We start from the raw sequence: 529,515 nt of genomic DNA, 5'->3' as shown, positions 1-529,515 counted from the left end.
CCATCAGCTAAATGCAGTGAGCACAGCAGAGAGCAGAAAGCCAGCTGCCACCAGTAAACAAGACAAGCACTAAATCAAACAAGAAGCCCACCCCAATTTACAAAGGTCAGAGCACTGCCATTCCCAGAAATAAAACTCGAAAGTCCTGGAATTAGCAAAGGTTTCTCCCCACAGTTGCATGCACGTGATGCCATTGGATGCCCAACCCAAAAGCCATACAGCAGGCATCTTGGACTCCCACTTGCCTCTACTTTGAGTAGGTCCAACCAAGCTAGAAAAGACTGATAAGGCACTGGTTAGTAAGTTGGGTTATTTCAAACAACTGTGTTATTTCCTCTTTCCAACCCTCATCCATTTCAGCACAGATGTACCCAGCAGGCCTGTACCTCCTGTAGCACCTCTAAACTGTCCCTGAGCGTTAAGGATGCAGATTTTTCCCAAGCTGACCATCATCCCCAAACACCCTGTTGTGCAGCTCAATATTAGCAGATGGATTATCTTAATCTGTATTTGGAGTGTGGCACTGGGCTTCAGTCTTAATTTTACATGGAATCCAAGCCAATTGCTTTAAAATGCAGTGTCAAAACTACTGGTGGACCAGAAAAAGAGGCTAACTACTGGCTTATTAATAACTCTCTCAGCATCCCTTTATTTCAAGCAGCTGACTTGAAATGCTCTATATCCCACCTGATGGCTAAGATTCAGGTTGTTCTCTTCGTCCGCATTATCAGCACATCTCATCCTACTGCAAATAGAAGTCCCTGCTGTGTTGGGCACAGCTGAATTCCTCCAGGAGGATACCACATATTGACACAGGCAGCAAGCACCAGTGAGCCCCCTCACCTGTGGACCACATTGGCAAAAATCACCGTTGGTAATGGCAATTTCTCAAACTAATAGGGCTGGGAAAATGCTGGATCAGAAAGCATAGAATTGCCCTGCATTGTACCACCTCCAAAGAAACCCATCCCGTGTCCCAACAAGACTGGAAAAGTGTGCCAGAGCCCTGACTAGCTACACTGAGTCCTCACTTCTGAAGGCTTTTGCAAGCACAGGATCTCCCAGACATCTTCACAGACAAATACCTGAGCAAACATGTGGCCAAGAATAATAGTCCAACAAATTATTATTGTCTCCAAATAAAAGATGAGGAGGCTGCAGTCTAAGAGCTTTTCTATTTCTTTCCCTAAACTTCATTGAGGACACTGAAACTAATGAAAATATGTGATTAAATTTGAAAACTATGGCTGAAGAAAACAAAATTCAAACACTTTTGTCAATACCTTAGTCACGAAGAGCAGAGAGCAACATTTTAGCACTCATTTGCATTAGAATAGACAAATATTTGCCTCTTGCTACAGCTTTATATCTTAGACACACAAGCCTATGGTTTGTCTAAGTACATTCCTTATTCATCCTGGACGTCAATGCATCCTTTAAGTCCGCCATGAAGCACAGGTCTAGAAACAGAGCCAGGAATCCTGAGCGAAATTCCCACCCTGCCATGGCAATGAGCCTTTTCCCACCCTCCACTCTGGGTTGAAGCCTGCAAGGGGAGCTCAGGGACAAGCCACAGCCAAAGAGTAGATGTAGCACAGCTCAAGCTAAATAATACAAGCAAAGCCTTAAGATAAACATATGAAGTGGCCTCATGCTGATGAATCAGGGTCTGTTTTCCAAACCAAGTGTTTTCTCACCCTTTTTTCTTTCTGCTCTTGTCTCTGAACAGCATTTCCAGCTGCGTGTCCTCCCACCATTGAATTCACCAGCCTCTGAAATCGCTGGTGTGCTCCCAGCATTCCCCAAAGCCACAACCTGGTGCTCATACTGCAGACAAAAGCTTATTCAGCAGATATATCAAAACAACCCCACGAGACCTGCTGGCGAAGCCTCAGGAACCTCCATAGGTGGCCTTGGGGTGTTTTTTTCCTTTCCCCTTGTAGAAGAGCCTCTACATAGATGGTGAATTCACACGCTGCTGTTAGGGGTGCACTGTCCCCTCTGTACACAGCTACAGCAGGTCAACAGCACATCCCTACCTTTTAAGACTCCCTAAAAGTCAAGTTCATTCATCTCAAAGCAAACTAATAATATTTTCCAGCACTGAACACATACACTGGAAAATGTGCAGTGGGAAAATCAAAATCAGCTCTACCTGGAAAAGCCTCCTCCTGGAATGCTTGTACATGCGAATTTCACCCCTTATTTATAAAATATATCAAAGTATTTTTAATACATCAACTTCAGCAGAGATTTGTACTAATGCAACATCAGTGTACCACATGTGAAATAGATTTGTACTTACTTCCATGTGTTATGTAGTACCACTTGCAAAGTATATTTGCAGTAACCTGGTATAGAAGAGGAGGGACAAAAAAGAATTATGCGAAGTGCTCTCTATAGATACGGAAAATACTTTTTTTTCTCTTTGATTTTCACAATAAAATGTGACAACAGCTGATGTTGCCAGCATCTGGTTTACCCTTGGGTGTTTGGGACTATTGATGACAAGATGCTACCTTCCTTTTGCACTGAATATAGGTCTGCAGTCGAAGGCTTTTTAAACTGTGGGTGCAGTCATTCAAATGAATTACAGCTGAAGAGATGGGCAGGGCCCCTCTCCACCCTAAACAAGCAGCTGAAGGTAATTTATATATATATATACACACATGTGTGGGTTTACATGCACCAGTTTATATTGGTGTATTTAGAACTAGATGGTCTTTAAGGTCCCTTCCAACCCATACCATTCCGTGATTCTATGATTTGCAGCTGGGAATTTGCAGGTCCAAACTGGGCACAGTGTATTACAGCTCTATGGTGTTAGATTTAAGATTAGCCTGCTATGGCTGTGTATTTAATTTATCATTTTGATTTTGGCCTGGGCAAAACTAATCTGTCTTCGCATGGAGCTATTGTAACACTGAGACACAGATGGCTAATCATCAGAATGTCTAATAGCAGCTTTGTAATAGTCCTAAGGCAAAAAAAAACACCCCACTTTTGACAAACATTATTTGCTGAAACAAATTCCATTTAATTAAGACATGAAGTCTGGACTGAAAGACATCCTGGCTTGTCAACAGTATTAACTGCAGCATATACTGCTAGAGGTTATGCTTTGCATAAGGCTAAATAGTAAAGGACAGGAGGGTTTGAAGAGTTTCTTAGGTTTCTCTCTGCAGCAAGGCTAATCTGGTCATTTTTCTTGACCCGGTTTTACTTTAGAAGCTCAAATCAATGCTAATGAAAACACCCAACTTGACAGCTTTGGAGGCTAAAATCCTTTCTATACCCTAATAACTCAATTCACCAGCATGGGCTGCTCTGCATGCCCTGCCCCAAGGTCTGCAGAGCCCTGACAATCCCTGGTGTGCTACAGCCAGTGGCTGTGTCAGCAGGACCATCACCACTCACGAAAGCTTCTCACAACAGGATGAGCAAATATTGCACCAGAGACTCAGCGGAAACATGGGCTTAGTCCCAGGGATGCAGAGGTTGCTGTGCACCGCTCATCGAGCAAGACTCCATAAGGGGTAGACACAGAGCCAGCAGCTCAAGGTCTACAGTATCCCATATGGCAGTAAAATTATTCAAGGAGAAATTGTGCAGATAGTCAATGTATTAAAGCTGCAATGAATTATGCTGAAAACATCAGCACAAGTAGCAGTCGACTTGTGTTACGGTCAACAAATTCAGATTCACTTGTTTTAAACGCCCGGAGAGCATGGGTGCCTGAGATACTTGGGGATGCTCTAATAAACACCCTAAAGCTGCTGCTCTTGCATTGGTATGTGACAACACTTGGACGTTTTAGCAGGGAAAAACAGGAGTAAAAGCCATAGTGCAAGTGGCACAACACTTCATCCCCTAGCAGTTCATCTGCTAGTTCTCCAGCCACACTAGAGTGCATTTTGATTGAGGCAGGATGGCTTTGGCAAGCATGGAAGGAACAATGGCAGCAGAGAAAGTGCTCTTTTTAATTAGTGCATTTCAACTACAGGCTGAGTCCCAACTCTTGCTGCTCACTCACAGATTCCTTGGATGCAGCGGGAGCTGCTTTGCAGAACCTGTCTCTCCCAGGCAAGACCAGGGAAATGCTCTGGTCCATGTTATTACAGGGGGTTGAAAAGGACAATTAGCAGATGCACTTACCTGGCATTACATCTAAAGTAAGAGTACAGCACTTTTCAAAGAACAACTGGCCACAGTCTCTCCAATAAGCCAAGAGTCTGCTGACTGCTGCAAGCTGGGCTTTTATAACCAGACTTCTAATGATGCCTTACAAGTGAGACCACCAGGAAAAGATCTCCTGGCACAGAGTCCAATGGCCATAGTATCACATAAAATGAACTCTGGGCAAGGCACAGGTTTTGGGAGCTCTAATCAGGTGTGTGTCAATCATCCCTTCAAAATATCACCAAAACAGGGTGGAGGCCGATACAGTCTTCACAAAGGATACATAACATACAGGATATGTTAAATTTGTGTTTATTTAAATCCTTCCAGCAATAAAATCAAGCCCCCTGACAAGTTGTTTCAAAGCGTTTCAAGTCAGCCAAACAAATCCCTGAATTATCATCTGCAGCAAACGAAATGCAGACATGCTATTAAGCCAGGCTGTAAATATCATTGAAAAGCACATCCTGACCAATAAATTAGGGGCTGTGGTGTTAATGCAAGCCTGGAAGGAGATGCTCACTAGGGGCAAATAATGTATTTGTGGTGTTGCAGGAGAAAGGCAACTAATGGATGCTGGCTGTGTAGCACATACTGTTCAGGAACCATTCAGCTGCCAAAAGCCTCACGATTGATGAGCGAGTGATAGCTGGGAAGATTTATAGTCACTATCACACCTCCTTGGGAAGGCTGGGATGGTCTGGAGCATGCTGTGAGATTGCTGGAAACTCAGTGCCAAAAAAAGCCCCAGGTCACCCAGCCCCGGGTATGGATTGCCTGTTGCCAGACTTTCAATAAAGTGAATGTGGCATCCTCAAGGATTTGCTGTCCTTCCCCCTCGGAGGGAAAACTGTTAAATGAACTTTATAAATGGCTGTATCAAGCTGTCTGCTGAGGCTGGAGCTGAGAGCTAAAGGAGCACGGGAGCCTCAACTGCTGGGATTTTGGAGGCAGCTGAAGTTCCACCAGCCTGGGACAGCTCGTGCTTTGTGTCTGCTGCAAAATCACAGCCCATCACCTTCCACCCGCTGTTTACCAGCATCGTTTGTGGAGTCACTTTGGTGGGGTAGAATGAGGAAGAAGGACATGCCCCTGCTACGAAACATGCATGGGAGCTGCCTGTGGGATGTTAATCCCTGCTACAAGCACATGAAAAAGTGAAGCAGGAAAGATGCAGCAGTAATGGAGCTCATTGCAGGATTGGCATCTGCCCCTCCGCCTGCTCTGTGCACAAAACACAGATGACCTTCCAACTTCTGCCTCCCTGTGCAGTATTTCATGGCAGCGAACTGCTTCCTCTTCTCTGTGCAGTGCCCAGAACAAAAAAGGTCAGAGCCCTGACAGGCTACTGGCATGAAAAATAATCAGAAGGAGCCATGGTCTTCTGACTGCGGAGCGATCAATAGGAATTCTGGATTTGCCAATATTCCAGGTGTTGGTGAAGACCTGCCGGGGAAAAAAAGAAAGAAGAAAAGCAACATTTCTACCTGCAACCCTGGAGGTGGCTGTTAGCAGTATTAGTAGTCCGATCACTGATGGCTTCAATCCAGCATGTGGGGATTTATGCCCTTTGATGCTGCAGCATCAGTTTGTAATTAACTGCAAAAGCAGAAGTTTAAATCAACATGCTTTTTTGCTTCTTTTCAGGTGGTTTCTGGTCACTACATGGGGCATTGCAATTTCATCTTCCTGCAGTAACAGCTACTTTAGCTAAGTAGCATCACTTCAGTGAGGATGATGTTTAAATCTTCATTAAACTTCTCATCCCCATAATAAATATTCACAAATTAATAATATTTTTAATGTCTTAGTGGGTGAATTTTAAGTCATATTATTATTTTTCCCACTTTTTTTACTGTATTTCGGTTGTGCCATCACATGATTTAATTACTTAATGAAAAGGCAGCCTCTACCATAAGTTAGTAGCTCACAGAATTCATACATGTCACAGGCATTAATTGTTCCTATTAGGACTGTGTGAACAACATCTCGTGATGACAAAAACACCAAGAAATGATTCTTCTTGTACCTTTTCTCCAAAGACTGGACTGTGGTTGTACGGCACAGCTTGCGGTTACATGCAGTCATAACCTTTGAAGGACAGTCCAGGATCACTAGTTAAAAATAGTTCTGTATAAATATACATAAATCCATCAAATGCTGTGGCAACTGGAGTTCTGCAGTTTGGTCTGCACAATCCCAGTATGGACCAGTCAGACGTTACCCAAAGACAGCCTCAGGGGGTACCCCAGGACTGGAAACCTTGGCTTCTGGTTCCACTTTAATAGAGCAAGTCTCACGACATTGACTTGATGTATGAGTGCAGGAGGAAGGAGTGGGAAAAAAAGAAGGAATTCTAGTAGAAACAAATAGGATTTACAATGCTGTCATCGCGAGCAACTTTGGCATTTCAATTCATTAAAAGTCATCCAGACAAATTAGATGTTTGTATTCATTTAAAATCATTTCTCCTCTTTGACCTAGCTTAATTTATCATTTTATGTCTTTCTGCAGTGCTTAGGAGAGCTGCTGTTTAAACGAACCCAAAGGAATATACGAGTAAAATATTAAGTAGTTATCATTAACACCACGCTACATTAAAACCCAGCACTGTATAGCTTCCCTACGGCTCTTTTTGCCAAGCAAACACAGAGTATTCTCCTACAGATGTAGAATTTGTATTTCTTGCAGTATTGAAGCTGAGACAACTTGTGACACTGTTGTCACAACTAACACAAGTATCTCAGGAGTCGAATTGTAGTGACTGCAGAGAAAAGGAAAGAGCAAAGGGGAAATCCTGCACCTCAACATAAACTAATCCTTATTCAAATAGTTGGGGTTTTTTCACTTAATAAAACCTCCCATGATTAACCTCTGCCATTTTATATAAGTTTGGGAATTTTATGTGCTTTTATGAGTAGCTGCATTTTGGTGATGAAAAGTGCTGTTTACAATCCTGCACATTCAAACACTTTCAGAAAGAAGAGGCCAGATAACCAACAAGCATCTACCCAAACATCAGTATCTTCCAGTTCAGAAATACATTCTTGTTTGCATCAGCCCTGGGCCTACTCTGACAAACCCAACACACAGTAACATTTATGCACCTATTCAGAGTTACAGGTAACTCAAGAGTAAGCTTCTCTCATAACTGCATTATTCATTTCTCCACCATCAGAAATAGATAGTGTCAGTGGAGGCTACATATATTTATCCAGCAGGCTTAACAAGGACATAAGGAACCCTGCAAAGGGTTTGGTATCTTATAGGACTTTCCCAATACCTTGAGCAAATCAGGGACAGAATGGAATAAACTAGAGAAGACAATACAAATATTAACTATGTGAAGGTGATGTTACCGCTTTATTACAGTGCTTCCTGCATAACACAAATACATAATAAACTCTAAGCTGCAGCAAAACCTAACACTATCACCAAGCAATTTCTTCCATAAATAGCTAACGTGGGCTGCATTAACATCATCTTAAAAGATCCTTGCCAGGATGGTCCTTGATTAGAGGCCAGCAAAAGCCATTATTGTGGTCTAATAATAGCAGAGCACACATACATACACATGTACACTGCACTGGAAAACAATTGTCCAAAACACAAAGAATAAGTGCAAGAAGAAAAATGTCTGTATATATGTGTGCATTTATATATATATAGCCAAGTAGCTCTCTGATGACGATGTGGATTTTTATTACCTTTATCAATCAGGACATGGTATGCAGCAAAGGATGTTCCTCCTCCTAGTTCTCCTACAGCACCCAAGTCTATGGCGTGGCATTAGTGCTGTTTCAGCCTTTCCTCATTAAAAGCTTTTTATAGAAGACTTAATTTAAATGTACATTTTTGCTGCTCATGGCCACGAGTTTCCCAGGTGAGAAGGTTGACTCTTCACGTCATGGCTACCATCTGTTGGCTGTCTGAGATGTGCAGGAGGATCTTTCCGTGCGGTCTGATTTGATTTCTGCCTGAAATCCGTGTTCCTTTCTTTGGATGGCATCCAGAAAACACCTGTGATTTTTCATTTTGAAATACCATTTGCAGCTTGCTACATGCTGACTTGGGAGTTAAGAGATCTGTGGGGATACAAGTGACATCAGCATGAGCCATTTGTCATAATAACTGTGAAAATTACAGGAGAAAATGTACATATCAGCATTACAATAAAAGGAGGGCTCACTTGTTCTCTCCTTCAAGTGCATGAGACTTTCTGCTCCTAACCAGGACCCCTCTCATCTTGTACTGAAACAGAAGGCAATGGGCTATGCCATGCTTTACAGAGCAATCCTGATGATGGACCTGGCCTCTAATCCCAACTCAAGAGCCTGTGAGATGGAGGTCAAAGATGTTAGATGTTTCAGGAGCTGAGAGAACAGGAGGGAGGTGGCACTTCATTAGGTTTAGAAGCAGAATTGGAGAGGAGAATAACTAACAATTAGTAAATAAACACACTTGAGGCCATCAACTAAGTGTACAAACCACTGTGGTCTGCTTGGAGCGTTCCTGTCTGCTCTGTGTCGCCGTGTCTCTGCAGGTACCTGGCAGAATATGAACCTTGTGAGAAGGGACACGTCAGAGACGTGGCAGCAGAGCTGGGCTCTTGGCTGCAGAGCAAGCTGCCAAGAGCAGCAGGACTCTGCTCCATGACAGGTGAACAGGCAGCGGGACAGGTCTGCACAGCAAAATATCTATAAATAAGTGTCATAGTCCAGTGAGCTGTCCCTGGTAAGGCCATTGCAGCTGATCTCTAGTCATGTCTGCATGGGAGCACAAGTTTATTTTCATATTCAGTAGCTGTTCAGATCTCACAGAATCATGGCATCATTTAGGTCGTGAAAGACTTTTAAGATCATTGAGTCCAACTGTTGTCCCAGCACTGCCAAGTCTGCCACTAAACCGTGTTCCTAAGCACCACATCTATGCGTCTTTTAAATACCCCCAAGGACGGTGACTCCACCACTGCCCTGGGCAGCCCCTTCAATGCTTGACAACCTGTTTAGTGAAGAAATTTTTCCTAATATCCAATCTAAACCTCCCCTGCCACAAACTGAGGCCATTTCTTCTTGTCCCATTGCTTGTTACCTGGGAGAAGAGACTGACCTCCACCTTGCTCCATCCACCTCTCAGGTAGTTGTAGAGAGTGAGAAGATCCCCTCCGAGCCTCATTTTCTCCAGGCTAAACACCTCCAGTTCCACGAGCAGCCAGTTTCTCTAGGAGAATGCTGTGGGAAATGGTATCAAAGGCTTTACTAAAGACTAAACACTCAGAAAGGGACCTCTGCCATACTGGCTTGTAATATAATAATAGATGTGTAATATCTGAAGATCAAGACCATCTCTCTATTAAATTAGACAACAAATAATTAGATAATTTTAATTTACTCTATGAATCTTCTAGAGAGTAAACTGCTTACAGGCAGTTAATGCAATAAACTTACTTTATAAGCAGAGAGCAACATCTGTTACAATGAAGAGTCTGCAGCATGCATTAGGATTCTGTGCACGCCCAGCCGTAGTTAGAGTAAATGTATCATTAAGTTGGTATCTTTTCCCATTCAGAGCACACTTCTCAAGATTTATGTACTGCAGACAATAAGATAGCAGGAGAATCAACTTGTGCTCGACTCTTCTTGCATTCACCCCCTGTCCCGTGGCAAGATAATGTTAATACAAAGGGTACCATGGAAGTCAGGTCATTAGTAAGCATGGCAAAGGAAATGCAGTTTCAGCCACACACACATCCAAAGGCAGGAGCTGTGTTAGAAGAATATCGTTAAGGTCACAATATCAAGCCTTAAAAAAATCAAGCAGCTCCATCACAGCCTTCCTTGCATACACATTGCTGTCACAGACGTAATTGGAAGGAGTGTCCCAGGCCACAGCCTGCCCAGTGTGGCAAAAACCTGGATTAATATGACTGCTAAAAGATCTTAAACATCTTTGCTGAGTATGTGCAAACTGCCATTTTTCCAAGGGTTTGTAAACTCCACAAACTAGGCAAATAGAAGTGACAGAAAGGGCCATTCTGTATCAAGAAATCTACTCTTGCCATGGATGTGACGTGCCTATTCCAGACCCGAAAAGTGCTATAAAATATCAACAACTACATTTTCACTTGGGCAAACAATGTATTTAAGGGAACATGTCAATCCCAACACCTACCTCTTTCAAAGTTACGACACCACGTTTTCAGAAGCGAGAAGTGATTTCTTAGTGCCCTCACTGTTTCAATGGTACCTGGTTTTTGGAGGATGGATGCTTTATTGCCATTGTTGCCGCTTGTCTGTATTTGTAATTGAACTGGCAGCACAATAAAAAACAAAACCAAATCAGCCAAGCAACGCTATTGTGCATCTTAGCAGTAATAGAAAACCGCATTGTCCCTTCAGGCAGATGAGCAGAGCACTAAAGATATGTCCTGATGTCATTTATGTGAAAGTTGCATCTTTATTGTAAATTAATCTACTGTGTCAGTCATGCACACAAACCCTGTCAATGGTTATCACACACTACAAGAAAATGAGCCTTGCTTGCTGTTGGATTTTGCAGTTGCTGGCTTCCTCTGTTTAAGGAGAAGTCAACAAGGTAGTATTAATGGGCAGGAGTTTGGTAATAAGAACAGTTTGGCTGTCTTGATGGGAAAGAGAGCCAGCTCTAGGCACAAGCACGGGGCTGCATCATCCATGTGCTTGCTGTGGGTGAAACTGCTGGGGGAGCCACGGCAGGTTAGTTGGGAAGGAAGGCTGTTGTATCTGTGCTTTCACAGCAATCATGGGCTCTTATAATTTTCCCCTTTCTTCTTTTTAGAGTCTGGGGCAAGTCCCAGTGAGGGTCACTGGGTGTATGGATGGTTTGTGTCAATGCTTTCATCTTCATGTCAATGTCTTCCCTCCAAGAAGATTAAAGGCTTTGGGAAAAATAAACTCGAACAGCATGAAATAAAGCAAAATAAATCAACACAGGAGCCACAGCACAGTGACCTACACAACAAAGTCCCCTCCTGAGGTATTGTATGTGGTGGAAAAAGCCAGCCAAGACCGCTGTTTTACCCTTCCAGACAGAGCTACTGGAGAACCACCCCCTGTGTTGAGCTCTAGATAAGATGCAATCCAAGTTCTTTGCCTGCTGAAAGGTGTCACTTAGTCTGCATAAGGACACAGAGATACTGGCATGATGGATGGCTGAGAAATTATCATGACAATGCTAGTACAAGGTTACTGTACAAATTGCTATACACCAACACTGGAGGCAACTGCATCTGAAACATGGAGCACAAGGCCCTGAGATGTCCAAGAGAGCAGGAAATGAAGCACTGAAACCTTAGAAGTTGTAGCTCAAATGTACCAGAAATAACTATGAGGGAACATATTGAAGAGCACGCAAGTCTTACCAGGAGAGTGTGACGGAGATGTATGTCCACAGCCCTGAATACAGGCACATCTGTATGATGTATGATCTGTATCAGACCTTGAACTTGTTCAGCTTTAGATGCTCTCATATTAACCTATGGACCCTGTGATCACAGTGCTCTGATTGTGAAAATTGGGTTGAATATGGGGCTTCATGCTCCAGGTCTGGACCCATTGTCTGTGGATGGGTCAACTGGTGTGGAAACACATGTAAAAGAGCTGCCTCAAAATAGCTTTCAGCCTCATGGGCCATTCAGAAAACTGCATACCATGCCTGTATGTGCAGAACATCCTGTACAAGCTGTGACATGAGCTGCTCTCTTGGGGCGAGGAGGTATCAGCTTAAGATGCACTGAAAATTTGATAAGCAGATTAGGCACAAGAAAGAACTTCCTCAGGGGGGAAAAAATCCATGTCTTCTCTACTGAGAAAGATTTCTAGACCCATCTCATTTATCGTGCATTCATTTGTTAAGTAAATATTCATAATATATAAATGCTAGTGTCACTTTAATATTCTGATTAGCATGGTACATCTTTTCCTCTGTCTAGATAATGGTGAAAGTCATACTAATTGAAGTAATGTTGTGTGTCAAATGATATAGAGCTGATTTACGTAAGAGTTGAGTGTCTGCTCCAATTAACTTCCAAAGTAAATTGCACTGAAGTTCCTTTTTCTGTCTTTCATGAAATAGAATACATAAAAAGTAGGAGTTGCAAAGCAAATCTGCCAAAGTCCTCTTATATTACCTCTCTGCATACTCACTGTCCTTTTGCCAGTCACTCCCAGAGCAGACAGAAGCCTGCAAAATTTCAGTTATCCCCTGCTCCTGCAGTAAATTCATATCTATTTATGAATATCAGTGCTCTGTCTATTTCAGATTCGGGACTTTTCTGTAAACTGCACAGCTGTTACATCAAGCATCCATTCAAGAGAGAAAAAAAATGTACATGGAATAAAGGATGTGAGAGATATCGAGTCCATATGGTTGAGTGAAAGAAGACCATTGTGTCTAAATTGCTTTTTTAACTGTTGCTGGATTTGTTTATAATCCACCTTTACAAGTCAGACAAAAAAACATTACAGAAAGACAACAAAAAAAAGAGCCATTGAAAGCCTGACCTGATTAACATCCATTGTATCTTGTCATTTGGACTGACATAACTGGAATATGTTGTACCGATCCCTCCTATACTTTTACAGTTCATTTGAAAAGTAGTTTACATGACAATCAATCATCAATTTCAACCCAAGTGAATGGAATGAATAATGAAATAACAGGAAACATTAGCTGGGCACCAACAGTAAAAACAGAATTATTTTGGCTGCAGCATTTTCTAATGAAATTGAATTAAGTATTCAATGGTTGCACATATGTTACTTAGGAATAAGGGGGGAAAGCGTGAAAGACCAGAATCCTAGTTCATCTGATTTTTAAATAGCAAAATTACTAGTTCGGCTGCTAGCACACTACCTCAAGTCTATAAAAATGAACTGTAAGAGACCTTATTCAGGCTGTGATTCAAAGCACTTCAGCCCAATATAACTCCACTCTCAAACCTAAACCCACCCATACTCAACACCAAAGAATATCCTAAACTCTAAGTGCTTGTTTACATTGCAGCAATTTTTAAGTAGAAATTAGATTCAGCTTTTAGTGGATCTTCTGGACTTCCACAGCCCATAGTATCAAATCCCAGGAAAGGGTTTATGCCATATCCACAGTATCTAAGCGCAAAGAGCACATGAGGGGATGCCCCAGCGGCTGTGTGGCCGTGGGTGCCTGGATCCCTTAAGGCTTAGCTGAGGACCACCATGCCCACAGCCCAGCCCTGGGCGCTCTCCTGCTGCCACCCAGCTGCTCCTCAGCGTTTAGTAGCACTTTAAATTCTCCTGGTGAACCAGAAGTACCTGAGAAGGAACAAGTAAATATTTAATCTACTGTCTAGTTTTAACAGGTAGTTCTGGGGAGAGCTATTGAATTTTTATCTGGAGAGATGTTTTGTGTGCTCAGAATATCAGAATCTGATGCTCACACAGGAATGCTCAGAACAGCGAACTCTCCCCAGAAATACTTGAATTGCTAACGTTTCAGCTGGTCTTTTAATGGCTCTTGCCTAAGCTGGGGTACTTTATCAGTATTCATACAGTGGACCAGTCGGGGAAGCTGCAACCACACCATTAACTTTTCAAAGCCAGGAATGAAGTTGATTGATTGACACTAATCAGCCACCAATAGCAATATCAGATACAGGTCAATCAATAGCAGCTGACAGTACTGAAACAGCTTTGGAGATGAAGACGTGCACCCAAACACATGCTCTATTGGAGTGGTGGGTGTCAGCATGGTCACACAGGGGACCACACTCCCACCAGCTCAGCTCCAGCAGCATAACCTTCACAAGGACAGAAGAGACTCAAGCCTGAACTTTCCTATTTTTAATTAGGTTCATTTCTCAGGTTACTTTAATTTAGTAATTTGTATTTAATTTCCTGTTCAAGGAGGGAAAAGGAGAAGCAGATGTTGCCCCCTGTGGTCTGTGGAACAAAAAGAGCCAAGAAAACTCATCCGTCCATCTGATTGCTTTTTTATTAAGTAACGCAGATGCTGGGAAGGTGGTGAGAACTGAGGTATGTCAAAACATGAGCTTCTGTTTGAAGTGGGTTTTTCACTCTGTTTTGAATTACCCAGTAAAAAATACGATGGAAAATAAGGTAGTAAACCTGCTTTCTCTTCCAGCCATCAAATACACAGCCAACATCTGCTTTTGCCTTTTTTCTAATGTATGAGAGACGGCTGTGATTAGGGATTTTTTGCAATAAAGCACTGGTTTTTCTAAAGAATGTTTAAGCAGAGGTTTAAGTGCTTCAATTGTAACGGGTTGGTGTTCGTCTTTCAAGTCCAAAGTCTAATTTATCGATCACTGTCATCAAGTTTGGTAGAGCCCTCAAGATCTCTTGGCTGGACCATTTATACTAAGAAATAGTTTGACTGTTTTCTGCTGCACTTTTCCAGCTGGAGGACGGCATCTTGTCTATGTAAAAATCTTTTTATCTACCTGGGTTTAACCTGTCAGAGAGCAGTGTGAGCTCTGCTTTCCCCCAGCTCCAGGAGATCAGGGATGCTCAGACCAAGAGGTTTGCAGAAGATTTGTTTCTGGTGGAGTGTACATATGGAAGAGGGCGCCTGCAGGCATTAACTGGAAGGAGAAGTCACTACTTTGCCCTGGGAACGGAAAGCGTGCAAGAATCACATTCTTAGGGAAGAGATCATTCTGCTGGAAGAAAATTACGCTGTTTTCTTCAATAAAAGAAAAGTAGTTCAAATCACTGAAATATGTGAACCATTCTCTTCTATTCCACTAGCTTCAAACTGTAAAAATTTACAGCTGAAGCCAGCTCTGTGGCAGGTGGAGATCTAGACCATGACTTGTTATGTAAATAAGCCCATAAAGTCTTGAGATCTTACATGAAAATCAGCTCTGCAGCAAGCATTCTGCCTTAGCTTTGTGGCTTGTTTAATTTGTATGTACATGATTATGCAGTGTTATTAGACAGAGAAGGCATTTTATAAACCTTTAAATGATCAATCAGTTAAATAAATAAAGTATCTCTGGTGATGCCATAGTAACTTTTTAGGAAGCTCCTTATCCTTCTGTCATTAACATAATAAGCTTGAATAATGTTTTCACAGCAATTACCACCAGTGGGTCAATGTCTGCTATTTGCAACCTTTTCTCCATGGATCACGAACATAATAAGGCACAACAGCCTCAGAAGACAATGTGTATCAGAAGACTTCATCCAGGATCGGTGCCAGGCTGCTTTAATGTGGCACATACAGCGACAATAGATTGTCAAGGATCATTCAATGCAACAACTTACTGTCTCAGTGGGAGTATTCTCATTTTAAGAGGTTCAGCAAGTGTTGTAAGTCTGTAAATTGTATCATGAGAGGAAAGTATACATATACACCAGAGTGTTTTGTAACCAATAAAAGTTGTACCTGCTCCAAAACTGCCTTTTTTACCTGCATTTCCATTCCCTACATTACCTTTTGGCATTAGTTCACATGGGGTCAAGCTGGCACAGCATTCAGGCTTTAAAGCATTCTGTTGCAGAAGAAATGCCAGAAAAATGTTTTAGAACAAGCAGTGCTTGGCCACTAAACTTAATTAAAAGCAATGTGATTTAAATCCAACACCCAAGGGTTACCTGGGGGTTATGGAGGTTAATTGCAATTGTTACTGCATTACCTTCCAAACTCTAATTTTCATTCCTTATATGCAGTAAATCCTGTGAAGTCAGGGTACAAAAAAAAACTGTACATAGAAGACATGGATCTTCCCTAACTCCAGTATAGGAAAGTGTTCTGCAGACACTCAAACTGGAGCTGGAAAACAACGCACTTTTTATAGAATCCTAAGATAGTTTGGGTTAGAAAGGACCTTAAAGATCATCCAGATCCAACCCCCAGTTCTGCCAGTAGAGAAGTAGGTTGGTGGAACTGATAATGCAGACTTCAGGCCAGACCTCCCGTGGCTTCAGGGCAAGGATGGAAACAGAATGCATATCTTACTCCCAAGGAGCATTCCAAAGATGCCACCTGCCCAGCAGAGAGGTTCCAAAGCAATAGGGCCACTAGAAAACACTGACGAATTCTTCCCTTACGATTAAACCAGATATTTTTACATTACGGATAAAATTAATATATTGATGGATTTTCTATTTTCTTATTAAAGATACATGCACAGACAAATTTGTCCACAGAAGTCATTCCCTATTTTAGAAGTGGTCGGTTGCCCTTAACTCCAGCCTGGGAGGAGGATCCTTTGCTCTGAGCTTTGGAATAGTTTCCTCACTTCTTTTTACCACCAGCCCTTGCAGAGTGAGAGCATCACCTTCTCCATTTGGGAAAGTGAACTGGGACTGCCTGCAGGCACAGGGCGTGCAAGAGATCAGCTCAGCCTGCACAATCGGCAGTAATCCCTTGGTAAGAAATAGTGCCAGATTTCATGGAAAATGTAATTATATTGATTAAACAAAGGAAAAAACATCTGAAGTATTGCATTGGAAATGGATTTTACCTTATTTTTTAAATGCTTTTCTCCTGTCATTTTGAAGTAACAGCCATACAAGTCTCACATTTGGGATTCTAACATACAGTAAATCACTGTATTTAGTCTGCAGAATTTAACATGATTTATGCAATCAGGAATTTGAGAAACAAACCCCACCTCTGTCTTCTCTTTTTGCAAACGTTTCATTTATTCCCAGTTTCAATTATTTTCAATCCCCCCAGTGTGATCAGAGTATTTAAAATTCAATCAACCTTCTCATATAAAACATTTCATGTGTGTGTCACACCAACAATCAACAAGAGCCCTGAATTTAACATCTGTTCCTAATAGTAAATGGTTTTAATTTGAGAATTGAAGAAGTATATAAAGTAATTACTAGGCATTCAATCACAATGAATAATGTGTTTGCTACCAGCACTTCTGTCTCGTCAGCAAAAACTCTGGAGAAGCAGGGTGGCAGAAAAATGAAATTGCTAGAAATGGGGAAAAAAATCAAGATTCCATAACTGGAAGGAGGATGTTATTGTGTCTTTCCTCTCGATAGAGCTGGGTAGCAACAGGGGTCATTGTAAGGGGGATGCGCACTGGCCGGCTTGTGGGTACTGGTGATGTGGTGTTTTGCATCACATCACACCATCCCTCTGCCCTTATTCTTGCTTGTCATCTGAAAACAAGGTTTGATTTTGCTGCCACATAAGGCAGCATGCCCAGGCATCCCCACAAGCAGCCCATTCCTACTCAGAATTTATCCAACACAGAACCTTGCCATCACACTCTCAGCAAATATTACTCACTTAGCTAGATGCTGCCCCCGTGGCAGGGGGATTGGAACTGGATGAGCTTTAAGGACCCTTCCAACCCAAACCAGTCTGGGATTCTATTTTGCAAGCTAACCCAATATTTTTTCTGCAGGCAGTAGGTCTGGTTCACTGAAGAATAGAGGAAAATCTGAAATAAAACAGCAGTAACAAAATCTGTGTGTTAAGAGCAAGTTCTGCCCAGAGCTTTGCATACAAACAGGCCTGGTGCCCTGAAGGAGAGATGTGCCTTTGTGGAAACACATTCAGTGTTAAATCTCTGTGTGCACCAAAGGAAGAAGCCACAATGTGCACTGGAGCACAACTGATGATACTTGTGTCAACACACTCATGTTACAAGTGGTAGTTTTAATAATTTTTGATCCTTAGAGAAATAACCAAATTCTGCACAAAATTATCAGTTTTTAAGAAACCCTTTTCCTCTCAACATTCCTTTTATTCCAGAAGTAATATTTTTACTTGCAAATCCCTAATTCTTCCACTGAAATTATTTTAACCATCACCGAACAGCAATTACAAACTGAAACATCCTAAGCCTTACATGTGCTTTCTGCTGCAAACATTGCCGATACCAATTCCACTGAAGGCAATGCAGAAAAATATTCACTGCTTCCAGTTCACTGGATTTATCCCAGAAGACAAAAAACAAAACCATGTTTTATAGAAACATCTTCTGATGATTCACTGTATATTGAGGAGAAAGGCGAAATTACAGAGGAAAATATGGGACATGGTCCAAATTGTTGCCATTAGACTGATGTCAGGTTACAGCAGTGAGCCAACAGATCGGTTTGGAGTGTCTAGAAATAACTTCTTTTTTTTGCCAGAATGTCGTTTTGTCGAGTTTAACACAGGCATCCCTTGGAAATACAGAAATCAGATCACATAGCACTTTATTCCCAAAAATTAGTGCTCGTGGAGGTGACATGAGTGACTGGATGCTCTGGGATGCAACATGTTACCTATATGAGACTGAAAACACATTTGGAAGTTCCCACTCAATAGGTATCCAGCCTTGCTTTGATATTAATATCGAATTATATGTATTGATATTAAGAAACTAAACCTCATGCACTGCTGAAGTCAGTCAAGTCAGTACCTGGTTCAGTTATTGCCTCTGAGCATACGTGGAGGTGCAGCTAGGCAACACCACAGGGATACCAAAATGTTCCCAGTATGGTTCGGACCTATAGTTTAGCTTTTTTATGTATATTCTTAGCACATTTTCAGACACAGGAAAACAAATGGAAACAAACCAGTAATTATTTTGAAATATGGGGATGTAGAAAATACAAATTCCCTCCTTTTTGCCTCAGAAATGAGAAAACTATTTAACTTCTCATATTTGCTGGCACGGCTCCATTCGTTTCATAATTTAGATGTATGATTTTGTTCTTGGGATCTGCTCAGTCAGATGCACAACACAATTCTTAATTATTTCAAAATTATTTAAATGGAATAATAAATCTAGCGTTTGATGTAACATGGCTGCCTGACCCAAGGAAATACGTGGGCAATTATCATGCTTCCCAAGTGGAGTTCTTTTCTCTCCCCAAATCAGTCACTAATTATTGGCTACACTGGCATCAAAATTGGAGTAATTGTGATGTTTCGCCACATTGTTTCAGACAAGAACAATATCATCCTCTTAATGAAAATAAATGTATAGATTTTATTCCTACACCAAAATGCAAATGCGGTTGGTCTGATGGTTATGAACATAATAAACAGAAGTGACTTAAAAACCTCCAAGGTTAGGAACTTGCAGTACTAATTTTCTAAACAAGAGAACTCAGGATCAACCCTGGGCAGAGGCATCTTTTGCAGACTCTGGAGAGAACACTGCAGTGTCTGCCTGATGAAAAACCAAAGCCACCCAGCCAGGACTGGGCTGTTTGTTTGGTTTTAAGTGAGCAGGGAATTAATGCTATCTCTAAAAACATCTACAAACCCATTATCATTGCAGAACCCTTAACAAGATCATGGCAAGTGGAGGTAAAGGTAGAGCAGTCTCATAATGAAGGGGCCTAGCCACATATGTAGATTTGAAGTTTCAGTGTACCTTAGATAAGTTTTTAAAACATTTCTGTATAATAACTCATGCGTGATAAAACATCATTCAAAATCACACCTTGTCAGTCAAGCACAACTTTCTAACTTCCAACTTCAGGTAGCCAAGTCCTCTTTAAAGGCCAACAACCTAAATTAGAAATAACCAGCAGTAACAACATCGATTTATCATCTCTAGAGGTGTATTTTTCACAAGTGTCTACTTAAACTTCAAGTAATCTCTCCAATTAAGACACTTCTACTCAGTGCAGTTATCTAAGCGCGGGTTTCAGCTGCATTTAAAGTTGCTCTCAGGGCTCTAATCCGTGTTCTGTCTTTGATTGCTCTGGGAACACTAAATAAAAAAATAGGTTGCTGAAGCATGAACAAGGCTAAAGAGAGCCAAGAAGAAGACATGAAACAAAAGCTCTGTCCCCAGTCCTGCTTCAATTCATAAATCCTCGATTAAATGTGGAGAGGGTGACATAACCTCAAAAACATCTCCTCAGACTTCTACAGTGTTTGAGATGAAAAGAAATGTTCCTTCCCACTTTCCTTTTAGTATGAATAGAGCTTTTCTCTTACTGTATGTGCTTTAAACTAAAATACATCTTTGCCTACATGCTATGGTATTTTCATCCTTTGATTGTATTTTATAAACATGTATGTATAAAGAAAAGGGAAATACTGGGGTTCCTGCATGTTTAACTTGAAAATGTTCTCATAGCCTCTGCCTTTGAAAGCACAATACCTGATTTAGTAAAGTATGGAGTAACACACAGTGTGAACCAGAGTGTAGAATGAAGTCCTTTAATGCAAGGAGTTGTGCTGTTAAAAAATGCATAATGGAAAAAAATATGGACTATGTACTACCTTCAAAATAACTGCCATGTATGTGTATGCACACACATTTATGTATACATGCCTATCTATAAAGAATAGTGTATCCTAACTATGACCTCTTTAGTGGAAAACTTTCCAAAACATAATAAGCAAATCAGTTAATAAAACCTAGAAATAGTAAGTTCTGTGATAGCACAGAGCTGTTTGTTTGTAATGGCACGTGGTCATTTCCTCTGGCAAACTGCACTACCAACACCAGCCCAAAAGCTGCCAGCCAGGTCATTTAACCCAGGGAAGAACTAAGGGACCTGCAGAAAACACATTAGGCTACACAAAAATGCAAAGACCGACTTTGTTTTTCTGGCATTTCATGGGAAATCCATGATTGTAAGTGCCTGCCAAAAATTCTCTTAGATTTACTGTTTGCTTTCAGAAGCATCGAGAGCGAACTAATCACAGCAGCAATTATAAGCCTTTTTAAAGATGGAAATCACTTGGTGGGTGTAAATAACAAAGGTTGGATTTGTCACTATTGGCCAGAAGTTGGTTTTGTGAAGATTTTGCTAGTGAATCTCTTCCCCTGGCTGCCAGTGTGAAGGCTGTGCATTCCCCCCACACCCCATCTCTGCTCAGCCTGGATCACAGTATAAAACCAAAGCGCTGACCCCCGGCACCGCATTGCTGAGAACGACAGTGGCACCAGCCAGTGTCCTACATCTGTCTGCTATTCCTCATCTCTTTTGAACCCATTCACATAGGAGCCAGTCGTGCTAATCTTACTCTTATCAGCAGTTGCCAGGGCTCGAGACGGTAACTGAATAGCATGAAGTGAGTAATTCCCCGAGTCTTTTGGAAGAGCTTTAAGCAATAGCTGGTGTAAGGAAATTATTCATTTCCCATTGCTGTCAGCAGTTCTTTTATTTACCATGATTTTTCTATCCTTTATCCTCAGCCCTAATTTTGACCTTTAACTCATCAGCAACATTTTATGCTTTCCAGAGCCATCATAAATTTCTGTTACTCCAAGAGGCTGCAGTGGAAGATGCTGTGTGGCAGCAAGTACCGCTTCTCTTGCTCCACGGCTTTATGTCAAGTCAGGTCTTTGCATGTCTGCATCCATCAGAAGTGCTGATATGTGGGAGCAACTGATCACCCCGGCAGGACAGCAGGGAAAAGCCCCAGAGAGGGACTGGAAACATGGGCATGCACAAAACTTTGCAGCTTGTCTCATAAACATGCGCATCACACAGACAACATTAAAGTATTTACAATGACAAAGACAAGGCAAAGAGCTCAGCAGCTTGGTCCAGCCCTGTCTCTCAGGACATCCTCTCTGTAAGGAGCTCCTGGTCAAACAGTCACATCTAACATCAGCGTTTGCTGCAAGCAACCCACATCTACATGGCTATTTTGATGAGTTTATCAAACACTCAGATTCAGTTCCCGTCCTGCTTGCACTGTGAAGGTGTCAGTGCCCTGTGGTTATGTGATGTCACACTGTTAGCCCAAGTGAACCTAGCTTTAGGGACCAGAAGCACCAGCACTCACCCCTTCCTGCACTCACTCACCCAGGAGATGGAAATTGAGGGCAGAGACCACGACAGCTTTGGCTCCTCTTTCACAGTGACAGATTTCAATCAGAATGGCTACTACTGTAATTATTTCCTCATTAAAAATGATACAGCACCACTTGTGTGCGAGCTGTTTTAGGTAACGGGATTCTGCTGTGGAGAATGTCAGAGAAAGCACTTTGTTAATTGGCTTGGCTGCAAACAGCAATCAACGTGACTAACCGACCCCACACAACCAGGAAAATACAACTTGAATCATTCCCACAGCTTTCATTTATGCACTTTCCATCCAGGTGCACGGAAAAACACACTTCATATTAAACCCAAAGCGCAGAGTGGACATAAATTTATACAAAAGTATTAAATTGTTTCTATTCAGAAAATAATTCTGGATGAAATTATAGATTCCTGGCTTGCATTGACTGCATATTCTCCATCCTGTGACTTGATTAAAATGCATTATGGAAGAAAGATGGCAGGAAGGCAGCCTGCGTTTTCAAGACAGGAATAAAGCACCCAGCTTGCCCTACTGAATGTCCTTTTGAGCAGTAGGAACTGCTTTAGCAGACTGCTGCATCTTTCCTGCACACTCAGATAAGCCCAGCTCCAGAATGCCACATTTTCCATTCCACATTTCCATTTAAAATTCCTGTTTCATATGCTATTCTGAAGCCAGTTACTTGCAATCTGGATCTTAATGGAAATATTTAAAGCTTAAGATAGAAACAGGAATAGCTAGCTCGAGAAACTGATAAAACCTTTTATCTTTCTAAGTTACCATTTCACATCTGATTCAGCACAGTCAGTAACTGTGCATGGGTCTGCACATGGATTCTCATTAATGAAAATAAGGACAATAGAAACAAACAACTGAAATAAATGTCACATGAAAATGCAATTTCCAGCAAATGAGACCATTTCCCATTGTGAGGAAGGTGAGCAGCAAGAAGGGTTGTGCTGAATATGAGGGCTGCAGTAACCCCCAAGCTTGGTTGTGGGACCTCAAGGTGTGGGACTGGCCAGAGAACCACAGCAGTAACACCACCACCAAACCTTATATGCATGTATTTGTGTGTGTATGTATGTACTTTACAGAGATACCTAGATATACTTTCAGTATATGAAGTTTATATCTATGTAACTAAATATACATATACATATAGATTGTAACAAATTATGAAGTCAACAACTTTGTTTTCATTCTGATTTGACAACCCTTTATTTTCTTCTCTGGCATGAAACTATCCTTGAAATAGCTGATGCCGTCAACTTTGCTTCTGGAAGGCAAAGAGCCAGTTTCAAGCCCTTACACTGTCTGATTTGGGCAAGGTCTGATCCTGCATCTCCTGCTCACCCCAAAGGCTCCTTCCCTTTAGAGGGATGCAGAGGGACCTGCCTGCTGGAGATCTTCAGTAAAGAGGACACCAGCTTACAGTGGTAGGAGGGAGGGAGCGCTCTTAAGACGCTTTTCTCGGATACAAGAGCTGCCAGAGTCAGAAAAGATGCTGAGAAACTGAGGTTTCACCCAGCCCAGGTGACGGGAACCCTGCTCCTCACCTGCTCCAGCCACACCACTTTTACAGCCCCATTACCAACAGATGCATATTACCAGGAACACTTTAGCAGCAGACTCTCAATGCTCCTGGATTTGTCCTCCTCTTCAGCCTCTTCTTTTTTCTCCCTTCCCATAGGTCTTCCTCAGTTTGTAGCTGCTGTGTTTAGTCTTTCTCACACAATATCCCACTTCAAGGAATAAGTGATCTTCATTCATGTATTGGCAGCAGATACAGACATGATAAGAAATTCAATTAAGCTGGCAGGCCAGGTGAGCAGAGTTGACACGGACCTGCTCAGGCCAAAACAATAACCCGAAGGTAATGCTGCCAGAGAGGTGAGTGCTGTAGCACACTGCTAGCTGCAATTGCTGAAACAGAAACATGTTTGAGGAGATTAAGATATTGTTATTGGGAAGCGAAAAAATACCCCAAACCTGTAGGAAACTATAAGGCTCAGCATCATCCTTTGCCATTGGTCCTGCAGCACCTTTTCCTCTCTGGATGTGGTTCTGCCTCTGCAGAAATAAGCCAGAACTGACACCTACTGCAGGTAAAAGAACTGACCTCTTTCCCTTTTCTATTTGCTTTGCACAACGCCTCCAGTTGAACCATGACCAGGAACTGCAGCATCTACCAGCAAATAACCCAAAGCCCAGACCCTGCCTGAGACCCAGCAATGCGTCACAGCAGACCAGTTTGCTTGTCCTGGGTGTGGGCAACCTGTGTCAAGACCAGGGATCATGGAAAACAGGATTTTTCATCCTTTCCTAGGTTTTTTTCTATCCTGTGAATCACTTTCAACATCTATATCACTGCTGCTTCCAGCAGGACTTGCACACCCACTACCACCAGCCACAGCACCATGAGATGTTCAGATCAGGACAGAATACAGATTTCTTTATAGAGTACCAGAGGGTGTCTGGACCTACATGTCTCACAGGAGGACACACAGACCTACATATTGCTCTGTATTCTCCCCACTTGATCTCCTGGTACTTGACTTAAAATCAAAGCACATGGCTTGAAACCTTTCCCACGTGTTTGCCTCCATCAGTTGCAATTGTGGGCATTCCTTGTCACTATATGAATAGCTCATCTTCCTGGAATCTGTAAATCTAACGTTTCAGATTTATAAGAAAATTCCAAGAGGGTATTCCTTTCTTTTTTTCATTTCATCCTCCCTTACAGAGTTAACAGCAAAATGTCCCTAATGTCGCTTTTATAGGGATAATCGAAGATATGTACCATAGCAAATATACCTCTAATAAAATGAAATGTCTGAATTGAATTAAATGAGATTCTGTTGATATCTTTTGCTGAAAAATCAACCTGTTTCTTCTTAAATTAACCTGGTCTTCAGTCTCTTAACACCTAATTGTTTCTTCCTTAGTATCCGCTAATGGGTTTGAAATCAAAGGAACGTCAATGGTAATTGGAGCTGTTTAAATTCCTTCTCATTGATTTGGTTCAGCAGTTTACAGCTTCTTGACTAGCTCTGCTGATGCACTCTGGGTGTGAGAGTGCATGCATGTGCACATGTGTGCCAGTGCATGTGTGTTCCTGCATGTGTGTGTGCTCTGAAGATACACACATGTATGCTGCTGGTTTTGTACTTTATGCAATACATGGAACCCAGATTTGAAATGGTAAAACCACAATAACGTGCATTCATCCAGTGCTAAATTGTATTCACAGCCTGGTTGGGGTTGGAAGGGACCTTAAAGCTCATCCAGTTCCAACCCCCCGCCACAGGCAAACTCCCACTAGACCAGGTTGCTCCAAGCCCCATCCAGGTCCGTTAAAATGACATCTAAATACATCACTTTCTTGGGATTCAATACTTAGGCGATTATCCGATTCTCATCTAATTTTCATAGGCATGATCATCAGCATGGGGTAGGGATGTGCTAGAGGGGACTGGGAAGCCGTGTGCTTATCCTTCTTCTGAGGGTATGATTTGGGGTCTGTAGCAGCTATAACAAGTACCCGAAGCTGTACTTTATCTGTTCATATTTTAACCCCTAGTCCCAGAGGGTCTCGTGCTTCCAAGCTGTCACTAGCTCCAACAAGGAATGACTTCTTTGACAGCATCAATCCCCCTCCCCTTTGGCCCATTCAGAACTTGCTAAATAAATCATCAAAAAATGGCTTTAACATTCCAGTCATACCCGTCTCCTCATCTGGTTTCAGCAATGCCGGCGAGGGGGAATTTATGCTCAGTATAATCAATCCAGATAGTTTCCTTCCTTGATTAATTTTCTGGCTGATGTTTTGATCTGGTGTTAATTCTGCTCCCTTCTTTAATCCTGCCATTTCGTCACGGGGGAAGTGGGGGAGTAGGTGACGTCTGGTCCAGCTTGTAGCCAAGCTTGTGCACTGGTGGCAATGGCTCACTCTTGTCCACTATTGTCAGCCCCAGTATCAATCCCTTTCCCCAAACCACACCGGGTCGGGATCCCACTGGTACATGTGTAATTTTTCCTCCCTTCCCAAAATTTCAAGCACTGCCTCCAAACGGGAGCTTCCAGTGTCTTCTCTCATCTGTTCATTGTCTGCAGAGCTTATGTTAATTCAGGTTTTAGAATATGCACCTCTTCAGAGAAAAATAGAGATGGCATATTACAAGGGAAGACTCTCAGCAACACCAGCACCTCCAAGACCCACACACACCTGAGAAACAGAGGTTTATCTCTGCGTGACCGTGTATTGGAACTATTTCTCTGCTCAAAGAGATACAGCTGAAAGCCAAAAGATAGAAAAGGGGTAGTGCTTTAAAACCCAGCAAGATAAAGGCAGTGTCACTCACGAATATATTTGAAGGATTTGGGAAAATCCTGCAATTTGTCTCTTCTGACAAACAGAGGATGCTTGTGACCTGTTGCAGCTTGGGCAGTGCTGTGGCTGTAACAGCACAGACCCAGACCTCAGCAGTGTGCTCAGAGGGCAGGTTTCCCTTGATGGGGTATTGTACCTTCTGAGTGAAAACACCTTCTCTCCACCCCTTGCTATAGAGCACAATCAGGTGCAAAAACCTCAATTGCTTCCAGTTGGGCTTCTTGGTCCTGATTTGCAGAATGCCTGAAAAAACAGCAGTTAAAGAGAAAAAAGAAAAGCATCCCTGTTCTTTCTGAGCATTATTCTTTACAAACATAAAAATACATGATAGATATTTTCAGGCATGGCTCCAGCCCATGTCTCCAGTATTGGCTTCATGTTCTGATGCCTGAAATAAGGATGATACCCATCATATGTTTTCATTGCAGAAGATAATACAGGTATTACATGGTGCAGCACACTTTGAAGTACAGTGTCTTGATCACACTTTGAAAATATAGGTCCTCTGAAGTGTCTTGCATTAGTCCTTGGAGGTCTCCTGTCAAAGCCTTTCTGTAATCGCAAGGTACAAAGCAAGTTTAAAGTTACCAAATTGGTGTCTCCATCATTTGCAGTGTTTGCTGAAAATAGGAACATTTTCATGCACTCACTGTTTTCTCACTCAAGGCAAGCTGGATGTTTTCTATCAGATTATCAGCAGGTGGTAATATTTTGATGCTCTAATGCTACTGAAATAAAGACATCACAAAAAGCACACTCTGCAGTTTTTATCTAGAGGAAATCTAATGCAATGTGCCACTTCAAACTCTAGTTATATGTCCTTATACCATGAAGAACAGTCAGTATTTTGGCTGCATAGCAGAACCAATCTTCCAGGTACAGCCTTTCCCAGCTGACATTTCACACGTACCTTTTCTAATACAGTGTTATAACACAAATATTATTAGTGCAAAGAGATTTAAAATGACACTACTTGAAAGTTTAGACTCTCGAGGAATACAGCAGTCCCTAAAGACACCAGGTACTACCAGGATGAAAAGCAGAATAGACCTTACCTGTCTTGTCAATGAGTATTTTAAATCCTCACTATAAAAGCTCCACATTTACATTATGAGGGAAAATATCGGAGCAAGTAAATACTCCCTGATTTCCCTGGGTACAAGGGTGTCACTGAGACATTTCAAGATCACTTTGCAGTTCAGGCTGATGGACAGCTCAGGTAACAAGGAGAAAGAGTCTTCAATTAGAGAGCTGGGAAACCTTCTGGCAGTTTTCCTGTTTCTCTTACAAATGATCCCTTCCAGTGAGAGGGTTAAGGGAGATGCTCGACACACACGTGCAGCCCATAGCAGTGCCCTCCTGTTGCTGACACATGATCTATATAAAGTGCCAAACCTTAAAGTAACTATTCCCTCGCCTCTAGAGGGGGAGTTTTCGTCTCAGTTTGCTTGGAAAGAGGAATCTTCCCTTATTTCGTAGCTCAGTCATAGAGAGTGGTCGGAGACACACGGGTGAGAAAAAGGTGGGCAGGTCTGCTGAGGAATGGGAGATCTGCACAGATGAGGAGTGGAGAAGAGAGAGAATCACAGTGTCCATGGGTTGAATCAATGTTTCAGTAACAAAGAGCCGGATATCACAGACCTTCCTGCCTACTCAGAAAGCGAGATAATAGTCAGTGATCACCAGTTAACACTTCTGGGGCAGTGGGATAATTACAGGAATAAAATCTGGCCCATCAAAAGAACTGATGGCTGACAATAACCTAATACCTACTAGTATTGCTGACAAAAAAACCCCTATGAGAGGTAATAAGAGATGGAGATTTATGTTGGTGATGTCTTTGTTAACTGCCCTTCCCTCCTCTGCAGTGGTGCAGTAATACTCCCCCTTGCAAAAGTCGCAACAAAGCAGCAAATATCACCTGAACCATCCTTTTCTGTAAGTGTTTTAGCTGCCTGTAATGTAAGAAAATCAAATTAAACACAAATAAATCCAAACCACTAACACAGCAGGACAAGGACCAATTCTGCTTTAAAATGATGACTAAAAGTGGTGACAAGCTTATATAAGCAAAACCACTACCAAGTTTTGCACTTCTTCTCCGCAGCTCTCATTCCCTGAGGGGTCTCATGGCTCCTTGCAGAAACTCCCTCCCCGAGGCCATGGGGTGCCCGGGGTGCCAGGCTCTGCCATAGACCTGCCCAAGAAACTCAGGAACATTCTTGCAAAGAAGTTTCTGAAGCGAAATGTATGCAGCAGAAGTTTGTTTCCAAAGATTATGGTTAATCAAGGAACAGGGGGTCTACAAGGAGCCCAGCATGTCCCTTCTGCACCCAAAGAAGTATCTTGTAATGAAACACCCATGAGGAAGTCTGTGCAGGTCTGCACAACCTTTCCCACCAGTGGAGAGGAATTCTTTAAAACTAACTAATGCTTCAAACCAGCAACTTTTTAGTGGATAATTCACACACAATAAAGAAGATGGGGCTTGTCAAACAAATTGTGCATTCATCAGAAGCTGCTAAAACGCTTCCATAGGTTATGAAGCCGTTTTAATGTTCAGGACTCCTTATGAATATTTCACTAAGCTACCTGCTTTCTGACCAGCCGCACTAGCACTTCATCCCACTAGATGTGAGTTGAATTTACACAGCGTGTTTAGATAATCAGAGTTGTGATCATGTACATGAAACAAACAAGACAGACATTTAAACAAATGAACAGGGTATGGTTTTATGAAAACATAGTAACTGCAGAATTCATTCTTCCCAGGCACTGACAGGTCCTGCATGGTTTGAACCAATGTTTTCAGAGTGTGACACTTGGAAAAGAGGAGAAAAAGCACTGAGGCAAGGCTGAGATTGCCTTTCCTGGTGCTGGGGCCTTGGCATAGCCCGGAAGTCTTGGTGGACAGTTGGGTGGGTTCCTAGCCCATTCCTTGGCATTGCCCAGACATCCACAGCCCACATTGCCCACCAGGCAGGAAAGGCTTCCCACATAGAATAGAATCATTGAATAGTTAGGGTTGGAAAGGACCTGAAGATCATCTAGTTCCAACCCCCCGCCATGGGCAGGGGTACCTCACACTAAACCATGTCACTCAAGACTCCATCCAACCTGGCTTTAAATACTGCCAGGGATGGAGCATTTATCACTTCTTTGGGCAACCTGTTCCAGCGCCTTACCACCCTCACAGTAAAGAACTTCTTCCTTATATCCAACCTGAACTTCCCTTGTTTAAGTTTGAATCTGTTATCCCTTGTCCTATCACTACAGTCCCTAATGAAGACTCCTTCTCCAGCATCCTTATAGGCTCCCTTCAGATACTGGAAGGCTTCTCTGATGTCTCCACGCAGCATCTTGAAGACCTCAGAGACCAGATGCTGAAGCATACCCCAGGGGTGCCCAGCACCACAGCTGGAAAATCCCCTCTGCTATCTTTCCTTTTCTCATCCTCCTGCAATGCTAAGATTAATGACTTTGCAAAGTCTGCCCAACCACTCTCCTCTGGATGTTCCACTTGAAGAGTCCCCGTTTCCTCAGCCACTTCCACATGACCCAGTCGCTGGGACAGTAAGTCCTGTTTTAGTCTGAAATTCTTCATATTAATAATGTCATACATTACATTTGACAGCCTCTAACTGATTCTCTGACTTTTATATAGCAAAAACTTCTGGCAGTGTTATTGGCTTTCCCTTTTTTATTAACTGCTCTGACTGGCAGTGAAATCCCCAGCAGAAATGGATGCTCCCAGGGGATTTTTGCAAAGGTTAGATCCTCTCCTGCTGATGCAACGTTTTTGTCATTATTCAAGAAGACAGATTAATCACTTAAGCCTATATCCTAATCACAGGAGGGAAAAAAAAAGTCAGTCAGGTGCTTAAAAAAGGTTTAAGCATTTAAATATACTTCACAAATTTAGTCCCTGGTAATCAAGCACTGGAACAGGGAGAGCAGCAAAGGGGGAGAATGAGACAAAGGAATGGAAGTTCATTACAAGCCTGAGGAGAAGGAAGCAATACAGCATCAGGAATGGAAAACATAGCTGGTTAGATGTAGGAAACTGGTTTTTTTCTTAACAAGAAGGTAGAGATCAGCACAAAGAGTATCAACTCTGCAAGCACAGTAAAAACTGTAACACTTCACAACTTCTGAGGACACTGAACTACAAGCCAAAGTCCCTCACAGATGGATTCCATAGGTTATGCTGCAAAATAGCTCCCTAATTTCTCCAAAAAACAAAATGCTACAATGCATTCCTACAGTGCAAACACCCAAGTGAAAGCAGATGGGCCATGAAAAAACAACTTACAAACTGGCCATGAAAATTCATCATTTATTATAATTCTATGTTCAGTCCATCACTCCACTTTGCCCTTCTACATCCACAATGTAAAAGTAGAATAACAGTTACTGTTTGGAGACACTCATTATAGAGAATCCAAGTAACTTTTTAAAAGGACTCGAGGTTAACAGTCTGAATTAAGACATGTAACTACCTTGATCACAGAGACTCTTGTGATGGGTGAGATATTATCGATAAAAGTCTAATAAAATTAGTTATGTTGAATATGTTTATGGTTAATGGAAGAGTAGAGCAAAAGCCTTTTAGCCATCTAATGTGTGAACATGAGCAATTCTCTCCTAGAATGACAACAGACCACGGAAGAAACCTTTTAAGTATGTACTAAATCCACTACCAGCTCCCATTCGAACCTCTTGTTTTGGATACATCAATGGCTGTCGACAATCTATGTTCCAGAACTTGCACACTAAAATGCCTTGTCTTCTGTTTTCTTGTTGTGCACTGGGGAAGCAGATAGTCAGACTTCTTCCCTAGGAGGCAAGTCTTCACTAGCAATTCAAAAATGTGCTTTAAACATCAGTTCCTCCTCAGATGCACGTTTAGTATGGCAAGACACCCGTAAAAGAAGGAACCTTTTCTCTGATTTTCCTTCCTCAAGAATTCCTACTCTGCTTCTGCTCCAAAAATTCTGCCTTTAAAGGGATATCTGCTGTCTCAACAAACAAGTGCTGCAACACATTGTTTACATTCCCGTGGCAGAGTCCTGTTCATCACAAAGTCAATATGAGGCCAAATTATTATGGCCAAATAACTCTCAACTCTTCAGGCAAGCCAGCCATTGATCTCTGAAAAACCCTGACGCTACTTGACTTCAGGCCTCCATGTGAACTCTAGATGAATGAACACAGCCTCTTCCACAGGGCTTGCAGGCTTGAAGGCCACGTACAATCCCTTAAATACCACTGCCTTTCCCATCCCTGTTCTGGGCCTTGTTTTTCTTAGTTTGAATGAAGTTTGGCTGAAAAAACGCATTCCAGCTCATGCACAAAAACGCTCAAGACAGCATCCTGCAATAATGTAAATAAATTAATTCTCTTCAATGAGCTGGCTCAGAGAGGCAGAGCTGAGAAAGGAAAGCTTTTGCACTGTTTCCACCTACATGTGCAGACAGATAATAGGGTGGCTTTCTTTGTAAACTATAGAAGAATCACAACAAAAGTGTTGGGATTTCACTTAAATTCCAGACAAAGCTGACATGGTTTGTCTTTCTTCCAGACATTATAGCAGCAGCCAGCAATTTAAACCAGATCAGTCAGTACTTGTCAGCTTCGTACAAATCCCTTCCTAACATGCAGGACAGAACAAGCTTAAAATTAATAAAAAGAAATGGGAGATTGCCCAAAGTTATATAGATTTTATTTAGTGTTTAAAGGCCTGATAGAGACTCTATTGAAATGTTCCTATTAACTTCATTAGATGCTGAATCATACTCTCAGACCACTGCAAGGATATGTGTCCCAAAATGAACAAAAGGGTAGCTCACCTTCTATCTCTGAGTGCTCCTCAGAACAGAGCCTGGCATATTATGGCCAAGTCTGCATTTTAGAGGACTTTATAAATCTTTAAAATTTATAGATTATTTCTTAAAAAGAGGGATTTATCACATTCAATTGAAAATGAAAATCTTCGTACCTTTTCATCTGAAATAATGAGGAAAAGCATTTATTCCTTACTCTGAAAATGTCCTTATGTCAGTAGGCAGCACTTTTTAAATGCTGCTGTACATTTGCCATGGTGAAGACATTTCTTTTTTAGATTCCCAAGTATATGCTCTTCTGGAAAAAAGGTTCTCCTATTGTCATAGGGATATTTTGTACAAGGTGCAGACAAGGGAAAATGCATTTTCACTGTTACCTGAAGAACTGAAGACATTCTGCTTCAGCAGTTAATTCTTTCTCTTCCTGAAGCACACTTTGTGCCTGTACAGACTTTGACTCAAATACGTGGTACATTACAACAGTATTTAGAGGCAGGATCTGCCCATCACTGTGGTGATAACATTTCATGTGCACAACCATACTTAAAGGTCTAATTGTAAAACTCAGCCAAGTGTTCAGGCTAACCAACAATTTACTTGTTGTTCCATTTATTTGTCTGTAAAATGTTTGAGAGAAGATGTTGAATTTATGCTTGACATTTCCCCCCTGTAGATAATAGCTTGCATAAACACGGCATGAATATTCAGTGTTCAAGCCTTAAAATTTGGACTGTCATTTCGTTACATAAATCATGTAGCATTATGACTTTCCCTTCCTGACATATGTAACTAAGCAACAAATCATGAATTTAAATATTAGATTTACGACATTCTGCCCTTTTCACAGTGATAAAGTGATACAGACATCTCGGCTCAGCAGGAGGTGGGTCATGCTGTCTTAAAGGTGGAGAATCAGACACATGCCAACTCAAAATCCAAATGATGCTGTCTAGTCTGGATTAGAATTTACATAATGAGCATTACTGTCCTGGCAAGGCCCAATTTCCCAGTTATTCCCCAAAATTAACTTGAAATAGCAAGAAAGGGGTCAAGCCTAGACTTGTTCTTGAATTCAGATGATGATGCCATGGACCTACACGTCCATGGCCACCATTTCATTGCTGGTTATAAGTTATCGGAGCACCCAAAGAACTCCTAAGAACTGCTGCAGGTAGTTGCAATCAAAAATGGGATGTGCTAAGACAAAGAGCTGGAAAAGCAGTGCAAAAGGAAGAGCTCTCTTCAAAAGGATTGGGAGAGACATTTGTCATTTAAAACGAAAATTAAAGACTTCTAAGGGAAAAATTGGCAGAATAACCTTCGAGTAAGAGGTATTAAGGTACTAAAGGGAGTAACCTTTAAAGCCTGCCTACAAAAGGGATCCCTGAAGTCCTGAATCATAATAGCAGAGGGGAGGAAAAGAGCCTTGAAATAAATGAACATTAGTCTAGAAATCTCCCAGAGACGAAGGAGAGTGCAGAAGTTTCATGCTGAACTATTTATTTCTGAACTCCTAAGTAGTGTGGAGTGCAAGAGGAAAGGAGAAAGGAAGGATAATAGGAGGGGAAATAAATCTCTTCTTTTAAATGCATTTAGTGGCGTAGAGATAGGGGTAGGGATTACACTCAATTCAATCTGAATGGATAACACAGTCCAGGATATTATCTGTGGTTTTCTTAAAATCTCCTCTGAATCATGGCTTTAGCATTTCTTTCTGCAACAGTGGCTTTGCTTCCTGGCTGTGCCGCTTCCCACAGCATTCCACTGTTGGATTTAGCCCTCTGCAAAATGGGGCTTGTGACACAGCACAGCAAAAAAGAGTTTCACCCAAGGGAGAAATTGAACCAGCGAACAGGGTGGCAGGAAGCCTGAGCTGGTTAATTGGGGGAAAATTATATGAATCACTTGTGTAAAACAGCATGGGATCTACCAGTAACAAACTTAAGGTGCTGCTGTTGTTAACCAGACAAGAAGAGAGAGAAGGCATTGCAGGAAGACCTATCTAAAAAGTCAGCTATTTGTGTTCACCTACTTTGTTCAATCTTTGTGAAGCTGAGAACCCATTCACTGTTTTGCAATAGCAGGTTGCATTTGTAATCTTGCAAGTTAGCATACCTTGACTTGTGCAGTCCAGGTTGCCATCCTGGTCAAAGATGTGCAGTACCCACCATCACAGGGATGCAGGAATAGGTGACCCCAATGAAATTCAGGAGTTGTTTGACCTGAATTCACTTCACTCATTCACTCCAGTGAATACCCTGCAGCAGGATTACACCTCCTGAATCTCTCACCTTGCTTGGTGCTCACATCTTCTTAAGTTGCTATCCAGATAGTGGATTCAGATTATTTTCTGTGATCTAATAACACAGTGCCAAACATGGGGTAGAAAAAAGAGAGGAAGATTAGTTCTATTTTTATGGCAAACTTCCTACCAGTGCTTAATTAACAAAATTATAACAACTAATCACTTGGTGGCTCCTACCTCCACTCATTTTCTCTGTGACACAAGGGCACGCAGCAGGGGTGAGCGGCTGTACCACGTCTGCTTGCAATAATCTGTCACTTCACAAAGGGCTGTGATGCCATTAACTGGGTTAATTGGGTTCATAATTGTTGCCAATCCAGACATCTGTGCTCAGCTGCTGCCACTTCAGATGAAAAAAGCAGCTCAGCACAAGTTCCTTGCAACACTGCTGCTGAGAAGTTTGCCCTCAGAGAGCTCTTACATCCCAAAGGGGTCCTGGGGGGAAAGGGGGTGCACTGGGAGAACCCTCTTGCCTGGTGAGATGTTCCTAGTTTCAAAAGTTATCTCCAGAACATAATTTCCAGAATATAAACCCCTGATTTCCTAGGTTAAAAAAATGTTATTTCCCTCTTTCCAACTGAGGTGGGCATAGGATGAGGAAGATTTAGTTACTATGGGTAACAGAAGAATTACAGGTAAATGGTAGTTCAATTTAGTGACTGTATTAAATTAAACAGCATTTGGTGAAAACTCACAACTAAAGAGATTTTTATGAACAAAATTGAGACGTTTTGGCTTTTTCTTTCCCTGTAGCTAACAGTTGATATATAGCTGTTCTCTGTGATTGACATTACATGTTAGACAAGAGTTTTGGTTTGGGTTTTTAACTGCTCTAGCGAGTGACACTAAGTTATTTCATGGGATTAGTGATTTAAGTAATGTGAGTAGGTTGGTTGTCATGATTAGCAGAAGCTAAAGCAGAGCAGCATTTGCTGACTGCAGAGAATTGAGATGATGTGGCTGGCCTCAGAGGCTTATTCAATGTATAATGAGCTCAGGCAACTTATAAAAGGAATCAAAGTTCCTGAGTAGCAGCATATTCCTGTAAGACTCTGAGGTGACATGAGATTATTAAGAAGTATTTAGTGAACAGACATTTAATTGAACACACGAGCATAGGAAAAAGAATCTGGGACAGTGAATTTTTCTGAGAGGAATTCTGAAGATGGCTTAACCAAGCCAATCATTGCTGCACTGCAATGCTGCTGAGGTGGGAATCTGCCTATCTTCTTTCATTGCAGGCCTTTATTCCGGCCACTAAAGTATCATCATTTGAATCTGTATATTGCTACTGGAGAACTTTTTTGGCTTTCTGTTATCTACTATACTTTAATTCCCCCGGCATCATAATATTCCCTTTTTAATCAGACCCTGCTTTGATTTCAGACACTATCCTCTTGACTTTGCCTTGCAGACCTTTCTTTGAGAATAGCTGCTGTTTCTCCAAGAGCTCTCAGCACGCCTGCCTCCAGCCATCCCCTTTCATTTGATGCAGTTGCTACCTGTCAGCAAAGTAAAATAATCATGTTTTCAGCAGTTCTTAAGCTGTTGATTTCTACAAAACACATGGAGCAGTTTACCTGCATCATCTCCCTACAAATGCCCCACTTCCAGTGAAGTTAGACTGTTTGTACTGTGTTCACATGGCATGTCCTTCAAGAGATACAAATCTTGATCCCCAGGAATGATGTTTCCAGTGTTCAAACGGGGATATGTGGGCAGGGGATAGAAATCTCATCGGACAGTGTAAGAAACTGGCAACAGCTTTAGGCAAGTGAGAGCACTGCCAAGAGCAGCTCTATCAAGGTTTTTGATTTGGGGCTTTTCTTTTAGTCAGGCAAGAGACTCCCCATTTCCATCAGGTTACAACAGCCCCTCACTTCTCAAACCCAACAGTATTTCTGGTATCAAGTCCAGCCTAGAAACATCCCTGAAGTTTTCTGACTGTGAGTTACAATTATAAGATGTATGTAACAGAACTCCCCATGGCTATTTGAGAGCACAGGGTGAGACTCTACAGAGGATGGCAGCAACGTTTATGCCATATTCTGGGTAGGTGAAGAAGCAAAAGATACTGTAAATGGTGGTGCAAACTGAGGGTTCCAAGAGCCCTGCTCCTTTTTTAGCAGTTAAATCACACAGCATTGTCCCAAGACATTTGGATCCTATTTGCAAGTTCTATCGTTACCAGCACTCTCCAAACCACCATGCTGAGAGTCATCTCTAGTGTAGGAGACAGACAACACACGATGAATGCAACGTATGACCAAAGGGGTTGGAGCAAGGCTTACATGCCTACAGCACAACACCATCAGAGAAGAATATTAAGCACGAATCTTGCACTAAGTCTTAACAAAATTTGGGGATCTGCCTCCTCAAATACCTTTAAAAATCCCATCTCTAATGAAATTCAGGCGCTGGAATTGAGGAGGGTCTGCAAGTGAAAGGGAAATATTAATTTAGCCCAGACTCCACAGCATGGTGCTTATTAGGCAGTTGTCTGAGTTGGGGCTGTATGTGTTACCTCAGGGGATTTTTTAATCATTTTTCTCAAATAGCAAGGAACACTTTTTTTCCGTTTCCTTTTGTGGAGAACTATGTACAAGCAAGGCAAGGGGAAGGCCTCAGTTCACGTAAAATGTAGGAAGATAAAATGGAGTTTCACAATAGCCTTTCAAAGTACCTTAATCCACATTAGGCAGACTACTTCAGCGGCAGAATTCATTCTACATTTCACTACTTTCTGTTTGAAACTTGTGAAATACAGTGTTTTGATGATTAGGGCACTGTCATTTATAGGTTTGACTTTGGTCATTCGTTTAGGGAAAAAAACCTTTGTCCACCCAAAGAGAATAATTTCATCTCAGTCCAGTTGGGGAATACCCAATGGTATTGGGTATTGGTGTGTGACCATAGCTGAAACTCAGGGCAGGAAGTGCCACCTATCTTCTAGTTTCATCTGAGTCCTCCCAACTCCGAAAGTTAAACAAATTATTTTAACCAGCCTCAAGAGCTTATTCACTGGCAGCAGCTGGAAGAACATTTCCTGCTTGCACAGAAGATATTATTCCAGAAGTGGCAAAAGAGACATTTACTATTCAATTACAGACCCACTCACATGCCAGCAAAGGTACTGCAAAATGCAGTCTTGGAATCCTGTGTAAAAGGGGAGTATGAGTGCTTCAGAGTACTGCAAATATAATATATGCTGCCTTGTCAGGGGCTTGAATTCAAGCCAGATCAGATCTCACTGCGATGAAATAGCAGAGATTTTGTGATAAAACACACATCACACCCTCTTGCCTTTCAAATGCCATTTCAAATACGGCATTAGAAAGAAATCTTACACATGCTGTTTTGTAGCAATGATAAACTTTCATTATCTCGCTTTAAATACACAGGTCAGCTGGCAAGACCATCAGAGGGAACAAGAAGCAGGCATCGGCTTGCATTGCCAGAGGGTTCGTCTTTCCTGCACGCATCAGCTGAATACGCACATGATTTTAAAAGAAATCCTTTGGTTTAAGCTGAAAAGGGTGTGGGGGGGGGGGGGAATATTTGGGTTAATAATTTTGGGCTCCTTCTCACAGCAAACTCCATGCTCAAAAGGAAAGAAGTACAAAAGGTAGCGAATTAGCTGTAAAGGGCAGATTCTGACCTGATAAAATTGGTGTGGCTATTTAGGGAGCAAGATTTCATTAGAGTTGCTATAGCAATTGGAACAGTTTGACAAAACCTAATGAAGGATTATGACAGAAATAGAAAAGGCCATAAGCCATCAAAAGCTACAGGAACAGAAGCTTCATAGGTTTCTGAGCAAAATCCCTCTGGAAGTACACTGATCTCCCTGGAAGATATCACACTCATTTCAAACATTTCCCTGGGGTATTCACTGAGCAATGATTGCAATACAAAACCAAGTGCCCTCTCCACTGCTAGGAGTTATTCACAGGTTTTCCTCTCTGAGAAGCACACTTTATTATAAAGTGCTTTATAATAACAATACTTGGCACTTGCATGGCACCTTTCATCACAGAGTGGTGCGGAAGTTACTCCTGATGCTGCATGTTAACCTCCTCAAAGTAGTATTAGATACGTCCTGTGGCTGAGTAAACTGAGCCTGAGACATTAAAGGACTTTACTCCAGCCTTTCCAGGGATGAAGCAAGAAAGTGCTTCATGGTGGAGGATCCCAGAAGCCCAGATAAACCTCACAGCACACTAGCGGGGGGTACCTGCAGAGCTGTCCCCACATGAGGTGCCCCATTGTGGGCAGATGCTCTGAAAGGTCTGGGTCCAGCTGCGTTGCAGTGCCTCTCCAAGGTGTAAAATCAAAGCTACTGTCTGCAGGGGATGTTCTCAACTCAAAACTCTCTGTGGTGCTCAGGAGCCGCATAACAATATGTATATTTATTCCTTTATATAATGCCCAGCACAACCTTTCACACTAGGGGAGAGGCTTTTCTCTCAGATCTGAGATTGAGAAAAAGATTGCCTTCAGGTCAGCATAGCACACTTAGAACAATTCCCAGCACTGAGCTGGTCCAGCCTGCAGCTGCTCATCCATTGTAAGAGCAAGAAGGAAGGAGGCTTCTTGCTTTGCCTTCTGCTCTCAGCCCATCCAAGTTCCTCTTGCTTTTTCTCAGCCCTTATGGTCAGGGCCCTGATTTCCAAAGACACACAGACCTATGGCCAGCTCTCAGGAAGGTGAACAGCATGGATTTTAGGTGTCCAGCAGTGACTCTTGGGTTCAGCAAGTGGGACCTGCTCTACCACTGGACAGACCTTTAGCACTGTACACATCTTCAAATGACAGGCATTCACCTGTAGCAGGGGCTGAAGCAATTTGTTCTTTGCTAGAGACTTCTGAATGGTGCCATTATAGCATAAAAACCTAAACCGACAATAAAACCTGTCCTTCACCTGGTTTGCCTGGTGTTAACAGAGTTAATGGAAGATAATTTGATTCTGGGCTTTTTGAAGCCTCCAGAACAGCCCCCACAGCCTCCGAGCACTGCCGAAGGGTATTAGAAATAATGATTTGATTTAGAAGTAGATTTCTTCTCAATTTTGCCAAAATTGGGCAGTCAGGAGCTGGGCCAGCCAGCCCTGGGGGGGTGGCCAGGACTGAGCAGTGCCTTGGAGAGCGTGGAGAGCTACTTTCTGCTATAGGAAACAGCAGATAAAACATGTTTCCCAAACATTTCTGCTCACAGCTCTATAAATGAATTTCTTGTGTTTGTTCAGATGTTTCAGTCAGCTGCTGGTGCATGTTCGGAACGTGCCTAAGCATCAAAAGATGTATTTTGACATTAACTTTGTTTCTGGCAGACAAAAACACAAAACATTTAACACATGGGGGGCCTAGATGTGTCAAGCCTGTATGGTACTGTGAATCAATGCTGAAAAATTACCTTCAGCCTGCCTTTGTCAGACAGACACAAAAACAAACAGAGTTTGCTCAGCAGGGTCAGAGCAGAGGGCACAGGGAGCACAGAACACTCAGCTACTTACTGCTCGCTGTATTAAACACAGGTGATGTCCCACTTAAACCAAAGCCATTAGCTGGGTATTATGTCTTTAACTATGTTCCAGAAATAAAGATCTTGTAATGTGATTTGGAATATGCCTAATGCAGAAGCCCTATCTTATTTTTATCCTGCTTTAAATACTTTAGAGCTAGATAAGATAATGACATTTTAATTTTTAAATGAAGGAGCTTTATCTCTATTCATGACCCATTACACTCGTCGGCTATGAACCTCTGGAACCTACCTGCAGATCCTACCTTGCATCTGTGTGCAAGTATGGATGGAAACACATCTGGAATTCACACTGAGCATCAAGCAGTCCCTCCTTTTCCACCTGGGAAAGCTGCCTGAGCTGACCCACGGCCATGCAACATCTCACCCCAGGCTCAGTGTTTCAGGTAGCCAGTGAAGAGCAGGGTCCACCCGCGGTGGCAGCGGTGGCCCTGCAGGGACACACATTTGCTTGCCCTGTACCTGGGGAAATGCTGGTTTAAATGAAGAAGCAGGAGCTTTTTATCTCCTTCCAGAAATTTCTTGTGACTGTTAACTCTACTAACACTGGTTATTTCTCTTTGCCGTATCAGATGGCTAATCCCCCTATCAGGTTCAAATCATCCATCTAAATGCTACACCACGGCATTCCCATTTAGCATTTAGACTAAGGACTCAGTGCTGATAAAGGGATTAGATGTTTTATATCACCACGTTCCATATTCTAATGTATTTGAGGTCAGAAAACGATTTCCTTTGTACAGTTCTGGATTGCTGCCTTTCAGTTTCAGTGAAAGTTACTCGGTACTTGCACAAAGAGATCAGGAAAATGGCATTTCCTAGCTGATGTGAGCATATAATGTACAGAAAATGGAGAAGAAAGCCACATGCTTTCCATTTTATGTTATTCATGCAGCTTTAGCTATTCCTCTTGATACCCACCGTGAACACATGCAGGTGTGGGAGGTCCTACTGCCTATTTATCCAGCTGTCTTACAGTTGGTCCAGCACAGCTCATCAGTGGAAGCCACTTTGGAAGCCACCATTGATCATTCAGCAGCTTCACAGCTAGTCTCCCTTGTTCAAAAGGAAGGTGATAACCCTAAAAGAGGTCCATAATCTAATTATTTCTACAGAAAAAGACCAAATACATGCAAGGGTGTGAACAGGCACTAAGGATATGAAACCATAGTGGTGTGCATATGAAGAGGGTTGTATGCTGATGATCCGCAACATTTTGTACAGAGATTGCAGTTTGGTTATCAATTATAATATACTTCTGCTAGGATATTTCTTTTCTGAATGAAAATTCTTGCACAATTATTACCAATAAAAGAGAAAGGAAGCTCTTTGGTTGGATGGGCTGCAGTCCTGCATTTCCATTTTCACTTTCGAAATGATTTTATTTGTGGTAAAAAGCCTTTTCAGGACATTTGCAGAGTCTAATATCCAACACAGAACACAGTTATCCTGATAGCACAAGTGTGTGGAAAAGAACACCCACCTTTCTGTTTTTTGAGTTGAGAGCAAATATGCATGAGGATTTGTTAAAAGTCATTACAAAAAAAAAAAAAAGAATAAAGCAAATTAACCTGAATCCATACAGATGGCACAGTTCTGCTATGGCTATGGGAACACTTTCTCTATTCCACTAACCCAGACACCAAGGGGAAGTCAAAAGGCTTCCGCTCCACTCTGATGCTGAGCAGTGATTGATGATGAGAAGGTAGCTGCCTGCAGAAATAGCAATGCATCTCTGCACTGATAAACTGCGCTGCAGATGAGCCAACATCTAAACAGGAAGACCTTGAGGTGACAAGAGCTTTGGGCATGACAGGGGCTGCCCAAGCAACTATTTTAAAATACTGAGTATTTCCCATTGCCGGGAGCTGATGGTGCTGGGAGTTGGAGCTACACTGCATCAGCTTCTTTATCAACTACATAAGGCTTTTGTACATAGTCATGGCTTGATATGGAGCTGTTATCATAAATGGACCAAAACCCCCTTTCATGGGCTCCCTGTATCATACCAAATTGCACTAAGGAAAAGAAGCAGGAAGCCTTGATTTGCTTAAAAGATCACAGCATCTTTTAAGTCACAGCATCTCCCAAATACTTGCCTTCATTTTCCTCCTTGCAGCAACTTGCCAAGCTTCTCTTTGCTAGTAACGTTCACTCCTACACTTTCCATGTGTCACCCCGGAGTAACTGGCTACAATATGCTTAGCACAGTCTGGAGGAGCTGGGGTCACACCATTAGACTATCATTTTCTTAGAATTTCAAAACAGCCTTAAAATAAGAAAAAGGAGCATTTGGGGAAGTTTTCGACATATGGCTACATGAGCAAATTTTAAGCATATGGGCTATGAAATGCATTCAAGATGTGTTAAAGCCCATTCAGTGATCCCCAGTCAGTTATTACGTGAGATTTCATATGAGAAGGAGCGAGGTGCCCTTTCCAGTCTTACAACTAGTCCAGAGGCACTTAATCCACTGAAGATTAGAATTCACCTCGATTAAAGGGTATTCGTTAATTTATTGTCTGAGAATTTGAACAGTAAGTAACTCACCTTTGGGATTTCTCATATTCGGTTCTAGTACTAAACAATATCAATTTGCTACTGAAGAAAAAAAGAACCATCAAAATATGTATTTAATTTAACTTCATACAGGAGAGTTAGTTCATCCAGCCTTGCTTAAAATGAAAGCAATAGCAGGTATTGTTGATTATATTATCCCACTGGGAGACAGAAATAAACCTGAATGCGGGAACTTAAATCACGACTTGCAATTCACTAAAACAAAACAAAAATGGAAAGAAATGTCATATCTTCTCTCTTTATAGCAATATCCAATGTAAAAATGACAGCAATGGCAATTCATAACTATGAATAAGTAACCAATGATAGTAGATCTTTTGTGATGCCAAAAAATGGTTACATAAAGCTCTAACTTTTTTTTCCTCTGAGATCTAAAGTGCTTCATATTGTCTTAAGTATTACACTGAATCACGAAAGTTATTTGTTTGAACGGTGAAACTAATGGGTGGCTTGTAAGAGCATAACCCTACCTCTTTCCCATAGCACAACCCCAAATAAAGATGTCCATCTTAACTTTAGCAGCAGATACTCACTAAGACAGCTGCTAACAGTCATGCTAGCAATGTGACTTTTAATGTCATTTGCAGGTATTTATAACTAACTCAGAGAAGCTGCTCAGCCTTAGCATCTCAGTGATTGACTTCAAAAAAGAGAGCTTTTCCCTTTTAGTTTCACCTCATTCCTCTACCTTTGGTCTTGCCTTTGTCCTAGGATGTGCCATCTGTACTTGGCAGCAGGTGAATGCATCTTCTGCTGCAACAGATATTATCCTTGCCCTTCAGCTCAGCCCCAAGTGCTCTCTGTGATCGCTTCAAAAATGCCAGCCTTGGTGTTTATGTCAGTACTAGTAAATCAAGGCAGAGAAATATCCTCAGAGTTCCTCCAGAAACACACCTGAGATTCTCTACTGGAAAGCCCAGGAAAGACTCACAAACTGATTCACAATTCTGACTACGGTGAGTACACTTCTGCAGTGGGTATTCTCTATAAAACTGTGTTCTCCTTCTGAAAAACAAGAAGAATTCTAGAGGCGGATGAGGGGCAGTGACTAGGTTGGTGGTTTGAAAGAAAATAAGAAGAAAATAATTTTAAAACCAAACAGTTTTTAAAAGGAAGCACCACCACGTTGGAAGGAGCCGAGTTCTCCAGGGGTAGCAATCCCTTTGCAAGCCTCTCCCTTTGCAACCATCTCCTGTATATGTGCATCAGCACCAGAAATGAAAGAATCTTTCAGCAAAGAGTGTGCAGTTTCTGCCTGGTTCTCTTCTCTGGGGGAAACAGCTGGGGCTTGATATACTTGGGTGAGCATTTGCTTTACAAGGTTCATTAACACTTACAGAGAGTGCATAAAAGTTTGGGTTTCACCTCTGACAACCTGTTCACAGGCATTGCTGGTCCCCGCTGGGCTGGGAGAAGAACTTGTGGTGGTGAGTCCAGCTGAAGGCTCTGCAGCACTCCTGGGAAAGGTGTTGAGCAGCACAGGCAGAGCAGGACGAAAGTGCGCTTGCGAAAGACAAAGAAAACTCAGAGGCTGTAGTAAGAGGAGTAGTAATAGTGAAAAGCCAGCAGGACAGTAAGGTCAACATCAAGCAACATTAATCAACATTAAGCATAAATAAAGGAGAAAACATGGGAAGCAGCAGCATAGTAAACAGTTGCTGCGGCAGACAAAATCTGTTGGGAGAAAGTGCAAGGAAGCATCGGTCAGAGCTCCATGGCTGTTCCCTTTGGCAGTAATATTATTCAGCCTATTCCCAAGGTCCATAACCTTTGAATTCTCTTTGATTTTAAGCCACGTCTTGGGAATGGCGCTGTCTGGGCACCCCCACTCAGTCCCTGTCTGTGGGCATGGCTGGAGCTCCTTGTTTTAACATGAGCAACTTACCATCAGCAGCATCCCCAGGGCGCAGCTGGCACAGAGCATCTCTCATGAGTGCTGGGAGCTGCTCCCTATAGCCACAGTCCATCAAAGATGTCTTGCTTTGTTCTGCCAAAGGCAGCAGCTCTGCCTGCCCAGCCCTGCTCCCATGCTCAGAGGGGCTGCTGACTAATTTCCACATTCAGTATGCTACGCTTGCGAAAAGAAGAGAGACCTATTCTTTACCTTGCCCTTTATTCAATGCAATGCATTGTGCTCTCAGATTGAAACCTGAGCCCTGGCTGCATTTAAACTTGTTATTTGTCTGCTTATTTAGTCTGTCGTTTTCTTATCCTTTTACCATCTCTTTTTCCTACCCGGCTGTGTGCAGGAGAGGGAGGTTTGCATGAAGGGCATTTGCACAGGAGCTGTTGAGCTCAGCCAAATCCAGGCCTGTGGCATGTACCCCACCAGCAGCTTTCGGGAGACCCTGCAATGTACCCATCACAGCACTGCACAAAACGGGGCACCAGGTACTCCCCCTCCATCCCAGCAGTCAATCACCAGTTTATATCAGTGTACAACAGGAAGATTAATATATGGAGGAGGGATTTTTAAGGTAAAACAAGAACTATATCACAATCAGCATTGCAGTTCCTCTCCAGCAGTTCCTCCTCCAGCAAAACTCTCCACCGGTGAAGGCTGAGGAAGCAAAGTGTCAGACGTGACCCTTAGCAGAGGAGACTCTTTAAAAAGTCAAGATTTAATTGAAACCCTTGGAAGCCCTTCAATTTTGAGAAGTGGGCCACATTTTCCTAACACTGAAAACAAGAGCTACGTAGTGGAAGCAGGAAATTTAACACTCAAAAGAAGGACTGTAATACACAGTAATTGCAAACAGCAATTGAATTCCTTGGAAAGCAGAACCAGAAGGATGGTTTCCTCTGGAAGCACCTCCTCCAGACCACCCAATTGATCAAGTACTTATGATTTAAACTGCAGCAGTTTCTGGCCATTGCTACGACTCACACTAAGTGATTCAAACATCTTTATGGCAGGACAAACCATGTCCCATATTCTTTGAATGTGCTTCATATTATAAATCACCCATTAAGGTGATAAATGTGTGCACTTCAAACAAAATACATGCTCTGCTCCATGGGGTTATTCAGCATAACAAAGCTGCCTCAGTGCAGCTAAGCTAAAAGAAGTGTATTGCCCTTATTGGCTTTTCTTGTGGTCCAGATGAGTGCAACAGCAGCAGTTTCCCAACCCACTGCCCAGTTTCTGCTTCTCCCTGCAACATCTTCCCACCACATTGACCTGAATAGATGCAGAGAGCAAATGGCCAGGCAGGTGCTCCACACAGAGTGATGGGTGGTGGGATGGGGCTGTTGCACTTGGCATGCAAGTCTCGCCACCGAAGCAGACTTATTCCAGGCTGTTAGCGACACTTGTCCTTCTGTCACACTGACTCCCTTCCTAACACCTTCATCTCATAACCTGGAAGGTTATGTTTTACAGGAAAGATAATTATCTATGTGGTTCTGTCAGCTGCTGTTTGATTTCTGGATTTCATTCCAGCAAGATTTTTTCTTCATTCTTATAACAATGACTTTGCTAATGGACAGTCCTCTGTGCTGCCCATTTATAACACCTTTCCTATTATACTTGCTAGACGAAGTCTGACACCGCACAACAAACATTACTGAATTAAACCTTAGCTGTAAAGTAAGCAAGCCTTATTATACCCAATTTTACAGTTGGGTGAATGTACATACTGGAGACATTTAAATGACTTTCCACAGCATTACAGAGTGAGTTGGTGAAGGCAGAAAGCCTGGAAAAGTCCAGCTCTCAGTCACTCGCACCAAGTCCCACTTCAAGAAAACAAATTTATTAAGCATGTGGTTAATGTTAAGCTTATGAGCAAGGGGGCATTAAGCCATTACAAAGCTTGCTTCCTTCAACATGCCAAAAACCTGCTGCAGCCAGCAACAATGGGATATTAATTGTGCCTTCCACCATCCCCATGGTCAGTAGGCTGTGGTGATTTATTGCTTTGCAACAAAAGGATGTGACATTCACGGCTTCTGACACAGAAGTGGAGGAATGTGTGCTGGGTTGGGGGACATTTGGGGCCTGTTTGACCCCAAAACTTAAAGGAAACCCATCCTAAAGTAAGCAAAGGGATAAAAAGTGATACGGTTGTCAGAATCGGGACAGAGTGTTTTGCGAAATTCAGATGTCCCTTACAGGGATGCCAGCCCTCCCATGATTTGCTTTCCTCTAAAAGGCATCAGTCTCCAAAGCTTATCCAACTAATCTGGTGCAGGCACCAATGGAATCAACTGCTCGGAGGTGACAGCCATGTACCTTGGTGACCAGGGACCAGCTCAGCAGCAAAGTCACCCAGAGAAGCTGTGGCTGCCCCATCCCTGGCAGTGTTCAAGGCCAGGTTGGACACAGGGGCTTGGAGCAACCTGCTCTAGTGGAAGGTGTCCCTGCCCGTGGCAGGGGGTTGGAGCTGGATGAGCTTTAAGGTCCTTCCAACACAAACCAGTTTGGGATTCTATGAATCAAGCCTGAACCTGCAGCACAGCCCAGGAGCAGAGCAGAGAGACTTTATTTTCCATATTCCCCGCCTCTGCAAGACTATTCAAATCCCAGCTTTTTCATTAACATCCTTTCTGATTACCTGGCTGTCCGTAAACAGACACATTTTCCTTCCGAAGTGCCCAGTTCATCCTCTTAGCTTCATTCAATCGTGCTGCCATCTCGCCTTCCTCTCATCACAGGTCATGGAAGTTGCAATTACTTTACAAATGCTGGGTTGCCATTATTGGCAGAACAAAGCAGAAGGAGATGGTGGTGAAGAAAAGAGGGGTTTATGCAGTAACAACCAAGGCAAAGTAGTAACTCCAGAGAGAATGGCACTAAATGCATGTGCTGCAATGGAGGGACTCGGGGGTGTAATTGGGGATTTTCAGTGTTTGGGGGGCAGAGCTTCAGGCTGGTTTGAAAATCAGCTGAGGAAAATAGTCTGCAGTGTGAAACTTCAAACTGAAATTATTCCAAATGCAAGAAACTGAGTCACTGCTGTATTTGGAAACTCCCTGATATGGGAAATGGCTCTTCACTTAACCTGGAATTTGCCATCAGACAACACACGTGGAGCTGTGCTCTCACACCTCATTTTAGCAAGAATTAATAACTTGAAAACTTGGGAAAACAAGAACTAATTAAATACTAAAAGAAGGGAGGCCACTGTACAATGGGAGTAGGAATATCAGGCCACACTAGAAAGGAGTTGGGACTTGGTGACAGATTCATCCTTCAAGACATCCCCCTTACAACAGACTATAAGCCAAACCTCTTGCCTGCAAAGCACTCAGAAAGAGATCATGGCCCAGGAGCAGCATTCCTCCCCCCTGGTTCTAGCTCACTTTTGCTGTCCTAATTGAGCTTTTGTGCTGAAAATAGATTTCTTCCAGAGGAACAGGGAAAAGGCAGGACAAATCCTGGCTGCCTTCCAGGAAGCTCTAGTCATTTCAATATCATCCTAAGATTTAGACCCTAAAATGAATTATAAATGGACCAATTTTACACTGCTTAATGGAGGCTTGTACAAGGCAGAGCGGGGATTCCAGGTTTGCTGCCAGATGGGACAAAAGCCTTGAAGGTACCAGGCATTTCATAAGTTGGGAAAAACTCATTTGGGATTTCTTATCAGCAAATTCAAGGTGCCCACAAGCCAGATAGTCCTCTCACACTGGTATAAACCTGAAATACATTTACTAACCTGAGGAAAAGAACTGAGGAGAAACCAGGTCACAGTGAGAACTCTGGGGGTCTGCAGAGAGGGGCTGTGGTGAACCCCATTTCATTTTTTAACCAAATCCAAAGGTAGATGGGCAAAGGATGCTCATGCAAACACTAACGTGGAGCTTGAGCTCTCCCTCCTCTTTCCATGACACTTACAGAACACAGTTTAACTAACATCCACAGAACTTTGTCACCCAACAGGACCATTTCAGACGGGTGAGGGCACTGACAATATGTTAAACAGGGATAAACCTTTTGTCTGAACCAACCATCACTCACCATTCCCACAAACTTCTGCCAGATCTGTGAGACCAGCACTTCAGAAATAATCATGCACAAGTTATTCAGCCAAGGACAGCTGCCCATCATATGGGACTGGCTCCTTTCCACCCCATTTCAGCAGCTGCTAAGGAAGGACAGGCACTAACATGCTCTTTGCTCACCAAAACGCCCCAGGGAAAACTCTCCTTGCCGAGTCCAGATGACATTGCACCCCATGTAGGAGCTGTGACATTAAAACTTTCTCAATGCATATTACATAGAGACAAAGGAATGAGCTGAATTTCATCATGTGAACTTTACAAGCAGAAAAATCAAACACGTGTCAGTACTGCTGCAATTTCATCCGCTCTCTGGTCTCCACAGCATATGGTCTGATGGTGCTATTCTATTTGCAGTCCCTGGGAGAGCAGTTTGAAACGGAGAGAAATAGCATGGTACATTTGAGTTTATGGGGTATTAAAAGGGCTACAGTGAATGGTAGCCAAGGCACCGAAGTGAATTATTTATAGTGCAATTGCACTTTCTTCTAGACTACCCTTCAGACAGGTCAGGCCTCGGACATTCACATTAAGGTCTTGTTAAATCCAAAGAAGCCAAGGCTGTATCCAACAATGCAGATTCACATTAAATTGTGTTCAAGTAAAATTCCTTCAAAGTAGCACTCAGAGAATGACATTACTCAGTTCTCAGGTTAAGGGCAGACACAGATTTTACATAAACCTCCCCTCATCTAATTTTTTCCCCTTTTTTGGGTGGCACCTACTGTACCATGATCTCTATATATTCAAAATGTTAGATCAAAACCAGACTCCCTTTCTTTCCATGGCAATGCTGAAGATAAGAGTCTGCCAAGGGATCTCTTTGAGCTCAGGTATCAGTTAGGTCCATGCAAATCTAATTTGCAAAGAAAAATGGCACCAGTTCTGCACTGCAGAGTGCTGCAGTGATTTGCTGCATCACTTTTCTGCTGTTGAGGGAGACCTTGTGGTCTGCAGGAAAAGGTATTACCCAGCTGGCAATGGAGTTTTTTGGCTAGAGGAGGTCTTCCTGAATCAGTGCAGAGCACACACACTGCTCAGCACCCTGCAGAGCCCCCTTTTTTGGGGGGGTAGAGTTTGCTTTAGCCAGGCTGGACGTAAAACCAAGACCTAACAGCCTAGCAAATTAGGCAGGGCTCTTTAAGACAAAGGTACTACAGAAAAGAGATCAGAACAAACCGTTAAGCATTGTCAGGCTGCATTTCTGCAGGAAACATGAATATTAAAGACTTACTTAGATTGCATGGTTGGATCAGAGGCTGATCCAACCATGAGCAGGGCTGAAAATCACTGCTGCCCTCCTGTCCTTGGACTCCCAAGCATCCTGCACAAATCCCCCCTCAAGCTGATCAGTTCCCAGCGCAAAGGGTGTGAGAAGGATGCTGACCTCCTAAGATCCTGCACTGTGGAAGGCTGGTACCCCCTATTTGTGGTTCTGAGTAGCTGCTGTGCTCCTCCTCTGCCTCAGCCATAAGCAAGCAGAGCAGAAACACTGTCTCAGCAGCAACCTAATGGGTACATATTTTTATGAGACTTGATAGCACTTTAATTGATTTTATTGCAATTTATGGCATTTGCATAATGATGTGAGTCAATATGAAGATAGTGAAGCAGGAGGTTATAAAAAGCATTTCAGAGTCTCTTTTTCAGGGAGCTGAGTCCAATCCTAGTATTTTAACTTTTTAGTTTTCTTTCTCTTGGCAATGTGGTTGTTTTACATAACTTTCTTAAGCAAGTAGCAGCGTTCTGGCAATATGCTGAGTAGAAACAGCATCACAAATCTAATCTACATTGTTAAATCCCTCTATCAAGGACTTTTTCAATCACACCACAATCTTACTTAGCCAATAGTCACAGAAGAGGTACCTCTTATTTAGGCCAACTTGTGTCATTGCTCCTTTTTTGTTTGCTGTGGCAGCCAGCAGCAGCAGTGCCAGACCGTTCTGCTCTAGCCAAGTGTGTGCTTCCACCAGCTCTGCCCTGCAGCTTAAGCTGTGCTCTTGCTCCAGGGACACAGACAACTTCACCATGCAAAGCACAAGACACACAGATGATTAATGGGACAGTGTTATGACTTAAATGCAACTAAAGAAGGTGGTGTTATCTATGAGCAATTCTGTAGATTAGACTATATGGAAGAGCTTATATTTCGAGTCAATGCAATGGGATCCATTTGAATGGAAGACTTGTAGGTATATAAATATAAGATTATCATGGTTATTAGAGTTTTTTCTTCCAGCACTGATGGCATAGCAGTTGTGATATATAACTGCATTAAAAGCAGTGCTCAGCAAACAAAGCTTGGCCAGCATCATGCCAAATGACTGCTGCAAATGGGAGTGCTGCCCACAGACACCTCATCTGACAGGACTTTCTACCTTGGCAAAAATCAAACAGCCCCCTGAAGGATCAGTTTCCATTGCACATTACAATCCACTGCTTTCATCCCATTCACTATCAGCAGGACTAAACCAGGAGATTTTTCTTGTTCTCTTAACAAATGAACTCCAACAAATGTGAATTGTTGGTAGGAGATTCTAATTATAACAAAAAGAGCTATAATTAATGCTTGTTAACAAACTTATGGGAGCAATTAGACTATCTTTCAGCAGAAAACATCACATCAGCACCATAAATATTGTTACTGTTATGAAATATTATCCTTCCTAGATCCTCCTGTTTCTCTATGAAGTAAACTCACACAGTACTTCCAAAGCCACATTACAGCCCAGGGATTAGGGTTTTAATCCCAGCAACTAAAGAAATTGAAGTAACAAAACATGAAGAAGACACAGGAATTAATCAAGTCTCAAATGCATAAATACAGGTTTGGTGCTAAAAGCAAACTGATATCAGCTAGAATATGGCATTCTTTGAAAGCAAAAGAAGCAAAAATCAATCCTTTTACAGTAGAGTCCATTTTAGTTCCTCTGTAGCTGGAATGACACCCAGGAAAACAATGCATGTGATCAGTAACCCATGGTTTGCTCTAATGGCAAAAGATCATGTTATCACTTTGTCTGGTGCTGCAATGGCATTGGCTGAATGGCAAAAAGCTGCCAGGAAGCACAAAGCAGGTCTCATGATACCCAGGGGGGAGAGGCAGGGGGCAATGGGAGAATATCCCCCTGTTCTGGGAGCAGGATAGGGACCAGCAGCACAGCAGTGACCTAGGGCTCCGGCTATTCCCCGAGAGCCCCATCTGAAGCCGAAGCTGGGGCTTGATGGGGGTGGCTATCAGGGGGACCCCACCATGCAGCCGCTCGTGTGAGGCTCTCGGGGGACAGGGCAGGGCCACACAGGATGCAACACGTGTGTTCCAGCCAGATCACCCGTCTCTGTTCTTGCCTCTATGTATGATCAAGCATAGACCTAAATGAAGTTGCCATCATAATTAATTATAGAAATTGAGTAAAGCCCAGAACTAATACTGGTCAATACTTGGACATTCTTTCAACTGACAGTCCAAAACCACTTTTAACCTCATAATCCTCACAGCAGCTGTGTGATCTAAATGCATTTCATTACACTCCTTTTACAGATGAAAAGTGGAGGGACAATAAAATAAAGCCACAATCCCACATATTCCTGACTTCAGGTTAGCAGGAAGGTAACTGGGATAGAAAGCACAAACCCTGACCAAGAGGGAGAGAAAATTCAATCCACAGCTCTGAGATGGGAGCATTTCTCCTTCCTGCCCCCTCAGAGGGGCTCAAACCATTACATGCTATGATTGGGTGTACATGTGGTCTGCAAGATAAAATTACATCTACAGATGGTCTAGACAAAAAAACACAGCTAATTTTAGCTTAGACAGAACCTCGTGTATGTATCCAGGGGAATAAAATTAGGTGCACTTTATGTTCTTTCCAAATTATCAAGAAGAGCTTACTCCATAAAAAAGTATCAGCCAAAACCTGACGTTATGCTTTATAAGTTGAGTGTTTAGGTTTTTTCCATCACAAGTAGCAAAAAAAGCATATTTCTTTTTGTACATCTACACAGACACGTTAAGAGCTGGGCATTTTTTCCTCTCTCTTGTAAAATCCCATTATCCCACAGTAATGTGTCCCTAGTACCCTTTATAGATTATTTTTCCGCTTTTCCAATTCTGTTAAATAATTAGTGGTAATTGCCCTAAGCAAATGGTTACCAAGCAATCCAATACTGTCAGCAAGCCATTGTGCTTTTGAGATGCCCTTGTCTTCCCATGTCTTCCATTAGTGGAGCCCAGAAGAGGACAGCCAACATGAACATCTATCTGTTCTTGAGATTCAAGGAGGCAACTGGCAGGAGGATTAGCATCAAACCTACAGGTTTTGGCATTGGTACTACTGAAGAAAATGAGGTCAGGAGGGTTGGGGTGAAGGATGGGGCTGCCCAGCTCTGCCATGCTCTGTGCTGGGGCCAGGGAAGAGGCAGAGGCACCACTGTGCTGTGCTGCCTGTCAGGAGGTGCTTGGATGTCCCCCATCCCCACATCACTCCTGATGAGGTTGGACAAGCAAAGAAGTACATGACAAGAGCTAACAGGTTGGTAGGTAAGAGGATAGGAAAGACCATACTCTTGGGAAGCAAGTTTAAAACGGACATCTGCAAGAGAGCATCTCCAGAGGGACAAAGAGGAGGAGAGTGGGAAGAGGCTGTATTTGCAGAGAGATGCTTCGCATCCTCAGCATGAGCAACAGCTGAATTTTCCAAAACAACCAGAAAATCTTCCAGCCTACATACCTGCCTCTCAAAATATCAGATTCCCTGTTAACAACTGAACAAGCAGTGCTGTGGTTCTCCACGGCATACCCATCTCTTGTTAGTCTGAAATTCATTTGGTTTAACATTTTGTAGTGCTTGCTTTCTTGTTGTGAGAGTCCAAGTGTGCTGTGCTTACCCCGAACACACTGAACCACCAAAACACAGTGCATGAGAGGAAGAACAGAGGTTTCTCACGAGCGTGGCATTGTCCATCTGCATGTAGTGCATTGGGTCCCAATCGCAGCCCAGGACCAACTGCTTTAAGGAGCCAGAACATCCAGTGCCAAACATGTCAGCTTTTCAAGCCTGCTCCTTGGAGTAACAAAAGAAAAATACCATTAAAGGCTGTCAAATCTTTATGCCATTGCATATAATGCAAGAAATTCAGGTTAACATGGAATAACTCTTCTCTGGGATTAATTATGTTTATTATGGCCAGTGATCTTCAGGTTCAGTCTCAGCAGTCAGCAAGTGTGAATGGTAGGTACAGCCCATTACACTCCAGACAAAAGGCAATTTGCAGCTTTTACACAGTGGTATGCAGGATAATGATACTGTTTACACTATTCAGTAACTTTCATATGAAGAATTTGAAGTTCTTTGCAAATATAGTAACTCTTAGAAGTCCTTGTGTGGGACATTTTACCTTCCTTTTACGGATAAATTAGGCAAAAGCTGTGTTTGCCTTTGGACAAGGCTGCAAAAAATGATGATGTCTCTCTTGTGATGCCGAATTGCGGCTCAGGCTCCCAGAATGACATTTAAAATGATATTTACCCTTCATTTATCACTATCATTCTATTACTTAGTTCCTCCATACTATCACTTCTTTCCTGATCACTTTTTTTCCAGGTGTACAAATTCTCCATTCCATACTACAGCTTTTAAGTTTCCTAAACCATATTAGCACTATTAGTACTTCCATAGCCTGGATTTTCAGCACTGCCTTGTGCTCCTCTAATTTATCTTTTGACCCTTCAGCTCTTCAGAGATTAAAATCAAACCCTTCTGAATCTACGGAATAAATTACCATCTCTATAATAAAGATATGACTAATATAATTCGAGTCAATTCAGAATATTCTGAAGTATTGCTCATGGCACCGCTGCTGGATAAAAATAAATGTTCAGACAATTTCATACTTCAGCACAGTGATATCTCTGTGATGCATCATCCTGGATCCACATAATTATGAAGTAAAACTAAAGTGTATTTTAAAAGACCTTCTCATTTCTCATATATGTAAAAGTCTCATCACTCACGCATGCACGAGCTCTGTAATTGCAGAAGCAGCATTGTAGCTTTGCTGTTTTGACAGCATATTTCAAGCAATTCTTCATTCTCTGGGAGATTATTTTTTTCTTTTTCTCTCTTCTTTATGTCTTTTTTTAAGTAAGACAAACCCAATAACCCATTTTGCATCTCTTCAAGCAACATCCCAACCACTCAGTAACAATTAAAGGGAAGAGCTCCCCTAGCATCGCTGTGGCAGTCACCAAAGTGGAGGTATCGAGATGGGAACAACCCAGAGTAAGGACAACCAGTCCTGCAGCTCAGAGACTGCGCCGAGCTCAGATCCCACCTTAAGGGCAAAGCAACTGCAGCACTGACCAAGACAAGAAATAAAGACAGAAATAAGGAGGCAGCCAGGCCCCTGCACCCCAACGCCAGGGCTGCCACCACGGCTCTCCCACTGCAGCCTTCCTACCCGGCACTTTGTCTTCCCTCCGCATGCAGGCATGCTCATCCATCACATCTGTGCAAACCTTCTCTTGCTGAAGGGTGTCTGACACACACCCGCCTGCTCTGCTTTTGCTAACTGCCTGCCTCATTGTACAGAGCCCCCAAAACAGAGGTGTGGAGCAGAAGTTGCCCCCTCCCCAGTGCTGCTGAAAATCAAGGCACAAATCACTGTTCCTAATGAGGGTGCTGAGGCGTGGCACAGGGTGCCCAGAGAAGCTGTGGCTGCCCCATCCCTGGCAGTGTTCAAGGCCAGGTTGCACACAGGGGCTTGGAGCAACCTGCTCTAGTGGAAGGTGTCCCTGCCCGTGGCAGGGGTTGGAACTGGATGAGCTTTAAGGTCCCTTCCAACCCAAACCATTCTAGGATTCGATGCCGGGCCAAGGCTCTGGCACCCAAGAGCCCACCTCCCCTCGAGCATCCTCCTTACCCAGAACTGAGGGGTAGTAGGATTTGACCTGATCAAAGCCACTCTGATATAGGTTATCTTTCTGCCCAAGCCACCCGTCTAGATATGCGTTACCAACGATGCAGCACATAAGGCACGGAAAGTGGGCAGGCAATATTTCATGATGATAAGTATTTTACGGCTATATGTCCAATCTCTCTTCTGGATTTCAGTGAAATCTTATCAAAATAAATAAGTCATTTATATGCAGGATCGTGGAAACACTCTCCACTCTGTCTTCCTGAGAAACTGGCAGACTCCAATTGCCTCTGTTACCTGGCTAAACAGATTGCTAATATAACCAAGGTATGTGATAATACTCCTAAAGCATCGTTTTACAAAAGGGCAGAATTATTTGACCCAAACAATTCCCAATATGCTTAATGCGTTACTGTTGATAGAAATCTCTCCTGCCTCTCACTTCAGCATAAATGAAAAAACAACTACAACAAAAGCCCTTCAAAATAAGTTAAGAAATATATATCTGCAAATCTCCAGAAATTACTTTCTCCCTGACATGAGCAATTTTGACCTCATCATAGGTCTGAGAAATTCTGGTTCTCATTTTAGAAACTGCTCAGATCTAGAAACTTCTGTTTTATCTGAAGTTTAATGTGCCAGATCAGCCCGCAGCTCACACAGCACTAAAAGGGAGATTTGCAGAAGTATTTAGGTGCCTAAAAATGAAGACGGGCACCTCGTGGGATTTGAAATAGATGGATGAGAATGAAGCTTATTTTGTCAGCTTCTGAAGAATTCATTCGGGCTTTGTAGCAGCCCGGAGCACAACCGACATCTCCATCACATTCCAGCACAGATAGTCCAAACCCACTCAGGGATGCACTCCTGCAGGTTCGGCATGGTCCATACATCCATGCATTGGAGCTGGTCCTTCAGCTACATGGCTTGGGGACAAAATGGGAAAACATGAGTACGGCAAATAGCCAGCAGAGTCCTTGAGCTTCAGCATCTCTATAGGAGGTGCCCTTAGAGGCTGCTACCATTGCAAAATGGAAACCCTTAAAGATGTGTGCTGCATACATGGGTCATCAGCTGCAGCGGATACTTCTTTAGTGGATTCTGTGGGCTGAGAGCATGTTAATCTGTTGACCAAAAACTGGGACACATTTCACTTCATCTACAGACATGCAGATGGCTTTTAACAAGTCAAAGATGGCCTTTAAGGTCCCTTCCAACCCAAATCAGTCTGTGATTCTATGAACTCTGAGAAAAGGCTGTCCGGATCTTTGGCAGGGATTATGTACTTGTGTGGTAACCATAACAATACTCACCGACTCATGGTCCTGTTGTTGGCTTGGGCTGGAGCCTGTGCTGCAATAAACCTTAAGCCCTCACCAGCCTTTCTACTCCAGCACATGGCAGGGGGACTGGCAATCAAAATCAGCTGAAAATAATGAAATACCTCATGGAATATAAATGCAGTTTAGGAGGAGATGAGGCTGTGCAACAAAACCAGGGGTCAGGGGTAGCACACAAGTACAGGTCAGTCTGTGCTACCCTAGCCAGGGGGCCATGTTCCCCATTACCTCGGGGCACCCACTTTGCACTTCAGGCTGCAGGGCAGACTTGTCCTAAGAAAAGTGGCCTTTCCCCCCCTTAATCTAATTTAGATTTCACAGTTGAGGAGCCAGTTCTCAGCCCAGACACTGAGAACAGACTAAGCAGCATCTCATCTATTTCTCACCAGGCTTGTTCCCTGCTCTTCATGCCCACAAACAGCCTTGTGATCTCTGATTTGCTCTTTGGAAACCTCCACATCCACAACCCCAACCCTGTCTCCCCTTTCTAACTGCTGAAAACCAGTCTGTGCCGAAGTCCAGGGCTTGTGCCAAATGGCTCCAAGTTTGCATTACATTCAGCTGGCCGAGTGATCTTTATTTCTGTTTTATCTCCCTCACAATGTGCGCCACAGTCTATAGACAGCAGGAGCCCTGCATCCCAATCAGGGGTCTGGCACTCCACAGTTATGTGCGGGGAATCCTGAGCATGGAAGCTATAGAAATGCAAAGTGTGATTAACCTTCCCCTTCCCTGCCCAGCAGCCTCCACGGAGGCAAATTTGTACATGCTTAATTTTCATTAAAAAACTCAATATGTATGCACTTGCACATGCACCACTGCAAATCGGCTTTCAAAACAACCAAGAAAAAGTCTGTATGTGAGTCTCTTCCCCACAAATAGAGTCTTGGAAAACATTTTCACTGGCTGTGTTTGCCTGAAGTTATTAAACTACCCAAGGTCTTTGGCTTGTGTGTTCAAACTTGGGTGCTAAACACAGATAGTTCAATTCCAGATTTATGTTTAAATAAATAGCTTCAGTTTTAAAAAGCTAAAATCAAGACATCTCAGGGGACATTGAAGGGCACCATTTAAGTGAGAAAACAGTTTCTCTTTGCTTTTATGTTTTGTCATCATTGTAAGCATTCTGCAGGAAGGGTTTTTGTCCTTGGCATAATGATATTTAATAAACCATAATGGCACTCATTTGCTGAGTTCCAAACGACACTGGTCTGAAAAACTCCATTCCTCTATTCGTGCATGTTCTTAATGAAATAAACTTTGTTCTCATCCTGTCGTCTACGCTGGGGTCTTTCACCAGCAATTCTTGAGCTTTTCAACCCATTTCATAAGCTGCAATATGGAAGTTGCTAGATCGAAAAAATGCTGCTTTATCACCTCCAGTTAAGCAATGGGCCTAAGTGAGCTCACGGGGGATGAGGAGTGTCTTTAGGTCCCTCAACCTGGTGTCTCTGCTCCCTTTGGCTTGAAATTTTCATTTCTTGGGTTGCCACAGGCAGTTATAGAGACTTTACACTAGACAGAAATATTGCTGTTGGTTACCCCAGGCAGCCGCTGGGGCAGGGGGGATGTCACAGCCCTGCAAGGCCAGAACAGCCTGGTTGAAGGAAATCCACAGTGTGCCACAGCTTCTCCAAACCCCCTCCACAACCAGAGCATCCCAGTCCTCTGCCAATGCATAAATAACTAAAGCTGCAGAGGTCTGCATGAGCAGCACTGAGCTTGGTCTGAAATAGACACACAGGAGCAGAATGATGGGATGAACAGCGATGGGGAACTGGGAAGCCTTTAGAAATCCATTACTGGTCTCCAAAGGTCTCCAGCCATTGGACAGGGCAACTCTTCGGCAGCAGGAGAAGGCTTCTGAGCAGGGCCAGATCTGGCAATGAGCAGCCATAAAATGCAATATTCCAGTTAATGACAGTCCGGGGGATAGAATAAGTAAATAAATATATGTAAAACCCACCGTATGTCTCATTTTTAAAATGACCTTCAAGAGGAAGCTCATTTCTGGGGATTGACCACACACAGACACTCCAGAGGGGCCCTGCTCCTGACAGACACTGCACCTTGACTGTTTCCATGGGAAGGAAAAGGGCAGCCAAAGTGTAGCATCAAAGGCAACAAGAAGACGCTGTGATCGAGTGTTTAAATCATATTCTGACCCTAAATAATTCATCAGGCTCAAAGATGCACAAGCAGACATGAGGTGCCATGGGACCGATGTCCAGCTCCGGATAAGACACTTGCCCTTTGCAGAGAGGAGGAAACCTTTTACAGCAACAAGAGGATCAGGAGCCTTCTCCCGGCAGCAAGCCCTGAGGTCTGTCTTAGCTAATATCTGAATTTCTCTGTGTTAAAGGCTCACAGGGCTACACGGGGGTGCTCCCACCAGGGAGCACCCTAAATGCACCCTGCTGTTTGCTCTCCTCTCCCCAGGGATGGCAGCACCCATGTCTGATCCCACCTTCATGGCATGCAGCTTCCCTTCTTTAGTATTAGCAGGGGGGTTAAACATTCCAGGGCTTTTCTTCGTAAAATATATAAAAGCCAGCTGAAGTGCCATTCATGTTGAGAAGCTGCCTCTCTCCATCGAAGCTTCTTGGACTAAACACAACAATATAACAAACATTGGCCATTAATAATTGAGAAAAACTCCTTCCCTGCATGCTCTTTTTCATCAGAATGATGTGTTATTAGTTTTTAGATATATATTTTTTAGCTGAAGGCTTTTTTGGCAGCAATTTGGCCTTCACAGTAATGGACTTTACTGTACGTAAAGCCTTGGGAAAATTATGTTTTTGAGAGAGAGGCTCAATAGTGAATGAATCTGGTTAGGAAAGGGAATTTGCTTTACAGTGAAATAGAATAATAGTGCCATCTTTTGGGCTAGCTGGCTCTGCCAACATCCTGGCTGAGTGTTGAGATGTCCAAAACCCACTTGCCACCTCAGCAGCTGGATTTGGGTCTGGCTGTTGCTATCTCAGAATCTTATTTTTTCCTAAAGCCACAATAATTCCTGGATTCAGTACATATGCAAAGGAAAGAACATTTATCCTTGAAGTCAGGACTCTGCTTTTCATTCTTGCTGCCATGCCCAGCTGCATCCATACTTATACCTTATATATAAACTTGTTTGTGTGCCTGAAAAGCACTGCAGTGACGGGATATCCAACTTCTTCCCTGGAATCTCACTTAACTGAGATTCCAGCTGTAAAGCAAAAGGGCAAATACCATCAGCACCTGAGCAGCCTGGAAAGACTAACAGCTGTTTTACAAGTGTTTTCAGCAAACCTCACTTACATTAAATGCATTTTTTCCTCTCCCTCTATATAAATATCATAAATACCTCCATTAATCCACCTAAGTGCTCTGTAAGCTTTTGATGCTAGAAGCAACTGAATATTCAGCCAGCACAAGGGCATTTAGCCATTCATCCCTGAGTCAGTCCCAGCAGAGCTGCTCCTCCATTGCTCCCTCCACACCAAGAAACTGGCTTTGGGGGACGTAAACCTGCTGATTTTCGGGCAAATTGCCAGGAAGAAAATCAGGGGAGAGAATTTGAGCCTCAGCTTTACCTTCAGTTTCTGACTGATTAAGGGTAGTAGTAGCTCAATAATAACTACATAAAAAGGTTACATTGCTAAAGTGCAACACACGGTATTGAGATACTCTCCATTCATCTCCTAAGGAGTGTGCCTTTTAATCAATATTTTTGTCTATACTCACCTTTTCCTTTTTAGTCTCACAAACGAGACTCTCCAAACACTTTCCCTTTTATTCCACAAACCTGACTTATTGGAACAATTTGGTAAATGTTTATTGCACTGAGAAAAGGACACAGTTTGGAGCTCTTTCTCTGCACCAGTGAACATTACTCTACAGCACTGCATTTCACAGTGTTATTTCTGTTTCCTAGGGTCATAGTGAAAACCAAAGATCAGGAGTGATTTGACACAGAAAAGAATCATAGGTGAGCCAGCATCCAGACATGGCCTGCGATTAAGATCCTGAGTTATTGACTTTACATCGTCAGGAAGTCTATTAAATGCTGCTGTGGGCAATATGTATTTGACATTGTACAGGTGCACAACACACTGGCAAAGCACCCAAATGAATGACAAAACCCTACAGAGCTACAGAAATATCCTCCAGCTACAAGAATGGGACACAGCTACATCCTGATTAGTCAGCAAAGGCTGCTAAGGGCGGTGATGGAGAAGCATCACCAAAGAAAATCTCTGTTTGAAGGCAGATGACATCTATTGAAAAGCCCCAAGAACTTAAACAGATAAATATGTATTGAATTATATAGATATACATATAGATATAGCTTAAAGACAAAGGAATTGAAGGACAAAAGTCAACATGCATTTAATAGAGGCATTTCAACTGCTGAGCTCGTAGAAATATGCATCTCCCATGGGGAAAAAAGACACTTTCCTTCACAATTTAGCTATGCAAACCTCCCCTCTTTATGCAGGCTTTTGTTGTGTTGTTTCTTTAGGCATCAGAGTTAGTTTGTCTTTTTGGTGGGGTGTTTTCTTTTTCCTTTTACTCATCGCAGGAGTCTCCTCTGACCTTGGAGACATTATCACTAGCTTAGCAATCATCCCCGATTTCATTCAAGCTTTAAAAGTGAGCAGGAGTGTTTGCACAGACATCACAGGGATATAGAGCCAGCTTCGGAAATGTTTTCCCTGTAAAGACTCTAATGACATTGTGCTGGGTTTACTACTGCTACAACACTAAACCCTATCACAACTGACACCAGACTTCTCCATCTGTAATGACTGTCATCTGCCAACTCTACCCAATGTCTGATTTTCTTGCTTCCCAGCAATTAGAAAAGGCAATATTAAAATCCCTCCCCAGGCATTTGCTTCCGAAAGGCAAAAATTTGAAACTCCAAACCCACCCATAGCTTTTCAAAGAACAGAAATCAGAAAGACTAAAAAGCAAAAGGGAAGAGAAGAAACCCAACTGCACTTCAGGTATTGCACTGTTTGATTTTTGGCTAGAACACGCCTGAGGTTTGTGGTTTTTAAATATCTTTTAGAAGAGAGCAGCTACATTGGATTAAATGCATGATTTGGAATCAAATCATAAACTCCCCTGTAAGTTCTATGCAAACTTTGTGCCACAGCATCTTTTTGCTCTACTCACCAGGCATTTGAATTTCATGAACGTGGATGTAAGAGGTGGGTCTTCTGGGGATGAAAAAACCACAGATAGACATCAAATATTGTTCTGATGCATGGCAAATATCATCAGCCCAAACGGAAAAGGAGCTTACTGCAGATCCTCTCCATAAGGCAAGCAAATTCCCTGCAGCTCACAGAAGATATTGCAATGTAAAAGGATTGCCTTCTCTATCCAGGGCTTATTTCTCTAGGAACAGAAAAGAAACTCTTAATAGCTACTGAGGTCCTCCCCATTTTCAAATCTCACATTTACAGCTCTCATCCATATGACCACTGACAACCAGCAGCAGGGAATGAACAGTAATGTCAGTTTAGCCCAGCACCAGTTCACTGCAGGTCTCTGCCCCTTCAGTCCAGGGAGCCTCTTCACAGGCAGTAGCTGATGCTGCCCGCAATGCTCATTGCAGCACTCAGGCTCTTGTGCTGTGCTCTGGTTGTCTTTTAAGAAATTCCTGCTTACAAATAGTATTTTGAGAACAGGGTAACACATGTAAGTGGCTTTAGGAACCTCAATTTCCATCTTCAGATGTGACTTAGATTTCAGGAGGGTGGTTTCCGCATCCCTATCGCTGTTTATCTGCATCCTAAGGCACTTCAGCACTTCTGGTCTGAAAGACTAACACAGGCAGAAACCAAGACCAAGCATGTTTTGGAAATCCACTGCATGTCCCAAAAGGCTGGACCGACATTTACCTCAGGATCCTACATTGACTCCACAGAGAGACTCAAGTGTTGCCCTGGGAAATTCCTCTGGCATCAGAGTCTTAATCATCAGCCTCATGCCTCCCAGGAGACTGGCCAGTTCTGACACCAAAGGCATGTCAGTTTAGTATTATTGCTCCCAATTCCAAAATCCCCATCAAGCCGTAGCACAGCACAAGCCATGGGAAAGGCTTTCTCCCTTTGCTGTGCTGTTTATTGTCTTATCATCCTCCCCGGCTAATGTCTGAAATTGAGACAACAAAATCCAACATCTTGGCATACCTGCACCTTACTCGCTGCTGCTTAACCTGAAATGCATCTGGAGCAAAGCTACCCACAGAGCATCCAGGACAGGCCGCTTTTCTTCAAGAAGAGGCAAATTGATGCCCAAAAAAAGGAAAAACAAGGTAAAGATTAGAATCCTTCTAATTTGTTAGAACTGGCTTTGCATCTTTTTTCCTGCAGTTTGGACTATGGATGGGCATGGTGACCAGGTATGGCACTGCAGGTCACGTCAGTCTATTCCCCAGCAGCTGGCAATTCCAAGAGTTTGGCATTTCCTCTTCACTTCTCAAAGAGGCCACATCCACCTATGGCCTTGTTCTCCCACAGCACTTAATATTCACACATACAGCATGGACATGGTGATGGAGCTCAGCAATTGAGCCTCCGGTGTTTATTCGATCTCTTGCAATAAGCAGAAGAACTATGTTGACCTTGATGCTATTTCCAGCTGCCCGTCACTGAATTATTGATTTGAAGAATTCAAGCTGGCCACACATCATTTGCCCATTGAAAAATTCCAGCACGCTATTGATGCTCCCTGCATGGAATCCCACTGCCAGAGGCACTGGTGGGGAGGGAGCCACCTACCCAGTGCCTAGCTCCCTTACAACGCAGAGCCAACCCCAAACCAAGGCAGCACCACAAGCAGACCTGGCTTAACATGCACCACTGGTCTTTCCCCTGTAGTCACTTATCTTGTTTGACAAGACTATACGAAACATTTAATGATGCCTGCAGGTCACTCATGTTTGCATTACCTGTCCACACACACCTGGTATCAAACACCGGCATGCAGACCTCGGTGCTGAGCTTCTTGAGCTGCAGGTTACCCATCTGTGGAATAACAATTCAGATTAAAACAATTAAACCAGAGCATCTCTCAGTCCTCTGCAGCCTTTGCTGCAGCTGGTTAACAGAGGACTTCCTGCAGCAGCACTGCTTCCATCACGGACCTGCATGGTGCCGGACCGCAGGTCGGCTCCGTTATTCACATGCAATACTAAATAGTGCAAATAAAACACGCCCCGCAGCTCCCAGTGTTGAAGGCCAGGGCTGTGCTGTGTGTTTAATTCCCTGTCAGGGCCCGGCTCACACCTTCAGGGTGACATTCATGAGTTCAAACCACCAAGGATTCTGGACAGCAAGAGCCAGCGCCACTGTCCCTGTCCCCGCTGCCGGGGCTCCTGCTGGCACAGGTCGAATCCTTCAGGCCACAGGTGGCATTTCCACATGGCAGGAAAGGGCATGGGCAATGGGACAGCTCTTACTGCAATTTTTGGTGGAAATTCCCTAGGCTTTGGGAGATCGAATGCCTCATTTAGTCTTTTTAACTGGTTAATTTCCAATTGACCAGGCTCCACACCATCACCAAAAGCCAGATTTTTAGTTTTAAACTAAGTGGCTGACAACTATGTTAATTTTAATGTGTGCTTCAGCCATTAAGGGCTTCTCAGCATATCAAAGGTTTTACATTAAAGCCAGACAATGAAGCACCTTCCTCCCCATCCTTCTGCAGGGAGCGCTGAGCTGGAACTGCCTCCTCTGGAGAAAGGAAGGGCAGCAGAAATCCAAGAACTTCCTTATCTTCTGCTGCTGCTAGGAGTTCTAAAGCATTGCTTTGCTGATGGTACAAACCAGAGGAGTCCTCCCACCCCTTACTGCCTGGCAGCATCGTTCAATTAAGCTGGGGCAGAGGTCCAGTTCCCACTGATGGAGACAGGGGTGAGGTAAGAGCTTCGCCCCTTCTGCATGTCCTTGGTTATTTGTTTGTTCTTCCCGATGTCAAACCTATGGCTGGAAAAACCACACAGCCGTGCTTGGAAATCACATCTCCGATTGCATTTAATTACTGCTGCTGTAAAATCGAGGGTGACTCCTAGTAGATTTAATTACATCCCTCTGCAGATGTCAAAGGCAAGTGGCCAAGGTGGCACCGCGGCTACTTGGTGACAGACGAGGCACCGGCGCGATGCCTCCCTCTAAGCCAAGCTCAGAAGCAGGGTGCAACGCCACAGCCCCATGGGGAGAGGGAAAAGGACAACAATCCAGGAGAAAAGCCCTTGCAGAGGGCACAGAAGCCTGCCCGGCACAATGCTGAAACAGCAACAGGAGTTCTCAGCATCCCACCATGTGATGGCTGGGGAATAGCACAGACAAAACAAGCTGTACAGCACCCACAGTGCCACGGGCATCTGATCATGGGGTGCTGCTGCTCCCCAAAACCTCCATCACTTGCAGGAGCAGCCCAGAGAGCCAGCACCGGAGCCCAGCATGAGACCTTCTAAGGAGCATAGAATCCCAGCCTATGGGTTGAAGGGGCCCTAAAGCTCATCCAGTTCCAGCCCCCTGCCACGGGCATGAGTTTTGCCTTGTGGCAGCATCCTGCTGGGCAGTGAGGTGGACTTCTGCTGCTCCAGACACACTTAACATGCCCAGGACTGTGGCACTGTGCTGCTGTTCAACACAAATCGTGTTTACTAATAAGTGAGTTTGAACTTATTGTAAACTTGATGGTGCCTAACCAAGAGGCCTAAAAAAAAAAGCCAATTATCTCACACTCTCAGCTATGATTCTAAACCAGATGTTTGACTATATAAAATTATGTTGCAAGGTTTGGAATTGCAGATACAATTACAACCTTCATCGTTATTGCTGCTCGTAAGCGTTAAAACGCAACTACATCTACATTGGAAATGCAGTGATTACCATTTTCCTTCATGTCTCCCTAGCCAGGATTGACTTGCAGCACTGTCACACTGGTAATTACTCTGCTCGTCTGATAACAACAGGAGAATGAATAGAAATGTTTGTGGAGCCCATTTAATACTCATCTTGTACAAAGAAATTGGTTCTTCCTGTGTTTCCGGGAGTGTTGGCTCAGCCAGAAATAAAAGGCAATACCTTAAGGAAGGACATGATGCTTCTAGGTTGATGGGACTGTGGGAGGCCAGCATCAGGATCCAGCAGCCCAGCAAAACCAAGAGCCAGGGAAAGGTTAAATGAAGATGGATCTTCATTTCCTTCCCATCTTTTTGTTAAGAATACTTTTTATAGTTGGCATTTTCATGGTTTTCTTCACAGCAATGAGAGCTGCTGACATATCCCCCTACGAATGTCATCAGTTCATGTCATCACGTGTCTCCAGGACCTGGAGCTTTAGGAAAGCTGAAAATGCTGCAAATTCTGGGACAAACCACACGAGCTGATGCCACAGCCTCAAAGCACACAGTGAAAACATCCCGGGCTCCAAGTGCTCCTCCTGAATTGAGCTTGGACACAGAGAGAGGTGCAGGGACAGGTCTCAGCACTCCTGGTGCTCAAACATGGTCCCTTCAGCACATTTTACCCTCTTAATAAAGGTTTCTGCCACACAGACCTGCAGGAAGAAAAGCTTTACAACCTCACACGAGGGCCTGGAGATGGATGGGGATGAGCGCAGAGAAGAGCACGGCTCCTACTGGGTAGGATAAATATTACGGAGGAAATCTGGAACATGCACTGGGCAGGCTTGGAATTCCCTAACTGCAAAGGGACCCACAAAGACCCAGCGTCCTCCTGCACCTCGTGGGTTCAGGAGCCGCGTTGTCCCCACAGCCACTGCCAAAGGTCCCGGGAGAGCGATGGGCAAACCCGAGATGTCCCCACTGTCACCCGCAGGGTGCTGGGTGCCGGCTGAGCATCGCAGGGGCCAACCTGCTCCAGCCGCTGCACAGGCGGTGTGCAGGGGCGCTGGTAAAACGCGGGCAATGCTGCCCTCTTGTGGCAGCTCCTTTTAATTCTCCTTTTTGAAGGAGAATGGTCATTTTCAGTTTAAATGTTTAAAAAACATAACCCAGAAACTGCCTGAAATAAAAGATTCCTGAGAACAAAACCGGGGGAAATCAGACAGTGAAAGAGATGAAGATCAATTCTCACCTCACTTGGCAGCACATCCAGCGGTATCCTCATATACAAGGCAGGGAAAGGGGCTGAACAGGGAGAGGAGAAAATGCCACTTGCACTGGGGAAGCAAAGAACAAGCAGCTGCAGGTTTTGCTCACCTGCTATAGGGCTGTGCTGCCCTATAAGGTTCCCGTGTAGCTGACCTTTGGGTGATCAATCAGTATATAAACAGAGGGAAAATGATCACCCAGTTAAAGCCATTCCCTTTGTCCTGTCCCTACAGGCCCTTGTCCAAAGCCCCTCTCCAGGTTTCCTGGAGCCCCTTTAGGCACTGGAGCTGCTCTAAAGTCTCCCCTTCAGGAGCCTTCTCTTCTCCAGGCTGCCCCAGCCCAGCTCTCTCAGCCTGGCTCCAGAGCAGAGCTGCTCCAGCCCTTGCAGCAGCTCCGGGGCCTCCTCTGGACTCACTCCAACAGCTCCATGTCCCTCTGGTGTTGGGGGCCCCAAAGATGTGAGTCCCCATCCCTGTGAGCAGAGCCACCCAGCAGGTCCTCATGGGCTGTGGTGTCCCTCAGGGAACTGGGTATGTGTCACCCCAGCACCGTGCTGGGAGTGATAGAGCTGCAGAAAACCAGGAGGGGATACAATAGCCAGGAATGGGGGACTGGAGAGGAAGGAAGGAAGGGAGGTAAGTGGCTGCCCACAGAGCACCTACATAGGCTGTAGGAGGAAGATGGACAAGCTGCTCTGAGGGTGTGTGAAAGGCGGGAAGGAATGTGAGGGACCACAGAGGAAGGGTACGAAGAACCAAAGAACACTGCCTGTGAGAGCAGCGGGACACAGGCTCCGAAGGCCGCAGCGGTGGCTCCTTCCTCGCTCCCCTTCTGGTGCTGAGACTGTTTCTCTGACCTAGAGAGAACGCTGCCCCAGCTCCCTGCTGCCTTCCCCATGTCCCCAGCATCCTAGCAAAGGGAATGGTTTTGAAGCCCAGACAGCCACTGCTGTAGCTGCGGACACCACCTCTTCGCTGCACAGTGGCAGCTCGGACACCATCAGGGATGCACCACCCATGGGTGTGCATGAGACGCTCTCCCAGCTGCTCCTCCCATGGTGCACGCTGAGATGGGGGAGACACAGCCAAAACCTGAGGGGCCATCACTCACTGTGGGGACAAACAGAATCATAGAATCAACTGGGTTGGAAAAGACCTTTAAGATCCCGATAGGGTCCCCCTGAGCCTTCTCTTCTCCAGACTAAACCCTCCCAGGTCCCTCAGCCGTTCCTCAACACACTCGTGCTCCAGGCCCTGCACCAGCTCCATTGCCCTTCTCTGGACCCACTCCAGCACCTCACCCAGCAACATCACTCAGCGGCTGCTCCACACCAAGCCTGGGATGAGCAACATTCCCACCAGGCTCTGCCCAGCTCCCGTTCTCCACTGCCTGCCAGAAAAGATCTGCTGAAAACAATTACTATATGTAGATTGTTTATTGATTCCAACATATTAATAGATTGGATAATAAACAGTACTTTTAAACATTCTCTTAACCAAAAATATAACAAATATTTACAATCACTCAGTAAAAATACAAAAAGCATACAGAGGCACTGTCTTTCTAAAAGACATAAGTGTAAGAGGTATCAAAAAATAGGAGACAAACATTGCTTGTTACAGAATACTTTACAATCACTGACTTGTGCAGTACAATTGCTATTGGAATATCATTACATCTGTGCAGTTTTGCCAATATGCTCACATATTTAGAATTTAATTAATACCAAGCTAAACTGCATTCCAGGTATATCAAAAATAAAGAGAAAACAATAAAAAGCACAACAGAAGCAAAAGCTGGGTGGGGAATTCAAGGTAGATTACCCTCTATACAAGCGTCCTAAAATATAATGTGTAAAGCTTTTCTAAAGAGAGAGTATCCCTTTTTCCTTGTTTTTTTTCGCAAAGGCAGTGGTAGGTTTATCCTTAAAAATCAAAATGAATTCTGATGTTTGATAAAAACTTAAAAGACAGGTTCCTATTCTCACTGTTGCCTGCATGAAATGACGTGGGAGACGATGAAAGAGGTTTTGCACCCAAGCGGCATCACGGACAGATCCAGCTCGTGGGGAACCGGAATGTCCTGTGCCTCTGGTGGGCACAGGCAGCCCTCAGTGCACCGTGTGACCCATCCCAAGCAATGGGCTCTGACCATCTCCCAGCAAAGCTCCACTCACCTGTGGAACTCCTTATGGGAGTCAAGGCAAAACAAAAGAGCCAGGAAAGCAACACGCTGCCCATCATCAGCCAGCATCCACCCGCTCCTGCACGTCCACACTGCAACAGTGTGTGCTGCACCACCTGCAGGCATCACCTTTCCAGTACCTGGTATATTTGGAGATGAAACCAGCACACAGAAGCTCCATCATCTCATTTCCCCCTTTCTGCAACTGGAGAGGCCAATGAGATTTTACACAAGCGCACTGATTTTTCAGGGATTACTTGGAAGTTTCAGATTTAGAAAGCATAATGAAATACTGTATGGTTAAATCACAAATACCTGAAACATCTCTTTCACCTGAAGGTCGAGCAAACAAACAGCAGAACGTGAGCAAGCTGAGGGCAGTGGAAGAACATGACACGGGGCATTTTAACTGTTCATCCAAATGAGAGCCCGAGTTAGAGGAACCCGGCCAGAGGTACCAAGTCTGGGATCTGGGATCCAGAAGACATCAATAAAGCAGTGTACAACAGGTACTAACCTCCATCCCACATCCATCTGAACGACTGAAAAAAGGGATAACATCTCTTCAAATCCATACCAGACACACTACATTTGGCTACCGGCCCCGATCAATGTGATCGGTTTAGTTAAGAACAAACAAACAAAAGCTCCCAGCACGGACCAGCGGAGGCAAACCACACGGTGCGGGGAGGGGAAGCAGGAGAAGCTCGTCTGTCCATGGGTTAGGCATGATTTATTTACACCAGCTGTATTGGATAGTAGAAAATATGATTAACAAGACTTTCACCCACTTGAAACACTCGCCAGTGTCCTGACGAGCCCCGCAGAGCAGACGGACGCTGCTGATGTGCAAACACCACGTGTTGGTGGGCATTTATTCAATGGCTCTTTCTGGAGAGCCCAGGCCTGCTCCTAGAGGAGCCTGACCGTATCCTCAGGGACAGCACTATGGGCTTGGAGGGAAGGAGGAAGTCACTTCGGTAGCAACCCCTCATCCCTTCTATTTTTGTTCAACAGGCTGAAATAAACTACAGCTCAACACCCGAGGGCACGGGAACTGTGTGATTGAATTTACCTGGCACAACACAGACCATTTTCTGACAAAAGACTGTTGTGCACTCCACGTAGAAGTTAACAAGAAACTAGAGCTGACAGTGGGATTGCTCAGACTTGGGTTTATATCCCAGGAAAAGATCGATTTAACAGTTATATTACCAACGTTACATGTGCTGAAAATAATCGCTGTGCCCTGCAATGCTTTCACACCGACATGAATCTTAATTCATTAAGGCCTGTGCAGGTTCGTTGTGTTCATTAAGGCCTCGAAAAAGCAAAATGTGTTTATTGTTATACCTCAACTGGGGTTTAATATATTTGCTCCTCAGTTACTTGTGCCAACCAATTAGCCAGGAACAAGGCATCCCTTCCTCAGCATCACTGTTGAGTTACATCTTCCAAACTCCAATCAATGTGGGTAAGCTCCAGCCACATGGTAACACTGAACCTGGCATCACTATGAACATGGACACAGGCCGGGTCATACCCATTCCCCCGGTCCCATCAGTCCCAGGCTGCGATGGGGAAAGCACATCGAAGGCTTTGGGTTGTTTTTGGTACTTGTGTCATTCTCAGAGAACACTGCATTCCCCCGCACCCCCTGCACACATACAGGAAAAGAAAAAACAAACCTTAAAGCTCTTCACAACTATGGATATAGAAATAATTTTTGAGGCACTGTAAAAATGACAAACATCATCTTCCTAGCTTAGGCTGTAAACATCACAACAAAGATTTACAATTAAATGTTTAAATACATATTCACACATTCATGTCCAATTTTAACACTAGAATGGGGCATCGTGTGCTAGAAGGAAGAAAGAAAGAGAGAAAGAAAACTGCAGGTATTTCCAGTTTTACCCCTCTGGGCTCTGGCTGGCTAAGCAAAATCAAACAAGCAATTTAGTTGACCGTGGTTAAACACCAGGATCACGTTTGAATACTGGCTGGCTGGAAGTCAAAAGCTGTCATTGACATCAACAGCACCAGGATTTTAATCTAGGATTTAAAACAGCATATTTTGCGACCATCTGTATTTCCCAGATGAACACAACAGAGGTTTTTAACCCATCATAAAACACATTATACCCTTATATAAGCATTATGTCACTGAATATCCAGTTTCACTAATTTTACTGTGAAATGAGGGCGATTTAGAATGTCTTTTAAAGATAACCTTTGCACCTAAATCCTGCGCAGCTCTGGTAGAAGGCCAGGACGTGTGGGACGATCTTAAAACCCACAACACACAGTTCAAGTTTTGGTTTCTAGCAACAGGCTTTGCATGTGGAACTCTGCAGGGCAGAACCTGGTGAAGCGTCAAACTCCCCTGCCAGCCACAGCCTCCACATTTCAAACTGTTACTTAACAGGGGAGGAGAGCAACTCTTGCCTTAGTTGGCTGGCAGCTAAAATACTTCCAAATATACTTTCAAGGAGGAGGGTTTTCGCTGTGTCCGGGTAGGAGGGAGCAGCAGACTGTGCTGCTCTGCAGGGCTTTGTGCTCCATCTAGACTGAATCTAAAACCACTCTAAAATCCACCTATTTCTGCACCTGGTAACGTTCTGTTCCCAGTTTCCTGTGTTTAGTTTGAGAGCCCAACAGTTTGTGTAGCTACTTCACTATCACTTTGACTAAACATTTACATTAGCCAACCAGAGCACTCCCAACACGAATAAAGGAAATTCCCATCAAAAAAGATTTTAAATTAATAAATTATTTTCAGATACTTCAGCAATGTCCTTCGCTTTTGCTGACATTTTGATATATTCTTTCTTTTAAAGTTCATAAAATAACACTCTTAGACTTATAACGGTCATGTAGAAAATTAACGACGATGGAAAACTACCCAAGGATTATATGGTATCATACAGAAGAATGCTTCCAAGTGTCAAGTGGTGGTGACAACTGGTCCTCCCAAATGCATGAAGCCTGGTCCATCTCTGGATACCAACGTCAGTATCCAGGCAGTCAGAACACTCCTTGAAAATGGTTTGCTATTTCACAGGCAGAAATAGCTTTCTTAGGCGGTGGTGGACTGAAGTAAGGTAGAGATGTGATCCAACCCGTTCCATCTTGTCCATGACAGAGGCAAACTCAACGTCTGAGGTTAGTAGCAGCAAGTTGTTAGCGTTGGCTAACAGAATCATGTGGTCCTTCTCCCCACATCCCTTGTGTTATGGTTTACAGAAATAGCCCGATGGTTACACTGCTGATACTTGTTCATCTTCTGCAAAACAAGAGGAAGAGTCTATTAGTCCATCAGTCCTTTGCCTCAGACACCGAGGGTACAGACCAACACCCCATTATTTGATTACAGTGATTCTGTGAAGACTTCACTACTTCATCATGATGTTTTCACTGTCTTAATCATTGACCACTACATATTCAGTATTGCCATTAACACCCCAGATTACTTTAGGATTTGATAACAGTCATACAATAAAGACATATTGCAAAACAGAAAATCTCAGATCCTCTGAAAAATTATTAGCATGCAGCTCCCAAGATGACGAAAGCTACAGATTTCGGAGAAAAGCCAGTAAATTTACTTCCCATCATGCAGTGGGCATTGGATCCCAAATAAAATTAACCAAGCACTTTAAAAGTAGGTGTATCTAAAAGTGTATGGTTAAATTTAGTTTAGAAAATTTGCAATTCAGATGTTTGAAGCAATTATGTCCTTATTTTTATACCAAAACCATCGAACACCACAACTGACTTAATGTTGGACAACTTCATGTTTTACCATAAGTTTGAACTGAAGTACTAAGATATATGTTAAATACTGTTTACATATTTTGAAGGGCCAAGATAGGATCATTTTGCATCAGAAATTGCTTTAATCTAAATCCAGGCTCATCTGAAACCCGACTGAAATGGATGGAAACCACAACATTTTAATAAAAAATGAGTTCAGTAGCAACGGGTACAGAGAGATCACATCAGTGCACAGGGATTAAAAGCAAATCAGCAGATAAAACAATTAAGTAGAAATTCCCCTGACTTGATGTTCTGACACAATATAAGAGCAGTCTTTTGCAGAAGAATCACTTGCATTTTGGTCACCCCATACGTGCTGTGCTCACAGCGTTGGCTGTTGCTTCAAACAAGATCATGACAAATGTGACTGGAAGAGACACTGTCAGGCCACGCTGTGCTGAGAAGTCAGGTTTTATCAAACCTGCTTTTCAGAAGAACAGAAATTCGCTGTTATTTTGCTCAATATTTTTCAACTCAACCTTCAGAAATCTCTGTTGAGGAATAAACAGTTTAACATGAGCACATGGGAATACAAAAGGGAAACTAGAGTCATACAACGCTCCACCAAATCCAAAAATACTCATTTTTGGTCATCATTCTGATACCATTTTAAGACAGGGAGACACCAGTTAATCAACCCAGAGAGGCTGGAGCTTTTCCATGTGTAATTTATAGCCTGACAGTGTCCCTTTAGAGTGAGCATCACCACTGAGAGGGGACAGATCTTAAAGAAAACAAAATAGTATCTACATGCTCTTAAGTGTCTCAGTTGTGCTTTGGGAGAGCTCATACGTGTATTTATATATATATATATTTATAGATAATTTAGAGTGTTTGGTGTCAACATGCTTTTCCTAAAGAGAAGGCATTCTTTTTCTTTTCCAGACGTGTATATACATGCAGATATATATGCATGTGCATACAGCCATACAAACGTATTTGTATAGGTAGAGATTAACCAAGTCTTAATCTCCAAGAATGACCAAGAGAAAGCCCAGACCATTGTTGCACAGACCAGATTCCCACAGCAGTTTAGTTAACATCTACCGAGCCAAGTGTTGCACATACCATCCTCTTCACTATCTGCGTCAGTCATATCTGCTAGTTTGGGGTTGGACGGCTGCCGACTATGCCACTGAGGCATCTTCGATGCAATACAGGCCACCGGTTCACTACCGAGAGGAGCTGATGAAAGTCTAGAGAGGTCACTGTGCAGCATCTTTGACCTCTGCACTGCCACACTATAGTCTGGAGGTTTTAGGTGTGGGTGATGGGGCGATCCTTCCTTTATGTCCGCTAAAGATATCCCCATATATCCCGGAGGGGTGGGCGGTGGCTCCCTATACCTATCGTCCTTCTTAGGTGAGGTGACACAGTACACTGGCACAAGAAATAAGCAATGGAAATGTTAAAGAAGAAAACAAAGGAAACAAAACGTTAAAAAATCATGAAATGTTACAATGGCAAAACAGAAACTGATAACAAAATGCAAATGCAGAAACACTGGTTATAACGACAGCAGATATTTATGCTTTCATTTATGTTTTCTATTTATTTTAAGAAGCCAGAGTGGCAAGAGAACCCATGAACTCATTAGTCATGATGCCAATTGAGTGGAAACGGCACTGTAACCTCTACATTCAGCTTGCAATTACAGTGCTCATTATAGCCCCTACTCCTGTGCACTGTTTCCCGGTGGGATGCTATGAGCTCCCAGTATGGATGGAGAGCTAGCACAGCGATGCTGCCGGCCGAGCCTGCAGCCAGTCTGCGACAGGCCAGGAAACTAAAGAAATTCAGGCCACCAGCCCAAAGTTACTTTGCACAGCATGTGAGCATCTGACAGCAAGAACTGCTGGTTGACTTCCAACAATATCTCCTGCATCACCCGAAAGGATGACGAAGAGAAATTCATTATAATAAAGTATCATTGTACCAACTACTGTGTAATAAGACATTAAACCAAGCAATCAGCAATGCTACAGGAGGAAAAAAATAGTATAATCATAGAATGGTTTGGGTTGGAAGGGACCTTCAAAGGTCATCTAGTCCAACCCCCTGCAATGAGCAGGGACACCTTCAACTAGATGAGGTTGCTCAGAACCACATCCAGCCTGGCCTTATCACATAGGACTGCACCCATGAGGCAAACTGTCTATTCGTTATTTCATTATGAGAAATAACGGATTATCATGTCCACACGTTATTTATTTTTCTTGGGTTTTTTGTTTTGTTCTCTTTTAAACCTGTATCTTAACCTGTGTTCTCTGTCTATAAGTGAGAAATAACCAGGAATAGCCATGGAAACAAAAGCCTTTGGAAAGGCTGCATTCCACCTTTTGCAGCCATAAAAATCCTACACAGTAATATTTATGTGCAATGTCCACGCCACATAATTCATCTTTTACCTTCCTGCCCTGTGCATCAGCAGTTCAGGTCACACAGGCCCCCAACCCAAAACTTAGCTTTTTGAAGTTCCCTTCCCTCCCGCCTGCCCCCAGGTCTGGGGCTCTTGTGCATGTTAAATTGGGCTTTTCCATGTACATGTTTCAACAGGAGAGTTTCAAAGCATTGATAATGTTAAATATCCACTAGTTGGGTGAATTTGCATTCTTCTGGTGGATACGTTTTAAACAGTGCATGTTGATGACAGCTGAATTGTTTCAGCAACTTTAGTATTTTCTTATCTTAAAGAATGTGAAAGGATGAAAATAAAGGAATATTTCTTATTGTATTGTGGACTTGGGAGATTCTGGGTGTTAGTATCATGAACAAGAGCTAGTTCATATCTGATGGCCTTGGTTCATGTTTGAGCTTATAGTAAAATAGTATATGAATTCACACAGTTTGGTTTTTAGTGGATACACGTGGGTACAGGCAGAGATTTATACTGCTGATTTACAGGAATCATTTTCATTCAACTAGAGTTTAACTGGGCCCCTATGAGAAAGCAGGGGAAGCGAAGGACGCTTTCCTCTCCCCAAAGGGCTGGGTCCTCTGAGCAAAGCACCTTCTGTCTTCATCGGTTTTGCAGGAGGGCTGACCAGGGCTGGTATATTGCCCTCTAAAGGGGAAAGCTTCAGGCTTCCCAGAGCCAACATCTAGCCTACTGTAAGAATGAAAATAGGAATAATGTGCCCTTTTGTAAAGTTCCGATTCATAATATTCTACAAACTCAATCAAAACAAAACATTCTAAAAGCATTTAATGCCCACAGCATTAAGAATCCTTAATTTGTCACCCATCCAGAGCCTCAGGAGGTCACAAAACCCTTTCACAAGGAATCATCCCTTCCCAAGCAACTGATTACTCAAATACTCACTTTGTAAAGAAACTAAGGTGAAATTACACACAGTGGTTAAGGGAAATGTAACTAAAAGGCAGTGATATAAATTTTGATGCCTGCTATAGGTAAAAGAAATGGAAAAGCTTTTCCCTTTGGATGCAGAGCAATGGCACATCACCACATCACCACTCTACACCTCCTCTGCTGGTAAAGCAAAGGTTGCTGCAAGACACGTTCAATGTTGCAGAGGGTGGAGATGTGTGTGAAGTTACAAAGCCATTGCATTCACTTACTCTGCCAAGCCCACATTCTGCCACTGGTATGTGGCCAGCTGCCTTTCCAGCTCTGTTTTCAAGGTTTCAGGCAAGAAAGCATGTGCCAGCTCTTTTGGGGGACTATTCAACACCAGCACTCATTAAGCAGATGAGCTGAAGATTCTTGTTTTGTTTATTCTGAACTCGTGCAGTCATTACAGACTGGCAACAAGCTGTTTGTAGAGAGTAAGCAAATAACGTGAAAATACCTTTGGCACATTGTATGGTGCTAACAGATTTGCATGTGCAAACCAGAGATCATATCCACCTATATTAGATCTTTGCTTAAGCAGACATATGCACACTCTAGCAAAGCATGGTGCTGAGTGTTTCTTACCAACGTGCTGGACTGCACAAAGGTGGCAAGCTGCATGGTACAGTATCTAAACAGCTAACACCATCTCCTGAAACAGCTCAGAGGCTCCTAAAAGCCTGCAAAGGCAGGGCACATGCACCGGAGTGAGCTGTGAGCAAGGTAAGGCTCCACCATGCTCATAGAATGGTTAGGGTTGGAATTCTAAGGTTGCTGCCTTTCTTCTCCAAAGCCAAAGAGGAGGAATGCAATCCAAAACCTCCGCCCTACGTGCAATGCTTATTCAGGCAATTACCTTTGATAACATAAACCCCTCTAGCAATCTAGTCAGTAATTAAATTGCATTTCAGCTGCACCTTTGACTTACAGTTTAGAAAGCTTTGCACTCCACGTTTTATCTTCTTCCTAAGCCAGTTCCTTTAGTTTTGGCTGCTAAACTCAATAGGACAGGGAAAGACATCTCGGTAGAACTATGCATCTTTGAAAAGACATTTTATGTTTTTTTCCTTTCATATGTAGCCAAATTGCAGCTGCATAACCAAATAAATGGCAGTTTAACATAGCAAAGATAGGCATGGAGTCTGCTTTGCACTTAAGCTTCCAGAAACAGAAGCCCTATGGATGAAAGGTGCTCCAGCTCCGAAGAGGTGGGAGAGCTCCACACCCCTCAGCAGTCATGCTCTTCCCTCTTGGGTTCATGGAAAGCCTGTATTACATGGTCTTCAAGAGGCCATGCTTGTTGCTCCTTGTCAGAGGAACACCTGCAGTGATGAGTGTTTCCAAGATCACCTAAAAACCAAAAAGGCCATACTACAGAGAGGAACTGCCTGACATTTTCACGCAGATACTTCTGCGGACCCATAAAGTGACTGGGAAGTGGGCTGGTTTATTATTTCAATTTTCCTAATGCAAAAGAAGGTGGCTTGAAAGCACACTGTCTGCGTAGTGTTCTCATTAAAACCAGATGTAAAGCTGAATTTAACATGCCATCGAGCCCCCAGACCTGCTGATGTCATTTCTTAACAACTTCATATCAAAATGAAAAACAGATGTAGAAGCTTCCATAAGCTGTTGGCTCACTTACCTATCAGGCCTTTCTCTGTACTCGAAGTAACTGTTTTGTAAGTTGTATCAGCGCCTGGTTTAGAGTCCAAAACCTCTGTCTGCTCAGCTGTTGAGTTCTCCAGACCCCTCCGCTTAATTGTCCCATAGTTTGTTTCATAGGTGTCTGAGAGGGAGCTGGAGGAGGCCCAGCTCTGCCGAGACTGATCCAGCTCCACACTGGCTTTTGACTGCCTGTTGGTTTTGGAAAAGGCTTCCGAATACAAGTAAGTCTCCTCGGAGTAACAGTTTGTGGGATCGACTTCAGCTATGGGTCCATCCAGCTGCGTGTGACGGTAAGAATTGAGGAGATCCCAGCTCTTCTGGTTCGGGATATTCTGGAAGTTGTCATGAGAACTACTTGAGCATGAAGTCCAGCTTCCCCGGCCGCTATCTGCTGCCTCTACCGTGATGTGCTCGTGGGAGATCTCCTCGTTGCTCATGGAGGATGTGAAAGCCATTCCTCTGATGAGAGCAGGCCTAGTGATGGACCAGCTACAATTGAACAACAGGAAAAACACTCATAAGCTTTTAAAATAAAACTGATATACTCAGGGACAATTATCTGGTTTCAAAGCCAACTCTGGTTTTAGAACAGGTAAGTAGCAAGGTCAAGGCACACAGGAGCACTGACAAGAGACACAGTTATTCCCGACTCATTACTGCACACAGCAGCAGGGAAGTTATTCCCATGGGAATAACAAGTTTGCAACAGGCATTTACAGGCATGATCCCAGATCCATAAAAATCTGGTCCACAGCAGCTTTCCTTTATCAACTACAGCAAGACAGTGCCTGATGGAAAGCAGAGGAGTAATTACCTCTCAGTTTCAGGCTCCCACCACCTTTTTCTTTGCATTTATAAACTAAATCCAAAATAAACACTTAGCATAAAACCCAACGCCTTCGCTGGCAGCACCGTGACGTTGTTTGGACAGAGTGGAACTATTTGTATTTCAAGGACATTTGGAAATATTGGGCATAAATAACATTTGTGGGAACAATCTGGAGCGACAGATTCTGAAAACCAAAGGACAAAACTTCGTGTTTAACCAAATGGCTGCTGAAAGCTCTAATCACTGTCAGTGCATAATTAAGGGGGATAAAATAAAGCCAGGTTTGCATGAATTTAGAAGACATGAAGTTACAATGGCTAGACATTATTCAAGTCTCTTAACTATTCCTGGTTACGTTAACAAATGCATGGGCAGTCCAACATTAAAATTCAACACTACCCCTCAGCAGTTTACTGACACATTGTGAAATCAAGGATTATTATTCTTAGATATGTGCAAACAACTTCTTTTCCCCACTTGCTTTTCTAAGTTCCAGCCTAAAACCTGCTTTCTTCTTTTCCCAGCCAGTTCAAAGGGGCATTTCCCCAGTGCACTGTTCCTGCTCTGACTCAACTCTCAGCACGTGTTAGGCCTTTTAGAAAGAAGAATTATTTTCTTTTATGAAGCACATCTTTAAATTCCCATTTTACCCCAGTGAAATAAACCAAATCATGAATTTCTTAAGAGGTGCAGCACTTTAGAAAACATACACTAATAAGCTTTTTTACAAGCAAGAGATCACAGAATACTGGTATATTCTGATCAGTTACATAGCTTTATAGAGTTCAATCATAAAAATCTTACATAGCTTTAGAGATGAGCTGTAAAAACTACAAATGGAAGGAGCATCTCTCATTTACTTGAATCCACATCTGAGGGCAGAAGACACTATCTCAAGAAGATTTCCAAATATTAGATCTTATGGATCAAGGTTTAACATCTAATAATACAAAACCAAAACCTTCCAGTTCAGAGTGTCATCTCAGGACAATGTCCCATTGCACTAAAGTAACAAGACATTTTGTGTGGAAACTCTGAGGAAGACAGTGGCAGAACGCTGCCAGTCTGCTAACCAACAAATGACAATAAGAAAAATCCTTAAAAATTACATTAAGTATGTTAAGTGACTGGCACTGCTGTCTCAGAAAGCACTGATAATATCCTGTTCTGCTGTCTCTCACTACTGCACTCATTTGTTAAGTATCATCCTAGCTTTAAACACATTTGCAGTCTACTGCATGAGATGTCCATCTGACCCCGCTAACAGGAACAAGCTGTTGTCTACCTGAGTAATACCATCATTTCTAAGGAAAACAGGCTCTTCCCATACAGAGCAGTCATTAAAGAGCTCAATAACCACAGTAGAGTGCACGACTGTGTCCTGACACCAACGCTTTATTACCCCCTTTTGACACCAGAGGACACCAACCCCAACCATAACCAGTTGCATCTTACCCTGGGCATGGCTGGCTGTAATCAGCCAGGGGCTGAGGATGCTCTTTCCTCTCTGGCCCTCCTGAATCCACCACAATGAGAGACTGGGACAAACTCCTCTCATCTTGTAGCGCTGCTGACATGGAGTCCACTGAGCAGTTGCTCACGATGCTGGACCGGGATGAAATCTCACTGTGGCTGGAGTCTGAGAAGTTATCGGATTTAGTGGAAGGTATGAGGGCATAGCCTGGAGAAGAGGAGAACGTCTTGGTTAAAGAGCAATTCAAGTTTACTAGGTATGACAATGAAACACTGACACACACACTGCAGCAAGGATATTTAGAAGAAAAACCAATGAAACCCTGTTTGCATACTGTCAGCCCACTGAAGTTTTTGGGGTACTAAACCTTTTAGCATCTATCAGCATCTACCACTGATTTAACAATGCAAGTCCAGTGACTCCAATAACCTACCTGCAACTCCACTACTCTCCAGAGCAGCAGGTTAAACCTACATAACCATGACTGACAATTGCAGCATGAATAGTGAGTGGATACATCAGGTCTTGCTCATCCTTCCCTGTAGTCTTCTAGTACAAATGCAGTATATTTCCCACTATCTCTCTGCTCTACTATTGTATGACACTCAAAAAAGATTTTGGCAGTGGATGAGGAGATGCTGACTAAGGTAAAAGGCAGCTATTAGCACTCAGGGGTTAGCCATATGGTCCATTTTGGGTTTATTACCTCTTCCAAAATTAACAGAGAAGGAAGCAAAAGCAGGAAACACGGCTTTGGCAGGAGCTGGATCAGACGCCAGCACTGCTCCTGCAGAGGGGAAACAGCTGGAGACCTCACCAGATTGAGAGCAAAATATATAATGCATTTTGTCTGTTTGGCTTAGCCTTACTCTCAAATCACTTCTTTCAAACACAAACCATGTTATAGCCCTATATATCAAACAGCTCCTCTTCCTAGTACTTGGAGTGAACGTAAGAGACTACTACAATGGGGACTTCCATGGGCTCTGGCTACAGACACCCTGTAGACACTTCTGCTGGTATAACTAAAGGAATTCCAGATGGGACATCTGTCTCCAGACTGCTTCAGAAGCAGCCCTTAGTATGGAAAACTTGCCTGAATAATTCTTTTTATGACCTTAGAGAATCAGAGGAAGAACTGAAATGAACATAACTCAGCAAAGGCAACAAGTTATGGTTTGTTCCCTTTCTTCTAAGGGCAAAAAGTCTTGGGTTAATGAAATTCTCAGTGGATTTCTCTATGGCAAATCCACTGCAGGTGAGGAAATACATCCCTGCCTTCACTAGGAGCAAACAGTCTATGATTTGCCTTACATTATGTGCATAAAATTACAAAATTGGAACCTTGATTTGAAAATACTGGATCATAACTGCTTCATGTGTAGGTACATGAGCATCTGCTAATTAATCTCTACGGACACCACACTGATACACTGTTGACACAGCCCTCAGATAAGCACTTTTTCCCAAATTCCGTCTCATTTCTCACTTCCTTTCTACCTCCCTGAGCTGGACTGCCATATATTTACATCAATCAGGTGAAAATGTGAAATGACCAGGCAGTGTAAAAGCCACGCCAGTGATACACACAACTGAATACAGAAGATTAATGTCATTCAGTCCATGAAAAATACAGAGATCTCATAATATGGCATCTGGAGCCACTGGTATACATGCCACTGAGCATACAGCTCATCATTTGAGAGATTCCACAGTTTAAGCTTGACTATTGCTGTAAGATTTTAAGAGCAAATATGAGCATTTAATATCAGTATTATCTTAATTTTAAGATACTCTTCATCAAGAACATACAAAAGGGCTCTTCATGAAAGAGATTAACACTATGTGAAAGCTGAGCCATTAGAGAACAACACACGTATATAAAGAGACTAATGCAGTCTTTGCTGGGCTGAAAAGGTCAGCAGAAGATGTGTCCAATGCAAATACACACCAACACTGGAAGTGAGCATTTGGTTTACATCAGATGAAGGACTATCTAGAGTCTAATTAAGAGAATGATGCAGAACTTACTGTTTCATTGGCATTTGCAAACACTAAGTAACAGAACTGTCACTGTACCTGTTCCTTGATTTTCTAAACTTCACATTACTGTCTTCACTGCACTGTAAGGGTGATTAGCTATAAATAACTGACACAAATATCTGAAAGGGAAGCACATTGAACAGCTTAAACATGTAAATGAATAACTTTGAAATAACTGGGATAGAATCAGTATATTTGACACAACATGGACATCACAGTCTTCCTTCTAGAAATACATCATATAGTCTTCCTTCTCCTTCTAGGCTTCACGCATAGGCAGTAAGATGTCCACAGACTGCTGTTGCTATAGATACTTGCTATGCTCAGAGTATCACTGTCTTTGTCCTTTTGGTTTTCACTCGTTTCTGAGGCTCCGGTGTGCTCTGCTTCCTTTTTTGCAGTAAAAGCTGTTCTTTCCCTGGAGAAGATTCTTTCCCTAAGTCTTCTAAACTGGGGTCCCTCCGTTTTCCTGTGCTCGCGCTCAGCTTCTGCCTTTTCATGCTCAGCTTCTCTTTCTCCCTTTTCACTCATGTCTGAACTGTCTCTTGCTTTCACAATCATCCAAATTCTCTTTTGTAAATAAGCCCCACCTATTCCGTAGCTGCGTTGTCCACTGTTCTTGTTGCTGGCTTCACTGGCGAGTGATGAGGAAGAGCCAGAGAGGTTCATCTGACTGCAGTTATCCGACCTTTGGATGTTACCAACTACAATAAAGTACACACAGGCACATCTTGATAAGTGAGAAGTACCAGCAGAAATAATGTCCTGATTTAAATCTTTTTTTCTTCAATTCTATTTGCATATCACTTGGGTACAGATCAAAAGAAAATGAAATATAAGATTAAGTGGAACGTGTTTGTGCCTAAATCATGTCTTTCAGCTGTCTGTGAAGCACCTAATTTTAGTTCAATGAGCTGTTAGCACTACACATACAACAGGGTATGGATCACCTCAAATTACATCAATGCTAAAAATATACTGAAAGCAAGCTGAATTAATGAAATAATCCCAAAGAAACAAAACATTATTTTCAAAGACCCAGATGAAAGTTAACAAAAATAACATGTCCATAAGCAATGCTCAAAAATCTCAGTGGAGCTACATTTGGCAGCCCAAGTAATTAAACTTCTTATACATATGCTGTGCTTAAGTAAAATAAGTGGCATTCTCCTAAAGGAAACAGGATCTTGTGAAGGCAGAAGTGGACGGAGCAGCATGATCTCCCACTGAAAAGGGTGAGAAGGTGCAGTAAGCCACCATGCCGTGCCATGCCAATCCTGTGGCTTTGGGCTGTCAGTGAGGCATAAGCAGCACAGAAGAGAGGGAGAAATGCCTTACACCGTTCAGCACTGACCACACTGGCTGACTACAAAGTGGTGTTAACAGATTTCAACTGAATTCCCATCCAAGGTTGACTAATGATGAAGTGATGCAGGTCTTTTAAGACGAAGACATCAAAAATAAAGGGGTTCTGAGGGCGTCATGATAAACAGGGATGTATACAAAGCCCTGTGCACAAGAACAAGAAGTATGAATAACAACTTGAGGATTAGATGGATGCACTACTTTTGCAGAAAACCATCTCTTCTGGAGAACTACGAAACCATTTTCTCTCCAGTTCCATCTACTCATCTGATATTCCAGGTACCTTCAGCAAAACCGTAGGGTGTCTTAGTAGCCTCTTGTCTTCAAGACAAGCAACACTTGTTTTCAAGAAATCCCCAAGTCTGTGAATCCCATTCATGTAATTGGCCACCTAAATGTGAGCTGATAGGCTGGCACTTAAGATCTACTGGGAATTCTGTCACAAGCACTTAAGCAATTTTTAAGAAAACACTCTTTTTAAACAGTAGTTAAATTTTTAAGGTCAAAACATACAAACACACTGAAAACCTATTTCTATTCATAGAAAGGCAGATTCTAATCTTGACATGAATATTCTAAACTACTATTTCTCTAACATATTATTAGCAATACATACTCCTGCCACTGCCCACCCTGGTTTTAGTGCAACACAAGCAAGGGCTCCTGAGACTGATGCTGACACACACACAATGAACGTTCATCCAGCACACGTACCTTTGCGTGGAGAGCCCTGAGGAGAAGCAGGAGGGCTGGAGTGCAAAGAAGATGCCATGGACATTGTGTCATCTGTTTGTTTCTTACTACTTACTTCCTCAGACAAGCTTAATGACTTCTGTGGGGAACCTGTGCCTACGAAAACAACAGAATCATTTGGCGCATACTATTCTTCTGTATGCTGCAACAGACTGTTTCCTGAAGCTGTTTTAACAGATACTGATGCTCAATGTATCATAGAATCATTTCATATCATTTACTGACTGCAAGTAACTGATTGGATAACCCACAATTGTAGCTTTCAAATGATACAAGTTACGCAAACAGGTCAAAAGCATTTTAATACATAATACTGCTTTGCAACTAGCAAATTCAGAGACAGAAAAAAACTGATGCTCACTAGGAGCAAGTAGTAATACATGTTGCTCCACTGGACAATAAAAGTTGTTACAATGGTGTTCCAGAGGTTAAAACATTAAATCTCTGCAATTTGTTTCAATAATTTCACCTAAATAAATTACACTTCATTTTGTCATGAGAGCAAACAAGCAATGTTGTTCTACTCTGGTTGTGCAAGATCCCTTCAGAATGCAGAAATACACAGTTAATACTTAACAAGGTACATCTGACCTATTCAGGAGAGATATGTTAAGATAGCTCCTCCCTCTTTATTTACTGAGCCTATCAAACTCTCCAGACAGGTGAACTGAAGATACTCACTGAATGTGACGTGATCCTTTGTCAGTCCCTTTTTCCTACTGGGGTATAAATTCACAGTTGGAACCTGAAGAACTTGACTCATCCTGTTCTGTTGATGCTGATGGGCTTTAGTGGTTTGGCCAATTGACCTCATGGGTACTGGAGACATTTCTGAGGATTTTGCTCCTCTTCTCTCACTTAAATTCTTTGTCACTGTTATGGAAAAATTGCATATAAGTATCTTGCACTTTGAATTGCAGATTATTACAGCGAGTACAACCATGCAGACCAGCAACCACAGTATGAAGCAGATAAAACGTAGTTGAAAACATTTCTATTCCAAACACACCTATCTCACCATTTTAATCATTCTGTGATCTCAATCATTCTGTGATTCTATGATCTTGTTACACTTAAGAGGCTGTTGCATGAAATGGCATCAAAAAACCTAAACTCTTTGAAGTGTCATAGAGACACTTTATCAAAAGCCAAGAAATATGATTTATTTCTACCATAGGTCCATATTTTAGATGTTTGTACATAAGATGCAAAAGCCTCACAGCGTCTCCTTCAAACTTACGTCATGCCACTGAAGGGAGAAGGAATAGCTGTTTTGCAACTGGCATCAAAGCTTTCACTAGGTGGCACAATTGATTTACAACACAGCGCTGCTGCAGTTTCTACTTTAATCACACAGTAATTAACAAACTCTGAAGTTAAGGTCATCTGAATTCTCCGTAAATTCCTTTGGAAAAGTCTGGATTGCAGCATTACTGCTGCTCACTCCTTCTGCAAGCAAGGCCAGGAGAATCTTACTGCTGAGATAAGAGACTGGGGAGCTTTGTTTTGTTTTTCCTAGGTTTTAAAGATAGGCACTTTAATAACATACCTCTCTACTACGTATTTATATGTGTATTTATTTAACCTTCATTTTCCTTTTTTGAAGTTTAAGAAAAAAGGGCTTGATTTGCTTAACTACATGGAGTAGAACGCTCAGTATTTATTCCCTGTTTTTACTTCCAAATACCCATGGCTACCACTGTGCAAACAAGATTTTCAATGATTTATTTAGAACAATTGGAAAACAACCTCGTAACATTTATGTTTGTCTCCAGGGCATAGTATGGCCACTGTTATGTTTGCACATAGACCATCTACCAAGAGTTCATCCTGACATACTTTTATTTATTGCTTCAGTGGGGGTGTAAAGCATAAAACCCACAGTGGTGTTACCTCTGAGTAGAAACATTCTGTGCTGCAACATATCTGGCTGAACACAGCACAAGCACCTCCACTGCCAAGGGATGATGCTGTGCACCTTCCAGTTCAGAGGGAACCTGTGATTTCTGGTGACCTCAGGCACAGGGCCAGTGGGACTACACAGAATTTAACAGTTTTAAAAAGGGAGTCAAATATGGCCATCTCCACCATTCCTGCATCAGTGCTATTTAAAAGGAAATGGTAAAAACCAATTGCATAGGAAGGCACCTGAGGGAATAATAAGGATTTGCATTCTTAATAGTGAATAATGGAAAGGACTTACAATTTTATCTTCAAGATGCCATCTCCTAGTCATGCTTTTAACTTACCATGTCAGAGACAAAACAGTGTTGGAGGGCAAAAAAAGCTGTAAAATGCTACGTTTGGACAGCAGACAAGCATGAAACATTATTCTGATCAGCAAGGTTTCTACTCTTCTATTCTGAAACAAACTGACCTTTCAAGCAAGTGAAAATTTCTATGGATCAAAATAAAATGCAATTACCATTTCTCATTTTTAAATGTGAATGTACTGAACTGTGTAAGAGAACAGGTCAGTAACAGTTTCTTTACTTAGGCAGTTGCACAGAAGTTCAAATTATGGAAACTCCTGCTGTAGCCCTCAGTTTTTGACTGTCAAGTCATGTTAATCCCATCAGTCAATACTGACCCAACTTCTCCTTCTCAACAATCTTCATTTATTCTAAGCCGTAATCCATTCCAGTTTCTATATTGATTTTGTCTCTTTTCATTTTCTTGCTGTTCATACGGTAAACGTTACTTTTATCCTTCCTAATTCTCTACAAGGACAACAGGGCAAGAATAGAGCTAATGTACTATTGAATTTCCTTCCAGCCTGATGAGAAGACACACAGTTTAAGAAGTAAAGGTCAAAATACAAAACATCACTGAAGTTTTCTGAGTTCAACCAAGATCTGAAGACAAATGCTGGCTTGTTGAAACTGGTAGCACATGAATTGACAAACAAGCACTTACTAGAGGGCTTTTTCTTGGAAGGGAGAAGAGAAAGTTCTTAAATGAGTATTTCTAGGGGAGGAACAAGTATTTTTTTATATATCTCATAGATCGCAGACTCACAGACTAATCTGGGTTGGAAGAGACCTTAAAGCTCAACCTGTTCCAACCCCCTGCCACGGGCAGGGACACCTTCCACTAGAGCAGGTTGCTCCAAGCCCCTGTGTCCAACCTGGCCTTGAACACTGCCAGGGATGGGGCAGCCACAGCTTCTCATGCCACTGTTCCAGACTGCGGTACTCACATGTGCTATACGCAGGCTCGCACTGAAGTGACAAGATCTGAATCTTTTCCTCGTCTGTCTCCACGTTCAGGTTGGACAGGTACTGCTTCACCTTCCTGGCCATCTGGGCATCCTCGTACAGCTTCTTGGCATTCAGGAGTGAGCTGCGCCGGGCACGTTTTTTGTGAGCACCTCCCTGTACATCCAACATGTTCGAGTTTGTGCTGCCCTGGCTCAGAGACCTACAAAAGACAGGAGCAAAGCAGTCAACTTTCAGTTCTCAACAGCAACGAGGAGCTACAGTAGCACACGCCAAAGCAGATTAATGCCAATAATCTTCAGTTAGGGCTAGTGCATGCTGATGCAAATGAGTTAAAGAGATGAACAGCATTAAAACAACACTTGTCTTAAAATACTCTAGTAAATTGAGAGCAGCAATTTGAGTCTAGAAAGAGACTGCATATGAAAGTGTGGGACTAGGAAGAACGAGGCGCAATGTTCCTCGTTCACAGCACCCATGTACCTCTTGCTGGGCAAGACCCACCTATGTCAACTGCAGATGGTAAGAGTAGACAAACCTGATAACCGTATTGGTTTAAGGAATTTGGTACCCACTGTATGCATCAGCTTACAACAGAAACCTCTGGCAATTAGCTGAGTGCAAGAGCGACTACTGTAATCCTCTTAGGAAACTGAGCTTCTGACAGTGTTTAAATAAGGGGGAAAATCTGTTAATTGTGCCAAGTACATTTTATTAAACACTTAACTTCTTTCTCCAGCTCAGTAAGAACATTCACAGAAGAGCAGCTCATTAATAAAATGTATCCTAACAAAGGTTGGGAAGACAGTGATAATACAGATGTGTTCCGACTTGCACCTATTGAAAGATGATGCTCCCAATATTCCTACTTGTGAGCTGCCAATTCTGTCAGCAACTGCAGCAAAAAGAAATAATCCCCAAATTGTCAATGTCCATCACTCTCCCTGACAGTCACTCCTATTCACACCAAAGCAGTGACCAAACAACTGATCTTAGTATACTTCAAACATACACATCACCTCCATTTCAACTGTCAAAGTCCTATGGCCACACCAGTCCAATGAATTTTTTAGTAACTGGCGATCACAGCATGTGTTACATGTAAATTCTAATGGAAAGGCTCAAAGTTGTTCAAAGTTGTTTGTTTGTGGGGCTTTTTTAAACATTTGGAGGAATAACTTTATTTTAAAAGGGTAAATTATCTGTTTATCAAGTTCCTGGTGCATTCACAGAATCATGAGTGGCAGAATAAACCATCTCCAGCACAATGGTCAAAAGAGTCAGAATGAAACATGTTGTTAGAGGAAGTCTATGGAATCGAGCACGGCGAGCTTAAAAATAAGAGATGGTGGAAACCAGGTGACTGCAGTATTTCCACGCATGAGAAATAAATCAATCCTGTAATATTTTCAAAGATGTTATATCAATTCAAGAGAAAATACAAGCTTAAAACTGGCAGAAATTTATAGCTTAATTAAAGGAAAAAATAATGCTATTGTAGCAAAAGGCATGATGGACTGTTCACACCTATTCAAACCAAGGGGCACTCCTACTTCCTCTGGGTAAGAACAGAACTAATATCTATTATATGATAAACCAGGATACTACATTATGTTTAAACAGGATACTACACTATGTTTATGTTTATTGCTATAAATATTTTATTGCTTACATATACACTGCTTTTCTTTTAAGTCTGGACTTGACTTTTTAAGGCAATTTAATTCAATTTCCTTTAAAAATTATTTTTTCCTTATTCCCTTGTGTTCCCAGTAATCCCAAGGGCTAGAAACGACTCCAGTTGGGTCTAAGGCATTCCTCCCAGGAGCTGTGCTATGAGTGGGTGATTACTGATCACCCAACTGATTTCACACCAGAGACCTGTACCCTGGTTCCTCTAGCACAAGTTCTGGCACTGCCCCCATCACTGCTGGAGGGCTGAATCTGTTTCTCTGCACACAAGTGCCTGGATACCCTTGGATAACAAACTGAATTGCTGCACTGGGCTTCCCTGTGAGTGGCAAAGTGATGGCAGAGAGGGCAAATCACCAGAAGCATCCCTGCCTCCATCCTCCATGCACTATGTCAACATACTAAAACATAGCGGGCTTTAAAACAGATGCCCCAGTACAAAAAGAACTAGAGTTTCAAAGTGCAAAGGCACATAGGCTCGGGTACACAAGGCAGCAGTTTAATGAGCAAAAAGACACACAAGAACACATAAAACGTGGCTACACGTCGTCCTACAAGCACTGCCGTGGGTCTGTCAGGAATTTCGTATCTCAGTATCCTCATTTGTAGTCCTTTCATTATTCAATCCTTGCACAATCAAGACTCCCAGGGAAGTCAATGAAGGTTTTGGTGTATGAAATGTGAGATACAGTTTAAATATACACTAAAAATAAATGCTTCGAAGCTTGAACTCAAACTTCAGGGGGGAAATCACCGTATCATTACCACAATTCATAATGTCCTCATAGTTTAAAATCCAGAATGGCTTAAACTGTTCTGTTACATGTTAAAAAGCAAGTTATTTATTTCCCAAAATAGACTGCCTGCCAATGTAACTGCACAGCAGGGTTTTTTTATATGCATAAAGCCAAAACTCAAATAACTCATCCAATACATAAAAGCAACTCAGAATTCTTATAGCTGCAGTATAACGTTGACTGTAACCTCTTATTCCTGTTTTCCAAAACACATGTATTGCAGGGTTAATAAAATGCATGCTGTATTTCAGATGCATGCACTAAGGAGGAGGATGCAGTATGTTAAGAGTTGCATAATCTTTATTTATCTTAGTTGCATTCATCTCTACACTTACCCCAAACTTCTCCACCTCTTCTTCCTGTAAGCAAGAGCCATATACATTGAAGCATGTATTTGAACAGAAAAGCACAGGAAAAAAATAAAACAGTTGAGAGTCAGGAAGAAAGATGTAGACAGGAAAGAACAGAAAAGAAGAAGTTTCTATATGGCAAAATTCTTCTCAAACAAGAACACAGTGTTGTAATGGAATGCAAGGGCAGGACTTGCACAAACACTTCAACATGGAAGAACATCTATCAGTTTTCTGTTTAAGTTTAACCTATGAATTTAAAAACCAAGCTCCCATTAAGTTAAGTATTTCCCCTAAGTCAAATTCAGTTTGGAGGGAGCGAGCCAAAACGGTTCAACTTCTTCATATTGCAGAAAGTGTGCTTCAATTAACTTATTCTTTGCATTAGGTCTGCAGTAAGCGAATGAGAAATCATCATCAGTATTCAAGTTTATGATGTTGTTTTCCCTTGACTGCTTGCTGGAAAACAAGCTAGTCACCAAATACACGCTGAAAAAGTAGATGCTCTATATTAATCGGTAATGAACTCGCCAGCAAGTCTCATGCTGCCACTAACAAACATCTTTTCTTGTTAATTTTTAATCTTCAAAAGCATTTATTGGTGCTGCGGAACACAAACTGATAGATCAAACACCAGAGGCAATGAAAATGAATATAAATGATGTGAAAATATGGATTTATTTTCTTTTAATCTTTGGCACTATCCCTAATATTAGATGCCTGAGCATTTTATGTCAGTGTGCATCATTTAAATGATGGTCATTAAAATGTGTTGAGTAATTGTGAAAAACACACTAAAGGTTAACTATTTACTATTAAATTCATTTAATGATTAGACTTCATTAGGTCTTAGAAAGCATATGGGGCATCAGGGAAATTTATTTGTAGACTGAGTTTATCTCTGAATGGCAAAGTTTCTGAAAAGCAATTCTAACTGATCAGTAAGTAGCTCTCTAACTATGTTAAAGAAGAAATTTGCTAATTCAAATCCAATGCTATGAAGGTGAGTCTCCACAGTGAAACAGCCCCATCTTTAAATAACATCTTTAAACAAGGGATCTGTTATTTTTGTCTCAAACCTCAACTGGCCCTATTTTAAACAAAACACTTTTATTTCCTGACAGTCAGCCTTGCAAACATGATTCACCATCACCTGTGAATCCTGACCTCTGGAAGCCCACAGGGAGCACGATCTCAGTGCTCTCATATATGCCACGTACCCTTGCGTATGATATTTTCTTCCGCTGCACTGATGTAACTGACTTCAGAAATCCAAGAGGATTACAACTCGGAGATGACCTATCGACTGGAATTTAGTTAGGGCTTGTACGAAGCTCATTTTTTGATATGTCATTTTTTGAGGCCATCTAGTGATTCAGCACAGGACATCACCTTGTCACCAACTCTCCTCCTCAACTGCATCCTGAAGGATTTTTGTCTGGTGCCTCTTGCACCATTAGTGCAAGAGGCAAACTAACAGTGCAAGGAATACTACTACCCTCCTTGGCAGGGATCTGAAGGCGTCAGGACTTGCACGGACACAAGAGAGTCCCCGATGCTTATAAAGAGATGCAGGACATTATTTAGCTCCACTGAATATAATCTGGATCTTATCAGCACCAGATTAGAAATTGTGGTGCTTTTATGCCCCAGTTTGCCAACACAGAGCCTGATGATATTATGCATCAGGAGAAAAAACAAATGAAGCAAAACCCCTTTCACTGCTTATAGCCTGAACATATCAAACATTATGTAGGTGGAGCAAGCTGTGCTTAGAACAAACAGAAATATTTTGTTTGGGTTTAATATGTTATCAGTGGGGTTTTGAAGCAGTTTCAGATTTATACATGGGTGATTTAGGTGCTTTTTGTATCTATCATATACAGATGTTACACCCCCCTAATATTATACCTCTCTCAAAACTCTACCTACACTAACATTTTATTTAGCAAAAATATGAATCATTAAACTTAGAACCTATTCTTCTTTCCTTTTTAAAGACAACAAATTGGTTTAGCGGTTATTAAAAGCAGGTCTTGGAAGCATCAATTGTATTGCCATAATTTGATCAAGATTGTAGTAGTGATGTAAATGTCAATGGGAAGTTACACCATGAAACACGAAGGCACTGATGCACACACAGCCCCAGGTCCCCACCCAGCCCAGACATCTTCAATCCTACTGTAAAGTGCGCACCTTTGTCTGAACATTACAGCCGGATCCATGTTTGCCGAGGTCATTCGGACAACTTGGCGAATTTCCTTGGCAATCATTCTGAGCTTCTCAAAATTCACTAGGCCATCCACTTTGGAATCATTTCCTGCATAATGGAAACACACACATAAGGAAAGAAAAAAGGGAAAAAATGAATCAGAAATACTTTCTAACAGGCAATGTGTTTCTAGTCGCTCAGAGTATCCGCTCCCTGTCCCTCCATCATCAAAACTGCCCTAATGGCAAAACACCATCAGGCCCACTCCGACCACCTAATATCGCTCTTGTTAATCTATTTCTAAAGTAACAAGTATTAGTAAGAGGAAAAAGGAGTGAATTATGTCCAAATTCACTGGCATAGATGATAAAATAATATAAATAAGAATCCCGGACTGGTTTGGGTTGGAAGGGACCTTAAAGCTCATCCAGTTCCAACCCCCTGCCACGGGCAGGGACACCTTCCACTAGAGCAGGTTGCTCCAAGCCCCTGTGTCCAACCTGGCCTTGAACACTGCCAGGGATGGGGCAGCCACAGCTTCTCTGGGCACCCTGTGCCAGCGCCTCAGCACCCTCACAGGGAAGAACTTCTTCCTAACAGAACTGACATCAACAGTATTCACATTCTGAAGTTAGTCCAAACAGCTCTGAAACACCACAACCAAGAATTGGGCGTATTTGGAAATGCTTAAACTTAACCCAATTGTGAACAGGACTTTGTGTAAAAGGAACAAAATGGAAATGTTTAAACAAAACCCCTTGAAAATGCTGAAAGCAGGAGTAGGAGGTGTTAGATCATTGTAGCTGCCTGAAAGCCACAACATGGAACAAAATCCTAGAAACACCGCAGCACCAAGTTTTTGTAAGAGGAGTATACTTAAAGTAGCATAACTACCAGTTAGCACTCACCTACTGTTCCACCCTAAACCTTCGGACACCCGATGAAGATTAAGCATTGCTTTTAAAATATTAAAAATATGCTTTTAATTTTTAATTTCTGTCTAGGAACAGCCTCTTCCATTATGCATGCGGAGTTCTATTTTATTTTACCCCTACAAAGGACGCATCAAAAGCATCCTACTGGTGGCAGCTTCTTTTAAGCATCTGTTGAATTAGGGCTAAAGCATATTCAATGCTCAGTTTGTTATTTCTCTTGTGTCTGACATTACCTTCATGCAGAAAGGTGATATCCTTCTTGACAACAGGAAAAAGTGGAATAATTGGAGGCTGCATGCTTTGGCTGCTGAGGATGTTGCGGTATTTTGCCATGTTTCGAGATGGATCAAAAAGATCTTGAAGGTCTCGGAGGTGCTTTTCATACTTGCTTGGTAACTTCTCCCAAGTGCCTCTGAGACGTGCTACTGGTGCTAGATTTAACCCGCTGGAAGGCAGATTTGTTTCATTATTAGCTGTTAGTGGAATCATTACCTTTCATAAGGAAATAAAGGGTTGGGGGTTTGTTTTAAGGATTAAAAATAGCTTTTCACAAGGCTAACTGTAAGGCTGGGTGAAAGCCAGGCTGCAAGTTGATGACAATAAACCTCTGCTGTTCACGCTTGTGAGCAAGCGAAAGAGAACTGTAAAAACCATGACTGCTTCCTATTCAGAAGGTACCAATTTTGAGTTAGCCTGCCAAAACAATCCCTCTGTAACACAGGACTGGTGCCCGTTTAACTTAAGCACCACTTCTCTCCTGTAAAAATGTGTACCGCAATAAGGACAAAAGGGTGGAGAATTAATGAGGTGAATACACAGCTACAGTGGCAAGTGAGAACAGTGCACGGCTTACCCCAGGCAAAAGTGGCAGGTCTGCAGAGGACCACATTTGGACCATTTGTAAATGAGCACCAACAGTCTGAGAATTAGAAGCAGCAGCAATGCTAAAACTTGTCACTGTGCTCTCATTGTCATTAAGTAAAAATATATGCAGAATTAGTTGGATGCAATACAACAAATTAAAATAAAGGAAATAGATCCATCCTCCCTATTAGAATTTGTCACCAAGTTTGCTCAAGAAATTCTGCAATGATCACAAAGCCCCCGTAGCTGAATTGGAAAGTGCTATTTTCTGGCATTCACCAGTAAATCCAGATTCACACAATTAACAAATCTGCTATTCTAAGAAGACTTTTTTTCTCATTTTGAAAGCTTCAGAATCTTATTTGGTATTTGCTTTATTCTTTCAGAGAGATTTTTCTCCATGTTATTGTCAAGTCACAAACAAAGCCTTCTCTCACGTGAAAAATCAAGCATATGCCACCACACAGTCCCTCTTTTACATGCTACATTAGGATGGTTATCTTCCTATTTCATGAAACATATGGCACCATATTGATATGCAAGGCAAGGCAAGAAAGAGAACCCCCGTGGCATATGCTAACAAAAACATATTCCTCTGGAAATCAGGGTAAGACAAAACCTAATTTATTGACTTTTTCTTTCGACCAAAGACCACTTCAGTCACGGCCTGATTAGAGTTAACTGGGAAGCAGGAAGAGTCACTTCTCCACCCACAATAAATGATGAGGAATTAGGGAGTAGAATATAGAAATTAGATTCAGTATCCACATGTGTATTCACCATGTAATGAGCAGCCCCAGCCCCAATGGCTGCCCAGTGCCCTTTAAGAAAATTCATTCATTATTTAATGTATGCCTAAACAGAAGCCAACAGCATTCAAGAAACTGGCTAGACATGGAAGAAAACATTTTAAAATGGTATTTTCAAAGATGCTGGGATACAGCAGGAATCCAGATCTTTGTCTGATGAATCACAGCACCTTTCTTTTTCTTTCTTCAAGTAAACCCTGGGTATAAGATAATTGCAAATAAAGGAAATGCTGAACTCATGCTGTTAAAGTAGCAGCATCTAGTATAAAATAGAAGAGAAAGTCTAAGTGTGCAAATGAAGAGAGGAAAAAAATAAAGAAGGGAGCAGATGACAGGAAAGAATGGAAAGGAAAATATAACTAAAACCAGAGTGATTTGAGGAAGTCCTTACAATGAAAGGAAGAAATAAAGTAATCTCATAATCGCAGATACAACTCAGTGCACACTGACACAGTAACAACGACTGAGAAAAGAAAGGAAATTGGGTGCCAGAATGGAAATGACAGCAATGCTCAGGTAGGTTTCTGAAGTTATCAATCAAATATTGCTTTTGTCCAACTCTTCTCTTTCCCTGCTAGGTAATGGTTAAAATAGAGACAGTCACATCAAGTTCCATGATACACTAAACTTCTGAGGAGGAGGAAGGAAAAGACAGCAGCAACAATACACCTCTTTGTACAGTCTGGCTTCTGAAAAGCTTGGCAATTCCCTTCCAACTAGCCCGCACCATCAGTGATCTCTTCAGGATAAACCTATTTCTTTTCTTTCCATTCAGATTACCAGAATTGCCTTTGACAGCACAAATCAGATCTGACAAATGGAAGCATTTTACCTTATAACCGCGAACATGGAATTGAAGTTCTTGCATTCTCGGCAATGGAGGGCAATTTTAATGAAATGCTTAATAATCTTCATCCTCTTGAGTTGGTTGGGCTCTGCTAGAATTTCCATGGCAACCCAGAAGGTCTCCTGGTTGATGACATCCTCAAACTGTTTCAGGTGAGCATTTCCTGTCTTGGAGTCCAGCTTATAAAGGTCATCGATGTATTCTGTAGGCTCAATATTGCGGAAGAGTTCGAAGTCTCTCATGGAGAGCTGAGTGGCGACCTCAATGGTGCTCAGCTGCAGAAGGGAAATCTGGCTTTCTCTTAGCAGCTCTTGAGCATCCTCATCTGAGCATAAGGTCTCTGTTTCCATATTGTTTTTAAGATAATACCTAGAGAATAGTTAAGTTATAATAAAACGTTAAGAGATGTGCTTCAGAGGGCTTGTGAACACAAAGACATTGAACTACACCACTCAAGGTGGACATCACTGACACCACAGGGGTGTCTACGTGAGGGTATTTGTGCGTTACTATTGACAACAGTGTAAAAGGGAAAGACAGAGACAAGAAGGGACAGCACAACCTTGTACTTTAGTATAAGGTATCATCATTACTGAAGTAAAAAACCATTTCAAAAGCTGGTTTTATCTGCCTCTTTGCTAGCATTTTCTATACCATTCTTCATAATACACTGTAGCTTTCACCCTCAGAAAAAGGTCAGTTACTTTGCCATTTGTAAATTCACCAGTGAAATAACATTTTAAATACACATCAGTCCTGAGAAATCTCTTGTTAATGTATTTCTCTATTTCTCACACAAATTTAGTGTGATTTCTTACATAAATAGTGTGGCATATTACTATTTACATGAAGCACATAGTATTCAGGAAATGAAAATGTATCTGGAAAATTCATTTCCATGGTCCCAAGCAGATCTCTTTCAGATATATAAGAGTTTATTCCTCATAAATTCCCTCTGTTGCCTAGCAAAGACAACTAAAGAATTTTTTACTTAATAAAAATTTCCTTCTGGTATGGACCAGGTCATCAGATAAAACTGAAGCACTTAACATTTAAGAAACATTCATAAAAGTTTACATAAAAATGGAAGAATTTATCTCAGGTTAGTATCAGTTCATTGCAACATGACATCACTGAGAAAGAGAGTAATTGTATGTTTTAATCCTGAAGTACATGTGGAAAGTGTCAGAACAAATGTAAGATTCTTTTTTTTCCAGTGTAAGCCGCTATATACCTTACCTTATCCTGAACTGCTAAATTTAGTTGTCATAGAGCAGCTGCTGCAGATTTGGGGAGGGGGTTTTGGGTTTACCAATGTCGGACACTGTTAAGATTCAATTGGACAGGGTGCTGGGACATCTAGTCTGGGTCATGCTTTGCCTACAAAGGTTGGACCAGATGATCCCCGAGGTCCCTTCTAATCTGGTGTTCTATGATCCCTCCCTGAATGGGATGGGATCTTATGGATGTTTCAATCCTAAAAAGCAAATGAATCCAAACTGAAATTAAAACAAGGTGCATTTACCGTCCATTGAGCTGAATCCTGTCGGCCAACTTGGAGAACTGATCTGGGAGCCTCCGCTGTTTGATGACTCCCTCCGGGCTGACTGACACTTCGCAGAGGGAGTAGGTCTCAGAGGCGCCTGTCAAGTTGAATTCGTGGACGGCGTGACTCACCACCTCTTTTGCTGTAGTGTCTTTGCTGATGATAATGTAACAACTCTGCTGATCTGCTTTGAAAACTCTGATTACCTGATCCGGAATATCTGAAATAACAGAGTAACACCTTTAATGTTTGAAGTTACTTTTCCCTTGAAACGAAACGAGGTCATTTACTGTCTCTTTTGATAGCCAGCAAACAAAAAAACAGCTAGCAGGGAAAAAAAAGACATGCTGGCCTTGATAAATATTCATTAAAATATTCAGTCATTCCCTTCAGCTTTGAGAGGCAAAAAAGAGGACTCTTCTCCTCCCTGCATTTCCACAACTCAATTACTTTATCATCCCACAACCACAATAGAAGTACAAGACTCCTAGATACACTGCTAAGCTGCACACCGTCCTTCTCAGCATGTCTCAAAATGTTTGGCAGCATCATTTATTCCTTCTTTGGCTCTTCTGTCTTTGTGAGGCACGTGCCAGGGCATTCTTCCCAGGGATGGGAAGCCACGGAGCATGCATGGATGGGCTGTGGGCAGGAGGATGGGAAGAGCAAAGGAGATTTGGTTGTTCCCATAACTAGCTGCAAACTTTTACACTCACTATCTCACCCTGAAGGAACTAAGCTGCTGCCAGCAGTTAATTCTTTGGCTAGTGTACTTATTTATAGCACATTTCATGTATTATAAATGCATTAGAGAGCAGCTTTCTCAGAGGCAGCCTACAGCAGGAAATAAATATCTGAAGAAACACACGTTTCATCTACAGCTTGATGACTAGAAATAATTCGCTCCATTACAGAAGATTTGATTTTCATAATAAAACTGATGGGGAAATCAAGTCAAGAAGCAGAGTGCACACTGATTTACAACTCAGAGCAGCAGTTTCCCACCCTCCCTAAACTCTGAAGACTAAAACCTCCCCAGTTTTCTGCAGACCTGAGAAGGTGGGAGGCTCTGGCTGAGCCCTGAGTCACTTCTCCAGAGCCTGACACTATTCAAAAACCAGGTTGGATGTACCATTAACTCCTGGATCAGTGATTCCCACTGGCAGAAGTGAGACGCTGTTATTACAGCAACAGCCTTCAAAACAGCCCTTCACTTCTCTCCCTGTTATTTGACCATACTTTTAATATCCTCAGCAATAAGTACCAAATCTTGGATTGAGGTATGCAACCTGCCATCTAAGGGAGGTTACCCCATTGCCTGTACATTCATTTTCCCTGTCAAATTCCACTGCTTAAGGAAGAAATTAAGATCTCTTTCAATGGGGCAGTGACCTTGGAGTTGCTTTTTCTTGCATCATGACTTAATGCTGTTATGTTGGCAAGTAGCAGGATTTTCAGGACAAAAAGTAAGCAAGTAATTTATGATCCAAGATCAACAGTTTCTGCCCACTGGAAAAAAGAAAACCTCAACATCACCTGTAACTAAACTGGAAGATGGGACAAAACAGAGTGCTTTAAAAAACCACAATCTGATTGAAAACTAATTCTACTGACAATTTCATTCTTATCACATTACCAGAACAGTCTCATTAATAGCTGGGGGCTAACTGAAACTGAAGAGCTCCGTGCATACATGAACGGGGGCAATAAAAGAGAAAAAAAGTATTATGTACTTATTTGAGAGTGAAAAGTGGTAAAAATGACACACTGAACTCTGGAAATGCTGCATGCATAAAAATCATAATAAATCAACAGAAGGGGCCAACATCTGTACATCGGTATCAACATACCTGAAAAATCAGAACACACTCAAGGCAGAAAACCAAAAACTGAAGTGTAATTTGGGGGGGAAAAGGGAAAAAACACAAAACCCAACCAAAACTGAGTGTAACTTATGACAGCTGAGGGAAATTTCTATTACAAGCATATGCCTGCCTGCATGATCTTTGCTTTTAAGCAGGTGAACATTCATAAAAATTATTTTCTTCTGCATCATTCAGCTTGCATTGACAATACAAAACACGTTTCAAGTTTGCATGCACATGGTTTTAGTTACAGAGTCCAACACAAGAAGAAACTAGATTCAAACTACAGTATCATCTAAAACCTCAGTTTCTGTAAAAGGGACATAAGCAACTTCATTCCTTAAAGCAAGGTCACAGAGAAGCAAAGGAAACTGCCAAAGGTCATCAGTGTGCTGGTGGCAGAAATGGGAATAAAATGCAGGTCTCAGCCTCAGCACAGCACCATGCCTGGAAAGAAAACCTATAGATTTGTTTTATTTAAGGGAAGATTATTGGGCAAAGGACTATCTAATGCCCTAACAGTAATAACAATGTCAATGCAACATACGAAAGTGTTAAGTTTAACAGGCAAGCCATGCGGTATTAAGGCCTACAGGATGCTGTACATCAGGATACTTACAGTAAAACCCAACAGCTGCGGGCAGGAAAAAAAGAAAAACACCATGTCAGCACCAAATCAAGATCTGGATGTTTACAGAACTGATCAAGTGTATGTAGTACACTGTCAGAAGTACTTTGGTTTGCTCTTACATTCAAAAATGACAGCATATTTGTTATAGTAAATGTAAAGATAAGGACTAGCTATCAACATTTGATATTATGCAGTAACTTGTACAGTATTAAATGAAGATTCTTAGAGAACATGTGTGGCTCTCATGCAGACAGCAAGAACCTGGATTTGCAGCACAAAAGGGAACCAACCTCCTACAGAGATTTATGCACTTGATAGGATGTATCTGCACACATCCCTTTTAAAGGGGAAACCTGCAAATTCACATAAACCTAAGCAACATGGCACTTTACAGAACACGTATTTACACACAGAATTTACACTTGAAATAGGGAAACGAGATTCTGACTTGACGTGTTTACAGGCATGTAACAAATGCCTCATACAGCCACCACATAAACTCTGTTCCTACATGAAAGCCCGGACCTCACATACCCAAATGTTTTGCAGTTTTTCAGACATACAGTACGTAATGCTTTTAAGACATTAAACATTAACATCACTGTTGGTACCATGGCAGTCCTATTCCATCCACAATACTGCTTGAAATACATATTTGAAGATGACGGATGGACAAATCAAATCATCAGGAGTATTGGTATTTGGAACAGATGACAAAAGAGAAAGGTGCACACAAGGACACTCTGCTTCTACTGGAGCTCTGGTAAACTCCAACAAATCAAAGACTCTCAGAGGTGGAAAAACACATTTCTTTGTGAAAACAAGCTAAGTGTCACATTACAAAAAAGCTCCAGTCTGGACATGTTAGAGCCACAAGATAAAGAGGTAAGTAACTGCACTCAGTGTGTTTGATGCTAAAAGATGTAAAACATGTAATTTTCCTCCTGAAACAGTTGCCTTGTAATCGTCCTGTAAATCAAGCTAGTGCTCCTAGTTTACCTGAAGGATTAGAGAAATCCAGGATGCTAGTTGTAGGCTGCAAAAGGTCAGGGCTGCTGGATGAGAGGGTTCCTGGAATGGGCATGATGGCCAGGCTGTGCCTGCACTGCCGCGTCCCAACAATGCTGTCGTCCTGAGACTGGCTCACGCTCCCGTCGCTGCAAAACAGGTTGGGTTCAATTATGTGCATTAAGCTCCTAAGATTCATCTTGGGGTGAACGAAACTAAGAAAAATAATGGCACTCAGATGTGTTAATTACACGTTGTAGACAGGCTTTCAAAACAAGGACAGAGAAAAAGCATATCTGAAAGTGTTCAAATGCTCACTGGTCTTGTTCTGCATTTATGGGTCAGATTTGCAATTTAAAAATCAGATTTAAAAAACCCAACATAAGCAACATGAAGCTTATGACTGCAGATACTCAGCAACTGAAATATCACAACTTAATACGGAACAATTGCTTTTGGACCAGAAGAATCTGACAAACCTGAACAGTTTTGGAGGCAAGATGCTGAATCGGGTCTTGTCTAAAATTTTCCTGATTCTGTTTCTCCCACCAGATACAGTGTTTGCTTTCATTTTCTTGTTTCCTTTTTCACGGGGAAACATCTGTTCCACATCTCCAGGCATATCTGGGATGGAGTAACGGTTGTTTTTCTTTTCTGCGATTTTGGGAATATGTGGAATTCCGTTCTTCTCTTGTCCTATCCTGCAGAGCAACTCCTTAAACACTGTAAGAGAAGATACAACCATTGTGATTGCCTTTTGCACGCTTAAAACTTCACAGTGAATTCTTCTTTCCCCTCAAATTTTTTGCTTCCCCCATCCCTGCAGTAAAAGCGAGCTCGAAAGTTACAAACCAGGCAATACATTGCATTTTAACTTTGATTCTAAGGGTGTGCGTCTTTTCCCATTTAAGTTTTGCTTTTGATTACCTTGGCAGAAAGAGCAACCTCCTCAATGTTCAATAAAACAATCAAACATTCTGCACAGCACAGTTCTGCTAACTACTTTTGAAATTAGCACATACCACAGCAAATTTAATAGACCTGGTCTGTTGTTTCCAGGTAGATAATACGGAAACATCATGTTCATGGCAATCAGCTCTATGTATTTATTGACTGTGTTGTGTGCATCTTTTACATGATGGAGTGCAGATGCTTCCTCAAGGATAACTACAAGACAGACTGATACTCTACAAAACTGCCTTTGTTTGCTTTTAGTAATGCTACTGAACAGAAGCTGCATCAAATTTCCTATCGCATTTATCAAAGTAAGCCAGTCTATTACCAACACTGACATCCCAAAGATAAAAGTCCATGGAAAAGACAGTGGTCATGTTCTTTGTGTTTCTTCCCACAAATAAAAGGTAAAACTTAATTGATCAAATTGGATTATCAATTCAAATTATTTCTTTACAGATCTTTTCAAAATCTTTTTCAATCACTTCAGTCAGAAATCCAGTATTTTCTCTTGAAAATGTGGTGATACTGGGAGAATGCAGAACCCTACAGAGGAAATTACTCAGACTATCCCTATGAGCAAAGCAACCAGGACTTTCCATATTGAAAATCCCAGTCAAATTCCATAATTTCTACTATGTAATAAAATTTCAGGCTTTCAACCTTCACAGTATAGATTCAAATGTAAGAAGAGCAAACTGCTCCTTGTCAGCACGAGGCGCTTAGCACTCAATTAAAAAGACAGGATAATAAGTATCACTGTTGACAAAAGCTTCAAGACATGAATTCATTAAAATTTATCAGAGAAATCACCTTGAAATTGTAGCAGCTTGCACAAAGATATTAGAATCCACTTGTCAGTGTATGTTGCGTACATTTATAATACAAACCAACCATCTATCCCCATCTCAGTTACAGTTCTGATTTATTTTATGTCATTTCACATGAGCCTGGACCACCAGTTACTGTGGGGTTTTATGCTTTTCCGGAATTAATAAGCGACTGCTCAGACCGTGAAACTTTTTACCTGCACTGTGATAAACAGAAAGTAATAACTGAAAAGAAAATCAATAGTGACCAAGGGAAGGTAACTGAGGGAAGAAAGTAAGAGGAGGAAACCATCAGGAAGCCTCAGATACGACTACAGACAAAGGAGCTATCTTGGGCACAGCCTTGTTCTTTCTGTAGCTATGGTTATTCTGTTGCCTGAAGGGGATTATAGAAAAAGAACAGATGATTTGACTAAGATTTTGAAGAGATATTTATGTGTTTATATTCACACTGATAATTAAGAGCCAACATTTTGATGTCATACCACTTTTTATATCCTCTTCTCAATTTAACCTATCATTCTTACAGCCATTATAAAAAGTTTTACAAAGCCCAGTTTGACATTTTTTGCTGGGTTTTGGCAAAAAATATTTTGGTCTGGATCCCTTGGCTCTCTTTCAGCCATATCCATGAAGGGACATTAAAGCTGCTTAAACAGTCATTTTGGATGTCTCAGGGAGTAGAGAGCTGCCCACGGCTGGCTTTGTGCCACTCAATGTGCAGCCCTTGGCACACAAGAACTTCTTGAAGAAATGGAGGCACAACGAGGGGACTTCTGCGTAACTTCTCACTCCTGGAGTGAGGCTGGAATCTTAATGCACTTCTAAGAGCCAGAAAGACTGGAGTTTCCTTCACATACACAAAAATACATCATATATAAAGTCTACTCACCAAAAATGTTTGTTTTTACAGTGATGGAGAGGTGAGTGTTGTTCCTTAAGATTTCCAGAGCTTTTACAAAGGTAATGTTCTCAAAATTCTGTCCATTTACTTCCATTATCTTTAAGAAGAAATAAAAATAGGGACTATTAGAACAACTATTCGACAGACTTATAAATACAAAGGTGGTAATACAGGCACAGTGAGAACTTTCTAGAAGTTACCACAGCATCTTTACAGCAGTTGTAGAATGAAAACATTACTGCTTTGATTATGTCAGTGAAGTCATACCCTGTGACCAAGCCAGGACCTCCATTTCTACCTGTAAACACTTTAAACACATTTATTTTCTGTGATCACCTGGCAATTGGGAGTTGCACCTGAATCAAAAGTGGTGGATCATGGACCATGGAGCTGATATTACATCAAAGGCCGGACCTTGTTGTGGATGTTGTGGCTGCCCCATCCCTGGCAGTGTTCAAGGCCAGGTTGGACACAGGGGCTTGGAGCAACCTGCTCTACTGGAAGGTGTCCCTGCCTGTGGCAGGGGGTTGGAATTGGAGGAGCTTTAAGGTCCCTTCCAACCCAAACCATTTCATGATTCTGTGATCTTCGCCTAGAGCGAACTGCCATTGCTCCACCAGCCTCAGTGAGCAGGGATGATCCACACAGGAATCGATCCAACAAAACAATCTGATGGCTTCAAATTAACTATATCTCTGATCAGAAAGTTCCCTAAATTAACTACAATTGGGTTTCTTTTCCCGTTCTGTGTTGAAATACTTTAAATATTTAGAAAACTATTTAACAGAAACCCATTTAACACGTGCAAACTGGAGCTGAACTGTGGCATTCACAACAGAACATTAGCCAGTTGTTTGCTTTCAGTAAACAGCATCATCTTCTGCTGAGAACACTACTGTTGGTTGAACCAGAGTATTTTAAATGAACTTCATTCTTTTTACCTGGTCTCCACGTTTAAGTCCAGCTTCTGCCGCTTTACTGCCCATTTCTACAGTCTCTACAAAAATACCAAACCCCTTGTCGCTTCCTCCGAGTAGGCTGAAGAACAGTGGTGAGTCTCTAGAAGGTTTCTGCAGGGTAATTTGTCTCCATTTTGCTTTGGCAGCACAGGCAATATTCAGCAATCTGAGATGGCCTTTCATTTTCTGTAACACAGAAGTCGACAACACAAAATGGAAAAAACACAGTTGTGAAAAACACCCCAAGTGCCACAAAAAGGAGTTTTGATGCCATGGATCCAAATCTTACTAAATAAACCTTGTCCTCTTTTGCAGTAATGCAAAAACACATAAATGAGCGCCCTGTGTACTATTTTATATGGCTTTTATATCTAAATACGTCTTTAAGAACAACTCTGTCCATGTTAAAAGCATCTATTAACTGTTAGACTTATAGACTCCAATGTGTTAGTCACTGGAAACATGCTGGCAAATGAAGAAGTATAACATTAGGAAGTATGACCCCCTTCTATTTTGCTCCTACCGTATCTTCTAAATTCTTTTCAAACTCTTCCAGGAATCGAGTCATAGCAGGATCTCCTTCAAAGTCATTAAAATGATTGTTCACCCACAGCAAGACCACTCTGGTAACCTAGAAAAAGAAAATACCAAATAATGTATACATAAAGGCACCCATGATTCTTCTCCTATAAACTTTAATCTTATAGATTAACATAGAACAATATATGACAGAGTACTGCATCTGTTCACAAACAGAAGCGGAGAACATTTACACTTGAAATCATCTTCTCTCTTCCTTTAATTGTAGAAACAAATTTGTGCTTAATTGTCTACACCACCCAGTACTTAATGGTGCACAATTCCACCTTCTAAGTTAACTCCTCCTTATGCTGTTTATAAAACTTACCTTTTTAAAGCATCCTAATGATCTCCTTAAAGAAAGTTCTAGGAAGTATGTTGTGATAATAACATACTTTCAGTTAAATCTTCAGGTTGCTTTTATATGTGCAACAGAGTTACTACCATTCATTAGAAATATTTTATCCACTCGAATTATACAAAGGTTGGTCTATAGCAGTTTCTCTTCTAAAAATAAACAATTTCCTCTTTTATTTGCTGAGACAGTTTTCTTTTTACTTTCCTTTGCTTAATAGACAGTAGCAGCCAAGATGAACAGCATGGAAGAAGGTAAGAAGAGAAGCAGTAACCACAGCAAAAGACCCCTGACAATTTCCTACTCAAAAAAAGACAGCATTTTGGTAGTGTGTTGGGTTTTCTTCAGCTCTAAGCTAGAACACATAAAACCGCTGGCAAGGAATTTTACTGCCATCATTTTCAACAAATTGGACAGGGATACAAGTTCCAAACTATGAACAGTAGTTTTCACGTGTATGTGCATGGATATATAAGAGTAGAACCTGGTTCTATTTATGGAACCATTTTTATCAACTGCACCTGTCTTGAGCAGAGTTTATTTTAACCGCAGAGTTTGCAAAAAGCTGCTCAAATAAAATGTGCTCAATACACTGAAAAGCTTTAAAGTAGAACATTATGGAAGACAAGCACAGTGCGATAGGACAAGGGGGAATGGGTTTAAACCTAAACAGGGGAAGTTCAGGTTAGATATAAGGGAGAAGCTCTTTACTGTGAGGGTGGTGAGGCGCTGGAACAGGTTGCCCAGAGAAGTGGTAAATGCTCCATCCCTGGCAGTGTTCAAGGCCAGTTTGGACAGAGCCTTGGGTGACATGGTCTAGTGATCTAGATTATCTCAAGGTCCTTTCCAACCCAAACCATTCTATGATTGTATCGTATGTCCAAGAGATCATGAACAGTTCCCCTGCAGTTCTGGTGAAAAATGATTTCAGAGACTGGCATTTACATCTTTAACTTAAATAGAAATCAGTATTTATCACTCTGCAAAAGAGAGGCAGTGTCAGACCTAATTCAGGATATTAACACTATACGCATACAACACACTGGAGAATCCTGTCTTGATACTAGTGACAAACACTTCGCTTTAAAATAGTTCACATAAAATAGCTGGAGCATAATCCTAGTTTATCATCAATACAAAAGAGAATCAATTTGGAGACATTTTGACCTGAAATACTAATCTCTCAGACTCAAACTGACCTTATCCCTGAGGCTGTCCACTGTGAACCACTCCAGGAGTTTATTTCCAACTTCCAGGGGGCTGGTTAGAAACGTTCTGTACGTCAGAAGGAAATCTTCGATGTAGGTTGGATCCACAATCGAATGTTCTTCTATTAAGTGCATGATGAGTCGCTCGGGTGTTGCCTTAAAAAATTAAATGCAAAACATAACTGGTATCTCTCATCACAATCTCTCCCTAGAGAGTATATGAATGTAAAATCATATGAATATTACACTCCCTTTTGACATTTCAGTTATGGCAAAGTCAGGAGAAAACACACTAAAGTGTTTAAATCAGATCTTTATGCTGCTCTCAGCCCAAATGTTTTGCATAGGTAATACCTGAGATGAACAAAACTGAGTATGTGTTCTAGAGTCAAACCAGAATTGTATTAATTTACTAACAAATAAGGGTTAAACAGATTAATGGAAAGCACAGAAAGAAATTCACCTTGATAACTATGTGTCCTTTTCTGGTTCCACTGCGATCCAGCTCCCTGTGCTCCTTTACCATCACAATTTCTCCTTCTTCCTCCACTTTGTGAGTGTTTTTTTCCACGTGGTTCAGGATCCTCCAGTAGTCTTGCTGGGCTATACATACAAACTGCCCCCAAACAACACAGTTGTTAATAAATACCCAAACCATGAATATATCCCCATCTCTGGGCAGCTTCAACACATTCACAACAGCACAGCATTTGATACCAACCCTGCTCTGTTCTGCCCAACTACACCAGAAAGTTAGAATAGGAGACAAATAGAACTGGTCACCTTCTTACAACTCCAAAAGGTGGCTCAAGTGGGCTAAACATATAAAGGACAAAGCCTCTAAGAAGTGAAAATGGATATTTTCTATTTATCTGTTCTTACTGCATGTCAATCCCATGCGCAGCATGACCGCAGTAGACTAAGCTTATATTCCAGCACAAAGCACAAGTTCCTGTTTCTCACATAACAGCAGCATGCAATAAGTCTCAGCTACTGCAGAGTGTACAACTAACACAACATCAGCCAAGCCCCTGACCCATAACATACCAACCTCCTTTTTAATGCTCCTGGAATGAAGATCATGCGTCAAGATGAAAGTAGTCTGTTTTCTTTTATTACATACTTAAGAATAAGAGGTAGTTGTACAGAACTGTAATCTTACCTGACAATCATCTACTTTGGTTCTGACCACTCCATTCATGTACTGTTTGTCCAGAGAGGGAGTAATCCCAAAACTATTTCCCATACAGAGACTCTCACTCTTCCCATCAGGATAGCTGATTTCCACTGTGCCATTTAAAATAACATACCAAGAATCGAGCTGGAGGAAGTAAAAAGAAAGATTTAAAAAGTGAAGCTAATTCAACAACTTTTATAAGCTGTTCCAGTGCTCTTATCTCAGAAAGGCTTATTCTTGTTGTCAGCTGAGTTTTGCAACATGTCATTCACTAAAAGGGTGCACTGTACGGCAAGCAATGAAGATGACTGAAACAAGAATGCTTTTCAGCGTTCTTCATTCATTTCACAACTAATTCAGCAGGGAGGAATGCTGATGAATAGATTGCTTTTTTAATCAGTGGGCTAATTGCTACAATACATTTATACCATTTGGGGAGAATGAACGCTCTTCCCCTGGGTACCCATTTGGTCACTACCAGAGATGAGAGCCATCCTACTTCTCTTGGAGGGGTGACCTGCTGTGGCCATTCCAGACACCTTAATCCAAGGACAGACAGTGATTCAGAGCGCCTATGCTGGGAGCCTGACCACTAACTAATTTGGGCATCAGTCTCCTCCCACTGACTATGTACGGAAACTGATCCTAATTTAGTCATTTACATTATACCACCTATGTTGCTGGGCAAGGATACCTCTCCATGTTAGTACTTAATAAAAATACATTATAAAAAAGTTATTTTACCAATGGAAATGATGCATTATTTTACGCTACAAATACTCTTGGAAATAAACTTCTTGAGATGTTAGCACTTACCTGATAACATCCTAAATGCTGGTTTATGTCTATACTTGGCCAAGTTGAAGTCTTGAACAAGGTAGTAACACACAGGCAGAATCTCCCAAAGGGATGGGCTAAGGCTTAGGGATTTTGGATATGGTGAGGGAAGAATTCTCTAGCTTACAAGTGTGGAAGAGGTGCAACAGATTTCCCAGCCCTTCACCCTTACATGCCCTTGCTAACCCACTGCCTACAAGCACCCAAATTGCGCTGGAAGCAGTAACTTACTTCTTGGCCGTCTTCAAGTATGATGGCTCCTGCTTGCTCTACTACTTCAAATATCATCACTGAGCAAAGTTCTCTCCTCACAGACATGGTCATGTTTGCAAAGGCAGGGAGTTGATGCATAAATTCCAGTAATTGCTCTGTTAGACAAAGGAAACATTGGTATGAAGACTGCAAGGCACAGGGGTTCCTTAGACACCCTATCCTCCACAGGTGGATTAAACCTCGTTAAACTTATGTTAAAATTGCTCAGTGGTGCCAACAGCTCCCATTAGCGCTGCTGGCTAAATGAGCCCAGTATGCATTTTGTCATCAAAGACCAGAACTTGACTCTACAGTCCCCTGATTGACTTTCACGGCAGCAATCTAGCTAGAGTGTAAAAAGCACTTCAGTTTCAAACATTAACAAAAATTGAAAACACCCTTATGGTACAGTAGTTATAAGCTTGATAGGAGCTTGAAAAGATTTTCCAGTGTTTAGAGAAGTAATCTGAAGTACAGCATAACACAAATTTTACTACTAAAACTAATGCCAATTTCTAGTTAAACACTGCAGTAAATCATTTTAATCTCAAATGGTTTGCAGTTTACAATTAAGTATATCTGTAGTGCGATACTAGTATGTTCACTCTGCCATTTAATAACTAATTCAAACACTTCAGGCAGTCAAAACTATCTTGCTACCTATTCCTCCCTTATAGCAACCCATACAATGACTGTAATATTTCACATCTTAAGCATCTCAAAGATTGTTCTTTAAAATACTTAAGTTTCTCAGAACAAATACTCTTTCAGATAGGAAGAGAAGAAATCATTCAATTAAGTGTATCACTAGAGCAAAGTGACTTCTGGAAGACATCACTTTATTTTGAGGACATACATTTAATGTTAACTCACTCAACAGTTTTCAGATACGCTTCTTACAGATGTTATATGATACAGTTTTACACAAAGATCTTTTTTTCTCCTCACCAATATCATCATCAGTTTTATCTGCAGGCTCTTTCTCAAGGCACTCTCGTACAACATCTCGCCCTAGAAGCGGATCAGAAGTTCTGTCAATGTCTTCGTCCTCCTCTTCTTCTTCATCTTCAGAGTCTACAGGTGCTTCTGGAAGACCTGTTAAATCAACGTCTCCCATCTCACTCTCCGTAGCCTACAAAGCAAACATCCATCAGACAAAGAGTTCAGTGTCTTCAGTTTAGTGATTTATGGTTTTAGGTAGTTAATACAACAAAAGAAATTCTGTGACCAAAAATCCAAAGCAGAAATTGTAACAGCTCCCTCTGTGAACACCACGAAAAACACGTTGTTACACTGAAATCTACAGTCACTGGATGGTACAAATACCACTGGCATAAAGCAACACCATGCTATAGGCATCACGATCACAAGTTCTGGAACAAAATTAACATGGGACATTTGTCCTCTGACTTTACGTATATGCCACCCCAACTCCAATGAACTATAGGCAATATGAGCTCACCAGTATTAACTGCATGACAGTGCAAAAAGTGAAGCAAATTAAGTGACTAAAATGAAAGGGATGTGATCTCATTTTGGTATTATAACATGGATTTTAATCCTGGCATAGAGCAAGTATGGCAGGAGGAGTATATAAAGGGAGGAAGGGGAGAGATAAGGATGACTTTTCTTTCCTCTGTTGACTGATTCTCATTTGATAGCATTTAATTTGCTTGCAAATTCACATAAACAAGATGTTTTTTCACAATTTGAGACCCTGTATTACTAATGAAATAACACAGTGATTCAGTACTACCATTGGTTACCCAATGGTGTAGACACATCTCTACTGTCGTCAATAGATGGCAACAGAGACATCACACTGAGCAGACACACGACGCACTGGTGGAAGAGAATGCAATACTGGCAACAAAAAGCAGAATCACACAAGACTCACTTGCAATAATTCCTTATGTAAAGTTTAAATGATGTAATTGCATGAAAATAACTTTGCAAACAGATGGGAGGCAAGGGGGAAAAAAAAGTAGTTTCAAATTTTCAGTTTCCACCGAGGAGTTTCTCCATCACTTTTTTTTTTAGTTGAAGCCAGCATGCAAATCCTTTCTGTTTAAATTCAAAAAGTTGAACAACAAGATGTGTCACTGAGAAGTATAAAGCAATTACTTAGAGACTGGCAGAAAATGGAGTTTAGCTTTTTAAATGAACACATTGACAATATTCCCTTTCACTTTAAAATAAATCCTGGAGATTTTACAAGAACACTGAACAAACCAACACAGCAAATACTCTGCATGTTCGCAAAACCTCCAAACTAAAGGATGGGGTGCTGTCCAACCTGACTTTGAATACTTCAGTGATGGGGCAGCCACAGATTCTCTGCGCTAACCTGTTCCAGTGACTCAGCATCTCCTCTTTTCCAGTTTAAAACTGTTGCCCCTTGTCCTGCCCACAACAGGTCCTGGTAAAAAGTCTTTCTTATAAGCCCTTTTAAGTACGGAAAGGCTGCAATAAGGTCTCCTTGGAGTCTTGTTCCCTTTTCTCCAGGCACTAAGGACTTCCTCTTACTGCCATGATTTTTCAAGTAAGATGGAGAGCGCCTACAGCAGCTACAGCATCCAACTCTGGACCCGGGATGCATCTTGTTGGGTCCCATGGACTTGTGTATGTTCAGGTTCCTCAGGTGGTCTCAAACCTGACCTTCTGTTACCATGGGAAGGACTTCATTCCCCCAGTCCCCACCTTGAGGTCAGGAACTTGAGAGATGTGGGAAGAGTGACCACTGAGGCGAAAAATTCACTGCTGAGTGCCTCATCCTCCTCCACGTCACTGGTTCTCCTGCCTTGTTTATGGACGGAAGGGAGTGCATTTTCTCTAATCTTCTTTTTCTGACTAATACACCCTTCTTGTCCTTCACATCCCTTGCCAAACCCAGCTCCAACCATGCCTTGCCTTCCCTGATCCCAACCCCACACCTGCGGGCAGTGTCCCCGTCTTCCTCCCAGGATAATGTCCCTGGTCCAACTGTGTGCATTTCCTCCTTGTGCTTCAGTTTTCAGATGAGGTCTTGATCCAGCCATGCTGGTCTCCTGCCTTCCCTGCCTCATATAAAATAACACTCATTTTAAGTGATTCAATCACAGCAGACTGTGCTGCCTCCATCTTCCCACACGCTCCATGTTGATCAGCTAATGCCAGCCCCAGCACTTTGACAGATGAGCAGCATTTCCTTCTCTTGACTAGACAGAAAAATACTGGGGTTTAGATATCACCTTGGACCTTTTGAGCTTGCCCTCATTTTAATCATTAGCCAGCAAACCTAAGAAATAAGGCTTAAATGACTTAACATCAATATTTCTTTCAGAGGAGGGTAACGGGATATATAGGGTTAAATCTGTTTTACATTACATCACTTTACTGGCTTATGTAGCTCACATTAACAGCTCTGGAATTAAGCCCAAGCGCAAATTGTGCTTGGAGAGTCTCAGCAGCACGTGATCCACACAGCATTTTATGCAAGGACTTTTCTAGCATTTCTCCAGCTAAATAGCCACAATTTATATCAACTTCTCCAGGCAGAGTAAGACAGACTACAGAACTAATTCCCACTTTGATAAACTCAAGCTAAGCTAACCAAACAGGCCACAGGGTCTACAGAGAAGTGATTCTTTCCCATTTTCATTGCATATTCTATACAGGAAAATAAACCAATCTTTTCTTGATAAATATTATCATTTGATCAAGCTATGAAATAAGAGATGATCCTCAAACTGTGTTTCAAAGATTACATGCAGATGGTTGACAAAACGTTGGCAGGTCAGGCAGTGCTGGAAGGGACAGGAAGGGTTTTGTTCCTAAAGCCATCTGCAGAAGTGGCTGTTCTTTCCAAGCACGATGCCCCAGCTGTTTCCATTATCAAATATCAAAATCATCCTTAACAGAAACATTTATGAATCACTGATGTACAGACTGGAAGCAGAAGCTGCAATCTCCAAATCTTACACAAACACGGATTTTCAGGATTGGGTCTATAGGGCAATAAGCATCTACCGAGAAGACTGCAGGAACAGCCTCAAAAAGCGCATGTCAGGGGGAATCACCTGGGAAGTTAACACCAGATCGTGGCCAAAACATGTATCTGCTATCTTAAAATACATTATTACTCTATGTAACACTGCAAATGTGCCAGTCAACATATTTCAGCTCTGTCTGCCCAACATCCATTATGGCAATGTCCCATCCACTGGCCTACGCTTTGGAAGCCAAAGACTTAAGAATAAGCCCTTGCAACGTTGTAGTGACAATGATACGTATTGCACTATAATGTGTGTCAGAAACATACACTGACACCACTTAAAAGATTTCCTGTAATAACTCCATATGATAACGTATTTAATGCTTGTGACTCCTGATGCAACCTGCTATTAAGAACAAGGGTTTTTTTCCCCTTCCCTCATGTCAATTCTGTCAGGAGAAAAATGTCCAAGCCTTTTTTCAGAATTGACAGAAAAACCCTCAAGTAAAGCCCACTCCCTAATGCATATTTTATAGATAATCCATTTTAATATCCAAACCTTAACCACAATTGGAATTACTGCTGGGCAATAATGTTGCTGCCCACAAATAGCATATACTGCCAAAGTGATAAATGAGAGATTGAAAAAAAAAGAGAAAGAGAGAAGCTTTAAGTACATCACTGACAGAACTAACCAGATAAGAAACAATTGGCTGGTCATTAAGAGAACAGCACTGCAAGCTGTCGATGCAGGGAACTAATTCATTCTAGTAGAGTGAGGCTCTACCCACCCACATGTGGAGAGAGGATCTGGATTACCTGCTTCCCTGGCGTGTCCCAGGAAAAGGGCAAAGAAAGATGCTTTCACTCTGCAATACCTGTTGAGTTATTTTTCCCTGAGGATACCAACTACAGGTCAAAGCAGCTGAGAGATAAAATCCCTCACTTCAGCGTCTGTATGCATAACCACACAGCTTCTACTACTTCTGTGGTTCTGAAACTAAGCATACTGTCAGAAATGGGTTGAATGAAAAAATAATAGTAATAAAAACCCACCTGAAGCAAATTAAAGTTGTTTGAATAACTTACTTTATTCTATTAAACTAAAAACCCCTACAGTCTGACAGAGAAACAACTGCTCTGCAGTATCCCAGGGAAGTTGGACTTTGCAACAGACACATTTGGGCATTTTACCACAAAGACACTGAAAGCTCCAACAGGGAGCAGTAACAGTAAAGGAGAAAGGAGAAAAATATCTTTATAAATATATGTTCCTGTGTTTCTGCAGCTAACTGAGGGTTTCACACAACGTGCTCACAGGCAGGACTCCTTTCTGCTGATCTCACCTCAAGCTTTATGTTCATCGCTTCCTGTTTAACATCCTGGACTGAGAGGCAGCTGGAACAAGTGAAACTTCATTTCAACACTGTCAATGAATACCGTGTACACAGAGGAACGGAAACCCCTTCCAAATGCTAAAAAAAAATTGCTTTGCTCTTTGCTTCTACCACTCTAATTGTGTTTTCCTATTCTGGAATTACGTTTGCACTGCTTACTGTAAAAATTAATGTTAAGATACCATTAATTCAAAAGGTCATTTCAAGGCTACATTAATCACAATTACTCAAAGATGCTTTTCTCTCTGCTGACATTAACGATACTCCTAGAGAGTTTGGCATGTTACAGATATGAAGCTGACTATGAAAGCAAACGCAAACCATCATTTTCCAAATACTTCTATGAAAAGCTCTATTTTAACGCACCAAAAACGCTTTCAGCTACTGAGCCAATACATTTAATCAAAATGTAGGTTTATTGCGTATCAAAGAGACTCTCTGCTTTCATAATATCATGATGAATATTGGGGAAAACACTTCTCTTTCTGATTTCCAAATCTGTCTATATTGATGTGTCACTGCAATATAATGCTGTGTTAAATACTGTGCCATGACTTTATTGCACAGTATCTACCCATGAACGTATAACTGTGTCACAAACAGTAAGAGACTTCTCCAAAACTGTTATAGCTACTGCAGTAAAGTCCATAAAATACCTTTTAACAGGTCACAATTTGCACATTCTGCATGCAAGAACAAGATAGGAAAAATTCACTAAAAAAATAAAAAGGGATTAAAAACCAACAGAAGGTTGGTTTATTAATAGAAAATCTGCCGTCGTTTTCACATTATTAATCATTCCTTAGGGCACAAAAATACATTTCACCACTGTTTATTTGCTACAGGGCATATAATGCTACTCCATTATTTCTTTTATTTATATAAATCTCATTTGTTTGGCAGTTATGTTCTTTTGGCATTTTCTGAAGAGTAGCCATAAAGCATTTCAAATGCAATGAACAAGACATGACAGAGTATTCACTCATTCCTAGAATGATAGTTTTGTTATCAATAATATATTTTAAGTGCTTTTCACTTAGAGCAACCTCTCCAAACTCCTCAGGTAGACAGGCAGGCAGACAATGGCCAGGAAGACTGTCCATCAGCATCCTGATATATGAGATGTTAAGGTACAATACACAGACTAGTTCTGGTGATTCCAGTTAATTAAATCAATTCTGTCAACTCAGAAAGCTAATAAATAAATAAATCAAGAGACAGAACAACATCTTCCAGCACCAGCACAGAATTCACAGAGCATTTGGAAAACTCTTTCAGGGATTCCAGCTACTCCTGACCTAGCTGGCAGCAAGGAAATCTAAAGAAGTTGTAAAGTAATAGATTAAATAGGACAAAAATGCATAGACACACTTAGTGTTCTAAAAGGATTTTGGCTTTTAATGCCTTAGTTTTAAAGTTACCTAGTAATACTTTGTTGTACATCACTAATCCATTTCATGTGTATCAATAGTACCTGGATAGCATCAAGGAAAGGCAACGGGGGTCTAAAGTTAATTTACATCCACATCATGCTCAACAGTTGCTTGAGCATCATGTGGAGTACTCTCTTGCAAGAGTAGCAACACTAGAATTTCCACAGTCAATCAGGGCAGAGTGTGTTTATTACCACACTTCTGCTTGCAGAACAGAACATCTGTTATTAACAATAATACGAATCATCAAGGAAGGTATCTGAAACACAAGAATGCATTAATGAAATTTGTTCCGTTTCAGAAAGAAGGAAAATGATCCCGTTGATCATGAAATGGGACTTTTAAAAGCCACAGCACGCTTGGGTACACGAAGATGTAAAAAGCAGTAACAGCAGCTTCACAAGGAGTTTAGTTCACTTTTGTGGGGCTGTGGAGGTTGCAAGTCACGCAAGCAACGCAGGGACATGCAGAAGCATCAAGAGGTCAAACCTTGGAGGAAGGGCCACTGGTTTTGTTTATGGAATGTTTAACATCAATGGAGGAAAAATAAGAAACATGCAGTTTTACCTGATAAATATCAGATAGGCTGCTGCTCCCAGAATCACTGGCAATGCTACATCCCGACTGGCTTGAAGGGACATGCGTCACCTGAGGATGAGGATTGTCGGTAAGATGCATCTTGGTAAGATCAGCTGGAAGCTGTAAATAACATGGATTTGGGGAAAGAAAGGAAAACAAGATGTGTAAGTTTGATTTGAAAACAACATTATTCATAAATCTTTTGTTACACACTTGAATATCCATCTATAACTTGTCATACCTTTTGAGAAAAAGATAATTTAGACAAAGCTTGCCTAATCATAGAGTGGTTTGTGTTGGAAGGGACCTTAAAGCTCATCCAGCTCCAACCCCCTGCCACGGGCAGGGACACCTTCCACTAGAGCAGGTTGCTCCAAGCCTCTGTGTCCAACCTGGCCTTGAACACTGCCAGGGATGGGGCAGCCACAGCTTCTCTGGGCACCCTGTGCCAGCGCCTCAGCACCCTCACAGGGAAGAACTTCTGCCTAAGAGCTCATCTCAATCTCCCCTCTGGCAGGTTAAAGCCACCCCCCTTGTCCTAAACGAAAGACACAGAATGTTTTCACTATCCTAATATTTACTTTATTCTAGTTTTGTGTATATTTTACTTACAAAAAGATATCCACCCTGTAAATTACCATCTAAGGTCTCATGTAGTTGGAAAAAGAAAGTCTGAAAAGCAAGAGATTGCGAAACTCTCACGAACTCCCATTAAAAATGACACATCCAAGCAGCAGGTATGGAATAGTGAACTTGATCCAAGCACAAAGGAAATGCAGCACTTTGAAACCTATGTTTAGCCACCCAAAAAAAAAAAAGTTTTATAGACTGAAAAATCTATTTTCGGGATTTGAGAACAGCAGAAAGGTCAAAACACTCAGCTGACAAAATTCAATCCAGTGGCCAAAAAATACATTCACTATCTGTCAGCACATGAAGTACAAGGTGACGTACACCAAGAGGTGACGTAAACCAAGAGGTGACCTCTCCAACAGATCTGTAAAAGTGAAGAAGGAAAGCTGGGATTTAATTCTGCTCTGAAGCACAAGCTGGCTACTTTTATATCCATCTGGATATGTCCATGCATATTTGTGCCACGTATGGAAAAGCACCACCTGTATTTAATGGTCACGAGGCAGCAAGTGTTATATTATCTCCCTTAAAGCCTGCAGAGATTTAGATTTACTTAAGGCACTGGTATTTTGCTGGTGACGCCTCTGTGCTGATGGAGGTGGTTCCTCCAGCTCATCCCTGTTGCGGTGTCTGGTGGCCCCGTGCCGCAGGGTGACACTGCTCCTCTGCTCCCAGGGGTTCACACGTCAGCCAGCTCCTCTGCAAACACACTGCAACGCTATCGGCCACGTGGCAGGATAGCGGCATGTACGAGCAAGGTCAGTGCGTCATTTGCCAAGAGGATGACATCCAGCACAGCCCAGTAGCTGCTAGCAAGTTGCTAGGCAGGGCTGCTGGCAGCCCCTGATACAATGGAGGTCACTGCAACTGAAAAATCCCAGAGCTTTAGTAAATTACGGAACAAATCAACTCATGCGGATTCATCACCCCCGGCTTAACAACAGCACGGATTTGCTGCAATCTCCCCAGCCTGTCCCGATCTTCACCATCTCCTTACTCCGACAACCGGCTCCAAGTTCAGCTTCAATCAGATTTCTTTCCATCCCTGAGCCAGTCCCATGCTGACTGTGATAACGCAGACACAAGGAAATTAAATTTAGGCTCCCCGCTATCCAGATCCTCAAACCTTCAGAACAGCTCCAAGAAAAGAATGAGCAGGACCAAGAGCAGAACCAATCCTGCGGGATTTCCCAGGAGAATAAGGGCAGGTGCCTCTCTCTACCAAAAATCGGCACTACCAAAGCCTGTTCTGGCTCAAAGATTCTTCTGTTCTGAAAGAAGTATTTCTAATCAACTCATTAATCACTTATAATTGATCTTCATTCTCCCTGCCAGCACTCCCCTTCATTTCTGTCACCTATACAGCACACGGGCATGTACAATGCTCCCGCTAGAGTCTGCAATATATTCTTGTAAAAGACATTTAACGCAGGTTAGATGCAAGGAAACACCACAATCTCTCTTGAAATTTGAGAGAGAGATAAGGTTTATTTGAGACAAGTGACCTTTAAAGTGCTGCTTGCCACTCTACTCCATCTCCCAAAATAAATCACAGCTTCTGTCTTTTGTATGTCGTTTTTATTACCTAAACTGATTGTTCTTTCTTTCAGAGCTCACTAAGCAGCAATACATGGGTAGGGTGTTTCTGTAACATGACAGTGGATGCAAGAAGGATGTGTCGAATGTGGTAGTGAAGTTGCTGAAAGTGGCCGAAAATTGGCTTAATACTGGTGAATAATATTCACTTACTATTCAACTATGATTTCGTTTGTGGGAGAAACTTAGAACCTGGTGTTACAATTGCATCCACATCTTGAAAAATTACATGGTGAGAAACAAGTTCAAAATCACAATGTTCACCTGTGTCCACCTTAGAGGCTTTCAGACACTGACTTATGTACCCACCTTATCTTCTAGTTAGTTGTGTGCCCCAGCAGCCACAGATAGGGAAACCCCAAACAGCCACGAAATTCTGATAAACACTTGACACAGAAATAGACTATTTATTTGCCACTTTAAACCGTAACTTCTACACATCATTTCTGAACTGCATCTCACTTGATCTCACCTGAAACTATTCAATTTTCAAGCCACCCCACTTGAGATGTCTGATAACCAAAGATGCAGGCAGGACAACAAGAATTGCCATGCTACTGGGATGCAAGTGTGAACAGAGATTTCCCAGCTAACCCTGATTTTCTAAATGAATACTTAATTTAGCCTCGCAGTAGTATTTCTATCTATACCTATGGCAACACATGCTGTACAAGAAGTGATTTGCCAACTTCCTCCAAGTCTTATTCTGTAATTTTGAAATTAATTGGAGTATAAATTCCAATACATGGTGTATTTCACAGACTAACAGACCATTTCTACAGGCTCAAGTAGAGTGCGTCTGCAGTGATATTTACTTCCTACGTAAACCCCATTTACTCTCAGCAGTGAAGTCACACAGAGTACTTGGGAATTCAATTAAAAGCTAATTTTGGCATAACAGATTTTTAAGATTGTAATGCCCTGTACAACAGAGCAAATTATGTGATCTTTGATGAGATGACCAACTCTTGAATCAACTCTTTTTTGAGAAGCACACTAAAAGTGATTGTTAGCTTGAGGACAACTTCCCTTTATGTGCTCCCCAGGAAGGTTTTGCTACAAATTAAGGCTATAGAAAAATCACTGTAGAGTTTACATAGAAATGCAACCACAGAAGTCATAAGTGAATTAATGCCATGGAGGGTGAGTCCTGAGAGCTTTGTCTTTCTATTCCCCATTCCTTCCAGGCAAAGGAATGAGAAGAACCTCCTTCAGCACAAGGAACATGCTCTTCATGCTTTACTTCCTACATGACTTACTTTTGGATTTACCAGTATCCGTCCCCTATGGAAAAGCCACATATGTGCCTTTTTGCCACAAGTTCTGAAAATAAGTATCAGTGTTTCCTGGTACAGTTTGGATAAATGAAAACCACATGCTGAAAAGGCACAGAAACATGAATCTGCAAAATAATCTTGACAGATGGACACAAGACCTATGAATTATCTTTTTCCACATGTAAAAGAAGCTTCACCATTGTGATTTAAGCTGCAGTAAATGGCATGTTTAATACACATATTCAGAAACATCCTAAAATGAGGGCAGCAGCCAAAGGACTCATCATCTGAAACCAAATTACTACAGGAAGCACAGTCCACATAGTTCTCCTGGTGCACAGTGTCCATTACAAATCCAAATTAATGGAAGGAAAATAGGCAATAAGGAAGCAAAAGTTTCACCTCATTCTTTATTTGATACTCCTTGACAGCAAAGTTTTCCATCAGTTTTCCCAGGCTCCTGTATGGATGTTCACAACCGATCGATCTAGTCTGGACACAGTAAAAGCATCAGCCTCCGAGGGAACAGTCTGTCCTTTTATAGGCCGTGTAAGCAAATTTTCTGTCCTTGGTTTTACAGATTGTCAGTAACCTTATACCTTAGTTGCTTTTCTGAAGCTCCCTGAAATGTTGCCAGTGAGAGCAATATTCAGAAACACCACTGGGTTTCTTTCCATGAAGCGCAGTGTCGCTGCACTCATGTCTGCTGCGTCACCATAAAACCCACCACGCACAGCTACACCAACCAACCTTCTCACCCCTAAAGCCAGCTCTCAGCTCCAAGCCCAACTATTCCACTTTTAAAGCACATGTATTTATTATTTTGTTTATTGCTTGAGGTTTTCCATTAAGAGGTTTTCACTGTTTTAAGCTGGAACCCATTAACGCACCCTTGGGGCGTGAACTGTGATGACCCTTGGGAACCTCTGAGCTTTAGGAAATGCTCCCGGCTCAGTCGTCCTTGCACCCAAGTGGTTTAAGGGCAGCAATTTTCCTCTCTCAGACAATACAGAAAGTCTAGACTGTTACAAAGAGCCAATTAAAAAAAAAACGGCCTTCAGTTTTAAACTCACTTAAATTATATTGCCCAACTAAAAAGACCGCTTATCAAAGAGCTGAAAGGGACCACAGTCCACTGAACCCTCCACCAGCTCCCACCTCTCCTTGTCAGTGACTACATCCTTCCAATCCCTTGACATTCACGTGTCATTTTCTCTTTGATGCCCTTGAATCCATGATCCCTCACCCAGACATAGGAAGCTGAATTATACCGAGGGTTCAGAGATGATGAGCGTTTTTCTGCTTAAGTCCAAGGCTCCTAACCCCTACCACAGCAGAGGAAGCTTTGTCTGAGGAGCTGGAGGGTGGGATGGGTTTCCTACATGGCTCTTTCATGGACACCTTACCTCAAGACATCAGCAAGCACCCAAATGCATCGCACCATAGCGGTCCTGGCCTTTTGGAGCCCATCCCAGGCAGCACATCCAACCTGGACAGGACACTGCTGGCTCTGCTTCCACGCACTTTTCCTTCCACTGGCATTACAGCATCCAGCTGTTTGGATGGTCTCACTATGTGCTTGAGTCTCCATCATCAGCTTGTGCATTTTCATGAGATAACTAATTACTTTAACTAGTTCTTTCTTTCCTCAACCCACTGGAACCAGAGCAGTGATGCCCGCTCCCCCTGACACAGTCAGTCTCTCACCAAGCAAACCTTTCTGCATCCCACTTTTTGCTCTCATCCATCCCATTCATTCCATCTAAGAAAAAAAGATGAAAAGAAAAACCCCACCTCTCAGATGTTTTTCTTGGCATCAGTAAGGGAATTGTTTTAATCATCTCTCATACCCTGCTAGCAAAATAATGAGAAAGCACCAAAACCAACTGGAGTTCTCTGAAGTTATTTTGCTGAATTTTCACTAGCCTTTTTTCCCAAGGATTTATATAAATTCACTCTGGTTTACGTTCCCCTTTTACATTCTGCTCCAGTTTAAAATACACTTAGAGCTGTGTTAATGGGAGAGGAGAAAGTTGCTCCTCTGAGATACAGAAAGAGGCCACTTTGGTATCCACTGAGAGGGTAAGACGAGCCCAGCTGAATTAGCGATGCTGACATCAGTCCTCAGCTAACTTAATGCAAACAAACCCATTTCCTCCTTCAAGACCACAGATGTTCCACCAGTGGCACAAAAGATTTCTTCAGATTTTTAAAGAGCGGCAAAGATGTCTTTTTGTTTTTAAAGCCAACTGATGGATCAGCTGTTTTCCCAACAGGATCAGATAAAATCCTGTAGCCTTCAACAACATAATGCAAACAAAACTGGTGCCTCTCCAATTATACCAACTTCAGATCATTTTCCTTTCTAAAACATACAAAAGATGGGCTTGCTGACAATATTTATGTCAAAACTTGTTTCGATTCATTAGCTACAGCACATACTTACTCCAGTTATCAGTACTACAGACGTGAAGCTCAAAGAAATAATGACCAAGCTGATACCACTCACAACAGCCTCATAGTGCCCTGAAAATCCTTGGAGCCTTCTTAAAATAACCTCAGGCTTACAAAAAAGCCCAAAACCAACCAACCAAAACTGAACAAAAAAAACCATCTGAAAGAATTAAAACCCCCCAGAGGCTTTTCTATGCCTCTGGCAGCCAAGAGCTTCTTGGTCTTCACGGCTCCTACAGCGCGGAGAAAATAAAATCCTCTCAAGTATTACGTTTCCTTAGTTACAATAAGGTGACATGAGGACAAAATTTCCAACTAAATTCTGGTGTTGCCTTAAACCACGCCTGCAATGCAATTTTAATTTGGTTTTCATGTGCCTAAATTATAGATTACTGCTATGCCTTAACTCATGATAATGCTAAGAGTCTGACAGGGAAGTGTCTCAGCTCTGGAGAAGTAGGGACTTCAGCTGTGAAAATTCACCTGTAAGAAGAAACCCCAGTTTTGATGGGAGCTTGTAATACTGGGAATATCCAACATGGAAACCTCAGTTGCCTCTTTTTTTGTTTACAACCATCAACTAATAAAGATCAACAGTGGAAGGTGTCCCTGCCCATGGTGGAGCGTTGGAACTGGATGAACTTTAAGGTCTCTTCCAACCCAAACCAGTCCGGAATTCTATGACCTCAGGTCCATTCTTAGCATAACACTTTTAAAGTGTCAAGAATTGTGCTCTGTTATTATGAAAATGTAACAAGAATGTTCAAATAGGCTTATCTTCAGTGGCAGAGTTCAGATTTTACTGAAAACTAATACAGTGCAAGACTAGAAAGAGCCTTGTCTAAATAACTGCAGTAGAAAACAAACTGTGGCAGCAGCAAGCGCTGCTGTGACTTGTGAAACTCCAGCTCCTTACAGAAGCTGTTACAACTCCAGCACCACGCAGGCAGCAGCAGTGTGAGATGTGGGGAGCGCTCTCTCATCCTGAGACAGTTCTGCAGGGCACAGATATTCCAAACCTGCATCGTGTTTCATCTCAGCTGAATAATTTATAAACCCTTATATACACTGATTGGTAAAATGCAGCGGTGATGACGGTTCCTCTTCACACATCCTCAGGCTGCTACAACCTCACTTCACTGGAATGACACACAAGTGGCAATCATCGGCTCTGGGATACAGCTCACAGGGCTGCGAGGATGCATGGACACAAAGGCTGAGAGCAACATGTTCCCTCGCAGCTCCGAGCTGCGTAACGGGGCCCTCAGATCCCGTCCATGCAAAAAAGCCAAAGGAACACCAATCTTCCATCTGCGTTTTCTTTCTGTGTTCATAAAGAAATGCATTCGTGGAAGTGAGAGGAGCAAAACAGGGTGGTTCTGAACTGGGCTGTAGCTGTGAGCAGAAGTGTAACAAAGCACGTTTAAAACAAACAAAGTCTAGGAGGAACTCAAGGAACTCAAGATAGGTGTTTATTTGCATATCAAGAGCCAATTTCTGATAAAAACAATACCTCAGGAAAAGGCTTTTTCTGTTGAAAACTAGTATGACGTGTACTTGCATCTGACTTAACATATTATATACTGGAGTACAAGGAAATCCAACTTTTCCAGAGTAAATGGCCACGCAGCTCATATTAAGCCATTTTTATCTTAAACTATCAAGCAAAAAGTGCATTTAAAAAGTTTTATGGAAGTTGGTTTAGGAAAGAGTTTAACTTTTAACTAAGTGTAAGGAAAAATCATCATTCATCAGTCTAAGCACTCACTCTCCAGATGCTCAGGGACCAGGGCACCGAGTAACAAGAGGCTGTGCTCCTAAAAACCAGTATAATGGAGAAACAATGCAATCCTGTGCAGGGCACGGAGGGGGAAAGATCAGAAAATATGGAATAGGAGAGATCACAAATACTCTTGAGGAGTTGGCTGAAACTCCAAAAACTCTGTAGAGGGTTAAACCACGCAACTGAAGTCCATAGGTGGGAAGAGAACCACCAGGAACCACAAGAAAAGAGCTCACGGGGTAATCGCCCACTGCCCATGCCTGCACATGGACTTGCACACTTGGGCGAGGAGACCCCGCAGGTCCTGCTCTGGGTGACGATGAGGTGGTGGGCTGGAAGCCACAGGTATGGACAGAGAAAGATGGGAGAGGCAAGGCCAAGAGGAAGACAAAGACGCCGTCAAAACTGACTGAGAAAAGAAAGCGAAGGATCAGTTAATTCTATTTGTACTGAAAACATTTAAAATTCATCCTACCAGGGCTACTTGCCACGTAAGTGCATTAGCAAAGACAAGGATGACACAGAATCAAATCAAGGACACGCTATCCAAGCTCTGTTTTATTTCTGAGGAGCTGAAAATAATCTTTAACTGCATGAAGGTTTCAACTCAAGATCTTGGAGATCAAATCGATGCCCTCTGGAATCAGATGATGTTACACTGATTTTACTTACGGATAACTAAAACCTGCATCACAGGCCTCTTAGAGGGCAGCAGGAATAGGAATGGGACTGAAAAATGACTCCAAGTCTTCTGCTCTAACCCAAACAAACTTTCACAGAGCAAATGCATCTTGTTATTATGCTTCACATTATTAGATTTTCTCTAAAGAACAGAAAGAGAAGAACGCCACCAAAGCCTAGAGGAAATAAATTACTGTCTACTGTCATAAGACAAGTTTAACATGCACCTGGGATCTTGAATGAAACTGTTTTCCTTCAGGAAAAAAACATTTTAGAAGCTTAGATGTTAATTCAAAAACCCTTATTTTCTATAAAAAGCACATTATCTCAAAAAGCATCCCTTTTTAAATATTCTCTGTAGATCCATTATCCAATCACTCCCTATTTTCCCCATCAGGCCCTCTTGCTACACAAACAGGGTAGCTGTGCATGCAGTCTAGGCTTGGAAAATTGTTAGGCTATGCATAATATTTCTATTACAGAAGAACCATATACATCTGAATCGTTAAGTTTAAAGCTCTCTTTCCAATGACTTCATAACGCATCTACAGTTAAGAATCTAATACCACAAAGTGCATTACAGACAATTTAACAGACACTGAGAAAGTTATGATCAGAATTCCAAAGATGATCAGCATGTTGCTGAGATACATTTGAATTATTTACATTTTCTGCTTTAAAATACTGCACTGGTATCAGAAGAATTTAGTTTAATGTAAACTGAATGCCTCTTGTCCTCGTCAATACAACCAGTCTGTGGAAGCAGACCTCCACCAGACCGATGCAAAGCCTTCATGTTACTCCAGAGTCACAGTGGTTTGACAGCTGAGACTGCTTTGATTGCTGTTTGCCACACTCCTTGCTACTTCTCATACTCATCATGTTTGCTTAAGGCTGCCTACATCTATTCATCTCATCTTCCATAGTCAAACATTCCAGAAGGCATACAGTCTCTGGGGCAGAGACCATTATGATGTGCCATTCTGCCCCTGTACTGGTACCTCCAGACAAAACTGAGAGAGGAACAACCATCCTTTTCCTGCAAAGGAGATGGTGTGACCTCTCCTGGACACGTTTCCAAGTATCAGCATAGTTTTGAGCAACACTGTTGACCTCTACAAGAACTTGTCTGGACGGGCTGAAAGGCTCATACACAACGCTCACAGCCCTCTCAGCTTATCCTCCTTTTAGTAGCTCTTTAGGCAGGAAAATAGATTGCACTGATTACAGCAATCTACTCTGTCCCTTTTGCTTTTGGAAGCCAAAAGCAACAGAGTCTCTGGGAGATGAGGGGTGTGTGCAATGCAAACCAGTGCAGACACCCCTTCTACTCAGGGAGCATCTTCCGGGGCAGCGACAGAGCTCCTAAAGCTGCTTCTCCTGCATGTCATTCCACAGCCACGAAAATCAGCCTCCTCAGGTCAAGGTTAACCTTCAGCAGTACTCTCCCTTTGGATACCTTGACCAAAGCTTACCTGTCTGATCAGTCATATGAGACATGACTTCATTTTGCTCTGATTGAATCGATGTATCATTACACCGTCATGCTCAGAACAGCTCTAATTACAACTGAGTCAAGAGCCCATTTTCAGACCATTGTCCCATACCAGTTTAAAGGCAACTAATTAAAAAAGTTCTGGGACAGGTATCTACAGAAATGTAAGAAATTGTTAATTTAAGCGCTGAGAAAGCAAATGAAAAAGCAGATGTTCACTGCTCTGTGGCAAGAAATGGTTCTAGCTTCAAAACAGTACCATAAATACTTGACATTTTCAAGTTAGAAGTTATGAAGTTGCACATGTAAAAATCTGACATCAGTTACTTTGCTATGATATGTATTATAAAACACCCGTCAGAAATGGATCTGTGGTACAAAGCTCAGATACAACCAAAATGGAACAAACTCAGGCATAATTCAGCTCATCAATGTGTTTAATCCTTTGCATAATTCTCTTCAGAGTTGCAGAACACAATGAAAAGATCAGTTTAAGAGTTTGTGGGGGTTTGCAGGAGCTTTGGGGGCTTTGTGCAAAAGGGTACAGGTGCTTTTTCTTTAGGGGTTTTAAAGATAATGAACTTTTTAGCTGTGGATTAGAATGGAAACCCAGTTACATCAGTTTTCATCAGCCATTAAAAAAAGGAAAGAAAAAGCAAATCTCCCTGTCCCCAATATTTTATACCATTTCATCTATGAATAGTATATGAGTGAATAAATGGCTTGACTGGCATGGCAGCAATCCAGTGGGTACCATCCCCAGAGCTGACAAAGGGGGGCAAAAAGCTTTACCATTTTTTTACATTCTTACTTTACTAAACCCCCATTTGAGCGCAGGGTTTCTGTTTTGTGATTTCTCACTTGGGCCCAAACTCTATGGAAGGAGCAAGCTCAGCTGAAGCACCAACGTGACTAAGCATTCCCATTTTTTAAGCACTATGACACCTTCAGACCTCCTTAATAAGGGTGGTACGGTTAAGCCGAGCTTAAGTAAACTCATCCTTTCATATGTAATGTCTACAGAGCAGGAAGGGAAGACAGCGGAAGAGTCTATGTGCATACTTGAGACATGATGACGATACAAACAGGCCAACCTCTGCCATGGAACTCCAAGGCGAGGAGTTGCAATTACCCGATGAGCAGACAGATCCCATCTACCCCTGAAGGCAGTTGAGTACCAGCAGCTCCTTTAGCAGATGATGGGGTGGACTCAGCACACATGAAACAGCCAAAATTCACCAACACGTAAGACCGCATATTCACAGTTGACTTTGGAAACTGCACATGGAAACCCTGAAGCCCAGCACTTTAACCCTCACACACTGTGAGCTTCCCCTTACATCTGATCAGACATAAAAACCAAAGAGGGAGAACCATCCTGCACAGGGACTCTGCAAACCCAGCTCCGTCCCTCCCTTGTGCCTCTCCACACCATGTCACTCAGACTCTAAACTTTTTGGGACCGAAGTCAAGAGCAAATTTCTTGCTTCAAAGTCAATGCCGCATCTCATGATGTCAAGAGCACGGGGATTTTGCCCACTGCCTTCAGACCCTGCTGGCTTCACATGCAAGAAAGTTGCACAATCTGTATGCTTGCCTTTATAAGCTGCAATATAAATACAAAATAGTAATAAATAATAAAGAACACACGCCTGGTCTCCAGTTTGAAAGGCAATTCTCATGTCTAAGGTGACTGCTTCTTAGCAGTAGCATTAATAAAATACTAGCAAACTCAGCTGATTTACTGACTGAGCATACCAAATAGTGAGAGTCTAACAAACAGTATATTTTCTAATTTCTTTAAAGGCTTTTATCTGAATAGGTGACTTTACCCGAATGTTCTAGATTTCATTACCTCCTTTAAGAGGAACACCCTTCCCTCCCCAGTCTCACAAAAATACTGCATCTTCAGACACACACAATTATTTGTGTCCTTTAAAGCTAATTGCAATTACATAGTTCAGCTAAATAATTAACCAATTCCACAATGCTGCACAAAGGGAACAAGCAGGACAGCTTCACACAGCTTGGGAATTAGAACATCAGTGGGTTTGCATACCAATATTTTCAAGTTAGCAAAAATCAAGCAGTCATAAAAATGCCACACTTCAATAACACTTGCTTCATATTTCTAGGCTAAAAAGCAAGCTTTACACGTTTCATAAGGAAACAGCATTTTTTCTTCATGGTTCCTGTTCATTTGTAAGCTATTGGTATATAAAACAAATCCCAAGATTTCAAGGTCCCCCCTTCATGTTTGGAAAGGATTCCACAAGAAGAGCCCATGCAGAGTCCGGCATCTCAAACCCCCGCGTGCCGCTCAGAGGAGAAGGGAACATTCAAACAGCACCACGGTTGTCAATACACGGCAGAGAAATGCAGCACAGACAAAATCTTACTTACTTTGGAGGCCCACGGTTGCAGGCAGTTGGCATAACATCGAACGAGAAAAGCCATTGCTTAGGCTGGGGGGGGAAAAGTTTCCTTTCTCAAATAAAAGCCGCGGAAGAAAAATATTGAGCAAAATCCCTTGTGGATTCTCTGTAAAAATCATAAACCAAAGCAGCAAACATGCATGTATGCAACTTCTCAGGCTTGAATTTCACACTGAATTCGATTACAGCTTCCACTATAGCTGAGGAGTTTTCAGTATTGCAGTGAGTTAGCAGCAGCAGCAATCCCTATAAAAATGTTCCAGTTATAACAAGCACATAAATTCAAATCAAAATGTTTCCTGGCTTTTCAAATACAAATATCCATACGTTCCCCCAGGCAAGAGGCATGCACCCAGAAAGTGCTGCTAAAATTGAATTAATGCTGAAATGGATTAGAACTGCAGGTTAAAGCAATAATGCATTAAAAGGCGAGATATGAATTCTTCAAATTCCTTTTTTCTCTTCACTCAAATGCATTGACAAGTGGCTTATCTTCGGGTCCACTTTTCGGAAACTTCACATTCATATTGTAGATGAAATTCTGCACGGGTTCTTCAGCATCTCAGGCGATCCAGGAATCTCACACCCTGGATATTAAAGTTTCTTCTTTATACTCTTGTCCATCATAAGTGCAAAAATTGAATTAGTGTCCAGATTGTAGCTCCAAAATTTATGCTCTAACAGGTTTGCACTGTGGAATGTATTAAAGCCTCTGCAATACAAACCCTTTTCTCTTTTGCCCCCCCCCCTTCCTCCTCTTTTTTTAATGCAGTTTACAACTCTGCAGTGTTGCTCAGTATTCTAATGCATCAGTCGGACCCCACGGTTAATCCACGCCTAGCTTTTCCAATTAAAACATCTCTCTAACGCACAACAAAACAGTACATCCATGGCTACAGCAAGCCTGACTGCTGGAGTCCTAATTCCTACTATCTTTGCTTGCTTCTCAGCAGCTCCCTCAGGAGAAGCTCCCATCGATTGGATGCTCCGCAGCAAGATGAAATATCTAATAAGAAGGAAAGAGAGTGGGAGGGGAACGGAGCTAAAAGGATGACATCACCTGTATAGAAAGCCTTTAGAAACTGCATTAGATCAATTGGCTACTGAAGCTGCAGATGCAGCCAACAGAGCATCTTTATTGACCTGATATAAACACACAGATCGGTACAGCAACTGCTCAGCAAACCCCCCTGCATCGCATTTTATATCCTTTTATGATCTATTCATGCATACGTTGGAACTCTCAATACGTTTCTTTCTCCAAATCATTTTTTAAATGAACCACATGCATCTATTAACACTTTCCACAGTATTTATAGGGATTATTCCTCATCTTTGCCCCCAGATTTAGAAATAAGTACAATAAATACCTGCAGCCGTTCGCATGCATGCACATACAGATACACCCATCATCAGCTCACAACAAAACAATTCCTGCTTTCATGTATGTATGTCACACCACAGGCTCAACGTTTTTATCTCATCCTATACACTCATGAGGAGATTTCTGTCTAGAATGAGAAGTAAATTTCTTACTGAAAGGTGATGTTTATAATTCTCATCATTTTAAGGGTTTTGAAGCCAAGTTAAAAGTTTTGGTGGGTGGGTTGGGGCTTTTTTCCCCCCCTATCAAAAACAATTCTGCTTCTAACCAAAACTGCCTTAATTCTGCTGTAGTCAGTTTAGTTTTATTATTCCTCTTTGCTGCTAAAAGCTGCAATATTTGCAAGCAGCTCCGTGTCTTGGAAGGCAGCCCAGCCTGCTGGAGAGCTGCTCCGAGGAAGCACCTACAAGATCCCACACCTTTGAGCTGGGACTGCCGCTGTGCTTTCAATTCCTAGAAGGCAAATGACTTCTGCTACCGTGCAAGGAGGGAGGAAAGCATAGAAGAGGGAGGGGACAGGGGGTGCTGGCTCTGTGAAAGCCATTATTTAGGACTCTGGATCATTTATACTTCATCTACAAGAAGGGGCACTCACTGCTTCTCTTTTCCTCTCTTTGGAAAGAATGTTCATTGCCATGTATCTCATTATTCCCAGTTTGCATCAGACTCGAGGGTGATTCTCCAAAACAAAACTATGACCTGATGGCCATAACCTCCTGTACAGAAGAGGAGCTTCCAAGAGTGACCTGGGGGCAGTGGGAGCTAAAAATCCCCTTTTCTTTTCCCAATTATTGTGCCAAGGGGCACGTGGATGAAGATTCTCACATTTTGGAAGCCAAGTTATATCAAGAGGACCCCCCCACCCCATCTCAAACCAACAGCTCCTTTCAGCAGTCAACCAGAAGTTGAATTCTTCCCAGCAGATAACCCAAGTGATGCTGGGAGTTGCACCTTAACTAAGAAAACAGCCTTCCCCTTGCACCTCCTAAAACTGTCTTAAAGGAAACAAATAATTGGTATTAATGTCTGAATTTACTTAACCTCTATCAGACAATGAAAACAATAATAGATGCAACTGGGCTAGTAAATATTACTGGGTTTATTTTGCATTTAAACATAAAGGAACATCTGAACTTCATTCCTGCACTTGCAAAATGTACAAACACAAAGTCTACTTGGTTTTTAAAAGCCAGAAGAATTTTAGTAATTACTTCATATTTCCAAAATGCACAACAGCAGCTATACAAATAGCTGTTTCTTCTCCTGTTCCTCCAATACTGAACAATAGGCTAGACACGTCAGCTTCACCTTGCAGTGACTGTACTGCATCTCTTCTCATAATTCACAAAACTGCATTCAGAAGCATCTTAAACATCAAACTGATCAACCTTCAGCAGCAATGAACATTCAAGTACTTTCAGGCAGTGTTACCTGTGTTACAGTCATCACAATTGACAGCAACGAGAAAAGAAATCCCACCCAGCTAAAGGAAACCTCTCCCTGCCTGCCTGCTCGCCGATAGCACACGAACTCCATCCCTGGCTAACCGGGCAGACATCCATCTCCCACCCGCGATGTAAACCCGCCGCAGCGGGCACGGGCTCCATCCCACTGGGGATCCTGGCAGGGACGCCGGGATTTCACAGCTACGGTAAACACGGGCTCAATAATGGGAACAAAATTCCATTTCCTTCCAGTTTTGCCTTTAAGTGGAGATGACATCATCGCTCCGGCCGTCCCGCCAATGAGCGGCAACGGCAGCACCGCGGGTCCCGGGGGGCTGCGGCCGCCTCTGCCCCAGCCCCGAGCACAGGGAAAACCTGACCCGGCTTCTGGGGCATCCCCCCCACTCATTCCCATTCCCTTTAGGGTTTGGGTTTTTAACACACGCGTGTCTGCAGCCCAGGCTCCCTGCAGCACACGCTGTAAGTTGTTATAGATCAGCTGGTTTTATAAATCTCAAAACTGGAGTGACTCGGAGATGGAAAGAGAAAATAATCCAATACAAAGGCTGCTCCATAGCAATCAAAATACTTGGGAAGATCTGCAGCATCGGGCAGAATCACAGACAGTAAATCACCAGTCTTGCTTTAAGCCACATTCTGAGTTTTCAGAGCATCTTAAGGAAAAAACCCTTCAGTCTACGATCTTGAATTAAAGGTGGTCTTTGTTTCTTCACACTGATTTCTTTCCGTGCTTGAAATATCATTCCATACATTTCTACACATCATTCCCTTTATCCTCCCCTAACGCTATGTGAATCCTGCCGACTGTTGAATAAATCTGCATGTTCTAATTGCCTAACAAGAGTAAGTCACTGAAAAATGGGATGTTTTTAAAAGGGTAGAAAGGCCTTTCATAATTTAAACGCACGTTCAGCAGGATCAGAGTCTCATTTAAGGACACCACAAAGTGAACTTCTGCAAAAGCAGAGCCCTCGCAGCTGACAGCGAAGGACCTGTCAAGCAGCACGACTTCTCCTAATCCATCAGGGAAAGAAAAGCCAATTGTGCCGCGCCGGCGGGAGGACAGCGCCGAGCTCAAAGCCATCGCGGCTGAAAAGACAGAAGCCACCGGCGAGCCAAGGGGCCTGGGTTAGGGATGTCTGTCCTCCTGTCCCCAGTGACCGCTGGCACGCTCCCCTGCTGCTGCTGCAGCACCAAGCTATGAGCAGGTACCTTCGTTTCTTCATACCCCCCATTTAGAGCGCAGCAGCTAAGGTAGCATCCTGCCTCCGAGCCCACAATGGGGGCTGGGGAAGGAGCCCAGCTGCTTGGAAAGCAATCTGTCACTGCACGCACGCGGTCAAAGATGTTCCAGGCTAAAATAATTCAACCTAATACAGTTTTGCGAGTGGGAACTGCCAGCGTAATGCAGAAATATTTCAGCATTAAGGGCACCTGCATCGAGAGGTTATTTCAATGTATGGGAGTGCTTTAAGTGTTTTGGGAAAGGCGGGTGGATGCAGGCAGAGCCAGCTGCAGCGTGAGCTGGATGCAGCCCCGGCTATGCTGGCACAGCTCATTCCGTGTCACTGGCACGCTCCTCTGGCTGCTCCCCGCCATTTGACTTCAGCACCATAATGAATCACTGTTCTTTTGCTGCGGGGTTTGCCCCTCGTTAAGGCTTCTCAGGAATCCCTGTTTAAAGGGAAAAAGAAAAACAAAAGGAAAGAATTCCAACTCTCCACCCTGTTCCTGACCCTTTTGGGAAGCGGAGGCAGGGAAAGTGGTGCCTGTTCCCCTTCAGGGTGACATTTCATGGTGTGACCGCATCCTCACAAACATCGCTTTCCATGGTAGCACTTACTAACAGGCTGGAGAAAAATCCTACCCAAAGATCTGTAGGACTCACAAGTAGTAGGAAAACATGCTACATCCTAAGGGAGGGAGCGAGGGAGAGCGGGAGGGAGCGGGAGAGGGAGGGCAGAGACTGTCATCATCCCCGAAGTGATGTAAGCTTCTAAATATAGCACCAGCAATACAGAAGGAACAATAAAAAAGGCACCATGGATTCAATTTCTCCACCGCTTTCGCACTACCCCAGCCCTCTTTTCTCAGCCGCTGTGTTAAGCAGGGAAAGGTCACCTCCTATTTGCAGCGCTCCAGATTTATGTGGTTTATAATACTTCTTTAAATATGTTTATAAATTGCAGCTCTCTCCTGCAGATCTCCGGCTGCTGGTGCACACACGCTCTGCAGAGCCGGGCAGCAGCATGATCAGCATGGCAAACAGGGACCACGCCAGCATGGGGGGGAAGGGGGAAGCCCTCTCTGCCATGGACTCAAACAAGAAGTTCATTTCTATGGTTTAAAGCAAGATGAATCATATCACGCTCCTCCCTTCCTTCCTGACATCTCGTTTTGGCGAGGGGTGGGGATGTTTAGAAAGGTACACAACCCGAAATCCTTGGTGATGCACAGGAGGGGATACCAAACCCAGAAGGATCGGTTTGCGGCACAGGACCCACCCAGAGATACTGAAAGGATGAAATCTCTAATATCCCACAGCACAATCTCCCAAACACACTCAGAATTCTGCTCACTAAATGTTACCTCAATCTAGCCTCAAAAACTGAAGTCCCAACCCAAACCCAATGCAGATATGGCCTTAATTTCATCAGCCGTCACCTACCTGGGAAGCCAGTTGGAGTTTCTCATCGGGAAATTGCAAAGCCCACCAACGTACCTGTTCATTTGCCCCAAAATTCAATATGAAAGCCAAAACAAAATACCATTTCTTCCCTCATGTACAAAACCTGCATCTTGAGTTAGAATGAGCAGATTAAGACTATTTAATGTGGCAGACTATTAAAGTACAAGGTGTTCCACCCCATGGCAGCAGGGTTGGAACTAGATGAGCTTTAAGGTCCCTCCCAACACAAACCATTCTGTGATTCTATTTAGAACATAAGGTACCAGCACACCTCTCAAGAAAAAGGCCTCTAATTAAATGGCCTTGAGAATAACATTAACTCCACAGATGAGGTTAAAAATCATTCAAATGCCACCTCCAATATTCCTTCTGTCATTTTCCTCAAGGACTAACACCAAACTGGAAGCCTGAAAGCAGGAAGGGGAGAGGGATCTGACTCCTACCAAATTTCTCTCTAAGCAAGGGTGGTTTTGACCAGTGAACTCTCGTTTATCAGTGGTCAGGGCATGCAGCTTAAAGAGCCTATGTGACATGAGCATCATCTCAGGCATGACATCTCATGAACGTTTTTCTTCAGGAACAAAGGCATGCCTGAAGGGACCACTCTGCTTTTCTACGTGTGGAGTCTACATCAACAGACTTGCCTGGGCTCAGGCATAACTCCATGCACCAGCATCTCAGCTATGCCTGGACCCAGGCAGGGACCAGCCAGGCATGGGATAGCCTGAGCTTGGTAACAGCATGGACAGGGAAGCAAGCGGTGGGTAAGGCACTGGCAGAAGTGCTCCCGAGGGGTTTACCAGCAGGATGACCACAACACAACACAGAGATCCCCACATCTGCCGTGCTGGGGAAGCACCTAGAGCAGCTCCACATCGGATGAGGCACCACAGTGTAGTGATTCCCAAACTTCCTCATCTTCCGGAATGATCCAGCCCTTATCACCTTTAGATATCCCCAGCATCACTTGGGGTCCCTTCCACTGAGGGCAAAACAGCAGCACAAGCCCTGTTATTCTCACCCAACCTAAGAAACTGATCTTACCAGATGAAGCAATGGGCAGGCAGACGCCGTAGCTACACTCCAAGCTGACAAACAAGTGCTAACCAAACTCTAAAGGATACAAAATCATCAAGACAATACCAGCATTGTGGCTACATTACCTCAAACTAAAAGCTTAATCATATAAGAACAAAAAAACTTTAATACTCAGTGACAGAAAGCAACTCCGACTTGCAAGAGCAAAGTAAGTAGCAACAAGGAATTGAGCCTTAATCATGGTCCCATTTAGCCAGAGACTTCATTTAATCAACTATTTCAAGTATTTCATCTGTCAAATATATCCCCATTAAGAAAGTCTCTACATATCAAATGTAAAATTACAAATGCTGTTAAATGTCATTAGATAGCAATCGGTTCTATGCCAAAACCAGAGATATTCTTCTAGCTATTCTCTTGCACAGATAGTGGTTTTGATGCCAAGTTTTTCAAGGAAAACAGGGCATCCAAATGCTTGCTTTATGCACTGACATTTTCTGATGGTGACTTTAACCAAAAATTGCTCAGGATATTCTCAGTGCCTAACTTGGCCCAGAAGGCTTCCCAAGAACAGGAGTCGAAGTGGATGTCCATATTCTAAATTAGAAAACCACTAAGTCAAACACGAAGTTGAACACATCATCACCACAGTGCTTTAAAGAAGCCCTTCAGTGTTAGGAGACATTCAAGCTGACAACTCAGACTCCCAACTCTTCAGGATAAAATACAAAATGACCTTTCCACTTCTCTCTAAGGCATGATGAGCCCGAACCTAAGTGAAAGGTTGAGCTGGCTACAAATAAGAATACACCCAGGCTGCTACATTTCAGTACAGCATATTGAACAGAAACAGCCCAGATGGAAGACAGGAAAGAAAGAACAGATCCACACGTGCCACCACCTCCTTGCATGCAGGAACCAGCTCGCTGGCTGTTTTCTACAAGAAGCCACTCAGTTTGTCATTTCAAAAGCCTGAAATAATCATTTAAAAAGAAGGATCTGACAAAGAACTGCAACTCGGACACAAAAGGTTTTCGTATCCCCAAAAAGACTGATGTGCCTTTCCCAGGTGCAGAGCACTGCTCTTCATTACCAACCACCCAGGCGACGTGAGCCAGTCATGAGCAGTGGGCACAACCCTCACTCATCATTCTCAATCTAGTTTGCATAAAAGGCTGCTTATAAAGAATTAATGACTTTGGAACTGCCACCCAACCCCTCAGGCTCCATCAAAACACAGACTAACTCTGAACATGCCACATAAAATATTTTCTCAGGCCTTTTCCAAGGAACTGAGTTCATTTCTACCACACTACGCAGTGAAAGGAGGAAGAACCACCAGATAACTCATTGTGTGGAGAGCACATTATTAAAGCCTTTTTACATCTTATGCATGGTAATTTGCAGAATATCTAGATTTTTTTTTTTACAGGTTCTTCTGTCACAAGCTGCCATGGAGCAACGAAAGGCACAACAGCACATCCCTCCTGCAGCACTGCCAGTATCAGCTTAGGTCAAGGTCTCAGCAGCTCTCTGGTTTGATCCCAGTTAACAGAGCACAGAACATTCCCTGCAAAGGACAGACCGTGCTTAGGATCAGTTTCTAAGCAGTTCCAGGCTTCCTGGTGAAACTGCTCAGTTCATGATGTGTTTGGGCTGCAAGTAGGGAGTAAGTGTAAAAATATCTACACGTTTTTCTGGAATAATCACACAGACACGTGCCTGCAGAGTAGCGGAGGGTAACACAGATCTGCTGCAGGGAGGACACTGAGGTCATGGAGCTGATCACCACCCCAGCTTTCACCTGCACCTGGGGATGGAGCAGCTCTACAATTGAGTGCTCGAGACAGAGAAAGGCTTAAAAAAGGTCTTTGAAGCAAAAGAACAGAAGAGCAGAAAATGATGATGTAAGCACTGGTAGGAAGAAAAAAAAGAGAGAGAAAATTCCGGCAAAGCCACTGGCGAAACACGTATGAGCCCATGTGGCAAAAATGAGCTGCTGCTTCAGCTGTATGAAAGGTGAAAGATGAGTAAGTCAGCCCTGTGAGCAACCCCACAGTGTAGCTCTTAACAGCAACTCAGCACCTTGTCCCCGGACCTAAGCTGGCAGTCTGGCAGAGCAAGAACACGTCTGTCCATCCATCCATCCATCCATCCTGCAGGAGAACGATGCTGCATCCCAAGACAGTGCCCTTATCCGCAGGCAGGGAGAAGAGCTCTACAGTACTGCCAGCAGCCAGACTTGAATAAATACAGGTGCTCACTTAAAATAAACCCTCCCTGGTTTCAGTTTGATGTAGTTTCACTTGTGCATCACTCTTAAATGCTGTTAAACAGCTGCACATGTCACCTCCGAATTGAGGTGATTCCTGTAATTCACAGTTTATATATAATCTGCCTGTAGAGTCCCTAAAATCTTCAGGGAAACTCCTGAATGTAAGTTTTGAATGACTACAACCACTCTCATTATGGATAAATTGGGGTTTACAGGTTACATATGTTATGTCTAATAAATAATTTTATCTGAAAACCACAGATTTTAACCAAAGGGCAGCATTTTCAGCAAGTATTTTCACAATCTGTGCGCAGCCTGTCCAAGCCATCACTCTTGGCAGACACTCATTAATTGATTTAGGGAAGCACCAGTGGTCTATGGAAATTCCTGGGAAGGCTTTTAATGCCCAGCACACTTTGAGGATTGGGGTTTTGTTAAGGACCATCATAACCAGTGCCAGACTTTCAAGGAGTCCTTGACAGTCACACTGCTGACAAAATGAGCAGACAAAATCAATACATAAAGTATGAGTGAACCTGCATTTGGCAGTTCCCCCCTTGCTTCCAAGAACCAAGGGAAGCGCACGAGGGCACTGTCTGGGAAGATGCTAAGCATGGGTTCCCAAGCTGGACACCAGCAGCACCCTGCTGGAGGTTGTCCCCAGTTTCACTGGTGAAGCAGCGTTCAGCCAGGGAAGCAGACACCTCTGACATCATTTGTTAAGAGCTGCTCAACTGCTCCATCAGCCACAGACTCTTCTCCAACCCCAAAGCCCAGCCCGGCAGAAAGCCAGGGGCTCCAGACATGCACATTCATAGAATCCCAGACTGGTTTGTGTTGGAAGGGACCTTAAGGCTCATCCAGTTCCAGCCCCCTGCCACGGGCAGGGACACCTTCCACTAGAGCAGGTTGCTCCAAGCCCCTGGGTCCAACCTGGCCTTGAACACTGCCAGGGATGGGGCAGCCACAGACCTTAAGTTGTTTGCTCAGGAAGTGAACGTGCTGCAGACGCAGCTTCTTTTTGATCGCAGAAACAAGAAAAACACTTAAAATGGCAGGAGTTCAGTAAAGCTGCAACAAGAAACAGCACACATGGGCTTTTGCAGAGGTCCTGTCCTGTGAAGGAACTCTGCTCACACTGCTGCTCTCGAGCACATTAACCTGTGTGTGGGGACCCAACCTAGGCCATCCAAAATTTAAGATGGAGATTAAAACGAAGAAAATCCTCACGTTGTCAAAACAGCACCAGGAAGAAGGAACTTCCATTATCTCTCTGCATCGCACGACACCACCAGAAAGCTACAAGTGACATTGATTTCTGTACCCACAAGTACACAGCAGGACTCGTGGATTTCAGCAACACCCAAAGTTTCTTCTGATGCGTTAGTTAATAAAGCTATGATTCTCTCAAGCATTTTTTGAAAGTGTCAGAAAGAGGAAGCATGGACATAAACACATTGAAAAGCAACGAGCTGTGAAGAGCATCATCCTCCAGCTCAAGAACAACTGATTTTGGCCACAGCCTTGTGAAAATTAATCCCAATAAAGAGATGCCAGCGATGCTGCATCCTAGTTCAGCAAGAGGCAGCTGGAGGCATCCTGTAAGTTGGTCTTTGTTGGTTTAGATCAATAAAAGGTAACATTTCAGCGAATCTACCTGGTAGTTAAAAATAGATTATAAAGACACATAGTGTTTTATAGCATTTAAAAGGGAACGGATTAGTGATGATAAAGCACCTAATGGGTTTGATCCAGGGCACTGAAATGTGACTTAACTTCCTACAATTGTGAGCTACCCTACGCTAACTCCAGCCTCTGACAGGATTACATTAAGTAATGATCAAAGAACAAGAAACTTGCCACTCAAGCAGTCCTCAGTGACAGCCTTCTCTGAAGATAAATGCTGCTACAAGGCTCCAGGAAAATTTTGACATGATGTGAGCATTAAGATAGTGTCCGTAAAACATAATATTATAATAAATCTTTTAAACCTCATCATCCTCCTCTGAGGGTTTAAAAAGTAAATTTGCATCTCTGAGACAGGGGATTACTATAACAGTTTGGTACCAATTTCTTTATTCTGTTCTACAATGAGCTAACGATGGGAAAAATTCAAAATCTGTCACAACTCCGTAGAAATACACATTGCATCATACATGGTTTTTAGAAATACAACTATTCTTCATTTAAAAAATACCACAGAGAGAATTGTCCAAAATACAGGTAGGTAATAAATTAGAAATATCTTATTCAGAAAGATTTGAGTAGAAATTCATATCAAACTATTAAACCCCATTTGGTTTCAATCGCTGCAAGAAACCTAAGTGCAAAACTGCGTGTCTCAGGGTTTCTTTTTCAATTGTGAAGATAAATACTTGAACCATTCACTTCCCCATTACTTGATCCAAGATCAAAGCAGCAGTTTAACTGTTATAAAGTACCAGAACTACCATTAAAGATTGTTGTTAGTCTGGCTGTCTGTGTGTAAGCACCTCCTGTATGGTCACAAACATTTGGGACAGTTGAGCAAATATAATCACACCTTTACCTTGGGGATCTCACTGGCTGTAGAAGGGAAAACCCCAGCACCAGCAGAACCTCAACACAGCTACTGCCCACCCCTGCGGATTGAAGCCAGAGCTCAGTCCATTCACCTTCCTAACAGGAGCGAGTCTAACATACTTCCTTGCATAGCTATTGCAAGAACAGATTCACGTCACTATGTGCTTTGAAGATATAAACAGAAATATAAACCTGTTCAATCTGAGGAAGAAAGAACACCATCAGCATATGTTCACTGTACTTCACTGGGAAAAATAACTTTAAATACTTATTCTGCAGGAGAACAGTGCTCTTGTGAAACAACACTGCTCTACAAACCACAAAAGCCTAGTAAAGGAGTCTGAATGGTAACTCCTTCACCAAAGAAACCAACTAGATGATCCATTTTTAACATTATTCAGGGGGAAATAAAAAGAAGAAAATAAAGGAAGATACCCACAACAATAAGAAAGTCTGCTATCCTGAAGATACGCAGTTTAAGTATGTACTAGGGCTCTTAAGAAAGAGACAGAAGTGAAATGAAGAGTTTCAAAGATGGTAACAATCATTTAAAGTATTACTTAAAGTACCTGCACACAAATCTTTGCTCCATGGCCGAACACCAGGATGAGTTCTAGCAGTAACTAGCAGGGAGCTCCCTGTGAGAAGCAGCAGCATTATAGCAGAGAGGAAATCTGCTGGCGAGTTTGTAAACAGTTTTCCCCACTCTGGCAGGAACATTATTGCAAGTTCCTACCAAACGAAAGTTTCATTCAAAAACCCTCCTCCTCATCCTGCCCATTCCCACATGGGCCAACACGAAGGGTTGCACTACAAAGCCTGTTTTTCAAGATCATTGGGATCCAATGGCTACATACAAGCAGGCTGATACAAGTAAGAGTTAAACTAAGGCACAGAACAAACCATATGTCAGGAAAATTCATTATTTTACCAAATTATAATGGAATATGGGAAAAATAGAGGCACCCAATTTTTATTTACTTGTCAAAGAGGCAGCTGGTTATCGTGTTCTGATTTCTTAGTCATCTGTTGAGTTACAAATTACTTTTTGCTCCACCAAGTACTGTGAGTATGACACTTTCCAATTAGAAGCTTACAATCTACACAGCAAGGGTTGGGATTTCAATTCAGACTGCTGAAAACCCAACAGCTTGCTGATTTTCCATCAGAGAAGAGGTTGTTTACTCCTTGCCACTTAGCACTCACTCATCCAGGAAAACACCTAGCAGTGTTAACAGGCCTCTTTTTAGATATTCCTAATTAACTGACAGAAAAGCAGATATAGGAATGTGCTGTTGATTTATGATGTTTATGCCATTTGCCATCAAATGCTGATATCAAAAAATATATATGTTTATGAATCTGAGGAAGCCACTAGATTTGCAACAAGAAACTATATGTGCAGAGACACGTGTGCGCTCCGTGTTGTTGATAACAAAGGAATAGATCAAGATAAAGAAAAATCCTAATGAGGACATCATTTGTTGACTGATCACAACCCTGTGAGGGTACCACACTGATTCCTTGCATCAATAACTGACAACCTCTAAAATCATTCAAGAAGTCATGCAACTTGGTCTTTATTAGACCAGAAGATGCTGAGTCCCTTCTCACGCGCCGCTCCAGGCAAGTTGCACGGGTACCATCAGCATCGCTGCTTCTGGGATTCTCCTCCTCTTAGCACTGAAATCTGAGAATTATTTTCTGTGTGCTTTTTCATTGTCACAAACACCAAAGAGACAGATTTTGTCATACCCAGACTGGAATTTAATTCCTAATAAAGCTTCATGCACGACTGCCCCGAGTATGAGGATCCAACATCTCATTTCAGCAATAACTAATTCAACGCCTTACTAACGATAAAATCCAACCTATGTGACAGTTCTTGAATTTAGGTGGCAGAGGAGGTTAGACTTCGAGCAGCATATTGTCTTCCTGTCGCAGCAACAAGTGTTCCTCTGTGAGTAGAGGCTGCTTTGTGTTGTAACCAGACATGCTAATACTGGGGAGAATCTAGTCTAAAATCACCACCTGCGGTCCAACAGCTACCAACATGCAGTAAAACAGCAGTTTGTCCTGAAGCAGAGGAAATCTTTTAAGTTTATATCTATTCCATCAGGTATTTTGAAGTGTATCGACTAAGAGGCTTTGTACCTTTCAGGGAGATGAAAAGGAAGATGGGAAAAAAAGCAGAGAAATTGAATTTGTTTCTTTTCTATGCATGAAGACTGCTCAGGGTTTGTGTACTTCCAACATGAGGGCTGGGGTTTAAACTTTGGTTTTCAAAGCAAATCACAGTATCCAGAACAACTATTTTCAGTGAAATAATTTGTCAAGATCACATGTATGTCCTGCTACCAAGCAGGAAGTTTGTATGTGAAAAATAATGGTAAAGAGCAATCTTCATAAAAGCCTTGTAGCCCTGAAACCACAGCTGTACGTGCCTTCACACAGCGCTGATTGTAGTCTGTGATGTTGAAGACTAGCAAGTGAGTTGCCGTTACTCTTTTTGATGCATGAATTACCACTGTACTATTTTTAAGCAAGCAAACATGAGAAAATAGGACAGTGTTAATACCAAATTGAACTGCATTTGTGATTGATTCAATTCCAAATCACAGTTCAAATTTATTAAGGACAAAAAAGAAAACCAATTCTTACATCTTACCAAAAGAACTCCAGGTAAAATGAACAAAAAACTAACACAACCCAAAAATGACCATTTCTCTGCCCAGCCAACACATTAAGGTTTATTTATAGTGCTCAACTGAAAACTCCAAAACCAAAAAACCTCTTTTCTAACTACTGGCTGAATCTTCACTTCCACCTTTGGTGTTTGAATCCAGAGCACCCTCCAGCTCCCCAACAAGAGAAAACTGTTCCCAAAACCACCAAACGCAGACTATTTCATCTCACCAGCTTTTCCCAGTAGAACAAGCTGCTAGCCACGCAGGCACACGATGCCAAGGAGGCTGGCCAAGGGAGAGCAGACTCACCGACTGGTAACTGCTGGAGTCCACGTTGTCAGTGATGGTCTGACGCTCGCCCCTCTGGTTGATCTTCCTAAACCTCCGGCGGGACTGCCTGAGCGGGACTTCTCTTTGCAAGATGTTCTCCTCATTGTCTTTGGAGTTCTCCACCTGAAAGACATGTTCAGGCTCCTGGTTAAACATCCAGTTCTTCCATATCACCGAGAGCCGATGGAGCCGTAGGAAGCTCATGGGGAAGGAACAAACATAAGTTCAGGGCAGTTAAAGTGTTCTCGAGCGAACGGCTCGGGACGTTTCGGAGAACCACTGCTGTGTGTCTCAGAACTACGTTATTACAATGAGCCGGAGGCCACAGTTTCCTTCCAGGAAACAGGCCTTTTTTTTTTTTTTTCTTTTTTTCTTTTTTTTTAAGTAAAAAAGCCCCACGTATCCTCTAAACAATGTCACTCACCAGCAAAAACCCTCCTGCACCCACACATATCATGCAACACACCTTCAACGCTGCTCATTTCAAGCATATCTTCAACATAGAAGTTACCATTTCCTTGAGTATTTACAGTCTAGTAAAGGCACTGAATCATATCCTATTTTTATTGGTGTAACTTTTAAAAGTGTAACTTATTGCCCGTACCAGGCACAGCTCAACAACTTTAAATATTCCAGCTTGTTATAAATAGCTCCTTCACCTATGGCATACTGACTTGTAATCGCTTCCAGCAGATTGTAATAAATAACGGGGACTTGATTCATATCTTGATGTTAAATATTAGTTGTGACTAAACATCAAGAATTAGGTAAATTTATCTTGTCGGTAAAAGCCAACATAAAACCATTTTATCTCACTGGTTACAATCCCTTTTTTTTTTTTCCTATAAAAAGTAGTCTCATCCTTTCCCATTTCCTTCTGATGTTTTGGAAAAATATCTCTTAGCAGGAAGCAGCACAGACATACAAATAGGCTGCAGCCACGGAAGGAGCTCTCTACGATGCATTTACTGTAAAGGAGTTTCTAATGTGCTCAATGATTTATGGTTTTTAATTCCACACACGTACAAATTTCACTTGAAATCCTAAAGATAAGACTTTAGTGCTGGAACAGGAGAAGCAGCTCTATGTAGTCTTATGCAGCCCTCACTTCACATACTTGGGTAAATTATCTCAAATTCAAAATGCAAAAGGTGTAAAAGAATGAAAAATAGACAGGAACGAGAAAGTAACCAAAACATCTAAACCACCACAAAAGCAAGATCACATCTACTTTCCACAGCACTTGTTCCAAACAGCTAAGTCTGCCTGAGGTCAGAGGAAGGTGTGAGCAGCTGGGCTTGCCTGATGGGTTATTTTTAATTCCTTAGAGGAAAATATACATTTTCAACATAGGTTAAAGCTACAATAGCTAAAAAGGAAGAGTGAATCTCACACCACAGTGTAGTCAAAAAAGAAAGCAGAAAAACAAAGTTCCCCTAGCAAGGGACAACCACACTTTTCCCTAGAGTTTTACTACCTGTTTGCAAAGGCACGGGACAATGAGCAGACATCTAGTAGCAGAGTTGCTGTAAGTACAGGATGTAAAAAAACACCAGGCATGCAGGCAGACACAAAAAATAAAACAAAACAATCCTTTTAAACAGACCATTTAGTATCATCGAAAAAGTAGTAAGACACTGGATATAGAAGCCCTTCATAATATCATATCCCGTGGGTATAAAATACAGATTTTAGTTAGCAATGATGTTGCTCTCAAACTATACAGAATCACAGACGCATTTGTGTTGGAAGGGACCTTAAGGCTCATCCAGCTCCAACCCCCTGCCACAGGCAGGGACACCTTCCACTAGAGCAGGTTGCTCCAAGCCCCTGTGTCCAACCTGGCCTTGAACACTGCCAGGGATGGGGCAGCCACAGCTTCTCTGGGCACCCTGTGCCAGCGCCTCACCACCCTCACAGGGAAGAGCTTCTGCCTCAGAGCTCATCTCAATCTCCCCTCTACATGTAATAAAAAAATCGAGATTAGGGTCGTAATTGTTTCGTTTCTAATCAAGAGTGTTGTTTTGTTAACACTGGCAGCAGCAGAATGCTTCCTTACAGCCAACTTCACCCACAGCACTCGCTGCCAGGTAAAAATCCCAGAGGATCCCAGGCCTGCCCTCAATTTCACTCTGCAGCCCCTGCCAGCAATGGAATATTTTCCACCTCCAAATATCTTGCTGCTCTTCTGAAATCTTACTTTTAGATCTGAAGAAGAAAATGGAAGCACCAAGGAACAACGGAGAGGACACTTCAGTACACCAAGATACGCTGCAATTCTGGGCCATCTTCTTAAGTGATAAATGGACCTATTATTAATTCAATAGATTGCTCAGCCTCCAAAAATATGAGCTACAATGCCCATTCACACACTATCTGTTATCCTCATTAACTTAAGTTGACCACATTTTATGGCCTTTAAAATGGGTCAGTTCCCAGAGGATTCCTACTACAAAACTGATTTACATTCGAAAACGAAAGGAGGGGAGGGAAAAGCAGCAGAGAACTGTGGTTCTTTAACTACATTAAAGTAGCTAATTCTTTTGCTTGAAGATAAATATTCATTATGAAGTAACCTCATTAGTATGTTGCAAATTAAAAAGAGAAAATAAAAGGATTAAGATCAATTAGTAAGAATTACTCAGGGAAATGAAACTCAGGTACACCTTGTGTCGGTGCAGATCATTTGCAAGGTGCCTGCCATCACACTGATGCTTTTTTCTCACTCTATTTGAAGTCCTACCTAGAAAACTGACAATTAATAGTATCTTCAGCTACAATTACCTGTAAAGCATTAACATCAAAATAATGAAGAAAAATCTTTCACTTTCAATTTCCTGATTTTCCTACAGAAAATATAAGTTCCACAAAAGGATTTAAGATACCTTTAAGTGTCTACACCCTCACTGGCATTTCACTGCAGTTACAGAAAATTCCATGTTTAAAACAGAGAGGACAGTCGTGCAGGCTGTGAGTTTGTGTCCAGGAACATCCAGCAGTGTTTCACACCACTGCCATGGCCATCGTTGGCTTCTCCAGAGACCGTGCGTTCCTCTGAAAACACTCCTCAGTTTCTTAACAAAATATCTTCATAAGGCAGTTTCTCTCTGGCACAAACACGGCACAGAAGCTGCTCTTTTATTTGCACCTTCCCATATGATGACAGTGGTGATAAGGCCAAAGGAGGATGTAGGTATTTCCCAAGAATTCTGTATTATCACGTACTTGCCCATTCAATATAGTTCACGTAAACTTTCAAACACACTCACAAGTGAGTCGCCAGCCAGTGCTGTGGGGAAAGCCACAGGCTTCCCATGCGCGCTTCCGACCGTGGCCACCACGTACAGCAGGAGCACCACCGTCTGCTTGGTTTTTGGAGGAATCACAGACTGGTTTGGGTTGGAAGGGAGACCTTAATGATCATCTAGTTCCAACCCCATGCCATGGGTGGGCAAAAATGTGAGGCAGCAGTGGCAAACCAGAGTCCCCAGGGCATTCAGTGACACGGCTGCACACATCATTCACAAGCTGTCCTGTGGCATCCCTCAAGGCATAAATCTCTCCCCTAAAACTCCAGCTTTGAGAAGAGACTGGATAATTGGGAATACACAAATGAACTATTTCATTCCAGAGGACTGAGGCAGGCTTCTTGCACCCTTACCTGTGCTTAATTCATGACCTGGCAGAGCTTAAAGCATCTGCTGCAGCAAAGAGCACGTTACTGATGCCATCAAAGCCACGAGCAGAATCAGGCTGATGCTGCATAGTGAGAACACCACGAAGGATAGCAACATACCCAGCTATTCCCTGCCATCCACAGCTGTTAGTGTCCTGTCAGGAAGAAAGTTCTCGTAGAAGCTAAATATTCACCTACTCAATGCGCAAGAAACATCACCAACTATTAGTTTTAGCGTTACTGTACCTAGATATAAGGGAGCTGACTCAACATCAGTTTGGAGATCTAAGCCCGCTCAACAGACACGTGGCTTCTCACAACTACAGTTTTAGTTCCAGCTTCGTTAGCAACATCTCATAAGATGAAGGTTGAAGGAGACCTTCCTGTGTTGCGCAGCACACAGTCCAAGGTCAGTCTGCACTATGGAACAGCAATCCTACTATTCCAGCTGCTGACAGCACATGTACCTCAACCTGGGAAGGGCTGAGTTACAAGCTGTAAGCACATATGAACTTGGCAGTATTAGGAAGCATTGTGAAGAAGCAGAAGGAAACCTGGACATGGAAAAAATCAGTGACAACTACGCTGAAAACCTTATCCTTCAAGCTTGGCTAAGCACTCTTCTGTTCCCTCTCCTCTTACCTAAAAGCCTTCACGCTCTGTGGAACTACAAGGGCTAGGAGTAAGAGGGTCTTTCCGTCCCTACTAGACCCAGCACAGCCAGTAAAAAGCAATGAAATAGGGGCTGTGGATACAAATAAAATATTCCAGATATAAGTCTATCGTCGCCTGACTCCGGAATGCTCAATTCAGCCATAACTGATAGGCTTTTGAAACTCAAGTAAGCATAATTTCAGAAAGAATGACCTAATCATCATCATCATTTACCCATCTAGATTAAATTTACATAGCTATTGCTGTTACGATAGCAGCCATAGGTATAATTGAAATCAAGGCAATTCTGCTGCAATTTTATAGAATACTTTACAATAAGCTTTCTGCTATAACCCAGAAAGAATTTGCTGAATCCAGCAATAGATTTAAATACATTTGAAAAAAACATATCTGTCTTACCACAATCATTTCTGAAGGCTCCAATATGATACATTCGCATCCTCGCTTTCCTCCAGACTGCTTGCCAAAACTAGAGTGGGGTGGAAAAAAAGCAAACGAAAAAGAATGAGATCAACAGCCTATTTTACCTTTTCAGTAATAAAAATAATTGGCACTGATGCATGTTGCAATATCCCTAAAAACAAAGGACAAACTGATGAAAAACTATTGTGTGAAATATTGTGACCAGACAGTACCATTATCATATTCTTTTTCATTTACTCAGCACCTCTCAGCTTGCCTGCTATGTAAAGCCTGAATAGAAAGAATATTCTTTTGTAAAATCATTATTACTTGCAGATACTCAAAACCACTCACAATGCATTCCAGTGTTGACAAGAAAACATTAGTAAATTTTAATTAAGCATTACACAGGCTTGGTAAAAACAAATATACATAAATTCTGAGAACTCTGAAGTACTTCTTTGCACGCAGCATTGTTAACGGGCACTCCCTCAACTCTCCATCCTTCCATTCAGGAGGACAGAGAACCTCTTCCCTAAAACCAAGCACTAACTTGTGACCTCTGCCTTTATGTTGCTGCTTGTGCCATCACAAGGAGCCTATCACTGTGATGGTTCTGTTTAAGAAACATGAAAAAACCACAAATGCAACAAAATGTGACAGGCAGCATTAATACAGTGACTAAGGAAAGAGGCTAAAAGCAATGTGATGTGCTTCAGCTGATCAACTATAAGGATCAACCTTCAAGACATCCAAGATCAGAGGTGACTTTAGAGGAATTCCCTCTGGACATAGTATTATTGAAGTAAATCTGATGGTGCTGAAACCACCAGTACAAAAGACTGCTGCTGGGAGGGGGTGTTAGAGCCCAATAATCTCTTAAAGCACCTAATTTGTGACTGCAGCAGCACCTGGAATGGAAAATACCTGGCTTATCATAGGAAGTAAGTTTGTCTTCACTCCAGAGCTGTTAGCTGGAGTTAGGTGTGCTCGACCCACCCCACTCAGTGAGCAATAGGGATCCCATACGGATGTCAGAGAAAGAAAATCTCCTTGATTAACAGCATCATGGCTGGATTAGCAGTTCAGTAGTTGTAGCTGCTGTGTTACAAATTCAGACTGTCAACAGCAATCATGTTTTAACACATATTAGCAGGTGAAGTAACTGTATAATCAGTTAACTCAAAGCAGAGATTAATGTGTGAATTAGAAGGAGGCTGAGACAAGTGCGGAGCCAAATCCTCAAAAAGTGGGTCAGCTCCATCTGTTTTCACTAAGGTTATGTTTGGAAAGTACATCTGAAACTTCAGCCACACAAAACGTTTGAATTACACACACGGTCCTCTCGACAGCAAATATCCACTGAAACACAACCACTTTGTAGGAAACATTGAGAAGACTCACAATTTAAAAACTACATGATAGAGGGAGCATAAAACAGCTTCTGTAGGATACATGCATTTTCAGGAAAGGAACTTAAGCAACTGAACTGTGAAGTTGTGCAAGTGAAGAAGGCTCTGGGGAGACCTTAGAGCAGCTCCAGTGCCTAAAGGGGCTACAAGAAACCGGGAGAAGGGCTTTGGACAAGGGCCTGTAGGGACAGGCCAAGGGGAATGGCTTTAACCTGCCAGAGGGGAGATTGAGATGAGCTCTGAGGCAGAAGCTCTTCCCTGTGAGGGTGCTGAGGCGCTGGCACAGGGTGCCCAGAGAAGCTGTGGCTGCCCCATCCCTGGCAGTGTTCAAGGTCAGGATGTCCTTTTCAGAGTGCTCTTCTTTAGTTTAGGTTTGGGTGTATGCTAGAGAAAAATATGCAATATGTCATGAAGAAATTAAAACCCATGTTTCTAAAAGACATTGGGAATGTTAATGAAGAAGACTGTTAAAAATTGGTGTTTTTAAAGAATGGTGGTGGTTATGGCTGAGGAAAACCCACATGACGCCGCCTCTTTTGAGGGAGGCTCTGTTGTGGTAGAATCGATAAAACAACCCATGATGCGCACCAGGAAATAATTAAACTTGACCTATTGACTTGTAAATATGAGTAGTTTATTCCTTAGAAGGGTGGGTTTTGTCCTTGGAACCTAATCGTTTTCTGGCGTTTGGTTGTTGCAAAGTGCTTGATGGACCAGAAATGATAGTGCCAAGAGCTTGACCTTTGCTATAAGCGGTCGGTGTGCTTTTCCTGGCATTCCTGTTTACTGACATTACTTCATTAGCAAATGTTGCAACATAAGCAGGGGGGAGCTTGACAGTAGCTGAATTCCAGGGATGTGTTTATGTAAAACAAAGCAAAAAGAAAGCAGCCCTCCCTCAACCTCCAGTAGTTTGATAAATTGTTGTTATTCGAGAAAAATACTGTGCTTGAATGACCTTCAGCAGGAAATTGTAGCTTTTTCCTAACTACTGGGGATATAGCAATCAGTCTACTGATTGCTATCAGTATTATCTACTTTGTGATAAAACAATAATGATTATTTCTGTTATGAAAAGCTGCAAAACCTGAAACTTCCAGTTTTACATAATTCCTTTAGAATTTTGTTTTGGGGGAAAAAAAAAAAAATCTACTGTCTTCAATTTTCTATTGTATGGAAGAGAATTAGAACAGTTTAACTTGGGTTTTTTTTGCCGTTCTGGGGTTTTTTTGGGGGGGGGGGGTTTGCCATCTTTTTGCCGTTGCAAGTGATACGTTAGCAAAGTTATCTTCACTTTGGTTTTGGTGGAGAAATCATAAGGTGGAATTTCATGTCACCTCAAAGTTAGAGCTTAAATGAAAAGTGACATTGCTGAACTAAATTAACTCTGTTGTACTAGTGGGAGTAGTTTGGCCATTCTTTCTGGTGTATTGCAGATACAGAAGACTCTCATGCCTGCATCACATGCTGTGTGGAAAAAACATGAAGGAAGGCATGAAAATGTTAGCTCGGAGTTGCTCACTGTAGATGTGTGAAAATGCCGGTTTCTGCGTGAAACTTGTGCTGCTCTGGCCTGCTGTAGCATGGGGTGAGAAAATTTCAGTTGTTGTTTGTGACTCCATGGCAATCATGTAACTTACAGATTTTCCACTAGACTATTAGCACAATCAAAACTTGAGAGTTTAAACTGCCGTGCTCCTGTTAATTGTAGTACTTTATCCTAACTGGATTACACCAGTAACTGCATTGTTGGAATAATCTGCAGCTTCATAGAACCACAGAATGGTCTGAGGTGGAAAGGACCTTAAAGCTCATCCAGTTCCAACCCCCTGCCACGGGCAGGGACACCTTCCACTAGAGCAGGTTGCTCCAAGCCCCTGTGTCCAACCTGGCCCTGAACACTGCCAGGGATGGCCTGTGCCATATCCTTTGCTGTAGTGCCATGAACACGTGGTGCTGCCTGCAGGAGCTGTCATTCCTCAGTCTTACCGATGACCCAACCCAGCACTTCAGCAGGCCACCACACTCCCATAAGACCATGACCATGGAAGTCACTTCGTGGTGCCAGGTTTGCTTCCTGGACAGGTCCAACCCAACAAGCCCATTTCAGCTGGCCATCAGCACCTCTGCTTACACATCGTCACAGCAGCTTCTCCAACCATAAATACATCCCTAAACACCAAGTCCTCTTGATGTCATATGTGGAGAGATTCAAAAGAAAACATCCTTGCACTTTGGTGCTTTCAAGCAGAGAATAGGAAAAATAATCACATTAAGAATTTAAACTAATACAAATAGTGAAAGCATGAGGAAACATGAAACTTACATAAATTAAGCTCTATTTACAATACAGTAAAAACAATGACAAAGGACATACTACCAAAGGTACAACCATTAAGATTTTAAACAACCCAACAATTAAGGTTTTGCTCAGTCTGTATATTTAATCACATATTTTAATAAGGCCTTAAATTTAACATCATTATTCTATAGCTTCCCACTGTTGGAAGCCCAGAGAAGTCAGTACTATGAACAACGTGACACTTTTCTTATTTATAATTTTACTGTAAGCTCCTGTCACTTAATATTCATCTATTACATCTGCATCATTAATTTTCAGACACTCACTCCCTGGCTTACAACACTGTCATAGGAAAAAAATGTCCTCCACATACCAAAGGCAGCTTTGTTTATCCTTGATTTATGGATGCCTCATTTGCAAGAAACCTTGTTTTCCTCCTGATTCACTGCTATTCCTAATTAAAAATGCTTAAGCAATTGCATCATGTGAGACAGGAATGTAAGTCAAACTGGCATGGCACCACGTACCAACCACTAATGGGTGTTCAGGCCACAGGAGCAGATGAGAGCTGCTGAAATGTCAAAGCCCAGAACTGCAAATAACACTGTTCGCAGCACCAGACATTTCACCCACTTCATCTGTCCCTTTTCCACTGCATCATTTGCTAATATAGGGAAAAAAAATCCTGTGACTGCAGACCCCAGCTCCAAAATCTTCATATTTTGAAGATATACGCATATAAACACCTGAGTACACCCTTGATTTTACTGACATGGGGATGGATCAAAATTGATTAAAACTAAGCAAGCTACTTAGAAAAACCTCCACCATAACGCATCTTGAACACAATAACGTAGTTCTTTAAATAGCATGTACACAAACACAGCTTTCTAAAGAGAAACGTTTAGAATTGCTTCATCTCCAGCTGTTAAGAAACCCGAGTATCTGGTGCTAAAATACATCTGGAATTTCAAGACTGACAAATGGAAGGAACAGCACTCAAATTTAACTCCAGAATTTCTCGATTATCAATATGTGAAGTTATTTCTGATGATGGTTTCTCATTCTGCAATACTGAAAATACAGTACATGCTTTCAAGGTAAACACACAGCCTGTCCTGAAGAGCTTTCAGCCTACAAACAGATGGAGACTGAGACAGAAAGCCTTATTATTTGTTTGAACACTAATTAGCAGACATCTTCAAATCTACAATATTCTACCACATCCTGAAATAGTATTTTCAGACATTTCACGCATCAAAGCCTTCGATGACGAGATGTCAGGCACTTGAAGAGCTGTTCTGTGTTTTCCAGGAGCTACAGAATCACAAAGTTGGTATCAATGACACACACAGTTATCTGTGAGGGTGATAAAATGTCGATAGAGCTATCCGCAGTGATACTCGGTCCTGTATTACATCTGGGATCGGGCTGGGACACTGATACACCAGTTTATCAGTGTAACAACCAAATGGGTTGCAATTTGTTGCAGATACTTTGTTCTTATGAATATACTTGTCTCTCAACCTGCCTGTCAGGCTGCTTTTAGGAGCATGAAGACAAACTGTACTCTTAGCCTCTGCAAAGAACACCCCAGTGACCCTGTGCATCCCGCAGCCTGGCTGGATTTCTCCAATGCACAAAGCATCTTCCATGCAAGCGCACAGCTTGGCCTGAAGAGACAAGCTGCGTAAGAAATGGACATGTTGTTTGTTGGGTATTTGCCACAAGTCAGGGCTTACCCTTCATTTGAAAAGCATTTTGTTTTTCCTCTCCTCAAAATTACCTCTTGAACAAACAGTTGCTCCAGCAAACACCCCGGATATCTACTGCAGCGTAGCTGCTGTTCAGATCCAAGACAAAATCCAGTTACCGATGAATGTACTACACAGGTATATTATGGATAGCTTGGAGCGGCCATTAGTATTATTAAACCACAATTTAAATACTCTAAAAATGTAATTTTACACTTAAATTCCTTGTCATTGGCTGGGAAGTAACAAAGAGGGGAAACCTATATAGCCATATAACCAGCAGAGACACGGCCGCATGCACTGCGGATGGAGAGGGCAGAATCTGCCCATCTCGCATTGCAGTCGTGGTCTGTGAGTGTAATTGACACCAAAATCCCCATGGGAATAACTTGGGTTTCTGTGCATCTGCATGGAGGTCTTAATTTCTCAGATCGAGCATCATCTGACACACTGGGCTGGGGAGAAACCTCATGGGTCCCTCACTGGGGATGCAGTGACACAGCACGGAACCATCGGGAGCCCTTGGAGCAGCATCTCCCCCTGCACTGCAAACCCCTGAGCAGCCCCACAGGCACCTCGATGTGCAAAACAAAGTAAGGAGATGGGGAAAAAAAGGTTACATGAGCACAGAGCAAAAGCTTCAGCAAGTGCAGGCAGCAGGTCTTACACAATACTACAGGCTGTGCAAGGCCTGAGCATTTCAGAGTAACTTAAATGTAAAAAATACTAGAATACTTAACTCCATCGTCAGAATATGCTTTAAAGGAAACCTGAAACCACAAGATCATAGACTCACGGAAGGGTTTGGGTTGGAAGAGACCTTAAAGATCATCCAGTTCCACCCCCCCAGCTGAATGCAAAATACCAATTTCAATTAATGCTCAGTCATCAAGCCCATTTTCACATTAGCTCTCTGGAACAACATTTAGCAGGTTTATCTCTTAAGCTTGCTGAAAGTTTTAATTGGGAATGATTTTGGAGGCTGCATGACATGCTACTCGGTTTATGGGCTGCACGCACAACATGTCTATACTAATTACTTTATACTCTGAACACGATGATGCTTTGAGGAAGCCTGTATCTTACCTACCACCTTCTGTGAAGCTTTGCAGCTATTCCAGGCCATGGTATTAGATAGTCCCAGTAAAACTGTATTTTAGATAGATACAAACTGCACATTACCCTTTGCCTCCAAATTCACATTTCTTGGACTTTTTTAGTTTAACCAATAAAAAAAACCCTACTTCTGTGGTGCAATCAGCATCCTTTGCAGTCTGTAAAACCTCTGTAGGGCAGTTGTAAGAATAAAAGGAAAAAGGGGGAGTAGGACGATGGACAAGACTATTTGGTTATGTAGTTGTGACAGGTCTCAGTAAAGTCTTTCTTCATTCTTTTGGCTTTCTTAGAAGATTGTTCCATGTCAAAAAAGATGCACCAGGTTGTTCTTAGTCTGCAACACTTTCTCAGGCCTTACTCGATGGCTGCACCTCCAGTACAAGCAGCTGCACTTGGAGAGACCAGGACACAAAGCCCCTCACCAGTGTGTTGGCTCTTCTCATCCACGCTCCCTTTTCCTCAGGGTATTTTCATCACAGCACTAGCACTGCCAGAAGAATTTCAATACCAACAGCCCTATCTGAATTAATTAGCTTTACAAAATACATTTATTGGGAGCATTCCCAAGCTGTTCGTTTACTTCCTGGCTGTCAGGCACCGCTACAAGTTACAGTCACCACTTACAGAAATACCCAGGGAAAACAGCACCTCCTCGAGAGCCACAAATGCACTGAGCAACCACAGCTTCTGATCCAGAGTGTAAAGATCTATCCAGCCTTGATAAGCACAGGGATGGAAACCTCGAGTTGTCTTTTGAAAGCAGAAGAGTTATCTACAGTGTTAGTTGCAAGAGCTTTCAAGAGTGAAGCAAGCACAGAGTGTTATCCTAAGAGCTCTGCCATTTTACAGTCACACAAACAGCAAGAAAGGAAAGTCATGATTGTTTCAATAGGTATCACAATTCAGAACCTTAGTGGCAGCTGCAAATTGGCCAAAAATGGTGTTTACTGTATGCCAGCAGTGGAGTGGCACACGTATGTATTTAGACCTCTGCAGCTTATGGAAGAAAAGCAATATTCCACACCACAGCCACTGGGACTCACACCAGGATGGAGGTGAGAATGAAGAGGAAGAGCTAAAGAAGAACTGAGACACAGCTTGGATACAGCAGGTACGGTCTAAAAAGAAAGCACTATATAAGAAAGTTGAATCTGGAAAGGAAGGATTCGTGAGAGAAAAAAGCCAATACACCTCTTACTGGCAGGAGCTGGGAATGCAGGAGCTCCGCGCTGCTTGTCTGCTTTGTCAGTGAACGGCACAAACTCACAGGAGTTTGCAGAAAAGAGCACCACAGGTTTTAGAAGTAAAACTGATCTGGCTTTAGCTGATGTATTTGAGGTATGAATATATTTGAAAATGAAGTTACATACATCAAAATTTCAAGATTTCTAAAATACAAGAAACTCAAGTTGTGCAAATTTCAAGTCTTTATCACCTGCACTCTTATTATACTGCCAGTCCTGTAAAAGCACAGGATCTTCTGGTACTTGGCACAGAATAGACTGAAACACTATTAACAGCCACAGAAAGTTTCAAAATACATCCAAATATTGTTATTCATAAATATTAATACAACCCAAGCTAAAATCATTTTGACCCGAGCTGCTCTTTGAAACACAGAGCTGGGGTTCCTCTTTCATTATGACAATTTTCTTGATCCCAGCATTTGTGCCTTCTCCTTTTACCCAAGAAGGGAAAGAGAAATGAGTTATTGAGCCACTGAAGCATCTACAACTCTTGTGAAAAGATACCACAATACAACCACGAGTCCGTTTTGACTAAAGTCACTGTTTTTAGCCAAGAAATGCACTACCTGAATAGGACAATGACTCCAATTTTCCTCACTTCTGAGATTCTGGAAGGGCTCAGAGAAGTGTTTGTTTTTACTATGACTACATCTTGAATGTTTCAAGACTTTGTATTTTTCCCTTCAAGGTTCAATTCTCACGGCTGTAGGAGGCTGTCATCCACATAATTGGCTTCAGAACTTCCTCCAGGCCCTTGCTATATCTCCTATGGCTAATCTCGCTGCGAGTAATCTCCTTCAAATATCCTGTTCACATGAATTAACTTGATTAACAAGCAAGGTTAACACAAAAACTCTTTAACTTGCTGACACGATTCTCCTTCCACAAAATCTGTCAATCCTGTTGTTTTGTTCCAGCCACTGCTTTCATGTTAAGAAGCAAACTCTTTTCCCACTATGCCACATCCATTGACAAATCCATTCTCCGGGCAGTAACCGGTAATCAAGGTTATGCCATCTCTGTACGTGATATTACTGACTGATCTGCTTCTTGCCTTAAAAATCTTATACGGCTTTTCTCATCATGATCGTCGGTGTCAGGATATTGAATAGATTTATTGTACCTGGCTGCAAGCTTTACTCCTCCAATTTTTAAGCCAATTTCTGAGTTATGGCTTGCATACAAATCCATGCGAGTTGAACAGAAAGCCCTTCTCAAGCACAGGGAGACACAGCTTACACCCTTACTCACTCAAACACGTACAGAAAGTTAACAAGGCAGTGCCTGCCCACCTCCTTCTGCTTCCATGGGGCTATGCCTCTTTCAGGCTTGAATCTACAAACTATTTTATTTCCAAAAGATCTGTAGAAGAAGATAGTTTCCCTGAAGCTCTGTTGACTCTGAAACTATCAACTGGTAGACAGTAGATGCAAAGGTAGGTGAGCTTAAGCTACATCTTAACCCTACTAAGTTTGCAGTTGTCTACTTACAGTCTCCTCCTATCTGTCAAGGTAATCATGGAGCAGGTGACAGGACAAGAATTGTGAGAAGGTACCAGGAAAGAATCAGTAAAGCATCACTACCTTCCAGTCTTATTTATGGAGATGGAACGTATCTCACCAACAATCCATTGTAACAGCAGTTTCTCATATAATTATTAAACAAAAGTTGCCAGGCAGGTAGTTTATAATGCAATCCTGTACTTTGAAGAATGATTACAAAATAAAACAGATTAAAACCAACAAGCAAAGGAACCCTGAAACGTACTGAAGTTCTTTAAATACAAACTGTCTGTCAAATGCTCCAGAGGACAAACATAAAATTGGAATTACATTTTAATGTCACCATTAAAAAGCCATAACTGGGGAGTGGGGGTGTTACAAAGCATAGACAAGGACCAAGTTTCAAACTAGAACCCGTTTGCTAACTGTTACCTGTTTTATACAACTCCTCTGTCTGCCCAGTTCTTCCAGACTGACAATTATTCAAACCTGGCTTTGACCTTTTTGTGTATTTAAACCTCCTTTCAGACTGACTCACAATCAGGAACTTGGCTGGGGACAAGGCATAATGCATAACACTAAGTATTACTTGAATGTAATTAAAAATGTGCTAATTACAATTATCCAAGGCACTGATGCATATGAAAAGAGCCTCTAAGTGACTGGTCACTGTGCAGTTCCCTCCACTAAAGATGTATCATATGAGCTATTCAGACCAGGGAAAGTAACTTTAGTTTATCCCATTGTACTTAAAAAAAGGCAAAAAAGCATTGTATTTTAAATTCTACACTGAGGTTGGACAATGCAGGGATGTAACTGGAACAAAATGCAAAGTGAGCTGTGCTCCTCCTTCTCCTGTTCTCATGCCCAAGCAGCACAGCTCCTTCCCCACCCATGTGCATGGCCCCAGGGATGAAGCAAAGCGGAGAACGACTTTACAGGTGGCCCAGAATCAAAGGCATTGGGGGAAACAAAAAGGTTCAAAGATTTCAGCTTCCTGTTGCGCTCCTTAGCTCCCAATTAACAGCAATTCTAGTTTCTCTAATTGTGCACGTCTGCGTTTCTCCTTCAGCTCCTCTGACATTGGAGAGGTCTTGCCTTAACTTAAGTAATAACAACAACTTTACATACCTGCAAGGTGGTAAAAACATGGAATCCTTCATGAGCACAGATCCAGAAAGCAGTATATACCAGCATCTTGCAATGGTTTCTGAGCTGTAAGAGAAAGAAATCATTGTCATCTACTTTCTTCTTACAGCAACTCTGAAATATGTATTATCCAAAATGTTACTGATGTAAACTAACTATCTGCCGCTCTATCAATTTGATATGAGGACTGGAAACTCAAGAACTTTCATTGAATGCTACCAAGTTTTAAAAGGTCTACAACCAACATGTTCCTTCTAGCTTACAACTTGACGTTTAAGTCAACTGAAATAAATATTTCATTGAAATTAAATGATTAATTTTCAGTAAAAACATTTCATTCCAGTTTAAGTGTACATAAAGCTACAAATACAGGAAAATTTTTATCCCGTGCTGAACTAGACTAGCAGTTCAACACTACATGGACCTGTCAAGTGTTGCTGATAAAATACAAGACGTGTACATCTGACTCCTGCTTTGCATTCCTCCCTCTCTGCATTTGCACAGCAGGCACCCATGGCACTGTGTCCCACTGTGCCATTTGATCCCAGATGGACAGACAAGGGGACAGCCAATATTTTAACCTACAGCCCACAGGTCTGCACAGAGGTTTTACTGCTGTGGATTTTGCCTCTTCCTAGAGCACTGCAATGCTACTTCCCAGCTACAGCCCAACATCCCCTTCCTTCTCCAGCACACAACCACACACATACACGTCAACCTGGTGCTGGAGCAGGTTTGTGTCACAGACACCCACAATGTGAACTAGTAGGTGGCATCTCATTTAGGCTCATGTACTGGGAGATATGCCTTATATAGAAAGCTGGGATTAGCTGTGAGAGGATAAATACACCATAAGCAATGCTAAAATATGAGGGGGAAAAAATAATATATTTGCCTCTTGGCAGAAACCTAAAAAGAACCCTGCGCTAAAATACTAATTCTAATGATTTAAAAAGAAGAGATGGTGTTTGAGCTCCATCGCTCCTCCGTACAAGATACTCCCGCAGTCAGTGCCAGCTCCAGGGGAAGAGTGCCACCTACTGAGTTGTCACCACGGCTCCCACGTGTGACACTAACTGCTTTTCCATGGACCTTGCCTGTGCACAGGCACATACTTATGCTGTCCATGGGAGCTGTGCTGGTAACGCATGGGCACCTCTCAGATGCCAACATCATACCACTGGTACAACCGCCTCCGGCCAGAGCTTTTAACCAGCCCGGCCAGGCTTAAATATTGTAAAGCCTTCTATTCACAAGGAGAAAACAAGTAAAAAGTGATTTATTACAATGTGCAAAGAAGTGATTTTGTTTACACTTTTACTGAAGAACTCCAAGAAGTGGCAGGTACTTACCAAAAGAGAACTTGGTTGCCCTTGTACCTCTCATAGCGGGCACTTGATGACATTATTCTGAGAGAGAAGGAGAAGTTTAAATTCAATTTTAATCCCCAAAAGACCATAAGCCATTAATCACCACATTTCAGCAGAATCCCTTTAAGGCTTTAAGACCTTAAATTCAACTATTTTTATGTTCTAAACAAAGGATGTGCTTAACCATAAAATTCAAATTATTACGGTGTTCCTCATTATCCAGATAGAGAATATACAGCATGTTCTCTAAGTGTTTAAATCACTCCCACACATTGGAATTACCCATAGCAACAGAACTGAAGCAACTAAAATACTTCCAACGCGCTTTTTGTGCTTTGTTGGCCTTCCATTTTATGTATTCCAAGATTATCCGAATGTCTGAAGCATTAAAAAGCTTTTGTAATCTGGAGTTAACACAGGGCACTGTCTACCCGGGCCTTTGTAGGCAGATGGGAGCAATCTCTGCCTTCGTCCTTAGCAAAGCTAATTAGTTTAAATTCCATGCCACGTTACTGCATTAAGTTAACTCAGCAATGACTTGGCCAATGCACCAAGTGCCAGCAGACAAAACCTTTGCTCATCTCCACAAAAATACAGCCATGGATACCAGCTGTGCTGAGCAACACTAACTAGCTCCAGAGTACTTACCTGAGCTGATGTTCCCTGAAATGTGAGAGTATGTCCAGTCCATGAAGGAAAGAATAGATAGTACTTAAGTCCTAAAAAGACAGAGAAAAAAAGACAAGACATAAGCAACTTTGTTCACAGCATCTTATCACTTCTGCATGACCCTTTCAGGTTCTGCAGTATCTTACACACTCTTAGGAGATAATCCTAAAGCCCGAATGAGTAGATAGGTCAGGACACAAGTAGACTTGAAGAACCCTGTCCACACTTAAGCTGTGAAAGCAAAAAGAGTGACGTCCAACTGATGCATGAACACTTACCTGAAAAAGACTTATTGAACATATCTCTGAAAATATTATTTACATGAACAGATACAGCAGCAAGATGTGGAATAAGCCAAACAGGACAGTCCTCATCACCCAAGGTCAAAAATTGTTGAGACCTTCTAACACCTCTTTAAAGAGGGAAGTTTGCTAGTAGCAAAGAACCCTAGTGAAAACCTAAACCACACAGTTTAGCCACTATATATGGTGGAGACACACTATTAGAAGTGGTGAACAGGTTTATATTTGTTTAACAATTTTATATGTAGAGAGAAAAAGCTATTTCATGTTCACCTCAGACCTAGGTGGCAACCCTACTAGAAACTCTACTCCATCCTACTGCCTCTCTAACCCTAACCAGAGGGTAACAGTAGAAGTCACTCCAATACACTCCTTGGTGAAGATGAAGACAACGAAGGTTTAGATTTGTCTCCCACCTCCTACTACCAAGACTCAGCATCACATCAGTGCCACCATTAGCAACCACAGAAACAAACAGCGTTTTTGAAGCAACAATATCAGAACATGAAGATGATTTCACTTTACGAGTCGGACTCTACGTGGAAGCTGTAATGAGAAGATACAGCTGTTTAAACTTCTCAGTCCACAGAATCCTCTTTGGTCACAAAAATATCTGTGCTGATGGTGCAGACCACATGCTAGGGAACAGCTCACTAGGGCTATTCATCATTTAATTCACTGTCCTGAACAGGTGGGCTGGTAGCACTAAATACAGGCACAACAAAATCTTTATACACCCCATAGCAGTCTCTCCAGCTTGGCCTTGGAAAATATGTTCTGAGTTTTCAAATGCTGCATTTACACCGTGTTTACAAAAGATAAATCAATATGAACGCTGGCCTCAGAATTTACAATGGATTTACTTTAGAAAAGTTCTTTGGCTTAATAGTCAATGTTTAGAAATATAGTGGCTATAGACTGTTAAATCGAATGAAAGGTCAGACGTAATTGCAGGCCATGTAAAACCAATAAAACTCCAGATTTCTTTTTTTTTTTTTAAATGTCATTACCAAAACCCATGAAAATTAAACAGAAGGCCTGAATGCTGAACACATACACTTACAAAGCACCCGTTTCACACAGACCAATCTCATTTCAATCCTCCGACTGTGAACTGGGCGGAGTGAAACGCCCAAGAGCACTGGCTATGAACCAGACTCCAAACACCAAACTCACACACACAGCCGGCAAGAGATGGCTATATGGCCACCAAAGGTCGTTCGAGGTATCAGACAGCTCAGGTTTTGAGCTCTCCCCCATTCCAAGCAAGGAATGGCTTCAACTTCACCACTAGCAAATACTCGTCACGGGAATGTAGCAAAAATATCTTCCGACTGTACAGGGTCTTATAATAGTATCTTAGCAGTTAAAGAACTTATGGAGCAACTGAAATAAACCCCATGTTCAACATTCTTCCTCCTCTACCTGGACACATGCCCCTCCCAGGCCAGAATAACACTCGGACTGGCTGTAAAGGAAGGACAAGCAGTGGATGCTCTCAATGGATATTCTCCTGGAGAGTTACTATTCAGTGTCACAATTAAATCTATCAGTCTTCATAACTCATTGCATCTATACATGCTCTTCTACATTTTCCAATATTTTCCTACATAATTGAGACTAAGATATAAAAGAATGTCTTTAACAATATGTTTTAGATTAGCACTTCTGTTGTTTTAAATTACAGAAAGTTGTAAGCAGAACAAAAGCTTACGTTCATAATTCATTGTGTCTGCCCCATCCCTGGCAGTGTTCAAGGCCAGGTTGGACACAGGGGCTTGGAGTAACCTGCTCTAGTGGAAGGTGTCCCTGCCCATGGCAGGGGGTTGGAACTGGATGAGCTTTAAGGTCCCTTCCAACATAAACCAGGCGGGGATTCATGTTTAATCACATAGTTTTGAAGTTGTACACATGTAAAACGACCATGTCCTTACTTGAGAATTATTCTATACAGCCCCATAGAGCACAGCCCCATAGCAAGCTGATGCCACATGGGGTGCCGCCTACTCTCCACTTGCAGCCCGCTTGACCAAACAGGACTACTGTACCGACCTAACATGTTTATTTAGGAGCTTGATGAATAAACAGTTGGCAAATTAAAGAGATAAACATTTGCTTAAAGGGATTCATGCCTGGAAAGCATCCCCCAGCTCAGATGTGGGCTGAGATGTGAAGCAGCAGAGAGATCAGCACAGGGAAGGCAAAGCTTCCTATCCCCTCAGCACACAAGAAGGCATTAGCTTACACTGTCCAGTTTAACGTTGATAAATGAAATAAGAACCATCATATTGTTCACTACCCAGCCAGGTGATGTTTCAACAAGCCAAACATATTAGCTACTCATGCATCAGTTTCTATAGGCGTTTTTAAATCAGGATATGTATCACTCGCCCTAAAAATAACTGACTTTTAAATTAATCACCTCTTCTAATTAAAGCAGAGCAGGTAATTTTGTTGGGTGCCACTGAGCACAAGAGTAATCCTGCAATCACATCTCCCGGGAAGGGCTATGGGCTGCCCCCATCCTCTGGTCCACCAAAAGCACCGATCCCATGTGTTTTATATGTCTCATTGAAATAATGCCTTTTTTGTTTAAACAGATCCTTCACAGTCAGCCAGGTGAAGTTCCTCCTCTCCCTCCCATGCCACTTCAAAGCCTAAACAGGGCTTTCCTTGAGGTCCCTTCCAACCTGGTATCCTACGATTCAAGGAGGTTATGTGCAGCTCATCTAGCCCAGTTTTTCCTGATAATGTGAAAATTTCCTATCAGTTGTACTTTGCAAAGTTTTCCTCCCTTACTCCCATCTCATTTAAGTGCTTATAATAGCACTGAAATTATGTTTAAGAAGCTTCCTGAGAGTCTCGTGTTATATTTCTACAGCCAAGGAACATAATTTAACCCCACCGGCGCTGAAGGCACTGAGTGGTCAGCACCGGGCTTGCGCTGTGGCCACCTCATGGAGAGACACTGCCAACCCGGCTGCACCTTGCACCCAAAACCTCCTCTGTTGGACCTTAAAGTGTTCATTGCTCCAATTCCAGGTTTATAAACCTGAAAATAGGATTGGAAGCTGTTATTTTTAGAAATGGATTTATGTGGCCGCACCGGTTATAAAGAGGAAACACACAACCAGGGTACAAAGGGTAGAGATAACTTTCACAGGTACCCACTAGGAATAAAAAGGGCTATAAAAGAGAAATGCCAAAGGGCAACAGTCAATGTCACAACAGCAGAACACAAAGTATTCACTGGAAAGTTACCCCTTCCATGCAAGAAATATGGAGAGGGGCTTTGGACAGGGGCCTGCAGGGACAGGACAAGGGGAATGGCTTTAACCTGCCAGAGGGGAGACTGAGATGAGCTCTGAGGCAGAAGCTCTTCCCTGTGAGGGTGCTGAGGCGCTGGCACAGGGTGCCCAGAGAAGCTGTGGCTGCCCCATCCCTGGCAGTGTTCAAGGCCAGGTTGGACACAGGGGCTTGGAGCAACCTGCTCTAGTGGTAGGTGTCCCTGCCCGTGGCAGGGGGTTGGAACCGGAGGAGCTTTAAGGTCCCTTCCAACACAAACCAGGCTGGGATACTGTGATACCCTTCTCTGTAATCTCTTTGCACACTTCTTTCTGCCAAAACCCAACCAAACACATGATTATTAATGAAAAACAATTTCTCCACATGCTCTAAACTAGGGACCAAGATCAACATTATTTTATCTTGTAATCTGTATTTTCAGAGCTTTTCAGCAGCTGAAATAATAGCTGAAACTAAAGCACAGTATCAACCTTCAGATGGTTTGCCCACATATATTCTTCAATCTTTGACAGAAAACTACCTTGCTGAGGTTATTTAAGAAGAAATTAACTCACATTTTCTATCCAATTAGCTAAAAGTACAGCTCCAGTGAGCCAAGGGAATGAGGGGAACTGGGCAAAGAGTGGAGGGAAGCAGGCAGGAGTTGTTAATCTTGCAAGGAAGGAGATTTTCTAGACTAAAGGGAGATGATACATGAACACTGCAACCACAAGAACCCCGCACAAAGCTTATTTTCTTAACAAAGAAATGGATTTTCTTATTTTTTATCATTATATTACTTCTCAGTTCATTTTTTCAGTTCTCACAGCACTGAGCTCATGAGCAGAGGTGTTCTCAGCCTCTGTTTAAAAAGTGGAGTATATCCATTTCTCCATATTCTCCACGTGAAGGAGAATATACACAGTATAAAATAACATGTGTTTAAGCAGAACAGTAGAAATCAAGGGATTGCTCTGTGCTGGCACCGTTATCACCAAACCCGGCCATGAGGAAAGCCTGGCCCAGCACCGATACACCAGCAGCCCCAGCTTCATTAGGCAGCAGCTTTTATCATCCCAGCACACACATCCTCTCCTAACCAGCTGCTAAACCAAAGGTGGTGCAAAACTATGGAGATTTTAGTAGCAATTTATTACATAAATCAGCTTTCTTCTACGGTAACATCCTCACCCCAATATGCTATGAAGGGAGCCACTTGAATAACTGGACCACTTCTCGTTTTCCCTGACAAATGCCAACTCACATAATTACCACCAGATGCCACAACTGTAGAATAAGGGAAAATAAAAGCAGCACACCAAGCAATACAACAGCCTTCCTTCTATTAATCCAGGACACTTGCTGAAACAGAGTACTGCTGTCCTACGGCTAAAGTGACTTATGCAGCCACCTCTGAAGTTAATTTGAGTTAGCTTTTAACAATTCAATGTCCACCCTCATGAAGGAGTTTATCCCTGCCTCTGTCACCTGAGCTGATGAGCCAAGTACGTGAGTATCATTCCCTTGTGCTTCACCCTCTTCTCTCCTAATCTTTTGTCTTTGATCCAAGGAGCAACTCGACAAAGCTTAGAACTAAGGATCCAGTGGAATGACAGTGGTCTCAAACAGGGAGTTCTCGATACAAAGTTCTCCAACCAACAAACAACAAATCCAGCCAGTACTAGCGTAATTCCCAGGAATCGCATTCATGTGCTGGAAATTCACAGTAAGGTCCAAGACAAATTCCCCTGCAGCATTAAAAGTGGGCAAAAGCAGTGTGATTCTCTGGAGTGAGGATGAGATGATTGCATCAGGAGCACCTTCGCTGTCGATGAACATCAAATGAAAACCCGATGCCTCGCTTGATGTGACCCCAGCCAGGTGTTCCAGTGACACATGGCTATTTTAGAGCACTAAGCAGGAAACCTGTTCTATTTCTACTGAAAATGAATTGTTCTGAAATGACCTCATAGCTGCAAGTTCGGATAAATCTCACAAAGAGCCATCCTCAGCAATTGCATGGATGTGTCAGGGAAGCTGAGGAAGCCATAAATCCCTGCAGAGTGCCTTCAGCACTGCCCAGCTTCGTGTCCTGTGATAGAGGAGAGGCACCAGAAGCCCTCAATGAACTTGAGCTTCACAGATGCCCTAGACCCACATGAAACTTAAGCAAGGGGTCTCAAAGAACACGGTCTAGCAGGTACTATTCACTCAGCCCAGAGTTTTGCACAGGGAATGAGCAAAGAGCAGACACTTGCACGGCAGAACCAGCACTTCAAAGCCGCACAGAAGAAACGGCTGTGTCGGCAAGTTCCAGACAGATTGCTCTCACATGCAAACCTGCCCCAAAGAGCTACGCAAAACCTGTCTCTCGATTCCACCCCAAACATTAAATTCCAGTTGCAAGAACATATGCTTGGCTCACTCGAGGCTTCCCACACCCAAACCACCCAGGACTCCGCGCTCCGCATACAAGAACCTGCCGCTTACAGAAGCGCAAAGGGATTTTGTAGCCATACTTTTTCCAAGGTAAGAAAAGACAGTTGCCAGGATCCATATTCTATATGCTTCAGAGCAAACAAAAATGCTATTATCTCCTAAAGATCTGTTACAGATTCAGCTGTATTACAGATAGTACACTTTAAAGGAAACAGACACATATTTCTGCCTTTGAAACAACAGTTAAACCATATGGTAACAGCTTCCCAAATTCCACTGACATTCAGAAAAGACCATCAGGTACAAACGCTTCCAGGGAAGGGAGCTGCATGGGTGAAAGCTGTCACGACCTCCCTGTTACAGAGAGCTGCTGCTTTCCCTTCAGTGGTCTGCCCAGAGAGCAACAAGTGGGTACAAGCTCCAGTGGAATCAAGCACTCGGTATCAGGACAATGATTTTAACACACTCTTGGACAGTGGCTGAATTTCTCTGTATTACATTTGTTATTTAAAGTGCCTAGATTTCAGTAGAGCAAACAGAAGTAATTCCTGGAGCATGGAGAGCAGGTTGGGTTAGCTGTAACTAGAGGCTTTCCTCCCGCCTGCTGCCACGACTTGCTTCACCGTGATTCAGCAGGCTCCTTATACAGACTGAATGCATCTTTTATTAGGAATCCTGTCGGGCTCAATAAAGACTTTGTCACCCTTCGGGGGGTGTAGCAGAAGAGAGGAAATGTTACTCAGCACAGTTTATGGTTTTCATTGCTTCCCTTCCTGTTACTTCATCGAAGGCTGCAATTCGCGCCGTTTCCTTTATTCTCTGTTTAAGGCCAATTGTAAAAATAGTACTCCCAAATTCTTTCCTGATAATGTAATACCAGAAATAAAAACACAGAAACATGCTGAAGTTCTCTGATCCACGCTGTGCATATTCACATTTCCATACAGCAAGTTCACCAACCTCAGCGACGCTGGTTCAAGCAGCCCAACCTACACAAGCCAAGGCAGATGATACACCCTGTCAGCCACCCCTGGAATCTGCGGGAGCATCCATCAACTACATTTAAACATGGAGCAGAGTGTATGGTCCCTCTTGACTAAAAGGGAGATGATGGCATGGACCAGAAAGCAACTCCTCCATCTTTATTATTTATTTTCCCTGTCTAGTGGCATAAACATTTGACTTCAATAGAAGTGCAAGTGGTGCAAAAGAACATCACAGAATCCCAGACTGGTTTGGGTTTGAAGAGACCTTCAAGCTCATCCAGTTCCAACCCCTGCCACGGGCAGGGACACCTTCCACTAGAGCAGGTTGCTCCAAGCCCCGTCCAACCTGACCAACATCAGCTCAGGACTCCTCACTTAGAGCAACAATTCCCTTTAAAGAGTCCTATTTACCTGGAGGCCATTTAAAAAAAAATCAAAAAGAAAACAAAACAATTTAAATACAAGAACTGAGGCACTATTGATGTGGAGAAAGGATGGATTAATCAGTCTGATGAATGACAATATTCTCAAAGACTTAAATGAAGTATCTTGCAGAGAATGACATAGCTTAAGTAGCTCTCCTAAGGAGTGAAGCTCATCTTGCTTTGTAAGAAATACCACCAATTCTAAAAGCCTAATTAAAGTAGCTCTTGTAGACCACACCAGCAGCAAGCTCCTGCATGATCTTAAATCACCCCCAGAGGTGGCACCCAGTCACACTTGCAGAAAATAAACTGGTTCAGCTACTGCAGAGCTATATTCTATTATTCAGAAAGAATAGCATATATCCCAAAAAGAAGTTTCCCATCTACACCAACAGGTGATGGTTTCCTGGCCTCAACTGCCAGTCTGCTCACCACAGGCATCCTGAGCAATGCTGGGTTTCCTAGGACCTTGCTAAAAATCAGAATCCCTTTATTATCATTTTGTAACTGAGGATCACTGCCCCTGACCCACTGAACAGCTTCAAATGACCAGGAATTTGCTTTTTTAGATTTATAGTCTTACATATGTCCACAACCTCCTGGTACACAGGTCCATCAGACAGCCTTGGACCATACTCTGACCACATTACAAGAATCGCGCCTAAACTCTAAACTTCACATTTACCCATACAGATGACAGATACTTTTTTTTTTTTTCCAAATGAGGAAATGTCACTTGAGTTATTAGAGTATCTTTATACAGGAGAAATGAGATTAAAAGGGATTTCATTTCACTCTCTTCTAAATCCAGGAAGCAATTACAACTGACAGCATCAGTTAATAACAGTATAGCCCTGAATAGGAAACTAAAATCTGGCTTTTGTTTTTGCTGACTCTCAAAAGTAACATTTGCACACTTGGATTTTTATCATCCTTTTTTATTCCTCCCCTATACAAGTAGCAAGTCTCTGAATAGAGCTAATACAGTTTCTTTATCTATTATTTCCTAATAACATGCACACAGGGCTACAGGCATGGACTTAAGAACTACATTCCACTCTTAGGAATAGAATCATCTTCAATAAAGTATGAAGGAACAGATCTTACTTAAGCACAGAGGTCTCCAGAACCACTGTTTCAGTTTATTTACAGACTGAAAGTACCTCCATTCAGCAGAATACTTCTGAAAACACACCAAAAAAAAAAAAAAAGCAAAGTATTTCTACATGAAAATAAAACAAAAAGGTTCTTTACTCACCAATAGCTCCCCACACCCAATACAGATAAACACCTTCCACTTAAGAACCCTGGACTATGTTGATATAAGACTTTGGTAGGAAGAAAAACATTGAAAGGAATGAGGGAGGGGAAATTTTATATTATTTTTACTGCTGTTTCATCACTCCGAGTCAGCAGTTCTGGAACCCCGACTTCGCCAGAGAAAAACTTCCTTCGGAAAAGCTGATGTTGCAGAGTGAAATACCAAGGGCCCTGAACTGGAGAGGCAGGAACGTCAAATGACATTGCTTCAAAGAAGGCAGCTTAGGAAGAGTTTTGAATATCTGAGGCATAGTTCAGCCCTTATCACAGTTCAGAAGAAAAGTACAGCTACAAAAAAGTATCTTCAAGTAAAAGTTCCCAGACACTCATTACTTGGTTTGAAAACATCTTTCCAACTTGTATGTTGGTAATAGAAAACCAAAAGCAAGCTGCCTTGAAAAGACTAGAGCTCAATAGGATGGGAAGCTCAAGATACCCAAAATTAACCTCAATGCTTACACCTATTGAAGAGCCGGATTTTATAACAAACATTTTTCAGTAAGAGATCAAGGACCATAAAAGCAGTTTCCTCACCCAGACTCTTGAAAAACCACCCAAAAATCAACAAGCAAAACAATCAATTTCAGGCTTCCAGGTCAAACAACGCTTTGTAGTCAAGCGGCTCACTACGTGTCACAGTCAAGAGTCTCTCTTCCAGAGGACAAACATCCATCAAATAACTGCATTTCAGTTAAATCTTTTTTGCCATAACTCCAAACACACCAACTTGCCCAATTCGCAAAGAAACTCCTGCACTTTCAAGAGCAGCGGGCAAGAAAGCACCAACGCCTGAAATTCCCTTTTAAGAAAAAAAATGAAACGTGGTAGGAAAGGTCAGGACACTGAAACACTAAGAAAAAAGTAGATTCTTTTTTAATAAATTTGGTACAAAGACGTGGGGATGAGAAGAGAAGAGGTAAAGGATGATATCCAAAACTCCAAAGGTCAATTCTACACTATCAGCAATGACTTCCAAGTATGGCTGTAGTCAACTTACTTGTGTTGAACATTTGAATTCGTTACCTATAAATGACTTTGCTCTTACTACAGAGAGTGCTCTAGGTTTTGTTCTTTCCTCTCTCTTGGAGGGAGTAGCTCCAAGAGCTACTAACAGAGACTCAAAGGACTTGTTTTTTTACTGAAACACACTCCTGTTAACTCTGAACAAACTCCTACCCTAAAAGAGTAGCTCCAGGATAGGTGCTGAAGAAGGCACAGAGGCAAAGACAATGCTGTCTACCCAACACAAACTGGTCCCACAGACACAGGAATGAAGGATGAACTACATAGAGTGATGAGACAGGCAGACAGATGAACCAGACAGCTAATAGTAATACCTACATATGAAGGCAGGAAGATGTGATATTTGGAAAACTATTACTATCTGCTGCCCCCAATGAAGCCCTAAGCAACTGCTGTTTCATATGTCACACACAAACACGTTCCATCGGAAGGATTTCCTCACTCATTTTCATCACGCTTTGCCCCAACGAACCTTTGCAGCAAGTGAACATTACTGTCAAGGTCCTGTAACTACAGCTCCTGCTCAACAGGTATCTCAAGCAGGGAAAGACTAACAGACAGAACAGTAACACTTCACTGCAGTTTGTTTCCACCACATCAACTGTCAGATTTTTATACAAACGGATAAGATTACTGTTATTTTTACGATGGCACACTCGTGCTTTTGCAGTAAATAATTTCCTATTTCTTTGAGAATTCAAGCAAGCAAAGGTCATGTCTGTCAGGAAATTAACTCCTGCTTAATAAATAATAGTGAAGACAAAATGAGATTTCTTATCAATACTGTAACTTATGTCACCAACTCAGTGTCTAGGTAATGGAGAGGAATAGAGCCCCACAGCCTGTCTCAAAATGTTTTGGTGTATCAGTAAGATATTACAGTCACCACACTGCTTCCAACCAAAATACTCTGTGTTTCCATTCAACATTGATGGCAATGCACTGGCACATGAGAAAACACATGAGAATATACTTTACTGCTAATTCCCCCTGCATCCTGGCATTAGGGTACCCAAGCACTACCAGATAGAGCAATCCAGAAGAGTTACTGTAGGCTATAGCCCTTCCAGAAGTTGTAAGTTATCTCAGTGCAGATTGCCACAATTACATTCTACTACTGCCACGACGACTACAATACCTTCTAATGAGGAGGAATGCCAACGTGCCTCTGTACATGTGCATCTGTATATTGGCAAACATAACTTTATCCCGCACCAAGCAGAGAGGTGAAATCAGTAGCTTTTAGCATCTTCACTTGTAGCAAAAAAATAAGCCAGATTGACCCTACTGCTACATTTGACTGCAAACCACCACAGCAAAACTCTAAACACTTGCACTCTGCCACTGCTTTAAGATCTACTTCTGTATTTCTCAACCATACCTGTGCCATAAACCACAAAGAAGCGTAGGGATCCAAAACTGAGGAGCTATATTCTATACATATTCACATATTGAGGTTAACAGGTTTCAAATTTGAAATCAAAGCAACATAAGTATCAGAGGTACAGATACCTCTGCGCTTCCTGAGTAATTACAATTGATCACTGATGCATAATGATACAAAGGAAGTAATTCTAATTAAGAAAATTAGCAGCTTCAGCATTAGGAGAAACAACAGATGAGTGTACTGTCAGGAGCTGAATCAACTGCGAGATAATAATGTTACCCAGGGACTTCTAGCTCCAAATCCCACAGGCTACCCACCAGGCACCCAGCTTCCCAAAGCACACAAACTTCATGACTAACATCCACAGAATTACAGATAAGATGCAGAGTAACTGCCCTCTCCACCTCTGTGCTAAATCAAACCAGTACTAATTGATTACACCAGACATGGGCTGCTTCGGTTGGGCTGTAGTATAGATGATACGGAAACCTCTTCTTCTCCAACCAGCAATTCCAATCTTAGAGAGGCCAAGAACTTCAGAGGCTGTAATTACCTTTGAATACAAACCCAAAACAAGCCAATCTCAACTTTCTCATTCCTATGAAACCATGATCAACACTAATTTGTAAAGCAATGTGCCAGAGATTCCTCCAACACCTCACTCTTCCAGTGTTAGCCAACCACAGCCTCTGTGGAGGTATAGTAAAGCTGCTTTTAAACAAAACAGTTTCATCTAAAAAGACTTGTACTTTCAGAGAGCACGACTACCATTAATCACTGAAGATGAGGGAAAAAAACCCTAATACTAAACTTACCCTGAGTATCAAAGTTAGGTTTATAAGCTGCAATGCAATGCATTAATCTAAGACTCAGACTTTTGACTCATCAGCTCACATAAAAGAAGAAGTTTTGCACAGGGTGATGAAAGGCAAAGTCTGGACCCAGCAGCAGAATGCCTCAAAGGAAGATTACACCACCACGATCTCTGGACAGTTGTGCTTGTGACTGCAGATATGGAGAACGTACATTGTAGATCCCAGCCCCAGGAGAAACAGAAGGATCCGGTATTGCAGTTCAGTCATTTTACACAATAATACCGAAAATTAAGACAGCTCTGCTGTTTTCTTGAAAAGCAGCTCATTCAGCGGGTACGAGCTGCTCATTCACACGGCTACTCCACTGCACTACTTGGGAGGTACACTCTGCTTGAGTGCCAGGAGGAGTGGAAGACCCATTACCTAAAGCTTCTCACTCTATTACATGAGCATTCACAACTGCAAGAGCTATATGATTATTTCAGGTAAAAATATATTAAGGAAAAAAAAAAGTCTGACTAGAGGTTGGGAAAACTCAAAGCAATGTTACTGTTCATGATACTGAACACTGAACTCCATGACCTCCAAGTTCTATGTCGCCTGATTTGCTGGATTTGAGAGACCTAAACTAAGTGCAATGGAAGTTCTCAGCTTTATGGTTGTGATCAACTCTGACTGGTTGCGTAGCATCTGTAACTACAGGTCTGCTATACACCACAATCCTCTTCTTTTACCTATTGTGTACAGAGGGGGGAACAAAACAAAGTTCCTTTCGAGCTGTGAGCGCCAGTCAAAAGTGCAACCCAACAGCATGAGAGTCATGCTGCTGCCATGGTAGGCTAGCACAGACATGCAAGCAAAGAGATCCTTCCTAATGATCACATCAGCTGGATTATGCCCCTTCATTTCTGTTCTAAGACTGCCCATCAGTTAGGAAGAACCAGCACATGTTGAAGATTCCACCAAGCACCTTGTAAGTCACATAAAACAGCATCTACGGAAGAGTGTGCTGAAGGAAGCCTTACTACCCAACACAAATAGGAGCAACAGATGTATGTGATGGGAGCTCAGTAGTCTAACACAAGGACTGCCAGTTTCCTTCCTACTTCAAATGGGAAACAGGAACAGAAACTCCTTCTCCAACACTTGGAAAGACCACCTCTACTTAGGCAAACCAATGCAACCTACCACAGGCTGGACGATGTCACACAGAACCCTGAGAACATAGGGTAAAGTAAATCAGATTTAAGTTGAATATCCTCCCTAGATAACCCCCAATATCTAGTAGCCACTGGCAAGCATAACCCTTCGTGACAAGAGCATATAAACCACTCCCAGAATCAACATGCAACAGCAAAAATGACCCTATCACCTTGTAATGCTAAATACACAATACAGTTTACTACGGCAGACCTCACTCTCCAGGTTTTTCCAATGCAAACTGTGAAGGTGAAAAACACTACAACAGCTCTGGAACTACCTCTTTGTAGGAATTCATATTTGGCCAAAAGGCCAAACTGGATCTGCCCACAACACAACACACCACCGCAAGAATTCTTTCCCTCCAGACCAAAAGGACCAACATTTGAGGCCCCTTAATAACCAGACTGCTTAAATGTCAATGCTTTAATCAGACACAAAAAGATTAAAATGAGAGAACCCCTTAAGGCAGTCATTTTTGTTTTATTTGGCAAGAATTTGCTAGCCCCTCTGAACAAGCTAAAAGATAACCAATAATTAGCGGAGCTGAGGAACCCAGAGAACCCAGATGCAGAATGGTAAATAATTTGTGCTGCTTCCCTGAATGAAGGGTATTTCCAAAATACTGTACTGCAATCATCAAAAGAGGAAGAGGGGTGTATCACAGTTTCATCAAACAAAGGAAAACCATCTATGTTTTAAGCCTGAGGTCACTGGAACAAGAAGACCTCCTAGTCTTAGACATAGCTTGTCTGGCAATACTAGCATGAGCAGTTTACCCAGGATGCTTCTTGGACGCGGGTGGCTTCCTTGCCAACGACAAGAATACCATGAGCCACCTTTTAATGCCAAGGGAGTTGTTTTCACCTGCCGATGCCCAGCTCTTTACACTCGTGATAGGAGTGCATGTACAGCTGCGTACAAGGGTTATTAGACAGTCACAGGGCAAATGCCAGCAGAACATTGTCAATGTTTGACACCAGGGATGCTCCAACAACTGCTTCAAGGAATGTGGCTTCCTTCCTTCCACTCCTTGGAAGCAAGGCCTGGCCACAAGCAGGCAACAGCTGGGCACTTTGGCCCCAGCTTCCTCCCACAGCACACATACATGTAAGTTCATTAAGACTAAGTGCTATTTTCTTCCTGTTTATTTGCTCTACAGACAGATACCCAGTTGTTCTTACACAAAGTGACACAAGAAACAGTTTTGTCAGGATAAACATTACCGAAACTCCTCTGCAAAGCTTATATGAAATCAGTTTGAGTATACTACCCGAAGAGATTCTTATTAAAAAAAAATAGTCTTTTTTCATGATGACTTCTTTACTCAGTATGGCATTTCGGGGCTTGAATGCTGTTTCCACGAGGAATTTAACACCTACTCGTCCTGACTGCTTGCCCTCCAGCCTTCGCAGTTTTGGAGAACAAAAGCAGAAGAGAAATGTATTTTCCTTCCATTTGGTAACTTTTCGGAATGCCAAGTGTACTCGCAGTTCTCTCCCACCTCCTTCCACACCCTCTTCTCGCCCTTCCTCACTATTCTAATATCTCCAATGAGTTCCTATTGCAAGGTCAGTAACAAGGCACTGGGCTTGCTTTTTAGCTTAGATTAACAGTTTTGCAAAACACACCCTCGCTGCCTCAGAAGTGCCTGAAATTCACTGTTTAAATTTAGATAACACAATAGAAAATAGCTTTCTGAAAAATGTTACCTTATATTTTACATCCTAATTTATCAGTGAAAGCTTTTAGTTAAATTATTCTGCAGAAGAAAGTAGGTGCATGACCCCACTGCATGGGGAAAGGTATATGCTAAAGGACATAAATTCCAATAAAGAATTCCAGGACTCCATCATAATTTCTGGTTTCACTCTCAGAGCTGTCACAGCTGCCATTAAAATGAAAAACCAGTTTTTCAGGAACAGTAATTGGAAGCAAGAATAGGAAAAGTAATCTTCGGGCAACACCACTTCATAGGCTCCCTGGAAAATCACTGGGAAACAGCCACCCTGATTCTGACTTCATTTGCTCTTTTAACAAGGTTTAAGGTTCATATGAAGTCTTATTACCTTCTGTAAAGACCAAAACTGAGCTTGATACAGGAAAGTCACAGGTACTAGATTACCTGGTCATCAGCTTGACCTTAGCAGACTGGAGTACAGACAAGGAGATGCTGCAGGCACTACCTGCCCCCTGACGACTACTGTGGCACACTCGATCCCCACAACTGTTCTGTAGCATTAAGAGTCTTTGTGACAGCAAAGTTCAAGAAATAGGAGTCATTTTTCAACCCCCTGTGAGCTAACCTTACCTTCACCCTACCACAACAGTTTAGAGAACTAAGCCTCAAACCGTTTGATCAATAATAGTATGACCTAGCCTGCAAAATCACATCTGTTGAGCCCTAAATCCCACATTTACTGTGATTATCACAAAGCAAGCTGCTGTGAGCTCTGTTCTTTAGTTAGTTACTTAGGCCAACAGCTTGAAAAAGATCCGTAAATACTATCTGTGTAAGCTTCTAGCATTCTGACAACCACGCAGTGAAAACAGTGAGTTTCTGTTTTACAATAACCTCCCAGATACAAAAGCTTTGTTGACAACTGTACTGACAGGCCAGAAAACCCTAGAACCACCGACTGCATCTTCTAAAGCCAGCTGCTTGGAACAAAATAGAAGAAGAGCAGGAAGGATGTGCATCCCTTTCAGGACATCCCGCTAGCCCTCTGAAAGCTTGCTGCTACAGAGAAACAGGCTGCACCCCTAGGCACCCGAAGGCAGATATATGACAGCATTGCTATAGCCTGAGTCAAAGCAGAGGTCACCAGAAAGACCAGCCCAGGAGAACAAGTGCCATGGGACCACCAGAACGCCATGCCAAGATGAGCTGTGGTGCAGGAGCTCTTCGTGGTGGATGCTGTTGAGACAGAACAAAAGCACGAGGCGGTGAGAGCTTTTAGCACACCATGCCTCACAGGCAGCAGAGATGTTTGAGTAAGTATCTCCAGACTCTCGAATGCCTTTAACCAACAACCAGCACTGAATCAACAGGCACAATGCTAATAAAACCAGAGCTAGAAAATCTCTCTGTACTGAGATTATATCAGAATGAGAAGCTTAAAACATAAAACAAAATGAGCAATAAAAAGAGATCAAACCACACCTGGTAACAGGGGGTTCAGACAAAGCTGTTCCTACACATACCGGACTCTGGACACATTAAAGCATGACATAAAATACTCAAGGGCATTTCTTTTAGGCCAAGGACAGCTCTTCCAAACGGAAGGCGTGTGAAGACATCACTGCCATCACTAACCAGGGAAGTTCCTGCCCCAGATCCCGGAGCGGAGTTCCTGCAAGCACCACAGCAGAACTAGCCACACACAGAGACCACCATGGTCTTTCCATAGATGATTCATACATAAGATTCACAAATATAACTGTTTTAGAATATAGTTTCCTTTAAAATCCTCATTTTATATGTATCTCCCAGAAGAGACACCTAAAAGTCATATACCTGAGGTGTGCAGTAGACACCTACAGGTATGCATGCAGAGACACAGAGCAGTCATAGAAAGCAACACTGACACACAAATTACAAAGCCAAAATGTTTTGTTACTCTCTTGTGGCCCTGCTTCCTTCAATGAATCCCAACAAGCAGGAGCAAGTAAGATGAGGCAATAGCCTCTAACTTTTGTGTGTAACTACATGCAAGAGAGACATGTATTTTCATTACTCTTAATGTTAATGTTCAGATTCAACAATACCACCAAGTTTTACACCAAGTTTTAGACACAAGAAGTGCTCGAAGCCACACAACCAGGCAGCATGCAACTGTGCTCATCAGTTTTCGTAAGTATCATTCCTCAAGCAACCTGGAGCTACAACTCGGAGCCTTGTCTCAGCTATACCTAACTGCACACTCTTTATAAGCTGGACTAATGCATTGAGATAGGAGCACTACACCTTTCAAAAGGCCAAGACAATGCTTGAAGATGTCCATACACTTGCTTCCCACAACAGAACCACATTCCTACTCACCGCTTCATTTGAATGACTCAGAATTGGAAATTACATCCCGTAGACAAACCAGGATGGTGGAAGGGCTTTTCACCTTGACATGTAACTTAGTGACTCACCAAGCACAAACCCTGGACTTTCTGCAAACAATGCCAATACACATGAGCCATTGTCCACAGAGTTGTTAGCGCACTGCCATTTGATCTTCTCTTTAATACAGCCATGTTCTGTAGAGTAGACTTTATATTACATGAAGGAATTTGCATTAGTCATGACCAAAGAGCAGCAGTTGCGAACTGAAAACAAAGCATCAAACTCAGCTGGTTCTGGCTGGGTTCTGAGCAGAGCAGAACAGGTAAAGGGACAGGAAAGTCTGTTGAGATTCACACCAGCGGGTACCAAGACAGAGAAGCAGGTTCGAGCAGCCACTGTGAACAAAAACCCCAGGCTCTGTCCATGCTAGGGAAAGCGGCAGCAGTGCAGTCCCAGTGACTTTTCACAGACCCAAAGTTAAAGGAGATGTTATAGAAACCAGCGTGACCGCCATCACTTCTAACAAGCCAATCTCTGGGACGCTTCCAGTAGTAGTGCTGGTTACTTCACACCATAATGATGTGAGCACCAGACACTTATTTAATCAAGGAAAAAGCCTGGATTGGACCTCTGCTGCCAGGAGATCAGAAACCATGAAGTCACAGCTATTAGATGGAAGAACTGTGTGTTTCCAGTTATTAGCACTATGCTTTGTGATGAACAGAGAATGCTCAGTCTAATTTACTTTCCTGAGTTTTTATTACTAGTTCACTTTCTTTAGCATTTCACCCACCCTGAAAGGTGAAAAAGAAAATGCTTTTGGAAAGGTTTTTTTGTGGCTTTGGGGTTTTTGGGAGGTTGTTTGGCCAGCTTTGGTTCATAATGCTCTTGCAAAAATAATCAACCAGGAGAATTCATACACCTACCTCAGGGCACCTTAAGCATCACAATGTTTCTGTTTCTATCTGAGTTTAACTCATTTTACTCATGTCCAAATTTTCCTTCCAAGGACAGCCTTTGACATCCTCACCCACAATACGGGTTAATACGGACACAGACTCTAAAACCAGAAAAGCTCACACAACAGTCATGCTATTTTCTCTACCTGTTTAACACAAAACTTTCTGAACAAGGAAACTTTGTTAGACAGACTCTAAATTTAAGAGAAAACCTATTTGTCAATGACGCTTCAGTACAGCCAGGATATGTACTCGAAGTTAAACAGTGCCCTGGAAACCTGATTTATTTGGTTGGGACCATGAATCTATATTTAACTGAAGTCAACAGGCCTCAACTGTTAAGAAAGCTGGAAAAAATATTTATTCCTGCAAAGCACTAGCAAAGTTTCCTTGCAGGTATCCCAGACAGACACCAGCTGCCCAACAGCCAAACCAGGAGCCCTCCTCTGCCAATGCGGTACCTTGCCCAAGGCTCAACACAACGCTATTTGTGTCTCAGAGACACAAATAATCAAAAGACTAGTATGAGCGACACATTCAGCCTTGCTGCTGAAAGCACAGTAAAAACAAGCTCCAAAAACCGGTCAAAACCAAACAAAACACCCCTCCTAAGACAGACACTGAAGCCCTCACAGCTGAGTATTTACATATATTAACATTTGGTTAAAAACTGGTAAATGCTCCAATATTGTATGTTGGTTCATTTGAAACAACAGATGGATTTGATTTTTTAAGTGCAACTCATTTAGGGCTGATTTCAGCTTCACAAAGTGTGTTGTACTTAAGGTTCCAACTAGCGATAATCTGAATTATTTGGGTACCAGCACATATGCCAGGTTGATGAGTGCTTCTGGCCAACAGGTACATCAAGGCCAGGTTGGACACAGGGGCTTGGAGCAACCTGCTCTAGTGGAAGGTGTCCCTGCCCGTGGCAGGGGGTTGGAACTGGATGAGCTTTAAAGTCTCTTCCAACACAAACCAGGCTGGGATTCTATGAAATTGACTGTACATCACAAGAGTGGAGCTGTAGCCACATGACAATGAAAACAGCTGTAGTAAAATAACCCAATATCACTGAGTTTTATTACCCACACAAGAGATTTGACCCTGCCTTGTCTCAGGAGGGGGACACAAGGTTTAACCTGCCCTGGTTTCTGAGGGATGTTTAGTAAGACTGACCAACTACCAGCAAACATCCATCAATTGGTATTTACTTGAACTTTTGGAATAGGGGATTGAGACACGTCTATTGAAGAACATAATTCTTGATCATCTCAGAAAACAAGGTGCAAATACAATGCTTATGAAAATGAATTCTCAAGAAGCATTTTACTGAGGGAGTACAAGAATTTGCATGCTTGGCCGTTTTATTACAGGAAAACCACAGGTCTAATTGAGATGAACACTCACAATACTACACTGTATTAAGAAACAGAATAATAAGAGACAACTACCCACCCAAAGCACTCTTACACGACAAAATAGAGGAAAATGTAAGCTCTAAAAGCTTCCTAACTCCTGGAGCTGGCAGTGAAGAGACACAGCTCTCCCACAGCTTTGAGGCTTGTCCAACAGTCCTCCGGGATTGTCAGTACCGTATTTATCATGAGCTTAAATACACTCATTTAGTGAGCATAGAAAAAAAACCTGTGGTTTTGTTTTCCCTTCAGCTGAAAGCTATGGGGCAGGAAGAGCAGGAGGAGAAAGGAGGTTTATTACTGTTTCACTGAAAGTAATAAAAGAATTTCAGGACCTGCTTCATTAACAAGAAAACCTGTATTCTGCTTGTGAGTAAGACCCAAACTATTTGAAGAGCTGCCAGCCATCAATGCAACATCCAATGTGCCACTCCTCAGGTACCTCTGTTCTGAGCTTTAATTTTACTAGATGGCTATAAAAAGAAAAAAAAGCTTTACAGCACATTTTATTTCAAGAGACTAATCTAATATTTAAGAAATCCTGACGGTTCGAGGTCTTTTATTGCCTTAGAAAGATGCTGATAGAACAGGGTGTCTGCGAGGCAGCGCACGCTCTCAGGTCCTTCTCTAAGGCTGCAGTTACTTAGCATTTTTGCTAATAAAGTTGACTTTTCTGCATTTGATTTTTCAATCATACACAGCAAAAATAAACCTGTAACTGTCACCTTCACAAGACCGCTTCTGAAGTATTCATAATTATATGACAGGCTTTTATGTTCCTCTAACTGTAAATAATAATTGTTGTCATATGCACATTGCCTTTCTGTACTCCAAAGGTACACAACGACCCAGCCAGGAATTTATTAGTAGTAAGTTGCAGGCGTGTCAGTACACGTTCACCATCACTTTGGTCATCTCCCAGCAACAACCAATACATTGATTTTAAAGGTCTCTTCCAACTTCCAAGCACAGCCACACGCAAAGACAGAACCAAGGATCTCCCAGGTAAAGGATAAGAGCTTCACAGCACTGGCCAGTTCCTTGTTGACATAGCAGAACACTACAGAACAATCTACTGGTCATCTTCAGTTTGAGCTCCAGAACTGTTACTTGCACAACAAGGTCTTAGAAAGCATCAGCTATAAAACACAGAATCATATCACTAACAAAGAAATGGGAGTGAAAGATGTAAGACAGAGGTTAGGTAATAGAAAGGTTAGAAGTAGAAGAGAAGTAGAGGTTAGTAGAAAATTACGGCAGGAGTCAGGTTTCCATCATTCCTCTTTCCCTGTTTTGGAGGCCCACATACTAACAGTAAGGAATTTTTATTAAATACAACCCAGCATCTGCAACTTCATTTAATACAAATTTCTTTTCGCTGTAAGATAACTGCAAGAATTTTGTAGTGATTCTACAATTCTGATTCCATTAAACGGCCATCCCAAAACACTGCCGTTGTTCCATTAACACCTAAAAGCTCACTGCAAACTGCAGGAACAATGGATTTAACCCAGGCTAATCCTCTGTTTCACCTACTGAGTTTTAAAGAAAATTATTAAAAAGGATGAAAAATCCCACTTCAAAATACCAGTTATTTCTGGAAACAAGAAGCAGATGTTCTCCTCTGTTTGGCTCAGCTGTGCTCCAGTACAAGAGTGCCTTTGTTATGCTGTCAGCAATAATTTATTTTATTTATTACAGCCATTTTATAATGCCCATCAATGTACTATTTGCGCATGATTTAGATCCGTTGCAGATCTATTTCTCTATATAGAAGCCGTCAAGAAGCATCACATACACACTCCGAATAGCAGACCCCGTTGTGTCACAACTGTGCAAATTAGGTTTTTTTCCTCTTTCCACTGTATTAATAAAAAGGGAACAGGAAGAGAAGGAGGAGCTGCTATTGCCAAATAAAGTTGAATTAGCATTAATCAAGAATCACTGAAACAAGGCAAAGTTGGGAAAATACAAGAGCTTAGAGTATAAAAATACTCTAACTCTTTGAAGTTCAATAAAGGCAAAGCTCTCTGAACCACGGAAAGGAAATACTGTCTAGAACAAAGTCCTGAAGAACTACAAGAAGACTATGTTGGGAAAAGGATGAATTCAAACTGGAAGAGAGCATACTCATGGCGGGGAGGGAAGGTGGAAGGAGAAAGAAAAAGGTGCATAATCATTTGCTGTTTTGCCCTATCAGCCACCAAGACCTTATCTGTGGTAGGCATTAAACCACTCCCCAAAAAACTAACATCATGGCCTTTGTACGGATCTGATAAGGAATTCTGGGCCTCAAAAAACTAAACCTTTAATGAGAGCACAGATGGTGCCATACACATTCACCCTTCCCTCCTACTGCTTCAACAAGCAACTCCCTTCTATTCAAATACCCCCAAACTCCTAATTTGATATCCCCACTTGTGACACAAGAAACAGGCAGGATGATGTGCAACACAAAGCTACAACACCTCATGGAAGTACCTAAATCCCATATTCTCAACCTGCAAGAACTGGAGGATCTGCATATATAAATACTGGCACATTTAACACCACAGAGCCAGCAGCACAACCCCAGAAGACTAATGCAGATATTAAAATATTAAACAAGTGTATGAAATCCTACAGTTTAAATACAGGTATGATTTAAGTGATTAAGTGTCCGATTTACTGCAAAGGTTTCCTCTATCTGACAAGAGAGTGTGCACAGAAGATGATTTGTTAGGATAATCTGTTATCAAAGCTACCATCTGAGAGATCCCTCGCTAATTCTGCACTTTCAGGCTGAACTTGAGAGACAGGCAGAGAGATTTACACAGTGCCAGCACCCGGTCACACTCAGTCCATGTAACCAACGGGTCCCAAGTACCAATGGAAGTTACCAAGCAGAGTAACAGAAGAGTAATTGCACACACACATATATATCAGTAAATGTTAGCTACAATCTCTAGGAGTTCATCAAAATAAGCCTCCCCCATCGCCAAATAAATTAAAGATTATAACACATGAAGTATCTGAGCAACAACAAAAAAACAAAATCAAGTGTGTACATGTCTAATATGCATAGCTTATACACTTTAACAATTAGCAAACAGTGGAATGTTACCACAACACTGAAAACTTGCCCTAACACAGCTTTTTCCAAACAAAAATATTTGTAGCATCAAGAATGAAATATTTTACTCGAGCGAAGTCATTCAGATAATGCCCAAAACAGGTAAATTATGAAAACATTTTAATATCTCCCTCTTTAGTTCCTTACATCTTACAAATTAAAACATCTTGCCAAGAAAAGGTCCTAAAAATCAAAATCAGATGGATAATTGCACCACTCATAAGTGATATCTGATGTATCAATTATTTATCTGTACTTTTCCAGACTGCTCTACAGATGATGGTTATGAAGCACCAGACCACACTACTAATCAGTGCAGCCCCAACCCTGTAATTTGTAATGCCCAGGTAAACTGCTCGCATAAACTCCAGGATCAAAACAGAGAGGGGGGCAGAAAGGGTCTGCAAGCAATTGAAACCCATGTGGTCAACTAGCATTGGCTTATCATAACACACCAGCCACGGTTTGGGGAATTTGGCGGGTTTTCCTGTATAAGAATGCAATCAAAGTGCCCCACGCAGCTGATTTCACGTGGGAGGAGCTGATGATGCCTTTCTATGAGAGTAGGAGGGTAGCAATGAAGCCACAGTTATTGTCTGTGCACAACTGGATACTTTAGGACAGGAGTCACCAGCTTGTACACCCTGTGCTGGGACACCCGAAACTGGGGTCTAACCCCGCTGGCTGTGCTGAGCGTGTTTCAGCTTCCCTGACCCATGTCTTGCAGCCTAAAGAAGAGAGCTGACAAGTCAAGATGCTCTCTATGATTAAAAATAAAGAAATTAATGTAAAAACTACACTACAATTGTTTCCTCTGGTCCCCGTATCACCCTATACCCATCTGTCATCACATCTCTGAGCATATGCCTGGGAAATCTGGCACTGTGCAGCCATGGTGGGGTTTGATTTTCAGCTTTGTGTCTGAACAGGTTTGACAGATCCAGAATGGGGACCCCAAATGGATCTGGAATGGAGAGGGGCTTTTCCTGAAATCAGGGGAGTTTCTAAATGTATATAAACAAAAGCACCCAAGAAATAAAAGTGGTTTGACTGAAAGTATCCACGTAGCAACAAGAAGAGAGGACCCAACCCTGCTGAGTTTTAACTTTAATCATGAGTACTCTCACTGTGGAGGATCCACAAATTCCTGCTGCAAAGGGTCAGATTAACAAGGGAATTTAGACTATTTGTTTAAATAACTTTAGAGGTGTTATTAGTTAGATTAACAAACATTAGATTTTATTTTTTTCACAGAATCCCAGACTGGTTTGTGTTGGAAGGGACCTTAAAGCTCACACAGCTCCAACCCCCTGCCACGGGCAGGGACACCTTCCACCAGAGCAGGTTGTTCCAAGCCCCTGTGTCCAACCTGGCCCACAATTGAGATACCTTGGCAAATTCTGGTTGTCAGCCTCAGTGGGAATCTGCACAGATCCACATGAACCCACTAGCACGGTCCAGCACAGCTGGACATCACAGAAGCACAGAACAGTTTGGTTTGGAGGGGATGTTAAAGCTCATCCAGTTCCAATCCCCTGCCATGGTCAGAAACACTTTCCACACCATGACATCTGGCAGTTAATATTACAAGCTTAAGCAAAATATTTATTTTAAGGCTGTTTTAGCCAAAATAAGGTGACAACCCTAAAAAAAAATCCATTACAGTTACTGGGTGGGGGAATTTGTGAAGCCTAGTAAAAGATAAAGAACAAAAAGCCCTAGAGAGCCATGAGACATGGGCAGTGCAGGAGGCAGCAGTGGGCAGATGTTTCAGGCCAGGGCAGATTACCTGTTCCCAAAGTCAAACGGTGACAAGCCAGCACGGTATGCTGGCGCCTGAATGCCACTGCTGTGATGAACCCAGTTGCCCAACACTGCAAACCACAGGAGCAAAGGAATTTTGCCTAACTGGGGAATACAGCTGGAGAGGAAGGAGGGAAAGGCCGAAGCAAGAGGGGAGCAATAAAAGTAAGAAAACAGAACAGGGAGACTGCCTCATCATTAATATAGGGAGCAGAGACATGAGAAGAAACATACCAAATATCCCAAGGCAAGTAAACATTGGGACTGAGTGTATTTCGCTCACACGAGTGAAACTGAAGGGGAATGCGGGGCTCTGTCCTGCTCGGACACACTCTGAAGCCATCTCCGCAGCAGTTTTCCCAAGTAGCCTCTTGATAATTAACTTATAAGGAAGACCAGGCAGGACATTCTGCTCTCGTGAAATACCAAGGGAGAACAGATGTTTCCCGGTCTCAAAGGGACAAACTCAAGAGCGTATCGTTTCATACCACTGATTCTTGAGTGCATTGAAAAAACAACAATCACAGCAAGGGAAACAAATAAAGTAGCAGCCTGGGTAAGCAAGCACCGAACTGCAGTCAGCCTCACATGCAATGCAAATGCTATCAAACGTATTTCATTATTACATTAACGCTCTGACATTACCAATCCCCAAAATACATGCTGATTACAGCTTGTGGGGAAGGGACAGAGGAGGCAGTTCACTGAAGAACGTGTTTTATTGTAACTAACCAGGCTCGCACATTTCTCCACTCCCACTCACTGGAAAAGCAGCTCTTTATGAAGTCTGCGAAGCATAATTAGCCTGGTTTTGTTTAAATCTGCATCGCCGCACAGGTAAGGAAAGCCTCGCAGCTCCCTAACTTTTCTCAGAAGTTTTGCATCACTGAAATATGCAGAGTTTTACTTTTCAGTGATCTGCCTCCCCTTCTTCTCCCTACAGCCTGGCCCGAAGGACCTCATCAGCCGCCCTATGTCCATATCCAGGGTGTTTAAAACGCTGCTGGCCTCAAGAAGTCCAACTTTGGAAAGTCGAAATAAATAAATAACGCAACTCCACACGTTAGGAGTCTGCGAGCGCCAGCCTGGCCATGTGCCGCCCGCAAACAGCCGGCACCGGGCGGGACGGCTGCGGAACAGGGATAGAGGCAAAGGGAAAACAGGGAAATAGACGCCAAGAGCCGCTCACCTCCGGAGTCCTCTCCGAGGGCTTCTTCCGCAAAGCCTGTTTGATCCTGGGGTCCACAGGAGCGCTCATTCTACTGCCCTGCTCCTCCGGTCCGCAGCTCCTGGGGCCGGGCCGCGGGGGGGCGATGCGGGAAGGCGGTGCGGGAAGGCGGCACCCGGCACCGCGCGTTCAGCCGCGGCTCCGCCGGGCCCCTCTCGCCGCGGCGGGGCGGGGACGCGCCCCGAAACTTTCCCCGCGCCGGCGGCCCGGGGAGGCCGCGCCGCTGCGCTCCGAGCCGCGGCGGGCCCGGGACGGGAGGAGGCCGAGGCGGGAGCGGCGGGGGGGGGAGCGCCGGGCAGGCAGGCCCCGGGGCGGGCGCGGTGCCCGCTGCTCACCGGGCGGGCGGGCGGGCGGCTGCGGGCTCAGCGGCGGGGCGCGGGGCAGGTGGCGCCGGCGGGTCCCGCCGCGCTCCCCCGGCGGCCGGCGCCGCTCCCCATCGCGCGGGCCCAGGCGGCGGCGCGGCCCCACCGGCAGGAGACGAAGCGTCCGTGCGGCTGCGGGAAGTTACCGGCCGGAGCGGGACACCCCGCGCGCGCCGAGCGGCTCCGCCCAGCGGGGACGCACAAAAGCGACGCGGGCGGGTGAGGAGTTTCACGGCGCGGCGATACCAACTCCTCCGCCTCACCCAGCGCCCGGAGCCGGGCCCGTTCCTTCCGCTCCAGCCGCCAGCAACCCTCACCGCCGCCCCGACCCCCTGCGCCGCTCACCCACCGCACATATCCCCCCCTAGGCGGAAAAGCGTGAGAGCGGGCGCTTTAACCCAGAGATTCAGCGAGACGGCCGAGGGGCGGGGCGGAGGGGGAGGGCGGGGCTCAGTGGGGCTCCGCCCCTCCGCCCGCGGGAGGGTGGGGAAGGGGCGGGGCCCGCGAGCCGCGCCGTGGGAAGGCTCGCGAGGGTTGGGGGGGCTCGGCGCGTGCGCGGTGGGGTAGGCGGGAGCGCGGGGAGGGGGGGCTCGGGTTTAACGTGAATGCACCGAAATAGGTGGTTTTGTGCATAAATTGCGTATAAACGTCATTTCAGTGAGTGTCCCCCTCTGGTGTACGCTGGGGAGACCCCCCCTCCCCGCGGTCCTGATCCAGCTCTGGGGCAACAGCACAAGAGGGACGTGGAGCTGCTGGAGCGAGGCCAGAGGAGGCCCCGGAGCTGCTGCGAGGGCTGGAGCAGCTCTGCTCTGGAGCCAGGCTGAGAGAGCTGGGCTGGGGCAGCCTGGAGAAGAGAAGGCTCCTGAAGGGGAGACCTTAGAGCAGCTCCAGGGCCTAAAGGGGCTCCAGGAAACCTGGAGAGGGGCTTTGGACAAGGGCCTGTAGGGACAGGACAAGGGGAATGGCTTTAACCTGCCAGAGGGGAGATTGAGATGAGCTCTGAGGCAGAAGCTCTTCCCTGTGAGGGTGCTGAGGCGCTGGCACAGGGTGCCCAGAGAAGCTGTGGCTGCCCCATCCCTGGCAGTGTTCAAGGCCAGGTTGGACACAGGGGCTTGGAGCAACCTGCTCTAGTGGAAGGTGTCCCTGCCCGTGGCAGGGGGTTGGCACTGGATGAGCTTTAAGGTCCCTTCCAACACAAACCAGTTGGATTCCCTGATTACAGTTTCCATAGACACAGATAACTTCTTGTCATGACACCAAACATTACGATGTTGTTTCTCCACCATTACTCCTGTACATTATGTGCATTCCCACCTTTTCCTCACAGGTCATAGAATATTTACCTTGGTTCTCAAGCTCCTAAAAGCCTGTGACTTCAGTCCTTGCTCTGTGGGGCTCAGACTCCCCAGACCTGACCCCATCCTGCTTTACCCACCTACCAGTGTGGATCTCAACCTTCAATAGAAAGCAGTTGCCTGGCTCAGAAGTCCTGTGTGGTTTCACAAAGCGCCCCTGTGCTGGTTCCCAGGTCCTCCCGAGCCCAGGAACAACGGTCCCTCGGGGACACCAGGAAGCAGCCGGGCCTCAAACACGCCTCAGAAGATTTCCTTCCTTACACCGAGTCCAATGTGTAACTGTACGAGATCAAAGCTACAGGCACACAGCTTGTGTTTGTCCTTTTGTTGTCTCTTTCCTTCCGAATAAACAAGAGTGGGTTTGTTTCTTCCCTTTCTCCAGCTATTCCTTCCCGTTCTCTTCACCACTTGCCCTTTACGGCACAATTGTCTGTGTTGTACTGAAGGATTTGATTCCAAGTTGGTTTATAATATTTCTAGTGTTTGCTTCAAACCAAAATCCGAGGAAAATTGACATTTCCTCAACTGCAGGCCCTTGGTGCTGTGCCTGGTATCACTGCAGGCACAACAGCAGCGGAAGAGGTAGCCTAGATCTTAAAAGCCACTATTCTTAATATCACTAAATCGTTACACTGCAGAGACAATATAAGATGCTCTCAAAAATGACAAACCAGGTAAGGACACAGCTTCGGTCCCATAAAGTCTATCGAGACTGATTTATTTCTTTATTTACGTAGAACTTCCGTGGTAAAATGAGCATTTCCAAGTATCATCATGTCTATTATTGTTGCAAAGGTCAGGGGTTTGTACTCGTCGTTTGGCAGAACACGTTATCCTTTTTCAGCTCTAGTACATAAAATATTATTTCCAGTAGTGTGGGAATCTTCTGCGATTCCCTGCCAGGAACCCGACGTGAAAAGCTGGAGATAAAAAGTTCTCCTGTATAACTGAGGAGAAGCAAGTAGAAAGGAACTGGAGCATGAATCCTGTGTTAAAAGATTCTCTTGTTTTTCCTTCATGTTTGGTTTGGGTTTTTTTTACCAGAGATGTAATAGCAAATCAAGTAATTTTTCTTTACCAGCCCAGTTTATAGTTAAAGATTAGGTACAAGATCAGTCAATACTCTCCAAGTGCACATGGCTGGAAAAAAACCTTAATGGGAGACTAGAATAAGAAGCAAACTGAAATCCGTGCTATGACAGTCCTCGTAGATCTGCAATAACTCAAATCCTAACCTCAGTTTTTAGAGGGTAGCTCATGCTGCCACCTAGTCAAGTTGTTCAGCATTCCCACAATCAGAATAACGCAGAAGTAGGCACTCAGCATGGGAATAAAAGTAGTATCCTAAGAATTCCTTTTTCTTTTGCACACAGATGATCTTATTTATAGTACATCAGCCGGCAGACGTGCACCGAGCAGTAAGGTGGACACAGGTACTCAGTAGGAACCAAAGCTGCTGTTCCAATTTAATTGCTTGGCTCAAGTGACCCGTGAAACAAGACTTCCCTCGCTCCAAAAAATACCTGATTTTGGGCAGGTGATGGCTCTAATGGCTGCAATTATTCCAGGGGCTGTTTTAGCTGCCTGGTTTATTTTCCCAAATACCAGGAGAACAATGGAAACGAGTGTCGTGCTCCTAACTGCTCACTGGTGTGGCAGCCTGTACTCCACGTGGTAGAGCCTGTGTAGTTAAACACAATTGAGAAGCTTTCACAAGCGAGTAATTTCAGGGCTGGGATTAAAGGATGTGGCCAAGCAGGATGCCTGTTGTCTGTGCAGGGGGGAAAGCTTGCTTCCCTTTTGCCTGGACTGTATCGCTGCCCAAATAAAGCATCATTACTTATTGGTTAGGTTCTTATTTATTGTAAAAGATTATCTGTAGTTTTAGATATAGTACGGGAAGGTGTCTTGCTATTTATACAGATGAGCTGCAGCCTCAGGAGATTAAATGTTTCTGCTTCAAACGCCTGTGAATTTGAGATCAGCTAAATTACAAAGAACATCTCCTCCCTCTGCGATGTTCCCTCCATTGTTCTGGTTCACTGACACTCCCAAGGATGTCTCTTAATCTCACGCCTTTCACCACCGTGTGCACACGCCAGATTCTTCAGGGTAAAACTCAACTTCCTCACCTCTCCCAGCAGGAAAGATACGTAGTCATCATCCACTGAAATAGGTTTTTACTTGTATTTTGACATATTCTCTGTGTTTCTTGTACCCATGAGTTTTATTCCAGCCTGGCAGTTTCCTTCCTCTCCTCCAATGCTATTGTTTTTAATTTCTTAGCTTTGGGGGGAAAAAGGTCCCTTTCAGAGATTCATGCACATCACTGGCAATGACTACTGGCTAAGTGTGTGGTTAGCACACCGCAAGGAAAACAGGCAAATTCATTCTCTGCTGGACAAGAGGAAAACAAAATGTTCTGGGATCCCCCAGAGGGAAGAATCTCTTCAGACTCTTTTACCATTTATGCTTATTCTGGTGCTTAACTTCTTGAATAGAACATTTTGGGGATAGTTCAGTAAAAGCGTGTGAAACTGGGGAGGCAAAGGGATAGTAATTTGGTGCAAGTGTGCCTTTTGCAGGTAAGTTACACCTTTGCAATGGCACGAGACTGATCAGCTCAAACACCCAGGTAAGAATATTCATCTCCTGCCTAACCCAGCATTTTGCAACTCAGATTTTCAATTTCTGAAAGAAATGTGAAATGTGAAAAATCAAATCACTTTTGCAAAGTCAAACCCAAGAATGCAGTGCTCATTCTGTATTGTACCACTGATTTTTGCTCCTTCTGAGGCACAGCTCCCCATCGTGCATATTCTTAGAGCTTCGGCGCAGAGGATAATGGTAAACTGTAGAAATGAAGCATGAGAATTGGGAGATCTTTTTCTGCTGCATCAGAATAGTTAGAATTAAAGCCCATCTTTGTTCTTGAACTCAAGACTAGCATGGCTTTCCTTCCATGTACACATTTTCCTGAAGGGTAAAACTGGAAAGCCATGTACACAGAAGCAATTAGAGTTCATCATGACAGTCAAACTCTTTATTTTTCAGCCTTCATCAAGAAGACTGAAGCACATGGGAAGCCTAACACCTTTTAAATGCAGGGATACAACACTTTCTCTACTCGTGCTTTACCTTCAGTGGCAAGTTTCCTTGCTTTTCGTGATCCCTGTCACACATCTTTGATGGTCTCTAACGTGCTGAGTGCTGGTGTGAACGTACTGTGAATACAGTGAGCCTCGAGATTGAAAGGTCTTAAGATTACATTAACATGCAAAGAGAGGGGGATGACAAGCCCCAGCTGCTCCCTGGAGCAGACTGAACCGCAGCTCCGGGTGGAGACATGAAGCATTTCCTACTCTTAGCTCCCAGCCGAAGGGAACATCTCTCAGTTGACGGCACTTTACGGGATATCCATGGGAAAAGCTTCACGGAGGACAGGTGGAAATGCTGAAATAACCAATATTTCATGCGTGAGGGTGCAGAGTGGGGTTTGGGCCATCACACCCTGGCCATCGTGTCAGGTAATTCCCAGCCAGTCACACGCCGGATCGCTTCTGGAGTCCTAGTTCCCAAGATAGGAGCAATCTGCTAAAGCAAGCAATGAATTAGGTTATTTGCTATTTCTTTACTAAGGTTTCTATGAAAACAAAGAGGTGCATTGATACAGACTCTCTGAAAGTTGCCAGTGAGGACAGTAAAAGCTGTTTGTATAGACCTGAGACACTTACATGTCTCTTCTCATTTCCCTTCCATGTCCAGAAATGAACAGACACGTATCCAGAAGGGCATTCCTCTCCCTTGCCCGCTGCTGGGTGACTTGGAAGGTGCAGCTGAAGGCAGGAACCTCTGCCTGTGCCACCTATGGAACGACCACACTCCCCCAAGTGGGATCAGGAGTGGAAGGAAGTGCTCAGGGCCAGGTTGGATGGGGCTTGGAGCAACCTGATCCGGTGGAAGGTGTCCCTGCCCGTGGCAGGGGGTTGGAGCTGGATGAGCTTTAGGGTCCCTTCCAACACAAACTATTCTGCGATTCTCTGACTCCTGCCAAGTCACCAGAGCATCCAACTTGCCCCAGGCATGCTATAGTGTGCAACATTATCACAAGTGTCTGATCAAACAGAGCAGGAACTGACAAAAACATTCAAAATTGTTATAAAATACCATCTAACGTAAAAAACCAGCTGGTTTGCTCAAAGGCAGAAGTTCTTGCCCCAAACAGATACACATTCCACAGCGGAACAGCTCTGTCTGAACCAGGCTCTTTCATCAAATGCTTTTCTGTCTTCTGCCGGTTTATTTTTACTACACACAACCTACAGATATTTGATTCCAGCCCCAGCACTTTGTTGGCAAAAGCTAGAAGAGCATATGGACCTGTCTAGATATTGGAGGTATCCAGCAACAGTATACAGATGTCCAAGCTCTAGCCTGAAAAAACTGAAGATGGGGGTGGCAGGGGGGAAACCTGCCCTGACAGGAGGCAATCTGGAGCCTAGTGACAGCCGCATTTGCATTTGCTTTGTTGTTATAATCAGGTAAAACTTTAGCTGAAAGATTTGCTTCATTCGTGGTAGGAAACCTCATGCCAAAACCCGTTAGAGAGGGGAGGGGGGTAAAAGAATGGGGACAGATAAAGATGGAGACTTTAAAGAAAGAACACTCTTGCTGTGGAAACTGCCCAGCACTAGTCCAGCATCAGTAGCCACCTCAACATCTCTCATTCCAAAGAGACATTCCGTGTCCAAGAGACATTTAATGTCTCTTTCATTAATAACTTAAAAGTTATACAACTATAAATTGCAAGATGTTTTCCCAGCCAGTGGGGACTTCGTGACCTGTTATAACCCAGAGAGCACATGCAATGGTTATTTGTATTTTTCTCCTGAGTAGCTATTTTCAGAGGCAAAAAGCCAAACACTTGCATAACTCACCATTACTGTTCTGTGTATCTGTGACATTTGTGAGGGGACAAGGCTTTGGCTGACAGCGTTCAGCTAGGAAAAGAACAGGGCATGCGGAGAGGAGCCAGGTTCAATATGATAAAGAGCAGAGTAAATAGGATTGCAGAACTTCCCCTTTTTTAAGTAAACGGAGTAATTCTCTGAGCATGTGGAAAAATAACAAACAACCTCCGTGCAGCCAAGCACCAGGCAGTTAGTCTAGACTTCTTCTTAGCTGGCAATCACCTACATGAAGAAATCGGGAATAAACACCCAACATGCTCTATCTCTGCTTTCTGCCATCAAATACATGCTACTTGTTTTTTAACTCCTCCGAGAACTATTACAGCATTTGGATCAAGCCCAAGGCAGGGGAAGATCTGCAGTTCTTACCCTTTCCTTGCTGCTGGTGCCGGAGTACTTTGCAACCATGAGCATCGCTGTTGTAGCTGAGACCGGTGCAACAGTTCAGCAGCATCACCCCAGCTTTCCAGTGCATGCAGATGTTTGTGTGTGTGTCTGTGTTTCTCCGTGTGTGTATAAACTATAATTTGATTACAAAGAAGTGTTGCACAGTTTAGGAGACTCAGGCCAGGCCTGGGAGCCAGGAATGCTCGGTGAACTCATTGCGAAGTTATGTAGGCCAAAATTCCCTATATCATCCTCTGCTTTTAGTCCCATTTCGGTGCTGTCAGTCTGATTTGTTCTGATGAGGAGGCTACAAACAGCTCCCACTGTCACAAGTGTTAGAAGTGCTCAGCTCCTCCGCACTCTTCAGTTGAGTCCCCTCACAGTGAAGCACTCGGTGTCACAGGCTTTTATCATCTGTCTTCGCGCGATGACATACATCCTTATTATTCCCTATGATCTGTTCTCCGGCTTTTAATGACCCTCCAGAGCTAATGAGATGTTTGTTCCCCCACCCAAGCACAACCATATGGATGAGATGGTATCAGCAGCTCGCTGAAACCAGTAATTGTCAGGCATGCAGAGCATCCAGAAAGTTCCTGTTTTCAGTGCCTAGGTTTTAGTCTTCAAATGCAGAAGTGTTCAGCACGCTCACATGATGTCAGCAGCACAACAGAACGAACTGTCTTCTGCAGACTAAATCCTGCCTATTTTTAACTTTAAAAAGATCTGCAGATGACTCTCCTTCCACTCGGTGTGGTTTTCCTCCCTTCCTCCCCTCCATGGAGAGGCCTTGGTAATGTCACACAGCGATTCTGGTGCGTGATAGATGTGATTGATGGTGGGATATTGATGCACAGCAGTGTCCCAGAGCCCGTGGTGGCCTCTTACCACAGCCCAGAAGCTCTCCCGCAGTGGACAGCTGAGGTGCTCCTGCTGAGACACCACCAGGCTTTCTTCTACCTTCATGCATCGAACAGCCAAGACATCCAGCGACACTGAAGGTACAGCAAGGGCCAGCGCGCAGAGCTGGGCTCCTCCTGGAAAACCTGGCATTATCCCACTCTCCTTGGCTCTTGTCAGCATTCCACACCTGGAATACTGTGTGCAGTTTTGGTCCCTGCTGTACAAAAAGGCTGTGGACAGGCTGGAGAGGATCCAGAGAAGGGCCACAAACATGATCCAGGGGCTGCGCAGTGTGTGAAGAAAGGCTGAGAGCTGGGACTGTTCAGCCTGGAGAAGAGAGAGCTCAGGGGAGACCTTGTCACCATGTTCCAGTATCTCAAGGATGATCCTTGAGGTCCCTTCCAAGCTGGGATTCTCCTTTCAGCACACAAAAAGAGGAAGGACCTTCACTGCAAACCCACCCCAAGGGGTTGCAGGGCTTTCACCCGATGGGAGGCTGTGACTAACGTGCAGCAACTCCTGTAGTAAGTGTGAGGGGAGAGAGAAGTGTTCCTCCATCCTGTGCTTCTCATTGATGATTGTCCTAGTTGGGGTTTAAAATGCTACAAGCGCAACCGTTCGCAGTCCTCCTCGAATGAAGGGAAGCATTGTGGATGAACCACAGGAAGAACTTCCTTTACTGTCAGTGGTTGGGAGCAGAGGAAATAAAAGCAGAACAGCAGCGAGATGAAGGTTAGATGATCACATGAATCACAGGGTGATGCAAGTTCTGGAGTGTGCAGCTCAGCGCACCGCCCAATGACACCAGATGCCACTGAAGTACACAAATACAACTTACCTACAACCACGTACCCACATGGAAGTGATTGCTCTTGCTCAGAGCAGAACGGGCTGGGGGTTTTATTCCTTCCACTAGAGCAGGTTGCTCCAAGCCCCATCCAACCTGGCCTTGAACACTGCCAGGGTCTGGTTGACTGTGAGCAGAGCCGGGTGCCAGAGCCCCTGCAGAGGTGAAGGCAGCTGGTTGTGACTGTGGCACAGCCCCACAGTGACAGTGCTCCAGCAGATGAAACTGTTGGCAACACAATGGGCAAGGAGGGGTTTGTCAGGGAAAGCATTTCCTCACTGCAGTAGTGAGACCCCACATGCTCCAGGAATGATGCTTAGTGATGCTCAGCTGCCTCTTCAGTTGGCAGTCTGAACAGGAAACAACCGAATCACAGATTCATTAGGATGCTGAAAGAGCTCTCATGCTTTGGCTGCAGGTGATGAAGGCAGAGGCAGGCACTGCTGGTGGAAAACATGTCCTCTAAAACAGCCTCTGTTGTGGATGTTCTGGAAAAGAGGGAATTCACCCGTATTTCTGAGCCTGACCACTTGTCCCGGGTGGAATCCGCATGGAGTCCTGCCGAGCCACCGACCAAAGGGAGAGCTGCTGCAGGAACCTGCGACCCAGCGGGGTCAGCAGCTTCCCAGCCAGCAAGCCTGGGAAAAAACAGACAAGGATGTGATGTCCTTGCAACTCCAGCACATCTGAGAAGCTGTGCTTAGGTCAAGGATTATTTCCTCCCTCAAAATGGGAGTCAGAATTCAGAGCTGCAGTTGCCAGGAGCAGCGAGGGTTCGCTTGCCCAGGACATGGACATTGGTTTTAATGCTAAATCAATTCATACTAAATCACTTCAAGCCTTTGGTTCTTACAGATCTGTATCTGTTTCCATGGGAAGGGCCTGCTTTGCACTACCCTATGATTTAAGAAGTGATTTGGAGATGTAGGCTGTATTTCCCTCCAGGCTGATGGCTTTTACAGCGTAACCAGCCCCGGAACAATGTCGTGTGAAACGATAGAGATCAAGACCTTTACTTAAACTGTTGGAGCTGCACAAGGAAAACAAGCCTGGAGAATAAAGCCCACGAGCATTAATTGTTGTGGCGCAAGCCACACAGCTGTAATTATCTTGTTCACCAAGAAGGTCTCCAGCAAATTTTATCAGTCACATTGTTAATACACGCAAACAGGAGCCCTCATTCTTTCGGCTCTTTTGGTAGTGATCAAAATTAGCCAAGATTTCTAGTTACAGCTGCTATTAATAAATGGAGTCCTTGAAAATTGGGGAGTTAATTTCTTAGGATTCAGAGCACTCAATCAGCTATTGAAAAATATAATTGCTGGTGGCTGTAATTTGGAAGTAATTAGAGAAGAATTGCTGAATGTAAGCGTCTCAAACGCTGCGAGGTTCTCCAGAGGGAAAAGCGTCTCCGGCAGGAGAACCGAGCGCACAAACCCATTTGTCCCCTCTCCCCAAGAGTCACCATTCACAAATGCCTCTGTAGCACCGTGACCTGTCACAATCCCCACACCAGAGCCTCTGAATGAGGGTGTTTGCTCAGGAGAGGTCCCACCAGTGGCCCAGTATCAGCACTGGAGCCGACCAAGCGACTTGCCATCATCACCCCTGCACAGACTCGGGCTTTGGCTCCATGTTCTTTCACCGCTGCCTCTGTGCTGGCTCTGGGCTGTTCATAAACTGCTTTTCTTTTGATGACATAGAATCCCAAGAGTGGTTTGGGTTGGAAGGGACCTTAAAACTCACCCAGTTCCAACCCCCTGCCACGGGCAGGGACACCTTCCACTAGAGCAGGTTGCTCCAAGCCCCGTCCAGAAACATTCTAGAAATTAATTCTATTCCCAAGAACACTGAAATACTTTGCCTTTAGGAACCAAGATGCTCATTTCACAAGGAAGCGCTCGCTCCCAGCTTTCTCACACTGTTCCATCAGAAACACCGCTTTCATTTTCTGTGCCGCTCAAGGAAAACCCGTGTTTTCCATTAACAGCCTGGGTCAAACTCCACCTTCAGCTCTGCCACCCAGTGATGCCACACACGTGTCCCAGAGCTGGAACTTCAGCCCATCCTCCTTGAGCCCATCCTGCCTCTCCCAACCGCACCAGGACAGCAGAGCCACACGTGATGCGCACAGCAGGACATCCCTGCTCCTCCTCAGTGGTTTTCCCGAAGAAGAAAGCTGGGTCTGTGCTACCAGCGGCACGAGAACTCGTGTTAAGGAAGAAGAAAAAGCAAGTTCCAGATTAAACAGACGCTCTGGTTATGGTGGTTAGAAACCGAACACAGGAGCAGCCAAAGGCAGCGCGGTTGGACGAAGTTCCCCTCTCAGCGGTTTAGAAGGCGCATGACAGATGGAATTGTGAAACAAAAAACTACCAGCGTTGAACAATGTCCTCATGGGCTAAATCCTGGTGGGTGCAGGGACAGTCCCTCAGGGCTCCCCGGGCACTGAGCTGTGACCTGTGATGGAGGAAGTGGCTCCCTCTGCTCACGCAAGGTTCTGGTTTTGTAATGGGAAGAGGATGAGCTGGGGCAGGATGTTTCCCCCACCCCGAGGTAACAAAAGGTGAAGACTTCTTGGTCTGTAACTTCATCTCTGAGAAGACACATCTACAGAGAAACTGCAACCAAAGGAGGCAGCTCCTTAAGGAAAACAGCAGCAAACACAGCACAGAGGTGTTTGGGGGGATGGAGATGGCTGGCATCTCCTGGCTGGAGATGGGGCACATCAAAGCATCTGTGTTACAAGGAAAAGGCATCTGCTTATCTCCTGTGCTGCTCTCGAAATCCAGGACCTACCTACAGCCCAAGCCCTTCCTCTGGGATGTTGCAATAAGGTCCTATCACTGGTCCAGGATGCTTCATGGGTGCTGATGGGCAGCACAGCTCTGCCCCGGGGTCAGCTCCTCGCCCTCAGTGGTGGCTCAGCACCCAAACAGCCACCAAGATGGTATCACAAGGCTCCGGTATGGAGCTCTGGTGGAAACCTGGCCTTGAAACAACCATCCAGATCCACGAGCACAACCTGCCCTGCCCGCAGACCGGCCACGATGGGCATTGCTCAAACCCAGGCCTTGAGCAACAGGTACCGGGCAGAGGAAGGGCAGAGCAACGTCAGAGCCTGGGGAAGGAGCCTCTGAGCTCCTTCAGCAGGTAGGATCTTGCAGCAGAGGTGGCCACACAAGGGGAGCTGCCGGGTGCCTCACCACAGCACACGTGTGATGCTCGTCAGGTAACAACGCCCCAAACCACAGGACCAGCCACTGACTGTCACCTCCTTCCTGCTGCCCAGTGATTACTGTCAATGGGCACCAAGAGCTCCCTGTGCCCCGCTGTTGCTGGTGCTCGGAGCGCGGCTGAAGGCAGGAGCTCGGGCAGTGGCTCCCCATGCTCGGAGCAGATGTGCTCAGCTCCAGCTGGGAGCAGGCAGCTGGAACAGGCAGAGGGTCAGGAAGCAAATTCTGCCACTGCACAAATGGTTTTGGTAATGAAAATAAACAGACATGGGAGTAACGTGCTTCCTCCTGCTACTGGGCTTCCTAGGAGGAGATGGGCTGTAAGGGAGCAGAGGACCTGCGGGAGACCCGCTCTGCTGCAAGCCCTGTGCTCCTGGTGGGGAATGATGCGGTGCCCATGTGCTTCTGCATCCATCTGTCTCCATTTCATGGAATCACAGAACGGTTTGTGTTGAAGGGACCTTAAGGCTCAACCAGTTCCAACCCCCTGCCACGGGCAGGGACACCTTCCACTAGAGCAGGTTGCTCCAAGCCCCTGTGTCCAACCTGGCCTTGAACACTGCCAGGGATGGGGCAGCCACAGCTTCTCTGGGCACCCTGTGCCAGCGCCTCAGCACCCTCACAGGGAAGAGCTTCTGCCTCAGAGCTCATCTCAATCTCCCCTCTGGCAGGTTAAAGCCATTCCCCTTGTCCTGTCCCTACAGGCCCTTGCCCAAAGCCCCTCTCCAGGCTTCCTGGAGCCCCTTTAGGCACTGGAGCTGCTCTAAGGTCTCCCCTTCAGGAGCTTTCTCTTCTCCAGGTTGCCCCAGCCCAGCTCTCTCAGCCTGTCAGAAATTAAGGGAATTACAGAAAAGGAGTAACACCACATTAAAAATATTGACTAGCAAGTGCTAGATCCCAGTCTGGCTGGAGAATTGAAAAGGAAATCAAAGCTGGGCATTGCCATCAGCATGTTCTGGATGCTGCAGTGATTCTGCTGCTAACAGCATCACTGGGCAAACACCCCCCACAGACACACATGATCATGAGCCAGCCTCGCGCCTGCCCCATCAGGAGGACACCTCATGACCACCTACTCTGCTAACACAGAATCCTCCATCCTGCATTGCAGGGCTCTGACAGCGGCGCACATGGGTGCACCCCGTATCCCAGTATCCCGACATGGTGGCTCCCTGCCTCTTCCTCAGCACCCACTGAGGATGAGCATCTCCTGCTCATCAAGAACAGGATGCAGCTACTTCAGGCCACGGTCTCCCATCTTTTGCTGGTTATTTATTCCCTTTTCAAGAATACAGGCCCTGAATTAACCCGAATGCCCTAAAAGCCATCATACGTACACTCTGCTGTGTCTTCCAAGGTTAATTCTTCTTCCTGTTGTATGATTGATTATTACTTTCCTTGACAGCCCTCTATCGTAACTTGAACTTGTATCTATAAACCTTATGAAGACTTCTTCATTCCTGGGAGACAGAGAGACAGAAAAGGGATTGTAACTGTGCAATGGGCACAAACACGGTACCTTGGAGGAGAGGAATTGCAAACACTCGACTAGTGAGACAAACCGCCTCGAGGTGACTTTAGGAAGGACCACACAGACCACGCCAGGACCACAGCTTCATGGCTAAGCCTGTGCTCCTTGTGCAGAGTCAAGCATCATCCAGAGGGTCAGGACCACCTTCTGTCTTACTGTTGCTTTTCCTGTGGCCAATGACATTCACAACTGAAGGGACAGCAAATTCAAACACAAATTCCTATTTGAAATTATTAATTCCTCAAGAAACCCCAAATTAAAGGGCTGTGGCACCCCTAAGTAGCAGGAGGTGTGCATCAAAGGGATGGGAGAGCAAAGCTGGGGATAGTCGTAGTTTACACACTCACCACCACCCTCCTACTACATGTGTAAAGAACAGACAGCGAGTGCACCAGAAGTAAATTGACATACTGTATTTATTGCACAAATTTCCCCTAAAATTGGGAATGGTTATTATAATACAAGTGCACATCTTGGGAAATATATACAAAACCAGAAGAGAGAACAAGTATGTACATTTTACCCAGCATTTTACAAGTACCACCATCTAAATAATTTAGAGAAAGCAAAAAAAAAAATTGTCATAAAACATCTCTAATAACTAACAGGGAAAACATCCGCAAGGTGGAAAATCCTTTCTTTTAAATAGGTTTTGTTCTTAGCAGCCCAGTGTTTGCCAATTGCAACAACACCAACTTTGCTCAGTCGTGTGCCTTAGTACACTTAGTTTTCAGCCAGGAAATTAAGACATGTTAATGGAGACTGGTAATAGTGGAAACAAAAGAAATCAAACATTAGTTTTCTATTCACATAAAAACCATCGCGATACACTTTAATGGAGTCCTGTAGAAGATCCCTTTTTGTGGTGTTTAACACACGGACATTCGTACCACGTTGTTCATGTACCCTCAAAGTTCACTTACTTACAGGAAAACGTCCCTTCATGCAGGGTTTGGGATAAGTTGGGACCAATGTGCTCCTCGGGAGGGGGATGAGGAGGCCACATCCATGGCCGCTCCGCTGGGACAATGCTGAGGGGTCGTGTCAGGCAGGGGACAGCAGGGAAGGACACCACCAAATCACCTCTTTCTTCTCAAGTTAATACTAATTTCAAGCTGTGCAAGGGCCGTTTGAGAGAGTCAAATCCGCATCAGCAATGCCAACAACTCGCCTGATCATGGTTAAAGGGAGGAGGATGTGATATCTTCCTTGTAAGCATGGTCGGGGGGGGCTTGTCCAGCTATTTAGGGATGTACTGTGGATGGACCCACATGAGGAACAACCCAGAGGCAGGGGTTCTAGAGCCAGGACCATGCTGATACCACCAGGTTACAACTGCAAGTCTATGTATAACGTTCAGAATCGTAACAGCTGGCTCTAAATTGAGCACAGCAAAGAGTTAAACACCCCTGTGCTGAGCTCAGTGCTGTATTTCGTTAAGAATGGGTTTACACAACTGGGCCCCTACGTTCTGTGCTCATTCCAAAAGCCAGACGTAAAATAATGGTGTGGTGAAGGAAGGACATTGGAAGAATAGGGGAGAAACGTCCTCAGATCACGTATTAAACACAAGGTTCTTCCCTGCAGCAGTCAGCGTTAGAGTTTATATACAAAAGAGCTCCCAATGACACTGCCTATATTAAGGTTTGCTTGACTTACTAAGGTGGACTCAGTCCTACACGGAAAGGGCCGCGGGTTTCCCATGTGGGTCTTCCCCGGGACAGAGCCTGAAGTTACAGCTTTTAAGTACTCCTGAAATCCCGGCGCAGGGAGGAAGGGAGGAGCCAGCGCTGGGGCAGGGATCTCTCCTATTGTTTTCAAGTTTATCAAATGGTTAAAATAGATTTGTATTTCAAATAACTCCTCAAACAATAGCAGGCGTGCTATGCTATTGAATAGGTGATTACAGAAGGGCATATTTATAGAGCTGTTTATAGAGTTGAGAGACCACGTGAACTCGTGTCTCCTACTTGGGTGGCTAACCCAGGAGTTCCAACCTACTGAACATCAGGGATGGAAACAGAACCTAAAAACCAGCAACATTAACTGGCTGCCAGGACAAATACGCAAAGAAAAGCCTCTAATGAAGTGTCCAGTTAAACTGAGGTAGTAGAGCCTTTGAAAACATAATCCACCTACCACTGTATATTTACATTACTTACACCAGGCTGGGTCCATCAGCTATTCGTACAACTGTTGTATATACAATGACAAAACAGCGATGGCTGAGGAAAGGAGAAATGCTGAGAATAAAATAAACAACATTTCCTGCTGGTAATTACACAAGTGAGTAGAAAAGGGATTAGAGTCATCTGCATCGAGGGTGTATCTGTCCAAAAATAACCTGGTGTTACTGCACTGTGGTGTAATCAACGTTCTGGTTTTGTAGAATGGCTTTAAAAAATATATCGATTCGTTACCTGAGCAATTTAAGGGTAATAATAGTCTATTCACTCCTTCCCCACTGCTTTGGTACAATTGTTTCTAGGTCATCACTTCAATAGCTGACTGACTGCTGTAAAAAGAAGATGATGTTGCAAGAAGATTAGAGACCATAAAAAAGTTAAGAGGTAAGAGTCGAGTCACCTGGGGCCTGTGGGGAAACTGCGGCCAACGCTCTCTTAGAGATGATTTTTTTCTTTAAACATTCTGATTACGTTGTGGAAGAAAAGCATCACTTGGTATAAAGCAACATTTAAACATTATAAACATTTAATACTGGTTACAACATCCAGCCAAGAAAGAGAATCTCCATCGCTGTTGGCCTCTTCCTCCTCCTCCTGCTCCTCACCTCCCATCCCAGCTATTCCCTCTCCCCAGGAGAAAGATCATAAATTAACTTTGGAGCTGAGTGTCATTAATAAGCTTTTTACAAAACACCCCCCCCCCGCCCCAACCCCTGTTCTTCCTCTGGGAAGTGTCCAGAACTGGACTCTGACATGAAAAAGGAGAAGTTGTTTACAAATCGTTGCAGCTTGAGAGTTAAGAGATTGAACGAGCTCCTCCTCGGGCTGAAGGCAGCTGCTGCGTCCCCTCGGTAAGTTCATAATCAGCGACAGCATCATGTATTCCTCAAAGCAGTTCTTCCTCACGTCCCCCATACAAGTTACACTTGGCCATGGTGGCAGAAGCTGCTAAAAAACGCAGATCTTCAGCTTTTGCTAAACTCTTCTGTGGCTGAAATCTCAGGCTCACTCTGTTTTCCTTTCTTTATCCTTCTTTATAAACGACCAAGCGGGAGAGGAAAAGCCTCCAAGTGCTTGCATAACATGCAGTCATATTTGGAGGTGCTGCAGCTCAACGAGCAGTTTGTTTTAATGGCTTCAAAGAGAAAGGAGCCAGGACAAGTTGTCTTCTTCCACTTTGTTTCCAGAGAGGGAGAAAAAAAGTCAACATCTACGGCCTCTGGTATTTTAAAGTAGTATCTGGGCAACGTAGGGAGAGTGAGTGCTTGCCACAGCTGCCAGCAAAGGGAGGTCGCTGGATTCAATCCTAAAAGGAAGCAAAAGAGTCACATTTAATCCAACCCAAAACACACATGGGTCACCATGCTCCAGCCCAGGCCTTTGCGTGGGCCATGAGCGTGTCCAGCTCTGAGAGGGAGGACACTGGAAAACTGAATCCCACTGTGCTTCCCTCCTAACGCAGCCCTGCCAGCCGGGTTACACGCTCCAGCCTCCAGGTTGCTGCTAACCCCGCTCCAGCTCACACCAACAGGCGACAGCTCTGCACTGCGCAGCTCCTACCTGACTCTCGGGTTCTTTTAAACAGGGCCCACAAACTGGTGAGAAGGCAAACGGAGGGAGGAAAACAGCACGTTCCCTCCTGCCCTCAAAGTAAAGGAGCAATAATTGGGGGACAATGCACAGGGGCCAAGGATTAGGCTGAGCTACTGCAGCAGCTACCAAGGCAGGCCTGGCACAGTGCTGGAGCTCACCCACGGCAGCTGCTCCCCATCTCCAGCTCCATCTCCATCTCCACACGTGCTCCGTGTGCCTTCTGCTCACCCTGTGCTCCTCTGTGTGAAAAGCTATTCAGAGCCTTCCTATAAACATGCCTTAAATAGCTTTTCTGCCTCTGCCCCACACCCACAGAGAGGCATTATGTGCCCTACATGACACAGAGGGTGTTTTCTGCCATGTAGGGAAAGTCAACCTGGAGCAATCAGGTGCCCCACGTTGTTCAGTGATGACTGACTAACTAAGCGAAGAGTCTGATAAGCTCTGGAGTGCTGAGCCCACCTTCCTGCCCGGAGGGAAGAGAGAAAGGCTGGGGGATCCTCGGGATCAAGCAATGGCTAAGGAGAAGCCCGCGGCCATGGGTGATTTATGCCACACCACGGTTCCAGTCCCATTTAGGAATCCATTTTGCTGTGCTTAGAACAAGCCCAGGCGGAGGATGTGGCACCAGGAAACCCGGAGCAGCACTGCTCGGAGGGATTTGTGATCCTACCCCAGCACCACGCCCAGCTCCTTCACGTGAACCCTCATCTGGCCCTTCAGGTACTCGGACAGCATCTTGCTTTTGAAGTAGAGCTCCTGCAGCCGGTCTTCCAGGTGCATAACACACTAGAAAGCAAAGAGAGTTGTGTCAGGGAAGGACGGCGCTGTATCCAAACTGCATCCAGCCACAGAGCCACACAGCACAGACCCCAAACACCTACTGCCTTCCCGTGGCTGTGTCTAGGAGAATAATTAGTAAGATACTCACTGGCAAGACTCTTACTTTTGAGTAGAAGCCTTTGATTGCATGTTAAATCAGAATTAATGAGAGGGCTGCCTTGATTACAGAGCAGTGTTTAAACGGGCAGCTCAAACAGCTCCGTCAGGGGACGTGCTGGCTACTGCAACTGTGGCTCTGGGTAAATAAACCAAGCAGAAGCTCACAGTCTCTTGAAGCCATGCAGTGGGAGGATGCTTTCACTGCCCTCTCCGTCGTCACTCATACTTACAAAGTTTGGAGATAAATTATGCTTGTAAAGCTGAAGAGTGGAATGCAGCAGGTTGGAGACGAGACTCGACACTAACACTTCCTTCCCCAGCTTGTTGTCAATCATTCGCCTCTGGCTACTGGCCACTTGCACCGTCCATTTGTCCGTGTCTGCAATGATGCAGACGGCTTCCGCGATCGGCTCGTCCAGGACGGGATGCTAGGAACAAAACATGGATAGCAGAGCCCTGAGGAGGACAAGTTGACCATGGTCTCTTTACAAAGTCCATCCTGGAGAGCAGGGATGGCAACCCAGACACTGCTTTGTCTAAAACACAGGAACATGTGTTAACAGCGTGCTCCATCTAGTAAAATCAGAGTGTTACTGTAAGCAAGGCACAGCCTTAGAAGGATAGTTGTTATTTTACATTTTCTTTCAGGGTTGGAAGTGTGCCACTGGCTGACAGCTGTATCTTTTGATATTGGATATAAAGAGCTCTGACGTATCTAAAATACATCTTAAAACCCTAAAACTCAAAGTACCAAAGCCCCAGCTTGCTGTTCATCAAGGCAGTGTGAACGGGTCGGGTATGCTCCCGGTTGTCGCTGCGTTCCCGTGTTGGGAAGGCCAGCAGAGGGAGTCCGGAGCCAAGCCTGCGCCAGCTCCTCCACTCCTCCCAGCCAGGGAGGTTTTAAAGGGAGCATTCGGAACCCACTGTCCTTCCTCAATACATTTTGGGGCTGGACTGTTAGGGAGCATCTCCTTCCAAAGAGCCCCAGGGATGTCACACAGGGCTGGGATGCAGTTACTATTTTCCTTTAAGATAAGCACATAAAATCTTGCTCAGCCCTTTAATACCCTCTTCTGCAATTGAAATCCAAGTCTCCTGATGGACACGCACCACCGTTAGGCTGTATTTCAGACACATCTGTTTCATGGCAGCAGCTACCTCACACTGCTGCCTCTGTTGCCTCAAGTTCAGTTACACTTCATACATGGCTTAAATACCCCTAGAACAAGCACGCAGGGAATGAAACTCAGCCCCTGCAGGGCTGGGCACAAGGAAAGGGGACAGTAACGTGGAGAACGTGATGCACATCTTAACTGGAGAGCTGTGGAAGGAGGGGATGTTCGGAGGCTCCTGCTCCCTACCCTGTGTGTGGGTCCTTCCCCATTCCCTCCGGAATAAACAAGGGAGCAGGATCATGCTTTTCAGTGACAGCCTGAGACAAGGAGGGAGCAAAGGGAGCTCCTGCACGACCACTGCAGCAGGACACCGTGCCTGGGAAGGGATGCACAGCAACCTCAGCCCTTGGTCTTGTCTAACGTCATCCCACCCTGTGGGCACACAACCATCAGTGGCTGCTGTGCCTATAGGAGACAATGGTTTCTCCATGGCTCAGCACAGAGATCCATCTTCCCAAGGGCACGAGCCCCTCAGCTGGCTTCAGTGGGAATCTGTGCTGCAGATCTGCAGGGGAACACCCACGTTTTCCAGATGTAAATGAGGGAGCACTAAAAATTGGTGACCTGGGACTGGAGCGAGCTGCGACAGTAAATATTTCCCCTTCTGGCAGGTTTGTGCATTCACAAACATTTGCCTTTCCCTACTGCGACAGATACATTTACCAAATATAGCTTAATTACCTGCACAGCATGAGACAAATCTGACACCAAACAGTGCCTCAGCTTCTCATCGCTTCCGATTCCTTGCAAAACAAAGTCAGGGACATAAGATGAGCAGTAGCCACCTAGCAAGGATCTTCCAAAATTGGCAATACTGGGCTGGACAGAGTTCACTTCAACTAGTTTTGACCTGCAAGAAAGGCACAGCAAAGAGGTGGACAACAGTAAACATCAAATTCAGCTGACAGAGAAGCTGCATTTTCACTTCTATCCTCTCTTCTAGCCTCTATTCAAGCACTTTTTAACAAGGAAGAGCCTGAAGTCAGCTTTTGCAGCCAGCCCATTGTGGAAGGAGAGGACACAAGCCAAGGTCTCAATGCACAATTAGTACTTTTTTCCAGACCACTGCTCTCTCTGTATTCTTTTACAACCAGCGAGCTCAAGAGACACTTTTCCAACCTCTGATGCCAAGTTCGGCTACATTCCTCCAAACATGTGACGTGAGAAGAGGCTCTATCATTTTTAGGCTCCATTACTGCTGAATGCTACTTACCCAGGGAAGGGAATCTCATATTCTTCTGCCCAGTCTTCCTGCTCTCCTCCATAATAGTTCCCGCTTAGTCTCGTTAGATCATGACCTGTGTCCTCACTCTCGCTGTCACCCAGGGCACTATCCGAGCTCTCATTTCTTGGAATGTCCCAGTCAATTCCCGGGGCGACCTTTTTCTCTACGTTTTCCCTGTCCCCATGGGGGACGCGAATAGAGATTTTCTCTCTTTGGTCCTGCTCATTGAAGCAGTTTTTGTAGGTCTCCTGTCGAACAGAGTCCATAAACTTACAAAACTCACTCGGTGGTTTGCTACTCTTTGTACAGAGCTTTTTAGAGAACTCTAAACTACTGTTGTGAGCAAGGAGGTCTGGAGCTGCCTGCCCTGGAATATCGTCAGCAGTCCGGGTTTCAACTGAACTGTCATCAGTGAAATACTCATCAAACAGACTCATGCTCTCGGCGTTGTACGGGTTTGGATTCCAGCTCCGATGCTCACTCGCAACTGGAGGAAAGGGTTCAGCTGTCCCACAGTCTCTATTTTGGTCCTCAACAGCTTGTTTAGCTTCACAGTTCTGATCAGCAGACGCTCCTTCCTCCGTCGCTGGCGGGCTGTGATGCCTGGTGATTTGTTCCACCACTGCCTGGCTCCTGAGCTCGATGTCTGAGTCGGGTGACATGGAATCTCCGATGAGGAAAGTCACCTTTGTCTGAGCCTCGGCAGCGCCGCAGGGGAACGTGTCGCAGAAGAGCTTATCCGGGGGCTTCTTCTCCACCGCGATGCCGGGTGACCGCGTCCCGCCGGCCGCCTGGCTGCCCGGTTCCAGCGACTCGTCCTTCCTCCGCACGTCTGCTCCTGCCTCCAAACCAGGTTCCGTCCCTACGCGCTTCTCCGGTGAAGCTGACCCTGTGCACACCACGGTCTCTAGTTTTGTGTCCAGGCAGGGCCGCGGCTGCTTCACATCAACAGCATCCTCCTGGCAATCGTCAGGAACAATAGTTCTGTTCTCATCCGAGGAAGTTTCCAGCTCTACCTTAGGAGTGTTTTGTGCGTCTTCTCTCTCTTGCTGTGAAACACCTTCTATGTTCTGTGCAAGGGAGATGGGGCACTTGCAGTATTTACAGCTGCAGTTGGGAGTTCTCGTCTCTTCAGACTCCGTGGGTAGCAGGTTACCCCTGTTCTTGTGCATTGTGACAAGCACATACTCAGATTCTTCTACTTCTCCTTTCTCCAGCGTGGTTGTTATAACAGTTCCAGGCATGACAATGGCTTCATCTTCCCCATTTTCTAGTAGATGAGTCTCTTGAAGTTCAGAGCATCTGATGAAGTAAGTAAGGAAATAAAGCAACCTCTGTACCAGGTCATGCCTTTTGCCAACCACAACTGTTTTTGCTAATCTCACAGGTGATCCGATAGCCCCATACAGGTCACCTAGAACAGGAGAGAGACAATTATTTTGCATCTTTAAAATGAATTATTCTTCTACCAGCCAGTTGTTGTGGCCAGTTTTCAACAGCCAGATCTACAACAGGAAAATGCTAAAGCAGAAGAGTGATGACAGCTATGCTAGTATTTTGTTTTCAATACAGAGAAGCCCAAAGATGCTGTTGGTATCATATGTAAGGTGACACATTGGTCAGGGAGACATCTGATCTCACACATTAGGGAGCATTCACAGCACCTAACTTCAGTGCCTAGCTTTGGAGGCACATCTCCCGGGTTCCTTATATAGCCACGGGAGACGGGAGGCGTCTGCTCTGAATTACCCTGGATAGTCTGGAAACTGGGCTGAACTTTTACCCACAATGAGAAAGCTCTGAGGAGGAACAAGCCTATGCCAAGGGCGAGGGCAAAAGTGACAGTGGTGGGTGCAGAGCTGAAGCCAACCTCCTTCCCTTTGCTCCCCTGGAGCTCTACTATGGGTTGGATGAGTTGCTTTGACTGTACTCCAGATTCACATGGGGAAATGCCTGTGCATGTGTTGTTCCAGAAGTACAAGGGCACTGCATGAATGCAGGGATGAGGGGACGAGGAATCCAGGAGGCCCTGAAGGCCAGCCTAACCAGAGCGTATCCCCTGAGTCCCAAGAGTGCTGAAATCAAGTCGTCTTATCAACTCCGTGGCCATTCCTGCCTACACCACAATAAGGCAACCTTGCACAACTTTCCCTTCCCTTCCCTAACCAAATTCCATCACAGTTTGTGTGCAGAGCAGGACAATCTGTCCAGAGAGTGGGAAGCTCGCTCATCTCCTCTACTCAGCAATCAGAAGACAGTGTAACCAGCTACCCACTCAGCTGAGCTTTGAGATCTGACCTAGCGGGTCGCTCATCATGATTTCCTGCACTGTGTTACTCCTTTGCCTGTTGTATTGAGACCATGTTCCTGTCTTATCAAAAGATGGATTCCCTTGATTTTTTTCTTTCCAAAACCAGTCTTATTGACAGCAGCATCCCCAAAAGATAAAGTGATTTTCCTTACAGAGGGAAGACCGGAGGAGTGCAATCTCCCATCATCACCAGAGCAGGTGGCTTTAAGAGACCTGCTGTAGATGACTAAAGAGGGCTTGAGTTTTTGGCTGCCATTTTATAATTGATAATGCCTTAAGAAATTAAAGCACATATAAAAAATAAAGTGAAATATAGCTTGAAATCCACACTTTTGTCTCCTTTTGGATTTAAAGAATTAACTCTGTGGGGAAGTAATAAGCATCCATAAAACCCACCACACACATACCCACTGATGTGAAGCTGTTGGGGGTTTGGAGATGTTTGTCACCTACCGAGCTGTGCCCACAGCGGGTTGTAGGGATGAGTTTTGGCCAGCATGTCCACGCTCTGGGAAGAATGCTTCTCCAGGAAGATTCTGATGGGCGGCTGGCCGTTGGGCATGACGGTGGGCACCCAGGCCAAGTGGTTAGTCAGGACAGCAGTCAGCAAAGCTGGTAAAAACCTGAAAGCACAATGTTCAACATCATTATTTTCCAGGTATACACTCACGATGTCAAACTGACAGCAGTTCACAGCCTGTATGGATCGAGGATCGGAGAAACAACCTAACAGAGTCAGCAGAGATTATCCCTTTGGGTCTTGGGTCTTTGCGGAGAGAAGGGAGGGCTGCACCCTCCCTCCCACCCTGCAAAGCTCTTTTTTAGAACATTTAAAGTAAAAGAAAACATATTAAACTTGTGGCATCTCAGTTCCTCTGTTTGGCAATAATCATGAGACTTCCTATTTTGCAAGCATTATGATGTACAGCATCTGAAAACCAACTTACTTTGCTCGCTGGAAGATAAGAGTAGCACTGTGTGGCCTCAGTCCTCCAGGAAGGAGATCCCAAACCCTTAAGATCTGTGACTACTGATGAGGAGGAAGACTATTGCTACCAATCCTATAAAATAGCTAAAAGTGCTGCATTCTTTCATCTAACTGTTAGGCAATTTCAGCACATGTGGCTGCTCCTTTCCAAAACTAAACCCCCCAAAGTTCTGCAGCTCAGCCAGCGCGGTTGTGTCCTTACCCTGGCACAACAGCCCTCACCAGCTGAGCAAGTACAGCGAAAACCTTTCTGAGGAATGCGAGCTATCTGAGGCATGGCAGTGACAGAGCACTGTGCCCCATGGAAGGAGACTTTGCTTCCCAATCCCTGTTCCTGGCAGGAGGACCAAGCAGAAGTGCAGCCCAAGGCCCATGTGCCGACAGGTGGTGCTGGTGGCTGCTGCAGTGGTTCAGGTGCTGGGGAGGGAAAGTCCAACACCTGAGCCCCAAAATAATGCTATTTCAATAGTTTATGTACAGCATCAGGAACCTGCAGCTTAAATTTAGCTGTTTCCTCACTGGAGGCAGCCAAAGGAGAAAAGGAGATTTAGAACTGGATTGAAAAGGATACAGGGTTTGACTTTCCTCTTGCTTCCATCACTATGAATCTTACTGTATTTAAAATAAAGCAAACCAACCCAAACAAATGACCACTGAAATGTAACCAAGGGCTCGGAATGGCAGGGACCGAAGGGGCTAATCCCAGGAAAACATTTCCACTGCAGCAGGAACTCATTTTAAGAAAACACCTTGAACCCCTCACAGCTCCCTGTGGCTTCTCCCGTTGCAATGAGGCAGGAGAAGGACCATGCTGATTGCTGTCACCTCCCACTTGGGGACAGAGAAGGTGACAACGCTGGTGGCAAGGCTGGAGGATGGTGAGGAGCAGCCCCTTCCCTTCCCCGCCCTGCAGAGAGCAGCTTCCTCAGAGCTAACAGCTGGTTTCCAGTGCCATTCCCACTCCAACTTCACATGTTTGTGCTCGTTTTAGGACTTCAATGGAGCCAAAAGCTTTAAAAGCTTCCCCTATTCATGCCCTGGGGAAGGAGGATGAAGTGTTGACAAAAGAATAAATTTATCAGATTCTCCCGAGTTTATCAAGAACATTCTCTGCCTCAATTTCTAACAACTGCTCATGGCTTTGGCCAGAGGGCAGAAAGGTGAGCACCGATGAAACACACCATTCCTTTAGTGGCATCTCACAGAAGTCGGGTTTAAGAGCAATTTGCGGTCAGACAGTGTTGCAGACATGGCTCTAGCTGGATGTCTAACCTTGCTCATCATATGATAACTGATTCTGAAAGGCAGATTAATGCATTTCACAAGGTATGTTCACCCCCTTCCAGACATACACACCCATCACGCGCTTCCTATGGACATGTTTCAAGCGTTCAGCCTCTACCAAGATGCAGAGGACTGTAGGGAAGCAGGCGTTTAATGGGATACCTTACTTTTGTTTTAAAAAGGAGGTGTTTATGGATGGCCTTTGGAATCTTTGGTTACCAGGATTTTAAAACCTGATTCAAAAACTGGTTTGAAATAAAAAGGCGTAAACACAAGGGTCATTTAAAAACTGAAATCCACCATACTGGTTTTTAGAAGCATTTTCCATCAAGAAAGTGAATTCCTTCATGAAGCGATGGCAAAGCTGGTTCTTCTCCGGTGTCCCTGACATCATCGTAAGCCAGACAGGCTCCCCGATCCGTGGCATTGTGTAGAGATTGCAAATAGTTGTTCTGGAAAACAAAACCCCAAAATCCTTAAGACTAAACAAAAAACCCCGAAGACAGAGACCCCAACTCAAAGGATTTACTCAACAGTGAGTTCCAGCTGACATTTCTATCAGAAATGAAGTTTCTCTCATCAACCATCACCCAAACCATGCTCATTAGACAGTACGAATTCACCGTTCCACCACAGTGTTCAGCCTCACAGGTTCTTCACACATCTACCTAAGCTGCTCCCAAACACAGTAATATGCACTGTCCAAAGTCGGTATCTGCCCTGCTCTGCATGGAGAAGAAATGAAGGATTTGTTGTTGCCATCTCCCTGATTTCTCTCTATTTCATTCAAAACACGTAATTCTTCTATAGTTCTGCTTGACTTACGACTAGGGCAGGTTTATGTGTATCTGACTTATCAAAATACCTCAACTTCCTTCTTGCTTTCAAAACTTGGTGTATCTCTAGGCCAAACTCCCCACAGGTTGGATTTGTAGAGCAGGGGTCCAGCTTGCTTCTTCAGCATTAAATACGGCATTTGAGAGTCACAGTTACCCTGTGGCTTCAAGGACTCTGCACCTACCCACATCCTGTGTTACTCTACAGAGGACAGTAAATGTGTTATTAAAACTTTGGCTCTGCAGTAAAACACCGGATTAAAACCCCTCGGATTACTGTTAAACTCCTCTAGAATCTAAACCAATTATAGTTTGAAGTACAGTGCCTACATTATGACACTATGGGAACCTGTATTTTCATCACAGCAAAAACGTGAGCCTGAAAATAACCCAAAACAACAAAGGAAGTGACGGATCAGTTCAGGTTTCTCCCTGTTCTCCAAATGCACTATTTCCAGAAGAGGTATTTTGGCTTTACAAGACAAAGATTTACACGATTATCCCTACTACCGCCTCTGATTTCTCAAGATCTTCTCTGGATACGTCGGTCTGAACACTTACAGACCCCTGCAGCAGTAAGGCAGTGACGGTGCAGGTCGGGCAAACACACTCCAGCAGCAGCTGCCAAATCTTCCGTGGTTTAGTGTTTAAAGGGAAACTCCTCGGGAAGGTGAGCCTGGCACGGCAGCCACGGTACAAGGGTGCTCAGCGGAGGAAGGAGTTACTCCATGGTGGTTCCACGGCAGAGGAGAAAGAGCTGTGTGGTGACAGGACTCCAGAGGGCAGCAAAGGTGACTGTGCACCATGCCACAGTCACTGGGGCTGCTCAAGAAGATGGGGTTTGTGGGGACAGTGGCATTCTCTGCCTTGCTTCTTGTACCAGTTTGCATTCAACACAATTTTCTCTTGTTCAGCCTGGAGAAGAGAAGGCTTCTTAAGGGGAGACCTTAGAGCAGCTCCAGTGCCTAAAGGGGCTCCAGGAAACCTGGAGAGGGTCTTTGGGCAAGGGCCTGTAGGGACAGGGCAAGGGGAATGGCTTTAACCTGCCAGAGGGGAGATTGAGATGAGCTCTGAGGCAGAAGCTCTTCCCTGTGAGGGTGCTGAGGCGCTGGCACAGGGTGCCCAGAGAAGCTGTGGCTGCCCCATCCCTGGCAGTGTTCAAGGCCAGGTTGGACACAGGGGCTTGGAGCAACCTGCTCTAGTGGAAGGTGTCCCTGCCCGTGGCAGGGGGTTGGAGCTGGATGAGCTTTAAGGTCCCTTCCAACCCAAACCAGGCTGGGATTCTATGAAAATCCATCCTGCGTGCTCACAATAGCCAAAATCAACCCCGTCTTCCCCAAAGGTTAGACTTCCAGATGCTCCACTGGCAGAGGAATGATACGGAAAGCCAGAAACAGCCAGTGGGCTGGAGAAGGGAAAGTCAAGTTCTCCTTGTGCTTACCAGCCCCACAGCCCCCCAAGGGCTTGCTGTTGGCCGGGCCAGTTCAGAGCAGCACTAGAGGTGGGATTATTAAGGAAAGGTTCCTGTTCACAGCCCATTAACTGGAGTGGATGTTAAAGAGGCCCAAAGCAAGGGAGAAACCCCCCGTCCAGGCACTTCAAAGCTCAAAACAAGTATCAAATCTTACACCCCCCAGCCACAGCTGACCTCAGAAGCTGAAGATAAATCACATAACACAAAACAAAGCTCCTTTCTCCTTCCTGTGCAAACTAACCCGTGCCCAGCCTCTCGCAGCTCGGCTGTTTTGATAAAAAAAGAGAAACTACTTCTGTCCTAAAGGCAACATTTTAAAGTATTTGTTTTCGTTGAACAGATAGCCCGAGTCTTGTGATTGTTATTTACTATTCTGGTAACCCTGGCTGCATCTGCGGCCGATAGTGTTTCCTCAGCCCCAGATCAGATTGCCCTGGCCGCGGGCCAGCAGGCATGTGACTGCAGCACAGGGAACCCTCCAGCCCGCACCGGCAGCGCTGCCACACAAACCAAGGGCAAGGATTAAGCTGCTTTCCAGCATGGCAGAGGCAGGGGGAACCGCTGCTTGCAGCGAGGAGAGGAACAGAAACACAGCCTGAAAAGAAACGACAACGCAAAGTAAAAATCCGACGGAAAAAAGGGAAAAAGGAAAGGAAAAAAGGCAACAAAAATATCCAGAACACGATGGGGAAGTCAACAGGATTTGAAAAATAACAATCATTAAAAAACAGATTAACCCCCCTCAGCATATGGAGCAAGCAGCCCCCTCTGCTTGCCACCCCCCAGCATCAGCGGCAGCTTGTGAGGGAAAGTTCAGTTAATGATAGAATCAGTTCGTTTGAGGGTTCATAGAATCACAGACTGGGCTGGGCTGAAGGGACCTTAAAGCTCCTCCAGTCCCAACCCCTGCCACGGGCAGGGACACCTTCCACTACAGCAGGTTGCTCCAAGCCCCTGTGTCCAACCTGGCCTTGAACACTGCCAGGGATGGGGCAGCCACAGCTTCTCTGGGCACCCTGTGCCAGCGCATTTAAAATGGTTTATATCTGGGGGCTGAACTCCAGCTGCAGCTGAGGGGCACCTCCGCACCAGTGATGGTGCAGCAGGGGCTGGGGAACCTCCTCAGGAAACACCTTTGCATTGAACAGCAGCTTGAAACCAAACCAAGCCCAGCGCAGCCAAGCGAAAATGAAGCCCTGAGCAAACCCCTTCCTGCAAACCCGCTGGGGTCTGTCTGCTCTGTGGGTGCAGATGGCACCGAGGTACACGGCACGGCTGTGGCTTGGGTGTTGTGCTGCTCCCTCCTCACCCAGACACACCACAAACCTTCCCAGCCTTTGTCCTGGATTGTAGTATCAGTCTGAGACACATCCCCTGGTGCTGCACAGACTGAACATGGATGAGAGCATCCCTCTGCAGCCCCCTTCCACCCTATGGGAAACACTCTGACCTGCAGTGCTGGGCAGCTCCTGATGGCTTTAGCCTGCCAGAGGGGAGATTGAGATGAGCTCTGAGGCAGAAGCTCTTCCCTGTGAGGGTGCTGAGGCGCTGGCACAGGGTGCCCAGAGAAGCTGTGGCTGCCCCATCCCTGGCAGTGTTCAAGGCCAGGTTGGACACAGGGGCTTGGAGCAACCTGCTCTAGTGGAAGGTGCCCCTGCCCGTGGCAGGGGGTTGGAGCTGGATGAGCTTTAAGGTCCCTTCCAACACAAACCAGTCTGTATTCTATGATGAACTCACATGCATTTGCTCTCTACCCCATTCTTTCCTTCCAAAGACGATTTTTCCTTAAAAAAGAAGAAAACAAAGGTAATAGTCACTGCAGGAGTGCCGGAGCGGGGCACAGAGGCCAGCCTGCACCGCTGAGCACCCCTGGGTTCACAGCAGCATAAGCTGCTTACAAATGACTGGCGTAAACCCGGATCCAATCTGGCTGCCAGACAGCAGAGAGGTGCTTCCCCGGCCCCTGTGCTCAGTGTTCCCCTGCCAGCCTGTGCACTTGCACACAGGTATTAGCGAGATGCATAATCTGCATTATCAATGTGCTGCGCTGGCCTCGGGGAGGAGGGAGCCAAAATGTTTATGCAAGTACAGTAGCTTATTTCATAAGTCATGTGTCTGCACAGCTGACAGCCAAGGAGAGCTTTAAGCCTCCAAATGAAGTGTTAATAGCTAAATCCAGCAGTGCTTCAGAAAATTCAGAATTGCTGTAAAGCGAATAGTGATATAAGGGTAGGCCTGGAGCTGAGCACCGAACTGAGGGCAGAGTTATCAACAGCATCAGTTTGCAGAAGCAGCCTAGAAGCTGCTTGCCCCTTGCAGAAGGGGAAAGAAGATGGGAAAAGAGAGGGGAAAGATGAGAATAGAGGAGAGGAAAGAGTAGAGAGAGGAAAAAGGAGAGGGGAAAGGAAGGAGAAGATTCTCCTTCCAAAAAACCAAAGACTGCAATGAGTTAATGCAGCACGGGATTACGTTTTAGAAACACCAACCCACTGAAGTCAGCACCCTTCTTCCCTCCAGCATGATTTGCTAAGAGGGCAGGAACCGACGCAAGTCTCAGGTTCACCAAAGGACTCAAGCTCCTGACTTCCCCGTGACTCCAGTGGGAAAGCAGACGCCTAAAGAGATAATCGTGGCCTAAATGGGTTTGCTGAACCTGCGCCAAAGCATCTTTGCATCCAGCCTGCAGCATTTAAATATGCCTGTTTCCCCCCACTCCCTACCAGACACGTATTGCATTGCTTTGAGAAGCAAGTGGTTGTTGTGTGCCACAGGAACACCTTTCTTGATGGCAGCACATGCTGTCACCCCGAGCCACAAGGACCTTGCCCAGGCTGGGAGCATGGGCTGGTGCACCCGCTGCAAAGATAAACCAGCAAACCCAAAGCAGCCATACCAAAGCCTGCAGCCCCGGGAAATTCATTTATACAGAATTAAACTGGATTTCATTTACCTCGTTACGCTACTAAAGAGCAATATTTGTATCACCATGGAAACCTCTGCATGAAACTGGTGCTCAGACACACGCTCCCAGCACTGGTTGCGCAATGGCTGTGTCATGTGAATGATCCCAGCGCAGGACAGTGCCAATCTGCAGGGACGTGATTCCCCTCCTCAGCCCCAGAGCAGCCTTCCTCATCCCATCCCACCGAGCTTCCCCACGAGGAGGAGGAGGAAAAAGCAACCAAGTGGGGTTTGGCCTGTGTGTTCAGGGTTATTTCTCCTGCGTTGGCGTCGGGACATGCGGCCCTCCCCAGCGCTCTGGAACTGTTTAACTTGGAAGGACAAAGGAGATCGGGCAAAGTCCGCTGAGTGTATCTTGAGGGGGAATGTTTGGGAGAAGATTTGGGAAGACAGCTGGGGAGGTGGGAATGCTGAGAACCAGCTCTGGGAGTGAATGGGGAGGAGAGACAGGGCTGGGGGCAGCGGAGTTGCTGAACTCGTCTCGGGCCCCTGGGCAGGATTGGCGGCTCCCAGCAGTCACGAGCTCCCTCTGCTCCCTCTCTTGGCACGGCTTATCCCATCCACCTCTCACCACAGCCCCACGTGCTCTCCCTTCCCTGCCTCCTGTCCCTGCAGAACAGATCCTCTGCCCTTCCTGGCGGCTGCCCAGAGGTGAGGTTCTGAAACATAAATGCAGTTTAAAAATACACCGTGCCTGCATCCTGCAACACCACCTAATCCACGGAGCTCAGGTAGGAAGTGGATTGTAGAGAAAGGAGTGAGCCCTCAGGATCCTTCGCTATTCCGTAAAGTACATCCTGAAGTCAGGATTTTCCTTTTATAACATCAGAGCACTGTCTCCTATAAAGTCTTTAGAAAGTAGCTCTGCACTGGTTGTAAAGGAAGCACCCTGCCACTCCCATGTGAGAGGAGGTGAATCACTTGAAACAGATGGATTTCATTTAATTCCCTCCCCATGACTTAAACTATGGAAAGAAAATACAGTTAAATGCCAGGGATGTGCTTATCTGCGTTACTTGGTGTATTCACTGTTGAGCAGAGACGCTCTGCAGGTACTGATAGCAGGAGATTACAGTGCTGCATTTTACTGTGTGACAAAGATAGTCCCCTCCTCAGAAGCTGGTTATCTGAAATGCCTTTAGAGAGGAATTTAGAGCAGGGTAAAGGTCCTGCTTTGCCCACGCATCAGGAAAACATACACTAGAGGAGGATTTCCCTAACATGCCTTTGCAATTCTTTTCCCCATCTCAACGGGCCATAAAAGACAATTTAAGAGGTTGCTGGGAGCTTCCTTTCCACATAAAGCACAGAAAACCTTCATCATCTATGTGCTGTTCACACCAAGCCCTGATGGATACACACACTTGGCAACATCTAAGAACACGGATTATGACTTCCTATCACCAATACCTGCACTGTACGTACTTCTGCAGAAGGCTTTAGATACAAGTTACTTATGCTGCAACTAAGATCCCTCTAAATCAGACGTGAGTGCTTTTGAAGTCACAGACACAAGGAGACAACAGCTCACCTGAATTCATTCAGGGCATCAACAATCCTGTTATACGCCAAACTCCGCTGGCTGGCATCAGCTGATCGGCGACTCATTTTCATAGCCTTGAAAACAATCATTAAACAAGATAAGTAACGCAGAGCTGCAGAAGCACAGAAAATGGAAAACAAAGTCATGTGTTTGACTTTATCTTTCCTGCAACCAGTCATGCAAATAGTTTTTTTAAGTGATAAAGTGATGATGCCAGTGCCAACTTTCTTATCTGAGGGAAGACAGGTGAGGCACATATGCTTGCAGCCTGGGCTGCTTCTGTGCTTGTCGTTATCATTCAAGGCATAAAAGGGGTCAAAGTTTTCATTGCCCTGGCAAAGTAACCACTAAGTATTTCGTAGAAGAGAGATTTGAAGCAAATCTAACCACATATTTGAAACTTCAATCTTTGGGGTAAAATAAAGAAAAAAAAAAGCTCAGTATTTACAGCCTGCAATAGCCTAGAGGTAGGTTCTCACCCTGTGATCCATTAGACTCAAATACAGCTGAAACGGGGACGTTGAGGTGGCCTTAAAAGCACTTTTCTCCCTTGATTCAGGATTACTGGGAGCTTACACAGCCCCAGGGACTGCTCTCACTCTCAGCAGTCCCTGCAGTGCAATGCAGCAGGTTCTGTCCTCCCCATGTTGTGCTTTTACAAGCAGTAAGAAACATCACCAAAGATGTTGTGGAGCAAAGCTCTTCTCTGGTGCAATTCCTATATGCAACAGCAAGTTGATCCCACTTCTGTAAACCAGTAATAAGCATTAGGAACTACATCTGACAGCGCTGGGGGGAACATCCAGCAACACAAGCGCAGGAATCAAAAGAGACTGTGTTTACCTGTTCTATCGCGCTCTTCAGCTTGTTCATGTGACTCTCAAAAAGAGGGAAGTGTGAGAAGAAGAACGCATTAAATTTGTTGTTTTCATCTTCATCTCTTGAGAGGGAAAAAATAACCCCAATTGCTATCTTCTTCTTCCTAACAATTCCCGGGCTAGGACCAGAGCTGTCATCTGACAAGTTAAAACTTTCATCCATAGACCTTGAAGCATGAAAAATAGAAAGTTAATGTAATCCACTGATTAAAGTTGTACATTTCGTGTATAATTCAATTCTTGAACATTTAACTTCAAGAAACACTGGTTGTTTGCATGAGTTGTCAAATCATCACCTCTGATGCCATTTTTGACAAGCAACCCTTAACTGATCCTGCAGTCAAAAAAGCTGGAACCAGATTCAAAGTGTTTGTGGGATCAGAAGATGGTATTTTAGTTCTCTCCCATCTCTGCCAAGAATTTGTGTTTTGAGTAGGATTTTAGGGCTTCTTATCCTCAAAAGTACAGCCTACGGGTTTACATCTTGCTGCAGGCTTCCCAGTTAGTGCAAAACACGGAATGCCACGAAGCAAACAGATCCTAAAAAAGATCAGGCGTTGAGTGCAGCCTGACTTACACCTCTGCAAATACCCCACAGAAAGCAACAGCGAGAGCAGATGTACGTATGCAGGAGCAGAATCAAGCTGACAATGATGGAAAACTCTTGGGCAGGAACCAGCATTCTCATTCCCAGCTCACCATCGAGGGAAGACCCCATTCTCCAAGCTGGTAGTCTGGCTGCGACGCCAACGCCGCTGGTAACTGCTAGCACAGCTTTTGTTAAACGAAGAGCCCGGAGATGGAAACGGAGTGATGAGCAGACTGCTAAGAGATGCTGCAACAACAAGAGGAATAAATAAACATCTCTCCAGAAGAAAGAGCACTTGGAAAATAATACCAGCGACTAAATGAAGCCCCTTGAGATAAACTGGTGCTGCTTCTCAAGTGCCTCCTCTCTTTTTATCTGTGTTTCTTATCTAAAAATAACCAGTTTACACTAACATTAATAAGATTCGAGGGTGAGACAGTCCTGCAGCTTTACATAATAGACAACATACAGGCTGCACCTTGCTCATCAACCCTGAGTATCAGGAAATAGATTCTTTGTGGAAAGGAGTAACGTTAATCACAGCCTTTAACAGCCTTCCCAATCTTAACTAAGTGCCCAATATCCTGAATTTGGGAGAAGGAGAGGGATGTTGTGGAGGCAAATTCCTGCTTTATCATTACCATCCTCCTCAATCTAGAAAGGAGACGACAACAGGTATCGTTTAGAAATGCTGCCAGCTCATTTCAATATTTAATTTGGCTTGTTTATTTGCAGCAGGCTTTAATAAATTGCTCTGGTGTTGAGATTACCTCCGTGAGGTTCCTAATGCAATCCCCTCGACACCTACACTTGTGCGTATACATACAGGTATGCATTAATGCTTACATATAACAAACCAGAACAAGCACATTTCAGCACAGGAAAGACTATTTGATGATGTCTAGATGTCTCAGTGAGTATTTTTGGAGTCTACAGGGTTAATACATGGAACAGACATTACCAGATCTTGCTATCCCGCTGTCTCTGTCCTCATTCTGCTCCCTCCCAGGCATATCCATAGGGTTGCTATGAACTGTAAAACAAGGAATACCAATTAGCAGGGGAATATACAGTTCCTTTCTTGTTTGCAGATCTCCATGTAATTAATGAAACAAAACCATGCTCATTACTTCAGATCAACAGCACTGCACAAGGCCATCACCCAGAAAGGCTGCTTAGCTGAACAAGCCAAAACGCTCATCCGAAAAGCTTGTATGCATGTTTCTGAAGTCCACAGCACTTATTTTAGTGCAAACCAGAACTTTGCTTCTTTACACAGATATTTTTCAATGAAACTTTAATATCCTAAAAGGATGTTGGTCACATTGGTAGTACTCAGTGTATAGAGAAAAACAACATCATAAACCAATAAAAACACGAATTATTCACCTACCAGCTTTCTCAGGTATTATATATGTAATTTAAAGAGGATTTTACAATGCTTCCTTGAAGAAAGTATATACTTTTAAATCATGAGCAGTGCGTTGGTTGTTCGGCTAAGCCATAAGCTGTCCAGATTCACAGTTGCATATAGACAAGATCAAGTGTCTCAGGCTCAATAGTCTTTAAATGTGCTACATTTCACAAACACGTGTGTGAAATAAAAGCTACTCAGCCATGGAAATAAGACTCAGGCACAGAAAGCAAGAAATGTCCATTTTAAAGGAACCTAGGTTAGCTTTAATTTGTACAGTCTGGTTGAAACAAGTCCAGATCAAAATAGCTTCACACTATTGTGAAATATTATTTCCAGAAATATGAAATCCATCATTAAATGTGTGAGTTTCCAAAATAAATCAGCACACAAGGAGGACTATTAAAATGCCTGCAGTCCTCTGGGGATTTAAAGCATGTAGCCAAAAAGGTAAGAGAGCAGGCACGGCTGTCCATGAAAAGCACATGAAAATCTTATTTCCAGGGCCAAACTAGGACTGCCCACGGTTGTGTCACCCCGGCTAGACTAGGCACACAGCACACAGCACACTGCAAACCTGCAAAGAAAGAGGCGCTCCGGATGAGGCGGAGCGGACCTTGCTCTGAGAACGCCCGCCTGGGGCTGCAAAGCTGGGAAAGACCTACACGGCAAAACGTAAAATACACAGGGGAGAATGAGGTTAGTAAAGCAGAACAGTCCGTAGGGAGGGGGCCAGGGCAGGGAGAGGAGATAAGCCAACATAAATGCAGAGTTTATGCAGGAGAACAGCTCTTACGCTTAACAGGAACGTGGATTCAGGGATACGGCTTACAGTGGGGCTATATAGCATTTATAGAACTGAAATAATAGACCCAGCTTTACACTGTCTCCCATACAAGGATGAGGTTTCTCTCCAAGGGTGCTTTCTTTTCCTTTTTTTAAGTTGAGAAATGATTAATTTATGCAGGCTCAAAGCCTAACTGGATCACAAACAGGAGATTCATCGTGGAGTACAATGTTTGGTTTAACATCCACACTGGTGGGGATGAGGAACAGTGCTGCTGAAGACGACAGGGAGGAAGGGGGAGAAGGGAGGCAGAAACTCATCTTAGGAGGACCAACGGAAAATTATAGGCTGAAGTAGTTGTTCTGAGAACAGTCAGTGCATCAGTTTAGTGAAATTATCATGTAGAAAATCAGTATTAGCTGTCTCTGTAGTCCATTTTAAAAGTAATGCTGGGTTGTAGGTGTACCAGGGAAGGAGTGTATTTGCTGTACACGGAGCCAGAAGAAATGCACGGGTATGTTTAATGAGTTAGTGGCCATTCTGCCTCCTAAATTTGAAGCTAATGCTCACTCAAAGCTTTCTGATTTTCACAAGGGCCTGTAGGGACAGGCCAAGGGGAATGGCTTTAACCTGCCAGAGGGGAGATTGAGATGAGCTCTGAGGCAGAAGCTCTTCCCTGTGAGGGTGCTGAGGCGCGGGCACAGGGTGCCCAGAGAAGCTGTGGCTGCCCCATCCCTGGCAGTGTTCAAGGCCAGGTTGGACACAGGGGCTTGGAGCAACCTGCTCTAGTGGAAGGTGTCCCTGCCCGGGGCAGGGGGTTGGAGCTGGATGGGTTTTAAGGTCCCTTCCAACACAAACCATTCCATGATTCTATGATTATAAAAACCACAAAGGCTGCACCTCAACAAAGCCCCCTGCCATTGTCTTAGCTCTTCACTCACTAAAGCAAAGGACGTGACCACTGCATTTTTTTTTTTTAAACCAGGGTATCTAAAAAAAGCACCTTGTAAATAGTTCCCAACCAAAACACACAGCCCCTTCTATCACAGCCTGGCGAGAGCCAGTGAGCCAGGAGCAGTCCCTGCTGCTGAACGCAGTGGTCAGAAATGCTGCAGTCACAGATTAACTTCACCTGCTTTAACCACGGTTCCCCCTGCGCTGAAGCAGGAACTGCAAACACACACTGTGGAACTGACTGCAAACCTGTGCAGCTCCCTTACAAAGACAGCTCCAGCACCCTCTTCCAGCAGGCAATCTCACCACTTCTCGTTGCACACCCTTGCAACAAGGTGCCTGAGCTTAGGCAGTTATCCTGCTCGGTGGGCAGGAGTTCCCCTCACCCCAGAGCTTGGCACAGATGACCATGTGGCACCGGCTACACCTAAATCATAGCGAGCCCATGCCTAACAGCTGTGTTAGCTGAATTTGAACTTGCAGTTCAGATCACACTGGTGATACAGCAAACTTTTGCCAAGTGCAAACCACAGCAAAACCCTGTAAGTTGATGAAGCGAGTTCCTCTCTGATCTTAGATTGGGCACCTCATTCACTGCTGCACTGCGAAAAACCACAACTGAGGCCTGAAAGGAATACTGGATATTATAAAAAAGATGCATTTTTCCAACTTTCCTGGCTTAGTAATTCAGGAAGCATTTAATAAATAGATTCTTACAACTTTAATTAGCTTCCCTTATAAATGGGAATGACTGCACTGAAGTATACAGCTTTCGAACCCAAAAAGCATTTAAACCCATGTCAAAGCCAGAAACCCAGTCAGAGTAACTAAGTCATCAAGTTCACTCCTTCCTTCCAAGCCTAGAAAAGTGTGTTTTACATACAGCAATATTCTGGAAAGCAAATGTCAAAAGCAGCCCCTCATTTCACTTGCTACAACAGCCATTTGCTTGGGAAGTCAACAGTCTAAACCAAGGGGAAGGGTGTATGTGCTGAAGAGCTCCTTGGGCTGCCACACTGGACAACCAATCACAGTATCTTACTATCAGCTCTTTTCCAAGAGGAAAAGCCAAGACCTTCCCCTCTTTCTGTTATCTAATGTTCATAGAGCCTTCACCCACAGCACCTCCACGAAGGCCAAGAACCGAGAGGCTCTTCCAGACTGCTTAGCTTCCATGGTCAGACAGAGATAAAGAGGAGAGAACAGAAGATACTGTGCCTGATCTGATCAGACCTGCAGCCCAGCTGTGCCAGGTTAACTCTGACTGGTATGAAACACGCAGCCACACGTGCTCAGGTGGCCAGAGTACAGGACAGAATGAGAATTATTAACAACATAAACCCATGGAGCTGAGCCAGGCAGAACCCCTCCTGCCTGATCTGAGATACGCTGCTTAGGAAGTTCCACAGGCTGGTATTTTCCAACATCTTCTGTATGTGAACTTAAGTGTATCTAAATATTTCTATTGTGTATTTTATATACACATACACAGCTGTATGTATTGAACCACTGCCAAGTGCTTGAACTGTACGATTCATTCTCCTCCAAACCATACCAACATTAATTTTCTCTTTTATCTTTAGCTTTTTTTCACTATTTGATTCTATTTAGAAGACTTTCATATTCTAGAATCTGTGATTACTCACTTAAAGATACCAGAAAAATCAAATCTGTTTGTAATTACCTATATTCCCAAGAAGTCCATTCATAATTGTACTGTGGTCAGGCTTTAATGTATTGCTGTCTTGATTAATGAACTCAAGACTGTCCTGCAACCTGTAACAAACATAAAACACACAACAAAAACAGTGATTTGCATTTCAGTAGAATACAGCAGTACTTCATTATAGCCTGAATTGAATGGACAAGATAAGAACACAGGCTTCCACTAGAGGAAGCTTTCATAGCCTAAGCCACACTCTCACTTGGGTCAGTTAATACACAGAAAACTAAACACTGAACCTTCTGAAGCCAGATGTTTTTATAACACCTTCTTCTTCATCTTGGACTAAATTCCCTAACCCCAGTGTTCTGTCCTCATCCCTTCTCTTCTAGTGGTTGCAGGTGCTTTTATACAATATCAAGCTTCACCATTATCAGCATTAAAGGAATGCTTCATTCATTCACTTAAAGCAAACTGAGGTGCAGACAACTGCAAGGGGAAGGTGAGGACACTAGTGACAGGATGTAAAGGATCAGGGAATAAGAAGATATTTTTCTAGAGTAAGAATCTGGAGGGTCCAAATAAAGTCTTCCATGTTCTTACGTTCACCTGCTCATGTGCAATAGGTACAATTTGCAATGGACTCACGTATTGAGACTTCCATAGATGCTGCTTCCAGTGCGAGCTGTGAAAACCTTGCTGAGCATGAGCTGAGGAGGTGAGCTAGAGGACAACAAGGAAGATGTCAGTCAGAAACACAGTGCCAAGACAGGCTTTGCTTTCCATTGCACAACCCTCCAGATTTTAGAGACCCAAAGAGCCTTTTGCGTCAAAAGCGACCTCAGAATGACTTTAAAGCAAACCCAGAAATTCCTTTTGCTCTGCACTTGTGGCATTCAATTCATTACATGTTAGCACTAAGGAGTAAGTCTTCTGAAAAGAGCAGCAGCAAAAAAATCAGTCTTACCGGATCTGGTGAATTTTCAGTGTGGAGCCCTTGTAGCTCATGGCCACAGAGCCAAACATCATCTCTCCAAGCATGTTAGCATCTGAGGAACACCGAGAACCCTGCAAAATAAACCCACCAACATCTGGTTTTATGGACTTTAGAAGCACACTTCTATGAGCAACATATGACTAAGGAAAATATTGTTTATTTAAAAGATAAACATGCAAAATATCTTGCTATCCCACTGCTGGACACACTAAGTTGACCAGCTCAGTAAAGATCATGCCAGCATAGATAGCGATCTTAACGTTGGCAGTGAGCTAAACCACTAAAATCACTCAACAAACTTAACACAGCACAGGGCTGAGGGGAAGCAGATTTCAATAGCACTGAGTCAGGGGACTAAAAAGTTCAAGTCTTGATAACACACTTTACTGAATAAGAACCATTAAGGCTAAACCTTATGTCTGCTTGACAAGAAGAATCACAAGTTCCCTGGAGATCTTCTAAAGCCTGTGCACTGGAGCCAGGTTGGACCAGTGCTTTCTTGACACAGACTGATTGATAACTTATCCATGGATAGTATTTTATATCTGATGCATCCTTCCCTGGTGCTCCTGTGATGTACTAGCAAGGAGCTGTAGCATCATGATGCCAGGCTTCAGCTGTGCTTCTCGGCTGGCGAGAGCTTGCTGTAAGGCATGCTGTAGATACAGAGGAGGAACCTCACTGTGCCACATCACAGGCTAGAGCAAACACTGCAAACAAAACCTAGAATTAAAAAGTTACTCAGGGCAATCAACTGGAGACGACTGCTCAACTGACACTCATCTTGTCTGTATACTTTCGATGACCGAGATTACTGCCCCTTTATCCAGGGCTGTTTCATCTCTAAATAAGAACATCAGCGGTGGGTCTCCATTTGTGCCTTGGCCTGAACAATTTGAAATATCCTGATCACTAACTCACAGCTCAGGCTGTTCATAGAATCCCAGGTTGGAAGAGACCTTAAAGCTCATCCAGCTCCAACCCCCTGCCACAGGCAGGGACACCTTCCACTAGAGCAGGTTGCTCCAAGCCCCTGTGTCCAACCTGGCCTTGAACACTGCCAGGGATGGGGCAGCCACAGCTTCTCTGGGCACCCTGTGCCAGCGCCTCAGCACCCTCACAGGGAAGAATCTATTCCTAGTATCTAGGAACAGCTTAAAGCCATTCCCCCTTGTCCTGTCACTACATTCCTTTGTAATCCTATCAAAAGGTTCCTAAATCCAGTCACAGAAATAATCTTGTGTTTGGAAAATGCCAAGTGCCGTATCTCCGTATCCCTTACCCAAGCTCTGAACTAGCAGATTTCTACACAGGCTTGGAATATATCTAACTACTTCGCCCAGCATCAGTGAGCTCAGAGCATGATTAAGGACAGGGTGTCCACACTGTGGGTTCCTACCAGCAGTATGGAGTCATATGAGAATGACCACTCGATGTTTCTGCTCACGCCACCCTACAGAGCAAGGGCAGGAACAAGGGAACATTAATCAGCCAAAAGGCAAAGCACTTAGAAGGCTTCTCAATTTTTAGCTCTTCTCAAGCACTCTCAATTAAGATGATGGTACTTCATCAGACTCCTGTTAACCTCTGAAATCTGCTGTCAGCGCAGAAAAGATAGGGGATGACTCAAAGTGGCAGCCACAGCTATAAAGATGAGGATACAACCGCAGGGTTTGTTAGTGTTCACATGACAGGGCAAAATCCGACCATTAGCTGGGTCTCAGAGAAACTCCCCTCTTTCCTTCCCAGGATACCATACTGAGTAGGTGCACTGGAGGCAGTACTGGAAAAACTAGACTTCAGAATCAGTCAGGATGAGCCAGCAGCTCCAAGGAAGCATAAGCACAGACATTAATGGCTCTAGGAAATGACAGGTCTGGCAGCATCATGAAATCCTCCAGGAAGAACACTGCAAATTGCTACAGCCAAACGTTATGATGGGTAGCTTTAAACCTGTTGCAGATCTTCAATGGAAGGACTCATCCTGAATAAACGTCAAGCCCTTGATGGTTGGTTTTGGCTTCAACTTTCTGCTGTTGTGAAAATCTAATTCTAAAGCTGAGGAAAATGCTTGCAGAGAAAGTATTGATTGTCTTTGTCAAGCAACCGAATTAAAAAGAGGCAAGTGAAAATCAGCTGCTAATTCGATTATAGGGGTTTCCCTTTCCTCTGAAAGACAGAGAAAAACAGTGCTGAAGGCAAAGGGTAAGATGCACCCATGACCTGTTTCAGTCCGGCATTTCATCTACACTTAATTTTACCATGCATAACAGAAGATGCACATGTTTAATACATGCAATATGGCACCACTGCTGCAGCTCAACTCCTTGGGCCTTTAATGCTGCAAAAGAAAGGTCACTCAAGACCAAAGGAGAGTGCAATCGACTGAGGAAAGGGGTTAAATATTAAAAACTCAAACAGAAAATAGTCAAGGAGCACCTGGCAAAAAAGGCACAACCTCCAGCACTGACAGCTTGGGGACAGACCAATGCCCCAGGTCAAATCTACCAGCCCACATAAAACCTGATCATAACATACACCCAAGTGCGTGTTAGTGTGCATTAGCATCTTAGAGGCAGTACAATTTGCATGATTTGGAAATTACATTTCTGAATATATTGACAGCATTTAATATTCCACTTGCTGCATGTATTGTCTTAGCAATAACTAAGTACAGATGTCAATTAAAAATGCAGGACAAATAGATGTCAAATCATGATCAACAAATCAGAAGGACTTTCAGACAAGCAGGTACCGGGGTAACTCTCGTGTCACACATGCAAATAATTGTGGACAAGCTTGGAACCACATTCAGCTTCATCTTAATGGATTCTGATCACATTTGTGAGGAAACTGGATAGGACATAATTAAAAATAGGGAAGGCTGAAACAAAGCCCTGTGTTCCAGCTTGCAATTAAAGTTGCTCATATATAGTCCAAATGTATTTAAACAAGGAAACATAAAGAACTATTTAAAAAGTCCTACAGCATTGTATTATTTGGACTTCTATTTTATAGCTTTCGAAAGCAAACAAACAAAAGGACTTATAAATACTGCAAGTACATGAAGTATCTTCTGAGGTTTCACACGCAGCAGTTAGAAGATGGGGAATGCCAGGCTGAGTGATGTCTGCACAAACTTACCCCAGCCCTTCTGCACACATGACACTGAATTTTATGGTGCAGTAAAGAACTGTTGTATTTACAACTCTCTGCTCACTCGCTGGGAAGCCTGGAAGGAGCACGGGGAATGCAGTAGGTAGTTTACAACAGATACACTGTGGAAGACCCACCAAAGCTGGAATTCTCTCGCCACTTTCTGAGCCTGTCACGTAGCCACACATCAGTTCAGCTCAACTCAGTCAGGTTTTGACTAAGTGATACGCGTGAGGAAACAGGGACTCGAAAGGGAAAAACTTTCCACAGCCTTAAAATACACTGTCATGCCAACCACTGAAGTTAATTTCCTTTAATAACGTTGACCATTGTTTGCACAGAGCCTGCCCAGTAGGAGAAACAATATCTGGATAGTGGGGGGCATCATTTTTCTTGGTCACACAATGCATGAAGGAGGTTATTCTGTGCTGGAAGGAAGCTGCTGACAGAAATGTCTCTTCCTTTCAGAACTGCAGCTAAATGCCCTTCCAGGAAGGGAGGAATGGAAAACAGATCTTCAGCCACCTTACTAAAGCTGTGGAAAAGAGTGTGATGAGACAGAGAAAACAAGAATACGCAGCTCGCCAAATATAGCAAGAGCTGTCGTGACAGTGGGAAAGTCAGCACTGAAAGGTTCTTCATCTATATCTACGGCAGATTAAGACATCAGTAGTACTGTACTTCAGAACAGGTTGTGGAGATAGCAGCTTCCCTCAAACACACAATTACTTCATTACAAAGAGTGGAAGGGCTTAGTTCTATTTTAGGGCGGCTTAATATAAAACACTTGTGATCCATGGAAGGAGAGATGACAGAAATATATCCGTGTCAGATGACTCCAGCTACTCTCACGGCCAAAATCTCTTATGTAAAATGTAACTCAAGCACACCGAATCCCTTGTTATAAAGCTGTTACACAGACTGTCCCTACAGATAGTGCTTTTCTCTGTTATTTCCCTGGTATTTAGTAATAAAGTAAAATAAACTCTTTCACCTATACCAAGATAAGGTATTTGTGCCAAGTCTCATCGTACCGAACCAGCGTTATCACCCGGGTCATGAGACAGAACAAATGCCCTGGAGAAACTTCTGCCATTCGAGACGCATCCTGAGAGAACCAGCTGGTTGGTTTTACACTTGTTCAACCCCAAAGCTACAGAATTAAACATTACTGACTCAGAACCAAAGTCAGATTTTGACTGAAAACTGCTCTCCACTGCCAGCCTCAGATTTCAAGCACTTTATAACATTCAGTACCTCACCTGACACTGGTATTTGACATGGGTTATGCCAAAAAACAAAGGCAAAAGTGACTCACCTGGTATTTTGGGCATTGCTCTTTTGGATCAGAGAACGAGGAGGATGAATTGATTGAACTATCCAAGGAGGAAGAGCTGTCTCCTCCAGGCTTCAGTTGGCAGCATTTCCCAAACACTCGCACCTGAGCATCGCTGCAGAGTTTCTGAAACACAGACAATGTATGCGACACACTAAGACCCACGATCTGAAACCACTGTTTAGCAGCACTGTACTTACCTGTTTAGGTAAGATATTTAACAGCTGAAAGGTTTATGCCCCAGGAAAACAGTTAACCGAGGATTTATTGGTGTCTCTTGCAGCCTGAATGTATGAGAGAATGCTTAGGTGTGAGCCAAGAGCTCACAGGTCACTGCAGCTCCATTTTCCTAAGTAACCATCCATCTCTAAAGCTTTACAAATGACTTAAGACCCAGGATTAGGAGAAAGGATGGTACCAAAGCATTTAAAGGCAGGATGGCAACAACAGGCTCCAGCTGCCTTCATCTCACTCCCTGTGCCCACTGGGGTGGAGGTGACTCAGCGGTGTGATGGGCACAGATCCTGACCAGGAGCAGATCACCATGTACAGGAAAACATGCTGATTAGGAATAATCGAGCAAGAACAGCAAAGGAGTCAAGAAATTCATGTTACAAGGATAACTGAAAAGATACTATTTTTATAGCTCTCTCCCTCGCTGTGTCTAAGTTCCTTAGTCATTTTAAAGAGTGGCACAGAGGTGACACGTTCCTCTTGTTTTCAGTACAAGGGAATTGTGCGGCTGAAAATGGACCAAGCTGAAAAACACAGTCAGTGTTACAGGGAAGCCAGAAAAGTTTCACAAAGCAATGCAGAAATGGTCCTAGGAATGATTTCTGATGGAGATTGAGGCAGAAAGCGTAGCAAGAGAGGGAGTGAGGAGGGCTCGGATGGAGCAGGAGCTGACATACAGAGTGGGCAGCATCTGTGCCCACTGTGCACACACAGCATTGGCCATCACTGGCACAGGAGATGCTTCACTATTGTTTCCTTCATTACTTAAAACCATCTTTGATTTCCCCTGTGAATCTTGGCATCCCAAGCAGAATCAGCATCCACGTTAGTCGATGCCATTTGAAAAAGCATTAGGCAGCCCTCTTCGCCTAAAGATCTCAGTGTATTTAACATGTACTCATTACACTTCAACACACCCACGTTAAGGTTGGAGTTACTTCCATTTGCCAGTGGGCAGCACCAGGAGACAGAAATAGTCTACATTGCTCAAAATTACACACTAACTCTGCCCTAAAACTTTCTTAATTAACATGATATTAGGCAGAAGCTCTTTCCTGTGAGGGTGCTGAGGCGCTGGCACAGGGTGCCCAGAGAAGCTGTGGCTGCCCCATCCCTGGCAGTGTTCAAGGCCAGGTTGGACACAGGGGCTTGGAGCAACCTGCTCTAGTGGAAGGTGTCCCTGCCCGGGGCAGGGGTTGGAACTGGATGAGCTTTAAGGTCCCTTCCAATACAAACCATCCAGTGATTCTATTAGCATTCCCTATATAATCACCAAACCAGGAAGAGCAAGCTGGAAGCAATCCCTACGGGAAACAAGGTTCAAGGGACAGATGGAAATACAGCAGCGCTATTATGTGTCACAGCTTCATCTCTGGCCCCACGGGTCCACATCACAAACTCCCCCCTTCATTCAAGATCATGAGTAGCCTTGATCTTGAGTAGCTACGAAAAAAAAGGAAAAGGCATAAAGAACAGTGTGAAATACCCAAGGCACAGGGCGGTAACTTCATGACTCTGTTTGATAACCAGCAACAAAAAGACAGTTGCCCGACTGCTGCAGAGGGGTTTTGATGAGGAGAAGATGGGAATCCTGTGTCTCTGCCCTGGGCTGTGCAGGTTCCTTAGGAGGGAAGTCACTTGTTAGGGACAAGTCACTTGTTAGGGACAAGTGACTTCTATTTGGCCTTAACTGTGGGTGAGAATTAGCAAAACAGCAGAACATGAGGGATGAGCGAGCTCCACGCGGCATTCCGCAGCGCTGCTCCCAACAGAGAGCTGCAGCCATGGAAAGCCTTAAGGAAAAATGTGCAGACAAATCAGTAATTCTGAGCAGAGGGGAAGGAAGCATTCGCCAGTGCTATGCTTCACTGACATGTACAACCTCCCCTCGCAGCATCCTCTCCTTACGACATCGCTGTATTCCTGCAATATGGAGATGTGCTAATGGCTCGAGCACAGTGCACAATGGCTGGAACATGTGAATGATCATCATATGACTTCAGTAGGAACTCGTGAACTCGAGTTGCATTTTATCTCTGACACAAACAACAATGTCCCAGGCTAGGCAAGCATCATGTGATAAAACCACATCAAATCCACAGGGTTACAGCAGCTTCTGCAGGCAAACCACAGTTCGGCTTGCATTTTCCATCAGATGTTGAAAGTTCCTTCTCAAAAGTTACAATTCTAACTGAGCTTCCTGGGGACTGTAAAGCCATAAATGCATTTCTACAGGTGGAACAAACCCTGTATGCATTAAAAACACATAGGCTATGTTTGCAAATTACTTACTTTTAAGTCATTTCTTCTCAGTATCACTGCGCTTTGCTGCACAGCAGCCTTCCCCATGTCCATTGAGGAGTTTGGTATCTTGAAGTAATAGTTGCCTGATTTAAATAGCAAACCAGGAAAATGGCTGTTTGGCCTCTGCAGTGGAGTTCAATGAAGCAAGACTCCTGCAAGGAGCCTGTAAATGAGGCCAGGATCTTTCAGATACCCCTTTTCAGAACTTTGTGACCAGTAAATCCCTCCTAAAACACAGCTCAGTGATGGATTTTGGTGTTCGCTCTTTTACAACTTAGCATGTGCTTAAGAATAACCTGCTGGAGAATGAGATCAAGTACCTGCAATGCCCCTCTCCTCTGCAGTTTGAGACTCCAAATGTCAGTGAAATCCTAGCTCCTACAAATCTCCAGATATTCTGCATCAAAGCAGTGGGATTACTTGCATTCCAAGATAATATTCCGCAGATATTAAAGCCAGGTTTCCAAAAATAAAAAGATAACTTAAAGAATTAAGAACTGCACAAGAGGAAGTTTGGGAACTGTGGGTTTTCTTCCCAAACACCGTTGTGACAGACGAGATCCCGAGGCAAAGCGCTGCTGGAGCCCTCCGGAACGCTCCCATGTGCTGGAAGCAGAACATCTGCTGGAAGGATGCCGCGGGCAGCTGCCGCTGCTGGCTCCGCGCTGCTCTCCCCGCTGCGGTCACACTCCGTGTTCCTTCCCTGCCAGCTCGCTGCGGATTCCGCCCAGCTCCAAAGGCTTCCTGGCAGTCACAGCTCTTACGTTAGAGGTCACCATCTGCTGAAGGCCTTGGGGACCTCGCAGGTAGAACTGGAGGTAACTCAGTCTTTATAGTACGACAGGGTACAAAGGAGTTTCTTTCTGCAGTTCTGCTTCTGGAGTCTCTCTTCTCCACTTCTTATCAGCAAAGACCTTTATTTAACTCTTTGCCACAAGGTCTATAAATTCTTCAGTAAGTGGAAAGAATGTGCCCAGGAAGAGGAGTTTCTGCTGGGCAAGTTTTGCTGTGGGGATAGTAAGAAAGTTGAAAGGAGCCTGGTGTGCTGAACTAAATCCAGGCTGTGTGCATGTGTGTGAGGGCTGTGAGTGGCAGAAGGAAAGAGAAATGCCATCATATGCTTTACTCTTTGCCTCCTTTCTGCAACAGCAGGTGCTCAAATACCACTGTGGTGGCAGTGATAGAGAAATCTCTATCTCCAAGCAAAGCTGCCACTCTGCAAGAGCCTTGTCCCTCATTTCTAGAGCAGGTTTTTCAGCAAAGCTGGGAAAATGTTCCAAAATAGATAAATTAACTCTTTTGCTCTATTAATATGTGTTAGTCTGGATTTTTTCTTAAACATATGCATCCACTTAGGACATGAGAATAACCTGAACAGACATTCACTCCTTCCCTTCAAGTGCTGCTGTAAAAATCCAGGTTCTTTCCTCAAATGCAGCTGACAAGTGCTACATTCTCCCTTTATTTCCAGGGTTGTCAAGTTCCTCTGTTACTGAAAGGTCAGTGGATGGAGTAAAGGCAACCTACACTCCCCCACTCCACTAGTAATCTTCCATTTCTGTTTAGAAACCCGTCCACCGAGAGCCAGAGAGACGAGAGTCTCATTTCACACAACTCACCTAAAAGCAAAAGGCTCACTATCCAGTTACTAATCCCTCAAAGCAATTTGCTGTTCAACATTTATCCAGTGCTAAAGTATATCGGAGCACGTGGCTAATCCTGGCTTGTTTAAAACAGCATTCCATTTTTCTCCTTTGGGATAAATATGACATTTGAGTGAAAGAAATTGTGGCAGCAGGAGATGGAGTGTCACATGGCCTTTCAGTTACATTACCCCAAAGATGAAGACAACTCGGTTACATGGCAAAAGTGAACTTTTTGTTCCCCAAATCCAAGTCCACCTCTAGATCTCACATTCTGCATCCCAGGGGCCACTTTTTCATTTCTTCCAAAAACCAAGACAAACCCTCCTGAAAATCCTTTTCTGCCTTTGGGTCCTGGCAACAAGTCACTGCCCTTTTCCAAGTCCCTGTTTTTCCCCCTTTCCAGGCAAACCACCCAAACTCTAGATCCCTGCTCAGCACAATGCTTAGCTCTTGTTTTCTTTCCTCCCTCCTCCTCATGGTCCCTTAACATCCCATCTTCCTCTCTGGACTCCATGCTTTCCTCTAGGCTGACCTTTAGACTTACGGAATCTTTCAGCTTCTTACACATCCATCAGCACCCCACTTTAGTCAAATCCCAAATGGTAACCACTGTCTTGTCATGTGTCACCAGTGAACCACAGAAAAAGAAAAGGAGCAGTTAAATGGGATGGCTAACCCCATCCCCAAACTCATTCAGCCTGCTTCAAGGAAAGCCCTAAAACATCATTCCCCTTCCCAGCATCTTCCTTGATTTACTTCCACTTCTCCCCGAAGGCACCTCCATTTCTGTGGCATCTTTATCCCACCCAATTTCCAGCCTTTGGAAGAAAACTCCTCATACTCCAGCTGGCCTTTGCACATGGTGAGGTAACTCATATGCCACACAGCAGCAGCAGCACAGTAAGATACAAGGGAGGTGTCGTGTGAGGCTGGTGTGAATGCGGCGTCAAGGCTGAGAAGCCAGGCACAGGGGTCAGGAAAGGCAGAGGACCTGGCCTCTGCACCTCAAAAGGGAAAAGGAGCTGCTTGTCATGCCTGGTCTGAAATCCAAACCAGGCCGGGTATCTGGTCTTGAGGAGCATACGTGTGTTCACAACCATATCACCCAACCGGGTGGATGTATGTGTGCGGGACCTGGTGTGCAGTCACCAGGCAGAGCACTGTCAGAGGAAGAGGAGCAGACAGGCACAGGAATGAGTCTGATAGTAGAAACCCGTAACACTATCACCTGCAAATCAAGTAATACAGTCCCAGTAGAAACGAGACACTTACTAGCATGAAGAACAAGCTCTGAAGTAACTCTCTAGAGGAGGCAGTGGATCAAACCCACAAGCTTGCCTGTAGAAGGACTCTGATACCCAAAAACCCAAGGGATGTGGATGCTTGGGTGTAGACTGAGGCTGTTTAGTAAAGGTACCAGTAGTCATAGAATCCCAGACTGGTTTGTGTTGGAAGGGACCTTAAAGCTCATCCAGTTCCAACCCCCTGCCATGGGCAGGGACACCTTCCACTAGAGCAGGTTGCTCCAAGCCCCTGTGTCCAACCTGGCCTTGAACACCGCCAGGGATGGGGCAGCCACAGCTTCTCTGGGCACCCTGTGCCAGCGCCTCAGCACCCTCACAGGGAAGAGCTTCTGCCTCAGAGCTCATCTCAATCTCCCCTCTGGCAGGTTAAAGCCATTCCCCTTGTCCTGTCCCTACAGGCTCTTGTCCAAAGCCCCTCTCCAGGTTTCTTGTAGCCCCTTTAGGTATTGGAAGCTGCTGCCCTGGTGTACTCAACATACAAATGCCTGTCCTGATACATTTCCTCATTTCCTAGTGTCACAGGCCTGGAAAGGGCAGCCACTCTCTTCTGTCATACCCTGGCAGGACTCAGGGGAATTACCCCGTTTCCTGATGCTCACGACACAGCAGCCTTTCAGCTCTGCTTACAGAGCCTGTGGATCAATATCCCATCCTCTGGAAAGCCGGGAGGAACCTCTCCTGCTCAGCACCAAAAAAGGCATAGGAGGCACAAAGGGGATCTCTCTGCCTCCCCCATGCCAAGCGCCCACAGCTGCCTGTGGTGGATCCGCGCCTGGCCTCGGTGGGAACGCCTGGCACTGCCTCCGGCCAACATTCCCGGAGCCTCCCGGCTGCTCTGCGCTCCGCTCGCCAAGTTTAACTCTAGCAAGACCCGGGGAAACCATTGCTTCTCCTGTGCAATTACCATACCTCACTGGCCATACTGCACACTCCCAGCTGCCTTCTGTGTGTCGCTGCGTAACACCCTCCCAACACTCTGGTGTACCAAGTATTTGGCTTTATTGAAGCATGAAGAGGCTGAATCTCCAATGAAAACACAAAATCCTCATTTGTGTTATAGTCACATTTCCCTCACGGATCATATGAGCCTAGTAATGCTTTAATAATTAGAGCTCAGGTTGGTGTGAGCACAAACTCTGCAGTTTTCACTCATCAAGAAGGCAGCGCCTACCTTTTTATATCCTGAAACATCTGTGTCTGGAAAAGTTTGCTCTGATGCTGTTTGAATTTGATTACCATCCCTTGCTTTACAGAATCCAAATGACTGAACCATTTTCAACCTTGGTCCACAACTCTCGACATATGTAGAGATTAGATGTACAAAATAGAACAAAGTATATCTCACCTTGCTGCAGGCGTACAACTCTTAAATTCTAATTGCTTTCACATCTCGTAAGCAACAGAAAATGGGAACTGAAGAGCACAGCAATGTAAAGCAAACTGAAACCCTCTCAGTTCTCCACATTAGAGTGATTAGACTTCAACCAGAACGGTCTGGCCAGTGCTATGCACTCTTGCAAACCTCCCACCAGTGTTATCTGCAAATGCAGAGGTATAAATCACACTAGGAAATGGGGCAGGGAAGGAGAGATGCAGAAAGCACTGGCTTTTGTGGGGTGCTGAACAGATACCCTTTCAGAAGGGAGAGTGCCCAGCCCACACACGTCTGGCTGCAAAAGGGCAAGAGTGCCTTGGAATGTGCTTAGAGCCAAGATCTGGCTTTGTGCAGGCAGGGTGTGTCTTTGGTAATGAAAATCACGATAAAGAGCAAGAAAAATCAACAATGCAATGCCTTGGCAATGGCCAGAGCCTGCTGCTGACTGCACATGCCTGCGCTGAGCTGAGCTGAGGACCCTTCTGCATGGTTTTACCTGCACAATGTTTCTGCTACTGCAAAGCTTTGTCTTACAAGGAAAGCTTTGCCTGACATGATGTTATCTGAGTGCTCTGTAAGGCAGGTATCATGGCAAGCAAGGATTTCAATAGATTCTCTTTCAAAGTCTCCTAATACCACAAAAAAAGAAGAAATATCTCAAGTTACCAGAGACAAGTACTGGCATTTCTAACTCCCTGGGAACAGTGTTCCTCCACCAGTCTCACATATTCATTTCATAGAGATGGTGAATACAGCTATTTCCCTCCCCTTTAGCAAAGAAAAAGGATAGATTAATAAGGAACCTTATTAGCTTCATTATCAGTCATTTATTCTGTTGCTGTTGAGCTGCCACAGCCAATAATCCTCCTGAAATAAACCAAAGCAGTAAAGTTTACAAGTTCACTGTGCATGTACACTTCTATCTTAAAGAGATTTTAGGCTTCCAAGGAATCAATTGAAATATGTCTTTTTTATTAATGAAATAGTACTTTATAATTAATGAAATAATAGTAATAAGCATAGCCAGCAATTCATACCAATAAACCACTTCGAAAGATCTCTTGTCTTTAAAAAACTGTTCTATCCAGGGGTCCTTGCCAGGACATCAGGAACTTACGAACTATAAAACCATTCTACCAAGTTAAAATGAAAAAGAGAGATGTATTTTGTTCAACATTTGTGAAACTTGCTTTACTTCATCAATTCTCAGAACTAGGAAACTGGGATCTTGACTCATGGCTGTAAAAGAGCTAGAGTAAGAGATGGAGGAACCTGGAAGTTAGTGCCCAATGAGACACAAAGTGACTCCCAGAGGTTAGGATGTGCAGAAATAGGATATAGGAAGCCCTCGGGATGAGCAGCATCAGGCTGGCAGCACTCAGCAACAGGCTGGAAGAGTTTACAAAGCTGGAGGAAGAATCTTCTGGCTGTACTCCAGTACCCAACACGAAAACCAGGGCTTGGGGTAACATGTTATTTTGTGTACTCCTGCCTGTAGAATGTAGTAGGTTCTATGGGTAAAAGCAGCTGGGACCAAATTTCAGTTCACACAGTGCTTTCTGCTTGCAGAGCTTAAAATGGTTTGCAAATGTTTTTAGAGATGGTGAAAAGGAAGTTCAAAGTTGTCCAACGTCACACAACCACTTACAATAGCACTGTGGGTAGAAATTAATCCTCTGGCCAGATCCCTTAGAAGGAAGTATCCTCATCTGACTGCACCCATTACAGTTTCAATTAACACATTACCATGCAGACCATGCCAAAAGGAAAAGCAGAGGGAAAGTTTTCAAGTAACTCTGTGTGAAAAACTGTCAGCAAAGTGCAGAAACTGGGATCGGTGAAAGTTGCCCAAACAGGACACCTGAGGACACAGGACAGGATTAATGCAGACCCCACCATGGCATAAAAACACATCCATAAACACCAGTTTATGCCCTGCCTCAGCCCCTCAGCACTGCCTGCTGCAGCCCCAGGAAGGAATCCTCCTCTCTGCAAGAGCAGAAAGTAGATGAGCCCGGGAATGAAGAGATCACTAAAGTATTTAAAGCTGTGAAGAGTGAAATCACTGGAGCCTGAATCATTTGCAACAGGCATTTAAATATAGCCCTGCACATAACCGATGTTTAAATGCTAATGTGAATCGAACAGAACCTTTGTCATACAGCAGTCTTGCCGTTTAAAAGCATACAGACCATAACCATGTAAGTTAGCCAAATACTCACCGACACCGAAACATCCTCTATTTTTCTTTTAGCGCTGGAGTCAAATAAGACATTCCGTCCTCTCCTCTCGCAGTCCTGGTACACGATCAGTCGGATCTGACTTGGGTCAAACTCCGGCAAAGGCCAGCTTTGATTAAAAAATACAAGAGCAGAAGCATCAGTTACCACAACTCTTCATTACACTGTTCTTTCTGCATTATCTGTATGTACAAAGTTGAGCAAATGCAATGCCATTTCATCGCACCCTTTCATCCTGTAGCCAGAATTATTTCTGGCATAAACGGTATCAATCCACTACAACCACATACAATGATGTGTGCAGCATCACCAGCTCTTGTGCTCTGTTTTGTGATAGTGAACGTTTTCTTCAAGTTCCAGCTTTTTGAAATCAAAGTCATGGAAAAACTCAGCTTTTGTGTTTAAAGACAAAAACCCAACAACCATAACCCACAAGTCCTTCATCATTGCAAGCACTAGCTTGAAAGCATTCACAATTCAAAAGCAAAAAGGCCTATATTCACAGCAGCCTCTCCCTTAAGTAATGAATTTCTGCATTTGCAGTCATGGGTTTGCAGCCTCGTGGGTTGGCAAAGCACTGAACTCCACAGCTGAAAAAATGCAAAGCACCTTCCCTACCCCTCTTCAGGTCTCACAACACTGTAGTTCTGTACACACATTACTAACTGCAGTATTATAAACTACAACATTCATACTAATACATATGCGCTGATGTTGGGGAACCAAGCACCATGTGTAGCTTGGTCCTGCCTATATTCAGGTCCTCACTACACTCAGAAATAATCTCTTCTAACACACCTATTCCCAACCGGTTTTGTAAGGAGGAAAGGAGCTCCCTGAGCCTCTGCCTTTCCCCAGTGCCCCTGACTCCAGAGGAGCTTGGCAAAGGGAGCACTTGCAGGGCTCAGGTTGAACACCAACTGTATAACCTTGCCACCGTATTCAATTTCCATTTTAAAATGCTGGCCATCAGAGCCCAGCAATCCCTGTTGCCCGTGGGCTCGGGAATCCATTTTCACTGGTACCTTCTCAGTTCTTGGAAACAAGACGCCTGCTCTGTCCATGAAACCAGCAGGAATCATCTTTCAGCTGGTTACAAGCCATTTCCTAGATGAGATGAAATTCTATCTTCCTTATCCTTGGCTTTTAGGCAGGCTGCATTAGCATGAAAGCCCAAGAAGTGAGAAACGAGGCACTGGAACTTTCCAGCTGTTAATGAAGGACACAGGCTCCCTGTTTGCAAGCTGTACATTTATTTCAGCAAAAAGACACCCACAAGTGATAACATGGATTAAAGTAAACCTGGCCCAGCAGACTCTAAGATTATGGTGTATTTTCCTCTCCTCTGTCCCTCATTCACCAACCAAAAGGTTTCCTTCTCTGCACACATGCTCTATGTGATCAGTAGCGAATGATGATTTGTAACCCAACAACTTCTATAATAGGTCACAGCATCAATTCGATCACCAAAGCTGTGGTTGCCTTTCAGAAGTTTTTAAGACTCTCCAACATAGATTCACAGGCTTTACACCTAGTGCGGTCCCACCGAGGTGAAACTAAGCACCAAGACACAGTTACTCGGTCTCTTAAGAGAGGAAATCCATTTCCTAATCTGCTCAGCTCCACCATTTAGCAACAGGAGAGAAAAACAGAAGCTGCAGAGAAGAGAATGTGCAACACATGGCAAAAGCAACTTATTACAAAAAGAAAAGCTTGAGCAACTTGAAACTGAAGCAACGTGATGTGTAGATTTGGAGGCAAAGAGCTGTGCACCCTCTCTAGGTACTTAAAGCCAAGCATCATCCACAGAGGGACATGCCCATATGGAGAGTGGGCTGCAAACCAAGCAAGTCTGTCCCTTAAACTAAGCACAGAGACAAACACAGAGCGGAGGTTACAGCTACTGGGGGCTCTGCTCATGATCTCCATCGTGCATGTCAGAAAATGTAAGAAAACAAATCCATATTATTTGATACATATTTGAGTGTGATCAACTCAAAGGCAGTAGAGCCTGCCTTCAGCTAGACGTGAGGAGGCAAGAGGACTGCTGGATAAGCTGCTTCCCTAAGGAACCATCTCCATATATTTAAGTGAACTCCATAGATGTCTGGAAACTCATTTTGTTTCCAGATAGACCATGGTGGTTCCTATAAAGAAACAGTGTGTGACAATAACAATGAATTGCTTGCCAAAAAGGTGCTATCGCTTGCTCCACCCTTGCAACGCATTTCATTTTCCTCCACACTCGGACAAAAGCATCTCTTCCATTACCCAGTGCTTTTGATATTTGACTTTGAAATTACTGGCAAAGAAGGGCAGTAGCTGTTCCAGATCTTAGGGAAGTCTACTTATAAAAAGCTCCAAGAGCAGATTACACACTAAGAGGAGAGAAAGCTAAATATAAAACTCTTGCTGTATTCGGAAACATACTGGATCAAGGTAACAAGAGCTTGTTTACTTCTCAGCTTCTCCACATGACATTTTAACTTTCTCTAGACGAGCTTTTAGTAGATATTAACCCTCGTAATTTGTGATAATTCCAGAGAAGCGTTATGTCTGTTACATAATGGAGTCCTTAAGCACATTTCAGCCTTGCAAAAACATTCCCTGGCAATAGCGGGCCACTTCCCAAACCCCGAGAAACTTGACGAGAGCTGGGGGAAAGTTCGTTTAGACAGACAGTAAACAGAGGCAGGCTGGCACCTCCGACTCGGCCCCACCACTGCCCCGCCAGGAGGAAGGAGGACACCGAGTAGCTTTGCTTTTGTTGTTAGCATCTTTGGAATACCACTACACATGATATCTGGATAGATTATCCCTAGAAACGTACAAATTCCTGCGTGCAATGCACAGGGCATGTTCTCAAAACAAATAGACCAGGGCAATACTCCAGCGCCGATGAAAACTGACCTAGATCTACTGAAGAGAATTAGTTCTGTTTATAAATGGAAACCAACTTTGACATTTAACTGATGTTTTCCTGAGATCCTCATATGAAAACCAGGAGATGCAGAATCAGATGTTCCAGCAATGTTAATGAAAGGCGAGTCTCCATCTCCTGCACTGCTCTGGAAGTGACAGCTCTCCTGTGTGACCTATCTACCACTCTTTGATCTTTCCTTGAAACTGACTGAAGAAAAAACAAAACCAAACACTGAAAATAACAAACAAACATAGAAGTCACCAGGAGAAAAGCCCAACAACCTTTTCACCAGTGGAAGCGATTGGGAAGTTAGTGCTGCGAGCACATGCGTTGAGCCAGAGAAGAAATAGTGAGCAGGACACCAGCCCTGTGGAGATCTATCTCCACTACACGAATAGTGGTTCTTCTTGAATGAGATGTTCAGAAACACCTATATGAATAAATGGGGTGGAAATCCATTGATATATAAATGCTGCCTGGGATATTTCAGAAGCAAATGCTGTATGACCAAATTTCACCCAAGGACAGCCTGGCTGAGGTCAGAGGGGACCTCTGGAAGTCGCCCGGTCCAACCCCCCTGCACAGATGCTAAGTACAAAGCACAAAAGGAATGGAATTCTTTGGGACAGAAAGGCAAACCTCCACGTGAATAATGATGAAATTATCAGAAACTCATAATAAAGAAATCAAAGCCTGAAAAATTATATTTTCGTGCATGTTCACACTTAAGCACTGCTATCGTTCAGTTCTTCTCTCTCACCCGTTTTGTTTTCCTGCCTTTTTTACCTTCAGCCACTAGGAATATTACTTGTAGTTTACATTTACAGCTCCATTCCATGCTTCCCGACACCTGCACTGCGAGTCGCATGGCAATCCAGAACTCCAAATGCTCTCCAAGGACAGATTTTCTCACGTATCTAATTCCTGGAGTTTATTACTGCCATTGACCTTTCTCAGCAAGAGGCAACTGAATGGCTTTAAATTGCTATTACTACATTGTGTGCAAGTTCCAACAGATGAAACAACAGAGAGAGAAATCCTTCATTACCACTCCACCAATTAAAACACATGATTTTCCCCTGTAATTGAAAGCAAACACATTCCTTTCTCCTTGTTTCCACTGCAACACGAGCAGCACTTCTTCATTACATTCAAGGTTTAGCTCAATGCTATTCTTCCTCCTGCCTGAGACTTTACTTGTAAAACTATTTCATATTAACACAGCTTAGATAGTATCCGATTACCTTTTAATAATTAACAGATATTTTAGAAGTCTTACAGAGAAGCAGTTGAAGCAAACTGATCAAGGTATTCAGCAGGTAGGAGTTCTAAAAGAGTTGGCTAAAAAGTAAAGTTGTTCAAAGCCGGCCTGTGACTAACCATTGAAAAAATAAGTTGAAACTATTAAACTATTGTTTTCCTACATCATGTTACCCATAGTTATAAAAATTGCCCGGTGATGAATCACTTGGAACTATTTTTAAAAGCATCTACGCAAATGGTATTTATAGTTTATGCTAGCTTATCTGTTCTGCGTGGTTTTCGTGTTAGCACCTTGGTAAAAGGCTGCCAGAACAGCCAGGGCAGAGCAGGTCTACCCTACCCTATGCCTGCCATGTGAAAGGAAACTTCTTCCTTTGTTCCTGTTGAGCACCAGGACAAAGGTATAGGGATCCCCAGGGCTTATCTCCAACTCCTGCAGGTGATACTCTCCATGTATTAGTGTTATTACAGTGGTGCTTAGACCCACCCAACTTCTACGCAGCGTTGGACAGAGGTTCTCCCTGTCTTGAAGGGCTTACGCTGCAAATATGAGCTCATTCCACAGGGTGCCTTGGGATGTTTCAGATGCAGATTATCTCCATAGAGATGTAAATTCACATCAAAGCATTCTCACCTGTAGATACAAAGTCCAGCAGTATTTAGGCTCCTGCGCTTGCTTTCTTACAGGGAAGGAAATCAGAAGCAAAAGGAGAATGGTCCTTGCCAAGTCCAGCTACCACATCATACACCTCTCATCCTGACTGAGGTGTTTTTTCCACCAAGGGATTCCCTTCTCCTGCCCAAATGCCTCTGCACATTTATCTGTTAGGGATTTTTTTTTCTCTTTTGGCTTTGAGAAGATACAACAAAAGTTGAGTATATGGGACACAGGGAGAGGGTATCGCACGTATTTTAATACCTTCAATAATTCACTTCTTATTGGACCCTTATTGTACCAAGACAGCTGTGTAGACCTTTCTGAAACTCATTTGGAAGCAATGAAAACAGCAATGTACGGCATGTTAACGATGCTTCCAGCTTTGGAAGACCACCCATTAGCTTTTCTTAAGAGGCATGGGCAGGTTATTTGTTTTTTTAATAATACCATCTAAAACACAATAGAACTTCATGAGGATTCACATGACAAGGGTGATTCAGACTGATCTGCAAAGTGAGCATTTTTATCGAGAGATTCCCCTTCAATGCTGGTGACATAACATGACTATAAGGCTGTGAGGAGGAGGAGGAGGAAGATCCCTAGAGAAACCACGGGGCTTGTACTTGGAAGGAAGTTTGCAAGATACTTGTCTTCGCAAGAGCTGAGGTCACCCCAGGGTTGTGGGACCGTTGTGGTGAATGCCTGCTGATTCTGCAGAGAAAACCAGCGTTTGTGACTTGACCACGGCCACGGAGGGAGCCCATGACGATGGATTGCGAAGGAGCGGACCCAGCGCCCCGGACAACGCTGCCCTCCATCACTCTGACCTCAGTGGGGTTTCTCAGAAGTCAAGGGATGGCTTGGAAGAACTGACAGATGGTGGATCTCCTCAGGGACAACCACCCACGACGGGTGGCTGCCTGCTGCGGTTGCATTCTTCAGGTTAATCACAAGGAAATAAGGTTTTGTTTAGAAAATAGAGGTCCCTTTTCACGTCTTGAAGGAGGGTGACACGTCCACAGGCACTGCAGCACCGTAGAGGTCAGCTCCATGCTCCACCTCTGCCTCATTCATTTACCAGCTTAGCAATCCTCACCTTGAATAGCTGCACTGCTTGAGCTCCAGGAAACTTCTCCTGCTTATGCTAAGCACATATTGTACACTAGGCACACAGTCAGCCAGATATTTCACACTTGGTATAATAAACTTGGACCTACACTTCAACTGGCTTCCAAGGTCCTTGGCTCTGTCTCGTTCTTTAACTGTACATGAAGCTGACTTTAGTTTGCTTTCATTTTTTTCCTCCCTTCTACCAAGTCACTTGGCTCTCATTAAGACGCCTGATTTATGCACTGAAGTCCTATAAATGAGCCTAATGCCCTTCCACAAGCAAAAAGATGTAATATATACAAGTTAGGTGCAGTCTGGTCAATACATTAATCATAACCTGGAGCATGATACTGAAAATAAGACAGGTTGGAAGGTTTTGTTGAAGACATACAGCACTTTGAGTAACTTTGCAATTTACACAGCTTCAGAATCTACAATTAGTAATTTAATAGAGTATTTTTGGGACTACTTCAGGTACATTGTTTCAGAAAGTACCTGTTCAGCTTCTAGCTGATTTAAGCACATCTATCCCTGCAAACATATGCACATACACACACACGCTCTATTTCTTTTGAAATACCTGTTTTAACACACACACAAAACACACACACAAACGAGACACAGCTGCTCAGTTAAATTCACTAGCCCTGAAGACAATGTTTTACATTATCCAACTAGACTGCACCTCCCTTTGCAAAATTACAACAGATAGGAGCAATTCAGGGGGGAAAACCCCACATTTGTGCCATGTAGCATGTAATTATAAGACGAATTGTAAATAAATTAAATCCATAAAAGCTTCACATCTCCGGAAGAGAAACAGTTTCATCACAGTCAAGATATTAAGCTTTCCAATAATTAAAATCATCTCAAGAGCAGTGCACTGACCGTACCTGGGAAGCATCTTTGTCCCCCGAGCAGCTCCACTTTCCAAAATCCCTATAAACTCCTGTTGTGCCCGGCTGCCAACTCAGGTTAATAATAGCAATGAGCCATATTCATCCAAAACCACAAGACTGTCAGGTGACATATCAAGAGGTCTGAATTTAACTCAAACAAAAGACTCTCCATGCTGCAATGCAAAAAGGCTTAATCCTAGCAACAGGATCACAGAAACCACCTTCAAGGCAGCAGCTTTCCGGAGCGCACCAGAGGCGTTTGTGCGGGGCTGAGGCCGCGCTGCCCCGGAGTTTCATAACCCCAATCCTGCCCCTCCATTCTGGTGCACAGCCCGGGATCTCTGCTCAGGAAAACACCCCTTCCCCGCTCCGCTGTCTCCTCCGGTGTATTGCTGCAGAGAAGATCAATCTAATTCACGGGAAAGCTCAGTGCTGCTTTGGCAGAGCCGGAGCGGACATGTCAGTCCCATCTATCCTCCTCTAGCGATCCCGATCCGAGTTGAGTCTCATGACCCGCGTCCCCCGGCCGCCGTCCTGCACCTCCGCCAGCCGCCACCGTCGGGAATTCAGCCTGCTCGGATGAGAACAGGGGGGGCAAAGCACCAAGGCCTCCTTCCAGCCTGCCCCCCCCCCCCCTCCTCCCTCCCCAGCCTCTACATTCCTGGGAACGCCGGGATGCTTGTGCCGGAGCCCGGGGAGCGGAGGCAGAGGCCGAGGGGTGGAAGAGCGGGCGCTGACAGCCATCATGTGACGCTGCTGTCAGCGGTGCCACCTGCAGCCGCCAGCCGCCATCCGCCACCAACACAGCACCCACGGCCCCGCACGGGAACACCGGCACCGGGGGATGCTCACGGGTGATGGGGAGGGGGAACAGGCGCCATCGCGGCTCTGGAGGGGGTTTGCAGGAGAAGTAAAGCCCGCCCGGGTCCGGCCATGGTGGCAGCACCCGGTCCCCTCCCATCGGCTCCGATACGAACAAAGACAGCACTGTGTGCCCTGCGAGGGCTCATTGATATTACAAGGGAAGCATCAGGAACGTGCAAGACATGTTGGAGAAGAGAAGGCTCAGGGGAGACCTTGTAACAGGCTTCAAATACCTAGAGGGGTGACAAGAAACCTAGAGAGGAGCTTTGGACAAGGGCCGGTAGGGACAGGCCAAGGGGAATGGCTTTACCCTGCCAGAGGGGAGATTGAGATGAGCTCTGAGGCAGAAGTTGTTCCCTGTGAGGGTGCTGAGGCGCTGGCACAGGGTGCCCAGAGAAGCTGTGGCTGCCCCATCCCTGGCAGTGTTCAAGGCCAGGTTGGACACAGGGGCTTGGAGCAACCTGCTCTAGTGGAAGGTGTCCCTGCCCGTGGCAGGGGGTTGGAACTGGAGGGGCTTTAAGGTCTCTTCCAACCCAAACCAGGCTGGGATTCTCTGCCTCTATGGCAAGTGGATGGTGATATAGGGGTTGTTCAGCAGGGGGGAAGATGTGAAATAATGCCCACAAAGAAATCCTGACCAACCAGATATCTATAATCAAGGTTTCATGACTGTTCTTGTGGTAACCCAGGCTATGCTAGGAAGACTGCCCGGTACAGCACAAAAGCAAAGAGCCTGCTATTTAAAGAACCTTTTTTTTTTCCCTCTAAATTGTGGAGGAGGAACAAGGGAGATGGACAAGGAAAGGAGGAAGGAACCAGGCATCCAAAAAAGCAATGCACATTAAAAGCCATCAAGTCTTGTTACAAGCATATGTGGGGCCAATCATTCATACTATTAATTTTGTACTACCTTTGGACAAAAGTCAAGGAATATATAAAGGAAGGAGACTGGAGCAGCATAGCTCCTACTTTAAGTGGCTTTTTCCCCCCAGTGTCTGAAAACCTACAGGTTTTGCAAATATTTGAAATACAAAGGCAGCAAAAATCCATTTATCATCAGGATCCTCTGTTCCACGGCATCCCACAGCGCTAAGCTTAGGGCTGTTGATGATTCCCCCATTGCACAAGGTGGGTGAGCAGATGCACTTGTTCACAGGCTCTGGCCCAAGACCCAAGTGATGCTTTGCCCTCCGGGATAGATTGCACCACAGAAAACTGAGCTCCCTCTTATGCTGCGTATTAAGTTCAGGAACAAATTCTTCATCTATTGACACAACAGCAGTTTTGCTGATGCTTTATAGAAATGTAGTATCTTTATGTTTGGTGGTACACAAGTGTTTTGACACAAAAGCACTAAAATTAAGAGACAGATACTTACTTGGTCCCAAATCTAAAACCACTTACTTTTGTCACCACGAATGTTTCATAGGAAATTTCTCATTTAGAAATGAAGAGCCGAGGCCCTGACCCCACAAAGACACATTACAGACTTGGCTCTTCATACCTGACTAGTGCCAGGGAATTCAGTGGAATTACTCACATGAGCAAAATTGGGCATGTGCTGTTTACAGGACCCATGCCTTAAAACCAAATCCTGCCTTTAATGCTTAAAATGCCAAGCCTTGGGAGTTGTAAGCAACAACATCTGACCTCTCCTACCTTCTTCATCTAGTGCAAGGAATGTGCTGTGCACAGTAACTTTCTTTACCTGTGTGGCAAAGGCATCACTCTCTAAAGGTTACTGATGTCAAAAGTGACCTTTTTTCCTTAGACATGCAATGGTGAGAAGTTCAGGGGCATGTATTATGTAAACATTTATTTACAGGAGGGACAGCTAAGGTTTCCATTTTACCTCAGGGTAACCTGATGCGTATCAAAGACAAATGCTTTGAAAGTGGATGCAGACTCCATCCAACAACTGACCAGGAAAAATACTGGAAGGAATTTCTCTTCACATAGAGACAGACTCAAAGTATGCGGCGAGTAAGCAGTGCTTTAGCCAGATCAGTGAATACTTATTGCTCAAGGAAGGACTTTGGGTACTCCATGTGGGTTCATACATGCTATCACCCTTCCCATATCCGAGAAAGACCTTGGGCCTCTAAGATTTAACATGCACCATCCTCTTCTCTAGGTGTATATCCAGGCACAGTGGACATCCTATTTACTGATCTGGAACAGAGGAGGTAAGTTCTCAAAATCAGCATCTTGGTTCTAAATTGCTGAGGACAGTTTGATTTCTCTGGTCACATCAGTATGTACCTGTGCTATTTTAAACCTGGGTCCAAGCCTGCACTCAAATCCAAACCTACTGGCCACCAGCTGCAGACACAAAGCCACACTCAAGGAAGGTTCTGAAAACATTTAAAACTACTACAGATGTTCATAGGCACCTTTTGGGTATAAATCACCTGATTTTAAACCAAGCAGACAACAGAGTTTGCTCCAACCACAGGCTAAGTAATGAAACGCTTTAGTTTTGGTCTCCACAGCCAAATGTTTTCAGTCTTTTTCCTGAAAGAAGGCGTCCCTCACTCATGTTGTAAACGCACACAACAAAGAGCCAGCAAGCCAGCCAAGAAATGTTTATTGCTCAGTACTGCAGGAAGGTAGGAGCTGGAAGCCATGCTAGACAAAAAGAGAGAAAACCAGTTAGGGTTTGAGTTGAAATCTGACTAGAAATACTTGGATAGCACTTCTCTACGAAGTGCTCGCCTCGGTAGGATCACCACTGAGCTAGACTTTAAAAGTGCTTTCTGTGCATTTGTGTATCCCTGCAACAAAAATCCTCCTGAATTCCTCCCAGCTGGAGAAGAAGAGTGGACAGGATTAAAGCACAAACCCTCCGCATACAGCCGGAGCGCAGACACATACCTGCACGCACCACAGATACACACACAAACACGAGCCCAGCCAAAGGTCAGCAGGAGCCAAAATGATGAGGAAGATCACTGCAACCTATCTGTGGGTTCTGCAACACCCAGGCCACGTTTTCTTTAAAGGAAACCTTTTTTAAATACTGGAAAAAATGCTTTAGATATGCAATTAAAATACTACTACTAATACTAATCAAGAGGGAAGCAAAGTTTCTACATACCCAGGAACCTCACTAGCAGCAAGAGGTCTCATGACTGGATTAAACTGTCTCTACCAGCAGTGTAAAGGAGCATCAGCATAAATACAAATGCCTGGGAGCATTCCTGGAAGGCACAGCATGGAATATCATCTTTCTTCTAACAACATGGATGCTGAGGCCTCAGCAGATGGACCATCCCTTCACTGTTCTAATTTATCAAGTCATGATAAAAGATGCTTAAAGCAAAACTATGCAAGTAAAAACCTGAAGCATGGTTAAGCTGCTGGAACATTGGTGTTTGTTTTGTATCGCGTTTCCAATTGCAGTCCACTATAAATAAGACACCGAACAAACCTCCTTAATACCAACTGGTACTGCGAGACAAGAGGGCATTTTCCCCTTGCCAAACAGTTAGTTTATTGTGCCCTCTCGGGTGTGCACAGCAGAATAATCTGCTGCAGCTATTAAAAATAAAGCGTAAATAGTTCAGTATTGTGTGTGATTAATGGAAAGTTGGGGAGAAAAAGGCTCCAGTACAAACTGCTTTTAACGCACATGAATAGTTGATGGAAATAAAGAATTTTCTAGAAATCACACAGAACTATCTAGTGCAGCAGAGGAGGGGTATGGGGGAAGTCTTTTTTCCCCTCCTTTACACTGTGTAATTCTGGAGAAGTCTAGATAGGTTCTTCAAACCTTTAATTTAGACATAGAACCAACTTCTGTTTTCCATCCTCTCTTCAAGTGTCAATGACAACAGGACTCTCGGTGACACGCAGCATCTATATTTGTCCAATACACGGAGTTTCCAGTACACAATAAAGCAAACTTGGCCCCTGAAAACCAGCATCTACGTTACATCCCAGCATCTACGTTACTCTTAAGCATTACTGGTATGATTAAAAAGTGACTGTTTCACAGTGCTAGAAAGAACAAAACCAAGCTCACAGGCTTCCGTTTATCAATTGCAAAATCTGCTTAGGTACCTTACTGGTGAATTAATGCTTTTTGTTTTGGAGATCACAGATATTAATAGATAATACACAATGAAGAGAAAAGAACATATATTACAGTCAAGGTTGACTGCAAGAACTCTGTTGCCATGAAAATGAAGACATCTTAAAGGGATCTCTATAGCTCCACTATTGCTGTCAACTCCAATATTAATAAAAGCAATAAACCCCTGAATGACTCCTGATGTAACAGGAGTGCTTTGGTTGAGGAATCCCAACATTTTCATTTGTTTAATAGACAAACACTGAATTCCCTGTGTTTATCTTCAGCTTTGGACACGGGCCTGTAGAGACAGGACAAGGGGAATGGCTCTAACCTGCCAGAGGGGAGACTGAGATGAGCTCTGAGGCAGAAGCTCTTCCCTGTGAGGGTGCTGAGGCGCTGGCACAGACTTTTCCCAGAGAAGCTGTGGCTGCCCCATCCCTGGCAGTGTTCAAGGCCAGGTTGGACACAGGGGCTTGGAGCAACCTGCTCTAGTGGAAGGTGTCCCTGCCCGTGGCAGGGGTTGGAGCTGGAGGAGCTTTAAGCTCCCTTCCAACACAAACCATTTGATTCTATGATTACACAAAACAAGGCTGCACCCACACCCTGCCTTCTCCTGGCTGAGTAGAGCCCCCAAAGCCACCAGATAACCCCAGTGGGTATCTTCAGCCTGAGATACCACACCATGGAGCACCCAAACCACTGCACCAATGCACTACAGCGCTCAAACCGGCCACTCTAGACCTGCTGCAGAGCCCAGCACATCCCACATGCGCCGTGGGAGCCCACTGCTGCGTCAGGGTGGACGCTGCCATCTGCTTACCCTGATTAAAACATCCTGTAATACTTGTTTCGGGAGTTTTATAAGGGGAAAAAATATTGCCTCGGTGGTGAAAGTCATACTGCGAGCTGGCAGCACAGGGACCGGAGCATTCCTTGGCCCAAGGCCACGTCCTGTAATTGATTAAGGTGGCTGCACTTGTGACTGAGTGATAATTGAGAGCCCAATAAATCTCCACACAAGTATTTGCCTCTCAGAGATGGAAAGCGACTGTTGGGGACCCTCCATAACATACTGTGAGTGAAAAGAAATACAACTAATATTAAAAGCATCAAGAATCCACTCTGAACTTTCTTGCCCAACATTCGCATTGTCTATTTAATCCCCAGGAGTGTCAGATGCACAAGGACTACACCTTCAAGCTTCCAGCTAAGTCATCCCCAGCACAAACTCAAATCATTCCCACTTGTCAAGAGTTTGTGGAGTGCTTCTAAGTCTTCTCTTCCCCCTACCCCAATCCCATTTATCTGCACAGACAGCTTTATCTGCACTGCTTTAGCTGAGTGCTGTCTGTGATTTTTTTCCCCTCTGTGGGGAGAGGAGAAGAAAAAGGAAAGAAAAGGAAAGCTGCAGCTGCTCAGGGTTCCTTGGAGAAGGAGGAAGACAGATGTAAGTAGTTATTCTCCAAAGATTCACAATGATCAGTGCCTGAGCAGCATTTTACTCTGTCCCTCATGTGACTGTTTAATTAGGTGTTGATTCACGCAGTCATGAGACACAAGGAAATAGGGCTGCAAGCCCTCACGTCAAAGGAAAAGTAATGCCTGTTCTGCCAGTTTCTGTATTAGCAAAGCACAAAGGGGACATCCAGTTCTGAGAAGCAAAACTCATGTTTCCTTGCCCATAAGCCAAACCGTCAAATCACTTCAACCTTTCCATGTGAAAAAAAAGAGGACATAGGAATTCTTTCGGGGCGAGAGGCTTGTGAGCTCCCTGATTATCCATCACGTCCACAACGTGAGCTCCTGGCCAAGCTCAGGGTGTGCCCTTCATCTGGCAACGCAGGTCCGAGCTGCTGCAGGATCCATCCCTGCTCCTGGGGCTGGATTGTTTGTTTGACTCCGACAAAAACGAACACGAGCTGCTTTGCTGTGGCTTCGTTCCTGGTTGTGAACTGAATGTCTGAGCCTCCTTCTTACCAAAAAGCTGTTCTGTTATGGGGTCCGGTTGCCACAGCAACAGGCTTTTAAAAATATCAAAGAAATTTTCAGCACATGGTAAAACAATTCACAAACTGTGGGTATTTGCAATAGGAAAAGCTGGCAGACCATTATTTCTAAGTCCTCAGTTCAACCGGGTTTGACACAGGGGTAATCCCAAAATGCTGCTTTCAGTCTAATACTACAATGAACTTGAGCTTGCTGCGATACCAGGTCACTTATCAAGACAGTCACATAAAATTAACAGATGATGATGAATTTTCCAATGAAGGTGACATTTAAGCTCAGTGTGTCACTAACATGCAGTAAATGCCCAAAGCTTTTTTCCTGAAGAATACTGCCTTAAACCTCTGCTCTGTAGCACTTTAAACACCACGTTCATAGTCTCACCCTCCTCATTTGTATAGATTTAACTCAAAAAAGAAATTAGACTCTGGATCAGCAGCTTATTTAAAACACATGCTTAAGGCTGAGCACATGAGCGGTTCGTTGGGAGCAATGCAACGACTCACATGCCTCCAGTACAGCACAAGGCTTAAGCAGAGTGCTGACTCAGACCTATCCCCCCTCAGCTTTCACCAAAAACCCATCTCAGTTACATGGAACAACTGCAAACTAAAGACAGAGGATGATTGTATAAACAAGTATAACAAATTGATACTTATGGAATGAAATCTCAGTCTGGCCTATCTGTTCGTGATGCTCCTTTATACCAATATCCCACAAGTGAGATACTGGGAGATGCTCCTCATCAATCCACAACTGTCTGACACCACCACGTTTGTCACTTGGCATCTAAGCATCCTCCAACACCTTCAAAAGGCCGATGCTTGGCCCTTGACCCCCAAAAGTTCCGTGATCTTTCTGAACACGGAGCAGTTCCTTGCTTCCACGACAGCCTCTCACCAACCCCCTCAGTTAACCCTTAAACAGCTCACCAGGAACTTCACTGCGTGTCAAAGCTACTGCCAGGCTCTGCACCAGAAACAATGAGGAACACTTTCATAGACCTGCCAAATCCATCCCACAACTGCTTTTCAGGAGGGAAGACTCTTCTAACCTGGCTCCAACCTGGGACTGAACATCCTTCCCTTACTGGCTCTACAAGTTGAACGGGCCCTACTTAATTTGCTGAAGGGATGAGATCTTGATATTCCAACAGCCCCAAGACTACAGTGTGGAGCCTACACTGCTAATTCTCCAAGGCAAGAGTCATGCTGCTCAACTGTTTTCCAAATTAAGCATGCAAAGGTGACCTGAAACTATTTCAGGTAGATCTATATAGAGCAGACACTAAAGACATTGCTTGACTTCACTTTTATGTAACTCGTAAGGACATGAGGACAAATCAAAATCAGATGCTTGAACAAGCCACATGGCCACACAACTTCATTTAATACCCACAAGAATAATGGAACAGCCTGGCATCTAACAAACCAATGCACTAGATAGAACTGGGAGGTCCTCAATACTTTGGTTCCCCAAAGTAGAAGAGCATTTAAGCATGCTTTTAGCTGTCAGCCACTCGTGGTTCCTCTGATTTTACAGAAGCTGTTCAATCTTTAAACCACGCTTAAAGGGCTCTACTGGGTTTACAACAGAGTGCTTTGCTCACTGCCATACTGACCTCTGACTCTCAGATTTCCCCTTTAAGTCTCACTATGTGCTCACAGTCTTGGGTTTCTAAGAACAGTAGGAATGGAATACAGTGTAGGACTGGCCGTTGCCCTGTGATGATTAAGCAGAATAAGCTTTTCAACACAACTATCTATCTAGAGGGATTTTCACTGCAGAACAGCTGAACCAGTCAAGTTTTACTGAGGACTCCACAAGACATTGCACACGCAAATTCTGAGCATCAGCTGAAAACAGCCCCCATGTGTCCACAGAGCTTTTCTTACTGTTAAACTCTTGGTGTGTGATAAGCAGTTGCAGGCTGAGCTCAGTGTGCCCTCCCTGGGTATCTGCACTGAAACTCACTCCAAACACACACCTTCCTTATCGCGGGACTGAGCTGGAACATGCAGTCCAAACCAGCTCTGCCTCACCGCTCACAGAATCAACAGAATCCCTTGATAAAACCCACATTGTTCCACTGGGAGAGGTTGTACTTAATCAAGATATGCATATATATATTTAGTGTATGTTCAATAAACCCCTTTCTGCCGGTAGCAATGGATTTGCTGAGAACGCAGCTCCAGACAGCCCCAGCCAATGCAGTTTGCCAAGAGCGTGGCTGGGGCAACTCCTGCCTGTCTCCTAGAGGGGTCGCAGCAGAACGAGCCATTTCCCGACTCAGCATCAGCTCCTGCATCTTCTGTGGTTCACGTACTACAGCCTAACAAGAAGAAAAAAGCATTTATTGTTCCTCTCACCCCTACGGAGTGGCAGGCTCAGCTTTGCTCTCTCATTCATTCTCTCATTTCTTGCCTCATCTTTTTTGTCCCTACTCACTCCATCCACACAAACATCTCTAAGACGTGCGAGCTCGAAGCAGCCCAGTGCTGCAGGTATCCTGCCGTGAACCAGCAACAGCACCACACGAAGCTATTTATTCTGCTGCATCAACAGGAAAGGCAGGCTCACGTGCTGGACAGCAGTAGCTGTCAATGCCACCAGGACACTTTGGATTGGGTTGTTTGTGGGATTCTGTTTGTCTTAAAGGAGTTGTTGGCAAAGTAATCACTCGCTTGGCTCTTGGCTTCCTTTTCCCCTTCTCATGCTAGCGCGTGGCATTTGAAGTGACACAGCAGTAACCCCAAACAGGATGCACCCCACTGCTGGTGGCAGGAGGAGGAGGAGACAGCACAGCACCCAGGGGAAACCTGCAGAAGGGAGAGGCAGCCCTGCAGGACTCAGGCCAGAACCAAGAGGAGAACAGAAAAATGGAAGGGAAAGCGAGCTGGGCTTTAACTCTTTTCTTCCTCTCTCTGTATGTGTAAATACCAGTTTCCAAAGCAGAGCACTAAACAGGAACAGTGGTGATGGGGGAGAACATTACGAGGCGCACAGAATACCAAGCAGAAAGAATCCTGTAGGATGTATGTATGCATTAAGTCACACCAGCACCATCCAACTGCTTCCAGCTGCACTTGCACACCTATCTTTGTCTCTTTCTGAACACAGAGCAACTCCAAGATGCTGCCACCTTATACTCATTGCACTCACTTCCACTAAAGAAAATCCGATGACACGTTTTAAAACATTTTCAGACCAAAATAATTCATCTGAAGAAAACTACACATAAGATACTATGAAAAAAACTACTAAAATTAAAAGTAAATTAAATCAGTCTTATACCAAAGCAGTATCTTTGCTTATCTGAAAAAGAAAGTCTGATAAACATTTCTATTTCTATAAAGATGCAATCCTGTTACATTGTCTTAAGGATTTATTTTAATATGATTTTCTTTAAATTCTATATTTTTAAGTATGTCTGTTTTGGAAAAAAAAAAAAAGAGGTCATGAGTTCATGATGAGCATCTCCTGTGTGACTTGAAAATGCACGTAGTCAAGAAACCAACATGCCCAAGTTCACAGCATCTCAGCCCTCCATGCTGTCAGTAGAACAATTTCCACCAAGAAAGTGATTTCCAGTAACTCACAGCTGCTGAAATATGTTTAAGAACTGAAAAAAAAAAACCCAACCACCTTTTTCTGTCTGACTATTTAAGTTCTATGTCAGAGTTTGGGCTGCCTTTAAATTGAAGTAGTTAGCACTGTAAGCCACGGCACTGTCCTAACATTTGAGGCATTTCTTTAGCTCTGTGTCAGGGGGCAATAGTGTTCTTTTTGCTGTAGGAACAAGAAAATGCTGGCTGCCTCCCTCCTGAGCAGCTTCTCAGATGTTCAGGTAGTGTTATTCAACTAGAAACAACCTCCAGAGGAGGAGCACGCGTTCCCCCCGTGCTTTGCAGCCTCTGCTTCGTGAACACACAGCTTATCATCTGCACCTATTTGTCATTAACACCTGAACCAACATCAGGTTTCTAGCTATTTCTGGTATCAGGTTTCCTGAAAAGGGGTAAACAAACCATTGAGACAGGTCTCCAAATGGCAAGAACATTTCCTAGGAAGGTCTTGGAGGGGGGAAGAACCCCCAACAAGGACCTTGTTCCTGTCTCATAGTTCCTTCCTCAGGTACCTGCTCACGTGTGCTTCCTCCAGAATGACCGTCCTCAGTCCTAATTACCCCCAAACAAACTCGGTGCTGAGTTCAACAGCACACGCAGGATTTTCATAGAATCCCAGAGTGGTTTGTGTTGGAAGGGAGCTTAAAGCTCCTCCAGTCCCAACCCCCTGCCACGGGCTGGGACACCTTCCACTAGAGCAGGTTGCTCCAAGCCCCTGTGTCCAACCTGGCCCTGAACACTGCCAGGGATGGGGCAGCCACAGCTTCTCTGGGCACCCTGTGCCAGCGCCTCAGCACCCTCACAGGGAAGAGCTTCTGCCTCAGAGCTCATCTCAATCTCCCCTCTGGCAGGTTAAAGCCATTCCCCTTGGCCCGTCCCTACAGGCCCTTGTCCAAAGCCCCTCTCCAGATTTCTTGTAGCCCCTTTAGGCACTGGAAGACTGTTATAATGTCTCCCCGGAGCCTTCTTCTCTCAAGGCTGAACAAGTCAATGAAAAGGTTTAGAAATTCCAAAGAGGGGAGCACAAGACCAAGCAAAGAACTGTGTGAGCCACCACTTCCATAGGTGTGGAGGCTAAAATAAAAACCAAAACAAGCATCTAGCAAAGAAAGCAACTGCTTCCATGGGCAATGCCCAAACCAACCATATACCCTTCTTGTCTCAAAGTGGGAAATGACACAGGAACTGGGGTGAAGATACTGCTCAGGCTTAAACAGGCACAATGCCAGGACCTGAAGTCAGGGCTGAACTGAGCTCAAAGTTTCTTCATTTATCAACTAAAACAGATGGCAGAGAACTGTAATTTGGCTCCTGTTTCTTTCCAGTTATATATCACACAAACTGAAAGGGGAGAGGGTTTGTGGTACCATTATAAGTTTCATGTTTTGTTGACGTTTTGGCTGGAGCAAGGGAAAGACATTTGAAGAAGCTGCTAACGAGGCACACGCGGATCTGGAGGAGTATCGAGTACCATGAACACACAGGGCATGAACAGTACCTATAGTAAAGGAAATATGATTGTTTCTGTGATGTATTTTCATAGAATCATGGACTGGTTTCTGTTGGAGGGGACCTTAAAGCTCATCCAGTTCCAACCCTCTGCCATGGGCAGGGACACCTTCCACTAGAGCAGGTTGCTCCAAGCCCCTGTGTCCAACCTGGCCTTGAACACTTCTACTCATTTTAGACTGAAAATCACTGCTGAGGATGTGGAAACATCCTGGAGAAACAGAGCAGGATCAGCAGCCTGTGATGGATCATCTCCACAGCTCAGCTTCCAGCAAAGGGTGCCTCCCACGTCCGCACTCATGCTACAGCCCATCACGCAGTACTGCTGGGTTGTTCGCTGGCTCAGGCTGAAGGGGACAGGGAGTATCTTCAGCTGAGCTTGTTGTTACTGGGTGGCATTGGCACCACTGCAGAGTCCTTCACCTATACAAAACAGGGGTTGCTTTCAAGGCTATAGTTTCACAGACAGATAATACGTAAAAGCTGGAGGATACCCAGATTATCACTCCGACAGCAGCAGGCAAGGCTCTTTAAAATAAAGAGTTTTTACACGTAGTCAAACTGCTTAAAATCCAAAAGTTTAATCACTTCTTAAGGGCTATGAAATTACTTATTCAAAGAAGACAGAAAACTTTGTACAAACACATTGTACTCACAAATGCATGTTACATACAGGCACCGTTAATATGCTATATGTAGTCTGTGCAGTATTTTGTGCTGCAATCCACGTGTTTGAACAAGTTCCTCTGCGGTGCAGTGTATTGTGAATACTGGTGTCTGCAGCACCTATCGGTGTCAGGACAGAGAGAGGCCGTGCTGCTTCTTACGCAAATGTGCGGAATTACCTCCCTTAAAACCTTCAGTTGGGCACCAAGCAACAGCACAGGGCATTGTTGGAGAAATAAATCAAGCCTTTTCCACACAAAGACCACACAATAACTGTTCACACTTGCAGCGAGCAGAACACATGTGGGCATGTATTTTTAGAAGTCGGTGATCAGTCCCACAGAGGGAACTGCCCCTTCTGAGTGTGATCGTTCCAGTCACATTCCTGAGGCACAGCAGGATCACGTGTATTCTGTGCAAATGCAGGTTTTTCCAAGGAATATTTCCCATATGTGAATTCTGTTACTAGTCAGTGTAAGGTGGAGTAGGTGGTGCATTAGCAAGTCATTTACAGATGAGTAAAATTACTTCCTGTTTTTAATGGGCATAACTTTCCTCCCCCCCCTGCAGACACTTTATAGATTAAGGTTCTCTATCTACACCACAAACACAGAGGTTTTCAAGTCCGCAGAGACACACTGGGCTCTCGGCCGGCTCTGAAGGCCGGCACAACCACACTGTGGATTCGCTGCTGCAACTGAGCTCTGCATTTTTCCTGACGTTACTCACTAACATGTGATCTTGCAGACATTCTGCTCCAGATGTAGCAACAGGAGGGAGCGCAGCCTCCGAGCACGAAACCACCGTGTGTGTTACTTTCCACTCGTAAAACGCGCTTCTGAAGTGGTCACCTCCAGCACTCGGCCAAGATCCCCACACCAGTGTCAAGCTCCAGCTCACACTGGACCAGTTTATTCCAGAACAGAAGCCTGAATTCATCCAGGCTGTCACCAGGAGCATACACTAACTCAGAAGTGTACACGCAGCAAAGGATAAAGTCCTTTGAAAACACAAGGACAATGCAGCAGTCAAGCAGAGGAGCTGACCACCCCGAGAGAGCGAGGTTTACAACGTAAGACATGTCAACACACCTCTGGTCACCAGAGAACGAATGGAGGAATTGTTTGAGAGGAGAAGACCTCACAGTGAACAAACAGGTACACACAGCCCAGGCTCTTGGCACATCTTCATACCCCATGACCTCAACTGGAGAAGGAGGCCTAAAAACAGTGCCCTTATGTTTGCAGAAACCCCTTCTTAAAACACTTGCCAGCGTAACCCAAGCGTAAAGAAGTGGTTTTACTCTAGCACTCCTACATGTACATTTTCAGACACAGAGAAACCATGGCGAGGAGTCACCTTACTTGTCCCACAGTGGAGATGACAGGCCAGCTCACCCTGTTTCCGCAGAGCAAGGACCGGAGCAGGGTCTGTCTCAGCCCTGTTGGGTCAAACCCATGGGGAAAAGGCACATCCACACGTTCCAGAGGGAAAACTGCCACACTTGCTTGTCTGGCACATACAATTGGAAATCACAGAACCATAGAATCCCAGACTGGTTTGTGTTGGAAGGGACCTTAAAGCTCATCCAGTTCCAACCCCCTGCCACGGGCAGGGACACCTTCCACTAGAGCAGGTTGCTCCAAGCCCCTGTGTCCAACCTGGTCTTGAACACTTAAAGAAAACCTCAGAATTAAAATGAAAGGATTCACTAATCAGTTAGCAAGATCCAAACCAGCACCATGGCCTGAAGGCCCAACCAGCAGAGATCCCAGGGGTAAAAAGGTACCACGGGATTCACTCACGCCAGTCTCTCCTCAAAAAGATTTTAACTCAGAGGAAGGAGTTGAAATGCTGGAAGGGGAACCAAGAAAGCAGCTGCTGCAAGGGCAGCTGAGCAAGGCAGGAGACCGCAGGCCATCCTCAGGCAACCCGTGCCATCCCAGGAGGAGGAAGAGATATTGCAGGCTGGGAGGAAGCTGAAGGCACCGACCTCGTGATGTCCACTAAGAGCAGCGCAACCTCGTGATGCCAAGGCCTCAAGCCACCGCAAGGTCCCAACCGCCACGGGAGGTGCCGGTATGAAAGGCAGTAAGGATGACCCTTAACCTGTGTTAGCTCGTTCTGCATCTTTACCTCCTCCAAAAAAAGCAGGGAGCAAACAAGCAGAGGGCTTTCCCACGGCACTGTTCACATTCCCTGTTCCATGGCAAGAAGCTGAAGCAAAGCCAGGACTTGGCAGGGTGCATTCCCACCAGTGCAAAGGACAGTTTTCCAAGGCACAACATCAGGTAGGCACAAACACCCCAAGAGCTTTCACATCATTTGGTCATTCTCTGCGTTGCATGCACCGAGCATGATGAGGACACTTATCCAAGTCAATTCCTTTGGATCTGATGATAATATGAGCAAATATCACCAGCTGGACCACTGACCCTCTGATCTGCAGCACCTTCAGCCACTGCACAGACCCAGCTCGCAGCACTGCCTCATGCAAAGCTAACATATCATTTTGAAGGAGATGCTGGATCTTCTAGCAGCAACATGAGCCTACCTGGAGAAGCACTTGGGAGACCTACAATGGTGTCAAGGAGGGCTTGGAGAGAAATTGTCAAAACCTTCCCTGTGCTCCAGAGGTGCTTACTGGAACCTATTGATTTGTATGCCTCTGCTTCCGAGACGAAAACTGAGTGAAAGCACTGGAAGGTACATAAAAGCTCAGATGACAGGAAATGCACAACAGAATTTGGCAAAAAGCAGTACTTTGGAGAATAGCAAAATACTGCAAAATACAGGCCAAAGTCATCACAGCCATAGAGAAAACTGCACATAAATCAAAGTGAAATATTAAAACTTGCTACACTCAAGCTAACGAATGCAACCCAAAAGCCAAACCCAAATTCTTGCAGAGATATTACAGAAGAGAAGGATTTCTCTATAAAAAACAAAGCCTAAGGGACATCAAAAGGCAGAAATGAGCTTAATAAAAACACAGGAACGTTTTGGATGTTCAAGAATTCGAAGAGTCTTAAAAAATTATGGGACAGAAGCTTTTTAAATTCATCACGTAACTGGAAGAGATGAAAAGCTGGAGCTAGTGCAAAATGAAGAGCAGCTGAAGCTCTTTCTGAAGATAGACTTTGAGGTGGTGAAATTCCAGGAGTTTTACAACCATTGGTGAAAGACTTGCAGAATGGCAGCAGCGAACAAATACCAGAACACACTATTGCAATAACAGCAGGTCTTGGTCAGGCTGGCTTGAGGCACTGACAGCACCTTGAGGAACAGCTTTGAGGAGCCTTGTGCGGTGCTGTTCGGATATGAACGTCCTGGCCATGTTGCTCACCAGGATAACAGTGCTTGGGAAGGGATTTGCCTCCCTGGTCTGTACACAAACCACCTGCTGTTGACAGAAAAGCCTTTGGCTGGGTGGAATGGGAGACCTTGTTTGCTGCAGAAGGTTAATTCACTAAGAATTCTGGCAGTTCATTGTTGCTCTGAACTCCTTCAGCACCTCATGGAGCAGTGCAGCCTGCAGTGGTAACCCCTGCTGCGAGCACAGGAGGAACAAGCACAAACCAGCCCCTGTAACACCACATCACACACGTCACCAGCGCCTGCCAACTTCAGAAATAATGTGAAAACTTACCAAGAACTTCTGTGGGTAAAACTCTGGCTGGAAAAATCAATGTCAAGACAACTTTCATGTTCCTCCTTCACCTTACTCCAGCCTCCACTTTAAAAAGTCCCCAGCTACACATCATTAAATGTCTCCAAGTCTCTCTGCAGTTTATTTCAAGAAGTTAGCTCCTGGTTCAAGCAGGATTTATGCCTTTGCAAGAAAGCACACAGCATTTCTACCGTGCAAGAACAATAGCTCTGCAGAGGAACTGGCTTGTGAAGCATCTTTGTAGTATGCTCTCCTTTTCCAACTCTAGGTTTATTGCAATTCCCTTGATGAACCCCACTGCCAAAAACTATGTGAAAGGAAACAAATCTCAGGATACCATTTAAAGTCACTGCCACGGAGAATAGAAAGAGTCTGGGCTGATGGGGGACACTTGCCTAGACAGACTTCAGGAAATACCACTTTGCAGCCAGCCTTAGGCCTTTCTTATCTCAGGAACCTGGCAAACTAGCCCCTCAATAACTGAGCAGCACCTATTACAGAAAGACCCCATAAAAGCACGTTTCCAGGATAATGGCCTTCTCCATAAATAAAGAAAACACTTGAAGTTATTTATTCCTGTATCTTCCCACTTGGAAACCTGCACTCCTCCTCAGAAATACCCAGATAACCAAAGCAAAGCCCTAAAGGAAGAATGTGCCCGAAGGAGCTCCACACCGTAGGGAAGACTCGAAACTGGAAGGGGTTCTTTCAAGCTTGAACAATTACCACACAGCTGTACCTCTAGAGCAGGTGCTTCACCAGGATCAAAACAGTTTGCAAACACTGGTGGAATGCCCCTGGGGGCATGATGGCTCTTTAGAGCTCCCTAGATTAATGTACACATATATATTAGTATATATATTAAGTGTATATATATAAAAATATATATATTAAAAAGACACTGAAATTTTATTGAGCTGTAGAAAGAACTGCTAATCAATAATCCCTCTATCCCGCAGCTAGGTGGGAAGCATGTCTGGAGATACAAGGGAACAAATACTTGAACTTTATACATAAGATAGAAAAAATCACAGAGTCTCCCTCCTACATGCAACCCCAAAATGTACCAGTCCCATAATTCAGTACTACAGGACCATCCCTCTCCTTCTGCAAGAGGCTAATAGTGCTCCAAGCCCCATTACTACCTCAACAGACAGAGTCTCCTGCAGAACCTCTGCTGCAGCCCCTACAGCTGTGTTTACCACTGGAAATACTGCCCACTGATTTATATCTCCATAACAAAGATATAAAGCCTGAGAGCTGTCAGGAATTTACTGAGCTTTAGGCTCAATACTGAGCTCATTTCGAAGACAAAAAAGCTGGTATCAAGTGGTTTAGCAGCTCCCTCTTCTCCAGAGCACTGAAGCAGACCCCTAGAAAGCCAGAAAAGAAACAGCAGCTTGGAACTGGTATCTGTGGCAGTCAGTGATGTAAATGTGCAGCAGAATACTTGTGTGCCCATGTAATACTTCGCAGAAATGCCTGGCTGCTTCTGCTCACTTTAAGGAAGTTTTGATAAGATTGCTTCTATTTTACTGGGGAAACTGATGAGAAAATTGTGGCACAAGGCTCATTTAACTGCTACTTTAAAATGTATCGACATTTTAGACAGGTACAGCAGACAACTCAGGAGAACAGCTTTATGTATTTCTAGAACAGGAATGCTTTGATTCTAAAATTGTAGAAAACAACAGACCTGAAATCTCATATCCCTACTAACTGCACCAGCCCAAGCCTGGGCTGTGCTGTCACCAGCAGCACCAGTGCCAGATGCTACAATATGGCCAAGAGCTCCTATTTATAGTAAAAGTTACCCTCAGGGAAAATCCGCTCACGTGAGGAGTATTTACAGCAGACAGCAGGTACTCTGCACCTCGGAACTTAAAGGTTTGCCTCTTCTCCAGAATACCTGCAGGTGTTTCTGTGCTGCTTCTAAACAGATTTTACCACTGAAGTCTTGAATATTCTTGCTCACCATGTGAATGTCGAGCTGCACCAAGAGGTTTCAGTCTCAGGGCCAGGCCTGCCACTTAAAGTGGAGCTGAAATACTAATGTGTGGTGGGTCTGTTGTGATTTCCTAAGGCTTCTACTGTAAAATAAACTGGTTTTTTACGTATATATAACAAACAAATATAAATATACAAATATTTTTATATTTCTATTTGATTTATATATTTATATATAAAAATATTTACCCCTCCAGCACCTAGCTCTGAAGGATTTTACAGTGTCTGGTTACACCCAAACTCATGAAGTTTCACAGACAGCACAGAAAGAGATTCCAGGCAGGAAAAGGAAAGCCCCAAACAAACCAGCAGCAAAACAAAATATGTTTCCACTGAAAAGTATTATTCTATTTCTGAAGCATCACAAGCTCTGATTAAGTAGAATTTATGTCCTCGTAAAGTTTCCCAACAAATACAAACACGCAAAATATATGCATAGTCAAAAAAAAAGAATAAGCATCAAAATCTTCCTTAATGCTCAGCTCTACTAATGTCACTGCCGGAGGAGTTGGGCTTTTCTCTCCAAGTACGTATTATTCACAAAATACATTAAGAGAATTGATGTATTCTTTAGGGATGCTCAACAGTCTCCTCAGTAAGAAGACAAAGCTTTAAAACTGAGGACAGACATAACAACATTCAGAATAATTCTGTTATTTAGAATATAACCAGATAGCAATATATCAACCCATAAACATAACCTTGCCCCAGCAAAAGTGATGAGGCTGTTGCCTTCAAGTGTACTGGAACCAAGAACAGCCTGCAAATCCAGAGTGCTTGTTCCCAGTCTGCAAGGACCCGGCTGTAATAAATAACAGTCTGTTTTGTGTATTGTCCAGAAGTTCCACCAGGAACTGATAAGACCATACACAGTGAGGATTAACTGGAGACTTATCCCCAAATGGAAAATGAAAGCAGCCGTTAGGCAACATGCCCAGAGGGTATCTGTACTAGTCTTCAAAAAATGGTACTTGGCTTCTGAAGTAAGAGCCGGGTCTCCCACCCATCCCAAAAGCCTCTGTCAACTGGAGATCTCATCCCAATCTCCCCTCTTCTAGCGGCATCTTTTAAGATTTCACACCCAGTTTGGTGCAGGATGATGCAGGTGAAGAAGGAAGAAGAGACCCTGCCAAGCACTCACGATCACTCCTTTCAACACAGCCTTGATCCCTACATTTCTGCCCCAGGGTCTGCACTACAGATGTTGAATCCATACAGTCTCTTCAGAAATCCATCACAAGAGGCAAGGCAATTGTGGAGAGCAGCCCTCGCACCCCTTCCCCATCAAGGGGGCTCATCCCAGTGTTAAGCTGATTTAGAAAATGACACAGACATGATTAAAATGTTTTGTCACTTACAAAAGACCGTTAAAAACAGGAACCACGTTAGCAGTACACAGCAGGGAGGTGTGTGAGCAGCTGCGATCAGTGTCTGTACAAGGTGTGTGCCAGCAGCTGAAGCACTTCAAGTAGTGCCTGGGAGCGTGTCCTGATTCCATAAGGACATAAGAGACCCATCAATATCCTGTGAAAACCGTGATGCTCAAATCACTGCAGATACACCATGAACCACCTGAATTGCTCAGTTTAAAGGTTGGACTAGGTAATCCTTGAGGTCTCTTCCAACCTGGTATTCCATGATTATACCACTGCAGTTAGAAGGAATAACTCACCACATAAAATTAAGCCACATTAAGCTTAAATTAAGCCAGAGACCTCTCTTTACAGGAACCCAAGGGCTGATCAACTGTAGGTAACACATTTAAAGAGGGCAGGTGGGAGGAGAGTTTTACCATGCTGTTAGAAGCATTTCAAGCAGCGCATAACTCTTACTAATGAAGCACACTGTATTTGCATCCAATGATTTTTGCAGGCTACCTCCTCAGCACGCCAGCCAGGACCGGAGCTGCATCACTCTGAGCACAACCACAACCCACCCATGGAACAGCACTTATTTTACAGACACAAAAACTACCTGTTCCCAAGAAAATGAACCCCCAGGAGGCCCATTTATAGGCCTCTGAGCAGAAACCAGAGGGAAGCCTCCCCCTGCGCCAAGCCCCACGCAGGACCACGAACTGGGGCCACCACATCCATGGGGTTTGGGACCCCAAGGATACGCACAAAGAGGGTTCGAGACCCCTTGGACACCCTGCGACAGAGGTTTGGGACTCAGAGACACCCCACGGGGAGGGTTTGGGACACCACAGACACCCTACAGGTAGGGTTTGGGACCCCTCCAAGGCCCACCCGACCCGGGTTCAGGGCCAGGTCTCCCGCAGGGGGGCTCCGGCGCCTGCCCCCCGCGCTGTGCTCGGCACCTCTCGGCTGTGTTGCGGTTAAAACACTACAAATTCCACCAGAAACCCTGCACCTCTCTCGGCAGCGGCCAAAACTTCACGTTCCCCCCCCCCCCCCCTTTCTCCTTCTTCCACGTTCCCGAGGCTGCTCCCTGGGAACCCAGGCGGAATGGCGCCTTGCCCCGGCCCGCAGCATCCCCGGAGCGAGCCGCGGGGGGCCGGGGCCCCACACCCGGTCCCTGAACGGGGGCCACCGCTGGTCGCGACCGGGCGAATCGCACAAGAAGGCGGCGCCGGGCCGGGCTGAGCCCCGCTCCGCAGCGGGGGCCGCGCTGAGGGGAGGCAGCGGCGTGAGCGAACGGGGGGGCACGGCCCAGCCTTGAGGAGAGGCGGCCCCGGCAGGAGGCAGCGCGGCGGCCCCGACGTGGCGGCCCCAAGAGGGGGGAAAGCTCCCGCCCAGCGCCCGCATGAAGGGCCAGAACCGGGGCCCCTCAGAGCCCCCGGCGGGGAGGAGAGCCGCGGGGGACAGGGCAGCGAACTCGGCGGCGAAGTTCGGATGAGAGGAGGAGGGCGGCTCCGTGCTCGGTTACCTGAAGACACAGTCGTCCCGGGCGTCCCTGGCCGGGGAGATGAGCCCGTGCTTCTTGTTGAAGAGCTTCTGGAAGAGGGTGGGCGGCATCTTGGGGCACCGCCGCCGTCGCCGCTGCCCCCGCCGAGGCGCTGGGCTCCGCGCAGCGCCGTCCCCTCGCCGCGGCTAGTTCCGCCCGCCCGACTCCATTCGGTGTCACAGTCATATGACAGACATTAGTCACCCGCCGCTGCCGGGAGGGGAGGGCCGGCGGGGCGGGACCGGAGCGGCGGGGCGGGACCGGAGCGGCGGCCCCGCGGGGGGAGCCGGAGCCGCAGCCGAACACACCCCCCCCCCCCCGGGCGGTAACAACCCAGCGGGGTCCGCTCCAGCTCCTGCGGCTGCAGCCACCGGGTCCGCGGCCCCCGGTCAGTGCCGGGAGCCGGGCGCGCAGGGCCGGGGTGTTCCCCGAGGGGCGGTGATAACGCGACGCTGTTGTTTTGCTTCCTCAGAGGGAAGCTGGAGGCAGACGCAGCAGAGAGGCGAGATGAGGTCAAGAGCCGGGCGCCAAGTCCTGCTCTGGACCGCTTTCCGGACCTTGCGTGCGGGGATGCAGCGCAGGCGGGTGACTGATTGTAATCCCAAACGCGGAAAAGCCAGCTCCTGCCCCCCCTCCTTCCTCCCATGTGCGTGAAGCGGTGACAGAACCAGCCCAGCAGAGATGCACCCCATCCACAACCTACCCAGGAGGTGTTTGCATTCAGAGGAAGCCATCCTTGCAAACCAAACATCCAGCCAGAACACAGCACTGGGGACGTTACACCCTGCAGGTGACTCCAGAACAAACATGAGCTAAAAAAAGTGTGATAGATTTTATAAAATCAAACGACTCTCTGGATTTTTGCAAAACTCTTTATTGGTGAATGCTTAAATGCAACAGAAACACTGGTTACAGCAAAGACTCCTTCAGCGTCTCACTGTTCAGATGCAACACTACTAGAAAGTTTAATTAAGGACTAACAAAAGTGACTCATCTGCTTTCCCTAGAAAATGGAATGGAACTAAAACAACATGATGTAAGATTAAATTAAGCAGATTATTTATAAAAGGCATAATTTAGTGCGTGTGTAACATCTATCTAATGATTCCTCACAACCAACCATCTATAGGAGCTTTCATCTACTGGAAGTTGAAGATAATTCTAATAGGAATTAATGTTTAAACGCATCTTTTCTCCCTTGTTCTGTGCAAAGATAAGATCCATGCCTGCCACAGGGCTACAGATGGTGGATTTTTACAGCCTTTTGCCATGTCAAAGCCTCAAAGCTTCAATACAGTCTCAAATATAAAAAGTCCTTAGGGAACACTATGAAATAACAGACTTTCGGCCAGGATACGCAACTCAGCTGCAGTAGCTTCACAATTGACAGCAGTGAAGATTTAGCTCAAGTGCATTACAATTCAAGCTGATAGAGTCCCTTTTAAAAGTAAATACTAACCTGTTCCAAAACTCCTATACTCATGGCAAGTGATTCTGATAGGCTTGATTGACATGCTTTAACAGAGGGGAAGAGGATGGACAGTAAGAGAAAAAGGGATAAAAGTTCAATTGCTCATTTATTTGTAAAAACCTCCCTATAGGCAAATCTTCCTGCCTACACAGAGAGCATGAAGTTTAACTGAAGTGTCCATTGAGTGCACATTGCCTTGGCCTCAGACCTCTTCCTTCTGCGTTCAGAGGTGAGGAACCCCAACAGAACCACTTCCATGCCTGGTCTTTCCCCTCCACCAGCTGCCACATGCACCCAACAGCACCACACTGTGAGAAGCAAATGTCTTTCATCATCTCCAAGCACTTTAAGTCAAAGTCTCTTGGAAATACACTTGAGATAACAAAACCAACTGAACAGTGTTAATGAAAAACCTCTTACAGCTGTTTTCTAATTTACTAAACACACTAGTGATAAAGTACTACCCGAGTTCTTGCACGGACTGACTCACTGTGATTCCATTGAAGCCATTAAAGACTTCAGCACATCCAGGCCATGCTGAGCAGCCCTGCAGACACTGAGCACGTTTCTCCCCTCAATCGCTGCACAAATAAGCTCTTCTGTGCTACCCATGAACCGGCTGTGACCTATAACCTTTATCCACTAATATGGAAGAGCCCGTTTCCACTCTGAATGAAATCTGATGTGGTCATTCTTCAGTTTAAAACCAAACCATGGGAAAATGCCTTCCTTTGGAGAAAAGCAGAACAAGAGCAGATATTGTTGCGGCCTCAGAATGAATAAAACATCCTTCCCTGGGGCAGGGAGCTGGCCTGGTGGGTAATTACACTTTCTCCAAGAGTTAGACAAAAGATGGAAATAAGAAGCAGAGCTTTCATAACTGAATGGAAGGACAAGGGAGATTGTGGTTCATGATATTTCTGTCCTCCTGTACAGCCTCATCACATCAAGAGAAACACAAGTGTAACTCAGCAATATTCAGGCTACAGCCGACTCCCCAGGTACAGGCTGCATTTTCCTCTCTTACACTCTCCCAATTAGTTTGTCAGTGTTAGTCTGTTTCTTGTAAAGAAACTACAAAATGGTTTGAGGCAAAAGAAGTGGATTTTTCTGGGACTCCTACAATACCCTTACAATAAAATAGCCCTTTTATTCTGGACCATCCTTTACTTGAACAATCATCATAATCACAACTAACCAGATACATAACTTCCAATTGTGCTTAAAGCTACGTGGAGGAGCTCACCTCTGCCTCCCAGGGGCTCTACATTCTTGCATAATTACCCATGGCTCAGTATTTGCAAGAACAAGGCTATTGATAATGAGAAGCAAACTCCAGAGGACTCCAAGGAGTTGTTGGCAGAACCCATTCTACTAATGCTGAAAGGAAAAATAACGTAATGGCATAATTTTTAACCTTAAGCCATATAGTATGTTTATACAATACTTGCTCATAAACTAATCTAGCAGTATTTACTGGCACTTCCTTCTAGCCCAGGGCAATGGGAAAAGGATCAGGGTCTGAACTATCACAGGTATTTTCAGACGTAGTCAAAGTAATTAAGGCTGTGGATTTTACACATCTCCTTGGCATGCTCTTTCTGGAAATACAGAACTGTTTTCCAGGGCATGAATACTCTGGGTAATAATACTGAGAAACAGACTTCGAGAGGCTTGGAAAGCCATGATATCATCTTAAAACCTTGAAAAACTTCCTTTATGTGTATAAAAGAGTCTGAGTGAGGGGTGTTCTGGTGAGAATGCTGTAGGGATCCAGATTACTTTAGCCTACAGTGAATTCAAGTGGAGGGGAACTGTGCTCTGGTGAGGGTTTTCAGAGGCATTCAGCATATTTTTGAAGAACATTTTATGGATTAACAATCCATGAGCTGAATTGGAAACCCTGGAAATCCAACCTATGTGCCACACACCCTGAACAGTAACCTGAAAATCCAGAATGCCAATATCCACCTCTTGAGACAGTTCAGCTACAAAAGGGTTTTTCTACCCTGTATTCATGTAAGGCACCAACTTCCTCTGCATGAATCTGAAGCCACTAGAAACACTGACTGAGATGGGTGATACTACAAAATAACCACGATGAAATGGGAAGGACCCTGAGATGACAGTGGGTGTGCCTAGAACAGCAACAGAGCAAGAGGCAAAATTAATTCCATGAATACAATTTGTTCTGCTGTTCCTGAGTCATACATTTGTAAAGTCTAAATGAACTGAAGAATTATCCTTATGGAATCCTTACAGAACAATGCCCAGAATAAGATGTAGTTGCTTGTACAAAATAATTTAATATTAAGTACTTGAGTAAGGTATTTACAAGCTTATTGCAAAGCATTCTACTAAATTCAAACAATGTATATGGCCAAGAAAACAGGGCCATTGATTACTGATTGTAGTTATGTTTCGCCTCCTGCCACAGCAGCAAGACAGTGATTTCTTCTGCTGACTCCTGCTGAAACCCAGAAGCCTCATGTGCGCTTACAGTAGATCCAGTTTTTGGTACTTGTAATAATATCTGGGAGGGGAAAAAAGGTGGCAAGTTAAATACTATCAGTAAGGGGCACATTCTGGAGTGTAAGAGCAAGCGTGTTGATGGGATAAGCTGGCTGGATGTTCAAGAGACACCTTGTATCTTATTGGTCTGGAGGAATCCGAATCTTGTAGGTCAGTTGCCAGTGAGAAAGATGGTTTTGAGTATATGTGCCCTCCTAATGGAAGAGCATCATCTGAAAGAGTCCTTGTGCAGATCTCCAGCACAAGAACACCACCACCACCTTTCAGCAATTTGTCCAATTCCCAACTCCCAGACTCCTCTAGAAAAGTACTAACAACCCCAAAAAGTACTAACCCCCAAACTTGGGCACATGGCTTAACACCCTTTAAACTGATCTGAACAGAAGCATCAGATGATTGTCATTAATACAAACACACACATAAAAGCACTTTCCTGGCTTCTAGATGCTGTAACTCAATCTGTAACAAATGGGAGAATATTTGGACCTAAGAGATGCAACTCCATCGAAAATGTGTCATATTCAGTATGTTTAAAAGCTATTCTGCCTATACAGCATCACTTTATTAAATTTAAACAGCATAAACAACAAATTTAACTTGCAGGAAACTTGCAGACATTGTGAAAGAACTACTTTAAACTTAGGCAGATATATGCCATCCAGTGGCGCACTGAGAAACTTCAAGAGAGATCAGAAACGTCGGGGATTTTACCTCTGGTAGCAGTGAGGTGGTTTGCGTCAGAGTTCTCATTTCTGTTTAACAAAAATCTAAGAAGTGAAGAAGGAAGCTTCCCCTCTGTTAAGGGTCTCAGGAGAAAAGAACAGAAACCTTTAGAGAGAAACTGATACTCTCTAAGGAAAAATATACCCCATTACTTGAACAACTTTCAGGGGGAAAAATACTGGGTGCTGAAGAGCTGAGTTCAGCTAAGCAAGATATAAAACACACAGAGGGCTGAAAGCCCAAGTCAGACATATTCACCCTAGGATTAAGGCACAGGATAATAATTTATGAAACAAGCTGCTATCTTTTCTAGGGAGTCTCCATACCAGCAGTGAAACTCAAAGTTGTGTTTAGGAATAACTTGAAAAGGTGCAGATATTCCCAAAGCTACCTAGTGGCACATCCTGGCCTTAATCTAGCTGATGAGATGGGTGGATTGTATGAATTCCTATGCTAAAGATCCTTGGAGGAGAAATCATCAGTGTAGCTTGTTAGGGAAGCACCGCTGCATGAGAACACGTCAGAAATTGGAAGTTTTCAGTGTCTTTTACTCTTTGGCCTTGTGATTTTTCCAAATATTCAGACTTGAAAACAACCCACCCAACCTTTAAACACTCAAATAGCCAGTGAGCACCTGCACACTGACCCGTTTCTGTATGCTGTTACCTTCAGGCACTCCTTCGGGAAGGGAAAACGCTTTTGAGTTAACTGGGATCTGGCAAAGCCTGGGAGGCCTCTGGCACGGTGAAGTTCTAACAATGGAGCAGATTTCTTGTCTGGCACACAGAGGCTGAAAAGACAAATGACATTTCATTCGCAGCACTATTTCCACTGAAGAAATATTCTTCTAGCTTTCTTCTAGGGAAATTAAGAGATAACATGCAGAAGAAAGATTTGTTTGGTTTTAATCAGTAAAAAGAAGTATCGGGGTGGACACTCACATCTAGCTCTGCAGGCTGAGCACAACCAAGATTATTTAAGGCTTTATTTTCCTCTTCGATCAGAAAACTCCTGGAACTCCTTTGCTAAACAAAACCAGAGAAGAATTCAGTGTTAGTTTCAAATTCTCTGCAGTTTTAATCCTACAGTATTCCCCAGTACATGATACTGTTTGTAACAACGCCATTTAGAATTACGAATAGTTCTTTGGGTTTCAGTTCCCAATTCCTACCATTCACTTAAGCTCTCCCAACTGAGTTTACTGCAGCACAGAACACACACATGTGGGTCCCCTTCACACCTACCACTTCTCATGTTTGATTTTTGTGATGATTCACAACTCTCACTTCCATGTTATGCCTTTGCTCATGAGCAGGACACAGTGGGAACACTTACCACCACAGCATCTGCCTGTTTGGCTGGCAGTTCTTCTGCAGTCAGCCCCGCTGATCTGACTGACGTGTTTCCTGGCGCATCAACCTGAGTGAACAACGATGCAGCTTGTTCTAATGTATTAGAAGTTTTCTCTTGTTTCTTACACTTCAGCCTTTTGGGTTTAGCAGTTTCAGCGTCAGGCTAAAGGGTGAAACAATTACATTCCGTGTTAGAAAGTGAATCACTGTGGTCTGCTAAGCACTAACGAAGAGAGTCCCACTGTCATACTCAAGCTCTACACAACTGATTCAGCACCACTGACACAGTCAGTCTGATAAATAGTGAGCTCAGGGGTACCCATGACTATTACTGCTACCCAGAGGTAGAGGCAAGTTACATCTTCACCCTCTGTGGGGCACCCCTTTCCAGGGGACTGCTACACTTCCAGGTGGAGTGTCCACCTCTACAAGGAAGGAACAAAAGTCATCTGTGTTACAACCTGGCTGATTTATTAAGGATCTTTCACCTTTCTTTCCGGTCCTAATGGTGAAGGACAGCGCATACCAGTTTTTAGGTCTGGAGTTCTCTCTCTTGCAGCTGTAATTCTACAGACTGTTTTCCCTGTGATAAATTTCCAACAAATGAATTAACTTTGAGACAAAGACCACAGCTACTCTCCAACCCGTATCTTACAGGATGGTTTGCAAAGAGGGATCATTCCAAAGCCACCCATGTAAACACAGTTCCTCCCTTCAATATAATCCTCATCTCCCTCTCCCTGCCAGCAGAGCTGCTTTACTCCTCTCCCCTTCCTTGAGGATACAAGGGTGCTTATCAGTCTCATGTTCAGCTGGCTATTTACTGCTGGACACATGCACTGTGGGAGAAGAGAAGCTACATAATCACAGCAGCCTGTGCCAGTGGCAACTTCAGCTGCTATTACAGTCCAGATTAAGCAGGGACAAATTACGTGGTACCTGGGTCACAGCCAGAATTGCATCAGTCACAGTTCAGAACTGTAGTTACATGAAGGACTCCTCACACTATTTGTGAAGCTGAATTAAGTTCAAGTAAGGAACATGACACAGTTCTGTTCCTGGATAAGTTAAATAAGAAATGCTAATTTTCATTGAGCATCACAAGTGATTCAATGGAAAAATGCAGTGTTTGGGGGTTTTTTTGTTCTTCTCTTAACACATTAGTTAGAGCCAAGTCTTATTTACAGGAAAGACTTTCAATTCGCACTTGCCCTTCTAAATACAACTGAGCTTAGCCTGTGCCAGGGGGACAAATGACCCAGTGGAAGCCTGCCTCTGGTATTTTGCTATCATTTAAGTTTGGGTAGAATATTCTGTTGTCTCACAGCTACTACAACTGCTCCAGGTCACATTTTACCTGCCAGAGTAGTTGAAACACTTAGTGCTGAAGAGCTGTATTGGAAATTTGACGGTGTCTTTCTACAAAAAGAGGAAGGAAAAAAAAAGTGAACAACTATTCTGATTGAATGTTAAAGCTCAGGAAAAAAAAACAACAATGTATAAGGACATCATTGGAAAATACAGACTGAGTGAAAAGGGATAAAGCTTATTTGTAAAAATATTGTTATTGAGGTACTTCACCACACTTTACAGTTATTTGATAGTTTATCATCAAGTCACACAGCTTATTCTGAAGATACTTGGAATTTAAGACCCACAGATGACATCCACTAAAGTACTCAGCACTGAAGCACATTAGGACAGAGCATGTTAAAGGAGGATGCAGGGGAAAATGAGGTTCACAAGAAAATTCAGATTGAATTGTGCAGAGATGTGTAACACTGTAAAATTGGTTTAAGTGAGTTATGAATAGAAATGTCTGCATGTAAGACTGGAAACAGCAGCACAAGGGTTACAAGAAATGATACTGTTGCTATAAAAACACTCAGGTTTTAATGTCAGGACCTGAAGGCAGCACTGTGACAAGGCCAAGTGCAGAAGACCCTTCGCTGTGATAAAACCTCACCACAGATGACTTGTCAACAGGAAACCTGGCATCCTCACAACAGGAGGGTGGCAACAGGGTCACAGCTATCACATGCACCATATTCTGCTTCTGGTAGACATGTACTCTGAATAAAAAAACCTGAGAGCGGGCAGCAACCTGGCCCAAGGTTCAGCAGGATTCTGAAGCAAAGGAGCACCCCACATAACCTGATTATTCCTAAAGAACAGAAAAGATCTGCCCAAAACCTAATTTTGTCCTGGGCAAGCACAGAACACCAGGGACTTAACAAGGACCTGCCAATAGGTACCTGCACAGGCAGTCCTGGCCAGACCTGGGCACATGTATCTTGCTGCCTGTGATTGAAATCATCATGACTGATGAAATCTGACAGCAGAAGAGCAATGGGATAAAAGCAATTTATTTAAGGATTCTGTAAATAAACATCACCTTCCCTTCCATAAAATCCTTCACTGAGTTTTCATACACTGATTTCCCTACACCTGCAAGACCAAAACAAGTCTCTAAGGCAAACTTTTACCTGACTTAATGCACCAATTTCAAAGTTAGTGAGGAGACAGGTAGCTAAAACTCAACAGAAGCGTTTGCAGGATCAGAGGCTTATTTATACTGGCCCTTCTTTTAAATATCAGTCAAAAGAGAAAAACCTGAACATTTTGGTGCATCAAAGAGCCTGTTTTGCAGAGTACCTTCTAGTGCACTGGTCTTGAAAATCCTCCGGTACAGGTTCTAAAAAACACAAAACCTAAACTTTAAAAGAAAAAGCAGAGCAGAGCAGACAGTGTTTTAGCACACACTGAATAGCAAAGCAAAATATTAGAAGCAGACACAGACCACTAACAGGGAGCTGGTCCCCATTTTGCAGACATGCTTTGAATGAAATGATCATTACATATTTAATACAGGTTCTTTGCATTGGAGTGAACTTTGTTTATGTACATATTCTGAAGCATTGTAGAAAAGAATTACCTAATATTGCTGACAGATTTGAGATCTGTGGTATCTTATCTATGGCCACTGCTTTGCTGGAGTCCAGGAGAGTAGAGTTCTTGTACTTGCCGAAGTCCTCAGTGTAAAAATTATTTCTTTCTGGACACAAAAGATGTAAGTGCAAGCTTCTTATGTTGAAGTTCATCGAGTTATTAATCAGAAGGTGTTTGACTCAAAGCAGATTTGTTGGTCGCCCCCCGTAAGCAGCTTGTGTCAACAGTGACTACTTTAAGCTTGCAGTATGTTTCAAATCACACCTGATGCACACCAGATTGGAGGACCAGATATACACATCCCATCCCATGTTAAGCACAGCTTGGCTTACAGCAAAGACCTGACCTGGCAAGTCACACCAAGAGAGGCCACTAGTGTTTCTATTGTAGACAGTCCCCCCACATCAATTTCTACATCAAATAAAGCTCAAAAAACCCCAGAAGTCTCACCTGAATCATCATCTCTGAATGTTTCAGGGGATGGGCAACTGTTCAGGTTGTCACTAGCACCTGTGTTATAATCTACAGTTGAATCTACATCTAAACACTGTAGGAGATAGGTTGTAACGCCTGTGGGAAGAGTCATTCCTGTACCTAGAGAGAGAGAGAACAGGCTGCTACCAAAAAAAGAAAACAAATACCATATTCTATAAGCCATCCTTATGTAAGTTTCACTCCTGTGATGAGCTAAGTATTGTCAAGTCAGCATCTTACACTGATTCGTAATACAGTTAAAGAAACAAATAAACAAAGGGTGTCCTGAAGCCCAGTTTACAGTACTGTAAGCTAACAGAAGACACCTTCCTTGTGTAAAGCTCACTAGAAATACCTGAAGAATTTAACTTCTGATCAGGTAATTAATTCTTAGGCAAATTTATTTTCAGAAGGACAAACTATTTAGGCACAAGCTTTTAAAAATGCAGGTTTGAGTAAACTACTCATGTCCACGATTAGTTCTGTCAATGACAAAACCAGGATCATGTGGTTTGCAACAGGCTGGGCTCAAGACTGTCTCAGGTCTTGTGAGTCTCCCATCCTGTTTGTGCTGCCTACGATCAATTCATGTCCCTGCCCATGGCAGGGGGTTGGCACTGGATGAGCTTTAAGGTCCTTCCCAACCCAAGCTATTCTGTGATTCTAAGCCACATACCAGAACACAAGGCAGAAGTCCAGCCAGTGGTCTCAAAACCTTTACTTTCTAATATCACAAGGAACCAGTGCAAGAACACCAGTGCTTTTACAGACATATCGTTAAAAACATATAATGAGTTTTACATTTAGATTTGTACAGATATAAAAATCTATTTAATAATACACTGTATTGCCATTATACTCACTTGAAGTCACGTCAGCATTTTTCAGACTGTCTTTACTTTCAAAGCTGATTATCAGGGACTCCTGAAATTAAATGACCAATGTAAATAACTGGTGGGCTCCAAATAAAAGCCAGTGTTTTAAAGAAAAACAGTTTTACAGCAGTATCACTTGAGCCTTTTGCTGTAGCAGATTTCAGCTCAAACACACCTGAACTATTTTCTTGCCACTGCAGTATTGACTCTCCTGTTACAGCTTCACTCAATCAAAACACTTTGTTCCAGTTTTGCTAACATGAAGAAGAGCACAACAGTGACTCGCCAAAGGTCTGTGTCTGAACTAGGAGTGAGCAATTCCCTGGAATCACATCCTAATGAGGTGTCTGCCACACAACACAATTGCTACAGCCTTTCCTCATTAAGGATAATTAGTTTTGTGTTTTCCCATGTTATCAATAGCTCCAACCACTTTTATTCTGGCCAAAGGCACAGGCAAATGTCACCAAGATACAGGACCAAAGTGAAAAGTTCAGCGCAGACACACATGTAACTCATAAGTTCTACGTGATGAGAAGAAGAATTTAACATGTCACATGTCTTTGGTTTATCCTCCATAAGTTACTAGCATATAAAGAGCAAGGCAGCATGCTCACCTTCGGCGGTACAGTGCTTTCTTCAACTGCCTCGTCTCTTTTTTCCAGGTCTGTTATTTCTTTGACATTCACTCGATTGCTGCAGTTGAAGAACAGAGCTAAGCTCAATACACAGAGCTACACTGTTCTAGAGGAAGGCAACAAAAACTACAAAATCACTTTAGGAGGTGCCAACAGATAGTCTGAAAAACATCAGTTTACTGAGAGTTCAGACTCCCACAGACACCTCATGCAGGCAAAGCAATGTAAACACTGAGCTGGCGTTAATAATGGTGTGTTTGAATGAGTTCCAACAGACCTTTGCTTGCACGAATTGCTCGCTTGGGTGACTTCAAGATTTTCTGTAATTTTGGGGAGAGTTTTCACATGGGGCTTTCTCTTCAGGTCTAGAGAAGAATAAGTATTCAGTAATTTTAGTTGATGATTATTTCCAATAGGGCACCTTTAGCTGTTCCCCCTCTTCCATACCCATCATAGCTTTTGACCCTGTATCACAAACACTATAAAGGCTGAATTTGCTTTATTATTTTTACCCAAGCTTTTTCCCAGCAGTATATCAGCAAGACAAAACAAACCCAAACCAACAACCAACCAAGCTTCAAAAATAGTTCAGCTGTTTGAGAAACCTGTTGATTAAAAGGAAAGAAACAAGAACACACACCTTGGAAGTGATCTTCACAAAAGGAAAACCCCTTTTCATTACTAACAGCTAAGCAGAGGAAACAGTCCCGTTTCCAGATCAGCTCCTGCTTTCTCCACGCTGTAAGGGACACGGATCTGAACAAACCTCTTCCCAGCCTCTCCCAGGAGCAGCTGGGATGACACAACGGGATGCCGAAGCAACACAACACCGCGACTGAGATGAACCTTCCCCGGAGGACGACTTAACGTGCCCGGCATCTCTACCCACCCCTCGGAGCGCCACGAAACCACCCGCACTGCCCCAACCCGGCACAGGGCCGTCCCCCCGCCCGCCTTCACCGCGGCCCAGCCTCCTCCCCGCCGGTAAAGCTCTTACTGCTGGGCTTCGGCCCGCGGGGGCTCTCGCTTCCGAAGAGGCGCCGCCGGCATAGCTGGGACACACCGGCCCTGCCGACGGCTCCGCCCGGCAACGGGGACAAGCAGCGCTTCTTCCGCGGGGCCTTCCCCCCGCGGGGAGCGCCCAGGCAGCGGGACCACTCCATCGCGGGCCGCGTCCCACCGGCAGCCGCCCAGAGCCGGCCGGGGACCGACCCTCGACACCGGCAACCGCCGCCCCACGCCCCCAGCGCGCAGGCGCGGCGTGGCGGTACCCGCGGCCGGCAGCAGGCGGCGCCACTGCCCCGCGGCGCCGGGCGGAGCAGCCGAGGGGGGCGAGTGCTGCCGCGGATGGGTCCGGCCGGTGCCCTCCGGGAGGGGAAGGGGGAGTCCTGCGGGGCCGGGCAGGGAATGGGGCTCCTTCCTGGGCCTGCTGTCAGCAGGCGGCTGGTCTGCGTTTTGTGTTGAATAAAACGTGAACCTCATGGAGCTCACCAAGGGCAAGCACAGAGGCTGGATGGAGCAGCAATGAGGAGAAGGACTCCAGGGTGTTGGTTCAGAGCTCCCCATGACCCGGCCATGCGCTGGGCTGCACCCCCAGAGCGTGAGCAGCAGGTCATGGAGGGGATCCTGCCCCTCTGCTGCGCTCTGGGGAGACCCCCCCTGCAGTCCTGGTCCAGCTCTGGGGCAACAGCACAAGAGGGACGTGGAGCTGCTGGAGCGAGGCCAGAGGAGGCCCCGGAGCTGCTGCGAGGGCTGGAGCAGCTCTGCTCTGGAGCCAGGCTGAGAGAGCTGGGCTGGGGCAGCCTGGAGAAGAGAAGGCTCCTGAAGGGGAGACCTTAGAGCAGCTCCAGTGCCTAAAGGGGCTCCAGGAAACCTGGCATGTGTGGGGGTGCTGCCCTCCCTGTCACTGGTTATCACTAATAGATGTGTCAACAGACGGGTTTCCTAATACTACATCTTGCAGTGGAAATCATGTATGTTATATTCCCCTTACCTATCAGACCCCATCCTTCATCATGACTTTGTAGAAATCTCATTGCTTCCGAGATAATTCTTTGGCATCACTGGGCTTCCAATTGAAGGGTGAGGTGAAAGCACATGCAAACACTGGAGTAGAGACCAAATGCTTTTAAACTTTATTGTTTTAGACACATAGTCTGAAAAAATACTATGCATTCCCAATTGTCAATTCATATTAAACAAGCATATACATTTGGTTACATTATTATTGATGTAAAATAAAAAAAGGAAACCATTACAGAAAGACTGCTGCATCTTCAGAGAACTTCGCAACAATTTGTTTTTGTAGGAGATTGCTAAAATCAATCTCAGGTCCCAATATTCCTTTGGTTGTTTTATATTGAGTATTAATTACCAACACGCTTGGTGCAGGCACACGTTCTGCACACCGATGGTGAGGCCAATGTGCTGGAGTGACAACGGGGTTTAGAAAAGAGCTTTCATTGTACCTCAGTCCATGAGAAGATCTTAAGAGAGGTTTTGAGAAGTGTGACGATTGAATTCTTTACAAAAGTCGTCATTGATGACTTGCTGATATTCATGCTAATATACCAAAACCAAAAAAATCCTTAATTACAGTTAAGATTGGGGTTTTTTTACACAAATGGAAATGTTCTATTTTAACCCCTTCACTTCCAGTTGAAAATAGAACAGGCAACACTTAGGAAAACGCCTCGTTTGTTCGCTGCTTGTACTTGGCTAAAATACATACCAAAAAGCTGAAATGAAGTGAAGGGCTTAAAGGGGCTCTAGATGCCTCAGAAAACATTTTATTTTGGAACAATTCCAGGGATCTAAACCTTTTTTCCCTCCCAGACTACAAGCATCCAGATTTCTCCTCCGAAAAGCGCAGCCTCGGCGTCGGCGTTGAACAGGAGCAAAAGTGGAGCAGAAACCACTGAATGTGCAAAGTACTGAAGAATGTTAATGCCAAGAAGAAACAAAGATCTAATTCCTCTATCCTTTTTTGTTTTTCCACAGACAAAACCAAAGTGAGCTAAAGATACAAAAAGTACACAGATAGAATTGCCTCTAAATAAAATGCTTTTCCCACTTTTCTGTAAGGCATCAAGAGGTCTTTAAGTAATCTGTTACCATGCAAAAATAGTATATTCTTTCCCAGTTTACATTCAACTTGTAGCAGTTTATTTACATATAGATCACCAGTTTGTGCTTGTAACACATGGAAAATAAAAAATATATTAAAAAAATCTAAGTTATTTTGTTTCATTCCGGAAGATTAAGTCAGATTCTTTTCTATGTAAAATGAAGATTAGAAATTAACTTTGGAATTAGTTATCTTAAGGAATAAAACCCAACTGGTTATTGGATAGCCCTGGGGATTTCTCCTTGGTGGTCACAAGAAGTATTTCAGTTTACAAGAGCTCAATGCAACATAAATATTCCTGGAATTTGAGGAGAAGCATGTTTGTGCCTAGCTCATGCGTTACGCCTGTTTTCAAGATTTAATCTCTTACAACATCATTATGATTATAGCAAGAAAAAGTGACCTGTAGAGGAAAATCTGATTGCACAAGAAGTATTAAAGAGAGCTTTTAGTTGATTTGTATGAGTTCTGAAAATTTTCACACTTTTTGGTGTGACAACACAAGTCCTCCCAAATTTCGCATCATCCCCGTTGTGGCCAAGTCTGTATTTTTGCTTTCTTATTCTTTAGGTGTCCATATCTTTGGCTCTAGTGCATCTGACATTTTGTATCAAGTACCAAAAGAGGAATACAGATATATTTATTCAGCATTATAGATGTAAAAGTATCAGCCATCTAAGCTGTCAATAAACTCATTAGGATCTTCTATACTTATAAAATTCAGAGTTTAGATGCCTAGAAAAGCCTGGTAAACCAAGATCATATTGGGAGAAAAGGAAATCAAATTAATGTGGTGGAAAAAGGTCAGTGGGAAATAGCTCTTCTGTACTTATTTAGATGACTTTTTAATTGTAATTATTTATTTTTTAAAGTGTGTCACATTAAAGCAGACAGGAAATCGAACTGAAGCTAGTTCTTCATCGCTTTGAAGCGTGCGTAATGAGTGTCTTTTGGCTGATACAAAAAGGAGATGAGCTAGACTCCGTGGAGATGAAAAGCCTTTATGACTTGACCCAAGGAGCCAGATTTCGTACAGTAATTCCTACCCTTTGTAGACGTGGCAGACGCAAATTCCCCAGGGATGCTCTTGCTGTGTGCGCTGGTGAAGAACGAACGTACAATCGCGTCAGATCACCATGACGGAATTTCTTACTTGCTTTGGACTGATATGAGTCACTGCACTGGAATCCAATGAGGAATCGGGCACAAAGAGGAATTCAGACAAATAAATACTTCCACATCTGATAAATCAAATCACTCTGTTCTTTATATGAGTGGTTATGCTAGCTGATATGCTTCCTTTGGAGCAATTTGTTAGGAAATGACTGCAATAAATCAGTCGTTGGGTAACTAACTCATTAATCCAACGTATTTCATTTTGAAGCATGCAATGGTATTGCAGAGGGAAAGTAAGAGATCATTTAGACTGAAAATTTAAACTTTGGGCTTCAAAAGTGGATTCCAGTTTAAGAGAGAAAATAAGTGTGCTTTCACTGTCCTAGCAAAGAAGCTCTAGCAGGCACAGCTCCATGCTAGTACACACTGGTGCAACGAACAGCAGCTATTCAAATACACAGATACATTTAGGACCCTGTTTAGCAGAAGGAAGCCACCAAAAGTCCAAGCATTCAAGAGACTTGACATTGCAGTTTTCTTGTTGTTTTGTACCGTGCTTTCTGTCAGAAGAGGGCTCCAGTCTGTTCCTACCCCACAGGGGACTCACCCCCTTCTAACAGCTGCCGCTACCTGTGAAATCTAACGTTTCATCCCAAAAACATGCTGTTTGTTCAATAGAGGTCTCTGGAAGTGATGACAGTGGGAACTGAGGCTCCCGTGTGCCTGAACGTAGAGATGTTTTCTTCACAGGCCTTTCTGCAGCCACAACCAGTGATGTACCATACCGTGCCTCCATACAACAGCCAACACAGCCTTTTGCCCATCATCAGGGGCCTTCTGGAGCTGCATTTCTTCCCTTCCCCAGTCAAGAGAAGGACGTCTTCTCCCAGCCCAATTTGTTCTGCTAAGTCCCATTCAGAATCATAGAATGGTTTGTGTTGGAAGGGACCTTAAAGCTCCTCCAGTTCCAACCCCCTGCCATGGGCAGGGACACCTTCCACTAGAGCAGGTTGCTCCAAGCCCCTTTGTCCAGCCTGGCCTTGAACATTGCCAGGGATGGGGCAGCCACAGCTTCTCTGGGCAACCTGAATCACAGCTTGTGCCTCGTACTCAGTTCCTTTAGCACTGTTTCTGAAAGGGAGTTAGTCCAACTGGACTACACAGTATTAGCAGCATGTAAAGTAATAAATTAGGGATGAGGATTAGGGTTAACATGAGCTCCCACAAAAAGCTGCCACAGACCCAGTGGTGCTTTTGTAACCTCAGTTGGAGTAGTTCAGATGTCCGTGAGTGTTCTGAACTGAAGGAGGCCCTAATGCAAAATCAGCATGCCATGTATAAATTGAGTTCAGATGAAAAGAATGGAAGAGGGAATTGCATCCTATTGCTTCCCAACCCATTCTTGTAATATCAAGGTAATATTAATCCATTAGATGTAAATAGTAATGGTTCTTTTAAGTACAAACAGCGGGAGATTCGTTCCTATTTGTGTTCTGGTTGTTAGTTAGGTCATTAATGATTAAATCAAATCAATGTAATTTATGTCCTGGAAAATGCAAATACTATCACTTAATATATAAACGAATATCCAGCTTGAAATTCCAGATCAGGGAAAATAAACTTTCACCATCAATCATTGATTGTTTGAGGTAGACCACATTATTGAATTATCCACGATTTTAGTTTCTAATGTATTAGGTTATGTACAATCAAATACCAAAGACATACCTGAAATTTTCCTTATTTTAATTAGAAATGTTTGTAGCTATTAATAAGCTACGTTTCCATAATTTACTTGGTCATAGATTGAAATCTCTGTATCTTTGTGGCAATTTAGCATCATTCTTAGTAGTACCCTATTGTGTACATAGAGTAAAAAATAAACTGTATCACACCTGACGGAAAAAAAGAAGGAAAGATGTGGTTAGTGGTGAAATCCTAGAACAATGGAAGGCTCAAATGTAAGATTCAGATGCTTATCCATTTCAGCTGTGTCATTCTGGCTCTGTACTTTTGAGGATTATTCTAATATTGCTATGAAGTCCGTTATTCAGAAGGTTCTTCCCAGGATTTCAGATGGACACACTTGAATATAGTTCCTCTATTTGTTTTTTGAAGTAATCTCGTAGTTCTGGTCTCTTGGCCTTTAACGTTGGTGTCAACAAACCGTTTTGTACTGAGAACATATCAGAGTGAATGTAAATGGCTTTGACCTGTAATAAAAGAGGGATATATTTATAGCAAAAATGATGGGTATCACACTGAATAAGCCTAATTCCTTGCGTATGTCTTGCTGCCATAACCCTTGGCTGTGCCCAGGGGATCCAGGATTTCCCTCACCTGCCCAGCTTTCCTGAGGTTCCACTAAATCCCTCCACCACCCCTCACTGCTCTCCCGCTTGTTTTCCTGTGTCCACACTGCCAGCACAGAAAGGAGCTCCTTTTAGCCTTGCAAAATTATCATGAAGCTTTGTAGGCACAAAGAGTGCACATGGTGATGATCATCTTTAAAGATGGTCTTTTATTAGCTAATTAAAATGATATAAAATCATTCAGCTCAGGCACATGGGTTTTTTCCAGGCTGCCCTGGTTGGCGGGGGGCTCCCCGAGCACAACAGGAAGCCTCACAGTGAGGAGTGGGGTAAGCAGAAAAGGGCTGCGTGGCTGGCCACGGTCACCGATGTAAGACAGAATTCCCCAGCCATCTGCTGCTCTCCTGATTCCCCAAGCCAGACTGGTTTGCATTTTGTTCAGCTGGGAGTTGCAGGAATATAGTCTAAGGATCAGTTTTAAAACTCCTATTAGATATGTGATTCATTTTACCCCTGCAAGCACTGTGGTCGCATTCCCCGCCCAGTGATGTCCTTCACAAAACCAGTGTTGGTGCTATTAAAGCTGCACTGGCTGTTGGGTTCCAGAACCCAAAGCTGTCACTGCCAAGTCAGAGGTCCAGGATCAGGCCACTGACACTGCAGACAGGGACAGGGATGATAAAGAATCCCTCTTCCATATAAAGGGGATCCCATCCCACATGAACATGAGCTCTAGTATCTGGCTCAAATTTTGGTTTTAAGATTACATATTGCAACAGAGATTGAACGTTGAAGCCCTCTAGTTTTGAAATGTGAAACATTTATTCTTATTTTTTAGAAAGGTGACAAGGCTTTCCTCACTGCTTTATAGTTTATCAATTGCGAACTCCTGGTACAATAGATTATTTGAGGACATTTCATACCATGAGACTATGGCAGGCACAAACCAGACTTCTGACCACAAACAACTCTGCGCATTACAAACCATGCTTTATATTGACTTTTTAAATTCATTTCTTTTTACTATCATTTCATTGGCATATGAAATGAAGAATAACAAGTTTATGTTTAATGGTGTTTCTGCTGCACTCAGGTATGGCAAATTATCCATCAGAGTTACCACCCAGAAACAGTCTAAACAAAAGCAAAATTCTGTGCTAATTCTATGTAAGGATTAAGATGTTCATTATTGTAACAGAAAGAAGCACTTGACATTTTAAAATGTGGTGGATTATTTTTTTTACTGTGTTTTTAATGCTGTGTAAACTGTGGCTGATTTCTCATCTCTCCTCCTGAAGTGTTTGTAGATCTGTTGCAACAATATTTACACAAGCACCAGAAAAGAATTAGTGCACAGGCTGAAAATAAATAAACCAGCAGCATTTCCTAGGTCAGTTATAAGAAGGGTAATTAGTGACCCAGTTTCTCATCACTGCTTTCAGCGGCAGAAGAATCAGAGTCCTGCGCATATTTATCTTGACCTCTGGTTGTTAGACTGGAGATTATGTCCCTGGATTAGGTTTTTACTTCTGCACCTAAAACTTACACTAAATTGAATTCAAATTTCAAGGGACTTGATAACAATAGATCTCTCCTCCCAAAAACACTGTGTGCAGCTGCAACAAGGATATGGAGTAACGTAACCAATGCTGACAAGTCCCCATTCAATACAAATGGACAAATCACTTGAGCACACTGAATAATGTATTAATTGTTTCGTTTTACCTGCTCAAAGGAATGAAGCCCACTCTCCTTACCCAACCGTACCATGTCTTCCATTATCGCTTGCTGCAGTGCCTGGGTTAAAGCACAGGAATTCCTCATGAAATGTCAGAGTTAACCTTACATGTGATTAATGTCACTGTTCGTCAAGAAAACATGTTTCTGAGTAAAGTTCAAGTGTCTGACTGATAGTTAATACATAATTAGCAAATATTCTATTAAAGAAATGCACAAACATTTGTATGGTGTGATGATGTTAACTGCTTCCTCAGTATGAAAAGTAAGGTTATATTTTATATTCAGACAGACAGAAAGACAAACCTTATTTTTACAGAGTTCTTCATAAGTTCCATCAAACCCTCTTTTCTTTGCCCAGCCTGGCATAACTTCAGAATCAGGCACCACAATTCCCACCAGAAAGGCCTGTAGGTGGAGGAGAAGGAGACTTGCAGACAAAAGCTGAACAATATTTAAGGCCCTACATTGACATGAATACATAAGATAGGTGAATTTGCTACGTGTTTATCACTTCTCATGTAATTATGTCAATGATTTACTAACTGTCATCATGAATTATATTTGGGAGTCTGTGCCTTTTCCTCGGATAAAATGGTTCCCTGTGACTGTATCATTTATACACGTTCAGTTCATAGGCCTGTGAGCCTCAGGGAAACTCCTATGCCAAGGGAACCTCGTGCCTGTGGGCAACAAATATGGAGGGATGAATCACAGTGGTTTCAGAAGCTGTACATGTTTGGATAAATATCCAAAGAAATGGGACAAGACTGGTCAAAATGTGCAGGCAGTGGTCATGGAGCAGCAGTGGCTTTGCCTTCACTTGGCTTACCGCAGGCTAGGTGGCAAAGGAAAGCATTAGGGACCCAAGGGTGACACTGAAGCAAATTTAAAGGCTTGATCTTCAGCCACAACATCCTCCAAGCTGCTTATGCTCCCGTGTGGCTGGCAGCCAGCTCCACAGCAGGAGGGAGGCACCAGGGTGAAAACCTGACGTGGTCCACTCACGCTTTCCCCTTGCTCACACCCAGCTCTCTGCCTTCTACTTACACAGAGCAAAGTAAGACTTTGTGAAAGCTTCTTTTTTACCTGCAGGCTGTCTCCATGGACATAGATCTGGGCAACAGGGTCACTGCGAATATAGATATTCTCAATCTTCTCGGGTGCAATATATTCTCCCTGAGCAAGTTTAAATATATGCTTTTTCCGATCAATAATTTTAAGAGTCCCGTTCTGTTAGGAGAAAGAAATGAGAAGTTATTTAATCACAGAGACTCAGTAAGCTGGTTTTAACAGAGCTCTTTACATTGCCAGAAAATGCTTCGCTGGTATATCGAACTTATTCTGTAAAATATAAACTTAATCCTCTGTAAAGACAGATCTGCTTGGAAATGTAAGTTGAGTACTTGGAAATTTAAATAGGATAATACAATTGACATAAGAACTAAGCTTCTGATCAGCACGCACAGGTAACCATTTCCCAATGTCTCCCGTGTGAAGCCAGCCCTCCTGGTCCAGCGCCTCCGTTGTCTTCTCTTCATCCTTCAGATAACCTTTGAAAACATTTGGTCCTTTCACACATATCTGCAAAGAACAGATTTGCAGAGAAATTGTTTTATTATTCCACTGTAAATTACTAACAAGCTAAATAGTAATTCACTAGAAATATTTTAAAGGTTGACATAATGAGTGTGCTCCATGAAATTAAATGCACTGTGTTATAAAATTAACTGTGAAATATGAAGTACAGATTGCAAAACTGATTTGCTCAAAGTTGATTTGCACTCAGCTTGCAGCTAAAAAAAACCCCAAAGTTATTTCAATAAGTGTAATTTATGTGCAATACAGAAATAACAGCAATGTAGAAATCACAGCAATTCAGCTTTTCTTAGCTGAACTAATTAATTCCATCTTAGCTGTTGAAGGAATCAGGCAGGTCATTGGCTGGAAGTACTGCCACAGCCTCTCTTTAATTGGTGCTTTGCTGTTCTGGTGCTGAACTGATATTTTTCTTTTCCTGATTGCAATATATAACACATCAGCAACCATGCACCTTACAGAGGTAAAATACTTCTATAACGTAAGTACTTAACACAATGTTAACTAGCAAGGATTTGATATAAAAATGTGGTTTGCTACCTCTCCTTCTCCTTTGGAAGCAAAATAATTCAGCTCTTCCACATCCTTCAATTTGATTAAGTTACAGGGCAAAGGAGCTCCTACATGACCTGGAAATCAAAGTTATCAAGTCACTTGTCATCAGGCCTAGAAACAATAAATAGCAGTTTATTATCAGTTGCATGCATAGTTGTAGATACACTGGATATTCTTGCAGGAAATGTATCTCCATGCAGCAATAATTTCCTTGTTAAGGTTTTGTGTTATTAAGACTAAATACCTGAACCTCCTCGTTTGATATAAACCCCGTTTTCAAACATATTGAAATACAAACCACATCTCCATTACCTGTAAGGGACTACCCCTTTTTTAAGCTTAACTCCTTATAAAAGCACGCAAAGCTCTGGGCTCTCATCATTTTAGTAAAAAATATAAGGAAGAAGTTCCAACACAAACCATCTGTGATTCTAGGATTATCTGAATCTTGCTTAGTGCTGATTTTTATCTGATTTTGACAAGACTGAAAAGCTTTGAAAGCCGGAAATACATAAGTATTGAGCAGTGGTGGATCTGTATTCAAAGCCTGCCTTTGCTCACTAAGTCCATGAATGTGTCCATCTTTTCTTTGTTCCAGCATTTCATTCTAACAAACATTCATTTAAATTCACCTCCAGTGCTCTAGAAAGGACTCACAGCACTGACAGTGCAGAGATAAGAGTGTCACAAATAACACCTCAGGGGACAATCCCAAACCTCCCCAGGCAAACGTGCCCAACACCTGATCCCTGTGCATTTATGCTGGCCTAATGACAGTTTCAAGAACATCATATTTGCTGCAGATCAGTCACACAATGGCGAATGCCGCATAACACCCTCTGATGTTACAGTCCTGAATTTCCTAAAGAAATCTTTTCTTTTCTACCTAGAAATGATGGAAGAAAGTCATTACCTGATGTCCAGTCACCTGGGGTTGTAAAGGTGCACCCAGCTGTGCATTCTGTTTGGCCATAACCTTCATAAACCTGGCAAAGAAACAGGTATCTTTAAAACAGCACAGAGGATTTCACTAGGACACAATAGAACTCTAAGCATTGGCTTCTGTTGCACAGCCCTGCAGCTGCAATGAGAGGAATACATTTTACATGGGACACTTTCCCTGGCTCTTACCATATCCAACATTTCACTGACATGACTATGAATTACCTTGGCTCTGTAGAGCTGCAATAGTGAGAAGACAAGTTCAGCACTTAGCTTTTGAGTCAAGTGTATTACTCTATGAGAGGAATTTATTAGTGGGGAGAAAAAAGGTATTTTTGTGGGATGGTTTGAAAATACTCCATTTACTTTTTTTTTTTGCCTAATTTTAGGCTCTTCAATGAGGCCTTTTAGTTGCCCTGGGCTTCCTGTCAAAGAGAAATAATACAGAGGACAGCTTAAGTGGGTTAAATTGTCCTCTGAAGATTATCTTTCTCCATTTATATATAGAATAAAGCTCATGTAACGAAGTTCTGAGCACATGCACAAGTATATTTAATTGCACATACTCAATTAAGTGCTGAGAGCGGCTGGGATGAGTCCATGCTTTTTTCTGACAGCTGCCTGCAGCACAAGCAGCTCTTGTGTGCTTCTCCCTTCCAGGGCCACCAAGAAGGGTTCCTGCTCCAGCCCTGGGGCTGTGGGAACAGAGCTCCGGGGGCACGCTGCTCTTGGACCAGTCCTGATGAAGCTGCCCTAAATGCAGCACTGAGGATCTAACCCATCTCCTTTCTTAAATGCAGTGTATTTCCCAGCTTGAATGAACACATCCAAGCACCCTCATGAGCCCACCTGGCACCCGAGGGCTGCACGGAGGAAGCCCAGGACAGTTGGAGATGCAGGAGCAGCGCCCGTGACGATCATTCGAACGCACCCGCCGAGACTTGCCTGTTCGATAGCAGGAGAAAAGGGAAGGAAGCATCGCAAGTTACTACAGGTGGCAAACCCAGCAGCACCCGTGAGTACTGCTTGTACAGCGCTTGCACAGACAATCTCTCTAGAATAGAGGCAGGGAATATCTCAAGGTCCTTTCCAATCCTACCTATTCTATGATTCTATGAATATGAACCGGCTCTGAATCTTTCCTTAGGGATAAATCCAGCTAAATCTTAAAAGAAATAACTATCCTCCTTGCAGGTAGATATAGTGCCTAAAAAATAAACCATTCATATGGAGATGAGACCCCCATCTCTGTCAGGGTGAGCAACATCTGCCTCTGGGGAACTGCGGAATACAAGCCAGACCCCTTCCCCTCCAGTGCCATTTGCACCTCATCAGTTTTAATGAATTGGCTCCCAATTCATTAAGCCATCTAAAATAACACTGTCCCTTTCTTCAGGCAGATGACCTTCAAACATTTCTGGAGGGTGTTACACCAACTCGTGTGTCACATTTTACTTCCTTCTCCCCCTCTTCATTTCCTTTTTCTTGTTCTAAAAGAAGAAAGCCCAGCACAAAAGAAAACAAGGGACTGAGCCTGCCAGTCTCGCCAGAGCCTGAATCAATATGCAGGCTGGCTTGCCTCGTGTCTGTACGCCCGGCAGCACCATGTGAACTCTGCTCTTTGCACGCTGAGGACAACTAATCCGCAGGCGAAAAGTACAGTCAGTTTCTTTAGTTAAAAATAAAGTGGCATGTCTCCAAGATAACTTATCCGATTTAAAAAATGCAGTAATCAGAGCCTCCCGGAGCAGTACAGAGCCCAAACCCCTGGGTGAAAGCCAATTTAATCTTTTTTCACTGAGGAGATGCAGGGCATTTGCATTTGTTTCCCTTATTGTTAAGCTGTGATTTACAAGTGCAGTTTTCTCTACATTCTTTTGTTGTTTTCCTGGGGAAAAAAGCAGTTTTGAATTTTTATCTGAGAGGGGTTTTGGACAAGGGCCTGTAGAGACAGGACAAGGGGAATGGCTTTAACCTGCCAGAGGGGAGACTGAGATGAGCTCTGAGGCAGAAGCTCTTCCCTGTGAGGGTGCTGAGGCGCTGGCACAGGGTGCCCAGAGAAGCTGTGGCTGCCCCATCCCTGGCAGTGTTCAAGGCCAGGTTGGACACAGGGGCTTGGAGCAACCTGCTCTAGTGGAAGGTGTCCCTGCCCGTGGCAGGGGGTTGGGACTGGATGAGCTTTAAGGTCTCTTCCAACACAAACCAGTCTGGGATTCTATGATTCTATGAATATGCCCAGTTGAAACTCAACCCTAAATCCAGTTGTATCTGTAGAGAATTTGCAGAGAACTTTGGAACAACATCTTATTGATCAGATACTCATCTTTCCATGACCACCTTCATGAATTTTATCCCCACGGGGAGGAGACAGGGATAAGTTTGATAAAAATTTTGGCATCTCATGCATGGTGTTTAAAAATAAATACAAAAAAATAAATATGGCAAAAGTTAATGCAGAAGTCAGTAGAACAAGAAACTGTGCTCCATTTCCTTTATCTATTCAGTTTTCAGTCTGCTATTCACCAGTGAGTACAACTGCCTGCAGTTCATCATGAGGCAAGCGGACCACGCTGACTTTAATGAACACCAGTCACTGCTAGAAGAAATGAGAGTTCTTTGACCTTAGCCTCACTTCTTAAATGGTTTACCTGTATTTTATTGAAGAACAGTTTATCCCACAAGCTGTCATTTCTAATGATCCCCTTTCGAACTTCTGCCTTTTTCCTTCTTGCAGCAAACTCCAGAACCCAGCGCTTGAGGGATGTGTCTGCCTGGCTGAAGATCTGCAGCACAGAGAGAACATCAATAGCTGCTCTTACCATCACAGCACTCAGCTCTGCCGGTGCCAGGTAGTCACCACAGTGACATTAGTGGTACAGTTAAATGAGGCTACACTGGGGCTTTGTTAGTGAGGATATAGAGGAGTGGTTTGTTCCTCTCCGCACACTATTGTACATGGTGTTCCTCTGGGAGGAAAAAGAGAGGGGATGGCAGTTGGCTACATTTACATGACTTACTTCTATATGATTTCCATGATAGGATTCAGTGAAATCATGCAACCTGAGCAGCTGGGAATGAGCAACTTGGCTACCGGAGCAGGTATCGGTGCTGGCTGAGGAGGTGATGGGGGCTGCATTGACCTGAGCTGTGCCACACACCAGCATGAGCTACATCTCCGCAAACAAGAAACCCCCAATGCCCGTCCCTCTACTGATGCACCAGAACCCCTGATCCAATAGTCCTGACCTTGGGGAAAAATTAAAGCAGTAGCTTGTGCTTAAGCTCACCTTTAGAGGATAAGTCTGCTGAGGAGTAAATATTCCCAGCTGGTCAAACAGATTTAACATGTCCAGATATGTCTTTAACGCCTTTCAAGACTCTCTCTTAGATATAAAGATTTCTAGATCCAAAAGCCACCCCACATTGACACTGCCAAAATCCTCATAGTCTTTTTGCAGCTCCTGATTTTCAGCTGTCATTGCCACCAGGAAGAGAGGCTCAACTTCCAAAACTGGTTGAAGGGCGCAAAGAGCCATAGCGCATCCAGGTTTGACCAGTGTTTCTGTGATGAAAACATCCCTCATCTCTGGAAATATCACTAGTAACCTCAGTGAGAACAGGGAATGAGGCTGATACAGAGGGATTTAATCCATGTCAGCAGTCTGCATAAATCAACTTACACATTGGAGGAGCCCTGTCACTTACACAGGGTAAGGATGTGTTTGCAGTAAGGCAGAAATAGCATCATCTGCTCAGGAAATCTCTGTGACTAAGGGGATTCTTTCAGATAAGCACTAGAGGGACATAAACTTCATTATCACAAAAAGAGCCAAATTCAACTCACCTTATCATACATTCTGTTCAGCAGCCGTGGCACGACAGGGAAGATGGTTGGACGCAACGCTTTCATGTCGTCAGATAAGAGGCGAATATCGCCTTGAAAGAACCCGATGCGCCCTCCATGGCAGTATACTACAGACTTGTGGGAGGAAAAGGAACACATGTCACCTCCCTGCTTGTAATTCCCATGGCAGAGCAGCCCCCCCAAGCACAGAAATGCCTTTCCTAAAATCCTACTTTCCAATACGGCAAAAAATGGGGCTTCAGAAGTACATATAAAAGTAACAGTAAATTTTGCACTGAATAGAAATATCTGGATATTTCTGGGCACTTTTCAGTACTGGCAATTCAGCATCCACCAAATTTGCCACTGGTTCTGGAAGAACAAGGAACCAAAGCTGGTTTGGAAGGGATTTCCCTTCATCCCCTGCATACGGGGATGGAGAAGTCTGAGTTATGGTGAGATGCTGGATCTGAGCTTCTCCTTTAAGCCCAGACCTACCACAGCAGCTCACAGCATGAAGACCTACTGTCAATAAAGAAATGGATATTAACAAACATTCTAAAACACTGAGCAGCAGCCGGGTTTTAGATGTTAATACTTTAGTCTTGTTTAAATACAACAATATAGACTACGTTAGCAGTACAGTGCCTGATCCTGTATCCCAGAAATAGAAGCCCACTTCATAAAAGGTGCTCAACTTGTATGGAAACTAGAGATCCAGAAGGTTTTGTGCTTGGAAAGCAGACAGGCCACTTTCATTGGGTTGGAATAGAGCTGGATGTGTGGGATCAGGTGCAAGGAGCTCTGGTCATCAGTAACCCCACAGATGGCTGAGAACATCAGCTCCCTTTGGTGCGCTTGTCTTCCCCATATAACTAAACCAGTTTAAAATTCCTTAAGACACACCTAAGTCATTTTGTGCTATTCCAAAATATCCTTAACACTAACCAGAGAGCTCTGCCAACAGTTACAGAGAGTCTCCATCAACTGAAACCACAGGAATTTCATTCATGTGATGTGGTTAATGACCAGCACACTGCTGAATCTGTGTTTCGTGCTGCACATACACAGGAATTGAGAAAAGGAAAATATGATCAGTGGGAATTATAAATAGCTGCTGGAAATTTTTAGCTTTAAAGAATGTATATGTATAGTTTTCACTGTAAGTTCCAGGAACTAATTATGTTGGGCAAAACTGGGGAAGCTGACACAGTGCTGCTGTTCCGAATGCTTTTGAAAATTACTCTTTAGCCCTTTTGGGAAAAATCTTCACATCAATGAGCTTTTTTAGCAGTCCTGAATATCCTTCAGGCCCGTTTCAATACGGCAACATCCTCTGAAACAAGGTGATTTCAAATGTTTCTGATAGTTTTTTCTCCCTCATCAAATGACTTTTGAATAGCTATAGTCTTGTTTGCTGGCAAAGCAGTTTGCCCCCATAGTGGTGGCACACTGACCAGCTTGCCTTGCAAGGGAAGAAAGGCTGTGCTGCGATTCTCCAAACCTTTAATGGTCTTTCACTTCCAATCTGAAAGTTTTTTGACAGGGCAGAGCATGTTACTTCTGGCACAGATGTTACTAAGAAGTGGGGCTTATACTCAGGTGCTTGTCTGGCTCAGAAGCGGTCCTCCCTGAGAAAGCACAGAGCTGCAGCTGAATCCAGATCCAATCTTCACTTATTGGATCAGGTTTTAGTTTGCAGCTTCTCAGGCCAGGAGAACTGATGTGATCATTTCATCCGATGTGCTTGACACCCCGACTGCAGCACAAATCTTCACCTGGCTTTTCAGGAGATGTGAGAAGTCACTTCTCAGGCTGGCCTGAGTCAGCTCTTCTACTTGCCATTGTTTCTAGGGGACACTGACCAGCTAGTGCCACTGAACACTGCCCTGCCAGGAGGATCACAAGTGGCACACCGCGATCTTAGTTTCCTCTTTTTCAGGGTCTGCAAGTTTTTTGTAGAGATGGTTATTTATGCAATAAAAGGGTTTTTTAGCTGATGTAGAAAATGGCACAAAATTATCCTTTTGCTCCCCTGATACCTCATCCTAAAGTGCTCTGAAAAGCTGCCCCCAGAATTGTGCAGGTAGCAGTTTCTGCTCGTGGACAAAGAGCTGGTTTCCAACCTCAGAGCCACCGGTGTAAGCCAGAGAGCTTGGGAAGTTCTGGAATCGCCCTGGACTCATGGCCATGTCAATGAGACCAGAGATGGGGCCCTGGTGGTATGCACGTGGCACTTCTGGAGTACAAGCTTTTTAGTGCTACAAGATATTGCTGGTTATTTAGTGTTTTATTCATTTTATAGGTTTTTTTTTGGCGTGGAAAAAGGTGATTTCCACTGACACCAGGACCTTACCTGTACCATTCTCTCAAACATGTGTGCTAAAGGCAAATAGGAAATGTGTACATCCTCACAAGTAGGAGACCACTGACTCTGGAAGAAAACACAAGGAGCCCCACAAGGCCTCGTCAGTTCAGGCAAGTTTCTTACCTGTATAACTCGTTCAAACATGTGAGCCAGAGGCAGGAAGGAGATGAGCACATCGTCCTGTCTCGGAAAGATCACTTTCTGCAGGTGAAGGGCATGGGAGACAGAAAGGAAAGAAACACTGACAGGAAGACAACAAGAAAGTCATAAAACAATAAAAAGAAAAATGGCACCAGAGGAGCAAAAGGGTAAAGATTGTCAAGAAAGGAAGGGAGCAGCGTACAAAGTGAAGCGTTAAGCCACAGTGTCAATGAAGCTCGGTTAGCAGGAGAAGTAAAGAGCACGGAGATGCACACAGAGGGCAGTGGAGAGGTCTCTCCATGGCAGAAGGCTTACAGTATCCACTCAGCTCACGCTGGAAACAGAGGCTCACCCTGTCAGAGAATCCCATTTTTATCCATTGCTTTCTACCAGGAGGTGCCGAGACCAGGATTCGCGCCCTCAGCTCTGCGCAGACCCACAGGATCCTGGTGCAAACCTGCAGGAGCCTCCTGGGAATCCGCAGGGCTCCACAGCGCATCCCTTTTCCACATTGCACAGAGCCCAGCGGAGATCACAGTGTTACTAGAGTCAAAGCTATTGATTTTTTGTCCTTCTCCTTTGGTTAATCATTGGTTTGAATCAGAATAGGTGGGAAAAATTAATGATTGTTTTTCAGCTGCAAAAATTAATGACTTCTGTTAGTGTTTCTTGTCATTTGAAATGATTAAAGTGGAATTTTAAGGGCATTATCACTGCCCCACAGACAGGCACAGTGGGGAAAAGAAGCTGGACAAATTATGCCAAAAATAAAGTGACCAAAGTCTTCAGTTTGCCGAGGTTTTAACTCTGTCTCACAGGCTGGAATAAACACAGGCCGTAGGAGCCTTACTGAACCCCTGCTCTACTTGCTTTACTAGCTGCCTTTCCAAGGGTAAGGCTTGCTATAATATTGCAGATAAGGAAATCTGAAAGCTTGATTACCCAGTAACTTGCCCTGAGGCCAGTGGTTAGAGGAAAATGGGTATAAAATCTATTAGCTCACAGTATTAGCAGTTTATACCACTTTGCATCTCCACTGCTGTGATGGAATGGATAGCCTTTGGCCTGGGACACAGCGGTGGATGAAGGCACAGGAGATTCTTCCTTAGGGAATATTTTATTGGAGTTAAATCTGGACAAGTCAGACTGGGGAATGTTCTCCCACCCTTTACCTAGTGAAGTCAAACACAATTGACCATGTGGGTGTTTTCAGGATCCCATTTCATATTATTTCCTGTGTCAGCCTGAATTAAGCCATTAGGGGCTGCAGATCTGTTTATACATTATTTCAGATTGGCTTCATTTCCTGCAAGCACTGGAATGTAAAACCATTAACATCACTAGCTATGCTGCTTTTGTTTCTAACACTGCTTTAAGTGCCCAGATAATAAATGGTTTTGTTTTAAATCAGACCAAAGTGATGACATTGAATAGCGTCTCGCAGTTGGCACAGTTGTCCAGTTAAATGCAAAATGAAAACAGCTTCTTAGCATCTGAGAACAACCTTATAAAAGCTTTAGGGTCACTTCAAAAAATGTTCTCTTGATCAAAATCCCTGAACTAAGCAAAACTGGCACAAAAGTATGTGAGCAGCAAATCTGCAGCGCTCCTCAGCTTTAGGTATCTTTATTCTGGTAATTTGTACTACTTCTGTTGCACTTTGCTCGACTACAGTTCTGTGGTTAGGCATTGCCCTACTCCTATGGGTCAGCTACAGGCATTTACACTCCCACCAACAATACTTTGGTGACTGAGACTGTTGAATTTACAACCACTTACACCAGACTTACATCTCCATCTGATACCTTCAAGATTAATCAGAGTCCCATTGCCACCAGTGAATACTAAATCGATTTCTATGTCCTGGAAGATGCAAAGTTGCCTTAGCTCCCTCAAACCAGTTCTTTTGCAGCATAAATGCTCCTGACCTTTGAAGCTCAGACCTATGTATGCACCAGCTTTCGTTTGGGCATCTTGCTGCCTCTGAAGCCAATGACAGCTCTGTGCTGTGAAGCCCAAGGGCTGGCTGCAGCAAGCTGCTATGGTGGCATTTCATATGGGGAATTACTGGAGTCGCAACCCTGCAAATACTCCAACATGCGAGTTCAGTGGGACTCCTCACATCACGTGTCCAAGTTTCCTCACAACACAGGTCTGGAAATCTCAGAAAGTTCAAGGATTAAGATAACTAGACTGCAGTATTTTCACCAACAACAATAAGACCAGCAAGGGGTATGAGGTGGCAAATTGTCCACCTGTGTGTACGTCACTACTTTATGGAATTGCCTGGTTACTACAAAAAATAGATTCTTTATATTTGTTAGGTCCTTAATATGTTGTGCTAAAGCAGTTCTGCTTCCTGTATCATTTCTAAACACAAGTTCACACGTTGCATGAAACATACAGGTACTTTGCTAGTGCTATGCTTTTTTAAAAACATGTATAACAGAAACCAAGATATACTTCGATATCAATATAATTAACCATTCTTGTAAAAAACTTATATATTCTTATATATATACACTTTATAAGCAGAGAGCTTTAAGTAAGTGAGCACATTGTGCGGGCACAGTGGGACACAAAGAGCACAAGTGGACTTTGTCAAACACCACTTGCAACTCTCAGGGGCTTGTTTGCTCTCCTTGTTGTTCAAAAGGAGTTAATGAATTGATTTACAGGAGCCAATGTTGCTCTTTAGAACCACTTTGTGCCCTACGGAGCAAGGGAGCCAGTGCTGGAAAGGGGATTCAATGCCCTCCAGTGCTGTAAGCTCGGACTTGCTCCCATTTCCATGGATTTGGCCTTCCGAGTAAGAGAAATTTCACCTCTTTACTGCAAAGGCACATTTCCAGCCCCTGCAGGACACAGCTTAACCCACCCCCCTGCACAGGGCAGCACTTTCTAGAGCAGAGTATTCACCTCCGTCACTTTCAGAAAGCCTGAAAAGTCCGCAACCACGTTCCCATGGGTCAGCATGGCACCTTTGGGGTTCCCTGGAGGAAACAGAGAGAGATTTGGGAGATGAGCATCAGGGAGCTTCCAAAAGCTCAACAAAAACCATGACACAAATGGTTAAAACATTAAATTCTGCATTTTAAAACGTAAGTTTCTCAGTCATTTCCGTGCAGTGACCTGCACCAACAGCACTTACTGCAATACTCAAAATGTAATAAAATGATACTGTAAGCACAAATGCTTTTATTGGAGACTCTGAGCAACACTTTCCACCAGAAACAACCCAGCTGCAATTTGTGAGAGCACTTAGATGGAGCAGTTTGATGAGCATGGCCATCAGACCAGGCTGGCTGCTCACAGCCTCCCCAGTAGGATTTACTTCATACAGGTTTTGACTAAGAATTATCTTTAATACCAAGAAACCCTATTTAAAAAGCTGTCAAGCTCTTACTTAGCCAGCATGCTGGATATCCTGAACAATGAAGAAAACAGGTAATACATGGTAAAAATTAGGCTACAAGAAGACTCTATGAGACTGTGATTAAAGGAAATCGTTAATGCTGCCAGCAGCAGAGCAGCGGTGGAGGCAGCACTGAACTCATCAGGGAGCCGCGTTCCATTCCACTGATGGGCACTGCCCCTGCATGTTTCACCTCCACACTGTCAATATTTGCTTTTTCACCCTCTTTTCTCTCTTTTGCATTTCATATCTGTTCATACACCGAAATACTGGGTTTGTTAAGCAGTGAACACACAGGCTGGAAGCGCTGGCTGCGCAAACCAAAGCTGAGGGCTCCATCCAGAGCTCCCTGCCTGCAGCACTGGCCCAGAGCCCTCTGCACATCCTCCTGCCACAGCAACTGTCCCTTTCCATCACCCTCGGAGGGTTTATTGCTGAAAAGAAGGTGCAGGTCAGCTCGAATCAAGATTACGGAGCCAGCCTCCCTCTCCCCAGCGTGCTTTTAAGCAGATTGGTTTAATTCAATCACACCACTGCAGCGTAGCTCCTGCTATGCCATGCGGAAGCTGATCGGAGGAGCTTTGCCTGTAGGTACCTTGCATGGCCCCAGCACAGGGATACCCCAGGAGTCTGCAGTGCTGTTACAGCTGATGATGGATGCAACCGCCTCACAAAACTATAAACCAGCAAAGATTTCACGCTGGTTTCCTCAGATTAGGAAGGGGCAACGGTGTTTTGTGAGTTGGTTTCAGCACAGGAACATATTCTTAACCCACTTGGTTTGGGGTCAGTTTGTACCTACGTGGCACAGCCCAGCTTGGTGCTGAGCCCTGTGCCCTGACAGTTCCCTGCCAGCACCTCCACTCAGCTTCACCAATAGTTAAATAAAGGCCCAAGCAGAAGTAGTCATTATTGCAGGCATTTATTGCGCTAAATCAGGACATTTTGAACACAGTGTATTTTACTGAAAATCCATACTTGGTGTCCCAAATGCCTTTGAGTAACTCGGTCCCAAATACTTGCAGACGGACAGAGTGCACGGGCAATATTTTGCTGTCGTGCTCGTCCTCATCCAAAGCTCAGAGGTGAAGCTGGGGCTGACATCTTTGCCATGTTGATGCTACGTTAAGCTCCTGCCCCAACCTAATGTACCTCAGGCTTGTGGCACCAGCTCAGCCAGGCAGGTTTCATTTCCAGGCACTTATTTTCACAGCTGGGTGCACATGTGGATCCAGACCACAGGAAAACTCCATGAACCAATGTTGGTTGATCCAGAAATCACTTGTGTTATTTGTATTTAGCCAAACATGCATGCTCAGCCCTGACAATTCTATACATAGCTGTATTCCTGCAGCGTTGCACAAGTTCCTCCGCGTTGGCACCAGCAGGTCACACAGTGGGGGAGAGGGTGTGCTCAGTATTGTTTGGAAGTTCAAAACTGTGGCCTCCAGCTATAGCAATGGCAGATCTTGCTCCTGCACCTTGGCACAGCTCTGCAGCCGCCTTCTGGAAGATTACATAGAGTCCCAGACTGGTTTGTGTTGGAAGGGACCCTAAAGCTCATCCAGTTCCAACCCCCTGCCACAGGCAGGGACACCTTCCACTAGAGCAGGTTGCTCCAAGCCCCTGTGTCCAACCTGGCCTTGAACCCTGCCAGGGATGGGGCAGCCACAGCTTCTCAGATGCTTTGAACTCAGACTCACGTATCATCCCACCTCTAACACCACTGCTGTGATTTGGCACCGTTAACACCACAGCCTGTCCGGATGCTGAACCTGCTGCAGATAGGACACAGAGGAAGGATCCAGGATGTTCACACTGCTCCAGGCGTGTCATGGTGATCTGACCAGAGGTACTGAATTTGCATCAAAGACAGAGGTGTCCAGAACAAGCCATGCTCCCATGGAAGCTGCAGCTTTTTGAGCTGGGGGATTCCTGTAAATGTTGACCTTCTTAGTAGCTGTAAGAGCAACCAGCAAAACAGATGCCCCTTGCTACGAGCCCCTTCCCAGAACTACCATTTCGAGATTAAAAAGTTGGCAGCGATACTGCTTTTCCTTTAAAAAAAAAAATCAATGCCAGACCTGTAACACTGCTCTCAAGCTTGAATCCCCTCATCCAGACACTCGTTATGAGTATCCCGTTATGGAACAGGGTCAGTTAGTAGGCTGGGCATGGCAATTTCTGCTTGTCTTGGTGCCAGGCTGGTTTGGCAGCTCTCATAAGCAAGGGAAGAACCTTTTCCATGTTGCTAAATGCGTCTTTCAAGCAGCAGCTCCAGTACTGACTCGGTGGTGTGATCTGTCAGCATTTTGGGATGCAAGCGCTCCTCTCATCCAGCAGTCAGGGTTATGCACTGACAGGCTGTGAGAAAACACTGGGAAGCAATTCTTATCCAACGGGTTAGAGGTGGATCCTTGAGGAAATGTCGTTTTGCTTCTCTGATGGTTTGGGGGCATCTGTGTGCCTCTGGCCCATTTCCCAGTGCTGATGATTCCTTGGTGCCACAATGAAAGTTGCTCTTGTCATCTGAGCTCAGCAATCCCAGCGCAGGCTTGGGCATCTGATCCTATCAAAGAAAAGCGCACATTAAAGCCCACTTCTGGTGGGTTTTTTTATAAATAGCTAAGATTGTTTCCCATCTACAACTTCCAGGTTACAAACTCTACAGCTAAGGTTTGAGTCACACCATACAAGAGTATTTAGAGCCTTTCAGAATTGAAAAAGCCCTTGAGAACATATCCATTTGAAGAAAAGTCGAAATCTGGTCATTAAAAATAGCCTGGCGCGGGCTGTATAAAAAGCCAAGCCTTTTACATCAAAACGCGACATGGAAAATAGATCAGAGCGTTGTTGCAACCCCTGGAAAAGGCAGAAAGTGATGTGCAAAGTCCTCCAGCAGCAGAGGCTGGGCTGGTGGTTCACAAAGCATTGCTCTGAGAGAGCTTTGTCAGCAGATGATTTGCAGAACATGAAATCTCTGGTTTGGATGGGAGAAAGCAAAGAGCTCCCTGGTTGTCCTATTTCTGTAACGTCAGGCCTGTTCCTAAGAAAAACACAAAGTCAGGAGCCGGCCCAGGACTGCATTTGTGAATAAAAAAATCAAACCCTTCTCTAGTCAGAATGTCTTATTTAGAAATAAATATATTGTCAAAAATGTGACTTGAAAAGAAATCGTTGCTCTGCCCTTTAAAACCCACACAAACAAATGGTGCCCCACCGTGTCTGCAGGCACAGCTCCTTTGGATTCCTGCCATTCCTGTTTGTGCCCGGCCACTTTGCGCTACCAGAGCCAGTGCTCCCAGCACACAGGCTGTGATGTCCATATCCTGCACTGGGATCAATCTTTTCCTTTAGGGATTCGCTGTGCTGAGACGGAGCAGAGTTCAGGCTCCTTTCACACAGTGCACTGCCTTGGGGTACCCTGAGGTGCCCAGACCTCAAAACTAAGAACAAAGGTAAAAAACCCCAAAGCCTTTTAATACATTTTGAGTTTGTACTTGGAGTTGGTAAAGCAGTTGCCTACCTGATCTGCAGTACAGGTCTTCTCCAGGAGGTGGAAGATGAAGATGTCCCCTCTTGCCCAGCCTCATCTGCAGCCTTTGCTCTCTGCAGGCTGAGCAGCACAAGCAGCTCCCTTCCTGGAGGGCAGCTTGGTGTCAGGCAGCATCTTCTGCTTGCCTAAATCAGTGCAGGTGAAATTGGGGATGCTTTGGGCTAGGACCAAGCATGAGGCAACACCAAGAGCACAGGTGAACCTGGAAGAGCTGCTCCAGCAGTCCCTGGAACACGGTTCTTCTCTGCAGGTAAGCTCTCAAGAGCAGGAAATTCCTGCAAACTGTGTGAAAACCAGGGTCTGTAGAGATTGGAAAGCGCTGTGTCTGCTAAGAACAGGCAGGGAAATGATGCTGCTCCTCTCCAAGAAAAAGGGGCCAGTGGCTCATGAGTACCAGCAACATGGTGCCCCATGGCCAACACATGAGCAAGCTGGGGCAGGGGACACTGATGTGCTTAGGATACAGAGAATGAAACATGCACAGATTTCCAGACAACTGGAAAATGGTTTTGCCAAAGTGTATGTTATGGAATGCAAGTGAAAAATAAATATACCAGTATTTGTGATTTGGAGTCTACAGGCATGTATATACACGTATATCCTTAAACATTAAAAATGCATGGAAATATCATTGCCATATCAGCATAACATCAAGTTTGCACATATTAAAGTGGTATTAATAATTCATTTGATAATCTAGTCTAACATTTTGAGATTAAAATGTCTCTTCTTTTACCTGTGGTGCCACTAGTAAAACAGACAATTGAGAGGTCTTCTGGTCGAGGAGGCTGGAAATACACAAGGAGAATAAGGAAATCACATCAATCAAATGCAGACAGGTCAGTGGCAGGCTGTTGTCATTGTATAAACTTAAAGATCAAACCAATTCTATTTCAATACTGCCATAAAAAGCTCTCCTTCCCCTTGGCAAATATAAAAGACCATCATAATAGTCTTTGTACCAGGATTCTTCAGCTGATGCAGACTCTATTCCTCCCTTATGTTTTGCCCCAGCTGCACAAAGGGCATGCTTTAATGTAGAAGGATTTTGATGGAATCTTTGTCTTGCAGTTAGCATTTTCAAAGACAGCATCTATACCTGTAGGTGTGTTGCAAAACCTAAGATAATTTACTCATTTCCTGATAAATGCTGGAGACATGGCTTTGCTCAGCAGGAGACAACTTTCCTAAGCTCCCGTTTCCAGGAGTATCTCTGTGTTCTCAGCACCACACGTGTGCGCTATTTTGGGTCACAGATGACTAAGTGAGCAGCCTGGAAATCAGTTTTGCATGAGTATGAGGAGCCGGTGAAAAATATCAATGTATTTCCCACCAATATCCCAGAGCAATGCTCAGAGTAGTGCTTCTGAGCTATAGAAACCCCACAGGAAAGCCAAGGGTGCAAACACCCCAGTGCCACCTGGCTAAGGTAGTGGAATGAGTTTGGCTCAACAGTGGCATTTAATTACTGTCTCATTAAGATGTTTAGCAAGGATGAATGGTCTCAGTTAAGTGGGGAGGGTAGGAAGTAAATACTGCACATCCCAGAGCGGGTCGCAGATGCACCATCCCTGGAGGCATTCAAGGCCAGGCTGGATGTGGTTCTGAGCAAACTCATCTAGTTGAAGATGTCCCTGCTCATTGCAGGGGGTTGGACTAGATGAGCTTTGAAGGTCTCTTCCAACCCAAACCATTCTGTGATTCTATGATCCCAGTTGGTGGCACTGACAGTCTGGAGCAAACCCTTCCCTCTTGGGGCAATGAAATAAATATAAGAGTCAGCTGCAATTGCAAGTGGGAGAAGCAGCACAATCAACACTCACCACAGGCACATGGCGACTCATGCGGCCACAGTCCTGAAAGAAATTAAAGCAACAAAGGTGATTTCTACTTCAATTCCCATGGTGTAACCCACTTGCTAATAACCCGCAAACCACTAAGGGAGAGTGTGAGCTCCAGCAGAAGCGTTTGTGGCTAACACTTAAGTCATCTTCTCTATCAAAAGTTTCTTGCATTAACTGCAATGCCATCCTTGGTTTTCAAATAGAGCTTGGGTTGGTTGAGCTGGATTCAGACTGTTCCATCAGTGTGAGGCTGTAATTACATGGAGGACATTGTCTTGAAGAGCAACCCCCCTTCCCAGGCTTAAATAGCAGTTAGTACCTTCTGTGAGCAGGAAGGTTTGAAATGTTGGCTCTCCTATCAACAAGGAATAACACCAAGAGGCAACTGCACTGAGAATCAATATCATCAGCCACAGGCTGCTCTTTTGTGCTCTCCAGACGCTGAACCTGCCACACAGCTCACAGATCTCTGTTTATTTTACTGGCTTTTTACAGAAACCACAAAACAGAGTGAAAGGAGAGGGAAAGCAAACTTACCTCCACCTCCTGCATGCTCTGGATACGAACTCCACAACGCCTCCCTCTCTCCGCCAGCTCCTTCTCAAACGGGTCCATCAGGATGATGGAGCTCAGACCTGGTGTTTCTCTCCTCTCCACATGGTCCAGGAGTGTTCTGGCCTTTTCAGGTTTGTCACAAATGACTGTGGAGATGTCGGCTGGAAGAAAAGCACCCAAACAAGCTGTTTACTGTACATGTTTTCTGGTGCCAGACTGGCTGCTGGCTCATAGCATTGTATCAGTTCTGATATTCACTTCAGGAATCCCGGAATATAACAAACATTTCTCTTAGGAAATCACTGCAATTTCAGCTGATCTAAATCAGTGCCAGAGCTGTAGCTGACATCTACAGTTGTTCTGGGATTCAGTTCAAAATGCTAAAATTGCTCACCATGTGGGCTAAAAAATCTATGAGGCACAATACAAAGCAGCACAGGAGTGGGAGGCTGTGGAGTAATTCTCACAGCCAGAGCAGCCCCATCCACCACTGTGCATGACTGGGAAATGCAGCAGAGGCAGCCCTGACCCGTCACGGGGACACACAGCTCCCCAGGAACCTCTCTAAGTGACTTCAAGACAATGAGTAAACTCGCCTGGCTTGTGGAAGGCACAGGAAAACGAACCATTCTGAGCCACAAAGCTGATTTCTGAGATTACGTGAATTCTGCTCTTACCTGTGTTGACGATGTAACGAATGGCTCCAGGACCTAAGGTGTCATAGAGGGGAACCACCACCATGGAGTAGGTGTAGCAAGCCAGCTCAGAAATGATCCACTGCAGGAGGAAAATCAGAGCGTGAAGGTGAGAAGGGGGCCACTTCAAATTTAACCCACTTGAGAACAATCTTCAAGTATAAAGCAAGCTCACAAGCCAGGAACATCAGTAATACAGCATCAATTGAATTTAAAAATCTCACCTCTGGGCGGTTTTGAGCAAAGACCCCAATGAACTGCTTCGTGGATGGCGTGCAGCCCTGCTGAATAAGGCCTGAACCCAGAGCTTCTGCTCTTTCAGCCACCTGGAATGTGAAGAGAACAAAACACATAAAAAAAGATGAATATCAGCAGTATCAGACTAAGTGGAGACTGAGCTTCTACAGAGAGGCTCTCAAATTGTCATGTTTGCTTTCTAAAAGCCCATTGTTTTACATTACCATGAGCCATCAGTAGCTGACTAGCAGTTGACCTCTGGCTGGCAATGCCCCACAGCTTTGGAGTGTGTCAGTGTCACTGTCAGAGCAGGCTAATGGCATTGAGCTGGTCCCTGAGAGCCAGCACACCTATATAACACCGGGATGTGCCTGACTGGGGAAACAGAGCCCCCACACGGCACATAAACAACCTCCCAATCTAGTGCATGCAATAAAAAGCTGAAGAGGGGCTTTTGACAAGGGACAGGACAAGAAGAATGGCTTTAACCTGCCAGAGGGAAGATTGAGATGAGCTCTGAGGCAGAAGTTGTTCCCTGTGAGGGTGCTGAGGCGCTGGCACAGGGTGCCCAGAGAGGCTGTGGCTGCCCCATCCCTGGCAGTGTTCAAGGCCAGGTTGGACACAGGGGCTTGGAGCAACCTGCTCTAGTGGAAGGTGTCCCTGCCTGTGGCAGGGGTTGGAACTGGACGAGCTTTAGGGTCCCTTCCAACACAAACCATTCTATGATTCCATGATTTCCAGCTCACCTCCTTGTAGGACAGCCACTGGTAGGGCTGCTTGGGCTTCCTGAAACCCAGGCAGGGGCCGTTTTCTGGAAGACACAAGCAGAGATGATGGAGTTACAGGGGCAGTGACAGGCATTAAGGTGCTGCCCAGAACCATGCTGTAGGGATGCAGCAGAGCCCTAAAGAATGAATCCGTTGCTATCGGGATTGGCTCTTGCTCTTGGGGCAGAGCTCACAGGAAGCCCGAGGAGCTCACAACACGAGTGCAGCTAACAGAGACCGGCTGCTGGGATCTCCCAGTCACTTCAATCCTCCTCCCTGAGCTGCGGTGGGGACAAAGCAGTTTGCCCCCATCAGCCTCATTAAAAGACACTTCTCTGAAGGTAGTGTCAGCATTCGTGTCTGCCACGGGCTTTCATCCCAAACAGCAGCTCCCACTGCTTTCGCTGCCTTTTGATTTAAACACTTCAAAGTGAAAACTGCTATTTTTAGCCCAGCCTGCTCCGGAGGAGAGGAAAACGATACACAGCACTATGTGACAGGAGGAATATTGGAAGTGTTTAATTCATTTGCCAACTGTGCTTACCTGCACAAGATCCATTCCTCCAAACACCTCCTGAGTTATTTATCTACCCCTGTCCTGCGGGGTGGAATATTTGCAATTCCACTGAGGCTTTTGGTGGTACCAAAAATCATGTGACAGTGATATTGTAGTGTTCAACAAGCAGGACGTCATAAGCAGCAGACACAGAAATAGTTCTGACAGAGGAGGGAGGAGCCATCATGACTTTTTAGAGTGGGAAATGTCTCACAAGTGTGTAAGAGTTCTTTGATGATAACATCGATTGTGGGTTAAGGGTGATGGACTGATACACCATGCTCAGCTTTCCCAAGAGCTTCTGGCAGAGCCCCTTACCCTGCCCTGTTGTGGGATATCAGGTTATAAGTGTATGAGTAACTGAAGAAAAGGCAGCAACAGGGAGAAATAACTATCAGTGTCTGCAACGGAGGAAGACCTCTGTTGGGTTCCACAGTTTTACACCCGGATCAGCCCTGTGTAATGTATTCATAAACACTCCAGAACTGAATAATGTATGATGAGCTTTGCTGACACTGCAAAATTCAGGACATTAAGGTATCTGCCAGTAGCAGCAAAGAGATCCGTTGTACCAAGAGATTGCACAGTAAAATTCAATGGCATTAAGGGCAAAATAATGCACGTTGCAAATAAGAACCCTAATCCCACATGTAATAGTCTGCTATAGTTTCTGGGCCTCCCAAACCCTCTTAGACTCTACACTCTCTGGGCTTCTGCACTTTATTGTCCTCCCATGCTCTTTTAGCCTCCCTTTATCCTTAGCAATCACACCTCCTTCAGCTTCTGACTCTTTTGTTTCTACACTCTTTGCCCCCCCAATACCCTTGTGGACGCCAACACTTTTTCAGCTTTTCCTCTATTTGTGCCTCCTCCATTCTTTCATCCTCTACAATTGACTTCCACAATTCTGTGGCTTCCCACATTCTGGTGGCCTCCTATTCCTTTTTGGGTCTCCCATGCTCCTTTAGCCTTTTAAGTCCGAATGGGCATTTACACCATTGGTGTGTCCCACACTTTTATGGGCTCCTGCGCTCTCAGCCTCTACTATAGAGTACTCCTGTACTCTCAGCACTCTCTCTGCTTCCCTAAGCCTTTGAGTCTCCCCCACCATTTCGGCCTCTGCATCATCTGGTCTTCCACCTCTCCCCTCCTCTGCTCCCAGTCCTTCTCATCACTGTGCTCTCACCGGAGATGCTGAATCCCCTCCTGAAGACCTCATACATGGTCCTGGCGTCATCGTAGTAGTGCGTCAGCAGCTGCGGGCTGTCCCCGATCACCGACCGGCGTGCCCCATCCAGGCCCTGTGTGACATAATGTGACAGGATGCGAGACAGACACCAGTACCACCCGACAGGCAGGAGATGGGGAAACCCTGAACCAGAAAGCAGGATGCTCCCCCAATGCCATATTCTAGCCCCAACACCCAAAGGGATGAGAGAGGTGGGATGTCCACCTCGACACCCCAGTAACATGGAGAACCACCTGCCCAGAGTGGAGATCTTGACCCAGACAGGAGATGGGTGATATTTCCCAAGGAAATTTGAGGAGGAATTATAATCCTGCAAGTAACAGAGCGGGGATGTGCTGTGGGGAGCAACTACTCTGGGATCCACAGGTCCCCAGGGCTGACACCACAGGCGCCGTCTCAAAAACATTGAGTCCAACAGGAGGGAGAGACTAAAGCAGAGGCCAGGCTGCAGACCCCAGTGCGCAGGTTCAATAGGGGTGTTTTAGGGTGGGCAGGATGAGAGGGACCAAACCAGGACTGTGCTGTGAGCCAGAAGTCTCACTAAAGCCCTAAACACAGGGGAAAACTGTCTCGGAAAGTGTAAATACTTCCCATCCTTTTAAAACGTTGTTGGAATTACAGACAGTGATGTTTTAGAGGGGACATCACAAAAAGCTTTAAAAATTCCCATCACACTTTCAGATATTAATTTAAATGGAACCAATTTTCAGAAATATTTCTGCTCTTTAAACCAGAGCAGCTCCATTAAACTTTAAAATCCTTTGCAGGCATGAAAATTAATAACTCCTCAGGCTCTGGGCATGGATTCAGATCTCCTGTTTGTTATTATTATGAAGTTTGCAGCAGCAAACTCAGCAGTGGGCACAGAAGTGCCAGCGATTCGATCTCATCAGCAGTTGCCTTTCAGTGCTTTCTCCCATGCAGTGGCAGCTCCTGTAACTTTTGGTCATGGGTGATTAAGTAAAGCTAAGACAAAATGTTGCTGAAAGTCCAAGAGAATAGATTAATGGGCTGTGTTCTATTTTTCCAGTTTACAGAAAAAGCTGAATTAAGGAGCGAAGCGATCCCTGGCATAGCGCACTGCATGTCTCACGGTGGGTAGTGTTGTCTGGGTTCAAACTTAAACAGGGGAGATTTAGGTTGGATTTAAGGGAGAGGTTCTTCCCTATGAGAGTACTGAGGCCCTGGAATGGGTTGAACGGAGAAGCTGTGGCTGCCCCATCCCTGGCAGTGTTCAAGGCCAGGTTGGACACAGGGGCTTGGAGCAACCTGCTCTAGTGGAAGGTGTCCCTGCCCGTGGCAGGGGGTTGGAACTGGATGAGCTTTAAGGTCCCTTCCAACACAAGCCAAGCTGGGATTCCATGATGTCAGGATGCTGCTGGCCTCACCTCGACCTCCTCCGACTGCATCCGCAGGTCGCAGGGCGGCTTCACGGCGCGGGGCCGGCTGGCGAACCAGTAGGCAACGACGGCGGCGAAGGCGCCGATGCCCACGAGCGCCGAGGCCGGCAGGCTGCGGAAGAGCTGGCTCAGGTCATCGAACTCGGGCAGCCGCAGGCTCCGCAGCAGCTCCTGAGCCTGCATCTTCTCCACCAGCGACACGGCGAACTCTGCAAGAGCCACAGGGATGCGTCAGGTCACGGCAGCGCGGGGCAGGGTCCCGTGCTGTCCCTGTTCAGGCACTGCAGACACTGCTCTGCAGCAGCCTTAACCTAGAGAGAACAGCACCTATGGAAGAGATACAAGAAAGGAGGAACATCCCTACAAGGGTGAGCAGGAGCAAACAGCCCGCTCCTAGAAGACAACTGAGTACAAATGTACATTGGGTGATGCAGCAGACAGATGCTGTGACAAGCTCTGGGATCCAGCTATGACTGTACCCTCAGGGCTGCCAGGCGCTTGTTCTGCCTTCCCTGAGCAATACGGGGACTGCTGGTGACCACAGGGTCAGGCAGCATGGCACCAGCTCCAGCCACAAGCCCTCAGGAGCAGAGCAAAGCCAGCGTGCCTCTGTGTGCAGAACACTGGGCAGACACGTTCCAAAACACCACTTTCTGCCAGCTTTACATTCCCAACCTTGTGTTCCTTATGATTTACATCAGGGTAAGTTATAGGTGATTCAAGCCAAAGAAAGTTTCATTTCATCACTGAAGTGTTTCCTGGAAGAAACAACAAGCGACTGCAGAGCAGGGATAAGGCAGCGCTGGTATCAGGCTGGGAACATGCCACCGCAGGGTCCCCACCCTGCAGCCCCACCAGACACAGTGCCTCTGGGTGCTCCACGGGGCATATGGTGCCAGGGCATTCCCCAACAGGCAGTACCACAGTCCTGCTGTGAGAAGGGCTGGAGCCTCAGCCCCTCCGACACAGTAGGATTGCTGGGGAGCCCCGGTCCCCCCGCTGCTCTAGCACTGAAACTGAAAGCAAAGAGAAAACCTTTTCTCCTTGGCTGTAACAAGAGCTGCGCACGGAGGAGACAGAACAAGTTTTGGGACAGGATGGCAACACTCTGCTCTCATTCCCTCTATACCTGCCAGCAATACTTTGCTGTGAGCAAGGGACAGGACTCATGGAGCGGGAGCTGCTCACTGGGGAAGCAGAAGGCGAGCAGTTGATGGGCCATCCTTCTAAACACCGTACTTTTCTCTCTTCACCCCAGAGAGAGGAGCAGGGCAGCAATCTCACTGCTCCTGGGGTGCGAGGGTACATCGTCCTCAGGGGACTCCTTTTTGGGTGCTGAGCACACAGGCAGCATTCTAAATACCAGTAACGGCCCAGTATCAACTCCCCACCAGGGAGTCTCCAGTAACGGCCAGCCCTGCAAGGGCCAAGCCAAACAGATGCTGCAGAGGAGAGGATCCAAGCAGTTAAGGTTTCCTGTTAAGCCCCACAGCTCTATTTATGACTTTATCAGCAGTCAAGACCTTAAAGAAGCAGCTTTTCTGGCGCAGGAGCCCAGCAGCCCCTTTCCTCTTGCCCTCTGGCCTCGCTCCAGCCTGCGGAGTGACGGAGTTATTAACAGGGGGCTTCACTCCCATGGAGGGCCAGAGCTTCCAGCACAATGGCACCACTGACGTTAACACAAACCAGCTTTTTTCTTCCTGGGAACAGTGTCTGGGTTATGCTGAAGGTCAGGAGCACCCTCCCGCAGCCTTTCCCCATGTTTGTGCCAAGGCAGCTCTGGAGGCCAGCACAGACCAGCCCACAGACAGGGGTACCTCTTGCACAAGGCTCTGGAGGAGGTTTTTAAGTTTGCCCAAACAAAAAACCACCGCAAACAATTAACCTCAACCACTGCAAGCTACAATTTGGGGTGGGGGGCAGCAGGGCATGTAGGGACAGGACAAGAGGAATGGCTTTAACCTGCCAGAGGGGAGATTGAGATGAGCTCTGAGGCAGAAGCTCTTCCCTGTGAGGGTGCTGAGGCGCTGGCACAGGGTGCCCAGAGAAGCTGTGGCTGCCCCATCCCTGGCAGTGTTCAAGGCCAGGTTGGACACAGGGGCTTGGAGCAACCTGCTCTAGTGGAAGGTGTCCCTGCCCGTGGCAGGGGTTGGAACTGGAGGAGCTTTAAGGACCCTTCCAACACAAACCAGTCTAAGATTCACTGAGCTTAGATTAGTAAGTGAAAGTGGAAAACACAAGCAGAGTGAACTTACCCCGTCAAAGGAAGTTTCCAGCACCTTTGAATCCTCTTATTCGACCCAGACCTGTACCTTCAGCCACTGACCCCGTTTCTGATCACACTCCTTTTTGCACTACAAAGCTCACCCATCATGCCTTCTGCAACAGTTAATCTTGATGTCTGCATCTCAAAGTGATTCATGATGAGCCCAGACTTGCTCTGCTCAGGGCAGCCAACCTGCCTTGGGAAGCTGGCCAGGAGATGGGAAAGGTGTGTTTGGGAGGAGCAGTGCAGTCAAGACAAGGGAGAAACACCACAGCACCCTCCTTTGTCTCTCACTGATGGAAACAGGGCTCAGGGCTGTCCAGATCCCAGCCTGCTCCAACGAGGGGCGACTGAAGGAAGCTATTTGGAGAAAGGGAGAAGTGCTGGTTCCTTGCTGGGATGGAACAGCCATGGGTGGGAGTCTGGGGCTGCCCCAGTTGGCTGGCAGCTTCTCACACCAGGGTTGGGGTGAAGAGAGCTTCTGCAGCCAGCCCTTGCGTAGCCAGCAGTGACACCAGGCTCTGAACCGTGAACCAGCCTTTGTTAACAGGCAATCCCACAGGGACAGTGCTTATTTATTTATTTTCCTCGTCACAAATGGCACTATTGTGCAGTTTGGTTTTGATCTTTTCCTGCTGGAAGTGATTCTGTAACTCCAGTGCAGTCGATGGAGTTTCAGTGACATAAACCAGTGTGGGAACAGCCTCTCACTGCTGGGGTATGCATAATGCAATTAAAACTTCACCCGTCCTGTGCAGCCATGCGATCACATCCTTCCTACCATTACGTCGGCTCCCAGGAAGGAGAACTCCTTTGGAGCTGCCTTTATCTCCCTGCCCACCACACATTCCGAGTGGGACAGGGACCAGGCAGGTCATTCATTTCACTTGGAAACTGGGCAAAGACTCTAATCACTATCCCAACATTCAAGCACCAGAGAAAGGCTATTTACATTTGACTTGAGAGCACTAAACCAAAACCAAATAAGCAGCTTTTCAGTGCGTCTGGGAGAATTAACTGTTTGCAGTGGGGAACTACAGAACGCAGCCAGGGGACACACGATGGCTCAGAGCCTGCAGACCCACAGCTCCTCTCCATGAGAGGAATATCCCCATCAGCCCACCCGTGTCCTTGGCTACGGCACCGGCTGCACGCTCGTGTCATTGAGGAAACAGAGTTTACAGGATCTAAAACATCTCAATCCAGAGAGGCAAATTTAGAGGGATTTGCCTCAAGCGAAACAGTATGAGCCTTTTGAACTGTTAAAGCTGTTTTCTCACATTCAGCTCCGAGACCCCATGCTCTTGAGATTTGTAGTTTCCTTCCACAAAGGGGCTTGGCGACAGAAGATTTGCGCAAAGAAGCACACAGCAAAGTTTGGAGCATTGTCCCTTACCTTCCACCACAGAACAAAAAGCAGCGTCTGTACACAAGGTTCAGGTGGCTTTGAGGTAGGAGTTCAAATCATCTTGTGGCAGCGTCACTACATGAGAGTCTCCATTTACAGCGGGTAACGGAGCATCAAACACATAAAACTGGCAGGTATTAGTTGTGCGGCATCACTGGAAACCATCTGCTAACTTAAATGAAAGCTGTTGCAATGATGAATGTGTTTTTGATGTGTGCATAGAGGTTGGCAGAGGGCATCTGGGGATTTGGTGGATTGCTTGCAGAGCACTATTGTGTTATTACCCTCTTCCTCTTTCCAAGCTTCCTGCAAGCACACAATGGGGCAGCAAACCCAGGAGGAGCTGCTGTCATTAAATGCAGCTCAGGTACCACTGACTTTTCCCCAACTTGGCCAGGGTGGCAGCTCCTGGGAGACCACGGGCTATGAATTCCTAATCACTGCTGTAATTAAAACTGGAGACGGCGCCAAGCCAGCCTCCGTTAACCTCCACGAGTTTGGCTTGTATGGGCACAGAAGATGAGGCGTTGGATGAACCTTCAGTTCCCCTCCTGAGGCCTGTCTGGGTTGAGGTTGGGCTCAGCCAAGGAGCGGGACACTGGCTGTTCCCAGCAGACCGGGCTCACATAGACAGAGACATTCTTCCCTGTGAGGGTGCTGAGGCGCTGGCACAGGGTGCCCAGAGAAGCTGTGGCTGCCCCATCCCTGGCAGTGTTCAAGGCCAGGTTGGACACAGGGGCTTGGAGCAACCTGCTCTAGTGGAAGGTGTCCCTGCCCGTGGCAGGGGTTGGAACTGGGTGAGCTTTAAGCTCCTTTCCAACACAAACCAAGCTGGGATTCTATGTTTGTGTGCATAGACGCACAAGTATATACTTGGTATATTCTCAGCCCCACTGACCCACCAGCCTCCTCCTCGGCACCCCAGTGCCAAAGGCAGGGCGCAGACAAAGGGTGGGAACCTCCAAGCAACCCAGAGGAGCTGCACTGGCCTCTGCTCCCTCCTGCTCTGCTGCTGAGAAATGCTTTTGCAAGGAAATGCATTTGCAATACACCAGATCTTTGCAAGCATCCAGTAAAAAGGGAAAAAATGCTTACAAGGAGCTCGATGTCCTGAAAGTCCAAATTTACCAAAAAAGCACAGTAATTGCACATAAATAGAGGTATTTAAAGCATCTAAAATACCTTCAGCAAACCAGCCCCTTGCCAAGAGGAATTATCCAATAAATAATTCAGTGGCTGTGCTCAGATCTTACTTTACACGCTTGTAATGTTTCAAAGAGCAAAACCCGCCACCCAGCTGGCTGGAAATGCCCTGTGCTCAGAGCCACCTCACCAGCTCGTCCTCATCCCCCTGCATTGCGTCCACCTATTCAGGTGCTGATGCCAAACCCCCCAAAAGCTTCATCCTCCAGTCCCACACCTCCTCCCTGCACTCAGGATCACGGATCTGAGCCAACCTATAAATACCTTTTGCACCCCTGAGCAGCGGTACCCTGCAGCCACCGTGACTGATGTGTACAGGAAAGCTGAGACCGGGATCCTGGTCCAAATCTGTCACTCAACTGGAAAAGGAAGCATTAGAAGCCCTTACAAGTATATTTAAGTTTCGTACCAGGCTGAAACACTCTTTGATGTCTCTGAAGTCTCTCCGTTCTGTGAGTAACGGCGATGAGAAAGCTCCTCGAACAGCTGAAATGTCCTTAAAACGTTACCCAGAGCCAGCATGTGATGAACCAGTCACAAGGTTTCATTCATCAGGATAAAAACACCAGCCAGTTGGCCTCAGTGGTTGCAGAGGATGAAGCTCAGATGGCAAAACGCACCTTGGATATTTTACCCTGGATCCCTCATTACACTTGTCTCATCCCTCGCATCCCATTGTGGCTGCTGTGTGCTCACCCCAAGTGGGCTCCTGTAATTCCTCCAAGCTAAAGCATAACGCAGCCAGAATTAACAGCAAAGCCCCAAAGCTGTCTGGTTTTCTGCCTCTTTGGTCTTTTGCCCGCAGCTCTGTCAGAACAGCTCACACAACTGTGCCAAAACCAGCTCAGGGCTGGGAAATCACAGCCTGAGCCTTCCCTGTCCGCTTCCTAGGTCAGGCAGTACAGCCCATGGGAACAACACATGGAGGTGACTAGAGCAGGGAAAGAACTAGCCCTTCAGCCTTATGGCAGAGCTTACAGGTGCCAGCGACTCCTGTGCGGGTTGCTGGGGCTCCTATTGAAGCACTGTGCCATCATGAAGTGAGGCTGTTTCCTGTCCCTGCTCTTGCCAGGGCTGGGGTTGAGCTCTGGAAGCTGCTTGCAGAGCATCTGCAAAGCTCCCTCTTTCCCAGAGGTACCCCGGGATCATTTGTAAACCTCAGTTACTGTGAAGATGGGGTTTGTTGGTTTGGGGTTTTTTCTTTTAAAGTTTGTGGTTGGTTTGGGGGTTTTGGGGGTTTGTGTGGGTTTTTGAGTGACACTGATGGGTGATTGTCCCATTTTCTGTACAGTTCTTGAACGTCGTGTGACAAGGCAGCGAGCAAACAGTTTAAATAATTGTATAAAAATAGTTATCTGGGGCAGAGCACAAAGAGAAGCACTGAATGGAGAGGGAAGAGGCAGCTGCACCCCGACAGCCCGTTCTGCAGAGCACAAAGACGAACTGCTCTGCACAAACCCTGATGGTTTGTTGCCAGGCAAAGTTTTGATGTTTACCTTCAAATATCGATTGGATTTAGCTAAAACCTCAGCACTATCTGTAGAGGCTGTGCTCCAGCGAGGAGCCCAGGAACCTGGAGGTTCTGTGGCAGCACTGGGCAATACAGGGACCAGCCAGAGGAAGGGGGAAGGAAAAGAGGGTCCAACTGCAGCACCCAGCAGGCTCGGAGTGTTCAGTTCCAGACCTTGCTAATCCCCATTTCATCGTTCTAGATTCTTTTCCCCCGCCTCTTTGCTGCATGAAAAGCACACCTTTCATTGCTGCACGATCATCTTCAGTTTCCAGACAGAACAGACAGAACCAGGACTGGGCGGAGGAAAGGAGATTTGGATGAAGTTTTCCATCCAGAACAAGGCAGGTATTGAGAATGTGCTGCCCTGGCTCTTCCATTACACCAGGTTGCTCCAAGCCCCTGTGTCCAACCTGACCTTGAACACTGCCGGGGATGGGGCAGCCACAGCTTCTCTGGGCACCCTATGCCAGCGCCTCAGCACCCTCACAGGGAAGGATTTTGTCCCAGTGCTATAACAGACCCAGCCTCATGGATGCAGCAGGGGCAGCTGCAGACCTTGGTGGCTGCATGGCACGGGGTGGCTTCATTTAAGGCTGGACCTGCAGCACATGGTCACAGGGACTAGGCAGCCCACACAGGCTGTGGCGCTCCACCACATCCCGAGCTATGGATGGATGGCACTGCAAGTCCTGCCAGCACAAGGAGCCCTCCTGCCTCCAGCCACTGGTGCCATTCCCATTCCCACCCAGCCATTCCCAGGCACCAGCACAAATATTTATGCGGCAGCCCATGGAATGGCGCAGGGGGACTGATCCAGCTGCAAACCATTTTGGGTTTGTCACTGCTGTTTCTTTTGGCAGCAGGACCAGAAGGAAGCAGGTTCTGAATAACACTCGGAGCATCCTGCATGGCTACTGCTTTGTATTCAGGAAAGTGTGGCAGCCCTGGGAATGCATCATCCACAGTGATGTAGAAACCTAAACAAGCTTATAACAGACCTTCCATATGCTTTAGAGATGACCAACAGCACACTCCGAGCTAGTGCTGCAGAGGATAGGAAAGAGGGGGAACATTTTGTACGCTACTTCCCAGCCATGCATTAGCTTGTGCTGGCTCACAGGGGGCTCAAATTGGACTGAAACTCTTACTTGGTCAGATCTCAATTTCATGTTGCCTCCTGTAGTACCAACAGTTATGCAGGAAATGTTTCCAGCAGGTCTGAGCAGGCCAAACTGCAGCTGGCATTGCCTGCAGCCGTGAGGATGATGGAAATCCAGCCCATTGCTGTCTGCAGGATGCTGCCCGCAGGATGCTGCCCATGCAGTATCCCACAGCAGATGACGTAGACTGAGTCTGGGACCTTCTAGCTTGTACCATATAACAGCTAAGCACTGTTTTTATTATAAGGAGCAATTCTCTTTAAGGCAATATTAAGCTCAAAGAGCTCCAAAACAGTGACCTGCCACTGCAGCAGAAGCAGAACCACACAATGAGCAGACTAAAAGCCCCTCTGCCAGCTGTGAGCCCATCAAGTGTTATGATGGTCACACTGGAATCTGAAACTGGAAAATGACACTGAAAATGGGAACTTAAAAGTAGTAACAGCAGTGTCATGATCTAACTATAATAGGTACAGTTGCATCCCTCACATAAGCCAGCTATAATTAGACCAGGTTAATTACCAATCAAGTGCCCTGTGAGTTGTAGTGCTGCTCTGAAGGACCTGTCCATGCAGATGGGAAGGAGTGAAGGGACCCCAAAGGTGTAAGTGCACATGGAGGGAGCAGGGGTTTATCCAGACCTGTGCACATACAATGTGACCACTAACACCATGCCCAGGCTTTGTCCCAAAACAAACTACTAGCTGATGAAGGCAGCTTTGATTGAGGTTTATTCGGCAACCTGGCAATGCAATAACGGGCAAGGAGAGAAGGGGGCAGGTGATCTGCTGAAAGACCTAAGGAGAGCAGCTCCCTCTTTGTGCTGCAGGTGGGCTGCAGGCAGGGGACAGGCAGCAGAAGCCCAGCACGGAGCCTTGCCCACAGCCAGGGCCCCGCGCCAGCAGCCTGTGGTGTCACCGAAACACGGTGCCCACAACCAGCCAGAGCTGCTCAAAATAAGCTCTGCATACTTTCTGTGCACGAAGTGTCACGGTGCTGTTAAAGGAACACGGCTTTGTGTTTCTTTTGTGCATGTGAAGCCAGTAAAACCAGGCTGACTGCTGCAGAAACAGTCACATCAGGGACGGCTCTCACCACACTGATAACAGCAAATAACCACGTTTGGTGGGTGCAGAAGACTTCCCAAGGAGGCCCCGCAGATGCTCACAGCCACCTCAGTGGGTGTACACAGTGCTCAGGCCAGACAGCTCTAAGAACAAGCTGGGAACCTTCAGGAGCATCTCCGAACCCCCTGAAAGCATCCTTTTCACATCTCCAACCCAAGCTGCACCAGCATGCCAAAGGATGGAATGCACCAGGGACTGGCACACGCTAATGCAACACAGGAAGCAAGAAGCCACACTCAACATCAACAGTGGGTATTTGGTGCCTATAGAGAAGGTTTCCACACTCTGTGCCTAACACCAGGGTACAACCCTATAGGTTCTAGCACACGACGCACCAGCAAGCTTTTCCCACGTGACTTGAGCTTGCACATGTTTATATGTGAATGCACAGCATTTGGTTAGGAACCACATCACACAATACATTTAATGCTTGTAACCTGCCACTGTGGCAGAGCTTGTGGCAGGGTCACGCATCAACCGCCAGCACTGGAGATCCTACAGCAGCTACACCCATTGCTGAGATCCCAGCTTTAAGTTTGAGTGGTTGAAACCCAGCATACAGAAAGCCTAGAAACCAGCAGGGTGTCACAGAATCATGCTTCTCTGGGCACCCTGTGCCAGCACCTCAGCACCCTCACAGGGAAGAGCTTCTGCCTAAGAGCTCATCTCAATCTCCTCTCTGGCAGGTTAAAGCCATTCCCCTTGTCCTATCCCTACAGGCCCTTGTCCAAAGCCCCTCTCCAGGTTTCCTGGAGCCCCTTTAGGCACTGGAGCTGCTCTAAAGTCTCCCCTTCAGGAGCCTTCTCTTCTCCAGGCTGCCCCAGCCCAGCTCTCTCAGCCTGGCTCCAGAGCAGAGCTGCTCCAGCCCTCGCAGCAGCTCCGTGGCCTCCTCTGCGCTCTCTCCAACAGGTCCACATCCTTCCTATGTTGTGGGCCCCAGAGCTGGACACAGGACTGCAGCTCAACCACAGCTAAAGAGTTTTCAGGTCTCTGCAGAGCTCCTGCCACCGGAAACAAGCCCGTACACGTGGGGCTGGGAGTTTGGGACAACAAAGCCCAAACCAGCAGAGCCCTCACAGGCCAGCCCCCAGGGAGCAGCTTCCACCGCTGCATCCAACTGCCCCTGTTCCCGCTGTGCGGGCAGAGCTGCTGGTACCCGGGGTCCCCAGGCCCCGGGATGTACCCCTGCGGATAGGGATGGACCTGGAGGTCCGCAGCCCATGCGGGACCGGTGCTGCTGCCTCCGGCGCTGGGATCACCATCCAGAGCCGCGCTGGGGCTCTCCCCCCTCTAACATCGGAAACAACAGGAAACCGCAAAAGCCACAAACTCTCTGGTGCTGCGGCTTCCCCCCCCGCATCGCGGCCCCGGGAAACGCGGCCGAGCCTCCACTCCTGCAGCTCTGCATGGAGGGGTCCCCCCATCCATCATTTTGGGGATGTGTTTAGGGGATTACCCGGCCCCCCGGAGCCAAATAACGGCTGAACCGGGGCTGAGCGAACCCCCAGGCCCCGCACCGACACTTTAAGTCTTAAATATTCAACCCAAGCGCGCACTTACCGGCTCGGGGAAGCCGGTTCCCTGCTCTGCCCCTGCCCGCCGTCAGCTCATGGCTGGCGTTGTGTCCTTGGTGAAGAACTGCTGACTCCAGGCCGGCCCACCCCCTTCCCATCTGCAAACTGCTGAAAGAAGTTAAGCTCGGCTAAGATCAGCTTAGGCGGCATTAGCAGCAGTGCCCCGGTAACCCTTGGGGCACCGGACGCTCCGCATCATCCCGGCCGTGGGAGCCTTGTTCTGCGATGGGCAAAGCTCATCCCTTCTGATGCTGAATATTGCATGGGTTTGGCACATCCTGGGAGCTTTACAGCTCGAGGGAAGGGTTCTGGATGTAGAACTGCATATAGCCTTCCTGCGAGGGCTCAATGGAGAATTAAAGCATCATTTTATGGGTGGGTTTTGGGGAAAAAATCATCATAACATGAAGTTTCTGACACTTAGAAAGCCTGCATTGCCAGTCCTAGATTAGAAACTTCACAGCTTGAGTAGAATAAATGTAAATCATCTGAATCAGTAAAAGGGTAAGAGGATAACTACTGCCAACATCATCCATATATATATCTATATATATCTATATGTATCTCCTGATCTTTAAGGTCCTTTCCAACCCTAACTATTCTATGACTGCATTGCTACATATATTAAAAGCAAAGACAAAAAAGCAATGAGAAAACCTGGCATTTGAGCCAAACCCTTTTCTTTTTGTTGTTAATTTACATTGATAATAACAAAACAAAAACTTTGTGGTTCATTCCTGCTAGTAAAATTACTAATACTAAAGATTTGAGAGCTCTGGCTGAGACATTTCTCCTAACTGAAAGAACATTCCTTTCAGCTGAGAGCCAACAGGCTGCTTGCTTCCAGCTCCCCACCTCTGAGCAGAGATAACACGGGGTGTGTGGCACCAGGAGCCTTCTCACCATATCACCCCAGTAGCTACTGTTGAGTCCTTCTCAGAATTGGGGCACCTGCTTCGGACACAGGGAAGTTACTGTTTTCCTCACCTCTTTCTTTATCTGAAACCATATATAGGCTGGATCTCCACAATCACTTGGCTGAGCACAGGGGGAGATGCTGTCTCAACACTCTCACTATTACCATAGTTAATAAGGTTTCTATCTGACCCGTCCTAAATTGTACTTGCTACACCAAGCACAATGCAGAATTCTCCAAGAACACTTCATGAATGAAGAGAATTTAATGAGATCTCAGGCAAACGCCACTCCTTTGGCTCACATGTGGGTATGCTGCAATCAGGCTTTCATTCATCATATCACCAGGGTAGAGCAGGGGAGAACTGGCCTAAATGGTCTGCAGGTGTAAATCAGCATCATAGTGCTGATTTAATGGGACCTCAGCAATATTCACCAGCTCAGATTCCTGCCTCTTTGTCCCTCAGAAGCCACAGCTTGATAGAAACTTTGTCCTCAGGTAATGAATCCAGCAGCCCCAGCACTTCAGTGCCTGCAGCCACAGATACAACACAACTGTGTTCATCACTGAGCTCCAAAGGCATGTGGGAATACTGATTTTAAATAAATATGGGATTTAAACCAAGTTGCTGTGCTGTGTTTATTCACAAGAGCTCTTCTTTCAGGCTCCTGTTGGTAAGGGGTGCGCTGGTGCTTGAGTATTCACCGCCCTTGAATACTCAAAGTGAAATCCTTCAGTGACACTTCCTTTTCCCCTGACAGCAATAACCAGTGGTTACATTGTCTGAATGTTTTTAAACAGTTGTTTCCGGATCAGTGTTTATTTTGTTAACTAAAGTGGCAATTCGGGTATTTGTATTTTGGTTTCTAGTCACTTCCGCTTTCTGCTTTCACACCCTGCAGCTCCCTGTGCCTGGCACTGTTGTAACTGGCTTCTGCTCTCTTATTTCCACAGGGGTTTTTTCAAGTCCCCCGTGAAGACATCCCTGTCCGTGCTAAATTCTGCAAACTCTCCCCAAATCTCTGCTGCACATGAGCGAGTTTTCAGTTCAGAGGTACAGATGCCTTTCTGCTGCCTCCTTCCTCTCCAGCCCCATTCCCTCTTGCAAAAGCAGCATTTAACCCCTCTCGCAAAAGCGGCCTTTAACCCCCCCCTTTCTGGCTATTGTAAGACTCTAAGACACGTTAAGACACTGGAGCAAGGTTTCAAAGGGTTAAAGGGGGGAAGGCCCTCAGACAGCCCATTCTTCAGTCTCAATAACCCAGAGCTTTTGGCTTTTCAAACATGTTTAAGCAAATAAAGTGAATAGAGGATATGCAAATGCCTTTTCCGAAAGGAAACACAGCGCTGAATTGTTGTTGGCAGGTCAGAGCATCACACCACCCTCAGCAGCCTCTCAGCTGCTGGGATTTGCCCGGCCGGGGGGAGGCTGCACAAAAACCCCTTTTCAGGCACAATAAAACCAGGGCTCGGGGAGAGGGGGCAGGTCTCTGGGGCTGCTCCCCGTGGGGTGCAGGGACCCCCACGGCAACACGCACAGCGGGTTCCATCCCTTCTCAAAGGTCCACAGGGCAACAGGGTTGGGGTGACCTCTCCTGAGCAGGCTGTGCCCAGCCAGGGGTTCAGAGGAGGTACATGCAGAGGAAAAAAAGCCTTAAATTAGGTCATTTGGAGTTCTGGAGAGCGGTTTTACCTAAAACTGAGCTGGATTTGGGATACTGAGTAAAATAAGTTTAGCATTTAAAGAGAGATTCTAATATCATCATAGAATCCCAGACTAGTTTGGGTTGAAGGGACCTTAAAGCTCCCTCCAGTTCCAACCCCCTGCCACGAGCAGGGACACCTTCCACTAGAGCAGGTTGCTCCAAGCCCCTGTGTCCAACCTGGCCTTGAACACTGCCAGGGATGGGGCAGCCACAGCTTCTCTGGGAAAAGTCTGTGCCAGCGCCTCAGCACCCTCACAGGGAAGAGCTTCTGCTTAAGAGCTCATCTCAATCTCCCCTCTGGCAGGTTAAAGCCATTCCCCTTATCCTGTCCCTACAGGCCCTTGTCCAAAGCCCCTCTCCAGGTTTCTTGTAGCCCCTTTAGGCACTGGAAGACTGTTATAATGCCTCTCATCCTTCCTACCATCACCAAAACCCACAGCAGTGGGAGTGGTGAACGCTGACTTGGAGTTTGGCCTCTAGAAGATGGGTTTATACAGGTGACCACCTCTGCCACAGACAACAGCCCTTCATTGGGCTTGTTATCTCTCTGAATCACCCGACATCTGACCACTGGTACAGCATTCCCATTGGACAGGAGTCGCTGCTCCCTGGACCAAGTGACACACTTGACCTCGGTGATCAGACACCAACTCCTCCAACACTGATTTTGCAGCAGCTGTGAAATGGAAACTATTCACTGCAATTTACATGTGGTGTTCCTGAGATTGTATCTACACCACAGCAGCCACATCGTTGAGCGAATGGAAATGCGAGCTGCAGTCTTGCCACACCATGGCACACGGGTCTAAATATAAAGACTTTTCCTCTCTTGTTTGGGGGTTTCCTGATGAGATGGTGATTTCCACTGAATGACACTTTTCATTTTGGAAAAGTGACTCTTTCTTCCTGTGGCGCAAAAGAAAAGGACTTGGACAAGGTGGTTGGATTCATCTTCCCACATTTTGGAGAGTGGTGTACCACAGTAAGCACCATTTCTACCACGGAAGACAGTAAAGCACCCTGTGTGGCTAACGGGGGAGCTTCAGGGACAGCGAGTGCAGCCTTTGGGGTTTGTGGGGGAATCACTGCAGGGTCTTACCAAAACCTGCCTGAATTGAACCCACGCTGAGCAAGGGCTGTATTTTAAGCCATACTTTTCCAAAGCACCTACTACACATTGTAGCTACATTATGCCCAAGCAGCTGAAGTGAGTAAGGAGTGCGCAAAGCACGGTTGCAGCAGGGAGCTTGGGGACCAGTGCTGGGGCCCTGAACTACCCCTGTGGCTTTAAAACTCTTTCCTCACTAGAATTCCCTGCTCGTCTCAGCCTCACCCTTTCTCACCACCAGCCACCAAGTTTTCCTTAGCGAAGTCTCCAGTAGAATGGTAAAATACTTATGATTTTATCTGTTTGAGCAACCTGGTCCAGTGGAACGTGCCCTTGCCTATGGCAGGGGATTGGAACTGGAAGAGCTTTAAGGTCCGTCCCAACCCAAACCAGTCTGTGATTCCATATATAGAGCACAAGGAAGAAGCAGAATCAGGCAAAGCCTCCGGCCTGCTCTCTCCTCAGCCTCAGATCACCTTGAAGGCTCCATGACAATGTTTATGGTCCAAGGAGGACTCAATAAAGTAAATAGGCTGTCATCGATAAGCACTGGTAGCACACTGTAGCAATCAACCTGAGCCCAGCAAAACATTCACCTGTATCACGCTGTACAACAAGTTCCTTGGAGTCTCAAAAAAAGGGTTTGCAAAGACTCTGAATCAGCACATCTGGGAAGAAAAGCTCCTGGAGAGCCCGGCAGGGCTCACAGCAAGGTACAGGGAGGTGTAGGAAGGAGCATGAGGGCTCCCACTAGGGTTTCATGGATTTTAGAGAGAGATTGCAAGCAGATTTATCCATATTTGAAAGCCATGTGCTCTCTGATATACCTTAATCCACTGTGTTTGACTAGTTTCTAGGGTAAGAGGGAATCCGAGTTCACGAGCTCTCCTGTTCAGAGGGAGAGGAGGAGAGGACAAAGCAGTTTGGGTACTGGTACCTTCCCAGAGGGGATAAGGCTGTAAAGCTGCTGGAACTGAGTAATTCAGGTGCCCTCCTGGTACCCACAGCCCTGCAGGGATGGCAGCAGGGACAGATGGACTCCAGTGCCAAGGACCTGCAGGGCTTTGGCTTGGCATGGTAGCACAGGAGACAGAAATAGCAGTGATGGAGGAAACTCATTACTTGTATTGATCCATCACCAAAGAACACATGCAGAGCACTTAAAAATAAAGGAATGTATTAATAGATGTTCTTCTCTCCTGTTCATCTCTGGTCAGGAGGAGGGTGATTAAGTCGACTGTTTTGTTTGGGTCTGTATGAAGGAATCATCAAACAAAGCCAAGAGAAGAGCTGCCCGGGATGCCTGTGCATCCATCAAGAGGTAAACCCCTGTGTCACCTTCCCCCCCTCATTCTTTCGGCCTCACCCAGGCATGCCTCCAGTTAGCTCATAGTTATTCAGGTGCTGGCTGCCACCATGCAGTGATGAAGGAGGAAGATGATGGTATTGCTCTCAAAGAGCTCTCAGAAATGTATTAACAAGGGAAGGTTTAAACCCTGTGGTGCTCTGCAGCGTTTGGTGACGTCAAAACAAGGGCAATTATACCCTTCCTGATGTAATGCTGTATTTCTTTGTTCCTGGCTTGCTCCCAAGTCAGCTTTCCTATTCCTGTGGGTATTCAGTTAATTCAGTTTACCATCTGTCTTCAAAGCTTTCCTCGTCTTTTCATTACTTGCATATATTTGTAATATCCATAGTAGCGTGGAGACAAGAATCAAATCAATGTCTAGATTAGACCAGAGCAGCAGAGGAAAACTGCTATGTGCTCTTTCCCTGCAAGCAAGCTGGGAAACCCAAATACATTTACTCTTTCTTTTTGATGGTATCTAGCAACTGTTCAAATGAAACAGTAATGGAGGGATGGAGAATAAAAGCAACTAAATATGCCTCAAATAACCCAGCTTTGCCTCTTGTGCAGCAGTCAGCACTCCACGGGCTGAGCAGCCCTGGGCGCCTGCGATGCTTCACACTCAAAGCACAGCAGGAAATGTTTCTTCTCCACAGCCCTGAATTTCAGGGCATCCTCAAGGACTCTCATGTCACAGCGCAAGAGCCAGGTCAAGCAGTGGGGCTGCAGAAGTCCAGATGAGCCTCCTGCACTGAGAAGTGTTTGGAGATGTGCTGGTGGGGAGAAGGGACATCATGGTGGCAGAACTCTCTTCCTGTGCCTTCACACACAAGTGCCTCCAACCACTGCCAGGAGAACAAACCCACTTCTTCCTCGCTGTCAGGCAGGACTGACATGCAAAATGAGGGTGGAAGAGAAGTCCTGAGGAGTCTCTGGGGTTTCCTACTTTTACTCAAGAGGAGAGGAGCAAGGGGTCAACTGTTACCTCCTACTGCTTCAACCAAACAAGCCCAATATGCAAATCTCCAGGGGAATTTAAGCTTGTTTTATTTAACTATACCACTCTGTGCATCCATCAGACCACCCAACTCTGCACATTAGGAAATAATCAGCTTTGTCTTTCTCTGACTTCTACCATTGTTTCATTGAGATGAACTTTACAGACCTGCTCTCAACTAGTCAAAATCCTCATAACCTGTGCCAGGGCCTCACCATCCGCACAGGGAAGATGATGAGCACAGCATTAAGGGAGGGCACAAGTCAAAGCCATGCCTGAGCAGACATGTGCTTTGAGGTAGCGGGACACACAAGGGAGATGTGTTTGGACTCAGCACAGTAAACATTGTGATGGGAGGCGCAAGGATCAATGCCACAGGGTAGACGTGGAAGCCCAAGAGCAGGAGCTTCCACAGAAGACCTGATCCCCACGGCCTGGTTCTCCAACTGTTGTCATAAACAAGCCTATTGCATCCAGTAATACAGCTCAGAGCCATCCCTGGGGCCTTGGAGCCCAAAATACAGTAACAAAAGCTTGCCTGCAGCCTTGGAGCCAAGTCCTGCTTCCTGACTCACCCATGTGATTCCCTCTGGGCCATATTTGCACAGCATGAGTTTTGCTACCGCTCAGAAGCAGCTGATCCAAGCTGCTGATCCCAGCAGCTGAAGGCCGCTGACCCTGGTGGGAGCCACCAGGATATTTTCAGAGAAAAAATCCAGGCCAGTGATATTAGGTTCCCATTTTTTTCAGTGTGAAGCATCCCTTTTCATAACCAAAAATAGCAAATAAGTGAGATTAAATAATTACAATGTTTTCCATTCTTGGCACTCTTGCCCTGAATATTCCATGGAATCATAGAACACCAGGTTGGAAGAAACCTCAAGGATCATCTGGTCCCACCTTTATTTGCAAAGCACGGCCTAGACTAGATGTCCCAGCACCCTGTCCAGCCAAATCTTGGAAGTGTCCAGCATCTGGGAATCCATCACTTCCCTGGGGAGATTATTCTACTAGTTGGTGGTTGTCATTGGGGAAAAAAAAATAAAAATCAGTCATTTACCTATCAGTGCAAAGGTGCTTTCTTTTAAAATCATTTTCCCCCTTTGTTCTTTTTTCCCTTGGAAGCGTGCCTGCCTAGAGGAAAGCTGATAGATAAAGGGGGAAAGAGCACAGACACTAACATTACCTTTCCTTAGGAAAGACACTTCACACAGAGTCAAAGAATTGGGGCTTGGAGCAACCTGCTCTAGTGGAAAGTGTCCCTGCCCATGGCAGTGGGTTGGAACTGGAGGAGCTTTAAGGTCCTTTCCAACCAAACCTTTCTATATGATTTTGTGACTCAATTTTGAATCAGTGCAGATCATTTCAAGCTAAACCTTAACATACCTCACAGAAAACCTCCTATTTCAGACTCACACCAGTTTTCTAATCCAGACACACTGAATCATTACCTTCTGCCCACGAAACAGCCAGAATCACGATCACCCTGTGTCCAACAGCTGTGATTCCCAAGCACATGCGGTATAACACACAGGCACCGTGATGCCCAAGCACGCACACGTATCCAAGCCCGCTGCCCTATTTCATATCTCACTACAGATAAAAGGTGTCCTTATAAATTTCCAGAGATGGACCAAGGGAATAACCCCTCAGGGTGGTTTGAGCAGATGATGTAACGCGCTCGGCAGTGCCCGCTGCACCGCGCTGCAGCAAGGCCGGCGGATCAGCCCATTCCCATATCTGCCTTTCCCACCCTGGAGCACCCGTGATGCTCCTTCCCCGCGCGGGGCCGCGAGGGACGCGGGGAGCAGGAGCAGAGCCCGCAGCTAGGGCCGGGGGGAGGCAGTTGGGATCCCCGCACACCGGGATTGGGGTGAGCTGGGGAAGGGGGGGTTCAGACCCCATATACGGGGGCGGTTTTTGGGGGGTCACTCACCCAGCAGCATCCAGCCGGAGCCCGCGGAGCCCAGGAGCGGGGCGAGCATCCCTGCGGCGCCGTGCCGCCGCGCGCACTGCGCACCCGGGCGCGCGCACTGCGCTCCCCCCGCCCCCCGCGCAGGGCGGTATTTTTAGCCGGCCCCCCCTCCGCCTCCTCCTCTCCTTCATCCCCTTCTCATCCTCCCGAGCCCTCCGGCTCCATCCGATCGCGGGCAGCCGTGCGGGAGCATCATCATCCCCCCTGCAACGGCCAAGAGCACCGGGCAGAGCAAGGAGCAGCCGTACCCCCGCAATGAATTGTCGGTGACCCGCACAGGAGCGGTCCTAACCCGCCCGACCATCAGCGATACTGAAACACCCGCAGCTTCATCAGCAGAGCCCACCAGACACATCGACGCTGCTCCTGGCTACTTTAACATCCTAAAATACAGCTAATGGGTACTCAAAACAAAGAGACAAACTCTGTGTGTGATGCTAAATACACATGGAATAGTAGATTTATGTTCTTTACGTTCCATCTTCCCCCCAGCAAGCTGGTTATAGAAAAATTAATCTCCAAGCTCCGTGGTACAAGAAGAGCTGCATGAGTAGTGAGGGCACATCTCGCATCCCTCTGGCTATCACAGTGCAGTAGGTAAGCAGGACAGGAGTGGCAAGAGGTAGAAGATATCCTGTGTCTTTCTCCCCAGCCTTTTGAGGGACTAACATGGCAGATCTGCAAAGCAGGCAGAGCTCCACGCTGCCATGTGCAGCTGCTTAACTCTCCATGAACATGGAGCAAAAACCACACAAACCATGCTCTGCCTATAGCAGGAATTAGTTCAGGTGTGATTACAGCTGTCCGGGGCACGTATTTCCTTTGAAGATAAAGGCTTTTGGTTTTCTTAAAGGTGAGAATGAAGTTGGCATAAATAAATTTCCATTTCATGGCAAATGATTTTTCCTAGTGTGGTTTTCTTCTGATTCACTATGAAAATGACTTTAAAAGATTTCCCGTACACAGAGGACCAGCAGCTGACTAGAACTGATGTCACTTGTGTCAGGGTCACCACTGCCCACTCCCAAGAGCTGCTAGAAAATCACCACATCCATTTTACTCAAGGGCTATTTGGCTTCTGAGATCAATAGTCTAAAGGCAGAAAACCATCTTCAAGCTTGGTAACAAGTGAGCTGGGAACCAGAGACAAGTGTGTCTAGTTCCTCAGACTACAGTTCTCACAGTAAATGCCTCTACAGCAACTGTAACTTCAGTTACACCTCATGACATAAAATCAAATAAACCAGCTATAAAATAGAACTTGGCAAAACCATATCTACTGCAGCTCATTTTATTTAGGAGTAAAATAGATTCTAGATTAAATACTGCACAATCTGTTTTCTATTTCTCCATCCCTGGCAGTGTTCACGGCCAGGTTGGACAGAGCCTTGGGCAACATGGTTTAGTGAGAGGTGTACCTGCCCATGGCAGGGGGGGTGGAACTAGACGATCTTAAGGTCCTTTCCAACCCTTACTATTCTATGATTCTATTTTATTTAAAAGCTTTCATCTGGCCTATTATAAGGAAGAGCAGCTTCTACCCCACTTTTTGCTTCCTCCCTGCAGCAAATTGTGTTGGAAAGCTCTTAGCATGCCTCATCTTCTGCAGGCTACCCAGATCCTACAGTCCTGTGTCAAGGTAAGCCCAGGCTTCCCTCTGAACCACCAGTGTCACTCGCTGAGCCCTGCCTCTGGGCTCCTGAAAGCCTGTTAGCTGGTAACAACAATACTTGAAGCTCACTGATAGGACAAATTAAGTTGTCCCAGTGATATGGGACCTCTTAGTCTTTCAGGAGATGGACGTTTTCAAATAATACTTCACTAGAGAAGCTGAGGGACCAGTGGAAACTGGTTGAAGCGTGCCCGCACCCACAACTCCACTAAACAGGTTTACAGCAAGCAGATTTGCACCTGTAGTTGCAAAATGAGTCCTGAAAACACTTCTCCATCTAACGGAGGAGTGAAGATCACTGACACAACAAATACCACCAGGCCCACCATGCCCTTGCCCTGGGCAGCCACAAGGTGTCTGTCTGTCCTCTGCAAAGAGCAGCTTTCCTGACCTCATCTCCTGCAGCAGCTCCTCCAACTCTCTGCAGACTAAAAAAAGACAAGTGGCTTCCTGTGTTTCACCACAAGCTTCCTGCCTCTCTGCGATGTTCTCATGAACCTTCTTCCAATTCTTGGCTTTAAAGCCTTCAATAGCTTTCTGCTTCTCTGTGCACTAGAGCCCAAGGGAAGCCTGGCCCAGCTGATTCCCAAAAGGCCAAATTACACTTTTCTGAACTTGTTCACACCTCAACAGCAGCCACTTGAAGTGTTTCCACTTCATGTCCATCACCTGGAATAACAGTAACAGAAATGTCTTCAGAGGCACCACAATGACAGATACCTGTCATCATGATGCTAAAATTTTTCTACAATAAGAAGCCACTTGGAATCTCATGAGTCACAGAAGTGTCCCAAATCACTACTATGCCACAGAGCTGTCTCCTGCAATGGACGTACCTTGGGCTAGCAAGAAATTTAAGCCACAACCACAGGCCAACAGTGATCTTCCTAATAGCCAGAGCAGATGACACCATCAGAAAAGTCTGCCCATGGAATCCGAGCTTATACCCCTCTCTACATCAGATTTTCCAATTCACCCCAAAACCCATTACTGCCAGAAGAACTCCCTACTCTGATCCTTCACAGCCTGGGCTGGTTTATGGTAAACGCAGCACCTGCCTGTGAATAAATCCAAAGTGAGTCCAACTTGTTCTCACAATTAGGTGCAACAACATTAGTCTAGCAGAGAAGAAATACCAGTTTCTTATTTCTTGCTTGAATACATTTATGTGCCTATTGAATAGTCCAGTGTAATCTGTTTGCCCCGAATAACACCAATGTAAAAATAAACCTTAAGTGTTCTGTTCAGTTCATTCTTTTTAAAAGATATGCAATATATTTCAAGCTGCAACTTGTTTGATTTTTATTGCAGGCTTTTCAGCCTCTCCTCATTCCCAACCAGCTGGTAAATAGTCACTATGGCAGCACAATGCAGAGTGACTCAGCACTCCCCCACCTTTCAGTAGCAGCTCCGTCTGCCCTTTGGGTTTCTCATGAAGTTAACCTGGTAACCTTGCCTTCCTTTTCTTTCATTGCAGAATTAGGCTTTTTTAGGTTCTTCCCTTGTGTCATTCAGCATTTATGGAGGGAATCAATGCAACAATCTGCAAAGTAAAGACCACACCTATCCAGGATACTATTTCAGCTTTCCTTTTGTGTTTATCACAAAGATGCTTGGAACTGCGTTTGCAGGGACACCTTCCACTAGAGCAGGTTGCTCCAAGCCCCTGTGTCCAACCTGGCCTTGAACACTGCCAGGGATGGGGCAGCCACAGCTTCTCTGGGAAAAGTCTGTGCCAGCGCCTCAGCACCCTCACAGGGAAGAGCCTCTTCCTAAGTTACAGTTGGTTTCTGGGCTCAAGCACACACTGCTGGGTCATGGAGAGGTTCTCATTGACCAACACCCCCAAGTCCTTCTCCTCAGGGGTGCTTTCAATCCAGTCTCCATCCAGCTTGTCTTTGTACTTGGGATTGCCCAGAGCCAAGTGTGAGACCTTGCACTTGGCCTTGAACTTCAGGAGGTTTGCACGCTCCCACCTCTCAAGGTCCCTCTGCATGGCACCCCTTCCCTCCAGCACATCAACTGCACCACACAGCTTGGTGTTGTCAGCAAGCTTGCTGAGGGCGCACTCCATCACACCATCCACATTGCTGACAAAGATGTTGAACAGCACCAATCCCAACATCTACCTCTGAGGAACACCACATATCACTGGTCTCCACCTAGTCATCAAGCTGTTGACTGCAGCTCTGAGTGTGACCATCCACCCAATTCCTTATCCACCATAGTCATCCAATTTGCCATATCTAAAAGCATGAGAAAGTTTCAGTGAGTCATCAGTTTATAAATAACTAATTTCGATAACAATGAAAGCTGCAAAGCCTGTGGCTTTTCATCTCATAGTTGAATTGCCCCATGGCTATAAGGGTGTGAACTTTCTCACCAGGGTTTTTCCTGCAACTGAGGTATTTGTTTTATGTTCTTCTGACATGCCATCTTACAGGTGCATAAATTGGCCAGCTGAGGATCTCAGTTAATTTCTTAGCTTTTACTTTCTAAACTTGTAGCCAACAGGCTTGCAAGAAGCAAAATATCAAATATCTGTGGAAAGGGTTAGGGTGCTTGTCTGGTACAACTCTTAGAAGTTAAAATAGTTTTTCCAGACCCTCAACACAAAAATGCACCTGAGCAAGAATCACTTATTTTTTTGTAAAGCTCTTCAGGTGCCTTCTACTTTTCACTCAACTAGTCCTGAGCCCTCACAACCCTAGTATCCTACATGAAACCCAGGAAGCCCGAGGCCCTTCCCGCTGTGGTTTCCCGGGAGGGATGATGAGACCATCGCGGCCGGACCCAGGACCGGGAAGGCGCCTCCAGCACCACGGACAGCGGCTGTCCCGCGGGTCGGTGGCGTTAATTAATGCACACGGTCTCTGCCTCAAAAAGTCACTGACACTGGTGATAGGCTCCCTCCCGTGTTCCGTGTTACTTGCAGGTATCAGAGACAGCAACAATGATCAATGTATTACCTTGGAATTTGGGCTTGTTCCTTTCCTATCTTGCACTCCTGTACCAGCCTCCTCTTCAGCCATTTTACTTGATTTCTAGCTGTGGAAGAGAGGATAATTAGGATTAGGTCCATGCTGTACTTCCCAATGGTCATCTTATAGACATGAATGTGGGCCTCTGACTGAAGGCTGCAAGGCAGCTTGTGCATTCCAGATGAGCAGGGGATATGCTTACTGGAAGGACAGCACACAGACCAGTGCAGCCCAAATTGATAGGACTGACATTACAATAAATTGGTTTGCATCTCATAGACCACGATAATAGTACAAATTGCTGTACTAATTTGTACAATAGTACAAATTGCAAGTATAGCTTGTGAAAGCTATACTAACATGCTGTATGATGCCAACTTGCCCTATCTGTCTGGCCTTGAAGACATTGAGAAAGATATTTTGGCTAAATGAAGGGATAAGGTCAACCCTTTGTAGTCAAAGGTAAATCTTCCCTCAAGTCAGTAGAAACTTCCTCTGACCACTACAGTACTTAAAGCATCCTCAGCTTTCACATTTTCCATTATAGCTTGCAGAGCAGTTTGATGTGTTAGCAACTCTCATCTAAACTGTATTTCTGCCAGTGTGTATCTTATCTTACTGGCAAGCACACAGTTACACTCAGGGAGCCATAAGGGTTGACTGCTCCCTAAGACATGAGGAGCCAGGAGCCAAGCACAATAACACATCTCACCTCACCAGCCAGGGTGCAGTCCCATGATATTGCAGCACAACAAGCAGGACAAGCCTGGGGTGACAACCCTAGTGACAACCGAGAGTCATACCAGAGCCCAAACCACCTGCAGACATAGTTCCAAGGTCAAGAAGCCAATCCACATATTGGGGTCCAAATCAACAGGTCCACACAGTCGAGCACACTCTGTAACTGAGCTGAAGATCAGCCTTCCTGCAACACAGGGCAAGAATAAAGCCTCCTAGGACTGAGCTTAAATAGGCTCCTGGGCCTATGGGAAGGGTGTGGGCAGGAGCGCAGGTGAGGCTGATCAGGACCATCAAAGCCTGTTAGTGCCCTCAGCACTCTGGGGTTTAGAACTTTCTGCAGCAGAAGCTGTCTCCTAATGTATGACTCTAGGTACTTGGCATAGCAAAGGTCCCATGTGATATTGTAATAGCACTACTTAAATGTCTTTTATCTGTTAAACTTTCACATCAAAGACATTTCATTTGGTAAACACATATATATATACACAAATTACAATTCTTGGACTCCGAAGCAATTTACCAAGTGCAATTTTTTAATATGTCTTATTAATTTCATCAAAATTAACAGTCACATGACTGTTAGCTGAGATGAATGACCTTAGTGCCAAAAATCCTCCTGGCTGTAAGGAAGATTTTTGATTTTGAATTGATTCATTTTGAGGGTACAAAACAACCAGCAGACATTAGATTAGAAGTGGTATAATGACCTAGTTTATTTGTTTGGTTTTGTTAGCATCCATTCATCATCAGACTCTCTGAACTATATCCATTTTTGTTATGGAACAAATTGAGATATCAGAGTTGGACAGAACTTGTTTAATCTCGTAACCCTTCATACCAGCTATGCTGAAATCACACAAGGTAAACGAGATATTCAGCTTCACCTCTTCTGGCTTAGGGGACATACACACAGCTTGAAACCAAAGGAATCCTGCCAACAAACAAGAGCAAGCTCTGGTCACACTTACGCTGCGGTCAGTAAGGATTAATTCTGCTGAAGGAAATAAATAGTTACACCTTCACCAGACTGGGTGTAAATCATCAACCCCTTTATATAAACACAAATATACATTGTCATGACCTTTGCACTTTCATTAGACAAAATCTCTTTGGATTTGGATAATGGAGAAACCCAGGTATTGTGATTCAGCTTGTGGCTTATGAGCCACATCTCAAAACCAAGCAAATGACGAAGCCAATACCTGAGCCCCTATGGAAGTTCCACCTCTTCACAGTATTTTGATGGGAAAACCTTACCTTTCAGTGGAGTTTCAAAGGATAACTTAACTTACATTAAATAATTTTGACTCAGCTTGTGGAAGGAGGACTCACCAGAGTGTAATGGTTTTATACCAACTGCTAAACTACGTGTGCTGCACGTTCCCTTCTCCCCAGCCCTGGATGAATGTCAGGCAGGGGGTGGATGGCAGAGCTGTTGTTAACAGCAGCATTGCGGTGTTGTGAGGTTGTGCATTGGTAGTAAAGTGACAGCCTGTTCATGCTGGTGATTCAGTGAAGTGTCAATCCTATTACTTCAAAAGCAGGCAGGTTCTTTTCGAGCTGCAAATGCTGCACAGGGGAACAAAGCACTCTGCTTCCCCAGCCCAGGCGAGGACAGGGATGCCCTCATGACCCAGTTCTGCCATTGATCAAGGATGTGACCTTGTCAACAGCAGCAGAGCAAAGCAATGAGCTTTCTGCTTTGTTTTCTCCTGTAGCAATCCCTTTTGCCCCTCTGGTTTTGAGGAAGCTGCCATCTGCTGTCAGGAGCTCTTGTAGACAGACACAGCGCTGGGGACAGAGGCAACGCCAGTAAAAGCAACAGAAGTCAAAGAGCTGCAGAAATAGCCCACTGAGGGTGCAGGCTGAAATGCCTTTTATATGACTTCTTATTGCAACCTATCATCCCACACGTTTTATTTCATATACTTAGCTTGTACTGAAACGGAGAGTCTTTTAAACAAGCATTTGTATGCAGACAAGCAGCTATTTAAGCCAGTCCATCAGAGCTTTTGGTGTCGTTTGCCTTCTTGCCATGATCGACTGCCAGCTGCCTCTTTGTGTTGGTTTGATTAAGAGATAGAACAGGTCGTGTAATTTTTATAATAACAAGGTTAAGAATTTAGAAAACTGTTCAAAAGGAAGGATAAAAGAGGTGTGAATATTAAAGCCAAACCTGAACGGGGCAGGAACTTCTGAAGTGCTGTTGGAGCATCAGCGCGGAGTCCACTTGTGCCACAAGGACAGATCAGTCTTTACCAAGGAAACAGTAAAAGTGGCTGTGAAATAGTAAATCTTTCATTACTATTTTGAATCAAAGAATGTTTCTCACAAGCGAGCGAAACACACTTTATAGTCTAATAAAATGGATGTAATAAAAGCGAATCCTAGTCTGAAAATTTAGATGCAGAACTGAATGTGCAAAAAGACTACATAAATAAAATCATAGTGATAAGGGGCTTGGAACACTTAATTCAAATGGAAAATGCCATTGCATGAAACAATTAATTTAGAGGAATAACTCACAAGATCATGTGTCATCAGCAGGGTTTAAAGCCAGAATTAACAGAACAAAAACCCTGCATTGCTTAATGTTCTCTGGAAAAGGAGGTGGATGTAATGTGAGAAAGCATGAAGTGATGCCAAGGACTCTCTGTAGCTGAGTATGAGGCACCCAAGTAGGATCTCACACTGATGAATGACTGGGCAAAAAATGAGCACAGAAATCTCAGTGCTGGTGAGCACAGACATGCACATGGGAAACAACATCACTAAAAATAGCAAAGGGCTCTATCTGAGTCTTACTCAGCATAGGATCACTGTGGACCATCCTCAACAGCATCAGCTCCCTTGTGGGAAAGGGTAATAAAATATTCTAAATTGTTTAGAAGTAATTGGACTATAATAAAGATAAATTGTGTGTAATGGCTGTGTCATAAATACTGTTTATGGGTTGGATTGCTCCATCTCTGAAAGGGCACTGCAGAGTGCAAGGGGGTGCAGGGGAGATGGGGGCACAGAGGAGCTTTTTCTGAGCAAGAGATGCTGAGGAAGAGCAGTGGTGGAAAGGGAGACCCTGGACTTTGCAATCAGGAGAGGCAAGAAGAAGGTGAATTGCAAGTGATAATTCGTTAGAAAAATATAAAAAACAAAAAGCTATTCAGTGAAATTGTCAGGGAGCAGCTTGCGAAAAAGGAAAGGAAAGGAAAGAAGTATATTCTTATTTAAAACTTAGTTAAACAACAAGATTAATTGCTGTAGAGTATAATGGAAAAAGAATCTCTATATAAGTTCAAAAAAATGCTATACAAACTCACAGGTCATAACTCTGTAGCATTAAATTCAACAATGGAAATACAACACTTGTCTCAGAGATCTACATTCCCACGGGCCAGGTATCGGGAGGACATGGTAGGGTAAGATCTTTCCATACAGTCTCAAACCATTTCCTAAAATATCCACTTGCTGCTTGTAGGCCGCTGGGCAATGACAGACCAGCACATCAAGTCTTACATTCTTCAGTAAAGTCAGCATGTTCTAATGTAAAACTCAAAAAGCTGAGAGCCATTGCGCGCTTATGAATTACATGTAGACATTTACATCAAAGTATATGCAAGAAGCTGATATATTCACTATATACAACAACAAATGAATTAACTTTATTTATTGCATTTGTTAACTGAATTTGTTAAACATTAGGAATATTTCTGCTGTGCTGAACTTCTTATACCCAACAGGAGAGATGGTACTTCGGCTCAGGTCACTGCTGTGATGGCAAAGGAAACAAGGGATGGTGCTGCTGAACAGCCAGAGAACCACACCAGGCTAGAAACCAGTAAGATGTGAGCCTTTGGACCACCATTAAATGACTTAGAAATGAAACAGCTCTTTTGAGGGGTCTCCAAAATCCACTCTCATGCTTTCAAAACCTGCTTTTCCACCTGCAAATCTGTACCCACTAGTACAGCAATGTTCTTGGTGAAAGCCAAGCTGCAGGGACTCAGGAATTGCTTGTGTCAGCGTTAGAACTGTCTTAGGGTACACATCCCAAACTGGAGACTCCTATGGAAGCAGTGGCAATTGCTTCTGCAAACACTGTCTCGGAAAGCTGGAACATCAGCTTTGACACTGAAGAAGACACTGGAAGTCACTGCGGAGTCATGAGAAACCCCAAAATTATGCTCATATATCCTCCTATTTTTTGGTCCTCAGCAGTTACTGAGATTATTCCATGGGGTGATGTTCGTTCATACGAGTTTTGGTGACAACTTTGTTAAAAGAGGAATTAGTGACACAGCTTCAGGCTGACTCAAGCAGGGATTGCAATCACGGCTGGGGGATGAAAAGGAGGAAGTTGGTTTGAGAAATGAAAAATGGGTAAAACTAGCAGGGAAAAAAAGTGAATTATTTTGGTGTACTTTCCATGAGAGAAAAGCTGAAACACAAACAGGTAACTTCTGGCTTTAGGTCTCTCCCTGCTGTGGTACTGAGGGTTTCAGGCAGTATTTCTGTTTTCCTGTGCTTAGACAAATATAAATCAATATTGTGATGTAGCTGTTGACACAGGTTTTTCAGACTTTGCTAGCCTAGAAGCAGAAACATGCCCCTGGTTTGATATTGGAACACAAATGAAGTGCTGCAGGACCAGGACTGAGGATACAGGTGTAAAAATCAGGTCTAAGAAATCCACAGGCGGCTTTGACTTTCCATTTACATCTGTACCTCAAAAACACCTCTTGAATGTTAAATGGTCTGCCTTTAAGCACACAAGAGACCTCGAGATCTGCTCCCAAGCCAGGCCAGGCTGTTCCCTGGAGAGCAATGTTCCCTCTTCATGCAGAAGAGGAGAGCGGAAGCAGCTGGAGCTGCCAGCCAGCAGCACCGAGGCAAAGGCGATGTCGTGCTGCCTGTGACACTTCTGGCTAACGGTAATAAATGCTCTGCCTGCTTTAAAATCGCATGCTTACTCCTTGAACCTACTTCTCCTTTCCCCTGGGTGAGGAGTATTGAAATGCAGTAGTTTATTAGATGATCAAAGGAGATCTGAAAGCCTATTTCTCAGTACCCAAGTAGGAAAAACCAGATTGAAATCCTCACAGCAACCTGAAATCTCCCCCTTTTCTTTCTCCACTGAATAACCCGACTCTGATGTATATTTGATTTCCTACGACCATCGCCTTAGCCCTGTGTTGTTTGAAATGGGTGAGAGATTAATGGTCCCTTTTTCCCTTTGTTTAAAACCAGCACAGCAATTCTAAACACTGCTGTTCCTCTAGGCTGATCTGGAAATGTCAGAAGCTTCCAAAGGATGTGATTAAACTTACAGGCAGGGTCTCTTGCAGCCGCTGGGGAACCGCAGAGCACTTTGAGACACTTTGCTCCACAAACTTCATCCAGGGCTCTTTAACCTCTGGCTCTCGGCATTTTTGTCGTTAAGACACTGCTGATGGTGGAAACCCTGCAGCCATGCAGTAACTGGAGTGGGGCTGGTCACCACCTCACTCCAGGTGCGAAGATAAAACATGTCCCAAGGGGTAAGATTAGGTTTTGTCATGTCACAGGATCTTCTATTTTCAGTTTTGCTCACAGTTTTCGCCAACTATGAAACAGAACAGTGATGAAACCGTGGTGGTTTCTCCACTATTACTCACGCTGCTTCTCAGTTAGCCACCTGAAACAGAAAATGTGATTTCTTTTTTCCTAGCAGCTAGGAAAGCAAGGTGTTAAAGCAAAAGGGATATTCATCATACAATGATCAGTGCACAAAGCTGGAATGGATAGTTAAATGCCTATAACTGGAATAAACCCAGAGAAAAACAGGTTGGAAGATCTTTGTCCTTCTCTGAAGGCTGCCTACAAGCAAGAAGGCTACTTTTAAGAGAGTTACTTTGATTTTTCTAGGGATTTCCATGAAAAAGATGGATAAATGGAAAAAATTCTTCCCTGTGAGGGTGCTGAGGCACTGGCACAGGGTGCCCAGAGAAGCTGTGGCTGCCCCATCCCTGGCAGTGTTCAAGGCCAGGCTGGACACAGGGGCTTGGAGCAACCTGCTCTAGTGGAAGGTGTCCCTGTCTGTGGCAGAGGGTTGGAACTGAATAATCTTCAAGGTCCCTTCCACCCAAACGAGGCTGTGATCCTATGATTCTATGAAAGAGTAAGTATAATTTGTGATCCAAAGAATGGCTGAAGGAACGGAGGGATGGGGACCCAGCACAAGACAGGAGCACTGCTGGAGCTCCTGGGGTGCTGCATGTCCTGGGCTGCATCACCAGCTCCCACACAGCCACATGTCTTCTTTCCATCTTGCTGAATGGAAGCTTATCTTGAAGATGTCAGTTCAGTAGTTTCTGAAATAGGACTCAGTAAAAAATGCTGCTTAGTAAGACTGAAAACATAAAAATGACCTTTCATTTGAAATCCCTATGGCTTTATATAGTGCAGTTCACCGAGTCTGTAACCATGCTGGTGTCACTGTGACTCCACAAGGTGCCATTCCTGAGATTTTGGTTTTCATTTTACTTGATAAAAAGCCCTGAAAATTAAGTAGAAAAACACCTGCCTGAAAGGATTATTAAGGTTGCAAAGCAACCACTTTGAGGTTAGAAAACGCTACAAGGCAACTGCTGCAGTCCAAGAAAGGTCCCCCCTGAGCAAAGCAGGGGCTTAACAAGCTTTTCATGGTAAAAAAAATATATACAAACTATAACTAAAGAAAGTTTGAAAGCACAATGTAAGGAGACCGATTTATGGCCACACAAGCAAACTTAATTTTACAATTTTCTTGCTTAGGAATCATAGAATCATTCAGGCTGGAAAAGACCGTTAAGATAAGCTTCTGAGTGTTCAACATTGGCCTTATTAGTAATAGGGGATAAAAAGTGGTAAAAGGGTTCATTACACACACAACAGAAGAAGATGAAGTCACATTTGTGGAATTTCGGGTCATCTGTATCCCAGACTACTACAAATCTGTAAAAAATGCCCAGGTAAAACCCCTGTCTACAAGGACCCCATCAGCACATGTGGCTTTGTGCTGATAGTTCCTTTCTTGGAATTTGAAGGTTCATTTCAGGGAAGATATTCATATATAAATCCAGAGGTACTTGTAAAAAGTAAACTGCAATTCCCTCTGCAGTCACTGTGCTTAGGTGGCACAGAAACCAGCAGCCGCTGTTTGATGCCTACAGAGCATCATCAGCTCATGACCACTGGAAATGAGGAGTTCCCAGTCCCTTCCCACGGCTGCCTGTGTCCCAGCATGCCTAAGGCTGCCTTCCACATCACCATGGGGTTGGAAGAAAGAAGTCTGATTTTAACACTCATCTTTGACAGAGGTCTGAGGATCATCAGATTGTCATCAATGATTTGAATTGTTTTGCATTTATTATGTAGAATATCCCAAACTACTTGCGCTTATTACTTAATTATTCTTACTTAAGAATACTTAATGAACTTATGACTTAAATAATTCTTCTTTGCCAGGTCTAGTTCATTGACCTTCCGTGATTTGCGTTTGTGAGCTGATCATCATTATGGGCGTTTTTCCACCCCTCTTAGTGCTATTGATAATGTCTCATTCACGTAATGCTGATGCAGCATCTCACACTCATGTTATGAAACTATTTCTAAAGATAAGCCCTCACTGTACTTCCCTTTCTGTTTACAGCCAAGTAAACAGCCTTTCTGTTTACTTGGTACTGAAGACACCAAGTTTATCATGAGCTTGAAAATAAGAATAAACCAAGGAAAGCAGAAATAATACATGAGTTCTTCCAGTCAGTGCACAGATTATCACAAAACATCTCCAGGTACTTCTTGGCCATGTGGGAGCAAATTGCACAAGAACGAAGTGTGCTAGTCCTGGGCTCAATTCAGGAGCAGTGGCATTCCAGTGGGATGAAGGTTGCATGGGAGGACAGGACTTCATGCTCTGTCAGGCATTGGGAAGACCCAGCCTGATGCATGCAGCACACCTGATATTGTGGTTTATATTTTTACTGTCTGAATATACGTGCCTAAACTCATCTAAACGCAGTTGATGATCAGGGGAAAACAAAGGCATAAGCCCAGCAGAAGACTCGAGTTTGCATTTTCACGTCAGGCTGACAAACCCCATGACATTGCCCTCGCTAAAACCTGGAAACCTTCACGTGATTCTAAGCACCTTTTCCGGAGTTCCATTTCGCAGCGACAGGAATTTGGAAGCACACCAGAGTCAGCAGTCAAAGCACGCATCAAACCATTGCATTTCTGATGTCCTGATTAGATCTCACAAAGGATTTTTTATGAAAAGCACTTGCTATCTCAACTTGTGGTTTTTATGACAAAGCATCTGTAACGCTTCCGTAGGAGACTGGAAATAAAACCTGTGTGAGATAAATTAACTTTCTGACAGAAATAGTTCTGTTACTCTTTTATTCCCTTGCAGTTTGGTTAATTAAACATAATTAATAGGACTATTTCATCAGGATCACCCAATAGTAAGTCTTGATAATTCCAGGAGAAAACATTATATGTCTGTAAACATAAACAATTGAAATAAGCCATTGGAAGAAGAGTAAATAAGATAACTGAGCATGGAAGAGATTTACCCTTCTGCAGAAGCTCACTCAGAGGATGCACATCCCAAAACTCAACTAAATCTCAGCTCAATGGCAAGCTGAGCGTGAGGGTAATTCAGTGCCTTGCAATACAGCAGCAGATCGTTGATTCTATGTTTTTCAACACCTAGTTTCGAGTCACCCCATCACTACAGAAGAAATCAAACACCTTCCTACATGACTGCATGTAGTGAACAGCAATGAGAGCTGTGGAGGTGGGCTCACTTACTTACAACTTGGGTTATGTACTGAAACACGCAGATTCGTTCAGTGTTTACTAACAGCACCAGGTTAGTACAATATGCTACATTCAGAGAAATAATTTCATCTCACGCACATGAGATTCTGTCTGGAGTCAGAAGAGAGCATCCTCCCTTCCCCTGTGTCTTCTGGCACTGTTCTGCATGATTAAAAGAGCCTCTCTGACTTTGCGCATCTCCACACATCTCTGACTGAGTGGACAGGAAAAGCACATAGGCTGACGCAATTGTCCCCAATGACTATGCAGAAACCTTCCTCTACACCACTCTCCAATCTAGGTCAGTAGCAATAATTTTCCACAGGTTTGCTGTTTCCTAGAAAGGCCTTTTGCAGGTTTCTTAGAAGGGGCTCATACACATTTTGGAAGGAATCTGTAGTTTCACGCATTGTGAAAGCTGGCACAGTGGTTGGGTGCTCATGGTTTTACAAAATGCTATTGTAGTTTGAAGTTTTAGGCTTTGGAGAGATTTTCTTTAACTACATCAAATGGGGCAAACTCTGAGATGCGTTTGCAGAGGATAACCTATGTGCTGACCATGGAACCTACTGTAACCGGGTTATCTTTTTGAGGCTCTTCCTTTGCCACCAACACACAGCTGTTATTACTCATCTGTTGCAAAGATTCTGTAAACCAGGATGTATGTAGGAGATCTGGTCAACAAAACACGTGAGTTGTCTTCATAAAAAAAGCATGAAGGAATATTTAAATAATATAACCATGGTTGAGTCTGCAGGACATGATGCAATCATTCCCAAGCTCCTAAAGCTCTCTGCAGCATGACTATGGATGGCTGCCAACAATCCTGGAAAATCCAGAGGGCTGTGGGAATTTCTGGGAGTGGAGAAAGGTTAAACAGCCTGGGGCCAGAATAAAACCAACGGGTTTATAAAGCAACCAGCTCAGCTGGAGCTGCAGGAGGATCTGAGAACCAATCCTCTGTCAGTCTCTTCTACTGCAAAGAAAGGTGATTGATGAGCTTTAGGATAGTCAGTATGGATTTTGGGGCGAGACAAGCTGTTCTTCACAGACTGACTGCCCTCATGGGCAAGCTGGAGGTGTTGCTGAGCTCCCGTCAGTGCCTGGCCTGACAGGCTGAAGACCGAAAGGCTGGAATGTCTGAAGACGTTTTCTTCAGAGGATGAAACATCTTGTCACTGCGGAGGGAACACACTGTGGGCTTCACATGCAGCTTTCCTGACCCAGATGTCATCTAAAAAAAGTAATAATGAACTATTTGAGTCATAAACCAGGGACAATCCTCATCAGATTTGAATGTGATGTGCTCTTGGGGAGATGAGGCATAGTGACACTTAGGGAGGCAAACAGCCAAAGCGCAGACACAAAATGGCCGAGGCAGCACCAAAGGATCTCAAACATCAGATAAATTTGCCTGGTGCAGATTTTTGTCTCTTTTTCTTTTATCTTTCTTTTTTTTCTCAGCTTTACATTTTATAATGTGCAAACTCCCTCTGGGACACCCCAGAAGGCTGCAGACATGAAAGACATGACTCTGTCTTGCACATCCCTGGAAACATAAGTAAGCGTCTCGCTTCTGTAATGCAAAAGCCTTTCCCTCATGAAGCACTTCCTCAGAGGGATGATGCTGACACCAGACGGCAACACTGTTTTTCCATAACCTCCTCAGTGCAGCTATTTGCTTGCTTTAAAGATCTAGTCTGAATCCAGTAAAGTAATAGAAGTCATAGTCCTGGCATTTATCTCAGATTATCAGCCCAGAGTTTTAACACCGGCTTGTGTTTTTCCTGGCAAGTGTCTTGATTTCAGAACAGCAGTGAGTAACTGCTTTATGCTGACCTGTGTAAATCACTTGCTGTATTTGAAGCTTTCTTACTAATATCTTTTACACCTGTTGGTTTTCCTCCTGGACCACTCATCCGCCTCTGCACAGTCTCTTCCTCCTGTCTAAGCTTTCAGCCGGTCTTCAGCCCTCGCCTGCACACATGCCCTCCCTTGGCATGAAAGTATGTGCAGGATGCTAAGAAATTCGTCTTGAAATATGCATGACCCTGACAACTGCACTAAAAATGTTGGGAATTACCAGAGAAGTGTCATAGATTATTGCAGGAACGTGGAAGGAATTATTAAGCATGGCTGAAATATTAGTAAAATGATGAGGTAACTATAGCTCACTGCTGGAAACTACCCCTCAAATGAAACATATAGATATGGGGGAACGCTGAGATGGCTGCAAGAACATCTGCTGAGGAAGTGATTTGATAATATGTTAACTTAGGAGATAAGTTTTCTCCTTTCCTCTCTATACTTTTTAAAGACTGTGCGAACTCACAGTGTTTTTACAAAGTGCTGGTCATGGTGCAATCTCCTGTCACAACAGGAGAGAAGCAGACTGTTATAGTAGGGCTGACATTTCAGCAACGAATGTATCCAGTGAATTTAACAGAATGCATCCTAGAGACGGAAAAATGCAAAACTATGCGTGACATGAACACATCTCATAGCACAGGAGCTAAACCAAGAGGGAGTATCCAGTTCCCTGATCTGGAGGTTATAAAGCACCCGCATGTGAGCTAAGGGAGTGTTGCCATTCTAGGAGATCCCCTTGACTGTGGTCCAGCCAGGATAACACCACAGCCTGCTCAAGAGACAACCTGATTGTAAAACCTCATTCAGTTTCAAGGAGGCATTGACAAACAGAAAGCAAAGCAGACCATATCAAACAGAATGTTTGGAAAAACCAGTTTGCTCTTTGGACTTCTGCTTTGGTTTCAATTCAAAATGGAAAGACATTATTTGATTTTTTTCCCCAAGACTACAGCACATTTTCATCAGCAAACTAGGGAAAATAACTGTAATTACTGTATGAAGTATATCACTGCTCAAAAGAGCAGGTAAGCAACAATTCGCCATGAGCTTGCAAGGCTGTGCCTAGCCCCAGCTGTAAGGAGCTGGTCTAGGGATAAACATCAGTGAGGATTTTCATCAGCAGTGTGGGATTAAAGAGCAAAGTAGACCCTAACAAAATTTCTGGATGACAGAGTGTGTACTCCTACTACTTCTTCTGAAAGTGGGCTAGGAATGGGATAAATACTGAGCAGAGGATTCCTTTGCCTTCCCAGGAGATGACTATAACCTCATCCAGCACCCACAAGTGCCTTCTCAGTAGCCCTGGAGTTAATAAATACCAGAGTATACGTATCAAATACATATCAGAGTAACACTCTGATATGGAAACTGTATTTTTAGATTTTCAATACAACATGGAAAACTGCTGCTTGGTTCCCATAGTCGCTTGTGGCCCAAGACTAAATCAACGCAAGATGCCCCAGGTCCCATCCAGGGTAAAGCTGATCTACCATCTCTTTGCCAGGACTCCAGCATCCATGGCTGATCCTCCTCTAATGCCAGCCATGGGGACAGCCGTTCTTACAAAATCCACATTTTTGTATTCCCAGTCCAGCAGGCTTCTGAATCATTCTGTACCAAATTCCTCCATGTCATACTCATAAATAGCTTGTCCCGTGCACTGGCAGCTCTACCCATGGTAAATGAAATGTGATTGCATTTTGCTGTTTGAGTTTTGGTTTTTTTTATGGGAAAACCTACCCTGAGGTTACAGTGCCTTTCCTAAGAGCCCCAACGCATTGGCTCCTCTGGCCTGACTCAGTCAAGTCGCAATATACTTCCTGAATTTAGCCACAGAATTCCCTGTGGAAACCGTACAGAATAGTTATGGTAGTTTTAACACAAATCATAACCAATGTAAATATCATTGTGTTGAGCACTACAGCCCTTGTTTTCTGGGGGATTCTGTACATGATCTTTACATGACCTCCAAGTTTTTGAGAGTGCTGAAGAGTTAATGTAAATCAAGATTTAGTTCTTCAGCATCTACATTTGTGTATACGTTTGTCTATGTATGTGTATGTGCAGTCTATGATTCATACTCTACACATCAAAGAGTTGTAAAGCCCATCTTGGAGGTACATAGTGCAAAAGGGTTCAGGTACAGAGTTTTGATGCAGAAAGTCCGCAGACTCATTTGAATAATCAGTAGATTTCATTCTTCAGGTAAATCTTCCCCGCCTCCCCTTTAGCAAGAGCATGTTTGTGGTGAGATATTAATCACTTCCTCCAGCAGTGTGTATATAAAGGAGCCTGGGGCAGAGCCACTCTCAGTTCACCCAGCTGAAGCACAGACCTGACTTCATGCTGCTGGCCCAGATTGTGGCTGTGCTGAGCCTTGGGGTGCTCTGCAGCTCAGCACCGCTGCGGGCAGCAGCACCCACCACCGCCGGCAGCCGCTCGCCGCAGGAGAAGCGCTCCAGGGACTTGATTGTGTTGATCATCCAAGAAGTCCTCCAAGACAAAAAGAAGCTAAATCTAAATGCAGTAAGTTCCTTTGTTTCGAGTGGCTCCCCCCTGGCTGCCTTTATATCCCAAATTCTGTTTTGAAGTTGCTAACTTCGTTTTCTCTTGAGCAGGTTCCCAGCCTCGTAACCGTGAATGCTATGGTAAGAAACTGCCTGCTTTTCTTCTATTTAAAGTTATTGTCTCAAACCCCCAAATCTCTTGTCCACTTCACAACTTTGATAGCACTAAGGTAGCTCAACAAACCCAGGGAAATGCAAAGTTACTCCAAGAACCTAGAGAAAGCTGCTGGCAATGCTAATATCCTTCTGATGGCTCTCTCAGCAGGCAAAAGTCTTACATGGGTATTGGCATCTTCTTGATAGCCTCAAAATTTCACTCTGAGCCTTAGTTTTAAAACAGTCAAAAATTACTCTTTGATCTATATCCCACACAGACCCATTGATTTTCCTGAGCTGTATTTTCCTGCCATTCAGTGGAAAAAATGAGCTTATTATGGAGGAGATGAGCAGTACGAGTGAGAAGCAGAAACACATCTCCTATCAACAGTGAAGAGGAGACAAACAGCAGCATCCCCTCTTACTTTCAGTGATAAAAGTTGAAAATTCACACCAGCAGCATTAACTACTTGTATTTCATTAAGATAATTCTGATCTAGTTTTGACACAGACACAATAGCAAGAAACAAAGCCCTAATGCAGGATTTGCCTTCCTTTCCCTTGAGGAACAAATACCTCCAGTGTTGGACACCTCTGAATTCTACAAGTTCAGTTTCTAGTGGCACCTGCAACTTCCACCAAAGGCAGTGGGAATTATTTTTGCCCTTAGCATGTTTCTAAATGAGAATTATGGATTGTACCAAGGTTTCCAAAATTTGCTGTGCAGTAAATTGCAAAATGAGAGGTTCTGTTTGAAAACACAGCTCTGAATTTCTGTAGCTTATTGTTATCATGGGTATCTAAATTGCCAGGATATGATGCACTATTTATGTGGTACCAACATATCACACAACTGTTGGAATAACTATTCACTGTCCTTGCAGCTGGACCGATGCATGCAGAGCCACCTGGAAACGTTTGTTGGCACCTTGGCAGCTCTCGACACACGAAGCAAATTCATTGCCAGGAAACTGGCCAGAATCAACACCCACAAAAACATCCTCCCCAAAGTAAGTTGAACTTTGTGGCATTCCACAGCAGTGTTCAGCAAAGCTGTTCAATAACGGGACACGACAGCTGGGATGGGCTCTGATTTGGCTGCAATGGGCACTAGAAATCACTTCTGAAAACTAATATAACGAGGAAGGGGGTAAATATGTCCATTTTCTTCCCTGTGAGGGTGCTGAGGCGCTGGCACAGGGTGCCCAGAGAAGCTGTGGCTGCCCCATCCCTGGCAGTGTTCAAGGCCAGGCTGGACACAGGGGCTTGGAGCAACCTGCTCTAGTGGAAGGTGTCCCTGCCCGTGGCAGGGGGTTGGAATTGGAGGAGCTTTAAGGCCCCTTCCAACCCAAACCAGTCTGGGATTCTGGGATTCTGTGATTCTTCCTTGAAGCACTCTCCCTTAAGGAGCCCTGTGCTGCCGCCTTTCCCCAAGGTAATCTCAATTGCAAGGAAAATAACAACTTCCCCTTCCAGCTGGAGGAAACCATCCACCTGGAAGGGGACGCTGTGGCAGCAGTGGGTCTCAAGACATCCTCTGTGTGCTGCCAGACTGATCAGCTGCCATCCGCATGGCACCACACTGCCCAGCTCTCCAAACCACACAAACCTACCTTGTTTGTATTCTGTAGAAAAATGAGGTATCAGACAACAAAATATGATATTCAACTTACATATTCTCCTTTTATTTTAAAGGATCTTGATGAGGAATGTAAGACTGTAGAAGTAACAAGTGATGTGTTCCTGGAGACACTGGAGAACTTCTTGAGGTTGCTCTCTGAGAAAATACAACATGCCTAAATAGAACTGCACCAAACCCAAGAAGAAATGAAGAACCTGAATGTACATCAACCAAAATGTGACTCATTATTAACTTATTCTCAGGAATATGTCCATATAATATTTATATAGAGAAATATATGTTGTGTGTGTATATATATATTTATATATATGGTTTTTCTATATTTATTTATGAAAAGTGATGTTATGACAGCAGCCATGTTCTCTACAATGATTGAAACATGCTGCTCCATTAAAAGACAAGTATTTAATAACAATATTTAAATAATTTATGTAGTTTTAATATTTTAACTTATGTCATACTGATTCAAAGAGTAAATGTATTTATCTATTTATTTATTAATGAATTCTATTTATCTGATTTGTTTATGGATACTTTGAGATATCTATTGTGATGATGCTGTATTTAAGTATTTACTTTAGGGAACTGCTGTTTAACAGTGTGTGAGGAGCTCTGTGGACCCAGTCTGGGGTTTGCAGTCACGCTGTTTCTCTACCACACTATCCCAAGCCACAGCCCCAGGGCTCGGCTCTGCATCGCTTGAGTGCTCTCAAAGCCACCCCTCGGGATGGGGATGGGACCACCCAGGGCTGGAGGAGATTCACTGCAGTTATCAGCTCCCATCTCCACTCCCTCCCCGGGCGATCAGATCCAGCTCATAACTTCAACCACTACATATTTTATCATTGACTAGGCAGAGCTATGTCACCCAAATGCAGCCAAATTCTGGATAATACAAAAGCAAAGAGAAGTCTGATGCTTGTATTTGCTTTTCCTCAAAGTTTATTCAGCTGATAGGAGGTGTTTCCCACATCTCCTGTGAGCCGAGTCTTACTGGGCTGAATCAGGCAATACTTGATTATCCATAGCTGTGGGAGGTACTGGGGAAGTGCACACCTACTTAAAACTATCAGTCAGTTTAGATTCCAAAAGTTAATGTTTAATGAAATAATATTCAAGAGGAATGTTACTGCTCGGGCTGGTTTGCGAGGACTCTTGCCATGTGTCACCTGTACTGATATATCCATGTCGAAATGTTTGTAACTTTCTGTGAAAGCAAATGGACCTTTATAAAAATAAACAGATTTTCTTTGAGAATTAAGTGACCTTATTTTCTGAAGGGTTTGAGAGCTGCTCAGGGGAGATGAGGGTGATTTCCAAGTGGGACAGACACACGGATGCTGGATGGGGGAGACGCATCCTGCTCAGGTTGAGCACCCACATCTGCCCTCACCCATCCAGGCACCTTCCCAAGGACCCGTACCCGTGGAGCTGACCCCAAGCCTGACCCCAAGCTCAGCTTTACTGAGTCACACTGTGCTTGAGCTCTGAAGAGGAGCTGCCCTCTCGGCTGCTGGGTGACTCATTCCTGGCTGTGTGATGTCCCCATGGAAGCAGAAGGGCTTCCAGTTGCCGCAGTGGGAAGCCTCCCATCGCCTTCCCTGGAAAGGGAGGCTCCCAGGGAAGAAAACTTGAGAAGCATCCAAGTTCTTCAAGAGGATGGGGGTGGAGAAGACAGCCCAGCTGGGTCAGGGATGAGCACCAAAGAGTCAGAGACATGGAGCCACTGCGGCAAGCGCTGATGGAGCCAAATAATACAGAATGCCTCACACAAATCTCCAAAAATGGGTTTTCCCCACTGACAGCGTGTGTTCAAACAGCATCTCCCTGTGCTCCTGGTGACAGAGCCCAACCAGGGCAGGCAGACTTCAATAGAAATGTCTTCTGAAAATTAATGTAATGAAGAAGGGTGTAAATATGCCCACTTTCTTCCCTGTGAGGGTGGTGAGACACTGGCACACGGTGCCCAGAGAAGCTGTGGCTGCCCCATCCCTGGCAGTGTTCAAGGCCAGGTTGGACACAGGGGCTTGGAGCAACCTGCTCTAGTGGAAGGTGTCCCTGCCTGTGGCAGGGGGTTGGAACTGGATGAGCTTCAGGGTCCCTTCCAACATAAACCAGTCTGGGACTCCACGATTCTATGAATGTCCGGACAGACTCCTTCAGGTTAAACGGAGTCAAGGAAATCTCTGGTCCTGAGCAGAGTCTTGTTCAGTGCTGCAATAGTTCAAATCATAATAAGAACTACCCTGAAAAGACTCCCACTGCTATTGAATTTCAAAATTTCTATTAGCAATGAGGTGTTTAATTTTTCACTTACATTATTTTAAATTACATTTATTTTAGATTAAATTTAAAATTCAGCTGTCAAAGAAATGGGAACTCGTGGCATCACAGGTATGTGAAAAAAGAGAAGAATGTCAGAGTTTTAAGTAGAAAACATCAATCAGGCTCAGCATTCTTGCCACGGCAGTCCAGGAAACTCTGACAGAGGGAACCAGACAGGAGGGGAAAGTGAAGCATTAATAACTCAAAGTCAACACAGGGCTGGCTGTAGGCAAACGCAGCCAGAGCTGCTGCCCAGGGCAGCAGAAGCAAGAAGTGGCAGGCTGGCAGCTCTGGTGCCTTGCAGGGTGCAGGCACCGCGTCCCAGTTCCACATCAGCCTCCCAACCCCAGTGCCCACATCACTCTCCAGCCGGTCCCAGCCCTTCTCCTCCCTGCCCTGCCCAGCAAGGGGAAAAGTCCTTTCTGCTGGGGTTTCCAGCAGCCATTCCATCACCTCTGATCCCACGCTGGTTCCTCAATTATATGAATACCATTAAGCTGACTGGGAAACTCAATGCAAACACGAGTGAAAGGAATACCTGGTTTCGAGCAGGTGGCACAGACTTCTCACTGGTATGACTGCACCGGTGTGCTGAGCATGGCTGCTGAGCATGACAACCACGACGGCTTCATCACAGCTTTAACAGCGCTGATAAGAATCTTGCATCATCACAACACAATAAAACACACATGCCTTAAAAACTTAGTTAAGCCACAACTTCGACTCTTGAGGCTGCAGTAGACTTGTTTCTATTTACATAGGAAGCAGATATTTCATGAAAAAAGGATTGTTGTGTTTCTCACATCACCAGCAGGAAAAGCAAGAGCCCCACGGGCCCCAGGTGGGGATGAGACATGAGATGGTGGCTCAGTGGACGAAAGTCTGTTTTACAGAGGTTTGTTCTACTTACCCAACTTGTAGGTGTGGGTTATATTTAGCATTCCCCATCTGATAAGCAAGAAATTATTCTCAGCAAAACCCATCTCCCCACCACAATGGCAGGAGAGCAGACCCCTCAGCCTGCATGACTCCTTTGAGGTGCACCCCCATGCCCATGGGCTTCATGATGAGCTCTCCAAGGGTGGGAGAAGCTCATCCACCCCGTGTAGGACCAGCTACAGTCTTCTGGATGCCCTCCAGATCCTTAATGGAGGCAGTTGACCTGTGCCAGCAGGACAAGTAGGGCTGGAAGCAGGTTTACTGAGACACATCAGGCTCTGGGAGCACATGGGACACACAACGCACCCCACTCTTGCATGATCCAGCATCCTGAGGCCATGTTTTGCAGCTTGGTCTGGGGGTGTCTCTCCTAGAGCCCCACTTTCTGGGCTGCAGATGGCTCTGGAAGAGTGGTGGGGCAGCCATGGTGGAGCCAGGCCACCAGCATTGCCTGGAGGAGGCTGCCCCAACCCACAAGTGAGGTCCCTGCCAAAGCCTCCCCCCATTTATGCCAAAGCAGAGCTGACAAAAAGCAGCTTGGATACAGAAACACTGCTCCTGTGCTCCATCCTTCCCCTTCTGTTTGAGTATCACTTCTGCTGCCGTCATTTCTTAGCTCTGGGGACGAGAGGGATGGAGATCAGCCATGGCATAACTCTCCTCATCAGCTGTGTAAAGGGGATGGTGATGCCATCATGGCCAAATGAAGGCAGCCTCGACTCCACCAAGTAGCAACCAGCAGCTAAATCCGGATCAATACTCTACAAGGGTAGTTTCCCTGTTTTCTTTTTTTAAATATTCAATTACTCGTTTTCTGTTGTTGTTTTACTTCCTTTTTCACAGTTCTCATTAGTCACTTGTCAGGATTCACAGTTTCTATTTTCCGCAGAACACAATCCCATTTTTACAGGCTCTGGATCACTTTGTATTTTCTCATTCCTATACAGTGTCTTTGCAACTGAAAACATCGATGTCCCTTTCTGGCCACCACCTCTCCAGCACCAGATTTCAGCTGGTCGGTAGGTGGGGCTTGAAACATTACAGATTGTTTGGACTGATCATCTGTGTTTCTCTCAGACTTGCTTGGTTTCAGACGGGTGACTGAGAAGGCAATGAATCACCACTGAACATCACCAGCCTTCTCTGGATGCTTACAAGTGACTGCCAAAGCCACCACACAAGTGTGTGATACGCACTAGCTTAAAGATATGAGAGGTGCGCGGCCAGGGCTGCTCCCAGGGTGCACTCAGAGTCCTTAGGGAGCTTGAATGGGATTTACAGCATCAACTCAAGCCCAGAGATGCCTTGCAATTACTCACCATAGACGGGAAGATGTAAGAAAGCGTAGACATAATTTCTCTCAGAAAATAGGGAAGACTATTTTTGGACAAGGGGGAATGGCTTTATCCTGCCAGAGGGGAGATTGAGATGAGCTCTGAGGCAGAAGCTCTTCCCTGTGAGGGTGCTGAGGCACTGGCACAGGGTGCCCAGAGAAGCTGTGGCTGCCCCATCCCTGGCAGTGTTCAAGGCCAGGTTGGACACAGGGGCTTGGAGCAACCTGCTCCAGTGGAAGGTGTCCCTGCCCGTGGCAGGGGGTTTAGGATCCCTTCCAATACAAACCAGTCTGTGAACCTCTGATTCTATGATTTTCTCTGCTGTCAGGGCTGGAGGGTGAAGAGTGCATGTGAAAATATATGTTGGCCTGTGTGTACCAACCTGCCATCACTGAGGCTGGAAAGGCAGGGAAGCTGCCTGTGCAATCTTTTGGGACAAAAAAGGCATTTCTTAGAATTTAACACTGAAATCCAGAACTTATCTCATGTGTGATTTTGCCTGAAGGGTAATGAATTTGCTGTGGATCTCCAGAACAACATCTCTGAGTAAGCAGGGAGATTTTCCTTGCTTTCCCAATGTTGGGTAGCCACAAAAAGGTCTATGAGTCCTAAACCATCCAGACCCTGCTGACCCCATCAGACAGAGACACCCTGGCAGAGCCTCAAAAGACAAAGGGAATGGAGGGCTAGGGGATGAGGATGTTGATATGTGCAGAATGAGTCGGCTCTGGACCGATTTCTGGTTTCATTTGTCTGTACAGCTCTCCCTTGGTCCTGCTAAGGAAGGACATGCCACTGTGACTCATGGACTTTTCTTCTTCAGAGGAAGTCATACGAACCATGGGGAATACCTTCTGATTAAAGTCCTTCTGTGCCCAGAGCCTATTCCAAAGCGTGCAGCCTCTGCTCTGCAGTTAGCCTGGCTTGGACCCGTGCTTCGAGGGCCATTTTCCAAAGATGACAGCCCTCCTCCAGATGCTGGCCATGGACCAGAAACCACAGCCAGAGCACGGAAGGCAAAAGGAATGTCCTTGGGCTGGGGAGCGGAGCTGCACATCTGCTGCAGATGCCCTGACCCAGCATCGTCACCAGCACTGGCGAGCTCAGTGTCTGTTGTTTCTGAGCAGTATTTCACACTACCCAGCAGTGCAGAGAGAGATATAGTTTCCTTCCTCGTGCAGAGGCAGACCACAGAGATACAAGATGTTTAACTCCTTCCAGTACTGAGACAAGAAGGTATCAATGCAAAGAATGCTCTAATAAAGCATTTTAGCCTTCTATGATCAAGATTAATTTAAACTGGAAGAGATACAGAGAAGGGCCACGAAGGCAAAGAGGGAGCCCATCACACTTAGGTTGGATGGGGTTTAGAGCAACCTGCTCTAGTGGAAGGTGTCCCTGCCCGTGGCAGGAGGTTGGAACTGCATGAGCTTTAAGGTCCCTTCCAACCTAAACCACCCTGTGAGTCTATGATTCCAAGTCATCCTTCAGCTGACTGAACTGCTTCAAACCAGGTTTTTATGTGGTGACGATCGTATAACGATCATGTATGTGATGATGAACCAGAAATTCTCTAGCAAATCCTTCACACGGAGTGCATTTTGTTCACAAGGAACAGTCTCTGTACCATCACCATACTGAGACTTCTCACCAGGATTTCTAATCTAGTTAAGCAGAGCCCAGCTCAAAGCACATTGTCTCTCCAGGCTTAGAAAAGTGAATATTTCTGTTAGTTTTCAGTTAATTTTCCGTTATCTTTTCAGTTTCTGGGTTAATTTTTTGTTAAGCTTTCAGTTGATTCCTAATGGGCTCAGCCATCTTCTGCTCATTAATTCAGTTCCGTGCCTGACTAGGATTGGGTATTTCAGACGGCTCTGCCTAGGAGTGAAATCATATCAGCGGGTTACATCTCAGCAGCTCAAATCCTCCATGGCTTTTTGGTGGAGGTGGTGTTGGATGGAGGTGCTGCTGCTGAGCCCTCACTGGAAACCCCCTCCTGCCATCTCAGCATCCCACAGAAGCTATCCCCTAAGGGCAGAAATAGAGAGAAAGGTCATCGTGGGTCCTACCATGAGAGGAGCAAGGTGGTCACGGTGGTTTCATTTCTGAGTGACTCTCTACAAATGAGTCACTATGTGGGAGACCAAGTGATCATATGTGTACGTATGCGACTATACCGCAAGTTCCATCTTCCTTTCTGATGCTATCAGCATTTCTTTCCACCATGGCTGCAATCTAAGAATGTATTTGCATGTCATTAGCAGCTATAAAAAGAATGAAGAGAAAAAGGTGGAGTCCCCAGTTCACAGTTCTGTTTTTTCCAGCAGAATTCCGTCCTGCCCACACCTTTCCCTTCCGCCATCTCTGCAGGGACTCTCCTTTCTGCAGCTGGCTTTGAGATGAAAGCAAATTCCCTGATACTCACCAATGAGTTTAGCTGCAGCCCTGATTCCTACTGCCTCTTCCACAGGAAGAAATTCTTCCCTGTGATTTGAACCTGGCTACAGAAAATGGTATCAGAAGGTGCACTCATCCACACGATACGTATGATTGATTGCTTCTCTTTAAATCATACCGCATTCCATTTTACCTCCAGCAGCCACAGCAGTGTCAGGGATGTGCAAACTCCTGAACCCCTGGCACAGGGTGCCCAGAGAAGCTGTGGCTGCCCCATCCCTGGCAGTGTTCAAGGCCAGGTTGGACACAGGGGCTTGGAGCAACCTGCTCTAGTGGAAGGTGTCCCTGCCTGTGGCAGGGGGTTGGAACTGGATGAGCTTTAAGGTCCCTTCAACCTAAACCATCCAGTGATTTTATGACATGATTCTATGAAATCCCTTAATGTCACAAGGGAAAGGCATTCCAATGGCTGCTGCCCCACCAGGGTAACCCACAGTGGTTTAACCTCAACTCTGTAAAACCAATCTGCTGATTACAGGAGAACACTGGGAATATGAGGGTGATTCCAGCAAACTCAAGGCACACCAGCAAGGCAGCACAGTTTACTCAGTACCTGGCTTCTGCTTCCAGGGTGGCTCATCCAGCAAAGGTTCCCAAACACTGAGCTCTGGGAATGGCAGGGGAGATGCCTCACCCATTCATCAGCAAAGTGATTGAAAGCACAGAACTGAACAAGGAGGCTCCTCAGGGAAAGGAGGTGCCTGGCAGCATCTCCAAGACCTGCTCTGTGGCTTCTGATGTAATGAAAGAGAAAAAGGTAGAATTACAATGTGTGGGTTTTTATACATTAGATCAGGGATCAGTAGGAAAATGCAACATGAGCATAAGAAAAGCAGCATTTGGGTTTTCATCACCTTGGATGGCACAGGTATGTGTGGCTCATCTGCCTTCGCCTTAGGGGAGGAGGAGCACCTCAAACAAAACAGTCACTGTAACTGTGTGTATATTTTTAAGGGTAGGAAAACATAATGCACATTAAGGAATGTTAACTACACAGTAAAACCCCTGCAGTATTGAAATAGCAAAATCTAAATTACAGCAAAAACTTGTAAACAAAAAATTGTGGATTTTTGGAAGTTGGGAATTCTGTGGACACAATCCTGGCCACAGGTTTCCTTCCTCTTGGTCTGAGCGCAGGGGAGCCATGCAGCAGGGCCAGAGGCCCAGAGGGGGCTCTGCACATCCAGGACCCACCAATGCCACCCCAGAGCCCACCCTGAGCTGTAGAAGCAATTCTCAGAATCATCATCCATGGGGTGCATCCTGATCCCCAAACTTCCTCCAGATGAAGTGTATGGAGATACTGGCCAAATGGTTTCAACCTCATGGTACCACTGAGTTATTCATGGGGTTCCTTATGACAACCACACAGAACAAGGCAGAAGCACTAATTAGTGAAGAGTATTTCTTAGTGTAACTGTAATATTAAGTAGGGTAAATGTGAATGTAAAGATCTGAGCGACCTTTAGGCAGCTTTAGTTTATCTATATTCATCTTTAGACAATACCAGTTTACAAAAACGCCTCAGCATCTACAATCAGAATATGCACCAAGATCCTGAATTGACGGGGGGGACACCCTTATTTTAACAACATGTAGTTTCCTCAATCAGATAAGCTTCCATTCTACAGGTGACTACTCGCCTTCAGTTCAGGCATATTTGTGGTGAGGTATTAATCACTTCCTTGCCACAGAGCACATATAAGAGGAAGCCGGGAGCCAGCCGTCCTCAGTCCAGGAGGGGAGTGCAGCCCCTTGGCCACGATGCTGCAGCTGGTCGGGGTTGCGCTGTGCCTCACGCTGTGCCTCGCAGCCCCTGTGCCACCCGCGGGCTGTGCCGCCACCTCTCTCATCCGCGAGACCCTCAGCGACATTGGGACACTAAAGTCTAAGGTGGTTCCCTTTTCCTTGTGCTCCTCGTCCAGCTCCTCACGCTAGCGGAGAACCTGCTAACATGATTCTTATCCATCTCTTTCAGGGCAGCAGCGAAATCACGCCTCCGGTAAGATCACTTTCTAGGTCATATTGCAGTGCTGGGTGCTTGTGGTGTGGCTAATGTGCTTTTTGACACGCAAGGGGGAAGCAGCTGCTGTTAAAGCCCATTCAGGATGTCTGCAAGCTCTTTCGGTCTTAAGACAGGTCTTAGATGGCAACCAAGTCATTCATGGGCTTTGTGAGACGGATGTGCTGGAGGGAGGTGAGCTGGTGTGTGCTGAGAGGTGACGTGCAGGGCTCAGCTACCCCAACATGAGTCCTCCTCCAGCCATAGTTATCAATACAAAGTTATCTCACTGAAAAACAAGTGACTGGGGCTACTGCCTTCAGTACAGGTGCATAAAAGCTTGCTTCCAGCCAGCAGTGGCACTCTCCCTTCTCACGGGGTACATAGTCAGAAGTGACCATGTTCTGAAGTCTGGTGGAGGCTGACACTGGAAACTGGGGGGACAATCTCTCCCCACGGCCTTTCTGGAAAGAAATACCTGCATTGTTTGAGACCAATGTTGCAGCACTTCATGGGGAGGTTCAAGAGAAGCCAAGAGCAGGCAGCAGGGTTGGAGGTTGGAGATGCTCCTCATCATCGCTGCCTTCCTGTGCCTGAGTGCTGCTAAAGAGGCAATTAAAAAGCAAATGGTGCCTGATCCTGCCTAATTTCAGAGTCTCACTTTGTAGCTTTTGAAGGTAACATCAGCCTTCAGCAGGAGGGAAGATCTGGATTGCAGAGTGGGCTCCTTTAAGATGACCAAAGTTACCACAAAATGTTGGCCTCATACTATTGTGCAATGTTATTTCTTGTAATAGGCATTTTAACTCTGCCAGCAATACAGAAAAGACAGAAATAACTAAACTTTGTTATTTCAGAACAACATGATGGAGGCGGAAGGAACTGTATCCACCTATTTGGAAGGATTTATCAAAGCCCTAAAAAGCAGGAAAGAGAACTCAAAGGAGAGACTAAAACTAGCCCAGAAGCTGCAGAAAATCCACGTGGATATAAAGTCGTGCCTCGGGTGGATGGTACGTCTGTGTTGGATTTTCTGCTCTGTGTTTCCTGTTGTTGAGGTGATACTAAAGGCTACAGCGGTGTTTGTCCTGATTGCACTGGGAACAAGCACATGGCTAAAGCATGTGGCTGCCTCCCGGTTGGGGTGCTGATGGGGGCAGGTTCCAGCCAGGAGCTGCCACTTGGCCACGGTACCTTTGCTCTGCTTTGCCCACCTCTTCCCAATGTCTCCTTGCTATGAGAAACACTGTCATTTGGTGGAGGTGCCCTGGTGCAGATAGGACCTGCTCTCCCTGGGGAATGGCTGCACTAGGTGTAACTTGTCCCATGTTCCTTTTGCTTTCCTACCCTGCTATCCTCCTCAGAGCCTTCATGGTCTTAAAATTAAGTATTAAGAAAAACCCAGAGTCAGGGAACAGAACGTAACTTGTTTGTCTGTATTCTGCTCTTTTAATTGTTCTCCTTTCTGTCTGCCCTCAAGGAATGGGAGCCAGTGGAAGAGGAGGATTTCTTCAGTAATTTGGAATACTTATTGAAGTTCCTGAATCACAATGCCCCTTCGGAGGACAGAATGTAGTCTACAAAGAAGTTTGAAGCACTCCTGGTCCAGCCTGGTGGGAGACCAGAGTTCTGCATATCCTCATTTGCGTATCTTTATTCCAATGAGCAAGGCTATTGGAAGCTATTATTTATTCATATATCTATTAATATTTATTTATTCTATTTATTTGTAGAAACTTCAAGTTATTTATTTTTAAGGTGAAGAAATGCAATAATTATTTACTTTAGGGAACTGCTGTTTAACAGTGTGTGAGGAGGTCTGTGGACCCAGTCTGGGGTTTGCAGTCACGCTGTTTCTCGATCACACTACCCCAAGCCACAGCCCCAGGGCTCGGCTCTGCATCACTTGAGTGCTCTCAAAGCTGGGGCAGAGCCACCGCTCAGGATAGGGCCATTGGTGCCACCCAGCACCATCACCTCCCTCCTGGCCCCAGCATTAGATGGCTGCTGGCCACTCTCAAAGATGTCAAAACCTTAGGGGAGATTGAGATGAGCTCTGAGGCAGAAGCTCTTCCCTGTGAGGGTGCTGAGGTGCTGGCACAGGGTGCCCAGAGAAGCTGTGGCTGCCCCATCCCTGGCAGTGTTCAAGGCCAGGTTGGACACAGGGGCTTGGAGCAACCTGCTCTAGTGGAAGGTGGCCCTGCCTGTGGCAGGGGGTTGGAGCTGGGTGAGCTTTAAGGCCCCTTCCAACACAAACCAGCCTGGGATTCTATGATATGATTCTGTGAAACCACTGAAATACTCCTTGCAAACTTAAGACATAGCTCATATCCACTTGGGCCATGTGAATGTAAAAATGATTTTCACACAGTCTTATGAGTGCCCCATAGGGATAAAACCTGACAACTAAGAGTTTGGCACATACCATAACCCTTTTAGTTTCAATCAAATGAAAACTTCGTACAATATGCTTTAATGCTCTCCACTTGGACTATTTAAGCATTTTGTTCCCACAGCTGAAGTTTCCAGATGCCTTCAGAGCAGTTTCACATCTCTTTAGGGGAATTTTCAGAGGAGAGTTTTGTAAAAAGATGCAACTCTTACTTTTTAAATTATACTTCACTATTTATAAAGAACTGAAGAATTTATTCTGTTACAAAGGCAGTGACAATCATTGTAAAACGTAAAAAAAGTGAAGTGCAAAGAAACACAATGTTCTCCCAACTCTCTGCTGCTGACACATCTTTTACAGTTAAATGGTTGGGAAAGTTGTACATGGAGCCCTGTGAAATGTAACCAAACTCTAATGGAATCTATGCAAAATAAACCTCTTGCACTAAGGTGTAACTCTCATCATTGTTGAATTTTGTCACAGTTTATGGTGGTTTAAGGAATTTTCTATCTAAAAGAGAGTTAGATTGATCAAATCGGGGTCATCTACCAGTGAGGTTTTGACAGTTTCAGGAGGGTATTATATTCAGAAATACATGAATTGATTATATAGTTCACAGATGATTGAAAGCCCTGTGGGGAGGGTCACCATGGGGTCCATGTGTCACCTAAGACCACTTGTGTTTTCAAGCTTGGGTAAAAGTAGCACTTAAAATAGCAAGGCAGGTTTTGTTTCTTTCTTTGCTCTCACTTCGCAGTGAACATCTCACTGCAGCATCTCCCCTTTTCCACCCTGTTGGATATTCTGATTTCAGGAATATTCACCCATACAGAAGAAAGCAAACATTTAGCAAACAGCCATAACAATCCTACTTGGGGCCAGGATGAGGGAGCAGCTGTGCCTGTATCCCCATGGACCATCAGGGTTGCTGGGCACACACCTTCCCCTCCAAAGGGATTCTCCCAGAATTTCACCTTCAGGAAGCAATCCTCGCCCAGCCCGTCACTGTTATTTACCTTTGCAGGCACCACTGAGCACCTGGAGAAATTTCCCTAAACACCATGATTCATGGAGAACTGAGCAGAGAGCAGCACTTGTGCAAGCTGTGGTGTGCCTGTGGGATCCCCCAGACACGACACCGCCTGCAGGTTGAAGAGGCAGGGAAATCCATGCCGGAATCTCCACGGATTCCTTAGGGCAACAAGCATGTCTGAAGAATTAGCTAATATTGTTAATAGCACCTGAAGAGGAGTTTCTTGAGGGTGGGGGAATGCAGACTCTGTAGTCATTGCATGAACAGGAAAAACACCCCCAAACCAACAACAGGTTCAGTCACCATCACTCTGCCTCCACAAATAGCCAAGACTAAGGCTTTAACCAATACCTACAAAAATAGAGAGCGCATAGAAAAAGAGATTCAATAGTTTTAGTGGCTGTAGGTCAAAGCAGCTCATCCTGCGAGGGGGTGAGGGGCAGGAGGAGGGTGATGCTGGGTATGTCTATGCTTTGGGATGGTGTCTGCGGTGCCCCTTGGACAGCCTCGTGAGAGACCCGAGGGGATGTTCTAGTCCCATTGCCCAAGTCTGGCATAGACCCTGCTGAAAAGCTTCTCTTAAAGGGTAGTTATTGACCTTCAGCTCAAAGGCTGAAAGCTCTTTGAAGAGCTGGATCACAGTCCAACATCTGCATCCAAAGCTGCCCTCTTGTTTGGAATTGGGTGCAGAAGAGGAATAGCACCTTCCAAGGAGGGAAGGAGCCACAATCCTGTGGGAAGTGAGGGGAAAGCATGGCAAAAAGCTCAGATTTCTTCCAAAGAGAGTCCTGCATTTGTTAGCAGTAATCTGCTGAGAGGGAGGTAGAGCAGAAGGTCAGGGCTACTGGTAGATGTTGTGGACCATTACTCATGGTGGGGAAAGAGGGTTGGGAAAATGGTTCCCTCAGAGCAGGCTGAACCCATCATCATGATGCCAGGTGCGTGGAACAGCAGATACACATACCCCAGACACAACCTTCCCTATTGCTTGTTAAAATGCAAACACAATAAAACTGCGGTCACTATAAACTACATCATCTCACTCAGGCAACTCCTGGGGCTCTCTGGCTGGGGTAAATCACAGAGCAGGCAGCTCTTCGTGCTCCATCACCGCACACACGATGTGCTGAGGTTTGGCAAGTGTCTCTTCTTCGAAGATGAGAAAAAAGCATCACTAGCAGCGGCTGTTCTCTAGGTGGCACCCCTTGCCTGCTGCACATCCCTCAGCATCATCCCACCGCTGGCATGGCCCAGAGGAGGGAAATAAGGGCTAACAGCTTGTTACACGGAAGGATTTTTAATCAGCTTTTCTCAGTATTACTCCAAAGAGCCCTGAAGTGTCACAAAAAGGTGAAGGAAGAGTTCAGAGCAGCAGTTTCTGAACAAGCCCCACGTTCACCTGCAGCACCTCAGTTAGACCGAGAAACCTCTTTGTACAACACCCCAGTCCTTAATATTCATTAATTCTCACCGCTTTGGGGAATTCTGTGTGCTTGACCACCCCAGCTTCTCAAAACTCCCTCTGCGAACACCCTTGGAAACTCTTCAGCTGGTTACAAATGTGAGCGGCCCTGTTTATATCAGCTTTGTCATAAATCGCCTTTTTCTTAACAAAAGGCTGTGGATCCAAAGGGTGTAATGAAGTACAGCAGATTTTTGCCTCTCATTACAGAAAGAGTTAAAAGCAACCCAGTGTGGCTGCAGCTGTATCAGGCCTAAAGCACCAAAGACAACAGCACTGCCTGTGAGCCCATGTGAGCCCCGAGGACTCGGTACCTACATCCGGCCCCTGCAGCATCACAGAAAGATGCATCCTGTGCACAGCCCAGGGAGCTGCTTTCTTCAAGCTTCACCCCATTGATAACATCTTGATATGTCTCTCCAGCAGTTTTAAAGCTATTTCACACCAAGTCAGGGTTTATTTCCAGGTAGGTTAGTGTTGAGCAATGCTGTTCTAAATGGTATCTGGTGTGAAAATCAACAAACAGATTTAGTTGGTGTCAGTATTTGCCTAGTGGATTAGATGAGCATTCAGCCTACATGGTATCTTGCATCTGGTGGATCTGAATGTTAAATCCTCACACACAATAAGATGGTGGTTGAACCTCTTGTCAGCAGCTTTCCCTGGGGCAAATGATCCAGGCAGGAGCAGGAGAAAGTAAAAGAGACAGACTGTCCTGTTGTGCCCTCTCCTCTCCCACTGCAGAGTCAAAGAGCAGAACAGACATTCTAGTGTTACCAAGAGATACCCAAGTTTACATAGGAGAAATACAGATATCTTTGTTGGTTTCTTACATCTTGGAGTGACAGTTTAGCACATTTAAACATTCATTTTAGTGACTCATTTTAACCAACTCTAGCTCAGGTTGTGGATAGAAAAGCACTTACAGATGCCAAATGCCACTTGGTCTCCTAACAGCTTGGTTGTGGAATGAGGGGCCCTGGACACCAGAGAACCAAGAGCAGTCAGATACTAGGATCTAGGATTTTGCCCTGTGAGAGAATGGTCTTTCATCAGAGAGGTGACCAAAGCAGAGCGGGGAAGTGCAGCCATGACAACCATTTCCCATGTGGTTGTTGCTACAAGAACCTTTCACACTGAACAGGGAAATACCTGCTCTGCAAACTGGAGAAGTTAGATGAACAGTGAATAACACTGCCATGGTTAACATGCAGACTTGTATTTTCTAGAAAAGAAACAACCACCACCACCCACAATGTATCTAAGCAAAGAACTTAGACCCACATCCAGTCTCAAGTTTTCATATCACATTTAGAAGACCATCCAAAGTGAAAAGTATCCCTGACTCAAAGCAAAGATTTCCCTATCAAACGTGGTAAAACCCATCTGCCACTTCTGCACTTTGTCACATATTTTCTATGAAATACTATATTTAAAAATTAAATACAGATTTAGAATAGAAACTGGACCATATGGGAACTATTTAGGCCAGGCCCTCAGCTGGCATAGGTGGATGGGGTATTGGCAAAGCTCTGCACTGATGTGCTCCAGCTGAGAGTCTGGCTTTTCACTAACCCCTCCAAATAGGACTTGCCAACTGTATTTGTTCTGGCACTATAAAGGACTCCCAGGTCTCTGCTCACAGAGCAAAGTACCAGGTAAGGCAGCCCGGGTGTTCCAGGGCAGGTTCCAAACCTCCCACCATGCTGCCAGGCGCGGCTGGCACTTCTGCTCACCATTAGTGATTCCCCTTTTCTCGGTGGCCAGAAATAATTCCACACCAAGAGCTCCCTTGATGATACTTATTCAATTAACCATAACACTAATTGCCAACTATCATGGAACAAAGTAGACTTTGTTATGTTTAGAGCTGCATTATCTTCAATTTAACCAAGCCCTGGCTCTGCAATTGCTCTGGCAATTTCTCTCTTCAAGTACAGATATATCTAGAGGGGTTTGTGTTGAAGTGTTGCTCTGCAGTTAGAGGCTTTAGGAAGTTTACCGGAACATTAACCATAAATGTTTCTCAAATCAGATATGCTGCTAATTCAACTGCCCAAGTTGCTTTCCTATTTTGATGATATATGAATGAGATAAGATAGTAATCAAATCCTGCTCTTTCTCAGCTTCTCTATATAAGTGAACTTAGTATCTAACAAGAGATACGAGCTTGAATTCAAAGCCCATTTCAGATAAAGAGAGTCAAGTTCCCACATCTAACACCTTTAAAATGCATCTTCACTTGGTCCTGTTACTGTTCAGCTCCGGAGTGTCCAGTTACTTTCTCCCCGTGAAGGGAACGTGGCATCTACAGAACAAGACCCAATACACAATAATTGATGAAATGCTTTGCTTGCTGGAAGCTGAAAATGAGTCCATAAATGTAAATAATTTTCCTCTTCCTCCACCTCAGATTTGCCTTTTGAGCTGATTTCCAGTTTGTAACTAACGGATTTCTGTTGTTTCCAGGGGCAGTTCTTCAAACCGCTTCACGTAAAGGTAAGAAATTGTTGTTTCCTGTTCTATTATTATCAGTCGGAGTCCCCAAAGGGAACTTGAAGCATAGCCTATGGTCTGAGGATACTGAAAGGCAAGATGTGAACACTGGCTGAGGTGGGATTGCCAGGATGGACCGGCCAGGCAGGGAGCGAGCCCCAGGCTCAGCCTCATTCCTCTCCACTTAGAGCCAACTGTGCTCCTCTTGCTGTCCCAAGATACCGATACAATGCCATAATTTAAAGAGATTACTGAATGTGGCTAATAACCCGTGCTAAGTGCTAACAGAGATAAACAGTATGTTCTACCTCGGTTTCTATCGGTTCTTTTAATGCTTTTCCAGAGAAGTTTCTATTGGTGATTGTAAAGCCTGTTCTCCAAAAGACTGGTAATGTAAAGAAAAATGGTTAAATCAGCTTCTGTAGGTGTCCTACCTCTAAGTTAAAGACAAAAATATGACTCCAATTTAGATGTAATTGAATCAAATTCCCAGTGTTGTCACATTCACCAGTGACGAACTGGACCATTTTTATTGCAAAGTTTCCAGCTATAATAGTTATGAAGACTGCCCTTATAACATGGCTTCTTAGAAGCAGGTATAAAAAGGAAATCAGATGAAAGAAGTTAAGATTTCCAGAGAAAAACAGATGGGATATTCAATAGGATTTATTTATAGAATTCAATGGGATATTCAAACTGATTTATTTAACAGTTCTTTTATCAACAGTTCTCTCCTATTGAATAGATTTATCAACAGTTCTTGTAAGAAAGAAAAACTTTTCAGTTGCAGACTAGAACACTATTTGCTTTCCCTTTGTCTGCTAGAAACAAATTTGTGCGCATAATAACACTGAACAATTTATTGAAGAACTAAAAAAGATACCCAGATGTAAGTGTATGAAGAGAGTTGAAAAAGACATGAAAAAGCTAGAAGAAAACTGCTCCATTTTGAAGGTGAGCTTTTACATTTTAAGTTGCAAATATTCTCTTGTCTTTATGATTTAAAAGTTCATTTCCCTGAAGGTAACGATTAAAGAAACATCAGCTGAAGTTGTTCACAAAGTTTTGAGATTTGTTAGCAAAGTTGTTGTTCCTCCTTTTTACTTTAGGGCCAGCTGCAGCCTCAAGGAAGGGTATCGAGGTTTGTCTATCATGCACAAGTTCATTTTATACGGACTATATTAATACAGTTCATTTAGACCTGCAGTAATGCAGATTATTTATTAGATGCAATTAATAGTGAGCTGTACAGCTTGTGCTTCAGGAAGAACAGGGAAATTAATAGCAGAAAAGACACAGACCAGGAATACTACAGTGAAAGAATCTGCCCCTTGAATACAAAAGAGACAGAGAAAATAAGGGGATGGAAAACAGGGTCTGCATGTGTTCTCCCATGGCTGTACTTGCGACAATGACCCTGCTTAGATGTTTGCTTGGAACAGAGGAAGCAGGCTTTAGGAAGAAAACCAGATATGCACCAATTTGCTGACTACTGCAGGCTACAGGAGAAACCAGGTCTGAATCTATCACCTAAATAAATGCATGTTGAGCTCCATGCTGCTGCAACGGGATTCTCCGCTGCTCAGCACCAAGAACAAGCATGGTGCGATGTTGCTGGGTCACATCCCACACTCCCTTCTCTGTCCCCGGGATTTGGGTATTATGAGAAGAATGTTTTGACCTGACTCCACTTCTTCCAGTTTAGCAGATTACTCCCCTGCCCCAAAAAACAACCCAGAAAAATCTGCAGTACCATGAAAGTCAGAGACAAATAGCAAAGTCTTATTTGACTGATGATTTGTAGAAGTTGTGTGAAATGGTTTGGGGCTGATGGAGGGCTTCGTCCTCCATCCCAGTCAGCTGGGGAAGGCACAGAGAACATGCAGTATTTGGGTGGAATCCCTCCGCAACTCATGCATCAACATCTATTCTTTTCCCTTAGAAATCTTCATTCAATGACGAAAGATGCTCACAGATGGCAAAAACAGATTTTTCACAGTTTAAAGAGAGTCTGAAAGAATTCTTGAGATGGGTCAATGGGAAGAAGTGCAGCAACATCGTGGGAAGCGAGTTGGGTTTGTACCCGGGTGGCAAATGCAGCTGCCATGACCCAGGGAAATACAGCAAAGGCTTGCTCTAGGGAAGACTTGGGTGGGAAGCGGGAGAAGAAATGGCTGTTACAGATCAGAATCTTTGCTAAGCGGTTAATGCAAGCAGGTGAATTAAAACTGTACACAGCAATTAAAACTTTGTATAACAAGCATGGCCAAGTATCATCATTTATATCATGTACTTATGGAACATGAAATGTCATTGTGTCACCAGAGATACATAGCAAGGACTAAAGTTTGTGGATTTCTTGCCCATAGGGACAGCAAACCCAACCCTGACCCATGCTGTGAGACCATTCAAATGCTTTGGGGGCTGGGGCCAGGAAAGGCTCCTGAAGGCAGGTGCTCAAGGGTTGGGATGTTCAGTGGGGATTTATGGGACCCAGCAGAACCCCAGGGAGGGAAGAGACCCCATACCCACCATTCACACTGTCTGCTTTAACCCCCATCACTAAACCCCTTGCTTTTAACTTCTGCTGGCACATACCATCATGAAAGTAGCTGTTATCAGTTAAAAATCTGTAGTTCTAAACACAGCAAAAGGCTGAGACAGGGATTTGAAACGACTGTGATGACACATGACAGAGTCATCAGCTGGTCATCTGGCTCAGAAATATCACAGATACCTGTGGGCAAGATAAATCTTGTCTTGGTGTTTAGACCTTTGCTGCCCCTGAATGAGCGTCACCACTCTCCTACTCACAGTCAACTGAATGTCTATGGCTTTTGGACAAGGATTTGTGCCAAAGTCACTAACAACCATAGAAAGACTTGTCATGAAAGTAGGATTTATAGCACATGTAAAACCAGATATAATTCATATACAAACAAACAATTTCCCATACCACCATAATCACTAACCTATATCTAGCCTAGAGCAGGATGTCAGAATGGATTTTTGCAGCTGACTAAAAGGTGGTAAAAGGGAGAAAGAGACACGGTGTTTATAAGTGACATGGGGAAAAACCTGTCTTATTTTCATGCTTCAGTCCAAATATAAGCAGTTTTTTTAGCATGCTCAGAAGGCATCGGACATCTCCAGGGTAAAACAGCGACGGAGATGGGGTGGTACGGGTCTCTGTTTAGCTGTTTGCATCTTTCTGCATCTCATGCAAGATGAGTGCTTTGATGATCACCCACATCACAGTGATCTTTGAAAATTGAAATGAAGTGATAACTTGACCAAGTTCAAAGCCTATGAAAACTTCTGAAGTACCAACATGATTCAAACTGCAGCAGGGTTCTGAAATGCCATCTTCCAACAGCCAGGTAAAGGATGAGTTTCTGTAATTGTACATGAAAGGATGGGACCTACCCAAAAAACCAAACCTGCTGCATTACTGTACTTGAATTCTTCACTGCACATACAGTAAGTGCAACCACCTACTAACCTTCCCCTTGGAGCAGCTGCTGAGTGATACCTGAATTTTCTCATATGCTCAGCTCCACCTCATTTTCCAGGCTTAGCACAAACCCCTTCTAAACTGGATATCTTCCAATATTTTCATTCTTGAAGATGCTGTTCAATGTTACTTGTCTGTGATCCTACCTTAGCCCTAGGGTTTCACTCGAGGGGATGCAGGTCCCTCACCCGCCCAGGCCCACCATTCCAGTTTAAACACAGAAAGCAGTTGAAGAGCACTTAGTTTAGCTTCACAAACCCCAGAGGTGAACAGAATTGCTCCTGTCCAACCCTATGAGAAAGAACAGATCCAACCACAAAGTTTCCAGAAGCTGGCCTGCTCACACACACAACCCTCAAGGGCTGATCTGTATTTGCAGCATGTCACAAAACCAGGAACAACGACACCAGTCAGTGTGTCGATGGGGGATGGTTGACAGAAGATCAGTTTTATCATCAGAAAGAGATGTAGTCCGCAGGAGTTCATGATTTTAAGTAGTTCTTAGCAGACAACATATTTTTGTTACCTCCCGTGGTCAGGTTTGCCGAGATACGTTTCGGTTTTGCTGCTGAGCAGCTCCCCCAAGGTATTAACTTTAATGCGATTCAATTTAACTTCTAAAATCCTGAACACGACCCTTGGCCTTGCCTCGGAAACCGCAGTATTCCATTGACTTGGTCAGAAAGTCCTGCAGCATCCCCAGCATGATTCATGTTCAGGGTTTTTTAGGTCATAAAGAGGGGAAAAAATCCCAACCACCTACTCTCCCTCCTACTATACCCACCCCAGGTGATCACCCCGTATAGATGTTTACCTTTGTATACATCTACTCACAGCCCTCACATCCAGGAAATGCAGAACAGGAAACAAACTCAGAATTAAATCTTAACCATTCACATTAGGCAGGTAACAGCATTTTCCTCACCAACTTCATGAATGCATTTGCTTTGAACTTACAGCACTTCCATACATGTTTCCCGTACATTTCCTTTCACAGCACCAAGTAGGGCCAAGCCACTTTTGCCAGTGCTGGCACAACCTGAGGAACTCCAGCTCATGAGAACCAATGTTTGCTTGCCCAGTCTTCTTCCCCCCATGATCTCAAATTATTTAGGTAATGAAAAATACTATTTCTTTCTGAAATCTTATTAAAATAAACCCTTGTCTAGCAATAACAGCACCAACTGCGAGACAGAATGGAAAAATCAGTTTAAAATACCATATTAAAAGAAGTCAGTGGAAGAAGTGGCAAGTATTAAATCACTCATTTGAACTAACAGCCCAGCAGCAAATCCATAGACTAGAAGTGCAGTTACCATTGATCTTACAAAGAATGTATTTCCCAAAGACTTCAGATCTACAGGAATCCAATCTAACTCTGGTCAGAAACAATCCTGAATCAACCCCAACTCTCTATATTCAATTTCCAAGTTATTTGAATCTTCATCCAGCTTTCTAAGCACAATGCTCTGAGTATTCTCAAAGACAACAGGAATAGAAAGAAATCTGGATCTAATATTCTTGGCAGCAGCACAATCTCCATTCTAACAACTTCCATAAGCACTGGGCTGATGTCTTGACGCATATTTATCTGTGATACGCTCCACATGCAAGGTTTTTTCATTTTAAACTTGCAACTGAATGTTCCTACCCCATCCTCCTGACAGGCTCTGAACTTCCAGTGCAGGACAGAACTGAGGGGAGCTTTTTGGGTGCAGTTTGAACCACCACCTATGAGCAAACAAATACACCAGAAACAATGGGAAAGTCCCATCTCCCTCCTCCCCTCAGCTATCTGTAAAAGCATCACCCATGTTATCTGTGACCCAGACTGCCAGCAACCCTTCTCTCACAGCACGAGCCCCATCCCACCCATCTCCTTCAGCTTAACCATTACGTTCAAAAACTGCATGTTTCTAATAAATTGAGACTAATTTCGACAGTTAGAGCCAGAGGTGCAAATTGTTTTCCCAGTGGCCAGAAGGCTGCTGGATGCATCTTAACAAATCTCCAGATTACATCATGGAAATAAGCTTACCTTCTTGCTTAGGTTTTGTTGATAAGATGCTACGGCAGGACAGAGTAACTTGTGGCCCTTTCCTGCAAAACAGCCTACGATGGGAGAGGTTTAAAGCGTATTTTAGCTTTTGAGAAGTTATAAGGAAAGGCTTAACAGTTAGAGAAAGAAAAAAGAAAGAGGTGTGATGCACTGAGAGACCTCCCTGAGACGGCAGCATGAGATAGGGTTGTGGTTGAAGAGCAGCAGGAGCTGAGAACGCAGGCAGTGGTCATCACTGCGCCTCAGCTTCCTGCACAGGCCAGTGTGCGCTCACAGAAAAGCATCACCAGATGTAGTTAAAACAAACTTACTCCAGTTTGAGATGAATGTTTGGGGATGGGTAACGCTGACTGAGAAACTGCATCCCAGGGATGGGTCCTGCCTTCTGCTGCCATCCCAAACTGCACAGCATTGAACCTCTGGTCCTCATCCTTGCTGGGCTGGGTCAGTCCTGCAGCACCAGCTCTGCTCTGCACACTGGCAATCCTGCAGGAAGCACAATACCATTTCCAGAAGCTCAAATGAGTTTTAGTTCTGCGATCTCACCAGGATTGAAAGCAATCACCAGAAACATCCTTTATCCAGTTGTTACTCACTGAACTTCTCGGTTCTGCAGAGCACATCCTTGCTCAGCTGCTCTCCTGCTTCTGCAGCTTTCCAATTACAATACCAACACTTTATTTTCAGGTAAAATGCATTAAAATGCAATGCTAGGTACTATCTATTAGCACTACAGCCAGGAGTATTTATTTGCAAGGCTGTTTAACTTACAGTTAATCAATTAACCTGCCAAAGGGGAGATTGAGATGAGCTCTTAGGCAGAAGTTCTTCCCTGTGAGGGTGCTGAGGCGCTGGCACAGGGTGCCCAGAGAAGCTGTGGTTGTAGATTTATTACAGGTATCATACCAAGGAGACAAGGCCGCTTCTTCCCTGGCCCCTCTCCAAAAGGGGGGGGCCTTTTGGGCTTATTGTGTAGACAGAAGAAAATTATTTGCTGCTTGGGCTTGTCCTATGGAAAAATAGGTTTTTCTGTTATGCAAGTCACAACTGTTGCTGTGCCCTTTCACCCAGCCATGGCTCTAGGCACCAGCACACCCTGACCCACTGCTCCCACTCCTGAGTGCTGCCCTGGCTCCTCAAAGGCAGTTATGGGAGGAGCATGAGGGAATGGGAATTCTCACAGGTGAGAACTCAGGATTCTCTTCACAAGGAAACGGTTTTTAATAACACTTGGCATATTTTAGAGATTCTGTTTTTAAATAAAAGTACTTTAAATAAAGACAAGCTGGTTTCTAGGAAACGTTTCGGCCCTGCAGCAGTCAGGGAGTTGGACGGCACGGCTGCAGGTCCCTTCCAGCTGAGCTGTTCTGTTCATCCCTCCCTCCCAAGCACCAAACGCTCTCACACTATCGAGTCACAGGCAATGCTTTGGCCAGGAGCTCACCCAGCTGGATGTGATCAGCCACAGCGCTCCCACGAGGCTTTTGAGCAGCGCTTGTGCATACGTGGCAGCCAGAGCACAGGTCGGTGACACTGGTGGGCCCTGAGCAGGGACATCCCGCATGCAAGGACAAGGGGAAGTGTCGAAGTGAACACTTTAACTCAGTGCTGGCCTTGAAGAACTGAAATTTCCCAGAGAAGTAAACCCAAATTGCAAACTTCTGGTGGCATTACATAGAGAAAAGAGATGGGTCAAGTGTCCAGCTAACGGGGGCCGCTGCTCACCTATGAACAGCTCAGGAAGTTTTCCTTACTCCACCAGCAAACTTGGGTAAATCCTTACTGTGAGCAAAGAGATTTCTTCATAGAATCCGAGACTGGTTTGTGTTGAAAGGGACCTTAAAGCTCATCCAGTTCCAACCCCTGCCACTGGCAGGGACACCTTCCACTAGAGCAGGTTGCTCCAAGCCCCTGTGTCCAACCTGCCCTTGAACACTGCCAGGGATGGGGCAGCCACAGCTTCTCTGGGCACCCTGTGCCAGCGCCTCAGCACCCTCACAGGGAAGAGCTTCTTCCCAATATAAAAGGTAAATGCACCCAAAGTTGTATACATTTCATGTGTACCACTTCAAAATCAACTGCAGCTTGCCATTTCCTCTTTCCTGTGAGTAAACCCATGCTAGTTATCTAGAAAATTCAAGTTATTTACTCAGAGCAAAACACAGATGAAAAACCACAGCAGCCTGTTGCAAAGCTTCTGATGAAAAGCACCAGGGTCAGGCTGGGTTTCTATCATGGGAAATGCACCCACAAGCAAGTTCTTCTGGGAAGGAATATCCAAAGATGGGAGCGTGTAACAATTCAGATGCTTAAGTCTTGTACGAGACCAGTTCCAGCCCCCCTGGACCCACCAGTCCCCTTCACTGCTCACCCAGTGCTGTCACCAAGGGGCTGCTCTGAGCCAGGAGCACCCAACAGGCTCTGGTCCCCCACCTCATGGCCAAGCCAGGGTGCTCTCCATCACAGGACATTAGCAGGGTTCAGCTGCAGAGGAGATGTGGAGGCTTTTGGAAGCAGAGCCCATGGGGGAGGCCGGTCAGCAAGCAGAGCCTCAGCTGGGATCGTGGCTTTGGTAAGAGGTTTCCATCCTTTGTTTTGGCAAGGGTAGAACTACATGAGCAAGAGCTCGATGATCTCAGCTGCTTTGTCTGCTAATTCAAAACAGCTCCCTCCCAGCACAGAGCTGGAGCAGTCGGTGTGAGGGGCTGAGCTGCAGAGAAGCTGGGATCCAACTGTGACCAGCTCCTCCAGAGAAACAGCACATGTTCCCCATAGGAACTGGGGAAACCATACTGGAAGATGAGACCTTTGCATGGTGAAGGACACCTGCAGGAGCCAGACCTGGCCCTACTGACATGGTGACATCCGCAGGCAGACACAAACACTGCTCCCAGGGCGAGGGCTGCAGGACAACCACAGCCAGCACCCGTCCTCCCGCAGACGCCCGCGTGTGGCACCTTCTGCAGTTTGCTCCTGCCAAAATACACACATGGGGGCAATGTGAGACCCGAGAGTAACCAAATTAACACTGGTTAGGAAGTGGCAGCTGAAGGCCACATGTGGTACTATTAGGACTTACAGCTTCATATACTCACTGAGTCACAAGCACTTCATTTGCTTGCTCTCACTTACAAAGATTAAAGCAGAGGAAATCAGTGCAAAGCCAAATGAAAACATGATATTGCAGTAGGACCTGGGAGAGATCTCACTGTCCTACAGTCATTGAAAACCTGCTATGGGATGCAAGAGCCATCAGCCAGCTATCCACGTTCATCACTGAGGTGCGAGGTATGCATTAGTTAACCATAGCTTAGTGTTAGTAATAACATGTGACCTTCTTGCTGTTGCCCAAAGACGCCAGAAAAACATGCTTGCCTTCTGGGCAGCATGCCCTGAGAAATCTTATAAAGATCTGACCTGCCACTGCGTATCACTGCAAGATACATGGAAGACAAGATTTCCACCTTCAGGCCTGTGCTGCCAGCAGTTTAAGGCTGGCAGAGCCACAGAGAAGCCTCTCCAGAGTTAAGGTGATGCTGTTAAGATGAGAGGGAGAAGGGAGGCCAAGACAGGAGCCAGGGAGGCTGGAATTAGATCAAACATAAGGGCTCCTGAGGCTGCACTGGTCTGGAAGTGCTTAACTAGAACCATTCTCCTTTTCTGGTTCACTTCCACTGCAGAGGGACAGGGACAACCATCCCCACCAGCAGCACAGGGGCAGGAGCCACATGAGCACTTGGGAAGTGATTATCCAAATCGCCACAGAGACCAAGTGCTGACCTGTGGTTAAACAAACACATCCTCCCCACGCACAGTCTAGGCAGTCTTTTCCCTGCAGGATGAGACAGATTTGGGACTAAACATGTGAAACTGGTCTCTAAATTCCCGCCACTTACAGCTCACAGCTGCTGGATTCTGGCTCTTTTCAGAGTCCCTGACAGGGGTTACTCTTATTCAGACCAAGGGAACAGATGTTGTGCTGCACTGTATCCCAGTGCTATCCCTGGTCACAGGAAGAGCAGAAGGAAAAGGCTTGGAGGATGCGATCTCCGAGGCTGCCTTTTACTCACACACCATCCTCACCTCAAATAAAACTTGATATGACTGAAAAAAGACCCTTCTGTTTCCCACACTCTGGATTTTATAGCTCAGCTGAGGTACAGAACTCTCTTGTATGATACAAACTCAGTTCCCACTCCAACAGAACATGTAGCTGCTCCCTGCCACAGCCTGCACAGCTTCTCTTGTCCACCACAGCCAAACCCTTTCTCCAGTCAGTACACTTTAGCCTGGATGCTAGTTTTCCCCTCAAAGGTGATTAGATAGGTGATGTTCACATGTTTTCCCACAGTCACAGGAAAGAGAAGTAACTTCTAATGCAGACAAAATCAAAGATAAGTACTTCATCAACGCTTTAGGTGGTTTCCTATCCTAGCTGGAGGGCTGCATTACTGCTCAGTGACGCAGCGCCTGCCCACCCAGCAGCACTCAGGCCAGGGTGAGGAAACCGCATGCTCAAACTGGATGTGGATTACTGGCATGGGCTGGGGGTGGTTGTTCTTCAAATGACTACATAAGCCACGATAAAAGCGCATCTTTCCATGAGAGTTTTTCCATGAGAGTTCACATGGTGCCTGCTTTCATCAGTACCTGTTACGCAGAGCAATGCCTTAAAGACCTCCTCAGCAACATGTGGCCTGAAGACCCTTCCGAAAGGTCCCACAGCACTTCGGTGTCTGGCAGCACTTGTCCACAGTAAGGCTTTGTAGTGCGCATGACTATCTGTAGTGAGTGCTTAAACCCTGTGAAATAGAGAAGAGTCAGCAATATGCGAGGAGAAAAAGCACTGCAGTCTAAACAAGACCTAAGCACCTACCATACCAGTGATACACCGGCAGAAAGCAGCTCCCTATTCCTACATGGAGGAAGGCTTGTTTGTTCTAGCATATGAATCTCCTCTTTTAGATCTAAAAACTTGTTCTATAGTCTTAATATTAGGCCAATTGCCTTATTCTGTTTATCTTCTAGAACGGCAGGAGACAGAATAGGGAATATGATCTGCCAGACTACACAAACATGCCTGGGAGGTTGCTGAATGCCCACGAGTCACACATGCTCTTTTCTCTCAAATAGCCACTATTCCTCAGATCAGATTAGCAGCAAGTCTTGAAAGAGCACAAAAAGCTTGGCGTTTGTATCCACATTCATCACACCCTACTTCAGGGATGGACTTTAGGGATGGAGCAAGGTAGAAGACAACTCAGAAAATAGGGTTTTTCCTAGAGAAAACAAGCAAGTAAAGTTATCCTTAAAAGTTCAGTATGATACAGCAGTTAACAGAATGGTATTTCCCAGCCAATTACCCCATTTCAGAAGTGGGATGTGCAGATTTTTGGACGGAGTCCTGATCTGAACTTTATCTGTCAACATACCACGTTGACAGAAACTAAGTAGATTCCTCTTCCTCCCCCTGAAATCCAAAGCGTTCCAAGCAGAGACTGTGGCTTTGGCTCATCAGCAGTTCTTCACATCTGTGAGGCTGTCAGATGTTGAATGCTTGTTTTATAAACCCTTTTTTCTACAGTTTATGTGTGCTGAGAGATTTTACTAAGAAAACTAGAGGTCAACAATGAAATATTCTGAGGAGCCAGCCAGAAACCACAACATTCATGGCAAGCGAAGGAGCACTCAGCAATTAGAGAGCAACTATTGAGCTGTGCTGTGCCAGCTCATTAAAGCTTTCAGGAAAAAAAGCTTGCTATTCCTATAGCTACCTGCTACAACTGTTCACACTTACAAGACTAGATGCTCCTCTCATTTCAGTATCAGTAACAACTGGAGCTCAGCAAATCTCTGCCTGAGCAATCCAACTCTCTTCAGTTGTGTACATTAAAACTTTAGTGAATGTATGTACTTACCCGCTGCATCTAAAGGACTGCAATAACCATGTAAAATTCAGGGCACATGATGGTACATGGCTGAGCCACATTATTACCAATACAATAAATCGATGACATCTGTTACACCCAACACATTAAACTCATGTTCCACAAGTCTTTCCTAGGAGAACAGCAAGTCCATTGCTGCTAATCCTGCCCGGCAGCTGTTTGAAGCATTACCTCATCCCAGCTCATCCAGCCTTTGCACAATGTAGGGCAATGGAGAAGGACAAAGGAAACCCTTGTTTGTCATCTGACAATCACGACTGCAACTGGACATTTCGGTGCAATTGAAGTTTCTTTCACTTTCTCAGGCCAGTTTTGTGTCAATAAATTAACAATTGTCCAAGCCGGTCTTTAAGCAGTAAGTGATGGCTGTAAACCCAGCACCATTCCTGGCTTTAAATTCACTGCAGTCATCCATATTCCCACAAAGCCATGCCCGCACTGTAAGGTGGCCAGGGAGAGAGATCTGAGGTCAGTCCACCCCACAGTGTCACCTATTGACACAACAGTTTGGTACTACCAGCAAGTTTCTACATTTCTGAAACATCTGCCTATTTCTCCACAACTTTACTCATTTATTATTATTTTTTTAGCAATTAATTGCCATTTCTTCTGAATTGTAATTCAGAAATGAGATTTCCTTTCTACCTGGACAACACTGTTCTCCGCATGTTGCCTTGTGGCCATTACCAACATGCTAACAAAGCAAAAAGGCAAAGGTGAATCTGTATCCTAATGTTCAAAGGGCATGAGCATTCCCAGCTGTCTGAATGGCAAGACAAAGATCTGCTCACAAGCCATCCAACTGACTTCAATAATAGAGACAAGAGTTGTCAAGATAGTTGAAAGTCTTGAAAGGCTTCAGATTTTAAGTGTTTGCATCAAAAATAGGTAGTATCCCACAAGAGCAAAGTTAACATCACTTCCCACGAGTGTTACTATACAGCCCCTCTGCTCCCAGGATACATTACAGTTTCAGTACATGAATTAAACCTTTCCAGCTTCTACTGAAGGTGCAACAGTTCTGTGGCAAGTGTTGGAGCCTTAAATAAAACACTGTCCAAAACCACCACGTATTTTCTAAGGAAAAAGGGCAATAAAGCAACAGGCCTTCAAAGGAAAAAGAAAGGGCCCACTGCTCCCTTAAATATTAAGGACACAGAATAGAGAATCACTTTATGGAAAGAACATTTATTTTTGATTCAAAACCTGTGATCCATAGAAATACAATAAAATCAACATGTACACAAAATTAAAAAAACAACCCCAAACCAACTTTGGTTCAAAGAAATATTTAACATCTAAATCTTCTGAGGTACAAAAGGCACAAGACCAGGCACCCAAACATACCGAATGCACCACTACTACAGAGAAAGCTGGGAGGGCGGAAGGCAGGGGGGACATGGAAATAACAGCAACCAAGACACAAGTGTGTGAACAATGCCATTTACTTCCTTTCACTGGTGTTACATATTTTGTTGTTCTTTTTTTGGTAAAGTGCCAGGACTCTTGGAGAAAAAGATGGATCATTTCTTAGAAATGAACTGCAACAGACAACAGTAGAAAAGGAGACAAAGGCCTGCAGCAGGTTGGGTTTCAGTCAACCTCTGTTCTCCCACAAGGTCTTAAGAACTCATTTCCTCTTTCGTGAAACCATTTGTTTGACACTGTGGAAATAAGGATGTGAAATTAATTACCACCATGTAACCAGTGCGTGCATCACCGCAACCCAGATGGTTACTGCAAGTAAAATTGCACCTTGCAGTCTGAGCATCTCTGCTTATACTTCTCTACCCATCCATGGGAAAGACATAGGAAGATGCAAAGGGCTGGGGAAGAAAATATCTTTCCAATTGCACAATTCTGGGATCAAGAGTAACAGAGCAGTGTATTCTGGGTCTGGTATTTATAGGTCTGGCACTCCAGGGGAATACCTTGGAGGCTGAGGAGATGTGTATGGGATGACATGAAGCTTGAGAAGCTTTCAGCAGTTAGCGGAAATCCCCAGTGTCAGACATTCACATTTATCTTGTAGGAGCTCTCCTCCTTTTGCAGTCAAAGCTAAGCACAAATCTTTGAAGGAACAGACCTGACTCTAGTCAAGTGATAATTCAAGTCATCCTGATGCTGATACCCTAACAAATCCAGGGATATTCTTACACACTTTGTGCTGTCATTGACACAAACTCACTATAGAAGCCACAGCCGAACAATGCAGCTGCTTGATACTACACGATACTGATGGGGGGAGTTCTCATTATGGCCAAATTACTCCAATAGTTAAAACAGCAACACCCAGGTTATTAAAAGCTGTTGTAAGGGGGTCAGTACGTCACTGGCTCTGCACACACACAAGTTTTGTTCCTAAAGGAGTATTACTTACCCCATTTACACCCTACTAGTACCGGACAAGCTGCGTGCCTTGTTCTATAGTCACCCTCACCACTTCTGAAAAGGTTGTACCAAAACACTGCTGTTCCCTGGAAAGTGAAACCAGACCTGGGTTAGTCAGAACCTGGACAATAGAATTATTCAGGTTACAGTAAGGGGGAGTAGGGAAATGCCTTGAAAGCATTTTAACATAGGCCACCACTGACAAGACGTGAAGAAACCCTTAGTCCCACTCGATGAATTCAGCCATGGTCAGAGCAGAGAGTTCTACTTGAATACAAGTTTTTAACAACAGCTCTATGTAGACACTGTTCATATTACACATTGTAAAGCAAAGGAAGCACCTCTGCAGACTACAAGATCAGCTAGAGCTGCCTAGATACACAGCTGCCTGTCCATCAAGATGCAGCAAACAGCACTTTGTCACATCAGTGACTTTTAAATGGATGCTGAACTGTAAAGAAGATGAGACTATCAGGAGAAAGGAGAAATCAAGCCAACACATTCAGACTTACCTTCTTGGGCCATATTGCTGCCCCAAAATCTGGGAACACTGTAGCTCCTCCAGCTTCTACATCACTCATCTGAGAAAACAAAGTCCACAAACTCTGTCCATTTACAAAGCTTTTCGTATATGCAGTCCCACAAGCTAGAGTGCCCCAAGCCCTGACAGAGATTCCTGCTCGCACCTCTATGGAGGCACTGATGAGGAAAGGATGCTCTTCCACCAGCATGAACTGCAGAAGTAACAGTGCATGCTATTCATGGCTTTTGTTCAGCATTTCGTCTAGACTATATATAATCCATTGGACAGTCAGCCGCCAGAAGTTATGTACCTGCAGTGTTAATGAAATACTGCTCTAGAACAAGGGAGAGGATTCAGAGACGGGCAGCTTCAAGAATTTCATTCTGGTTTATGACCCAATTAGGAAAACAAGTGTCTGTTAAACCACATGTTTCCTCATAAATTGAAACCATGTCTTTGGAACTGATGTTTGTAATTTAGTTCATGCATCTTGGTCAACCACTTCAAACCCTACAAAAGTTATTAGAAAACCTCACTTTCTGCACTGATTCTCTGCTGTTCACCAGTGATGTTATGCCACTTCAAGTGCTTTATGCATTGCAAGCTTCAATACATACAGCTATATGACTCTAAAGAAAAGCATGTATCTTTATCCTTCGCCCTTCTACACTGGAAGGGATTTAACCTTCCTGAATTAATCAGTAACAATGGATTCACTACAAATTCCAGACTTGATCCAAACCCCACCGAAGTTCATGGAAACACTCCTTAAAAATATAAAGTCTTTCCACTGATTTCAGTAAGTTTTTGATCAAATTCTAATTAAAAGAAACAAATGAGTCAGATCCAGCTCCCACTAAACTTAAAACAGCAGAACTACTATTAATACACTCCCCAAGTCCCCACATTCTCTACTGTAACTTGAATTTCTGTTTAAAGCAGATGTTATTACCACTTTGGTGTCCTCCTGCTTGGTACCTACAATAAAAGGGCATAAGATGCCATAGGTGCACAGGTTTCTGGCCCTTCCAACTAGAAAGCATGTGCATGCAACTTCGCAAGTTAATAGCTACGTCTCAGCAACACAACCACTCTTTTTAGTAAGGGTGTTGGTACGTGTACGGTATGTTCTAGACAGGACATACAAGGGTAAATTGCCTTTGACCATGTACAACTGGCAGAGAATAAGGTGCAGATCATTCACTTTCAACTAAGGCTTGTCCAAAAGTCTGAGAAACAAACAAAATACAGATTGAGACAATCTGAAATGAAAGTCTTTTTTTGCAGCAGACTTGCACAGCTACCCATCTTATCTGGATTCTTGTTTGGGAGATTATTTCCTCCCCCTGCCGTATCAACTGGAAGGTATTTCTGGTTGGCTTGAGCTGCATTTCACACAAAATACCAGCTCAGCCATAAACATTCATCACAGGATTTTAAATTTGAAGTTGTATCACTCAAAAGTTAGACCAAGAAGATTAAGTGATCCTAATTACTGGTAAGTATAGGCTGACAAAATATCAGAAGACTACCGTGAAACCATTAGGCCAACTCATATCAGTGGCGGTTCTGTTTGATTCCCGTGTACATGGTCTGGAGGCTGTACCATGCATGCAACTACTGAACCTTTTCAATTCTGCACTCATATCCCACTTGCTCCAAGGTTATTAGCTATGTCTCCTTCATTTGCTGAAGCAACAGCTACGCCAGAGTGACTCCAGCTTTGACAAACAGCTAAAACAGAGGCTGACAGACCACAGCATCAAATGCTGTCAAACAGTGGTGGAAGAACATGACCATCTCAAAGTGGCTGATGGTCAAGCTCTCAGCAGCACACCACGAGTACCCCAAGCACTTGCCTTTGAGAAATAAGCCAAATTCTCCTCTCCCATCAGCAGGAATCCAATAAAGACACAGATTTAATAGCAGGGGATAGTATAGTTCCCCAATAGGGGAAGCTAGGTCCTATATTCAAATTTTCTGTTCTGAGGTTAAAGAGGTTAAATACCACCAGAATTCTCCCAACTCAGACAGGACAGCACCTGATGCTGCAAGAACAATGAAATCCCTGCTTCCAGATGCTAGGGAATCTCTACAAATAACCACTGCACAAGCTGTAATAAACAAGATGCTGCTAAAGTGACACTTAACGTATAAAGGATCATTATACTTACATAGTTTAAAAAAGTGGCCACACGATTTCCAGTCCCTAACCGCTTGAAAGCATCTGGCTCATCTTTCTATAAAATTAAATGAGAATAACTGCAAACTTCAAGCTCACAGACAGGAGACAAACAGAGGTACTTACATAGTTAAGAAACGTCGCTAGCCTATTTCCTTCCGATTTGAGTGTGCTGTCAAAGGGTCGCTGTAACAGACAACAACTTTAACCCAAGTTCCAAACAGGCTCACACTAGAGTTACATATGTGTAGCTCTGCAGAGAGATCCTTAAGCCCAATTTAAAGAGTTGGAATTGAAAGGGGACTATTGATACAGATCAATGTTAAAGCCATTACAAATCACAGCCAGGGTGCATAACTGCATGCACAGAGCACTCAAATGCTATAAGGAGAAGTAGCACTGAAGCAGTTCTTAGGGCAGAGTAGAAGCAAGGTTTTCAGGGCCTGTGGCAGATGTTATCCCAGTAACGTTAACAGGCCATTACTGTACTGGACAGTGATCCAAAGTCAACAACTGAGGTGAATATGAAAAACTCATCTTCAGTGGCTTTAGACACTATACTTGATTCTTGTAGATGTAGAAGTGACTTAAATACTGTCATAAGAAAATGCAGGTTTTGACAGCAGGCAAAATAGCAGAATAGTAATACCGAATTTCTTTTAGGTGGTTACTTATCTAGGACTAAGCACCACATCAAAAAAAATCAAATTCTCTTTATTCTGTAAGAAACACTGAGTTTTATTTGTTGAAGTACGAGATCACGTTGGTGCTAGTTTCAAAGCGGAAAGAACATCTAGAATACCAGTGTGTGTGTCTCCCCTTTGTAAATGCAATTAAAAGTATATTTACATTGCTAATAGGAAGTAATTTCAGCCAGGAAACGTTAAGGTGCAATTTTCTCCACAAAACCATAATCTTTAACATTTAAAGAAAAGAAGAAACCAGTATTAAAGACAAACAGCAAAGAAAAACCACAGCCGCTGTCTCTAAGGTGTTATAGCTCAATCTACTCAACGTGTATTTCAAGAAATAAAATGTCTTTCCTGAAATGGGTTCATAAAAACCCAAGACTCTTGTATTTGCATATGCAGATTCAATCTGAGACAACCTAAAAGCACTGAGATGTATCCAGGTCCACCCGTGAACATCTGAACTTCAACAGCAAAAGACTTCTCTAACTTTCGAGCAGCCAACAAACTCTCAAAGTTGTAATATGCAACTACTAACGTGTCCCTGTGTGAACTGCAAGGGAACGAAAAGCTGCAAGGCTGCTCAGGAGATGGGGAGACACAGCAGTACTTCTGTAACTCCATACTGAAAATCTGTGATGCACAGAGAGCCTGGAGGACCAGTCTACAGCTATGGCAAATTCCACGACTCCCTGAACTCATGCCTGCAGCCAAGGTTACGTTCCAAGTGGAGCTCTGCCCCAGCTGCCTAATCCAAAAGTTAAGCCCACACTGGCCAGTTTGACAGCTGAGGTCCTCGAGTTCAAAGGCTCTGAAGATAATTTAAGAGCATTTGCTTGACTCGGGAAATGAAGCAGTCTTCAAGTTAACAGGAAAATTCTCTCAACAGGCCAAAGCTAAGGAATATGAGCTTCCACAGTGCTGAAGCTCAGGATTGTTTTGTTTTTATTATTTTAAACAGTGCTAAGTTGGGTGGCTTCAACTCTGCACTCAATTATCGGGTTGTGCTCTGGCTTCAGCAATCCCTTCTACCACGTAAAACCACTGGAACAGCCTGAATTAAGCCAGATTCCATTGAAATGACATGGATCTGCTGGAAACCAAGGCATTAGGTGGATTTTATATCCGAAGTTACCAGTCACCGTGGCTGGTCAGTATGATTAGCATGTTCATAAACTGTTCTAGGGTAACAATTAACAATCTGTTCCTCTTTTCTCCTCACTCGCAGCAAACCAGAGCTGTTATCAGCCAGGTAGAGCCCTCTAGTGCCTAGTGTGGATCCGGCACCCACCAGCTGCAAGTTCTGCTCCCTGTAGCACTGCCCTCCTGAACCCAACAAACCCTCTTCAGATGCTATAGCTGCAGCCACGCTAAAGGTTTTGCCTTAGAAGGCCTCCATGACCCATGGAGATTTCCGTAACAGCTACTTTTTGGAGGGACATAGAAGGACATCTCCTCCTCAGCCAGCTCCAGGAAAGTGCTTTAAAATATCCTCCAAAGGAGGACTCAAAACAACCTTGCTGAACTCAGAAGCCTAATGGAAAAACAGGCTCACAACCCAGGGCTTGTAGACCTCAGTTTCCAAATGAAGTAATGGAAAGAGCATATCTGAGTGTATCTTTTAGTGCCTCCATACTGTGCAAGGAACCAAGATAAGCAAGCAGATTTGTTCCTTCTTCCCTTGAACTTTCAGCAGAGAAGGCAGTGCAAAGGCTTTTCAAAAGTCATAATCCGTCCATGCAACAGGGCTATCCATTAAGTGTTTTAACAGAAAAGAGCTTCAACAGTTTCATCTCTAAACATCCTGTTCCCCCTCCCTACCCCAGTAAGAAATAATTGAAAGTGTGGTCTTACCCTAGAAAAATCAAAGTGTGGCTCGTACTGCCCTCCCATTCCATAGTTGGCAACCTACAGTGTGGAAGAAAGAAGCATCGACATCCATTGAACTGCAAGGGACTGCTGCAAAAGACAGCATTTGCTCTCCAGAAATCCAAAACGCGCTTTGAGAAACAGCACTTTGTGGCAAGATTGTTATCTATGGCACACTTAATTTCTCTCTAGCTTGCCAGAAATGAGGTACATGCCTGAGAAACAACCCAAATGTACCAACCTGCAACAGTTCAGCTGTTTTCACTGTTAACCCTGTGATCTGCTGCATTCGTTGATTCACCTTGGCCACAACAGGATCATCATCTTCCTCCAGCCATGAGCTAGGGACAAAGGAAGGATTGAAACATGTTATTTTGGAATGCCAACCACACCACCACCTTTCCCAAGGCAGAAGGATTCTTCTGCCCTCAGTCAGACAGCTGAAAGAACCATTTACCATGCATTTGTTGAGGAAGCTTTTGCTACATGCAAAGCAGTTCAAGCTTTCAGCTGTAGGTAGCTGATGACAGGCATTAAGCACAAAACCCTTAGAGCTGAACTCTTCTCTCTACTTACCTTTTCGACACCCTGTAGCTAGCCACTGTAAGGACACCGGTTTTGGGATCACGTACTGTGGCTCGTGCCAGCTGTGTCAAAAAAATCCCAAGCAGGAAGAAACACATCAACTACAGGATAGGAAATAATTTCCTCTCATATTAACCAAAATCAACACCTGATTTGCCAAACTTCAGTATATCACTGGATGAAAGTTATAGCTCCAACCTAGTTTGGTCTGATTTCATCCTAGTACAGTACATGCAGAAACACAAATGCAACCCATAACTGGCATTGGATCCTCGAAAAAGAATCTGACTGACTGCACGAGCCATGATATTCATTAAATGCATGAGTACTGCTTGCTGAACAGGTTTTGAAGGTACTTTTTTAGACAGCTGCACTCAATATTAACAAGAGGGAACAACAAGAGTTAACAACTTAAGAAGCTCAAGTTCTTGGCAAAGAGAAAATCTTTGGATACTCCATGAATTTAACCAGCCTGCTCCTCACATGGACTGAAAACACCCAACCACGCTCTCAGATGAAAAGTAACACGTGAAAACTTTCACAGAACAAGTTACAAATTATGGGACAGACAAATCCACAGTGGTAAAAAACTCCTGAGGGCAACTCTCAGTGTTCCTATGCTCAAGATGTTCCTGTTGGAAGACGCCTGGAACATCGAATTCACAGAGACAGTTTGAGACATGTTATTACATTATGGAGGTAACTCTGCAAAAGCACAGTCCACCTACACATCTTAAACAGTGAGTTATGTATCACCAGTCAGCCACATCACCACGTTTGTAGGAAAAGTTTGGAACTTGGCAAAGCTGCTGAGGTTTGCTGTGGTGTCAAAGCGATGGCCTAGTGCTAGCATCACACAATGGGTCACTTTGGTTTTCTTGCAGCTGAGAACAAGAACTGGGACACTCCTTTGACTGTAAACACAGACCACATTTAAATTTAACTCCTGCAAACCACACTTTAAATCATGCCTCCTTCCTTCCCACTTGATTATAGGTCACAGAAAGCCTTTTTAGCTGTGTTTTCTTCAGAGCACGCAGTCATTATTTCCTTCATTTTTCCTCAAGTAAGCCTCCAGCCAGATTTACAATCCATGTCAACTGTCTTGTCCCCCATACAAGAGCTCTTGGCACAGTTCTTGCTGCAACTCTGACTCACCGTTATTTTGTTCCAGATTTCTTCTGCATAAATCATAACAGAAGAGCCAAGCTGACAATCTTGTTCTTCACTTGTACAACGAAGCATAGCTTTGGGGATATAATTTCACTTCCCAGACTTTTCATTCTGCTGCCATTTTCAAGCTTGTATACGCTTGCATGATTTCTGCACCTAGCATTTGATCTAAACAAATCAGAACTAAACCAAGCCTGACCACATTCGTTATTATTCCACATCTCCTCTTTCTGATAGGCAGGCTTCTTCATTTAAGACATACAATCTATACCTCACTGATAAATGTGAAACTTCCTCTCTCAGGGTGGAGAAAGCAGCTTTACCACACGTTTGCTGGGCTTTGAAGAATCACAACGCACTGGATTGGTCAGAAGCTTCACCCAGTCTTCCTCTTAGAGTCTGCATCTAGTTTAGCATGTGCCCCATTGGCTTTTCCTTCTGAAATCCTACAGCACTCAAAGGTGCGTGTACCCCCTCCACACCTTACTTTTGCCTCTTCATGCCTGTATTACAGGTAGCACCCAGAATTTGGAGAATAAGCTTCTCATACTTTCACAGCAGACCTGTCCCTATGCTGCACGCTCCAATAGAGTTCAGAAATCTCTTGACCCACCCCAGTCACCTCTGAGGTATTGCCTGAGAAGTTGGAACTGCTTTTTGGCACTGGAGTAGAAGTGATTGCGTTTTGCAAAACAAGCATGCAAAGCAACTTGAATATAGCTCCTCTCAATCATATACAGATGTTGTTTCTCTACAAAACAAGAAGTGTTGGCAAGTGTGAAGTGCAGATAATGTCAAAAGTGCTCAGACCCAAAAGGAGAAATTTCTTGCAGATGCATTTTAGAACAAAGGAAGTGCTCATCTTTGAGCCCAAAACTAACATACTACTTCAGAGTTCTGTCTGAGAGCTTCCATGATTGCTAACTAAAATTTCCTGGCTGAAATTAAGCTGTATTTATTAAGAACCATCTCAGCACAGGGCTTGCACTTTCCATTCCTTCAGCAGTTCTGTAGAATTTAAAGCTATTCCTGCAGCTGAGCCACAGACAGGTTTAGAAAAGAGTTTAGAGAAAATGAGTGCTTTTCTTTTAATTGAAAACTTTAATGTGACTCTTAAGACTATGATATTAACCTCCTACAGGGTCTCATCCCAGTTCTACGCTAGATTATATGAAGAATTCCTCTCACATTGAGTTTTGCTTATATTACTAGTGAACAAGACTTAAGACTTTCCACAGAACTTTGAACAAAAAGGGAAAACCAAAAAAATTAATAGCTGCCTTAGAGTGTGCTTAATTTGATAAAACAGATTAAGTGATATGTTCTATTTAAATATTTCCATTTTATCTGAAGCTCTTGAAGTTTTATAGTATGATGTAATAGAAAAAAAAAAAAATCTCTCATTTACAGAGGTGTGAGTCCTCCCCAAGACAGAAGTGTTCTGCCAACACTCCCATAGCTGGCTGGTAGTCATGGAAGTCCAGTGTCACAAGCAACCCACAGTATTAATGATCTTAGGAAGATTCAGTTTCTCAAAGTGCTGCTAACCATTTATGTTTACATTACATACAGACGGGTAATTCTTGACTAGAATTTTAGTACCACATTTCATAGCAGGAGCTGGAAGAGTGCTAAAATGAACCATTCATCTATAAAAATGGAAATGTTTAGTTTTACATGCTTGTCTTACAGTGCAAGGTGTAGCATCTACAACCAACCTCACACTGTCATACTTCTGCCAGAAAAGGAACAGACAGGAAATCCCACCTCCAGAAAAAACAGACAAGATAATTACTAGCTTTGCATTTTTTAGCTGCTTTTTTCTGTGCAGTCATTAGAATTCACATCATGAATAACAGGAATTACATCAGATGTAGGGTTCTTACTCAAAGCTGCTGCCTTTGAGTTGGATCTATGCTTGGCATACCAGCATATCTAGGTGGAAAAGTCAGACCTAAAGTGCTCTGGGAGAATGATTGCATTGTGCAGTCATCCTCACAAGTACTCTGACCTTCCCAAGTCCAAGATCAGGAATTATTTAAGAGCTCTGTGTTAACTGCATCACATTATTCCCAACAAAGCTGTGTGTGGCTTCAGGAGAATGCCATGGTTCCACCCATGGATACACCACGGCATCTAAAGTGCCTGCCTCTGTGCAGGTCTAGGCTATGGTTTAAACAGAAGCATTGGATTCCAGGTTACCTGAAGCACGCAAAAAAAAAAACAACCCCTAACCAAAAAACCCACAACCCCCGTCCCCCCGCAAAAGAAAGAACTCTAGCTATTCTTGTAGCACAACTTAAAACCAACACTTCATCCCACTTCTGCTGGGCTTTGGGCTTTAATTTTGTTTTGAAGTTCAGCTCCATTTCAGAAGGCAGACTTAAGTATATTGCACGCCTCTCCTATCACTGTAAGACAACCAGTCATCTATTTTACAGGTCTAATCCCTGGTTTCCTAAAAGGTTTCCAAGCCATTTACTGAGAACTTTGCATAATTAAGTGCAACAATGCATAAATACCTTCAGGAGCCTGGGCTTTATGGTCCTACATCACCAGGCAGTTTCGAAATCGTTCCCCTTAGGCTCACAGCTGCAGTGTATCATCTGTAGTATGAAACCAGATCTTTCAAATCCTTTGCCTAGTCTTTACTAAGAGATTAAAGCATGGAATTAGCAGTCATTAGTGAGATTGAAGAGGGAAAACTTACCCTTGGCTTAGCTAGTTGTTTAATTTTCTCAATCTCCTCATCAGACATGACATCATAGTATCGTACAATATGAGGGCTATCCCATTCATCTTCTTCCTTAAAGGGAGCTATGAGCAGATGAGGGTTTCTGTTTCCATCATGATACCTACAAAACAGCCTTTTCTGTCTTCGAGGTGTCTGGAACAAAATGTCAAACAATACATTGTTTGTTCAATCACTTTTCCTGAACTTAAAACAGGCAAGACACAAGAAGAGAGCAAGCTTCATGCCGCAAACACTGTAAAAGCCATCAGCTGACAGCAAACTTAAGAGGTAAGCATGAGTGATTCAGCAATTTACTGCAAATAAAAACCCATACACCACTCAAGATACTACTGAGCACCAGCTGAAACACTAACCTTTCAGAGAATTAAACCAGGTTACAGATTAAGCAAATAACTACACAAACAGCCAGCTGTAAAAAAAGTCTGCTTCTTATAATTAAGACTATGCAGATGGAATTGATTCCTTTCCCTGCACTGAGAATTTAAAGCTGTATTTGTCAAGAGGCACTGGAGACTGGTTAGTTGAAACAATCACCCCAGAAGGACATTTCTAAGATGCAAAAAGGAAGGAATAAAGCGATTCTGAAGTGTGGCAAAGCGTAACCAGCTCTCCATGGAAAAAGCCTGCTAGTGCATCTGTACAGTCAGCATGTGAAATGGCTGAGCAGACAGACTGAGGAGAATCAATTTCCAGCGACCTTTAAGAGGTACAGCTGAGAACTGCTTTTCTGTCTAGGATTAACTGCTAAAGGTAGAGAGGCCAAGATATAAGATACAAATCTCAATCCAGGCAGAGCTACATTATTTTTTTCTTAGAAAAACAGCTTCACAGAAAGAAAAACTTCACATGTCCCACCAAGCTCAATCACCCTCGTGTAAAGGCAGCAGACAGGAAATTCTTGCCTTTCTCTTACCATTTTTACCCCTTCACCTCTGCAAAGGGCCTCATAGATATCACGCTCTGGCAAGTAGTCAAGAGGCCTCTCATAGGCACCACTTTGCACCACTGGTTCTGTTGTTGTCATGGTCTTGTTTGACTTCTCTTTCTCCTCCTCCTCTCTCTCCTTTTCCAGCAACTTCTCAAAGTACCGCAGATTACTGCCTGCCCTCTCATGAGTACTGTCTTCATGGGAAGAAAACCAGACAGAATCAGTGATTTAAGCAATCTCAGGAACCGTTAAGACAAACAAGTCTTTGTATTAAGACAGCAATAATTCTCCCCTTCTTAAAGCACTATCAGGCAACCAAAGGCATTGGCTTGTCTGCACTAAAAACCAGCACCAGGAAGTTTGGTTTTGCAGAGAAAAGGCAGGCATAGTCTGCAAAAGAATCTTTTCCAGAAGGACTCATCACAAAACCTGTATTCCAAGAAAAAGAGAAGGAGTTTTTGGTCTTCACATCCCTGCTTTTCTCTCAACTTTTCTGTCAAATTCTTCCCAAGATAAGCAGAGATTAAGCTAGTCCACTTGTTGCACCCCTCCTCTCCACCATGCTTCTCATCTGCACTGCACAAACATGCTGTAATCAAGCACTGTGGAGTCCCAGCCACAGACTTCAGTCCCAAAGACTTACTCCAAAGTCAGGAAGCCCGGACACGTGTGTAACCACTAACAGCCCACCCCCAGCATCCATCTCTAGATGTTTGTAACAGGATTACACAGGAGGTATCCTGCATCACTAACATCACTGGACCTACCATTAGTAATTTACTAATGATGTTGGTATGAATCATCAGATCTTTACCCAGCAAAACCAAGAAGGAACAATTCACTGTTCACCAATGCTTCTGGACACTTGCACCTAGAACAGTTTCTTTCCCTTCTGACCCTCCCAAGTTTATTGTGTTTATCTTATGGAACTAACCCAGGCGGCCACTGAAATAACCGCTCATTAGAGCTCAGGCTAATAGTGGCCTGATGAGGAAGTTGAGCCAGAGCAAAGGAAGCTGCTGCTCCCAGGGGGACTGCCAAGTCTGTTTCACTGTTTGGTGCTGATAAGGATTTACATTCTGTTGCAGTGCTAAACTGTATTGCAGAGGGAGCTACATTCAATATTCATATTCTTGTACATTTTAATCTATGAATCCCAGTGTCTGCAGAAACTACTGATACATTTTTCAATAGAAAGGCTTCACCCACGCTCAGGATGCAATTAACATCTAAAGTAAGAACCACCACTGATTAAGAAACACAAACGCATAACACAGTAGATGTTAATTCTAATTGGGGAGGCTAAACCTTTCCAATGCAGGAAGCAGGCAATGTTGGACAGGAAGCAATGCTTATTTGCTTACTCAAGAGACAGCTAGAAACAGACCAGAGATACAAGGAGGTTTTAAGAAACTCAATCTGAGTATTCAGTAATAAATACTCTAAGAGCTCAGGCAAAGTATTCTTCTGGCTTCAAAGAATACCCATACTGAGGAAGCAAGAGGAATATGTGAAGTCAGTAGGACTTTCACAGAAGATACAGCACTGTCTAAACCTGTGGTAGCCTTGATTGCCACTTCAGACAACCTGACCAAACACATCTCAGGACACCGAAGCAAAGCACATAGGTCCTGCAGCCAGACCCACATCTGATCTTAGGTAATAAGAGCACAGACTATAAGATAGCTCGTTAAAGACATTTCATGTATAAGTGGACTGTGTTCTTTTCCAGGACCTATAAGTCATCTGGCAGGACACCCTTCCAGTCAGCTCAGCCATATGGACCCATGGCTGTTCTTGGCTCTGCTGCTGGCAACACTCCCCAGTGCTCAAATAGCAGGTCTTTTGTTCTTACCAAGAGATATCAGCCGCCTGGTAAGCTCCATGGCTCTGTGCAAATCCCCAAACTGGAAAACAGCATAGCTGAGATAATCTAGGATCTCCACTTTGCTGACTCTCGTATCCTCCCCCTCATCATGTTGTTTTAAGGCTTGTTCCATCCAGAGTACTGTGTGATAGTAGTCTCCATCATTGTAAGCAGTCCTCCCCATACCAAAGCAGTCACCTACTGTCAAATAGGACCTATATTTTGTTCCTGAAACCAGAAAGACAGCATATTAAAAGGAATATCAGTAAATACACTTTTATCATCCAAAAAGGGTTCTAAAAGACAATCTTCAGAGTTAAAGATTAAATTCTATCCTAGTTCTGTGGCATTAATTCCTTTGGAAACCGAGAGAAGTTTAACATAGAAATTACAGTGTCAAGCTATTGTGTTATAGACAAAGGCAGAGCAGACCAACAGCTTAACAGGTTTTACTGAACCTACGAATTAACACTGTTAGATGATCAGAGAAGCCTGACTACGTACAGAGCTGGTTTGTTTGCTCTTTACTGGAGATGCAAATTTGTGCTTAAGCAAGCTGATGGTTATTTAGGCAAACTGGGTATCCATTTGACTGTATCTGCACTGATTTCCAGTTGCTCCAGCTGAGCAGATGCATAGGTAAGACTTAAAATTAAGTTCATTGTTAATAACTTACATATAATAACTAAAACTGTTTTGTCAGCTCAGCTACCCACTCTCTAATGAAGCCTATTCAGTTTTAAACAGTGTGTTGCTAGCAACCATAGCCTGCTCCAGTAAGTCTCTCACAAGCAGCAGCAACATTTATCAGGGCTCAGCTGCCAAAACACTGAATCATCCCAATATACCTATGGATTGTCCAAAACATCTTTCTGTGGCAAAAAATATTAATCCCCATTTCACAGATAAAGAACAGGAGCACAGTTACTTAACAAAAGCCTCATTGGAAGACCACTTCCTTCCTTGTAAAGGAAAAGAGCCCTTTGTGCACTTACCTGGTAAGTTGCCTCGAGAGAGTGTTTCAGGATCCAGTTTGTACGTGTCCTGCAGGCGCATCAGGGCCTTCGCAGCTCCAGTCTCATCCTCTTCCGTTGGGAAGAACTGACGCTGAATTGTAAGATTTGCAATAAAGCCTTTGCAGTGAAAGGGAAAGATGTTACTTTCAACATGTGAATAAGTATCAGTACCAGATTAACACAGAAGAGGAAACATCTGCTTTGTTTTGGGAATTGAGATGCAAATAATCCAGACTTAAAGCCTCTTATTAGGCTCTCAAGTTATAAAAACATTCTTTTCTGTCCCATTTTGAGAATACAGCTCATGAGCAAGAGATAAAGGATAAATATCTAAACCCCTCAGTTTTCTTGTGCCACACAATCACTAAAGTACAATGTGAATCTAACGATCTTCATTTTCTTGTCTCATTTTAGCATGAAAACTTAACAGCTTTCAGCAGTTCTCTTGCAATATCCACATAGACAACTGCAGATCATAGCACTAGATAATGATTTCAGACTCTGTACTCCAGCACCTCAAATGTCAGCTCAGGGGGCAGAAACCCGGATCCAGGATCCCCTAAGTAAGAGTAAGGCCTTACTCAGTGAGAGGCTTTTAAACCTGAGAAGTAAGACCAGGAGACTCTTAGAAATGGAATTAAGTGCACAACATAAACATATCAAGGTTATGCAGCAGGCTGGTTGGGCAGATGTGGGGGCCATCAACTGAAGGAAAACCACCCAGCCATTTCCAGTCATACAGCAAGCAGAAGTGGCAAAAGACACCTTTAGAAAAAGAATTAGACTGAAGTACTTGATAGAATTGAGTACTTTATTTCCATCTAGAATTACTATTCCAAAAAGCAATAAAAACCTTGGCTGCAAAAAACTTCCAACTACCTAAACTTTGGCATATGCAGAGTAGAAAGGGAAAACATGCAGTGTTCTGCCTAAAAACATAGCCTTTTCTCCCTTACTTACACAGAGTCCAGTGAAAATAAACCTCCATTTAAAAAAATAAGCTCTGGAAGGAAATTCAGGCAGACACTTTGACAATATGATGCAAAACCAAAGATGAGTAATGGAAATATTTGATTTAGAAGGACAGATTTATAGATAGCAATTTTTTATTATCCTGTCATCAACAGACTGACTACAACATCTGCCACCTCTTAATGCTGGGGCTGATGCAAATTCCTCCAGTAATTCAGTATGTGTCTCATTTTGATTTCTTAAATCTTATCTACTGATCAATGTGGTCAAAAAACAATGGTCACCGAGAGAAGCAACATACTGGGAAAGTAGATGAATAAGTTTATATATAAAGGAACATAAAGCTCAAGATCAGGGATAAAACAATAGTTGCCAACACAGCTGACAACTTCAGCATATCCTATTCTTCCCTTTTCCTCAAACAAAACCAGCAACACCTTCTTTAAATCTTCACCGAGATGTGTTTCAGTGGCAGGTTTCACTCACTTGGGTAACCAGCAAACAAGAGCCAGTCCTTAGTTTAAATTTCAAACAAACTTGGCAATAATATTTAAGCCACAGCTGCATTTGCAGCTTTCCAGAATACAAGGATAAGCAACTCTGTTGTAAGGCTACCTCCTGCTATCCTCTCCCCTGTAACTCCTTACCATTCGTTGTATCCTGAAGAACCAGGTTTTCCAATTCCAGCCAGTCAGTATTTAAACGCTTCACCAGCTTGTACGCGTTTACAGGATGTGCCAGGTACCCTTCTGGATCTGAGGTTGACTTGCTGGTCAGTACATCCAGTTTTTCAGCCCAGCTGGAATAATAAGCGTACAACTCAGGCTGAGAACAATTTATGAATGCATGTCTTCCTTCTTAAGTCATTCTAATTACACTAAAATAAATTTATTGCTGTTTTTGCCATCATAACCAGCTTTCAAGCTTTCAACTTCACAAGGATAAAGTGAAATACAACTGATTTATTTATAACAGTATTTTTATTTTAAAAGGTATTTGTTTCCCTGCTTATTACTTTAAGCCTTACTACAGCACGATCATCTCGCAACAAGTCTTAGCCATCAGTTTCCAGCATACTGCACTTCAAAAGATAATATATAGCAAACAATCACTGTGTCATTTATTTCTTAGTAAAATTACAAGCATAAATGGAACTCCAAGAGTTTTTTAGCTTTGTGGAAACTAAACCATAAGCTTCAATTTTCAGACTGGAAGCCCTCACACAGCACAGTAGCAGTGCTGTCAGTCATCTAGGTTGTACTGCAGTCAGCTTCAAAGCAGTAGTGGGAATCTTCATTCTCTGTGCTATAGCCCATTTGAACCACCAACTATGATGCTGATACTATAGTGAGAATTCCTTCTGTTGTCCTTCATACTATCCCTTAACACAAACACGCGGCCAAGCTGTGCTCCTCTCTGCAGTACTTAGAAAGGAAGCAAACACTGCTGAGATAAGCTAATAACTGAACATAGGAAATCCCCTTTGGGCCTGTAATCTCAACCTCCTTAAAACATGAATGAACTATGGTTACGAACAGCTTTACATAAGCACAAGTAACTATTGTCAGACTACCTGGCTCCTTTGCACCACAATGTCGCAATAGAAAACAAGAGATGACTCTCCCAGAGCTCCTTGGCAGGGATACCAGGTTAACACCACAAAACCAGTCTCACCTGCACTCCTTTTTAATGTAAACTTTCACTACTTCTAATATTTACTTTGCACACAGTAAATACAGTCAGTTTCTATCCTCTTTACATCCAACTGTGATTTTGAATCACAAACACACCTCTGGAGCTAACAGACAAAATACTGAATGTGTTACCATGTTCAAATGAGGAAATTTAGCACCTCTGTTACAAAGCATATGCCTCATACAGCAGCGGGGTGCTCAAATACTGACACCATGATAGAACAGTCTTGCTTACAAATACAAGCCAACTGAAAGTTTAACACATTAAAAAAAGCACTTGCATACATCAAGCCATAAAAAGAGACTTTTAAAGACCAGTTTATACCCAGATTGAACTGACATTCTCTTTCACAATATTTGGATACTGCTTCACCTCAGAAGGGCAGCTTTTAAAGAAATGAACATTTGTGTACACAAGTGACAAGGAATTCCTATCATTGTAGTACTCCATCCCCATCCCCACCCTACAACCCCACTCTAGCCCCATCCCCACCCTACAACCCCAGAGGGAGACCAAACTGCTACGTATAGCCTGGAGTTTGGAAATCCTTTGGAAAGCATGGCTCTATTTAGAGGCACTCAGCTTTTCCAAATCTGGACCTCATTTATAATATTCTAGTGTCATGCCCCATTAGATAACAGTTATCTAGCTGCAAGTACTAACAGTCTTCCTAAGGGACACAGAAAACTTTGCTTGTCAGCAAGAGCCTTTCAAGTGATCTAAGCAATCAGGATAATGTCCAAGACAGGCTGTAGCCAGGTTGGCAACTGAGGAGAACAAGGCAAGAGAGCTGTCCCTGAGGGTAAAGCCAACATGGGAAAGAAGCCAGGGATTTAGTGTGCACTCCACAAGATGCCACTGGCACTTTGCCATTATAAGCAGTGCTACCACAGGTAGCACAGAGCACTGGTACTCAGAAGCATTCAACTCACATGGAGAAGCTTCTCCTGACAAGAAGCCTCTCCTTCTCCAGAGAAGCGCTGTAATGGTACAAGGACAGGGAAGAGTTGGAAGAGCCCAGCAGACAGTTCCTAAGCAAGGAGACAAAGTCTAAATGAAATCTGAAGCAGGGCCCCCTTTTTGCAGGTTTATGGGAATTACAAGCAAGTTAGTACCTACAGTCTCACTGTGATTAACTACTGAGGAAGTACTAACAAGATCTAGCAGCAAAGAGCGGTGACAAAGGTGTGGTGTGGTTGAACACAGATGAGCCACTTTATCACCCTTCATTACACAAACTTCTCCCCCTACCTTTTAATCTGAGCGAGCTTGCTCTCTTCTGCTCTGATATATTCCTTTAAAGACTGTACCAAGTCCTTCTCCGCATAAATCAGGTCTGTCATTTGACCTAAAAACAGGAGTGAGCAAATGTTAATCAGAGCTAAAAAAGTAACAATTTCCAACAGCACAGAAGACAGACTTGAAATGCTTTAGGGCCATTAAAATCACCACAAAACAGACAAGGGTGTGCACTTCAGTGCCCATAAGCCACAAAAGCTGTTATACACACAGCCTTGATGTTCAAAAACTTCAAGAGGCTTTTAAAATCCCACCTTCAACGGCTCATGTAGTTTTGCTGTGACCCTTCCACTGCCTCTGAATTACTTTTAGTACTCCAATTGTATGTAAGACTCAAAAGAAAGGTTTGACATTAATACAGCTATTGAACGAAAGCAACAGAAGATCCAAGTAGTTGCTATATGTAGAACAGATGCTTTGGATACAGACTGGGTCACACTATTAAATTATTAGCTTAACCATTGGCATCACTTAAAATTACAGCTTTTCAATATGAGTAACTGTGTAAACACAACATTAAGTACAGAGGAATTTCAGACTAACATTTATAGACTGACATACACACTTTCTCTTGATGAGCATTAGTGGTAATTGCTGGCATGTCAATCCTAATTGCTATGACAAACTTTGATTTCAAAGACCAACCACTGAAAGATTGGATGAGATTTACAGCTGCAGCCACAGCTTTAGTTCCAGCATTCCAAAGTAATTATTAATGAGGCACAATTAAGTAGATGGAAGTCAGCAGGTTGCGCTATTTCCAGTGTTAAGGAAGGTTCAGAAACAGGTAAGTGTAAAGAAAAGGTGATCCTTCACAGAGACTTCGTACAAAAAGCTATGTATTTTAGGAAAAGAGAGCCAATTAATACACATGTAGTTAAATACTGTTTAGCCGACTCCAGAGCAGGGGAGCATGTGCTGGAGGTTGGTAGTGAAACACCACCCTGCCTTGCTCCAGCTGAGCGGTTCCACACAGCAGTGCAAAAGAAACCATCAGGAGTTTTGAGTTTTGCCATTCACAAGCAGTTCCACCAAGCTCAACGCATGTTCTGGAGAACAGCCAGTTGTAGTTAATCTCCAACATGTTTACAGGGGAGAACTCCCCACACTATTCCACAGGAAAACATTAGACCAAATCACAGCAGACAACTCCATTTGTGCTTATTTCTAAGCTCTACCACAATCATACTTGGTTCTACCACAGCTATTCAAACATAAGAACTGACAATTTATTTTCAACATTTATAACAATGTGAATTCCTCAGGATTTACTCAGGTCCTACAAAACACAAGTGGGATGTTAATTTTTCCCTTCTGACATCTAACTCCAACTTTAAGACAGGAGATTTCAGCTTCTGCCAAAGAAAATATTTTACATCTTTATCACTTCCATTCTTTTCACAAATCACATCCACGACTCAGCTTTTTAGCAGAAGGTTTGTGCTCTGTTCAGGATGGCAGCAGGTGCATAATTCTTAAGACACAGGCACTGTCTTATTTTACTGACAGAGCACCCAGAGACTTGTATATCATGAGTAACAGCACCTTGTGACTGTCAACTGCAAACGTCGCACTGATGCAAGACTTGCGACGCAGAACAGCATTAAGGATGCAAAAGGATGGCTTTTCCTAATGCAGACAGGGTTTGAAACTAGCAATTGCATTAACTACATCACAACATCGTGCGTTGGTTCTTTCCATACCTATGGATGTGAAGAACTCAGCTTCTGTGTGCCAGATCAAGAGAATACAGGTAAAGAACACCAACTGCAGCCTGGGCTTCATCTTCCAAATAGCTCAAACCTGTAACGAATTAAAAGGAAAATGAGGAGTAAAAATTATTAACTTGTGAGGAAAAAAACCCATGGCATGGGGGTTGGAACTAAGGTCCCTTCCAACCCAAACCATCACATGATTCTAAGATCTTCATCTTGTGTCATTTCATCCTCACGGAAAATTATTTAGGTACTTGAAAGACTGAATTCTAATCAGTAAAGCTGAAAAAAAGAGTAATCTTCAAGCATAGAACCTGTTACTTAACAGTTTCAAATGCTATCTGTTATACTCTTTGGGATTTACATGGAAGACACTGCAGCCCATGGGAGGCCCACATGAGAGAAGTAATGGAAGGAGTCTACCGTCCACTGAGATAGTGAGAACAAGATCTTGTGCAAGGGCAGCTCAATGCCTTCCACATCATGCATAACTATAGCTGGAAAATAAGAGAGTACACAAGGCTGATTTCTCTTCCAATAATAATAAAAGGCTAAATTAAATGGTCAGACTTGTAACATGCTGTAAAACTCAGTTATATAAAAACTGTCTAGAAATACAAATAGTGGGAAAGCCAAATAGAGAAACAGAGCATTCTGTAGTGTGGCAGCGGTGGTTGGAAAAGTTGAAAGTGAAATTTCCAGCTCTGCTTATTCAAGATGCGTCATCCCAGCATATTGGCCTCTGGACGTGGCCATCATGGCTTCTGAATTTCAAAGGCTGTGCCAGGTTTGAAACCCAGGCCCTCAAGACGGTGGCTGCAAGCAGACTGTTGTGTTTCCAAGAGCACAGCCCACCAAGGGCACGAAGGGAAAGCCCATCTGAGCAGACAGGCAGGTGGTGGACGAGCGAAGTCAGGGCTGCAAGGTCTGCGCAGAAGAGCCTCTGGGGAGCTGTACTTTTCCTGGCAGATCTGACTGATGGCCAGGACTGCCTCTTCCAGGAAATTCATGAGGAGCCTGCCCTGCATCTGGAGCAGCCCACTGCTAACCCCAGAGCCGCCTGTTCACTGAGCAGGAACCACCACGGCCAGCCCCCACATATAAGCACTGATGCCCAGTGAACACCGAGCTCTCCCAACACCCATGCACACACACGGTGTCAAAAGGAAGATGACAACTGCTCACCTTAATTCAACTCATTGATTTATTTTCCCTTCCCAGTGTAACTGGGCAAACTTTTCAACGGCTTTAACCTGCCAGAGGGGAGACTGAGATGAGCTCTGAGGCAGAAGCTCTTCCCTGTGAGGGTGCTGAGGCGCTGGCACAGGGTGCCCAGAGAAGCTGTGGCTGCCCCATCCCTGGCAGTGTTCAAGGCCAGGTTGGAAACAGGGGCTTGGAGCAACCTGCTCTAGTGGAAGGTGTCCCTGCCCGTGGCAGGGGGTTGGAGCTGGAGGAGCTTTAAGGTCCCTTCAACCCAAACCAATCTGGGATTCTATAGAACTGATGGCTGGAAGCAACTGCTTGCAACCTGCTCTTACTCCAATTACAGTAACCAACAGGCAGCTATTTGGAGCAAAATGGAATCACTTAAATCTGAAGAGAAAGGGCAATGGAGGGGAAAAAGGAAGGAAAACACATTGAATATAAACACATTGACTATAACACACCATCAGTGATACAACCATCGCTAAGAACATTACTAAGAGCTCTGTTCTCTTCTCTGTATTATCACACAGCAAGATGATTGTTTTTAAATTATTCTTTGAATTACTTTGGAAGCCTACATAAGCAATCAGAAACATTCACCACAACAGTCTGCAAGCATGAGTAAGCAGGAAAATGTCTCACAGCATCATAATAAAGTCTTCTTTCCCTCTTCTGTTTCTCACCCCCCTGCAAACCACATATTCCCAAACTGCTTGTTTAAGTTAGTTCAGAACTAGTACATGGGTAATCTGAGAATTGAGTAAAGCTGAATGAACAGTACCACGCAGAGGTCTGCCAATATTAAAAGCCACAATAAGTGATGTAGCAGAAAGCACAGCAAGTCAGAAGCACTTGGGAAGTACATTAATTTGGATATATTAAGCCACAACTGTCCATCTGCATTGCCTGTCATCGTTTCACTGACTGCTTTTCTGGATGTGCTACACAAAGCCTGGCAAAACAATTACAAGGGAATTTTCCAGTTAAAACACCACAACATTCTCTGCCCTGCACCTCCCCACCATGTTTTCTCATGGCTGAGGATATCTGCCAAGAACACTTACTACAGCTAGCAGCTTGTCTTTATAGCAGATCTTTAACAGCTTTGCCATCCTACTCAGATTTACTTGAGTCAATAAACAGAAACCTCAGTAAACAGAGAAACAGGCTCTTGCTTGCACAAGCAGGACACCTGGCTGCAGGGCTTTCATGCTGTTTGTACACATTCTTTTCACAGCTGTTATTTGGGGAATCAGCACAAATAATGACTTACAGGAGGATGAGCATGATGCTATAAGCACATTCGTGGACAGCACGAGCGTGTATGCGTACACACACGCATGCATGCCCGCCCCACCATATCTAAACCATCTGCTAACAAAGAGGGTAAGAGGCAGAAGAGACATTAGCACCTCCTACCTCAATAACTGAGAAAAATGTTTATAAAGCCAATGTGTTTTATTCAGAGAATGGAAGAACCTAGTTACGTAGAAATGCCAGGTAAGAAGTCTGTGTAGGATAAATATTGCCTACGTTCCTGGCTTTGTTACAGCAGCATCTTCAAATGAAGAAGACGTCACGTTGGACACGTGAATTTAGGATCTCCTTTCTTTTAAGTGAGCATAGTGACATTCCTCTGCAACAGACTGGGCAGAGACACTGGGTTCAGTCTACCTTGGATTACAAACCGCCCCCCATGCAGGAACTGACAGCAGATAGTTCCCCTTGTCCTGAGCTGGAGCTGTAAAACAGCCCAGGACAAGCAGCATACCACCCTGGCTCATCAGGCTGCATCAAGTGCCATCAGCACCGGGATCCTAAGGCCATGTGTACCTCAGAGATGAGCGCTTACACCACTGCTTTACCTGCGAGACAGTTCTTCTTGTAGTGAGAAGCTCCTTCAGCAACACTGGTAGAACAAAACTTCCCTGCGAGCAGTAACAGATATTTAGTGTTTTGCTCCTTTCCTTCCCTTCAATGTGCCCAGCCAGCAGAGCTGAAAAGCTAACCAAATGGATATAGTATGAACACTTTACCCCTTTTGAGTATAAGCAGTGAATCATTGCTCCCATTGGAAAGAGTGCTGTCAGGCTTCAGAGAGCACTGGCAGAAGAGAAAAAGGTTCTTCTAGACAAAATAAACCAGGACGGAATTTTTCTCCACAATTTAGACCAAATGCTTTACTAAGCTTTCTAAAAAATCTGAATCAAGAAGATACAAAGACATGGACCTGAAGTTAAAAAAAGAGTTGCCTGCATATCTGCCAGGGTTATCAGTTTCTCACCCACTCTGAATTTCTCACCCACTCTGAATCACAGGGGATTGAAGCCAGCTCCCACTCAAGCCAAAGGAAGGACTTTTTTTTCGGGTCAGAAGAGGAAACAAATACCCATTACTCATCCAGTCCCTTTAGGGCTCCCACTTCTGATTGAACTGATAGGCTGCAGTCTCTTTTGTATGTCACAGAACAAGAGCATGATCCTCACAGAGCCTTCCTTTAGACAGGAGGCTCCATGCTGAAGCTGGAGGCCCTAGAAACATTAACATACACACCTCTTCACCCCACAAAAGAGTCTGAACTACCACAGTGCAACAACTTACAAGCTGATGCTGCAAATAAGGGTTACAGCTGCCTCCTGTGCTTGCCTCTGCTATTAAAGACACCTGGAAAATCACTGTTAGAATTGCTGCCTCCACATCTCTAAATTTGAAGTATCTTGGTGAACTCTAACAAGCAAATGACTACTTCAGAGTCCCCTCAGGCCACAGATGGATTCTTGGTGCAGATACAGTTGAGGCCCACACGCCAGGCTCTGAAGAACAGTCCATCCTCAAACAGCAATTTGAGGTTGGACTCTTGGATAGGGCAAGTCTGTCTGGGGCTTCTCCAAATGCCAGCACTTTCCATCCACTGTCTTATTGCTTGCAGACACAGGAGAAGTAGTGAGCTGGCTGTGCAGACGGCTTCATCCCTTTCCTCCTCCACAGAGCTTCACAAGTAGGCAACAACTTGCTATCAGTATTGACAGCTGTAGATAAGGCTAATTATATTTAAGTGGAAAATATACAACTATAGTACAACAAAGTGCAAGATTTTTTACTTTAGAGCCAAAAAATGGGCTTAATTGTAAACAGATTTTTCAGGATGTTGCCAAGGAAGAGCTTCTCGCAATACCTCTGTAAGAAAAGCAGCCATAAAAAACATCCAGCTTGTATCAGTATTTGAAGTCTTACCTGACACATTAGCCAGGAGATGCCTGGCACATGATGGCAGCTATGAAACTACTTAAACTATTAAATCCTAAGGAATTAATTTAATTAATTTAATTAATTAAATCCTAAATTAATTTTACCCTAAGCAAGCAAGCCTTTACCATTGGCTGAAGACTTCAAAACAATTCAGGGCCAAAATTCATCATCCACATGAACTCAGATGCTCCAATGTTCAACCATGCCTCTGACCCAAAGAGCTTTGTCAGCATCCCACCCAGACCGTGCTGTTTTATCTTGAATTTCATGTCATGATTCACGACACTGCCAGTGCAGCATGCAGTGAGTTACCTTGCTACAATGAGCCAGCTTTCAGGCATACCCAGGGACACACAAAGCATTGCTCCCTTTCAATATTAGGTGCCTCCTTGCAAGTGAATTCCCTTCTCTTCATCATTAAATAACTGCTTCCCAGCTCCTTCCTCCAATACATGTCAGATTTGCTGCTCAAAGCAGCTGACGCTAACATCACTACCTTCCTTGCCAAAGGGTTTCATGTGCATCTGAAAACAATTATAATTGCCTAGCAAATAATACATGATTGCCTGGTATTTTGCAAGGCAACCCAAAAGAAAAGGAGGACAAGTTGTTCATTTGCACACATTAACACAGATACAGTACATTCACACAAAGCTGCATGTACTTCTAGTATAGAATGGCTTGTGTTACCCTTCACTATAAGAACAACCTTAGAAGCTGTAATCATCTTGATTAGCTCCAAACAGGTTTTTTTAAAACCATAGCAAAGAATGTTTCTTCCACACTCCAGCAGGCCAGAAAATCTGTGCTAGTCTAAAGCACAGCAGAGCTGGCTGCATCTTACCCTGCAGCATCTGCAAGCTCATCCCATATGAAGCAGCCTAGAGCCAAACCCCAGGCTGTTAGTGAAAACAGCAAGACTGCATGCTCTTTTTCCACTAGAGCTTATTTTTTTCGTCATTTAAGTTTAAACTGCATTTTACTGTGCAAAGCCCAGAATTTTATTATACCATAATACTTCACATAATCTTTCATGTGCTCATATAGCATAAAAATCTTCCTGTTTAGAAAGGTTTTTTATATGTCAGTGAACTGTTTCTTTCACTCAATATTGTCAATTTAATTAAAATCAGACATTATCTCAGAGGTGCAGGGATTGACTCTACTCCAAGATCACTCTGGAACATGTTTCATACCACATTCCACATTCTTATTTCTGAGACATACAGAAAACCATACACAAAAATCAGAAAATAGGAAAAACATCTATGTTTACAGCTTGCTGCTCTGGAAGTTTGCCAATATGCACAGCATGGAAATTATAAACAGATTGGATTCCTGACTTAAAACCTAGACTGAAAAACTTCTTATACTAACTGGGAAATCATGCTCCCTCTGCTGTTACTGTCCCTGAAATACATAATCATACGCTGGGCTCATGCTTCCTGCACTGCTTCCCAGAGTATGACTAGCTCCATGACAAAAATGAATCTCAAGAAATTATGGCTTAAGCAAGAAGTAAAATTCATGCCTGTTAGTGTCAGAGTAATGCCAATTTACAACCGCAGAACAGCGTTTTGCCTGTAAAACATGACTTATTGGTTGCTCTTTATATTTACAACATACCTGCAGGATTATTTCCTAGGTCCGTAACACCAGAAAGGTGAAGTGTTATCCTGGTAAGGGCTGTTGGTGGCACTTTAGCTCAGCTTCGTTCTCACAGACCACCTATAAAATTAAGGAGCAAGACATCTGAGGTAAAACATCTTCTGCGAAAGCCTACCTTCAGTACTTACTACTGAGGAACAGAGGTGATTCCTGGCTAGGAATATTGAACATCACAAGGTCAAACAGCTCCAGAGAGTCTTTATTTACACATCCTCTTTCCTCCTGGCTTCCAGGTCAGAAGGGCAGCTTTTGCTGCTTGAAATAAAGTTATTCCTGCCTGGTCAAGCGCATGTTTTGCATTGCTATGGCACAGCAGGCTCCTGTGCCCAGCTGAGCGGGGGTAACACCCGAGGCAGTGCCTTCAGGCCAGGCTGCCCTCCACTGCCCCTGCGCTCCGCTGGCTCCTTACCCAGCACATCTGTGTGCTTTACAAAAACAAGGGCATGTGCTTTTGGGAAAACAAATCTCAGGTTAAAGCAAAGTGACACAGGAGTGGAACAAGTGGTGTTTCAACACCTTTATGAAGCTTAAGGCGTAATTTTGAGCCTGCGGCAGGCTGGAAGCGCACGTACAGCCGGTTATTGCAGTGACTCACAGTAACCTTTAGAAGTGGTAGTATCAGTCACATCTAAACCCAAGGGGCAAGGAAAAGGGGAACCAGCCCTGCCACAGCTTTCAATGACACCACTTCGAACCTCTTCACCCAAACCCGATGGTGTTTTGGGGTGTCACTTCGCGCACCCCCGGCCACGCTGCGGGACCCACCCGAGGCAGGGTGCACACGCCAGCCTGCCGGCTGCTGCCCCCGCCGTTAACCCAGCACCGAGCCGCCGGACGGACCCGCGGGCACCCAGCACCGGAGAACACTCTCCTCGGGGGCCGGGGGAGCACGGACCCGCGGCACCTCGAAGCTGGAGCCCGCTTTCCAAGCAGCTCCCACCCGGCTGCCCCCCGAACGCGCCCGAGCGCCCGCCCAGCCCCGGCACCCAGGTTCCCAGGGGCGACCCCCGCAAGCCCGCCGCGGCCCCTCAGCGCTTGGGAATGGGAATGTCACCTGCAGCCCGCCGGACGCCTGCCCCGCTCACCCGGCCCCGCCGCGCCTCTCGCCGCTTTCTAGAACCGCCCCGGCCCTTCCAGCCGCGCCGCCGCCGCCCGGCCGAGCCCGCCCCCGGCCCGCTCCTATTGAGCCGCCGCCACGTCCGGAGCACCGCCCGCAGCTCCGCCTCGCCGCCGTAGTGCAGCGAGGAGCGGCGCACACCGGGCACCGCTGCGCCGCATCATCTCGGGGTCTTGAGGTGGTACCGCTGGTCCTGGGGTGCAGCCGCGGCGTTACCGGCTAAACCCGGGTACCGCAGAGAGGTTAAAGAAGTTAAACAGCTCCTGTAAACCCGAAGTGCTTTATGAAAGCTGCCTGCCCGGCCCTGAAAGCTTTCCCCGCGGGCTGGCTCTGCCTGCGGCTCCCGCACTGCCGCTGAGCCAGCGGAGCTGCGGTGACTCCGTTGCCCAACGCCGCCTCGGAAGCCTCAGGCAGTTGGTAGGCTCATAGGAGAAGTGAAATCACGTTTAAAAAGGAAATGAGATGATGATGCCCTTTTACAACCATGATGCCTTTAGACAAGGACATGTAGGGACAGGACAAGGGGAATGGCTTTAACCTGCCAGAGGGGAGATTGAGATGAGCTCTGAGGCAGAAGTTCTTCCCTGTGAGGGTGGTGAGGCGCTGGCACAGGGTGCCCACAGAAGCTGTGGCTGCCCCATCCCTGGCAGTGTTCAAGGCCAGGTTGGACACAGAGGCTTGGAGCAACCTGCTCTAGTGGAAGGTGTCCCTGCCCGTGGCAGGGGATTGGAACTGGAGGAGCTTTAAGGTCCCTTCCAACACAAACCATTCCATGATTCTATAATTCTGTGATCTCTGTACTGGAACCTGGGAGCAGGGTCTGAGATTAAGGAAGGAATGATGGTCTTTGGCTAAGGCTGGCTAGGCTCCGCCAAGGAGCAGCCCAAGCCCCTGCTGCAGTTCACAGCCTCACGACACAGTTGGGCAAGGGCAGACTCCTCGATGGGGGCAGATACAGAGCTGAAATGAAGCCAGAGAAGATAATTTCCCCAGCTCACCAGAACATGGGTCTCATTTACTTACTTTCCCCTATGCAAACCAGTATTCACAGTGATTCAGAGCAACCATCATCATTAGCAATCATGGTAACAATTACCTTAGCCAAAAATGATATCTTTTCAACATTTAATACAGTCAGAAATCCAATCAGACCATACAAGACACCAAGAACAAGCTACCTCTTGCTTTCCAGGCTCACTCCACCATCACAAGTCCATTTGCTGAACAGAGAGCTGGCGAAATGCGACTGAAAAATGAGGTTTTGGGAGATGACTCACCCTATCAGAATCCATAAAGAAAGTGGAAAAAAAGGAAATAAATATCTAACATAAGGCTGCAATTTCACTGAAGCTTTTAGCAACTGCTAATACCATAAACCGTAATGAAATGGTCCGGCTGTCCTGTCACCAGAACATCCCGACAGAGCTCCATATGTTGCACATACATACACTTTGTACATTAACATTTATTCGAGTGTAGCTGATTTCCATCGTCTATTTAGAAAAGATTGCATTACTGTCTATGAAAAAAGCACTAAAGATATTAGTACATTTTAGAGACCGCAAACCCAACATCAGTCTTCAGAGGCAACGATGTCATTCAGAGACAGATTTCTTACTCAGTTCTGATGGCTCTTTTTTAACCTATTTTTATTAAAGACTTTTTGCTCTTGAGCAGAAATTTCTCTGGTTCAGTGGAAATGACTATAAATGTGTTTATGGAGGTGCAGTGGGTTTGCGTGGCAAGAGGGAACATAAGAACACACGAATCTGTCTTTCATCATGGGAACAACCAGCTGTACAGTGCTTTTGACTGTATGTATAGCCCATAAGTTGTGTATTAGCACAAAGAGCCTTGGCTATTTAATGTTCCTAAATATTATACTGTGTACTGAAGGGACAACCTCAGCCAGCACCTGGAGAGCTATGACATGGAGATCTGGTTTAAAACCAGGAGAATCAAGTATCCTGTGAGTGCTTCAAGCCCTCACCCACCTTAAAAGTGGAGTCAAAATCCCTCTGCAGAGAGCTTGGCTGCCAAATGCACACACAAGTATTTTTGGATGCCCCTTTGTCTCTCATATTACAAGGCTTTTATCCGAGACCTTAGCAGAGGAAATATTAAAACTATCTTAAGAGGACTTACATAGCACAGTATTGCATTTCCCATAAAACAAAGCATTGAGTCAGAACAGAGGAGGCAGGGACATGTCTGGATAACAGAACTCTTTCTGACTGTAGCTCAGGTTTCTCCCTCAAACTGCAGCTAAAAAGTACACGTGTAAAAAGACCTCATACATGAATCAATTCTAAATTTAGCTGTGTGTCTGTTGCTCTTCCTTTGGTTTTTTTTTATGAATGAAAAAATAATCACACCAGATCCTAGAAGAGCAAGAATGGAAGCCAAAAACCAAGGCATGCCAACATCCGATTGTGCTGTTTGACGATTCAGCCAAAAGTCTGACCAGTGTCTCTACACCTACCACAGCCAAAAGATCACTCTACGCTATGGAAGTGGTGTCTGATGAAGTATCATCTAATCATAGGTCTTCATTTAGTGTTTGTGCAGATGGATCTTACAAGCTGAGAATGCAGAGCAAAAGGAGATCCAAACTTTATTGCAGTGTCCTCTGACAAAACTCAGAGACCTTGGCTGCAAACAAACTCCTGCTCTCAACGTTTCCCAAGCAATCAGACCTGCGCCAGGAATGGGGAAAAGGCCCTTTTGCACTGAACACTGGGTTGGGAGCTCCATCCTGCAAGGTCCTGAGCCACTGTGATGCTGGTGCACAGCCGAGCAGACTGTAGAGGCTGGAGGCAGCAGTCAGAGTTATTCGAGATTACACCCCTGGAGGACACCAAAGTGCAACCAACAGAAGAGAAAGGATGAGATTTATGTGTTAAATTCTGCTGCAGATAATCTAGACGGGAGTTAATGTGAGATAAACACACAACGATCAGATGGAAAAGATCTGTCACACAGAGCTGTAGCTCCAGCTGTCTCTGTGCCAGGTTTGGGAAACTAAGGCTGGATTTGTTGGGAGCATCAGGAACACGAGCCCAGGGAGGAATCCGACGGCTCGTGTTCCTATTTAACGTAATTATGGTACAGCTGAGGCTGCTCTGGCAGCGCTCTGAGCCGTGCCCAGCTGCACGTTCACAAGGCTTTTAAAACTTCTGCAAACAGAGGAATAACCTGTAATTGCCTGACCAGCTCATTTAAAACTGCCCAAGTGCACCCACATAGGATTAGGGGTGTCTGACTACAGGGACATGTTCTCCCCTTCTTGTTTAAAATGGCACTGCCCAGTTTTTAGTTAGATTTCCCAAATTATCCAGACGATGTAGGGATGCAAATCCTAGTCCTTGCTAAGCACTGGAGGGGCTTGCAGGGAGTGAGGCAGCTTCTATAAATTATCATTTATAAATGGTGATTTCTGGTGTTCTCCTCCATAATCTGTCTGTGCGCACCTAAGGCAGCAGCTCTGCGGAAGCCTTGAGCAACGGCAGCCTCCATCGCTGTCATGTCCAGGCTGAAACATGTTATAAATCATATCTGTGTTTTATGGTTTTTAATCAAAGGCTGGACCCCTCCTCAGCAAATGAGTTAGCTCTTTTGTAAACTTGGCCAGCAGGGATGATGAATCACCCCGTGTTCCCTGTTTGAACTAAGGGGGAGAAGCTGATGCAGAGTTCAGCCACAGCCCCAGCTGGGGCAGACGCATTCCCATCTCCCGAGTCACTGCACACTGGGGTGTAAGTGATCGGGAATGTACCTGGGCGGCTGCAAGAGGCCAGTCTGACCTCTGTGTTCACCCCATAGCAGTAATTTTTACTGTTAATTGAAAAAAAGGCTTTGAAGTAACACAGCCTGACCACCCCACTGAAGCTCAGAAAGCAACCTGCAAGGATTTAGCCTTGAACACATTTAGCATAGAGATGTGTGGAGGGGAAGCATGTTTTGACGCAGAATAAAGTCCAAGAGAGAGCATGGAAAAGGACTGGGGTGACCCCGCGCTGCGTGGTGCAGACCTTCCTCCCTGCATGCCCTGGATTGTAACACAGATTCTGTACACGACTGAGCAGCCAATGCAGAGCAGGCTCTGTGAGTCATTCCTTCGCAGACTCCAGCATAAATCAAATCCAGAAATAGGAAAGGCCAGCCGGTCACAGGATTCCTTTTAGGTTTAGGGAAAGATGTAGTTAAGAAATGTACGTAAAAGACATTAAAAAACCATAAAATAAAACCAAACAAAAATCTCAACCTGTGTTTTATTTAGGCTAGTAATTAGTGGATGAAAAGCCAGACCTTAAAAAAATCACATATTGAACCAGGCTGAAGCCAGATCAGTATGAAATATTTCTCTCCAGAGAGAGGATAATTTGCAGTCACTGTGCTTTAGGTGGCTATCATCTTCCGGGCATAGCTCCTTCTATGTGTGTGGGTTTTCCACATGGAACTGAGATATATTTACCCAGAAGAGATTCCACAAATGAGGAAAGGTCACCACATCTCTTTATTTTGGACTAAAGAGAGCAGCCCAGGCAAATGCTGCTTACAGGCTCTGTGGTTTCACTGCTCGCTAGCTTCAGTGCTGTCAGCTCCAGATCCTTACTCATTCAGAATCAGCCTGTGCTGGTTTGCCACATCCCTTCTTCGCACACAACATGTTTTAGAGACCCTTTAAAAGGGAAACCGGCTGATGGAAAATGCTCCTGCAGAGGACTCGTTAGCTTTGTTCTGAGATTCTGAAATCTCCAATCTCAGAAATAAACTCCTAGGGAGGATGCCAGCATCCTTCCTAAATTTGATTGATCACAGGCCTAAGTTCCACGCTGGCAGAGCAGCGTTCACATACAACGTCCAGGCCTGCCAGCAGTGAGCATGCAAAAGGAACGCATCTTTCCTCCATCTGCAGAGCACTCAGTCCTTCAGCTTCTCATCATTCTCACACATGATATCCGTTCATCCATAGAATCATAGAATCATAGAATCTTGGAATGGTTTGTGTTGGAAGGGACCTTAAAGCTCATAGATCTCCAACCCCCTGCCACGGGCAAGGTCACCTTCCACTAGAGCAGGTTGCTCCAAGCCCCTGTGTCCAACCTGGCCTTGAACACTGCCAGGGATGGGGCAGCCACAGCTTCTCTGGGCACCCTGTGCCAGCGCCTCAGCACCCTCACAGGGAAGAACTTCTGCCTCAGAGCTCATCTCCATATCCCCTCTGGCAGGTTAGAGCCATTCCCCTTGTGCTGTCCCTACAGGCCCTTGTCCAAAGCCCCTCTCCAGGTTTCCTGTAGCCCCTTTAGGCACTGGAGCTGCTCTAAGGTCTCCCCTTAAGGAGCCTTCCCTTCTCCAGGCTGAACACACCCAGCTCTCTCACCCATAGCAGAGCTGCTCCAGCCCTCTGATCATTGTGATTACTCATGGCTCATATGCAGCCTTTCAGGGCAGAGGATGCTAGAATCAACCTTCTTCCCAGAGGTATCTCCTCTCCTGTCTGATGAGGAGCTGCTTCTGCAAAGGCTCTTTCTGAATCCTCATTTCGGTGGCGAAGCAGGGCAGCCCTGGCAGTGTGAGTCCTGATCCTTCCTCTGAGCAGCAACATCTGCGCAGCAACATGCAGCAGTGGAATTGTGAACTTGTGGAGTTCCAGAAATCCTTTCTGGCACATCACTCCATTTTAAAAATATTTGGCTGACTCGAACAGTAGATCTTTATTCCTTCCCAGGCAGAAGAAGAAGTACAGTATGTGCACTGTATACTCAGCATAAGTAAACAGTGAATGCCTGAGCATGGACATTCACATAGAGGTGTTAAATAAGGCAGAGAATCCTTTCACTTCAGCTGCTGCAAGGGGAAAGCACATCTTCGACGTACACCCATGCTCAGTTCCATGTGTAAATTCACACCACACACTTGTAAGGGTTATCTCAGAGCAAAGGCTGTCTCTTGGCTTTTTTACTTTCTCTAGAGCTGGATGGAAATTCAAAAGAAAACAAAATCTATTTTCTCATTTCTAGTTCAAGAAACACATTGAAATACCATGAGGTAAATCTTCATGTATCTTTCCTGTCTGCTGGATCTGGCTTATATTGAATGCATGACAGAGGAAACTTATCACAAGGGAAATAATTTTGGCCCTGCAGGCAAATCTTCAGCTCATACAGATTGCAACCCCTAATAATGTCTTCTTTAACTAGCGAAGTTTCAAGCCCCGGGAGATGAAGCTATTTTTAATTAGCTGTGGATCAGACCCCGGCAGTGTGGCCTAATGTGCTGTCCCTCTAATGATTTTGAGAAGCCAAACTTTAAATGAATCACCCTGGGTGAAGCTAGTGTTTGTGATAGGTTTTCTATAAGGATGCAGCTTGTGGCAGAGCCTGCAGCCCTGGTTTTACAGCCCAGCGGGGACACAGGCAGCCAACAGCGAAGGGCTGCCCCGGGAACACAGCCATGGCCATGCAGGGAACACCCGGAAAGGCCTTGCACTGGATCTGCTCTTTCCACACCACTTTGAGCGACCCTTTTGCTGCAGGAAATTAAAGGCCACTCCTGGGCTATAGGAAAACTCCCTTGGAGCCATGTGGTCAGCCAAGGTGACCTTTCATTGTGGCAGTGTAACGTGTTTATCTCCCGGCAGCCCTCTCCCGGCAGTGCCATGGTTTCTATCAGGAGCTCAGCATTGTGCTGGCCCCCGCTGCCACCCAGGTCTGTGCAGCAGCAGCACCCCTGGGAAATGTCCCTAAAAGTCCCTGCTTGCCGAGGGCTCCATCTGCACATCCTCCCATGAGGGATGGCGTTAAAGCTGCTCTCCCCCAGCCCCGGCTCTGGCCAAGCCAGCCAACCAGCCCTCTTCCAATTTCCAAGTAAGGTTCCTGATTCTTTATTAGTTCCTTGAGTTGTGCGCCTCTGAGCTGTATCTCAGTGAAACAAGGAACAAGGGATGGGACAAGAGGAAACGGCCTCAAGCTGCACCAGGGGAGGTTTAGATGGAGATGAGGAACAATTCCTTCCCCAGAGGGTGCTCAGGCATTGGAACAGGCTGCCCAGGGCAGTGCTGGAGTCACCGGCCCTGCAAGTGTTCACAAGGTGTAGTGTAGACAAGGCCCTCAGTGACATGGGTTAGTGATGGCCTTGGCAGTGCTGGGGAATGGTTGGACTTGATGAGCTCAAAGGTCTTTTCCAACCTGGTTGATTCTATCGTTCCCTGATTGTATGAAAGCTGTCCCTGATCTCCACCCCAGGACCACAAACGGCTGAGCTCTACATTCTGCAGGGGACCCATTCGCTCTCACCACCGCCGGGGTACCGAAAACCGCATCCATATTGCTACACATAGCCAGAGAACCCCGCCAGGTCCCCGGGTCCCAGCCGCATGCACCTCCCTCCACCTCCATGTCCTCTGACTACTCCAGCACATGTCAGATAAGCCTTGTCCCGGCCCTGGATAGCCGAGGAGGGACTGAGCACCCGAACGCCCGGTCCGGGATGCTCCGCTGGCCTCGGGCTGCGATTCCCGGCGCGGCCAGGAGGGGGAAGAACGAGCTCGGGTCGCGGGGCCGGCCCCGGCCGCCAGCGCCTCTCCCCGGGGCCGCGGCGGGGCACGGGCACGGCGCGGGGGGCTCGGGCGGCCCGGGCACGCTGCGGCACAGGCGGGCGAGGGAGGGGAGCAGGGGCTTGTTCATCATATTGCTGCCTGGGCATTACCCTGCATCCCTGCCCCTCTTTCGACCGTGAGATGAGCACCGGCTCCTCTCCATGCAGCCGATGGTCCCAGCGCCGTACATCCGTGCAGCCTGGGCTGCGCACGCTGAGTCCCGATAGAACCATCACCAACAAAGGGCTTTGAGCCCATGCCCTCCCGGCCTCAGTTTTGGGGTGGCTGCAGGAGGAGGGTGTGAAGGAAGCAGAGAGGATCGTGCAGAAGGAGCAGGGATGGAGTCACCTGCAAACCGATGTGTGCGTCCTGGAGCATGGCGGAGCCAGAGGGACCCACCAGCGTGGGTCAGACCTATCTTCCCATGCCGGAGCATGACCACCCTCGGCTGCTTGCTCTGCACAAGCAAAGCCTGACACAAACACACTCCACATGTGACTTTGACCCCATGGGAGAGGCCAGAGGAGCTGAAATCCTCCTTGAAAGAGAAAGTAAAAAAGATATTTAACACAACTCCTGAAAGCTAACACAGGCACGTAGTGCAAAGGGCAATGTGTACATTAAAATACAGCAGGAATTTAGCCAGTGCTCAGCAGATGCTGCTGTCAGCTGGAGAGGTTTCTCACTGCAGTGCAGGATGTTTAATACACCCTCCCTACGAGATGTTTTAAAAGCATACATTCAAAACTCCCATGTAAAGTGGCCAGAAGCTGTGATGGTACCTAAGAAGGGCCGGCCCTGGCAGCCCATCATAACCCCGCTCCCCCCGCACGGCCCCAGCCATGGGGCTGACTCAGCACCACTCCATGGGCCCTGGAGTCGTGGTGTGATCGCCCCACCCTGCCTTGGGAAAGCCGCTGCTCTGTGCTTGCTCAAGCGCTTTATTCCTCCTCCTCTATTGCTGCGATGCTTGGCTGTGCGTTTCGATGATGTATCACAGATGTGGGTGCTGTACTCCAGGAGAACACCCAATTCCCACCAGCTTTGCAGAAACAGTTAATTTTTGAGTGTTCGCCATGGGGCTTATTGGGAACATACTTGTCACTGGGTGTTTTCTGTGCCTGGACGTGGCTGGGGCATCAGGAATGAGGGGGAATGGCTTTAACCTGCCAGAGGGGAGGTTGAGATGAGCTCTGAGGCAGAAGCTCTTCCCTGTGGGGGTGCTGAGGCGCTGGCACAGGGTGCCCAGAGAAGCTGTGGCTGCCCCATCCCTGGCAGTGTTCAAGGGCAGGTTGGAAACAGGGGCTTGGAGCAACCTGCTCTAGTGGAAGGTGTCCCTGCCCGTGGCAGGGGGTTGGAACTGGAGGAGTTGTAAGGTCCCTTCCAACACAAACCAGGCTGGAATTCTATGATTCTAAAAGGACTTTGGGGACAGAGGAGGTTGGGGCTGGAGCTGGATATGATGCTGACCTCTGTTCTGCCGGCACTGGTAGGAACCAGCCCTGGCTATTTAAAGTACCTCCGTCAGCACTTGGAAGCTTGGCTGAGTTCTGCTGTCTGCAGGACACGTGTGGGGCAGTTTGACCTTCCTGCTCCTCCATGGCCTGGCGCTTTTATAGCTGCAGATGTGCTCACTGACCACAGAAGTGTTCAGTTCCTCTTTGAATCCTACTCATTCCTAAATAAAAGCAACCTAGTGATGAGGTGAAAAGCCGTTACATCTAACATCTGGGTACAGACTGCAGAAGGTCTCATGCATTTCTGTGTTAACATAAGATATTTATGTGGGTTGAAGTTGAATAGAATCTTTCACTTTTTGATGAAGTATTTTACTCACAGAAAAGCACTCAGAGGGAAATAGTCCCATTTAAAATACAAGCACATGAAAAATCATGTACAATATAAGATTAGATGATGAGACAGTCGTAAAAAGGACAATTTATAGTTAAAGGTCAAATGAAACAGAACATTAACCCACAGAGCACCTCTTGGCCTTTTGTGCCCCGTTCTTTTGCTATGTCATTGTTTAAAGGCAGAGCTTTGGGCATCCTCCTCAACAGGCAGCCTTCCGCCTTCGGATGTGCTGTATTCTGGTCTGAGCTCCTGTTCCCACGGCAACAAAACTCAACAACATTATGGGATTTTCCATACGATCATGCAATTTCCCCTCTGCCCGGGGATGGAAGCCCTGTGACCGCCGAGGGGATCCAAGCATATGAGCAGGGAAACGTTCAGCCTGGAGAAGAGAAGGCTCTGGGGAGACCTTAGAGCAGCTCCCAGTGCCTAAAGGGGCTACAAGAAACCTGGAGAGGGGCTTTGGACAAGGGCCTGTAGGGACAGGTCAAGGGGAATGGCTTTAACCTGCCAGAGGGGAGATTGAGATGAGATCTTAGGAAGAAGACCACACGACCCACAGCCACACCATGGGGTCTCTCCTCACATGGGGTCTCTCCTCACATATAACTGTCCTGCTTACACTCCAGCACAGTGCTGTGCATCCCAGGGCTCATGAAACTGGTGATTTATTTGCCCTTCAGAGGCCAAAGCGAAGCTGCTGGTCTAACATCTCTCTCCATCCAAAGGGATTCATTTGTGCCTGGGGGTTTCACACTGGATGAGTCACTTTTCCTTTTAACCTCACTGCTCCGAGTGCATGGATGTACATCTGTCATCCCAGCCGCAGCTGGGGTAATGCAGAGGTCAAGGGGATAAATAGCAGAGGTTTTATGAACACCCTTCCTCCAGAATTCCCTCTTTGTAGCCAGGAAATAAAAATCACACAAAATCCATCAAATTACTTGCTTACATAATTAAGACATTGTTGTAAAAAATACCCCTATTGACTTTCTTTTCCTTTTTTTCACCCCTTTATAAAAGCCTGTGGGATAGGATTCCCTGTTTTCCATGGTCTCCTGACACAGTGCCAAACAGCAAAGAGCAGCTGAGGCCACATTTTGTCAAATGACCCAAAAGCCAACATACTTGGCAATAAATACACACAAGATGTTATGGTCATTTTGATACAATGAGTGGATTTCATTCTGGGCCAGTCTGTTTCGTTGGTCTTAAAGTTTTCATGGCAATGCTCTGGCAGGGTGATAGTTTTCACTCACAATCAAGTTGCTAACACCATTATTATGCTAAATTAGTGGGAGGGTTTGCAGCCCCTGCTCACATCTGCTGGCCACCTCGGAGACCAGAAATATGGCCCCAGCGCTCCTAATTTTGCCTGAAATTGAGTCTGGAGGTAGAGTTGGTGCATTTCTGCCTCTGTAAATCCTCCTGACTTTATTAAAGAGAACTTAGAAGTCCAGGGTGGTGAGGCAATGGCTCAGGGTGCCCAGAGAAGCTGTGGCTGCCCCATCCCTGGCAGTGTTCAAGGCCAGGTTGGACACAGGGGCTTGGAGCAACCTGCTCTAGTGGAAGGTGTCCCTGCCCGTGGCAGGGGGTTGGAACTGAGTGAGCTTTAAGGTCCCTCCCAACACAAACCAGTCTGGGATTATATGATTCTAAGTTGGGAAAACAAGGCAAGGAGCAGCCCCAAGGATCGCTGCTGGGAATTACCGGGGTGCAGAGCTGAGGGATGGGAGCCCTTGCCCTGCTTCTGCAGAGGATGAGGAGGAAGCCCTGTGTCCCACAGGGAGAGGGAGGAGGAGGCAGGGCAAAGGGCTGTGATCTGCCCCAGATCCTGCCCCACCACCATAACCTTGGCACAACAAGGAGCAGCCGGGCTGTGCAGAGCTGTATGTGGAAGGGGATGTTTGCAGCAGAGCTGGTAGTCAAACACCGTTGGGATAACAGATGCTCACCCTGGAGAGGAGCAGTGATGAAGGAGGGCACTGATGCCTTCCCATACCTGATGGTGCGCCCAGTGCACCATTTTAGGAACCCCCTTGTTCTCCATGCAAACGGATATCCCCACTGATTGTGGTGCTTGGTGCCTGTCCTCTCCACTACATCTGAGTTTCTGGGTAAAATAGATACACTCACAAATCCAGATCCTGCACTGCCTTTGCTAGTAAAAATCCACATTTTAGAACCACCGCTGATTTCCTCCAATAAATAATTAGCACTGAGTCAATCAACGCGTGGGGCCAGGAGACAAACTGGCAAAGCTTCCTTAGCGGAGGCGCTCTCCAGACTGTAAAGCAAACACAGAGTCTGAGCGAGCTGCTTACAGTAGTTGTGGGAGTGACTAATTGGAATAGCACTTTCCAGCCGCAGGGAAGGGCAGCAGGGATGCAGCTCCCCGGGGTTCGGGCAACCGCGGCCATCACCACGGGCTCCAGCCTCTTGGAGTTGTTCTCCCAAGCAGCTGCAACCACCGTGAAGGTGGTGACAGGAATTGGGGGGTTCTGGCTAAAACGCCTCCGTGTATTTCACGCCGGGGCCCAGCGATGGGAGCAGCTGGAAGGGAAGGAGAGGGCAGCAGCTGAGAAGAAGCCGTGTTTAGCCAGGATGAGCACAGCCCAATAACAATGAAGTGATGTAAACCCAAAGTGTATCTTCAGCAATTAATTAGCGTGGTTCCATATAAACAGCCCCAGTGGTAACCCCAGTTTGGCTTCTGCTGCACCAGCAGACACTGACTCACAGAACGCTGCAGCCAGAGGTTTGGAATGGCTGTTTTGGCTATCAGCACATAGAAAAAGGGCAAAAAGGTGAGGGTGGGCCTCAAGGAATAAATAAAAAGCAAATTCTTATGGACTTCGGAGGCTATTTAAAAACAGAATAAAATACATTTTGTTTTAAACTTCTCTGAAACACAGTGTCTTTGTGGGGTTTCTAAATGAGTTCATAATCCAGAAAGCTGTAGTTTATTGGGCATGTAGGGACAGGACAAGGGTGAATGGCTTTAACCTGACAGAGAGGAGATTGAGATGGGATCTTAGGAAGAAGTTCTTCTCTGTGAGGGTGGTGAGGCACCTTTTATTTTTCCTTGGCAATCACAGCAAGTGGAATATATGATTTCTTCCACGCTTAGAAAACAACAGGTTTCCTCGGGGTTATCCTGAAGCGAACTCCATCTGGGGCCCCAGCCCAGCCAGAGCAAGTTAAAAGAGATCTTTCCACTAACTTAGGTGGGAACCAAAAACTTGTGAAGTAAATGTTGGCACATCTTTTACAACACAGGAATTTTGTACTGCGTCCTTTAGAGAGTAATTCCTTCATTAAATACAGAAGAAATATAGGACTGTGTGTTAGTTATCATGAAGAGAAGCAGGTGCTCCTAACGTGACTTCCAGACACTGAAGGAAATGAAGACCCAGCTCAGCCCCTATGCTCTGGCAAGCAGACTTCATGTGGATAACGTCCATCGTGGTGTGCTTTATTCTCCGTGTGCTTTTGATGTACCCAACATGGAGAGCACTAAGTGCCAGGGGAAAGGAGCCATGGGCCCTTCCAGGATTGACATCCCGGGCTGGCTCCTGCTGCCCACTGCTCCTTCAGGAGCGGTGCTGGCTCCCCGGATTGATGGGATTGCAATCTGAAAGACATGGACTGTGCTGCTCTTCCCAAAGGCCTCTGTAAGGTCACTTCATTTCTGCACGTCTCAGCTTTGCAACCTGAAAATAGGCTCTTCTGTCCATCTCACAGCAAGATTTCCAGCCTTACTCCTGGCAATGCAAGGAGGTGGACATGCCAGCTCCTGCCTGGTGCCAGCTTGATGCTGGCAGGAGCCACAGGGCTGCCTTGAGGCCAAAACCTTCCCTATAGCTCCACCATCAGCCCCACTGATGGATGAAGCTATAGAAAGAGGAACTATTGCCACAAAAACTTCTCCTTGCACTAAAAGGCCAAAACCACAGTATCCTACTCACATCCATCATATGATTTATTATGGTGTCCCTGCCTATGGCAGGGCAGTTGGAACTAGATGATCTCTTAGGTCCCTTCCAACCCAAACCATTCTATGATCCTATGATTATTTATGATGATCATGATTTATGAGATAGGTGTGTTTTGCTTCTGGAGGAGACGAAGCTCTATTGTCAAAAAAGCAAATGAATTTGCACTGACTCAAAGATGTTACATGCATTTACACGTCCAGCTGTACTGGATGGAGTATGGGGTGTATCTGATTGAAAAACCGTGGGAATTAGGACTAAATATGTGCTGTGGCTTAACAGTGACTTGTTGGTGACAGAGGTGGGTCTTAGTGCTTGTATGGGATATGCCGTGGCAGGAACCATAGAATGGTTTGGGTTGGAAGAGACCTCAAAGCTCATCCAGTTCCAACCCCTGCCACGGGCAGGGACACCTTCCACTAGAGCAGGTTGCTCCAAGCCCCTGTGTCCAACCTGGCCTTGAACACTGCCAGGGATGGGGCAGCCACAGCTTCTCTGGGCACCCTGTGCCAGCGCCTCAGCACCCTCACAGGGAAGAACTTCTGCCTCAGAGCTCATCTCAATCTCCCCTCTGGCAGGTTAAAGCCATTCCCCTTGTCCTGTCCCTACAGGCCCTTGCCCAAAGCCCCTCTCCAGGTTTCCTGTAGCCCCTTTAGGCACTGGAGCTGCTCTAAGGTCTCCCCTTCAGGAGCCTTCTCTTCTCCAGGCTGCCCCAGCCCAGCTCTCTCAGCCTGGCTCCAGAGCAGAGCTGCTCCAGCCCTCGCAGCATCTCCGTGGCCTCCTCTGGACTCACTCCAACAGCTCCAAGGCAGCGTGCGCTGTGTTTGCAGGGGTGGGCACTGCATGAACACACCCAGTGTCACTATGGTTTACGCTCTGTGGCGAGGAGAGTGGGGCCAGGGGTCAGGCTGAGCCTGTGAGATGGGACTGTGGGCACAGGACTGGCCTCCTTCATTGTATCTGCTCAGTGGTGGTCTTACAGGGGGGAATTTACTTACAGGCAATGGAAAACAAATGGGGTGGTTTTATATGTCACATAGTGCTGGGCTAGGAAAAGCAAAACAAAGACAAGAACTTCATTATGCTTAGAAACATCCCTGTTTCATTAGAAACCAAATACATTTTGTTTTCAGTGCCTATAAAGCAAATGCCTGGGAAATATCACAAGCAATCCATTCCTTCTTCTGGCCCACTCAGAAAAGCCACACTGACGGGAATGCTCACGTGGGTTGGATGGGAGCCAATACACAAAATGTTTAGAGGCCCCTTGGTGCATTCAGCAAAAGTAAATCCCATTTAGGCTCCAGCCTCACTCAGAGACTTCCCTCTCAGGCACCTCCAATGGGCCACGAAGGTCCTTTCTACACCCCAACACTATTTTGGGGTGTCTATGTATGACATACACCCTAGAATTTGTGCCTGTTGGTGTTCATCCACCTTAAATGTCTCATTGATTCCAGTGAGTGGGTCAGCTGAGGAGGGGCCAGGCATCCAACAAAGAAAACCCAAGTGTTACACAAAGCACCATGGAAGTGTCCCCATGCACGACAGGACACAGCGGCTATTTGTTGTCTCTCAAGGCTATGCTGACTCACACCACGTGAGGAATGGACCCTAGATATGTTATAGTTCTATAGGAAAACATTTGGTTTATCTAAAGTGCTTAGCATCTTGCTGAGCTGCAAGCTTTCCATGCTGGGAGGATGTAGGAAATCATCGGGGTGACCGTTCAAGTCACACAGCTTCACATTTTGTTCTCTACAGCGACGGGTGCCAGCAGTCCAAGGTTGAGGCACCTGCATTTCCTACTGACACGCAGGCCAGGAATGCAGAGGAAGTGCCTGGGAAGGGCGATGGAAGAGAACCAGATTTCTTTATAAACTAACAAGCCTCAAATGAATGTTCAAAGGAAATTACTTTAGTTTCTTGCATAGAAATTTTTAGGTAAATGTGATTTGATAGCCTACGAGAGGAAAAAAACAGGAGACAGGAAAAAACCTTCCAGAGAACACTTTATAGCGGAGTTACACAACCCTGGGGGTGCGAGTGAGAGAAGCAGAGAATTCCAGCTACAGAGAAACCGTGTCCAAAGCAGTGAGATGCTGGGATGCGGGAGACGCCAAGGGCTGGATGTGTCCCCAGACAGCTCCGATTGGGAACAGAAAACAACACCTCTACAAAATGAAGATGTTTCTTTATCACTCATATCAACCACTTCAGATTTAACCCCTTTATTTCTGGACATATCAGCACTGCAACAGAAGTTAAGAGTTTTCTCAATATAAGAACATGAAAAAGATGAGGCAAACTGTTAGCTGGCATAAAGCAGCAGGGATGAGCACACTTGGACACAGGTCTGCAGAGTGACACCAGGCAGAGATTCAGCGTCGCTAATTAGCCACCCCCGAGGAGGATTATATGAAAAAGGCTTTGGAAAACACAACAATAAATTTGCCACCTGGGTATAATTTGTGGATTTTGGTATTTGTTTAGCTCATCACATATTTCGTCTCACATGAAGCAGCCATAAAGTAGCGTCATATTCTGCCTAACATAAAATAACTCCATAAATGGAGATGAATTAACAAGAGTTCAGCTCAAACCAGAGTCAGGCTTTGTGGTTTGTTTGGGCTCTGTGTCCTGCCTGCTCCCCCGCTTGGGTGCAATTCCACAGCGGAAAGTCTTTCCCCACCATCCCGTTTTGAGCTGATGCTCAGACCTAATGGGGTGTGCAATTTGGTCTCTTTTGAGCTTTTTACAGCGGGTGACCCAATCTGATGAGCTAACAGGAACCTTACATCATTACAGAGGAGAAAGCTCTCTCCGGGACTAAAAATACCACGTTTGATTGTCCAAAAGGAAAGAAAAATTGTGCTTCCCTGAGCATGTTGTAACTATGCAGTTGGACACAGGCCGTAACGGCCTCTTATTCATTAATTCCATCTTCATACTCACAAAAATAGAGAAAAGACCTACTAAGCTGCCTCATTCAGTGAAGAATATTTTCCTGACAGCACTATCCAAATGTTTTTTGCCAAGTTCAGCACAAGGACTTCCACTATTTCCTTTGTCAAATCTCTTCTGGGAGCAGAAACTCTCAGTTGTTGGGTTTTTTGCCCCGGTATCTGTTGTTGTCAGCTGGATTTCATCCCTGCTTGACAGCATAGAAACAGCGTGTGCAGTGCGGGGTCTGCGGGAGGGTGAGATGGAGGCTGTGTGCTGGCTGGGGACAACCTGCCAACAGATCATTTCCAAATGAGTCACCAGCAGTTGATGCTCAGTGGCGGCGAGATGCAGAGAAACCTCTCTGCTGGTGAACTCAGCTACGTGCCTGCTCCCTCCCAGCGTCAGCTTATGAACCATCGAGACGCTCGAGGTTTCCGTGGCACTTCAAGAGCACTGGATATCACTCCTTCTTCAGCTCTTCAGGCCCCATCTGACTTGAAAATGAGGTCTAATGACAAAGCTGGCCTTGCTCTGAGCTGCAGCTCAGGTCCAATGACCTCCAGAGGTCCAGTCTAGCCTCTTATGCTCTGTGATTGTAGAATTATAGAACCAACCACGCTGGAAAAGACCTTTAAGATCATCGAGTCCAACCGTTCCCCCAGCACTGCCAAGGCCACCACTAAACCATGTCACCAAGGGCCTTGTCTACCTGGTAAATTTACTAACACATAATTAGTAACACCTATTTATAATTATAATTATAAATAGTGCACCTATACAAGGCCAGGTTGGATGGGGCTTGAAGCAACCTTCTCTAGTGGAAGGTGTCCCTGCCCATGGCGGGCAGTTGGAACTGGATGAGCTTTAAAGTCCCTTCAACCCAAACCAGCCTGGAATTCTATGATTCTATTTAAAAAATTCTACAAAAGCACAACTTGGAAAAATACCTGGGGATCCATAAACTAAAAAGCTTCCTCGAACACATGTTTAAACCATTTATGCTTCTCCTGAGACATTCTGACCAGGCACAATCGACTCCGCATCCATGAAAACAGAAAAGTAAATATCCACCTGTGCCAAGTATTTGTATTCTCTCTCCCTCGGCAGCAACACTGATTGCTTTAAAAGTAGTGCTGCAGTTAAGATATTGAAAGAAGCAGTGAGTGGTGTCCCTTGGGCCTGATGAGGTTTTCCTAAAAATGGGCAAGCAGAGGCAAGGCCATGGTGCTGGGTGGCTGTGTGGCAGGGGCAGATCAATGTTAGTGTTGCTGAGAAGAAATAACAAGCTTTAGAGCACCGTTAATGTTTAAAGACAACAAAAAAACCCATATTAAATCTTCAAAGAGGCACAGAGGAATTAGAAAAGCTGAACAGTTCATCCTTCCTGCACATCTTCCTGACCAGCTAGCCACAGGCAGGTCATACCCCTTCCTAAGAGAGCCAGAAAAAGGCCGAAGAACACAAGGGGCTGCATGTGTTATAAAAGAAATAGCGAGATCTCACACTTTATTGGGTGGAACCACTGATTATCCTAATGCCCACTGAACACTGGGATAACAGCCAAGCTGCTCATTGAAATGGCATCCCCACCATCACCAGTGGGAGCTTTCCTATGGACATCACTGAATGTTGGATCCAAGTTTTCACCGTTAGACACGTTTTTGTACAGTATCAGCTACAACCTTTCAGGTTCTTAAATATAAAGTATTTTATTTAAACTCTGAAGACAAATTCTACTCCAAATCATGCGACGCAGCTCTCTCAACCTAAATGAGTTGCCCAGATGCCGCCAAAGGCAGAAGTTCAGCCTGGCTGACGCAGTTTCTGAGTAGCACATTTCTTTCTCTCCGCTTCCTCGCACTCCAGTAAATGTCAGAGCTATTTCTCTGAGTAATGACAAATCCTTCTAAATACTTTAAACTTTTGTTCAGGCTCAGCTTTTCCACGTCCGAGTAACTGCGTACTTGGAATGAGGGGAAAAGAAAATGAAATTACCATTCATGCAGAAGTAGCTTCTTCAAGGAATATGCTGCAGAAGGTAACATAGCACAATGCTCTGAAGAGATCAGAGGAGCTTCTTCAGTAACAGGAGCCTGCAGCTTAGTAGCCACATAATTATATGTTAAGAACCTAATGATACCAGAGAAAAGAGGTGGACAAAGATGTGCTTGAACTTCTCTGAACAGGGATGTTGATGTGTGTTGTCCTCTGACTGCAGCCATCACGTTCTCGCTCTCAGATTAGACCATGCCCATCTTAACTGTCATTTCAGTCCCCAGTGAGAATGCCCCATGATGAAACCCGATAAAACTAATCTTCTTTGACTGAAACCTATTCATGTAACCAGCAGAGCAGGTATGGGAAGGTGCTGAGGAACCGGAGGGGATAACTGTATCGCCCACACAACTCCAGCTGAAAAGGATGGGCACCTACACCCTAAAACGACAAACACGGGGGAAATCCAGACAGCTCAGACCTGAGGGGGCAGGTATGGGGCTGGAGGGCCTGACAGATAAAAGGAGCAGTGATGGATGGTGTTGTAGCAACAGTCACTGCAAAAGCAGAGAAGGAAACAAAAGAAACAGGATATGGCTGTTTAAGGAGGTAGATATGTTACACTCCTGCAAGCATTTATGAATTCCTGCTTATGTGCTAGAATACAAATATCGCCAATTGCTTCTATTTCATTTTTTGCCTAGTCAGTAAAGTTACTGCCTGTATGCAGGGTTCCGGATTTGTGCTGCTCCATTTGTGTAATCTGGGTGCACACATGCAAACTTCAGGAATATTAAGAGAGAAATCAGACAAGAGACATAGTAATTCCAAAGGCCAATATTGAATTGTTATGGCAATCTTGAAAGTTGTATTTGCCTGTTATTTGCCTGCTTTTGGTCTCACTTGATGCCCAGGAGATTCACTCCCAGAAAGAGCAAGATTTAGACACCAAAGCATCTTAATTCTGAGTTTCTTCATCTCACGCTCATGGCTGATGAATGCTTATTCTCCTGTCTAGCTCAAGCACCTCAGAGCGTTTCACCTCAAAGTTCAAGCAAAATATTTTCCAAAAGATTTTTGGAAATCCTCCTCCAGCAATCCAGTGAACTCAGGAAATTGGGAGAGTTCAAATTGTTAAACACGCCTCTCGCATCCAGGATAAACACCACCAAATATGCTCTGCATTTTCCATTGGATTCTAGGGGATGTCTCCTTCAGTTCTCCAAGGCAATAGGCACTGATGTGTCTGTGTATTAGTGGGTTTCACCTGTGGTGTGAAGATGTTTGTGCCTCTTTAGGTAACTTCTACAAAAGTCCTGCAACTGATGAAGAACCGCCTGAGCAGAGGGAGGAAGCATCCACACAAGTACTGAGCTAAGCTGCGTGTCTTACATCCTGTTCTCATGCCCTAAGCAATTTTATCAGCGTTGCTTTGCCCTTGCCATGCAGGTTACACTTTGTAGAGCGCAGCCTTTTACACTGGCTGAGGACTGCTCACTCTGGACACCCTCAGCACAGCAGAAATGCCTTAACATAGGGCGAGACATCAGCTGATGGATCGGGCTAAATGAATTCTGGCAGAATACACAGGGATAAGGCATCACAAGGCTTATCCCCCTATATTTTAGCATACTGTTTGTCCCTCTGTCACCATCAGTGGGATGTTTTGAAATGAATGGGAAAGCTTCTGTGAAACCCACCTACAGAAACCTTTGTGATTCCTGAGGCTTAATACCGGCATCTGTGGAACTCAGCCTTTCAAGAACAGTTAGTTTGCTGAATTATCTCTTACTGATAAAAGGCAAACTTTCCTTGAACTGCATAAGTTGAGAACATTCAGCTGAATTTTCTCAGTTGTCTGCATTCTGGAGCTGTACAACACCCAAAAAAGGAAGCATCACTACCAAGGGAGGCAAGAGTTGCGGCGATAAATGCTGACATTCCAAAGAAAGGCTGGGTACCTCCTCAGCTAAATAGGTACAATCGCTTGGTTTCTACTGTATGAAATAATGATACTAGAAATGTACCAAATTTGTTTCCAGAATATGCCAACAGCTGACATCTGTCATGATTTCGTAAGAAAAACATACAAAAGCTCAGTGTTCAGCTGCTCAGTGAAGTGACTCACATTAGACCAGAGGTTTTGACTTTGTTCTTCCAGGCACCATTTCTGACGGGAAATCAATCAGTTTAATCCCATAATGGGAACAATTAGCCTTACAGAAGAAGCAGATCAGTTGTAATCTCATCTCCTGCTTACAATATTATGTCAATATTTCTTCCTACTTTCTCAACTGCTGCTCATCGGTCACATTGCTGTGCCTGCAAAGAGGTTACAGCTAATGGAGAGGAAGAGCCGGGGTTAATCCTGCCCTTGCTATCAGTGCCAGGGCAGCAGCTGAAGCTGTTGGGAGGAGGTTGTGCACCCCCAAAGCAAACAGCTCCTTGCATCTGGTCAATATATTCATAGAATCACAGAATGGTTTTGGCTGGAAGGGACCTTAAAGGGTCATGCTGCTGGGGATACAGCCAAGGACACGGTTGGTTTCTGGGCTGCAAGCACACACTGTGGGTCATGGGGAGCTTCTCACTGACCAAGACCCCCAAGTCCTTCTCCTCAGGGCTGCTCTCAATCCAGTGTCCCCCAGCCTGTGTTGGTGCTGGGGATTGCCCCAACCCAAGTGCAGGACCTCACACATGGCCTTGCTGAACTCCATGAGGTTCGCACTGGCCCATCTCTCCAGCCTGTCCAGGTCCCTCTGGATGGCAATGGTTTTGTTTGCTAAAAGCACTATGAAATGTCTTGTGAGCATTGTGAGCCCTGACGAGCTGCTTTGTCCTTCTCCACAGCCTTCTGCAAGGCTGCCTGTTATCATGAACGGGCTGCTGCTGTGCTCTGACACGAGCCGACCACGCTGTGTCATTGCTTCCCAGTGCTGCCCTTGGGAAATCCACCCGCCGGCTCTTATCTTGTGTTTAGTCTGCGATGTTCGTGAGGTAGGGATTTATCCTTGCTGTTCAGCAAAACCCCAGCTCTAGGAAGTTCTGGTACATGACTGGGTGTCTGATTAACAAGAATAATGTGTAAAAAATGCCTCATGAATATTTGCCAGAAGAATATAGTGCATTTTGGGCCAGGCTCTGCTGCTTTATACCCTCTGAACACGTCTTAGTCAAAGGATTCACCCTGGTCCTTACTGTGAATCTGTGTCTGCTGCACAGTGTTGAAGAGAATGAAAGATAGAACTTCTTGCAGACAGTTTTCTCTGTGGCAATCCTACAAAGCCAGAAAGCCTGGGGAGGCAGGAGGCTGCTCCACCTGAAGGTGATTACAGAAGAAATTCTACTGGACCTACGAGGTTTCTTTCATTATCCTAATGATTTCTATCACAGCTGGGTTTTTCTCTGTGGGATGCTGAGATCGGCGAGATAAACCTTTAAGGAATGATTTAGACAAACAAATGAATTAAATAGAATTCAGAATGACAGTTCCCAACACTTGGGCATCTGCCAAGGAACTCTCAAAAGCCAAAATAATAACTCAGATCTGAGAGATCCTGCAAAGCCTATAAATTAAGTAATCCTTGGGAAGCCTGCAGTTAAATCCGCCATAGGGTTGAGATTTGCCTGGACTTAATCCAAATAATGAGTTTCAAAATGAACTGTTTTCACAGGATGTTGGGTTTGGGATATTTGGGAATTTTTTGACTATTAAGTAAAGAAATAAACTGAAACCCTTAAGAATCTGTTGTACATAAATCCCATCGGGTTAGGAAGGCACCAGAAAGGACTCAGTTAGGCAATGGAAATGGAAATTGAGATGAAACTGTCAAGGGCTACTGATTAATGTAAGAAAGGATATATTTCTTGGAGTACATATATATATTGGAGTATATATAATATACTCCAAGAAATACTGACTACAGGGAGGACAAATTGCACAAATGTCATGAAACATTGCTCGGAATCTTTACTCCCACAATAGTTTTGAATTCCTGTGATTGAGAAAGGTCATCTCTGTGTTACACAGGAATATGTAGTATTAATGTATTACAGCCCTCCCTACACCAAAGGCAGGTCAAAGCAACAGAAGTTCAGTTAATACTTTTCGCAAGAGCTTTCTATATGAAGTAAAGACCTGCCAAATGAACCCTTATTAAAACTTCTTGCAGTTTAATCGCTTGTACTATAACGATCACCTTCCCACACTTCAGATGCCCTTTTCTTCTATGCCTTCAGCCAAAAAAGTCTGATTTAACTTTGTCTTCTTCAGTTGCCATTCCATCAATGAACTGGATTAACATTTCCAAACATGCCCTTTCTAGAAGGTAAATCAGGCATGACTGATGGATGAAAACTGTAATTCCCAGCACATTCCCAGTTGCAGATCACATATCTCTGTTGAATAGCTAATCATACAGTGAAATATATTCTGGCTAGAATAGAGAAATAGCTGGAGTATCTACCAGGTCATAGAGGTGCCAGCAGTCATGCTGGGGGCTCCACAAATATTTGGGTGGTTCTACAGGAAGATGCTGCTGGTTTAGGGGAGACATAACTGCCACATGAATGTTATGAAGCCACTTCATAACCCAAGCTGTGTCTGCCAAGAATAAAGCAGAAAGTGCATGATGATATATTGAGCAACTTGTTGAGTTGAGCTGTATGCAACCAAGAGAGATGCTCCTCCTCTAGCAAGTGAAGTGTACAGGTTGAGATTTTTAGGTTCTCACATAAGAACCCCCACCCATCTATTGAGTGGCTGAATTCTACCTTAAACTCTGAAAAACAAAGAAGCATTATCTTAGCATAGTCATTTACTGAACTTAAAAGGTTTATCAGTACTTCTTTCACAGTCTGAAAAAATCTCTCACAAAGAGGTGTGCAAAGAGGAGGCAACTTATCACTGACTGATAGTCAAATTGTGTCTTTCAATCAATTTATGGATGACTACCTTCTGCAAGAAGGAAAACACTGAAGAAAATGTTCATAGCAACCCATACATCAACTTGTCACCCCTAAACTGGTGTGAAAATATCAGAGCATCTCATTTCTACTTCTGCTAGACCCAGCCTGCTGCTAGAGAGGACTCTGGGATGGCTTGAGACTCCTGAAACCACCCTAAGGAGAAACAGCCATACTCTAGAAGGCAGTTTGTAGAGCAAGAAAATCTCCTGGCCCAGAGAAGAACTATCAAACCATAGCTATGCTTGAAACCCCTCTCATGTGGGGAGATGTTCAAAAACAGCCTTGGGGGCTCATTATCAGGCCTTCTAGATAAGCACGGGCCCTCTGCTAGACACTGAGAGGGTGGCAAATGGAAAACCTGAATGCACATTCAAAATGGGACACAAAGCTGAATAGCTGCAGTTTACCCAGTCAGTCTGTGATAACAAAGGAAGGAAACCACGAGTGTCACCAGCAGCAAAGGAGAGCCAGAATGGAATATTCAAACAAGAAACAAAGAGGTGATAAGACTTCAGGGTGGAAAAATACTGGAAACAAACACCGAGGAAAATATTGAGGGGGGGAAAGATAAAGCGACTGGAGTGATGAGATTGGATTCACGAACACGTTTGACCTCTCTTTTGAACAATGTGTGCTCTTTGTTAGAGCTTGCTGCAGGATTTCAGCACTCGCCTGAAGAATGAGCATGTTGGAGATACTGTGTTTTGGCTGGATGTGGAGGCTGGCTCCCACAGCAAGGTTCATATCATCTCCTGTTGGTTCTGCTGATTTCCCATCCAGAAAGAGAACTCCAGTTAGGTTTTGGAAATGACTTACAATTTAAAAATTCTCAAGTTATCAAAGACAAAACCAGAAATTTATGGTCCTGCTTTGGTCGATCAAAGTGAGAGTCTGCCTGGGCCCTTTGCAGGCTGCAAAATTGTGTTTCTCATAGATAGCACATGGGAAAAGGTGTATGAGCAACTGAAAGAAATAAGGCATCTGTGAAACATGGAGTTCTTTAGCTCATGTTCTCATTCCCCAAATCCTGGGGAAAAAACATCTATTGCTGACAGAGGGCTGCCAAATTAATTCCTGATGCAGCTCTGAAACCTGAGGGCTGCTCTACATGTGGACATTTTCCATCAGGAGCAATTCAACTGCAGGTACTTTTATTCAGAGTAAAACTGCCCCTGCTTCAGTTCAGTTCAATGTAGTTTGGAATGCAGTCTCATTTGAAAGAAGCCCACCCACAATTTTATACCAATTGGGGTAATTATAATCATATTTTACTTGGATTAAGTTTTTGACAAGCCTTAAATTACGTGAGGGGTAACCTAGGCTGAGCATTCAAAAGGCCCTGAGGAGAAAGCACCTCGCAGCCAGCAGCTTTCCCATCAGCTTTTGAAATGAATACTTTAATAGTGGGGATTTCTGTGTTTCGATCATCTACCTCCTGTGCCAGCAAATCACTCTGAAACCCCGATGGTTTGCTGCTCAGCAGAGCCTGCCCCCCACATCCCGAGTGCGATTTGGGTAATGAAGCGCCAATGAATGCCAGTGGGAATTGTTTGACTCCACAGAACTACAGGCTCCATTTTCTTCCCTGCTCTTTCCCGTTTCTCTGTTTTTATTGTTGCTACTTCCCAGCAGACTTGGTTTCTTTTACAGGAAGGATTGTTTTGGTTTCCCTCCTCAGAGGACGGAGATGCCAGTGCTGACACACCGCATTTGTGCACATCTTTAACTCTGTCCCTCAGGGAGTGCTCCTTGGCACCGAACAGAGAGAGCAGCAGAGGTGGGACGTGAACTAGTCCTCAGCTCTCTGCAAGACACAGTGTTCGGCTGGGTGGATTTTCTAACACAAGCAAGGAAACCTCAGGCCAGCCTCCTCCCAGACTTCGGCAGGCTCGGTGATATCATGCAGGAATGAGGAGGTATGATTCATCACCACTTGCACAGACAAAAGTCAGCTTTCACAGCCTCTCCTCATGCAGGCGCATGCTTGCATGGAACAAAGAGTAGGGGTGGAAACTCTGCGGGTACCGGCTGCAGCTGAACCTCTCCTCTGGAGGCACCTCTTGAGCAAAGCAAACAGAGTTTATTGTGTTTTGGGTGCGTAACACATACACTCACTGTATTCACATCGCTAAGTCACAAGGCTGCAGCATAGCTCAGGAGCATGTTTAGAAGTCCCAGCTCCCACCCCTGTCCCAGACCAAAGCCTCCTGGATAACATGGGCACAGCAGGGAGATGTTCACACAAACCCTCTCGTGTTAGGAGCAAACCCATGCAGAAAGACTTCACAGCAAACAGCACGTAAATCAAACTCACAGAAACTGGGCAACAAGAAGGTGCTTGATGAAACTGGACTTTTCAAACAATGAATCCTTTGTTAGGCACTTTTCTCTGAAGTGGGATATTCCGGCCCAGCCCTTCCCAGGAAGAGAGGCAGGATTACAGGCATTCTGAGATTTGCTCTCAGCTTTTGGGGGAGCCGCTGAGCAGCTGTGCTGACCACCATCCCACCTCCAAGCTATGGCTGTGTGCCTATGAGCCATCACCTCAAACACCCTCTGAACATCTGGGCACTCCGACAGCCACCGGTTCGGCTCTACCATTGGGAAGCTGAGATGCTCCACAGTGCCCGGTGCGTCCCCTGCAAAGATGCAGTGATCACAGAATCACAGCATGGTTTGGGTTGGAAGGGACCTTCAAAGCTCATCGAGTTCCAACCCCCTGCAATGAGCAGGGACATCTTCAACTAGGTCAGGTTGTCCAGAACCACATCCAGCCTGGCCGTGAATGTCTCCAGGGATGAGGCATCCACCACCTCTCTGGGCACCCTGTGCCAGTGTTTTACTACTCTCATTGTAAAGAATTTCTTCCTCACATCCAGCTTGAATCTCCTCTCTTTTAGTTTAAAACCATCACCCCTCGTCCTGTTGCAACAGGCCCTGCTGAAAAGTCACTCTCATCTTTCTTATAGGCCCCTTTTAAGCCCTGAAAGGCCGCAATAAGGTCTCCCTGGAGGCTTCTCTTCTCCAGGCTGATGGGGTGCATTGGCTAAGAGGCTCCCAAACTGCTTTAAACCCAAACCTGATGTATTTCCTTGAAATTTTCTCTCTTCTTCTTTAACATACTGGTCACAATGAATGTAAATTTGTGACCAAACTTATGGACCTATTACATGATTTTCCTACCACTCTGGAGGATGGAGGCACACTAAGTAAAGGCTTTGGTCACACCAAATGCGTGTGCTTTGCTCTACTACTGCGAGCAGTCGCTCTAAATCCCACTGGGGAAAAGGTCTGGGGGGAAACCCCTGGTAAATCTCAGCCCCCCCAGGGAGGCCGGGCCGGGTCGATCCCGCCCCCGCCACGCCCCGTCGAGCGGGGCGTGGCGGGGGCGGGATCGACCCGTCCCGGCGCTCCGGGGCTCGGCTGCTCATCGCAAGCGGGAGTAGGAGCTGCAGTCGCCCGTGGGCAGGGAGCGCTCTGCCGCCGCTATGTCCCACTCGGTGGTCCTGCGTGGTCCCTCGCCGTGGGGTTTTCGCTTGGTGGGCGGTAAAGACTTCAGCGCTCCGCTGACCATCTCCAGGGTGAGCCCGGGCGCGGAGCGGGGCCGGCGGCAGGTGATGGGGAGCGGGGCTGTTGGTACTCGGGGCTAGCGGGCAGCATCGCTTGGGGGCTTTTTAAACGGCTATTACTATCTATACCCCCAAATAGAGGAAAGCAAGTGCTCCTCTCTGAATACAATGCTGTCTCAGCTGTGTTAACACAGAGCTGATAGCCTTCTCCACGCTTTATTTTTGGGGGGATGTTAAATTTATAAAGATACATTTCCAGAGTTTTCAGTCCTCAGCACTTGGACTTGTGCCCTGGACCGAGTTCACAGGCTGTTGGGGGTTTTTTAGGCAGGCACAAGTAAAGTCAGCAAGAAGTTTCTCTGTGCAGGCAGCTGCATTATGGGGTCCCTGCGGGCTGGTAGTAATTACTGTGTAAGTGTGCTCGCACTTGTGTTTAACCTCACAAAGATGTATTTCTGGAAACTTCTTTCTTAAGACAGGGTGGTTAGCTTGAAATAGGCTTTGCGTGTAGATAGATGTGAAAACAAACCATCCCCTGTGCAGGAAGGAGCACGGCGACATGGTGTGATGGGCTAGGTGATGGATGAGGTGCTGCAACCAAGCAGGGCACGTTCCCGCAGGCACTGGTGCTTCCATCACCGTTGGCTGGCCTGGGAAGGGTCTGGAGAGCTGAGGCTCCCATCCCTCCACAGCGCCTTGCAGTGGTGTGGTATTGCTGGGCTCTCCTGGGTAGCTGCTGCCAGAGCACTTGAACAAACCCCGAGAGCATTGAAAGGCTTTGAAAGGAGCTATAACTTTAAAATACTGTCGTAACGCATCCAAGCTGTTTGCCATCTCTTTGTTCATCTGCCAAAGCTGTGATGGAAAAGGGAAAACACATTCCCTGAGTTTTAAAGAAGTAATTACGGAAGAGAGCATGTTTTAAAGAGGCTCGGTTTGTATTTGGGTCCCAACGTGTCTATTACACAGCTTTATGTCTCTGTTTTTGCTTCGCAATGTCCCTTACCAAGTGTTCCAGCGAGGGTTTTTTTTGAGGAGCAGCAGGAGATGGACAGAGAGGAGGGAAGACCAGGGCAGTGCAGGGAGCAAGGGCTGGCTGTGCTGCTGGGGTGCTGCAAGGGGAGACACTCGCCTTCTGGGGCTCAGCCTGCACCTTCTGGGCACGGGGACGTCCTGTTTCTCCCCCAGTAACATGGGACGTATCGCAACATAACACAAAATCACCTTTTGGTGATTGTAAAACTGTTCCTTGTGTGGAAATGAACATCCCAGTTGAGTGGATGGAGCCTCTTTTCCTGTTACTTTGAAAAAAAGAAGTTTGGTTTAATATTAAACAAGAAAAAACAAAGTCTGCTTCTGCCTAGGCAGGTGCCTTGCCAAATTCCTCGTTTGATTCAGCAAACCTGGGAGGCGTGAGGCTCATTCTCGTCAGACCAGGCTTGCTTTGGATCACAACGAGCTGTAACACAAGCAGGGCTCATGAGGTGTTATGTACTGGTGCTGAGTGTGGCAGCCTTTACATTAGACCTTTTTCAGTTCTGCTCCCACTGAAGAGAGGGGTGATGCTGTGATGTGCTGCTGCTAACTGCTCCTGCGGGGGGTGATAAACAGCTTTCTGGGATGTAAATATGGGTGTATGGTGCTCAGCTTGGGCTCCAGTCTCTTAAAGCAAGGAGAGACCTCACTGGCCTTGCAAATAGCACCAGAAGATGTTATAACTGGGGAAGAATTAGCTTCTGCTGCAGCTCCCAGCTGTGGGGATGTGGGAAGGGGCTTTCCTTGGTGGTGGGTCCCTCCAGCCCTGTCTCTACAGAGGATGGAGCTGGTGTAGGGCCGTATTTGCTTTTATTCTGTCATTGTCTAACCAGGAAATCTGTTCTATCCAGCTTGAATCCCAGGCTGGGCTGCTGCAGGAGGGAAGGAGCCTCTTGTAGTCTAATTGCTGAGGCTTTTGGCTGACTTGTGCTTCCTTCAAAGTGCTTTTTTTGTTTGTTTGGTTTGATTGTTTTATATTAAAATGCCATTAAATTACAGACATATTTTGAACAGCAGAAATTCTGCCAGGAGGCAGGACCAGACTCTGGGATTCACACATCCATCCGTGTGCCGACATGCTCTGGGTGTGCTGGGCTGGATTTGGCTTTGCTGCGCCCCGCTTGTGTGCTTGAGGGGGGCTTACAGCTCTGCAAGCATCCTACCTGCACTGGTTGTGTTGGGAAGTCATAGGTTGCAGTTTGGGGTTTGAGGCATCCAGAAGCCGCCCCCATCCAGTGCTGGGTGCCAGAGGCTGGCTGTCTCCTTATGAAACACCAATTCATCTGTGCAGGGGTTGAAGAAAAATACTTGGTCACTAGTAGGTTGGTTTTCTCTACTCTTTGCTCAGCTACTACAGAAACAGTTTCTCCCCAGACCTCTCACTAGCTCTAACTAGACACTAGAGATGTGTTGGTGCCCCAGGACCTACAGTGAGTGATACTTTGCTCTCTGCTGGGGGAACCCTAGAGGGTGCAGCTTCTTCTCTAAAGCCTGTCTGATGTTGTTACTCTGGGTTAAGTGCAGGCAGAGTTCCTTAATGTTGTGCTTGTGGGATGTGAAGTCCAAGTGTCGCTGCTAGAGGGGAAATAATGAAGCCATCAGTGAGAAAGGAGCTGCCCGATGGGGCTGAGCTGAGTGAGAGGCACAGTAATGCAGCTAAATGCTGTGCAGGGAGAGGTCCCCAGAAGTGGCTTGTGACAGTGTTGTTTAAAAGGATAAACTTGCAAAAAATACGGATTTGGCAGCAAGGAAAAGAAAGATCACACAGTTCTGCTTTGGAATAGGATTTGACTTGCTTTCCAGGACTCGCTGTAGCCCCCTGCACTGCACTTGTGCAGGTGGTGATGCTGAGCCCATCCCATGCAGATGTTTCAAATACACTCATGAAATCAAGTGAAGATGGATTTCTCTTGGAAGCAGGTCACTTCCCTCTGTGGTTTGAACAATCTTAGGTGCCAAGTGGTAAAGATCTGATTGCTCGAGTGGCTGGGAACAGCTGATGCTTAGCACTGCCCTAGGGAGGCCACACTTGAGTTGGATCATCAAGTTCTGCACTATTAAAGATAAGGAAAGATAAATGCAAATCCAGAAGGCAGTGTTTAGGGCATCTTTCTCATGTGGTCACACAAAAAGCTGGGTGTGCTGGCCAGCCTTCTGTTCCCTGTTCCTGCTTGCATTCTGGGGGGACCCAGACGAGCAGGGCTGAACTTTGCTGGGGTGGTTTGGGGGACACAGCCCTGGGGTGCTGCAGCAGTCACAGGGATAATGCTGGTGTGGCTCTGGGAAGGGAATTGTAGCCCTAGGCTGTGCTCTGGGGAAGAAACCTGGCTTGTTTTATACCCACAGTTAGAGTAAGCTAATGCCAGGTGTAGTACACGGTAATTAATGGTTGCTTCTCCTAATGATGTTTACAGGGGAAGGGGAATGACTCAAAACATCTGCTGAGAGTTGGCCTTAATACCTTGATAGAAAGTGGTTTTAAGACTTAATTAAGTTTCTGGGAGCTGACAGCTGCTTTTCCTTGGTTGAGCAGGTTAACAACTGGGTTCTGTGCTTGCCCTTCGTGGGAAAGGGGATTTACTGTGCCTCTTACTACAGGTAGCAACAACATTGCCTTTGAGCAGCAACCAGGGTTCAGGAACAGCAATGGAATAACTTACTCAGCTGCTCTGTGTTGTGCTTATAACCATGTCAGTGAGTGCTGCCGCTCTGTGTGGAACCCACATTGATCTACCCCTTGCCTGGGATTAAAAGATAATCATTCATTAGTGTAATGAGAGGAGCTGAATGTGTTTAATCACTTGAACTTGCTTGTCCAGCTCCTAGAGCAGTTGATGTTGTCATCGACCCAACTCTGCCAGTGCCAAGCCAAGCACTTGCTGCTGTTAGAATCATAGATACATAGCTTGGCTAAACAGATAATTGGCAAATGGACTGATTCCAGAACGGTTTCTAAGTTTTTACTACAGTTTTCCCTGTATCTACTGCCTTCAGCATCACTTTACCCACTGGTCTCTAGCATTTTTCAGTGTTGGCTTGGAATTGTAACACAAGAAGGGTGAGAAATAATTGGTCTGCAATCCATTATCCAGGTATTGTTTGAGTTAAGGTTGACTTTTAAACTGAAGTAGCTTTTGTATTTGAGCAAATACGTGTCCTGTTAAAGGTTAGGATACTCGAGAAGGAATTCTGCTGAGGGAGGAATTCCAGTAAAAGTGGTCTTGTTGATTCTGTCTGGGCAGCCGGCAAATGTCCGAGTGCGTTGCTGTGATCTCGCTTGAGTGCAGAGAGTTCCCACTTAGAGTAGTAATTTCCATGAGGCGTGCTCTTGCGTGCTCAGGGGTGGGAATGGCAGAGCACAAGGGCTGGGCGGGTTTCCTTACCCCAGGAACGCCACGTGTGGTGGCGAAGGCAAGAACCAGAGATGCCAGCAAAGGGAATGGGGCTTTTTGCTTTGCTTTCCATCAGGGTTTTTTTCCTGGTTTTACATGTAACTTGTATGGATTTGATTGTTTATTAAATGGAAGTGATGCACTTTGTGCAGATCTCCCAAATGGGCTGAAGTATTTTGTCTGTGTTGATGAACCCCAAAACTAGGGCCGCAGCAGATTTCTGCTGACCTTTGGTTGGTTTATTGCCTGTATAGACGCAAGTGATGGTAGCTGTTTCCCAGTTGGTTGCATATTAAAGCTTGTTAGCATGTAATAGTTCAAGTTAGATGATTTTAAGTGGAAGGAAATAGTTTCTTTTCTGTTCTCATCGTTCTCCCAGTGATTGCTGCTTGTAAGGTCTGGAGTGAGGGATCTGGGTGGTTGCACTTGAAGCTGTAGCGGTACTTAACAGTTAATCTGAATTACAGGTAAGAACTAACAAAAGTATGTAACAAATAGATTTGCTGCTGAAGTTATTCTCTCACTGAGGCTTTATTTAATATCTGAAAAAGAAGAATAAATGCTCGTGCTGGTTCAGGAGACAGTAATGGTAGAATATGCTGGAATGAAAGGCTAATGCTAATTACAGTAATCAAGCACACTGATAATCCAGAGTGGGAAAGCAGGCGGAAAGAATGATTCATGTAGGTCCATTCATGCAAGGGCTGACCTTGGGGCGAGTTGAGCAAAATAAACCCAGCACACCCTCGAAAACACTTGGGGCCTCTGCCAGGTTGAACAAAGCAGAATGAGCTCAGTGTAAGTGGTTCTTCTGAGCTGGGGAGATAGGAGTTTGTGGGGTTTGATTTTTGATTTTCTTTTTCCTTTTTGATTTTCTTTTAACTGATGGTGATGTCAATTCTCTATCTTCTTGAAGATTAAAGATTGCCTGTTGGGACAGGTATTCAGAGTTAAAATTGCTGTATCCCACTCGGTGCAGGGATAAAAGAGAATAAAGCTAGATACAGGCTCACGGAAATGGCCCTGTTAGTGTGGGAAGCACACAAGAGAAAATATGTGGCATTATCCTTTTCTTTATTTTTGTTGCTGTATAGCACAATAGCTGGTGATTAATCCTGGTCCTGCTTGGGGTAGATAAATCCTTTAGTTTTAATACAAATATGCCATTATGGATTGTGTGGGATTAGTGTAGGCTATTGCAATTTCTTTTACTTTAGCTTGGGGGCAAAATGCACATCAGGAGTTGTGTAGCAAATCCTAGAAGGCACAAGTCCTCTTGAATATGGTATTTGTAGCTGACTTTGTTTGATTTGTGGGCTCTCAAAATGCATTGACTGAGTGTTCTTGGATACCCAAACACTTAGTGCAAATGTTTTTATTTTCTAAGTCATCTATGACCGCAGGTGCTCGAGTGTGAAGGAAAACAGCACATCTAGTTGTGCTGATAAAACCAGCTAAAGCAAACATGTTCACAGGAGATCCTCTGCTTGACTCGCTGTCAGCCAGATGTGTGCTGAAGGAAACCACGGCGTATCCAGCCACAGCCTGTTAATGGAGTGGATTTGTGCATAGCCATTAACACTACACATGCCCCAAGCCTTGGAAGATAAGGTTGGGTTTGGTTTCTACTTCAGGACTTACACAAAGACGTCAGCAAAGCCAGGATTCATTGGGTTACTTGGAGCCGTTGCAAAAATGTTGAGCTGCAGTGTGGCATTCCAGTAGCTTTTACAGCCAGAGAGACCTGAGATAAACCTGGTTTTCTCACATAGGGAACAGATCTCTATTGGAAACTGAAAAATAAAGAAAAACTTGTTGCGCAAAAGGATTTCAGCCCATAAATCTTCCAAACATCGTAAAGATGCCTCAAAGCTCGTGCCACACTCAATCTTTCTTGTCAACCAGAGCAACTCAAATTTGCACCCATTAAGCCTTAAGTAGTTTTACACGTTGTGAGGACTGATAGCAGATTACGTGTGAATGACATGTTACAGTCCAAGCCTCAGAAAGCAAAATATACCCAGTTAAAGAAGATTATTTAAAGTAATTAGTCTTAATTATTAGATATGGGCAATGCACAGCTAAAAGAAACTGTTATTGAACTGACCATTCAGTAACAGGCATCATGGAGCAGATGCTCAGGTGGAGGTTGGGTCATTCACCGTAAACCACAAAACACTTCCCAGAAGCCTTTAGGACATGTAAAGCTTTCTGCTCCGAGTGCTGCCACAGTTCTGGGTGCTCTTGGGCTGAGCACGGCAAGCTTCTGGCAAAACAAGCCAGATGTGAGTGTCTCTATGACCTCTGTCTTTCTCAATCAGCATTTTGAGGTTTGCACTCGGGTTATGTGGCTGGTTGCTCTAAAACTCGTGTCTGATTTCAGTGGTTCTCAGTCTTTTCCTTGTACAGAGACCTCAACCTTTGAGCTGGATTAGGATCTGCAGTATGAATCTGATTCTAAATTTGGATTTGGATCCGTCAGTACTTGGATTTGAAAGGATTTTCAAGTGTCTTGCCTTTTATAACACTTGTACTCTGGTTCTTTCCCTTTTATGCCCTTCAGTTTCTTGTTTTCTTCAGTAGTTAAATAAATTAAAGTTGCATAAGCAATGCTCTTCATTGGCTGGGTTGTGCAGTGTACCTAGGTAATATCTTGTGATACACCGGACTTTATATGAGCAATTAGAAAAATGCAAATGGATTGGTGAGGAGTGTGTCAGTTGAAGGCAGGTGCTTGGAAGAGCTGAAGAGAATCCCTGGAAGGAATGCTTAAAGGATTTGGGGAATTTATCTTCATTAGTTAGTCATTTCGCTCTGGTTTCTTCCTGTTTTAAAAGATCCTGCTACCGTAAGCTCATCTGCTGCCCCGTAGCATGTTTCCTGATAGCAGAACAGGCTGCCTTTGTTTCGAAGCTGAGAATTTTGTCACACTATCTTGAAAGCCTCTCGAAGGCTTTAATCAGGCCCTTTTGATCACGCTTGCAGAACAGAAAATTCCCCCATACTTGGCCTGTAACAAACTACTATTGATTTAAGAGAAGAGTGGTGTGGTCTGTGTAGGCTTCTCCTATGGGATTGCACATTTTAACCCATGAAATCCTGGGAAGATGGCTTCATTAATTGATGGTATTCTCTGTCTTTTGGTGTAGTACTTCTTTTAAAAAGTGAAGGAGAGCTGGCAGAGAGAAAGCTGCCTTTACTATATAGATTTGGCCTGAATAGGTACTTTTTGTTAATTTGAGTAAAAACTTCTAGGAGAATAAATACTAAGTTCTTCTTTCCAATGGCTGCGCCCAGACTATGCAGGAAGTGAGGAGGAACTGTATTCCTCATCCTTGGGTCCTGAGCCAGGAGATGTTACAGATGCAGGTTTCAGGGGTAAAGAGTTAAAAGGAGCTATGTTATTATAACAAATTAACCTTTCACTGAGGCTTTGATTGTTTCAGCTTATGGTGTTGGCCCAGTTCTGGACCTTGAGCAAAGCTGCCCCTGAGCTGAGCCGTCCCTGCAGGGGCAGTGGGACACCCATAGAAGGGACTTTGCCCTGCAGCCCTGGCACGCTCCCATGACTGCTCTCCAGGGGGGAAAGTGTAACGCTATGTGTGTTTGATGAGTAAACTCCTCTCGGTGCAACTAATCTTGCTTACTAAATGAGATTGCGCAGCTTCCAACACCAACTGGCCTAGCACAACAGCTGCCTTAATGTGCTTTATTTTATTGGCCTGATGTCAGATGCTAGCACTCAGTAAATCCTAATGAGGCTCCAGTGGCCAGATAAGATAGCTGCTGCTGGCTTTGGGCTCTTTCCAGTCTGTTCCATAGCATCAGAGTAGCCACTTGGCTGCGGAGGGGGCTGCTTGAGGCTGGTCCCCTTGGGGGAGAGCAGAGAGCTGGGTGGTAATCTTGGGAAAGGTGGGAAGGAAAATAATTGGAAAAACATATCTAAAACTGATGGGTTTGTAATGGTGTGAGTATAGCTTACTGGTCAGTATCTCCTTCTACCAAGTCATCAATTTGTGGGATGTTGGTCAGTGCTACCACCTGTGGGTCCCACCTCTCATCTTTATTCTCAGTGTGGAGGTGATTCTCTAAGTAAAATCACATCCTTGTCCTGATGGAGACCCTGGGTTTGCAGTAGGCTGTCTGCATGGATCCACGTGGAGCAAAGCACGTAGGACCCTTGCATGAAGATTGGGATGCAGCCCTGGCCCATAACCAGGCGAGTAGGGCTTTCCATGGCATGTTTGGTGTCACAGCACAGCTGTGAGTTAGGAGAACTTGAAGTATTTTAAACATTACTCACTGAAATACAAACTCTGGACCTTACAGACATTACGATACTAATTCCCAAGCTGCTGCGGCAGCAATGCTGTATCTCAAACTAATGAGTTCTTGGAGTGCAGCTCCATTGCAAGTCCTCAGTCATCTTCATGGCTTGCATAAATTGCTAATATGAAGATACTGCCAAAATAATTTGAAATAAACCAGAATCTAAAAATAGGAAACAGCTAAGAGCCCCATTTATGAACAGCTTATTCTCCAAGGAAACTACAATCTGGTTAAGATCAGCACAAGGAGAACAATCCATTGGACATCTAGACAGCATTGAATAGACAAGAACAAAATGCAGCTGTTCTGGGTCAAACTGGAGGTCTGTTAGTCCAAAAGCCCACTGCAGCTGCGGCTGCAGGGCAGACACCCAGGGAAGCAGATAACAAAAGGCAAGCACATGGAGATGCTTCCTTGGAGATGCTGGTTGAGCTTCTGGTTGACTTTCTGGTGGGTCTGGCAGCTTCTGTGGCTGTAGAAGGACCTTAAGGCTCTGTGAATGCCGTGTCATCTTATATAGGCTCAAAAACCCAACAGGACAAAATAAACATATCCTGGGTCGAAACGTCCTGTGTCAGAGCTTTACAGCTCATGTGTGCTGTGTGCAGAAATACCTCCTGTTGTTTGCTCTGAGCCACAGGGAGCCTTTGAGCAGGGAAGGAGTTGGCTTGGCAAGGTTTTAGTGCAAAACAGCCCAGCTGAAACTACTGAAGAGCAAATGGCAAACACTGATTTACTCTGACAATGCAACAAAAGGCTTAATTCAGGCTGCCAGCTCTACTTAAATGTAAAGAGTGGTTTGGAGCTCCCCAAACACCTCCAGGTTCGTGTTTCAGTGGTGTTGGTGGCTGTAGTCACACAGGAGCGGTGCAGCAGGTCTGTGTTATGCTGGGTGCTGCCTGCTCCTCACTGGCTGTTTGACCAACTTCTATCCTGTGAGCAGCCCCGACATGATCCACACAGGGCTTTGGCAGCAAGACTAGATCCTTTTCAAACTCCCTGTGGAAACAGAACCAGAGAAAACAAATAGAGATGAAAACAGGGATATGTGCATCCCTCCTTTCTAAGAGACTGACTGTTTTATGGTGGTTGGGGGGTTCATGGCCACCACCTGATCTCAATCTGTAAAAACCCATCCCTGGTTTATTAGTGTCTGGTTGCCACCATGCACCAACATAAGCTGCATCCAAGGGGAGGTGGATGGCAGAGCAGTGATGCTATTGCCTGGATATTCTGAGCAGGGTGTGATGGAGCAGAGACCTGAGACTGGGGATTTCACCTGTTTAAATCAAGAGTAAATGGATTCAAAGCACCGCCACACTCTAAATGCAGTGAGAGATGAATAACCAAAAGTCAGGCCCTACTTTCTCACTTGATAAACCATGTGGTTGCCTAGCGCAGCATTAGCAGATGCTCTGAATGACTGGAGAGGAAATTAGAGGGCAAGCACGTCGCTACTAAGAGTTTAAACAGACGCATTTACCTGTCCTGCCTGTGCCTCTCATCATTTTATGTTATTGCAGAAATTAAAACCACATTTGGGCTGATGTAAATGAAACAGTAATTTCTCGAGGAACTCTTTTATGGGCTGCAGGTTTGGTCTTACGGCTGACCACAAACGGTACCTGGACCTGTCATTAGTTCCTCAGGAAAGAAGTTAAAAGTTTTATAAGGTCCTGGCATTGCTACAAAACCACTAGGAAGGGATTGTGGAGCCTTAATGAGCTGTGTGATACTCCATGCAGGGCTAGAAAGAGACAAGTCGTTTGAATGATGGTCAGGAAAAACTGATGTCAAATGTAACCTCTCCACAGGAAGCAACGAGGGGACTGCGTGTGTCTTCTAATTACAGTTAGCCAAAGAGGAGGGGTTCATGTGAGCTTTAGGGATTGGCTCTTGCAGCGTGATTTCCGGCCTGCAAGCCAAAGGAGTGTAAAGCATCTCTCTGGGAAGAGGGTACTGCATTATGTCAAGCAAGAGACAAATCTGAAGACAGGACCTGGTCACACACTGGCTGCGGTTGACGGAAAGCTCTTCTTTAAGAGAGCATTGTTGTAGGGGATGGCCCCCGGAGAACTAGGGCTGACCCGTGAACCCTGCCTCTGATGTCCAACCTCTGGTAGATGCCGTTGGTATGGGCAAAACACATGTCTTCTCCAGAAATAACTATTCCTTTATCTGCTGCTTATTCCAAGAAATGGGGCTTTTTTAAAGCTGAGCATTCTTTTAAGTAACCCTTTTGTTTCTCCCTGCCTAGATTAACCCTGGCAGTAAAGCCGCCATGGCAAACCTGTGCCCAGGAGATATCATTCTGGCAATTAATGGGGAGAGCACGGAGAACATGACACATCTAGAAGCACAAAACAAGATCAAAGCATGCGTGGACCAGCTGCTGCTCTCTGTGAACAGGTAGGTCCTCTTCTGTTTGAGGTGCTCTTGTGCCAGCTTCACTGGGCTCTTTGTGGAAGGTCCTGGAGCAGACGTGCCTTTAGGCTCAGTTCTGGTGCATCCTCATGGTCTGTGTAATTGTTCTGCAGTTTTAAAAACAGCAAAGCAAAATTATTTTTAAAAGGCCACTGATACAAGAAATGGGTTTGGTTCATTTATACGTGTGGATTATAATTTGTACCTTGAAGGCTTGTCCAGCCTGTGAGCTGGGTCAGATCCTTTAACCCAGTGGAGGTTTTATTGACCCAAGAGCCACACTGGGGTCGAAATCTCCTTTGGGCAAAGCCTCACACTTCATTAATATACACCTATTATTTTCCCAAGCATCTGTTCAATAAATACACATTTGAAGGTCTTGCCAATTCACTTCTTTGGAGTATTTCAAAGCAAAATGAAGGCTTGGGGTTGTTTTTTGGTATTAATTCTGTAGCTAAAAGTTCCCAATACAAATCACAAATGATCCAGGCAGAATGAGCGCTCCTTATAAGGCTCCCAAATGGCTAATGTTATCTGTGATAGATTTAAATAAGTGTATACAAGTCTCCACTTCAGATTAAAAAGGCATTTCCTGCCATAAAGAGCTATCATTTACTGTTTATACTTTTCTTGGAAAACGTGTAGTTTGTGACTGGAAGCCCGGGCAGCGGGAAGCAGCGCTGCCGTAAATGGAGCAAAGCCTCGCTGGTTCCTCACGGTTCATCAGACAGGGGTGTCCGAGCGAAGGGGAATCCCATAAACTCAGCCCATGCCGTAGGGATGATGTGGCTTCAGCATTGGGAAATAAGCTAAAAAAGAAAAACAAGGAAACCCTTCACGCAGGTGGAATTTCGCACGGCCAAGGAGGATGGTTGCTTTGCTTTCCATTTGGAGCGGTTTCAGGGAGGTTGGATGGTCTTCTACCCCAAACAGGAGCTGCGCCTGGGGCAGGGTGAGGCTGTCCAAGGGCTCATGGAGCTCTCCCTGGAAGAGGTGGTAATCCTTATGTAGTGCTGGAAGGCTTTGGCGAGCCACTGGCTGCTGCAGTGCTTTGGCAGTGGACCAACTTCATCAGGAGTTAAAGTTTTGCTGAAAACAGCTTTCACCTGCAGTGTGGCAGCATTTTATTGTCATGTGTGAGGGTTTCTACAGCGTGAATTCATGAGCTGAATTCCCACTTTTTCACCTCCTTTTAGCCACTGGTATCAATTGGTGCCTGTTTTTCAGCTGAGATCAGACCCTCGAGTACTACTCCACGTGGTATGTGCCCAGCTTCCTGCTGGTGCCCACCCAGTCCATGTGTTTGAGAAGTGGTGCTTGAATCTTGCAGCCATCTGGTGCCCTCTGGGCTTCTTCCATCCTGTGCCCTTTCTTCATGAACCCTTGACATCATGTGTTACTGAGATAGAGAACAAGATTGGTTTTGTTTTCAAGCTGTGGTCAGTAAATGCCCTTTGACTAGAAAGTTCAGTAGGAAAATCAGAGTGAGGGAAAACGTGCGGGGGAAGATGAGAAGGGAGAGTCACTGTGCGGTCTGATAGGATGCCCCAGGATCTATGTGGCCCATCTGGGGTTTGGATCGGGGATGCAGAGAGCCCATTGAATTTGATGGGAGATGCCGATTATCCTGCTTATCGTGTTTGCTTCATTAAGACATTTGGATAGACAGGAGGGGAAACAAGAGCCAGGAGCACCGACTGTTTGTGGGTAGGATGAGTGCAGAACTTTCCCATGCATCACAGGCAAAGCCTCTCCTCTGTACTTGGGAGGGAGCAATTGAAGTGGGATTTTTTGTGATGCAAGCTTTGGCCACAGTCAGGGGTGACTGCAGATGGCTGGACTGCAAATAGATCAGTGCATTTCACTGACCAGGTGAACGTGCAGCCGGGTAAGAGAAAACAACATCAAACCCGGTGTGAGGTTCCTAATGCTGGGCTCAGGGGAGCAGGAATGCTGGGCTCAGGGAAGCTCCACATCTGATCTTCCACATCATTCTGGGGAGACTGAGGGAGGCTGTGTCTGGAGGGCACCAGCAGCAACACAGACACTGTGGTGAGAAGCTGGCAGAGCCTGGCCATTCTGTCTCCAAACAGTGGTCACTGGATGGAAAGGCTTTGTTTTCTAACAGTAACACAGAGCCCAGCAGCACAGCCTTGACGAATCCCATCTGGATTCTCTGTAGTGATGCGTGTTCATGTGAACAAGTACTTGCGCCTTAAAATCAGTAATATTTCTTGCAGTCAACCCTTATCCTGGAAGACTGCTCAGGCAAGTGCACACAGCAAGCCTAAGCCTTAGAGATAACCCCCTCAGCAGTGCAGCTCGCCCTCTTCTTGCTTACATGTTGCTGTGTACTTTCTTATCTCTTTCAAAGAAAGTCATCCCAGCTCCTTTGAATGTTAGCATCTCTCGTGGTTATGCTGCAGCCCTGGTTATTAGGGAAGACTTGTTCCTTCAAATCGGGTCATGCCTTAAACAAAAGCAGCCATAAAATCGGCTTGGAGCTGTGCTTTGCTTGAGAACAGAGTGTCGAGTGCCTGAAGGACCTTGGGTGCTGGACAGGAGACCTTGTGGCATCAGTGATGCTGTTCCTGCTGACGCACGCTGCTGGAAAGTCCTTGGCAGCACTGCCCAGACCTGCCCGTCTGTGCCGGAGGGGGAAGGTGAGCCCGAGAGCTCCTTTGGAGCTGTTGTCATCTGCCAGCTGGGAGCATGCTGTGCTGCGTCCTTCCTGAGGAGCTGGCCCCAAGCCCGCACTGGGAGAACTGCTGGGAAGGGGATGTCGCAGCTTCTCAAGTGTGCTGGGGGCTGTGGCCCTCCTTGTACCCTGCAGCACAGCATCCCTGCTGGTACCGGGGAGGCTGCCCCTGGTCTTGAGCTGTAATGAGGGTGCTAAAACACTGGCACAGGCTGCCCAGAGAGGTGGTAGATGCACCATCCCAAGGCCAGGCTGGATGTGGTTCTGAGCAGCTTGATCTAGTGGAAGATGTCCCTGCTCATTTCAGGGGGGCTGGACTAGATGAGCTTTGAAGGTCCCTTCCAACCCAAACTATTCTATGATGATTCTTTAAAAATCTCTTCTCTGTCCTTTATCAAGGACTTTAACTGCCCTTGGGGTGGTTTTCCCTCCTTCTTGACATCCCCATTCCCTGAAGCCTTTCTTGGCTAGATCCCTGTCCCCCCTGAAGTTAACGGGTGCTTTGTCCCTGGCTTTGTCGGGTCCTGTGTTGCCCCAACATGTGGGGCTGTTTCTGGGCAGTGTTGCTGTGGAAAGCTAAGCAGCACAGGAGCCTCACTGTTCCAAAACAGAGCAGAGGAAAATCCTCATCAGCTCATGAAAGGAGTCAATTTATGCAACCAATGCTCATGTGGGTACTGATGTAACGTGTGAGGAATTACCTCGGCATCCCTGGAACAAGGGGTGGGTGTTCAGGTTGTGGCAAATGGCTCTGAAATGCAGGGCCAGGAGTTCAAGTGGGCTTAGTAAGGCTGGAGCAGTGCCTGGCACATGGGGTTTTGGGGGAGGATTTAGTGGGATGGTACAGGCAGCCTATTCCAGCGTCATCTTTCCAGCTGAATCCCAAGCCAAGGTAGCACGGGTACTGCTTCTCCTGTGTCACTGTTAGCTGCAAGGGGGGGTAAGGGCAGGTATGTGGCAGGGCTTGGAGAGGATCCCTGGTGTGTGAAGCAGCCCTATGAGGTATTGCACACAGAAACATGGTATGGAGACCTTGGTATTTAGCCTCAGATGTATGCATTTGACTGGCAGCCAAGGGTTTCAGAGTTTGAAATGTGTGGATAAGGATTATCACATGGTAAAGCCTGTTCTTTGCTCACTGTGAAGTTGTCTCTAAGTTGCACAGATGAAGACATTCCGTATCAGGCGAGAAGTATGCTTTTGGCTCATCCACCCCAGGAGTAACATGTTCATATTCCTGTGATGTGCAGGAGGAAATCCTGTGTGTTATGAGACACTTAAAAATAATAATAATTTTGATGCTGTTCTTTCCATTGCAATCCAGTTACAGCCCTTTCTTTAGGTAATAATCCTGGGGCCGTTTGTGTGCAGGGCTGGGTGGAGCACTGGGAGCATCTGCCTGGCCCCAGGCACAGCCACAGACCCTGGGGTTGTTCCATTGTATTTATTTCCTGCCTGGGGTGTTGAAGCATAAATCCTCAAAGGTTCAGCTTCGGTTCCTTCTGTCTAAAATCCTGGAAGCAGTTTCTCCCTTTGTCTGGTGTGTGTGCTGCAGGGGTGGCCCTTGCGCATGGAGGGAAGGTTATTTCAGAGGTGGTAACTCTGCTTTTTAAACAGCAGCTGTGGAAACCCCTGCCCAGCTCTGGGGGCTGTTTTGCTCTGGGCAACCCTGGCAGAGCAAGGTTGAGGGGCTGAGAAGGAAGCAAGTGGTGTGCACAGGCTGGGAAAACCCAACTTCCATACGGATGGCAGTGGCGCGCAGTGTTGTGCTCGCAGTGCGAATCAGATTTGTTCTCATGTGCTTGAGACTGAGTGACCAAACCCAAGTGCAGAACTGCAGTGAGATTTGCAGCCACGAGCTGTGCCCTGCTGCAGGATGGATAACTGGATCCTGCTTCCCAGGGGAGGAACAGAGTGTGGAGAGCCCACATGGACCAGTGCACTGCTGTGGTTCTGCTGAGTCTGCCTGGAGGCTTTGTGTGTGAAGATTTTCTGTTTATTCCTGTTCTCTGTACAGAGATAGAACTTCTCTGGAAGTTTCTATGGGAGAAAGCCCAGTAATGATTCTGCTGGACGTGTAGTCCCAAAAGTCCCTGGAAGCTCACACAGTTGATGTTCTTCCGAGCCCGCCTCCCCCAGCTCATGGAGGTGTTGTTGGGGTCTGTTTGCTGCGAGCGGCTGGAGGATGGGAAGGATGACAGTGTGTGATGTTCTCAAGTTTCCAGTAAAAGTACAACTGAAAAAGTGAATCAGAGCTTCCCCTCTGGAGCTCCTCGAGGAGCAATAGAGAGGAAAACCGGCAGCTTTCCAGAGCCTCGATACACAGCGATGGTTTCAGCTCAGAGGAATGAAGGAGGAGAAATCCCACAGCTTCTTCTTCACGTAGCCTGGATGAGCTGGATCCGTGGCGGGTGAAAACCCTACATTAGGATATAGGGTTTATATATCCAACACCTTATGGTTATCATGGCGAGGTTCACAATCCTGGGGAATTAGAAGCATCAGCTGTAGCTGTTTCTAGGCGGAGTTCAGCTCCTGGAAGGCTAATGGCTGTGTCAGTGATAAAAATCAGTGTGACCATATTGATGTGCCATTGTGGGAGGTGAATGGTGTTCAGGAGATGGGCAGAAACCTGGAGTCAAACCCCGCCTAAGAAGGGACCATACAGATTGGGGTGGTACACAGCGATGTGGTGCCTCTGGAGGTTTGCATGGCTGTCGCCTGCTCAGCCCGTCTGGCACCTTCCCAAGTGCTAAATGTTAGTTTATAAGGGGATGGAGAAATGAGAAATTCAGTAAGACCCAGGAATTCCTGTGACTGAAAAGCAGCTCTACAAATGGAGAGAGCAAGACTTTGCAGATCATTACCAGGTGAAAAAACATTTTGGTAGACTATGTGAGCATGTGCAAGTAATCTTCCGAGAATGATGTTGAGTCTCTTAGAAGACAAATCGTGGGATATAAGGTGTCTGCAACTTTATTTTATTGAGCTATGTCTTGTTAATGGGCCCGTTTCCCATGAAGCCCCATGTTGAAGGCCTGGTGCTAACCTAGGTCAAGTTATTTCTCTTAGGATTGTCCTAGCAGTGTTAAAATAGAGCAGTGTTGTTAGTGCAGGGTAATGATTTCCACATAGCTGCCTTTAATCCCCTACAACACATCTGAAAACACTTTTCCCATCCTTGAGCTGTAAATTAAATGACTCGGAACATTTGAGGGCGAAGCCTGATCTCTCACCCGTTACATTGGAGAAGTGTGATTAGGTTTTTGCTGTTGCCCAAACACAACGTTGTGGTTGTTAGTAGCGTGAACCTGCTGCCAGGGTGGCTTGGGGTAGCCACCACCAGCCTGTTGTGCAGGAGCTGCCCATGGCATCATGCTCTGTCAGAGTCATCTCCTAATTACTTCAGATTACCTCGCATTCTGCCATTCCTGGGGAGAAAGGAGTCTCCTTGTGTAAGCATAAATGCTCATCAAGCTTATGACTCGCGCTTCTGTTTGGTGAGGCTGGTGTTTCTCCCATTCTTTTTTGCCTTTAAAATTGCCAGATAGAACCTAAATTGTGCTCTATCAGCTGAATTTCAGGGTGGTTCGAGTGGAAGCTGTGGCTGGGGTGAGCCTGGCTTTGTTCAGGCTATCCCTGGAAGCTGTATGAGGCTGTCTTGTTTATGCCAAGAACTTTTGGTCGCTCTGAAGAACTGATGGTGAAGCCTTGAGTTGTTAAAAGCACTAACTACAAATGGGTTTCAACATGCAAACCTGAGTCTGGGCACGTCTTTAGAGTGTAAGAACACCTGTAATGACTTTGGAATACACAAGTTTAGGTGCTTTCAGGTACAGATGGTGTGATCTTTGTTGGCCAGGGACTATGGAGAACTGTGAAACCCCAACTAGAAGGTGCTGGCAGTCCCAGTGACCGAATGCCACAGCTTTATGCAAAGCAAATTTACTGCTATCGCTTTTATCTTCTGCAATCAGAATCTCTTTCTGGATCTTGGTTATTTACTGGCAAACTGAAGTCTTTGGGAATCCTTCAAGCTGTGTTTGGCATGTGGGCACCAGAATGGAGCGAAGGGGAATGTCGTAACTACCCCATCGCGCAGTAGCACGAGTGTGCATCAGGCTGACTCGATGCAAGGGAAGAGGCACGGAAATAATAGTGGTGGTCTCTGCCAATGTAATTAGGCATTTTCATTGTTCTGGGCCTCCAGATGAAATTCTTAATGTGGAAGTAATATAGACAGGCCTGGATCGTGGCAAAAGCAAGTCGGGATTGCTAGGAACGCTGCCCTTCCTGGGAAGGACGGTTTCCTTTGTCCCACCAAAACCGGCTGGAAAGACCCACCTAAAACCAAATAATTACAGTAAAGATAATTTATCAGAACAAGACATCTAGCTAAGAGAGAGTATATTATTCCCTGTTGACAAAGCTGTGATGGTAGTGCTGAGCAGTGGTTTGCAACGCAAAAAAAAAAAGCTTATATCCTCAGGGAATGGATCCAAAGTGTGATAAAGCCAGTGGGAGTCTTTGCTTTTGGTAGGTTTTGGATCAGACCCTGAATTTGGAGAGGTGGGTTTGTATGCTGACTGGTTTAAATGCAAAATGCCCAAAGTAAAAATCGCATCAAGAATTCCTGGGTTAAAACCATGCTCCTTATTTTTTCACACTTGGCCTCTGCAGATAATTAAACCAAAGCTGAATGTGGTATGTGCAGAGGCCAGAGTCCGACAGCAAAGGATGCTTGGTTGTGGCAAGTGATCGGTGCCTATTGAAACACAACCTGTTCTCATTAGGTGGTGCAGATTATGATGATAAACAGGATAGTTTGTGTTTGAAACCTTTATCTTCATGCAGTTTCCATCTCCCAACTCAACCTCTTAGCATCCAGAAAAGCCTGTGTATGTGCCTGCTGGATGTTCGCTGGACCCCTGCAGCTCCCTCCTGCTCCAAGCGCTGGAGATTGCATCCCAGCCATGCTCCCAGATGCCTCTGTGGGGAAAAAATGACCAGGCACATGGAAAACCTTTGGACAGCGGGAGCATCCTGCTCTGGCTTGGCAGGATTGAAGATGCATTTGTGAATGGAAACTGTATTTTTAGGGCTTTGTCTATCTGGCACCTGTTGAAAGGGTCAGTATGATTCATACAGGGTTGTGTAAGCCTTCTCTCTGAAAGGCATTGACATAATTCTTGATGTAGTCTCGTATATAGACCTGCCAGGGATTGCATATATATGCACAGATATATACACACATTACATACACATGTATACACATAATCAAAACACATTTCAGGATTCAGGGCCAGAATAAAGGGGCAAAGCCAGGACCATGCAGAACAAGAACCACCACAAGCCTGTCTGCTGGCTTCTTGAACTGAAACAAGTTTGTATCTTAAACTCCACGCTAAGTTGGAGCCGGTAGTTCAAGAAAGGTTTTGAGCTTCATGGTTTTACTAGCATGGAGCTGGCATCTTCTCTATTTACTATTGTAACATTTCTGAGGATAATTTTAGACAAACATGTATGTATAGTCATTCCCTGGCAGGCTTATATACTATTATATATTTGGGTTTCGTGGTTTGGGGCTTTTTGGTCTGTTTTTGGTTGGGTTCTTTTGTTTGTTTGTGTTTTCAGAAGCCTGGTTTTTGTTGTTTGGGGTTTTTTTTGAGTTTATGGGGTTTTTGTTTTTTAAAGCAATTTAATTTGAGTTTGCTTAACTTCCCATTGCAGAGCTGAAGGGAAAACCTGGTCACCCCCTGTTCTGGAAGATGGCAAGGCTCAAGCGTACCGGATCAACATAGAGCCAGAACCACAGGTACGGCAGCAGCACCCTGCACACAGGCTGGGAAGAGGAGATCCATGTCTGGGATCTGGAAAGTCCTCAGTTCTTCCTGCAATCCTTCCAGAGGTTAAGGAGTTTCTATGTGTGGGTTTGAAACATCGTGTTTGCTAGACATCTCCGTGCAGGTCTCGCTGTGCTTTCCTTGGGCTGGTGAAGCCCAGGCTCCTGTGGTGAACCAGATCCCTGAATTAATCTGACTTAAACCCAGCTCCATCACTGCCTTCCCCCCAAGCTAGGCTGTGTTGAATCAGCTTGCCAGTGGCACAAGGAGCCTGGGCAGCGCCATGAGGTGGGCAGGACCCAGCACAGTGACCAACTTCATGGTCAGCATTATGTTTGATGGAGCTGTTGGGAGCATTCCGAAGGGTGCTGCCCGATGCCTGCCCTGCCTGGAGCAGAGCACAGCACACCCGGGGTCTGTTTGCGCCTGCCTTGGCTCATGTGCCTCTATTTCTGCTGCTTCCAGCATCCACCGCACCCTCCTAATCCCGTGATGCTGATTCACTTCACGTGGTGGTTTCTTACTTTTTTTTCTTTCTCTTATTATAGAATCCCAGACTGGTTTGGGTTGGAAAGACCGTAAAGCTCATCCAGTTCCAACCCCCTGCTATGGGCAGGGACACCTTCCACTAGAGCAGGTTGCTCCAAGCCCCTGTGTCCAACCTGGCCTTGAACACTGCCAGGGATGTGGAGCATCCATCTTTCTCTTCCTTCTCTCTGCTTTCCAGCTTGTCTCTTCCCTCTCTCTTCAGCTCTTTTTACACCAGCACTCTGCCTGCAGCCTGCCCTGCCTTCCTGCCCTGCCTTCCTGCCCCATGGTCTCTGAGAGGCAGGGCAAGGGCAGCACCGCCTCCAGCAGCAGCCTGATACCAGGAGGTGGATGGAGCTGAGCAGATCTCCATCTTCTGTACCCATCTCTTGACTAATACCTTGTTAGCGAGGTCAAAGATGACTCTTGTTCTCCTCTGGCTCCTTAAAGGGAAGATGAATGGTGTCTTGCTCTTTTCTGCCTCTGAGCTACCTGATCATTGGGTTTTCGGATGTGTTGGTCCATGATAGATGCTGAGAGGTATCTGGGGAATGAGGAGGAGACCAGGAGGAGTGTTCAAATATTGCTTGTATGGTTTCCTTCTCAAAGGTGATTTGTCTTACAGGCTGTTTCATGAGAGGATTTTCTCCAGCACATGCAGCTGTCGCTGGATTAGCTTCGCTGCTTGTTTCTAGAGGTGGCTTTTGGAGTGTCCTGGCGGGGTCCCAAGGTCCCCCCACAGCCCTCTCTCGGCTCAGTCCAGAAGTAATACAAGACCTGCAAGGGTGCAAAAGGGCAGGATGATGCTGTGAGAAGTGGTGTTGGCCTTGTTTCCCTTTGGTGAGGAGCGGGCAGAGAGCACCAGCAGCAGAAACTCCACCAAATAATGAGGATGAGTGTGAGATTCCCTGACCTGTATAGTCACGCCTGGAACCTGTTGGCTGTAGCAGCCGTGTGGAATATGGAAATTCCATGTAGGAATATGCATTCCTATAGCGGGCAGAGGGGTTTTCGGCTGCCAGCCCTGCACAACAGCAGCACTAGCAAACCCACCCCAGTGTCACACAACAGCAGCTCGTGGGTTTGCTCATCTTTCCTGCCCCAAGCAGCAGAGCAGGGGGATCTGTGTGCTTGGGCTTTGAGTTCTGGCCATGTTTGCTTCATTAATCAATTACAGCAATCTCTTCTGACAGATACTTTTTTCTTAATAGACTTTAATGTGCCTCAAACCCTGTGAATAATATTAAATGAGGAACAAATGTGCAGCAGTCCCACTGCCAGATACAACATTTCTGAGGTTTAATGCAGACTGTATTTGAATCTGACTATTAATATATGTTACATATGGATCTCTTTAAAAATTAGACAGTTACAAAGACTATAATGAGGGGGAAGAGATGGATTTTCCTGAATCCAGACCTATGTTGAAAACGTGTAAATCTGGGGAGTGCTCAGCGGATAGAGGAGATGTGTTTGTGGCAAGGCACTGAGAGGCGTGTGAACAAGAATATGCAGGTACAAGACACCAGGTTCATAGGATCATGGAATTAGGGCATGGTTTGGGTTGGAAGGGACCTTAAAGCTCATCCAGTTCCAAACCCCTGCCACGGGCAGGGACACCTTCCACTAGAGCAGGTTGCTCCAAGCCCCTGTGTCCAACCTGGCCTTGAACACTGCCAGGGATGGGGCATACACTGGTTTGGCATCCACAGGTTCCTGCTCTTGCTCTCTTTTCCGTGGCTGTATCCCCACATTGTCTTGCTTAATGGCTTTCTGGTTTTCCCAGAGAGGAGATGAAGGAGTTAGCATGCACACATTAGAGGACTCTTGCTGTGATTGACTCCCCAAACTGAGACTGTGCCTTGAGCATGGTTGATGCTGACTGCTTAGGACACATGCCAGCAGCTGTCCTAACCCCTGAGTTATTGCTGATGCCCTCTGACTTGCATGATGCTAAGGGTGATCATGAGCACCCACAGGTACAGGCCCTCACAGTGGGGATCCCATCCCCTGGGAGAAGAGATCCTGGTCATGGTCAAAGTCCCCTCTGGAGCGATGCCGTACGGCCCTGGGCTGTATTCATCTAGCCCCTGTAGCAAAGGCATTTGTTAGACTGTGAGGAAGAAAAGACTCATTGTAAAGTAATGGCTTGGCTCAATATGTGTAACCTTTAAGCACGCTTCCTCGCTTCTGGGAAAAAAAACAATCTGCTTTGAAACACAGGGAAAAATTTCTGCTAGAAATCTGCCCTCGGATCCCAGAAATAGGGCTGGGGCTGTCCCTTTCAAAAAGGGGTTGAGAATTTTACTCCTTGAAAAGGGTTTTGAGAGTTTTACCTCACGTGGCCTTTCCAGTAATGTGAAGCACATTTTCCTTCTTCCAGGCTTTACTCTATCAACTTTTCCATCGTGCTGGGCAAAGATGTCTTGAAAGTCTTTTGACTTATGACTACAGTAGTTCTTGCTAGAGGCCCCGGAAGATGTGAGCATGAGCAGAATGCCTAAATCTCTGTGATTTCTAGGAAAGCATGTGCCCTATAATTAGGTACATGTTTGTTTATTTAGGTGCAGTGTTTGTCTTGAATGCAGTGAGGCTTGCAGTTATCTTTGTGCAAGAGAACTTGGAAGGTATGGATCAGCTGATGAGCTCTCTCTTTCTAAATGTGTCATGGTTTCTCAGTTGAGCTTTGTGGAAAATCCCTACTTGGAGACTAAGAATGTAATCAATCCTCCTTCTTCACACTCAGATTGATGCTTGCGCTTGCAACAGAAGAAGCTGGATTTGGAGAGCTGCTTGTTCACAATGAGACGTGACACTGAACAGGATAGTAGCAAGTCACCTTCATGAAATAATAACTTTGGTTATCAGTTGGTTACACTGCACTTACAAGTGCGCTTACAAGTCTGCCCTTAACAGCAAGGACCTATAGAGGAGAACACAACCTCAGTGGCATTCAAATTTGCACCCTAAATAATGAAGATCTGTGTGTCTGGCAGGACCCAAGGGGATGCTGCGGGGTGGCTCAGTGCTCTCCAGCCAGCAGTGCTGCCACATGAAGTCAGGGTTTCCATCACACTGGGATGACACCACTGCTGATGTGTTGGGATTTCTGGTCTCTCCAGGTGTGACATCACTGCTGATGTGTTGGGATCTCCAGTCTCGCTTTGCTGCCAGCTCTTTGCCCAGTGTCACTGTCACTGTGGACCCTGGCAGATGGAGAGAATGGGATCACCAGTTCCTGGAGATCTCACTGTCTTCAGCTTCTTGTAGTGTGAGCTCACTGGTTGAAATACCACCATGTGGTGCTAATAAAAGGAAAGGATGTTTGCTTCTTGACTGTTCCTCTACTGCCACAATCAGCAGCTTTCTGGCCCGGAGGGCTTTGGGCCGTGGGGCAGAGCCTCATCAGTGCTAACTGATTGTAGATCAAGTGCCTGGCTGGGAGGATAATTGCAGCAGGAATTAATTGGCAGCGTGTAGCTGGAGCTGGAATGGGATGAAAGTGCTCCCAAACCTGGAACCTTGGCTAAAATAAGCTATGTGGGGTGAAAGGCTGGAGTGGAAGGCTGGGTTTCCTCCGGCTGTCCGGAGAGGGAGAGGCACTTCCCGCAGGTCAGCCCAGTTGCCGTGGGAATGGCATCCCAGTGCCACCCAGCTGGGATGCTGGAAGATCCAGTGGCATGGTGTTCTCAGGGGCAGGGATGGGGATGGTGGGTCAGTGCTCCTGTCCCCTTTCCGTTGTTTCCCTCTCATGCTCTGCTTCATGAGAAGCAGCTTTCCAAGCCCAATGGAGGGGTTAGCTCTGAGCCGTGGAGAAGAACTGGTCTTTTGTTATTAAGGGTGAATGACTCCTCACTTGATTAATTGACTCTGAGTCTTGCTTTAAGTTCTGGATGGGTTGGTGTTGTGCAGGAAATTTCCATACGTCTTTGCAAAGCTTGGCACAGGCCACACTTAATTCTGTGAACCGGGGGTTAAATCCTCCTCAATGAAGAGGTGGAATTTCCTATTTCAAGGTGACCGACCTTCCTTCCTCCCTGGTCCCGTGGTGGGATGGGCCACGGCTGCTCCTGGGAAGGCTCTTGAAGGACCCCTGGTCCCCATTGGACGGGCATTGGCTGGTGCTCTCCGGGCAGAGGGAGGAGGAAATGTCTGCCTCGTGCTTTGGGGAAAACAAAGAGGATGAGATAATGCCCTGGCACGAGATGGGCTCCCGGCACATGGGAACTCGCAGCTTGTTGTTTGAGGACTGAATAATAGCAGAAACATGCTGAATCCTGATGGCTGCTGTAAGCGGCATCAGCCTTCAACTGCGGGTACGCGGGCAGCGTTTCATGCCCAAACAACAGACCACTATAACCTGCTGGTCTGATTTACTGGGTGAAGAGGTTACACACAAGCTGGTGTGCACTTGTGTTCATATCTTTCCTGTGATATATTACTGAATCATTTGAAAGCAAAGGAGTTTTCTCAGTACCGCTGTACCATGTTGAACTGTTGTAGCTGTTACCTTTCATGTGAAATCCTCCAGATATCTCTAAATGAATCTGCATCTCTAAGTGATTTTCAACAAGCCTGTTTTATGAAAGAGGTAAAAAGTAGTGTTAAGATAAAGGGGAAAAAAAATGGGGATGGAAATTTGTTTTCTTCTGTCCAGGTAAGTTAAATAGTTTGTTCTCATCGAAGGTGAATAGGAGCTATACTGAAATAGTAACAATGTGGGTTGATTTAGAAAATGCTGGTGGATAAAGAGCTAACACAGAGACATACCGTGTTATTTTACTTGATAAAATCAGTTTCAGTGATTACTCTGTTAATACAGATTGGGAAACTGCCTGCTTGTGTACTCAGAAATACCGAGTGCTCGGTTGGAAGCATACATGTAGCTCAGTGTTTCTGTTCTTACCCATCACGGACAAATAACTTATCTCATTTCACTTTCCTTGTTGCTCACTTAAGATGAGGAATTGCTCTTTGCAGTCACTTGTGTGACCTGCTGGGGTGAGAGAATGCAGAGAAAGGCTGGGAGCAGGGCAGGGATGCAGGGAAGGGGAATGCTGGCTGGGTGCAGGGAGGGATGCTGGCGGCGGAGGGATGCTCGCTGTGGTCCCCAGACTCCTGTGTACCTTACCCTGGCTTTTACTGAAAGAGCCATTCAGATAAGCTGTGCTGATGAAGTTGGCATCTATTGGGTTTAAGCATGGGACTCTGTACAAGGGCCTGTAGGGACTGGACAAGGGGGAATGGCTTTACCCTGACATAGGGGAGATTGAGATGAGATCTTGGGCAGAAGTTCTTCCCTCTGAGGGTGGTGAGGCGCTCGCACAGGGTGCCCAGAGAAGCTGTGGCTGCCCCATCCTCTTTAAGGTCCCTTCCAACCCGTTTGGAACAGTCTGGGATTCTATGCCCGAATGTATTTCCATTGCTTGTGCTGAAGGGCTTTGTCTGCAGAGCTCTGCCCGAGGGCGTTTTGAAAACGCAGGCGGTCCCTCCTGTGCCCCCGGCTCAGCAGGGCTGTGATCTCCAGCCATCTTGCTTTTGTATGAAAGTGTTAATAAACCCAGTACATCTGTACAAAGCCCTCCTCTGTCTGCTTGTCAAACACCCCCCTGCACCCTTGATATTAAAAACATGCCCTCTGCACTGCAGCAGGCAGGATAAATGGAAACACATTTTGATCATTCTTGCCGGGCTTGGGTAACTGTTTTCCATTGCTGTGAGGTTTTAAGAGACCACTGGGGAGTCAGGTGGCTTAAGGGATGAAGCTGTGGCATCGCACATCGGGTCCCTCTTTTGCTCCTTAGTTCATATGAAGGCTGTGGCTGCTCCCAGGGGTGAAGATGTCACTGAAGCTGCTGGGAACACGCAGTCATCAGGCCCTTGCTGTGGCCGTCACTGTGACCAAACCGAGGTGGAAGTGTTCATTCCTTAAGAAGCTCATCTCTAGTAGTGAGAGATTATCTCTGGGTTAGATGTATGCTGTCCTTGTGCTGTGCAATATATAGTGCAGAACATGTGCATGTGTAAATACAGAGCAGGAATGTTTCCTTAGCCTACCCTAAACCCACTTTAATAAAACCTCATTTTAAATCAGAGCTGCTTCTTGTGAGAGCACTCCTTCAGTAAGGGGTGGGTGTCTTCCTCCTGGAAGTTGAGGTGCCCAACCATTGTTTGCAAATGGTTTAGAAATTCCTCTGTCCATGTAAATGTGTTTCAGATGACTCTTGTTAAGACTGCTATAATGCTGTCAAAAGTGGCACATCATTTACATGTACCATACTAGAAATGAACTATGGGAAACATTCAGCTTTTGCCTCTCTGGTGTTGTCGCTCCTGATCCAGTGCTCCCGGTGGGGTGAGCTGCAGCCTGGCACTGGTGTGTTCAGTCAAACCCCAGCTCCTGGAGTTGTGTGTTTATGGAATTACTCCTGGAAACCGAAGCCAGGCTGCTGTGTGTGGAGGTACATGTGTTTTACCTGAGGAAATGGGGGTTTGTGGCTGGAAATCCACACTGACGCGCGGTGGTGGGGCTGACCTCAGCCTGCTCCCTGCCGTAACAGCAATTACATAGAAAGCACTGGAGACTCTCACGTAATGCTTTAGCTGCAGCTTTGCAAGGGTTTCAGCAGGAATTGCAGCACGTAAACCAGAAAGGAACGCTTTAAAGCGAGCCTGACTGCTGGGTCCAGGGCCATGAAGCTGAGCAAACCTGAGCGATGCTCAAAGGGGCCTGATCCACGGGTGTTTTTCAGCATGTCCGAGACCAGCACAGGCTGTGGGGCTTGTTTGGAGCCCCTTTCCCAAGAGCTCACTGCTGTGCGCTAACAGCCAGGCCTTCTTGGGCTACAGCGTGTCCTGGAGACGCAGTTCTGGGACTCGGCCAGGCTCCACGTTGAGTCATGTTTCACGTGAACGTTGTCTGCAGCCTTTTAACTAAAAGACCATCTGATCTTAAGGGTTTGGTCTCTTACTTAGATCTGAAAAATGAATTTGGTGTTTAGCTGATGACTGTGAAAGGAGCGTAGCAAGAAGGACGTGATGGATAAAGTTTTTCTTCAGACTGTGGTATACACTGAAAGAGGAACTTGGCAGAATGTCTGAGATCCGTCTCCTAAAGTAACCCCCACACTCTGTTCATCCAGCTTCAGCAAACTACACCCGACCTCTGTTCTTATCCGTTCATCTTCTGAGCTAAACAGTGGGATCGTACTTACGAGACCCTTTCAAAGGTAGATTGAAGCCTGCTTGGTCTGTAAAAACAGCACCTCAACAGGACATCTGAACTGTGCTTAAAGGGAAATATGTGCTAAAATGTGTGTAGCTTTTAACATTTATCCAGCTTTGGGTGCAGCCTTTGACATTAAGTGTTTGCCACAGGATTTCTTTTGAGGCTGTGAGCTGGAGAATCAGTCCTGCTCCTGCAAATCTGTTATTTGCATTCAGATGAAAACTGTGCTGTCCATCCCATGCGCCTCTGTGGGGTGATAATCAGATTTCCATTTCTGGGCCTTTTGAACCAGTTTATCAGGGACAAAGCACTGTCTTTGCTGTTGAAGAGTTGGGGGGAAGGAGAGAAAGGGGTGGCTGCGTTGCAGTTGTCTTCTGTGCAGAGGTTGAATTTCAGTCGCAAGAGTGACAGGTTATTCTAGGAGGTGTCTTCAGGCACATTTGCATGAAAGAGGACTTGAAGCAATGAAGGCAGTAAAATTTCACCCACAAAAAGCACTGTGCCAGGAGAGGTCAGAATCAGGTCATCAAAGTCCGATTGTACTCTTGGCTTAGGGAAAAAGGCAGCCACGGGCAGAAATTGCACCTTTGCTTCAATGAAATCCTTTCCTTTCCTCTTGCTGCCAGGTCTGAGCCCCGGGCAGCCAGCAGTGCCAGGCACCAGTTGGAGAAGCCAGGGGGCCCATCACCAGGCTGTCTGGGCGCGTTGGACAGCAGGCACAGTGGGGATGGGTCTCAAATCACTGCTCAGCCTTGCAGGAACCACCATGGGTTTGCTCTAAGCTGATCTTTTCAGGTGTAGCTACTGAGGCAGATGGTCGGATGGCCTCCTAATAATAGTGACATACATTATCCCAGTTCCACAGAAAGGTTCTCTTGCTTGTTCTCTTCCATGGCAGGCAGCTGAGGGACCGATGCCAGGGACATCTTTTAGCCATATATTGCAGAGGCAGTCGGAGAAGTTCTCTGCAGAATGCAGCTGGGCTCAATTACCCAAGCCCAGAGCAAGAAGTAAAACCCCAGTGAGGAGCTGGAACGCTCGGGCTCATCCTGCCACTGCTGCAGGCGGGCACAACTAAGTGTGGTCACAAGAGGTACCTCTTCTAGGTGACCCCATGGCGAAGGGGATGCTTTGACCTCCTGGTGTGCAAATAGCAATGTTCATGTCTCTAATTCGCCATTTTGGCAGCAAATGCCTAGCTGACACTGTGCTGGTTTTAGGAATCCACTTTAGGAAGCGGATCTGAAGCACATCAAACAGAAAACTGCTTTTGGCTGAGCCAAGCCGTTAATGACCTTCAGCTCTGTTTAAGTCTGATGCAGGGTGTGTTTATAACAGAGAGCAGGATCTGCTCCCCTGGGCTTAGGAGAATAAACATCTTGCAGGCAACCCCTGCATTGGGAACCAGAGCTGCTGCTGGTCCTGACCCTGCAGATCATCTCCCACCTCTGCACGAGGGGGCTCCAGGATGGGTTTGGGGCTCGGAGCTGTGTTTGTGTGTTGTGTTCAGCTCTGCAGCTCCCAGGTCTGCTCACAAGGAAGGTTTCTAAGATATTCCAAAGATACCATTGATCAAAGCCCTTCCAGATGAGGCCGTGGGTGTGTGGAGGTGTTTGCATGGAGTTTGTAGGAGCCTCTAATTGACCTTTCGAATTATCAGTCTTCAGTTTTAATCTCTGTCTGAGCCTGGAAAATGAGATGAACTATTCTGTGTGTACTTCTGGCCTTTTAAGGGTCTTGATTTGAAACCCTGTGAAGTGGGCATTGGCCGAGGGTGCTCATCACACATCGCACTGCGTTGGTACTGTAGCCACACACAAACCACCCCAAAATCCACCTGCTCCCTGGGACTGGGGCTTCAGCTCCTTTCTAGCTCTGCCTTGTGTGTATTCATGTGGGATGGCTGTGTGAATTGTGTCTGCCAGGAGTGGGAGGCCTGGGCTCCAGGAGCTCCAAATGCTGCGTGTCAGCTTGGTTATGCTTCATAACTGATGGTCCTGGAAGGCAAGCTTGAGAAAACAGATTGCATGTTTCTGTTTCGTAGGGGAAGAGAGTTCTTCTCGGTGAAGCTTCGCAGGCCAGTTCTTGGGAAGGGTTTGCAAACCCTCCTAATTTAAGAGAGGCCGTAAAAAGCAGGAAGAAAAGCCAGCAGAGAAAAGCAAATTAGGTCCCAAAGGGGGGAAGTTTTAACTGATCTTGAATCTGAGAACTGGAAGGAAATCCATCTGGTTCTAGGTTCCTGAGGATGAATGCGTGAGGGTTGTGCACGATGTGAAGCCTTGCAGAGGTCTCACAGCCTTTGAGATGAGGAAAAGGAGACTGTCCTGGGAAGAGATTTTTGTGCCACAGGAAAGGTGCATAGTAGAGAAACTGAGCAACAAGGAAGGCAAAGACCAGTGTGCACTGAGGGGTAAATGCTTTCCATGTGTTAGCTGCCCCAACACGAAGCACAGCTCTCAGAGCCTGCAAAGAACTTGGTGGAAGAGGCTGAGGGACATCCCTTGCTTCATCTCCATGATCTTGGTCTGGTAGGTGGTCAGGGTAGCAGGAATGATTTGGTATCTGTCAGGAGGAGCCTGTTGATCCCTGTGGATGCTGCTGGGTCACTTGTGGCTTTATAACCCTTTTATAATATAGTGGAGCAATGTAAGGGTGAGCTGCCACCACCATGAGCATCCTCTCCTACAGGGACAGGGAGGTGGTGAACCCTGGGACCTCAAGGAGCTCTGCAGTGCAGGGAGGCCTCTGAAGCGCCCTGTTTCCATCACCAGCCTCTCAAGCCTTTTGGAGAGAGCCCAAGCAATAAGTTTTGGCTTTATAGCAGCATTTGCTTTTGATGTACAAATTGGTGAGCTTAACAGGGACAAATGGGCGACACTTTGCAAGTTACCTTGGATTAAAGCAAGTCTGTGGAGGTTGTTCTCGTGGTCCTTTGGTGAAGGTTTTCACTCCAGAAATAACCAGTCCTGCGCTCCCCAGTGAAGGGTCTGGATGTCCCTGGTGCAGAGGAGCCTGCCCTGTCCTCTGCAGGCAGAAACTCCAGTTCCTGTGTCCCTTGGACCAAGTGTGCATCAATGCACGGGCAATTAATGATAATGGGTGTCTAAAAGCATAGCTCTGTAGCTCTCCGTAGCCTGCCAGCCAGCACAGGCTATTGCTTTTCTCCCTGAAATGTTTATGATCCTTCTTTTCCTCTCTGTCATGGTTGAAAATGTTTTATTTCCCTTGAAATAATAATGTAAATCTGGGAATTGGAAACCCATAGCCTGGTTGAAAATATATATATATATATGTGAAGAATATAAATTGGGGAATAGTTAAAACTATATTATTCTTGGTGGCTAAACTCCTTTTTTAATAAATGATTTGATTTCTTACGCTGGAAGCAGTTTTCCCCACATGTATGTGCATGCATGGTGTGGCAGGAGCAGTGCAGAGAGGGCTCGAGGTGGCTGCTGGGGCTTTTGAGGCGATGGAAATACCAAGAGCTTGCTGGTGTCTGCAGCTTTTCAGCTGGTGGCAGGAAAAAAATATAGTTTAGCCTGATTTTCATCAATCATAGAATACAGACTGGTTTGTGTTGGAAGGGACCTTAAAGCTCATCCAGTTCCAACCCCTGCCATGGGCAGGGACACCTTCCACTAGAGCAGGTTGCTCCAAGCCCCTGTGTCCAACCTGGCCTTGAACACTGCCAGGGATGGGGCAGCCACAGCTTCTCTGGGCACCCTGTGCCAGTGCCTCAGCACCCTCACAGGGAAGATCTTCTGCCTCAGAGCTCATCTCATTCTCCCCTCTGGCAGGTGAAAGCCATCAATGAGAGTTCTGCCTTAAGAAGAGCTGAAGAATTGGACTTCCAAGATCTTTTTCTAGCAGGATCTGGTTTTTATTTCTCTTAGCTGTTCAGATTTGCAAGGCTTGGGAATGGCAGTGCTTTCTGCTCTGCACCAGTGATGGACATTTGTTTCCAATTAGTATTTATTGGATTATTTTAGTCAGAAGGAAGCTCTGTATTGGAACCCTCCAGGATGCACTCTGTTATTTCAGGAAACTCCGTTCACAGGACGGTGTTTTCTTTTTCTGCTTGGTTTTGCATCAGCGTCGCTGGGGATCTGCCTTGAAACAGATTAAACCAGATTAAACAGATTAGAGCCTCTTAGCCAAGCATCTATTTCTTCTACTGGTAAGGGCATGTTTCAGACTCGCATGGCTGGAAATAGCAGCAGCCTAGAATACCTCAACACCCTCAGGGCTGTGTCCAGCTGTCTGCTGCTTTTCCCGATAGCTGGAATTAGCCCCTCTCTGGGGAAGGGGCTGCTGGTCGCAGCCTGGAATCAGGTGGCTTGTGGCAAGATTAGCAGTAGGTACTGTTGGATTTATGGGTGTGCGTGGGGCTGACTAACAAAGCTTTGGAAAAACACATAGGTAGTGTTTTATGTAGGGAAAATAATATGGAAAAATTGTGGTTTAATGGCATTCGACTTCCTGACATGAGGTCATATTTCCATAGTTTGCCTTGTGAATTAAAAAGCAAACGAGAATGTGAGAAGGGTTCAAGCTGAAGCCTTGACCAGTGTGTTTCTCACTGTGAATGACTGAGAAAACCTTGCACAAACATGGATCTTTGTGGACAAAGGTAGTTGCAAATAAGTGAAAATATCAGGATTGGCCCCTTGGCTTCAGGTCTCGCCCAGCCTGTACCTGGAGCTGAGAGCGTGGGTTTTGTTGATGTAAATCAGAGCTGTTGCCCCAAGTCAGGAGAGCGATAACAGCTCTGCAGCGATGTAACATGAAATGAGAAGCAGACTCACAGCCTTTCTTCTGCGGAAATAACAAATAGGCTTTTACAGGAGAATAAATGTGGAATATTTGGCAGTGGCTCACCGTGGGGGAACAGGCAAGTTCATTTGGTCCGAGACCAAGGAAAGCTGCAGAGATTCAGCAAGACTGAACTGCAGGTCAAGCCTGAGTTTTCCTTTTCCTGCTGCATATCTCTGTTTCCCACAGCATGTATAAAATATTACTACCACAAACTGCACGGCCCAGCGCAGCCCCTCTGTGTGTATCCTACTAAGAACCATGAAGCTCAAGGTGTTTCTGCTTTTTCATGTCTTCCAGGACAATGGACCAGCCCAGAGCAGGAGGACGATGCCCCATGTGGCTGGTGGCAGCGCCATGGACAACAAGCAGATGCTGAATGTGCAGCACCACCACCCGAACCGGCTCTATGCCAACAGCAGCTCCGAGTCGGCTCTGCCAGGCCAGCTGAGTGGCCTCCACATAGCTCCTGCCCACAGGTAGGACAAGAGCATGGTCAGGCTCTGGGTTCCCTCCTGCAAACACGGTTTCAGGGGGATACATTGAGACTGTGGTGATCCCAGAGCCCCTGAGATCCTTCACCAGCTCCGTTGCCCTTCTCTGCACCCAGCTCCTCAATGTCTCTCAATATCTCCCAGAAGTGGAAGATGGGTGAAGGAGCTGGTTTTCCAGCTCTCCATAAGATCCTCCTATTGCCGATGGGGGTAGGTAGATTAGCAGCATCAGACCCAGTCCCCAGGCTGGGATTAATGCCAGAGAACATCAGAAATGTTGGTATCCTAGTTTTCCAAAGTATATATGCAAGGCAGGATGGAGGGGTTTGCCCTCCTAGGAGTGGGGCTTGCACCACCGCAGACCCAGGAGCAAACACTTGGCTTGGAGCTGGAGGTATCCGCAGGGAAAATGAACCCCAGTAAATGGGGATGTTTATGAATGTCCGATCAGCTCCGTGCAGCTGTGCGGGAGGCTGGGAAATAAAGAACACTCCAAGGAAAGAAACAGCTTTTGTGTAGCCAGGAAAGGTTTGGGTGGAAGACTCGGGCTTTGAGACAGGCCAGGTTGTGGACTGCGATGCTTGCGCATGGCTTAGGCTGCTGCTGATTTATGCTCCTCCAGACTGGCAACGTATCCTGCAAGAAATCAATGTCTGCATCGAATACAAAGAGCAAAGAGAGTTTCTGTTCAGCTGGGGAGCTCTGTGCCTGCACTAATTCATATTTCAGTGACGTTGCGAGCCAGGTTATTCCCTGCGCTGCTCCAGGGAAGTTAATGAAGTTGGAATGAAGGGATCTGCACAAAAAGTACGGAGAACAAAATCTCATGTTTATCTCTGTGCGAGCCAAAAGGCAGGAGATTAGCTCGAGTGTTTGATTAGAATTGGGGCAGAAGTGCATTCCCTTTGAATTTGTGCTTGATCGGGCTGGACAGGTCAAAACCTGCCCGTTTTCATTGAAGATGTGTGAACTGAGGTATGAGAGGGCTGTAACAGGGCAGAGGGGCGCCCGGGGTTGGTTTTCTTTGTTTGAAAGTGATTTTTATTTCTTTTTTCTTTTCTTTTTTAATATAATGAATGCAATGCTGGTTGAGAAAACGAGCCATATGATGGCTAAAATCTGTGTAGCTGTGTGATGGGGGTTCAGGACTCTTGCTATTTTTATTGGCTTTATAATGACCTTGGTGACCTCCTCCTTAAACAGGAAAAGGAGCCCCTTCCCCCCAAGCTGTGCTGTGCTTTGGGGCCCCACTGAAGCACAACACCACTTGAATTCACCTCTGCTGAGCAAGACACTTACACATGTACCCAGAATACTTTTGATTCCAAACTATGCTTTTCATGTTTTGCTGTATTGAGTGAACTGGAATCATGGTTTAAATGACTCTTTGTTGTCTGCTGTACCCCGATCATGCCACATACAGACAAGGAGCAGCATCAGGTCTGGATGCTGGAGGTTGGGGGGCAGTTATGGGGCTGCTCTTCTGTCCCATCCACCATCTCATTTTAGCTGTGGCTGTGCCTGACAAATGGATCTTTCGATGCAGTCACATACAGGAATGCTAACTTCAAAAGAAGCACTTGTGGATGGAAAGGGGATTTGCTGTCATGCCTGTGCCTGGCAGCAGCACACGCTCTCCCTGTGCTGGATGTCTTAACAGTGGTACAAGGGGTGGCTGGATCTCCTGGACTTACATAATTAAAGAAACTCATTGTTTCACCCATTTTTCCCAATACATTCCATGTGTGGCACAGCAATTGGCAGTGCTTGTAAGCAGCTGCCCTAGTTCCTGAAGGCATCTGCTAAGTCGGCCAGCCCAAACTGTTGCTCAATAAGAGCTGAACAGGGAACAAGTTTAACTTCCCTGGTTCAGCGGCTGTTCCCGGGACAGGCACCTCCAGGCACAGAAACTGACAAGAGATGTTTAACTGAATCTTGGGAATGTGGAATCAGTCCCTCACGAGCTGTCAGTCACTGTTTATATTTGACTTGGGCCTTTCTTTCTTTTCCTTCAAAACAGCATCGACCCCATGAAGTCTCTCCCACGGAACAGAAATGGGATTGATGTGGAGTCGGATGTCTACAAGATGCTTCAGGATTATGAAAAGCCCATTTCGGAGCCTAAGCAGTCTGGATCCTTCCGGTACTTGCAGGGCATGTTGGAAGCTGGTGAGAACGGTAAGGAGGGTGGCATCCATAGTGCATCCCATCGAGTTCCTTACACTTCCCTGTGAATGGGGCTGTGGCTTGAGCCATCATTTGGTCCCTCTGCAGCCCCTTCCATGGTCCCACACCCGCCAAGCTGCTGTTGAGGGCTTCACCTCCTTCTCCTTCCTTTGCTGAGATCCAGAAGCTTGAAGAGCCTCTGAAGGACCCGTCTACAAGAGCTGGTGGGGAGGGTTTGCAACCTCCTCTGCTTCACCATTTTACCACACATCGCTTTGGTACCAAGGCAGCCCAGCTCAACACGGGAGGGTCTGAGCACCCTGTGAGGGTCCTGGATCCCCCTATCTGGGTGGCAGGTTTCAAACCAGGGTTTTGGATACTCAGCATCTGGGGGCTTACCAGGTTTTGTGGTTGACTTTAGCATCGTGTGAAAGTTGGGTTTCCAAACGGCTTCTGCGTGGCAGCTTTGTTCCCAGGATTGCTTATGAAATGCAATGGCCTGAAGCGGTTGTGTAAGATCACCAGTGGAGAACCCAGCAGCCTGTCTGAGTAAATGGCATTTGCATAAGGACGTGGGATGGTCCTCAGCAATGCAGGGATAGAGATCAGGAGCTCCTGGCTCACATCTCGCGTCTGTCACAGCTTCCTGCCTGCGTCGTTAACACAAGCAGGAGCCAACTCCAAGCATTAAATAAGATCCCCAAACTATACATTTCAGCTTCTTTTTATTTGCCTTTCAACCTTAAGTCCACTGAGGCTTTTATGTTCAAACTCTCAGGCTTTGCTTTACAACCATTAGGGCAAGACTCTTCTTTCCGCTTCCTTCCAAGAGCCTCGTACTCCGATCATGTGAATCCAGGAACTTAGATTTTATGGGAAAACACCAACTACTGGAAATCTCATTATAAAGCTGCAAGAGGTAGCAAGTCAGACTGTTGCACTTCAGTTTCTGTGTATATAAAATGATGGAGAACCCTGTTCTTTGACTAGAAGGATATTGCTGCTTGTTTCACAAGAAGCACGGTTGCAGGTAACTTCTGAGCATCAAGAGGTTCTGCCAGTTCCAGTTTCCTCAGTGGTACTGAGGCATGTCTGCAAAGCATGAGATAAGATCAGCCTTGGAAGTACTGGATGTAAATACTGCAGCCCCTCCTAGGCTGGCAGGAAAACCGGTGTTAATTACAGGCTCCAGTTGTACCTTCAAGTCCTTCACTGAGAGCAAGCACGAGCAGCTTCCCATGCAGTGTCTGCTGTACCCCCGTGTCTCCTCATTAGGAGGAATAAATAGGACATGACTGTGTTAATCCCAATTAATAATGCTGTGAGACATGGGCACAGGTTGCCCAGAGAAGCTGTGGCTGCCCCATCCCTGGCAGTGTTCAAGGCCAGGTTGGACACAGGGGCTTGGAGCAACCTGCTCTAGTGGAAGGTGTCCCTGCCCATGGCAGGGGGTTGGAATTGGAGGAGCTTTAAGGTCCCTTCCAACACAAACCATTCTATGGTTCTATGATCCCTCCCTTCTCTGTGCCAGGGAAAGGGAACAAAATTGGAGCTTTGCTGTTTTGCTCCTTCGTCCCCTCGCATCCTGCAGCCTTGCAACCCAGCGCTGCCCTTTGGGAGGACAGGAGAAGGAAAAGGCTGTGAGCAGGGGAGGACAGAGAGGTGCTGGGACAATGCCTGGACCCTGGGTCTGCCCCAGCCAGTCCTGGTGCCTGCTCATCCTGGCAGTTCCTTGGCACCAGCACATCCCTAGTGCAGCATTACTGGGTTGGAGCCCAGGATGCTGCTGATGGGCATGAGCCAGCGTGGTGACAGGCCGGAGGGGTCCCCTCCTGGGGCTCTGCCACCCCCTTCCCTCTTGGCTGTGCTGGCAGTGGGGACGTGCGGCTGCAGGCACAGCCTGGCTCATGCCCTGGTCGTTACACACTGTTTGTTTCATAAGGGATGAGAAATTAAGTGAAAAGCCTCTCTCCTGGCATAAAGCTCTGTGATATTTCAGCACAGCTTAAATCCCCGGGAGTGTTCCTGCTCTGTTGTTTTACAGCTCCCACCCCTCCTCCTTTTTCCTTAAGCCTAAAATTATACATTTTGAGTGGAGTCTGCTTTGTGTTGTCCTTTTAAAGTCAAGATCTCCTCTCCTGAGGAGCTGGGTGTCTCAGACAACAACCTGATTTATACGGAAGGTGTTTCTACTGGAAGCCACAGTTTCTTCAGCATCACCAGCCCCATCCCACGCCCTTAAAGAGCGACGCTTCGTGCTGAGGATTCGGGGGAGGCTGGAGGAATCACAGCAGTTGTCTCTATAGGTGCCCTTGGTGTGGGAAGGATGAGGACTGCAGCCACAAACAGGGGTGGCGATGGTTCAGATTGTGGAGTTAAAGCATCTCGCTGCCGTGCTGAGGACCATAAATTATTGTGAGGCTGTGGGCTGGTAAATAAAAGGAAATGATCCATCGTTTGGGAGGATGGGAAGGAGCCCTCTCTGCAAGGCTTGTTTTGCTGTAAAACCTTTTGGGGTTTTCCTCTCCTTCCCCTCCTCTCTTTACTAAGCAGCTTGTCCAAGTGCTCTGCCTGAGAGACAGTGACAGCTTAACTGTTGAATGCTGGCAGATGAGTGTGTCTGGTCCAAGCATGCTGTGTCCCACACTGCGGGAAGCCAACAGCTTGAGCAGTTGTTTCGGTTAATTCCCAGCAAGGCAGCGGAAGGACTCAGCAAGGGAGCTTGGCTGGAGCCAGCCAAGGGCTCGGGGGACCCCTGGGCTGGAGCAGCCCCGCTCTGCTCCTGGGCAGGAGCTCTCACACATGTCACGTCTCTCGGCATCTCCAAATACTGTATTTTGTCTCAGGAAAGTGGGATTTGGTGGGAAATTGGTTCTTTCGGGTTTACTCACTTGGCTTGTGTTGGTGTCTGGATCAGAGCTATGGCTGGAGATGGGGTCTGCTCTGTGAGGGTGCCTGTGCATCCCAAGGGTGACCCAGGGGGTACTCACTAAATAGTCTAGCAGCCAAATTCATCTCTAGATTAAGGCTGCTTTGCCTTTGACAAGGTGTATGTACCAAATTGCTATCACAGTGTGTGGATAGATCGTCTGCTGGTGCAGCCAAGGGCTTCTGCCACCACCCATGCTTTGTTAGGATGAGCAGAGGTTCAGCGTGGTGTCCTGCAGTCATCCATGGCCCCAAATGCTGTCTGAATCTAGTTGGTCTCGTTATTTGCTTTTTCATTCCTTCCAAGCCTGTTGCAACAGACAAAGACTCATCTGGCTCCTTATGAAAGAAAGAAGAAAAGAAACAAAAGCCCAGCAAGGACAAGTTCTCAGTGCGTGTCTGTTTAACATTCTTGGCAGGTGAGAAGCTCGACAGGCTGAGCAACCCTCGAAACATCAAGTCCCCAGTGTCCAAGCTTGGCGGTGCCATGTCCGGGCTGCAGATGCTCCCTGAGTGCACCCGCTGTGGGAACGGCATCGTGTAAGTGTCGCATCCCACCGGAGCCTCCGGTCGATGGGGATGGGAACACAGCTGGGTCGAGTCCTACCACATGTGCGGGTCAGAGTTTGTAGCAGAATACCTTGAATCCCTTTCTGCTTTTTGCTAACCATATATAAACCTGGAATTGAGGAATATGGTTTGGCTTGTCCCTTTTAAGGGAATCTTGCAGCAAAACGGGGATGATTCATGGGATGGTTTCTGCCCTGCTTATCCTAGTAACTGCCCAGGGACTATGAATAGTGCTGGCACTCTTTCACTGCCTTGTGGAGGGAGAAACACTTTGAGGGTCAAGTAGAAGAGCTCTGTGGATTATTTTTGTTTGTTTATTGAGGAGTTACTCTCCGATAGATAGATGTTGGGTCTGATTTCGGAGCATATAGGCATTTCTCTGCTTCATTGTGTTGTAATTTATGTTCTGTTGTAATTTACTGCTCAAGCCAGATTTGCTGGCTGGGAGCCTGCTCTGCAAATGCTGTAACCATGTTCTTGCTGTTGCTGCAAGCTGAGCAGAGATGCTCCAAAAGCCACAATGCCTGCATGTGCGCATCCCCAGCCCTGCCAGCAGTGCCTGGAGGGTGTTCAGATGCTGGCTCCTGATGCTCAGATCCAGCCTGAACATAGATGTTGAGGGGTCTGCTTTGCATCAAGTCCTGGAGTGATGCGGACGAATGGGAACAGAGCATCCCTTCCCATAGAAACATGTGCCTGGAGTGGGATGGATCTGTGCTTGGAGTTGGATGGCAGCTTTGGTAGGGCTGAGATGCTGGGATAGGAACCCACGGTAACACCCTCACATGTCCCTGCATGCTGCTTTCCTTCACTTACTCCGTTTTACTCGAGGGTGCTGAGGCGCTGGCACAGGGTGCCCAGAGAAGCTGTGGCTGCCCCATCCCTGGCAGTGTTCAAGGCCAGGTTGGACACAGGGGCTTGGAGCAACCTGCTCTAGTGGAAGGTGTCCCTGCCCGTGGCAGGGGTTGGAACTGGAGGAGCTTTAAGATCCCTTCCAGCCCAAACCAGTCTGGGATTCTATGCAAAGCTGTTTGTGCTCATTGCTTCTCCACCTCACCCGAGCTCTCCCCATCCCTCCCCAGGGGCACGATCGTCAAAGCTCGGGACAAGCTCTACCACCCCGAGTGCTTCATGTGCGACGACTGCGGCCTCAACCTGAAGCAGAGGGGGTATTTCTTCATCGAAGAGCAGCTGTACTGCGAGACGCACGCCAAGGAGAGGGTTAAGCCCCCCGAGGGATATGACGTGGTGGCTGTTTATCCAAACGCCAAGGTTGAACTTGTCTAAACCCGGGCTGAGCTGTGCAGAGGGCGGGCGCCCACCCACCGCCACCGGCTGCGCTGGGGCTGGAATCAACCCCGGTTACCAGAGCCCAAGTTAAAATGCCTTTTCCTAGATAAAACCGTTTACACTTGGGATCTCTGGGGGATGGTGTTGAAAGCATACGAACAGGTTTTTCCCTTCTTTTTGACACTCTGCTTTTTGGGTTGCTGCAGTGGGATATTAGTCTGTGCCATAACCTTATCCGAGATCTGTGTAAATAGTGATTAATTCTCTACTCTGTTTCCTATAAAACCAGTATTCCCCCTTTTTTGTCCCCCGCCCCCCCTTCTGAAAAAGCAAGGAAGATGTTTTAAAAGCTCATAGAAAATAAGGCACTTTAACAGATGAAGCTGACTCTGATATCCTGACATTTATCTCCTGCCCTCTGGCTGCCCCACTGATTAAAAGCCAACCCCCTGAGGAGCCTGGGATGCGGTACCAGCGGGTCAGGGTCCCTGGCTCATCCCAGCAGATGTGCTGAGGAAGGGTGGTCTGTTAAAACAGCAGTTCCTGTGCAATTCCCTGGATCAGGGCATTGCAGTGTGAGGGTGACACGGACCGATCCGAGTTCCCCGGGAGATCTCCACACTGAGCACGCAAGGAGGCTTTTTTTCTCCCTTCTTTCACTCCTAATTCAGTATTTCTCTGTCATCTAATCCCCCCAGCACACCTTAAAGGACTGAAATAGCACAGAGCCCACCTTGGCTGTTCCACCTCCCTTGCTCCAGCCCCACTGCTCTCATTGCTTTGCCTGTTCTGACTCTTCCCCATCTTTTGCTATGTTTTTGTAGCCCTTTATTTCTAGATCCCAGACTGCCACCATCTGGGTCTGCCTTCCAGTGGGGAGGTGCTGATCAAATCCCTCCCGGCACCTGGGAAGTAACTGGAGCTGGTGAGCCCTGAGTCCACAGGCAGCAGGATTGGATTTATACCCATATCCCAAGGCTCTGCTTTCAGCCAGGTCCATCATCCACTTTATTTAATGGGGAGATGTTTTTGAGGATCTCGGAATGTTGCTTTGTTGGAGAAATGAGGTTTTTTTTCAGGTTGGTGATTGGAGGAGGGAGAGTTTAGTCTCCCAGCTGCTGGGTGCCGATGGGAGCCGTGTGTTTGGTACCACAAGGTTACTTCTGCTTTGCAACAGCCTCCTTCCTCCTCCTCACTTGAGAGAGGGAAGATGGGGGGGAGAAAAAGGAATGTCTGTGCTTGCTTTCTTTCCATGGAAAAGGAAAATAAGAGATGGCCAAAGCACTCCTTCCCCTCCTGGCTCTCCATAACTGAGAAATCTGGGACTGGAGAAGGGTTTGGGGCTGAGCACACAATCTCTTCCTACAGGTTCTGCACCCTGGAAGGGAGTAGGGATTTTAGGGTGGTAGTTGGCTATATCTAGACCTCTTCATGCAGTGCCTTACAGGGACTGAAGCTGCTCCAGCCCTGTTCCTGAGCGTGCAGCTCCCTCCAGCCGGGTACCACCTCACAGCCACAGGGATGCTGGTCCTGCGCCTCCCTGCCGGCAGCAGAACATCCACCTTCCCTCCCTCTGCCGTCAGGATTTGTAATTGTTAAAGTACAAGGAACACGTGGGATTTGTTATCACGGCGCTGTGTTTCTTGTCTGCACAGCCTTGCTCGGTGGGGTGGAAGGGACATACTTGGGACAACTGTAAATGATGATGAATCCAACAATAACCAGGTGGGAAGCGTTTCTGCCCTCTTTGCAGGGCTCTGCTTGGAGCTGTTGGTTTACCATTGTCAGAAGCAGTTGTTCTGAATTCCGCATCCCAGGGCACGTTGATTCTTGAATTCAGGCCACCTCATTCACGTTATGGGGTTTGTAGGAGCTGCCACATGCGAGGCTCTCGTGTCCCCAGGGAATGCCACTAAACTGCAAAACAGGGGGAGGGCACCGTTTGTATGGAATACAAAATAAAACTATATTGATGGCTTTGTGTCTCGTGTCACTCTGCTCGGCCATTGCCTGGTCCCTGCTGGGCTCTCCCATGGCAGTGCCGGTATGTATGGGGGTCCTGCAGCATCCAGGTAAGGAGGATACTGGATAAACTGGATAATCTCAGAGATAGATTGTTGTGCTTCTCATGGCACTGTGCATTGAGAGCCTTGCTTGAGGCTTGGCCTGTGTCTTGGCAGGATTTGGCTGGGGTTTTTTTAACTCATGAGACCTTCTTGGGACCCTGCATCCCATCGGGTGCAGAGATGGGATGGGCTGTTGTGTCTCTGCCCATTACCTAGAATCACAGACTGGTTTATGTTGGAAGGGACCTTAAAGCTCCTCCAGTTCCAACCCCTGCCACGGGCAGGGACACCTTCCACTAGAGCAGGTTGCTCCAAGCCCCTGTGTCCAACCTGGCCTTGAACACTGCCAGGGATGGGGCAGCCACAGCTTCTCTGGGCACCCTGTGCCAGCGCCTCAGCACCCTCACAGGGAAGAGCTTCTGCCTCAGAGCTCATCTCAATCTCCCCTCTGGCAGGTTAAAGCCATTCCCCTTGGCCTGTCCTTACAGACTCTTGTAAAAAAAGGCAAAAAGGGCTTGAAAAAGCTCTGTCCCACCTTGAATCATGGAAACCCACCAGGCAGTAGGAGCCAGAGGATCATGAGAGTGAGCCGCAGGCTCACTGGGGCTTAGCTGCTCTATCCTTGAGGGATTTAAAAAGACAAAGCCTCTGAGGCTCTGCTTGTGGCAGGAAGGGTTTCCATGCAGTGTGGGTCTGTGAAACCCCATGTCTAATTAGTGCACATATGCAAATAATTAACACGCTTGTGGCTTTCCAATTAGTGATTTTTCTGTTCACCCTTGAATGCAGATGTATGTTGGATGTGTTTCTATATTACAGCCATAGGCATCTATGGCCCCTCTGCCCTGGGCACTGCCACCTCATGGGATGATCCACAGGGGTGGCACTGATGGAGACACAGCGTGCTTGGCTGGCTCTGGGACCCCTCCCAGACCCCCCCAATGTCCCCAGGAGCCTCCTCCAGGCTCCTCATGCCATAGAAATGAAAATACATAAGATCAAACATAACGAAGGACACCATTTATTAACTCAATGAGGTGGGACCGGTGCCAAATGATTCAAGTTCTAATTGTTTAACTTTTTCCATGTATCATCATTCAATTCCCACTTAGCTGGGCATTATTTCCACCACCACACCCCCTTTCTGCTGCTGTTGGGAGTTGTTTAACTTTGCTTTTGTTGCTGGGTGGCTGCCCCGGGGACCTTAAAGAAAAAATCTCAGCTGGCTCATTTGTATTAGGATGAAAGTCCTTGTGCCATAGGAGGGGAGGGAGAGGGAAAGAGGCTCTTTGGAAAAGTTCCCTCTCCTCCCTTTTTCCTGTGTGAAAGAGGCTCTTTTAATTACTTCAGAGGAAAATATCTTCCCCACACATATAATAAAGCACACAAAAGGACTCCTCAGCGTATCTGGGAGTTGTTTTCCTTCTCTGTTTCTCTCTGGGAAGGCACAAGCTGTCAGGAAGCACCCGCAGAGCTGCCCCAGCCCGGGAGCAGCTTCTCGCACCCAGACATCTAAACATTTAGAGTTTTTATGTAGTCCTGAAGCAGTTCTTTGTGCAGGGAGAGCTGGTGGGGAGGGCCTGGGCTGCGGCCAGCACCGCTGCTCTGCGGGGTTAACATGCACAGGGTCGCTGTCTTGCTGCGGGAAGACACGCTTCAGGCTTCCAGCTTTATTAATGAAAACAACTAGGGTTTGTTTTGCTGGTGGGGTGTTTCTGAAGGAACACCTTAGTTCTTCACTCCCAAAGCCGAGGGGTGCCAGGGGCGGGCGTCTGTCCTCCCCGAGCTGATTGACTTGGAGGAGACACGAGCTGCTGGCACCATGGGGCTGGGGCTCAGCCCTCGGAGGGGCAGGATCAGCAAACACACAATGGGCTGCCCAGAGAAGCTGTGGCTGCCCCATCCCTGGCAGTGTTCAAGGCCAGGTTGGACACAGGGGCTTGGAGCAACCTGCTCTAGTGGAAGGTGTCCCTGCCCATGGCAGGGGTTGGAGCTGGAGAAGCTTTAAGGTCCCTTCCAACATAAACCCATCTGGGATTCTGTGATTTTGCTTTGCCCCATCAATAAGCTTCCATCCGAACCCAGTGCTACACAAAAAACACAATTACAAACCTATAAATTATCACGTGCTTGCTTAATTCCCAGCTCTCAATGGGAGGGTGGCATATTAGTCCCACCAAGGCAGAGGATCGCTTGAGAGGGACCTTGCCCTGGCAGAAGAGAAAGAGCAGAGCCACCGCAGCGAGCACCCTAACCCAGAGCAGCCCAGGAGCCCTGGTGATGGCCGGGCCGGGTGGCAGTGTCACACAGGGTGAGGTGATGTGCCTGCACACACACAGGATGGGGCTGCTCTTCCATCATTGGGCAACTTACAGCAGCACAGCATCCCATCGGTGCTGCTTCCTCCCCCAGCCCCTGCCTGCCTGGTTTGGGCCATGTTAGAAAATGCGTTTGCACAAGAACAAAGGCACTTGCACAAGAGGTGCCTTCTCAGCTCTTTAGAGATCTATCTCCCCCCGGGACAGAGCTACTCCCCTTTGCTCTGCCTCAGCATCTGATTTCACTTTACAGGAATGTCTCCGACCCCATTTCCCGCACGCTGCTCTTCATCTAATAGCCCAAAGCGTGGTTTAGGACACTGCAGTGAAACGCACCGACTGCTTTCAGAGGGGTCACTGGGGAGAACCAGGACCAGCCCTTCCTCCACAGTGAATTTGCTCCGCTCCTGCCCGGAGCAGTTTCCTGGCTGCTAATTCCATGTGGTTTTCACAATCTCTGAGCCTGGGTTGAAGCATCCCTGAGGGTGGATCACAAGTGGGGTTTGCAGGCTGGGGCTGAAATGATGGTCTGCAGTAGCTGGTGGTGCTGTGGCGGAGCTGGCTGGAACACCAGGAGGTTCTAGAATGACTAATTTGTGTAGATTCACAATGTAAGAGAAAACCCCATGGTTGAGCACGTGAAATTTATAAGACATTAAGGATTCATCTGCAAATCAAATAACGTGAGCGTGCCCTACACATCTACCACTTCCGTTTGATACGCTAAATGTGCAGTCTAACCACAGTCACTTATGAGCACTGCAAATTACTCCTCAGTAAACTCTTACCGTTGCCTGAATAATTATTAAGATTGCATTAGCATTAATGCTTAAGACAATACCCTCTCAATTCCTTATTTCGTGGCGGGAGCAGGCATGTGTTGCCTGGTGTTAGGTGGTTCTTGCACAGCCCCAGGGCAGGGCAGGGCAGGGCAGGCTGAGAGCTGCTGCCTGCGAGGCCCTGATCACCCATATCAGTCCCCACCCCGCTCTTATCTCTGGGGCCAGCTTTGGCGCTGGGCTGAATCAGCTGGGCTGGAAAAGACTTTTAATTTCATCAAGTCCAGCCGCTCCCCAGCACTGCCAAGGCCACCACTAACCCATGGCACTGAGGGTCTTGTCTGCACGATGTGTGAACACTTGCAGGGCCGGTGACTCCAGCCCTGCCCTGGGCAGCCTGTTCCAATGCCTGAGCACCCTCTGGGGAAGGAATTGTTCCTCACCTCCATCTAAACCTCCCCTGGTGCAGCTTGAGGCCGTTTCCTCTTGTCCCATCCCTTCTTCCTTGGGAGCAGAGACCAGCCCCCTCCTGGCTCCATCCTCCTGTCAGGCAGTTGCAGAGAGCGATAAGGTCCCCCCTGAGCCTTCTCTTCTCCAGACTAAACCCCCCCAGGTCCCTCAGCCGTTCCTCATCACACTTGTGCTCCAGGCCCTGCACCAGCTCCATTGCCCTTCTCTGGCCCCGCTCCAGCACCTCAATATCTCTCTTGTAGTGAGAGGACCAGAACTGACACAGGATTCAAGGTGTGGCCTCACCAGTGCCCAGCACAGGTGAGCATCCGCCACCTCCAGCCTCTCTCCAAGCAGGAAGTATTTAAACCTTCCCTATTTACTGCATGACGTGGGCTCTCCATCCCTTATCCCAAGCAGCAGCAGATCTCTGCATGGCTCGGATAAATGCTGCCATCTGCTTCTGCTCCCCAGGCATTGCTGCAGCCATCGTTCCTCCGTCTGCTCTTCCACCTTCCATACACACACACAACCCTCCATCATCTCTGATGGAGAGATGCTTCCTGGCCTGCCCTCATCCTCAGCTCTGCACACCCAAACTGCCCCATTCCCGAGCAGGCACCCTGGGGAATGACACTGCTCCAAGGAGCCTTATCTTCCAAATAACTCAGGAACAGTGTGTATTTGGAACGCCCGCACGTGTCTGAGTGCCCCTTGAGTTATTTCAGAAGATGACAGCATTATCTCATGTCTGAAATGTCTCTGAGCCCAGGCAAAGCCAAAAGTCATATGCAAAGCAGTAACAGTTAACAGATAGTGAACCGGAATAGAGAAAGCTCCTCTCCCGAGGCCAGCGTTGCCGCAGCCGCCGCTGACCTTGTCTGCAGTGTAAACAAACGGCTGGGAAACAAGACCGGGCGCGGATAACGCCGGGTTTCCAACGGGGGGTCCGATGCCCGGTGCTCCCCGTGCCCGCGGGCGCCCATCTCCCACCGCCCGCAGCGCCGCGGGGCCAAGCACGGTGCGGAGCTGCCGGTACCGGCCGCAGGTGCCGGAGCCGCGGGCAATAAATCTGTGCAACGTTCTCACTGCCCAAACGCCTCCACGAGCAGCCGGGGGGAAACCGGGGACCTGCGCGGCCGGTGCCGTGATTCCCCCCCCGCCTCTGCCAGCGGGACGCGCCTCCCCGCGGGGCCGGTCCGGGGCGGAGCCAAGCGCAGGGGGTGTCCGCGGGCGCGCAGAGCCGCGGAGGGTCCGCGCCGCGCCATGCGCGATTACGAGGGGGCCACCGCCTTCCTGGGCGAATGGGGCCGCTTCCAGCGCCTCGTCTTCTTCCTGCTCAGCGCCAGCACCATTCCCAATGGCTTCAACGGGATGTCGGCCGTGTTCCTGGCCGGCACCCCCGAGCACCGGTGCGCCGTGCCCAGCGGGGCCAACCTGAGCGAGGAGTGGCTGAACGCCAGCATCCCGCTGGAGCTGCGGGGCGGGCAGGCGGTGCCGAGCCGCTGCCGCCGCTACCGCCTGGCCGCGCTGGTCAACTTGTCTGCGCTGGGGCTGCGGCCCGGCTCCGACGTGGAGCTGGAGTCGCTGGAGCAGGAGCCGTGCCGGGACGGCTGGGAGTACAGCCGCGACGTCTACCGCTCCACCATCGTCACCGAGGTGCGCGGCCGCGGAGACCCCTCAAACCCTGGTACCCCCCGCCCCAACCCCGGGTACTCGCCACCCTTCCCCCGGTGTCCCCGGCTATGTCCGGCCGGGCTGTGCCGGGGCTTTGGGGGGCTCGTTCTGCCTTGGGAGGGGGCAAACAGGGAGCAGTCACCAGCGGGTGAAGTGCCTGGGGTAGAGGGTCCGGGTGGACGCGATGCTGTGGAGTGAAGGGGGGTACGTGGGGTGAAGGGCCTCGGGTGAAGCCGCTGGTCCCTGCTCTCAGGCTGTGCTGTCCATTGAAACCCCAGCTTGTTTGCCTGGGGAGGGCTTTTCTGTACAGGGGGAGGCCAAGGCTGAGAATAGAAGCCCGGTCATTTCCTTTGCTGGCACGATGACTGCCCCGGTAAACTTCCCACCTGATGGAATCACTTGTTCCCAATGGCACTTTGCATGAGAACATCCAGGCTTTCCCGTCACCACACCAGCAGCTTGACTGGGTCAGGGGCAGTGGTGGGCCCTTGCTGGCCAAGCCATCGGCTTGGTGTGTAAGGCTTCACAGTGGCATCAATTGCAGAGGGTGTCTGTGGGACCAGTGACAGGTCAGGTTTGGCTTGTTTGGGTTTTCTGGCCATGCAGCAGCAGGGACATGTGTTTGTCTCTCTGCCCACACTGATGGGGAGCACAGAGCTCTGGTAGAGAAGAAAAACATGATTCCACTAAAGCTGCTGCTCCTTCGTGTTGTGTGAAAGGGTTTAAAAATAAAACAGGCTCATTCTCCCACCAGCCAGTGTTTGGGTTTGGTGGCTGGCAGGCGGGAGCAGCGTGCTGCAGGTAGCTGATGGATGCACTGATGGATCACTCTTGGGGTGCATGGCATGGCAGGGAGTGAGTGTGTGACCCTTGTCTGGGGTCCCTATGAATCAGCACCAACATCTGCCACCAAAAAACATTGCATGGGGGCACAGCCAGGAAGGGTTGTGGCTGAGAGGTGTGTGGCTGCAGGGTTATGCCCTGGGGACGTGGTCAGGGTCTGTACAGGAGTGCGCAGACATGGGTTTGGCTGCGCTGAAGCATTTGGGGAGGGAGGCATCAGGGAACAGCTGCAGCGGAGGGGAGGGCAGGGATGCAGCCTCCTCTCACGTGCCCAAAGCGATGCCATCGGCATGCGTGACACTTGTGTGTGCCTATCTATCTCTTGACATTTGTGCTGGCAGTGGTGCTCGGTCGGGGGGAGCCCTCACAACACCAAATCAAGGTTTGGAAAGGATTGATGTGAAGGCTTGGTGTTGTGAAAGGCACACCACCAAATCAAGGCTTGGGTGAACCATAGCAGCATCCCACTGCTGCACACAGACGTGCCCGGCTGTATCCAGGTAGGGCCGTGGTGCTCGGCACCAGACCGCAGCCAGGTTAACCCATGGTGGTTGTGAACTCGGAATCTCTGGTTTGGAGTTAGTTGCTCTGAAGAAAAGGAGGAGAAATGCTATTCCTTCTTAACAAGCAGCAAACAGTTGTGTTGGCAAATGCCAAATAAAGCCTTCCATGCCAGACTGTGATGGGATGGGGCCATCAGGGTCTGGGGCACGTCAGAGAGCAAATAGCACATTCAGGGTGGAAACCAAGTGCCAGGTTCCCATCTGTAAACCAGATGGAAAACAAGGATACGTGTTTTGTTTTAAAATTGTCATGGACATTTGGAAAAAATAGAGAATTTGGCTTTAAAAGCAGGAAAACCAGACGCTGATGAAACCCTGTGGAGAAGCAGTTCAGTTGAGCTGATTAGTTTTGTACCCAACATTTTTCTCTGCATTAGGAAAGGCAAGCCAGGACATGCCATCAGAAAAGCTCAGTGAAAAAACATCTTCAGTTTAAAAACTCAATGGAGGGGCAAAACTTGATGGTACAGGATTAAACTCTGGAGCTTTTGATTCATGCAGTTGTGTCAAATCTTATTATTACGGCTGTTTGAGAGGAACAGGCTGGGAAATGTCAGACCCGTAGAACTCGGTGTGCAGGGCTGCGCTAAACCCTGGGAATGGAGGATCCCAGACTCAGTCATCTGCTTGGTCTTAAAAATGCAGATGGTGGCTGAAAAGAGCCATGGTGGAGGCCATAGAGATGCTGTGAGGGCTGGAGCAGCTCTGCTCTGGAGCCAGGCTGAGAGAGCTGGGCTGGGGCAGCCTGGAGAAGAGAAGGCTCCTGAAGGGGAGACCTTAGAGCAGCTCCAGTGCCTAAAGGGGCTACAGGAAACCTGGAGAGGGGCTTTGGGCAAGGGCCTGTAGGGACAGGACAAGGGGAATGGCTTTAACCTGCCAGAGGGGAGATTGAGATGAGCTCTGAGGCAGAAGCTCTTCCCTGTGAGGGTGCTGAGGCGCTGGCACAGGGTGCCCAGAGAAGCTGTGGCTGCCCCATCCCTGGCAGTGTTCAAGGCCAGGTTGGACACAGGCGCTTGGAGCAACCTGCTCTAGTACAAGGTGTCTCTGTCCATGGCAGGGGGTTGGAACTGGATGAGCTTTAAGGTTGAGCAGGTCCATGTCCCTCTTGCAGTGGTGGCCCCAGAGCTGAGCATGCAACTCCAAGGGGAACAAGTCTTACAAGACCTTAATAGTGTTGTTCTTGAGCAGTTCTTATTCCTGGTGTTCAAAGCACTTCCTTGAAAGCTTACGTGCACTTTGCTCCCCAGTATGCTTAGGCAGGGACATGAGAGAATGACTTATTTTCTGGTTAATGAATAATGAGTCCAGTACAGAGAGTTTGGAGGTTGTAGCTATAGGTGGTGTAGCTGGGCTGCAGCTCCTGTGCCCATGGTGTGCTCAGTGTGGCTGTGATGGATACAGCCTCTGAGGAAGAGAGAAGTTAAATTTCACTTTCCCCCAAGTACTGCTGGCAAGGAGTCAGCACGCAATGAATATTTAAAGCCCTGTACATTGAAGCACGAGTTAAGTCTTACCATGTCGACACATGCTCCATCACCGTGCATTGCTAGGGAATGAGCCTCCATCAGAGCAAGTGCCTCTGGGGAGGGGAGGCTGGTATTTTGGGAGAAGACAAGGTGTACCTATGGAGTAGGGCTGGACAGATCCCTGTGTGCTGTGTGTGGCATTAGATTTAACATAGGTGGTGTGTTTTTTTCACTCAACAGCTTGAGGTATACTTGGAGTCAGATGGATTTGACGTGTTTGTGTATTTTCTGGTCAAAGACAGCGAGTTCCTGTGCACAGCTCTTCCTTTGTCATGGGAAAAGGCAGAGAGAACAGCTGGGTGGGAGGCATTTGGCACCAAGGAAGCACAAGAAGCAGCTTGGTTTCATGGGCAAGTTATTATTTAGCTGGGTTTATTTTGCAGCCAAGCTGCCTTTGGCACAGTGAAGGCATTTTAAAACGCTGACCCTTCACCATGAGCAACTGAAGCCTGAGGGTTGGGAGCAGGCGCTGCGCTGATCGCCCTGGAGCAGGGTGCTCAGCACCCCAGTAATAGTGTGTATTGGTTCCAAATTGTGCCACCACTTTGTCACCAGCTTTCCCAGAGCGGGGAAAGGGAGGTGCAGCAGGATGGGTTTTCTTTGCCCTCCGAAATAGATCCCTGTTTCATGTATTTTTCACTGTGAGCATCCTTGACCATACTGAGTGTTCCTGACTCATGTGCTGACATCCACCTAAGCAAATACAGTGGAGAGAAGTGCTAGTGTGTGCCCAAGTGGGCCCATGGCACCATCTCTCCCTTCCCAGCAGGGATGAGAAACTATCTCCCAGAAACGGCTGCCATAGGTCTTAACAATAATGTTGTTATTATTAACACTATATCAATAATATTTTATTAGTCATAGAATCACCGAATGGTTTGGGTTGGAAGGGAGCTTCCTAAGATCTCATCTGTATCTCCCCTCCGGCAGTTTAAAGCCATTATTAATCAGATTTAAGTCTTGGAGGCACATTTTAGTCCTCAAATCTCCGTGCTCCTGCATTATAACCTCTGTGTGTTTCCCAGGAAGAGGCATGGGCTGTGTTTTTAAACCTGATTCATCTCTTTTTGTCATGTAGCTGGTGCTACTTTGCAAGCTGGGCAGAGGTACCCAGCTCCCCTCCGCTGGCAGGGTACCTTCATTCTGCCTGAAAATACGCACTGATTGCAGCTCTTCCCTGAATTATAGTCCAGAGCAAACTGGAGGAACCACACCGCATCCCTCCCTGCTTGGGGTTCTGCAGCAGAAGCAAAGCCCAGCCATCACCCCATTGCTGCTTTGGTTTGGTTTTGGCAGGACCCACCGTGCTGTCAGGTGGCACCTGGATCTCTTTGCAACCCAAGAGTTGCTCCTTGTTGCCTGTTGGTGAGCTGAGGATCCAGAGCAGCCCTGAGGGGAGGTTTCTGCTCCACTGCCCCTGCCTTGCCCGGGCTCAGCTGCCACTTGCTGAGGTGGCTCAGCCTATCTGTGCCCTGAGCACTGGTGCGGGCAATGTCCCTCTCTGATAGCGTGGCTAATTATTAAAATGATGGTATACTTTGATCTGTGATCTAATTAGCTTACCTCTGTGGTAGAATTATCTAATCTCAGACTGACATGTTTGAAGTCTATCCATGCGTGCTCCCGGCAGGCATGTCTTGACTGGGAGATTAGTCACTGGATGGAGCAGGCCACGGCTCTAACTTCGGTGGACAGAGGCTCATGATGCTGCTTTTATTCTTCCTAAACCTTGTCTGGGGTTACGAGCAGCCTGAGGTGGAAGTTTCCATGTTGGCTCCTGTCCTAAACCTCAAGCACCAGCCAGGGCTGGTTGCGAGGCTGAGTGATGGGCAGTGAGTGAGCCCTGCAGGTTGTGGGGATGGAGGGGAATTTGGAAACACAGTGCAGGAGGAGAGATTTCATTGTGTGTGTCGTCTTGCATACGTTTTGTCAATCCCTGAAGCTATAGAAATGCAGTGGGTGAACTGGAAACTGTCCCTAGCTGAGGATAGGGCACTCCTACACCCCTCTCCATTGCTCTGCTTTCCTGATGTGGAGCGTCTCGGGACACAAGGAACCATGTCCTGTGTGTTGGGGGTTTGATGTGGCAGTTGAGGTGTTTGGGGGGAATTGGTGCTGGAAATGGGGCCAGGGCAGCCCCTGGGCTGCAAACACCAACTGCCCATCGGGTTTGGCATTCAGAGGTGGTGGGGTCCCATCAGACAGCCGCCAGCATTTCGGCCCGATGGGGCTTGCCTGGGGAGGCAACTGCTTCCCCTTTTTTGTGCTTTAACAGGGCGTTCCAGCAGTGACCTTCACTGTGGAAACAAGTGTGGGTGCCAGGGATGGGTGGAAATGTGGGTGTGGGGAAATGGAATTAAATTGTGTGGAAATGTGCATGTCTCCAGCCCATAGCCCCTGTGCCTGGATGATGCTTGATGCAGTGTTACGGCTGTGTCTGAGCACAGGCTCTTTTCTTGCAGTGGAACCTGGTGTGTGAGGATGACTGGAAAGCCCCGCTTACCACCTCTCTCTTCTTCGTGGGCGTCCTCATCGGCTCCTTCATCTCAGGGCAGATCTCAGACAGGTAACACCACAGCTGCCTGTTGATGATGAAGCCACAAGAGCCACTGTGCTCCTCTGGGTGTTTAGCAGAGAGGCTTCCAAACTCCATGGGAATCTTAATCCTAAAGTCCCCAGCATTAAGTTCCATGTGATCTGAATTTAGTCTCCTGACTCCTGCCCCAGTGCAGAAGTCAGTCAGTGTTACTGTTTGAAAGGGAGACGAGATAATCACTAAATCCCACTGGTGCCATGTGCCCACTGGGAGCATCTGAGAAGGCATGTATGCCCCGTCAGCCTCCCCGAGAGCCCAGTACGTGCTGTGAGCTATTCATCGAATTACTTTGGAAGTGTTTTGTCAGTGAAGGGAGTGTTCTGAGCCTGTAGCTGAGGAGTTTCCCCTCTGCTGCTGCAGAAACCTCTCCTAAGACAAGGGCTGCTGCTGGCAGTGCAGCCTGGGCAGCATCTGTGCACAGGGCAGCAGCCCTGGGTGTGCAAATCTGAACATAACCTCGCTTTTGTTCTTACCTTTCCATAAGGAAATGCTACGTAATCCTAATGCAGAGGAGTGGGTGAGAGAAAGGGTGCAATGGCAACTCAGGCTGAAACCAGTTGATAAAGCCATTTAGCACATTCAAAGCATAATGGTGTTGCAATGTATAGATGCCAGTAGCCTAAAAGCCATCACTTCCTAACTTTCAGCTGTGTGGCTTGCAGTCTTCATGTGTCTCACTTCTGTGGTGTTGTCTGGTCTCTGTCTAGTGGCTCCCTGAAATTTTCTTTTTCTTCTTGGTTTATTTCCTGGATCTTGGAAATTAAAATATTTTTAGTGCTTATCAAACTAATAAACAGAATTCTTTAAGATGAACCAAACCTTAGGCTGTGCCGAGCTGCATCACTTGAGATCGGCTGTTTATGCTCCCTCCTGCTCTCTTACACAGCCCCTTTCCACAAATACATGCTGTTTCAGTAGCAATCTTTCTCTTTTGCAAAAGGTTTGGCAGGAAGAACGTCCTTTTTTTGACCATGGCCATGCAGACTGCCTTCAGCTTCCTGCAGATCTTCTCCACCAGCTGGGAAATGTTCACAGTGCTCTTTCTCATAGTGGGGATGGGACAGATCTCGAACTACGTGGTGGCCTTCATACTGGGTATGAACATGTCTGCATTGAATTCAATACTTGCTTAATGTACTGTTATTCCACACACCCCCCCTCCCGGAACATGCAACATTTAATAAGACAGCAGTGAAGCCTCACTGGTACAATTCCTTATTTAGGCCAGTATGAATTTTTTGCTCTTGGCTACATCAAGCCTATACTTCCTACAGGTTTAGAGGAAAGGAGGAGAGCACGAAGACTCTAAATAAACATCTCCTCTTTGGAGAAGTTCAAGGCAGCATTCAGGGTTTGTTATCAGCAGAAGCAGGTTTGAGATAGAGAAGGCGTTTGGGTTTCTCCCTGTCAGAGGGGTGAGTGCATACCGGGGTGCAAAGCCTGGGAGAAGGGGGACCCTGTGGGGAAGGGGAGACCGGATAGAAGAGTACCCTGCAGAGTCTATCACTAGTCAGGGTCTTCAGGAAAGGTGACTGCATGGGAGAATTATGGGGATGACTGATACAGGCCTCAGGGGGAAGCTGGGATTTGCAAGAGCTGTCTTGTGTGTACATATATATTTATGTCAGCTTTTCATATCACAGAATCCCAGACTGGTTTGGGTTGGGAGGGACCTTAAAGCTCATCCAGCTCCAACCCCTGCCACGGGCAGGGACACCTTCCTCTAGAGCAGGTTGCTCCAAGCCCCTGTGTCCAACCTGGCCTTGAACACTGCCAGGGATGGGGCAGCCACAGCTTCTCTGGGCACCCTGTGCCAGCGCCTCAGCACCCTCACAGGGAAGAGCTTCTGCCTCAGAGCTCATCTCAATCTGCCCTCTGGCAGGTTAAAGCCATTCCCCTTGTCCTGTCCCTACAGGCCCTTGTCAAAAGTCCCTTTCCAGATTTCTTGTTGGCCCCTTTAGGTATTGGAAACCAATTTAGGTATTTTAAATGTAAGTATTTTAAACCAGTTGCATTAGTATTACAATTTGTACTTCATAATACGAGCTAGTCTAAATTAAAACCATATACTAATAGTTAATGCTGTTCTTTCCTACCCCATGATGCTTTAATGGTGGGGGGGAGGGGAGGGGAAACAGAGCAGAAGAATGTAATGTGAAATCAGTGCTGTGGAGGGGATGTGGCATCATGTCCCCGGGGCAGCCGTGAGTCACCACTGCAAGTGGTGGAGGGAGGATTAAGTAGGTCAGGCTGTCAGCAGGGAGATCACTTGCCATTGCAGTTGCCGTCCCAATGCCACTGCTCCCTCTGTCCTGGGAGTTAACTCCTGTGTGGAGCTGATGGAGCTGGAGCGAGTGCCTGCCGTGGGAAAGCAGTGACATAGGCACATATAAAGTCCCTGTTGGCACTGGCTGTGCTGCAGCCCTGGCACCCTCCATCCCCAAGTGTTTGTCTTTTCAAGGGGCCACCTCAGCACAGGTTTCTCCTGTCCTTCCAGCTTCCAACATCCAAACCTGTGTTGCTGCCCCATGTGTAACCCCGACCCTGCTCCAGCCCCCTGGGCTCTTCCTGCCCCTTGCACTATTGCTTCCACCTCCATGAGAATAGTTTCCTCTCTAAGATCGTGGTGAACGTCTATAGACATGTTTTTTAACCACATCCTGTGCATGACACAGTGCCTATAGGATGCTTTCATGGGCTGCTGCCTGGCTACTGCAGCAGTAGTGTTGTTAGATGATGGCATCCTCCCTGGTGGTATCCTACAGCCTGTGATGTGCTGGTCCAATATTCAGCTTTCTGTTCCAAAAACCAAACATCAAGTTTGTTTCCACCTCACTGTAATTCACATCCTTCCATCCCGTGTCAGATCTGAAGAGCTCAGCAGTGAATTTAACATCTTAAATCCTAGTGGGTTCAATGGGGGAGCAGCTTATGCCCAAACCAAGCAAGTGGGGAAGGCTCCTGAAAGGCTGCTAGCCATTCCCTGCCTTCTCTTATCTGTCTCTGACAACGCATTAATCAAAGCAAACAGAAGTCACTCCCTCATGTGAAGGTTCCTAATACTCTCAGCAGCTTTTCTGTACTGGGTGGGTTGTGCTGTGCTGCTCTTTCCTAAGATTGTTTAGCTTAACTTTTTCATAACTGCAGTAAAGTATTGAGTGATGCTTGGAAAGAAAGTGTTGAAATGCTAATCCACCCTCCCTTGTTTTGAACAGGAACAGAAATTCTTGGCAAATCAGTTCGTATTATATTCTCTACATTAGGAATTTGCATATTTTTTGCAATTGGCTACATGTTGCTGCCACTGTTTGCTTACTTCATCAGAGACTGGCGGATGCTGCTGCTGGCGCTCACGGTCCCGGGGCTGTTCTGCATCCCGCTCTGGTGGTGAGTGCCACTTTTCAGTCACGTTAACTACCTGCAGGGCCTCACTGGTGCTGGTCCTGTGCTTGAAGCCACTTCTGCGCTGGCTTTCCAGAGCAGTTGGGAATGCTGTATTTGATTCGTAACTCTGGATGCTGTTACCCACCTCTAGGTTTACCCGTGTAGTACCACTGCGTGATTTGTTCTAACTTTGATTCCTTCCTTTTTTAGTTTAAGCTGGTTTTTAATGTGGATTCACTTGCTGATTGGTACTGAAATCAGACTGGTGTGTGTGGGAAGGGACCTTAAAGCTCATCCAGTTCCAACCCCCTGCCACGGGCAGGGACACCTTCCACTAGAGCAGGTTGCTCCAAGCCCCTGTGTCCAACCTGGCCTCGAGCACTGCCAGGGATGGGGCAGCCACAGCTTGCTGGGTACCTCAGTGACAGGCTGAGCCCATTCTCTCGGCATGCAGCAGTTTATTGCACTCAATGTCATTAAGTTGCGAGCCAGCCTTCTCCCACAGGCTCTTGTGTGCCAGGAACTTGTGTCCTCCCAGCCTTGGCTTTGGCTGCTAGAGCAGGACCTTGATTTGTGAGCTCCTTCAGCCCGTATAAGTGTCTGGCTAAGACAAAGGTTTGGCTCTTCCTTTCCCTGCTCCTTTCAACCATCCCATGCTGTCCTCTTGGTAGCTGAGTCCATGTTTTCTTTCATCTTTCCACTGCACTCACCACCCCTGCTCTAGTGCGCTGGTGATGTGTAGGTGTACCCTCACTTGCCCGTCGCTGCTGTGGTAAACTGTGAGGTTTGTATAGAAGATTCCTATGACATGGAGCCTTTAAATATACCCTGTGCATAGTTAAAGCATTTCCACATTGTGTGTGGTTCCCTAAGAATGTTTTTGCTCACCACTGGCTGAGCTATCCCCCACTTTTGCTTGCCTAGTGACATCTGGGGTTTGTCTGCTGGGCATCAATTACTCCTTAAAAACCAGTCACCCAGGACAAGGGCCTAAGCGTGCATCTGCTTCAGCACGACAATAAACATATCCCATAGATCAGAATTCTCCCCCTGATCCCAGTGGGACAAATCCATGAATTACATTGCCCACGTGCTTCTGTGCTGACTGTCTTTTGCTGCAAGCAATCTGTGAGCTGAGAGTGGAACTCATAAAGACGATACACGTGGTTTTAATAACTCTTTGTGAAAAACGTTGAGTCATTTATTCTGAAACCTGTTGCAGGATCATTCCTGAATCCCCTCGGTGGCTGATCTCCCAGGGAAGATATAAGGAGGCAGAAGTTATTATCCGAAAGGCTGCAAAAATGAATGGTGTTCCAGCTCCAGAAGTGCTTTTCGACACCACAGAGGTATGTTTCATGTGTCCTGGTGCTTCACCTCACCAGCAGTTTCTCCCTTTGACCAGTTGACTTGTTGAGAAATGCTGGCAGAGAAATGTTTTGCACCAGCAGCTCTTAAGGGCTGGCAGTGACTGTTGGTGTGAGGTAAGTGCTGGGTTAGCGAGTTCAAAATGAGAAGCCAGAGGGGGTTTGTATTTGTTTGGTTTTTACAGTGAAATTCTCTTCCTCAGCAGTGGTTGGTTGTGGTTTTTCAGAGCAAGGGTGACCCAGATTGCTCCATCCTTTGGGCACTGAGAAGACCCAAGGAGAACGTGTTTGTCCCCATTTCAGCTTGGTGTGGTGTTAGGGATTTGCAGTTTAAGAGCCACCCCTTGTGGTGTAGGGGGGCTGTGCAGAGGACCCTAAATCAGCACCCATGTGTGCCAGGGCTGGGTGGCACAAACCGAAGCACCCCAGTGCTACACGGCCACATGAAAATCACAGCGGTAGTGAAGGTGGTGAAGAACATCAAGCTCTTCAGGTCTGTTTTTTTATCGTGTTTCACATTTACTGGTTAGAAGAAGAAAGCCCAGCACAACCCCAGCACCCCAGCAAGCCAGGGAGCAGGATGGCTGGTTCTTGGGCTCATCTCCCCCTCTAGTGGCTCTGCCCTCGCTGGAGCTCCTAAAGAAGCACAGGCGTTTCTCCTATGAAAAGAAACCAGTCATGCGTCAGTAATAGCCGTGTGTCTGAATGTGAGATCTCGCTTCACTGCGTTTTGTGCCTCCTGATGTCTCCTGATAAAGGAGAAAGCAAAGCACCATGTGCTCCTTTGCAAGAGAGATGCTGCGTGCTGCACCTCGCATGGGCAGGATCCATCCCTTCAATGTCACACTTACACTTTGGCTGAGCTGCTGACGATCTCGTTTCCAAGTGTATGTTCCAGTGTAAACCGAATTGCATATTCCAGCTATGGGAAGCTCATCCTACAGAAACCATGGGAAGGCATTTTCCTTCCTTCACAGCCAGAGGTCAGATGTCTTTCATGCTGGACGTGACTTTTTCACACTCCAGTACACAAAACGTGTACTTTCCATCACTTTCCATCACTCCTGTGTATTTGTGAGACCAAGCAGCAGCTCAGCTGTCCTTTACCGCGTGGGAATCTTGTGTGCCAAAGCGTCTGTCCACCAAAGCCTGAGGATGATGTTTGCATGTTAAGTGCTCCATTGGAAGTATTTCTCAAGTGTTGCTATGAAGACATTCCTTGGAAAACATCCTCTCTTCCTAGGAAAAGAAATCCACTGGATAGCCCCATAGGGAGGACCAGGGTGGTTCCCTCTTTGGGCCTGGGGGGAAGCCTGGTCACAAGCACTGGCTTTGCCCCAGCAAGGGCTCTCCATGCAGGCAGAAGAGCACCTTAATGCCACCCAGAAGATTCCAGCTTCAAGCCTTAAACTGGACCCTCCGTCTCCGCTAATGGGCCCTGGCCACCATGTTGAGCTCTGGCATCCGTCCCCTTCCCCACAAGCAGCAGAACTGGATGATCTTCTGCATTGATTTCCCATTGTTTGTGAAGGTTGAACAGAAGAGTTGAGTGGACAGTGCACAGACAGTGCCTTTGGTAATGAGGTTACTCCTGGAAGTTCTGTGTTAGATCCATAAGGAAGTGTTGATGTGTCTGTCTTGTCAGCTGCTACCTTTTTCATTAGTCGGCATGATGCAGTGGTCTCAGTGCTATCTTTTTTATAACAAAAACCTGGAAACTTCCACGGATACAGTGGGTGCAGACAAGCTCTACCTAAGGACTGCCCTTTCTGGTGCAGAAGTGGCGCTTGGGCTGACTGATTATCCCCTGATAGAGTCATAACTTCATAACTGCCCAGACGTGTGGGTGGCAGAGGTTGTTTTGCTGTTAGGTGTGTGGGAATTTTTTGGTTTTGTCTTCCTTTTTCCTTCAGATGCAGGATTGGAAGCCTCAGCAGCAGCAGAAGGCTATCCTTCTGGACCTATTTCGAACCCGAAACATTGCAACTATTACTATTATATCATTACTTTTGTGGTAAGGAAATGTGTATTCCTAAATAGAATTACCCAGGCAATAGAACACTTTCTGATTTGAGGGCACGTGCCACAGGTTTAGATAATGTCTAAGCCTCAGAGCCCATCCACATGGTCCTTGGCCCTCAGTGTCCTTGCACCCACACTGAACTAATACACAAGAGTATGGAGACAGTAGCCTCAACTTAGATGTAAAATAGTTAGGAAACTATATGTAACAGCTTGTGTATTGTCAATTCTGTTGCTTTGGTTTCTTTTAAGAAGCTCCCAATTCTGTAATAACTATTTGAAGAGAAATGTCCTCCTTGAAGCAAAAGCAGCAACTCAGTAACATAACAAGAAGCAGACCCATGGCCAGCGTTTTTGTTCACTTTCTGTTCGGTGCCCATTTAAGTGAGATCCTGGTCCCCGCCTGGGCAGCCATGAGGAATGAGAACCCAATAATGCCATATCGACAAACCAGGACCCTTTCCTGCACATACTTCCCCCAGCAGAAAGGAACTGGCTAGCACACTTGGCATGCCAGAGTAAGGCACTCCTGAGATTTGAAACCCGAACATCCAGCTCTCTCCTGAAGATTAAATAAGATGTAACGGAACTGCTGAGGGTGGGAGATCCTGTCACTGGAGTTGGCTACAAGTAGGAATGTAGTTGGCATGGGAAGCTTTCCAGAGTTACTTCATTGTGCTGTTAACAATTGCAGCGAGTGACTTGCACAAAGCCTTTTACTTGGTATAGTGTATGCAGGAAGGACAGAGAAATCGGAGGTCTCTTCCAGCTGCTCTGGATATGGTCACTGGAAGGGATGGCAGGATTAGAAAGATGGGGATGCCACTGAGATTTATTAAGCCACGATGCCCGTGGCTTAATGCGACATCCTATTTTTGTCACAACATCTGAGGCAACACTGGAGGCGTTCAGAGACTGGTGTTTCTGGAATAATTTGGGTTTATTGCTTTTCTCAGGTTCTTCACATCAGTTGGTTACTTTGGCCTGTCCCTGAGCACTCCAAACTGGCATGGAAGTGCCTACATCAACTGTTTCCTCTCGGCTGTGATTGAAGTACCAGCTTATGTGATTGCCTGGCTCCTCCTCCGCTGCCTCCCCCGGCGCTACTCCTTAGCTGGCATCTTCTTTTTAGGGGGAGGTGTTGTCCTCTTCATTCAGCTGGTTCCTGCAGGTACAAGGTTCAATACATGACCTAAGTATATAAAACGTTAGAAATAGTTTATGGTACTGATAGTTCTGTAAAATTGCTGGAAACCATGATAAAATTTAGGATTTGAGGTCAAGTTTATGCTGATCACTTGCAGCCGTGGTGTGTTTTAATGTAGATGCTGAGTCATGCACAGCTATCATTTATTGTGTCAAATTACGAGCTTTTTATAGTCCAGGGAAACCTGGAATTGTAAAATGAGAGCCAAAAGTGTACTGTGATTTATCTGGTTGTGCATAGAGGCTAAAAAACCCTGCAAGCCTTCCAGATTTCACTGTGTGTAAATCTCTGCAGGATTTGATGAAAAAGGGGAGGATTTAAGCTTGTCTTTTATTGCTGTGTAATCCAGTTTTGTTCCATTTCAGGAATGCTGTTTTACTTGGAAACAACCAAAATCTGAACAGTACAAAATAACCTGAGCATCTACATTATGTTCAGTGGGAAGTTTGGAGCCAACTCATCTAGGGATGGGGCGAATACTTTGTATAATTCTGTATATACACACACAGATATACATACATGTATATACACAAATTTATAATACATTCTATAATTAAAACAAAACCACAACCACTAGGGAAAATACCAGTGATCTGATCTTCGGGATATAGAAGAAATATAAGTAGTAAGTGCAGGATGTTTATTCACCTTGATTTTATTATTTCTCCTCCAGATCTTAATGTCCTGTCTGTGGGCCTGGTGATGCTTGGGAAATTTGGCATCACAGCTGCGTTTTCAATGCTTTATGTCTACAATGTGGAGCTGTACCCAACGCTAGTGCGAAACATGGCAGTCGGAGCTACTTCCACTGCTTCCAGGCTGGGCAGCATCATTGCTCCTTACTTTGTTTACCTGGGTGAGACATCTTGTGTTCCTTGTCTTGTGGTACACAACTGCCTAGGGAAGTTATCTGAGCTTCTGCAGTGCAGGCTCAGCTTTAAGTCCCTTCATTTGCTGTCTCTTAAGTCCTTTCTCTCACCTTGGGTCTGTACATGGAAATGATACTCATGTTGCAGACAGGAAAGCGTGACAGAGATTAGGGGATTAAGGGTGGAAGTATCTGCTGAGTCTGGTAGAACATTGCTGGTATCCTGCTAAGGGAGTTTTGCTGGTTCACCATGGCAGGAAAGGGGACAAGAGACTCTCCTTTCTGTAAGTGAGCTGTGTTGTCTCACATCTACACCGCAGTGTAAGTGTAACACACTGCACTAAAATAATGAAAATACATGGTCTTTATTTCATATTTGTACAATACAAAAGTAGTGTAAAAGGGACAGCAGGACTGTGATGCTCCTTATGGTCTTCAGTCTCTATTGCAGCACAGGTAACAATAATAGTTTTAAAACCAAACTGTTGGTTGGGTTTTTGTGGGGTTTTTTTATCCCAGGTTTCCATAGGCTCAGCCTTTTGAAGAACTCTTGTTCCAAAAGCTCTTGTTCCAAAAAACTCTTGTTCCAGTCATCAGAATAGTTTCCTAAACCTTAGGAGGTTTTAGGAGAAACTCGTCAGCTGCTGATCTTTGCTACAGCTAAATTAGGACCTTGCAGTTCATCCAGCTCATGAACACAGAAGAGATCAGATCACAAACATTGACTCTGTGTGCAATACCCAGAGGTCTTCACTTTAATCCTAGTTTATTCCATACATTATAAAGCACATTGCTCTAACCTAACTTAAAGCTGTCAAGTCCAGTTTGGTACTTTCTTTACCTTAAATACTTTCACTCCTAGCTAATCACTTGACTGAAAGACCTTTTCCTTACTGTGCTATTGTGACCTGAAGGTCTTGCATCCTGCCCAAACACTTGTGCACTGGCTTCAGGCTGCTGGCAGGGGCTGCTGCCTTCTGTCCAAAATAGTATTCTGAGTAGACCAAGGTCGGAGCCTCTTGTCTGTCACAGGAGGCCTGATGCTCTCTACCTGTGCATTAAGGAAGGTAAGTAAGGATTCCCCTGTTAGCTGCCCATTAGTCTGTAATTGGCCTGTTCAGCTGCTATCAGGCTCTTCCCTTCTTTTGCACAAGCCCAGCAGGATGCACAGTCCCAGGCAGCTGATGAGTGCTGGGTTGTTTGAGCACTTTTCTCCCCTCATGTTGAATTATTTAACGGACGATTTGGCTCCTGATGACAGAGTAGTACTGAAGGCTCCAGCAGTGATCCCAGCAGAGCTGTTACCTTGCAGAGATGTTGCCTATCCCAGTTGGAAGTGTACAAAAATCCTATTAGCTACTACACAGACACAGGGGGTGGCATGAAACTGATGGTAGGTGTTGATCATCCTAAAGTGCACATTGTAGCCTTAAAATTGAAAATATCTCCAGACAGATAGCAGAGGCGACTCAGTTTTGGATCCACCTTCGATATTTATGAAGAGTTCAGCTAATAATTCCCAATTAATTCTGCATTGCAGCAATGTTTGGAATATAAATTTTACACACGGGGATTGTTGGTTGTGGACATTAAGTACTGTTGTCATGTCTTGTGTTCTTCCAGATGCCTACGACAAATACCTCCCGTATATCCTGATGGGAAGCCTGACTGTGCTGATGGGGATCATTACCCTGTTTCTCCCAGAGAGCTATGGCAATTCCCTGCCCGAGAACTTCGAGCAGATGCTGAAGGTGAAGTGGTAAGGTGGCTTTCCTTCATCCCATGCTTTACAAGAATTCAGCACCTCTTTCTTCATAGTCCCTTTTCACAATCAGTAGAGATGTAAGTCAGTAAAAAAAGCCAGGTTGGATGGGGCTTGGAGCAACCTGCTCTAGTGGAAGGTGTCCCTGCCCGTGGCAGGAGGTTAGAACTGGATAAGCTTTAAAGTCTCTTCCAACCCAAAGCATTCCATGAGTCAATGATTCTGTTTCATCAGATGCACTGCAAAACATCAGAGCTTTCAAAGTGAAGCTGAGAGCTGCTGTGCTTGAAAGTGGGCACTCAGAATGCAACGCTGACCCTCACATCACCTTCAGGCTATTGCTTCCTATCTCCCAACACTTTCCATCCTTTTATAGCATTCGCTCTCATTAACTTTTCATTTAAACTCTTCATTTAGTGGGGTGATTTACATCACAAAACACTTCACTCTTTCAGCATAAATTCATTACATGCCACCCCAAATTAAACACAGGATTGCAATTCTCTAGCCTCTTTCATTTGGGAGGCTAGAGACCTGCCAGGGCAGCTTTAATCCTGGTTTAGTAGGTTTAGCTGTAAGCAACAACCATTCTCTTGCCCCACTATCATTACAAACATCTCCACTGGAATCTCTGCAGGCACATTACAGTGCTGGTTGCTAGTTACCACCAGAGGAGGAAAATTCTTGGGAGCAACAGGCTTCTTGCATAAACAGATTGAAGCAGCTGAATTACAGTCACTGAATTATGTTCAAGTTCCCAGTGTTGTTTTGCTGCACTACTTCTGCCATTCAGAAGGGTGTAATTTACAGAGCATTACATTTTCCCTAATGTTTATACTGGTGGTGTAACATGGTTATTTTAGTGGTGGTAATTGGGTGGGGGAAGTGTCTGCTGTAAAATGTTCTCTAGCTTCTTAGTCTTTCACTTGCTTTCAGTTTCAGAAATGGGCGACAAACCACCGGCATTAGGAATTCAAAGGAGAGTCCTAAAATTCTGGTAACACCCTTGTGAAGAAGAACATGTGCTCAGAGGGGCTGGAAGAAGAATAAGACCTTCTCAGAATGCATCTTCTGCCAGAGAAAAACCCAACAGTCAATGCTACTGCACCATAGTTGTTTCCCCTGTGCTACTGTACCCAAATACATAGTTTACTAACAGGCTGTCTACTCCCATAGGACTCTTGGTCTGTAATTCAGTGTCCTGATACTTGGGGTTTGTCAGCAGATACAGCCCCTGCTGAGAAATGGGGGCCCGACTGTGGTAAACACAATTCAAGGAGTAAGCTAGAAATGAGGATTAGGAATAGTACAGCAATGACTCCAGTCAGTCGGGTACTCAATGAAAGCTGCTTAAAGGAAAGAAAAGATAGTGAATGTAATGCTGGTGGTTTTTCTCACTGCGTGTTGGCTGGATGAAGGGGAGCTGGGGTCTGTCTCTGAAAACCTCAGCACATGCCCCCAAAGGGGAGATCCTCCTTTGAAATCTGTGACCAAAGCCCGGTAGACTAAGTGGCGATTTAGTTGTAGCAAAGCAGACATACACTTCACAGTAAGGTTGTGGGGTTTGTACGAGATGTCAAAGTACCTTTTGATGTCGCTTGCTTTTCCCAGGAGCTGGGATCCACTTGTCCCTTAAAAGCTGATGCTTTTTCATAAAGCCTGAGCCCACTGAAATTCTTAGGCTTCATGAATGTTTGGTGTGTTTGTGGATGGATGGGGAATCTTTAACACCAAATGAGGACTACACCTTGCTGACCACCTAAGGGGCAGTGCCTGCTTTCAGAAGAAACATGGGCTTAAGCAAGTCAATGATCCCATCCAAACAGCTTTAGCTTTCAGGTGTTTCACGGTATATGGGCATAAGCAGGTTTTTTTAGATCTTTTGGGATTGTGTTTTTTCCAAAGCTTTTCATTTCTCCTTTGCATAGATACCTTCAGAGAAGGCTCATTGCAGATTCAAAAGCCTCTGCAAAATCTTTGTACCATTTACAGATTTAAAGGGGATTTGATGCTCACAAAAATCTGGTGTTCTGTTCTGGAGATATTCACCTGCAGCTATTAAAAAACACAAAAGGGCTAGTTTGAGACCACAAAAAACCCCAAAACACTTCCAAAGCCAGTGTTTTGATTTTCAAATCCTACAGCTTATGGATGCACTTTTTTAAGTTCAGCAGCACCAGATTGGATGAAAACAAATTTAGAGCTCAGAGTTGTGCTACTACTGTTTTATGAACACTACATAGTAGAATACCTTTTATTTTCCTATTTATTGGCTGTGCAGACACTTCTTGGCGACATAAAGTCAGTCAGACCTTGTAGACTGATTTTTATCCACTATAAATATCAATTAGCCATGATTTGCCTTCTGTAAGGGCCAACAGAAGCATTCTGTCTCACCTCTAATGGCAGAGTCTGTGGCAAGTTGGTCTCGTGCTGGCACTGGGCACAGGAAGGAGGCTTTCCCTCCAAGTTCAAGCACAAATAGAAAGCTTTATAACATGTAAGTGCAAGGAACTTGTGCAATTATTTCAGGCTGCTCTTTGGGATGCAGAAATACCATTTACTTTCACATTAATTTGCTGCACTTAGGCTTCTGCCATAAATGTAACATGAGGCAACCATTATCCTGTGACCCCTGATGTTCTCATCCCTTCCCAAGGTGGAATTTCTCTAATATCAGCAGTATTTCTTGGTTTTGAGCAGTATCTCTTGTTTTTACTTAGTTTTTACTTTGTTTTTACTTTGTTTTTGAGCAGTATCTCTTGTTTTTACTTACTACAAAGTTAATCTATAGAATAGCTGTTTAGACATAACTAAATTTGTCAGCAAAGCCTTTGTATCACCGTGGGACAGGTTTGAGCACTTGGTTAAACAGAGGTGGTCATATGTTTATGAAGATTTTTATGTTAAGTTGATACTTATTTTGTATGACTGGAGGCTTGGGTATTTCTAAAAGGTAAATATTTTTGTACTTGTGAACTCCTTGGTAACTTAACACCTAGTTTTCCCTTTTTAAATAAGAGAAAGAGTTGTGTTGGGTTTTGTTTTAAATACCTTGTTTTAATCGGTCTCATTTTTCTTACTTGATCTTAAGCTGGTGTCACATTTTAGTGTTTTTAATGACACATTTAAACAAAGAAAAATCTTTCACAGTAGTGGAATAACTTTCTGAAAAGTACATGATGTTCTTACAAGACTTTATGGTGCCTGAGCATGGTAAAAAACAAGAAAAGGAGATTGCTTCACTGATGAAGCATTTGCAAGGAGAATACTCTGCGAGTATCTTCCCCAGGCTCACAGGGGGATTTCTGAAGAAACCCAAAGAGCAATGGTCTGTGGAAGAGCCCAACAGGGGTGAATCTGGAGTGCCAGTTTCTGGCCAGTTACTATTCTTTTAATTGTAAAGCTGAAGAAAACAGCACTGGTTTAGTAGCTGTTGGCAGGAATTAAATGTATTGCTATGAGCTATTTAAGCTTCTCCCTGCAATCTTCAGCAGGAAAGGCAGGAGGGAAGCACCTGCAGGATTGCTCCCACTGACCATACGGGCTGTTGCACTGCATCTCAACTGTCACCACTGTCACCTTGGGTCTCTCTGTGCAACCTTTGATCCTGGGCTGGTTAACTGGATGTGCTAAAGCATATATGAACTGTAGTAATTGCCACTCATTCACTTCTGTCTTCATGGTAATAAAAGTGTGCACTGGCATTGTATAACCTGCTTTCTGTGTGGAGTGCAATTGTAGAGGAAGACTCCTCACTTTAACACTTCGGGCAAAGTGTAAAAAGGTAGTTTAAAATGTACTTATTACGCATAATGTATGAAAATATCCAGACCCCAACCAAGCTCAAGGATGAGTTTGAGGTTTAACTTCTATTATGTCTATTTCACACTTCTGAGACTTTTCACACCCGGGTGATCCCAACAGGGAAAGAAAGCTCTTTTAAACAGAAGCATTCAAAAATGCTGTAAAAGTTATACATTTGGCTTTTATCAATTAGAGGTGGAGTTATCAGCCAAAAAAGCCTGGTCGGGAATGGGATTTAGCCCAACGTTGGCGGGCAGCGCTCCTGCCTGCAGCGCTCTGTGCACCGCGGGGCACACCGCGCTCGCCTCTTCCAGCCCTTGCTATCAACACAAGCCCAGGCGCTGCCCGGAGCCAGTCCCGGCCTCTCCCTGCGGTCTCTGCCCGGCTGCAGGCGAGGCGCGGCGGGGCTCGGAGCGCTGGAGCCGGCGCCTGCCCTGGTTCGCCTCGGGCCGAGCCCCCGCCGCGCCTCCGGGCGGGCGCAGGGCATGCCGGGAGCCGCCTGCCCCCGCTGAGGCTGCCGCGCCGGGCCGGGCCGGGCAGGGTGGCGACGGCGGCAGCGGCTCCCCGGCGGCGGCAGTCAGCGGCCGGCTCCACCTGAGGGGCCTCCGCCTGCAAACCCCACCCCCGGCCGCTCCCCCGCCGGCGAGGCCCGGCCCATGGCGAGGCGCTCGCCGGGCTGCGCGGCGGCTCGGGGCGGCCGCTTCCTGCCCGCGCCAGACCGGCCCGCAGGTAGCGGCGGCCGCAGCTCGCCATGCGCGACTACGACGAGGTGACCGCCTTCCTGGGCGAGTGGGGCCGCTTCCAGCGCCTCGTCTTCTTCCTGCTCAGCGCCAGCATCATCCCCAATGGCTTCAACGGCCTCTCCATCGTGTTCATGGCCGGCACCCCCGAGCACCGCTGCGCCGTGCCCAGCGGGGCCAACCTGAGCGAGGAGTGGCTGAACGCCAGCATCCCGCTGGAGCTGCGGGGCGGGCAGGCGGTGCCGAGCCGCTGCCGCCGCTACCGCCTGGCCGCGCTGGTCAACTTGTCTGCGCTGGGGCTGCGGCCCGGCTCCGACGTGGAGCTGGAGTCGCTGGAGCAGGAGCCGTGCCGGGACGGCTGGGAGTACAGCCGCGACGTCTACCACTCCACCATCGTCACCGAGGTGCGCGGGGGGCAGGACCGGGGCTGCTGGAGGGGAGGCGCGGGGTTATGGTAGTGCCGGGGCGGGCTCCTGCCCGGGCATCGCGCTGGTGATGGATCTGTCGGGATGAATTTATTGTGAGATCTTCTGTTCGCTTCCACTTGTAAAAGTAGCCTCTAAGCGCAGCGCATTTGGTACATGTGCGGTGGCTGCTGAACGGGCTTCATCTGGTACCTGTGCAAGTGGCTTGGAGCAAGGGTCAGTGCAGGGATAGTGGGTGTACTCTCTGGGTGATTCAGAGAGGTCTCTTTGGACTCGGGAGATCAACAGGGTTTGTTTTTTTTCCTTCTATAAAAAGAATAAGCAGTAGAAGTCACCTGCATTGTGCATGATGCAGCAGGCGGGGAACCCTGACATGATGCTGTGTCCAAAAGGACACTGAACTTCATCTGTGTGCCCACGATGCCTCTGCTTTGGCCGTGCCCTCTGCTTTGATGTCCTCATTCATCTGCAGGGACAGGTCATGGTCTCCTCTGCTCAAATACACCCGATGGGTCAAGCCTGTGGTCAGGTCAGCCAACACAGTTGAAGCTGTGCCAATGGTCCCTCTAGGTTTAGGTGAAAGCTTTAGGACTCACACGTGCTGATTGACTTAAAGCGCAAGGAAATAGATTTTGAGGAATACTAGAATTTCAAGATGTGTATGGTTCGTTGGGGTTTGTTTCGGAAGGCTTACAAACCATTTGTACAGTCCCATTGCCTGTTTGTGCCTGTGGACAAGTTTTACAGAGCTGGAACTATAACTGTTGTTATTCCTTGCTTTGCAAAATGGGTTGTTTGGATAGTGATGGCTGTGAGCACTTAATGAACATAAGCTCACCTGAGCACAGAAGTCTTCCTCGGGAGGACTGGGGTGGGGAAGGGAGTGTGGGAGAGGAGCTGTGGCAGCACAGGGAATCATGGAATGGTGGCACTGGAGTTGTTGGAAACTTCCCTTGAACACGCATAGCAGCAGGGCTTTGAGTGATGCCACAAGGCTTCGTCTCACCTGTTTCTAAAGAGCTGCCTGAGAGGAAAGCTGCTCTGAATCTCTAGACCCTGCTCCTTGCTGAAATGCACTGTTGTGTAGGGCTGAGCTGCTCTTAGGGCAGCGTAAGGCAGTTGGCATCTTCTGAGGGCAATTCCATTCACGGGTGAAATGCAGGTTTTGTTCGAGTGCCTTACTATAATGTTTCACTTGGCTTAGATGTAGTTTCAGCCAGTGCTTTGTCTCTGGAGCTTCTTCACTGAGCTTTGTCTTGGTCTAAATTAAAACATCCTGAGTTATCAAGAGTATTGTCCAGGAGTCCTATAATCTATGAGAAACAGGAGCTAACATTTTGCTGCGGCTCCCCGGCAGCTCTGGTTTTGGCAGATGTTCCGTGTCTGTGGGAGGTGATGTTTGTCTGCCCAGACATCATGCACTGAGGCAGTTTTGGGGTTGGGTTTTTTCCCTTTATTAATGCTTCTGAGGGAGTTTTGCAAGAGCTGTGGCCTTTCGCATGCTTGCAGGTTTTTGGTGTTAAATTCGTTGCATTTCTTGGCTTGGTGCTGCTGCTTTTATGATTGACCAATCTTGTGTTTCGTTGCATATCTCGAACTCGTTGAATAATCATGAGGACCTTTGTCCCAGATTTCCACAGCCAACGCTGGGAGGGGGAAGGGAGAATTGTTTTAAAGAAAGCTTTTTGCTGAATGTCTCACGACTCTTAGATAAAGTCCTCGTTTATAGTTCTGCTTTTCAGGGAGATTTAAAACATTCAGTTCCCCCTCGCTTGAAGAGACACTTCCTTTTCTCACACAGACTAACAACAGAAGGTTGTTATTAGCCTGTCTGCAGTATTTAACCAGTTCCCATGTAACAAAATCCCTTTCTGTCTTTTACTTCTTGAAATGCTGTAGCTTGGGGGATAAGAAGAGCTTTGCTTTGGCTCAAGAAGCCATCTGTGTCACTCTTATTCCTCCATAAGTCCCATAAAAAAAGAATGTAGGAGTAACAGAAGTTCCTATGTGGTAATAAAAAGGAATAAAACCTGGGGTAATTAAGGGAAAAGGCTAATTTCTGCCAGTCTGATATGTTATGGGGTTATACTGAATAACTGGGAATAGAATTGAGCAGTGGGGTTAAGAGCATGAGTGGACTAGAAATACGATATAATAAGAAGACGTTAGATGATGCAGCAGTCAAAGCACTTTAGTCCATACGGGAGTAGTTCTTACATACTGAAACATAAACAGGCACATTTTGTACACACGTGTTCATCCTCTACTTCTAAAGGTGTGTCCCGTTGTTCATCGATTTGAAATCAGTTCAGGGCAGGAGGCGTGCTCCAGAGCTCTGTGGTTTATGCCTGTTGTGCTCTTACAAGCTTCAGGGACTGGCTTTGGCAGAGGAAGGATGCGCGTGGTGGGAATTGCCAAGAGTCCTGAGGCTTGGCGCAGGGCTGGTGCTCTGTCCTGTGTGGACATGCAGGGAGAGAAGGTTCTGGGCAGATCTGAGGGCTCAGAGGTTTCCATTCCCTGCACACCAGAGATTCAAGTGCCCTGGTGTGCTGTCAGACCTGCTGGAGATCAGCAGGTTATGCCAGACCTTCAGGAAGGAAGTGGAGACGGCAGTGGTGACATCTGGAATGACACAAATGGGCACTGTGGTACAGCTGTCGAACTAGAGGTTTCCATGTTCACCCTTTGGAAGGCAGAAGGATGTATTGTTTTGCTTTACCAAAATAATCCCAGGTCATGCTAGACATTGTCCTTTCTCCAGCCACGTCAAAAATGTGATGTATGAGGGGTAGTTAAGTTTCTGCACTGGAATGATAAAATACTTGTCACTTCCCTTCCTGTTCTGTGCAGGTTTTCTCTCTGTAACAACTTAAAACAACAACAAGAGGAGAAATTGAGCAGAATGTATATTTTGTACGTACGGACTTCTGTTTGTATTGCGATAATGAGCTTTAATAGCACATTTAGAGCTTCTAAGTATTTGAAATATACACATGTATTCTCAGAGGAAAGGGTGTTTAATAACACTCGTAGCTCTCAAGTAAGCAGAGTATGTTTATTTGGGTATAAACAACACCAGATACTGAATCAAAGCTCCTGAGTACTCAGTTGGGAGGCTGTGAGGTTGTTTTTGAAGAACCTGCCTCTACTTGCAGGGAGAAGCAAGTGGTAGGAGAGAGTACAGGAGATTGGATTGGCTTCAGAAACTCTTGCTCACGTGTTGATTTTATAAAGAAAATATTAGCACATGGGACCATCCCACTTCAGTTTTCAATTGTGTGTTATTCCCTGCAAGAGGAAAACAGCTTAAAAGTAAATAAATAAAGGAGTGGGAGGACTCCAGGTATTGTTGCTGTAAAAATTCCTGTTCCTATAAAGCTTTTCCTTCTATAACAGGGGTGTAACGGAGTGAGGCTCTTGAAGTTGTTGTATTTGTCACAGTTCATCTTTGTTCAGGGTTCTAGTAATGCTGTTAGGGAAGTGGGAGTGCTCCTGCAGAGGAACAGTTCTCTCTCATCTGAGAAACACCCTTTTGTCAAGTGAGGTCCTAAATTATATTGGTGGTGGCCTTGCAAGTACTTGTAACTTTCCAAACATATTTGGTACTGGTGTGTATTTGGTATATATTTCTTTGCTGTGATGCTATTGCAAGGACTTGACGATGTTTTGAAGAACTCCCCTATAATTAGACTTGCAACTTCCATGTTATGATGCATTAAAAATATTGAACAAATTTCATGCTTACATAGGGTGGCATCTCGTTATTAGTAGCTAGAATTCTGTTATTTCCTGTTTTGCCATCTCTTACAAGGTGATACAATTGCAGTGAAATGGAAGCGAGGTGGGGGAGCTGCATCGGTGTCTGGATGAGAGCCACTGCGGGATTTAGTGTTAGTAATTCATGAGGTGCCAGCTCTCCTTTCAAGGCAAGGGGTGCTCTGCAAGTGCAGTGGGTGCAGAGCCTGCACATAGGAAATTACCCCTTCAGGTTTTGAAGTGTCTGGAGAACACAGAGGAACAGTATTTTTCACTTGTGGTACAACAGTATCTTCAGCTGGCCTTGTGGCATCCTGTCTGCCTGAACTTGCCTTGCGGTTTTAGTGTGATGCTGTTATTTTGGGCTGTGAATGTTGTTCACAGTTTGCAGTTTAAAGAACTCAAATATTTCATCTTGGAGTCTGCATTTTGATTGTGGTTTGTGTGAAAACTGTAGGGAAGTTTTCTTTTTTGATAGCAGTTATATTAGTGTTCAGTTGCATGTTGGAAAGGTGTATGATAGAGTGCAGGAAATGCTGGTCTAGCAAGACTGACACAGTTGTACAGATGCTGCTTAGTGTAATTGTAGCTGAACCTGCCATAATACTTCTTGTTCAGGTCTTCTACCAGTCGCCTCTTCTCACCTACCCTCACCAGTGGCTGGTATCAACCAGGAATCCATTATAGAGGTGGATATCCCACCACACATCTTGACTCCAATGCATAAGTGATTATTGCTGGTAGGTGTGAGAATACTGACAGGCATCACCCCAGCCTGGTCAGTTCTTCAGGAAGAAGCTACAGCACAAGCTGTCCGAGTAAGAAGATAAGATTAAACTGCAGCAGAGGATGTCCTCTTCTACAGTTGTAATAAAATGGAGTGAGGATGCTCTGTGCCATGCCTAGAGCATTGGGTACCAGTGTTCAGCAGCTTGATGCTTTGCAACAGCAGTAGCTGGTCTTTGAAATAAACCTGAAGTGGTTTTCTCCTGTTTGGAGCCCCCGATACCTCGCTGGGGTTAATCTTATCTCATTCACTGGGGCAAAGGCCATTAGAGCTGGCAGGCTAACTCGAAGGATACTAAGAAATGAAAATAGCACATGATTTTAGAGCACTAGGTCATGGTATACCGTGTCCAAACAGCACTGGCAGCAGCAGAATTCAATCAATAACTGCTGGGACACACTGGTCTTCTATCAATGATGCTTCAGTGACTTCTTGGGCAATGTACAGCTGAGGGAAGGGAATGGTTGCAGAACGGTTCTGGAAGGCTGATGCCACCCTCACTGACAAGCAATAGCATGAACTTTGTTGGTGAGTTGTTAAAAAGTTGAAGACTTCAACATTCATTTACTGGGGCAAGAGGTAATAGACCTTAAAATCCCTTTGTTCTGATGGTCGTGCATCCGTGGAGTCTGTATATAACTGGTATTGCACAACCAAGGCAGTTTTCTCTTGGAAATTTGGTATTGAAGTTCACTTTGGTGCCTGGTTCAAGTGATCTTCAGCATAACAGCCCCTAATGTTGCTTTAATAGAGTGGAGAGAAAAACAAGCTAGTAATTAATCATTGCCACATTTTAAGAATCGCTATGCTTCCACCTGCCGATGCAAGGAGCTTTTGGCAGAACAGTGCAAAACATTTTACTACCATGAACTCTTCCCAGCAGGTCTCTGCCTCAGTGGCCTGAAGAAAGTGTTTGTTAATGGGCATAAGCACATCAGTGTCTGGAAAGCCAAGTGTGGCACAGCCTTGTGCCAAAGTACAGGGTGTAAGACAGATGGAGATGCCAACTCACAAGTACAAGGTGGTCAGCTGGAAAATAATGACTTATTTAGTAATGACTATAAATCGCTGAGCTAGATGCTTGGCTAGTTAGATTTTAGTTCTGTGATTGAAGATGACTAGCTCTAGTGGCTGTTGCAGAGATGATTCTTCGTGAGTAGGGAAGTCTTTAGTAATGCAGGATTTGTATTCATGGTATTTGTTTTCCTGGTAAGCGTCGTCATGCGTAGGTCTGTGATAACCACTGGAACCTTTGGCCTGTATGAATTTGGTAATGATCATTCACTGCGTAGTTCCAATTTGCCAGATCCATTTTACTGAAGCTTCCTGGCTGGATTAGCCTCTGTGGTCATCACAGAATTGCTCAAACATTCCTTAATCTGTACCGAAGTACAGCTTTTGTGGAATAAGTACAGAGTTAATTATAAATCTTAATTGCAGGTTTTAATCCAGACGATATCGATAACTATAGCAAGTTAAATCCCTTATGCGAGTGGTATGAATTTGTTATTAGAAAGCCACAATTCTGAAAGGAGCTTCTGTAATGATGTAAAATTGATGGTGTTGTAGGGTTTATTGAAGCAGTGCAAGGAGGGCTGGTGCCTGTGTCTCAGGTGGTGGGAGGCTGGAATGGTTTGGGGAGTAAGTGCGAGAATAATTTTGAGGGTTATGAAGTCTGAAGTAAGAGATTTTTCAGACATGAAACCACAATCGGATGATTCAAAGGAAATGTTAAGAAATTACTTGAATACAGTTATACATTGGGGAAAGATGCATTTTATTTGCTCCCATGACCTTAAAAAAATAATAATGATAAGATGAATTCATAAGGCAGTGTAAGGATTGGCAGCTAAAATTACACAAATGCAACGAAAGTGCAGCCTGTATGAATGAGCATCATTCACCTCCATAAGAACTTCCAGTTCTAATTCCAAACTGCTGCTCTTCCATGGAAGTAAGTGGTGTCTCAGTTGAGTTTTGCCATGGGAATCTGGGATTGGAAGGCCGCTGCTGGTTTTGTTTATTCAATGTGTGGGTTTTGGTGATCCTCCAAGCTTAAAACATACACTGGGATGTAGCTGTGGTGTGAACTGTTACCAGACTGGGGGCTGTAAGATTCCTGGAGGCAAAGGCTTAATGCTAAGGAGATGGGGCTGGCAGGCAAAGTGAAACGGCGACATTTCCACATGTGAGACCACGGACAAGGTGGATGGTGGAGCTGGGACACGCGGAAGTTGTGTTTCTTATGGGGCAGATCAAAACACTTTCCAGTACAAATTGAAAAAATAAAGAGCAAAACACGCTGTATTAATTATTTGTAATCAGGGGCAAGAGGGGTTAATCGTTGGGTGAGTATTTTTATTTCAACCTTTTTAGTACAGACTAAAACCTAAAAGTTTCCATCCCTAAAACATCAGAAGGGACCCTGGGGGAGCAGTTTGTGTAACTCGGCTCAGGAGGGTTTGGCCTCACGCATCAGAAGCATGGGTTGCCTCCAAATTCTCCTCCCGTGGGGCTGCAGGAGCTCTGGAAACTCCTCCAGTCACAGCAGGACAGTGGGGTGTGGGACGAGGTGTCCTTGCTGCGTTTTGTGCTTTCTTCTGTTATTTACACGCTTCTTTCCTCCAGGTAACCAACATGTGATTAAAATTCTTTCAATAATAACTGTTGGTATAGATGGAAAAAATAACACAAGTGCTGTTCCAAAAACACTGGGCTGAAGTGGGTAGGAGACTGAAACTATCGCAGTCTTCATTTAATAAACACATTGGTATTTTGTTCTTTTTTTTGTTTTCATTTTGGAGATCTTGGTTGGTTTGGTGTGTATTCCAATTTGTGTTCCAAGGATTATAATGGATGTTAGTTAGTTCCCAGTGAGAAGTGAACAGTCTCCAGTCTCTCTCAAAACCATATTAAAATGCGATAAAGGAGGAAGAGGCATTTTTTCCTGTGTTCCTGTTCCTGTAGTTCAATTTCTCTTAAATGGGAAATGTGCATTTTTAATGGCAAACTTCGTTATATGCAGGGAAACCAAGTCTGGGGTCTGTTCTCACTCCTTCCAAACCCAGCAGAACTGCAGTGGTTTAAGGGGCTTCAGTGCCTTTGGAAGGGAGCTGGACCAAGCGTATTATGAAATTATTAGTTACCATCACTCAGATACATGTCTGGGAAATGCCCCAGCCATCCCCTGTGTAAGAAAGGTACATGGGTCACACATGAAGGTAGTGTTGGGACCTCAGCTGATGGCTTGGGGTGGGTGGCCTCTGCAGCCCGGCATCCCTTCCCCTTGCTTTCCTGGAGCTGCATCTCTGCGGTAGGTTAGTTACTCATTCCTCTCGTGGAGGTTTTCTGTCCAAAGGGCACATTTTCATCCAGGCTCGGTCAAGGCTTTTAGGAGGGAGGGGAAATCCTGTTTATCAGAAGACTTTCATGTTCTCTCTCCCTGCAGTGGAATCTCGTGTGTGACAATGACTGGAAGGGACCCCTGAGCACCTCCCTGTTCTTTGTGGGTGTCCTGCTTGGATCTTTCATATCGGGACAGCTCTCAGACAAGTAAAGTATATACACCAGAGCTGCTGGCTCTGTTTGATGCTGTTTTGTGAGCAATTCTGTATGTGAAGTTTCCTGTGTCTGTCTGCAACTACTAACATGTCTTTATTCTGTGACTGTCTAATCTGAATGTACACAGAGTGTATAGAGAACACATCCTGAACTAGAACAGGATGGCACAAAGATTGGTGGTGGGGGTTATCTTTATCTGTTCATTTTTTTCAGCAAAACCACGCCTGCAGCAAACTGGTTTTGTGCCAGGAACAGTTGTAGGAGATAAGTTTCATCTGGAAAAATCAGATTAGTGATATTCTCTTCTAATTACTTTGGACCATGATCAGAGGGATTTCTGAGGCTTGTTTTCCCTTTTTTGAGGTCAGATATAAAACTCTCTTTGTAAACACCCATAGCTTCTCTTCCTCATCATCAAATGCAGCATCTAAATCCAACGATCTGCATGTGTGGAAGCTCAAAGCATGAATGCTGCTCAGCTGTACTCCAGAGAAGCGAGGCTTTCTTGTCTATCAGTACAAACATTAATAAATTGGAAGAAACTGTTAGTTCTCGTGATGTTGACAGTTTGGTTTTTTAAAGCTCCGTTTTCCTGATACTCTCCCTGGGATGTGCTGTGCAGTACATTGTGTGCTGTCTTCCTGATTGTCAGAGAACAGTATGTGGTCCTCTGATTTGCAGATTCACTTGTAGAGTTTATATTTCTTTGAAACACAATCCCTGTGCCACGAATCTTGTAGCATCGTTCAAGGCCATTGCGTGGTTGCCTGCTCATCAGGTTGGACCAACCTTGAGGTTGGAGGCAGTGATCCTTGAAAACCAAGCAGCTCTCCTGGACTTCTCTCTAGAGCCATGTGCCATGGATTTTTCCAGGCAGATCCCTGATGAGGCCAGTGTTTACTCTCCCAGTGATTCTCCGTTCTGCCTTGTTTCCTCCCTCATGATCCTGCACTTCATCATTGCACAGCCAGCAGCCGTGGCAGCCTCCAACCCTTACGTCCCCAAACAGTTCTCCCTTGTTTGCAAGCTGGAGGTCCAGCAGTGTCTCCTTGTGTCAGCTCCTCAGTCATCTGCATTGTGGAAGTTGTCATGGATACATGCCAAAACCTCCTGGCTCTTGTCCTTCAACCCCCCCCATGATGGCCAGTGCCTTTGAACACAAGGCTTCCTGTGGTTGTCTGAAGGTGGCCTCTTTCTTTCTGATCCCGTGGACTGCAGCAGACACCCACAGCGATGCCAGTGTTGGTCTGCCTGTTAGTCCCAACCCATAAGCACTCAGCTGACTCATCATCCATCCCCAGGCAGCGTTCTGTGCCTTCTGGCTGCTCTCACATTTCCACCCTTCACCATGAGGTGTCTCCCACCACTTCATCCTGATGCTGCTGCAGGGCTCAAGCGCTTCCTTCAAAAGAGCTCTCAGCCCTTTTCTACAAGGATGCCAAGTGTCTTACATGGTGACTGTCCAACAGGTGAAGCAGGAGCAGTTCTCCTGGTGCCAAAAGCCATGAGCTTCCCACCTTCACAGTCACAGGATTCTCCTCCTGCAGGTCCTTCACGTGGTGACACAGGTCCTCGGCAGGCACAGTCACGGAGACCATCAGTGCAGCTCATCCAGTTACTCTCACAGGACATCAGCACTGACTCCTACAACAGCTTGATGGGTTTAATTTATTTAATTTCTTTTTTCTTCCTTTTTTCTTTAATACTTCATCAATAGAACTGCTGAAGTCCCTTAAATTGGTTCATTTTTTACCAGGAAGAATGAAGATGGCAGCATGGGCTCACTCTACTGATAACAGCATCTTACACACCTCAGGTTTACCTCTCCTTTAGAAGCTTGCTTGCTTTTTCTGTGTGTTGTAACATGCTGCTCTGTGTCATGAGCTGTGTGCCTCTTAGGAAAAGAGCATCTTGTACTCTTGCATTTTAAATAATTTGGTGATTTTATTCCCTGTTCATCCTATCAGTAAGAAAAAAACAGTGTCCCACCATATGCTTAAAGGCAACTTGACTAGCAGCCCTTGGAATATTACTTTCTCTTGGCCAGTGGATATTTTAATGTATTTAGAATAGTTGTGCCTGTGTCATGTTTCCTGAACCTCTGATTTCTGCAGATGTTTTGTATCTCCCTGAGAATTCATATGAGTAATCTTATTTTTCTGTTGCTGAAGATTTCGTTTATGCTGTTGTATAATAATATCTTTTCTTCCTTTTTAATCTGTCCACGGAAGGTTTGGCAGGAAGAATGTGCTGTTTGCAACTCTGGCAATGCAGACTGGCTTCAGCTTCATACAGGTCTTCTCTACCAGCTGGGAGATGTTTTCAGTGTTATTCATGCTGGTCGGCATGGGACAGATCTCCAACTACGTGGCAGCATTTGTTCTTGGTATGAAAGTCCTGCTGGGCACAGTGTGTGTTCTCTCCTCTTGTGCTTTTCCTGCTCCTTTTCAGTACTGGCTTAGGGTTGATTTGTTTGCCAGGCAGTGCTGTTAAGTGTGTTGTCACCACACGTCCTCTCCTTGGTAGTTTCCAGTCGATAGAGGTACAAACTGAATTAACTCTGTGGCTTGCCATCCTAAAAAGGCAAAAATATTATTTGAAACAAAGTTCATCTTCTAGTTGGAGAGGTAAGACATGTAAGACATGATTTTTCAGGGATTTCTGTTGTCCATTTTGGGGCCTAAATGCCTGATTGATTTAAAATATGTGAACACCAAACAACTGTGAGGTTTTTTGGCCAATAGCAAAATAGTCTTAGAAGGAGATACAGGTCAGGAACCTAATCCAGGCATCTCTGAATTATTCTTTAAAGAAGCTGTTTTCTCTGTAGAGATCAACCTGACCTGAACTCGTTTATGCAGTATGTTTTGCAGTATGTCAGGTGGGTTTAGTTCCTCAAGTAAAATGTGAGATTCTAAGAAGACAAAACCAGAAAAGTATTAGCTACTTCAAGCCACAGAAATACTGTATGGCCCAGTTCTCTTCCTGCTTTATGTATCATTACCTGGGTTGATGCAGGATCACTGCATGAAGCAGATCTGTGGTGCCTCTAAAACTGGGCAGCAGACTGCACTAAATACTATAACTATCCCATATAGTGTATTTCAAAGCCAGTTATTAGAGGTGCTTTTGGTACGTTATATGGTTGCTGTTAGGTTAAATACTGACCTTCCCTCTGCTGTTTTGAACAGGCACAGAAATCCTTGGCCAGTCAATCCGGGTGCTGTTCTGCACGCTGGGCGTTTGCATATTTTATGCATTTGGCTACATGTTGCTGCCACTGTTTGCTTACTTCATCAGGGACTGGCGGATGCTGCTGCTGGCGCTCACTTTACCTGGGCTGCTCTGCATCCCGCTCTGGTGGTGAGTATAAGTGAAAAGACTTCAGTCTTTAACACGTCCTGTCTGCAGATTTGTAAGGTCCAGACTCCAACCAATCTTTACCAATGAAATTCAGGAATGGGCAGGTGAAGAATGGGCATTGTGTCCTTTACTCACCCCAGCTGCAAGTCCAAAGCTTTGTGGGTGATGTAACTCATGCCTGAGAAGCCACTCTTCAGTTTCTGTAGGCTTCTATAAAATGAAGTGGTACACATACAGAGAAAATAAAGAAAAAGTCAGTAACACTCATCCTTCTGCACGAGCTGAAATCCATGAGTAGGCCTGAACTACGGGCAGAAGGAGAAACCAGTTGTTTTGGGAAGCTGGGCAATGCTTGGGTGACGTAGATATGGCAAGCTACAAATCAGTACTCACATCTGTGAGACTTCCGTGTTTTCCTCCTTAGTCAAATACTTCTAGGTGGCATGTAAAGTTCGAATAGTCCACACGGTGGTGGTGTGTCCTCACTTACTAGCATTTGTGGTTCCCTCCAGTTTCTCACAGAATTGAATGACTGGTGAATTCTGCTTTCTGACTTGCCCTCATGTGACAGCATTTACAGTTACTAATTTTACGTGTGTTATTCTTCAAGGATACACCTCTTAACATACAGAAAGCAGCTTGTGTAGTCACATTTCTGAATTCCTTTTACAGTTTCCCACACTCTGAAGGTTTTGATTGCTCTTTTTTCTCTGAGTCATTGCTAATTTCGTTAGTACTTCTAAAACCCACAAACACATTTTGGTCTCTTCTTGTTCAGTGTGCTAGTCTGGTCTTGTAAACCTGATTTCTGTTGTCATTGCTCTACTTTCTGCAAGATGTGGCAGGTTTTGATATCTTCATGCCTGAAACAATGTGTATTGGTGCCTGCAGCAGTGCTTGTTACTCTGAACCTTTTCTACAGGGTCATTCCGGAATCTCCACGGTGGCTGATATCCCAAGGAAGGTTTCAGGAGGCAGAAGATATCATCCGAAAGGCTGCAAAAATGAACGGCATTACAGCCCCAGATGTGATACTGCACCCGAGTGATGTAAGATTGATTTAGCCATCCACTGGACCTATTAATGACCATGTAAAGTGATTGATTTCCAGACATATGAATGGAGTTATCCCTGCAGTGTTATTACATACTTCTCAGATGGGTAAAAGGTCATCCTTTTCCTGAAAAGCAGAATACCCTTTCCCCGCTTCATTAAGATTTGCAAAGCCCTTGGTGTCTCATTGCCATGGGAATGCCAACATGCATTCTTTTCGATCCAGTTTACAGCCACCTTTTTCCTTTAAATTCTAGTTTTGGGGGAAGGTAATGAATTTGACATACCTTTTGCTTTATGATCTGAATACTAGGACTGAATAGATTTTATACTTGCACACCGTAATATAGTTCTGTAAATCTTAACACAGGACTAATCCTGGTGAGTGGCACTGGAATTAATGTTATTCTAGTTCATATTCAATTCCAATTTTTACTCCATGTTAAAGAAAGCAGAACTTAAGCCCTGTTAGGATGGAGTAGGTAGCAGTATCTTTTTTATCTTTTCTTCCCCGTCTATTTGTTCCAACATGTTCTTGTTTCCTCTAGGTATCTCCTCTTTGTCTGAGCTGTTTGGTGACCTTAAGGTGTAAAAGCAGTTCCACACTCATTCAAACATGACCTCCAAAGGTCAGACAGACAAACTTTTTGCATAATCCAGGAGAATGGCATCTTTCTAGGCACATCTGTAGAACCTGTCTGGGCAGTTGCTCAGTTGTGTTCTGGTTGACAATTGGTATTGTCTTGTCATTTATGTGACAATCCCTTGTATGCTCACTTGCTTTTCAAGGCCTCTGTCCCAGGCTAAGGCAGATGGTTATCCACTGAGCTGCAGGGTTTTGCTGTTGACATTGAAACAGCTTTGCTTGGGTTGAAGTTAACTGAGGACCAACAAACTGTTTGTACAGACTGATTTGTAGATAGTAGGACAGACATCCTGGCTTTGCTGGGACAGAGAGAGAATGCCAGGAGAACCCAGACCTTCTGAGGAGAGCTTTTTCCTGGGATAGTCATCAGAACATGGGGTTTTTTCCTTTGTTATTCCTCTTCTCATGCTGTAGCCATGAAAACTCACCCATTGCCAGAGCTGTGGCAGGAGAACAGAAAATTAGCTCTGGCTCCAACATCTGCTTAAGGTCACTGTACTTGGAATCCTCTACCTCCTGTTCTTAAAAAGAAATATTGATTTGTTTGCCATCTAAGAATGGGGTTGGATTACAAAGCAGCAGAAGACAGGGGCAAGGAAACTCTGGACAAGGGGAAATGCTGACTTCTGCAGTAGGATGGGCTGGAGTTCATGGTGCTTATTTACAGATAAATCATTGCATGTTAACTTTGAGAAACACAGATTAACATTCTGGCACTCAAAGGAAAATTAGCTCAGTGAACAGGCACTGTTTAAATGCAAAACTCCCGCCCATCTTTTTACTTTCTAAGGTAAAAGCAATGCCCTGGACAAAAAATCAGTGCAGAGCTTCTCTCCATCAGTGGTCTGTTTGTCCTGTTCTCGTGCCTGCTTTCTGCAGAGCTGTGAAGCAGGAGGCTCGCAGCCTCTTGAGTTTTCAGGAAGCATATTCACGCTGCAGAGAGGTTCTCAGGAATCTGGCTGGCTCTCAGCCCTCCTGCCTTCAGAACGTGAGTTCTGGATGGAGGAGCGACGCCAGCTCATGGCTGGAGTATTCCTCAGCCCCGGGCAGCTGGGGAGCAGCACCTGCAGCATTGAGGCTCCAGAGGTTTCAAAACCAGTTAGGTTCCAGCTGGTGACTGGTCGCAGACAAGCTGCAGAGCACAAGTAGAGGCTGGTTGATTGAATTATCCCATATGAGGGAGGTAGAAATGTTTGGGTGATAGGTTTTATTTCAAACCATCTTTTTGACCTCCCTGCTCTTCTCTTAGCTTCTTGTTCTGGCCTGTTCTGTCAGGGATTGCGTTGTCTGCTTATCCAGCTGCTAAAAGCCAGGGTCCTTTTTTTCTCATCAGCTGTGACTGAATTTTGCTGTTCCTGGTTTTGTTTAATGGTTGGTTTGTTTGGGGGGTTTTTTTCCTCCTTTTTTTGTTTCCTGTTTGATGGTTTCTTGGCAACAAATAGTGGCAAAACTGGAGAGTACTTAGAAAAGATCATGTGACTTATGAGAAAGGCTGGGAGCTGCAAAGCTGACTGAAGCTGACTGGTGGGAGGTTTGGCTTCAGGCAGAGGGAAAGCTATCAAACATAAAGAACTGTTTGCCTTTCTTAGACAACAAAGATTTATGAAGGCAAATACACTGCAATTGGGTGTGCACAAGCATGGGACTGCTGGTATACCCTCCAGGTCAGAACAAAATATCACACAAAGAATTTTCACCTGACTGCAGGGATTACATAAACTTCATGTTCCCATTAGCTCAGATACAGTTTACAAGACATTGAGAAGATAATGTACGTTTTAAGTTGAGGGACAAGAGATAAGGGCCCCAAATTAGTGTCCAGCAACTAGCCTCCCAAAAGAAACATCACTAACTGAATATGGAAGAGAGGTTGATGAGGAATTAAGTTAAACTAATGGTTGCTTTTGTCTCTTTATTGGTGTGTTGTGTCCTGCAACACATGCATCTACTTTTACTGAACCAGCCTGATATTTATAGGGGAAAAAAGTACTGTAAGCTGAACTAATAGAGTAGAAGATGGTACGATAGACCCTCTGGAAAGAGTTGAGAAACATTTAAAGTTATGAGTAATTGCGCTCTACTGTAGCTACAATGATAATTTACTTTTATTGGTAACTATTTGCACATACCACAAAGGAGTACACAGTGCCACCAAAAGGCAATTCAGTCTTTAAGCATATTGAAATGTAATTTGACATCCTCAGGTCATGCTGACTTTAAAAATTAAGAGAGGAAGTAATCTGTGTATACAGTTTATTGTGCTTGCACTTAATAGAGGCCTGTCAGGCAAGAGTGAGTCTTCTAGTTGCGGAAAAAGAAATCTTCACTTCAGTATTGTGAGGTGTTGGCTTGGCAGCTTACAATTCAAAAAGTGCCAAAATACTTCAGTATTACCTTTCTTCATTTTAATTCTGAGGTGGATAAAGTGCTCAGGATGCTCATTTGGATGGTTGTTTCTTTTCTTGTTAATGTTCTTGCTGTAAGGCTGTTAAAGATACCATTAAACCGATGAGTGAGTTGCTGTGATAAATCCTGAAAACATACCATCTTTTGTGATAGCAAAATATGACATGGCTAGAAAACTGTGATGATTCTTCTGCTGTATCAGAGTTGATAGTTAAAATCAATGGAATTTGTCTTAAATCACCTTTTATATATTCTGAAAAGCCTGTCCCTGTTACTTCTTGTTAGGAGCCTAAATGTGAGGATACTGAAAAAATCTTAAATTCTTTCCATTTTTACAATCTTATTGAGCACCAAACTTGTTCACGTGCTTCATGGACAAGTATCTTTGCATTGTTTACATGGAAGTGGTTTTATACTGAGGAGCTGGAAAGTTTCATGGGGAAAAGAGAAGTTTGTTGCCTTTCTTTGCTTATATTCTTAGAAGATCATCTCAAAACCAGGCTAGATAACGATGGGGACTCTTCAACTCATTAGCCGGTTTGTCTCAGTTTAAGTGCATTACTGGTGGTCCAGCATGAGGAGTCATTTACTGAATCTGTCCTGCTGCAGTTTAATCTTGTTATTTCTTGCCTGGTCCTCCAGGTCCACTGCAGACAGTTTGTCACTTCTTTTGCTGGTCTTTGAAGACAATTCTTGGTCTTCTGGCCCTAAATAAACCCTCTGCTTTTACGGATCATGTTTTTCACATGTCTCTTCATCCCTTTTGTCAAGGTACAGTGATCTGCATGATCCTCAAGGTACAGTGCTCAAAACTGGATGTAAGAGCCTGCCAGCAGTGACATATAAATCATGAATTGATGCCGTTGCTTTTTAATTCAAGTATAAAAGTAACAATAAGTAGTTGCTTTGTGAAGCCTCAGGCAGAGGAAATTATTACTCATTGCAGCCTAAATTTTAAGTACCTTTACATCAGGGAGGAGCAAGTACTTTCACAGGTAGTTGGCTCTTATGGCTTATATGAGTTTGGTTAAAAGTGAGGCACTTGTTTCAGCCCTGCAGCATATGCTGTGGGGAGGGGAGTTATTTTCACAGTAATTCTGCTTGCAGGAAGTTCATGTTCCCATGTTTGGTTTTGTTTGTTTTGTTATTTCCAGCTGCAAGACCTGAATTCCCAGAAGCAGCAGACATACACCATTTTGGATCTAGTGAGAACCCGAAATATCCTCACTATCACGATTATGTCAGTGATTATTTGGTAAGCAAGTGTGGGTCAGAAGTATGTAAGCACAAAAGCAGCAAAACTGTTAAAACCTGCTCTTTGAACACAGAGGTGTTCTGAAGAGATTCATACAAAACCAGCTCAAAAGCCAATGACCTGCTGGCTGAAGCAACAATAATCTGGTTGTGTAGGTTCTTAATCTCAGTAACAGTCTAGAAACACATCTGGATTGTTACTCCTTTCTGAGACAGGCAGGCATATCCTGAACTGAGGCAGAATCAGATCAGCTGGCGATGATGTGTGGGAACCCTGCCTGATATTGGGCCTTGGGGAATGCTCTTCTGACTGTAACAAAGTCTTCAAAGAGGAATAAGTCATGCCCTGTCCTCCAGTCAGAGAACTACAGGGATCTGAACACATCCATGCCTGACTTAGGGGGAGAATCTTCCCATCGCTTTTGTATCGTCTCTTAAAGGGATAAAGCTGCCTTTGAAGTTTTAATCTGAGGTTTCCCTAGACTTTCCTGCTAGCTGCTCTGCCTTCCTGCCGTCTTCAGCAGGGTTTTGCACTAGCTGAAGCCATACTTGGATTAAACAGTGGTCATTCTCCTTTACCAGAAATCTCAGTGAAGCTGTAATTGCTCAGAAGAGAGAAAACAGAGAGAGTAACTTACAGCCTACCAGAGGCTATAAAAGCGAGGTTTAATTAGTGCGTGTACCTACAGCGTCCTAACCAGGAAGGTCCCTCAAATGCTTTGGGGCTAACTAAGTTTATTTGCTGCCTTTTTGAACAGTGTTTAGTGGGGCAAAGCTTTGGAGGTCAGTTCACTGAGCTGCCAGTGCATACAAGCTGATGTGGCTTTTTGGGTCAAAGGATGACTTGGCTAATATTTAAGCCAGATTCCAATGCCCATCACCAAGAATATCAATACAGTTTCCATATACTGTTGTTTTACCTCCAAGTCCAATTGCTGATTCTCACCTTTAATTGGAAGTAAGCTAGGGAATCAAGACTGCCCTACTCCTAATCTGTATGGAGTAGGTCAGAAGTGAGTTCTGACCTACTCAGAATTCTGTAGGTCAGAAGTGAGTTCCTAGGCACAGCTGATTTTTCATGTGTGGTTGTAGAAATCAAATACAAAACACAAATGAACAACATTTGTGGTAGGACAAAGCATCTGAGAGAAACAGCGCAGTATGGCAGTATGTGATCCATTCCATATGCTGGAGGGTTTTTTACCACATGACAAATGAAGTTTTATGGTAGGAGGAGGAGTCAAACCCATGCAACTGACTTAGACAGTCTTACCTCCTCTTGCAGAAAGTATTCAGTTGATTTGGGCATTTTTTCCCCACTGTTTTTACCTTGCATGTCAGTTGCCTGACCTCCTTTTAATTGATTTCACAAAATACAAAGCATCATGTGCTGACTCACAGCAGTGTTTTCCAATTCACAGTATACCAATGGCATATTCTGAGTTGTGAACCAAAAGATCTCGTAAAAGAAGCTCTGTAAAAGAGGGTGGTTGTAGGTAGCAGTGTATCACCTTTACATATTGCCAAACGTTTTGTTAATTTTTAGTAAGCTTACTAAACCCTTTGCTGGGTTTGCAACAGGAGGAGGAAGTTTGGCTTCTTCTCACCCTGGGATGTGTAAATACCTCTAAAGTTTTCCTAGAAAATGTGTAACTGTCAAGATCTGCCAATGTGATAAGCTGAGGCAAACTGCTTCTGCAAGTGAGTTCCAGCAAGCACACCTTATTGTGTATAGAAATAACTCCTAGGAGCACAGTGTTGAGGAAAACACTGAGTAACTACTTCTGAGAAGAATAGCTTTAGCTGTCAGGGCACACTTAGCAGCGGGGGGTCACCCTCAGCTGTATGACTTCATACCTTACCAGGTACAATGCAACTTATTTTGAGCAATTGGACCGTGAAGACTCTTCCTGTGAAGTGAGGCAGAGGAAGAGCTGATCTATTGTCAGTGACTCATGTCATGCTGTGCAGTGATTTTGCTCCAGTTCTGTTCTAACACAGATGCTGAAGGAGATGAAGTGCTGAGTGCTTTGTACCCACCACTGCACCTGGACAAGCCCTGTTCCAGTGCCCATTATTTCCTCGTTTACTTTGTGTTGCTGGTGAACCTTCTCTTCCCAGCATCTCCCAAGACATGACAGGATTTGTCTCTGAGGCCAGTTGTGTGTTTCCCTTGATTGTGTGGGAGCCAGCTCTCATCTGGCAGCAGCACAATTAAGGTGGCAGCGTTCCTGGCCACCAGGCTCTGTCCTGCACTAATCAGTCCAGGCACCAAGCCATGCAGACGTGGCTTGGATGCTGCCCAGCCAGCCTGGGGCATGGCAGAGAGAATCCCGGATTGTTTGGGTCTGCCGTGGTGCTGTACTCGTTCTCTCTGAATTTAGACACAAAGCATGGGGTAATGACCCAGAAAACAGTGTTCTTCACCCAGAGCTCCCTGGTAAACAATGAAAAGCTACTGTATGCCTCAGCAGCAGTAAAATTCAGTAGTCCAGACTTTCAGTTTAAGGCTGTAACTACTAGGAATAGGAACTGCTGTATCCCTGTGTTGGTAATGGTCATCACTTATCTCCCAGGGTTGGCTTGATATATGGAGGAATATGTGAGAAGTAGTCAGTCCCTCTCCATCAGCACAGTAAGCAGAGACAAATGAGATGTCTAAAAGTGACAAATTCGTGGAGCTTCCTTGCAAGGTCTGAACAAGAGTGGGGTGGACAGTTACACAGTCATGGAATGATATCAGAAAGGAAGTATGACCTCTCTAGCTGCAGTACCATCCAGCACCCAAAACCATGGGCTTGTAGGCCTGTTCCTCAGCAAGGCTAGCAACAGCTCTGCAGTTACCTCATTGTGGTAATGCTGAATAGGATGTTTTTAATCTTTTAAGATATATTTTATTCTTTGAATTCAAGAACATCTTGAAAGATAAAATGTATCAGCACTGTTAAGTTGCTGTCTTGCTGTTTCTGAAGTCAGTGCTTTAGCTGCTTCAGAGGTGAATGAATCTGGCAGATGCTGAATTTGCCTTACAGAGTGGTTTCTGTGCTTAACAGACGTAAAAGAGGTTCACAGCAGCCTCAGGAAGAATAGAAATTTGTCTGATCCTGTTATTCCGCTTCTTTCAGGATGATCATCTCTGTTGGTTATTTTGGGCTGTCTCTTGACACACCTAACCTGCATGGAGATGTCTATGTGAACTGCTTCCTCTCGGCAGTGATTGAAGTTCCAGCCTACATTATTTCCTGGCTGCTGCTTCGCAATCTCCCGCGACGGTACTCAATGGCTGCTGCGTTATTCTTGGGAGGCTGTGTTCTTCTCTTCATTCAGCTCGTGCCTTCACGTATGCAATCGTTAGTTGATCTCAAATATGTACGATGGGTGAAGTGCAGTACCCTGCACTGGGCAGATGTGGAGGAAAAGTGTCCTGAGGGGACTAAATATAGATGTTCATTTCCTGTCTTTGTCCCTCTTCGTTGGTTCTCTGTGCTGCTGCACAAGGAGCTCACAAAACATGTCAATTCAAATACATTTTGAAAAGTGGGTCATTGGCTTTGTGGTCTGTTGGGATTAGCATTGTAGTCCAGATTTGCCTTTCATGCACATCCCTCGCAAGGTGCCTTGGTATGGTCCAAGCGTAAAACCAGGACTAGACAAACCAGAGTTTGATAGGAGGTTACCAAGAGTCTGCAGAACTTGCTTCCCAAGCAGCTGTCAATGACTGTCTCTTTATGGCTTGTTTCAACAGTTACATTCAAGGGAGTCACTGTAGAAGCGTTTTCGCTTGGCGAAGATGCTTGTACTGAATTGGTGTCAATAATTAAGATAATGTTTGGCAACTGGAAAGGAGGACAAAATAACATGTATTGGATATCAAACCATATGTATCTTCAGGACAGTTAGATTAATAGGGTTATGGACTCATTACTGATAACGCTATGGAATATGATGGGGGTTGTTGTTGCTTAGCACTTGTTTACAAATCAAAGCATAAACAAGAGAATGCACAAGAGCTGCCTTGCTTGTATTATGTAGGTAATAGATGTGTTGTGAATCGATTGGACACTGATACGATCTGTTTGCATTTTCAACTCTGTCCCAGTTAAAGTCAACCCAGCTTCCTATAATTAAATTATTGACTTGCAGCTAAGAATGTTGCTGAGAAACCAGAGCAGGAAACCAAAAATAACTTCTTTCAAACATTTAACTTGGTTCACTTTATTAAAAAGGGCTAGAGAGCAGTAGCAGGGATCTGAAATCTGAGAGGACCTCTCCACTTCTTGCTCTGTTCTCCTTATTTTTTGCTTGGCAGGAAGCCCCATGCTCAAGCGGAAATTAAAATGTTGAGTCCTAATAATTAAAAATTAAAACATAAAATGTTACCCATGCTTGTAGAGATGTACAGGAAAAAAAGATGCCAAATACTGAGATGAATTAGGCAGGAGTTACACAAACACAATGGAATTGAGAGAGGCTATGAACTGTCAGAGCTTTATTGAAGTCCTTACTGCATTTTGATTTCAGATATTCGTCCACTGTCTATTCTGCTGGTGATGTTGGGGAAATTTGGGATCACATCTGCCTTTGCAATAGTTTATGTTTACACGGCTGAGCTCTACCCAACAGTAGTGAGAAACATGGGAGTTGGAGCGAGTTCCATGGCCTCTAGACTGGGCAGCATCCTCTCGCCTTACTTCGTTTACCTTGGTAAGTTAATGACTCTGTGTGTGTGGGGGAGATGCTGGTGGATTGAAAGCAATGCTTTCTGCCCACATCAGTATCCTGCCTCTGCAGGTCATTGGGCTTTGCTGTTGAAGAGATGCTTTGAAGACTCATAATCTGATTGACTGAACAGGGACAGCTCTTCCAGCTGTTGTTTCCCGGTCTCTTGAGTTCCATAACCCACATTTATAACAACGTAATGCTTTGAACACCAGACTGTGAGGGGGGCTGGCTGGTTTGTTTTCTACTGAAGGCGTAAATCTTGCATGGATAAAGCCCTGTGCCTAGGTACAAACATTATCAGAGACTCAGAACTGATACTAGCTTGCTTGCTTGTTTGTCTTCAATGTATTCTGCTAGGTGCCTATGACCGATTCCTGCCTTACATCTTGATGGGGAGCCTGACTGTGCTGTCAGGAATTCTGACTTTATTTCTGCCAGAAAGCTATGGTGTGCCACTTCCAGACACAATTGATCAAATGCTGTTGGTGAAAGGGTAAGTGTCACCGTGTCACCCTCTGATCTTAACACATCTGTTCTCTATGTGGAGAAGAAGAATGGACTTCCCTAAGTATTGCCAAAGGGAGAGGCTGGTTTTGGTAATGCAGTTAGTGCAGGGTTGAAGACAAAAGAGCTTGGCTGGAATCCTGATTCCACTTCCCAAGGGTGTATGTTTTGTACATCTACGCTCCAAATTTATCATTTTAGTCTGAAGGCTGAATGAAAGTACATGAATGCATGTAGGTATATTAAATGTACAGTAAAGTACAGTTAATGTAAAGTGTAGTAAATGCATTTGCTTTATAAAGGTATAAGGACACTTGGTGGGTTATAATCTATCTTCCTAGGTTCTAAAAGTCATATAAGTACTGGTGGAGGGCTGAACTCTTCCAGTTTGGTTCAACTGACCTAAAAATGCATTGAGAGCCTTTGGCCTTTTGCCACTGCTCTGAAGGTGGCACATGAGCATACACCTTGTGTAAGAAAGGGACTTGTCCAACTTCAGCCAACAGGATATTGAAATAAGGAGGCTGTAATGTCAAATAGGGCTCAGGATATCAAAGATGTTTTCCTCTGTCCCCCATCTATTTTCTAAGTGATTTTTCTTTCTTCTTTTCTTTATTTCCTTTTCTTTTTTTCCCAGATTAGAATACAGACCTGCATCTAGAAACAAAAGGGGTTCCAAGGAGGAAGAAGAAAATCCAGAGATCTTTAAAAGCACAGTGTTTTGATGGAGCTCCTGTGTACTTTACTGGTGGACTGAAAGTTAAATGGACTTTTTCTTCTAAAATGCATTCTAGAAAGGGCTAGTGGCAACACTTCCTGTAATTTTAACCTTATTTATTAATTTAAACACTGTGTTCCATACATTCTCTTTTTATATGAGCAGAAGTAGTGTATAGCCTGCAGTGAGATTTGTCAGCCACAGCTGGTTTAATAGAGCAGTACCATGGAACAGTATCTGAGCAATCCTTTGTAACTTTAAGTGTAGTTCAACTGAAAGATACTTGAAAATGAGTTCAAGGGCTGGCAGGTACCTGGATTCCTCAGTGACCCTTCCCCACAGCTAATGCACATCAAGGAGTCAAAATTGCCAGAAAAAGCTGCTAATTGGGTTTGATTCCTTGACTTCTGTCTCTGGACAGGAAACTTATTTATTACAGTGGAGGTGATGAGAACATGCCCCTGATCTCACTCAAATGACTTTGCACATGTTGAATTTGTTACCAAATTCAGGAAGATGCAAAGAAAGATTTTGAGAATGAATTGGAACTTGGTGTGTTCTCACTCAGCACAGATGGAAAGGGTTGTCTTGCACAAACTGTTCGTAAGCGCTGAAGCTTTGCTCACAAAATTCATGTGATTCCAATGCTGGTTTTCAACTCTACCTGCATGGTGAAGCTGTTTACATCTGGCCCTGCCTGTGGCCTGCTTCCAGGCTGGATTTACTTTAAATGATGCAAAAGGTTTCGTCTCTGTGTGGAGGGGAGCGGTGGTCTTTTGGGGTTGTTCTGCCTTGATTGGTGGTGGAAGTTTTGTGTCTACGTTGTTTTAACGTCTTCTGTGCAATTTGGATGATGGAAACAATTCTGCTGTCCTTGTTCTGTGCTTTTCACACACGTGCACATTCACACGCACACAATTAATATGTTTAGAGCTATGTTTTGTGTTAATCTATGCCACTGTATTTGCCTCATGGTGGAATGTACTGAGAACAGACTTCAGAACGTGGTTCTGAGCACTGGCTCTCGATTCTCAAGTGCCAACACTACAACTGCTGTGAGGTCTGTTGTTTCACTTAACTCTCATGTAATCAGTGAATTGTTTTCAAATTGCTTAAAGAAAAGAAAAAGATCTTGTTGACAATCTGCCAAGAAATTGTTCATTGAGTCGTGGGAGCACCCTTGGCATTACCTGTGTTTCTTTAAATACATACAATATATCTGTACACCCAGTCTCATTTGTGCTATTCTGATTATACTTTGACAGATGTGAATGGTGAAAGATTTCTCACTTGTGGCATTTGTCTGTGTTTTGTTCTGTCTTGTTGAGACTTAATAAACAGAACCTAAACCTTTGTAGCCAAAGCTTTTAGGGGCCTTACTCTGCTGCGGCAGCTGGTTGTGGGAGTTTTCATCAAATCACAGCCTGGTTTGGGTTGGAAGGGACCTTAAAGCTCATCCAGTTCCAACCCCCTGCCACGGGCAGGGACACCTTCCACTAGAGCAGGTTGCTCCAAGCCCCTGTGTCCAACCTGGCCTTGAACACTGCCAGGGATGGGGCAGCCACAGCTTCTCTGGGCACCCTGTGCCAGTGCCGCAGCTCCCTCATGGGTCACAGACCCAACCAGACTGGTTCTGTCTTCTAAATGCAGTAGACATCAGCTGGTTCCAGTCTCTCCTTAACCAAGACCTTGGTTCCAGCAGTCGGACTGATGTGTGCCCTCGGGACTACTTGTAGAAACAAGAAAGCAGAAAACGCTGTATAGACTATACTGGTTGGTTTGTTTAAACTTCCTATCAGTGTCTTGAGCTGCAGGGTTTGCTCCCCTTTCTCTGCATTTTCTCCCCTATTTGCTTAGCTTCTGGATGCAGCAGGAAGTTGGTCAGTGTTACCAGCTTGTACCCTCAGCTCTTCCAAGGATAGAAATCTAAACGTTTGGACAGGTTCAGTGTCACTCCTGTTTAATAAGTTGACATGTTTAAAATGCAGTGTGGGATTTGCAGCTAGTGCAGAAATAGAGAATGGATTTTGCAAGCCTTGCTGCACATCATACAATAGCCCTGACATGAGCAAATTCATGGCAGGAGAGTGCATTAACAGCCAGTCTCCCCTGCCCAAAAGACATGATGCAATTTCTCAGGCTTACCACCTTCTTTGAAATACTCATTGCAAACTTAAGAGCCTGTTCTAAAACCTGGTACAGATGTTTTCCTTTGTAAACCTTATTTCTAGGAGCTGGAACATTTAGAAGCTGCTGCTTTTCTGTGTGTGGCAGAAGAGTTATCTGATAACCACAGGAATCTGCGGCAAAACACACTGAGCTGCAACTTCCTTGTAATGAACTTGCCAGTGTAAACAACTGTGGCCCGTAAGTCTCTTCCTGTAAACTGCTTCAGAACATAATCCTGAAATGTAAGATCCATGTTTGCCTGAAACAGGAGTGAGTATGGGAATTCCTGACCTAAAGCACAGAGTGCATTTAAGGTCTGATTTAGCTGTTGTTTCTTATCCACTGTTCTCTCCAGGTACGTGCCTTGACAGAGGGACTTTTGTTCTTGAATATCTAAGTATTGTGATGTTCACTAAAGAGGCAGGGGGGAAGGAATTGGGGGGTTTTATTTGGTTTTGTTTTTTAATGCAGGCAAAAAGGGGAATTTCCCGGTTATGACTAATGCTACAAACACAATGGCAGCCTCTGTGTCAAAAAATACTGGGGGTTTTTTCCTTGCTTATGTTTTTAAAAGTACAAGTCGGAAACATGAGCTGTATTTAATATAACACTGTGGGTGACTTGGGAATTCCTTTTCTATCCTGCTCTTTTCAAGTTTATCTCTAAAACAAGGAGCTTGTTCTCGTGGGTAAGCAGAATCCAGCTCATAGGTATTGCCAAAAGAAATTGAGGGAATATTTTAGAATAGGTGGGTGATCTGTGTGCAGATGAAAGGTCCTGATCCTGTCACTGGCAAATCCCAGTGGCATCAGTGCTGGCAAGAGGTAAGGCTTGTAGCACTAAGCATGGCTATACCTGCAGAATAAAGCCCTGGTGCTGCACTGTGTCTTGAATCCCAATGGAAGTCACACACAGATTGTCCCTTTGGTAAAGAGTTGATGGGGTTTAGTACCAGTATCTGATTGCTCCTGGACACTGGTCTTGCCTCGCTGGTTGTGGCAGAGGGTCTGCTCTTTGCTCTCTGGGAAAGCTGGTGCTTTTGCTGTTGTTATACTCAAAGAAGCAGTGAGTGACACTTTGTAAGGGGAAAGGGGCAGAATTTATCTTTGAAAGAGGAGTTGTGGTAGATCTATGAGCTGCTTGTACTGCGGAGGAAGATAGTTCTGCTTTATAGTCTCACCCACAGAGACTCTTCTCTTTAGTGCTCCCCAGGGCCCTGAACACAGTAAGCACATGAGGACACTGATGGACTGATGGTCTCTGCAAATAAACACCTATTTCAATATCTGTAGAATAGAACCTTAATCCTGGCAGTTCTAACTGGCTTTCTTAAAGCATAGAATGGGCTCAGGCACCACAATGCCTTACTTACCAATGCCCTTGGGGTACTTTAGTGACAGCCACAGCCTTCTATATAGAAAGATGTAGAAATGTCTTCTAAGAATGTAAATGTTCCTACCTGTAACTAGATTGATTCTTACTTGAGTTTTTTGTAGGAAAATGCTTGTTACTTGTAAAGTTCAGAATAAAATCTTATCCAGAATTATCTCAAAATGGAACGTTCTCATCTTCATGTTTTAAGGCATTTTGTATAGCAAAGCTACTTCATTTTTTGGTGATCTTGTACCTTTACCTTCATTGATCTTGTGTGATACATAATGACTTTTGTCCATAATTCTTTTTCTGACTATTTCTCTAAGCAAAGAGATGGCAACCGTGTCCCACAGCCACTGCCTCATTGCCCCCAGTGGGATGGGGAGAGGAATCAGGGAAAAGATAGAACCTGTGGGTTGAGATAAGATCAGTTTAACAATTAAAATAACGTTATATAGTGTGGAATACCCCTTTGGTTAGTTCAGGCGAGGGGGTCCTGGCTCTGCTCCCTCCCCACTTCTTGTGCCCCTCCTCACTGGCAGTGGTCAAGGCCAGGTTGGACAGAGCCTTGGTCTAGCGTGAGGTGTCCCTGCCCATGGCAGGGGGTTTGAACTAGATGATCTTAAGGTCCTTTCTAACCCAAACCATTCTATGAGATACTGGAAGTCCTTGATCAGGGTAAGAGCTACTTAGCAACGACTAAACCATTGGTGTGTTATCAGCATTGTTCTCAGACTAAAGCCAAAACACAGCACTGCACCAGCTACTAGGGAGAAAATTTGCTCTATCTTAAGGTCCTTTCCAACCCTAACCATGCTATAATTCTGTGACCCCAGATAAAACTAGTACACAAGCTGTGCAAACATCACTGCTTGATTTGGTTTGTGGGGTTCCCCTACACGTGCAACTTTCAGCTGTGTGCTTGTGGAGAAGCAGAAGTACCGCCAGCACGGTCAGCTCAGTTTGGTGTATTTGTTGGTTTAAGAAACACATTAGGGATTCTCCCCCTCTGCAGTCCTGGTCCAGCAACAGCACAAGAGGGATGTGGAGCTGTTGGAGCGAGTCCAGAGGAGGCCACGGAGATGCTGTGAGGGCTGGAGCAGCTCTGCTCTGGAGCCAGGCTGAGAGAGCTGGGCTGGTTCAGCCTGGACAAGAGCAGCCTGGGGAGAGCTGCCAGCAGCACTTGTGCAATCCCGGCCGGCTGCTGGGATCCAGGACTGAGCCCTCCCTTTGCACTTCCCCTTGCAAAAAACCCAGCAAAAACAAACCAAACCAAACCAGGAACGTGACATCCCCACGGCCTCCAGCAGCCTGTGTGCTGGGGCGCTGCTTAGATTTGGAGTCATTCTTCTGTGTTGGGGCTGTGAGCTGCGTTCTGCACAGCCCTGTGTGGGAAAAGTGCTTCTGAGAAGCGAACCAAAACAGGGGCTGTGCTCTGAAACCCCTGAGCTATCTGCTGCTGGCTCCTCTGGTACAGCTTTACTTTGAGGCAAGGTAAATAACAGGAGTGATAAGCAGGAAATGCCCAAGAACTCCAGATGACTGATTACATTCCTGGAGAAACCAGCTTTGAAGCATGCAGTCACTCCCTGGAGCATGCAGAAGGACTAGAGCAGAACATCTGGGGAGCAGGCTCCTTGATCCTGCCAATTGCTCTTGATTCCAGCTCCTCTCCCCCGCTGTGCTGGAGGGGGAAGCTCTTTCCCTGCTGGCTCCCTGCTTCTGAGGCATCTTAATTGTGACCATCTGGAGGGTTCTTTGACCCTGGGGTTGAACCAGCTTGATTCCCTGTTGATTTATCTATTAATTGTCCTCAGCCATCAGAAATCTTATGGCTCAGGTAGTTCTCTCCAAG

At 45.0% G+C, this 529,515-nt stretch overlaps 8 protein-coding genes and 2 long non-coding RNA genes across 37 annotated transcripts; 4 read left to right on the top strand and 6 right to left on the bottom strand.

Moving 5' to 3' along the window:
• Positions 1-68,420: 68,420 nt before the first annotated feature.
• On the bottom strand, positions 68,421-187,290 carry RAPGEF6 (Rap guanine nucleotide exchange factor 6). Of its 8 annotated transcripts, XM_030504970.1 has the most exons (32): positions 186,479-186,552; positions 186,053-186,311; positions 160,741-160,811; positions 160,075-160,131; positions 158,705-158,788; positions 148,238-148,307; positions 143,467-143,610; positions 116,691-116,822; positions 110,269-110,452; positions 109,300-109,436; positions 108,217-108,375; positions 107,518-107,670; positions 107,046-107,210; positions 105,436-105,543; positions 104,895-105,098; positions 103,942-104,050; positions 101,745-101,988; positions 101,257-101,414; positions 100,246-100,260; positions 97,741-97,981; positions 96,201-96,584; positions 93,929-94,140; positions 92,745-92,868; positions 90,534-90,557; positions 87,691-87,911; positions 85,173-85,364; positions 84,453-84,587; positions 82,964-83,077; positions 80,312-80,537; positions 78,005-78,516; positions 74,076-74,387; positions 68,421-72,474 (listed from the first exon to the last, which is right to left on the bottom strand). In XM_030504970.1, the coding sequence occupies exons 4-32, from the start codon at positions 160,125-160,127 to the stop codon at positions 72,449-72,451; spliced, it is 4,842 nt and encodes a 1,613-aa protein (XP_030360830.1). In that variant the 5' UTR covers positions 160,128-160,131; positions 160,741-160,811; positions 186,053-186,311; positions 186,479-186,552; the 3' UTR covers positions 68,421-72,448. The 8 variants fall into 8 exon arrangements, with proteins under 8 accessions (XP_030360830.1, XP_030360825.1, XP_030360826.1 ...); XM_030504965.1 differs by lacking the exon at positions 186,053-186,311 and having other exon boundaries at positions 186,479-187,290; XM_030504966.1 differs by lacking the exons at positions 100,246-100,260; positions 186,053-186,311 and having other exon boundaries at positions 186,479-187,290.
• LOC115616111 lies at positions 186,011-186,350 on the top strand. Its single transcript, XR_003994213.1, has 2 exons — positions 186,011-186,126; positions 186,233-186,350. It is a non-coding gene; the product is annotated as an uncharacterized LOC115616111 (long non-coding RNA).
• Positions 187,291-200,506: 13,216 nt separating the features above from the next.
• On the bottom strand, positions 200,507-267,919 carry FNIP1 (folliculin interacting protein 1). 4 transcript variants are annotated; one of them, XR_003994211.1, is made up of 18 exons: positions 267,667-267,919; positions 239,486-239,612; positions 230,383-230,526; positions 225,879-225,979; positions 225,560-225,634; positions 224,933-225,024; positions 222,085-222,168; positions 221,055-221,126; positions 220,204-220,339; positions 219,470-219,671; positions 218,615-218,700; positions 212,118-212,264; positions 209,994-210,163; positions 207,218-208,643; positions 206,686-206,854; positions 205,060-205,257; positions 204,350-204,676; positions 200,507-203,600 (listed from the first exon to the last, which is right to left on the bottom strand). XR_003994211.1 is itself a non-coding variant. In XM_030504974.1 (18 exons), exons 1-18 carry the CDS (start codon positions 267,753-267,755, stop codon positions 203,522-203,524), a joined length of 3,513 nt encoding a protein of 1,170 aa, XP_030360834.1. In that variant the 5' UTR covers positions 267,756-267,919; the 3' UTR covers positions 200,507-203,521. The 4 variants fall into 4 exon arrangements, 3 of the variants coding, with proteins under 3 accessions (XP_030360834.1, XP_030360835.1, XP_030360836.1); XM_030504974.1 differs by having other exon boundaries at positions 204,561-204,676; XM_030504975.1 differs by lacking the exon at positions 267,667-267,919 and adding an exon at positions 246,351-247,130 and having other exon boundaries at positions 204,561-204,676.
• On the bottom strand, positions 253,673-267,558 carry LOC115616110. Its single transcript, XR_003994212.1, has 3 exons — positions 264,496-267,558; positions 263,502-263,509; positions 253,673-253,684 (listed from the first exon to the last, which is right to left on the bottom strand). It is a non-coding gene; the product is annotated as an uncharacterized LOC115616110 (long non-coding RNA).
• A 619-nt stretch (positions 267,920-268,538) lies between the features above and the next one.
• On the bottom strand, positions 268,539-279,913 carry MEIKIN (meiotic kinetochore factor). Its single transcript, XM_030504964.1, has 13 exons — positions 279,696-279,913; positions 278,976-279,063; positions 278,678-278,756; positions 278,049-278,109; positions 277,162-277,305; positions 276,698-276,817; positions 276,418-276,457; positions 275,120-275,181; positions 274,251-274,345; positions 273,746-273,925; positions 273,352-273,435; positions 273,077-273,200; positions 268,539-271,688 (listed from the first exon to the last, which is right to left on the bottom strand). Exons 1-13 carry the CDS (start codon positions 279,859-279,861, stop codon positions 271,642-271,644), a joined length of 1,290 nt encoding a protein of 429 aa, XP_030360824.1. The 5' UTR covers positions 279,862-279,913; the 3' UTR covers positions 268,539-271,641.
• Positions 279,914-280,810: 897 nt separating this feature from the next.
• Positions 280,811-329,046, bottom strand: ACSL6 (acyl-CoA synthetase long chain family member 6). Of its 7 annotated transcripts, none has more exons than XM_030503792.1 (21): positions 328,976-329,046; positions 310,702-310,922; positions 309,251-309,365; positions 307,488-307,552; positions 306,729-306,830; positions 306,487-306,586; positions 305,792-305,970; positions 305,234-305,266; positions 304,147-304,198; positions 299,359-299,432; positions 296,287-296,499; positions 293,931-294,065; positions 292,735-292,869; positions 290,936-291,031; positions 290,058-290,130; positions 289,130-289,218; positions 288,458-288,574; positions 288,080-288,223; positions 287,297-287,398; positions 286,979-287,050; positions 280,811-285,154 (listed from the first exon to the last, which is right to left on the bottom strand). In XM_030503792.1, exons 1-21 carry the CDS (start codon positions 329,022-329,024, stop codon positions 285,014-285,016), a joined length of 2,307 nt encoding a protein of 768 aa, XP_030359652.1. In that variant the 5' UTR covers positions 329,025-329,046; the 3' UTR covers positions 280,811-285,013. The 7 variants fall into 7 exon arrangements, with proteins under 7 accessions (XP_030359652.1, XP_030359657.1, XP_030359651.1 ...); XM_030503797.1 differs by having other exon boundaries at positions 296,287-296,364; XM_030503791.1 differs by lacking the exon at positions 328,976-329,046 and adding an exon at positions 320,951-321,551.
• A 49,762-nt stretch (positions 329,047-378,808) lies between these two features.
• Positions 378,809-406,317, bottom strand: P4HA2 (prolyl 4-hydroxylase subunit alpha 2). 7 transcript variants are annotated; one of them, XR_003994082.1, is made up of 17 exons: positions 406,218-406,317; positions 405,122-405,223; positions 399,029-399,128; positions 397,278-397,374; positions 394,979-395,130; positions 393,339-393,476; positions 392,332-392,571; positions 390,462-390,670; positions 389,504-389,680; positions 385,612-385,682; positions 385,277-385,376; positions 385,021-385,074; positions 382,470-382,535; positions 381,248-381,273; positions 380,285-380,353; positions 379,762-379,858; positions 378,809-379,045 (listed from the first exon to the last, which is right to left on the bottom strand). XR_003994082.1 is itself a non-coding variant. In XM_030503790.1 (17 exons), the coding sequence occupies exons 3-17, from the start codon at positions 399,108-399,110 to the stop codon at positions 378,975-378,977; spliced, it is 1,683 nt and encodes a 560-aa protein (XP_030359650.1). In that variant the 5' UTR covers positions 399,111-399,128; positions 405,122-405,223; positions 406,218-406,317; the 3' UTR covers positions 378,809-378,974. The 7 variants fall into 7 exon arrangements, 5 of the variants coding, with proteins under 5 accessions (XP_030359650.1, XP_030359649.1, XP_030359645.1 ...); XM_030503790.1 differs by lacking the exon at positions 381,248-381,273 and adding an exon at positions 382,604-382,663; XM_030503789.1 differs by lacking the exons at positions 381,248-381,273; positions 382,470-382,535 and adding an exon at positions 382,604-382,663.
• Positions 406,318-433,057: 26,740 nt separating this feature from the next.
• Positions 433,058-474,924, top strand: PDLIM4 (PDZ and LIM domain 4). Of its 2 annotated transcripts, XM_030503783.1 has the most exons (7): positions 433,058-433,219; positions 444,221-444,372; positions 452,816-452,900; positions 465,800-465,978; positions 468,014-468,171; positions 471,507-471,627; positions 472,740-474,924. In XM_030503783.1, exons 1-7 carry the CDS (start codon positions 433,127-433,129, stop codon positions 472,942-472,944), a joined length of 993 nt encoding a protein of 330 aa, XP_030359643.1. In that variant the 5' UTR covers positions 433,058-433,126; the 3' UTR covers positions 472,945-474,924. The 2 variants fall into 2 exon arrangements, with proteins under 2 accessions (XP_030359643.1, XP_030359644.1); XM_030503784.1 differs by lacking the exons at positions 471,507-471,627; positions 472,740-474,924 and adding an exon at positions 468,268-470,616.
• A 4,866-nt stretch (positions 474,925-479,790) lies between these two features.
• On the top strand, positions 479,791-499,034 carry LOC115615602 (solute carrier family 22 member 4-like). Of its 2 annotated transcripts, XM_030503938.1 has the most exons (10): positions 479,791-480,219; positions 485,632-485,735; positions 486,706-486,860; positions 488,981-489,152; positions 490,372-490,498; positions 492,430-492,530; positions 493,495-493,709; positions 494,419-494,601; positions 496,237-496,372; positions 497,312-499,034. In XM_030503938.1, exons 1-10 carry the CDS (start codon positions 479,827-479,829, stop codon positions 497,385-497,387), a joined length of 1,662 nt encoding a protein of 553 aa, XP_030359798.1. In that variant the 5' UTR covers positions 479,791-479,826; the 3' UTR covers positions 497,388-499,034. The 2 variants fall into 2 exon arrangements, with proteins under 2 accessions (XP_030359798.1, XP_030359799.1); XM_030503939.1 differs by lacking the exon at positions 485,632-485,735 and having other exon boundaries at positions 489,090-489,152.
• Positions 499,035-499,082: 48 nt separating this feature from the next.
• On the top strand, positions 499,083-525,480 carry LOC115615600 (solute carrier family 22 member 5-like). 4 transcript variants are annotated; one of them, XM_030503935.1, is made up of 10 exons: positions 499,086-501,326; positions 509,339-509,442; positions 511,683-511,837; positions 512,643-512,814; positions 513,737-513,863; positions 518,074-518,174; positions 521,299-521,513; positions 522,695-522,877; positions 523,253-523,388; positions 524,042-525,480. In XM_030503935.1, exons 1-10 carry the CDS (start codon positions 500,934-500,936, stop codon positions 524,058-524,060), a joined length of 1,605 nt encoding a protein of 534 aa, XP_030359795.1. In that variant the 5' UTR covers positions 499,086-500,933; the 3' UTR covers positions 524,061-525,480. The 4 variants fall into 4 exon arrangements, with proteins under 4 accessions (XP_030359797.1, XP_030359795.1, XP_030359796.1 ...); XM_030503934.1 differs by having other exon boundaries at positions 499,088-501,326; positions 524,037-525,480; XM_030503937.1 differs by lacking the exons at positions 523,253-523,388; positions 524,042-525,480 and having other exon boundaries at positions 499,083-501,326; positions 521,299-521,523.
• Positions 525,481-529,515: the final 4,035 nt, after the last annotated feature.

Source organism: Strigops habroptila, chromosome 12 (assembly GCF_004027225.2).
Source record: "Strigops habroptila isolate Jane chromosome 12, bStrHab1.2.pri, whole genome shotgun sequence".
Classification (NCBI taxonomy): Eukaryota; Metazoa; Chordata; class Aves; order Psittaciformes; family Psittacidae; genus Strigops; species Strigops habroptila.
The sequence above is the reverse complement of the archived record's forward strand: the minus strand, read 5'-3'. Positions and strand labels throughout refer to the sequence as shown.

Excerpts from the sequence above, each read along its gene's own strand:
- RAPGEF6 (XM_030504965.1), bottom strand. The coding sequence starts at position 186,547 with ATGAGCGCTCCTGTGGACCCCAGGATCAAACAGGCTTTGCGGAAGAAG. Across the intron at positions 148,308-158,704 it reads ATGTTTTTACCACCTTGCAG|TTTTGGCAAGCAGTCTGGAG; the intron begins GTATGTAAAGTT and ends ACCCCACTCTAG. Across the intron at positions 92,869-93,928 it reads TATCACCTTTCTGCATGAAG|GAAATGATTCCAAAGTGGAT; the intron begins GTAATGTCAGAC and ends TCCATTATGCAG.
- FNIP1 (XM_030504974.1), bottom strand. The coding sequence starts at position 267,755 with ATGCCGCCCACCCTCTTCCAGAAGCTCTTCAACAAGAAGCACGGGCTC. Across the intron at positions 204,677-205,059 it reads ATAATTTATCTCCAAACTTT|TGTGTTATGCACCTGGAAGA; the intron begins GTAAGTATGAGT and ends TTTGCTTTCTAG. Across the intron at positions 203,601-204,560 it reads GAGCTGGGCGTGGTGCTGGG|GATTGAATCCAGCGACCTCC; the intron begins GTAGGATCACAA and ends GCTTCCTTTTAG.
- MEIKIN (XM_030504964.1), bottom strand. The coding sequence starts at position 279,861 with ATGGAGTGGTCCCGCTGCCTGGGCGCTCCCCGCGGGGGGAAGGCCCCG. Across the intron at positions 277,306-278,048 it reads AAATGCTGACGTGACTTCAA|GTACAGGAATGACTCTTCCC; the intron begins GTGAGTATAATG and ends CTCTCTCTCTAG. Across the intron at positions 273,926-274,250 it reads CATTAGGACCGGAAAGAAAG|CCTGACGCTGAAACTGCTAA; the intron begins GTGAAAGATCCT and ends TTCACCCTTTAG.
- ACSL6 (XM_030503791.1), bottom strand. The coding sequence starts at position 321,062 with ATGGGAAGGGGGTGGGCCGGCCTGGAGTCAGCAGTTCTTCACCAAGGA. Across the intron at positions 306,587-306,728 it reads TTGCTCAAAACCGCCCAGAG|TGGATCATTTCTGAGCTGGC; the intron begins GTGAGATTTTTA and ends TTCCTCCTGCAG. Across the intron at positions 292,870-293,930 it reads TGAACAGAATGTATGATAAG|ATCTTCAGCCAGGCAGACAC; the intron begins GTGAGTTGAATT and ends TCTGTGCTGCAG.
- P4HA2 (XM_030503790.1), bottom strand. The coding sequence starts at position 399,110 with ATGAAGCCCAGGCTGCAGTTGGTGTTCTTTACCTGTATTCTCTTGATC. Across the intron at positions 389,681-390,461 it reads GAGGTGAAGGGGTAAAAATG|ACACCTCGAAGACAGAAAAG; the intron begins GTAAGAGAAAGG and ends ATTTTGTTCCAG. Across the intron at positions 385,377-385,611 it reads AGCTACAGGGTGTCGAAAAG|CTCATGGCTGGAGGAAGATG; the intron begins GTAAGTAGAGAG and ends CTTTGTCCCTAG.
- PDLIM4 (XM_030503783.1), top strand. The coding sequence starts at position 433,127 with ATGTCCCACTCGGTGGTCCTGCGTGGTCCCTCGCCGTGGGGTTTTCGC. Across the intron at positions 444,373-452,815 it reads CTGCTGCTCTCTGTGAACAG|AGCTGAAGGGAAAACCTGGT; the intron begins GTAGGTCCTCTT and ends TTCCCATTGCAG. Across the intron at positions 471,628-472,739 it reads CGCTGTGGGAACGGCATCGT|GGGCACGATCGTCAAAGCTC; the intron begins GTAAGTGTCGCA and ends ATCCCTCCCCAG.
- LOC115615602 (XM_030503938.1), top strand. The coding sequence starts at position 479,827 with ATGCGCGATTACGAGGGGGCCACCGCCTTCCTGGGCGAATGGGGCCGC. Across the intron at positions 485,736-486,705 it reads TCAGGGCAGATCTCAGACAG|GTTTGGCAGGAAGAACGTCC; the intron begins GTAACACCACAG and ends CTTTTGCAAAAG. Across the intron at positions 493,710-494,418 it reads CATTCAGCTGGTTCCTGCAG|ATCTTAATGTCCTGTCTGTG; the intron begins GTACAAGGTTCA and ends TTTCTCCTCCAG.
- LOC115615600 (XM_030503934.1), top strand. The coding sequence starts at position 500,934 with ATGCGCGACTACGACGAGGTGACCGCCTTCCTGGGCGAGTGGGGCCGC. Across the intron at positions 501,327-509,338 it reads ACTCCACCATCGTCACCGAG|TGGAATCTCGTGTGTGACAA; the intron begins GTGCGCGGGGGG and ends CTCTCCCTGCAG. Across the intron at positions 511,838-512,642 it reads CGTGGCAGCATTTGTTCTTG|GCACAGAAATCCTTGGCCAG; the intron begins GTATGAAAGTCC and ends TGTTTTGAACAG.